The sequence below is a fragment of the Carettochelys insculpta genome, chromosome 3 (assembly GCF_033958435.1).
Source record: "Carettochelys insculpta isolate YL-2023 chromosome 3, ASM3395843v1, whole genome shotgun sequence".
In the NCBI taxonomy this organism is placed as follows: domain Eukaryota; kingdom Metazoa; phylum Chordata; order Testudines; family Carettochelyidae; genus Carettochelys; species Carettochelys insculpta.
In genome coordinates this window covers 146595739-147153247 of record NC_134139.1, presented here as the reverse complement: position 1 = coordinate 147153247, position 557509 = coordinate 146595739, and the positions used below count along the sequence as shown (strand labels likewise).

General features: G+C 42.9%; 2 protein-coding genes and 1 pseudogene across 10 annotated transcripts; 2 read left to right on the top strand and 1 right to left on the bottom strand.

Annotated features, from left to right (window-relative positions):
• Positions 1 to 37795: 37795 nt before the first annotated feature.
• On the bottom strand, positions 37796 to 195091 carry SENP6 (SUMO specific peptidase 6). 5 transcript variants are annotated; one of them, XM_074990984.1, is made up of 24 exons: positions 194924 to 195089; positions 164074 to 164167; positions 148975 to 149038; positions 147298 to 147440; positions 139958 to 140059; positions 128710 to 128730; positions 119330 to 119400; positions 111770 to 111915; positions 99939 to 100308; positions 95219 to 95451; positions 92009 to 92176; positions 91556 to 91589; positions 89677 to 89862; positions 81005 to 81231; positions 79970 to 80085; positions 79769 to 79885; positions 78770 to 78892; positions 77532 to 77624; positions 57632 to 58071; positions 52871 to 52974; positions 50779 to 50867; positions 45645 to 45713; positions 45397 to 45547; positions 37796 to 43076 (listed from the first exon to the last, which is right to left on the bottom strand). In XM_074990984.1, the coding sequence occupies exons 1-24, from the start codon at positions 194967 to 194969 to the stop codon at positions 42867 to 42869; spliced, it is 3417 nt and encodes a 1138-aa protein (XP_074847085.1). In that variant the 5' UTR covers positions 194970 to 195089; the 3' UTR covers positions 37796 to 42866. The 5 variants fall into 5 exon arrangements, with proteins under 5 accessions (XP_074847085.1, XP_074847087.1, XP_074847088.1 ...); XM_074990986.1 differs by having other exon boundaries at positions 111854 to 111915; XM_074990987.1 differs by having other exon boundaries at positions 164074 to 164157; positions 194924 to 194971.
• A 43524-nt stretch (positions 195092 to 238615) lies between these two features.
• On the top strand, positions 238616 to 510114 carry BCKDHB (branched chain keto acid dehydrogenase E1 subunit beta). Of its 5 annotated transcripts, none has more exons than XM_074990978.1 (11): positions 238616 to 238792; positions 246500 to 246577; positions 252460 to 252528; positions 297613 to 297746; positions 298540 to 298695; positions 303384 to 303492; positions 328558 to 328655; positions 331348 to 331458; positions 420633 to 420719; positions 495394 to 495572; positions 507398 to 510114. In XM_074990978.1, exons 1-10 carry the CDS (start codon positions 238630 to 238632, stop codon positions 495532 to 495534), a joined length of 1146 nt encoding a protein of 381 aa, XP_074847079.1. In that variant the 5' UTR covers positions 238616 to 238629; the 3' UTR covers positions 495535 to 495572; positions 507398 to 510114. The 5 variants fall into 5 exon arrangements, with proteins under 5 accessions (XP_074847079.1, XP_074847081.1, XP_074847082.1 ...); XM_074990980.1 differs by having other exon boundaries at positions 507374 to 510114; XM_074990981.1 differs by lacking the exons at positions 420633 to 420719; positions 495394 to 495572; positions 507398 to 510114 and adding exons at positions 349216 to 349261; positions 349465 to 350396.
• On the top strand, positions 483427 to 483545 carry LOC142011699 (5S ribosomal RNA; annotated as a pseudogene).
• Positions 510115 to 557509: the final 47395 nt, after the last annotated feature.

Genomic DNA, 557509 nt, shown 5'->3' with positions numbered 1-557509 from the left:
ATTACTAAATTAACTAATTAGGCCAACTGAAAAATAAAACTGGTCTGGTTACACTGAAGAACAAATGCCATCTCACCATAATGACAGCATCCAGAGACACAAACCAGCAAGTGTATGCATGTGTGTGTAATACACACACACTCTTGTTTGTGTCTGTGGATATATACCTAAATACAGCCAAAAAAGAAAAAAAAAAAAAAAAAAAAGGTCACCAGAATGAGTATGATACAGTACTTTTGGAAAGATGCTGTTAATCTCTACAACAGCAAACGTCTGGGCAAACAAATTGCCTAATGGCACTTCAGTGGCATTCTTCCATCCTAGTTCTGTATTCAGGAAAGAGTTCTAAAGCCTGTGTACTTTGGAGCAAACAAGATTCCATGACAACAATCAGCACTCCGTTACGGAGTAGCAGAAATTCTTGTAGCAGCTTCAGATAAATTGAAATGGAAGGTTTCCTTGAATTAACCATAATAATGAATGAATTCACAACAGTATTCTTTGTGTTATTTCATTGGCTAGTAAATCCCATTCATTTTGTTTCCTCTGCAGTTTCCACTGTGCTGAAAACTTTCCAATAGTGCAAGCACTAACTGCACTGGCTATCTCCAGATATGAAAAAGTGGGTCTGTCCCATGAAAGTTCATCAACCAATACATGTTTTTGTTTTAGTCTTTGAAGTGCTACATGACTGCTGTTTTGTTTTGTTAGAATACAGACTAACACAGCTAACTCTCTGCTACTGTAGAAGTTTAAGCATTCTCTCTAAAGAACCAGAAAATGGACCTCATTAGTGTATTTGCACTATCCAAGGGTGCACATACATGTGTGTAAGTTAACTTCATTTGTCAAACTTACAGTTCCACTGGTTGTCTTGAGTGGGCAGTTTCTACTTTTGTTTGTATAAATCTTTTGTATAACAAATAAGACACTGAGAAAAAAATATTAAAAATAACCAAAAAGGTCACAAGAGACTCAACAGGCAGTTACTGCACCACTTTAATATACCATAATTTGTTTTTAACAGATTAGATTTCAAGGTTGCAGAGTCACTTTAAATTGTTCTTAATTCTTTGGGTCCTTATTAGTGTACACCCAGAAAAATAAAACCAAATCTGCCAAAAGAAAGCCTGACACAGTTTAAAAAATGTGCAAGCACTCACAGGAAAACCCAAAGGAGCGAATAGCTTGGATAGGGATTTTCAATTTAAAAATAAAAACCAAAGCCTGATTGTGATCATTATAGAAGAAGCAGGTCAGGGATCTGAAAGGAGCAAAGGATGTTTACTTGGCAAATTGGGAAGAGAAAGGCATTACATTCATAGCAGGCAGAGTAGACAGGATCACCAAGGTGAATGTGAGAGAAGTCAACAAGCAGGCTGCATAGAAAAGCATGAAGAAAGCCAGAATGCCATAAGAAATGAAGCCTGGGAAACAGTGGCCAAGATGAATGTGTGCATAGCCTAAAGGATACCACTATATTCGGGGCAAATTTTGGTTCCACTTGCACTGTGGCCATTCAGGGCACACTGTAAATCCCATCTTCCCCTCCCTCCCACCTGGCATGTGAAAACCAGGAGAATGAGAAAGAATTACCAAAAACAAATTATTTGTGATGTAATTTTAAAGTTACAAAATTTAGGGGTGCCTAAAGCATATATATGGATAGGACACATCTTTCTCAGCATCTCTACACATGGAAATGAATTAACTGAAGCTGGCAACAAAACTCACATTGTTGTTCCTGGGACTAGGACTGATGGTCAGTACCCATCGCCAGCTATCATTTATTTGTATCTTTACAAAGAAAATGCAGAATACCTGGTGTATGAGCTCAAAGCAAAACATTGCCTAAGCTACTATTACATTTCATCATCGGTAATTTCAACCTCAAACAGCAATAACTCACCTTTGCTAAACTGATCTGATTTTTCATGATGAGAAAAACGGAGTGAAAGATTTTTCCTTAAAGTCTACTTAAGTAAGCTGGACCATTGAACGGCTTTGTGAAAGAAGATGTACTACAGCCTCCTTTACATCAAGCTTCTGCATTGTATAATCACACACACACCACATTACATGACCGCCTACCAACTGTTTTCTGGTGACTGACACAAACAAGTATGAACAATATATTCATACATGACAAATCCAGCCACTAGTGACTAGAAGAACACTTTCCTTGGCTACTAATATGCATGTATTAACCTGCTGCAGGAAAGAAGCAGTTCTCTGGGGATAGGGTAGAATTCTACCCCTTTACCATAAGCTGCTCAGGGTATGTGTACATTGAAATTGGAAGTTGATTGTAGTGTGTGTAGACATACCTGAACTAGTTTTAATCTAGTTTGCTGTGGCACTGTAACGAAGAGTGGACCCTGGGCTTTAGTACTGGAACAGTGCGGCATGGACTCAAGCAAGCTTGGGCAGATACTTGGAGGTATCCAGCCAATAAATTCTCACAGTTCAAGGTCAGAAGGCCTGTTTTATCTAGTCTGACCTTCTACAGACCACAGACCGACAATACCAAACACATCAAACCCAGCAACTGAAACGAGACACAGGCTGCAATCAACACGACAAGATAAAATTTGAATTTAAGGCAGTTAGCTCCATATTACCATGTGACTGTCTTCACTGTAAATACCATTAGCTCAATTTAGGGAGCACTAACATTGAGATTACAATATCACAGTTACCTGACAGGTATAGCGTCAAGCTCCAATTCAGAAGTTTGATTAAAGGCAGTGTGGAAGCTCGACGTCTTAAAATCATATTAGCCTCCAGAAGTGTCCCATATGTAACCCACAATGCCCCTCAATCCTCCATTCTGGCCGCTGCTCTTCAGTTAATTAGGTAACAGGAAGACAGTGAATTTCAAATCAGGACCAGGAAGCGTGTGGCTGTGGGCTCATGTTTGTATGAGAGCTTGAGAAATGTCTGTCTTTCTTTGCTATTAGTGCTGTGAGCACATCTACCCATTATAAATAGCCCCTGAAGGAAGTTCATGGTTCTGTCTCTACACTTGGTTCTTTTTCTCCACTGCCCAGAGCCAGCCACTGCCCTGCTGCACCACGTGGCAATAAGGCTGTTGTGGGGGTCATGCTTGCATGAGAAACCAAGAAACTTCTCAGCGGTTTACATTTGTGTGCAATACCTCTTCCCTCCCCCACAGGCACTACACAATTTGGATCTTTCCCGCACTCAGCCACACCACATGGGTAGTCCCCAACCAATAAAAGGATGGTCCTGCCATTCAGAGCTGACCATGCTGCCAGGCAGCACCATGGCATAGACTGCTCATGTTTAGGGTTCCAAGGGTGGGAAAGATATTCAGGGGCTTGCTACCACTGGGGTGGGGAAGACTCCCCCAGAGGCTAAAATACTCGGGAAGGACCACCTCAACTGGCCCCACACTGAACACCCCCATAGCTTGGGACTACCAGGGCTTACTTGCTGTCACGGGGGTGGGTGGGGAGTCTCCACCGGTGTCAAAGATAGTTGGGGGACTACTTCAGCTACTTAACATTCCAAATGGGTCTGAAGCTGCAGACCACAGCACACACACACACACACCCCCCCACACACACCACCAAAAATATTTTCAGGAGCTTGCTGTCCATTGCAGACACCTGCTGGTTTTATATTTCGGTTATAAAATCTTTTTGCTAATATCTATCATCTGTCTTCATGCTTTGACTCCCTCAGAAACATGTGGCGGGGGAGCTAGTTGAGATTCCTTTTTGTGTTATAAGTTCGGTGTATGATATTTCACGGCCAGCACCTGTGTTGGCAATATCTGTGTAGTGAAGGGGAAAGTCAAAAATTCTTTTTCCCTAGACTTTTCTATCCTCTTTCTTCTAACTTTAGAATAGTCTAAGCCCCTGTATTATTTTCCAGGATCACATGCAATGATGGGAGATGGGAGACACAGTGGATGGCCAGTTAACACAATTGTGGCACAGAAGCCTTAGAGTGCACCGGAAAGCCAAAGACTCTCTGCATCAGCAACTCTCTTTTCTGAAAAACTTTCCTATCTCCAAGCTTTTTGGGGTCCCTGTACAATTTTCAATAAAGTCAAAAATCTTTTTTCCTAGACTTTTCTATCCTCTTTCTTCTAACAAGAATACAGTCAGGGTCCTGGTATTATTTTCAGGGATCAGATGCAATCACAGGAAGGGAAACACTCAGTGGATGGCCAGTCGAGAATTCAGCTACAGAAGAAAGACACTTCTGTAAGCTTTTTTGCCATCTGTGTGGATGCCCTACTTTGGATGCTTGTTTAGCACAGGAAGGGAATGAGGAAATTGCAATGTGGGAAGATGATGTCAAAGACCAGTTAGCATACCCAGAATGCTATGGGGATGACCAAACTGTGGGATAAGTTCCCAAAATGCACTACTGCAACAGTCGATGTTTGCCAATTTTAGTGAGCCAGCAATTAATTGACTTTGTGAGGAGCAAGTGGGATGGTCAAATTTCAATTTATTAATTCCAGAATTACAAGTTTAATATTAATAAAGCCTACATTTTTAAATCAGCACTGTAGCTTTCTTACTGACTGAACTCCTTTCCATTTCCTACTGGTGGTTATTCATCCAGCTGTGCTTTGAACCTTTCAAGTTTTTTCCCCTTGTTTGTAACATGAATTCATGTGATTTTGTACAGATGATCTGAAGAATGTGTACAGATGATCTGAAGAAACTCCAAGCCTTGTCCACATTTAAATACTTTAGCTCTTTAGGTCAGTTGACTTCTTTACTGAAATCCTTTAATTTCATAAAGTCTGCAATTTGAAATGTTTTTAAAAAAATGTAATTTTCATTATTCTTCCACTTAATTTAAATAAAATTGACTAAACCTGATCCAAGGTTATCACCTATAACTGGCTATTCTCTGACATTCAGTGCTTACCAAAATCAAGTTTCAAATTTCATCACCTCCTATTGCAAAATTTATTGACATGGCTTAATTATTAGCAGTACCCAATTTAGCTCGATCAGAGCTACCCTGGGTATGTCTCCATGTGGTACAATCACACGTTTGATTGCAATGTAGACATACTCAGGGACAAAGTCGTTCTTGGCTAATAGTCCAGTGTCAAGAAGGGAGTATGCCACAGAGCTTACTTCTTTGTACATGGGTAGCAATGGGATACAGACTTTCGTCTTGCAGAAGTTCCTCAGGAAGTAACAATAGCTGAGCTGCTAATAGCGAAAACAACAAAACTAAGTTCAAAGAAACTTACTCAAAGAAATAAAGGTACTAAAAACTAACATGAGAAAACTAAACTTTAGGAAGAGTTTGGTAAATTTACTCAAAAAGGGCCTACATTTAAAAAATTGAAGAAAATATAATCCTTATGCATGGAGGGTATGCAGGAAATAATAGTAGATTATCAGAAGACATCCATACTTCTGAGAAAAAAAAAGAAAAGCAGGATGACACCAACAGTATTACCCATACAACTACCTTGAACACACTCGCAAACTTTGCCAAACAGAAATCCTTGAGAATGTGAAAATCTAATCCTAACGAACCCAAAACAAGGAGCATAAACCACAGTAGTTTTAAGAAGGTCATTGGAGGAGTAGCTAAGTATAATAATACAGACAAAAATAGCTAAAGATACAAACACAAAGAAATATCAGAAGACAAAAACCTGTGAATGATTTGGTGGCTCTGCTGGAACACTGTAATTTTAAAAAGTAGCAGCTGTTAAGGAAAATGAAGATATTTATTTTGTCAGCAATGCTTTTCAGTCTTCCCTATGAAAAATGCTGGTCACATAACTACCAGAATTCGCACATACCTAAGCTTGGCTGATCTTGCAAACACTGACAACAAAAAACACTGACAACTTTATGTTCAGTGGTGTTGGTCAACAAACTTTTCTGAAGGCATGGATCAGCATTCACTTCACACTCATCATTACCCAGCTTGAACTGGGGAAGCTAATGATCCAACCAGTGGACCAAATTCAGTGATGATACGTTTTTACAATATGATACTCTCCCCTTGTAGACCTGGGCTAGGAAAGGACAAATGTTTCTTAAAGAATTAGAATTTCTATCCCTGCTTCAAATTGCTCAAGCTTTTTAACAGGTGTTCCTTAAAACTTGATATATATTTGTACTTTAAATATAATTCTCTTCTATTATAAAGAAAACATTTCCAATTTCCCCATCCCAACACATCCCATTGCTCATATTCAGATAAGCAAATTCGTTTGTCCATTAAGTTACTTTCTCCTTAAAAATATGTCCATCAATTTCTGTGGGCACTGCGTAAAAATATAGCAAAAAAGTCAACACTTAAGTCTCCCAAATCCATACACACAAGATCAGATAGAGTAAATGCAGAACCATATTCTACTGCCAAGATTTCCCAAGTCAGAAAACCTGCATGCAGTCTACAGACATTTAACAAGGGCCAGATATATGTACCTATACCATACTTAACACAGCGGTACAGGTGGAAACTGGACAAAAATCACTTACAGTGCAGCCATCTCTACAATACCCAAAATATGTCCATTTTATGTACAAAATCTTCATGGAACAATCAACAGTGCTTGAGCCAAGTCAGAAGAGTTGACATTCTCATGTATTTTGAAACTTAGTGAGACTGGGCAACTCTATAACAACCACCAGACAAAACCTTCTATCAGAGCAGATGTAGAGATGGTCAAGATGACCTCCCCTACATTTCTGTCACTACAAGATTACATTTGTGTCACTCTTTAGCTTTCACTATGGCTGCTGCTACACTACCGTTCTCCCATCGGAGGTGCCATGGTAATGAGGCAATTCGAAGCAGGCTAATTAGATGATAATATGCATATTCAGCACCTCATTAGTCTAATGGTGGCCACACGGACAGACTGCAAATTACAGAATGACAGTGAAGATGAGGGCATCTTTGAAATAAACACCCCACTTTGACATTCCCTCACTCCCACAGAACTAGATCGAATGTCGAAGTGGGGCATTTATTTCAAAGCTGCCCCCCATCTTCACTGTCAATCTGCAATTAAAAGTCTGTTCACACAACTGCTGTTATGCTAATGAGGGGCTGAATATGCATGTTGGTGCCTCATTAGCCTACTTCGAACTGCCTCATTATCACGGCACCTATGAAGTGAGAGTGGTAGTATAGCAGTAGCCTAGGTGAGTAATCCCATCCAACTGAAATAAACAGAAATCAAACTATTAACCTCTTCCCAAAGAAAAACTGACCATATACCCTATTCTGATTTCTTGTATCCAGTTTTTAAACATATGATAACCTTTACCTCTCACCGCATGACTAAGTCTCTATTTTTCTGAGTTTGTAATAAAGATCCATAAGTCTTCCAATTTTATATTTCACATTTTTTGTTTTTAATATCATAATTTAAGTTCTCCTTCAGTTTAGATGGCAATTTTAAAATTATAGTTACTGTGGGTAGTCAAAACAAATATATCAGTTTTGCATATTCAGAAGGAAGTGGGATTTGTGGTCACTTCCGTGTTTTCTAAAGCAAGTTAATTCATGGTTGTGGCTAGCTGCTATGTAATCTCCTTCTCTTCATTCTTGAGACTAACTTCCAATTCTTCTAGTGTAACATAGCTAACATAGGCATTTATGTGCCTATGGAACAAGTTAGTTCCTCCAATAAACTAGGCAAATGCCACAGTGATCTTAGCATATAAAAGAGTCAAACATTGAATATGATTTTATAATTCCAGGGGGAAGCTTATGCAGAGCAGAGCACTAAGGCAATGTACTTTTAGTAGTCATTGTATTTTGGTAGGTGAACTGCAACATTCACAACTAATCTGAGCTATTTTGGAACAGAATAAACTGTAAGAATCAAACCTAGGTCAGAAATGCCTGGGGTCAAATTTAAGTCCCACAGAATAATGTGCAGACATCTGCGGATAGACCAGAGCATTTTTACCAACTGTAGTCATCAGCATTTATAACAAAGAGTCCAGAAAACCCCAAAGGCTGTCTACCATCTCGATGAGATGACAGATTTCAGCAATGGATGTTGTGTTACTGACAGCAACTTTTTCTAAAGTTCTCCCTCTCCATGTATGCAGCGCCTCAATGTATGTCAAGTTCCATTCCAACTATTATTTTTTCCCAAAGGCTTATGACTCTCCAGCAGCAGAACTGAGCTCTTCCCTCCCCGCCATAGGCATTTGATGTTAAAAGAGATATGTAAATTTGATGTTGTCCAAATTCCCAATACATTTCATAGGAGTGACAGTGAAGGCTTCTGACAGTCCAAGTAACTACAGTTCTCTTTCATTTACCTTATTTCTTTCCTTTTCTTTAATATACTAACAATGTTCACACAGACATTTTATAACTAATATATTCTTCAGCTAATTTACTTAGTCCTGTACATTACAGCAATTTAATTTCTAGGACTGAACCATTCATAAGGCCACTCTCCCGTCTTCCTGACTAGTAACCTATCAAACAAGTCTGCTACACATTTTTGATAGCACAATGGTCAGTTAATTCTCAAATTGCTATAGAACTTTACTGAGCGTTATATAGCATTGGTGATTTACTGCCCCTTTAATCCATCAATTAGTATACTAACTTAAATTCCACATTCTTTTATGGAAACTAAACAAGAAGAAATTCTTCTCTTGTTAGTGCCATGAAAGATTCTCGCCATGAAGATTTCCAGTTTATATAAGATAAGGGAATACCTGAGATGTCTTATACTCAGGCAAGATCCAAGGAGTTTCAATTTATCAACTGTATATCTGAAGAATAGCACGTGAATAAAAAATAATCAATAATCAATGTGTGTCTAAATTACATACGGTACCTTACAATGGGACACAGTTGACAGAGAAAATCTGTGGTATCCCCAAACATTTGCAAACTAGGATTTTTTTTTCTTCTTGCTTATTGATTTCTGTTTGTAGCTACTGGCAGACATGAATCCAGAGCACAACCATGCATCAGCAGGAATGCTGTTTGAGGTTAAAGGTCTGCAGCTTCCCAAAACATATTAAATCAAAACACAAGAGCCATTTAATTGTTTACTGGGACCCTTACTAATGGCAGTCTACTCTACTGCTCTCTCATTATTTTGCCATATATCTCCAAATCAGAAACTTGTGAATTACTACTGGTTACAAGGAAAGCATGTATCTACTGTGTAAAGAGCAAAGCTGTCTGTAGTATTCTAGCCCCATGTTTACTTTAAAAATTTTATTATAGATCTCAGATGATTTCCAAAATATTTCTTTTCCTTTCTGCATTTATATAACCAGTCATAATATTAGTTGAAAAAAACTGGATAAATTATCCTCAATTCTCCCCAAAGTTAACTATGAAACAGTTAAAATTCTGCCAGCTATGACTAAATTTAAACTCAGAACAAATGTCACACTAGAATTAAAATCTAAAAGCGCTATCAATAAACCAATAAATACCATAAATGGTCATCCCTGACTTATGTTTCTGTGGGTCAGTGACCCCTGACCCAAAACAGGTTCCCCCCCTCCCATAAATAAAGACAATGCTGAAATGCTTGTGTTGGACATATTTTACTTAAAAATGAAGCCTGGCCAACAAGCTCCCATCTGGCCATAGCATCATAACATCCCATCTTACACTGGAGGCCCCTGTGCTGAGCCTCTCACACCCCAGTCTTCTGCCACATTACTGCACAATCTGCACACTGCAAATCTGTATCCCGAGCACATCATACTCCCAGCCTGCCTGCCCTGAGCCCCTCATAGACCCCAACCTGAACTCCTGCACCTTCATATCCACTAGCCCTTAGTTTGCTCAGCACCCCCACACTCACCTGACCCCAACACTCTCCAGCCTGGAGGCCCCTCCCTGAGCCACCAGCCCCTTCTCCACCTCTTCCCACACCCAAATTCCCTCCCAGCGCTTGCACTTGTTACCCCTTCCCACACTCAAATCCCTCCTTCCCACCCTAGAGCCCACACCTCCTGTCTCACCCCAGTGACAGTGAGTAAGGGTTGGGGACAGCAAATGATGGAGATGACAGGAACGGAAAGGACAGGGCCTCAAGAAAGGGGTGGGGGGTCTTGGGGCTTGCCTGACATTTAAAAAGTGATCATGGCTGTAAAAAGATTGGAGACCACTGCCTGAAAAAAAAACAAACTTCCTTACCACAAAATGTGATTTTTTCCCCCTTTCCACGTATAGGGGTACAAATTGAATTTTTTTGAGAAAGGGAGTTGGGATGATGGTAAAGAAGAGGTGGGGAGCATGAGGGTTTCTCAAAAATCAAAAAGGGGGCATGATGCTGAAAAGTTTGAGAACCACTGCTATAGAAGGTGGCTGGGGATAGCAAAAACATGGCTTGTTCAAGAGTAACACTGACAAACTCCAGCCTTTGGTGTGTGTAATTGAACGTGGCTCTTAGCTAAGACTGTAGCAGACTCCTGTAAATCTCAGTGCCAGTATGAGAGCACCACAGGCGCACCACTTGCTGATGCAAGTCTCAAGTTTTCTGCTAAAATCCACACCCACTTGTAACACTTGCTAGTGGGCAGCATTGAAACTGGAGCTCTGCTTGCCTGTACTGCAGAAGTTAAAAGCCACATGGCTCTTAGCTAAGCAGCGGGCTAAGTTCTTGGCACCACTAGTGACGGAGCCAGCCACATCCAGCACATTTACTAAAATGTCAGATAATACTTGACCATGTTCCAGAAACATTTGTTAGTAATTGAGGTTCAATTCCTAGCTCTGCTACTTGCCAGGTTTCCCTGTCTGTCCTGTGACAACGATTTCCATATTCCTTTCCAAAGCACTTTTGACATCTACCGCTAAAAAGCACTACACAACAGTAATATAATATTTATTATTACATTGCAACATACACTTCATTTATTTTAAAACCTATTTAGAGGGTCACTGGATTGGTCCAGATTAGTGCCCAAAAATCCCCGAGGAAAAACGTGCAATACAGTTTACATATGCCAATTTCTGAGTACCAAAATAAGTGGACTGCTATAACACCCCCTGCACCACACACACATAAAGTATCTACGTACAAATACGTCAAGGATCCCTACTCACCCCGGAGCACTCACCTTCCTTTCCCCATAAATTCTAGTCTTCTCAGTTGTCACAAGTTTCTTCCCAACTTCCCCTCCTGTGCCATAACAAATAGCTCCCTGAAAACCTCCAAACAAAAATCAGGGAACAACATCTTGTTCACCTTACTGATCAGATTTAAGACTGAGTAGTTTTAATGTTTCACCTAGCAAACAACAAAACCATTTTAACCACCACCTTCTCAGTTCAAATATACAGAAACCAGTTCATAGCTCATCTATAGATTCACCACTCTCAAATCAGTTCTATGCATTTTTAAATCAATTATGTCAGGATATTGAAATATTCCTATTCTATAATGTATGATAACTCATATTTTGTAGAATTTTACTATCTGCGACATAAACATGGAAAAGAAAGGGGATGGGCAGATTTCTGATATGCTTTCAGGGCTTGATAATCAAATCAAAATAATATAGCATCACACCTTCAGAAGAAATCTATTTTTAACCAACATTAAAACAGCCACCCATTCGTCAAGAGAAAAAATCAGTGTTTATTTTAGAAACAAAGCACACTCTGCAAACACAAGCTATACCTATTAACAGGAAGGAGTTTAAGCAACCTTTTCCTGTACTTGTGTCTTGTTTTAATTAACAATCTACACTATGAAGAAGCATTAATTGTGAAGCCAAGCAAACGTAAAAGAACATGCTATGACTGACATGTAATTATATGAAGAACATGAAAATATAGTGAACATTCACTGTCTCTTAAATCATATATTCCTAAACAGTGCAGATCTCTAGAAGGCCTACAATTTCTGAAATATTAATTCAGGATTTCTTAAAGGTAGAAACAATAGGATACAAAAATGTATGAAAACTCAAATTGTGTCTTATATAGCTCCCCACAAATTCTGGGCCTCTGATGAACTAGGTAGGACTGCCATACAACATTTTCAATGATCATCTCTACTTATACATGATAAAGTAGACTATTTTTGTATGCAGAATTGTTTTAGTGATGTTGGTTCAAGGATATTAGCAAGACAAGAGAGAACTGTTTTGGACCAAACTTCTGAGACAGACATTTCTGAGCTTAAATGGAACACTGAAGAAGTTGGTCTAATAACAAAATTCCACCTCATACTCTCTCTCTCTCACTCTCTCAAGTAGGCTAGTTACATTGCTGCTACTATATTTTGTAAGACAGTAAAGTTACCATACAGACATCACAATAAAGTGAAAATGAAAGTGAGGGAGTGGGGAGCAGCCAATTTCAACTAGACCTTACCTCTCTAATTGGAATACAAATAATCCTGTACGTTTAGCTAAATTTTTGTGCCTTTTAAATACTTTCTTCTACAGTTTGGCACACAAAACGCACATTCAAATAATGCATGCATCTATGAAGCAGGTTTTACCTACAAAAGCATATGCCCAAACAAATCTGTTAGTCTTTAAGGTGCCACAGGAATCCTTGCTTGTTTTTCAGAGACAAACTAACACAGCCAATCCTCTGAGACTTGTCACTCAAGTAATATTATCAATAACACTTTGAAAATTCTCAGAAACACTTTACATCAAGCATGTATTAATTTCTGTAAACTCTTGCATAGCCAACACTCTCAAATAACCAGTATTTTAACCCTAAGTAAATTTTAGTTATGTTTTCCATAAGTACAGTATAGTGAAAGCCAATACAAATACAGTATAAGTGTACAGTGTACAATACTACTGTTGTTGGCAAACAAAGTACTCTGGATACACTTTTGTTTGTTTCTTAATAGCTAAACTTGTTTTTCTTTAAGTGATATGCATTGCTAGGTATACTTCTTTATTATCCAGACTATTTGAATATCCAGTAACCACCCAGTCCTGAGGATGCCACATATGAAAGAGTTCACTGTATCTTGATGTGTGCATTTTAAGTGTTTCACAAAAAAAGTCCAGAATTTCTGAACAGCTTTTGGAGGTGGGAAAAAAATTTAAAATGTGTATTTAGCAAAGTATGCACACCTTCTACTATCCATGAAGCAGCTATGTACATATTTTTCCCCGTACTTGGGGAACAAGACTTCCTGACACAAACAGCACACAGAAGAGAGGTATCCTGCATAAAACATATCAGTGATTTCAAACTAGATAAATTACTAGTCTTTTTTAGGACCACATGGTGCAGAAGAGACTTTGGATAATCACATGCTGAGATGGAGCACATGATGGACCATTATCTTTGCATCAGCACTACTATTCATAAATTTCACACCATGAACCCTCAGAGACCATCAAAACACAACTCATCCTGCTGTATATCATAAGTATTTTCCCAAGTGACACAAGGTAAGGAAAGGCCTTTCTTCCAAACTTAATTAGATCACTTAGATCAATTGTTGCTGAATCCATGTTTTGTTATTTGGCACATTTAAATCTATTATCTCGTTACTCAATTCTTTGGAACAGAGGATAAAGCCTCATAATTTTTTTCACATTTTATAAGGAAAATGTGCATATGGATATAATATTTGTTTTGAGGAGTTGATCATAAAAATAAGTACATCCAAAATATATTCTCCTAGCCTTTGTAAACAAGTGGCTCAAATACAGGAGAAAGTGAATCACCACTACCACATAAGTCAGAATGTATTTTATATATACCTCAATAGTACTTTCAAAAATCAAGGTCTGGTAGCTCAGTATACATGTGTTCTCAGTGAGACCAACACCCTCAATGCAAGTAGTTGAGTACGAACTACAATCTTCAAAGAAATTTAAATCTTCTTTTATTTTAACTTTAATACCTTCTGATATCAAGAATAGTACCTTCAAATCATTACACCAACTCCAGCGTGATCTGGCTGACTAGATCTGGAAATACTTCTGATTGGCACTAACTCCAAAGTTGCTTCCCCTGGACCTTCCAAACTGATTGAAGATATGATTTACTCTTTGACCTTTCACTTGTCTGAGAACTCAAAAACCAAACCCTAATTTAATAACCATATGAGAAAGAGACACTGAAGATTTCATTACACAAACTTTTTAAATAGTAACAGAGGGAGAGCCGTGCTAGTCTATACACTATCAAAACAAAAAGCAGTCAAGTAGCACTTTAAAGACTAGCCTGGCTTTAAATATTGAGTCTGTTCTGGTGTGGCTATGGTCTGAAGAAGTGGTTCTGTCCCACGAAAGCTCACCTAAAACTATTTTGTTAGTCTTTAAAGTGCTACTTGACTGCTTTTTGTTTTGAAACTTTTTAAAGTATCCTTTTTGGTTGCGCAATCCAATTCAAGGTCATCTATGAAACTCTCAGGCACTTTTTTGAAATTATTTAACAGGCCTCTTCATGTCATATGTTTGCAAGAAGTTTAACACCCATTAACTTTAGTAAATATGGGTAAATTGAGTAGTAAAGCAGGTTACTAATTTTTTTCTAAATTCCAGCATAGAACTTCTCTGTGGCACATACATGTAGGTTATACACCCACTTCACATTCTTCTCTTTAAAAAAAAAAAAAGGTAATTATAAAAGTGCATCAACAGCAAAAACGTAAGTGATAACCTGGAAAAATAAGGACAAAATTTAAAAGTGACTGGTCTGTCAAACTCTTTCTTGTACATAAATTTTTAAAACACACCATCTTAGGGTTTTATACTCCTGGCTAACTCTACAATATCTGAGCACCTGTCATGGAAAATCAGTATCAACATCAAAATCCATAAGGAACATAATGGAGTCTCTGGTACTTTTCTCTCTGACGGAGAAACACCCCATCCCCATCACACCACCTTAGTAGCAGGCAGGATTTGGAGGCATTTTTAAAAGGGTTTATTTAAATAAATATTCTTGAGACTCAAAATATAAGAAAATCTGAAGTGATGTTTTCTATCCCTTTATATCACTAGAGTCCTAGGACATAACATACTAACAGAGCCACAACACACCGTGATTATGACAACCTTCAAGAAGACTACAGAACATAGCTAAATGTAATTTTAAGAAAAAAATGCCTCTATTTTGTTTGTTATTGTGGGGTAGCTGGATGTATGCATGAAAGAAACCAAAAATCTCATCACTGCTGAAAGTTTACCTGTAGTACAGCATAAAGTAATTCAACCAGACGCCCTGCTTGAAACCTCAATAGATCTTAATGGGGGAACCCCTGAACAAAGGAACTTTTAAATGGATAAAAAGACTCCCTTTGTCCTGACGGGAAAGAGAGACAGGCTTGGTCAGACTATAAAGCAGTGCAGCTTGCCTCTTCCAACCCCTTGAAGAGGGGGAGAGAGGTGCCTAAATCAAATGGGAGCTATTTAAATTCAGCCTTCCCTTGTCAATTTAGGAAGGACAATATTCATTTAAGTTTTTGTTATTTTAACCTTCCCTCTCCCGATTATACTCCTATAAAATAATCATGCCATATTTTGAGGAGGTTGCTCTATGTCACTGCAACTTCACATAGTTACAAGCACCCCGTGACCAAATGCTGCTGAGCCTGCTGAGGCAAAATGGCTGGTAAACAGAGTGTGGTGTAGTCTGATCAAAAGTGGGGTGAATTAAGGGCTTCCATTCTGAAAGAAGTGCAAGTCTATGCCTGTCACATGGAAGGGATGCCTTAGACAGAGCTTGCCAACTGAATCACAATACCCTACTAATGCTCCCTTTCACCCAGTCTTGTGGAATACATGCCAGCAAACCTACGTTACTTCCCTTGGACATTTCTCTCTGCCTTGTATGGCTCCTGTAACCCACATTTTTACTTCTTCTCTTTTTCTAGTTCTCACTCAACTACCTGCAATGAGGATATCCTTGGTCTCACTGAGAATACATGTTTAATGAACTACCAGACCTCGATTTTGAAAGTGTATTACGCATGTATCTATAAAATACACTCTGACTTGTTTGGTAGTCATGATTCACTTTCTCCTGTACTTAAGCCACTTGTTTACAAAGGCTAGGAGAATAGTCTTTTGCATGTACTTATGTTTATGATCAACTAGTCAAAACAAATATTACATTCATATGCAGATACAAAGCATGCATCAAGTCCATCAGTTCTTCATATATGCACACTCAAAGTTGGCATCAAGTCATCAGTTCTTAGAGGTAACTCATGGTCCATATAACAAACTACTCAGAGAATCAGATGGTTAACATATGAGTTGGTGTCCCCATTATACCATGTTATTGGAGCCTCCACCCTCTCGTCACCTTGAGTCATGTTCCACCTTTTACAGTGTGACCATCCTAAATGAATTAAAGAGGCAACAACTCTCACCCTCTTCAATTAAACTACAAGCATGTCTGAAAATAATTTATTATTTTTACAGAAAGCACAAAGCTATTTTAAAGAAAAAGAATACATCCAACACTGGATATTGGGGAAAAAACAGAGGCATTCTGCCCAAACTTTAAACATAATGCCAAAGCAGCTGCTTGTTTCTGCTAACATAAACGAGAATTAATCACATTAACAAAGTTAACGTGAAGTTTCATAGGCTATGTCTACACAGCACCCTAACCTCAAAATAAGCAACGCAATTTCAAAATAGGCTATTTCGGCATGTGGAGCTGTCTAACAAAAAGCATTATTTCAAGGCATCCCTCTACTCCTCCTGTGATGACGTGCACACGGATGCTGGAATAGTGCACCTATTATCTCACAAACTGTTTCGAGACAACGGGCACATTTCTTAGATGCAGGCAGCTATTTCGGGATACCCCGTATCCCGAAATAGCACCTGCCACGTAGACATAGCCATAGTTAACGCCCCATTACAAAGTGAATGGCCTCTTTTTTACTTTTTGTAGTTACTGCATTATCTGGATCGTTACAAAGAATAAAAAAAGAGCAGCCACTTACTGCTCTAAGTGCCAATGAGAACAATTTTTGAAAAACATACGTGAAAGAACAGGCCATCGATCCCATCCCACTCCACTCCCCAAGACCAAATTCATTAGGTCGTAACAACATACAAATAAAAGAAAGTAATTGATCCATTCCACAAATCATCAGTTTCACACCAGCATCACCAGTTATACCCAATACCCTTACCCTCACAGGCAAGGGGTAAAAGGTGGGCTTGTAAGCACCTCTTGCAGTCTAAAAATAGTCAGATATGATCTGGGGAGTAAGACAGTTGTCTCTCAAAAAGCTCAGGTTGCAATAGGGATCTCCTTTGAAAGATCTAGAAACATTTATTTTTGTTAAGAACAAATAAAGAGCTAGAAAAACAAGCCACAAATTGTAGCTGAATCTGAACCTTGACTGCATCCACCTATATGCAAAACATAACAGAGTCAACAAACAGAACATGGCCTGACAGCTTTCAAGTGCATGAACCTCTTAAACACCTGTGGCAGCTGCTATAAAACAATGTATTCATTTACAAGCCTGTGCTGACTGACCATTTTTTCCCAGTGCAGAAGTATTTACTGTAAGGAACCACATTTATATGTTTTAACTCCGAAACTTCCACCTTCTCTCTCTCCATGAGAATTATATGTTATTCTCCCTGTGGCAGTGTCGATAAAACACATGGTAGTAAGTCATTAAAGGTGTATTAGGTGCATACTTCAACTATGTAACTTGAACCACCCAGGAAGCGATCTAATAATCATAACCACTTGGGTGTGACTATTATTAGTCCTAAATTAATATGTAAAAAAATAATTCATTGAAGAGAGAATTTTTCATCAGACATGTTTTCACTACTAGCAGGAATGTAATAAGTAAAGTATTAGATCCATGTGACTATGATTTTAAGGTTTCCTGGAATCTCATCTCCTATCATTTTCAGGTTCTGTACCTCTCCCTCTCCTCCATACGGGCTTCCCTTCCCTTTCCACAAAAGGCAAACTGACTTACGCACAGTTGGCACTGGACAGACACCAACAAAGTGCTGTCTGAAAGAGCAAGCAGGCTCACTGCAAAGTGTTTGGGGAGACAAAATTGTTTACACTGCTGTTTTTTTCACCCCCAAAGAATCAACCGACCTTTTGCAGAGCAGGGTTCTTTTATAAACTTCAGGGGGGAAATAGTAACAGAGAGGAAGCTGTCTAGTCTATACGCTTTTCACATCTTAGTGGTGCCCAGCAATACTGAGACAATCCTGGGGGGGGAGTCTGTCTAAATTATACAGCTCTCTTTAGGATGCCCAGGGATCTGCAATGCTGCCCAGGACTTCCACAATGTCATAACCCAACCCAAAACCTTCCCAAATACACCCTCCATTTACCAGAGATTCCAAGGGTATCCTAACAGGACAGCCTCACAGGTGTCTTTTACAATTCCTTCCTGGGGGGTGGGGGACACCACCCACAGCCAGGCACAGAGCTTTATTCCCCTCTAGCCCTTTTCCTAAAATAAAGACCCCCACAACAGGTCTTAAGGATCTTGATGTGTACTGTTACTAGATGATCCACACCGATGCCCTGTAGCAGGTTCCAGTCAACCTTTTAATGGACACCTGAAGCTTAGGGTAGGCTGGTAATTTATAGATGATTCAGAGCATGACAGATGAGGGAGTGGAGTGGAAGGAGGAGAATAATTCCGATCTGGGTTCAGTAATTTGAAGAGTGCTAACAGATTAGTTTCAAAAAAGTAACCCATTTCTTCCCCCAGCCCAGACTACCTTACATATTAACTTCCATCATCAATTTCCTTTCTCTACCCTCATGTAGATCCTCCATAAATCCTCTTTCCCCAGAGTCTGTCTGCCTCTCTCACATTGTCCATAACAAACTTACTATAAAACCATCCCCCCTCCAGCTTCTGCCATTCTCAATACACATTTTTGCACATTCACAGCTTACATGTTCCTCCCTCTCCACCAACAAAGTCACATTAAAGAATTTGCCAGCATCAACCTCCCACAACCTGACAGACCAGACAGGCCTCGCCTTACTCCCTGGGTTTCAACACCAGAGAAAATAGCTTCAAAAAACACCTGTTGTCACTAACCTTCAGATGCACCTAGGAAACGGTTACATGCCAGAGCAGCAGTCTCAGGAACACAGATGGCCCTTACATCAAATACTGGTCAGACAGACAACCTGCTTGCTCTTCAGGCGAAGTGTTGCACCTGAAGTGCAACTGCCCTACTCTTTATTCCTTCAATTCAGCATCTTTGGCAATAATATCTAGTAATTACTGGTGCTGGAAAGAGACCAGTACCAGATGCTTCAGTAGCAACCCTCCATTAGGCAGATACAGGACAATCTACCCTCAAACAGAATTCTCAGTTTCTATCAGAGACTAGCTGGACCTATGCAGCAAAATTTCCAAAAATTTATTGCAGTTAATTATAACAAATGAATATGCTTAGGGTTCGTGGAAATCTTATTAGGATTTTGACATCAACAACTTTCTGTGGTAGTAATATTTGAGTTTAATTATACGTGTCAAAACCATTTTTAATCAGCTTCTGAGTATTCCATCTTCTAACTTCTGCTCAAGGCCCCTTTTTTCTCTTATCAAACAAGAACAGAAATTACTGATGTAGCATCTGTGTACTATGCAAAATGTATATATTTTTATCTTGTCTACTCTTACGCCTCTCTACTTTATGGAGAACAATCCCATTCTTCCCAATATTTTCAAATGTGAAATATTCATAACCTTGATCACTTCTCTGATCCCCTCTAATTCTGCATTATCCTCTTGAAGATAGGGTGAGAAGTAAAGTAAGCACCACATGAGGCTGCATTGCTGATTTATCTAAAGTCATAATAATATTTTCGTTACAGTTGCAATCTCAATCCTCACGCAACATGTTGTTTGCATTTTTGACCACAGCAGTACATTGAGCAGAGGTCTTAATCAAATTGTCCGCAACATCCAGTTCCCTTTCTTTAGCTGATTCAGTTAATTTGCCATCACGCTAACCATTTACCTAGCCTGTTTAGTTGTGTCTGAAGTTCATCCTGATCCTGACTAATTTAAATAACTTTGTCATCTGCAAATTCTACTACCTCACTACTCATCTCTCTTCCCATGCATTGATAGATTTAGGTATGTAAGGATAAGGTATTTTTAGTTGCTATGTGTCAGTAAAAATGAATTTCACTGTATACTCACAAACCACAAAAACCACCACCACCCACTTTCATCAATATAATATGCAAGGTACAAAAAATACTGTTTGTGAATTTATTTAAGTTTTATGTAAGGACATTTACTTTTATATTTTGAAATGCCACCATGACAATGTGTTTTCACAGCTATAAAGCTTTAACTTGATCTTCCTGTTTATTATGAATAATCAATCATCTGAACCACACTACTGATCATCACAATATTTTCTGCAAGAGTGGAAATTCAAAATTGATAAAAATACAAAAACCAAAAAACCCCTTATAAATAAATATTGACGTCATCTGTCAAAAAAATCATCAAATTATACCATCCTAAATTATATTAAACATGGGAACATAGTACGTAACTTGTTGCCGTAATTACAATTTAATCCTACCCTTTGCTCAGTGCCTTCAAATCAGTTTTTTAATCCATAACAATACTTGACTTTTCACCCCATAACTACTTAACTTCTTCAGTAGCCTCTTGTGTTGAATCTTGTCAAAGACCTTGTAGAAGCCTGAATTCTCTCATCCACTGACACGTGCAAAGAATTCTAATAGATTAAGAGAAAATCTTATTTTTTCAGAATCTGTTGGTTAGACCTGATCATATCATGATCTTCCATATATTTTGCTATTAGAGTTGCCAACTTTCCAGGCCAGAAGGACCAGACATTGCTACAAATGGCATCTGGTCCATCAGGTCAGAACAGATGACAACCCTGTGTGTTGTTCTGTTTCTAATTATCATTTTGAACAACTTGCAAGCAGAGATGCAAGGCTTACTCGTCTACCTTCCATTGATCTGGATAAAGACTAGACGCCTTTCAAATACAATCAAAATAATTTATGCTTCTCTACTGCATCTCAGCATGTATTTTAGGAACTAGCACAAGACCTAAGAAGCCAATTGTGTCTAGTAGTCTCCCTCAACTATAATATTAAATATTGAATCCCAAAGATAAAATACATTAAAAAAGGTTACAGAAAAATAGCTCAAAGAGCTTTCCATATTGTATGATTTTGTGGGTCACCTACCTATAAAATTTAGACACTCAAAACATATTTTAACTTAAGTGAAATTTACTAAAAGGTTAAATATTACATAGTCCACATAGCATAATTTCAAAACCTAATATTTTTTATTCACTAATGTCCACAGAAGACAAAAAAAATATCGCACGCTTCTGAAAATATGTTGCCCTTCAGAAGTTTACGATCTTACAATTATCTAGACTACTTTAATTAAATATTTACTTAAGAAGAGCTGAAATATCAGCTTTCAGGTTTTGAGACCTTTATTAGATGTCTCTGTGGAATGCTAGCTGATAACTGTCATGCAGTATTTTATACTCATGCTAGAGCAGATACAATAACAAAACCCAAAAAAAGACACCTTTCACAGTTCTTACCTATGTTGATGCAATAAAAATAAAGGAACTGAAGCTAGCCCTACCTTTTTTAAGCATCTGGTACATAATTTCCTTATGAACTGCGTTCCTCACGAAATGAGTACAAATATGCCAACCACATAAACCTGACATTTGTTCAGTCATGAATCGTTTGATGCAATTATATAAATTTCCACTCAGCTCAAAAAATTCTCTCATCTCTGTTCAATATGTTTCAAAAAGCCAGTTTTAATCCTGGAAAAAGAAACCTCACTTTTCAATTTGTTTTCGTCTGTCTTTTTTGATCAGTCATTACCACCAATACCTACTCTACAGAACTAACACATTAGTTCTGAGAAAAATATTATGTTAATAGTGTGGTTATCGATATGCTCCATGAGACAGTACTTCAACACAAGAAAAGTATATTACTATTAAACACACAAAACCCCAACACTGAGGCCAACCAATGTTTGACAAGTTTCCACAGAAGCAAAACAACAGAACATTATAGTATTTTTATTAAGTTCACTTCATTATCAATAAAAAAATCTGTAGTCCCACTCTGAAAGTCTTAAGTAAAAATTATCTTCATATTCAACAGCTCTGTTGTTCATGTTTATTCATAATATTTATTAATTATGGTGAAAAAGCTTATATGCTACATTTTGTTCCTGTTAATATTGCAGATTCGAATACGTAAGTGAAAAGGGAAGTCAGATTAATCTGTTATTCAAGTCTAAATTTCTGAACTAAATTCTACTTTCAGAAGTTCCCATACAAAATGTGTCAAATACAAGCTCTTTCCATTTTGTGTGCCTATGTAACAAAAAAAGAGTGATTTTTTTATGTATTTGCAGAATTAGGGTTTGAGTAGATAGCATAGAAGTTACTCTTTTCCTCTTCCCTGTCTAATCAGTTCTTATGAAATGATGTCTTACTGATATTTAAAAAAATATTACTCTCAGAGAAATAACCTGATCCCAACATGGAACAGCTAAGGACAGTAGTGGAATGATATAATGTGCATGTTTTTCCAAGAGCCAATACACAGCTTGCAGGTCTAATTTTAGAAAATGTAAATGGGGGTGGAGGGAAATGAGACCGACAGACCTCAGTTAATCCACAAATCAAACAGACATGTAACAGCATCATCATCATGTGAGACACACAGACAATGCTATTGGCACCACAACAACTGTAATGTGCAATACTTGAGACTAAAGCAGTGCTTCCCAAACGTAAAATATTCATGTGCCCCCTTCCAGACTTCAGCCTTATTGGCATACCCACTCTCCTAATGCTGTAGCAGTGCTTATCTCCTGACTTTTAGACATTTATTTTCTGTTGCATGCCCCTTCAAATCCTTCTGCATACCACAATGTGGGAAACACTGGACTAGAGAAGCACTCAAGTCACTGAACACCTTCCATTAACTAAACCCACCTTCATAGGATTAAAGTGATTGTAAAACATTAGAAAAAATGGTGACAATGACTCCTCAAAGCTAAGCATTCATACACCTTATTAAATTTCTATCCACCGAGACATCTAAATAAAACGCGTTACAATCACTAAGATGTGTTTTAATCTTTTTATTCTTTTACCCTGTTCACTGAACGCAGGTATGTTTTGAAATTTCTGTGTGAATTTAAGAATAAAGGGGATGAACATGCCACTCACAAAATGCAATCTCTCATCAAAAAATCACTAACACAGTCTCAACTGAGCAATCACACTAACCAGAATCCTGGAGGTTGGGCATAGAAGGCAGCCCACAAAAAACTTCCTCAATAGCTCTAAGCAAGCCTTAGGGAGGGGAGGGATAGCTCAGTGGTTTGAGCACTGGCCTGCCAAACCCAGGATTGTGAGCTCAATCCTTGAGGAGCCCATTTAGGGATTGCAACATTTAGGGATGGTGCTTGGTCCTGCCAAGCGGGCAGGGGACTGGACTAGATGACCTCCTGAGGTCCCTTCCAGTTCTAGGAGATGTGCATCTTTTCTTATTTCTTCTTTAAGCCTGAGAGCAAAGCAGAGTCAGAGCAGTTGACAGAAGAGCAAGACTGCACTCCAAGCTATCAGTTGAGAGCAGACTTGGCTCAGAAATTATGTAAACAAACAATATTTGTAAAGCTCTATTCACTGAGATACACACTTGATTTTAACTCTGTGAGCATCAAGATACAAGGGCAGATCAAGCTCCAGGCAATCTATAAATGTAGGTAGCTAAGCTTCACTTCAAAATGCTTTGCCACCTAAGCACCTACCTATCAGATACAAGCAAGGTTTGGGAATTTACCATATTTATTGCTTCAGTGCTACTGGGTGGGTACTTCAACATATGCATTTCACTTTCTTAAAATTTTCCAGATTTCAACCAATTAACCAGATCTAGTCAACTTAAAAAAGGTGTCTTCTCTAATTAATCATCCACCATCAGATAAAAAGTATGTCTTTAACAAAACTGAACTGTCTGTTTAACTTCATTATTGCAAAATGGATTTAGCAGGCTCATTGTGAAACGTTACTATGGAAAATAAATAGAACAGAGATTTTTCTTTCCATTCAATATTACATAAAACTGTACAAGATCAGTTCTGTTTGACAAATTACTGTTTAAAGGGTCAATCCAACTCCAACTGAAATGAGTGGGAATTTTTGATCGATTTCAAAATAGCTGGATTGGGCCTTGAAACAGATACATTTCCTGTAATTCACTCGCCTTTCCTGATTCTACTAGGAAAAGTCTGCTCCATAAAGAAGTGAGTCACTTTGTCTAGGTCAATTATTTCTATCACTATTCTCAGGATTTTGTTACACTAGATGAATAATATGTATGCCAAGTAAAGTTCATAAAAATATATGTTTATATTCATAATTTATTAATGGTTAACTATTATAAATAATTCTACTGAAAATGAAAAAGCCCAGGAATACTAAAAAATTATGAATTTAAGAAACCCTGACAACCACAGAAGACTGCTTAAACCTTCATCCCAGCTCCTTTTAGCTTTCCGCAGAACACGGGTATATTCAGCTTCTTCAAAAGACCTTTAATTCAATGGGAATTCTATGCATATGTTCATTATATCACTATATTATTCACTACTGTCAGAAGAGAGAAGTTAGACAGACAAGAAGGATGAGGTAATATCTTTATAGGACCAATTTCTGTTGGTGAAAGAGATGAGCTGTTGAGCTACAAAGAACTTTTCTTCAGCTTGGTCCAGTAGAAGATACTACCTCATCCACTTTGTTTCTCTAACACAGTAAACTCTTTCAAATCCAGCATTCTATTATCCAGAATTCTCAAACAACCAGCATTTTAACCATAAGTAAATTTTAGTTAAGTTTTCAATATATACAGTATAGTGAAAGTAAATACAAATAAATACAGCAAATATAGTATAAGTTTACAGTGTACAATACTACTATTGTTGATGAATAAGGTATTCCATATACTTTTTTGTTTGTTTCTGGTTTTCTTTAGAGTTATGCATTCCTAGGTATACTCCTCTATTACCCAGAATATCTGCATATCCAGCAACCTCCCAGTCCTGGGGCTAATGGATATGAACGGGTTTACTGTTCAACAAGCTAGTTACAACACAACATTGCAAACTAGAATGAAGCGTCTGTCAGTACTTCTTTATAAACACACGTATTCAGGACTGAGCTATGAGTATTTAGTATATTTGCCACAAATGAATACAACAATTAAACTGGGTGTTTATATCTCCCCATTAGACTCTGACAAAGGCTCATATCCCCCTGTCTGATCTAACTTGTTTTTTCCTCTTTTGATAAGTACTATTGATACTGGGCCATTTCCACTTTGCTGAATAGACCTTGTCAGCTCTGGCCCTCCCTTTTGCTGGGACCCCACTCTTTAAATACCCCTCTGAAACCACCCCCCCCCCACTCATGCATCTGATGAAGCGGGTCTTTGCCCACGAAAGCTTATGCTCCAAAATATCTGTTAGTCTATCAGGTGCCGCAAGACTTCTTGTTGTTCTCAAACAAACAATTAAACTAACAAACATGCAAGCACAAAACTACCAAAATTTAACATAGTATACCAACTGATTCAAGTTATAAATCAGTTTTTTTGAAGTATAGATAAGTATTATTTCAAACTGGCCATTAGAAGATGTTGGGGTTTCTTAATCTTTCCATCTTTGCCTTTGAAGTTTTGCATACAATAGATTGAAAATGCCTTTACAAGTATATCAAACCAGAAATTATGACTCTGTGGCCAACTATTGCAGCTCCTCAATCAGAAGGCAATACCCATGCAACATACACACTGTGGCACATAGTGAAGACATGATTAAGTCTTATCTCTGACCTTCCCAGTCTTTCCCGATTTAAAATCACAAGAGTGTTGCCACATAATATAATATGGGAAGGCAACAGTCCACCCAAGCGCTCCACAATAAATGGACCCATGGAACACAGGTCCACAAGGTGTTCAAAGTGTTTGCCTCAATAAGTATTACTCCTAATATCCAAATATCCAAATTTTAATTGAGGTGTAAAAATCACATCATTGCAAAACAATGAAAAGGTCAGCAGGTTGACAGTATAGAAATTGTATTAATTTTAAGGACTGAAGGGGCTTTTTCTCTTGCTGGATCTGACACAAACAAATCTAACCTTTAAAGTAACAAATATGGAGCTCCACATAGGTATAAAATAGCCTTATTTAGTCCTATGACTTTCATCCCTGACAATCACATAGATTCCATAGCTTCACACTTCAGTTTTGATGCAAGTTTACTGATCCATTTAACGCTGTCTTCATTTTTGCCAGGGTCTTCATTCTGACATCATATTTTACAACAAATATAATAATAAAGCAGCAACTGTCCTTCTACTAAGGGCTGGTCTACACTTACACCAACCTAGCTATGCCATTCAACGTTGTGAAAAAATACTGTAACCTTAGCACCCTAGTTCCACCACGCTAGTCCATAGTGAAAACGCAAGAAAGAAAAAACAGAAGAATTCTTCTGTTTATCTATCTCTCAGAAAAACAGATTAACTGAATTCATGAAAAAGCCTCTTCCGACAGTTCGGAAGTGTCTATACTACAGACTACTCAGGAACAGCTGCGGAACTGTAGCTGATGGATACAGTCACAATAAAGCTTATTTTACCATGGTAAACACATTAGACAGTGAAATGTAAAAACTTCCATTATCTGATACTTTCATTTTGTGTTTATTCTCTCAAGGTGGACAATGGAATGAAATCAGGTGGTTTCACTTTTGGTTAGAGTCACCTTCACTTTCTGGATCTAACACAAAGGTGGAATTCTGTATATCAAACAGTACAGGAACAAAACAGTTTTAAACTTTCTAGTGAAAGCTTTAAAGAAAATCATGGAAACGTTTCCTTTACTGTTTCACAAAATCTTCCTCATTTCCTTCTGAAAAAAATAAACTACAGATAGCATTTAACTTGACAGTTTCTCTTTACACCTTATTAATTTATCACATTTGCAATAAAGGAAAACTTGACAGTTCTCAGCCTTTGAACTCTGTTCACTGAGTAACAAGTTCATAGGCCATTTTATGGCTAATAATTTCAACTGAATTGTCAGAAATTAGCTCACTCCACAGAAAATTCTTTACCCTGTAGGAGTAAGTCAAGACACTTACTTTAGATAATGGCATACACTTACTTTCATCCTTGCCAAAACTATGTGGGATTAATGCAATTATCAATAGCAGCTATCTAATAATAATGTAACATACTAAATAAAAGAGTGTATCAATTTAGCCATTTCGAGTTTTTCCAGGGAACTGTTAGTATTAGGGTTTACTAGTTAAGACTACATCTATCAAGCATGTGTATGCATCTACAATACATAGGATACATAAGGTACATTATGCATTTTATTCCTAGTAATGGTTGGTTAACTGCAGTGAAAAAACATTTTTATTAAACTTTGAAAATTAGTGTAGCGATACAGACCTTTTTGGTAGTGTAAATCATTTTTGGGATAGTGAAGGACATAAAGTCATCACCCTTGTGAAACAGCAAAACACTTCAACAGAGAGTGTACTTTTTGCAGTTCTGAGTACAGCTACTTCAAGCTGATACAAAAACCTCCCTTTGTCTATGTGAGGAATCATTGCACTGTCCAGTCGGATTTGCACAGAAAAAGTGTAGGCTTCTGAAATGGGAGACTACAATAGCCCAGTTGAAACCCAGTGTAACTGTAGCTTTTACCCTAGAAGCAGCTGTCTGCTAAAGAACAAGATTGTAACAAAACACTACAGGAAGGCATTTCTAAGTGGGATTATTAAAATGACATTTTCACTGAGTAGGAAAAAGCACCTGATCTGTAGGCAAGCGAGGGTGACCGTCCCTCCTGTTTGGGCAGGACAGTCCTGTATGTCAGTTGCCATCCTGGCATCCTGATTTATTTTGTCAAAGGGTTGCCCCATATTCCATTTTTTCACTAGCCGCCTGACTTGCCCCCCACTGGACGCACACGGCAGCACAGCTGCCACCTGACTTCCCCCGAATGGGGGGAGCCAGGCCAAGGGGTGGCGGAGTAGCTGCCACCCAACTTCCCTAGCAGGGCAGCAGCCTAGTTCCTGATGCCCCAACTTACGGGGCAGCCGCAAGCCACAACCGCCCCCCGCCATCCCCCAGCAGGGTGGCAGCCCCACGGGCAGCCACCACCTGACCCCCAGCTAGGGCGACCATCCGGCCTGTTCTGGCCAGGGTGGCAGCATCCCCCTGTGTCCCACAGCTGGCGTAGGGGGACAGGGTCACCCTAAGGCGAGCCCAGTAAGAAGTTACCAGGGGGGTAAGAAAAAAACCCTTCCTCGCCGCGGAGCGCCGCGCTCCGGCCCCCCAAGCCGCGCAGAGGCCGCTCAGGATGCGCCTGTGACTCCCCGGGACTCAGGTCTAGGTGCGCCCGGCTGCCCGCGTGACACCGCCCCGGCGAGGCAGGGCAAGGGCCCCGGCCGGCGGGGAAGCATCTCTCCCGGCGCCGCTGCGCTCCGGCCCGGCCTCTCCCCCACACGCCGGCCGGTGCCGAAAGTTGGCCATGAAGCCGCGGACCCCGCCAGTCACCAGAGCCCCCCTCCCTCAGGCCGCCTTCATCCGCCCCCGGGCACCCGCGCGGGCGTGGGGCAGGGAGACCCCGAGCGGGCGGCCCGCGACAGCCGGACCCCAGCGCCGCAGGCGGGGCGCAGGAGATGCCCGGGGACGTTGGCCTCGCCTGCCGCTGCCTGCGCCGCTGCCCCGGTTACCTGCCGCCGCCGCGTTCCCAGCTGCTGCCGCCGCCCGCGGCCACTGCGCTGCTGCAGCCCCGCCCCGCAGCCGAGGCCGGGGAGTCGCCGCTGACGTCAGCGCGGGGGAAGGGGAGGCGCGGCTCGGCCAGTCCCGGCGCGCCTGTCACGGCGGCGTCTCAGTCGCGGGGGGCGCTGCGGCTCTGGCGCGGCTCACGGCCTGCCCGGCCTTTCGGTCCCCCGCCGGGAAGGAAGCCGGCTCGGTCACCCCGGCCCTTGGGGCGCCCATGGGGCCCACATCCGCGGCCCAGGCCTCGGCCTGGTTACCTGCCCCCTGCCCGAGTCTCAGGGGCAATGGCCGTCCCCGTCAGCCTTCGCCCCGGCTGCTAGGCCTGGCTCCTCAGCCCGGCGGTGCCTGGCGCGGGGGTACCTCCAGGGAGCTAAGTGCTCCCAGCCCTTTGGTGTAGAGAGGAGGGGGCAGGGCTTCCGCCTCCTCACCCAGGCAGCTGTGAATGCATCCGCTGTAGCCAAAGCCCAGACACCTTGAATCTGGCTGGCTCAGATCACACTACAGGAAACCCTCCAGTTATGGGGATTTGTGTTCCTGCAGCCCCCGTGTAACTCGAATTTTCGTGTAAGTCGCAGGGACAGGAACCAGGCTGTCCCTTGGTCCCCGGCTCCCCTTTGCTTGCACACCAGGAAACTGACCAGCCCAGCAGGGCTGGTCAGTTTCCTGGCTGCTTCTCTCTGCCTTCCCCCAGCAGGGAGTGGGGGTAAAAGACCTGGAAGGCTTTTAGCTCACTTAGCTGACCAGGCTAAACACCCCTTCCCCCAGTGGCGCAGCTGTCAGCCTGACAACAGCAACGAAGGGTCCTGTGGCATCTTATAGACTAACAGAAAAGTTCCGAGCATGAGCTTTTGTGAGCACAGACTCACTTCATCAGATGTTGGTCTTGGAAATCTGCAGGGCCAGGTGTAAATAAGCCAGAGCAAGGGTGGGGATAACAAGGTTAGCTCAGTCAGCAAGGGTGAGGCTTTATACCAGCAGTTGATCTGGAGGTGTGAACACCAAGGGAGGGGAAGCTGACAACAGTGCAGCTGGAAGAAGGGAGGAAGAAGGGGCTTCAGAGCAGGGTCAAGTTGTGCATAACTCCCTTTCACCTAAATTAAGCACAACTTGAAGCTGCTTATTTTGAATCTTTACTGTACACCCCTGAAGTCAGAGGGGCATGGGCTTGAGCTGACCACACCAATGAATACCCAAGGACCTGGGTAGGCTTGCACTGCTCCTGCTGAACCCCATCCTGCTTTGGCATCACTGTTGTCCCTAGTAAGGAGAGCTAGATTAGAGCCATCTTAGGTACACCTACCCAAACAAGAATCACACCTTCCTCTGCAATGCAGACATGCAGGATTTTACTACATTAGCTAAGAAATGGTAACCTCTTTTCTTCCTGAAAATAACTGTTTTCTCTTATATGCAATATTGTAGTGCAGTTGGTCCAATGACAGTAGAGACACAGAAGTTATCTCACCTCTCTCTTCTCTCATCTGTTTAGGCCCTGATCCTTCAAAGTCTTAAAATGCTTAATTTTACAAATTGTGACTAATGCCAGTAAATTCATTACCCACAGTACAAAAGGTTAGAAACATCCATACATTTTTGCAAGATTTAGGGCTTGCGCACACTTGAAAGTTTATTTGGATTAAAGTAGGGTGTGAATTCTGATTGCCATAGTTAGTGCTGATTACTGTGTGGACACATATTCTGAAATAAGAGCTTTATTATTTCTTACTTTTTAATTCTTCAAGGCAGGAACTGTCTCTTAAGTCTGAGTTGCACATCGTTATACCTATATAAAAATTGTCAATTTATGGGTGTGCTTTTTTTTAAATCTATGCCATTATATTGTTACAAACCGTCACCTTGTGAATGCAATTATGCCAGTATAAAAGTGTTTATATATGTATGCCTTATTTCCATTCTAGAATGGGAATAACTTATCCTGTACAGCACACTTAGCAATATAATTGTATCCACACTACAGGCATTATGTAATGTTCACTATACCCTTATAGACCATAGTTGAAGCAGTTCAACTTTTTTTTTCTGTAGACAAGGCCTTATTAAGTGTATGTACAATGCCGAACACGATGCTCTGATCTCAGTTGGAGTCTCTAGACACTATTGTCATGCAAACAAGAACTTAAATTATTTAAATTACACGATTGAAATACATATTTTTTTCTTTTGACTATTGCTTTGTTTAGCTTTTGTTTTTACTCAGCTTGGTCACTGAAATTTACCAGACACTTTTAATTCAGTTTCACTTTGAAGTTCTGACATACTAATGTACACTTGCAAAATGTAAACTGAAAATATTTCAGTTAAAGTATTACTTCATTTTGTGTAAAGATTTTATTAGTTTTTAGAAAGAAAATATATTTGGACCCTCAGCTACGTGGCTGTGTTTCTTTAATGTGTAAGATTTGTTTTATTTCTTTCCATATCTTTAGAAGTGCTACTCTTACAATAATGTTTCCAAGAGTTAGCCTTTTCTTTCCCTTGCCCAGACAAATCTTTGTTAGGCCTTCAGTATATTCTGCCTTGATTCCTAAAACATCGATGTTTCTGAAATCCCAAAAAGACACACTACCCCATTGCTCACAAGATGTAACCATCAAAATCATTTTCATTGCCTGCCATGTGATCATGTCACTCTTCTCTTTGAACGTCTCCATTGCCTCCCCATATGTTATTACATCAGATTTAAACTTCTTTTCTCCACCTTGCAAGTCCTGCATACTTCTGCCCCTCCCTAATTGTTTCGCGTTGCTTCTTTGCCCTCCATTTCACTGCCTTTCCCAACTTTGTCCACTCATTCATCAGCTTCTCTCACGACATGACCAGCCTAAGCTTTTGCTCCAAGCCTGTACACTGTCCTCCCTAAATCCCTCAAAACCCTGCTTCTGTTATGCTGCTAAAGTAAATCTAATTAATTTGTATTAAAAAATCTGTTCTTTTTTTCTCCTAACCTCTATATCTTTCTGTCCTGAGATTGGAAGGTTGGGACCATCTTGTCTTAAATGGCTGAAAAACTCCCAGAACACTGTGGGTGCTATCATATGCAAATAAATAATTGCAAAGTAAGTCTTCAAACTATATTTTGCACTTAGGACCTGAGGTTTAGCTATGCCTGCTGCTTGTCGCTATCCTAGTAGAATTTAAAGCATCTCCTTCCCCCAGGATTTTTCCAAAATAAATAATCTGTTATTTGTTTATAGAGGACCAACACGGTCCTAGACGTTTTATGGACAATACAAAATGAACATATGTATGATTAAAAGTGGCTACTTAATTGTGCAAGTTGGGCGGAGCACAGCTGGAGATATATCCTGTGTCCTGATTAACATTCTCTCTGTCAATAAAACAAGTCCTGACCAAGCTTTTGTTCTCTCGATCACGTGCAGTTCCAGTCACCAACTGCATAACTGAGCTGCCCATTCTGCAATAATCGCCATTCGAATTGTGCCTGTCTGACTGAAGTGCTTGGGAGCATGGATCACGTTCCCTGTCAGTAACCATCCTGCTTCAGGAAAACTAACGATCCAACCACTAGACCAAACTCAGTGACAAATCCTGGTCATGTGCAACCTAAGGCACATTGTGCAAAAGTAAAAAAGGCAGGGAGTGAGGTTTTACACACCTCTACTTTCTTCCCTGAAAGTATGTGAGGAATAAACAGCAGCCATACCTGTTCCATTTTCATGGCATGTCTGGACAACAGACACTCTGGTATTGTAATTGAATTCTGGATGCCTTTCAAGTTTCACCAGATGGCAGAGTTACAAGTATATACACTTCGTAAAACATTCATTCATTACATCTTTTCCAATTTCATAGTTCCTTCAAGTGCCATTGCACATTTATTAATTTATTTGTTTATTCTCAATGGAAATTTACATGAGCAATTGCTACTATTGAATAGGCCAGTGGCTACTTGTGACTTCTATTATCACAGGGACTTCTAATTTATGTAAATATAATCTTTTACTGTTATCTTTTCCCCCAGCCCACCCTTACTTGTCAGTTTCCCCACTTGTTACATCTACTTTTAATCCAAAATTATGAGTGATATTGGGCAGGGACTGTCTTTGTTTTATTTATTTGTATGCTACTTGGAACAATGAGTCTCTCTAGGCGGTACCACAAGGCAACTAATTTCCCTCAACATGAGGGTGGAAGAATGAAGCTCTTTGTTAAGTGCCAGTTTACATCCTACTTAGTATGGGCAAACATGGCACAGATTAAGGGAAGGAATAGAAGACGAGGCTTCCAAATGGGGACTCGTGCCTGAGAATGGGACTGGAGTATGAGAATTTATCCCTACTTTCACAATATTACACTATCAGTGTGGAGTAGAGTTGGGGAGGATAAGGACTATATGCACATTTCTAAACAAAATTTTACTATGGCAATTCATTTGGATCTTATGGACAAACTTATCTGGCATCATTTAAAAATAATTAAGGGTTCAAGTAAATTACAATATTTTAAAATTGTTGGAGAACTGGAGTGACGCTTTCTTTAAAACATTACCATTGGAGCAGTATTTGTACGTGCTATACAGGCCTAATCTTGTTTTCCATTTACAAAAACATACACAGGTATGGGTAATTATTATCTAGAGGGAAGAACTCTGTGTAAAAGGAAAACTGAGTTAAATATAAAATGTGCTGAATAATTAAACTCTCATAGCAAAAACAGGATACACAAGGCCAGGAAATTATTCAACAAAATTTATTTAATGTATACAAATGGCTCAGTGCTGTTCTCCCGGAAGGGGTTTTTCCCCTATAAAACAAATAAAAGTAAGAAAGTAATAGTAACTGTACTTTGGAACTTTAAGATAAATGGTCCTGAAGCAAGGGTGAAGAGGTTGCAGTTACCTACACTGCTACAAGGAATTATCTATGAAAACTAATGGCAGAGTTCAACATCTCACACTGCAGATTTAAAAAAGAAACAACCAAACAAACACCCCACAATTAGTCAAGTCAGTAAATGCAAGTTCATTTTCTGTTTTGGAATAAATGATTTTTTAGAATATACTGAGTCACTACGATTTGTCCCTGTGTAGTCTTGGGATGATGACACCAAATTTATTTTATATAAAACATTTCAATTTGTTGTGGAATTATTAGTGTCAATGATTTACAAAGAAACAGAGTCTGGAAAGGTGAATGCAAGCAGTCCTCATTAAGTGAACCTTGCAAGGGCAATTCTTTTCATGGTTATTGCCCTGTTAACAAGATACACTTTGTGATAGCTAAAGTTAAATGTTTGAAAACCTGCTGTTGCACCTGAATGTGGGATTTAACGCTGGAAATTTAACTCTGGAAAGGTCCTCATGACCTTCAGTCCCATTTCCTGGTGAGCAAGAACATAACTATCTAGTCACTCACTCTGGCTCAGGTAATTTGAAACATAATGGAGGAGATAGTAATGTTTGTTCTCTAGCGCTGTCTGACTCCTTTTTTTTAAGAAGCACTGTCTTCACACAGGCTGAAATAGGAGTGCAAGAATTTTGAACAACATTCTAAGAAAAAAACATCAAGGAAATGTCAACATAATTACCTCTTACCTTCTCTTCTGACCACACCAGGGAGATAATGGCAAAAAGTATTTCAAGCACAATTAAAAGAAGATATTGAATGAAACTACGGAACTTGGGTCTAAATAGCGACTTCCCCCAACAATAGAAGATAGGCCAGACAGAGTGGGTTGGTGGGACCCATTTTCACTTTACAGCATTTTCAGGAAGTCAACAGAGTATTTAGTGGAGAGAGAGAGAGAGAAACAGTTTAACGGTTAGATGGAAGGAAGTAATATTTACATGCCAACATTCAGAATGTTTCTAGAGACCTTCTTCACTCAAATAAAAATACTAAATGCTTTGCTCTGGTACTGGGAGAGCACACATGGAGAAATATAATTCAAGATTATGTGCAAGCGGGACATGCAGGCAAAATGATCACTGACTAGAAAGACTTCACAACGTTCACTGTTGACCACATGGGACCATTGTGACGAGTAAGAAATAAATCAGCACAGTCCTTCTTGCGTGAATGATACGTACTAGAAAACCTACCAGGCTCCTGTAACTGTAGTAAAGGGCAGAAGGCCCTTGAGAGAAAGATTACTACAGACTTTATCAAACCATATCAGTATCAATCAGATTGCCTAATCTGTGTTATAATGCTGCTGGATAGCTATTGCTAATAGTGTGCTATTCATGGGAAGTTAATACTAGGAAAATCTGGTTTCTTCATGGAAAGGGGTAGGGAATAAGACTATACTGGACTTGGACAGAATCCCCTTGTAGACCATTTCCAGGAGTCACTGGTCCAAGGTGATCCTAGTCCAGGTTTCCCAAAAGTAAGAGGTGGTTATCAAATCAGGGAAGCTGAAAGGAAAGGGATCCTCAAGACCCAGGCTCTCAATACTAGAATCAAATTTACCATCTGGTGGAAAACACTGACTGTGCAGAAAAGGAGAATGAGGCAGAGGGACATCATTAATGGAACCTTTGCTTCTTATTGGAACTCTGAAGTCCTTTGATCATTGCTGTGAAATTTTGCTTTCTTCCCTCCTTCTTGTAGTTGGGACAGCCAGGCCCTGGAATTTAAGCTAGTGTTGGTATCCTTTAATGTGTGGAGAGCCTAAGCTGCACAGACTAGGCTTAATATATAGTTCAGAAAATTGTTTTCTGCCTCATTTGTAGTAGAAATTGGCCCTTACAGCTGAAGTTGCAGTGTAAAATATCTAAAAATCAGGTTATAAGCATCTTAAATTGGGCACCAAGGCTTCCGACAATTTCTACTCCTGCTCCCCATTAGCAAAATGAGGAAAACACCCCTCAAATCACAAGAACAACATGAAGATGGATTAATTGAATGTGTGGTACACACAAAAGCTATGGTGATTAGCACCATCAAGAAGCCTCTGAGGAAATTAATAATTCTTTAGTTAGAGTAGGATTTGAATAATGTGCATTAAACACAGGCTACGTCCACATGCTGAACAATGAGGATAAAATGAAATTGAACAGCTGCTCATTCAATGAGCATTGTCTATCTTGTGCAGAAATTTTTAAATCAGCATTTCCTAATTTGTGACTTCCTGACTTTGCAAGCTGAACATCCTTTTCATATATATATTTTGATGCAGTAGTACAGGCAGGAAGTTTCCTAAGGTCACTTAGATGGGATGAGGCTTTTGTATGCCTTCTTACAGCCTTTTATTGGGCCGGGGTAACTAAGAGGGATTATATTATGGGCTTGGTTCAGTGTGGTTCATGAGAAAGGCAGTTTAACTCTGAGAACAAAGTAAATGTTTTCTTTCAAGTCAGAAGCATGTTTATCTGTTTACATTTTTGTGCACCACAGAACTACATTTAGATTCATTTTCTCCCAGAAGTGCAATCAAATGATGTAATAATCTGAGCCTAATCCTTTTCACTGGCCTATCTAGTTTACTTGTATTACAGACATGCTATCCGGCATGTTGCGGTATAGCAGTTACATAGACATTCCTGACTGAAGCAACATGGTGTGAAAATTTACATAGATAAAATAATTCTGCTGCTCTTTTTAGTACTTCCATTAAACATCCAACCTGTAGTGGCATTTTAAAATCTCCAATCAAACCTGAATCATATTCGTATTGCTCTATGAACAGCTCAATCCTTTTGAACCTTATCTAGGCGATCATGAAGCTTGTGTATTTTATGTCAATGCAAAATGAGAGTGGGAGCATATTATCTATTTTATGAGCTGTAAGGTAGGAATATTGATTTTTCAGTCTGACATAGCTTTATTCAAACATTTATTATACTCAATAGTAGGATGTTTTGCTAAAGATCTTTGTATTTTAAATTATTAAACTCCATCTAATCAGTATAGATGTAAAAACACTTAAGATTGGCCTGGTATGGTATGGTATGGTATAAATCAGGGTGAGCAAAGTCAGGGGTGAGCCCCCTCCAGGGGGCATGAAATTTTGTAAGTGGGGGCATAGCACAATCTGCTGCTGGGTCTCCTGCTCATCTATCTCACTAAAAATGTTGAAATATGTTACTGGTTTTTGTGTATTGAGTCCCATTAGTAGAGTTTTTACATTCTAGAGTTTTTTTTTGTTTTTTTTTGTTTTTTACACGTTACACGAGCCAAAAGTTTTTTCTTTTTTCATATGAACATAACCAAAATTTCTGTTGGTTTAGATTATATTAGACAGCTGGGGGGTATGGGTGCCTGCTAATTGCAGTGGGGCGCAACATAAAAAGTTTGCTCATTCTTGGTATAAATGTGTGTATATGTGTATATAATATATATATAATATTTGTTTAAACCACACATGAAATGCATCTTGTTTTAATCCCATCCGATTTTTAAGATTAAGTTGTCCCAACAGTGAATTTTTCTTAATCTGCATCTCAAAGACATGTGGCACCCGACCTTCAGCTGACAAACTGCTGAAGCACCACTGACTTAAATTACCACCAGTGGAAAATCTGCTCCACCATGTAGGTTAGAGCATACAAATGCACGCATTGAAATAATAATTTTACATGAAAAACGGACATTTACAAGAGATGCTCTGCAGCTCTCCCATGGGCAAATATAGTATATAGCTGGGACACACAGTACATATAGGATATTCCAATAAAATTAGGTCATTTACTAATACAAGTGAAAATGGCTAATTTTAAAACCCTAAGTAAATACTCTGTCCCACTTATGAAGAATATGTTTTCTTTTCAACCCCATGTTCAGCTATTTCAAGTGCACATGCAAATACATGCAAATCTGGAAATTATTTCCCCTAAGGGATTTAAAGAGTAGACTAAACTCAAAACCGCAAAATAAGAATTTGGGGCAAGTTGGGGAAAGGTAGAAATGCTCAAAATCAGACCAGTCTCCTTTTCTTGTATCTCTGAATACTTCAGTGGTTTATTAAGTTGTTTCACTAGACTTTGTTTATTCTTTCTGCTTTTTTATTCATATAAACATTTAATGAAAGAAAAATATATTCTCATCCTTTAACGATAACAATGAAATGATCAGTTTTGAGTTATTTAACACTCAGATGCAGAAACATGATTATCTCATTGACAAAAATAAACAAACAAACAAACCACCACTGACTATGGATACAATTTTGTCACAGTAAAATTAGGCAAAATTTACAGGACTTCCCTGGGTGAAAATGTATACACCCTGGTAACAATCAGGCTATATGTTCACAGCAGCTACAACAAAAATGTGTAACAATTTAACAGTGAAGTATTACAGCCCAGGTGTTGACAGTGACCTACAGGCTGAGTGACACAGATCAGGGGTTGAAGGTAGCACTCCCTCTCCAAACCCCATATTGCCTGGAGCGGACGCCTGAACTTGCTGACATCTCTTAAAGTAATGGAATGTGTAATCCCCAGGACAGAACTGTCATATTACCAATCAGGTTTATGTCAAATTAAAACATCTTGACAGGACTCAGGGTGCGAGGTTAGCAGTTAGTCATACGTTGAGCCAACTGGATCTGAGTCCATAAGACCCAGACCAAAATCCACAGTCATTCTTGAGTACAACTGCACTAAGTTGGGTCCTAAGCGCCAGAACACATCTTTCATCACACCAAGCAGGCACAATGGTATTAGAGAAATGGGGATTTGCCTTGAAAGAATCCTGAGAGAGCAAGCTAGGTCACTGTCATCTTGACCACAGGGGTTATGGTCGGACATAGCAGCAGAGCAGGTAATGGCGGTTATTTCCAGAGGCAGGAAAAGGCAGTCAGTTACTGCACTGAGACATTGAAGCTACCTCTCCTAGTACATCCCAGGCTTTGGGAAATTTTCCACATCAAAGCAACTCCATAGCACTTTAAAAAAAAAAAAAAAAAAAAAGATGGCAAGTTTCATGCCTAAAAGAAGCAAGGTCCCTCTTCTGGGATTTCAAGTCTTAAGGGTGCTCCACACCTTTCAAGCATGGGTACCCCATAGAAGGTGTACTCGTGCAAAGTATAGGCATCTTTATATGAAAATTTCATTATATGATGAGTGTTGATCGACAAAAAGACAAAACTAATCTTGGTAAAGAGTATGAACACAGATGGTGGAATCTGAGAAATAATATGCTGTATTTGTAAGTTCAAAAAGCTGAGGGTGTTCATGAGAAAAAAAAAAAAAGTACATTTGTTTATTTTTTGAAAACAGAGGAAGAAGGTTTCATGACCTCAAAATGAAAGGATGGTTTTCTTCCTTTATGGTGTAATACACAACCTTTAATTAAAAACCAAGCAGCAGTGCATTATTTTTAAATGAGGAAGGATTTTTTTAAAATTATTTTTTCACTGAATCCTTTGATGTTAGTTTCCAGACCAAGAGAAGAGCGTGGTCATTTTCCCCTGTGGTAGATTGTCCTTCTTCCAGTTTTTGGTGCTTTTAAAAAGTGTGTGTGAGCATGTGCGCTTAAGCAAGAAAACTAAGAATGTCATAAGGGACCACTTAAATTTCATCTCTGCTTTTGACATTATTCTCCAAATGCTTACCATACCAGCATGAAATTTTTATGCAAAAGTAATCTAAAACTCTTATAAGAATTCTTAACTGTTATTCTATCCAACATGAAAACCAATACAACAGTTACAGCTAATTAGTTGGGTATCTGATAGCTTTCACTGAACAACTGGGTCAGGCTACTTTTCAAAAGTATTAGTAATGCTAAATGTTATCACCATGTTTTAAAGGAATATGCACGTAAACCCTTCAATTTTTATGATGCATATACATATAATTAAAATGGGTATTTATTCATTTTTGCAATAACTTTTGTAAAGATTGGTTCCAAATGGTCATTGTAAAAGACCTAACTCCCTCCTTAAGCTATTAAAACATGCAATTCTCTAAAACAAATATACACAAGTTTCTACAATCTGATTCAAGAAAGTGTTTTAAATAAGTCAAATTCTTAAATCTGCATTTTTCTATTAAAATTTTATTAAAAAAATAAAAGATTTTCCATGTTCAACATATGTATTATCTTGCTGCATGACTCAAGACTTTTAACATCAAAATGATAAATCAATTTTTTTTCCCCCCCGACATCCAAAGTAGGGAAAAAAGTTGCAGGCCGCTTTTAGTAAGAGCATGGAAATAGTTCTAAAATATCAGAAACCCTGAAAGCCGTACCACAATTATAAAAACAAAACAAAACAACCAGTGCTTTATTGATCATGTTTATATATATAAAATTTAATCAGAACCTTTTATGGGGTGAGGTGGGGTGGGGTGGGGGAAGGGAGGAAACCTAGACTAAGAAGGAATAAAATGTTTTCTATTAACATTTTCCCCCCATACCTTTGATTTCACTTAAACTTTTACATCCCTAATACCAATATAATTGGCTATCCAGTAAGCATTAGGCTCAACCAGAATGCTTACTGGGTACCTGGTTAACCTTTCCCAAAAATCTGTCTGCATTGGGCTGACTAGTGGGACCCTGCCTGGAATGGCCCTGGTGGGCAGGTGAGACCTAGGTGACACCATGACAATGCTGGAGCAGCTCCAGTTTCATCCATAGTGGGCAAGATGAGGTGCAGCAGCCTCCACAGATGCAGCGGGACCACAGCCTCGGCTGCCCTGGACCAGCCCACCAATGATTAATCAGTTAATATAATTTTAAATTATATTGATCGATATTTACATCCCTAATTTGGATAAGCAACTAGTCCCAATTTTTAATTGTGCTGTTTATTTTCTTGCTATCCATCCGGTCTTCATTTTGACCCTTTTTTAATTGTAGATTTTCCCCAGAGAAGAATGTAGACTAGGACTAAAGTGATGTGCATTTCATATTTAATATTATGCATAAATGGTGTTATACCACACTTGTATGCAAAGGCAAATTTCTTTGTATAGGTGTTCCGTAACGTCTGCAAGTAGCATTCACACTTTCGCAGGCCCCTTTGTGATCCAGGATTCATGCATGGAGAAGAGAGACTGTGGGAGTGGGGAAAGAAATGAATAGAATCTTCCCCAATCTCTCCCAGCCTAAAGTCGTATCACTTTTTGTGCAATCCTGATAATGCGGTAAACCCACCCTTCAAATAGAGTTGCTGTTCAGGACTTCCTTGGTAGTACAGGTCATTTGTAGCAATGCTGTTGGGTGTCTAGTATGTGAAAAGCTGATGTAGAAGCACAAGCTTTGCTTGTGGATGGTTCAGAGCCTCAAGGTGCTACATCTACAATACAGAGATCCTTCAAAATAAGTTCTTCTGAAAGATCTCTTCCGAAAAAACTCATTTTGAAGGAGCTCGTCCACACAGCCCACGCTCTTTTGAAAGAACGGGCCAGGGATCGAAAAATCTGGTGCCATGAGGACTCCTCTTTCTAAAGAAGAGCCCCACAGAGCGTCGACACACTTTCTTTTGAAAGAAGCTTCTGAAAGAAGGCGTTCTTCCTGAAACGGGAGCTAAAGAGAGCTTTTGAAAGGAAAGACGCGTTCTTTTGATTTACTTTCAAAGGAACGCTTTCTGCGCGTAGATGCTCCATGGCATCTTTTGAAAGAGCTCCCTTTTTTCAAAAATCTTTCAAAAGAACTTGCTAGTGTATATGCCGCCAAGGTGATTTCAGCAGATCCATAAGGCTCGGGAGCAGGAATTCCCTGCTTCTTTGACAATAGGAGAAAGAGGCACCAAGGCACATTTGCCAAAGATTGTAAAGAAAACACCATAGGGTAGGGTACAGGGAACCTTTGTTTTCTCACTGCTCCTGAAGATATTTTAAATTGAAGGGGGGGAAATTCTTCATCCTTATATATAAATTAACGTTAAGGAAACACTGAATTATACAAGACCATTCCAACAACAGTTCTTAGTCTCTCATCTGCATAACAAAACCTTTTTAATATTTAAAGGACTGTGCACGGTAGTGGCTTCAGTCTGTACTACAAGAAATGGTGACATTATAAGGCTGGTCTTTTATATTGTTTAAAATCTGATTACACTAAGAAAATATCAAAATAAATGTCTAACAGTTTAGTTTGATGCTACCCAGAATCAAGAACAAACAAATAAGCAAGCAGTGAACACTGATATTCTGTTTTTGTTTTTTTGGTGTAGACATTACAAAAAAGTAATTATACATTTGTAAATGTTCATTACTTAGATAAAGCACACATGAATGTGACATTCAGAATTGCAATATAGAAAATGTTATGTGGGCAATCTGCTATTCCAAGTACACTTACCAAAATACAATTTTATAGTGAGGGAAGTTTCAAAATACAACTGTACAACAACTGGGATCCACAAAATATGATTTAATAGTATCACTCAAGATCATTTTATTTGTAACTGTTATAATACTGTTTGAATAGTAATTTCTGGTCAAAGAGAAACTGTGGTTTTTGTCCCCCCCCCATTTCCTTTTTATAAACAGCAACACATCTTCTCATGACCCCAACTCCAAAGCATTCCTATTTAACTATTACTTTGCTTACATTCAGATACTGTTTCCAAGTACATGAATTACTTTCTCTGGGGCCACAGTGCATTTTGACAAATACGCATGTTGTTTGCAGATCAAATCAGAATAATCTTTATGGGCAAATGTAAAGGTCAAAATATGAATTAATTATTTTGCTACCAGAAGATCATTCCCTATGTGTTACATGACAACTTTACTGAAAAAGAAAAGTTAACCATTTCATCCTATAAATATTTTCTTTATTTGCTTTATGTTTAGAAGTAGCTATTTAAGTTCTATTAACAGAAATACATAACAAAAGCTTCCTAACAAGTGAAAAAAATTAATTACAAATGCTGAAAAAGTTGGCCTCATTAACATATGTACAACCTTGTTTACTTAATACGTATCTTCTTGGGAATGTATTCCTTTTATGACACATTTATACAGGCATTAAATTCCCAAATAACTTTTGAGCAGAGAATACTCCAATTCATTAGTTGGGGGCAGACAAAGATAAAATATATTTCAGTTTTGACTGAAGAGCTAACATGCAACAGACGTAATATTTAGTCTGAGCTATTGTTGATAAATGGTTCTGTTCTTTCCTGCAAAGATCCCTCTGTTAAGCTTAAATCTTTCTGTCCCTTCTTTTCTTTGTTCTGCTGTTCTTGTAATTTCAGAATTATATTTCGTATTTCTTCTCGTTTTGTTTTCATCCTGGGGCGTGGAAACCAGTCTGTTAAATTCATTGGCAGCTCAAAATTGAGAATGGGATTCTGGAAAGAGTTCAGCTGAGTATTATTATAATATAATAATTACAAAAGGCAATGATATTAAACACAAGACAATGTAATTCAGAATCTGGAACTATCATCAAAGTGTTCTCTCTCTCTCCATTATGAAGAACTAAGGAATCCCTACAGTTTTCTCAGGGAACTAGATTTTTCAGAATCATATTTAGCTACAATAAAACCAACCAGAAGTCCTTTGGCACCTTATAGACCAACAGATTTATTGAAGCATAAGCTGTCATGGGCAAAGACCAACTTAATCAGATTTGTCAATAAATCTGTTAGTCTATAAGGGATCACAGGACTTCTCTGTTTTTGCGGATACAGACTAACACAGATACTCCTCTGATACTTTAGCTGCATTAAAATGTTTTCCTACATGATGTATTAATGATTAAGCATTTAATAACCAATATCGAATTTTACAGAAATGTTAGGAAGTTACCAATGAGAGAGATATATAAATATAAAATAGTGTGAAAAAGGTCTCAAACCTCTTTACAGACAATTTGATGCAGGAATCACTCCATCCACCATTGAAAAAACACATTCCTTCCTTCCGCCCTCCCCTTCAGGCATCATGGAATGGACTTTTTATTTTTGATTTACACCCCCCACTAACTTTAAATAAATCCTGGAATAACCTGACATACATTAGTGTTCAGTCAGTCACACTGCTTTGGTTGAACATGAAAGTTGCACAAAAATTTTTATTAAGATTGCAGTTTTTTGTCACAGACCTGGCTTTCATATCAGTACTATGAAAACAACATTAATGATTTTGAACACAAAAAAAGCACATCAAGATTTTAATGAAAATTTGGGTAGCCTGAATATCATCATCCAAACTGGAATTTGATTATGACACTTTGGGTTACTACCCCCTGCCCCTTCATGCCTTTTATGACGTAACTGAGAAGGGATTTCAATATTATGTTTAATCTGAAAGAGTTCAGCAGCACAGCAATCTTTACCATTGTACTGGGCACCGCTTTAAACAGCTCAGAAAACAAGATACTTTATCCTATTTCGTCAACAGCATCACTTCCTTTAGCATGACTTTTCTCATAGCACGTTCTGCTGTGCCGACTATATTTTAAGACATCTGATCAAATTTCAACATGGGACAATTACTATAAAACATTTATACAGCACTTCAGGTTTCCATGGCACATTCTAGAACTCACAAACCAATATACAAGTCTTAGAGAGGTAGTTGTGTTAGTCTATATCTTCGAGAACAAGAAGTCCTGTGGCACCTTATAGACTAACAGCTTATGCTCCAAAATATCTGTTACTCTATAAGGTGCCACAGGACTTCTTGTTGTTCTTGAATATACAAGTCTTGAAATCCCTTTCACTAACCCAAGTTTCTCCAGTAAGAAGTATTACCTCACCCACCTTGTCTCCCTAATATCAAGTGATTGACAGAGCTACAACTACACTGCATCTGATAACTGAAGTATTTTACTTTTAATGTGAAGATTAATGTATGGTTAGGTGTAATTACTTTTTATTGTGGTAAGAAAGAGACATGTCATATGTTTCGTAATTATAGTAGCTATCAGTCAAAGCAGTTTTACTTTCAAAACATACAAGTTTTTGAACATGAGGAGAGATGTATTTGAAATAAATCAATGTTTAAGGAGTGGGGATATACACGTGTGTTACCGTTCTATAGATGGTTCCTTTCCCCTATTTCATTTTCTTCATTGTTTTCGTAAAAGTATGAATACATGTAAACCTTAAAAGAGAAGCTTATCATATAAAGTGAAATTCTGGTCCTATGCTAATCATGGGAATTACAGTGCTTTATTTCAACATAAAAAGGATTACTTTCTAGGAACAATTCAATAACTGAACTGCACATCTAGGTGACTGAACTTCTTAAATTCTAGTATAGTCAGAAGTCCAATGAGTGAAGTTACTGAGTATATTCAGAACCTTATTTTCTGGATTATTGGAAGAAAAAAACCTCACAAGAATTAGATCTACTTACTAAGCTGCCACACTGTTAATAGAAACTTTTGTATTTCTAGTTTGTGCACAGCAATGGAAAACATTAATATTTTTCTAAATGTTTTCCTCAGAAAGAGCCATATCATCTAAGCTTTATGTTGACCCACTTCTTCTGTGTGATCATTAAGAAATACTGTTCTTTCCAGAATGGATTTGGTTCACCTTGCAAGCTTATTTCAAAACACCTATACATTCTGCTGCACTGGAATGCTTCCCATTCTTTATAGTAGGTTTTATTGGATTGATTCAGGATACAAAATAAATACCATCATAGAAGTAAACTTACCTCAAAAAAGCTCTCCACATATTGCAGTACATACACTCCACAATCACTGAAGTTGTTCTGTTGTGGCACTTTTGGATTGGAGCCTTTCATGACTTCTTTGGAAAAACTTCTTTTACTACCTTTCTTGACTTCCCATTCTATTTCCAAATATCTGTGACAAAAGATATATCGAAACAAAGACTTGTTTGTTTTTTCTTGTGCAATATTACAACTTTTGACAAAAACAGAATTATGTGCACAGAACTTACTCCCTTAGTATTTTCACAACATTTGACCGGGAAGGGCCTCTCAAGGAGTCCATAAGCAGAATGCAAGGCCTATAAAAAAAAAAAAGTTTTTTTTTTTAAACTTTGGGAAATATTGAGTTTTTTAGAACTATTAGAAAAGTGCAAAAAGTTATATTACAACTTGCTTTGAAGTCAATATAGTGGAAAATAAGTTCTCTCTGGATTTAACACTTCACTAAGCCCAGAAAACTTCAGTAGCTTATTAAAAGGGTCAATTTAAAAGAATGCCAGTGTCTGAAAATTATTTACTTATTAGGTAGGTCTACAGTGTAAAGAGAAATTGGTGGTGCTGAATCTCAGAGCCTGCATGGATGCACCTTGATAATGGGGGGTGTCTGGGGGTGGAGATGGAAGAGAGAGAGACTTTTGCTAAATCACGGCACACCCAAAACTGGATGTGATCCAAGAAGATATCCTTTGCAAGGGCACCTGGAGGCCTTTCATCTTGTCAGTCACAAAGACAAACAGCTGGTTTGACTTGTGGAATGGCTTTTTTTGTTCAATATAAAAAGCTCATGCCCGTCAAACAACCTGGGAATGGAGCCTCTGCTCACAGCTGTTGGCATGAACCTTCAGGAAAGAGACTGGAAGGAATATATCTTGATTAGCATGGAAACTTGAGACCATACTGGGGAGGAATGGTGGGTGGAATCTAATATGCACCTTGTTCTTGTAAAAGATGATATGTGGAGAGGGCCTTGAGCTTGGATATCTTTCTGGCTAATGGCTTAAACGGGGATTCCCTAAGCCAAGAGAGCAACAAGGTTAAAGTCCCACGCTGGGCATGGCAGGCAGCCAGATCTGAGGATATAATGTGTCTAGTCCTTTAAGAAACTATTGAATCATGAGGTTAGAAAAAACAAGCCACAATTTCTAGAGCAAGAAGTTGAGATGGCAGGGAGATGGACCTTTATTGATGAGTGTAACAAGCCATATTATTTCACCTTTAGTAGCCAGTCCAAAAATAAAGGGAACCAAAGCTTCTTTTGGAGAGCTATGGCTCTATAAAACATCAAATTGATTTTTTTTTTCACTTGACGAAGTAGACTGAGTCTGAGCAAGTAAGTTCAAGTGAATTCAGCCATGTAGCTTCCAAGTTATGCGGTGGAGAGACTGAAGACCGGTATGTTGTTGTCAACCACAATGTTGAGTAATGAGGTAAAGGAGCAATGGCATGGAGATCAGTGTGTCCACAGACAGTTCCAGTAACATGGTGTACCAATGTGGCCAGGATGGTGCCACCAGTACCATCATGGCTGCATCACTCCAGGTCTTGAAGACCCTGTGAACCAGAGGAACAGGAGGGAATGTGTAGAAGAGGTTGTCCTTCCATGGGAGAAGAAACATCTGCTATTGAGCCAGGGCTGTGGTTCAGGAAGGAGCAGAATTACAGGCACTTTCTGTTGCCCCATGTGGAGAACAAGTTGAGACAGGCAACTCCCCAGCTTTCGAAAATGTTAATTATGTCTGGGCAAACTGACCATTTGTGACTGTAAAAAGATCTGAGAAGGTGGTCTGCTAGCTCACCTGAGACCTGGGAAGGTAGGATGCTTCCAGAAGTATCAAGGTGTTATGTAGAATTCCCAGAGCTTGAGGGCTTCCTCACATAGGGAAGAAAAGCATGCTTTACCCTGTTTTTATATTAACATGGCTGTTGTATCATCCATCAGGACTAATATGCATTTGGCCTCAAGATGAGCCCAGAAGGCCTAGTATACCAGAAGAACTGCTTTCAGCTCTGTAAGGTTGATATGAAGCAGCAGCTCCTATGGAGATCAAAGGCCTTGTGACCTGTGCTCTCCAAGGGAAGATTCTGAACTGTCTGTTGGATTTCCCCAGGGTGGCCTGAAGCCAGAAACAATGGCACATTATGATGCCCGAGGACATGGTATGCAATGGAAAATCTGCTGAGTCCAGTGCAGCTTGCCCTCATGTCCTGGTGACAGCCCTGCCCTCATCCACCACTTCTGAAAATTCAGATTTAGAGTCTCAAAAGCCCATGATCTGATGCTATAGGGGCTAATGATCACCCAGAGCACTGGAGCCTTTTGGTGGATATATCTTCCTCCCAAAGAGGTCCAGTTTCTGTACGCCCTTAGCTTGAGGAGTAGGCCCCAACTCACCTTACTTCTCCCTCTTATTCATGGTTGCCTCAAGTTGAAACATTAAGCTAACTGTAAAAGTACTCTTAAAGCATACCACAAACTATTTATAGGCAACTATACCAGAGGAGACGAAACAGAATATTCCAACAACCCTTACTGGTGGTCAGAAGAAACTGGAAAGGCAGGTCATCGCGGTCTACATGTGGCACCATGAAGGCACAACTCCAGGGGGATCCACAGCTAATCTGACACGTACCACTAAGGCTACATCTACATGTGCCCCAAACTTCGAAATGGCCATGCAAATGGCCATTTCGAAGTTTACTAATGAAGCGCTGAAATGCATATTCAGCGCTTCATCAGCATGCGGGCGGCAGCGGCGCTTCGAAATTGACGAGCCTTGCCGCCGCGCGGCGCGTCCAGACGGGGCTCCTTTTCGAAAGGACGCCACCTTCTTCGAAGTCCCCTTATTCCCATGAGCTCATGGGAATAAGGGGACTTCGAAGTAGGTGGCGTGCTTTCGAAAAGGAGCCCCGTCTGGACGCGCCGCGCGGCGGCAAGGCTCGTCAATTTCGAAGCGCCGCTGCCGCCCGCATGCTGATGAAGCGCTGAATATGCATTTCAGCGCTTCATTAGTAAACTTCGAAATGGCCATTTGCATGGCCATTTCGAAGTTTGGGGCACGTGTAGACACAGCCTAAGAGAAAATCCTTCTTGCAACTGTGCACACGGCACACACACAACTATTTAGAATGGATATGAGCAAATACTCAAAGAAGAAACTCATTTACTGCTTCAACGTTTAAGTCAGTAAAATGGCATAATAAATGGCTGCACTTAGAAACACACACATCCCATATTTGAGGCAAAAACCCCACCAACTTCTTCAACTCACTCAATGAACCCAACACAAACAAGTTGTGCACAAGTATTTAGTTTCAAGGATTTTACAACCACTGGCAGTAGAAGCTGAAGCAAAAGAAAAGACATTAAATTAAATCAGACGAAACGCCCTTTTGAAAAACAGATTGCACTAATATTTGTTACTGGTTCATATACTTATCACTTAACTATAGAGACAAGTTGTCCTTGTATTCATGTCTCCAAATGGGCAGCCTATTTCCAGTAACAAAAAACAAATGCAATGCTCAGATAATACAATTTTGCAGTGTCTTTCACTTTTATAGATGATGCTACTGCAAGTAATTATTTTTAAAGTAGAAGAAAATATTTAACCAGGTTTATAGTAAAATAAAAATGTTTGCCTCGTAACTGTAAACGTTTAAATTGCACAGATTTTAAGCTTCTAAACAATGTAAGTTACTTACACAAGCAATGGGTTATTAAATATTAAAACTATCTTTCAGAAAAGAAGTATAGTTGGAGTTAATGAAGACATGAAACCCCAACAATGAATTTCATTGTTGTTAAACCAAGATTTTTACATGACACTGTGAGGATGTTGTTAATAAGAGGAAACCTTATGGTTATGTGTGAAGATATTGAAGAGTTCATGGCTTTTAAAGTCATATGTCCATTTCTATGGACAGATTGGATTCCAGAGTGCTAAAGTGAATCCAGGGCATATTAAGCCTTTTTACTTTGTGTGGGACTAGCTTCAGAGAGTGCGATCACAATCTAAATGGAACATTTAGTTTCCAGCCATAACTTCAAGACACTGCATTAACTTCCAAGTTAGGTTTGCAATACTCTTAGATCTCCCAAGTTAGGTTTTATTTCTGCTGTTGTAAATAGGGTATAAAATATAATGAATTACAGAATATATTCATGCATTAAACCATTATGTATTTGTTACTGTAAGATTTGTATTATAATATACCATGCTTACAGTTAAACATAAAAACGGCCATACTGGGTCAGAACAAAGGTCTATCTAGCCCAGTATCCTGTCTTTCGACAGCAGCCAATGCCAGATGCCCTAGAGGGTGTGAACAAACAAGTAATCGGCAAGTGATCCCATCCCTGTCACCCATTTCCAGCCTCTGGCTAACAGAGGCTAGGGACACAATTTGTACCCACCCTGGCTAAAATATATTGATGGACCTATCCTCCATGAATTTATCTAGCTCTTTTTGAACGCTGTTCAAGTTCTGTTCTTCGTAACATCCTGTAGCAAGGAGCTCCACAGGCTGATGTGCACTGAATGAAGAAATACTTCATTTTGTTTGTTTTATACCTGCTACTTATCAATTTCATTTGGTTACCCCTAGTTCTTGTGATATGGGAACGAATAAATAACTTTTCCTTATTCATTTTCTCCATACGTATTGTGATTTTATAAAAACTCTATAGTATTCCACCTCAGTCTGCTCTTTTCTAAGCTGAAAAGTCCCAATCAATTTTTTTCCAACAACAGAATAATAAGATTGTTGTTAAACCAAATAAAATAAAATAGAAGGGAAGCTATACAGCCAGCAGGACTCATTACAGAGTACTTCATGACTTTAGAAGTCTACATTTTTATCATGTAAAACATAAACTACTGAAGTCAGAGGCAGATCATAACTTTGTGTTTTCCATAGCATTCCGATTCTTGGAATTCATGCTAGCAGTTGAAAGAAATGTTTTAGAGAAGAGCAGTTACAAAGATGACAGATCCTTCTGTTGTGACTGACCCGAACAGAAAAAAGGAAGTACACAACAGTCAGCGAGGGAAAGAAGGGCAAGAAAAACTTCACAATATTGTTTGCAAGAAATGGAAACTGACCACATATTTTAGCTTTATATGATTTAGTACCTCTCCCATTCTCCCTTAATTTGAGATGCCCACAGTTAAGCTCTAATTCAACACAGTTTTGGGCACATGCTGAATATTAAATAATTCTTTACATATTTTGCTGAATAGGAATGGCACAGTGTGTTAGCAGCTTTGTATAAAGTTTGAGTGACACACACTTACTGCTCTCATTCTGTTTTACACTGCATTAGTTTGAAACCTATTCTAATCAATACATCAACTTTATACTTACTGAATGCAGATATTAGGCTTCAGATGCCACTGTCCCAATTCTGAACTACAGTTATCATCTGCAAGGCCTCCATCATCACTACTGTCTTCCTACAAAAACAAAATATATACAGGCAGTTATAGGCTTACTGCTTTTTAAACAGAATGCAAATTAAAATTTTATTTACTATATTTAAAGTATTTACTCAAGGCAAGGAACTCAAGTTTACAATAGTTGTCTCTTGCCCACCTCCACAAATAAATGGTAAATTTTGCATCATTGATCTTTCAGCTAACAATACTCCTTGTCAATGTCCTATTAAGAAGGCTGCAAACCTACCAGGACTGGTAACAGACTACCAGGATTGGGAATTATTACTTAACAACCCAACCCAAGGTAAAATATTCAGGTTGGTATGTTTTAAATAATGTACATTGAAATGTAAGTGACATTCATGCTGCTTATATATGCAAAGATAAATTGACTACTGAAGACTTGCTCTTCATGTTCATACTTCATTCCCCTACATCACGTTAGAGCAATTTTCAGGGCAAAAGTTTTGCCTTTATTGCAGAAGACAGAAATGTATGAGAATTCTGCCAGTGTTTATGTGTATTTAATATTGCAACATTACACAGGGATCTAGCTTTTTGAACAGAAGCTCCTTGACTATCACCAAGAAACATTTGTGTTGTAGGAAAGGAGATGTCTTGTCAAAAAATTAAAAGCAGCAGCACAGAAAAGTTATCTGAAAATCTTTTGGTGGAAACTAGCCAGCTCACAATACAATGTGTTTTTAGGCTAAAGGGGGAATTTAGGTGGCTGTTCCTTAACAGCAGTGTCATGTATACTTCACCTTCAGCTGTACCTTTAAAACGTTCTAGTGCAGTCAACTATTCTGTATTTTAGTTCTACTTATCTGTTTTTATTCCAGATTTGGCAAATTGTGACTAAAGCTGAGGCTGCCTGTACCTTTCTCCCTCCACAACCCCCAAGTCAGACTTTCTGCCCAACCATCCATTTTATGGGCTTCTTAATCATCTGCTCTAAGCAAAGCTTCCCTTTTCTTTGAGGACTTTGGGAGTGTAAAAGAACAATAAGCTGTCTGTTTGGGTAAAGGCTTGAAACAGACCCCAATCCAATCATGAGTTGGGAGAGATGAGTTTAGTCTACCTGTAATAGCAATTTAGGTGTCAGTCCAGATATGAGGTTTTGAACACAAAAATCACACAAATGCAAACCTTGAAAAAAAATTACTCAGTATGTTGGGCTCGGTGGGAAGAATGCTGCTTCAGAGAACTCCAGTCCCAAGATATAATGTATTCAGGGTTTCCCCCGCCCCAAGAGACAGATAAATGGTTGAACAGAAGAATCCTATTACTTAGGTGAAGGTCTCTGATCCTTTGATTTTACATGAAGACCTGCACCAGAACTGGTTCTGTTCTTATGGCCTCTTACAGGAAGATAACTTCGAGTAAGATAGAAAACACCAGAAAAATACCCTCCCTACCTCCCAGGAATACAAAAAAAACCAACAGGCCTATAATGGGTTTGTAAAAGCCATATTCCACCACCTAAGACTCCAAGTTTTTTTAAATCCCAGTGTCTTCTTTTGATCCTCTGATTTGCCAATGGAGAGTGAAAGAGAACAAACTTAAAAGCCCTATGTAAACTTGAATTTATTGAAACAAGAGGCTAACATCTGCCTATAAAGTCTGTCAATTGCCAAGGAATGGCATTTAGAGAACAGCAAGTGGATTATTCCAGGACCTGCTATGAAGACAAAAGCAGAGGAACTGAGGAGTAGTGACTTATATCCTCTTATCAATAAGAAAATATGCACAAAGAATAGCGCATGATCTATACAGCAGATTCTTACTGGGCCAATTGCATGGAAGAGTGTATTGTTCATCTTCTAGTAGCTCACATGGAAGTACAGTTCTAACACTGAGCAACATATGATCTAGTTATACCTTTACTAGTATCAAATCTAGGTTTCACACAGTACACTACCTGCATATAAGTGTTTAAACCTTCCAACAATATTATGTTTGTTCTTCAGAAAGGGGCACCATAGTACACAGTATGTACGCAGTGCTGTTAAATTCTTTACCTGGTTATCCTGATCTTCAGAAAAATCTATAAGCTCATCTTCATTTAGTTTACTGCCATCAGTGGAGTCTTCGCTATAGTTCAGCCTGATTTTGTGCAAGCCATCTGTATTAAACACAGATACCCATCCATTTAAAATCAAAATATCACAATTTTTATAACCTCATAATGGACTAAGAAAACTGTTTTTTTTTTTTTTACAAACAGCAAGTCAAAAAGTGCTTTGCTTTTCAAATCCTTTTTCTGTAACATCATATATATTAAGAATCCTAAGACCTAGACCAAAAATAGTGAAACTAAGCTACATTTGTTCACATCACTTGTAAAATACTGCTTTGCAAATTACTTCATTAAAACTTCACAATTCCAAAGGAAATTTACAGACATTAGTCTCAGAGCCCTTGTGAAGGAGGTAAATACTAATGTGTTACAGATGAGAAAACAGAAAAATTAAGTAATTTGGTGGCTAATAACAGCATTACAGCTTAGTTCTTCTCCATGAAACCTTTGCCCTAATGTACGCAATGTTTTCCCACACAAATGAGTTACACTTTCTGTGCTTTAACTCCTGCATATATCAAAACAAGACCAATAAGTCTTTTTCCTTTGGCAGGAACAAAGCACTTATAAAGTGTGGGTTAAAAATTATTAGTCCTATTTTACAAATGACTTAACCAAGACTTAGTTTTGAAGTAATTTGCCTAGAGGTCTGCAACCTGTGGCTCTGGAGCCACATGCAGCTCTTTAAAGCCTTTTTTGTGGCTCCTGATGCTAGAAGTGCAAATTAAAACAAAACAAAAAACAAAACAAAAACTTCCTGATTATTTTCAATAAATGGTGAATGTCTAAAAGCCCAATAATGAACAACTTATCTAAATAGCAAACAATATGTGATCTCAAAACATTGGATAACTCCCCCTTTAATATGTACAGTGCATTGTGGGATACGATACTGTATCTGTGTTTTGATCATGTTGCTAATAAGGTCTTGATTTTGAAAAGAAAAAGGAAGCTTGCAGCATTGCTGCTGTGAAGGGCAAAATGCATTTTAAGAAAGAAAACAAATTAAGCATGAAGTAAAAGTGGTATAATTAAAGTAGGCTCAGGAGTGAAAGTCAGGAAGGTAGTAATACAAACACACATATGTAAAGTCTGACGAAAAGTTTATGAATGTCCTGTAGTAAACGTGCAATCACATTACAAATCATTGTGTGCGTGCTTTTCTTAAAACACGCATTACAAAAAGTATGGTTTGCTGTTATTTATGAAGTACTATGTCATATCCATCTCATATTCACATGCACTGTGGCTCCTGAATTAGTGAGTTTTTAACAAATGCAAAAAAGCTCTTCTTGCTATTCTGGTTGCTGACCACTGGTCTACAGAATACAGGTCAGGACTCATTCCCTTAACCCAAATAGATATTTTAAAGATGAAAGCAAAACAGAAGGAAGGAGTATATTTTCACACAACCTGTTCCCCCTTTCGACCCAAATACTAGTATGACAGAGTTGGAGTAATTCAGAAAACTAGGTTTTTACACTATGCTTTTGCTGCCAACCCCACACATTTTAAAATCTCCGTGTTTTATAGGAGTCAAATATATTTAAGTTTTTTTTTTTTTTGTTTGTTTTTTAAATTTGTGTTCTTTCTGAACCTTTGGAATACACTTTTTTTCATGTTTTCAAATTTCTCTGTAAGATAGAGAAACTATGAACTTTAGTTAAAAAAAAGAAAGCCGATAGTCTCATACAATCTTATTTCTAACTGTTGGGGTGTGAAGAAAAATATCACTCACCATAAGTGCTGATTAAATTGAGAGCTAGAAACACCAGGTATATATTTAAATAGCTCTTTACCTATATCCAGTGCATCTAGGGGTTTAACTTAAAAGTTTACAATATGACTTTTCTATGGCATGGGTACCAGGTGGGTAAAGAGCAGAAAAATTGTATAACATACAACAGAAACTCAGAGTTACAAACACCTCAGCAATGGAGGTTGTTTGTAACTCAAATTATAACCCTGAACTGAGCAAAGCACAAGGCGAATGTTATGGATATCATATTTCAGCTGTAAATGATTAGCCACTGCGAGCTATCTCACAAATCACAACTAACGAACTATTACAAAAATTGCATTTCCTTCTCCCTCTCATAACTCAGACACTTGACACATATTTTGTTCATTTTTTTCAAAAAAAGTTTCACTTTTTAGGCAGACATAAAGCACGGAAAATTCAGCCACAATGGCTAAAATTAGGAAAATTACTAGCATATGAACAGGAAGTCATTCTAGACTTAACTACAACACCCGCTACATGCCCCAGCTATCATAATTTTACCACTATTAGAGCATTTTGAAATATTATTTCCTTTAAATAAGAAAGATGAAGGTGCAGATATTTTGCATAAGTTTGGTAAAAACCTCATGTAAAAAACGTCTCCACATGTTAAAATTTAAGTTCTGAGAACACAGGTAAAATTTTCACAAGCACCTACATGATTTATGGCACTCAAGTCCCATTTTCAAAAGTGACTTAGGCACTGAAGTCCACAATGATCTTAGAGAAATGACAGGCATCAAACATGTAATGATACATTTTGATGTACGTCTTCCTTCCTTTTCCCTTTCTGTTATCATGCTGACAAAAGAGCTGAAGGAGTTTCTTGCTTGAAACAGAAAAGAAAAATGGAAAAAAGCTGCACAACTGCAGCAACTGCGCATGAAGTTTTTTTTACAAATCAAACTTTAATGAAACTTTGATATTTCATACACATGTATATTTACAGACTAACAATTTATATTCCTTATTTAATTTTTCAAGGTTCCATATCTCCTTTTAAACTCCTTCATCCACATAATTAAGCCTGCATACCAAGATCAAACCAAAAAATGATCCCTGTACTACCTTTTGAAACATGTCTCACAATTCAAACACATTTGCAATTATTATACTATTTCTGGAAACTAAGTGAAGGTTTTGAGCCATTCTTAGCCAAGACAATACAGTAACATTTCATTATAGGATTAATGGCTTTACTAACATTCAATTGTATTGTATTATGTTTACTGCATTATCACCATGCACTAAATCTGTCATACTATCAGAACGCTCAAGGGGCCAATTCTGCGAAGATTTATTAATGTGTTGAACTTTGCTCATGGTGAATAGCCCAAATGATGTCCACGGAACTAATCACATTGAAAAATTTTGAGTCACAAGAGCCAAAATTCATCCACAAAGATTTCTAGTTCAACAGTGCGCAGACTTGTGCACTTACTCAGTTCCCTGCCACTGTATGAGCCTCAGGCACTTTTCCTCTGACACTCTTCTGTTCTCCATCCGTGGCACACAATAGTTCAGTCTCCTGAGGGCTGTAATACTTTGATTTAATACTGATTGTTAAGCTTAGTATGTTAAGTGTGCTGGATGCTACTGACAGTCAGTGATGAAGTGGGATGTCAGACTAGCCAATCCAGCAGTTCCTTTTGGCCTTAAACTCTATGACAAGAAAGAGCACAAGGAACCTTACTCCAACCACTCATGTGCCTTTATCTCATACAGTGGCAGTTCTTAAACTCCCCTTAGTGCAAGTGCTATTCCAGATAAGCGCTGCCGCTGATAGCAGCCTGCACAGAAAAACTGGGCAGTGGCGCTTGCCCTATGCAGGGGAAGCGCACACTAAGGGCACCCACTAAGGGGTGGCACAGTGATGACACTACATTTTTTTCCATGTCTGTTTCTTTATAAGTGCAGAATATTACATACTTTACCTCACTACATTTAAAAGAATGTAAAAGGTTGCAAAACCCAATACTCAAACACTAGAAAACACCAGAAATAAGGCTGCAAGTGCAATTCAATATGGCCCCATGTGCATACTGTGATGCAATCTTTAATGTTCATGGTCACAAACTCTTTGTTTCCACAGAACGGGATGAATGATGTTCAGCAAATGATTTGGGTTGTGTAACAAACTGGGCTGTTGATTTTTAACCCCTGTTTGTAGCAGAAGTTGGTAGATCTGAATGAAGCCAGGGACTACAGAAAAAGCAAGGATGGTCTCAAGGTAAAGCTACTTGACTGACTCAGAGAAACAATGTTTTACTCCAGGCTTTACCACAGATTCTTATGTGATGCTAGGGCATGTCAAGAACATCCAAATATTCATAGGCAACCACGAGTTAAAACTTCCTTTATTTTCTGGGTGCCCAACCAGAGCTATGGTGCTCTCAATGGCAACTAAAGTCCACGGGAGCTGCAGATGCACAGCACCTCTAAAAAAACATTAGGCTGGAGGTGTCATGCTAGTCAGCCAATCACTATGATATCCAGAAACTGGAGAATATCTTTGAAAAAGGTCATCTTAACCTGTCTGTGCCCATCTTTGAAATGGTAAAAGACCCCCTAATTTAAAGGGATGCTGTAAAGTTAAATACATTATTCTTTATGAAACATCCATTCAACAGCACTAAGTACCACAAAAAGTCCATCAGTAAATGTCTCCCTTATTCATGCTTGGATTAGATAATGTGTGGTAAGGCAGATATTGTGGTTTGGCCTCATTTACCTTATTTCCTGAGTTTTCCCATCTTGTGCAATGAAGGCAGAAAAAATGTATGGGAAACTGTATAATACTATACACGTACAAGAGACAAGAACTATGGTTCCACAGCTAAGACACCTTTCTTTTGATAACATGAACTCTAAGAATCTTTCATACTAAAGTACATCAAACTAGATTTTTAAAATACGTACCCATAGGTTGTACAGTAGTAATATATTCGCTCTGCATGCCATTCTCATCTGTAGTCCTATGATCAAGCTTATGACATGCAGATTCCAATGTCTTAGGTTCTTCCGAATCATTGTCTATCTGATTTACTTTTTTAATGCCACTTTTTCCCCTACAAGGGCTTCTTCTACAGTATATGGACTCACTGTCCTCAGTTTCACTGTTTGTGTCAGTTAAAGCTGCAGGAAGCTTTTTGTTCAGTGTCGTCTTTACCGCAGACTTGGAAGGAGAGTTTTGTGATGACAAATCCAACTCATTTGGCAAAGGAGATGGAGTGTTGCTCTCTCTCTCTGAACAGGATGCTTTTATCTGCATTTGGGCGCTTTCGTGGTAGTGTGGATTTGGTTGATATCTGGGTTTTTCTAAACCAGGAAAACAGATGACAGCCAAAAACCAATGAGCACTGGAGGGGGAAAAAACAAAAAAAAAAAAAGGTAAGTTTAGTAATACATTTATATTGATTTAACACTTGAAGTTATCAGAAATAAAGTGGCAAAAACTGGAGTTAGCTGTGACTTCTGAGTATGGGAGCGGGTTTTTTTTTCCCCCATTTTCCTGAACAGATTTGCTTTAACAATCCATAATGTTCTCCGAAGGCAGAATTGTTCCATGTACTGAGCTAGCCACCACCAAACTCATTAGTAGGACACTCACTATTTCCTTCATAGAATCATAGGGCTGGAAGGGACCTCAGGAGGTCATCTAGTCTAGCCCCCTGCTTCAAGCAGGATCAACCCCCACTAAGTCATCCCAGCCAGGACCTTGTCCAGCCGGGACTTAAAAACCTCAAGGGATGGAGAATCCACCACCTCTTCAGGCAACATATTCCAATGCTTCACCACCCGCCTGGTGGAGTAGTTTTTCCTAATATCTAACCTACACCTCTCCCTCTTCAACTTCTGACCATTACTCCTTGTTCTGCCATCTGACACTACTGAGAACAGTTTCTCGCCCTCCTCTTTAGAGCTCCCCTTCAGGAAGTTGAAGGCTGCTATTAAATCACCCATAAGTCTTCTCTTCTGTAAACTAAACAAGCCCAAATCCCTCAGCCTATCCTCATAGTTCTTGTGCTACAGCCCCTTAACCATTTTTGTTGCCCTTCGCTGAACCTGCTCCAGTACATCCACATCCTTTTTATACTGGGGGGCCCAAAACTGGACACAATATTCCAGATATGGCCTCACCAGTGCCGAATAAAGAGGAATAACTACTTCTCTAGATCTGCTCGAAATGCTCCTCCGAATGCACCCTTGTATACTGTTAGCATTCTTGGCTACAGGGGCACACTGTTTACTCATATCCAGCCTTTCAGCCACCATCACCCCTAGGTCTCTTTCCGTTGTACTGCTGCTGAGCCAGTCAGTCCCCAGCCTATAACAGTGCTTGGGATTCTTCCACCCCAGTTGCAGGACTCTACACTTCTCCTTGTTGAACTGCATCAGATTTCTTTTGGCACAGTCCGCCATTTTATCCAGATCAACTAACTCCTTGTTCATAACTTCTTTTCCTCCTCTGAAGTGTAAATATATGTTTCCTCAGTTTTTTCCCTCTGCCAGTGTGGAATGATTTACAGAGCTGATATTTTACAGCTCCATCTCGTTATATTTCCTGGAAGTTCAGTGCTTGCAGCCCAGCTTGCATATTCAGTCAGTCAGTCTTGACTGTTGCTTGCATAGCTCCTTCTCCCTAAACTTTTCAAGAGTGAGTATGATCCCCAACAGCTCTTCCAGTATCATATAGTTTCTGGCTGAGAAAAACAGAGCAGGGAGCAATGGGTAATGCTACTGCCGCCACCACTACTTATGAAGCCATAGTGGAAGACAGTTTTCACTTCCTCCATGCCAGCATCAAAAATAATGAAAAATAAAAATAAAACAACCCCCAAACATATCTTGTCACATGAGATTCAAATGTCTGCTTCTTACACAGCAGGTGTCCCTTTGGTATTACAAGTTTGAGTGAGAGCCTGAACCTCCCCACACGGAACGACAGCAAATTAAAGAGACTGGGAGGAGGTGGTGGTGGGATGATTTAACCAAGTGCTCCAGGAGATATTGTAACACAAGAAAGCAAAGCCCAACATTACACCACACAGATCCAGCCATAGCTAAAGAGTTTGAATGAGTGGCTTTTCCTGAGGAAAAATTGACTTTGGGTAAAGTTTTCAAAAGCAGATAAGCGCCATGGGAGTTTAAGGGCCACTAACTTGGGCACTCGGTCATATAAGTATCATTTAAAGCCAACAGCACTTAGGCTCTCTTTTAGTTCCTTTTTTTGTATTGTACCCCATTTCTTATCCCTTCCAGAACTTATTAGATGCACAACCATAAGCTTTTTATTTGCAGACACTATGCCAAACTCCATTATTGCATTTGTCAAGTGTGGTTTCTGTATGTTATTAAATGTATAGTTGAACTAGTTGAAACAATAGTGAAAAATAAAATTGTCAGGCACGCAGAAGAACATATTTTGATGGGCAAAAGTCAACATGGTTTCTGCAGAGGGAAATCATGTCTTACTAATCTGTTAGAGCTCTTTGAAGGGGTTAACAAACATGTAGACAGGGGAGATCCAGTGGATATAGTATACTTATATTTCCAGAAAGCCTTTGAAAAGGTACCTCATCAAAGGCTCTTATGTAAATTAAGCTGTCACAGGATAAGAGGGAAAGTCCTTTCATGTACTGAAAACTGGTTAAAAGACTAGCAACACAGGGTAGGCATAAATGGTAAATTTTCCGAATGGAGGGGGTAACTAGTGGTGTCCCCCAAGGGTTAGTCCTAGGACCAATCCTGTTCAATTTATTCATAAATGATCTGGAGACGGGGGTGAGCAGTGAGGTGGCAAAGTTTGCAGATGACACTAAACTGTTCAAGATAGTCAAGACAAAGGCAGACCGTGAAGAACTTCAAAAAGATCTCATGAAACTGAGTGATTGGGCAACAAAACGGCAAATGAAATTTAATGTGGATAACTGTAAGGTAATGCACATTGGAAAAAATAACCCCAACTATACTTACAATATGATGGGGGCTAATTTAGCTATAATGAGTCAGGAAAGAGATCTTGGAGTTATCGCGGATAGTTCCTTGAAAACATCCATGCAGTGTGCAGAGGCAATCAAAAAGGCAAACAGGATGTTAGGTATTATTAAAAAAAGGGATAGAAAATAAGACAAGGAGTACCTTACAGCCCCTATATAAATCTATGGTACGCCCACATCTTGAATACTGTTCACAGATGTGGTCTCCTCACCTAAAAAAAGATATCCTGGCACTGGAAAAGGTTCAGAAAAGGGCAACTAGAATGATTAGAAGCTTGGAACAGGTCCTGTATGAGGAGAGGTGAAAAAGATTGGGACTTTTCAGTTTAGAAAAGAGGAGGCTGAGGGGAGACATGATAGAGGTATATAAAATTATGACAGGTGTGGAGAGGGTGAATAAGGAGAAGTTATTTACTTGCGCCCATAATACAAGAACTAGAGGACACCAAATGAAATTAATGGGTAGCAGGTTTAAAACCAATAAAAGAAAGTTCTTCTGCACTCAGCGCACAGTTAACCTGTGGAACTCCCTGCCAGAGAAGACTGTGAAGGCTAGGACTATAACAGAGGGGAAAGTGATCAAAAGTAGCCAACATGGATTCAGCAGGTGCAAGTCCTGCCTGACCAATCTGATTAGCTCCTATGACAAGGTAATAAGTTCTGTGGACATGGGGAAGTCAGTGGATGTGATATACCTTGACTTCAGCAAGGCTTTTGATACGGTCTCCCACAACATTCTTGTCCATAAGTTAAGGAAATATGGATTGGATCCTTGGACTATAAGATGGATAGAAAGCTGGCTTGACGGTCAGGCCCAACAGGTAGTGGTCAATGGCTTAACATCTGGATGGCAGTCTGTTTCAAGCAGAGTGCCGCAAGGCTTGGTTCTGGGGCCGGTGTTATTCAACATCTTTATTAATGACCTGGATGAAGGACTGGGTTGCACCCTCAGCAAGTCAGCGGATGACACAAAACTAGGGGGAGAGGTAGATACGTTAGAGAGTACAGAGAGAATCCAGAGTGACCAGGAGAAATTGGAGGACTGGGCCAAAAGAAATCTGATGTGGTTCAATAAGGAGGAGTGTAGAGTCCTGCACCTGGGGCGGAAGAATCCCAAACATTGTTACAGACTGGGGACCGACTGGCTCAGCAGAAACACGACGGAAAGGGACCTAGGGGTTATGGTGGATAAAAGGCTGGATACGAGTAAACAGTGTGTCCTTGTAGGCAAGAAAGCTAACGGCATACTGGGGTGCATTAGGAGGAGCATTTCGAGCAGATCTAGAGAAGTAGTTATTCCTCTTTATTCGGCACTGGTGAGGCCACATCTGGAATATTGTGTTCAGTTTTGGGCCCCCAGTACAAAACGGATGTGGATTTGCTGGAGCAGGTTCAGCGAAGGGCAACAAAAATGATTAAGGGTCTGGAGCACAAGAACTATGAGGATAGGCTGAGGGATTTGGGCTTGTTTAGTTTACAGAAGAGAATACTTATAGGTGATTTAATAGCTGCCTTCAACTTCCTGAAGGGGAGCTCTAAAAAGGAGGGCGAGAAACTGTTCTCAGTAGTGTCAGATGGCAGAACAAGGAGTAATGGTCAGAAGTTGAAGAGGGAGAGGTGTAGGTTAGATATTAGGAAAAACTACGTCACCAGGAGGGTGGTGAAGCATTGGAATGCGTTGCCTAGAGAGGTGGTGGATTCTCCATCCCTTGAGGTTTTTAAGTCCCGGCTGGACAAGGTCCTGGTTGGGATGACTTAGTGGGGGTTGATCCTGCTTGAAGCAGGGGGCTGGACTAGATGACCTTCTGAGGTCTCTTCCAGCCCTGTGATTCCGTGAACAGAATTTAAGAAAGAGCTAGATAAATTCATGGAGGTTAGGTCCATAAAAGGCTATTAGCCAAGGGTAGGAATGGGGTGCCTGGCCTCTGATTGTCAAGAGGCTGGAGATGGATGGCAGGAGACAAAATGCTTCATCACTGTCTTCGGTCCACCTCCCCTGGGGCACCTGGCACTGGCCACTGTCGGCAGACAGGCTACTGGGCTGGATGGACCTTTGGTCTGACCCAGTTAAGGCCATTCTTATGTTCTTATACTCTATCACCTCTGTAAACAGGCGGTTACTGAATGCAAACATCATCAGTGTGATTTGATTCCAAGCTGTGTCTATAGATCATTAACAACACAGGCAAGTTCTGAATACCAAGAAATTCAATAATTTTTCCCCCAGTCTTTTCTATTCCCTTTCTTCTAACCTTGAGACTACAGTCAGGGTCCCTGTATTATTTTCAGGGATCGGATGCAATCACGGGAGGAGAAACACTCAGTGGATGGCCAGTTGAGAATTCAGCTGCAGAAGAAAGATTTCTGTAAAGATTTTCGCCATCTCTTGGGAGGCAAATGCAATGTGGGAAGATGATCTCAAAGACCAGTGAGCATACCCAGAATGCTATGGGGATGAGGGAACCATGGGATAGGTTCCCACAATACACTATGGCAACAGTTGATGCTTGCTAATTGTGTGGGGCATCAATAAGTTGACTTTGTGAGGAGTATGTGGAAAGGTGAGGATGGTCAAATTTGAGCTTATAAATTCCAGAATTACAAAATTGACATTAATATATTCAAATTCATCTTGTAGTGTAGACGCAGCCAAAGACAGTGGTCTCAACTGGTAAAGATTTGCAGATTTCAAGAAAGTTTAGATAAAAATAACTTCTCTGTTTTAGGTTACTGCTTTGCCTGGTCTACAGACAAAATGGTGCTGTTTTCATAATTCTGGTAAAAAAGCAGTAATACTCCCTTTCGGTGGATGCATTTGAGTAGATGCACTTAATAGCTGGATAGTTTATTTCTGTACAGGAAGGGTAATAAAACATACCTGTATCAGCACTTTCATACTAGTAGATAGAGTTTTACATTTGGAATTAAAGTCTGGGCACTACCAAATTCACAGCCATGTAAAATATCACAAACTGTGCAATCTGCCTTTTTGCATTTCTCAAATTGGGGGCCTGCCCCAAAAGGGAGTTGTGGGGAAACTGCAAGCTTATTTTAGGAGCATCAAGGTATTTTCACCTTACTTTTGTGCTGTCTTCAGAGCTGGGTAATTAGAAAGCAGTGGTTGTAATGTTGCAGTGTCCCAATTCTGAAGTCAGCAACCCACCAGCAGCAATGCAGAAGTAAGGGTGGGAATACCATATTCATTTCACCCTTACTTCTGCTTTCAGTGATGGACATCCAGAGAGCAGCTGTTAAGGTCCCAGCACTGCAGGCAGCAGCACAGAGGTAACAGTGGCAATACCATACCATCCTTACTTCTGTGATCTGTCTGCTGGTACTTCTGCCTTCAGAGCTGGACTCCTAGCTAGCAGCTACTTGCTCTCCAACTACCCAGCTCCGAAGACACTGCCGCCACCAACAGCAGCACAGAAGACAGGGTGGCAGTTCTGCAGCTCCCCCCTACAAAAACCTTGCAACCCTCACACAAATCCTTTCTGGGTCAGAACCCTATAATTACAACACCCTGAAATTTTACATTTAAATAGCTGAAATAAGGAAATTTACCATTTTTAAAATCAAGACAGCTAAAATGACCAAAATGGACCATAAATTTGGTAGGGGCCTAGCTATAATAATATAACTATATTACTTTAAAAAAAGAAATCACGCCTGCATAGTTATGGCAGTATAAAAACTGCGTAGTGACTAGTTTGTAATGAATAGCAGTGAGGACACTGGAAGAGTAGAAGAGATCCTTGACTCCATGCCCCTAGATGGTGTGTGCTAGGAAACTGCTCTAACTGCACAATCAGCTTGTGACCAAACTTCAGTATGATTTAAGCCATGAAGCAGAATGAAATGCATTTGCTATTCAATAGCCAACAGACATTATAGCCTGGCATATGAAACAGAAATCATACAAGTACATAACTGGGCTAAGATGCTCTAGCTTGTTGCAATGAAGTTCTCCCTTTACATTTTCTGTACTTCAGTGTTTGACTTCTAAAATTACTTGACTACAATTTTAGATACAAATACGTGGCATGACTTAGCAAGCCACTGTGAGTAGCTTCCCAGAAACTTTGGCCTTGAAACAAACCACACAGCCTCAAGTGGAAGACAGCTAGAGAGAGCTGCATACTTGACAGACTGGAGCAAGGCTGGAAGAACCAGGAGGCAAAGAGTTCTAGTGGAACTGCTGTGACAGCACAATCAGAGCAAAGAGGACACTTGCAGAGACTGGAAGGCGCAAATAGAAGTGACTTCCGCTGTCGCCTGAGACAGAACTTGCCAGTTTCACATTTATACCAACGACTTATGAACCCATACATCTCTTCCCGCAATTTATGAGCCCGCAAAACTAACTCTCATCAGTAAAAATAAACAAAAGGTCACACACCTTATGCAGGTATAATTTCTCTATTCTGGCACGCTCTCGTCTGGCAATATCCATAATCTGGCATGATTTTAGTCAGTCAGATGTCCACTTATCATGGGTGCAGCCAAGAGTCTGGCCATCCAATAGTTTTACAGCCACCAGTTTTCTCTCAGTGTTCTGTGCTGTTATTTAGCTCTAATTTACCCCTAAATGTCCTCTAAGAGCCTAGTGAGCAGTGGAAGTGTCGGTAATGCTGCTAGACAATACTGATCTCCTGTGATTTGGCAAATTCTCTGGTTTGGAACTGGTGAGGTCCTGAGGTTGCCAGACTAGAGAGGTTCAGTCTGTACAGAAGTCCTCACATCTTCAGAGTACTCCTCCAGCTGAACAATCTTCACTGTCAACTCCAGATATTCTTAATAGGTCCTGTGAGCCCAGCTTTGTCTCTAGCGCCTCTTGGTTTTCAAATTTCTCTTGCCTTTGACTCAACCATCCTAGTGGTGTCCTTTCATTCAGATCCTTACAAGCCTTATCCTGGGTGTGTAGATGCTGTCCAATAGTACAACAGACCCCTGACTTACTTGGGGGTTGTGTTCTCGCAACCCCTGCATAAGTCAACATTTCCTGCACAAACTGAGGGAGCCAGAAACTGAGCAGGGTGCCAGCCCTGGTCAGTTTCCTGGCTCCAGCGAGTGGAGGGAAACTGGGGACCAGGTGGCAGCTGGGCTGGTACCCTCTTTAGTTTCCCCACTCCTGTTGGGGGAAGCTGAGAGCCTGACTCTCTGCTGCCACCACTGACATGAGCAGGTGCAGCCCCTGAAAGGAACGGGGAAACCTCTCCTGTCAAGGGCAGCAGGAGTTTCCCCACTCCAGTAGGGGCGGCAGCTGCATTAACCCAAGACATGTACAACTCGGTTGCACGTACCTTGGGGGTTTACTGTACTTCTGACTCCACAAATGGACACAGGGACTAGTTCATTAAAGATACTTTTTCACATATGCCCCAGAGAGCATGTCACTTTGGCCCACACGAGACTAGATCTTTAATGTTTTCATTTTTAACTTGTTCTCAGAAACAAAGTAAACAATACTTGGCTTTTCAGGGACAATGGTCTATCAAATTAGAGTTTCAGCTGCAACAACCCAGATTCTCTCCAGTGCCCAGACATCTGCATTGAACAAGCTGGCAGAGCGCTTGTAGGATGGCTTCTTGCAAGATATGTTTCACAATCAGCTAGGGCTACGCTAATGGTAACTTGCCTTTATCAGAGAAAGTGTGAGATTGTCTGTGGGCCAGTCAGAATAGGTTACACATAGGTATGTTACAGGTTTGTCAGAGGTCCACATTTCTCCAGAGAGTCATTAAAAGGCCTTGTCTACACTTCTTCAAAGTTCTGTGCAAAATAATGCTCAACTAAGCCATAAGCATATTTCTAGACATTGAAGTATTATTCACACTTTATAACTGTGAAAATAGTATGAGAGAGAGAGATTTAGGCTACGTCTACATTACATGATAAAGTCAAATTTAAGGCAGCTTGATTTCACAATATCAATGTCTTCATTGTAAATACTATTAGCTCAATTTTAGGCAGCACTAAGGTCAATATCATAACATCTTTGAAAGCAGCTGGGAGTAGCATCAAGTTCAAATTTAAAAGTTTGAATTAAGGCTATTGTGATAACACCATGTCTATTGATAGACTTTATTAGCCTCCAGAAGCATCTTGTATGCATCCCACAATGTCCCACAGTCCTCCACTCTGGCCACTTCCATCTCCACTGCTCTCCAGGTGTGCAGGAATTAGTTAACAGTTAACCAACAAATTGGAATTTGGCACCAGGAAGCCCATGGCTGTGGGCACGTTTGTATGAGAGGCTGAGAAATTTCCTTCTTTCTTTGCCAACAGCACAGCTGTGGGATCATACTTGTACATGAGGCTGAAAGCTTCTTTCTTTCCTGTCAGTGCTGTGAGCACATCTACCCATTAAAATTAGCCCCAACACAGGAGTTTGTGGCTCTGTGTCTACCACTGCAAGCTGAACAATGGGATTTTTTTTACTTTTTTTTTCAGTGCTGGCACCATCTTGTAGGAGGCTGAGAAACTTCTTTTCTGTGTCAAGTATCGGAGGGGTAGCCGTGTTAGTCTGGATCTGTAACAGCAACGAAGGGTCCTGTGGCACCTTATAGACTAACAGAAAAGTTTTGAGCATGAGCTTTCGTGAGCACAGACTCACTTCATCAGATTCTTTTCTGTGGTTTACATATGGGCACAAGCCCTCTCCCTCCCCCACAGGCACCATGCAGTCACGTCCTTCCTGCACACAACCACATCATGTGGCTAGCTTCCAATCCAATGAAAGGATGTGTCTGCTGTTCAGTATGGACCATGTCGCCAGGCAGCACCATGTCCTGGCTTGCGCGTGGTGAGGACTCCAAACGCAGGAAAGATTTTCGGGGTCTTGCTGCTGCCTGGGGAAAGTCTCCTCCAGCAGCTAAAATTTTCAGGGGCTTCCTGCCACTGGGTGTGGGTGTCTCTCTCTCTCTCCGCCTCTGCTGGCAGCTAAGAATTTTGGGGGCTTGCTGCTGCCAGGGAGACCATGTCAACTGGCTCTGCAGCCACAGACCCCACACCCCTCAGCCCCCAAAGATTTTCGAGGGCTTGCTGACACCAGGGAAGACTATGTCAATTGACTCTGTAGCCAGACTCCACACCCCCTTATGGAGATGAGGGGGGCCAGCCCCTACACAGTCAACCAGGTCTGCCCCCCTGCCTGAGCAATACTGCTTGTTAAAATTTGGCGAGCACCATCCCCTGCATTGGACAACTCTGTGTAGTGAAGTGTGAAGCCAAACATTTTTTCTAACCTTTTCTAGCCTCCTCCTTCCTCAAGCTTTGGTCCCCTTAACACAGGGAAAAGTGGCTGGAAGGCCAGTTGAGAAAACACAGACACCTGCTGCGTTTTGTAAAATCTTTGATGTTTCAGTTGTAAAAGCTAGAGATTTCACTTAATTTGACTTTCATTGTTGGTAACCTAACTCCTCCATCTCTCCTTCTGGAAAAATGGCTGCTTGTTTTCCACGGGAGGGCAATGCAATGTGGGAAGATGACATCACATATGCAAAAACACTTTCAGTGCCTTTTTTCCCATGCTACACCAGAGAAAATACCCAGACTGTTATGGGGCTCAGGGAACCATGGGATGGGTTCCCACAATGCACTGCTGCAACAGTTGATGTTTGGCTATTGAGTGTGGCAGCAACAAGTTGACTTTGTGGGGAGGTGAGGATACTCATATTCGAATTTATAAAACCCAGCGTTACAAAATCAATTTTAATCAATTCAAATTTATCTCAGTGTAGACGTGGCCTCAGAGACATGCTTAAAGGTATATAACAAAGCATTGGCAGAGTAGGGAATAGACTTCAGGCTCTGTTCTGGACTCAGTCAATTAGCTCATACTGCACTTTCAGAGGCAGCCACTGGACAAGTGCACAAAGGAGGAGGAAAATGGCTTAAGGAACTTACTTACAGGCCTTTTGCATGTCAGAAAAATTTTGGGCAACTTTGGTAAGATCACAGATCAGAATCTCACTCTTTGTATTTCAAATATTCAGAAAAGCTACCATTTGTGATAAATTTAGTTTTCATTCGTTATGTTATTCCAGTTTAAATTTCTCATGAATGTTTTAATATTAAAAAGTTGGCTGAAGAGTTAATGGTAAAGACAGGTTACTCACCGTAGTAAAGGTGGTTCTTCGAGATAACCCCGTGGGTGCTCCACAATAGGTGTTGGGCTCGCCCGGCGCCGCAGATCGGATCTTCCAAGAAGTTTCTGCCGGCGCACGCATGCGCCGGCGCGCGCCACTCCCTTGTGCGCTCCTGGCCACGTGCGCGATCCGGTCCCCGCCAGTTCCTTGACCAACCGCCTCGGATGCTCCTGCAAAACACTAACAGAGATCCGAAGCGGGGAAGATGGGCGGGTAGTGGAGCACCCACGGGGACACATCTCGAAGAACCACCATTACTATGGTGAGTAACCTGTCTTTCTTCTTCGAGTGTCCCCGTGGGTGCTCCACAATAGGTGACTACCCAGCAGTAACCCAAGATAGGAGGTGGGTAATCGGATTATGTGCAGCTTGTCCCCGAGAGGACCGCTGTCAAGAGACGGGTATCCTCTTGGAATACCCTGTGAAGGGCATAATGTTTGGCGAAGGTGTCATAGGATGACCAGGTCGCCGCTCTGCAAATGTCTTTTAGCGCAACGCCCTTGAAAAAGGCTGTTGATGCCGTCACCGCCCTAGTGGAATGAGCCCTGGGAGTGGCCAATAAAAGAAGTCTTTTTGAGTTCGTAGCACATTTTTATGCAGGATACGATGTGCTTCGAGATTCTCTGCGAAGAGAGACCTTCTCCTTTCAATTTGGGAGCGAGAGAGACTAGGAGTCTATCCGTTTTCCGGAAGGACTTGGTCCTGTCTACATAGAAGGCTAGCGCCCTCCTCACATCCAGGAGGTGTAGGCGCGCCTCTTTGTTAGAGTTATGAGGCTTTGGATAAAATGAGGGTAAAACAATAGGTTCGTTAATGTGAAACTCAGAAGACACCTTGGGAACAAAGGCTGGATGCAGCTGTATGGTTACCGCCTCCTTGGAAAAAACAGTGCAGGGTGGCGTTGCCATAACTGCCGCAAGCTCGCTCACCCTGCGAGCTGACGTAATTGCGAGAAGAAAGGTCGTCTTCATTGTAAGGAGGCGGAGGGAAACCATGGCCAAGGGCTCGAACGGTGGTCCCGTTAGCGCGTTAAGCACCAGGTCCAAGTTCCACGACGGTGGAAGCGGTTTCCGAGGGGGGTATAGGTTTACCAACCCTTTGAGGAACCTGGTAACCATGGGATGGGCGAACACCGTGTGCCCTTCCTCCTCGTGTCTGAACGCCGAAATGGCGGCAAGGTGGACCTTTAACGAGAATAGTGAGAGTCCTCCTCTCTTGAGGTCCAGTAAATACTCTAATATTACAGGTATAGGCACCGAAAGGGGGGCCAGCTGTTTGGTAGCACACCAAGCCGTGAAGCGAGTCCACTTCTGCTTGTAGGTCTTCCTGGTGGAAGTCCTCCTGCTACTTTCTAGGACTTGCTGCACTTCCTCTGTGCATGCACTCTCTAGGGAGCTGAGCCATGGATTAACCAGGCTTGTAGTCGCAGGCCTTGGGGGTGCGGATGCACTATGGACCCCTGGGCTTGCGTGAGCAGATCCGGCGCCACCGGAAGAGGCATCGGTGGACGGTCCGACATGCGCAGGAGTAGGGGGAACCATTGCTGTCGATCCCACGTTGGGACTATCAAGATCATTCGGGCTCCTTCCCTCCTGGCTTTCTGCAAGACTTTGTGGATCAGCACTGTGGGAGGAAAAGCGTAAAGCAGGGGGCCCCTCCACGAGATCGCGAACGCGTCCCCCAGGGACCCCCATCCCAGTCCTGCCCTGGAGCAGAATCATGGGCACTTCTTGTTGTGTTGAGTGGCAAACAGGTCTGTCTGGGGAAAACCCCATGCGTGGAAAAACGGTCGTAGCAGATCGGGACGGATCTGCCACTCGTGCGTGAGTGCAAAACGCCTGCTCAGCTGGTCTGCCTTCACATTGTGAGCGCCTGGTAAGTACGAGGCTTTCAAGATTATATTGTTGGCGATGCACCAGTTCCATAACCGGACTGCTTCCGCACATAAGGCACGGGACCGAGCTCCTCCTTGCCGGTTTATATAAAACATGGTGGAGGTATTGTCTGTACTGATCCCTACGACTTTGCCTTGTATATGGTCTCGAAAGTGTCTGCAGGCATTGAACACTGCTCTGAGCTCCAGTATATTTATGTGCAGTGACTGCTCCGTGGAGGACCACAGCCCTTGAGTCACCTCTTCGCCCATGTGTGCTCCCCACCCTATGAGGGAGGCATCTGTAGTAAGAAAAACCTATATTTGTGGTTGGTGGAAGGGTACCCCTGTTAGCAAGTTCTTGGGGTTTACCCACCATTGCAGGGATTGGCGCACCTCTGCTGTGGGCGACACCACCCTGTGAACGGTGTGTGCTGCCGGTTTGTATACGCTCGCCAGACAGTGCTGCATGCTGCGCATGCGTAACCTGGCGTTCTGTACTACGAACGTCGCCGCTGCCATGTGGCCCAGCAGCTGTAAGCACGTCAGGACCGGCACCGTAAGGCTGAAGGTGATGACCTGCACGAGGGAGCTGATGGCCCAAAAGCGAGTCTCTGGTAGATATACTCTCGCTGTAATAGAATTTATGCGTGCCCCTATGAACTCTATGTCCTGTGTGGGGTATATCTTTGATTTTGCCAGATTGATAACCAGGCCAAGCGAAGAGAACGTGCCTGCTGTGACGTGTATCATGCGTAGTACCTCCTCCTTCGAGGCCCCTTTGAGTAGGCAGTCGTCCAGATACGGGAATATAAATACCCCCTGTCTGTGCAGGTAGGCTGACACCACTGCCAAGGTCTTGGTGAAGACTCTGGGGGCCGAGGAGAGGCCGAACGGTAGGACCTTGTATTGAAAATGTTCTTTGCCTACCATGAACCGGAGGAATCGCCGGTGAGCCGGATGGATAGTTATGTGAAAATACGCGTCTTGCAAATCGAGGGCTGCGAACCAATCTCCATCGTCCAGTGCCGTAAGGATGGAGGCGATTGTGATCATCCGAAAGCGTTGCTTGCGCAGGTACCGGTTGAGGCCTCGAAGATCTAAGATGGGCCTCCAGCCTCCTGTCTTTTTCTCCGTGAGGAAGTACCTCGAGTAGAACCCCTTTCCTTGCAGTTGCTCCGGCACTCTTTCCACTGCCCCTATGAGCATGAGATGGTCTACCTCCTGCTTGAGCCTCGCTACATGGGAGGCCTCCTGGAGGTGGGGCCTGGGTGGAGTTCATGGCAGTGGGAACGACTGGAAGGGGATGGCGTACCCCGTGGCTATGATCTCCAGCACCCATTTGTCTGTGGTGATCCTTTGCCACTGGTCGTAGAATGGTCGGAGGCGATGGTGGAATAGCCACTTCGGATGACCTTGTGCGATGGTAGTGATGGCGCAGCCCTGGATCTGTGTGTCAAACTTGTGGCCTTTGGCCCTGCCCCGAGGATGCACGGCTCTGTTGTGAACGTCGCCTGGGAGTTCTGTACTGCTGGTGCTGTTGATGTCGCCCTTGCTCGTAACTCCTGTGGTACTGGGGACGCTGTTGCTGGTACTGGTACCGTCTTTGTTGAGGGTAGTACTTTTTCTTTCTGTATGGAGGGGTGTAAATCCCCAGGGTCCTAAGTGCGGCTCCTGAATCTTTACTGGAATGAAGGACCGAGTCAGTTGATTCAGCAAACAGCTTCTGCGAGTTGAAGGGAAGATCGACTATCTTTGCCTGCAGATCCCTTGGTATACCCGAAGTCTGGAGCCAGGACTCCCTTTGCATCACCACTGCCATAGCTGTGGAACGTGCTGCTGTGTCCGCAACATCCAGGGCGATCTGAACTCCCGTCCTCGAGGCCGCGTAGCCTTCTTGCACAATGGCCTTGGAGCACCGGTTTCTTGTCCTCTGGAAGCGAGTCCATGAGGGAGGTTAACCTAGTGTAGTTGTCGAAATTATGGTTCGCTAAATGCACTGCATAATTTGCCATTCGCAACAGTAGAGTGGAGGAGGAGTAGACCTTTCTGCCGAACAGCTCTAGCTTCTTGGCATCTTTGTCTGTTCCCCCTGTCCTGAATTGAGATGTCTTTGATCTTTGTTGCGACGACTCCACCACCAAGGAATTTGGTTGTGGGTGGCTGAACAGGAACCCCATGCCCTTCGCCGGCACGAAGTATTTCTTATCCGCTGTCTTGTGGACAGGCGGAATAGTCGCAGGGGTCTGCCATATCATAGTGGCGGACTCCAAGGTTGCTTCATCAAGCGGTGTTGCTATTTTGGAGGAGGCCGGAGGTCTCAGATTTTTGAGGAGCTTATGGTGTTTCTCTTGCACCTCTGCTGTCTGGATGCCTTGCGTGAAGGCCACCCTCTTAAACAACTCTTGAAACTGTTTGAGATCATCCGGAGGATGGACGTCCCCCAGGGCCGTAGCCTCGTCCGGGGAGGAGAGCGAGGAACCACTGGGGTACGCCTCTCTGGACCCTTACGGTTCCTGTTGGTGATGGTACACCCTCTCGCTAGAGGCTTGCGAGGGAAAATCTCGGGGTTCCATAACCAGTCCCCCCTGAGATACTTGAGTCTCTGTCCCCGTTCACGATTGCCCTCAGGGATACGAGATCGTCTGTGGGGATCTTTCCCTGGTAGATTGCCGGTGGTGTCTATGCCCCGCGTGATAGGGGCGACCATGGCAGTATAGGCACTGTTCTTGGGAAGGTGACCTAGACCACTCCCTTGGTGCATACCCTCTGCGTCTGGGGGAGCGAGATCGTCGAGAGATCTGGGACACTGGAGAGAGCGATTTTGGATAGTATTCCAGCGGCTCAAACCCCAGGAAGGGTGAAGGTGGTCCCAGCCAGGGCGAGGCTGGTTGTAAAAATGGAGACGGGGGCTCCGGGTAGGCTAGGGGGGACCCCTGCCTTCTGGTTGGAGTCTGCAGCGTAAGCGGAGGGCTGAAAGAAAGCAACTTCGCAGCCCTGTCTGGAGAGGGGCTGCGGTGCCTCGTTTTGTGTGCAGCCTTCCCCGTCCCTTGAGGAGGTAACTCCGCCCCCTGGCGTGTAGGGGATCTCTGCCCCGTCCGCGCCGTGCTCGGCACGCTCATGGGCGGTGCCGCATGGGCGGTGTCCTCCGGTGCCTGCAGGCTGCGTGCCTGCGCGCTCTGCACCGCCGGTTCCCCGGGGGGTCGGTGCCGCTGCTTGCGGTGCCGCCGGTACCGGCGCTTGTTTAGCCACCGCCCTGCCTGCCGTGTGGGGAGGCTGTTTGATTATCGGAGGCTGAGCCGCTTCCACGTGGCTCTCCGTGCCGCCGCCGATCAGCTGTTGCTGCGGCTGGGGGCTGTGCGCTCCTCCCGTCCCGCTCGCTGTTGCTGCCGGCAGGGATCGGGCTGGGGAGGCTTTCCTCCGTTTTTGCGCTGATGGGGTGAGGGAGGCGGCTTTCCTTTTATGGGCCCCAAAGGGTCCCTCCTGCTGCGGCCACTCCGGCACGTCTGGCTGGAGGGCCTTGTCGAAGAGCAGCATTTTAAGCCGCATCTCCCTGTCCTTCCTTGCTCTGGCTGTTAGTTTTGCACAGAAGGAGCATTTCTGCGTGACATGGGACTCCCCCAGGCACCTTATGCATAGACTGTGCCCATCAGACGCTGGCATTGCCTCTCGGCAGGACTCACATTTCTTAAATCCTGAAGAGGAGATTGTTGGTGAGTCTTTCAGTTGTTAACGGGTACTTAGCATCTTCTCTGTGCTGTTTTTCCCCTTCTCCGATGGCCCGCCACGGCAGGAGGGCTGATGGCCCTAGGCTCCTGGCCTCCGGTGTTCCGCTTGTTACTGGGACTGGACTGAATGCCGTCCCGCTTATTGTTTTTTTTTTGAAAAATAACAACTGGCTAACTTGCAGTAGCCTAAGAACTTGAAAACTTTAAAGAAAAAACAGTTAAAACCATTGAATACGCTAACTTGGCCTTAGCCTCATTCAGATTCCGTCTGCAGCCGACGGCGGTTAAGAGGACGGGGACTGGATCACGCACGTGGCCAGGAGCGCGCAAGGGAGCGGCGCGCGCCGGCGCATGCGCGGTCCGGCAGAAACTGCTTGGAAGATCCGATCTGCGGTGCCGGGCGAGCCCGACACCTATTGTGGAACACCCACGGGGACACTCGAAGAAGAACCTCTCTTATTTCCAAAAGGGAAGTGAATTTGGGTGTGACCTTCAGGGTATTTTCCTCTTTTTGATAAAGTTACTAGAGCAGGCAGTAACATGCGCACATTCTTGGAAAACCACTTAACATTAGCACTCCCTAATGATCAATAGGAGGTCACCGAGGATATGTCTACACTACAGTTTAAAAACCCATGGTTGGCTTGGGCTTGAAAAGCTTGGATGTGTGGGGTTATTTAATTGCAGTACAGATATTTCAACTCAAACACAGTTCCAGTACCCTGCAAATGGCAAGGGTCCCAGATTTTGGGCGGCAGCTTGAGACATAATGCGGCAGGCAAGGCTGTTAGGGGTAGGGGGGGTCATGCTTGTATGAGGCCAGGAAACTTCTTTTCTGCGCAATTAAAAAGCCCTTTAGCCTCAGTCCAAGACACCTGCAGCTGTGTAAGGGTATGTCTACACACAAAGGAAAATCCTGTGCCTGGCCCATTCTAGTTGATTCAGGTTGAAAGGACTCAGGCTGTATGGATGTTTCACTGCTATGTAGACTTCTGGGCTTGGGCTGGCAGCTGGGCTTTGAGACCCTCCCACAGGGTCCAAGGGCTTGGGAACCAGCCGAAACCTAGAAGTCTACAAAACAGTGAAACAGCCCATGCCCCAAGCCACATGGTCCCAAGTCAGCTGGTAAGGGCCAGCCATGGGTTTTCCTTTTTTATGCCTGGCTTCTTGCCCAGGGAAGATGATGGTTTAAACAGAAACATAGTTACACCTAAATAAAGTGCTGAAGACGAGAATTTCAACTATTTTCACTTTTTTCCCAATTTTCTCTTCACAATTTCTTCTCAGAGAGAAGTGACAAAATACAACCACCTTTTCCCTACCCTCTTTGCTTGCCTTCCCTTCTCCAACTCACATCTCTTTCTCCCAAGTCACAGTTTCTGAACTAGTACTACATCCTCATGATCCTTGATCAGCCACCTTTACACAGTTGTCTTGTGTTCCGTAATCTTGTCCTCCCTTAGCTTTTGTGGCTGTCTTCTCCTCATTCTTCCCGCAACTCTTTAGTGAGTCCTTCGGTGCTGCCTTTGGAGAAGCTTCTCTCCTCTCCAGTCTTTTAAGGGGGTTCCATAGGCTGTGATCCTGGTCCTCTCCTAATTTCCAGGAAATCTCAGCCACAAACAAAAAGTTCAGCTATCATCTCTTGCTGACGATTCAACGGTTTTACCTCTGCTCCAGAGTTGTCTCCTGTACAGGCTAAATTCTCACCTGTTTCCCCGTCATCTCACAGATGCCCAGTTGACATCAAGCCTATAACTGCAGGAACAGACCTCAGTTCTCTCCCTCCCATCAAAACTTTCTTCACTACCTCCTCTGTCAGTCACTATGGACACTACCACCACCTGGACTCTCACTCAGACCTGTCTCTGGGTCTTTATATCCAACTATATCTAAATCTTACTATATTTTTCTACATACCATTTCCAAGATGCAGCCTTTCCTACTCATACACACAGCTAAAATCCACAACCACACACACCTCACATCTTGATTACTGTACAACATCTTCCTCTCTGGCCTTCTTAAATGCAATCTTACCCTGCTCACATCTATTCAGAATACAGCTGCAAAGATCATTTGGTTAAACTGTCACTTTGATGTCACTTTTCTGAGTCCACTCGTTGGTTCCTCCCTTTTGATCCAGTCTAACATAAGTTGTTTGTATTCACTTTCAAGCCCTTTTACAGTCAACCCCCACGCTACTTATAATTTCTCATTTGCTATTTAGCTGTCTGTATTCACCTCCAGTTGATTCATAAGAGCAGGCTCCGTTGCCCATTTGTTAAAGTTTCAAATATTTTCACGTTTTTTCCCATGCTACTCCCAACATGCCTGGGAGGTGGTCCTCATAAACATCTGTCCACAAGAATACCTCATTATTTACCTTCAAATCTCTCCTTAAAAAAGATCCCTTACAGTGATGCCTACAAAAAGCTTGATGACAGTTAGGCTGCTGGTATACAGAAACCACTGCCCACTATACTGATGAATGCTGTCTCACTGCTCTTTTATATTCCCACATCTGTTGACTTATACTTAGATTGCAAGTTCCTTGGCTCAAGGACTGTTTTTGTCTGTACAGGACACAGCACACAAGTAGAGCTCTATGGTGCTATGGTAATACAAGTAATAAGAAACAAACTCTTTCAGCTATCTGAACACACTGACACTAGGAGCAGGAAACTAGAATGCCCTGGGGGTGGGGGCCGTCTCATAAGCCAGCAATTTAAAAAAATAGTTTCAAGGTAAAATGTTAAAAACCCCAACAGTATTGACTAAAACCAGATTAGAAGACAAAGTTTTAAATAAAGCTGGTTGAAAAATAAGATCATTCAGAAAAATTCTCATTTTTGCTCAATCTGCACATTTCCTAATAATTCGTGTGTTATGATAATTACATTGTCCTTCCATTTTCAAAAGCTTTAACCAGCACTTTGAGAAAAATGCTCAACATATTTAATGGGGAATGCTACTGTAACTTCACATCCAATCATTGCAAGCATGCATTTCATTTCATTGCCAATCCAAACTTTTACTGTATACATTTAATAAAAGACAGTTCTTTCTTACGCTTCATTAAGGGGAACAAAAATAAAATCCTTCTCAAAAATGTCAACGTGCCGTGTCCATGTTTTTACTCGCCCATGTCGCTTTTGTTGTATTCTGTAAGACACCAAAAGCAGGGAGAATAAATATTTAACACTGTAGCACAACATATTAAACCACCATGTAATCTGTGTTTCATTCCTTTTTATAAGTTAAAGAGTACCTTTCGCAGTACTAGAACCAGTGGAAAAAGTTTCCAGAGATTTGTAGTGCATAGTATACATTTACAGTACAGAAGACCCCTGATTTTCGCAGACTCAACTTAAACGTGTTTTTTATATTAATACAAGACAAGTATGGAGGGACCCTACTTCCCTGTGCCCTCTCAGGCTGCTTACCTCCCCCTCAAGACCCACCTGCAGCAATGTGCTGCTGGCAAACTCAGGGGCTCCTGAGGAGGCAGCTCCCACCTTGCAGCTGCCGGGGGCTGCAATGCCAGGGACAAGAGTGCCAGACGGGGGGGGCAGCCAAATGCTGGAAGGGCCTTGCAACCCTTTTGCTCCAGCCAGCAGCTCTGGTTCCCCCTGCAGGTGGGTGGGGGCTGGGTTAGGGGAGGGTCAGGGCAGGGGCACCTCCTGCTCCAGCTCTGGCTCCCCCAGCAGGCAGGTGAGGGCTTGGGCCGCCTCCTGCTCCAGCCGCCAGCCACATGAAGTAGCTATAGCACCGCTGACGCCTTCTAGCCCCCACCTCCCTGTAGAGCCTTTAATGTCTGAGCCTGATTGGACCAGAAGGAGCGAAGCAACCTCCGCGCTGCACATGGTGAGAGCGTGGAGGTTGCTCTCAGTGGGGGGAAAGGAGGGGGCAGCTGTGCGTGAGAGCCCAGGGGGCACCAGGGCCACCTCCCCCTTTTGCGCTTCCCACAGCTGGAGCTGGCGCAGCAAGCTGGGCTGGGCTGGGCTGGGGCTGAATACTGCACCCTGGCCAACTCCCAGAGTCCCATTGCTGCTGGGGATTCCCCCGGCCCTGGTGGCCCCACCCATACCCTGAGTTGTGCAACATTCAACTTATGCCTGGTTCCCCAGGAAGGTAATTCTCATGCAACTTGGGGGTTTACTGTACTTGAGATAAGACTTCAAAGATGCACGCTGGTTTAAGCATCTCAAATACAATTCAAAGTATTGTTTCTACAGGTTTTATTTGTGTAATGTCTCTATTCTAATGTCTTCCACTGTATTTAGCACTTGTCAACACATCACACTTACGAGAGGTTTGCAGTTTCATGAAGATTTCTTCTCTCTCTTTGATTAAGGCGCTTATAGAAAAATGAACTGAACACATGAATTCTGTCAGCGTCTTCTTTTTTCAGTTTTTCTAGGACTAAATACCTGTTTTGAGAAAAATATCCTTTTATTTAAAAAAACAAAAAAAAAAACCCACCAAAACAGCAGCTCTTCTCCCCTACGTAAAGCTCTGTTACTTGATTCTCTAAAAAACTCTGCCACATAGTGGCCGTACTGACTAAACAGCTGCACCACCCCCAAAAAAGTCTCAGATGCTTCTCATTACACTGTATTAAGAGTTTCTGTTTAATTTCATTTCTTACTGAAGCATGTTGAAGATTTCAAACTACTAGTTAACAGGACATTGATGCAATGAACAAAAAACAAAGCAGAAACGTTGAAGTTCTCTTACAAGAGAAGAGTAATTAGTGTTCTATAGCTGAGGCTTTCACTCTTTTTTCTTCTAAAATATATTTTAAATAAAAATATATTGAAAATTATACATACCCCTCCACACTTCTACATATTAGATGCCAAGACTCAGATCATGTCATTTAGTACCTTAGTTTGGAAACTGGATTTTTTTTTTTTAAAAATCACATTAAAAGGGACTTTTGTTTAACAAATTACATAAATCAAAATCATTAAATAAAGCTCTAGGGTATACAGAAATACTCAACATATTTATTCACCTTAAGGGAAGGAAGATCAAGCTACGTTTGCTTTTCTTCACTACTTAATTATCATTATTCCTCTTGTAGTGTAGGCTTTGCAGACTCTTATTTTCAAATTAAGTAAATGTCAAACAGGATAAAAGAGTACAAATCTTTTCACAAATCAAAATTAAACTTTAAAATATTTGCAGACATACATGACTTGAAACCAAGTCTTGATAATTGATACACAGAGCTTTGATGTATATTTTTTTCAAGAGCCACAGTAAGGAGATGCTAAAAACCAGCTTGAAATAACAAAACTTACTTCAAATAAAAATCAATAATAACATCATTTAAAAATTCTCCTTCATTTAGGCAATGGAGGTCTTCATTGGTCACAGAAATACCACCTTTAGCAGGAGGAGGTGGATAAACTATCAACCTGCAAAGAAAAATACATTAAATAATAAATCTGAAACATGAAAGAAAGTATCAGAGCACTACAAAACATGAAAAAACATCTTACTTTTCTATAGGGCCAATAAAGACTGTATGTGGCTCTCCAATTTCATCATCATCATCATCCTCAAAAAACTGAAACGGGCGTGCATTTCGCAGCTGCATTTTGGAGTCAGAGACAACCTTATAAAATGAATATAATATTTATTCAAGTGCAAACTCAAAGTTCCCACGATTTAATTATTAAATCCCTGTGAATAATCCCAAAGAGACTATATAGTTTTGGGAAGATAAACAGAGGCATCTTCTTGACAGGGTGGGAGTATCATTAGTACCATGGTCTAAAAGAAACAGTTAACATAAGGAAAGGAAGAAAAATAGTTACAATCAATTTAGGGTACGCATGTGTCAATCTGACTGGCAGAAACTAAACTCATTGCTCAAAATTCTGTAAACTCTTAGTCTGGGTCTACACTTGCCCCAAACTTTGAAGGGGGCATGTTAATCAGGGTGACTAGAGATTACTAATGAAGTGCTGAGGTGAATACGCAGCACTTCATTAGCCTAATTCTTCCCTGTGGCAACTTCGAAATGCCGGCATGCGTGTAGCTGCAGGCACTTCTAAGTGCCTTTACTCCTCAAAATTTTGGGGTGTAAAGGCACTTTGAAGTGCTCGTGGCTACATGCATGCCGGCACTTTGAAGTTCTCACAGGGGAGAATTATCTTAATGAAGTGCTGAGTATTAGCCACAGTAATTCATTAGTAACCACCAATCGCCCTGGTTAACGTGGCCCGTTTGAAGTTGGGGGCAAATGTAGACAAGCCCTTAGAGAGTTAAATTTGATGAAAAGAAAACATGAATCACATTTAACTACAGTGCAGCAAAGTAATTTTCCTCTTCAAATTGTACTAATGTCACACATTTAGCTAAAATTCCATAAAAAAAAATACCTGAATTAAAAGCTAGGAAGAAAAAATATATATATATACTAAAAGATAATTGTTCCTAATGAAACTGCAAAGTCTAATCATTGCATTTGTAAATCAAGTGACATCACAACTCAGAGTAAAGCGCTGGTCCCAAATAAAAAATATATTTACATTTTTTATTTTATTTTCTTTATGAGAAGAGCTTCCTTTGGAGTTGTCTTCCAAGGATTTTGTAAAGGCTACAAGCCTACTGTTGGCTTCTTCAAAGGAAATTTTCACAAAGAAATCAGAAATATTATTCCTGATACCAATCTCAGCAACAATTTTTTCAAATATTGTATTTCCATGAGCATCCAGGCCAGTCTCAAAAATCAGAACTATGTACTGTTCCTCTGGATCTAAAGAAAAACAGATACACAATTGTCAATTTACTTAAAATGCATAAAAACCTATCTGGATTTTACTATTTCAAAGCTACCAGTGTTAAACAGACTCGCATTAAAACAGTAATGCCAAAATTTTACAACCTGGACTCCCAAAGTTAAGCCTGATTCTCAAAGGCTAATGACACATCTAATGAGTATTGTGTGTTCTTAGCTATTACAAATTATCAGACAAATCAGATATACAGCAAAAGCCATGTTATCTGGAACTCTGATAAACACCACATTCTATTAACCAGCACTTGGGGCCAGCTGCTGCAGGGCAGACTCTCCCCAGATGGGGCCAGCTGCACTGCCGGGGTTGGCAGCAACAGGCTGCACTCCTCCCTCTCCTCTGCCAAGCCCTTGGGAGAGGCATGGCCCCCCACCTGTTAAGTCGCAGTATGTCCGATACAGGAGGTGCTACAATCAGTGTCAGTTGAGCAGGGCCGACTAGCTGGCAAATCTGATCATCTGGCCATCCCTGTTCCCCAGGGATGCTAGATAATCAAGCTTTTACTGTACAAGGTTTAAAAGTAATGTCTACAGATATGCATTTAGATTTGAAAATATTGGCCTAAGTTTGTTTAGCATGGTAAAATTATTCTAAATACAGATAACATGAAATACAAACACACATAGGGAAGAAGAAATACTGTGGATGAGAGTATAAAGTGTTAATATTGCTTGCTAGCCACATTAACAATTGCTATAATGATCTTATTTGCCCACAGCTTGAATTTTGTCTAACCATTTATGTGTGCGTCAAGTATTGCAAAATACTACCATTTTTGGAAATGTGGAGAATCACACCTGATACAACTATTTTAAGAAGATGCAGAGTCAGAGGTCCTAACATACTTCAGAAAGCATCTTCTTTCTAACATGTGCTTTACTAAAAAGGTAAATGAAATTATCCAGTCACCACTCTCTCTTTTCTTGTACAGTAGACCTCCGAGTTATGCGAGGGTTCCATTCCACACACGCTCACATGACCCAGATTTCGCATAAATGGGGGTCTGTTTTTTTTCCCCAGCAGAACACACTTTCTGCAGCTGGGGAAGCAGCAGAAACATAAGTCTTGGGGTGGAGGGAAAGTTAGGGAGGGTTAAGCCTGGCAGTGGGTTGGGGCCATGGGAGATAGGTGGGTGAGGGGTGGAGTTGAGCCACATCTGTGCGTTGGGGTGGCGAGCCACAGCCCTGCTTGTGAGCCAGACCCGGGGGGCAGGGGGTTGAACCGGAGCGCAGGTGGAGATTGAGCCAGAGCCCTGTGTGAAGGGTGGTGAGCAGGAGCAAGAATCGGGTGCAGGGATGGGGGTGATCCAGAGCTGCGCACGGATGGTGAGAAGAGCTGGGTAGGGAGGAGGGGACGCTGAGCCAAGGGCATGTGGAGCCGGGGGTTGAACCATGGCCAGCAGGGAACGAGTTAAGCGCAACTGGAAATCATGCATTTCCAGGGTTTACTTTAGGAATTGAGGACAGCTGCATAAGAGTGGGGTTGGGTATTCTGAGACCTTACTGTACTATATATGCTATCAAAACAAAAAGCAGTCAAGTAGCACTTTAAAGACTAGCAAAATAGTTTATTAGGTGAGCTTTTGTGGGACAGACCCACTTCTTCAGACCATAGCCAGACCAGAACAGACTCAATATTTAAGACACAGAGAACCAAAAACAGTAAGCAAGAAGGACAAATCAGAAAAAGATAATCAAGGTGATCAAATCAGAGAGTGGAGGAGTGGGGGGGGAAGATCAAGAATTAGATTGAGCCAAGTATGCAGACGAGCCCCTATAGTGACTCAGAAAGTTCCCATCACGATTTAAACCATATGTTAATGTGCTGAATTTGAATATAAAAGTCAGCTCATCCACTTCTCTCTCTAAAACGGTGTGATAATTTCTCTTCAATAACACACATACCTTGAGGTCATTGACAGAATGCCCCATTCCATTAAAATGTTGACTAACTGGTTTGTGGATCTGGAGTGTTTTGATGTCTGTTTTGTGCCCGTTGACCCTTTGTCTAAGGGAGTTAGAAGTCTGTCCAATATACAAAGCATCTGGGCATTGTTGGCACATGATGGCATATATGAAGTTAGAGGAGCATGAGAAAGTGCCTGTGATTCTGTGAGTAACCTGGTTAGGTCCAGTGATGGTATTTCCAGAGAAGATATGTGGACAAAGCTGGCAGCAGGCTTTGTTGCAGGGAAAGGTTCCAGGACTGGTGTTCCTGGGGTATAGGCTGTGGCTGTTAGTAAGGATCCTCATGAGGTTGGGAGGTTGTCTGTAGGAGAGAACAGGCATGTCACCCAGGGCCTTCTGGAGTGTAGCATCCAGATTAAGAATAGGTTGTAGGTCTTCAATAATTCGTTGCAGTGGTCTGAGTTGGGGGCTGTAGGTGATGACCAGTGGTGTTCTGTTCTTGGCTTTTAGAGAGAGAAGTGGACGAGCTGACTTTTATATTCAAATTCGGCACATTAACACATGGTTTAAATCGTGATGGGAACTTTCTGAGTCACTATAGGGGCTCGTCTGCATACTTGGCTCAATCTAATTCTTGATCTTCCCCCCCACCCCTCCACTCTCTGATTTGATCACCTTGATTATCTTTTTCTGATTTGTCCTCCTTGCTTACTGTTTTTGGTTCTCTGTGTCTTAAATATTGAGTCTGTTCTGGTCTGGCTATGGTCTGAAGAAGTGGGTCTGTCCCACGAAAGCTCACCTAATAAACTATTTTGCTAGTCTTTAAAGTGCTACTTGACTGCTTTTTGTTTTGATAGTGTATAGACTAGCACGGCTTACTCTCTGTTACTACTATATATGCTGTATTTTAATTTCAACAAAATTTCATATCAGTATCTGAAGATGGTGGCTTATTGTTCCCACATCAACACCAATATTTAGAAACAGCAGTAGACTGTACCTTCACCAACTGGGGAGGCTGAACACCTGCTATGTCATAGTATGTCCTGATACAGGAGGCGATACACTTGGAAATCCTCTGCAAGTATACCAGAATACTGTTCATACAGTCAGCACAGGTCACAAACAGCTGGGAGAACTTACGAAAGGGCTTTGTCTACCCAAGGTAAAAAAAACAAGTGTCCTCTTGATGTCCAGCACATGGAGGCACCTTTCTTCACTGGTCTTATAGGGCTTGGGGTAGAAGGTTGGAAAGAAAGTATCCTAACCTATGTGGAAAGGAGAAACAACTTGGGACAAGAACGCTGGGTGAGGTCTGAGCTGTAAAAGACCTTGAAAAAGACCATACATAAGTGCTCTTATATCCAAGCATGGAATTTGGACATCCTCTTGGCTGACATAATTGCCACGAAAAAGGCCCCTTAGAGTAAAGGAGTGAAATAGAGCAGGAGGACAGTGGCTTTAAGCGAGGCCCTGTCAACCTAGAAGGAACCATATTAAGGTCCCATTTAGGAAAAAGGACTGACGCCTGTGGGAAGAGCCCCTCAAGACTTTTCAAGATTCTGGCTGTCATGTCCTAGGAAAACACCAAACAACCCTGAATCAGTGGATGGAAGGTTAAGATTGCAGACAGGTATACCCTGATTGAAGCCAATGCAAAACCTTTATGTTTCAGATGCAGAAGGTCATCAAGGATCATTTGCAGTGGGGCCTCATTAGGGTTGATCCCTCACTCAACGGACCAGATAGAGAATTGGTTCCACTTTGCCAAGTAGGTGGATGGCTTCCGGCTTTCCAAGAGATTCTGCCTGACCTCGAGTGAGCATGATTGATCCTCAGGGTTCAGCCATGGAACAACCAACACCGTGAGGTAGAGCAGCAGCAGGTGCAGGAAATGGCTGTTACCCTGTGACAATAAATCTACACAGATCAGCAGAGGTCGGGGCTGCTAAACTAAGAGACAGAGTGCCATACCAATACTTGCAGGGCCACACTGGCGTGAAGAGGTTTACTTGTGCTGCATGGCTGATCAGAGAAATGGCAGAAGTATGTACGTGAGGCCTTCTCTTCAAGGAAGGAGGAAAGCGCCTGTGAGGGAACCTTTCTCCAGACCCATCCAGGAGCAGAACCCAGGGTACTCTACATTCTGCCTGGTCACAGATAAATCTGCTTGGGGAGAGCCCCTCTCTTGAAAGATAGTGGAGACCATTAAAGGTGAAGAGCCCACTCATGGTGAGACAAGAACTGTCTGTGTAGGTGGTCTGTAATGGTCTTTGTGCCCCCTCCCCAGAAAGAGCTGAACCTTCAAAGAGATCGCATAATGAACACAAAAGTCACAGGGCTGAATTGCCTCTTGACAGAGGTCTGCAGATTAGGCCCCTCCCTGCCTGTTGATGTACACCCTAGTGGCCATGTTGTCTGTGAGAACTCAGACCCCTCTGCCTGCCAGGTGAGGTAAGAACACCTCACATGCCCTCCCAACAGCTCTGAGTTCCTTGATATTTTGATAGAGGCTCGTTACAACCACTCTCCATGTCTGGAGCATGCCAAGATTGGAACCCGATCTCTGAGCTGATGCATCAGATACCAGTTCTGTGGACTGTTGAGCCAGACGAAAGGGTATGTCCAACATGATGTTCTCCAAAACGGTCCACCACTTCAGGGACTGGAGGACCTGTGCCAGAATGGTAACCACCCAAACCAGGGAGTGCCTGGAGGGTAAGTGCACTGAAGCTAGCTACAACTCCACAACTGTAGGGGGTGCATGCTGAGCCTGGCAAGGTGCACGACACACATTCACACTACCATGTGACCGAGAATGTGGAGGCATATCTTGGCTGTGGTAAGCAGTACAGCGGAGATCTGTGTTATAAGCATCACCCGGGCCTCATACCAGTCCCAAGGAAGCGATGCTTGGGCTGCAGCTTATGAGGTCCCAAAACCGCTGGAAACCATCAGCCATAAACAGTGGTGGAAGCACTTCCGCCTCCTTTGGAGACCAGGTGGATATAGTAGCGTGAGAGGTAGCATCCTTATTTGCCATGGCTTCCTACTCTTCAAATATCTTCTCCTAATGAATGAGCTGGGATGGAAGTGACTGTGGTTCCTCTCTCACACCAATGGTGGCTTGGAGGGGGAAGAGACCCCTTCTTTTAGCAGAGGCATGCTCAGGGCAGACACACTAAACGCTCAGTTTCAGGCCAAGGCTGGTATGATGTAGAAGAGAGGGCAGTTTGCTTGTGAAGCCTTATGTAGTCTCATTTTGAAGCACAAAGTATACACAGACTGAACAGATGCTGCTTACAAAAATTTGCAATTAAAAGGGTGTGGAGCACATGCATATCTGAAGTGGAGCGCTCACAGGACTAAGGTGGGCAAAATCAGCACTGGGGGGCCATATTTGGCCCACACAGCTGATTAGCACAGCGTGCATACTTACAGTCAGCAACATGTTTTCAGCTGCCTTCCCCCACCTTGCTAGTCTATCTGTTAGTCTATAAGGTGCCACAAGACTTGTTGTTCCCCTGCCTTGTTCGCCTGCAGCTGAGTTGCCCCTTGGGTTTTCCTGCTACCTGTGTAGAGGGGAAGTGGATGGAGGATAGAAGGTAATGCTGAAGTCAGTGTGCTCCCCTGCCCCAGGTACCCCATCTCTGTAGACTAGGGATCGGGGAGAGGGAGAACCACAGAAAAGCTGCTTCAGTCCGAAGCATGGATTGTAAGTGACTCACTCGGGAGTGCAGAACAAGGGAGGTGGGAGACAAAAGAACAGGACAGATTTTCCTTAAAGAGCCAGAGGGTGGCTTCTCTCAGAAACTTACCAGCAGCAGCCAGTGCATGCATGCACGCTGTCACACATATCCAGTCTGTTCCACACAGGCATAGTCACTGACACATATATACAGCAGCAAGCAATCTGTATCACAGAGTCCCTCACAAAGCATTTCTCTTTCACAACCTCACACTCTCATTGTCTCTCTGTAGCCCCAGTCCCACCACCTTCTGCCCAAGCCTCTGCCCATTTCTGAGGGGCCCAGAGTCAGCCCACCACCAGTACCAAAATTTGTGGAAAGGGCCCTCTGTGAAAATTACTGTCCTCCTCTGCATAGGGCACTACGTAAAGAACTAACATTTCCTGATCCTATTTACCAAAATTAACATCTTCAGATTTGCTATCAACTCCGCCCTGATGGTAGCATCAATGTTTCAAAGGGCCGTCCAGTTACTTTCTCCACTTTCTGAAACTAAAAACTGCCCCAATACATTCCAAGAGCTCACTGGAAATTTTGTGTTTAGCACTGTTACTTTTTCCAGTGATGTTTGAGTAGTTAAAATCCTCCATCAATACTAGATTATGTGTTCTGGATATTGCTATTAGAAATATGGATATGTGGACACTTGCTGTAGACAATTCTCCCTTCAATCTAACATCATGGATGAACCTACTTACACATTTAATCTTAAACACATATTCATGTAAGAGAGATGGACAGCATACTAGGTAGGTAGGAAAGTACAGTGACTATGCTTTCACCTTAGGAACTCTAAAATAAAATTAATCTTAAATCTAGCAAAAAATAAAATAGCTCTTGACTTCCTGGCAAATATTTGGCCACATTACAAGAGTTTTATAAGCAGGTGGTATAATTTGTTACTGTTTCTATTCAACCAGAGGTCCAAATGCAGAAAGGGCTAGTAATAGTGAAATGACAAATTACCTTGTATGACAATTTAACATTCCAAATACAAACTTTACTCACTTGTGTTTCACCATGATTGCTAATAAATTACATTTAAACAACAACAATATGTATGTGGGGTGAAGGGAAGAATAGACTGGCTCTTAAGATGTTTTGTCAGAGATGCACAGGAAGGCAACAGTGTTGGTCTAAACCATACAAGCACTGGAATTAAATTGCCTCGGGAGGTTTGTAGAGTCTCCATCACTGGAGATTTTTAAGAGCAGGTTAGACAAACACCTGTCTAGGGATGATCTATCTCAGTGGTTCCCAAACTTTCTGGCATCACGTCCCTCCTTTTGATTTTTGAGAAACCCTCCACGCCCCCCACCTCTTCTTTACCATCATCCAACCCCCCTTTTAACAAAAAATTCAATTTATAATTTGAAATAAACACAAAAACTTGATATAAAAATTTTGTTTGAAGTTAAAAACAAGCACAAACAGTTTTTCTTGGCCCCCTGCAGGCCACCAGAGCTGATCATGACAGACGCCTGCACTGCCAGAGCTGCCTGCCTGAGCCACGTGCTGCCAGGGCCAGCCAGCCACCCGCCCATCAGCTACCCAGGCCAGTTGCCTGAGCCCCACACTGCTGGGACCAGCTGCCTGTCCACCAGCAGTGGGCCAGCTGCCCGAGCCACCCAACCAATCCCCATGCTGCCAGGGCTAGCCGCCCGCCTGCCATCCCAAGCTGCCTGAGCCCAACATTGCTTGGGCCAGCCACCTGCCTGCCTGACAGCCCAACCTGTCCAATCCCTGTGCTGCTGGGTCCAGCCACCCATGTCTGTCTGAGCTGCCCAACCCGTGTGCTGCTGGGGCCAGCTGCCAGCACAAGCTGCTTGAGCCCCGCGATGCTGGGGCCAGCTTCCCAAGCACCGCGAGTCCCACAAGCTGGCTGGCCACCCTAGCCCTGTGAGCTGCCCATCTGAGGCCCTCCCATCCCACAAATCCAGGCACCATCAGCCCCTGCCCCCCCAGCCTCTCATCTAATCTTCTCCTCCTCCTCTCCCACCCAACCCACACACACTCATCTTTGCAGAAGACAGCTAGCTCCACGGGGGTCTTTGCCGGCTGCCTGCTTTTTACAGTGGTTGCACCAGGTCACCCACATAAAATGACAGGAACTGGGAGCCCGAAGCAAAGGCCAGCTCTTTTTTTCAGGTGCGGGGAATGATGAGAGGGCCAGGTCGCCTCGTGCCCCTTCTGGAATTTCTTCACGCCCCCACCCCATGGGGGCATGCCCCGCGTTTCGGAAACCATGATTTAGATGGTGCTTGTACCTGCCATGAGTGCAGGGGACTGGATTTGATGACCTCTTGAGGTCCTTTTCAGTTCTTGTCTTTTACAATTACTCTAGGCAGTGGTATTACAGGTTGAACTTCTCTAATCCGGAACTCTTTTGTGAGACAACATCCATAATTCAGCATGATTTTAGTTAGCTGGATGACAATTTACCCAAAGTCCCATAAAGTTTGTTTACAGCTACCAGTTTTCTCTCAGTATTCCGTGCTGTTATTTAGCTGTAATTTACCCCTAAATGTTTTCTAAGAACCCAGTAAGCAGTGGAAGTGCTGGTAATACTGCTAGACAATAGTGACCTCCTGTGGTCTGGCAAATTCTCTCATCCGGCAATGGCTGGGTCCCAAGGGTGCTATGTTAGAGAGGTTCAACCTGTAGTTTCACTTTTGTAAAGTATTTAAAATATACAAAAATATGCAAACACAATTTATGTTACAGTAATGGACAAATTAGGTTTACTTACTCATTCCTTTACAATCATACCAGACATTATCCTTATCCCTACTCATCTTCAGTTGTGACCTCAGGCTAAGACAGGCTGCAGGTACTGTTTGCAGAAACACTACTGGTAACTTTCGGACACTACACCACTCGCATTTGGTAAGTTCAGAAGTTTTTAAATTAATCTCTCGGGTATCACTTTCTGATTCTAGAGGGGGGAAAAAATCATTAAAGCCTATTAAAGCCTTTGAAACACTTCCTTTTAGTTTTAATGAGAACTGGCAATTCGTTTACTTCAACCAAAGGAATTTTTTAACAAGTTTCAGATTCAAAACCATGTAAGTGGTAATTTCTGTTCTGAATCCAAATGCAGGAAAACCATTAAACTTCGCACAAAGATGCACAGAATTTATTATAATTAATTCCTTATTCAATGGAAAAACATGTTCAGGGTAATTAATCTACATTTGTCTCTGCCTGCAAATTTTAAAATGAACCCAAGAAATGCGTTAAATATGGAATCATACTACCTTTGCTGAGGTGCTCAACAGGTAGTTCACGGCTTATGGGAGTCAGTGAGCAGGCTCCAGGGCATCTGCCAAGCAGAGCCACTGTGAGACTTGCCAAGTTCCTGCTGCCACCACTGAAGTGACCGAAGCCCCCAGTGGGACTCGAGCAGAAGCCTGAGCACCTGAGTTTTGCAGGCCTCCCTCAAGTGTGGGGGCCCTGGCAAATGTCACATGAGTCAATGAAACAAAAACAAGAGGAAGTTTTTCTACTGCATCTAAGCTTCTTGGCAAAAGTGATATCCAGATTCAGTTTCATATAGTTAGGTGGTAATTCCTGAACTACTGAATGCATACAAAGAAACTCTCTTTTATAAATGTTAAAGTCTTAGGTTACTCATCCAGTAAAGCACATGCGTAAATTTAAGCATGAGTAGTGCCACTGATCCATGCTTAAGTTCTTTGTGGAATAAGGGCCTTATTGCATACCTTGAGGAAGAAACATCAGTGGAAATATTGAACCACTATCACCATCTGACGACATTTACATGAAATCCTAACACAAGAATGACTATTTCCTAAAAAGGACACCTCATTTTCCCCCAGAATTTAGTTCTATACAAGTGAAAGAATGCAGAGGAACAGAAAACAGAATTTATGTGTAAAGGGAATATCAGCAGCCTTATGATTCCCCAAATTAAGTCACTGACAATTAAATAAAAAATCTCAGCTGCTCTGGGACATGAAACATGCAAACTGTTCACTATACAAAAGAAAAGGAAAAACAAATTCTAAAAAGGAAGAGGGTGAATTGAGCACAGACAGGGAGGATAACCAGCAACCAAAACAATAATTTACTTTCTTGCTGAGCTTGCCATTTTCCTCTTGTTGAACTGAAATGATGATGAAATATTAGAAGGTATAGATATAAAAGTGTTGCTAGTAATTTCACCTAGCCAGATGTGACTGAGACACTTTCAGAGGAAGATGCATATCAAGTCACTACTGCAACCTGTAAAATCTATGATCACACAGTTGTGACTATCCTGCAACAACCTACTGTTTTTTGCTTTTGTTCCAGAGTAAGCATACATGATATTGAAAATGGTCGATCCATGCTAATGGTGGATAGACTATTTATCTGGTCAAAGCTCTTTAGTATTCCAGGAATTACAAATCAATATCAAGAACAGATGTATACATCCCAGATTGCATCCATTTCTCTCACAGACAGCAACTAATAACAATTTAACACACTGTTAAAAATATTTATTTACATAAGACAACTTGAATATATTAAAAATAATCAAAAAAAATCAAGCTTTGAACCATCTCTAAACAAAAATAACCATCTTTATGGAGAATATCTATAAGGGGAAGAACATAAATACTGACCTTCTAGACGTATCTTGATAAAATCAAGGCAAAACTGTGAAAGATACAGCTATATTAATATTATATATTGCTGGAATTCCACAAGCCATGCTTCCACCAAAATAAGTTCCCTCCCTCCAAAAACAAAACAAAAAGCACTCCAGATGTTCAGAAAATATTAGCTAAAACCCCAACTTTTAAAAATCAAGCTTTAAGAAAGCTGACTTCAAGACTGAAAACAGAATTTAAATAAATGAGCCTCTTACATATGCAAAATGTTCCTGTTTCTCAGGATGATTGTTGAACATAATCTAGGATTTCCCTCTGCATTTACAATGTTTAAAATAGCCTAAAAACTCATACATATTACTTTTGCCTTCTAACCCAAGAGATTATTGCTATTTACTAATATTTCATAAGGACAACCCTCATTCTAATTTGAAAAGAGGATGAAAAAGTCAGAGGTGTACTTACAATGACAGGTTCCACAACCATTCTTCGAAGGGTGCCTATTCGTATACTTCGACAGTGCAAAATGACGCTTTCCCAGGAATTCTGGTAATTTATAGGTACAGCATCTGTTACTTCTTGAGAAGTCACCTTACGACGTTTTACTGGTGTGTTAGATACAATATTGCCAAACTGAAAAGTAAATTACATATATCAGATTTTCTCATTACCAACTGCTGTTAAGGCAGATAGATATCCATTAAACTGTAGCAACTTAAGTTTCCACCCATTCTTGAACACATAAATAGGATTACATACAATATTATTGAAGCCAACTACATAAAAGCAGATATTTCCCCCCAAGGACTTCTGGTGATAAGAAAATCAGGAAAACAAAGTTTAAAGTCTTTAGTTAATGCAATCAGATTACAGAGGCAACTATTTGTGCACATTTTGCCACAATTATGAACTGTAATTAGTACTTTGGGGATTGCCAAAAATTATAATTACACAAATACATTGAAATATGGTGCTGCTTGACATGCTCAAGGCTGCTTTTCTACTTCTTTCCCTACCACCTCCTCTGCTTTTTTTTTTTTTTTTTTTTTTTTTTTTTTTTTAAATTAGTACTCTCTTTGGGAGATTGGAATGTGCAGAATTATTCTTCTTGAAGTACAGCACATGAGACCGTTACCAGGATCACAACATTCCAGAAGAGCGATCATGCATAACCATGGAAATCCTGAGGGGATCTCTGTTGGAAGGCTTTTTGATTTTTAGAGCAGATTCTAGAATGACGAAGCTGAGATTTAATAGAAAGCACTTGGAGATTTATTGGGTTCAAACCAAAGTGAAAAATTAGCTCAAGATATGACTCTGCTTTGATTTTCAAGTAGAACAATTCCAGAATATAGTTTTTAGAAGGAAAAATAATCATTAACTGTCAGGTGACAAGGTTTTCTACATTAATGATGCTCACAAATTTTTAATTTGCTCTTTTCTGTTGCAGACTTTTCTATATTCTCTTATGTTTAGTGCTGATACCCTCTTCATGAAAATCTTATTGTAAGACTTGTTTTTAGTTATAGGCACTAACTTTATTTCTGTAAAAACACATTAAGGAGTCTGAAAAATAACTAAGTTACTAAGCATTTTTGCCATAGTTACAGAGAGGTAGCCATGTCAGTGTGTATCTTCACAAAACAAAAAAGCAGTCAGGTAGCACTTTAAAGGCTAACAAAATAATTTACTAGGCGATAAGCTTTCGTGGGGCAGACCCACTTCTTCATCATTCACTTTGGGACCCTTTAACTTAAAAGTGCAATAAAATGTAAATCAAAACTAGGTCTATCATAGAAATAGCTACAACAAACATCTTAATATTAATATTGCCATGAAAACAACATTTTATTTTGCCTGCCAGAAATGAGTTAGTGTTAGTAGGGGAAACCTGTAAAACAATTATTTTAGTCAGAATAGTATAAAACAGAACTCCAATCACTTGGTAAAGAATTTATCTGTTTAGAATAGTAATTTCTTAACATATGAAACATTTATGTGTTAAGTATTATTGCAGTTATTCAGGCAACCAGCGTAAAGGGCTAAAAAATTCAGTGTCAAGAGTATATAGCATGAAAGCTAGGTAGCTTTTTGCAGGATATTTACCAGACCAACTTTTGCTGGTGAAAAATGTCAAGCTTACAAAAGGTTCTGCTCACCTTGTGTCTTAATACCCCAGTACCAACACAGCCATAAGCACTGCAAGACACAGTTAATGGTAGTTTTCTTCCATCAGGGCTAAAACTGTAGGCATGTTCTATGCTGAAATTCCAGCCCACTTCTCATTTTGCTAATGATTTTATGTCTTTATTTCACTCAATATAGAATATTCAGTAAAACTCAGATGTTATTAATTTGTTTTTTTAAAGTCAGTTAGAAGCAATAAGAGGCAATGCAGTGAAAGACAGTGGGGAGGATTTCACAAGGCTCAAACACCACTTAGGTGCCTAGCTTCCACTGAGTTTCAGTGAAGTGTTTTCAATTATTTTCTTATGTAATTTCAGAAGAGTATCTGAAGAACTGAAACGGAAAACTTTGATTTGTGGTCCTAACTTCAGGACCTGCCAAAATTAATCTGAGCATATTACATTGAAATTAATGCCATTTGTTAATTGACTGTTCTAAACAACTACGACATTCAAACACTTCCAGCTTGGATCTGACATCCTGGGCAGCATTAAGTACACTTACATGTCTGCAGAGTAATTAAACACCCACAGCTGACCCGTGTCAGCTGATCTGGACTCCTGAGATTCGGGCTATGGGTGGGAAAAAAAACTGTACTGGAGATTTCGTAAGGGACACCACAAAGGGGAAAGCGTCCTATAGCTTAGCCCCCAAACATCTGCAACATGATTTTATAGCCCTGCAGCCCTAGCTTGAGTTAGCTGCCATGGGCTAACTGCAGGTATGTAACTGCAGTGTAGACATATCGCTGCTGGACCTAATTCACAATAATCCCAACGTGCAAGTGACCCAAAAGAGCTTTAAGCAGCACCATCAATTTAACACCAATTGTCATAGCGAATTTTTTTTTTTTTAAAAAAAGGATCACTGTCAAGGTTGTTAAGTCTTTAAATTAACATACCGTGAAAGCTGTCCCCTTTGACAGCACTAAAGGAGTCTGCTCATGGTGCATTTTTTGTCTTTGTTTATCCAATTCTTGCAGTGATGCTCAACTAAAAAACAAAAATCCCCACCATGAAATCCTTAAAATAAGTGCTATTAGTTGGGACAGTTGTCAAAGTATTTAATTTTAAGGACCATCATCCTTGCCCAGTGTCCCTTAATATTTAGAAAAAAAAAAAAGGTAATACTAGAAAATATCCTTCTATTAATGCATACAAATATTATTTACCACTTCCCAGACAACAATGAAGAACAGACCCCTAATTATACATAAAGCTAATCTGCTCATCATTAAACACAAAGGACAGCATATGTTGAGAACGTATAATGTTTTTAAAAAACAACCCGAGATGTATATTGAATATGTTTCCTTAGGCTTCTACACTTCCATGAAAGAAGACAATACTTGACCAACTGTCCACAGTGAAAGCTTAATCAAATAAAGATGACTTATGGCAACTTCTGGTAAGGCATGTCTTTACATTTCTCATTCTCTAGCAGCAATTTTATGTGCAGATGTTTATTTCATTCATTTTAATTGAGTACCTGATCTTTCATTCTTGCTTTTCTTGGTAATGTGATGGCAACTTCTGTGTCAGCTGCAACACTACTCAGTCTTTGTTCTATTCCAGAAGTATTTTCTTTTAATGCTGCTTCCACCTTTCCAGTGGAAGGTGCTGGGGAAGAACGAGCTGAATCTGCAGGTCGAGGTGATGTGCTTTCCATTCTGTTAGTGCTCGCCCCATCCTCATCTTCCTCATCATCACTGGACAAAATAACTAGGAAGCAAATATTAAATACAAAATGCAGTGCTTGATACATGTAATGCTTTTAAAAGTTACTATTTAGTGATATTTCATTCTGTGGATAGATCACACACAAAACACCAAAAGTAATCTGCATCAATTTCTTCAACATAATATTTTCTTTATTAACATCCACCCTGCCACAATCAGCAAGAATGGAAATACAAACTTTGTGGTCAAGACAAATGAGCCTGTATACTATGGAATTAGCATTAATCAATGTGAGTTAAGCCCAAATTAATTCTCTTTTGCTGGAAAGTTCATCCTTAAAAGGCAATTGAGCCTTGGCAAATATTAAAACACACGCTCTCTCTCTCTCTGAAATGCGGCCAAGCACTGAAAAAAGGACACACTGGGCAGTAATGCAACCAAGGGCTGGACAGTCTCATCCATGGCTCTCCATAGCATGGTGGCATGTAATCATAGGGTATATAAACCATGACGATCTTTCACACGAGACCTGATAAGGAGAAACTTCAACCTAGAATCATAGAATCACAGGGCTGGAAAGGACCTCAGGAGGTCATCTAGTCCAGCCCCTTTTCAAGCAGGATGAAACCCCAGTAAGTTATCCCAGCCAGGACCTTAACAAGTTGGGATTTAAAAACCTCTAGGGATGGAGAATCCACCACCTCTCTAGGCAATGCATTCCAGTGCCTCACTACCCTCCTGCTGAAATAGTTTTTCCTAGTATTCAACCTACTCCTCTCCTCTCCTGTAACTTCAGACCATTACCCCTTGTTCTGTTGTCTGTCACCACTGAGAACAGTTTCTCTCTGTCCTCTTTAGAGCTCCCCTTCAGGAAGTTGAAGGCTGCTATTAAATCACCCATAAGTCTTCTCTTCTGTAAGCCAGATAAGCCCAAATCCCTCAGCCTTTCCTCACAGGTCATTTGCTCCAGCCCCTTAATCATTTTTGTTGTCCTCCACTGACCCTGCTCCAGCATATCCACATCCTTTTATACTGGGTGGCCCAAAACTGGACATGCTATTTCAGATGTGGCTTCACCAGTGTTAAATAGAGGGGAATAACCACTTCTCTACATCTGCTTGCAATGTTCCTCCTAATGCACCCCAATATGCCGTTAGTCTTCTCGGCTACAAGGGTGTACTATTTACTCATATCCAGCCTTTCATCCACCATAATCCCTAGGTCCCTTTCCACTGTACTGCTGCTTAGCCAGTCAGTCCCCAAACTATAACAATACTTGAGATTCTTCCATCCCAAGTGGAGGACTCTACACTTCTCCTTGTTGAACCATATCAGACTTCTTTTGGCCAAATCCTCCAATTTATCCACGTCACTCTGGATCCTATCTCTACCCTCCAACATACCTGCTTCTCCCCCTGGCTTAGTGTCATCTGTGCACTTGCTGAGTCTGCAATCTAGTCCCTCATCCAGGTCACTACTAATGATGTTGAACACCACCAGCCCCAGAACCGATCCTTGGGGCACTCCACTTGAAACCAAACTGCTATCCAGATATTGAGCCACTGACCACTACCCATACGGTCAAACCGTTGAGTCAGCTTTCTATCTATCTTATAGCCCCTGGATCCAATCCATACTTTCTCAACTTATGGGCAAGAATGTTGTGGGAGACTATCAAAAGCTTTGCTGAAGTCAATGTACATCATACCCACTGATTTCACCATGTCCACAGAGCCTGTTACCTCATCAAAGAAGTTAATCAGATTGGTCAGGCACAACTTGCCTTTGGTGAATCGATGCTGACTACTCTTAATCACTTTCCCCTCTTCCAAGTGCTCCAGAATGGATTCTTTGAGGATCCCCCTCAACATTATTTTCCAAGGTATTGAGGGAAGGCTGACCAGTCTACAGTTCCCCAGATTGTCCTTCTTTCCTTTTTTAAACATAGGCACTACATTTACCTTTTTCCAGTCATCTGGGATCTCTCCCGATCTCCAAGAGTCTTCAAGATAATGGTCAAAGGCTCAGCAATGACATTGCCAATTCCCTCAGTACTCCTGGGTGCATTAAATCCAGACCCATGGTTTTGTGTACATCTAGTTTTCCTAGGTAGTTCTTAACTCATTCCATCCCCACCGACTGCTGCCCTCCACCTGCCCATACTGCATGGTCTAGCACTGTAGTGTAGGAGCTGTCCTTGTCCGTGAAGACTGAAGCAAAAAAAAGCACTGACTACTTCAGCTTTTCCTACATCATCTGTCACTAGTTACCTCTTTCTTTCAGTAATGGCCCCACACCTTCCCTGATAACCCTCTTATTGTTAACATGCCTATAGAAACCCTCCTTGCTACTCTTCACATTCCTTGCCAGCTGCAGTTCCAATTGTGCTTTCACTTTCCTGATTACTGCTTGGCATTCTCCAGCCACATATCTATACTCCTCCTTAGTCAACTGTCCATGTTTCCATTTCTTATACGCATCCTTTTTGAATTTAAGCTGAACAAGGATTTCCCTGTTAAGCCAAGCTGGTTGCCTACCATATTTGCATTTCTTACTATGCAGAGGGATGGTTTGCTCCTGTGCTTTCAGTAAGATTTCTTTAAAATACTGCCAGGTGTCTTGAACTCATTTCCCCTTCATCTTCATTTCCCAAGGGATCCTGCCCATCAGGTCTCTCAGGGAGCCAAAGTCTGCTTTTTTGAAATCAAGGGTCTTATATTACTCCTCACCTTTCTTCTTTTGTCAGGATCCTGAAATTTACCAACTCATGGTCACTGCAGCCCATGGTCACTTCATCATTAGAAATGTGTGAGGCTATCTGAGATAGCTGTTGGTACACTGCTGCTGTAGTAGATGAGAAGTCAAAGCCTAACAGGGCAGACTATAGGGTAGAACTGGGACTTTGTCATGAATAAAATGTTGTGCAGAGAGACATGGTACCAGTAGTGACAGTGCTGGTTGTGTATTATAGCCTATCTGGAATACGTCAGCACCATTACACTAGTGGTGCCATCTTTGTTTGAGGTGCCAGCGGTGCCATGGTGGAGGCAGGCAGATTACATACAGTAACACTGGCACTGGACTTGTGGGTGCTGGTGTTGGCTACCATATGGACAGCATGCCAGAGGTCTTGGGAGCATCACAGGTGCTCGATCTTAGTGCTGACAGCAGTGCTGAGAATAATCTAGTAGAGGACCATTTTCTTCTGGTCTGCGCTCTTTGAGATAATTCTGGGTTTTTTTATTTTGGGTTTTGTTTTTTTGTTTTTTTACTGGCTTGTTAGATTTTTGTGGACCTCAGTGATGAAAGCAATGGGGCCTTTGTCAGGAAGGTCCTGCTGATCCCAGGTTAGAGGTTGGTCTCAATCATTTTTCCATTAAACTAAGTTTCAGCCTCAGGTTCCTAGCTTTTAATTTAGAACAGTGGGCACATTGCTGGGTAACATGGGATTCTCCCAGATGCACTAAGTGTTCCCTTCAGAGACTGGCATTACCTCTCCATAGGTCAAACCTCTTTTAAAACCTGGTGAGACAAGCATTTTCATAAACAAAATTAAGCTTACAATGGAAAAAAATATTAGCTTTCCCCAGTAGGGCAAAGCTACACTGAAGACTAAACTAACTAAAAAACCCAAATTGTCTAACTGCCAAAACAAAAGATTGTCATGCAGGACTGCTAAGTTCCATCTGAGGGTGGGGACAGTTAAGAAGGAACTGAGGGGCTCTGGGTTATACACACACACTACTTCAAATGCCAACGGCATGTGAGGCAGGCACCCCACATGCAATGCACAGGACAGGCACGGCTGGAAAATTCTGAGTAAAGGCACAAGGACACACCAATCCCTAGAGTGGATTACCCTCAGGGAAATCACTTGGAAAAAAATATAAGTTTGAATTTTATGTGGAAGCATTCAAATGGTATCAGCTCAAAGGTACGTGGGATATATGGCCTGGTCAGAGCAAACAATCTGAAATACTGTCTGCATTGGTATATTTTAAGTTGGACAAGAAGGTGGTAATGTCAGTATTGGTGAAGACAAAGTAAATATTAAGAGGCTGCTGCAATCCAGACAGGAGGTGAGTGTTTGAATAAAAACTTCAACAATGTAGGCTATACGGCAAAAAGATTTAATTGTAGAAACGTTATGCATAACAAACAGCAAAATGGGGCAAAAGAGTGAGAAGCCAAAAAACAATTTTTCCTTTATCAGGCATGAGTAATGTATCCTCATAGAAATATTGTTGAAAAATGAATTATCAGGAGTGTATCTAACATTTTAAAATACATTAAGAAACAAATATTTTTTTTTTTTTTTTACAAATCTAGATTGTCCTCATTCATCCAGTTTAAACTATACTCAAAAGGAGAGCACAGACGAATGCAAAACTGAAACAAAATCCTGCACAAGATCAGCAAAAGAATCCAAAATAATTTGCAGGAGATGAACGGAACTAAATATTTTGCATTCTCATAGTACATTCTTGGGTATTTGGAAATTCAAATCTAGCTATATAAAACTTACTTACTTGGATCATTTAGTTCTGATGGTCTTGTATTCCTCTGTCTTAAGTTTCCTGAAATTTTAGGAAGTTTTGTCCCAGTTAAGAGACCAACTTTTCCATTCAGTCGCAACATAGAATGTCCTGTAATATCACGACTCAGTGTATCAGCTGGACCCTTCCCAGCTGCAGGGCCATAGAACTTTTGTGCATTCAATCCTGTTGCTGGAGATTTTTGCGCTGTTGAATTCTGGTGTATCGAAGACCGCAATAAAGCTTCCACAGGTTCACTTAATGTCACGGTTTGTTTGGAGCGTCTTTGCAAATCCCTACAGAAATCATTTCCACTACTTCGGTATTTGGTCTGATTTTCAGAATAATCAGTTTGTTCCAAAACCTTAAATTAAAAACAGGCAATAAGTTTAAAAAAAAAAACAAAAAAAAAAAAAAACAAAACACACACACACACGGTTTTGGTATTTACAGTAAAAGGTACAGCAGAGACCCAAATTTTAATCTTGCTTTTGAAATGTACATTTAAAAAGAACAATTGCTCACGCCTATATATGTTATTTAAGCAATATCACATAAAACATAAGTTTAAAGCAATGGTTAAAAGATAGCTTAACATTTTGAATATGCTTTTTAAGCAGGAGTCAAAAATTATGTCTACACTGCAACTAGACATCCACGGCACTCCTGTGCCAGCCAACTTAGGCTTGTAGCACTCAGGCAGCAGGCCATTTTCACTGCAGTGCAGGCTTCCAAGATTCAGGTGGAGCCTGAACTCCGCATAATGAAACAGCCCCACAGCCTGAGGCCCAGGAGCCCAAGTCAGCTGGCACAGATCAGCTGCAGAATTTTCATTGCAATATAGACACTTAATGTGAATGAATTCCAATCTCAAAATTTTTTAAATGTTAACTTTGGAACATTAGGGGCATCCACTTTATTCTTTTACTTTCTCTCCACGGGCAGAATTACTGCATAAAAAAAACCTTCCAGCATCTGGCAGCTAGGGAGACAAAAGGAGCTATGAACAGCCTCGTCAATTCAAAGACAGAGACTGTAAGGATAAAAAAGAAGTATCCTCTTCCTTCATCCTGGAAGCCTGGAAGAAACAGAATGGTCAGATACTCCTTCCTAAAGACAGAAAGCCACTTATTTTCTGTTGAGAATGCCTATCTCAGCTCATCTAACTACGGCCTTTTAATATGAAGGGCACTTGCATTATTACAAGTGGGGAACTTTTGGCTCTTCCAAAAATCCCACTCCGAAAGAAATTTAGCGTCCAACTATGATTTGAAAAACCGTGAGTCACGTGGAGTTCAACAGAACTACTCATGTGAGTGCGTAAGTGTCTGCAGAACTGGGGCCTCCGTGTTCTGTGGCTTCTCTTAGTGGTTTGGGGGCATTCAGTACATACTGTTAAATGTCTGCTTGAATACATGCTACAAAACTATGTTAAATACTTGATTTTCATTCCAAATGTCAATGCTCAAAAAACTGCCACCACAACCATTTACACTTCACCAAAAGTTGCAGTTTCCTGTAAATGGTAATTTATGTATTTTCTGAAGTCACTTTGCTAGGAATCTCCTATTGTTTTAAAAATATAATAAATATATACTATAAAAGTGGACATCTTTATGAGTGAGTGACAATACTAATGTTACTTAGGAATTAACAGGGTCATTTTAACTAAATTATTGGTTTAAAGAAAAAAAATCATCCAGGTAGTAATATACCAATCAAAAATTTATAACCCCTTTAGGAACTTTAATAGTGATCATCCTGCTTGATTTTCAGTGGCGTGCTAATGCAGCATGATGGAAACAAAGAAAATGGCATAAAATGCTGCCTCAACATTTTGAATTCTGTATAGTTGCTCTTTACAAGCATACTGTTACACATCCTATGCAATGGTAGCATCAATCAATAGAACGTACTGATCGCTACTGCTCTCAGGAGTTTCAGTATCTCAATGCTTTGTTCCTGTCCCAAAGAATCCTTCTCCCAATAACTATTTCGAATATGCAATTCTTCCGACTGGCTAATATAAACCCTCTAGTCTAACTGGTGGTTCTATTTAGAAATGGCAGGCTGATAGCAAAAAAGAAAATTCTTCAGATTCTAGGACTTTCAACTTGGTAAGAATAGTACAGAGGAGATGGGGAGGTCAGCACGTCCACAAACTTCTCCCACCACTGGGGATACTGCATGCAGTCACCTACAGGCTACGCTTACACTTACAAAAAACTTTGAAATGGCTATGCTAATGGTCAAATCGAAGAATACTAAAGTGCTGAAATGAATATTCAGCACCTCATTAGCATGCTGCTGGCCACGGCACTTCAAAAGTGCCAGGGTTCACTCGCCTGCAGCTCATCCACACTGGGGTCCGCCAACATCGAAATCCCCTTATTCCAGTCAGCTGATGTTGGTGGGGTCCCTTCAAAAAGGATCCCTGTGTACCCAAGCTGTGGGCGAGTGAGCACTTTCGAAGTGCCGTGGCTGATGGCATGCAAATGAGGTGCTGAATATTCATTTCAGCACTTCATTAGTATTCTTCAATTTGGCCATTAGCATGGCCATTTTGAAGTTTTTTGTAAGTGTATACACGGCCACGCTGAATGGATATAGGCAAGCACTCGATGAAGAAAAGACAGTTATCTGTTTCCATAACTGGTGTTCTTTCAAATGTGCTGCTCATGTCCATTCACCACCCTGACTTCTTTACCCACTCTTGGGCTGCGTCTACACTACAAAATAACTTCAAAGCAGGCTTCCCCCTGCTTAGCAGTAAAATGTCTACACACAATTAGCCCCTACTTCGAAGTAAGGGGCCAGGAAATGATGTAGACATGGAGCTGCATGGCCGACGAGTCCTTCCAGGCTTGTAGCCAGCAAACCCCTTAAAGGGACCTTCCCAACGCCCCCACCCTGCACATGCTCAAGGCTGCCAGACTACAGACAGCAGCAGAATACGTGCTGGGGAGAAGAACTGACAAACATGCCCTCTCCCACCCTCCCGGAGGACGATGTCCACTACACCCTGATCAGCCCCTGCAGGCCACCCTGCCTTTCCAGTGGCATGGCAGAGTTGCACAAATGGGACCCAGCCAGCAAGCTCTGGCCATGGCACTGCTCCCCCTCTCCCAGGCCCCCCCATTCAGTGCTGGTGGACCTTCACCACCAGCCCTAAGTGATGGGACCAGCTGTTGCTGGAGGACTGGGACGACGAACCGTATCTGAAGAACTTTCGGATAAGCCGCCAGACACTTGAGGACTTCTGCCACTGGCTCGCCCCAGCCCTCCAGCACTGGGGGACATGGATGTGGCCAGTGCTCTTGGTGCAGAAGGGGGTGGCCATCACAACAGCCTCCGGTCTGTTGGCCACCAACTCAGCATCAGCAAGGCCACTGTCGGAGCAGTGCTGATAGAGGTAAGTCTGGCTCCCACTACAAACCCACCCTGGGAAGAAGGTTACTGGGCAGGGGGCCCCCGGCAGGGAGAAGGGAGGAGGCAGGAGTGCCTCCCGGTCAGCCATTCATGGACATGTCGCTCACCCCCCCGGCCCCCCACAGGTTGTCCGAGCCATCAACACGGTGCTCCTGTGAAGCATCATGACCCTGGGGGACATGGACCCCGCCCTTGTGGACCTGGGCTTCACCAACTGTTTTGGAGCTCTGGACGGGAAGGGCTCCGGACCACAGCAGGGGTGCCTACATTAACAGGAAGGGGTACCACCTGGTGGTACTACAGGCCATGGTGGACATGAGGGGCTGTTTCCTGGACATGTGTGGGGGGTGGCTGGGCAGAGCCCACAATGCTCAGGTGTTCTGGCATTCCTGGCTGGGATGCCAGATGCAGGAGGGCACGTACGCCCCCTGGGGGAGCCCCCGCTCAGTGACATCATGATGCTCCCCTGCATCGTGCCTGACACCGTGCACCCACTGCACCTATGGCCCTGTACTGGATGCACCACTCTGGCCCAGGACACCTTCAACAGTCTCCTCGACCACGCCAGGGGCACAGTAGAATGGGTGTTTGGGAGGCTAAAAGGGAGGTTTAGCAGCCTCCTCAACAGGCTGGATGTCAGCCTCCCGAACATCCCCCTGGTGATCGCCACCTGCTGTTGTCCCTTGTGGAGGGTCAGTGGGAGCCCTTTATACAGGACTGGGCTGCAGATCCAGGGGCCAGCTATGAACAGCTGCATGCTGCCCTGGGCCGCAAGTCCCAGAGGGATGGGGTCAGGGTCTGGGAAGCCTTGTGCCAGGTCTTTGCCCAGGGCCTGCCCTGGCCCTCCCAGCCACACTCTCCACCACAAGCCACCCCACTCCACCACTGAACACACCCCCTTCTGCTCCCCACCTCACCACTCTACCACCAAGCACCAGGGTTACAAGGTTAGGGTAGGAACAATAAACTTTACTTTCGGGAATAAATGTACTTGAGAAAACAGAACAGAACAATGTGTGAAATTATGTACATTGCATGGGGGAATGGTCCATTTGGGGGAAGTGGGGGACTAGGTCAGGGAACTGAACCAGGAAGGTGGCTTGGAGCCACGTTGCCTGTGTCTGCCCCTACCGTACTGGGTCTGGGACCCCCTGCAGGGCTGCGATGGGGCCGGGACCACAGGGAAGTAGGGCTGGGATGGGGGCGCCATGGACGCAGCCTCTGCAGGGTGCACGGGGAGACCACTGGGGCTGGGCCAGGTGTGTCCACCTTGGCCAGCAACCACCAAGTCAGCTTGACGTGAGTGGCCAATGACTGGTCCGCCACACGCTGGGAGGCTGCTGAAGGGGCAGCTGCCAAGGGGGCTGGGGGGAGGGGACAGGCAAGGCAGGTGGCCAAGCCCTGGGCCGTGGCATCCAGGCTGCCAGCCAGCCACACCCACACGTCCTGCTCTATTGCCAGCCAGTCTAGGAGCACCCTGGTCATCTCCCGCATGACTGCCTGATTGGCAATCGTCTCCTCATTCCTCTGGCATCGTCTCGGGAGGCCCAGCCGTGGCCATGGGAGGATGCAGGCTTGGGCGATGGGGTGGCCTTCTGGCCCCCTGCAGCTGCGATCTGCTCCAATGAGCTGTGGAGGCTGCCTGACAATGGACCTGTGGAGACACAAGGGGACAGGGTGATGGCCTGCGAGTGCTGGGACCCAACCCTGGGAGAGTTGGGGCCCCCACTCTGCTGGCCCCCAACTCATTCTCCTGCCACCTGAAAGCCCATGAGCCCCGTGGGATCCCGGTGCCCAGAGGTTCCGGCCTGGCAAGGGTCAGGCCACGTTCCCTCCCCCTCCTTGCCCCCAGGCATGTGGGCTGCAGGACTGTTCGGAGGGAGGTGGGGGGGAAATCCCTATCCCTTGCAACATCCCACTCATCACACACATACCAGCTGCAACCTCCCAGGGCTTGAGTGAGGCTCAGATGGAGCAGACTCTGCTGAGTGCCCTGGAGGGGAGGATGATGATGATGAAGGTCCCATTGCTGGAGCCCTCGTCATTGCCCTCTGTCTCAGTGAGCTGCTCTCCACGCAGGGGGCTGGTAATGCTGGAGGGTCCAGTTCATCCTCACTGTCCACAGAGGGTGGACCAGCGGTGTCCACGAGGTGCTCCAGGGTGGCTGCCTCCCTCAGCCCCAGAAGCCTCTGCAGTTCCCTATAGCGAGGAACAGTGCATGGGCTGCGTCCCCGACTGGCCGCCAGCTTCGCAGGCTTTGACATACGCCTGTCTCAGTTCCTTGACTTTGATCCTGATGCTGCTGCCAGTACAGTCAGGGTGGCCTCAGGTGGTGAGTCCACTGGCCAGCCGATTGGTGGCCTTGGCATTGCGCTGCCAGGTGCCAGTTTGCCAAAGGACCTCCTTCTCCCCCTACAGAGCGAGGAGGTCTTTCAGCTCAACCTTGGACCAGGAGGATCACTTCCTGGCACAGCCCTTGCCCAGGTGCTGTGAGACCTTGGACCCCTCACCCAGGGCCCCCAGGAGGGAGGCAGAGGGGTCCTGGCATGCTACCATGGTGGCCAGGGGGAGCAGAGGCTGGGTGCTGTGTCAAGTGGGGCAGTCAGAGGCACAGCTCGTGCTGCCCTTGCTGGTGACACAGTCTCAGCTTCCTGCCTGGAGTTGCCAGGGAGCTGCTTTCTTTAAGGTGGCCTGCAGGCACCACAGAGCCCTGCCTGGGCTGGCTAGACTGTCTGCCTCCTTGGGGGGGTAGCCGTCTCGTTGGCAGACCCCTTATTCAAAGTAAGGAATGCAGCATGTTTACACACACTTTACTTCTAAGTTAATCTTCGAAGTAAACCACTACTCCATTCCCAACAATGGATCAGAGACTTCGAAGTTAGCCTCCCTTACTTCAAAGTTAACTTCTAAGTAAGGAAAAGTGCGTGCAGACACTCTGCAGGCTGCTTTGAAGTAGCCCCTTATGTCGAAGTAAGTCTGTAGTGTATACACAGCCTTGGAGGTTTCTGACAAGGATGAACTGAGGTTAGAGGGGGCCCAGAGGCAATCTATATTGTGCAGAATGTGTGCAGCATTCCAGTGACTCCTGAACCGGCTCACCCTATGGATAATGCTAAAGGAAAATCTTCCAGGAAGCATACATACATACACTGAATGGATATGAGCAAGCACTCAAAGAAAACCACACCCATTTAATGACTATTCTCTGTTTACAACTACATATTTCTGAGGATATTTGCTAGACTACATTGAAGGTGAGCCACTAGTAGGACTAAACCCAGAGGTGACTGGTGCCAGGATTCTAGAGGGGGCACTGGCCAAGTGCTCTTGCCTTGCTTTGCCTCTGATCCACTCGTGACCCACCCCTTTCCTGCCCATGCCCCTCCCTCACCCCTTCTTCCTGCAGTAGTGCCATGCTACTTCTGGTGGGTTCAGGGGCAGTCCTGCCTGCATTCCCCTGGAGTGGCATGGCTTAAGAGTAGCACTTTCAGGCTGCACCGCTGTGGGGGAGGGGTAAGATTACCCTGTACTCATCTGAAGTGATGTGGTGCTCATGATGAATGTGGGGGATACATGTGTCTGTGAGTACCTCCATGCATTGCCTATGACTAACTCACTGTACTTCAGAGTATGTTGAGAGTGCTGAGGACGCATTAAGCTTATTTTATTTTAAATATTAGCTTTCAAATATACTTGTATTTAAGGTGTCTCAAAGTACAAGGCATCAAGGTTGTTTTATGTGATGTCTCAATATGAATTACATGGATGACGCTCTGTCCACTGAACCGTACTATAATTACCTTCTCTTTGAAAATAACTGGCTATTTAAGTAGATGATACTATTGGCTAATTTTTATTATACATTTGTTTTATATGCTGCATAATGCACAATAAATTAAAACTTTGCAAAAATTCACACACAATACTAAATCTTAATTCCACAACTTATGTATTTTAGTCTGTTTCAAGTTCCCTCTACTCACTAATCGAATCTCCTTCAGTACTTATTTTAGGCTTTCAGATGAGTGCCTACAAGTATGTGCACGTATAGTTCATGTGCAGAAAGCCCCTTGCCCTTTTCTTCCCCAGTAATATTCTAGTTTTTCTCCATTCAATGGATATTTTTGCACTGAAAACAATTCTTCTTTACTTTCTTCACCTGACAGTACCGAAAAAAAAAAAAAATCCAGTTTTACTTCTTCTTGCACAATCCTTACCAATTAACAATATATCAGTAGGAATGGATAGAACCTATCACTCCAAGTTAAATTATCCATAAATGATACTATTATACAACCATTTGGTAAATGAGTGAATTTGTGGCTTTAGAATACAAATATTTGAAAAATGTCAACAATCAGAGCACGTTAAAGTTATTTTAGATGTAACAGGACACATTAGAAATAATCTAAGTTGGCAAGAGAAACTAAAGGGAATACTAACTCCCCCATCCAAAAGGGAAGTTGAAGTCAGAAGCTTCTCCCCAAGGCAACACACTAATTTTCAATATATTAATTATAGTCCAGTATCTGTGGAAAATTACCATCTTTATAGTCATTTTAATTTGTTAAATTTTTAATCTGAAACACTAAGTAACACTTATGTTTAGCAGGTTCCTTTTCTTTTTGAAAATACCAACATACTGAAATATTGTTATTATTGTACACAGAACACAAACGAGTATTATCAATTACTGGCATTACCTGTCAGCTACAGCATCAGAAATAGATAACTTACATGTAACCAGAGGTTCTTCAAGATCCTAATTTCTGTTCCACTCAGGGTTATATACATGTACTATGCAGCCAAAGATTCTGAAAGTAGGTATGTCCATTGGCCTATACATGCACCCTTGGTATGCTTAATGTTTTTTTCTGAGGTGATAAGAGATGGTGTGGACTGCCTGCACCATCAATGCCTTCATCATCATAAACCAAGAGATCCGCAGCAAAAGGGGGAAGGAGGGTGGAATCAGAATGTTGATACGGACCACACATAGAGAAGATCTTCCAATTACACGTAAGCAGGTTTCCTCTTTGAGAGATGGTCACGGTCACTACTGTATTCCTCTGAGGTTGATTAACAAGCAGTACCCAGTTAGGAGAAGAGCTCAAGGAAGATGACAAGAACAGTAGAGCAGAGAAGAGACATGCTGAATAAGGCACCCATTGCAAAATTTTGTGCCAAGGAGTAAAGGGAAGAAAAGGTATGTACTGAACTCCATGTGGCCACCCTACATACGCTTGTAAGCAGCAGGTTTTGCACCCCAGTTGATACCTGTGCTCTCATGGAGTGGGCTTGCACCCCAAGGGGTGGAAACAGACCTGATAACTGACTGAGTGTAATGCACCCTGAAACTCACTTAAAAATCTGCTCAGTGGAGATGGCTTGCCCCTTAATTGTTTCCATTACAAGAATCAGCAGCCTAGGGGACTTCCTGAATGGCCCATCCTCTGCAGGTAAAATGCCAGTGGCTTTTCAGTGGTAAGGAACTGAAGGGGCTGTTCCTCCTCGAGGTGTGCAGCTTTGAAAAAACAATTAAAAAAACAAATAGCAGGGAAGTGAATGGTCTGGTTGAGATCAAAGCAAGGACGTGCTTTGACAGAATCTTGGGGTGCACCTTATGGAATACAGTTGTGGGGCATCACTGCCCCTAGTTTGCCTACCCTTCTCACAGAAGTACAATCTACCAGGAAGGAGATTTCATGGAGAGGAGAAACAGTGAGTAAGAGGCCAGAGGTTTGAAGGGCAACTTCATCAATGCCCTGAGGGTAAAGTTGAAGTTCCAAGGGACAATGGACTGAGTGAGAAAAGAAGTTTGCAACAGGCAATTCTAGAATCTTGCAGTCAGAGTGCATAAAGAAGGAGTGCCCCTCCACAAGGGGATGAAAAGCACTAATGACCACTGCACACATCTTGATGGAGTTGAAAACAAGATCCAAGGCCTTTGGCGAAAGGAGATAGTCCAAGAAGAAAGGAATACTGTAGCCTCAGGGGCAAGACCCTTCTGCTGGACCCAGGAGGCAAAATGTTTTTTTTACTTGGCTAAATTGGAAATCCTCACAAATTCTTTCTTGCAACTCATCTTGTGTTGCTGATAAACACTTCAGCTCTAGCAAGCATGCCCCTCCAAAATACAAACTCTAAAGTGCAGTGCCTGTGGACCAAGGTGTCTGATCCCATCAGTATACTGCATGAGCAGTTCCAGAAAAGTCAACACCAGAAACAGATGACACACTGACAACCGAAGAAGGAGAGAGAACCAGAATTGCAAAGGACAGACCAGGGAGAAAAAAGATGACCACTGCTCTCTCCCATCTGATCTTGAGATGGATCCAGGGCAGGAGGGGAAGAGGAGCAGAGGTGTAATTGATCTGGTCCAAACAGCCTTTGACTAGAGCATTGTCTTGGGAACAGGCACAGAGCAATACTGGATGAATTTGCTGTTGATGTACGAGGCAAAGATGTCCCTTGTTGGAGTTCCTCAGCAGTCAAAAGCATGGTTGACCAGATTTGTGTAAATCCCATTTGAAGCTGCCCACAAATTTCCTGTGGGGAGACTCCACAATCATGTTCTGAGTCTCGGCAAGATAAGATGCTGACAACAGGCTGTTGTACGCGGTGCACCAGTTCCACAGGCAAATTGCCTCTGCATTAAATGTTGACAACCTTGTTCCACCTTGCACATCTAATAAGTGGTGGTGGTGGTGGGTGTTATTTAATATAAGGAGAACAAGGCCAAAGCAGATAAACAGGGGAAATGCGTGACATGCTCTCCTTTTGGCCTTAAGTTCCAGAACATTTATGTGCAAGAGTGGTGGGCAATATGTGGCCCTCTTGAGCTCCACATGCAGACTACAAATCCCCTTGTCTGCCCTCCTCCCCCAGCCACCTCTCACGCACTGGGACATACCCTATTCCTCCTCCTCCCTCCCAGCACTTTTGGTGCACCACAAATCCGATGATTTGCTCTCCATCCCCACTCTTCCTTCTCCCTCCCAGAGCTGGAACACTGCAAATCAGCTGTTTGCAGCTGTTCAAGTTCTGGGAAAGAGGGGGAGGAGACCGCTCAGATGGTATGAGAGGAGCAGATGAAGGTATGAGAGGAGCAGACCTTGCATTCTGTCCAAGTCTTCTGATGTCAAGAAGTCAGAACCCTGTTGCTCTTCCACAGCAAATACTTCATGAGGTCCAGGCACTGATTAGAGCCTCCCAGATGCTAGTGACACATGCTCTATAGCCAGATATGAAGCCAGAACCAGAGTGGAGGACTATCTCAGAACCGAGAGTTCCCTTAACTTTGGCAATACCAGCCTGGAAGAGGTATTCTGCTCAGTAACTGGGCCCAATAGGTCCAGTGTTCTCAGCAACTCCTTGTCATGTGAGCACCTTGGAATGCACTGCTTCTCAGTGGCTGGTGCTCATGAAGGATGCAGCATTCTTGGGTCTTAAAGAAGACTTACTACCACACTTCTGCACCAATAGGAACAAGACTTTAACACCATGGTAGGAGGCATGTTCCTTGATTACTCAGGCTGATATGCTTGGGGGTGAAGGATCCCTGGGCAGGGATCCTAACACACCCATCAGGCAACCTTCATATGTTTCTTCAGACAGAGGAAGTGGCCTTTCTGGGTGCAGTTTCAGAAGGACAGGCGCATGCTGCATCTGGATGTGATGACGTTTTCCCTGCAAGTAACAAAGGCAGCGTTGGTGATCACTCCTATTGAAAATAAGTGAGGGCAGGAAGCAAGGTCAGGCTCGTGTGTCTTTGACATAATCTAATACTGAGGCATGGATGCTGAGAGGAAGGCAAGTGGAAGGGGGATGGCAGAGGAACAGGAGACCAGAAAAAACAGCATCCCAAAGTCCTTAACATTCTAAAAACTACTACTAACACAAAACTATTACAAAAATAATGGCTTACTAACTATATCCTAGAATTCAAGTCTTCTTTTCCCCTGGAAAATGAGGGAAAATGTAGCTGAGGCTTCAACTCAGACCATGTCGCACTGAGAAGGAAGTGAGGGTACAGTCTGTACACCCTGCTCTTTATGGCTTTGGACAAAACCATAAGGTGGACATAGGGTGAATGCACAGATCAACAGGCTCTACCACTCTGAAAACTTCCAGATGCACAGCATATACATATTACCTTCCTCAATACAACAGGAGCCATCACTCAAATAACTATGAATGTATACGCATGGCTAACATTGACCCTTTACCACTTTGGTGTATCAAAGTGATAGATTTAAAATCACCAAAACATTCCTTCCCAGTTATAAATATTTTAAAAACTCTAACTCTGTCCAGTTCCAAACTTGATCTCTTTCTTACTAATGCTACAAATTTCTGACATTGAAGAAGAACTTTGCATTTTGTATCTAACCCACCTCCAAGTGGGTTAAAAAGTTTTTTGTAGCAGGAGAGAGAGGCAAATCAGATTGACATGAATTGTTGTGATGTTTCTGTTGTACCTTCCTCTTAATTTCAGGGTCCGATTCTGATTCTGACTCTTCTGTGTTTTCCGTTATACTTTCTACAGGGGAAAAATGAAAGAAATTAACACAGAGAAATCAGCATATCAACTTTAGATGACAAAAAGACTTCTGACACAAGTACATGTTTTACAGCCTGGTTAAAGAAAATGGGACTGGAACGCATATTTTGTGCATAGATCCGACTGCTATGTTCTTACCTGAACCTCTCAAACCACAGCCAACAAAAAAGCCTCTTCAGTCTCTTCAAGGATACTAGGAAACAGTGCTTGCTGTCCCCATTAACTTTTTGACTTGGCTCTTGAGCCTCTGGCAATAGCTGTACAGCCTCATTAAGGTATCTGAGGCAAAAAACTTGGTTCCATGGGGTATAAACTGATGATATATGCAGACAATGACCTTTTGCATATATCCAAACCAGAAAACACTATTCCAGCCTTCCTATCATTAATTCAAAAATGTAGAGTAAAACCTGGTTACAAAATGCAATGGGAAAAAAAAAATAAGAACAATGGACATGTCTGTTATGTACTTGAGCTTTTTCCACAGGCAAATAGATGCAATTAAGTACCTCAACGTATAAGTACAAAGAAACATTAATATATTTATCTGCCCTAATTTAGAATCTGTATTTGTTCATATAATTAATTACTGAAGTAGGTAGCACCCTCCCTTTCTGAGCTGTTAGGGGAGGGTTAATACAACAAAAATGAATACTCTGCTCTATATTCTATATACATAGTCCTCTGTCTAATTTTAGAAGAAAAAAATTAGACTTTCTAGAGCCTTTCTGTGGCACCCCAGCCAAATCAATGCCCATGACTAACTCCAGCTTCCAATAGCCAAAAGCAGTGTTTGTGTTCCAAGACCCACAAAATCAATATTGTGGTTTTATCATGTCACAGGTGTCAAAATTGGACCCAACATTCTACCATCCTTATAACCAGAAAGAAACTGAAAGGGTATTAATGTACCCAGCTCTTCCTGTGGAGCTCCTGGGTGCCACTCCTTGTCCCACAGAAAAAAATATAAGGTGCCCAAAGTGGTGGCTGCAAGGTGGTTCTGGGTTATCCTAGCTAAGAAGTACCAATTTCAAACTCACAGCTAAATATCTCGCGTAACCCAAACATAAAAACTGTGGTTGGGGCGGACCCTATAACTTCAAAAAACTGCGCAAAGGCACAAAAATTTCCCAAGGATAAAGGTTAGTATTGCTTTTCTAACACTAAAAAACAATCTGATCTGCCACACCCAGCAGAATGGCCATCCTCACTACCAATGCATCAGTTTGGGCTGTATTTCCTCGGACTAGGATTTCCTAGGCTTAGAGCTAGTGGGGAAACTTGTAAATGCTTCATAATCACCCCAACATTATGTATGCTTTACTAATGAAGAGGAATTCCAGGGGTCTGGAGTGCTTTGTGAAAGCGTGGGAAGGGGAGTTGCACAGCCCTGTAAAAAAACCTCAGTGGCAGACCATATAATGGAAAGTTAATGTTTCTGTGGATTTCAAGCTACACCTGATACAGCAAAATATGCTATTCAAAATATGCTCAATGACACAGAGGTTGAGCAAGACAGGAGTATTTTCTTCTGGTGTTTGTTGGCACTGTAATAAAGAAATCCTGATAAACATGCTATGAAACTGTCCAACAGTGAGCCAGCTATGGAAAGAGATGGGCACAGGCGTGAAAGTAGTGCTTAGCTTCAGCAACCATATCTAAGCTGAAAGTTTCAGCATAGGTTTTGTACCAGCTCCACAGAGTTTAACTCCATCACAAAAAAACCCTTTGATTCTTCAAGGCTGTAATGACTACCAAATGCATGCTTTTACAAAAAATTAAAAAGAAAGCTTATGTACAAAACAAAGCACTGTCACTTGGACCTGTATAACTTAGCAGTGGAAGAATGTTGTAAAAATAGTGACTTCTCATTTTAATAAAAACTTGCAATTTTATATTACATTATAAACTTTTTTTTTAAAAAAAAAAAAAAAAAAAAAAAGGTTCTACCTTTTAAACTAGATATACATGCCATTTAAACAAAGTACCGATTGTCCCATTCTCCTTCCCATTCCTATCTCCCGGACAACTGCAAGTATCGCTGACACTCACATTTAGAAAAGGATATATTTTCAAAGAGAATAATTAGTCTTGGAATTTTAGGGGATTCCAGTCCTATGCAGAATTTAAAGTTAAAAATGTTTACATACATGAGTTACTGCTAACATAAAATGAAAAATAATTACTAGACTATTACGGATGCACTAACATACGACCTTAGGTACTCCTTTGATTATTGTGCCAGGGATACGCAAGACCTTCAATATATTATGTATTTTTAACATGATACTGCCTTGGAGCCCTGGACTTGGACCAGACTTGGACTGTCCTAACTGCTATAAAAACATGGGGGACAGGGGGGTGGATGCAAGGAGAGGGGTGATATGGCCAAAGCAATGGGTTAGGACAGTGATCTCTGCAGCAGGATCTGAATAGATACAAGTTGGGCAAGACTGCATAACTAAGAGTCAGAGACTGAACATTTATATGAATAAGAGTAATACCCCAATTTGTAACACTAAATATTAAGAATTTTCATAAGGATTACTATGCTTCACGTTTAAGGGCTTCAACCAATTCCTAACTATAATAAAGGCTCCATTATCGGCATGCCAAGGGAATGATGGGGTTTCAGTTATTCAAATATTCTGGTTAATTGAAAGTTATGCTTTACCAATGGAATCCAGTTTTCAAAGAATTAGAATAAATTGAATAAATATAAAATAGTATTCAGGGACTAACCTATCTAGCAGTAGTAATGCATTGCAGAGTGGTTTGGATTCTTGAAGCTGGTCACGACGGGAGAAAAGATACTGGGCTACACAGACCAGCATGATGGTCACATGCAGCAAGGCAATTCTCATATTACTATCTATACAATGCCAGCTGCAAAATGCTGACTGTGATAATATTCCAAACGCAGACCACAGAATTCGAACTCAGGACGTGTCTTATTTTACTGAGCATTTGGGTGCATGGGTGGGTAGGGATTCAAGTACAGAAGACAATATATAAATTAACTGATATTCCAAGACTTACTATAGCACCCCTCTGTCAGCAGACATTTCTCTGAATTTGACTCATCTCATCAGTCTTCCTTGACTTCACTCAGGAATTCCAAATACTGAACTATCTTCCTCTTCCCCTTTCAGCTTCAAGCACCTAAATGCTCTCTCTTTGTTAGACAGATAGGAAATTCTGCCAGAAACTGACCCAAACCCTTCAATTTGATATCTATTCTCTTCACTCCAGCAAACCAAACCACTCAGTCTCCTAAGCATGCCTACACTGTAAAATAAATTCAAATTTAAGGCACCTAGCTCAACACTACCATTTATCTGTCTTCACTGTAAATACCATTAGCTCGATTTAGAGAGCACTAATATAGATATCATAATATCATAGGTACCTGCTGGGTGTAGCATCAGGTTCGAAATAAGAAGTTCTAATAAAGACCAGTGCAGAAGCGCCACATCTTACAATCAAATTTATTACTCTCCAGAGGTGTCCTGTATGTAATCCACAATGCCCCTCAGCGCTGTTGTGGGGCTCATGCTTGCACAAGCCAAGAAACTTCTTCTCAGAAGCTTGCATTTGTGCGTGTGCCCCTCCTCCCTGACAGGTGCCAAACACTTGGGGTCTTTCCTGCATGCCACCACATCATGTGGGTAGCCCCCAACCCAATGAAAGAATGTACCTGCCATTTGGTGCTGACCAGGCAGCCAGGCAGCACCACATCCTCACTTGCACGTGGTTAGGGCTCCAAGGATGGGAAAGAATTTCAGGGGCTTGCAGCTGCTGGGCGGGGGAGGGAAGACTCTCCCAGCAGCTAAGATTTTCAGGGGCTTGTTGCTACACAGACGGACTACTTCAACTGGCCCTCCACCAAAAATATTTTCAGGGCCTTTCTGCTGCCGGGGAAAGTCTCCCACAGTGGCTAAGATATTCGAGACTTGCTCCCACACAGTGGGACTTCAATTGGCCCCCCACTGAGGTCCACCCCCGCCCCAACTCCAACAAGGACCTGGGGGGCTTGTTGCTGCTGGAAGGGAATTGTCTCCCAGCTGCTAAGATTTTTGGGGTCTTTCTGCTGCACGGGGGGGAACTACTTCAACCCACCAAAAATATTTTCATGGCCTTTCTGCCAGAGGGAAGTCTCCCACGGCGGTTAAGATATTCAGGGGCTGGCTGCTGCATGGCTGGCTGGCTCCCCACTGAAACCTCTCCCACAACCAATTTTCCAACAAGGAGCCGGCGGGGCTTGTTGGTGCTGGGGAGAAGTCTCCCCTGCAGGTGGTTAAGATATTTGGGGGCTTGGTGCTGTCAGGGGAAGTCTCTGTCAGTGGCTAAGAGATTCAGGGGCTTGCTATCACCTGAGGGACCTCTTCAAATGGCTCTGTAGTCACAGACCCCAGACACCCCTCCCCCACCGCCCTAAATATGTATTCAGGGGCTTGCTGCTGCCGGGTGAAGTCTCCCCTAGCACCCAAGAATTTTGGTGGCTTGCTGCCACATGGGGGAGGGACTACAACTGACCCCCCACTGAAACACCCCCATGTCTGAAAAAGGACTGGGAGGGCTTGCTGCCGTGGGGGGAGGGAAGCCTCCCCCCAGTGGCTAGGATTTTCGGGGCAGGGGAACATTTCAATCAGCTCTCCAGCCACAGACCACCATCTCCGCCAAAAATATTTTCAGGGGTTGCTGCCCATTGCAGACACCTGCTGCTTTTGCAATATCTTTGATATTTCAATAATAAAATCTTTTTCCTAGCGACTCCTGTTCTCTTACTTCATGGTTTTCCCTGCTAAAAACACAGGGAACAGTGGGTGGAAGACCAGATGAGACTGCTATTTCTTTTATAAGTTCAGTGTATGAGATTTCACTGCTATCATGTTTTGAAAAGACAGTGTAGTGGGAAGCCCAAAATCTTTTCCCTAACCTTCCCTATCCTCTTTCTTCATGCTTTGGCGTCCCAAAACATGGGAAATGGTGCGTGGAGCGCCAGATGAGATTCCTGTTTCTGTTATAAGTTCAGTGTATGAGATTTCTCTGCCATCACATTTTGGAAAGGCAATGTAGAAATTTTATATGGAGCTATACTTGTGTCATAGAACTGGTAGGAACCTCGATAGGCCATCGAGTCCAGTCCCCTACACTCACAACATTCCACTTCCATGATTTCTGGGGGGCTTGCTGCCACCCTGCGTTGGCAAATTCTGTGTAATGAAGAGGGAAGCCAAAAGTCTTTTTTCCTAGTCTTCTCCATCCTCTTTCTTCTAACTTTGCACCCGTTCACGTAGAAGAGTGGGTGGATGGCCAGTTGAGAACACAGACTGTGCACAGAAGCTGTATAGTGGACTAGGAACCCAAATGCCCTTCCCTCAGCAACTCTCTTTTTTCCAAATCTTTACTATCTACTCTTTCTTCATGCTTTTCATTGCCCCTGTGTTATTTTCAGGGATTAGATGCAATCGAGGAAGGGGGGCACAGTCAGCGGATGGCCAAATGAGAAGACACACACTTGCTGATTTTTACAAAATCCTTAATAATTCAGTTACAGAAAAAGAGATATTTCTGTTAACTTTGCCTTCTTTGTTGATGCTCTAATTTTCCTTCCTTTTGACTGGAAAAATGGACGTTTACTTAACATGGGAGGGGAATGAGGACAATGCAGTGTGGGAAAATGATGTCAAGACCAGCAAACATACCCAGAATGCTACGGGGATGAGTGACCTACGGGATAGGCTCCCATGCACTGCTGCAATAGTTGATGTTTGCCAGTTAAGCGCAGCAGCAATAAGTCGACTTTGTGAGCAGCACATGGGGTCATGAGGATAGTCAAATTTGAATTTATGAAATCCAATATTACAAAATCAATACTGATGATTCAAATTTATCTTGTAGTGTAAATGTAGTTTAAGTCAAACTGAGGGGTGTGTCTTGATTTATCCACCACATCTGAATTCAGGTATCTGAGACTCCTCCTTTTCCTCTTTGCTCAAATTTTACAATTCCTGGTTTCGCTGTCTGTATTTCCTTTAGCATTATTCATCCATTAAGAAGCATCATGTTATCTGTTACATATACATCAGTTTGCACAAAAGGCAAATCATTGAGAAACACACAACTTTCAGAACATTGCACATTTTTCAGAAAAACAAGCATGAATATTTTGCAAGTAAAAATCTTATTTTCTCAATGCTAGATTTGCTTAGCTATAGCTAATAAGTGTTACATAGAATTTACAATTTATATTTCAAGTTAGCCACATGAAGTTTTCTGACTCAAAGTGCTAATATGCTGAGTATTTTGTCTACTGAATTAACTTGCAAAACTTTCAAAATATTTTAAAAAAATAGTTACAATTAGTCTGGTTTTTCTTCCTAATTGAGTAGTGTCCAGCCTCTTTAACCTGTAGACTGAACATTTCAAGGGGCCACAATCAACAATTAAGAGCATATACTTTGCTGTGTTTGACTCTCACTAAGTTGCCTATACAGAGCAAAAGGAACAAATACTTGACAATTCCCTAGATAAAAGGGGAAGACCACATCAGGCACAGAGAAGGGTCTAATCACCAGATCCCAAGCCTCATTCCTTTAACTTAACCCTTTAAAAGGTAGAGGAATGTATCAAAAATGGAAAGTGAACTCACACTCACTTCAGCTGGCACATGGACCATGGGAGCCAGCTGATGATAGAACAGCCCCTACTCACTGTAATTCGGATTCAAAGAACCAGGGCAACCGGTTGTTCATTTTCAACTTCCTCTCATCCCCCAATCTGACAGGCTATTACTAGTTGAGTCTTGTTTCAAAGTCTGTAATCTCTTCCTGGCAGTTTCAAGTCTTCCTATTTCTTAGTACAATGGGGCTTCACCTCTGAGTTGGGTTTCTGGATGCTACTGCATAGCTAAACAATTCATCCCTTACTCTCCTACTTCAAGATGCTGCTCCATGAAGAATATAAAGCTACAAGGATATTTTGCTGCTCTCTTTTGCATTGTACAAAGGTAAGCTCTTCAGTGGAGGGATTCTTACTGGTTTGACACAACATATTCTTCACTTTTGCAGTGTTACAGAGATGCTATTTTGGTCACTGATGATAGAGTTTAGGGTTTTCTTTTTTCCCCCACTCCAGTTCTAATTTGAAATTCACAATAATATGATAGCATATGTTGCATAATTCAGTCTGCAAAAAGGGCCAAAAGCCAGCTTTTATACACATCTGTATAAATATAGTAATCTTATTGATATCAATGAACGTACTAAAGATTCAGATAAGCATGTGTACAGAATTTGGCACAGACAGGTTTAAAACACTTTATTTAAAATAAAGATTTACTACCTAGATTTTTTTTTAAAAAAAAAAGTGAAATGCTAAGGATACCTACCCATCAACTGAGGTCGAGGCAATCTAATAGGGTCAATTTCTATCTTCTGAAAATGAGGGGGATATTCTTTCCTGGAAAAAAAAAGAATGTAGTTGTAGTCTTGACAGGAACTAATATATTTTGACACTGTTACACATCTCACCAAAGCCAAACATTACGAATTTTGGCACTCTGAATATGCACATATTTCAATTAAGACAGCTAACAACTTCTTCGATTACATATTTGACATACACTGAAATCTGTTCTTCATTGTTCTGACACACAGAAATTAATAACCTGAATTTGACTACCAGAGAACTAGCTACACTCGTGTTTCCAACCTAAATCTCCTTTTCCAGTGCCTAAAAACTTGGGATTTCTCTCTTTTCAGGATGAAATTTTACAAACCAAGTTATCTTCCTGGAAAACACCACTTCCTGCTCTGTTAAACACTACTTAAAAAAGGTTGATCCATTTTTTAGAATTTCATTGATTAAAAACACATTACAAACAAGTTCTTTTTTAAAAGGCTTGTATTGCCAAAACAGGTAAAACTACAAAAACTGACTTTAGCAGAGGAACATTTTCTGTTTTTCTTTTAAAAACACTGATTTGGCCAAATTAGAAAGATATGAAAATGTTTATTCGTAGGATATATGATCAGAACTGGCAAACTTCACCAGATCCTGAGCAAAGGGAGAAGGAGGCTCGGCTTGACTCCAGGCCTCCTGGAATCAGCAGGGACTCAGGCTGATGGTAGGGGCAGCCAGCCCCTCAGCACCGCCCAGCCAGCCCTCAAGGCTGCCAAGACTACACCACACGGGGCTCTGGAAACAAAGGGCCCAGAAGGGACTCCAGAAGGTAGCTGTGACTGCAGAGGTAGCTCCCGATACCCCAGACCCTTTTACTTGTCAGGTCCTGGGGCAACTGCCCCCTTTGTCTCCCCTCCAGGGTCCTGAATACAATTTTTTTTTTTATTTTTATACATAAACATATAAGCAATTTAATAATAATTCCCCAGTCTTCTGTAAGGAAGATATCTATTATATACAGTAAGGTCTCGACACTTGCAAGTGTGACAGTCGTGAATTCAATTATTCACAAATGTTGCTTCCCTGGGGCTGCGGGGGTAGCCTCCGGAGGCTGCCACTTCCCCAGGACTCACCCGGAGCCCCCGGCAGCCAGTGCTTGCCTGGGACTCTGGGACCAGACCAATAGTGGCCACCGCTTGCCTGGGGCTCTGGGGCTGGAGCACTGGCAGCCGCCACTTGCCTGGGGTTCCGTATTTGCGAAAATCAACATTCACGAGGGCCCTGAACACTGAACCCTTACGAATATTGAGACCTTGCTGTATACAAGTATAATTGTTTCATGCTAACTAAATACAAGCCTGTTGTTCACTGAACATTAATTACTACTCAGAGAAGATACGTTGACTACTTATTGGGGTCATTTTTCCTGCTTTTTTTCCCACCTTTGATTATTTTTAAAAACAAGCACACATCCGCTGAATAAATCTCTAAATTTTCCATATGAAAAGATAAATGCACATGTGCTACCTTAATTTTGGCATTTCTTTAAAATACCATATTACTTTGCCAACTTTTGCTATTGCAGAAGCAGCTGTTAAAGAGAATGGAAAGAACGTTTTTATCCTATACATAAAATGATTCAACGTCACAGGGTTTACCAACTCCACACTAGCCACAGGGGTGGGGGACCAGGCTTGCTGGATGGAAAAGACCCTTCCCCCACTGCCCTTCCTCAACTGCAGCTCAAGTATAAAGGCCAGGGAGGCCAGTCAGTTGGGCCCAGCCAGCAGTAGAGAACGAGCTTCTGCTATAACTTGGGAGTAGCACCCGCCACCTGAGGAGGAGCAGCAGCCTCAAGAGGAGAAGCCAGAGCCGGGAGGGTGCGTCTTGTCCAAAACGGGGTTGGAAGTAGCCCAAGGCAGGGAGCCAGGAGGTATCCTGAGAGCTCAGCATGTTGCAGTGGGAATCCCCGCTGAGCTGGTGGTTGGGGAGACATCCCCACTATTGGCAGGCCCCTGTGCTGGAGCCTCGGTGGAGAGGTTGAGCCTGGGCTCCTCCCCCCCCACCTCTGTGGCCCCTAGAAAGGTGAAACAATGGCCTGTCAAGGTTGACCAGGCCACTGAGGCCTGACTGAGAGGATACAAACTAGGCTGTTGGGCTGGGGTTACTGATTAGGCCACCGGGCCTGAGTGAGGGGATGCTGACCAGGCTGGTGAGGCCTGACTAGGCGATACTGACTAGAACATCAAGGCCTGACAAGGGAGGTAGGCCCTCAGAAAAGACGTAGGGCTTGAGGCCCCACCACACTCTGCTTGAACTAATTGTACTGTGCCATGAAACAGCTGATGAGTTAGCCAGTGGTTTCTGGTATTAGAAGGGGAAACTGGACACAAGTATAAAGATATTGTGACACACTCCCCCCCCAGCCCCAGGGAAGCAACATTTGTGAATAATAGAATTCACGAATGTCACACTAAGCTTGTATCCTGAAATGAGATTGGTATGCAACATAATTCCCTTTCTCCCACCTCCCAGTTTTCAATGTGGGAAATCTACCAAAGGGAAAATTTATTATGCCCTTTTAATTTCATATCCAGTTTGCCTGGCTCTGAATAAATATTTACTTGCAAATGTCTACTATTTGTCTCTAGATTAATTTTTGCCATGATTTATATTGTTGACTAACACTGCTTATCTACAATGCCTTCTGGGCACCCATTTTACCAAGCCAGCACACCAAATATCCATATCTGACAGTACTGGGAGGCAGCAGTGTACGGTAGGGATCAGTGAGGGAGAAGTTTGATAAAATTGCAACATGTAGCATACAGAAGCTGCAATAGTTGAAGATTTGTGCCTGTGGATGGCAGAGGGGAAACCATGTAATGGTATAGTCCTTAACTTTTTAATTTCTTTGCTTCTCAGTCTCTGGGAAGTATGTTTGTTGCATAACTCTTTCCAGTCTGTGTTTTAAAATGCATGTAAACTGAACCAAAAAGTAAATTTTACACATTTATAAAAAAAATATGTGGTTTTGTTCAACTTGTTTTGGTAGAAATTAAAAAAAAGCAAAAGATCCATGGCTCATTCAAAACAGTTAAGGTGTAATCCTGTAAGGCTACAGCACATAGGACATATTATTTTTACAGATGTAGACATCATGTAGTTAGCTTGTTTTATCCTTAATATTTGATTTATCTCAAACATTAGGAATAAGTAGAACTACAATGTATTAATGCAGTATAGGAGATATAACTGTATAAAACAGTTTCGCTAGTAGGATGACTTAAGTTTATTACAATATTAACAATCCTCTTATCTCACCAACCACAACATGCCTTGACTTATCATATATTTGACATTACTCTTTGCAAAACTGTTAGATAGTATTTTAATGTCTGAATGCAAGAGAGTACAAGCTTAGTACCAGTATTAGATACATATATACAAACCCTCCTCTACAAACTCAAATGTGAATTGGCTTCTTAAGTGTATTAATTTTTCTTACAAAATTAGATCTTACACATATTCCATTCTCAATTTTTTCCAATCAATCTTAACCCACAGTTCACAATGCACAGTTAAATTCAGCACATAACACAGCGATCTGCCATGGAATATTCATACTTCTGACGTTACTTTAAAAGTTGTATGATAAACGCTGAACTAATTTTTATATAATATTTTGCTAAATAGTAAAAATAAGTTGAATGCTAAAATGATATTCGACTGTGTACTACTGTAATGCATCATTTGTAGTGTAAGCTCCCTAACAGAAGCTATCAAGTGACACAAGACAAGGCATCTTGAAGCATGTCGTCATGCTTCAAGGTACCGGACAATTAAATGTAGGCCTCTGGCAATTAACTCAATTATGACTACAAGGATCACATACTAGCTGAAAGCAAACATGGCCAAAATTGTACGTAACAGAGAAAATAAGGCCAGATTGACAATTATGCAAAGGAATCAGCATAAAAGGCAGCTTTCTGTCTATGCATCCCAGAAGCCTGGTGGCAGTGCTTTCCTTATTTGCGTTTAATAATGTAATAAATGGAGGGCAGGAGCACTTGAAAACTATCACCTTTTCTCCAAAATCCTGAGGCCAACTGTGTATGTCTATCCCATACTGACAGTGTACAAGTGACAAGAAGCAACAGAGGGAAATGTATGAGAGAAAATAACATTGAACATTGAAATAAGAAAATAAGAATATATTTAACATGGTTCTAGTAGCACATGAAAGGATGAACTTCCTAAATCTCTATCTTCCGTCAAACAGGGGACATCAGCAACGAGGTATTCCAAAAAACTTCCTTGTTCTGAAATCCTTTTTTTCACTGAAATAGTCTATATTTTTCAGAACAAGTTTAAGAGCAGAGATTTTAGCCATAAACAAAACTACAAGAGTCACTTTATCTTAATTCCTGGAAGGCCTGTTTGGCTGTGTCTGCACTGACCCTCCTTTTTGGAAAAGGGCATGTAAATGTAGTGGATCAAAAATGCTAATGAGGTGTAGATATGAATATTCAGTGCCTCATTTGCATAACGAAAGACACTCACCATGTTGAAAGTACTGCTTTCGAAATGCAAAATAGCCATGTAGACGGGGTTCCTTCGAAAGAAAGCCCCACTTTCAAAAGTGCCCTTCTTCCTGAAAAAAATTAGGAAGAAGGGTGCTTTTGAAAGTGGGGCTTCCTTTCAAAGGAACCCCATATACACGGCTATTTAGCATTTTGAAAGCAGCACATTTGACACAGCAAGTGGTGGTCATTATGCAAATGAGGTGCTCAATATTCATATGAATGCATCATTAGCATTTTTGATCCACTGCATTTACATGTCCCTTCCAAAAGGGAGGGGCAGTGTAGACACAGCCTTTGAGTATGTTTATACTGCAAGAAACAACCACCGTCACACAATGCAGCAGCAGGTCCGAGAATACAGCTCAACTGACTCAGACTTACAGGGTTTGAGCTGCAGGGCTAAAAATAGCAGTGTAGACATTGAACTTTTGGCTAGAGCCCAGGCTCTGAAATCTCACAAGGGTGAGTCCAGGCTCCAGCCAGAGCCTGAATTACTACACTTCTATTTTCGTAGCCCTGCAGCTCAAGCCAGTTGACCAGAGTTCAGAGACTCACTGCCATGGGGTTTTTATTGGAGTGTACATGTATTCCTTGATCATAATGACTGCCTTGCGCTTCTTCATAATGAAGCGCAACCTCAAAGAAATTTTAAAGTCCCAGTTTTCATTTCTCTACCTGTTTATTGGGGGCTTTCAAGTTCCGTCATATGATTTAGACAGTTAATTTGATATAACATAAAATAATCATCTCTCGATCGTCTCAGCAGAATTTAGTTAAATTTGGTGGGTCTAACTTCTGGCTAAGACCTCAGTTTTCAGGTCTAGATCTAAAATATGATATATACATTTATTCATGAACATAAAAATAACTTACACTCAAACTCCATGTACAGTAACACCCCTCCTGAGGCACACGAAGGTTGCATTCCATGCAACCCTCACACACCTTGAATTTTGCATAAGTTGGGGAGGGCTTGGGGGGATGGGTTGGGGCCCTGAGAGGGGGCTGGGCGGGGGGTTAAGCCTGAGCCCCCACATGCGCTGGGGGTTGCAGGCCCCAGGTACAAGTTGAAGCCAGAGCCCCATGTGCCAGGGGGTGTCCGTTTGTGTGAGCTGGGACCGTGGGGGGTTGAACGGGGTGATGGGGGGGTTAGCTGGGGGGAGTAGAGCCTCATGTGCCTGCAGCAGCTGGCAGCTGGAGCCCCATGTGCACTCCTGGCTGACAGCCCAGTGGACTTGGAGGCTGGTGGGGGGGATACAATGGGGGGGAACCGGGATGGGTTAATCTGGCAGGGGGGGTTAGAGCCCCTGCGCATGCCAGTGGCAGCTGGAGCCCCACACATGGTGGGGATGAGCTGGGGCCATGGCGGGGGGAGGGGCTGAGCTGCGTAGGAGGTTGACTGGAGGGTGCACTAGGGCGGGGTGGTGCGGGGGAGTCAGAGACCCATGCAGCATGACAGGGGCTGGGAGCTGGAGCCCTGTGTGTGGGTTGAAGACAGAGCTCCACGCACCAGTGTGTGATCTGGGACTGCGGGAGGTGTGTGTGTGTGAGCTGGGGGGAGGGTTGAGCGGGGGAGGGTGCACCGGGGGTGGTTTGGAGCACCACATGTGCTGAGCTGGGGCCGCACAGGGGTTGGAGGAATTTGGTCTGGGTCCATGGCAGGAGGGGGTGGTTTGCTGGGGCCTAAGGGTTGGAGCCAGATCCACAGAGGTTGGAGGGGAGCCCCAGGTGTGCGGCTGGAGTCCCCCGCTGGGGGTGGGGGAGATACGCCAGGGCACATGGGGGGGGTGAGCTGCAGCCACAGGGGCAGGGAAGTTGGGGTGTTGAGCCAGTGGGGGGGTTTAATGGGGGGGGCAATGCTCTAGGAAGGGAGGAGGAAGGAGCTCTTAGTTTGCCTTGCCTATGGGGAGCTGCGAGAAGCTAGGCAGGCTGAGAGCCCAGCAGCTTCACATTGTGCAAAACTCACATTAAAGAGAGTTTTGCGCACCGTGAGGCCAAGAAAAGCAAGGGATTACTGTACGAATCGGGGTCAGCCGCATAAGAGCAGGGTTGCGTACTCTGGATTCGCGTACTCCGACACCCTACTGTATTAACATTCTTCACTCTCATTGTTTCCCCACCAAAGATATCAAATGGAATGTATGTGGCCATCTATCCCAGCAACAGAATTAGTTATAAGACCTTGTTTGCATTACATGTATGACAGCATCTCTAGAATTACATTATCTATGCAAACCTCAGAATGATTAACGATTTTTTAAAAATTAGGCTTTTTATTTTGCTAATTTGACTTTCATTGAAAGAAAGGGTGGGTTAAGTTTATTCTGATGTATAAATATCCAAAATATCCTGTTCATGCCAAACTTCCTGCTTATCTCTGAAACGTGGCATCTGAGGGGGATGGCACAACAATCATGAACTGCTTCAAGTCACTCTAAAGAAGCCTCACCCACCTAAAAAAGGCATAAAGCAAAATAAGAAAACAACAAACTTTCAGAGCTGGAAGAACACAGATGATATGAGACCAAGAGTTTTACTTGCACCATAGAAACACCAACAGAATTGTCCCCACCCAATTAGAGCAGAAAACTTTAAATCAGTGGTAAGTTTTCACTGTATGATTTCCATTTTTGGTCTCAACTAATCATTTAGGAACTAAACAAAATATTAGATATACAAAAACTAACTTGAAAGACAAGTTCTATGAGCTTCCCAAGAAAACATTCACAAATACATTTTTTAAAAAGTTCTGAGGCAAATTCCTCTTGGCTGTTCAATCCTGTTTATAAATCTGAAACCAGTCATCTTCAATTTTGAATGGGCATCCAGGACATATGAAACAGCAGGTACAATACTCTGGGGCTTGGGTATAATTCCTGAAGGTCCCCCAGAAGGTAGCTAAAGAACTATTGCAAATATTTCTGAGGACCATGCACATTTCTCTTGCTATTAGACTACCTAAAAATAATTCTGTGAATACCACAATGTCCTCAAAAAATCATTCATAGTTCCAGTCACTGGGAACACAATCCAGTTAAGATTCGTCAGTTTATTTGTTTAATTAACGAGAGCTTTGGTTTCTGTTCCCTCAAGTAGGAGGAGGATAACCAATATTTAAGGGAAGCAATCCAGAAAAAACAGCCATCACTGTAAGAGAAGACACAGAATCAATATCAAGTCCTCCCTGGAGCAGAGACATCCCCCCACCCAAAAAAAAAAAAAGCCTGGACCACCCTGTGGCAGGATTTGGAGCACACTGTCCCTTGGCAATTTCCTATTCATCTAACTGCTTTGTTCCTCTGGAATACCGTCAGATTCCATGCTTCACCTCAGCAGGAAGAAACAATCAAAAAGGGCCCACTGGCTTTCAGCTTTCGAAGCACAAGACTTTGGTGTGGAATTCCTGTCAAATAAGTTTAGGGCTTGCCTGGTGTGTCCCTTGCCATTGGAGCCACTTCTTACAGCTATGTTTCATCTCATACATAGAGAAACCAGGGACTACTGTCTTCAGGATCCTGCAAAGTCAGTTTCAGAGGTGGAATTTCTGCCCTAAAAAGTTTAGGGCTCAACAACCATGTTGTTACAATGTAGAGAGAAAGAAGCATAACTCTCAGAGCCAGACCAAGAGACCCTATGATCTTAACCTGACCTATTACACTCAAAGGCTTGTTTTCTGTGCCTCTTGTTCCCTTAAGGGTGATGAATGGTGGGGGGGAGGGACAGAAAACTAACTGATTTTTGAATATCTACACAATAAAACTGGGGAAAAATCATGACAAAACAGGTTTCAAAAAACAAGGAATAGAAAAAAATGTCAACCCCCCTTTTGAGGATAAAACATGAAGGCCAAGACTGATCTCAGCATGCCTTAAATCTTTATTTTGGTAAGTAACAGAAAGCAATACTCTCGATTTACAATCAATCCACTAAACCCTGAATTTCCAAAATGAAGTTACTGAATACAGTTACGTAAATTATTTTCAATTTTAGTTCAACTAAATGTACAATTTAATCAATTCAATTTTAATATCCAATTTATATTGCCACATAACAGAAAATAATTATTTTCATGTAGAATAAATGACATCACATTAATAATCTGTTTGCTTTTGATAAAGTATTAGGAATGAACAAAATGTTTCCATCTATTTGTATACTTAACTACAACAAAAGTATAAACAGAGACCAGCATTTTCCAAGTCACATGAAATATGTGACATGGCAAACTTCAGTTTCCACACAAATACAAGAAACAGCACCAAATCAGATTTAATAGTGTATTTCCTTCTTTGCTCTATATCTTGGTTTATTGGTATAACTAGTATTTAATGAATAAAACTATATTTAGGGTGGAATTCGAGTTTTATTCAAAGCTACAAGATTGCTAGAAAATGAAAAAAATAGCTTATTAAAATATTGTTAGAATCAAAATAGCAGTATCTCTCCTGCAATACCAAAAGACTAGAAATTAGATTCTAAACTTGCACAAAAAACTGAAGTCAATATCCAGTTCTATATTAGTTATCTGCATATATGCACAATATTTCTATATGCAAATATACCCAGTACACTGTCCATATTAAAAAGGCACTCATTGGCTATAGCTGGATATAAAGCTACTGCTTGTATTCCATTATATTTATAAAATAGCTCATAGGCAGAAGAACTGACCATGATTGTACTGATTATTCTTTAGCTAGTATTGATAATCACTCGGTTAACTTAGTTATTTCCATGCTCATTCCATCACTGAGTTAAACATCAACATTAAAAAACTTACCTTTCCTTTCGGTCCAGATTGCTTAAAAACATGAAAGAAGAGAAAAACATAAGATGCAATGCCCCACATTTGTTCCACATCACTCAAATTTTAATAATTATCAAATATATACTACTACTAATGGTCAGTTATGTTGCAATTCTTTTCTAATTAAAAGTTAAAAATGCTGTCAATATTTTTACACAGTAAACACAAATATAATTTACTCTTTAAACCAGCAATATGCAGTGGGCCAAATATTACACCAACATGTAACCTGTTCGATCTCCCAGGACTTGACTAATTCTGAGTTAAGACTGGTGATCTGCTTTAAGTCACTCCACTGTAGAAGATAACTTTGTATTCTGTCATGCCATGTATTAAGATAGAATCTTCTCCTTTATCCCCGCTGGACTACCATGAAAAACAAATGTGTACAAGTTTTCCATTTATTTGCATTATTACGCAACAACCCAATCCTAGTTACTCAAAATACAATTTTAAAAATATTTAGACTGCAAATGTAATATTCGCAAGCGAAAAATATTAAAATCACAAATATTCACGTTAAATCACATAAAACCAACTAAATAATCTAGTGTCCATAGGAGACCAGGTACTTGAGGAGGAAAGAAACAGAAGCAGCTCTCTCTACATCGACAAGCAGCACCTGGGAAGAAGTTCCAAATGTATCACACATTCAGAGTATGTCTACGCTGCAATTAAAATCCATGGTTGGCTTATACCAGCTGACTTTGGCTGGCGCAGCTAAGGCCAAGAGGCTATTTAACTGCAGTGTAGATGTTCTGGCTCATGGACTCTGCAAGGTGGGAAGGTACAAGAGCTCAGGTGGCAGAGCAAGCCAGAAAGTATACACCAAGCTAAAAGCCCCTTAGCCCAAGCCCTGTGAACCTTTACTAGCTGGTACAGACCACCCATGGGTCTCCTACTATCTTATGGTTTTATTTACAGCAAATAGGAGCGGCAGATGCTCACATTTTTGGAAGTCACTCTCTTTAGTACACAAGGTTGATATGCAAGGAAGGCAGTGGCCCCAAAAGCACAGTCTACGAACAGTCTTGAGAAAGTCTTTTTTCCTTGCAACCGCCACCCAATTTTTCAGATACTGTACCAGCAATAGGGAGTGAACAGAGTTTTTTTCTAGAGCTGCCTGTGAGCATACTCCCCTCCTCCCCCCACTCCATAATCCTTCATATTAACTCAGTACACCGCATATATAAGAACAGAAAAATCCTGAATGCATATTAAGGTCCACACGCCAATGCTTCACTTTTTATACAACGTTTTAGTGTAATCTGCCTAAAGAAAAATAAACTATAAAAGGAAACTTGTGATTTTTTTAAGCTTCAGAAGAATGAGAGAGAGATTCCAGAACACAAACCAGCATCAACACAATCACTGTCTTAAATTATTCCATTAAGATCATGCAACAAAGTCCAGTTGAGACATGAAGCATACTTGTGCTATTTCAATCTGGATCTGAGAAAAATCTGCGAAAAGGGTTCAAAATGCAGACTTGCACATTATTTGAAATAACAGAGCTAGAATGTACTACTAGAGCTGAAATGAACCACCACATTAATTTTGCTTATGATCCAATCTAGAATGAAAAATATAAGTCTTCAGAAATGACAAAAGAGGAAATTCCACACAGAATTTATACAACTCAGAGCTGTCAAAAGGTTTTTACTTTCATTCTCCCAATGCTGTTTTACTTAAATCACATTTTGTTGGGTGCATTAGTCACTGAGGGGCTTAAATCTGCCACACGCACAGACTATCTGACTACATTATGAGTAAAACTAGAATAAGAGTGGATTCACAGATTCCAAGGTCAGAAGGAACCCTCAGGATAACCTAATCTGACTTCCTGCATAACACAGGACATAGATCTTTTATAAAGACATCCAATTCTGATCTAAAAATTGTTATTGATAGAGAAATACCAATAACTGTTGATCCCTGTAAGCCGTGCACTTGTGCCACCACTCAGAAAAGATTCAGCTGCTGCCCAGCTGATTAGCAGAGCACCCATAGCCAATTTTTTTGTTTCTACAGGTGGTATGTATTTACACATGCCTCAGTGCACATAATAAAATGTATTCTGCACGTGGATTTAAAAGTCCACACAAAGATGGAAAAGATTACAGGAAACACAGCTTATGACCCTGAGTAAATTGTTCAGAGACAATCACTTTCACTGTATATGATACACTCACTATTTCGAGCCTGAATTTGTCTAGTTTCAACTTCAGGCCAGCAGAGAAAGATATAAAACAATTCAGTGTCTGGAAGAATACACTGTTAAATATTTGTTCCTCATATAAAGACATACAGACCATAATCAAATCCCCCTTTAACATTTTTGTCAAGATGACAGACTCAAGAAGCTGACTCAATTAGGCACATTTTCTAACGTTTATTCCATCACTGAGTTCATCTGAGAACGCTCTCCAATTTATCAATATTATTCTTGAATTGGGGAACCATAAATGGACACAGTATACCAGTGGAAGTCCTATTACCACCAAACAGAGAGAGAGAGAGAGAGAGAGCGCAGCAAAAACTGCCCAGTGTTCCTCCAACAGCTACCAACATCTGTCCTTTCTCTGATTAGACCTCGTGGCTCCAGAATCAGGCATCAATGGACTCAAAAACAGGACGGTGACGTGAAGATGTCCTATAAGTTATCACGTGACTGCCAAGAAGAATAGAGACAGAATAACTTATCTTCTCCTATTAGCAAGTCCCCAGTTTATACGTTCCAGGATCTCATTAGCTCTTTTGGCCAAAGTAGCACCTTTGGAACCTCACATTCAGATGAGCACCTGCTACAATCCCCAAATCTTTTTCAGTCACTGCTTCCCAGAACACAACCCCATCCTGTAAGCATGATCTATATGCTTTTTTCCTCTCAGTGCAATAGCTCTATATTAAAGCATACCAAGATACATTATTTGCTTGTACCTGGTTTCCACGAAAGCCAGACCAAACTGGATCAATGACCTGTCCTCTTCATTGTTTACCACTTCTCAATGACTTTCATCTGTAAATTTTACCTGTGATCTTTTCGTTTTTTTCCAGGTCATTGATAAAACATTAAATATCATAAGGCCAATTACACTGAGGCCTATCAGTTTGTCAGTTTTTAAAATGAGTCATGTTACTTTTATACTATTCTACTTAAACCAGTTTTATGCAGTAGACAGTAAAATGCCTTCCAGAAAGGCAAGTTAATTTGGCAAAATATGTTTTCAGTAAACGATGTTTAATTGCATGAAATTACATTATCCTCATTTAGTTCTTCATTAAAGTCATTTGATATTAGCTACTCCATTGTCTTAGCCTGACATGAAATCTTGGGAGACAGCCGATTATCCATGTCATCCTGTTAGCCCTTTTAAAAAGCTGGCAGAAACCTAATATTGAGGTCTTCTCATTTTCTCCATGCTTCAAGATTTACTGAAAACAACCAGAACTATTCATTGAGCTCCTCAGTCTCTTTTGACACATCTGGATAAAAATTATCTAGATCTTCTGATTTAAAAATATTTATCCTTATTAACTTCTGCTTAATATCCTTCATAAATACTAGGAGACTGTACAGAGCATATGAGGAGACTGTCATCCCAAATTCAGAACAGAATTATGTACTGAACGCTTCTTCCTTTTCTGCATTATCATTAATAATTCTGCCATTTCCATTTAGGAATGGATCAATATCAGTCCCAATAGCTTTTTTCCTTGATGTTCTCGACTCTGTTGGCCATAGATTTCTGCCTGAGTCTCTTTATCACTTGTCTATATTTCATAACTTTTTTTGTCATATTCCTTACTGTCAGCATCCTGCTTCTTTCACTAGTTTATATATATATATATATATATATATATATATATATATATATATATATTTTTTTTTTTTTTTTGCTGTCTTCACTTCCCCTCTAAACCAGACTGGTTGTTTAATCAGCACAGCCTTCTTCCTTGATTGTGGCTTTTTGGACACCCATGTTCAAGTGATTCTCAATTATATGTATTTTTCTGATGAAATTCTTCCCAGGTGATTTGGGTCATGATTGCTTTCATAACTGTAAAACTGGCCTTGTTAAAGAAACAGATATAAATATATTACTGGTCTGGACTAGGGATGTAAAATCCCATTTAATTAGTTAACCAGTTAAATGTGAAGTTTAACCAGTTAACTGATTAAACAGGGAGGGGCAAGCCAGCAGTGTCCCTCACCCCACAAATGGGGGAAGCTCTGGCTGGGTTACACATCTCCAGCTCACTGTGGACCAGGGCAGTTCCAGCTAGGCTAGGGTGTCCCCACTTGCAGTGTGCCCTTGGCTGGACCCACCACAGATATGGGCTGCTACAAAGTGGGCTTGGATGCCCCCCACCTGTGGTAGCACAGGGGGGCTGGTCCAGTCCCCCTGAGTTAATTGTAACTGGTAAGCTTCATCCATTCAGAGTGAGGCTTACTGGTTAACCATTAACAATCCTAGTCTGGACTTTATTTTTCTTGCACACACTGGTAATTCTGATCAAGCCATGACCACTTGTGTCTGAGATGCTGTCTAGACTAGTCAGATTACCATAAAGTTGCCAATGTTGAACTAACTTTGCAAATATCTACAGTAAACCCTCCATTTAACGGACTAAGGGCTATCTGTTCTTCCAGACAGTCTGTTAAATGCGAGGGTTTACTCCCCTTCCTGGTGGACTCTCTCAGCCCCACTCTCACCCCAACAACACCCCCCACAAAAAAACCCCAAATCCCAGCCACTCCTTAGCTTTCGTGGAGGAACCACTGGAGCCCACTGGCTGGAGGCGCCTGGTCACAGGTGGCCACGAGTGCCTGCAGGGTGGGCAACTGTCCATGGGCACCTTGCCCCATGCAGCTGGAGCTGCTTGGCCACAGGGCATCTGAACTCCCACCAAGAGCCTCCTGCTCCCATGCGTCTGGAGCTATTTCGCTATGGGCCCCAGGCCGCGAAGCTGGAGCCACCTGGCCATGGGGTGCCTGGCCTTGTGGCAAGAGCCACCTGGCCTTGCATGGCATAAACCATCTGCCACCTGCAGCTAGAGCTGCCTCACCACAGGCAGCTACAGGCGCCACCACGCAACGCAGCCTGGAGGAGCTACCACAGGAGCATGTGGCAGCTCTGTCAGAGGAGGTGGTGGTGGCGGCAGAGGCTCCTCCAGGCTGCAGCAGGTAAGTCCCTTAATTCGGGGTGGGAAGGAGGGACTTTTAAGGTTTTACTGACCCCCATTTAGCAGACTTCAGGAATAACAGGGGACGTCTGTTGTTTCCAAAGTCTGCTAAATCAGGGCCTGTAAAAGCGAGGTTTTACTGTACTATAAAATATTACTCCAGCCAAGTAAGTTACCCACTACACTAATTTAATAACTTCTACAAGAGATGTAGATACTTATGCAGTCAGGAAAATGCAGTGTCACTGTAGACACAGTGTTGTTTACGTCTACTGTTACTGCCTTTTGGAAGTCATCTCATAATTCCCAGTCTACTAGTTATATAGGTACAAAGTGTTACTGGTAGTGATGCATGCTGCTTATGTAAGAAGCATACTGTGGGCATGCAAAGTAATTTAATTATTGTGCTGTCTGTACAAGGATATAATTTAGGTGAACAATCTTCTGGTGTAGGGGACAGGAACAATGTGTGAGACACAAATGTAGAGCCACAGAACACTTTCTATTGTATTGTGGATCCTTCGTGGCCCTGCACTACGATAAAAAAACTCCTGGATTACCTTAATTAATAACACCATTTAATCAGCAGTGTTACACATGTTGGGGGCGAAAGGAAAAACCCCAAGATACAATTAAGGGCCTACACTGGATGTGACAAAAACGCCCACCAGAAGTGACCTGAATTATTCACAGGCTAATAACAGAGGAATAAGGACAGGAAAGGAAGGACTGCTATGGAAAAAAGCACTCATGTAGCAGCATAGTACATCTATGAAACTCATAGATAAAAAGGTAGCATATGAACGTAGAAACCATGGACAGAAGAACAACAAAGGATCTCTAACTCATACTTACATAACATTCAGATATCAAAAGCACGTTGAGTTTTTTTGTAGGAGGGGATGTTTTTAATTATAAAACAAAGAGAAAATGGCTATATACACCAGGGCTGTGCCTTCACTGCTGAAATAACTTTGAAGTTGAGCATCTATACCTACCCTACTTCAAAGTTAAACTTCACAGTAGGGCACTACTTCATTCCTGGGAATAGAGTAAGGACGCTGAAGCTGGGCTCAAAGTAAGGGAAAGTGTGTGTAGATTCTCTTCTGGCTACTTCGAAGCAGTTCCTAACTTTGAGGTTAGTTCTTAGTGTAGATGCACCCCAAGTGTGTATATGAGATGCTCTGGATAAGGCCAGAAGGAAATAGTAATCCAGTTTGAATTATGTACTAAAATTTGTAGGATTTTCTTGAAACAATTCCTGTTTGAATAAGAGCACATCTTTAAGAAAACATACATGCTATCGTCATTTATCTATTTCCAGATATAAAGAATCCCTGGTGTTTGCCAGTACTGGAGGAAATAAGTACTGATGTCATTCACATTTGTCTGATATGACTTAGCTGGTACTCACATGCATCTCAATACATGATGAATGTAGAACACATTAAACCAACAATATCACCAGTGGAAGATGTCATAAAAAGAAATTTCCAACTTTAACTTTTTGAATTACTTACAGAATTTAGAGATGGACTACATAATCTAATAGGTTTCCTTCCATCTCTCAGCCAACACAAACTTGCACATTTACTACTGTTGCTTATTTTGGTCTAGTAGAGTTTGAAGTGTCCCAAGCAATGGGATTGCCACCATTTTGCCTTGAAGACTATTCCAATCAAACATATCTTGTTAAGAAGCTTTCCCCTACTATTCTCCTTAAGTGTCTTCCTTTAATTTCATCTCATTACACCTTGCTGTAGGCTCATCAATGTCAGTGTTCACATTCTATAAATTTTGCACTGTTATTCCCCACCATATGTTCCCTTAAGTGGCATACTCTATTATATAGCTTTTTCTACCTTTCCTCATAAGACAAAAGCCCTTCAAGGACTCTTACTTCTCACTGGGCTTTTTTAAAATATCCTTCTGTTACTCAATATGTCATATGGCCCTAAGCAGCCTAGCACTGAACATCCTGTTGCTGTTGCTCCTGGAGTTGGACAAAACACAGAGAAGCTATACGACCTACAATATGAAACCTCTACATATGCAGCCACAAGTTACATTTTTGTTTTGTACTGCTATCATTCTGTAAATTCATGTCTTACTTGCTGTCCACTGTACCAACTTTGCTATTGTTATCATTCCTTCCTAGATTTCTAACTTCTGGTGAAGGTCCATATGTTGTTTTTCTTCTAGATGCATTATCATCTTGCATTTTTTCAACAAGAGGTGCATTTATTTTCTGCTCATGTTTATAATTTAAGTCACTCTCTTGATTGTCACTTATGTTTATACATCTTCCTATTTTAATAACTACATTTGTCATTAACTTAATGTTTACAGCTATCCAGACCATTAAGATATCCATCAATATCAGACATAGAAGATCCTTCGAGATCCCTTATAGACACTTCCCTGCAACAAAATTATTTTGGTGGTTTGTGTAACCTTTAAAAAAAGAAAAGGAAAGGAAAGAGGAATGGGAAATAAAAGGAGAGGTTAAGTTACAGCATAGATGGATTGTTTTCCAAACAGTGTTCAATCCACACAAAGGGCACTACTACAATCACAGAATCATAGGGCTAGAAGGGACCTCAGGAGGTCATCTAGTCCAGGCCCCTGCTTCAAGCAGGATCAACCCCCACTAAGTCATCCCAGCCAGGACCTTGTCAAGCCAGAACTTAAAAACCTCGAGGGATGGAGAATCCACACCCCCCCCCAGGCAACGCATTCCAATACTTCACCACCCTTCTGGTGAAGTAGTTTTTCCTAATATCTAACCTACACCTCTCCCTCTTCAACTTTCGACCATTACTCCATGTTCTGCCATCTGACACCACTGAGAACAGTTTCTCACCCTCCTTTTTAGAGCCCCCGCCTCAGGAAGTTGAAGGCTGCTATTAAATCACCCATAAGTCTTCTCTTCTGTAAACTAAATAAGCCCAAATCCCTCAGCCTATCCTCAGAGGTGTTGGGCTCCAGACCCTTGATCATTTTTGTTGTCCTCCACTGAACCTGCTCCAGTACATCCACATCCTTTTTATACTGGGGGGTCCAAAACTGGATACAATATTCCAGATGTGGGCTCACCAGTGCTGAATAGAGGGGAACAACCACTTCTCTAGATCTGCTCAAAATGCTCCTCCTAATGCACTCTAGTATGCCGTTAGCCTTCTTGGCTACAAGGGCACACTGTTTACTCATATCCAGACTTTCATCCACCATAACCTCTAGGTCCCTTTTTGTCATACTGCTGCTGAGCCAGTCAGTCCCCAGCCTATAACAATGCTTGGGATTCTTCCACCCCAGGTCCAGGACTCAACACTTCTCCTTGTTGAACCGCATCAGATTTCTTCTGGTCCAGTCCTCCAATTTATCCAGGTCACTCTGGATTCTCTCTCTACCCTCCAACGTATCTACCTCTCCCCCTAGTTTTGTGTCATCCACAAACTTGCTGCACGTGCAATCCAGTCACTCATCCAGGTCATTAATGAAGATGTTGAACACCACCAGCCTCAGAACCAAGCCTTGCAGCACTCCACTTGAAACCGACCGCCATTCAGATATTGAGCCATTGACCACTACCCGTTGGGCCCGACTGTCAAGCCAGCTTTCTATCCACCTTATAGTCCAAAGATCCAATCCATATTTCCTTAATTTATGGGCAAGAATGTTGTGGGAGACCGTATTAAAGGCTTTGCTGAAGTCAAGGTATATCACATCCCTGACTTCTCCATGTTCACAGAGCCTGTTACCTCATCATAGAAGGTAATCAGATTGGTCAGGCAGGACTTGCCTCTGGTGAATCTATGTTGGCTACTTTTGATCACTTCCCCCTCTTCCAAGTGCTCCAAAATGGATTCCTTGAGGATCCCCTCCATTATTTCCCCAGGGATTGAGGTAAGGCTGACCAGTCTATAGTCCCCTGGATTATCCTTCTTTCCTTTTTTAAAGATGGGCACTACGTTTGACTTTTTCTAGTCACCCAGTATCTCCCCTGATCTACAAGAGTCTTCAAACATAATGGCCAAAGGTTTGGCAATGACATCTTACAAATAACAAAATGTTTAAGTTCAATTCAATATTTGTATTTTATGGTCAGAATTTTGCAGGATACTTAACCACATTTACTTATACTTCTCTTAAGACTTCACTTTTTAGAGAAAAATGTGCAAAACCTTGTTAATGAGTAGTCCAAATGAAGATACGTATTTCTCCAGTTATTTTGATAGCTGTTTAAGGTTTGTGTGTCATAGTAAACAATTATGTCTACTGTATTTTTTAAGCAATATGAGTACTGTATCTCAGTGCATTTGCTATTCAATCCTGGTCAACCGGTGGAAGAAACTGGAGGCTGTACTATTATGAAAGGAGAGCTCTCTGTCTGTCCATCCATCCCACTGTTTAATGTCACGTGGCAGGAGCTCAACCCCACCCGTCCTTCCCCCTCAGACAGCACAAGAGGGGGCTGGAGGGCAGGCCTGCAGCCGCAGCCCCTGCTGTAAAGACCCTCACAGCAGCATGGGTATGGGGTCCCCTGCCCCGTCCCTCCTCCCGGAGAGGCTGGAAGGTGGGACTGGGGCCAGAGCCAGGTTGTGAAGGCCCCCGTAGCAGTGCGGAGTCCTCCCTGGAGCTCCCCTCTGTGGTATGGAGAGAAGGTCTGGGCCCTAACATGGCAGGACCTGCAGCACAAGCCCCCACCATGAGGCTGGAGCCAGAATCACCCTGGAACTGCCTCCATGGTGCAGAGCTGGGGTGGGAGGCTGGGGTGGAAGCTGCAGTGCTAGACTGGAGCAGGAGCACCTCTGAAGCCCCACTCCGTGGCACATGACTGAGGCCGGAGACCTACTGCTGCGGCCCCTGCAGTACAAGCCCCCACCATGAGGCTGGGCTGGACTCCCATGGAAACCCCTCTGCAGGAAGGGGCTGGAGCCCCCGTAACCCGTGGTACAGGGCGGGGGCCAGAGACCCCCTGGAGGCCCCTCTGCAGTGCAGGGCTGGGACCAGAGCCCCTGTCAGAGAGCCCTGCAGAACCTGGCTCAAGCTGGTTTCTCTCCCCGTCCCCCATGGGCTGGGGTGGGTGCATGGGTTCTGTCTAGGAGGGAGGGTGCAGAGGCAAGCTGGGGATTGGGTGTTTGGGGTCTGAGGAAGGGTGCAGGAATGGGCTCGGGTTTGGGGACTTAGCAGGGAGGTAAGGTGGGGTTGGAAGTGGGTTTGGGGGTTCGGGAGTGGGCTAGAGGTAAGAGATCTGGGTGGAAGGGATGATGCAGGAAGGAACAGGCTGAGGGTGGGGGTCTGGGCAAGAGCAGAGCTAGGTGGTCTGAACAGGACAAGGGGCCCGAGCAGGAGCAGGCTGGGTGAAGTGGGGGGCGCTTATCTCCCTGCAGTGTTTTGCTGCCCCCTCCCTTAGCCAGTGGTGTCCCCTTGCCAGGGCCTGCAGCAGGTCCACGCTCCTGGCCAGTGGGGCTCCCTGAGCACGGCCATCAGCAGCTCCTTTGCAAATGAGTAATTTGGCTGCAGCCACCACAAAGGGGAAGCCCTGCTAGTTTTTAAATCCAAGTGTGATTACAGCAATGTTTACCAAGTGATTTCCTACTGTACCTGATTTTCAACTGTTCTGACACCTTTTCTAAAATAGTTTTGTGATTAACTACTGGTCAGTTGGAAGGTTAACTTCCACAAAATGCTAGCATATGAACTTTTTTTTTTGGGCAGGGGGGATATTCTAAGTGAAAGGTTACTTCAAAATGAAGAAGGTAAAGAATGCAGGCTTTTACAGAGACTTTCACAGCTCAGTGAAGGCAGATACTAAAAGGATCCAGGCAGCACTATCAAGTCACACTTCCCCATTTACTTCAAAATATCCTTGATACTAGGAAGACTGCCATGTTCAGAGCTCAACAGTGGGAAGACAGTATGAAAGTCCTTTTAAGAAAAAACATAGCACTCAACCACTGCAACAAATGAAATGAACACGTGGGAAAGCATGAGGGGAACAAGAATAACAACTCTATTTCTTCCATCTTACCTTTGGGCTGCTGTTTTTACTACTGGTATCTGTGCATGAGCATGGTGAAAACGTCTACCATGTACTATGGTTCCTGGACAAGTTATATTCTGGGCATTTTCACTGTAAATATTATAGAAAATAAGGTAAGCAAAAGTTACAAAATTAACAAAACTGCAGAAACTTAATAAAAAAACAAAGAATATTAATCTAAAAAGTAACTACAATAACACTCAAAATTATGTAATTAGATTGGTTTGCTAAAACAGTTGAAGTGAGGATTCATAGCCTCTCCTGACTTGCAGGCCCCAAAAACAGTTTCTTATTGTGACCCACTGCTTTACACCTTTTGCTAGGATATTCTATAATTGTGGTCACAAACATTAAATTTGAAGAAAGAAAGAAAACAAAAAACAAAGACAAAAACCTAAAAAGAGCCTAGACCTGGAAATCAATGTTTCTAGTTCCAACCCTGGCAATGCTGAGGGCCTACTTCCATGTGTACAGGAGCATAAATGCAATACCAAAACAGCTCAAAATCCTATTTCTCACATTGGCCAGTACCAGACTCTTTAAACAAGGGGCAAAAGACTACATAATGAACAATTATGGAATATCCTGCCAAATACGAACATTTCTTTCTAACCTGAGGCAACCTGTGGTTACAAAGGACACATATTTTATAACATGTAACAATAACGTAAGCCTTCGTTCAATGCTGGTAGATGCTTGGTCTCAAAAGTCTTTTGTAGCTGTGAACTCGCCAAGTTAATTTAAGCACTGTGTTTTAAAATTTTCTTTTATTTTTAATTTAGCTGTCTTCATTTTCATTCCTTTCCTTGGGGGGGGGGGGGGGGGGAGGGTGTTTAATCCTCTCTTCCTTGTCACAGCTTTAAAGCAGCCCTAATCTATTCATACTCTCATTTGGAAGATCTTTCATGATTAATCACTTGCACATCTCTAAAGACTTCCTATCTTTGGTATAATTTATATTGAGATGTGATTATCAAAATTTAGCATGCCATTCGTGATATGGGAAAATCATCAATTTTTATAATGGAATGTTTCCAATATTTTCTCCCTCAACTTCTATAAATCTTTGTACATTGTTTATTCATCATGCAGGTTAAGGGCTGAAAACTAGGCCTCCTGTTCTCGAGCTGGTATTATTATTGTTAAGGTGACCCTCATGGACTACTTTTTTTTTTTTTTTTTTTTAAAAAAAAGAACTTCAGTCAACTGAAGATGAGGATAGGCCACTAGTCTCCACTCTTCTTTGGTGTCAAAAAGCAATAGAAATAAAACCATTTTCCACTGTGTTCCACAGGGAAAGGTTCTACTCTCCCAGCTGGAAACACTCTACCTCTGAGCATCACAACCACTTATGATGGGATTCCCCAAAGTGGGACTGCAGGGTGCATCTACATAGCAAAAGCATAGTATAGTCCAAGCTGGTGATTTGTCAATGGCTGGGGGCGGTCAAACACATTCCAGTAGAATGGAAATAGACAATATATAAACAGCTGAGCAATGAAAATGCTAGAGCAATAGGATAGGTCTCTTTTGGACCCTCGACCAAGCCTTCAAATTTGCATGTTAGAGGGAAGTGCCAAAGTGCCAATGATGGTAGTAGGTGTCATTGTCATGGTCTGCAGCTCCAACATTCTTACTGCCTTTCGCATTGTTGAGTTTAAGTGGGGTATGTGCTCCTCTTATATGGTTAATAGTCAAAACTGTCTTCTTGTGGCACATGTATGAATTACAAGGGATCAGTGTGTGGCCCATGACTCATTCATCATATGCAGCACCTTGTTTTTTTATTTAGTTGCAAACAATTTCTTTACATTGAAAGGGAGACTCAACTGCCTCCTCTATCTGTCTAGGGAAAGATGCAGAGTTAAACCACGATGCTTGTTGCATGACAACAGCTGTAGCAGATCTGGCTCCAGAATCAGCTGCATTAAGGAACAACTCAAGTACAGCTTGTGTGACTGTTTTTCAGAGATCAGAGACTTAAATTCTTGTTTCCTTTCTTTAGGAATATCATCAATGAAGTTCACAAACTTCCCTTACCTTCTGTGGCCATATTTGGCAAGTAATGCTACCTAATTTGACACTCTAAATTGGAGTGTGTATGACAAGTATACTCTGTGGCCAAACAGAGCCAACCTTTTTCTGTCATCCGCTTGGGTGGATCAGAAATAATGCTATTTACCTATTTAGCTGGCTGCCTCAACCACCAGGAAGTTGGCTGCTTGGTATGGAAACAGAAATTCTGCACCTTTTAAGGGGACACACTATTTACATTTGTGGAATTCTGGATGAAAGGATCGTGACCTAACAAGTTTAATCAGTAACACTTTTGAAGGCATATGTTGGGGAAACCCTGCTTGATTCTAAATTAGGCACAGTAGCATTTTAACTTCATTTTCTTGAAACCATTTCTGACTTTTATGCCTCATTACGTATACTTATTTAAAATCTCTGTGTAGTTAATACATTTACTTTATTGTTTTATGTAGTCCAGTGTGCTTAAACTGAAGTGTTCAGGGAAAACACCATTTGAAGTACATAATATTTCTACTAAAGAAATAACAGGGTTTATATAAACTTGTGTGATAGAGTGACTTGCATGCTGCAGGCTGTTGATCTACAGTCTGGGCTGGTGGTTACAGCAGCAAAGTACTGTAAAGGACAATGTAATGTAGCGGGGCTGGGGAGGGAAGGGAACACAGCAACTGAGATGGGATTGTACCCTGATTTGTCACAACAGAGGAGTATTGCTGGCTTTGGATTTTTGTTCTGTCTTACCTATTAGCTCAGTGATATGAACGCCTTCAGGAAGAATTGTACTTCCTTTAAGTAGCTACTGTATCACGTCTAAGGATTTTAATTTCACTGTAATTTCAATGTATTTTTAATAAAAAGCAAAGAAAAGGTTAAAGACTCTCCTAAATTTCAATACAGTACTAACAACTGTCCCAATTACTCCCTCAAGGATACTGAATTTAATTATACTACATTCACTATTAAATACTGGCTCAATTTCTTACAGCCTGACTTACACTGTAACCCTCTACCCTAGCCCTAAGCTCCTACCCTTGACCCCAAACCCACCACATGATTTTTGTTATATGCACCAATCTGGACCTGATTAGAAGGAACATGAACCCCATCCTCAGAAATCATCAGATCTTCACTGGGCCATGAAGAACTGCCACCCAGCCACTTCACATCCCCGAAATCACTGCTTAAAACCAGTGACCTTCCCTGTTGCATACACATGCACCCTCAGAGCTGCACCTCAGCTGCGTACACACCAGGCTTCTAATTTAACACCTTTGAGGACAACATGGCAGAACGCAAGAGCACAGACTTAACAACAGAACTTCTCAATGACAGAAACTTTACTCAAAACGCTACAGAGTTACAGATCTTTCAAACCAACCAAACTCCTGAAAAACACCATCTCTTGGACTGGTCTTACCCTTTCTCAGAATCAGAAGTTCATACACATTTCAGGAAGGCAGAGTCTCTCCTGACTTCTCTCATATGCAAGTACACCTTGTATTTGGACACTTACTCCAAATCCTCTCCCCCTCTTACACAAAGAGGAATCCTGCTCTTAAAGTCTCTCCTTTGTGACATGAACACAACTGAAGCTCCAGCCGTAACTTTCTCTTGTTCGCCTGACTGTCAAACCCCTGTGTAGAAAAGCCATTGTTACATGGAGCTGGGCTAGCAGCTGAGAGCCAATCAAAGTCAACAGCTCTTGGTGTCAATACCTTTCCTAAGCAAGACAACTATCTGAATGCAGTAGGAGAGGTTATCCCTAGCGAAAGGACAGCATGTGAATGTGCATGCACCACTGAGTACACAGACTTCTTGCTTTCAGTTCCTGTGCCTAATGCTACAATGGCCCCAAGCTACAAAGCACAGCAACTGCAGGGAAACACCTGCCCAGCATTTGTAGCAGAAGGCGGGCACATACTCAGTACAAATGGAATTTTCAGACAGACAATTTAGCTGCCAAATTAACAAGTGTCCATTAAATTTATGTGAAGAGCAGTTTTAGGGAGGCTTTTAATTTGGCCAAACTTGGGCAGATTTTCATGGGAGTTATAAAAGGCATATGGCTGACACCAGGATGATACCCCTGCTAAATTTCAAGATCATACTCCAAAGCATGGACATGCTAAAACCTCCCAATGAAATCGAGGTAAGAATTTAATATGGGTAAAACAAAATATTCTCCACAGCTTGGTTCTGAGAAACAGCTGGACCATTATTCTGAAACATTAAAAAATTAAGCTCACAGAACACAATTGCAAATATGAAATTTCAGTGTGAATGGTTGTTATAAACAACCAAACAGGGTTTTGTAAAGGAAAGTGTTTGGCAACCTGAAGTATAGCTTTCTATCAGCTCCGCCTGTAATTCACGTGCATTACTGTAACCATAACACCTAGAGACCTTATTTTTTTTAAATAAAGGCCAAGACCTCATGTCAGTGAGCACATACCCTGAACAACCCACATTCCGAAAAGACTGCTTTACAACACTGCTGTATTAACTTAAAACGCTTTCCATCAGAAGATATAAAACATATTTTATATGGGTGGGTTATATTATACCCATTTTACAAATACGTGGAAGCAGAGGCTGGGAAGGAACGGAAGCCCAGTGATTTCCCCAAGTTTCACACCATCACTGACAAATTAAGGAATTTCATAAATTTCATCTGCTTACACGTAATTCTGTGATTTCATTGTAAGATTAACCTTTGGAAGCTACTGAGAATTAGATGTCCCAAAAATCAAAAGAACAATCACTGAATACCCTTCATATTGTACATCATTGGCAAATTAACACTCACTATAAAACTGCGGTTATACTGGGCACAATTGCAATATTTTGCCCTTCTTTGTGGTGCTTACAGTATATAAAAATTATGAGATGCTACACTTCAGTATTAAGCAAAAGATACCTGTTCGTAGGATGATAACCTCCTTGATCTGAACAGAGGTTAGAGGTAAGTGATCCTAGGACTAATTTCAAAATCACTAAAAACATTCATTGAAGGCAAGGTGGTGTTTTTCATTCATGCCTTTATTAACTGTTAAAAGAAATTTATCTGCAACTAAACACAGCATTACACTAAATTTGATGGCTCTTTTTACTAACCAAGAAGCTACTGTGTATCTACATATATTTAAACATCTATACAGGTTAACTTACTTTTGTTCAGTTTCTTAATTGTTACTTATTATGTTGGAAAATGGTCAATTATGCATATGATTTAGTAGAAAATGGTCAATGATGCATATTTAGTGGATGATCAATTTACTTGCAACTTGTATCCAGCTCTAGTGGGATGTAAATTCAAATTCATTCAAAAGAATGCAAAACAGCAGGGGTTTTTTTGGTTTTTTTTTTTTTTGGTTTTGTTTTTGTTTTGTTTGGAAGTTTAGTTCAACTACCTGAAATGTGCTATACACGTAAGATGGAAAAGTGTTTAAAATTGCATTCTGCAAGTAAACCCAATATTTCTTACACAAAGGAAGTGTTATCTCTAGTTAGTGAAAGGAACAGCTTATTTCTGGTCACCAAATGCTTCGATGTCTTAGTAGATGTCATCCTCTCAGACCTAATTTTTTATTCATAAATTGGAAGAAGTAATTTCCTACTTACAACACAAGACTACAGTTCAGGTCATACCTGGCTTGACTTTATATGGGATGGCTATTTACTGACTGGATGTAGCTATCTTGTGATCTTTTTCCTCATACAGGGTGGATGAGAACTGACTGCACTAACTTTATAATTAACTTCCTGTGGCTGGTGTTTCATATAGCTACTGCTTTCAGTTACAACATAAGCAAGACACGAGTAGGAGGACTGCCACCTTGAACACCAGCAGTGGTGATGACTAACTGAAACACCAAATTAAATTATATCAGCATTTGTGCTTCATTCTTTTGGAGACCAGGGCTCAAGCTGAATCTGAGAATAAATCTAATTGATGAAGCCTTATTCTAAACTAATTCAAAGTAGGTTCTCGTGTGAAATCATGTCCCATAGGAAGGAAAGTGAAGGAGCATCCCATCTAGTCCTGGAGATAGCCTGAAAGAGAGACAAGCCTATAACCAAGAACATGGACATAACATTCTGCACTTCTGAATTAATGGAAGATTGTGTAATGTTATCAGCCGTCTTGAATGGTACTTAGCCAAGATCTAATTGAATACCCAGGGTCAGCAGATTTTGTTCAGAAAGCATTTAGTACTAATAAGTCCCATGTAGCACTGTGACAGGCTGTACAAACCGTGCACTGAGTCAGAGAAGGCTAATCTGGTTCACTGGGACAAGGAGGCCCCACTCTACAGTCTTGCTGAACATGCTCCATCTGTGGGCCTGCAGAGCTAGTGAGTTGTGGCTGGCTGCTGCCAGGAAAGAAGATCCCCATGGAGCTCCAGAGAGGGAACTAACTGCAGAACACACCACAGAAGCTAGTCAGCTGAGGACAACTGGCAAAGTCCCCAAGCTAGTGAGGGATGCCACAAAGGAGGGTTAGGAAGGCAAGTAGGAAGCAGCCCAGGGAGAGAACGTTCCCTGTTAACTCGGTGTGTTTTGGTTGGAGCCCCTGTCAAGTTAGTGGTGGGCCAGACCACCACTGGTAGGGCCTTGGGCTGGGGCCGCAGTGGAGCGGGAAAGGCCCAGGTCCCCTGATCCCCATTCTAAACTCCAGCCCATGGGGCCTGCCATGCAAGAGGGGCCTCACTGTACAGACTCTGGCTGTTAGGCCACACTGCTTTGCAAGAAGGGCCTCATGGTACTGACTCTGACCACTAGACCACACCGCCCTGAAAAAAAGGGACTGATATCAACTGGCTGCTAGGCTGCACTGCCCTGCAAACAGGGCTTAGTATTGACTCTGGACACTAGCTTACATCGCCCTGTAAAAAAGCAGGGCTCTGAATAAATCAATCCAACACATGGTTTAGAATCAGTGGACAAGACACCAGCCAGAAGAGAGCACTCAAGAGGCTAGAACAGCTAACTCCCATGTGACCAGCAGGAGGTGCCAGGGTGGGGAGTCAAACCCCATTCATTATAAACACACTCTGTAAGAGTGTTTGTCAAGATCTCACTAAAGCAGTCTACTTTTAAATTCTACTTTTATTTGTAACGTGCCAGATTTATGGATTAGCAAGGGCAAACTGAGTCTTCACTGTAGTTTACTTAATTTCCCTGCAGTCTCTTAAAAAGTATCTAAAATGTTATTCATATATTGTACCACTTGTTTAAATAAAACTGATTGTTAACTAAGCAATTATTTAGTAACCTTGAAAATTACATACCTCAGTTTCTTGCTATTTCCCAGCATGTTGAGTCCAATTGAATTCCCTTTCAAAACTCTAAAACTTCCAGTTTTGCCTCGTCTTGCGTATGTTTTTATGCACTCACCACTGGTGCCAACAGTCCCTGGTCGACAGCGTAGTGACTGTAATGAGACAAATAATAAAACATTTGGCAGATTAGCGTACAAAATTATTAAGTTGGGAAAAGTTAATATGAACAATCACTGGGATCCATATTTACACTCTTTGTATAGAATATTGACTTTTAATATCTAAAACCTGTCCCTTAGTCTTCAAAACAGTTCTCCCCAAGACCTCATAACTAAAACTAAAATTACATTTCATATAATATAGTGTTCAGAACTTTTTTGTCTAATGGTTTGTCCTGCATATCAGAATTCTCAGAACCACAAAAAATGAAATGAGAATATGCCTCTTCTGCCAAGAAAATTTTACAATAAAAGCAATGCCCCATAACCGATAAATATGTCAACATTAGGAAATAAAACCACAGTACAAGCTTGATTATTCAGCATCCTTGGGAAACAGGTATTGCTAGATAATCAAATCTTCTGATTATTTGCTTGCAGGCCACACTGCTGCTGGCATGGCAGTCAGCTTCACTGCTACCAGCATGGCAGCCAGTCCCAGCCAGGATGCTGGCCCCAGCAGAGCAATTGGCTCTGGATGAGATGCTGGCCCCACTGCTGCTGGCAGGATGGCTACCATGCAGTGACCGGCCAAGCACCCCATGAGCTGTGGTACCAGATAACAGAACTTGCCGGTTACCCAAGTGCTGGTTAACAGGAGCTTTTACTGTATTCTGCATTGCCAAGATGACATATTTGAGATATTACCATTGCTACTATATTCGGTTAATTCCAGATAGCATTTCACGCACAGAGTTTTTGAACCTTGGAAGAGATCTTAGAGAATTATTTACTTTTGATTACTGTTAAATTTATTAAGCCTATATTAATATGGACATATCAATTGAAAAATATATTGGATGGCTGTTTTATACTACTATTTAAATGGCATTTCAATAGCCATATACAGCCTATTCTCTATCATCTGCAGACGTTTGTTTCATTTGGTCTGATTAACTGGGTTGCATCTTCCAAATATTTTGTTGCAGGGAAAGCCAGCCTTTCTTTGTTGTATCCAAAACACCGCAATTTTGAAGTACTGTAAAATGTCTAACAAAATAACTCAGCACTGCCATCAAAAACCCAGAAGAACACAACTATCCTTCATTGCTCACCTTCTCCTCCAACAGATGAACAATCATATTCAATATCCAAAATACCTCAGAATATGCGGTCAAGATAATATAGGAAGTACATTTTATTCTTTTTGACAAAAGAAAAAATAAAAAAAAGCCCAACAAATTTAGTCTATGACCGGTAATAGTGTAGAGTTAAAAATAAATGCCAATGCTGACAGCTTCAGAGTTCTGACAGAAAAAGAGTTCTGTGTAGTAAGCAAGTCCCATGGAATTCACAAATGACAAATAGTAAAGGAATGCAACTCAAGATATTTTTGCAGTGTGCATCATAGAAAAGCAACATGCAACGGTTTTCAAAATATATATTTTCATAAAATGGGATTACTATACTTTATTTTAAAATAAAACCTTAATATGTATTCTAATGGACAAATATATAAAATACTTACCTTCTTTTCTTCATTGGGACTGAAGGACCCATCACTCTCATCTAGGCTGAGCAGTTTTGCCTCACTAAGCAGTTGAAGATGAGAGAGAAGAAGACATATCTTATAATACAGAAAAATGGCAGCAAGACAGTCTTAAAATCATACTTAAAGTCAGCATACACAGATTACATTTTCTGTATTAAAATAGCGTTTAAAAGATACGTTTACCTATAAAAACAGAAATATTACAGTGATCAGTATAATAAGAAAGCAGTATTATGCCAAAGTTGTTTGGAGACTAACATTAAGTAAATGCACAAAAAACAAAGTATGAAAATGAGATTAAAGTTATCAGCAATTTAAAATATTATACTGTTAGCCTCATTTGAATATTTAAAAGGAGCCAGCCTTATGCCCTTGGTATAAATAAACGGTTTTACTATGTGAAAAGCTTTAGTACACAAGATATTTACTTAAAGAAAGAATCATGCAAACTTTTGGATAGCCCAGCATTTGTGAAGTTATAGTCCATAAAACATAAAATGGAGGCCAAGAGACAAAATCTTAAACTCAATCCTCCAAGCAGAATGTCAATTTGTCCATAGACAGAAAAGCATGATTAAATTCAGTCAAAATAAGTATGCAAGTTTCAAGATGCAAGAGTTTAATCACAAAAATGTAAACATATTTAAACTGCCACCAAAACACATCACCCTACCTTTAAGAGATATTCCATGTAACAGTAGTTTAATGGCAAATGTTAGAATATGACTAAGAATTCTTATGTCTGGAATTTTCATATAAAGAGGGAATAGAAACCTGTACCGCATACCTGAGCGACACCATAGAGAATTTTATAAATGCAGAGAAGTGGGGGGGTTGGAGGAGAACAGATAAAAAGTTCAGAGAATACTGATCTTCTAAGACCCTTCTGATAAATCTCTTATAATTAGATAGAAAGACCTTCAAGGAATTACAGCAGAATTTCACAATATGCCACTGACAATTTCTGTTCAAGATACAATTCTTCCTAGATAGAATAAAAAAGAAAGTACCTGCTCCTAAGGAGAGGACCAATACTTATGCAAACAAACATCTATAAACAGGAATTATTCACACTTCTCCATATTGAAAGCAATCTAGTTAGCTATCAATGTTAGTGTACTCTGACTTCAATTATGGAAACAAAACTCTTCCAGATTTATCATGGGGAAAAAAGTTGAAAAACTAGTTTTTAATTACACAGTCACAAGGGAAGAAATGAGTTCAATATTTCTGACAATTTCTGTGGATTTGAAAACCTTCACATACTGCATTTTTATTTGCTTTTCAAGGTTAGGTGTTCATTTTCTCAAAAGGAGCTCTGTTGCACTTTCCTATCTTGACAATAAAAAGAGGTACAGATTGAACCTCTCTAATGTGGAACACCCTCGTCCAGCAAACTCTGTAATCCAGCATGATTGCAGTTAGCCAGATGACCATTAATCAAGGGTGTGACCAAGTTTCATGTAGTCTCAAACAGTTAGTTTATAGCCAGCAGTCCTGGCTTTCAGTGTTCTGAGCTGTTGTTTAGCTCTAATTTACCCCTAAATGTCTTCTAAGAGCCCAGTAAGCAGTGGAAGTGTTAGTAATGTGGTAGAATATATTGACCTACTGTTGTACAGCAACTTCTCTCATCCAGCACCAGTCAGGTCCCAATGGTGCTGGACAAGAGAGGTTCAATATAGTTGATGAAAAACATACAAGAGTGGCGACACACAGAGCCTTTGTTATTAGAATATCAAAACCTAATGAAGAAATAAATGCAACATGGTCCAGTGAATGTGCACCTGGACGTAGATTCAGGACACAAATGTTATATCAAGTTTTGCCATTGGCCTCATGTGTAATCCTGGACATGTACCTTGGCATCATCCTTCTTCCCACCCTTTGGTGACTTCAAGCTGTTTAGGACAGGATTTGTCTCACTGTTTTTACTGTGCCTAAACACTACTTTATTACAAACACAACAGTAAGAGCAAAAACAAACAAAAAAAATCCAAATCAACAAGTCTCAGAGAGATAAATTGAACTGTGTAGGAATAAGTCTTCTGATACTCATAACTTTTTAGAAATAAGGAGTAACAACATGACCAATGTTCTCGCTAATATTTTTAGGTCCACGTGTGGAATAAATTGTTGTGTGTACCAAAAAAGTGGTGATGCGTGAAACATCACCTCCATACTGGTGCACACAACAAAACTCATTCCACACATGGAGAGTATACAGTGGGGTTGGGGCCGACGGCTCAGGACTGAAGCAGAGGGTTGGGCTGTATGTGTGAGCACTGGCAAGGTGTCTGACTGGGGATGCAGGCTCAGGGGTGGAGCCAAGGAGAGGGGTTTGGGATAGCAGTCTGATCACTGACTCCATGTGTGTGTGTGCACGCATTGAATACCTCAACTTTTTTCACATCATGTCACTAGGTTGAACTCCTCATTCAGTAAGGCTATGTTTAGAGGGCAGGTGCTATTTCGGGATAGCGTGGTATCCCAAAATAGCTGCCTGCATCTATGCAATGCACCCATTGTCCTGAAACAGTTTTTGAGATAACAAGCTTGCTATTCCAGCATCCCTGTACACCGCATCGCATGAGGAGTACAGGGATGCCTCAAAACACGGCTTTATTTTGACCTTATGGAACCACGTAGACATAGCCTAATAGTCCAAAGCTTTCACTGACCTCCTTGTTGATAACTTATCTGTAGAAACCCTTCTTCTTATGTTTTACATCTTTTGCCAATTGCAACTCCAACTGTACTTTGACCTTCCTGATCATGTGCCTCTCAAGCAATGTTTTTATATTCCTCTCTATTCATCTGTCCAAACTTCAACTACTTGTAAGCTTCCTTTTTGTGTTTAAACACACAGAAGATATTTCTGTTAAGCTACGCAGGTCGCCTGCCATATTTGATATTCATTCCACATGTTGGGATGCACTCTCCATAAGGCTTCTCTAAAGTAGGGGCAGGTCTCCCGGACTCTTCTGCCTCATATTAGCCTCCCAGGTACCCTGCCCATTAGTTCCCAGAACGTGGTTAACTCTGGCTTTCTGAGATCCATGGATCATATTCTGTTGCTCTTCTTTCTTCCTTTTGTTGGGATCCTAATTTCCATCACCTTATGGTCACTGCTGCCCAGGTTGCTACCTACTTCTGCTTCCCCTACCAATTCTTTCCTATTTGTGAGGAGCATGTCATGAGGAGCACATCCTCTAGTTGGAGCATCCAGCACTTGCACTGGGAGGTTATCCTCAACACTTTTCAAATCTTGTATTGAGCCCTTCAAAGAATTCCATTAGATAAGTAAGGCATGGTTTCCTTTTATAAAAGCCATACTGAGTCTTCCTCAACAATTCCGTTCTTTACTATAGTTTCAAACATTTTGCTCAACACTGAACTTAGATTTAGGCCTGTAATTGAAAAGATCACCTCTTTTTAAAACTGGCATCACATTAGCTATCCTCCAGTCATTCGGTACAGAAGGTGATTTAAAGGATAGGTTATAAACACCTCAGTCCGGGACAGCTCCTCAGATTTGTCACCCAAAAAAGAATACCTCAGGTTTGGGAATCTCCCTCACATCCTCAGCCATGAAGACCAATGCCAAAAAAATTAAGTTAGTTTTCCCCACAATGACCTTATCCTTGAGTGCTCCTTTAGCATCTTGATTGTATAGAGGCCCCACCAGCTGCTTAGCAGGCTTCCTGCTTCTAACATACTTTCAAAAATATTGAGGTTTTGGCATGTTTCTAGACTTCATTCACTAGCGTTTATGCTCCTTTTCATTTTCCTCAATAGAATTTAATTTTTTAAACAATGTCTTTATATGTCACTACCTCTTTCACTTGGTTGTTCAGGATGATGGCACTTTTTTTATTCTCTTACTGGTTTTTAATTTGAGGTACACGCTTAAAATACAAAACTAAACAGCCAGAATAACAAAAACAAAACATAGCCCAACCAACACTTTACACTAAAATAAATTAACTGAATTCATTTATTTTATTAAAATGAATTAAGGAAATTAGTTAAGAATGACTTGTATTCATGCAACCTAACAAAGCTCCATTTTGACAAGGGGTCTTAATGTTTGCCATTCAATGTACATATAATTTCTAACAATGTATTATTTTAGTTAAGCATGCATCTCATGGGACAGCATAGTGGGTTTTTTTGTGTTTGCTCCCCTAATGGCTTCTGCTGCCATGCAACACCTGCTTTGGACCTTCCACAGAATTTTGCCACTCTGTTTACAAACCCTTCTCATATTATTAGAACAGTATTCTTGGGTCTCTTCGTCCAAGAGACACTACATCACTTCTGAATGAGAATTTAAAATATCTTGCCTTTGCTTCACAATTACATCTCATTTTCTCTTCTTGTCTTTTTTTTTTTAAACTTTTCAACTTAACTATTCAACTTTAAAGCATTTTAGAATATTGTTTGAATTTTAAAAAGCAATAGTATAGTTAAATGGACTGTGAGTCTATAGCAGTGTACTCTGTAAGCTGTGCACTTGGGTGACTGCCCAGGAGATATTTAAATGCTGCCCAGCTAACTGGCAGAGTACCCACAGACACCCACAGCTGGCAGCATCTGCTTCTCCTCGGGGTGCACATCAGCACATGCCTTGGTATACATAAAATTTATTTCACACACAAATGAGGAAAAATAGAGGGAACATTGTTCTAGACTTTTGTTTCAAGAAAGAAACGCTTTGGACAAGTCTCTAGTAGAGCATACTATTGCATCCAAGGGTAGTATTAAACATCTCCCTTCTCCAATACCTTACTCTATGTGCTAGGGTTAATGGGTCATAACTTATTAAAAACTATTTCTCCTGAGTATACACAGTAAGGATACACTGGCTGACAATATTATGGAGGGACATTTGTGGTTCTATAGCAAAATTTGACACTTAAAACAAGAATTCAACCTCTTTGCTTGTTAGGTATAAAAATGCAATACCATCTTCAAAATTACAGCAATTAAAATTAGCTAAACATTAACAGTATTTCTCAACCAGGGGTATGTTTGTACCCTTAGTGGTACACTGAGGGGATACATCAACTCATCTACGTATTTGCCTAGTTTTACAACAGGCTACAGAAAAAAACACTAGTCAAGTTAGTACAATCTAAAAGTTCATTCAGACAATGACTTGTTTCTACTACCTCATATGCCTTACATTGAAATGTAAGTACAATATTTCTATTCCTATTCATTTAGTTGATAATAAGATGGGAGAAAGTCAGCAAGTTTTCAGTAGCAGTTTGTGATGGTTTTGTAAGCAGGTTGTTTTTAAGTGAGATGTAACTTGGTGGTGTGCAAAACAAATCTGACTCCTGAAAATGGTACAGTAATCTGGAAAGGCTGAATGGCACTTGTTTCAAGACCCCAGATCACCTTAAAACCATGTTTCCCAACTGGTGGTATGCTTACCTAGGAGAATGCAAGAAAAGGGGTTCTTTATACAAAAAGGTTGAGAAACACTGAACCCATAGATTTGCTTCTAAATCTCCTGAAATTGAGAGGGAGTACTTTAAAAAAAATTAGCAAGCAACTGTCAATACTTTAGATCCCACAGAATGATCATAAATAATAAGAAAACTCACTCAATTCTTAACATCTGAAAAAAAAGAAAAGGATGAATGGTCACATTCATTGAAGAACCCAATCTGCTGTTTGACTCATAAATGAAAACTTACTCATCAGCATAGTTGGCACAATCTCAAGAGATTGCTTGAAAATTAGCCACTGTCAAAGACTGCATTTACACTAAAAGATAAATTTGAATTTAAGGCCATTAGCTCGATATTACCAAACTGTCTTCACTGTAAAGACCATTAGCTCAATTTAAGGAGCACTAATATCGAGATTACAATATCACAGTTACCGGATGGGTATAGCATCAAGCTCCAATTCAGAAGTATGATTAAAGGTCAGTGTGGAAGCACCACGTCTTAAAAATCGAATTTATTAGCCTCCCGTGGTATCCCATATGTAATCCACAATGCCCCTCTCACTCCTATGCTCTGGCCGCTGCTCTCCAGTTAATTAGGTAACAGGGAGAGTGTGTATTTCAAAGCAGGAGCAGGAAGCCTCTGGCTGTGGGCTCATATTTGTATGAGAGCCTGAAAATGTCTCTTTCTTTCTTTGCTATTAGCGCTGTGGGCACATCCACCCATTGCAAACAGACCCTGAAAGGAGTTCTTGGTTCTGTCTCTACAGTTGGTATTTTTTTCTGTGCTGCCCAGTGCCAGCCACTGCCCCACCACACCATGTGACAGCTACTTCAATATTCCAAGTGGCTTTGCAGCTGCAGACCACAGCACCCCCCCATACCCCACCAACATATTTCTGGGGGCTTGCTGTCCATTGCAGACACCTGGTGGTTTTATATTTTGGTTACCAAACCTTTTTGCTAGCATCTCCTATCTGTATTCATGCTTTGACCCCCTCAGAAATGCTGGGGGGGAAGGGAGCTAGTTGAGATTCCTGTTTGGCTGTGTCTACACTAGCACCCCCCTTTTGAAAGGGGATGCTAATGAGACAGTTTGGGATATGCTAATGAGGCACTGCAATGAACAGGCAGCACCTCATTAGCGTAATGGCAGACGCAGTACTTCAAAAGTGCTGTTTTTGATCACGTGCAGCTTGTCTACATGGGGTCCTTTTCAAAAGGACCCCGCACACTTTGAAATCCCCTTATTCCTATAAACAAATAGGAATAAGGGGATTTCAATGTGTGAGGTCCTTTCGAAAAGAACCTCATGAAGATGAGCCACATGTGATGGAAAGCAGCACTTTTGAAGTGCTGCAGCCACCATTATGCTAATTAGGTGCTACATATTCATCAGAGTGCTTCATTAGTGTACCCCTAAGTGTCTCATTAGCATCTCCCTTTCAAAAAAGGGGTGCAAGTGTAGACACAGCCTTTGTATTACAAGTTCAGTGTACGATATTTCACTGCCATCACCTTTGTTGGCAATACCTGTGTAGCGAAGGGGAAAGTCCAAAATTCTTTCTTGAAAAACTTTTATATCCTCTTTCTCCCAACTTTGAAAATAAAGTCCAGGCCCCTGTATTATTTTCAAGGATCACATGAAAGAATGAGAGGTGGGGCACTCAGTGGATGGCCAGCTGAGAACACAGTCATTGCACAGAAGCCTTACAGTGTACCAGAAAAGAGAAGTTACTCACCGTAGTAACGGTGGTTCTTCGAGATGTGTCCCCGTGTGTGCTCCACAATAGGTGTCGGGCTCGCCCGGCGCCGCAGATCGGAAATCTTCCAGCAGTTTTTCCTGGATCGCGCATGCGCCGTCGCGCGCTGCCCCCGGCCGCGTGCGCGATCCGGTCCCTGCCAGTTCCTTGACCAACCGCCTCGGATGCTCCTGAAAAACACTAGACAGAGATCCGAAGCGGGGAGGATGGGCGGGTGGTGGAGCACCCACGGGGACACATCTCGAAGAATCACCGTTACTACAGTGAGTAACTTCTCTTTCTTCTTCTAGTGTCCCCGTGGGTGCTCCACAATAGGTGACTACCCAGCAGTAACCCAAGTAAGGAGGTGGGTAATCAGTTTATGTGCAGCTTGCCCCCGAGAGGACTGCTGTCGACAGACGGTATCCTCTTCGAATACCCGAGGCAGGGCATAATGCTCGGCGAAGGTGTTGTAGGATGACCAGGTCACTGCTCTACAGATGTCTTTTAATGCGATGCCCTTGAAGAAGGCTGTTGACGCCGCCACCGCCCTGGTGGAGTGAGCCCTGGGCGGGGCCAGCAAAGGAGCATTTTGAAGCTCGTAACACATTTTTATACACGACACAATGTGCTTAGAGATTCTCTGTGAAGAGAGACCTTCTCCTTTGGGCTGGGAGAGAGAGACTAAGAGCCTGTCCGTTTTCCGGAAGGACTTAGTTCTGTTTATGTAGAAGGCCAATGCCCTCCTCACATCCAGGAGATGCAGGCGTGCCTCCTTGCCAGAGCTGTGAGGCTTCCGGTAAAAGGAGGGTAAAACTATTGGCCCGTTAAGATTGGACTCCGAAGAGACTTTTGGAACAAAGGCTGGGTGCAGCCTTAAGGTTACCGCCTCCTTTGAGGATACTGTGCAGTGCGGCGTTGCCATCACTGCCACGAGCTCACTCACCCTGCGGGCTGACGTAGTTGCAAGAAGGAAGGTAGTTTTGTTTTGTTTTTTTTATCGTAAGGAGACGTATGGGAACTGTGGCTAGTGGTTCAAAAGGTGGACCTGATAGCGTGCTGAGCACCAAGTCCAAATTCCACGATGGTGGAAGCGGTTTCCGAGGGGGGTACAGGTTTACCAGCCCCTTCAAGAACCTGGTAACGATAGGATGGGCGAATACTGTGGGCCCTTCCTCTGTATGCCAAAAGGCTGATATAGCAGCAAGGTGGACCTTTAGCGAGGATAGAGAAAGCCCGCCTCTCGAGGTCCAGTAAGTATTCTAGTATTACAGGTATAGGAACGTCAAGGGGAGCTAACTGCTTGGCGGAACACCAGGCTGTGAATCGAGTCCGTTTCTGCTTGTAAGTCCTCCTGGTGGAGGTCCTTCGGCTACATTCCAGGACTTGTTGTACTCCCTCCGTACACGTGCTCTGTAAAGAGCTGAGCCATGGATTAGCCATGCTTGTAGGTGCAGACCCTGACGGTGCGGGTGCACTAAGGACCCCTGAGCCTGCGTGAGTAAGTCCAGCGCCACTGGTAGAGGGAGCGGTGGGCGGTCCGACATGCGCAAAAGCAAGGGAAGCCATTGCTGCCGATCCCAAGCGGGATTATGAGTATCATGCGAGCTCTCTCCCTTCTGGCTTTGTGCAAGACCTTGTGGCAAACAGATCGATCTGGGGAAACCCCCATGTACGAAAAATGCGCTGTAGCAGATCGGAGCGGATCTGCCATTCGTGCGTGATTGCGAAGCGCCTGCTCAGCTGATCTGCTGTCACGGTGCGAGAGCCCGGCAAGTACGAGGCTTTCAACGTTATGTTGTTGGTGATGCACCAATTCTACAATTGGACTGCTTCCGCACATAGGGCACGGGATCGTGCTCCTCCTTGTCGATTGATGTGAAACATAGTGGAGGTATTGTTGGTATTGAATCCCGACTACTTTGCCATGTAGGTAATCTCGAAAATGTTTGCAGGCGTTGAACACTGCTCTGAGCTCCAGCATGGTTATGTGCAGCGTCTGTTCCGCAGGGGACCATAGCCCGTGCGTTACCTTGTCACTGATGCGCGCTCCCCATCCTATGTGGGAGGCGTCGGTAGTAAGAAAAATAGAAATTTGTGGTTGGTGAAAAAGGCACCCCCACTAGCAGATTCTCAGGGTTTTCCCACCATGCCAGGGATCTGCGCACCTCTGTTGTGGGCGACACCACCCTGTGGACAGTGTGGGATGCCGGTTTGTAAACGCTCGCCAGCCAATGCTGCAGGCTTCACATGTGCAACCTGGCATTCTCTACCACAAACGTTGCGGCCGCCATGTGGCCCAGCAGCTGTAAGCACGTTAAGACCGGCACCGTGGGGCTGTATGCGATGACTTGCACCAGCGAACTGATGGCGCGGAAGCGGGCGTCGGGTAGGTACACCCTTGCTGTGATAGATTTTGTGTGCGCCCCTATGAACTCTATATGTTGTGTGGGTTCGGACTTTGACTTTGCGAGGTTGATGACTAGGCCCAGCGAAGAAAAACGTGTCCGTTGTGACGTGTATCATGCGTGAGACCTCTGCCTTCGAGGCCCCTTTTAGCAGGCAGTCACCCAGATATGAGAAAAATAAACACCCCCTGTCTGTGCAGGTAGGCTGACACCACTGCCAGGGTTTTGGTAAAGACTCTGGGGGCCGAGGAGAGGCCAAACGGAAGAACACTGTGCTGGAAGCGCTCCTGGCCGACCGTGAAGCGGAGGAAGTGTCTGTGTGCCGGGTGGATTGTTATATGAAAGTAAGCATCTCGTAAGTCGAGTGCTGCAACCCAGTCTCCATCGTCCAGTGCTGTGAGTATCAAGACAACTGTGATCATCCAAAAACGTTGCTTGCGCAAGTAACGGTTGAGGCCCCGAAGATCTAAGATGGGCCTCCAGTCTCCTGTTTTCTTCTCTGGTAGGAAGTAGCGTGAATAAAAACCTTCCCCTAGAATTATTCCGACGCTCTTTCCACCTCCCCTATGAACATAAGGTGATTCACCTTCTGCTTGAGCCTCGCCTCGTGGCAGCGTCCCTGAGGTGAGGCCTGGCGGGAGGCTTCGTCAGTGAAAGCGACTGGAAAGGGATCGCGTAACCCGTGGCTATGATCTCCAGCACCCATTTGTCTGTGGTGATCTTTTGCCACTGGGAGTGGAACGGTCTGAGGCGATGATGGAACATGAGATGAGAGTGGCATTGAGCGAGGGTATTGATAGTGCAGCCCCCGACGTACCTGTCAAACTTGTTGCCTTTGGGCCTGACCCGAGGGCGTACGGCTTTGTTGAGAACGTCGCCTAGGAGTTCTGTACTGTTGCTGCTGTTGATAGCGCCCTTGGCCGTAGCCCCGTTGATATTGACCACGCTGTGGTTGTAAGCGTAGCGTCTTTGCCGAGGATAAAATTTTTCCCTCCTGTATGGGGGAGTATAAATGCCCAAGGTTCTAAGTGTAGCACTCGAGTCCTTACTGCAGTGAGGGACCGAGTCAGTTGAGTCTGCAAACAGCTTTTATGTATCAAAGGGAAGGTCCACGATCTTCGCCTGTAGGTCCCTCGGGATACCCGACGTCTGGGGCCAGGATTCTCTACGCATGACCACTGCTGTAGCCATTGAACATGCCACCGTGTCCGCCACGTCCAGCGCAATCTGGACTCCCATCCGCGATGCTGCGTAGCCCTCTTGAATAATCGCGTTTAACACCAGCTTTTTGTCTTCCGGAAGTGAATCCATGAGGGGAGTAAGCCTGGAGTAATTATCAAAATTATGGTTTGCTAGGTGTGCCCATAATTTGCCACTCTCAATAGCAGGGTAGAAGAGGAGTATACCTTCCTGCCAAACAGCTCTAGCTTCTTAGCATCTTTGTCCGATCCCCCCAGTCTGTACTGAGAAGCCTTTGACCTCTGCTGGAACGACTCGACCACCAAAGAATTTGGTTGTGGGTGACTGAAGAGGAACTCCATGCCCTTTGCCAGGACAAAGTACTTCTTATCCGCTCTCTTGTTCGTAGGCGGAACAGAGGCCAGAGTCTGCCATATAGTAATGGCTGACTCCAGAATGGCTTCGTCCAGTGGAATAGCAATTTTGGACGAAGCTGGGGGTCTCAAATTTTCCAGGAGTTTGCGATGTTTCTCCTGCACCTCTGCCATTTGAATGTCTTGCATGAAAGCCACCCTTTCAAACAGCTCCTGAAACTGTTTAAGGTCATCCGGGTGAGAGACATCCCCAGGGGCCATGGCCTCATCTGGGGAGGATGAGGAGGAACCACTAGGGTAAACCTCCCTCGAACCCTCGGGCTCCTGCAGATGATGAGACACTTGCTTGCTGGAGGATTGTGAAGGAAAGTCTCAGGGTTCTAAAATTAACTCCCCTTGAGACAACTGTGTTTCCATCCCCGATCGGGAGTATTGAGCGGCTGGGGGGGGACTTGCCCCTGGGTGTAGGCCTGTGGTGTCTGTGTCCAGCATGATAAGGACGACCATGGCAGGATGGGCAAAGGTCCGGGGATGGAGACCTAGACCACTCACGGGGTGTGTACCCCCAACGTCTGGGAGAGCGAGACCTCTGTGGTGACACAGATAGAGATGAAACTGGCTTGTGATAGTACTCCAGGGGATCCAATCCCAGAAATGGTGAAGGTGGCCCAAGCCATGGTGACATTGGTTGGAGGAATGGAGAAGGAGGTTCCGGATGGGCCGGTGGAGACACAGGCCTTCGGTGCAGTGTGTGTATCACAGGGGGAGGGCTTGGTGCTAACAGCAGCGCAGCCCTGTCCGGAGATGGACTGCGGTGCTGGGCTTTTGATTTTGCCTTGCCCCTCCCCTGGAGGGCCGGCACCGCCCCCTTCCGTGCCGGGGATCTCGGCCCCGCTGTCAGCGCCGTGCTCGGCACCGTCAGCTGCGGTGCCGCGCGGGTATCCTCCTCCGGTGCCTGCAGGCTCCATGTCTGGCGTCCTTGCACCGTTGGTGCTGCGGGGGCTGGTGCCGCCTGTGGCGGTGCCGCTGGGTCCGGCGCTTGCGTCGCTGACGCTCTAGGCGCCGCACGTGCCGGCTGTTGTATAACCAGAGGCTCAGCCTCTGCCACTTGCGCTGCCGCTTGCCTGAGTATGCGGCTGGGGGCTGTGTGCTCCGCTCATCCTGCTCGCTGCAAACGCTGTCAAGGATTGAGCCAGGGAGAGTTTCCTCCATTTCTGCACTGAGGGGGTCAGAGAAAACTGCCCTCCTCTTATGCAACCCAGAGGGCCCTTCCGGGTGAGGCTTCTCCGGCAAGTCCAGCTGGAGAGCCTTATCAACAAGAGCATTTTACGCCTCATCCGCTCTGTCCTTCCTGGCCCTGGCTGTGAGCTTAGCACAGTGAGAACACTTCTGGGTAGCCTGTGATTCCCCCAGGCATCAGATGCATTCACTATGCCCCACGGAGGCCAGCATAGCTTCACAGCATGACTCACACTTTTTAAAACCTGAAGAGGCCATTAGGGTGAGTCCTTTACTGTTAATAGGGTACTTAGCACTTAATCCGTGCCTTTCCACCCCAAATAGTGATCACTGGCCTGCGGGGCAGTGGGCAGCCTAAATGGCCTTCACAGCCGCTCTTCTCTTCTCCGCTCCTCTCTCTTTTTTTTTTTTTTTTTTTGCTGATATTCTCTTTGTCTTTGCTTTCTCTCTTTTTTTCTTTTCTTAATAACCAAAAACAACAAATGACACGTAGAAAAAAGCCACTATTTAATCTGACTCTGGCCTTAGCCTGAGTAGATTCCGTCTGCAGCCGATGGCGGTTGAGAAGGAACTGGCGGGGACCGGATTGCGCACGCAGCCGGGGGCGCGCAGGGGGGCAGCGCGCGCTGGCGCATGTGCGATCCAGGAGAAACTGCTGGAAGATTTCTGATCTGCGGCGCCAGGCGAGCCCGACACCTATTGTGGAGCACCCACGGGGACACTCGAAGAAGCAGCCAAACACTCTCCCCTCAGCAACACTCTTTTTTCCAAAACACTTTCCTATCTTCTTTTTCTTCAAGCATTTCGGGGTCCCTGTACTATTTTCAATAAAAGTCAAAAATCTTTTCTCCTAGACTTTTCTATCTTTCTTCTAACTTTGAGAGTACAGTCAGCAGCCAATCCCAGGAGGGGGAACACTCAGTGGATGGCCACTTGAGAATTCAGCTACAGAAGAAAGACATTTCTGTAAACCTTTTTTGCCATTTGTGTGGATGCCCTACTTTTCCTTCCTTTCAATAGCAAAAATGGACATTTGCTTCGCACAGGAGGGGAATGAGGAAAATGCAATGTGGGAAGATGATGTCAAAGACCAGCAAGCACACCCAGAATGCTATGTGGATGAGGGAACTGTTGGTTAGGTTTCCACAATGCAACACTGCAACAGTCTATGTTTGCCAATTTGAGTATGACAGCAATGAGTCAACTTTGTGAGGAGCACATGGGAGATGAGGATGGTCAACTTCGAACTTAGTAATTCCAGAATTACAAAATCGATATTAATAAAGCCAAATTTATCTTGTAGTGTAGACACAGCCAAAATGGTTATCATCTCCTTTTTGCCTCAATGGCATGAAGAATACCTGCCTTTCCAAAAAATGGCTACTGCCTCCATTCACCTCAGCGTTCCTCATTCCATACAGCACAGAGTTGCAGCATCCAACACACTCCCTGTTTGCCACATGTGGAGAAAAGGGAAGCAGAGTGACGCGAAATGTGGACACATGGGACACCCCTCTCTTCGCTCTGCACACGCGCCCCACCACCTGGTGGGACAAGTGCATGTCAGCAGCAGCAGCAGAGGCTGCACCTCTGGTCCTGGCGGGCTCCAGACGCAGGATGGCTAGAGAGGCCCAGCTCACATGGTGTGACTTCAGCTCTCGGGGGGGGGGGGGGGGGGGGCGGTCCTGTGGCAATTGGTTAAATTTCTTCTGAACACCACTGGCTCATAGGTTTAACTATCTTGCAGAGGGCAGCTTGGTGTCAATCATTTGGGAACAACAGGAAGAGGGCCCAGTTTGAAAGAGGAATATTCTTCATGAGTTTCTTTAGAGAAGATTTTGTTGCTCAGCTTACGCATTAACTTTTATTTTTTTTAAAAAAATATCAAGAAAGGAATATGAATCCTAAATATTTCTTTTTAAAATCTACCCTATCTATCAAACATTCTCAAGCACAATTTAAAAGTCATGCTCTATATCTTGAGATTAGACACCTTATTAAAACATTATTTCATTTCTTTCTCAGTGAGTAGTCGTGTGCAAATGTTCAAATTACTTTTGGAAACTAAGAAATTTACCAGACAAAAAGCTACAGTAAGTTTGAGAAAATATATCAGTAATTTAAGGTAAAATGAGTGAAAAAGATGGGACTTTAAAAAAAAAAAAACGTAACAAACCAAACATGTTGAAGTGTGCTAGTGAACGGTTTAAGAACAAAAACAACCTCTCCTGGGGTTTGGGGTAGAATCCAGCTTTTTTACTTCAATTTAATCTAAACAGACTATAAACACTAAAATTCTCCCTCATAATCATATGGGTATCACAGAAAAGCATCTACGGCAGAGTTAGGGTTGTCTGTATATCCTGAGAGCATAGGTCTTTAGCTTAACACTGTTTGGAGTTCATTTAAATTTTAGCCTTTAATGCTGTATTTGCTGATCTGGTTTTCGGGATAAATTATAACATCTTTGCCCATTACATTTTTTTGGCTAGAAATAATTTAGAATGTTGAGTTCTTTTAAAATAGACTTTTCTTAAACTAGTATTTAACTTACCGAAGAAAAAAGTTGCGGACCTAATATTTTTACAGTGTTGTATACTATGGCTTATTAATTTACAAAATAATACTTCTCTACATATTTTTATGTTCAATAACTTAGATAAAAATAGTCTTACTCTTTCTCTGCATCGCCTTCACTTTCTTCAGCATGATCAAAGCTCCAACTATTTTTATAACCGCCATCTCTCTTGGATTGCGATCTATCCAACGCTGAAAAAAGAACAAGTTAAGTCTTGATTTCAAGCTAGGTCACAAACCAATATAAAACTAGAAGAGTGAAGTAGCATGGTACTCTCTACCTTGTATTTAGTTGATACAATCATTCAAGTATCATTTGACAAAATAAGGTTAGTGATTGCAGCACTGAGTTATTTTTAGAACACGTACAAAAACATACTGACATCTTTCAGCATGTTGATTGAATCTCACATTCCAGAATTAGTTTTAAAAAAGGCAGAAGCACTGTGCTTCTGTAACAAGCTGCACACAACACCATACATTGTTATTAAAAGATTGCTAATTGACACAGAAAAAGACAACTGCATACCTCTGACTAGACTAATCTGCCATTCTACTGCTAACATTCACACTTTCCAAGTTTCCTCCTTTGATATACACGGTATACCAAAGCTTGCGCCAGTCTCTCTGCAGGTTTACTCCTTGTCAGCCTATACCTCAACCGCACAAACATACCATAGGCTTTTTTACCTACATTGGCAAGTTTTTCCACTCAGGGGTGTGAAAAATCACCCCTAAGTGCAGCAAGTTTCAGCACATGAACATATCAGTGTAGACAGGCTCTCAATGCTAGGAGCCATGTTCCCAGCATTGGAACCCAGGCCTCTCATGGAGGTGGTTGTTCTTAAGCTCTGGAAACAACAAAAGGCATATGACTGACCCATGATGATAACCCTACTAAATTTTAAGACCTCTCCCTTAGCATTGGTGCCAGGACCATATTATCACAATAAAGTTGCAAGTGTAGACATCCTTCATTCACTTTTCCAGTTGGATTTTTCAAATCAACCACTGCTTTACTTAAATAATCTAGCAGGTGAAACCTTCTAGGTTCAATGCTCCATTAAGGCTTTCAACTTCCATCTCTAGCTAGAAACCTAACAGCCAAACAAAACTTCCATAGTAACCTCATATGCTTTTATATCAACTATTTCCACAGATCACTGCATCCGGTTGTCACACATTTCATGCATTTGGAAGGTTATTCTGCTTTAAATATTGCACTTGTCAGTTTGGGAATGTGATTCCTTATGAGTATTTGCTGGGGACGGAAATGAAAGTTTACCAAGTGTTATAAATAACTTGAAGGTGAAAAGGAATGAATAAGTCTTTCCCTTTACTTTGCTATTTCTCCGATTTTAATGTTTTGGGTAAATGGTCTGTGGGCTTCCATGATCTTGCCTGAGACTCAACCTATTTTACTTTGTCAATTTTCTGGGGAACAATTCAAGAATTTTGAAGCAATGATTGACACGACTGTCTTAATAAAGGTAGTCTCTACCATGTGTTTTTTATGCGCTTATGCAGCTGTTTCCCATACTTCCTATTTCATACTACCTCAGCCTATATACTTAGTTAAATAAGCATACGTTTGATTTCACAATAACCCACAGCACTTACATATTTTTAAAGGGAGCAGTTACCTGATGTCAAATCAGTAAGCTGAGGTGAACTGTTTCTTTGGAAGCAACAAATCTGTGATTACAGTACCACAGACCCCCACACTGACGTGGAGGTTGCATTCTTGGCAACCTCACACAAGCTGAATTTTCAGGTAACTCAGGCAGTTACCCTTGAGTGGTGGGGAGCCGGGAACCATGTGACAGCCTGGCTTCCAGCTGTCCTCTGCTGGCAGGACCCAACAAACTGACCAGCGATGTGCTCATCAGTGTCCCGAGTCCTGCCGGTGGAGGGAAGCCAGGAGCCAGGCTGCCGCTGCTGACAGCAGCAGCTGCCATTCCAGACAGGAGCAGGAAACCACTCCTGTCAGGGGTGGGAAGAGTCAGGCTGCCACCGCTGACAGAAACAATTTCCATGCTCTTGTCATGGACAGCAGTCATGTTAACCCAAGACAAGCGCAACTCAGTTGCATGTATCTCGGGGGTTTACTGTAAACTCTTTCATATCCAGCAGCCCTGGGACCAGGAAGTTGCTGGATATTCAAATATTTGGGATAACAGGGAGGTATACTTAGCAATGCATAACAATAAGAAAAACAAAAATGTATGCAGAGTACTTTATTTACCAACAACAGTAGTATTGTACACTGTAAACTTTACACTGTATTTGCTGTATTTATTTGTATTTACCTTCACTTTACTTTACTTACAGAAAACATAACTAAAATTTACTTATGGTTAAAATGCTGGTTATTTGGGAGTACCAGATAATAGAATGCCAGATATGGAAGAGTTTACTGTAGAACGAGTGTCCCCGTGGACCAAGGTATCAATACTCCAAGGAGATGCTCAGGGGTCTTGAAGGTTTGAAACATGCCAGTTACTAACTTGCAGAATGACTGAGAGGCCTCGGGGGAGTCTCTGTGGTGGCCCATGGCCAGTCACACTGGGAGGCTGACCTATAGAAGGCACAAAAGCTTCCTTCTACTAAGAACAGATGACAGTGAGGTGCTTCAAAACCTGGTGTGCTCCTGGAAAGCATAACAATAACAACTAGCAGGATTAGCTAACCAGCCTAACTCTTGTTTTCAGTGGGATGTCAGTACTTCAAAATCCCACTATATTAAAAAACACAGACCACGGTGACTAGAAAGTAAATGACTCAATTCAAACTAACCACAGTTAATGTTTCCTTTATTTACTAAATCAGTTGGTTTTAAATGCAAAATACATTTTGATAGACTTGATGTAATCAACATATTTAAGAAAGTTAATTGTGAACACTTTCATGAACACAACAAATCAGGCATGATATAAATAGTGGATAATAGCCCACAACTACGTATATGGACAATAGCCCACAAGTAAGCATATGGATGGTCAACAGGTGATTTTTAGGTATACTGATATTAGAAATTATTCCTCCAAATACATGCATTCAAAGTACTTTTCCTGAGTCTCTTGTTTTATGAAGGGCTGATCTTCTAGTCAGGGAAAAGAAATTGTAATAATGTTAGGAGCTGGGTGAAGCATTACAAGTGAATTAAAAATCTCACTGAGATTTATGGGAATACACCCCTTAAATCACTTGCAAGTTTAAAAAAAAGGGGGGGGAGGGGTCACAAGCCCCCACCTAAGATTACAGGCTTATGTGAACTCATCCAGGAGTTTGGAGTCTATGGGCAGAGAGTCTTTGCTGAGTATTGTTTCAGACAAGGCTTATTTTTCTGCCCCAACACTGCAGAATGGAATTCCGGCACCTTTTTACCCAGCACCACCATTTTGGCAGGTGGCCGAGCTATGCTCCCCATAAGGGGTAGCGAGGGGGGCGGGGGGGGGTAGCAAAATGCAGCTAAGAGCTGCACATGTGGCGCGCCCCTCCCCCCTCACATGTGGGGGTCCAGCTGGGATCTGTGCGACTTGTCAGGTCCTAGAGTGGCTACTGTGCTCCATCTGGGAGCCATGCAGCTACTGCCATTTGCTGCTGCCCCAGCAGTGGTGGCCTGGTGCCATGTGTGCTGCTTCAGCATCCGTGGCTGGGTGCTGATTCAGAACCTTGCAAAGCCTTGAGGCACGGTATAGCACCTGCAGCTCAGCCCAGGAGGCCTGGCGTGGCCCTGGAGGGCTGGTGCAACACTTCATCCCCAGCTCCACGGGCGACTCTGGTGAGTCAGGTTGAATTACAGGGGTGGGCTGGGCTGGGGTTGCCTGGTTCAGGGGGTCCTGGTTCTGGGGCAAGGCAGTGATGCAGAGCGGGGGTGGGGGGGTGGGTGACCCTGGTTCTCAGGGAGAAGGAGGAGGAGGAGGAGGGCATTGATTGAGAGCTGAGAAGGGGTTCGGGGTGACTGGTTCTGCCTGCTTTTGAGGGTTTCTGGTTCTGAGGGAGGGGAGGGGCATTGGTTTAGAGTTGGGAGGGACTCTGGAGGTAGGGAGCATTCATTTAAAGCGGAGGGGGGTTGAAGCCTGGAGGCAGTCTGGGGCTGGGGGGGGGGGGGGGGGGTTAAACTACCTGGGGTTGAGGGGGGAGGTTTGGGGCTTGAGTTCCGCCACCTTTTTTTTCTAGAAAAAAGCACTGGTTTTAGATAAGGGATCCTGGTCGGGAACACTGAACTAGAGAGCACCAGAGACTACCTGAATAAACTTCAAGCAGAAGTTTAAGTATAGCATGAATCTGAGTGAAGCCTAAGAAGAAATTTTTGGACAGAGTGGTTGGTGGCTGACAGGAGGACATGGAGAAGTTTGGCCTATTTAAAAAAAAAAATCTTACTTTTGTGTTTCTTCCCTGCATTCAGAGAAACAGAACTTTGCACACTGTAAATAAACCTGGTTGCAAAGAAAATGTTAGAATCCTTCCATTTCTGCTTCCAACTACATTAACCTACAGTACCCAAACTTTAACTACCATACAGATCGACAAGGGGTAACATGCTGCTTACATACAAAATGCACACTATAAAAAGGAAATAAAAAATGACCAGTTTGAAAATCACTCATTGGTTGATAGCCTTTTACATAACTATCCTCCAAAAATTTAAAAATATATTCTTAGAAATCAGGATTCAAGCATGGACAGAAAAGAGTTAAATGTGCATCTCTAGAAATCTAATATTATGCAATTCCCTGCTCCTACAGGGAGAAAGAAAGTTTATGGGGTTTCATAAGACAACCTATGCATTTTCTTCCCCTCCTCCTTCTCTTTCAATGTGTGCCAAAAATGGAACAGTATGAAAATAATGTAGAGAGAAGTAGAGTTAAGAAGTCATTTTAAACAAGAGGCTATGTAACTACCATCTTTAGTATGGATTTTGGGAGCAACAATCAGCAGGTAATGTTAATCTTATCAGGTCTGAAATTATGAGAACCACAGGAAGTATAAAGGTTTTAGACTCTAAGCAAAGGTTGTCTTTGTAACAAGAGAGTCACAGCGAATTTTTGCATCTGAATTGCAGACTTCTGATTGCAGACCCACTTATGAACTGCAGGATCCATCACAGCCTTCATCAAAAAAGCCAAGCTTGTGCAATTACATACACAGTAACAGCAATAATCAAACTGCACATCTATTTTTAGAAACTGCAGAAAAGCAGTTAGGTACAAAACAGGATTTAAAAACCTAGCTTAAGTACCAGCAAAAGCAGCAACTACAAGTGTACCATAGTTTTCCAGCAGAGCATATCAAAATCAACTATTTAAAAATATTTTTCTTTATTTTTAAATCACTAAAATACCGGATGCCTCATTAAAAATAACAATTGCAATTAAATCTTATTACAAATATGCTATACATACACTTAGTTTCATAAAAATGTATTAATGGCTCTCATCTGTCCAGCCTGACTACCAGATCTTGCTTCTTGAAAGCTCTGGATTTTCAATTTATTTCTCAGCAGACTAAAAAGTAACACATGCCACAGGCTGGACAGAATGTTTTTCATTTTGTGCTTATGTGGCGGTGGACCCTGGCCATGCGCAGCTGAGCAATTAGTTAAAACACTATATAGGAAAGGACAGAGGCAGCATAGAAAGGAATAGTGGATTGGTCTATAAAGAAAACGGGAAGACTTTATTCATCAGAGACAAAATTTCCTATATTCCTCCACACTGTTGCCATAAAAAAACCTGCCATGGCTTCTGGGTATAGGAGACCCCCATCCAGGAATATTTTGAAAAAATTTGCTCCTTGGTTTAAAAAAAAAAAAAAAAAAAGAGGAAAAAAAATAGTGTGTAAGCAGTGCAAGATGACAATGCAGGGTCTGGTTGCAAGAATGAAGCATCATGAGAAAAACTGCTTATTGTGAGAAAATGATGTGAATATGGAAGAGTGGATCAACTAGTTAGTATCTTAAATAATTCACTTTGTAATGCATCATTCTTTAAGACTATCTCCAACCTTTAGTGTAAGTGTGATTTAACAAGAAAATTCCCAAGCTGTTTGCTGCGTTGGATGTTGCTGAGTGGGGGAAGCTTATCCAATCCTTACAGCTTATTTATTTAGTTAACTAGGTTTAGAATCTATCACTCAAGTGTGCACTACAGAAAGTTGCAGGAGGGAAACAGAGTTGCCAGTTACCACGATCATTTTCTTATTCATAATACTTGCCCCTGATTTTGGAACACTGTGGCCACAGACCATAATGATGATGCCGTAAGTCTATTTCCTCTTTTACTTCAACATAACTCAGCTTTGTCAAGAGACCCCTTCTCTGTACTTGTTTTCTTTAAAAACAAACAAAAAAACACAGAAGTGCCAGTGATTTGAATGGGGCTCACTCCAAAATTAAGGGCACTATAAGCGCAGCCAGTCTTAGCTTTTTTTGGTAACTTTCTTTATATCAATTTTGCGGCTTTCTTCCCCTGATTTAAATCAATTCACCATTTGTCCCCAAAAGTTTTATATTTTTAATGGTGTTGCACAGTGATGTCCATTGCTGCCTCATTCATTACTGCAATAAAAGTGGTGGTTACGGTTTCCATGTCTTCCTTTAGAGAAAGCAGCGGAGCAAATTTTCCACTGATTATGGAAAGGAATGACTTTGCAAAGCTTCTAAGTCAGGGTGTCCAACTTGAGGCCCACAGGCCAGAAATTGACCTGCTGGACTGGCAATGGATCCATTTTTACATGTCGGCTGTGAGGCTTCAAAATTAGAGACAGCAAACAGTGGGAGCTGTGGCAGTTGCCTTTTGTTGCTAGTGGCAGGTGGACACATAGCACAAGGAAGCCTGCAGGGGGCATAACAGCAGGAGGTGGGAGACTGGGACATGACAGCTTCTACCTCGGCCTGGACTCCACTCCTCCCGCCATCACAGGAGCCCGGGTCTTGCGGTGAGTCACACACCCAGTCCCAGCTCATCTACTTTGCTGTTGTTCCCCACTTGTGGGTGGAGGGGGATTGAACGGCTCCAGCCCCACATGTTGGAGTGCCGGCCGAGGGGTAACAAAGCCCCATGGACTACAGCGGACAGTGCTGTCTGTCCCTGCCCTCCATGGGGCTCCTCCCCACTTAACAACCAGGAGGGATTTACCTCCAGCTCTGAAGAGCTGCTCCCTGCGTCTCCCCTTTGCACTGCTGGGGCCACGCCATGCCAGGTCACAGCACAGGTGGTTTAAAGCTGCACGGGGGTAGGGCTGGGGCTGCAGGGATTTAAGGCTGAAGGGTGTTTGAGGCTGAGGACAGCTTAATGCTGAGAGTGGTCTGGGACTGCAGGGGTTGTGGTGGTGGTTGTTCGGCACTATTTTGTGTTCGGCCCCCAGAACATGTAAAAAATTGCTGTGTGGTCCCCCAAGAAAAAGGGTTGGACAACCTTGTTCTAAATCAAAACTTGATTCTGGTGAATTTTGGCCTGATGACTTTCCTTACCCTTCGCCAAAAGCTTAGCAATACAGTATCAGCAACAGGGAGACAGACAGTGTAATAGTTATAATGTATGGAAAATACTGCATAATTCATCAAATCACTAAGACAGTAATATTAATAAATGTACACTAAGCAATATATAATTTCTATCAGCACCAAAACTTCAAGTTCAGCAAAAGCAGGGTCTAGTATATCACACTATTGTGCCTGACAGTTAACATGCTCAACCAAGACTTTCATCAGCTGCATAGCTCTTATATCTAGCTGTTGAAAATGTCAGCAGACAGCTGCTCCACTGCCACAGAAACTTTCCTCTTACAAATGTGGAGGACATGACAGCCTGCTACAACTATGGGGATATTTTCTCACTGAAATCCAGCCTTACAGCATCCCTTCAATCTATCAAAAGCATATCACTGATCCATTGTGCTAATCACTATGCACAAGTGGGCCACATTCACATAGTATATAATATCAGTGCTCACATATAATAGCTTGGGCAGTTCTATGTTGATGATTACTGCAAGACAATTGTAAATCCCGGAGCTCAGTGCTTAAAGTAGCTTGAAAAAAGCACTGAGGGAGTGAGCAGGGAAAAATCTACGATTATTCCAACTGAAATAAATAAATGTTCATGAACTTGCTAAAAGTGCACAGTGACTCAATTCCATTGTAATTCTTTTTTGTCAGGACTGTGACTCCTTGTGATGCTGCCCACTTTAAGTCTTGCCTGAGCTGGACCACTGAACAACTGCAGCAACTGCAATGTGTCCTTCTGCAGGCTATCATGACGTAATACAGGGCACATGGCATATAGAACACGAGCGCTGTACTCTCAGCACCTCAACATTGGAGGCCATTGGCAGCATAGGCAGAGCACAACTAGAGACTACCCAGCTGCTGTCTTTATGTACAGGTGAGTTGGCACTGACCTCTGGTTGATGGTAGTGACTATGGAGGGAGTGCAGTGGTATAGAGGAGGGTTGCTCTGAGCCCAGTTCAGAACAGTGGGCACCAGGAACATTCACTCAGCCCCACATGGAGCTCAACATTGGGGCACTGTCCAGACCAAAGAGGGTCACCTCTGTGGAAGGCATTAGAACCCTGAAGCAGAGATTGCACGGGTCCCTCCATGTCTGCTCCCAGCCAGGGGCAAGAGTGATTCCATCCACCAAACCATGGGCGGGGGTACCCTAACTGGGAAGCTGTCTATGGGAGAAATTTCCACCAAGCCCTGCCTGTTTACAGATAAAGGTACAAAATGCAATGCAATGATTTACAGGGCAGCCTGCTGCTTTGGCCTGCTGCTTTGACTATGAGCTCGAGGTCCAGATGCGGCCAGCTGGGGATAGGCAGGCAGGCAATGTCTGCTGCAGGAAGCCCAGAGTAACCTCATCCCCTCACCCCTGAGGTAACACAGATGTGATTAGCTGGGGACCACATGCACCACCCCCACGCAGGTGCACTCTCGGTGCATCTCTGCAGCAAGTGGAAGGAGAATAAAGCAGACTGCCATGAGAACTCACTTTCCTGCATTGCACCTGTGCACTAACTGAACGGCAGGCAACCTGCGGGTTGAGAACCACTGCCACACAGTTATAAGCATTTGGACAGTAAAGACTTGGAAGTCTATTTCTAATACAGGTTGAACCTCTCTACTCTGGCACCCACAGGACCTGACTGGGGCCAAATGAGAACATTTGCCCAACCAAAGGAAGTCAATATTGCCCATCAGCATTACCAACAGTTGCACTGTTTACTGGGCCCTTAGAAAACATTTAGGGGACCTCCTTCATCTCAGTGGGCCGTAAGATAAACATAAACGAGACAGGTTCCCGGAATACAGTAACTTTGCTAACTGCTTGCATACTCAGATTTTGCAGGCTGTGCCAACTGAATAGTAGAAGCACTTTGACTGGATACAGAGGGAGCGCAAGGTTCTCACAGTCAACTTTGTGCACAATCAACAAGCACCTCACTTCACATGTCCCTATTTACATTCAGGTCATTTGAGTAATACCAGTGTGAGAGAATATATGGACATAATCAAACAGAATCTGGCAATCCTGCACATGGACAATGATAAACAAAAAGCATATACAGTAAGGTACTGTATGTGGCTCACAGGCTGAAGGTTGCCCACTGATCTAGAAACATGCAACAGAAATTATAAATGCAATTGCAGCAATGAGATTCAGCATGGGTGCCATCACCTATGCATATATTTTCTGCCTGACACAGTCTTGGAGCAACATATTTATGTTTTGCTAAATTAACATTAAAATGGATCTGACATAGCATTTAGAATTACTTTATTAACAAGAGAAATAGTAATAGTCAGGAATCTCAAAACATCTTGCACAAAGGAGTAATAGTTTCATGACATCAGACATCATCCCCACCCCACAATCCTTTTAATATTGCTGGTACACTCTTCAACCACTGCATTTCATTTTTTTTCTGCAGTACTTGCATGCCCCTAGTTACTGCAGTTTAACTGTAAGACACCAACTTTCCATTTTACCATAAAACACTCAAATTTAGTTTTATGTATAATTAATTCAATTTAACAATGAAATAGTCTTACATGCCACAGGAACAGTCACCAAAGTTCCACTTTTGACATCTCTAGAATAAATATTGCTACAAACCAACAACTGGGTTCATCAACACTCTAATTTTCTTTTAGCTCTCAACAGCCATGATCCAAAAACCTCCTGAAAAGAATTATCCTCACATACTCCCACTATAGTAATCAAGTACCCACTAACCTCTCTATATTCTGTTTTGTATTAGGGTTTAGCTCTCAAAGAATAGATCAGGTTGGGGAAAAAAAAATAATGCCAGGGGGCCAGAGCCACCCCACCAAGCATTTCTTTCTGGCCTGCCCAGCTGATTACCAGAGTGTGCACACTTGCAGCCAGCAGCATATTTTCAGCTGCCCTTCCCCCCACATTGTTGCCTCTGCATGAATGGTACACAACTCCAACTCTGGAGTTGGGGGGCAGGGAGGGAGAGACAACAGAGCAGGACAGACTTCCCTTAAAAAGAGACAGAAGTGGCTTCTCTCAGTGTGCCCCACACACTAAGGCTATCTCCACACTAGCCTGGAAGATTGGCCCACTCTGGGTCAATCTTCTGAGGTTCGATTTTGCTTGTCTGGTAGGGATGTACGAAACTGTCCTCTCAAGCATCACGGTCAACCTCTGCACTCCTCCTTCAGTAAGGACAGCCAAGTAGGCAGGGCACAGATACATCAATTATAGCTATACAACTGCCATAGCTAGAATTGCCTATTTGCAGTTGACTTACTTTGCCCAGTGTAGACGTAGCCACAGTCACTGTCATATATACACTGCAGCACACAATCTGTGTCACAAACTCTGTCTCTCACACAAAATATTTCTCTTTCATACACTCTAACTCCCAACCCCACCCTTCTGTCCCTGGTCCTGTGCTCTCCGGGGTCCCAAACCAGTAACAAATTTCATGGGGTGGCCCCACTGCAAAAATTACTGCCCATCCCTGGAGTACATTCTCCAACATCATGTAGACATACTGCACAACACAAATAACATTTACACAACAGGAACTGTTGTAACAAGGTAAATCTATCTCCTTCCATGGCAAGGGGATTTATATTGGTGCAAAGATCACTTACCAACTTCACTAGATTGCTATTAAATTAAATCCAGGTGCTTGGATATCAATAATGTAGAAGACTACACCTTATCAAGAAGGGGGAAATTAAATGAATAGTGAGTTGTTACTTTTGGTACCCTACTACAAGAGGGAAGAAAACAAGAACCTAGCATAATTATAGACAAAGGAATACCTCATACGCTGTCTTCTGACTTGTCTGGTTTGCCGGGGACAGGGGAGCAAAGCCCGCAGGTAAGTGGAGAACATGGAAACCTGGGAGATGGGTCGGAAGTAGGAGGGAGCATGGGCAACAATGTCAGAGTAAAAAGAGGGCCAGGAAAACACTGGGGGGAAGTTCAAATCAATATCTAAGATGCCTATATACCAATGCAAGAAGTATGGGTAATAAGCAGGAAGAACTGGAAGTGCTAATAAATAAATACAACTATGATATCATTGGCATCACAGAAACTTGGTGGGATAATACACATGATTGGAATGTTGGTATTGAAGGCTACAGCCTGGTTAGGAAAGACAGACAGGGAAAAAAGTGGGGAGGTGTTGCCTTATATATAAAAAATGTACACGCTTGGACTGAGGTGGAGATGGACATAGGAGATGGACGTGTTGAGAGTCTGTGGGTTAGTTAAAGAGGGGTAAAAAACAAGGGTGATGTCCTGTTAGGAGTCTACTACAGGCCACCTAACCAGGTGGAAGAGGTGGATGATGCTTTTTTTAAACAACTAACAAAATCATCCAGAGCCCAGGATTTGGTGGTGATGGGGGACTTGCTGGGACACTAATACAGCAGGGCACAGACTATCCAATAAGTTCTTAGACTGCACTGGAGACAATTTTTTATTCCAAAAAGTTGAAAAAGCCACCGGGGAGAAACTGTTCTGGATTTGATTTTAACAGATAAGGAGGACTTGGTCGAGAATTTGAATGTGGGAGGCTGCTTGGGTGAAAGTGACCATGAAATCATATAATTCACAATTCTAAGGACTGGTAGAGCTGTCTCGACCAATAGAGATGATGAATTTCAGGAAGGCAGATTTTGGTAAACTCAGAGAGCTGGTAGGTAAGATCCCATAGGAGGAAAAACAACTGAGGAGAGTTGGCAGTTTTTCAAAGAGACATTATTAAGGGCCCAAAAACAAGCTATTCCCCTATGTAGGAAAGATAGTAAATATGGGCAAAGCCTTGGCTTAACAAGGAGATCCTGCATGATCTCAAACTAAAAAAGGAATCCTATAAAAAATGGAAACTAGGACAAATTACAAAGAATGAACATAGGCAAATAACACAGGAATGCAGGAGTAAAATTAGAAAGGCTAAGGCACAAAATGAGCTCCAACTAGCTACAGGCATAAAGGGTAACAAGAAGGTCTTTTACAAATATATTAGAAACAAGAGGAAGACCAAGGACAGGGTAGGGCCATTGCTCAGTGAGGAGGGAGAAACAGTAATGGGGAACTTGGAAATGGCAGAGATGCTTAATGACTTCTTTGTTTTGGTCTTCACAGAGAAGTCTGAAGGAATGCCTGACATAGTGAATGCTGGTGGAAAAGTAGTAGAGTTAGTTTCTGAAATAAAAAAAGAACAAGTTAAAAACCATTTGGAAAAATTAGATGTCTGCAAGTCACCAGGGCCTGATGAAATGCACCCTAGAATCCTCAAGGAGCTGATAGAAGAGGTAGCTGAGCTGTTAGCTCTCATTTTTGGAAAGTCATGGGAGACAGGAGAGATTCCAGAAGACTGGAAGAGGGCAAATATAGTGCCCATCTACAAAAAGGGGAATAAGAACAACCCAGGAAATTACAGGCCAGTCAGCTTAACTTCTGTGCCAGGAAAGGTAATGGAGCAGGTAGTTAAGGAAGTCATCTGCAAGCACTTGGAAGGTAGTAAAGGGATAGGGAACAGCCAGCATGGTTTTGTAAAAAAACAAATCATGTCAAACCAACCTGATAGCTTTTTTGACACGATAACGAGACTCGTAGATAAGGGAGAAGCAGTGGATGTGGTGTACCTAGACTTTAGTAAAGCATTTGATACGGTCTCGCATAATATTCTTATCGACAAACTAGGCAAGTCCAACTTAAATGGGGCTGCAATAACGTGGGTGCATAACTGGCTGGCTAATCGTACCCAGAGAGTAGTTGTTAATGGTGCTCAATACTGCTGGAAAAGCATAACAAGTGGGGTTCCGCAGGGGTCTGTTTTGGGACCAGTTCTGTTCAATATCTTCATTAATGATTTGGATATTGGCATAGAAAGTACGCTTATTAAGTTTGCAGATGATACCAAGCTGGGAGGGGTTGCAACTACCTTGGAGGATAGGGTCATAATTCAGAATGATCTAGATAAATTGGAGAAATGGTCTGAAGTAAACAGGATGAAGTTTAATAAAGACAAATGTAAGGTGCTGCACTTAGGAAGGAATAATCTGTTTTACACATACAGAATGGGAAAAGACTGTCTAGGAAGGAGTACAGCAGAAAGGGATCTAGGGGTTCTAGTAGATCACAAGTTAAATATGAGTCAACAGTGTGATGCTGTTGCAAAAAAAGCAAACAGGATTCTGGGATGCATTAGCAGGTGTGTTGTGCACAAAACACGAGAAATCATTCTCCTGCTCTACTCTGTGCTGGTTAGGCCTCAGCTGGAATATTGTGTCCAGTTCTGGGCACCCAAATTCAAGAAAGATGTGGAGAAATTAGAGAAGGTCCAGAGAAGAGCAACTAGAATGATAAAAGGTCTGGAGAACATGACTTATGAAGAAAGGCTGAAAGAACTGGGCTTGTTTAGCTTGGAAAAAAGAAGATTGAGGGGGGACATGATAGCTGTTTTCAGATATCTTAAAGGGTGTCATAAGGAGGAGGGAGAAAACTTGTTCTTCTTGGCCTCTGAGGAGAGAACAAGAGGCAATGGACTTAAGCTGCAGCAAGGGAAGTTTAGGTTGGATGTTAGGAAAAAGTTCCTAACTGTCAGGGTGGTCAAGTACTGGAGTAAGTTGCCAACGGAGGTTGTGGAATCTCCCTCGCTGGAGATATTTAAGAACAGATTGGATACATGTCTATCAGGGATGGTGTAGATGGTGGTCGGTCCTGCCATCGGGGCAGGGGACTGGACTCGATGGCCTCTCGAGGCCCCTTCCAGTCCTAGTGTTCTATGATTCTAAGTAAATTTATCCTGTTTACCCATCTGATATACAAACCATAACAAATAATTGATCATCAAACAAAGTACTTCCAGATAAAATTAAAACAGCAAAAAGAAACCTCCAAAGGCCTTACTTCCCCTATTCAGGCAGTTTCAAATGTTACTCCTGGAATAATTCTGTGTGACTGAACACCTGCAGAAAACACCCTTCTCCACCAACACCAGCAGATTTGCCATGGTTCCCCGCAGAGAAGCAAAGGGAAGCTGCACAGGGTAGAGTGAGGTGGACAAGGAAAAGGCAGAAGGGAAGGAAGAGGGGGTGGAATAAGGCAGTGGAGGGGAATGTGGGAGTGAGAAGAGAGGGATAAAGAAGGAGATGGAGAAATTGCAGTGGAAAAACAGGAGCCCGGTATGCAGTGCCACCTCAGCAGCAGCTAGAACACCCCTGTTAATTAGGCCCATCAAAGCCCTCACCCCTACACCTGCGTCCCCTCTGAGCTGCCCCCAGACCTCCATGTCACTGATCCCTAACCAGCTGCACCTGGACCCCCAACCTTATCAAGCACCACACCCCCCAGTAACCCTACCCCTCGCTGAGTGTCCTCTCACTTTTGCCAAGCCCCTCCCCCCCAGTTGAGTGCCAGGATCCCTTGCAGAGTCCCATTATCCCTGTACTTGAAACTCCCTGCCCTCCACCCAGACTGCCTCACAAAAACCTCTCACCCCACACCTGCATCCCCCACAGTATACTCCTCTATGCTTGGATCCTTCTCTTATAAGCCTGGCCAGCCACACTTGATACACCTAGCACAGAGGGCTAGGACAGGCCCAGCCTATGCATTGTGAGAGAGTCAGGTGCAGCGTCACTGCTCACTCCCTGCACTGGAAAGGTTGGGTGTCTCAGAGTGATCTCCCACCTCAATACAGCCAGAAGCCCGTACTCACCACTCCCATGCTGAGCCATGTTCTTTTTATTGAAAAATTGTACAGAATTTCAAAATATTGTGCTCACAATCTTTATTTTTGATCACATTTTCCCTCAGAAGCAGTACATAGACAATTTGGTAATCTTCTTTGTCTTACTATAAGGCAGAAACCAGTCCCAAAACATAATATCTTTAAAAAAAAAAAACCCCAATACATCAATTTATTTCTAAGATAGTAACTATTACTCAAAGTTTGAGGTCAGCCTTTACAGTATCCTAGAGCCATTGTCTCTTATTAGCTCAGCTGCAGTCACTAAGACTACATCTACACTGCATTTAAAAACCACACAGATGGCTTGTACCAGTTGATTTGGGCTAAGGGCCATTTAACTGTGGTTTAGACATTCAGACTCAGGCTACTGCCTGAGCTCTGGGAACCTTTCACCTCACAGGATCCTAGAGCCCGTGCTCAAACATAGTAGTAGGCATCCTTCAGTCTGCATACACTATGGCTCGCGCCCTTCATAACTCCATTTAAGATCATCATTTGCAGCGTTGACTGCAACTGTGGAGGCCCACACGAGAGTGACAGTCCTTGCTACACCTGCTGCATATGTAGTGGGTGTCTGGCAGGTCCTTGCTGTCCTTTCTACGGGCTTGCTTCTCCTCTGCCAGCTGTCTCATCTTCATCTCACCCTTCTGAAGGCCCTTGTGCAGTTCCTGCTTCCAGCTGCTGCGGTCGTCTGCCAGCTCTTCCCAACTATCTGGGTCGATGTCTACCTCCTTGAGGTCCCTCTTACAGATGTTTTTGTGGCGCAATTGGGGGCATCTGGGAGGTCTTTTGCCAGAGGCTAGCTCGCCGTACAGGATGCCTTTTGGGATCCTTCCATCATTCATCCTGTGCACGTGGCCAAGCCAGCGAAGCCACCGCTGCCTGAGGAGCGTATGCATGGCTGGAATTCCAGCTTGCTCGAGGACACCGTTGTTGGGCACTCTGTCCTTACGTGATATACCAAGAATGGGCCAGAGGCAGTGCAAGTGGAAGACATTCAGCCTCTTTTCCTGGTGGGTGTACAAGGTCCAAGACTCGCTGCCATTGAGGAGGGTGCTGAGGACGCAGGCTCTGTAGACTTGCATTTTGGTGTGAGTGTACAGCTCATTGTTGTTCCACACTCTCTTGCTAAGTCTGAACAGAGTTATGGCTGCTTTTCCAATCCTCCTGTTTAGCTCAGTCTCCAGCAACAGGGTGTCCGTGATGGTAGACCAAAGGTAAATAAACTCGTGGACGACCTCTAACGTGTAGTTTTCAATGCTGATTGATGGAGGTTCAGCAACGTCCTGACCAAGTACATGTGTCTTCTCTAGGCTGATGGTAAGCCCAAAGTCCTTGCATGCTTTGGAGAACTGATCCAGCATTTTTGAAGCTGGCCTTCTGTGTGTGTCACTACAGCAGTGTCATCTGTGAATGGCATGTCTCTAATGAGCACTTCCCACACCTCAGACTTAGCCTTTAGCCTTACAAGTTTAAACAGTTTCCCATCAGATCTTGGGTGCAAAAAAACGCCCTCTGTTGAGGATCCAAAGGCACGCTTCAGGAGGAGTGCGAAGATGATCCCAAAAAATGTTGAAGCAAGGACACATCCTGGTTTGACGCCACTCCTGATGCTGAAGGCATCCGATGATGTGCCGTCATGTTGGATGGTTCCTCTCGTGTCTTCGTGGAAAGACTGGATCATCTTGAGTAGCTGTGGTGGACAGCCTATCTTGTGGAGCAATTTACACAGTCCATCCCTACTGACCGAGTCGAAAGCCTTGGTCAGGTCGATGAAGGTGACAGAGTGGCTTCCTCTGTTTCCTGCATTTCTCCTGCAGCTGCCTCAGGGAGAAGATCATGTCAATGGCAGATCTCTCGGTGCGGACTCCACAATGGGATTCAGGATACACCCTCTCAGCGAGCTTCTGGAGTCTTCTGAGGATGACACGAGTGAACAATTTACCACTGATACTTAGGATGGAGATTCCACGGTAATTGTTGCAGTCACTTGTCTCCTTTGTTCTTATACAAGGTTACAATATTGGTGTCCCACATATCCTGTGGAACCTCACCCTCTCTCCAACACAGGCAGAGCAGCTCATGTAGGGGTTCCAGGAGTGTGTCCAAGGCACACTTGATTACCTCTGGTGGTATACCATCCTGGCCTGGGGCCTTTCCTACTGCAGTGCTGTCAACAGCTTTCTTCAATTCGACTACAGTTGGTTCCTAGTCCAGCTCGTCCATGACTGACAGGAGCTCAACGGCGTTGAGGGCTGTATCAACCACAATGTTCTCACCTGAGTACAGCTCGGAGTAGTGCTCGACCCAGCTCTCCATCTGTTTGGCTTTGTCAGTGATGACTTCACCAGATTTGGATTTCAGAGGTGCCGTCGTGTTCTGGATGGGTCCCATTGCCAAACATAAGCACGTCAATTCAACACCCCGTAAGCCTGAACCAATTGGTATGGGACAGCTGCAGACTTTAATTGTGATGTGGACATACCCTCACCTAGGGTTGTAAACTTAGATGCAGTTGGCTTTACAGGGGGGAAAAAAGTCTGAGTGAATGGCTTAAATTCCTCCTTCCCCACATCCCCCTTTTTGCACTGATTGGAGTTTCTAGCAATTCCTTCTTAAATCAATTTGTTTTAAGTTCTTTATCCCAAAGTTTTAAGATCTAAGTTTGGCTTTGAACTTTGTAAGTATTAATGTTCTGGCTGGGCCAGTACAGTCTAAGCCAGGGATGGGCAACAAGCAGCCTGTGGGCCAAACACTGTTCGCCAGGGTTAATCCCGTACAGGCTCCAGATGTTTTGTTTACCTGAGCATCTCCAGGCACTACCACTCACACTACTCACTGGCCTCGGTTCACTGTTCACAGCCAGCAGGAACTGTGGGAAGTGTTGGTCTGGCCCATACCATTCCCAATGGCCAAGAGCAGCAAACGTGACCAGTCCAAGCTGTAAGCAATCATGCCTGTGGAGGCTCAGGTAAACAAAGCATGTGGAGGCCCATCACCACTAACTCTGATGACTTTTTTTGGCTCACAGGCTCTCCTTTGATGTAAGCAAGTCAAAACAATTTAAAACAACCTCCACCTCTTTTGAAAAATATCAACAAGTCTAAATTAGAATCAAGATATTGCTCCTACAATAATGCCCTGAATTCAAAAGTTACTTAACCCATAAACACTTCAGTGCCCCGAATTTTGTGAAAGGGGAGTTAATTTTACAAATATGCTGAGGTGACAGATTTTAAAGCTGAAATCTAACAAATCAGATCTGCCAACTGGATAAGAGTCACAGAAAATATTAGGATGGAATCTAATGAGGGAAAAAACAACCTTTTTTCGTCCATGGATCATTAGCTTACTAGTTTAACATTAACATTTTTTTCAGGTCAACTTTTAACTTACATGGTATTCTTTTTAAAACAGGATGGATGACAATTATCAACCAGTCAACAGTTCACTAGTTCATGCAGAATCACACCAACATACAATCAGTTTATCGATCTAGTGCAGACACAATCAATATCCCGGTTACGCATTGAACATAGCAATAGAAATTTGCACGAAATTGTCAAAGACTAAGGTTGAGGATCAGTTGTTACACCAAGAACCAAAACACATTTATATATGACCACCACTGTCCCAATATTTCCCCAAGGAATAAGGATGTACTTCCCTTTAATCCATTTAAGAATGGTGGTCCCTGGTATTGGAATGGACTGGTTCAAAACTATTAGGTTAGAATATACAGTATTAAATAGGACTTCAGTTTTTCCTTACCAGAAACTCAAAAATCACAATACAAAATATGCAAATCAGAACTAAACAAAAATAACATGAGGGTGGTTTGGTTTAAATTTTCCCATATTAACATTTAACAAAAATATATTGCTTTTAAAAATCATAAATCTGTGGTGTTCAACATGCTAGCCACGTGTGGCGATTTGGCTGGCTGTGCGTGGCTAGCTGGCTTAAACAATAGATATATTTGCAGAATAGCATGGCTAGTTCAATATAGCAGTAGCCACTACAGTGACAACAGGCGTCCAGAACTGACTGCACACCATGGTATAACACAGTACTGATTTATCACATGAACAACTATGGTATAAAAATAATTATTGTATGTAAACAGTGCTGGATTCAGAAAAGCAGAGAAGGTACTCAAAAAGTTTTTGCAGGGCATATAAAGGGCTGTGAGTATTATATAAAAGAATTCAAATTTAATAAAGATATTTCCACTTTAAAATAAACACATACAAATGAAAATATCCTTTTTTAAAAAAAAAGAAAAAAAAAAGGAACGCAATTCACCTGGTTAGCCCCATGTTTTGTTCTAAAAAAAAAAAAAATTGGTTTAATAAAGACCTTTGAAGAGAAAAAAAAACAAAAAAACAGACAAAAAAACAGAAACAGAAGATGGCTTTTAGTGTCAAGTAATTAATTTCACATTGTAGGATCCACCACAAAAAGTATGATCATCAGCTGACTCCAGCATAACACTGGAAATTTTGAACAGCAAGTACTGTCCACAGGTATCGCCACGGATCAGTACAAAGCTGTGGAAATACTCACAGCAACAGCCAACACAGAGAAAGCTATGGCTGTCAACAAGCAATCCATGGTGTGTTTCATACTTATATATGAAACAAGAGAAAATAATATATTCAGAATATTTAAACTGGCTGACTACAACGCTCTCTCACGTTTTCTATTCAGAACATCTGCATAATGTTCATGTTGTTTCATCCTTACCAAGACTACACTGCTGTTTAAATATTTGGCATATCATGCTAACAAGTATAAGAACTTCATTGAAATACTCAAATACAGGATGGGGAGAAGGGGTTTGCTAACGAGAAATAGTTGGATTTCAGGACCATTCCTCCTTATAGAAAAGCTAGTGTGTAACTGCCAACACCAAATATTCAAAAATCTAAGTCGAGACACCTTCCCCCCACCAAAATCATAGAACAGCGTATTTTGCTATTGTGGAACAGGAGAAGCCACTCCATACTTAAGGGTCAATTTTGAACACCTTTCATAGCTTCCTAAAATGAAACCCTGAGGTCGTCTTCTGGGCCACACCTTCACCCAATCCATATACGTGGATGCCTAGTATGTTGTGGATTCAGTCAATCAGGATCCACCTCCTTAATAGACATTGGTCTTTCTTACAAAAAAAGACCTTTGGTTTCAGAAATCCCACACAGAACACAATTTCAGTGCCAAGGGGGTTGTGGACAGGGTCCCAGAATGCTGTGCCTCGTTAGCCATAATACCTGTTGTGCTACTGGAGGTAATGCGGAAGACATTTTTTTGCTTAAAATTACTGAATTCTAGAGAATACCTCCAATTATTTCATTGTCCACCATCATGGAACACCACCAGCCACTCCCACAGTTAAGGGTGCAGATAGCTCCTTTTCAACACCTCCGATAACAGCATACAATAAACCATCATCCTGAAGTTTTGCATGTCACATTTCATCCAAGGGAAAACTGGAAAATAAGGCTGTTTGAAACATTACCCAAATTTGTTTTCTTCTGAGAGGTGGCTTTCAGGTTTGTTCATGTTGATTTTGGCTTTTTTTTTTTTAACATTGTATGAAAAGCAGTCTTTATGAATAGAAACTGGCATACTTTGGAAATGATTCCAGAAATAGATGGAATGCATAAACTGAACAGCAATCAGGAAAAGTGCAGTGGAACAGAGGTCCCTAAAAAGACATGGACTAGCAGGCTATGTCTTGAACAAAATAGTGAATGGGGCTGAGGACCAAGAAGCATATGAAATTTTGGAAGGGAGCCAGGCTCCTGATTCTCAGAATGGGAGACTGATGCTGAAGGAAGCAAGAGGAGGGGACAGAACATTTTTGGATATGGAGGAGATATGACAGAGCATTAATTAATGACAAAATAGGGCAGTGTGGAAAAAGACACAGAAAAAAGTGCACGAGTGCACCTGAAACCTGAGAAAACACAGGTGTTGCCAAGATTTTAAGCCTATTCCTCTACCAATCCAAAAATCCTATTAGATACCCAAGCTGACGCTGCATATATACGAGGTCATACGGAGTGTTTAAAATGGAATGAACTATTTAAAGTAAAACCAGACTTTTATTTGCTTGCTTAGCAAAAGTCAGAGGGGAGCTGCGGAAAGTAGAGTACTTAAAGTCTTCCATAGAAAGAAAAGTTTCACTCTCTTTTCCTTCTGTCTATCATCCACTATTCACGTATTTCACTCAAGTAAAACTCCCACTACCATCAATTCCCATACCTCCAATGGGGAAAGTCTGGGGAAAAACAAACAACCCTCCCCCCAAAGCAAGAAGGGTACTTTTCCACACAAGTATCACCAGCTACAGAATCTAAATTTTCATTGTAAAAATACTTTTCTACAGCCCTTGCATTTGTGAAGAATTCTCCGAAGGATGCTGTCTCCGAGTCTTCATGCAAAACTCTAAAGGCTCTGCTCTTGTTAAGAACCAGCCTTGTCAGATTTTACTGTTATTCAGAAATGTGATCAGCACAATAGTAATAAGAATCTAATCTATTTCACTTTGCTGCTGCTGTTGCTTATAAAGCGCTGAGCAGCTGAGAGATCAGCTTTGAACAAATTTCTGTGAGGAGGCCCTAAAACAGCAGCTTGTAAAGGGACAGAAACCACCAACACATTCTTGTGGTAGCCAGGAGACTGAGATAAAAAAGAAACACAAAAACAAACACCACCCCCCTCCAAGTTAATTAATCAGTATGTATTTTAGAGTGCTTCAAACATATGTGTTGCGTATTACTGCAATATTATGAAAGTGAATGCTTCAACTTGAGACTGGAGGAGACATACAAGCATTGACCTTGTAGCTAAACAAAATATAAGGGGGTGAATCATATCCATTGTCCCTACCATGTTTTCAGCAAGAACAAACAGTGTGATTTGCCCCATTTCTATCGTAGCACCAGGCTTTGGGGTGGGCAGTATGGACAGTGGCCAGGGCAGCCCAGCAAAGATGGTGCCATGTACTAGAGTTGTCCTGATTTCTACCCGATCTGCCAAGAGCAAACAGAGCTGACAGAGGCAGCAGACAAGCAGATAAGCAGCAGACTCTGGAGAGGGCAGGGGGCAGTTGGATGATCAGTCAGGTGATTCCTCAGGAGCAGGGTTATCCCTCCTCCACTGCCTTGTGCTGGTGCGGCTGCTTTTGTTCCACCCCCCCGACTCCACACCTCTTGGACCTGCTGCCGACTGGGAGCATCCTATGGTGTTTTGCAGAGGACTGATGTTGGAGTGTTCCCCTCTCCTTGCTGGTGTATCCTGTCTCCACCCAACTGCAGTGGCGAGACAGAAGCAATCTGTGTGCTGCTGCCTCTCTGGGTCCTGGAGCTGTGCTCCGAACACGCCTTCAGGGTCCTGATTGTAAGCACTTCCTTAAAAAAAACAGTGCATTCATTCATTCAGGCACACCACACACACCTCTTTCACACATCATCCAGTCTCCCTCACACTAGCCACCCACCACATGTAATAGCATTGCCTGCATTCAAGTCACTTTTCCACTTGAGCTGGGCTGTGAGACACCAGCAGCTGCTATTCACCTGTCCTCTTCTTACACAGCCCAGTAAGGGAAAGTGACAGGGATGGAGAGAGCCCTGATATCACTCCCCCCATCACAGCCACAGAGGGGAAGAGGAGCAGAAGTCAGTGAGGGAGTAAGCAGTAATGCCCAGGTGCTGCATCCATACATCCAGGTCAGTTTCTTCAGGTGGGCGCAGGAGGGGAATTAAGAAGTTGCAGTGAGGGTGACATACTGCAGAAGTTGGGATGGAGAGAGGGCACGGAGCCCTTGAGACCCAGGGCAATGAGGGGGCATGCAATCCATATAAAGGCTGGGGACACCAAAATGCAAATTCTCCCAGAATACTATTTTCCTTAAGGATGGCCCTGGTGGAGAGGAGGGACTGAGAATCATAATCCCTATCCTAACTCTGAATAAACCATTCCATATCATCTCTCCATACTATGGCTCTACTGGTTACTGCTGGAGAATGGCCACTCACAGCTACAAATAACAAGTATCCCAATCAGATGGGATTTTCCATGCAACACAGTATTATTATTTGCAAGATTATGTGCAGACTCCCCCTGCAACTTAACTTCTGACCTCTCACTAAAGACAAGTGATTTGGGACAGCCATCAGTAGGTAACTGTGCTGCCACTGGAAACAGAATTCAGAGACACTCACCCTCTGTGAATTCTTTGTTCTTCTGTAATCTTACTAGGAGCATTCCCCCTTGCCTCTCAGGATTCTCAGAGTTTGGTGCTCAGAGTTCTTTTTAAATGTGAAAATATGGCAAAAACGCCAGCCCCTGTCCCCCTAGACTATGGCTTCACTAGAAACATCTGTTGACAGACATTTCTGTCTGAAGTGATCTTCTGACAAAACATCTGTCGACAGAGTGCAGCCATTCACTAGAGCACAGTTTCCCAAACAGTGGGTGGGTGTGAGAGAGAGAGAGAGAATGAATACCGGCAGGGGAGGGGTGGGACAGGTGTTGCCTCGATTTAAGAAGCCTTTTCCTCTACCAGTCCAAAAATCCTATTAGATACTCAAGTTTAAATTACATATATACTAGGTCATAAGGCATGTTTAGAATGGAATGGACTATTTAAAATAAAATCAAGCTGTTATTTGCTTGCTTAGCAAAAGTCAGAGGGGAGCTGCGGAAAGTAGAGTACTTGAAGTCTTCCATGGAGAGAAAAACTTCACCCTCTTCCCCTTCTCTCTATCATCCACTACTCACATATTTCACTCAAGTAAAACTCCTCCTACCACCAATTCCCACACCCCAAATGAGGAACGTTTGGAAAAACAAAAACAAACTAAAACCTCCCAAGGCGAGAAGGGTACTTTTTCACACAAGTATCACCAGCTACAGAACCTAAACTTTCTTTGTAAAAATACTATTCTACAGCCCTTGCACTTGCAAAGAATTCCCATTTTATGTGGGCGACCCGTCACAGCCGCTACAAAAAGCAGGCAGCCAGAAAAAACCCGTGTGGAGCTAGCTGCCTCCTACAAAGGTGAGTGAGAGTGGGTTGGGGAGGGGAGGGGGAGGAGCAGGATGGGGTTAGATGGGGGCTAGGAGTGCCTGGCTCGGGGGAGGAGGTGGGATTGGGGGGCTGGTCTTCCCTAGTTTTGGGGGAGGAAAGAAGCTTGGGTGGTGGGGCTCACAGGGCTTGGGTAGCTGGCCCGAGCATCGCGGGGCTCGAATGACTTGGATTGGCAGGCGAGCAGCTGGGCCCAGCAGCACGGGGCTTAAGCAGCTCGGGCTGGCATGTGGGCAGCTGGCCCCGGCAGTGTGGGGCTCAGGTGGGCAGCCGGGGCAGCTTGCCTCAGCAGCATGGGGTTGTGGCAGCTGTTGGGCAGGTGGGCGACGGGCAGGTGAGCAGCTGACCCCAGCAGCATGGGGCTCATTCAGGTGGCTCCAGCAACACAGGGCTCAGGCAGGTGCTTGGCTAGCGCAAGCAACTGTGGCAGCTGGCAAAGGGTTCAGGCAGCTGGCCAGCTAAGGCTGCACTAGGCACCCGCAAGGGGCCACGAAAAACTATTTGTACTTATTTTTAATTTTAAATAACAGTTTCTCTCAGTTTTTTTTGTGCTTATGTTAAATTATTAATCGACGTTTCTGTTAAAAGGGGGTTGGACGATGGTAAAGGTGAAGGGGTTGTGAGAGTTTCTCAAAAATCAAAAGGGGGGGTGTGATGACAAAAAGTTTGGGAACCACTGCACTACAGTGAATAGAAAGAGTGATCCGCTCTGTCACCAGAGTGGCTGGACTGCCCAGCTGCTCTCTCAACAAAAAACAGCCAACTGCAAGCATGGCAGACAGGGCTTCCCAGTGTCCTGGAAGTCCTATCTGTTGTCAGAAGCCCCCCCGAGCATCCACACAGCTTTTTTAATCAACCAATCTGTCCACAAAGGAACTCTTCATCATCTGGGGGAGGCAGAAGGTTGTCGGCAGAAGTGCCAAGTTTTGTCAACAAAATGCATTTGGTGGACACGTCAACAAAACTTGCTGCAAAACTCTGGTTTTGCCAAAAAAAAACCCACACATCTCACTCGTGTTGCCATAGCCCTAGTGATAAGATGTAAGGAAATTACATAAATCGGAACTGTTCCTTGTCCTTTTGCAACATTTTATCCTGAAAGTTATAATTTAACCCAGAATTTTTAGTTAATAATTTTGAAAGCTTTCCCTACTCTAATTAGAACCCTGCATTCTGCACAAATTAACGATATTAAAAGAAAAAGGTCTTAATTCTACTTACAAATTACCTTTAAAAGTAAAAGCTTACTAGATTCCAACACCAGAAGGGACCAACGTCATCATCTAATCTGATGTCCTGAGTAACATGAGACTTCCCTGAATTATGTGGTCTTTAAACTACAGTATATCTTTTAGAAGAACATCAAATTTGGATTTAAAAATTTTCAGTGACTCAGACTCCACCACAATCCTTGTTCATATTTTTCCAACTGTTAACTCCTCATTGCAAAAAATATGCACCTTATTTCCAGTCTGAATTTGTCTAATTTCACTAACACCCACTGAAATTTGTTGTAGCTTTTTCTGCTACATTGAAGAGCAAGTGATCAAATTTGAAATTTGTTGTAGCTTTCTCTTGCTAGATTGAAGAGCAAGTGATCAAATTTCTATTCTCCATGTAAATTCTTTTAAACTGTGATCAAGTCACTCCTTAAAACTTCTCTTTGGCTGTGTCTACACTAGCCAAAAACTTCGAAATGGCAATGCAAATTGCCATTTTGAAGTTTGCTAATGAAGCGCTGAAATACATATTCAGCGCCTCATTAGCATGAGGGCGGCCGCAGCACTTTGAAATTGACATGGCTTGCCACCGTGCGGCTCGTCCAGACGGGGCTCCTTTTCGAAAGGATCCTGCCTACTTCTAAGTGCCGCGGTCGCCCGCATGCTAATGAGTCGCTGAATATGTATTTCAGCGCTTCATTAGAAAACTTCGAAATGGCCATTTGCATGGCCATTTCGAAGTTTTTGGCTAATGTAGACATAGCCTTTGAAATTTAAATGGATGCAAGGATTTCAATTCACTGTAAGGCATGTTTTCTAATCCTTTAATCATTCTCATAGCTCTTTTCTGAACTGCCTCCAATTTATCAGCCTTTTTCTATATTTTGGTCACTGAAATGGAATACAGAATTCCAATAGCAGTTGCACCAATGTCAAATACAGAGATAACATATCTTCCCTATTTTTACTCTAGATTTTCCCATTTATATGTTCAAGGATCACATTGGCCCTTTTGCCACTCGCATCACAAAAATAAATACCTTTCCCATACCACCAGTACTTTTTCGTAGCCACAAACCTAAAGTTTAACAGGGAAAGCTCAGCCCTGAGCCAGGTTAATCAATGTTCTACACCATCTACATTACTATACCAAACAAACTCAAGTATCAGCGGGTTAGTTGGGTTAGTCTGCATCTGCAAAAACAAGAAGAACTCCTGTGGCACTTACAGACTAACAGATATATTGGAGCATAAGCTTTCATGGGCAAAGATCCACTCCATCAGATGCACACATGTAGGTATGTATCTGACAAAGTGGTTTTCTTACGGTGACCATCTGTCCCATATTGGGCGGGACGGTCCCGTATTTGGGATGCCTTGGCATCCCAACTTGTTTTTTTTTTTAAAAAGGGATTCATAGCCCCGTATTTGCCCCCTTCCTTCCCACAGGCCTCCAGAAAGTGGGGGCGGGGGCGGCCAGCAGCCACAGGCAGCTGTGGCTTCCCCAGGGCATGCTGTCTGGCTTTTGCAGGGCTTCTGGGAAGCACTGGCAGCTGCCATCTCCCCAGGGAGTGCTGACTGGCTTCCCCAGGGCTCCCGGGGAGTGCCGGCAGTTCTCGCATTCTTTCTGGCTCCCCAGGGTTTGGAGGAGCCACCCGTCCTGCCAATATCTGCCTGTCCCATATTTGGAATGGGGAGATATGGTCACTCTAGTCTTTGCCCACAAAAACTTATGCTCCAATATATCTGTTAGTCTATAAAGTACCAAACAAACTCAAAAAAGTCAAAATTGAATTTCTAAGGCTCATTCTTGCATTTCCAAAATGGAAATTTACATATTAGACACTATGGCATGTAGGTGAAAATGGACAAAAACTGAATGCCCATATGAATCACCCCATTGCACAAAAGACAAGTAACATTCAGAACAGTCAGGGAATGTTTTTTGCATAGATCAACCATTCTATTTTGATAGGAAAATTTCAGTTTTAAAAGAGGAATGTTTACCATTAAGACAATGACAGATATTTTAACTGAAACTTTATTACATCAAATGAAAGAAAACTGACGCTTTCAGAAGATCCCCTAAAATACTACTAAGTCTCTGAACTGTCATGCTTACAATTTGATCTTTTTCCTTCTGTACTGTAAAGCTCATCTTTTTATAGTCTAAGTTCATAACACCAGCCATACTTGGTCAGATAAAAGATCTATCTAGCCCGATATCCTGTCTTCCAACAGGTCTCATTAGAAATGAACAGAAAAGGAAATCAGGTGATTCATCCTCACCCGCTATTCCCAACTTCTGTCTGCCAGAAACTAAAAAATATGATTTCTGCCCATTCTGGCTAAAAGCCATTGAGGGACCTATCCTTCACGAACTTATCTAGTTCTTTTTTGGAAGCCTGTTGTGGTCTTGGGCTTCACAATGTCATATGAAAAGGAGTTCCACAAGTTGATTACGCATTGTGTGAAGAAATATTTCCTTTTGTTTTAAATCTGCTTCCTGTTAGTTTTATTTGATAACATTTAGTTCTCATGTTATGAGGAGTAAATAAACTTTTTTGTTCACTTTCATGATTTTATAGACTTCTGTCATATCCCCCTTAGTCATCAAATTTCCAAGGTCAAAAATCCCAGTCCTAATAATCTTTCCTCATGAGAAAGCTATTCCATACCACTAATCTTTTTTTCTCCCCATCTTTTCTGAAGCTGTTCTAATTCCAATACATCTTTTAAAAAAAAAAAAAAAAAATAAGGGCCACATCTGCATGCAGAATTCAATATGTGGACATACCATGGATTTATTTAGAGGAATGATATTTTCTGTCTTAGTATGTATCCCTTTATTAATGATTCCCAAAATCCTGTTTGCTTTTTTGACTACCGCTGCACACTGCATCCATGTTTTCAGAGAACTATCTTCAACAACTTCAAGATCTCTCTGTTGAATGATAATTTGGACCCAATCATTTTGTATATAAAATTAAGATTATATTTCCAATGTGCACGATGATCTTACTACTATAAGCCAAACAGAACTATTTACTATGCATATTAACTTAAAAAATTACTATCCACCTTTGATCTCATTATAGCAATTTAATTATGAGACCAGACTTGACAGACAGGCAATCACTACACCTACACAGACTTCCTACCTCATTTTTTCCTCAAAGACTGACGCAGGACAGGGTCACAGCAAACAATTTTGAAAGTTCTGCCCACTCATTTTTTTTAAGTAACTTAAGAAAAATGAAATCTTTAATCGTTTGTTTTAGGATTCACACACACACACACAGAGACACACACACACACTCTCTCGAGCTCCTGAAGATATTATGTCTTGAAATATTTTATGGTCTCTGCTCAGCTTAGTTACAAATTTCACAAATCTACACTGAAAGTCATCTCATGGTTCAGGACAAGCTATTTCACTTCTTTGTAGTTTTAGCCCTCACTCCTGTTTTTGTTTGTTTATACTTTTTTCTTTTAAACCATGTTTTCTCAACCCTGCTTCCATTACTGTCCAAAGTTATAACTTTAGCCAATGACAATTCTAATGCTACAGGATGATTTTAATTGCTCAACCATCCCATATTACTAGCTGCTAAAAACAAACATATGCATCCTCTCTGTTTTTCACTTTCATATATAATAATCATGGCATCTTATTTGCAAAATGTAATTTCTGTTTTTGTTTCATATTAAAACTCAACATAATCCAGTCACAGGCCTATCCTGCAATTTTAATATCTTGCAACTCTGTCAGGGGGCACTCAGAAGAATGAGTTCCAATTTTCCTAGCATCACTGCCCGAGTAAGCTTCCCTTCACACAGAGCTCTATTAAAATATGTTACAGTACCTTATATCTTCTCCGTCACTGGACACTAGGTTAATGGGCCTCCTCAAAAATCTGGACTACAATATAAATGTAACTATACTAATGCTCCATTTTGTCCACCAATCACAGGAATATTAGGTTACTCTTAAATGCACATTATAGCACCAACCTGCCACTGCTGTTATCAAGAGAGCTCTCAGGGATTTATAATATTTTAAATATTGTGCACGCTACTTATTTTTGTTCACTGTCTGCATAACGTACAGGAGAAGCATACCACCCACTGAACATACACAAAACTGATGATCATCATATGGCTGTCTCCACAAATGTTATTGTTAAAGTAGTATCAGGGAATGCCATGATCGGATTTGGGGAGAGAAGGGAGGAACAGGTGCTAGTATTTCACCACCATATGCTGAAAAGAAATTCTGATGCTCTTGGATAAGAAATAGGTCTTTAAGACATCAACTTTTCAGGTGAATTATTCAAATTTGTATTTATTCACACAGAAAAGCAACGTATCCGCTCTGTACACACCTCTAAAATACAACAATCTATCAATTAAGAAGCAAAAAGAAGCCCTGTAGCGCCTTATAGACTAACATAATTTGGAGCATAAGCTTCCAGGAGCAAAGATCTGCTTTGTGAGATGCATGCATCTGCATCTCATGCATCTGATGAAGTGAGTCTTTGCCCACGAAAGCTTATGCTCCAAATATCTGTTAGTCTATAAGGCGCCACAGGACTTGTTGCTTTGGAAGGTGCAGACTAACTCAGCTACCCCTCTGACATACAAACTAAGAGAAATCCCACAGAAAGCATGTACTGTACAGTACACATGCTGCAAAACTTACTGTGACAAAAGGGAAAAAAAATCATCATCACACACTTTCCAAACTGTATTCATGTAGCATATCCTCACGTCTATGATTTTTTCTCTACCATAGTGATAAAAGGACAGGTAAATACACTGTCCCTAGTCTAGGAATTTTGGATGGCAACTTTGTAAGGCTCCATTAACAGACTATAATATGTAACTACTACGAAGGCCCGCGGTTAAATAGGTCTAAATCGTATTAACTGGGCGTAAGTGGCTTTCTGCACTGGTTGGTAGAGCCCTTGTGCAGCTGCAACCCCCCAAACAGCGGCCAAGAGGAACCTGAAGCGTTCAACGCAGCACCAACGGCGCCTGCTTCCCGGTGCCACCAACAGCGGCGAGAAACCCCAGCAGAAGAGAAGTCGGATCCTGTCACCAGCCTCCCCTTCCCCAACGCCGAGGAGCAGAAGAAAGCAGCCTAGGCCGGGGGCCCGAGCGCGGCTGAGAGCACCCCCACGCCCAGCGAAGGCGGCACGGCAGGCACCAGACCCCTCTCCGCACCAGACCTCACCTGGCCCCTCAGCCAGCCCTGCGCCACTAGCCCAGCCCGGGAGAAGTCTCGCCCCCCGCCCCCCCCAGCACTCGCCCTTCCCCCAACGCCCCCCTCCGGTGCGGGCACGTTGCCCCCTCCCTCAGCCCACACGCACCTTCCAGAAACAAGCTGTCCCTGCAGCCGCCGCCGCCGCCGGCCATCTTCCTCCCGCCGCTGCTCCCCTCACTCCATGGCCGCGCGGCTCGCCCAGGCCCCACCGGCCCGCGCGCTGCCTCCCTCACAGCCACGCAGCAGCGGCAGCGCCGAGCCCCTTCCCCCGGCTCCCCCAGTGCTCAGCGGCGGAGCAACGCCCCCCAGCTCCCTGCCTTCCGGCCCGCGTGCGGGAGGAAGCGGCGGCGCGTCGGCTCGCTCCCTTATTGTGTCCGCCGTCGGCAGCCGCCGCTGGTTCCAGCCCAGCGCGGGCCTGGCTGCTGCTTGCGGCCCCTCGGCGGGGGAGTGACCGGGCCGGCCCCAGGCTCGTTCTGCCAGCCGCGCGCTGCCTCCCTGCAGGAGCGAGGGACGCTACTGCAGCCCCTGTCTACTCCCTGGGCCGTAACTAGTCCTCCCTCAGCCCCAGGGCGGCAGCCCCCGGAGAAGCTGGTTCCAATTTCCCTAGCCCCTGGATGATAAAATGGCCGCACTGGGGCTGTGTTGCCCTTATCAGTTCAGGAGGCTGCGGCTTGCTACGGGGTAGGGGGGAAGCTGCGTGGGGGGTAGTTAAACAGTTTAAAATTAATAAACTTTAAAAAGTGAGGGGCCCCTAAAGAATCCTGAGCTGAGGGGCCTTGTAGGTCCCAGTGAAATATGCACCAACCCCAGGCCCAGCTCATTTGTTTTAGCTTCTAAAATGTCACCATAGCTCTGATAGTCACGGAGAGGTGGCCGTGTTAGGCTGTATGGTCACAAAACAAGAAAGGACTCCTGCCGCACTTTGAAGGCTAGCAAAATTATTAGGTGATGAGCTTTTGTGGGGCAGACCGACTTCATCAGATCTGGAGAAGTAGCTCTGCCCCATGAAAGCTCATCATCTAGTAAATTGTTTTGTTCGTCTCCAGAGTAGGACAGGGCTGCTTTTTTGTTTTGTGAATAGCTGCGGTGAAACTATTCATACGCAAGTGCTTAAGGTGCTGTGTTTGTAAATACTGATGCATGAGTTTGTCAACAACTAACATTCAGAAACTGAGTCAAACCCAAATCATGAGATATTAAGGGTTAAAAAATAACTTTGGGGTTTGAGCCTTCAAGGTTCACCAAAGCATGAGGGTTAGAAATGGAAGTCTCAAGACCCACTGCTTTAAAAACAAACCTATGAGACTAGACTTTAGTGAGGAAGATTTCAACAGCAAAAACTCATGGCAGAACTAGGGTCTTTGTACCTAAATCGAAGCACACAAATTTTAAAAGGTAGATGTGGTCCATCTGCAAAGGTAAGTTTAAGTACCCCGCATTTTTTGCATACCCAAAACTGCTTTTAATAGGAGTTTGCAGAATCAGTCACTATATTACACCAGTTTAAGTACAAACACAGCAATATATACACTCACTCTCTCACTCTCTCTCTGCTTGCTAAATTATCTTTGAAAGAATTTGGGAAACAAGCATGTCTTAAGGAAACATTTTAAAAAAGAACACCTAGTGTCCATGTAAGTAGAGTGAAGTTCCAAGCAGAAGGGATAGCATATAAGAAGACAAAGACTATCTCTCAATGCATAAACTAATGGATTTCTGAAAGGATGATCTGTAAGTCTTAGTGTACTGAAAAACCTAAATCATTAGTCTTCAAAATGTCCATCTCAGAAAAACAGATTTGAATTCAAAGTTCAAGCTTAAAAAGTAAGATTTGTTAAAAATGAGAGAATTTAAATGTCTCAAATAAACACATTCCTTTTTCTTAAGCGTGAGATGCTAAGACCCTGATTATCCAGTGGGATTGATGCAGATAGACCTCCCTGCCTCAGTGTGGTCCCATGAGAGCAGAATGGCCTACTTGTGTCCAGTTGCCGGGGGGGGGGGGGGGGGGGGGGGGGGGGGGGGGGGGTGAATCATCATAATGATAGTTCAAAATTAGGAAATCTCCCTTGCATGAGACCAGACTTTTGATTCAAGTCTAACAACCTGTTTTCCAAAACTAGGAGGTTGTTTTGTTGTTTTTGTTTTTGTTTGTTTCTATTTTTTAAAGCATGCCATTCTAGTGTTTTCCCATAGACCAAACCATTGGCAGCAAATATTTGCTTCTGTTTTTAATTAATGAACAAAAAAGTTTGAAGTAAAATGGACCATTTAAGAGGTAACCCCCTTCTGCTGTGGCAGACATCCTGTTTATGGAGATTTATTTGTTTAATGTATACTGTTTTCCTGGGGAAGAACTAAATTACATACTACAGGTTGAACCTCTGTAGTCCAGCACCTTCTTAACCTGACTGGCTCCAAACAGAAGAATTTGCAAAACCGTGGAAAATCAATATTGTCTAGCAGCATTACCAACACTTCCACGGCATACTGGGCTGTTCAAAGACATTTAGGGGTGAATTAGAGGTTCTCTGCATAACATCAGAGAACACTGGCAATCCAGGACTGGTGACTTGAAACAAACTTTATGGGATCACGATAAACTTGGCCAGACCCATGATAAGTAAGTGGACGTGCGGCTAACCAAAATCATTTCAGACCATGGCTGCTGCCGGAGGAAAGAATGCCGAATTAGAGAGGTTCAACCTGTAAAGAACAGAGATTTCTTTTCTGCAAGGTCATGTATTGGTTTAGAGCATTGGTTTCCAACCTTTTCCAGATGGGGACCCATTTTGACAATTCAGGAAGACTTGGTGACCCAAGGCAACTCAAAAATGGAGTGGGGAAAGAACAGCAGTGCTGTAACTAGCTAATTTTGTATGTGAGGCAAGAATATAAAATTGTGTCCTTCATGTTTATGTATTCATAGTAGTTATTTCACAGAAAAAAGGAAAATACAGTAATAATAAATAACAAGAAGTCCTGTGGCACCTTATAGACTAACAGATATTATGGAGCATAAGCTTTCATGGGCAAAGATCCGCTTCATCAGATGCATTAATAATAAAATAATAACACTATGTTTATTATAGTTAAATTTTATTTTATAATTATAGTTGATCTGAGTTGTGGTGGCAGAAAGACCCTCATCCCCAAACTACTCCCTGCCAGCCTAAACCCCACATTCAGAGGTTGGAGGGGCTGAGGGAGTTGGGGCGCTGGGGGGCCACACTCAGGGGCTAAGGGAAGTCACACAAGGGCTGGGAGTCTGGGGGGGTTGGGGGGAGTCACACTCAAGAGCTGGGGGGGCTACACTGGCTGTGGGAGTCACACTTGGGCTGGGAGGCTGGTGCTGGGAAAGTCAAACTCAGGGATCAGAGTGTCACCCTAAGGGGCTGAAGGGGGTCACAATCAAAGGCTGGGGGGTCACAATTGGGTGGGGGGCTGGGAGCTGAGGGAAGTCAAACTCAGGGGCTGGGGGGAGTCACTCAGAGGTTGAGGGTCACACTCAGGTTGGGGTAGCTGGAGGAGTCACACTCAGGGAGGGAGGTCACACTCAGGCTGGGGGAGATATAAACAAAAATGAAAACAGACAAATCAGCTACATGGAACTGGGGGGGGGGTAAAAGGTGGGGGAGGATGGGAGGCAAAAATTACTTACTGCAAGAATCTAGTAAGTGGCTTGCCTGGGATGGCTACGAATATCAAAGGTGGAGAAGCTGTCTCAGTAATATGTAATTGCTTCTCTTGATAGAGCTTCTGGATGTGGCAGCATCAAGGAGCTGCAAATGGCTCCTTTAAGAACCACATGCAGCTCCACACTGCTGGCAACCCTTAACAAATCTAATTGCAACCCATGTTTGGGTCCAGACCCACAGGTTTGGAATCTCTGGTTTAGAGAGCCCTAAAAGGGAGGTATCTGTTCAAGTCCTATTCCTACCAGCAGTAACAACCTGCAGTTTTCCTTAGCAAACTTGCACACCATGGCTGTGTCTACACGTGCACAGTTCTTCGAAGTAGCGGCGCCAACTTCGAAATAGCGCCCGTCACGGCTACACGTGTTGGGTGCTATTTCAAAGTTGAAATCGACGTTAGGCGGTGAGACGTCGAAGTCGCTAACCCCATGAGGGGATGGGAATAGCGCCCTGCTTCGAAGTTGAATGTTGAAGTAGGGCATGTGTAGACGATCCGCATCCCACAACATCGAAATAGCGGGGTCCGCCATGGCGGCCATCAGCTGAGGGGTTGAGAGACGCTCTCTCTCCAGCCCCTGCGGGGCTCTATGGTCACTGTGTGCAGCAGCCCTTAGCCCAGGGCTTCTGGCTGCTGCTGCTGCAGCTGGGGATCCATGCTGCATGCACAGGGTCTGCAACTAGTTGTCGGCTCTGTGGATCTTGTGTTGTTTAGTGCAACTGTGTCTGGGAGGGGCCCTTTAAGGGAGCGACTTGCTGTTGAGTCCGCCCTGTGACCCTGTCTGCAGCTGTTCCTGGAACCCTTATTTCGATGTGTGCTACTTTGGCGTGTAGACGTTCCCTCGCAGTACCTATTTCGATGTGGTGCTGCCCAACGTCGAAGTTGAACATCGACGTTGCCAGCCCTAGAGGACGTGTAGACGTTATTCATCGAAATAGACTATTTCGATGTCGCTACATCGAAATAAGCTATTTCGATGTAGCATGCACGTGTAGACGTAGCCCACATGGGCTATTTTATTTTATATTTTTGGTATATGTTAACACATTTACATATGTTTTCTTGGAGCTAACCTAGCTTCTTCACCAGTAACAAAACACCACATTTTAGTTTTTTTATGTATTTGATGGAGTGGAGCTGGTGCTATGCAGACAGTAAGTTCAATGACTTAATGGTTTCCTCTTAACAAAAAAAAAACCAAGAGATCCCACTTTCTGACACTCTCAGTGACACCTTTATAGTTTGAAAAACTGATGGCTTCATTAGTCATGTGTTAGGCAATTTTTCTGCTGAGCCATTCCATTTTTCCTGTCTCTTTCCCCAATGAATACATTGTTTTGTGACATGGTAGTCCTGTGGGCTAAACACAAAACTATTAGAACTGTGAATTCTAAAAATTATATTGGATGCAATCATTAGCACAAATTGAAAAAAATATTCTTTCCTGCTTTCCTTTGTGGCATCTCTGACCTTTTATACTCTACCTCCTGCTCACATCATTTATATATATAATATCTTTATCTTCTGTTAAGTTTAGTTCAAAACCTACAGAAGGAAAAGAAGCTTTGTTACATTGGCTAGAGACAAAACAATTTGATTAGGATCAGGTAACCCTAGCTACAGTAAATTTGCAGCCAATATTCTGGTGGTGATGTTCTATGTTATTTCTTGCCTTCTGCAGCAGCAAAAAAGTCCGTTGAGGAGTTTTATGCAATTTAAAGAAGCCTTGATAAAAATAGTTGCTTTATCCACAATACTATCAAAATTCTATATACAAATCAGCCCAGAATTCTTTGCTGGAGATTTTCTTTTACGATTATTAGCTCTCAGAACATAGAAAGCAAGTTGTATTTGACTTTTTTCTATGGGTTTTCTTCGGAAAAAAAACCTTTCCTCTACTTTATTTGTACTGTAGTTCTTCCTTTTCTTACAGTGTTCTTTTTCAACCAGCCTCATATGAGCTAGCTTTAACTGATGCATATTGTTTTGTGTTTTTGAAAGCAATATCAAACTTAATTATTATTTCTATGACACAAGTGACTTAAGATAACATTTTTCTGTATTATTACAAAAAACAATTGGTAATATCATTTGGACCTCTCTAATCTGTCACCCTTGGGACCTGAGGAGCTGAGTGAGAGAATTTGCTGGACCACAGATGGTCAGTATTGTCTAGCAACATTACCAACACTTCCACTGCTCACTGGGCTCTTCTTAGACATTTAGAGGTGAATTACAACAAGGGTGACCACCCATCCCATACTGGGTGGGACAGTCCCGTATTTGGGATGTCAAAAAGGCATCCCACCTTATTTTTTAAAAAGGACTCATTGCCCCATATTTGGGCCCTTCTGTCCTCTTCCCCATCACAGACCTTTTCTGCCAGCAGGGAGCCACTTCCCTGAGCCTCAGGGAAGCAGTGGAGTGTGGGCAGCTGCTGCTTCCCCAGGGCTTCGGAAGCACTGGGGGCTGCTGCTTCCCTGGGGCTCGAAGGGAGCACTGGGAGCTGTGGCTTCCCTGGGGCTCCCGGGGAGCGCTGGCATCTGCCACCTCCTTCCCTGCTCCCCTGGGCTTGGTGGAGCTGGGAGAAGCCATCCCTTCCCCCATATCTCCCTGTCCTGTATTTGGGACAGGGTGATATGGTCACCCTAATTACAACTAAATAACAACACCAAATACAGAGTCAGGACTGGTGGTAATAAACAAAACTAATGGGACCACAGGAAACTTAACCACACCCATGATAAGTGGACATCTTGCTACCTGACATCATGACAGATTATGGATGTTGCTGGATGAAAGAATGCTAGACTAGAGGTTTCACGTGTATACAGTAGGGAACATTCTTGCATAGGTCTCCAGAGACCCCCTGAGCTGGAAAACATGACCTAAGAGGTCCTATTCTTCTCTGTTACTACACAAGTTAGGATTTATAAGGACACTTAACTGGTATTAGACCTAAAATCTAGATGAGGAAAAAATAAGTATATGACAAAGCCTGATGTCAGAGGTGATTTGACTTAAGTAAAATCTGGAAGATGGTTCAATGTTTCCTTGGTTTTTTTGCCCCCCCCCCTAAAAAAAGCTGTTATTTCTCACAATCTTCCTCTAAAGAAGGACTTGTTAGGGGGTTGTCCACTAAGGTTATGGTTTAAGATTTCTTAGATTTTTTCTGAATGTTTATGACAGAGGAAACTGTTGTCTGCTACAAAGGTTGTTGCATACCCGAGCAAGTAAGGTTAGTGTATCCATGTGAACCCCAGAATATGAAAGAGACAAGAGGGGCAAAGTAAGCCTTTACTGGACAAACTTCTGTTGGTAGAAGGGAGATGTTTTTGAGCTTCCCTGAATTTTTCCTCAAGGCTTCTGTACTCTGGGGATGTGTCTATACTAGTCCCATGTTTCAAAATTAATTTAAAAAGGCAGCCCAATTTCAAAAGAGGCCATGGAGCGTCCACACACTTAATGGTCTCTCTTGAACTTGTTTTCAGTGAAAAGGGGCACTAATTTTGAAACCACTCTTCCCATTCAATTTAGGAAGAGCGGCTTGACTCAAAATCAAATTTCAAAATAGGACATGTGTAGACGGTCCGGGACTTAGCAGGTCTGCCATGGCGGCTTCCTCAGGGAGCAAGCCCCAGCAGGGCTCTATGGTCTCTGGGGCCAGCCCCTTAAGGCTGCACAGCCCCGGAACCCCTATGCAGGAAGCTGATAGCATGGCCAGAGCATCAGGAGCATGAGCTCTGTCTGGCACACGCTGCAGCAGCCCTGAGCCCACAGACACACTGTCCAGCAGCTACATCGCAAGCTCCCCACACCCCAGCTACCCCCAGGAGGCCCCCTTCTCCCAGCCGCAGGGGTCCCCAGAGGCCAGCCAGGGCCAGAAGCAGAGGGTCCCCTCCTGTACAGAGGCCAAGCTAAAAGATCTGCTTGGCCTCTGGGCAGAGGAGGACATGCTGCTGCACAGTACCGGGTGGCCCAGCAATACAACAGCCTTTGAGCACCTGTCACAGGGGCTGCAGAAGCAAGGCCACTCGCACTGAACAGCCGACCAGGTCTGCTTCAAGGTTAAGGAGATGAGGCAAGCATACTGCTGGGACGGGGCACCAGCAGGTGGTTGGTGGCAGAGGCCACCCTGAGGTGCCCACATTATCAGGAGCTACACTGGTTCCTCAGGCCCAGGAATGCTCCAGAACCACTTTCCATGGTCAACACGGCCAGCCCGGAATAAGACCCTGGCAGCAAGCTGCAGCAACAGCCAGGACCCTTACGCTGGATGGGACGGTGGAGCCAGGGAGCAGCTCTGATGAGGAAGGCCACCTCATCATAGCCATCAGTTCCGGCACCTCCCACCAGGCCCCCTCAAGGCTGGTGTCCCCAGACCTGTTCTCTGGAGCCCCAGGTAGGTAGCGGGTGGCTTGGGTGGGCCCAGGGTGTCACCCTGTCCCGCATTCCCCCACCATGTCCCAGACCCAGGCCTGGTGCCATCCAGCACCTGTGCCTGTGGACAGCACCTCGACCTTCCCGACTGGAAAGGGATACGGGGGCTGGACTGCAGCCAGAAGTCGCGCCATGGATGTGGCCTCAGGGGGCACATGGGAGCCTCAAGGGCGGGGTCGGCAGAGGAGACACCGTATCAGGGGATGGTCAGGAGATGGTGGAGGGGTGTGGGCAGAGCCCCCAGACCCAAGCAGCAGCACTGACAGGTGGCCCCTCTCCTCTTTGTGTCTCCACAGCATCATCCTCCGAGGGCCGGACCAGTTCCGTGCTAGCCACCAGCACACCTTCCCTGTCATCTGACGGAGCCAAGGAACCCTCCTCCCCACCACCAAGGCTGCTGTCCACCCAAGCCTGGAGGGCCCAACAGCGCCAGCATTATGAGCCCCCAGGAGGCAGTGGAGGCCCATAGTGCAGCCATTCGGGAGCAGATGGCTGTGCTCTGGGAGTGGCTGCAAATGGAGCAGGAGGACAGGGCCTGGTGGAGGGAGGTTGGGGGTGAGGCAGCCACGGCCCTCAGATGTCTGTCCCCCCTGTCTGTCCCCCCGCTGCTCCCCCTGCTGCCCCTCCTGCCGCCCCTGCCACCCCCATCCCCACTCCTGCTGCCCCCAAACTCACCGCCCTTATCCCGCCCACCCTCTTCCCAACTGCCTGGCTTGCCCTGGGTCACAGCCTGATCGCCAGTGCAGGCCAGGGGGAGGTTTTCCCCCCAGCCCCTCCAGCACCCCATCCCCGCCATCTCACCCAGGCCACCCGTTCCCCTAGCCCCTGCCCAAGCCTACCTCCCTGTTCTGCCAGCTCCCTTCCAGTCCTGACGGGGCCCCTGCACCCGGGGTGGCAGGGGCCCCTGTTCCCGCTGAGAGTCTTGCCCCTTCACCCCTGTGGTGGACTAGGCCCACCCATGCCTGTGGCCCCATCTACAGGGGAGCGCCCGAACCCCTTTTTATATAGTTCTCCCCTGGTTCTCGCCCATATTTACCTCCTAGTTAAGAGGACCCCACATCATTATGTTTTCAGGTGCAGTTTATTGAGATGTTTATCATTAGATCCCATTTATTAAACCCTTCTGTTGTGCACCCCAGTGTCCCCTGTGTGAGGGGCTGTGCTGCAGGGCAGGTGTGGGCTGGAGGGTGCCAGGTGGAGGTCAGTGTGGCTCCCACTTGAAGGCCTCCTGGACCCTAACCCCGTCGTGATGTGCTTGGCGGCACAGAGCCATGGGCAGCTGCTCGTAGCCGGGGCCACAGTCCACAGCCCACCCCAGCACGCAGCACTCGTGCTTGCCCTCCACTATGTTGTGCAGAGCACAACAGGCTTCGACCACCGCAGGGACATTGGGCAGGCTGATGTCCAGCCGTGCGTTGAGGCATTGGAAATGCCCTTGAGGCATGCGAAGGCCTGCTCCACAGTATTGCGGGAGTGGTTCAGGTGGTAGTGTAGCCAGACAAAGTCTCCCCCTTACAAGCCAGCTTGTTTGCTGTCCCCCCCACCCACTGAGGAGCACACAGGGCACGGAAACGGCTGCTGACAGCACAGTCTTTGATGCCCCTCATTGAGGCCCAGATGTGCTAGCTCATCGTGACCCTGAGAAACAGAAAGTACAGATAGAAGACTAACAGGCCAAACTGTCAACAAGGGTGGGGGGAACCTCAGGAAATCACCCCAGCTGGCATTGATGAATTTGATGCACACACACATACCATCCCCGAAGAGGAAATCTCCGTCCCCCGCAAAAAGAATGTCCTGTACTTCTAAATTGCTTATCTCTTGTGTTACAAGTGCAAATTAAGTAAGAAATGCCCTTGTAACAAACTGGCGTCACAAAAGACAGACCAGTACGATCTGGCACCATAGATAAGAAAGAGAATACGTAACCTAAGGGGGGTATAAAAGGTGGGCCCAGCAGAACTCTAACTCTGAGTGCATTCCACCAACTACCTGCTGGTTGGGTCAGGTGATTGCCTCCCGAGGTCCGCAACTGGGGACGCCCAACCTCGTATCCGTCTTTCCGCGGAATTGAGTGACCGATCCGGCTTGGCTACACTGGTATCGAGAGACACAGAGAGGGTAAGATACACCCATGCTAGGTCTCCTTTCTTCTTGTGCACAGCTAAAGAATTAGAGCTCTGTAACTAGATGTTGTATCAAGATATCATTGTGTTAGATGGTAACATATCTTTGTATTGGATTGTAACGTAACTTGTTAACACCTGTACTTTGCTAGCATATAAGAAGTAGACAATAGCCTTTTGTAACCACATGCTTATAACTGTAGCTTAATAAACTTGTAACCAGTTAAGCTCTGAGCCTGACTGCTGTTACCCTTTTGTCACTACAACACAGCTGACACAACAAAAGAACTTTAACCATTTGGATACTACAGCCTGGCCATAGGTGAGAGTGCTAGCAGCTCCCTGCTCTAATAGTAAAAAACTGGGTTGCTTAGGACCCAGGGGGATCCATCAGCCTGTCTTGGCTGCTTGCAGCCACAAGCTCCCCGCTCTCGCAGTTTTAAACTCGGATGGTAACAATGGCATAGTTGGTACCTCACGGCACACTACCTGGCCACCGGCTAACAGGTAGTTAAAAGTGTCTTGAGTGGTAGTGGTGTGCCCTTTGTAGGGGTGTATCAGCCACAGCTGCACAGGGTATGCCCCGTTGGCCGCTATACATGGTGGCATCGTTGTGTCCCCCACAGGGAGCTCCTGGGCAGCGATGTAGGTGCCCTCCTCCATGTGCCGCCCCAGCCAGGAGTTACATAGTACTCAGGCGTTGTGGACTCACCCGGACCAGCCCACACAAATGTTACAGAACCTGCCCTGTACAACAATGAGGGCTGGGAGCACCACTGAGTGGTACCCCTTGCAGTGTATGTAGTGTCCCCTACTGTGGTCCGGGGTGCGGATTGCTTTGTGGGTACCATCAAGTGCACCGAAGCAGTTTAGGAAACCGATGGCTGCAAATCCTGAGATGGCGTTGTCCAAGTCACTGAGGCACACTGTGGAAGGAGGGCACTGACATGTGGGCCTGCATATCGGGGAGCTCCCTTCCCCTGCAGGGCCCCCCAGGGGTCCCCCTGCCCCCTTCCCCTGCAGGGCCCCCCACCCAGGGGCCTGCTCCCTCCTTCCCAGTGTGGGTGTGCGGCCCTGGTCTGACTCCCCTCCAGGAGGATGGCTCCGACAGTGGTCTTGCCCACCCCAAATTGGTGCCCCACTGAACGGTGACTGTCTGGGGTGGCCAGCTTCCAGAGGGCGATCTCCACACACTTCTCAACTGGAAGTGCAGGCCACATGCAGGTGCCCACATGCTGCAGGGCAGGTGAGAGCCACTGACACAGCTCCATGAATGTCTTCCTCAACATTTGTAAGTTCTGGAGCCACCTTTCGTCGTCCCACTGGCCCAGTACCAGCCTCTCCCACCAGTCCCCGCTGCTGGGGTGGCTCTAGAGGCACCGTGGGGGACAGGGAAAGGGGAGCGGTGGTTGCCCTGTTGCCAGGGCCTTCAAGACCCCAGTGGGGGGACTGGTGGGCCCCAGGGCTTCCACCATGCCCAGGATGGCAATCACCACCTGGGTCCTGGTGTGGATGGAGACATCGGCCTCGGGCAGCTGCTGTTGCTCCATTCTTGCCTACTGTTCTCAGAGCACGGTCCACACAGTCCTGTGTGCTGCTCTGCAGTGCTCTGTGTGTACAGGGTGAGTGTGCTTGGGAGGGGCCCTTTAAAGGAGCCGCTGGCTGTGGAACCTGAAAGGGCTTGTCGGCCAGGTGACCCCTGTGTGTGGTGTTTCCTGGCTTGTTATTTCGAAAGTGCTTGAGTTCCTGTGTGGGTGCTCCCTTTCGAAACACAGGGGAGGGTTCTTTGGAAATAGCAGACCAGTATGGTGATCTGCTTTGTGTGTGTAGCCGTGCTATTTCGAAATCCCTTATTTCGATTTTGATTTTCGATGCTGCCCCTTTTGAAATTTCTTTGTAGTGTAGACATGGCCTGGGAAGGCTTGTCCCTTCCACCAACAGAAGGCAGTCCAAAAAAGGCATTACCACACCTACCTCGTCTTTCTTATGTTTATGTTGTTCTATTTTGTTGTGCCTTTTTCTTCATTACTCTCATGCAAAAAACACCCCCTTTCCTTTGTGGTTTGTGAACTCAAATAAAACTGGACTCTTGAAACATTATGTTCAAATGAGATTAATGGATGAGATAAGAGTTGATTGAGAAATAAGATATCAGGCTGAATGTATTCCAACACCTGACCCCTACCTCCACGAACTAGAAAACCTATTTAAGCAGAGGAGGAAAACCAATAAGATTTGTGTATGGCCCAGAATTCCGAAGCCAGTGACAGCTAAGTAACACCACCTCTAGATAATAAAAATAAAAAGGAATTAAAGTCATGAGGAAAGGTGAAAATGTTTTTAAAAGGACATTTTAATTAAGTCCACAGAGACCTGGTAAGGAAAAATGGCAATTTACAAACCTGAATGATAAGAAAACACGTTAGGCGATTTTAGCTATGTGAATAGGAAAAGTAAAGAAGCAATGAGAGATGAAAAGGCCTGGTTTAAAAACTGGAAGTTAAATCCTAGTCGGGAAAATAGGAACATAAACTCTATTAAATGAAGAACAGATAACCAAAACCACAAAAAGTAATAGCAAAAATATTTCTGCTAAGTTCATCAGAAGTAGGAAACATGCTAAATAAACAGTGAGGCCTTTATACATAGAGATCTTAAAGGAGCACTCAAGGACGATAAAGCCATTGCAGAGAAACTAAATTAATACTTTATATTCTCCACCCCGAAGACCAATGCAAGGGTGATTTCCAAACCTAAGCCATTCTTTTGAGGTGACAAATCTGATGAACTGTCCCAGATTGAGATGTCATTAGAGCAGATGCATCCTTAGGATTTAGGGGGCCCTTCACATTACTGTTGGCAGCCCCAGCAGAGGTGATAACCGGGAGTCAGCAAATGAAATTAAATAGGCTGCAGGTTTAAAACCAACAAAAGGAAGTATTTCTTTACCACTCATTCCACTTGTGGAACTACTTGCCAGAGGATGTTTTAGAGGCCAAGACTATAACAGGGTTCAAAAGAAAACTAGGTAAGTTTACAGAAGATAGGACCATCAATGTCTATTAGCAAGACTGGCAGGGATAGTATCCCTAGCCTCTGTTTTTCAGGGCTAGGATTTGGTGACAAGGGATAGATCATTTGATAACTTGTTTTGTTAATTCCTTCTGGGGAACCTGGCATTGGCCATTGCTGGAAGACAAGAGTCTAAGCTAGATGAACCTTTGATCTGACCCAATATGGATGTTTTTATGTTCTTAATAATTTGAGAGAAATTGTGAAAAACCCGAGGTATTTATTATAACGTATAATACCTCCTGTCACGGATCATATACTTCTAAAATTAAGATGAAGTTTTAAGATGAAGCTTGCAGAGAATAATATGGTGAGCTCAGTTAATGTTATTTTGTGTATGGGGTTGCGGGAGGACATGAGGTCTCAAGAAACATTATGTGATAGGACATTAGCTAATGATTTAACATCTGCAGACTCTGTAAAAGCTGATTTGGTTGCTAGGAGTCACCATGCAATGTTCATTTAAATGTCAGCAGGGCTGCTCAGACTATTAGAAGAGAGTTACACATGCGGTGGGGTTTTTTTGTTTGTTTGTTTGGTTTGCCCCCGCCCTTTGGCTTTTTTCCCCCAGAATTTCAAGGAATGTGCCAGAGACCAGACCCAGGGACTGTATGGGTCCAGCTACTGAAAAGACAGCACTGAAGTCTAGGTTGGAAGATTTAGTATCCCACAGTTTGAGAAGGAAATCTGAAGTGGGACCTGTAAGCAGGCTTTCCTGTGGAGGAGATAAAGAAGGCTCTGCTAGATGAACAATAGTGAATTCATCCAAGATTTTATCTGTAAGACAGTAGTAAGAGTTTGCTAACCATGTCTGGACTGGAGCAATAGCTAGTGGATATTACTGAGGTGGCCACTGAAAAGCCCCTGTCTTATACATCAGCATGCACCCTACTCCAGCGAACAGAGTCCTTGGAAAAAGATAGCAGAGTGAGGGATGATATGGCATATAGTTTAAACGTTTAGAGCTTGGTAACGGTAACAGTTAGAAGAGCCTGTGGCTGAGGAGACCAGGGGTAATGACAGAGCTTGATAAGTTTTATGAATGAGATTATATGATTATGACTGAACTGGATGAATCAGGAAGTTCCTTCTAGTCCTATATTCACAGGAAGAAAATTATTTAGTTGGCATTGGTCCTGTTTTAATGGGGGTAGACTAGATGACATGCTGAGGTCTCTTCCAATCTTACTCTTCTATGATCATATCCTTACCTAACTATTAAAGGAAAGGGAGCAAATAAAAAAGAGTTAAGACTTCATAGAATATTCATTTCTATAGGTATTCATGTTGGTTTATATTTTTAATAAAATAAAATATATCCCTTATTGTCCATCTTTCCTCAAATGAATCAGTTATCAATCTCATACAGACATTTCCATTTTTCCTATGTTTTTATTATGGTTCTATAGCAGGTATTATAACTTTGAATGCAAAATATATACATATTATTGCCCACAATTATAAATATTCCAAATAGGTGTCTGTGTATAACTACTGAAATAAATATGAACAGATTTTCTAATATCTGACCACAAAATATCTGATTTTAATGTCATAAATGTAAAAAGAAAGTGCTTGGATTGTCAAAGCATATTTTGATATATTTATTATAATGACCTTTGTAATAATAGAGAAAGAACTTGTGATAAATATATTTACAGCTCCACATATTAAAAATTAAAAGCTATACAGGCAGGAAATTTACTCTTGCCTGTCCTCAAGAGGGATAACTAGGAGATTTAACAATGTGAAGAATGCAAGAACACATTTTAATTATATTCTGCACATTTGCTCTCCCAGCTACAATCTAGCTAACCTTTGAAGCTGATTAATACAATAGTGCCTTTCTTAGCATGAGAAAAAATGCGGTCCTTCCTTCCTTCCTTAAACTACTCTGCCTTAAGGAGTAGATACGTTTCCTTTGTTATTCTTTCCACAGACTCTGCTCATTTAACCTAAATGCTGTAACTAATTCAGGATATGAAATACCATGTACCAATGTTTTCTTTTATTGTGCTTTTAAATAATGAAACATAGTTTTATGAAAGAGGTGAAATTTGGATTTCACAACAATAAAAATAGCCTTGAAATATTAGAAGCTACATTTTAGTATTTGTAAGCCAGAAAAATTGAAAAAAAAAGTTCTCAGCTTATTTGAAATGCTTTAGCACAAGCTGTTCTGCACTATTAATTTTGCTTTAGCAAAACAAAACAAATGAACATCTCAGCTGCAGAGACAAACACAGGCATCTCCCTTTCATCCCTTCTGAAATAAAAATTTTCATCAGTGGCTCAGAACAAAAGTTTATGAAAGGAAACGTGCAAAACACCAGGAGTCCTAACTGCCCAATCAAAATCCCTTCAGAAAACTGGATTTTCCTTCTGACAGTTTTGGTACTTTTAGAGGCTGCATCTAGCCAGAGGCCTGGTCTACACAAGGAGATTAAGTCCAATTTAAAGATCTAGCTTGAGTTTATAAACTATTCATCTACACCCCAGAGCTCAACAGGTCGCTTGCAAGGATCTGTTAACGTTGACTTCTGTACTGCTCACTTCCCTCTGCAGTAACTCTAGAGGTCCAGTTTGCAAAGTCCAACTATACAGGTGGAGACTGCAACATTATTATCAATTTTATTAGCCTTTAAACTAACCCACAGTGCCCTTCCAGGTGACCTTTCCGGTCATAGCTCCACCCCCACTTCTCCCCAGGTGAGCAGGAAGTAGGAAACAGGAACCCAACATTTTGAATTAATTTTTTTGTAATCAGTGTGTCAATTGCATCTAGTCACTTTAGGCAGCCCAAGCATGGAACCCTCAGGAGAGCCCAGGTCTCATTTCAGCTGGCAGAATAGCCTCTGCCTCACCAAACCACACGGCAGCTTGGCTGTGAGGACCAGACAGTGGCACATGAGGCAGCGGGGTGGCATGTCCTGCATGGTGTGAAAGCTTCTGCCTTGCACAGGATTTAGCAGGAAAGGCAGCGGTATTTTTTTTCTCTGCTTCACATTTGTATGTGGCAGCCCCCCTCCCTCACAGATGCCATGCAGTCAGGGGTCTAGCCCCCCCACCCAACCACACCGTGTGGCTAGCCTCTTCCCCTCCACACCACATGCTGGTGGTGTAGTGCAGACCGTGTTTTCCAGACAGCAGCATCTCCTGGCCAACATGGGGGGGGAAGGCTCCCCCCACAGCAAAGATTTTTGGGGGGCTGTACCTGAGGGGAAAGGCTACCACCACAACAAACACTTTCAAGGGCTGTTGCTGACGGGGAAGACTCCCCACCAGTGGCGCAGATTTTGGGGGGGCTGGCTGGCCCCTGTCAGGCAACATGTGATGGGGAGAAGGCTCTCCCTGTAGGTCCGCATCTCTATTGTGTTGACTGCACCATGTTAACAGGTGCCTCAGCTGGCCCTGTCAGCTGAGCTTTGGGGAGCTGGCCCTGGCAGCAACTATCTGGGCTGCCTCCCTGCCCTCTCTCTAGAGAGCAGACAGACAGCTCCATGTTAACAGGGGCCTCAGATGGCCCCTGGGTGCCAGCTGAGCTTTGGGGCGGGTAGCCCTGTCAGCATCTATGTGGGCGCCCCCCCTCCATTTAGGCACACTGCTACGGTACTCTCCCTTCCCAAAGCACGTGGCTTGGGGGACCTGAAAATTCTTTTATCTGATGACGTTTTTCCAGGGAGAAAGAGCTCCATGACCTGCTGCCCAGCTCCATGAAAGGTGTTCTTTCACCAGGGGAAAACTGGGTTAGGGTTAACATGTTAACATGGTGCAGTCAGCTGCAGTGCAGGTGCCCTGATATGACTGACAACACAGTAAAGGGTTCAACTTTCTTATCTTCTGCTACTTCCTTAACTTTGATAGACATCTACTTCTAATGGGCTGCACCGAAAGCAAGTACATTTCCAGGTTTTCTGAAATACTCATACATTATTGTAGTCTGAGCATGTTTCCCGATCTTTTGGGCAACTGTACAGGTTTTTCACCTGGGCAAAACTGAGGTACCTGTTAACATGTCACAGTTAACTGGAGCACAGACACCATAATATGTGGAACTGACAACATTCTCAGGGGTTTCACCTTTCTCAACTTTATTATCCTCTACTACTTCCTCAACTTTGCACATAAATAGCCAGGACTGATGATGGCAATCATCAAAGGGTCCTGATTCAGGGGCAGGTTGAATAAACATTTGTTTTCAATGGCGGGGGGAATGAGGGAAATGCACTATTGGATGATGACATCACACAACCACTTATTTCCCATAAGACACTGCAAAGAAACCCAAAGTATAATGGAGCTACAGGAAGCAGGGAATAGGTGCCCACAATGCAGTGCTGCAACAGTCAAACTTAAGCAATGTAGAGGGGACATGCTACATTGACTTTGCGAGGCAGTATGGACACGCTACCTCAGCTTTATAAAATCTAGTGGTGTAAAGTAGACTTTAATAAATAAATTTGACTTTATTTCCTAGTGTAGACGTACCCAAAGACTTCTTGTCTTCAGGCTATGAGTCAGAGATAAGGATATGTGTTCAAAGCATGAAAGCCAGTACATGAGTTTATAGACCACTTCTTCCCCATATACCTTTTCTCTCTGTAGAACGCTCTCGCAGAGGTGAGAACTTGAGAAGAGTTGGGAAGTTGGTTTAGAATGAGTAGAGGTATGCGTCAAGGAGATACGATATTGAGTACCTTCATCATGCATCTAGAGAGAGTGATGGACAAGATCAAGGAAGAGGTAGAAGGGATATCTGCGCACAGGATAAGAATTAACAACTGGAGGTTTGCAGATGAGATGGTTGTCATTGAGGAAGATGAGGAGAACCTACCGAAAATGGTGCAGATGCTAAACAAGGAAGAGAAGCAGTACAGACTGATTATGAACATCGATAAAATAATGGTACCTGGAGACAGGGGAATGAGAAGGAAGCCCAGTGTAGATGATGTATGATCTAAACTGTAGGAAGGAAAGAGTGACTAGAATAGCAAAAGCAAGAGTGAGTTTGAAGGTGATGGATAAGATCTGGAAAAGTAAACCAATTAGATTAGGAATGAAGCTGAGTGTTTTGAAAATGTGTGTATTCTGCAGCATGTTGTACCAATGTGATACATGGATGATAATGAAAGATTCAAAGAGAAGAATATTGGCATTCAACAGGAATTGTTATAGAAAGATCTTGAGAATAGGATGGATGCAGAAGATCACCAACAATGAATTATATAGGAAGATACAGCCAAAACAGAATCTACTGCAGAAGGTAATACAATGCAAGTTACAGCTATTTAGGCAGAAAGAACAATGAATGAAAAATCAAGACCCTGGTATTTGACATAGTTGATGGTTTGAATAAGACAGGCAGACCCCACAGAGAATGAGTAGATAGTTTCTGTAGACTAGCTCTGCACCAAAGCCACTCCAAACTTCACAGGGAAAGATGGAAGGAAATAGTGAGAGAGGCATCAATTGAGGCGCCGAATGTGTATGTCAGCACTTTATTAGTGCATTGGCATTTGCATGGCCATTTCGAAGTTTTTGGCTCGTGTAGACATGGCCAGTGCGTGTAGACACTCTGCAGGCTACTTCAAAGTAGCAGCTTATTTCAAAGTTAACTTCAAAGTTATTTTGTAGTGTAGATGCAGCCAACTTGTACCATTCAAGAATTGTTTGACCCCCCCCATGTGGTATCTGACCCTCCCATAATTTTCAGCTTTCATGAAAATTTAAATAGATAAACAGCTGAACATGTTTACAATCAAATAAAGTAAAAATTGTATTCTTCCATGCCTATGTCATAGGCAATACACAGAGCAAACATACAACTTCACTTACAGTTAATATTCATTTAGTCATATGTAAGGCTGACAGACCTGGGTTGCTGGCATTAGGGACAGAACCTGTAAGCATAGGGTCTGTAGTTCTGCATTCTACCACTTGAGCTAAAGGCCAGGTGGTTCTCAGCTAAGGCTATAGAGCAGAGTCTTCACTCACCCCAGATGAGGTCTCAGTGCTTCTGGGTACTACACATGTAAGCTAAATGAAGAAGAAAACCTCCTTCCCAAGCATCGTTCAAGTGGTTCAAGGAAACTGGTTTTCCTCCACAAAATTAAGAGTAATATTATTTTCTTAACACAGTTTTGTAGGTGCTTATCAACTGTCACCATGATTGTGAAAATTTAAATATCAAGAAGTTTAATACAAATAACATTTATTGGGGGAGTTCAAGACCTCCAGAAGCACTCGGTGCTTTCACAGTGAAATGCATGCAATAACAAAGAAATCTCACCTGTCCGTGAGCAAGTAGCTAGTATTTTCTTATTGCAGCAGTTTAAAATTATGTCTACATGGCCCCACAGTGAGGAGCGTGTGATGTGAGTGCACATCAAAGTACTACACTGTGTCTCTCCCATGTGGATGATGCAGGTGAAAACCAAAACGTTTCTAGTTCAGGCTGACGTAGTTCTTTAAGGAACACTAATGTGCTCAAAGGCACGCAGCATGAGATTTCAGAACTAAGAATAGAACTCAGAAGTTTGTAGACACCCAATTTGTATTTAGGACTCAAATCATTCAGTTAATTAAAACAGCTTGAGATGGTGATAAGCATATTTATGGGTCGTCAGAAGTGAGAAAAAAGGGCACATTTTCATCGTGTTCTTCATCTGCTTTGCATTTTTATTTCAGCAACTTAACTTCATGTTAAATGTTACAGAAAAGGAAAATCCTGATGGCTAGAGGCACATATAAAATAACATATGTGCCCCTAAACTCACTATAGTTGAAAGGAAGAGGACAGTCATTTGAAAACTCAAAGCCTATTGTTGGACTTCCTTAAAATTCCAGACATTGGAGAGTAGGTGGTTTTCTGTTTATATGACCTTCTCTAAGGCTATGCCTAGATTGCCAAGAACTGTTGACGAAAGATACTCAAATTGTGCAACACATTTGTGTATCTCCTGCTGACAGTTCTGTCAGGAGAGGCTTTTCTGACATTTGGCCCATCCACACAGGGCCAAATGTTGGAAAAACGTCCTCTGCAGAAACATCCTTTCTTCCTTGTGGAATGAGGGGTGGAGCGATGCTGACAGAAAGCTCCTGACTGACAGATCTCTTCCAACAGATCTACAGTCTGGACACGCACTCTGTCCACAGAAATTTTGTCAACAGAGGCCTGCAGTCTAGACATAGCCTAACTGAACAACTTATGGGGTCCTCTGCAAGACACCTGCCTTAAACCAAGTATACCTTACACAGCTTCATTCCTTTCACACCTGCACTCTTCTCTCAACTACTCTTGAGGATGAAGCAACATGATTTTGCTCAAAGAAATAATTGAGTACTGTACAAAGGTAACATCACAGCCTTGTCAATTATGAAAATCAATGGCCATATTTTAGGTATCCTTTGACCCAACTCATCTATTGTAAGATTTAATATTGTAGTATCAGGAAAAGTTACTGTTCCTCTTTTCATTTAATACAAAGGTTTTATAATTTATAATTTCTGTACCAACATTCACAGAGGTTATAATTTATGATTTGTACTGCAGTAGCACCTAGAAATCCCAAAAAATTACACTAATCATTGTAGAAGACACTTTTATTATATATGCATACAGCTTTTTAAATTAAAATATCTACTTTAATTTGTTCAGAATAAATTGTACAACTTGCATTTAATAATTAGCCTGTGAGGCCTTTGTATACTTTATTCGATCACAATGGCTATTTGCTGTCAAGTGCAAATATCAAGACTTTGACATTTCCTAAAGGAAGACATTTTGGCTACATTGTTAAGTTTGTTGAATACTCCAAAATTTCTATTAAAAAATCAGTTGCCTCAACCTAGAAATCTCACTTGCACCCTATCTTCATAAAACGTAGTCTTTAAATCTTCAGGTATCAAACTTAAGTCACTTCCATCTATGATGACAGTGGTACCAGGTAAAGAGCTAGCTCTCTTTGTCTCAGCCAATATTTATAAAACATACTGTGTGACTGCATGTTTAAATGAAGATGTTTAAGATGTAAAATAGAATTTTTTATTCTGTATTTTTATGCAAAGTTGCTTCAGGTAAATTGGTGGATCTCCTCACCACCCAAGGAAAAATTAAAATTCCTCAGAATCAAGGTTATTAATTCAAACAAACAAACAAACAAACAAAGAAACCCATAAACACACCCACCCACACACAGAAGCTATGACCAACACATATCATAGTGACCCACAGTCAATCCTTCTCTGTAAATCACAGATTCTGATCTCCCTCATGCCAAACTCTAAGGCTATTCTACACTGCAGGTGCTATTTCGGGGTATGGTGGTATCCTGAAATAGCTGCCTGCCCACATCATGAAACATTCCTGTTGTCTTGAAACAGTTTGAAATAATGGGCATGCTATTCTGGCATCCCTGTAAACCTCATCTCATGTGGAGTACAAGGATGCCTCAAACTGGGGCTTTATTTTGGCGTTTGACACCGTTTAGATGGCTCCACATGCCAAAATAGCCTATTTCAAAATCTACATGAAATAAGCTATGTAATTTGAGAATCTGATTTCGAGGTTAGGGCACTGTCTTGGAATAGCCTAACTGAGCACCATCAACAGTTTGTAGGAAACATTTGATTCTTTCCCAGCTTGGTGTGATAATCAAAAAGGGCTGGTCGGCCCCAGACTCCTTGACCTTTAAAGAGGCACACCGCCCTGTTTCACTGTAGTATATCTTCAATCCACTGCTTTTCAACAAGCTTCTCAAATCCAATCATGTAAGGATCCAACCATAACAATTTTCACTGTGCATGACTGCTATTCTCATTTTTTTTTCTGATGGGTGGGTGGTTAGAATATAGACTTAAAAGACAAATGTCTGAATGAACAAATTATACTTCTTCAAATCCTACTTCTTTCTACAAAACTTTGAGAGCTTTCTTTACTATTTAGAGGGGATTAGAAACCGAGTAACTAAGCAGTTAGTGTTATCTAAAATTAAGCCAATAATGCATACCTCCAACATAGAGTATGTGAAGAGACTTGCACAGGAGTAAACAAAGTGAGTTTTAACTCAGTTTCCCAGGAAATCTTCTGAATGGAAGATGGAGATAGGGTTTGCCTCTCCACATCACATTCCTTAATCCTCAGGTGACACAGGGAGTATCAGAAATTTGCAGTAAGTACAGATGCTCCTTGCCTCTGCTCTACTGACTGGCTTCTACCAGTCCCTAGATAACACAACTCCTGCAGTACCCAGGCTACCAAAGTCTTCTTTCTCATATAAATGCCACAGCATAAAGTAAACCAGATTATTATTCATGCACTCTATTTCCCCTGTGGTTTTTAAGGCTGTCTACACTTGCAGTCAGAGAGGCAGTGGTGTTAGTCCATATCCTCACAAAACAAAACAGCGGTCCTGTAGCACTTTAAAGTCTGTCCCACGAAAGCTCATCACCTAATAAATTATTTTGTTATTCTTTAAAGTGCTACAGGACTGATTTTTTGTTTTGCTGAGGCAAGTGCAAGTGTGAATTTTTTACTGGCAGGAGCATGCTCCTGCACACAAAGCAAAAGCCACTCATCAGGAGTAAAAGTATTCTGTCAGCAAAAGTGCAGACAGACAGCATTCACAAACACCAACATAGCGACAAGGCTGTGTCGTCCCAGCCTTGTCACTAAAAGCTGCACAGTGTTGAAACACGCTTTTATAGAAAAAGGAATAATTGATTTTTATTGTCCAAACTGACAGAAATGGAAAATTTAAAAACACAGCAAAAACAATGGCAAATAAATAATATTTAGTATACCAGTTTGCACTTGAGAACAACAGGTAAGTATCAGTTAAATGATGGTATAACAGCATTAGGAAGATGAGAGCATTTGAAAAGATAATAATTTGCTGGCGACTACCTGAGTCTATGCAAGAAAAATATATATTATATTTCTTCATTCCTGCAGTAGTTAATATGATGGCATCAGTCTTTGTTTCTGTGAAAGAGAAATGAGGTAGACATTCCCAGATTCCTTCCATCCCTGGGGTTTTCAGTAGATCCTCACACTCAAACTATAAAGAAATTATCTCACTGCTATTCATCCAGGTTTCTTATAGACATTTCCTGTTGTTGGATAAGTATGCTGCCAATACATAAAAGTTTCCCGAAGTCTGATACTATCACTGGATTGCTCTGAAGTCAGTTAGCGACTTGTTGCACTTTTTCAGCCTGTTGCTATAAAAAGCATTTTTGTATAATCTAATAGTTATCATATCCCATTTCATGAAAATCTTGCTAACATTCACATTTAAAAGGACACCAGTGTAAATTTTTGCTAATATGGTGCACGTAATTCCTTCAAACATGACGTAAAACTTACAGAGTGCTAGCAGGAATCCCTTGGAAACTATATTCATAGTTTGAGAATGTCTCCTCAGAGTTCTCTGATTTTTTTTCACCATCTCCTTATAGTGTTGGAACAATATAATTACTAAAATGAAAACAAAACCAGATATTTGTTTAGAAACCTAGTGACTGAAGGCAATACAGTAAATCTTTGATTTAACAGACTTCAGAAATAATGGGTACTGTGTGCCAGCCCCTACGCTCCCGCACTAAATAAATACCAGAGACTCACCAGAGCCGCCGCCAGGGGTGGAGGAGCTGCTGGAGTGGCTGGAGCTGCTGTGGCATGTGTGGCCACCTTGTCGGCTGGGGCCACTGGGGCCAGAGGGACTGGGGACTGCGGCGGGGTGCAGGAGCTCTCCTCCCCCAGCCCCATGTGTGTGGAGGCTCCATTGTACCGGAGGCTGTTGCCCCGCTGGCAGGTGGAGGGCGGGGGGGACTGTCCTCTACCTTCACTGGAGCAGCTCGAAGCTGGGGGCTGGAGGAGCCTCAGCACAGAGAGCTGCAGGAGGTGGAACAAACCAGGACAGCATTCAGCTCCTCTCCTGGTAATTGGCAAGGGGAGATGGAGGTGTGAGGGGAAGAATGAGGCAGCATAGGGGGAGCGGAAGCGGGGGTAGAGGACAGGAGTGAGTGATGGGCTGGGAAAGTCTGTGCATCATTATACAGTATAACCATTCAGATACAATGGACTTTTGGCATTAATGGACACCCCTCCCCTGCATTAGTCCGTTAAATCCAGGGTTTACTCTACATGTATTTAATCGCCATAGTGGTATCCAATCTACCACAGTAACTAGGTCACAAAAGCAGGTAGATAATATAATTGATTGCTAACTGTATCAAAAGCTGTAGAGAGGTTGAGCGTCACAAGCACTGAGATGGCACCTCCATTGGCTCAGAAAGTTATATTTAGTGCAATGAGGGCTGCTTCTGTACCGTGACTGGGCCTGAAGCATGACTGAAGCTTCTAGGATGTTAGCAGATGTCATTGTTCTGCCCCAGACCTTAATGGGAGTAGATTCCTCTCTTGTGTGTGACTCCATTCCTTTCTGCCGGAGAAATCTCAGGGTTAGCTTTGTAATTATTCTTCTCTGAGTAATCTCTGGGGTTCTACAGGGCTCCCCACTCTTTTTCAATGCAGTTAGGAGGCAGTGAGGAAAAGTAGGCTATGGTGCCTTGGATATTTTGTTAATACCCAACTCAATGACCTTTCTCCAGAAAGACACTTAAACATGTGCTTAGGTCATATTGATTTGTACTACAGTATGTGAATTTCTGTAAAAGGCACCGACATCACAAAAAGCATTTTCATTTTCAATTATAATCTCAATAAACGAAATCAGTTCCACACCCAATCATTCTGAATCATATATATTGCTTCCTGTCAACTACTCAGTTTCCTACTACCTCTGCCACATCCCTCTATCTGTTCCGTCCATCTGGGTTCCTTTCCTTCAGCTTCTGTCCTCAGCAGTCCTCCCATCCTCTCTTTGGCCAGCTCCCAGACGCTGTCTGAATGTTTTCCCCAAAACATCCCTCCCCCAGCTATCAACTCATTCCTGGTTCCAGATTCTCCTCTCCTGACTACCTCCTACTGCAGCTCATCCAATAATAGCGCCACCAAATGCTGAATATGGATCTTGGATACTGCTAGAAACTGATAGCCAATACTTTTCTACATGACTAAAAATAAATAAATAAAAAGATTAAGCGTTCTTCCCATCACTATTTATAAAGCATAAATCTTATTCACCATTCTCAAAGAATTTTGGTAATTAAATATATTGTTGGTGTTTTTGTATATAAAAGAGCATGCCATTTTGTTTTTTACAAATTCTACTTTCATACATAACCTTATAAAAGAATAAAAAAGAGCAAATCCAACATAATTATATATTCAGTGCAACCCCTGACCCAACAAAAACATAATTAATGCACTGTAATGTTTGAAATTTTAAGTCAACAAAAGCCAGACCATTTAGAGGTAAGGTTCCCATGGCAACCTTAACTATGTCTCCTTCTGTGTCTGCATGATAGGGTCTTTTTTACATGACCACATATTGCTAGAAAAGAGAATGTGACATGCTATCCAGTAAACAGAGTATTGGTTTTACATGCAAGATACCAGTAGAGAGTTATAGAAAAGAAATATCCCTCCAATTATTTCAAAGGCAGTTGTGGCTCGTTGCAATACTGCAACAGCGCTGAAAACAGCAGATAGTTTACGATTAAAGATTTACATGAAAATACATAACATTATCAGTGTAACAAATCTTAATGGTAAGTGAGTGTTTGAAGTGTTTATAATGCTTCTAATTTTTTACCTCACTAACTTGATAGAAAGTATGATGAAATGGAGGAGGAAAGTATAGGTTTCTTGATGTTTCCTCACAAATTCTAACACTGCAGTTGTATCTAATTACAAAAGCAGTCCTAATGATTCAGCCTTAGATACTACGGGGTGTGAGAGAAGGTGGTAGAGGTGGGCTCTTTAGTGGTTACCCTCCAACAACTTCTTGCTGTTACAGAAACAGAAATACTAATTATAATTAATAATAATAATACCTTATGTTCAGTTTGGCACTGGAAAGAATTGTGATACAACTACTTCTGGGAAACTGAATGAAAGATTGCTCATAAATAGGTGACAAAACTGAGGAATACAGTATGTACAGGCATGCTACTCCTAAAAGAAATAAATGTAACCATTCTGCCAGGTAAAGGCAGCAGCAGCCAGGGCCATATTCAATTTGTAGGATTTCCTCTTCATCCACCTGTCCAACACAGAACAGGCTTGAGCCCCCACCCAATAATCTGGGAAATTCACATACCACGCCTGGGTGCCTCTGAGGGACAGTGCTTCCCCACTTGTATGTGCAGAGTCTGAGTGTAGAAAGGAAACTCTGAGTTGCTGCTGCTGCCAGCGGTAGTTAGGCCTTGCCTTTGCAGCTGGCCAACTGTTGCTGCTCTCCAGACGCCCAACTCTGAAGGCAGCACAGAAGTAAGTGTGGCAATACCATGACTCTCCCTAAACACTTTGCTTCTCTTCTGCAATTCTCTTTTGGGTCAGAACCCCAATTTTTATGAATCCCTCTCTGGGTCAGACCACCCCCTTCTAATTTTTATGTCCATGTGCAGCATCAGTTTTGTTATGTGCACCACTATGGAGACACTGTGTGACATATCACCTTTGTATCAGTGCATGTAACAACATTCATTCTGCACATGGATATGTGTTGAAGTGTAGCTGAGAGGTTCGGCGTGTGGTAGGCCATCAGGGTTGAGGTTTAGGGGGACCGAGGGTTCTGGCTGGGGGTGCAGGTTCCTTTGTGGGGCTGGTGATGAGGGGTTTGGTGTGCCAGGAGGGGGATCAAGGCTGGGGCAAAGGGTTGGATGTGGGGGCATGATGGCTGCATATGAGGGTTTTACAGTGCAGGACGGGGTTCAGGGCTGATGTGCAGGGGGTGAGGTCTGTGGATGCAGGGGTTTGAGTGCAGGCTCCACCAGGAAGGGGGGCTGGCTTCAAACCTCTCCTACCACTGCAGCTGCTGGCCAGGTGAAATGTGCCTTTCTTCTGGTGATGGCAGCTCTGGTGGGGGGTGGGCTGGACTAAGAGAGGGGCTCCTCCTTCCTGGCTGTGGCAGGTCTGTGCTGGGCCAGCAGGGGTAAAAAGTGCTTCTCCTCCAGCTGTGGCAGCTCCATGTGTGGGCTGGTGAGGAGGACCAACATTCTGTGTGGCAGCCCTGAGCAGGGCTTACTAGGCAGCTGCATGGCTGTGCAGCTTAGAGGGAATGCAGTTGTGAAATATGGGTCTCCCCTGTGAAACCCGCCTAGTATAGAGTAAAAGCTCACAAAAGGCCAGGTTTCACATGGGAAGACCAGATTTTACAGTCCATGATGCATTTTTCATGCTCAAGGATTTGACAGGACCCTACACATAGTATATAGGCCCCAGCTAGTCAGTCCCACCAGATCAGAGAGTTAACCATGCATCCATGATGTTCCCTTCTGGGGAACAGGGAACTAGTAGTAGCTTCTTCCTCATCTACCTCATGAATACATCACTCAACTTGTGGAGGTAGCATCCAAGTCACTCTCTTACAGTTGTATCTGCCCATCCCCTCAGAAATGGGAAAATATTTTAATTATGACTTTATGTACCTTATTTATCTGGTGCAAATTACATAGCTGGTGACTGCTTATTACTGGTGACCTGGGCATCTGTTGGAGCTAATGCCAATGTTTTAAAGCTAAAGTATCTTAGAGCATTTATAGACCAGCCATCGATGCATGTAAATAAATTGGGTCACTGCTTTTTTTTTCACCATTTTACTCTTGCTTTTTTATTTAAACTCACTTGTGAAGCTGAAACTGGAGCTTTCTTAACTTTGAGTGATTGCTTGAATTATTCAGCTGTAGAAGTGCCATCAGCTATCAAGAGCAGTTTACATGTGAATGGTATGTTTTTCTTTTTATACTTTTATATCTATTTTTTTCAGAGGCTGGCACCTAAATTGAAACTGCAAATCCTGCATTTGTATAATGTTGTGTCATGTACACACTGTTCATGATATTTTGTAATTTAAAGCAAATAGCTAGTATATGTAGAGAAACACTTCTTAAAATTTTAGGAACATTCACAAAGCTCACAAAAATGGCTTCTTCGTTTGATTTCACCGTACTTTGTGACATACACAGTCTGTAAAGAGCCAGTAACATTAGGATGAAATAAATCCAGCAGCCATTTCTCAGTCAATCTGGGCAGTCAACAGTTGCATTGAAGGGTGTAAGGAACCCATCTCTGATTGAATTTTAATGCATACTCCTATAATCATAGCAAAAGAGTTCCTGCTGATGGAAGTATGGTTTGAATCTCATCTTTAATTCCAATCTCCCTTCTGAGGACGTTTCATTTCTTGATAGTCTTTTTCAAAATTGCAGGATGTTTTCTGGGCTCACGCTAGGGGGCAGATTTGTACCATAGTGAATCCAGCAATCAACATTTTTTTCCTCAAGCATTTTTCATGTTGAAATTAAACTGTTTTTGAATTAAAAAGTCTAATCAGAGAATGAATCCCACTTAGGATAGTAACAGAGAGGTAGTCGTGCTAGTCTGTATTCTAACAAAACAAAACAGCAGTCATGTAGCACTTTAAAGACTAACAAAATGATTTATTAGGTGATAAGCTTTGGTGGGACAGATCCACTTCTTCAGATCTATGGAATTCTGATGAGTATTTCTGAACAGGCTGGCTATTTTAACAGTCAATTAAATGATAGCACAATACCAAGGTTAATGTGAGTGACTGACATTGGGTTTCCCTCCACCTTTTTCATTGTTTATGAAACGTGCAGCCCAACTATGGCAAAACTACTCGATGCTGACAACTTTACAATTTCCTTACAAAAAATGCAAACATATATGCTGCGTCTACACTAGCAAGTTCTTTAGAAAGAGTTTTTGAAAGAAAGGTTTTTTCTCGAAAGATCCTGCCTAGTGTTTACATACAAAAGGGCTTCTTTTGAAAGTAAATTGAAAGAATGTGGCAGTCCTTTCAAAATCACTCTTCCTTTCCTGTTTCAGGAAGAGTGACCCCTTTTGAAAGCTTCTTTCAAAAGAAAATGTGTGTAGACACTCCACAGGCCCTTTTTTTCAAAAGAGCAGTCCTCACAGAGTCTGATGTTTCTATCCCTGGCCCATTCTTTCGAAAGAGTAGTAGACTGTATGGATGCTCTCTTTTGAAAGAGCAGATCACTCTTTCAATCTGCTTTTTTGTTTATGGATGCACTCACTCGAAAGAACCGCTTCTGGAAAAGATCTTGTGGAAGGGATTCTTTTGAAAGATTTCTGTAGTGTAGACATAGCCTTCAGTTTCATTGAGGCTTGTTTTCTTAGGCTACGTCTACACGTGCACCCAACTTCGAAATAGCTTATTTCGATGAATAACGTCTACACGTCCTCCAGGGCTGGCAACGTCGATGTTCAACTTCGACGTTGCTCAGCCCAACATCGAAATAGGCACAGCGAGGGAACGTCTACACGGCAAAGTAGCACACATCGAAATAAGGGAGCCAGGCACAGCTGCAGACAGGGTCACGGGGCGGACTCAACAGCAAGTCGCTCCCTTAAAGGGCCCCTCCCAGACACACTTTCATTAAACAGTGCAAGATACACAGAGCCAACAACTAGTTGCAGACCCTGTATATGCAGCACGGACCCCCAGCTGCAGCAGCAGCAGCCAGAAGCCCTGGGCTAAGGGCTGCTGCCCACGGTGACCACAGAGCCCCGCAAGGGCTGGAGAGAGAGTATCTCTCAACCCCCCAGCTGATGGCCGCCATGGAGGACCCCGCTATTTCGATGTTGCGGGACGCGGATCGTCTACACGTCCCTACTTCGATGTTGAACGTCGAAGTAGGGCGCTATTCCCATCCCCTCATGGGGTTAGCGACTTCGACGTCTCGCCGCCTAACGTCGATTTCAACTTCGAAATAGCGCCCAACACGTGTAGACGTGACGGGCGCTATTTCGAAGTTACTGCCGCTACTTCGAAGTAGCGTGCACGTGTAGACGCAGCCTTAGTGTCTCAGCTGTTTATGCTCAGCTGCTAGCATTCACATTGCAGCCTTGCAGAGTCTTTTCAAATAAATAAGTTGTCATTAATGAATCTTTCCTTCCATTAAAATAAACATACTGTTAACTTTATTCTTTTTTATATTGTAATCTATAAACTATATGTTTTGTTTAAATTGCATTCCATTTTTATATTCATTCACGGCCTGTACAGCTCACTAGAATACTCAGACCAATAATATAACCTGATTTACTTTTAACACTACATTTTTATTGTGCCCTCTTTTTATTGTTTATAACTTTTAAATGTGTGCCAGCATTAGTAAAAATAACAGCCTAATTTTCCTGTAAGACTCACAGAATTAATAAAAAATGCATTATTTGTACTGTGGTAGGGCTCTACCGTGTTTAGTCTGTGCACAGACCTAGTAAAACAGACCCCACCAAAACATTTTACAACGTAAAGTCCTGATTTAGTAAACCACGGAAGCCTATACTGATATTTCATTGAAGCCAATGGGATGTAATAATATGTTTAATGTTCACCTGAGTTGGAATTTAAAAACAGAGTTTAATTGTGTTTACTGACTGTAAAGAAAATCTAGAACAGTGTGATTGAACTGAGTACCTTATGGTAGCAAAGGAGAATCTGGCCTCTAATTAAAATTTTCCCTTACTTTTCTGCTAGCATGAAAATACACGGTCTTTAAAGAGGGGTCTTCAGGCCTACCCTAAAAGACTATGTAAGATAGTAGTCCCAGAAGTCTCATGAACTGAAGAACTTTTAATGGTAATGCTATTTAAACAAATACAGGAGTTTTCAGTTTCAGAGTTCTCTTTCTGGCTCTCTGGGCTGTTTTGTTTTATTTTGCTTTTGTTTGTTTATGTCTTGTCAATATGGGAGAGTTGCTGATAAGGATGACCAAAATGAGGAAGGAAGGATTGCAGAGGTTTCAAGGAGAGGCTTAATCAGCTTCCATTGATTAAAACTAATCAGACTCTTATTTTCTTTTCATCTTTCTGCATGTTCTTTTGAATGGTATTTGTCTCCAAAATTGTGGATGCAGTCTGAAGATGGTGGCTATTTTTAAAAAAAATGAGAATGATCTTACTGGATTTTTTTATTTTAGGTTATTTAGAAGTCTAGGAAGTTGCATTGGATTCTTCATGAACCAGGTTAGAGAGTTTATTAAAGTTGAAAAGCAAGCACTGAAAAGTTAGGAATTCCATGTTACGAACACATGGAAACCTTAATTTGCCCCCTCTCTCCCAACTGCCTGCATGATAAAAGTCTTTAATTTACTGATCATATTCTATATCTTCCAAAGGACTCTCAACAGTCAGGGCCACACTCAGGCTCTGTGTCCCCAGGTTCACTACTCAAACCCATGGCCCGCTTTCCTCTTCCAGTCTCCTTGTCCAAATCCCAGTGTCCCTCCTTGGAGTCCTCATCTCAATCTCTCCCCTGATTTCTTCCCCAACCAGACCTTATCTTCCTACTCCTCTCCATGGCTTCTCATTCACGGTGTCTCAACCAGTTTCCTCTTTCACCTCCTATTGTACTCCATCTGGCTGTTCCCTCAGCATTTGAGTTTGGCTGCTTCCTGTTCCATGCTTCCTGGGTGTCAGTAAAGCAAAACACTGAGAAAACAAAGGAACACGACTTCCTGTTCTCAGTTCTGTTGCCGGATTTCACAGCAACAATTACAGTGAATATTCACGCTCCACCTAAACACCACCCCCGTCTCTCCCAGATGGTGTATGCTTGGTAAATGTGCAATCTTCAGAGAATTTAGCTGCCAAACAATGTGCTACTGAGTATGTACAAACTCCAATTCTTCAAAGAGTATAATTTGGTCAAATTTCAGTGTCCCTCCCCTCAGAACAGCAAAAGGTACATTCTTGTAAATTTTTATCCCCTTTCCCCTAAGCCTGGAGGATTAGAGTTTTTCAAAGGAAAGATTGCTAGACTCTTGTGTTGCACTTTTGTGCTTGGTCACACCTGAGTTAGTTTTGCTGAAACTTTCTTTATAAATAATGCAACCTGAGGCAGACACCACACACTGAAAATTTCAGTCCAACTGATTAGTTTCTTCTGGATTTGCCAGTCTTTAAACAAGGCTTTATAATGGGAAATATCTGGCAATCTTAACTTAGCTACAGTACTGCATATTATAATCAAGAATATATGGTGATCTTTTTGTTCCATGAAGGGAACTGAAATCTGAATCTTGTAACACCAGCAAATGTTGGTCCCACTACAATCTGGGGAATAATATAAAAGCCAAATTCTACCCTTATACAATTTTATTTGCTTTAAAAGGGAGATTAGCTATATTTGGCATACATAGAGCGTTCCCCTAGAATGTGTATAAATAGCAGTGTAGACAGAAAGGTGCTGCTTACATGAGTAGCAATCTACTTAAACCCTGCGGATGGGTACTCTATGGGCCAAAGCAGTGCCTCCCCTGTCTACACTGCTCTTTTTAGCTGTGTAGTGTCCCCTGCCCAGAACCTTTCCCTGCAGAGACCAGGAGCTGCTGGAGCCTTTTCTTGCTTCTTCCCCAACAAAGAGACTTTCACTATTGGGTATAGAAAAAGGTAACTGGTGAGGGGAGACATGGGCAACCATCAAGCACATGACTCCTCCCCTCAGATCAGGGAAGGGCCAGGACAACCCCTCTCTGCCCCAGGTCTTTCCTTTCCCTGGCCCTGCTCAGCCTCTGCCCTCCTGCCTGCTCTTATTCCATCCTGCATCACTTCTTTCACCAACTGAGGTGGCCCAGGGGAATAGTGGAGCCGGGGACTGGGCAGCAGGAGGCAGTGGAGAGGGAATTGGAGCAATGCAGCCCCAGCTTGCTCTACTCCCCTGGTTAGGTCGCTCCACTTCCCACCAGTGAGTGCAGGAGCAATTCCATCCTCTCCCCACAAAAGTGGTGCACTGGGAAAGCAAGACACCATTGTGAACAACTTGGCATGTTGAGGGTTCATACGCTGAATAGATCAGGTTAATAATTTTGGATGGGATGCCACAGTGTTGCAGCATTTTCCACAAAGTGTCTATATCAACGCTGTTGAAGGCTTTTTCAAAGTCTATGAAGGTTATGTACAGGGTGAGTTCCACTCAAGTGACTGTTCTCTGATTACTTTGAGAGTTGCTATTTGGTCAGTGCAGGATCTCTCACTTCGGAAGTTGGCTTGTTCTTCTCTGAGTTGTCTGTCAATTTCTGTCTTCATTCTCTTCAAGAGAATCCTACTGAACACTTTCCCTGCAATAGACAGTAATGTCATGCCCCTCCGGTCCTTGAATTCTTTCAGGTTGCATTTCTTTGGAAGCTTGATAAGGTAGCCATGTTTCCAGTTTTGTAGGATCTCTTCAGTGTCCCAAATTTTCCCAAATAGATTATACATCATGTTGACTGATGTCTCTCTACTGACCTTGATTGCTTCTGTGGGGATGTTGCCAGGACCAGTGCTTTTCTGATTTCTTCTTTTGTAGGTCTGTTGCTGTTAATTTGCAGAGGTATATTTGCAGGTAGTAAATCTGGCAGTTCCTTGTGGGTAGGGCAGTTCAGTAGGTCTTCAGCATGTTCCTTCCATCTACTCAGCTGCGGACTTGGGTTTGTTAGCACATGCCCCTCCTTGTCCTGTACTGACTGATCCACTGTGCACCATGATCCAGCTAGCTTCCATGTGATGTTATACAGCTCTTTCAAGTTTCTCTGTCCTGCAGTTTTTTCTGCTTGTTGCGCAAGGTTTTGTGGCAGGGCCAGGGTGCAGGGCCCCACAGAGGGAGCCCAAACAAGCAGAAGGGTCTTATATTGGGAAACTGGGGAGTGGGCAGGGGCCCCTCTCACAGCGAGGGGGGACCTACTAAAAGCAACCGGTCCCAAATGAATTCGGGGGACAACAAAGGAAAAAAACAGGGGTGGGAGTGAGGGTCAGAGGTTTAAAATAAGGGAGCCAGAGGGGGATACCAAGCAGAGGACCCTGGACAGCGCCCACCGCTCCTCGAAGGTGTCCAGGGAGTTGATGGACGTCGCCCAGAGGAACTCTGCTCGGATTCGTGAACGGAGGGAGGAACGGAAGTAGGTCCCACAGTCGCAGGTCGCCCCCTCTGCCAGCCTCCTCTCCCTGGTTTTGTAGATGGCCATTTTGGCCATGGCCAGGAGGAGGCTGACAAGGTGGTCTCGCAACTTTGTGGGGCTGCGGATAGGGTGTGCCAAGATGAGGAGGTGTGGGGAAAAGTGCAGCCAGAACCTCAAGAGGAGGTTCTGGAGGAGCCAGAAAAGGGGCTGCAGCCTGGCGCACTCAACGTAGATGTGTGCCAGGTTTTCCTTCATGCTGCAGAAGGTGCAGGTGTCTGGGATAGGGGTGAACTGCGCCAGGTACACGCCTGTGCTCACCGCTTCGTGGAGGATTCTCCAGCTGATGTCCCTGGGGGGCCGCAGAACCAAAGTGGAATAAAGGCTGGCCCACCAGGGCTCCCCACCCTCCGACGGTGGTAAGAGGTCCCACCATTTGTGGTCGGGGCGGGACACGAGGATGGGGAAGTGGAGCGTGTGAAGCACGAGCGTGTACAGAAGATGTCTGGGTGCGGTTTGGCAGGGGACCGGCTGCAAGGTATGCAGCCGGCTGAGGTGGTGAGGGGGAGGGGGGCGGACAGGATCATGGAGCCGGGGGCCCACGGAGAGGTCCGGAGGGCTAGGAGTGAGAGGGGGGCGGGGAGCACCCTCTCGCAGGACCCGACCGAGATAGATATGAGCAGTGGGTGGCAGGGCGGCCTTCACCTCCTCGAGTACGCGTCGGGGGGAGCGTAGGGTGGAGAGCCCCATGTGCCGGGCGAGCGCTGGGGCCTCCATCCAGTCCCCCCAGTCATAGTCCAGGAGGTCTCCGACCCTGGTAATTCCACCTAGGACCAGCCTCTGGCGCACCACGGGAGACTCTGCCGCTTGCACACAAAGGTGGGGGTTGTGTAGCAGGGGCTCTGCAAGGAGATCTTCTCCCGCTGCGGCCCCTAAGGACCTGGAGGCTGCAAGCAGCCGCCAAGTGCGGAGGAGGTCCTGGTAGAAGGCCAGCAGCTCCGAGAGGCCTCGCGGACGGTCTCTCCGGGATAAGTAAAGGAGCTGCCGGTCGTATTGGAGTCCTCGGTAACGGCAGAGGAAAGCGTGTGCCAGCGTGCTCCATGCTGGACTATCTGCACGGTTGGTGTTGATGTTGAGGAGTCCCTGCAGGGCCTGGAGGTGGAAGACATGGACCTGAGTGCACATGCAAGTCAGGCCCTGTCCCCACTCCTCTGGGGGAAGATGGAGTACCCCTAGACTACAACCAGGGGGACTGGATGGAGGCCCCGGCGCTCGCCTGGTGCATGGGGCTCTCCACCCTACGTTCCCCCCGACACGTACTCGAGGAGGTGAAGGCCGCCCTGCCCCCCACTGCTCATATCTACCTCGGTCGGGTCCTGCGAGAGGGTGCGCCCCGCCCCCCTCTCACTCCTAGCCCTCCAGACCTCTCCGTGGGCCCCCAGCTCCGTGACCCCATCCACCCCCCTCCCCCTCAGCTGGCTGCATACCTTGCAGCCGGTCCCCTTCCGAGCCGCGCCCAGACATCTTCTGTACACGCTCATGCTTCATCAGCCAAGCAGAAGGGCCTGCAGGGCAATCACAGGCAGTTGGGTGGGAGATGGCTCAGCCTAATTAAGGCCAGCTGGTCCCAATGACTGGACTGATAAGAGGCCTTTAAAACCCTTCACAGTGGAGAGGGTAGGAAAAGAGTGTAAGAGATGAGCAGAGAGATGTAAGGAGACAGGAGTAGTGACAAAGAACAGGTTTGAGAGGAGCAGTAGGAACACCAGAGATCACAGAGTGAGAGTAGAAGCATCTACAGATCAAGAGTGGGGACCTAGGACTGCTACAGCCTAGAGCAGGTGCTGGGGGAAATCATCCAGGAAAGTGGCCCAGGGAGGAGAGCTGCTGTGCCAAGGCTTAAGGGAGTCTGCTCCTCCTAGGGGCAGCTGCACAGGGTCCCTGGACTGTAACCTGGCATGAGTGGGGTAGGGCTGGGTTCCCCCCAGACCTCCCCTTGTCCCAGTGAGGGCAACAGGGCCCTTAAGTGGTCTTAATGGACTGAACAGAGGCCCAGGAATAGGACTGACCTTGTCACAGTTTTCCACAAAGTTCTTCTTGTCCTGTTTTACAACTTCTTTGAGTTCTCCTTGGCTTCTGAATACAGTCTCTAAGCCTCTACCTTGGCTACTCTTGTTTAGCTCTTCTTGACTGTTGCTTTTCTGTCCTTTCATTCCCTGACTTTTCTCAGTTCTGCTGCAATCTGTTTGTTGTGACGTCTTGTCCTCTTTCTCAACTTTTTATCACAGGTGTCTTTGCAAGCTGTTTCTGTTTGTTCCCAAATTTGTTCCATGAGAGCATCTTTTGGGATGAGGGTTGTCAGAAGTGCATATCTGTTGGATGCCTCCACTTGGAAGTGGGCTCTTGTCTCTCTCTATCGTTCAGGTGCTCAGTGTTGAATCTGAATTCTGACTTGGTTGCTTTTGTGGTATACCTTTGGAGCTTGCACTTGAGTTTTATTGTGATCAAATGGTGGTCTGAACACGTGGAGCTATAGCTCCTGGAATGGTCACCCAAACTGGACAGGTCAAAGGGTAGAGACCAGACAAATTTAGATCACCTCTCCCCAGGGTCAAAAGACTTGGCTTAGGGTTAACAACCCTATCTGTAAAACCAAAAGTTACAGAAACACTTACAACTACACGAGTTGTGTGAGGGGCTGAAAGCGAAAAGGAAGCTGCATTACAGATGACCCTTTTCTCATCTAGGATAACATCCAGTTTTGCATGAGGAATACTTGGACCATGTATCAAGTGGGGAAAACAGTGCAGGTATCAGTGGAAATGAAACAGTACAAGACTGCAGTTTTGGGCTTGTGAGCCAAGAAGTACACAATATGGGCAGCTACACCTAGCAAGTGATGAAACCCTTATCTACTCAGGACATGAAGAAGGGGGCATACTTCACACAAGTAATGGGCTTGATGTTATCAGGAGAGGTATCTGGCGCTTTGATGATACTGCTGTCTGCTCCATTAGAGTCAGATTCCACACCAAAGTGTGGAAGATACTAATTGTGCAATGTTATGCAGCAACCAAGCAGATGAGGAATGGAAGATAGATTTCTATCAAACTATAAAGTGTGGTGAACCAGAAAGCAAAAAAAATCTTGATTTTTGAGGGGTGACTTCAATGCAAAAATTGGAAGCATAAATACAGGAAGAGACAAGACCAGGAATACAGGAAAAGAAGGCCTGGGCACATGAATGAAAATAGAGAGCATTTAGTGACTTTTGTTCCTTCACCTGATAGCTGGTAGTGTTTTTCAACACAAAAGGATCCATAAGATCATGTGTTTCATTGTACTGCCAGTCAGAAACGAGACTGATCACATCTGTATCAGCAGTTCTTTCAGGAGATTGATGCAAGAAGTCTGTGCTAGAAGAGGAGCAGGTGTTGTGGGGGTGTGTGTGTGGGTTTTTTTTTAACGTAGGGTTACCATCTTTGACCTGTCAAAAAAAGGACACCCCTGAGATGGAGTGCATCTGTATCACTATCTACCAACTCCCCTTGTATGACACACACCCCATAATACATTAATAAAAGGTGAATTGGTACATACATTCCATTTCAGGGTTGTCCTCTACTTTGACAGGTGAAACATGATAATGCTATCAAAAGCACTCTGAAGGTAATCCAGGGCGTCAATTACAGACCAGCAACCCTGACTTCAGTACTCAGCAAACTAGCTGAAACTATAGTACAGAACAATTTTGTTGGAAGAGTCAAGATGGTTTTTTTGTAAGGAAAATCGTGCCTCACCAATCTACCAGAATTCTTTGGGGGGGTGGGTCAAGAAACATGCGGACAAGGGGATATAGTGTACTTAAATTTTAGAAAAGCCTTTGGCAAGGTCCCTGACCAAAGTCTCTCAAGCAAAGGAGAGGACCTTCCATTTTGTCCATGGCATCTTCATGGACTGGAAATTCTTTAAAAGACAGAAGACAAAGGGTAGGTATAAATGGTCAGTTTTCAGAATGCAGAGAGGTAAATACTGGTGTCTCCTGTGGGTCCATTTGGGGATCAGTCCTATTCAAGTTTAGGAACTGCTGGTTCAAGGTGACAAATTGGGTGCAAACAACTGTCAGCGTAGGAGCTAACCTTCTCTCGAAATAGGTGAGCTTGAAACCCTCCTCTAGGCCGGGCCTGCCTTCACTCCAGCCCTTCCCCTAAGATCACATTGACAACTTACCCTGCTGTATACGGCCCATACCCACTGTGACAGGGTGCAGTTACAGCAGACCCTTTAGGATATTCTCCCGTCTGCTGATCATGCCCCTGAAACCCACCTTCTTGCTCTCTGGGGCTCCTCTCATCACCCAGTCCTGCTGAGCCAGATCCTCTGGTCTCCCCCAGTCAAGACACAGAATTGGGGTTACTGCTCTCCTGCAGAGCAGTGCACACACTGATTAAACACAGCTCTGGGCAGGTGCAGTTCTAGGCCACAGCATCCAGGAAATCTACCTCCCCCAGAAGGGATCAAAGTGCCAAATAAATCTCCCTCTGTGCAAAAGATTAAGGAGGGCTGATTAGTTAAGCCCCTTCCCTTAATGAAAGGGGGATATGCACTGTGGTTGCCCTCCCCAGATGATAACATATAATAATGGCAAGTATAAAACAAAACCGTTTTAATTAAGCTAAACAGTAGGAGTTTATTAAGAAAACAGGAAGATTAAAATAAAACACATAGCTGGTTCTATCCCCCTAAGAATCTATTTACCTGTGAGTTCTTACTCTAAACAGTTGCCTTTATATCAGGTGAAAACTTGGGTCCCTTGGGTAAACTGAAGCACTTTCTGTTTCTTCTTAGGGGTGTGACAGGAAATTTCCAAAGCAAGCTGAAGATTAAAGATGGAGGAACTCCTGGGCCTACATACTTGTCCCCTGTGGAGAGAATTCCATTGTTCTCATTGTGTAAAAGTATTCTCCAAGAGGGAGACTGTCACATGAATGAAATTACCTGTCCCTGTCTGTTTTAGGCAATCAGCCATGGTTTACTGCTTCTCTGAATGTGACAGTAAAGTTCTTCAGATGTGGATTGGCATCCATTCAAGACCCTTTGTTGGCTACATACTATCATCACTGGACAAGCTATAATATCACTTAGTCTTCAAGATGCTACAGGACTGCTTGTTTGTTTTGTTAGAATACAGACTAACACAGCTACCTTGCTCTTACTATCTCATGTGGAAGTATGTACAGCTGCTGCTTCCCCCTTCCTGTGTTCTCCCAGTTTGAGCATGGTCAGCTCTGTCCCACCCCCCCCCGCTGCCTTGCTCCTGACCCCTTGACAACTGCACCCAATTGCTGTTCACCAGGCAGTGAGGAGCAGGGTTAGCACTGGTTGAAGGACTCAGGAGGAGGAAGGGCAGCTGCACAGTTTCCCCTTGAAAGTGCCACTTTTCTCTGGACAGTGGCATGACTCTCTCTGCTCCTCCACACTGTGCTTGCACTGCCCATGCCTCCTGCCTGTGCCCCTAAGGCACCAGGTGAATCTCCCTCTTTCTCTACCCTACTCAGGGTTGTCTTTTCTCTGAGACTGCACCTCATTGCAGCAAATGGGGGCCAGGACAGTGATAGTGATGCTGAAATGCTAAGGGAGATTAGAGAGGCTATCAAAATAAAAAAGATCAGTAATAAAAGGGGATTTTAATTATCCCCATATAGACTGGGTATATGTCACCTCAGGAAGGGATTCAGAGAGAAAATTTCTTGATGCCTTAAATGACTGCTTCTTGGAGCAGCTGGTACAGGAACCCACAAGGGGAGAGGCAATTCTTGATTTAGTACTGAGTGGAACACAGGATCTGGTCCATGAGGTAACTATTACAGGACCACTTGGAAATAGTGACCATAACATTTAATATTCCTGTGTTGGGAAGAACATTGCAACAGTCCAACACTCTGGTATTTAATTTCAAAAAGGGGAATTACACAAAAATGAGGAGGTTAGTTAAGCAGAAATTAAAAGGTAGAGTAACTAGAGTAAAATCCGTGCAAGTTGCATGGAAACTTTTCAAAGATACCATATTAGTGGCCCAACTTAAATGTACACCCCAAATTGAAAAACACAGTAAGAAACCTAAAAAAGAGCCACCATGGCTTAACAACCATGTAAAAGAGGCAGTGAGAGATAAAAAGGCATATTTTAAAAAGTGGAAGTCAAATCCTGTGATCAAAATAGAAAGGAACATAAATACTGCCAAATTAAATGTAAAAATGCAATAAGAAAAGCCAAAAAAGATTTTGAGGAACAGTTAGCCATAAATTCAAAAAACAATAGTAAAATGTTTTTTAAGTACATTAGAAGCAGGAAGCCTGCTGAAAAAGCAGTGAGGCCTCTGGACAATAGAGACATAAAAGGAGCAATCAAGGAAGATAATGCCATTGCGGAAAAACTAAATGATTTCTTTGCTTCAGTCTTCACGGCTGAGGATGTTAGAGACATTCCCAACTCTGAGCCGTCCTTTATAGGTGACAGATCTGAGGAACTGTCCCAGACTGAAGTGTCATTAGAGGCGGTTTTGGAACTAATTGATCAGCTAAACAGTCACAAGGCTCCGGGACCAGATGGTGTTCACCCAAGGGTTCTGAAAGAACTCAAATATGAAATTGCGGAACTATGAGCGGTGGTTTGTAACCTATCCTTTAAATCAGCTTCGGTACCCAGTGATTGGAAGACAGCTAATATAACACCAATATTTAAAAAGGGCTCTAAAGGAGACCGTAGCAATTATAGATCGGTAAGTCTAACGTCAGTACTGGGCAAATTAGTAGAAACAATAGTAAAGAGTAAAATTGTCAGACACGTAGAAGAACATGATTTGTTGAGCAAAAGTCAACATGGTTTCTGTAAAGGGAAGTCGTGACTTACTAATCTAGTAGAGTTCTTTGAAGGGGTTAACAAGCATGCGGACGGGGGGATCCAGTAGACATAGTATATTTAGATTTCCAGGAAGCCTTTGACACGGTCCGGTCCGTCACCAAAGGCTCTTATGTAAATTAGGTGGTCATGGGATAGGAGGAAAGATCCTTTCATGGATTGGGAACTAGTTAGAAGACCGGAAACAAAGGGTAGGAATAAATGGTGAATTGTCACAATGGAAGGGGGTAACTAGTGGCGTTCCCCAAGGGTCAGTCCTCGGACCAATCTTGTTCAACTTATTCGTCAATGATCTAGAGAAAGGGTTAAGCAGTGAGGTGGCAAAGTTTGCAGATGACACCAAACTGTTCAAGATAGTCAAAACCAAAGCAGACTGTAAAGAACTCCAAAAGATCTCAGCAAAGTGAATGATTGGGCAGCAAAATGGCAAATGAAATTTAATATAGGTAAGTGTAAGGTAATGCACATTGGGAAAAATAACCCCAATTACACATACAATATGATGGGGCAAATTTAGCTACAACAGATCAGGAAAGGGATCTTGGAATTATAGTGGATAGTTCTCTGAAAACATCCACGCAGTGTGCAGCGGCAGTCAGTAAAGCAAATGGGATGTTAGGAATAATTAAAAAAGGGATAGAAAATAAGACAAAGAATATCTTACTTCCCCTATATAAAACTATGGTACACCCACATCTTGAGTACTGCATGCAGATGTGGTCTGCTCACCTCAAAAAAGATATATTGGCATTAGAAAAGGTTCAGAAAAGGGCAACTAAAATGATTAAGGGTTTGGAATGGATCCCATATGAGGAGAGGCTAGAGAGACTGAGACTTTTGAGTCTAGAAAAGAGGAGACTGAGGGGTGATATGATAGAGGTATATAAAATCATGAATGGTATGGATAAAGTGAATACAGAAAAGTTATTTACTTGTTCCCATAATATAAGAACTAAAGGACACCAAGGCTGGGTCTACACGTGCCCCTCCCTTTTGAAAGAGCCATGTTAATGAGCAGGTTTGAAATATGCTAATGAAGCTGCTTTTGAAAACTGAGGGGGGTCCTTTCGGAAGGTCCCATCTCCATGGGCGGCGTGTGATTCGAAAAGCTGCACTTTCGAATCGCCGTGGCTGCCATTATGCTAATAAAGCATTGCATATTCATTGCAGTGCCTCATTAACATATTTCAAACCTGCTCATTAACATGCCCCTTTTGAAAGGAAGGGGCACATGTAGACCCAGCCCAAGGGTGTGTCTACATGTAGACCCAGCCCAAGGGTGTGTCTACACTTGCACTCCTCTTTCAAAAGAGGTAGGCAAATGAGGTAAATCAAAAATGCAAATGAGGTATAAATTTGCATATTTGGCATTCATTTGCATATTCTAATTTTAATGTTCGAAAGAAAAAAGCCAGTGTAGACGCTGCTCTTTCGAAAGTAAACCCATCATCGAAAGAGTCCTTCTTCCCTTTATTTAATAGAAAGAAGGATTCTTTTGAAGATGGGTTTACTTTCGAAAGAGCAGCATCTACCCTGGCTTTCTTCTTTCGAAAGAAGCTCTTTTGAAATTAGAATATGCAAATGAGGTGCTGAGTATGCAAATTTATACCTTTCATTTTTGATTTACCTCATTTGCATACCTCTTTTGAAAGAGGAATGCAAGTGTAGACATCCCACAAATGAAATTAATGGGTAGCAGGTTCAAAACTAATAAAAGAAAGTTGTTCACACAGCGCACAGTCAGCCTGTGGAACTCCTTGCCAGAGGACGCTGTGAAGGCCAGGACTCTAACAGAGTTTAAAAACGAGCTCGATAAATATTTGGAGGTTAGGTCCATAGATGGCTATTAGCAAGGGGTAAGGTATGGTGCCTAGCCTTTTGTCAAGAGGCAGGATTTGGATGTCAGGAGACAAATCGCTTGATCTTTCTTTTTGGTTCACCTCTTCTGGGACACCTGGCATTGGCTACTGCCAGCAGACAGGATAGTGGGCTAGATGGACCTTTGGTCTGACTCAGTGTGGCTGTTCTTATGTTCAGTCTGAGAGCACGGGCAACTCCCAGTAGCTTCCCTGCCCCCCAGGGAATGGGTGCCAAGGCTGGGGAATAGAGAGTAGAACTGTCCTGTCCATTTCCTGCTCCTCTAGCAGCGCCTCTAACCTCACAGCCTCCTTAGCCGGACCCTTTCCTTTCCTCCCCTCTCCTCCCCTCCCCTCTCTGGGGCCCGCCCCGCGCCTCCCGACGTATTCCCATCTCGGCATAGCCACGCCCTATTCAGGCTAGCTCTGTCCCCCCCAGTAACTGCGCCCCTCCCACTTTCCTCCTCCCTTGCCCCGCCTAGCCTAGCCCGCCTTGCTTGTAGGCGTGCGCAAGAGACTCCTCGCCTCCGCCTCCAGCACCGCGGGATCTGATTGGTGCGCCCTCCCTCTCCCTGCTAGCCAATAGGCAAGCGCCATTCCTACCCCGCCTCTTTACAACGTGAGGTTGCTGTCACACCTGCTTCCTGCTGGAGATGGCGGCGGCTGGGCTCCGGATACGCCAGGCTGCGGGGCTCGCCCCCGGACTGGGGCAGCTGCAGGCCAGTGTGTGGGGCCGGCTGCTCCCTGTGGCGGCCGGGTCGCAGCGACGCGCGGCGCATTTCACGTTCCAGCCCGACGCGGAGCCCGTCGCGCACGGTGAGAGCCGGGTCGCGCCGGGCTGAGCCCGCCGCAGCGCCCGCAGGCTGGTCGGCCCTGCCTCGCAGCCGCTGGTGGAGAGCGCTGGGCTCGCGGCGCAGCGCAGCGCTTGCTGCTCGGTGTCCGCTTGCCCTGCGGGGAGCCGCTCGCCGGCCCCCTTTCCGCCCCCCACCGCCAGGAGGCTGCGCTCGCTGCTGCTGCTGCTGCCCTCTTCCCCCGGGGCTGCGGTCAGGCGCCCGATTCCCCGGGTCCCTGCTCGCCCCACCCGAGGCGGCCTTTAAGCTGCGCCTGGTGACTGCTGCACGGGACGGGTCATCACCCCGAGGCTGCTGCCCCAGCAGCAAGCGGCCCGCAAGTCATTGCAGTTCCCGACAAGCGCTGAACGCCGGCGGGCGGCTGCCAGCCTTCGGGGCCCGGGGCTGCTCGGGTGGCTGGTGCTACTTGGTCGGGCCTCTGCAGTCAGGGTGGGAATTGCCCTTGTGCTGGGGATGGAGAATTGAGCGTTTTCCTGTTTCTCCTTTCCAGCCTCCGGGCTGCTTCCGAGCCCTGCTTTATAACGCCAAAGTTGCACCAGTTCGTGAGGCTGGAACAGTCACACACTCGCCTGAAGTGATCCAAAACAAAAAAAGCTCTCAAATAGCACTTCAAAGACTAACAAAATAACTTACTAGGCGTTGAGGTTTGGTGGGACAGACCCACTTCTTCAGATCATAGCCATACCACAACAGACCCAGAGCTGAAAGCAGGTGGCATGAGTTGATTTTTGGTTAGGATGAGGTCACAAGGTAGCAGCATTAAAACTTTAGATAAGTTTCACAGCTTATTTTTATGTGCATCTCACACTGTAATTAGTATATTTGCACAGAACAATGTAAGAAAAGCATTTGTGAAACAAAAAAATTCTCTCTGTGGAGCTTAATTTTGTTCTCATGTGATCATTTTTATTGAGGGTAGGGGCTTCAAAACCTGGAAGTGGTCTGGGCCTTACTGTTGGTTCCACTATAAATAGGCTTGGTAAAATTGGTGTTGAGGGTTGTGGATTTTTTTTTATTTTTTATTTTTTTTTAGTGGGATGTGATTTTGACTATTGGTGATACTTATTTTTAACAATTATGGAATGTTTAGGGTTTAGTGGAGTTACAGCTGGGGTAATGCTGATGGCAGGACTAATGGCAGGGGCCTTGCTGTAAGGTAGAAGGGCCCAAGATACCTGAAGGGAAGAAGCAGGCTCTAGGCCAGTGGAGTAGAGATCGCTGCACTGGATGATAAGAAGGAAAGCAAGCCCCTTGCCTTGGGGGTCTTTGCAGAACATTTCAGGAATTGCCCCTGCTCACCTGGACGGTAAGTAAGTGAGCTGGGCTCAAGAGGGCTTTCTGTGCTGCTGTAGGTCCAGTGACACAATCAGGGGAAGTCTGCATTGAGTGTTCACTGTTAGGATTGTGTGTGGTGTGTGTGTGTGTGTTGTTGATTTCAGTGTGTCAGCTGACATAGATGTTTACCATCATATGCTAATTTCAAATTAAGTCCTGCCAAGTTTAGCTACAAAATAATCTGTGCTGGCAAGTTCTGCATTATGTTGCTGCAAGCTAGAAATTCTGTGGCAAGATTCAGTTCCATTCACAATTGGCCATTTGCTTAGAATTAATGGTGAGCACACCAAATGTAATCTGTTAGTGTTTCTTTAATTGAACAGTATATGAAAATAATTAATCTTGCATTACCCTCAGATTTCCAATATGCCACAATTTTAAAATATCGCTGCAACTTCCAGTGTAGGTTGGAGGAACTTTGCTCTGGCATTTGACCATCTGCCACTTGGCCCTTCATTTTCATGTTGTGAAGTTTCTACCAAATACTGGTAAAGTTGGCTAAAAATCTCTCCAACAGCAGACAGACAACCAGTCATGGCTCTGCTCAGCGGAGTTAATTAATTACAGTCCTTTCAAAACAAATACAAAATTCTGATGCGATCATTATGGCAAATGCATGTTTCTGCTATGTCACCTTTCTTCGAGCCTTATTGTTTCTGAGGCCTCCACCACAAAGAATAGTTTCTGGCTCTCCTTCCCACTTTCCCAGGCAGACAGAGTGAAAATTGACGTGTATAAGGTTCTGCACCATTGCCTATAAAATGGACCAATGTGTTCAGTTTCACTCTGCCCTTTCCACCTCCCTTATGCTAACACTTCTGGAATACTACTTAAACGTTGTACTCCAAGTGGAACATGGGTCATCTATAAGTCTCCTCCACTTCACTCTGTCTTGAGACAAAAGTTCTACCTGACTCCAGGAGTACCCCAGTTGTTGTCCCTTCAATCTCAGTAGACCTTCTCCATGTTGTCCAAGGTTTTTGTCTTTGTTTCCCTTATGGATTCCATTTGAGAGCTTGATGGGCTATGCTGGCTTTCTGAGAAGCTAGCCACCCCTGCTTTCTTCTCTTGTCCTGCTCTGTTCCAAAGCTCCTTATTTGTTAGTCTTCCCATTTGATGCAAAGGATGTACTGCAGGCATCTGTTTATGAATGTCTCTAGCTTGTGATTTTTGAAGACTTTTTAGTACAAGAGTAGAGTCTTCACATTTGTGTTGAAGAGCTGCAGTTTTGTCTTCACAGATTTTTTTTTTTTTTGTGAACTTCATAGGCAATGGAGAGTCTTGAATGAAGCTGTTGCTTTCCCTTTCTATATATTGATATCCTTATCTGTTCTTCCGTCTCTGCCCGTAATACTCCAAGTAGGTGAACTGCTCCACATCTTCCAGGTCATCCTTTCCCAGTGTGATGGTATTGTGGTTGGACTGGTTGAGCCTCATGGTCTCGGTCTTTTCCTTGTTAATGATCAGTCCATTCATTGAGGCTACGTCTACACTACAGAGATCTTCTGGAAGATCTCCTCTGAAAGAGGCTTTTTTCAAAAGCGTGCATCCACACACAAAAGTGGATCGAAAGAGTGATCTGCTTTTTTGAACGAACAGGTCAGGGATCAAAAATGAAGACTGTCCTGTCAAAAGAAGGGCCCTGCAGAGTGTCTGCACGTTACTTTCAAAAGGGGGCACTCTTCCTGAAATGGGCAAGGAAGAGTGGTTTTGAAAGGCGCATCGCATTCTTTTGATTTACTTTCAAAAACACTTCTTGTGCATAGACGCTCCAGGGGCTTTTTTGAAAGAGCCCCCATCTTTAGGGGGAAAAAAAATCTTTCAAAAGAACTTGCTTGTGTAGACACAGCCTGAGGCAGTTTTGTCTGATATTGCGGAGGGCAACATCCATCAGCAAAGTCTATGTCCTCTAGCTGTTTGAAAATTGTCTTCTGGATGCCTTGTTGATGGCCATCTGTTATCCTGCTCATAATGCAGTCCATTGGGTTCAAGAACACGAAAAGTGACTATGCACCCTTGTCACACTCCTGAGTATACTGAAGGATTCTGTCAAGACACCATTGTGAGCAACTTGGCATGTTGAAGGTTCATACATTGAACGGATCAGGTTAATAATTCTGGATGGGATGCCACAGTGTCCCAGCAGTTTCCACAAAGTGTGTCTATCAGTGTTGTTGAGGCTTTTCCCAAGTCTATGAGGGTTATGTACGGAGGGGGTGAGGAGAAAGAACACTCACTTGAGTGGCAGTGATCACTTGGAGAGTTGCTATTTGGTCAGTACAAGATCCCTCACTTTGGAAACTGACCTGTTCTTCCCTGAGCTGTCTGTCAGTTTGTCTTCATTCACTCCAAGAGAATCCTATACAGCTCTTTCAAGTTTCTCTGTCCTGCAGCTTGTTCTGCTTTTTGTGCAAGGCTTCCTTTCTGCACTTTGGTGTAGAATCTGGCTGTGATGACAGTGCTGCCCACTACATTAATGCCCCAGGTGCTTTTCTTGATAATATCAAACTCACACCTTCTGTGTGTGGTGCACCTCATCTATTCAGGACATGGATGGGGTCTCCCCAGTTGCTAAGCATAGCTGCCCAGATTGTGTCCATCTTGTCTCACACAAGACCAAAACTGCAATCTTGTACTGTTTCATTTTCACTGATATCTGCACTGTTTTCCCTGCTTGATACATGGGCTGAACTTTCCTTGTGCCAAACTGGGTGGTTGTCTAGGGTGAGAGAAGGATCATCTCTGGGGCAGCTTCCTTTTGGCTTTCCTTACCATGCTTCATACTCAGTCTGAGTGGATTACTAATTCTTCCCAAGACTTGTTTGTTGTAGGGTTCTTTGTAGATGTTTCTGTAACTTTTACTGTGCAGAAGAAAAATGCTGCTGCTTTTTTTTTTTTTTTTTAGTAGTTTTGTTTAACACTACCATACTGGTGTTTGTGTGGCTTTTTTGGTTTAGACTGTTGCTGCCTGCTTGTGTATTTCTAGTTCTAAATGATGTGTGGGGGGATGGGTCAATTTGTAACTCTGTTGCTCATAAGGCTGAGGTTCTGCTGCATACAGTAAAACCCCAAGTTATGCAGGGGCTGCATTCCTGCAGTCCCTGTGTAACTCAAATTTTCGCTCAAGTTGGGGTGTAGAGCTGGGAAGGACCTGCGGAACTGAACAGCCCACCAGGGCTGGTCAGTTTCCTGGCTACTTCTCTGTGCCTTCCCTCGGCTGCACTGCTGTCAGGCGGACAGTGGCACCACTGGGGCAAGGTGGGGAAAAGGAGCTCTTTGGCTGCTTAGCTGCCTACAGCTGTGGGCAGTTAGGCAGGCTGACAGTCGCAGAGCAGCTTCAAGTTGCACGTACTCACTTTAGTGTGAGTTATGTGCAATTGTGAAGCTGTGTATTTTCAGGGTTTACTATATTTGTGTATATACCTCACCCTTCCCATCTTGGTAACCTTCCTGAGGAGCCCCACAAAAATCAACTTCTGTAAGATCTTCAACGATTGTTGGTCTTAGCCACAATATGGATTTATCTGTGTTTTTCCACGTATTTGGCACAGATCACATTGCAGGCATAAATGTTTCCTTCTGTGGCGTCTCCTGTTGAGTAAAATTTTGCAGGTACCCCGTATAGCTTTCAGTACTTGTGCATATCCTTAAAATGAATACCATGGATGTAGTTCAGTGTCTTGGTATAGTAGTGCTAATATGTTCCTATGCTTCTAATGTTCAGATGTCCTGTGAGGTACCTGTCTTCTGTAGGATAATCCCTTCTTCCACATAACATATTTTGCTCCTCTGAAAAAGGGTCTCTTGGTTGGTTAACCTTGGTTCTAGCTCTTTCTTCCCTCAACTTTCACTGAAGTGAGTAGGTGGTAAGGGCACTCAGGATACAGCAAGCTCAGGCTATAGGTTTGTTTATTCACAGATCTAACTACCTAAGGCTGAAGCGCAGGAGGGTATAATGGAGGGGTGGTTGTGCTGTGCACTGAACCAGTTAATTAGATGAAGAATAGAAAACTTTTGGTTCCTTGATTTAAATCATAGCAGATATGCAGTATGACTTTAATATTAGCATACAAGATGGTAAAAGTGAAATATATGATTATGACTATGCCATCATGCAGTGATTTTTAAACAAATCTCTACTACGTTCACTTCATGTAGTTTGAGTTCAGTTACAAAGGTTGCGATTAGTTCCCCCCTAATTGAAGGGAGCCTTTCAGATAGGGTAAGTCGCAGAAGGTCAAAACAGTCACTATTAAGTCACTAATAGATTGGAAGTCATTCAGGAGCTAGCTAAATAACAGATTTATTTGTCCCCAACCTTCTAGAAAGCTTGGGTTGTCAGGGTGTGAAACAATTTAGTACATGGAGTGGTAGAGAGCAGTTTATGTTACGGCCATATTATTCTATCTATCCTTTCTGCTTGAGCTTCCATGGCATTTCTCCTTCCCCACCTCTCTCCCTAGCATCAAAGTATATTACAAATGACAACTAATGAATACTGTCCGTGTCTACACGTGCCTCAAACTTTGAAATGGCCATGCAAATGGCCATTTCGAAGTTTACTAATGAAGTGCTGAAATGCATATTCAGCGCTTCATTAGAATGCGGGCTGCCGCGGCACTTCAAAATTGACACGGCTTGCCACATCTCATCCAGACGGGGCTCCTTTTTGAAAGGACTCCAGCTACTTCGAAGTCCCCTTATTCCTATGAGCTCATGGGAATAAGGGAACTTCGAAGGAGTCCCGTCAGGACAAGCCACGCGGCGGCGAGGCATGTCAATTTTGAAGTGCTGTGGCAGCCCGCATTCTAATAAAGCCATTTGCGTGGCCATTTCGAATTTTGGGGCACGTGTAGACATAGTCACTGAGGCTATACAGAGATGTCTAGAATGATACAGGTCTTCAGCCTTGTACAGCAGTTTGAGAGGAAGTGAAAAGCTGTGTCTGTACCACATTTAACCTGATGGGTTATTTAGAGCTTAAAAGTGTGTGGTTGTTTTTTAACATTAAAATTCCAACTCCACTATTGTGAAAGACTTGGAACTACATCTGTCTCATTAAGAACACAGGTCCACCTACAGCTGGGTGTAGATTCAGTGATGATTTAGGGCTTGTCCACACTATATGGTGCTGTTGAGCTGTGTTATTTGCACAGCTGAAGTAGCTCAAGCCTACAGGGTCACTGGAGTCCTGTGCGTTAGGGGAGTGGTGCAGGGTAAGGTCTGCAAAGGCTTCTGTCCTGTTAGTGGGGTACATTCGACTCTGGCACTTCACTTTAAGGGCAATTTATTGCATTTAAGCACAGGTAATAAATGGATGGCTGGTGGATCAGTCACTGTTGTGCCGATCCTCTGCATAGTCTAGAAAAGGCCTTAGAGGAGATTTTACCAACCAAAGAATTACTGCTGTTACCCCTTCCTGTAGTTCCTTTATGAGTCTTCTAGTCAGTTACCTGCCCAGACCCACTTCTGCTTGGCCTGTAAAAATCTGACCGGCTTATATTTGAAGATGGAGTATCTGCAAGCTATCCATTCTTATACAGCATCTGAAAATCTTGTTCTCTTTATAATATATTTTGAAGCCGTATGGGAAACAAGTAGAGCAGAAGCTAAGATTTGTAGCTTTAAAAAACTCCTATATGGGAGACATCAGTAATAGCATCTCTATCATTTTGCTTTCTGTGTCCTTGTAGGTATACTTATTCAGCACTACTGTCTATCTCTGCTCTGTTTTTTCCTATCTGTATTGAGTTTTCTGATAGTCATTCTACTTGTACTGAAAGACACCATGGACGTGATTCCTGAAGCGGAGGAAATGTACACTTGCATCCTTTCAGAAATGTCTAAAATCAATGAGGAACCTTGGCTGAGTGAGTGAGTGTGTGTGTGTGTGTGTGTGTGTAAAGGAAATGTAGGTGAAGTTTGTTTGACTTTAACAGAGTGGGTAACAGTATTTTAATTTATTTTTCTCAAACAATCTACCTAAAACTTATTGCCTTAAAACCTGTAAGTGCTACCTTTTAAAAATGCTATGCAAAGCTACATTTTTGCTTTTGCACCCAAAAACCAGAAGAAAATTAGAATACTTGCTACCATGATTGCATAACTTTTGGAAGATACCTGAAATGGCGGGCTGCCAGTATTGCCGTTAGTGAGATTATAACCTGCCCCAAACTGCTTTTCGTCCTTTTAAACTGTACATAGCAAAACAGTCCTTTATCTCTCCATTAACACTTTCTTCTCAGGGGTTCATTGGCTGCTGACCCATTTACGGTCTGTTTTTTTTGTTTTTATTCTTTTAACAGATAAGTGGCTAAATACTGTCTCTTTCATTCAGGGCAAACACAGAAAATGAATCTGTTCCAGGCTATAACAAGTGCCTTGGATAATGCCATGTCCAAAGATCCAACTGCAGGTATGCTGTAACTAATTGTTTTGTGTACTCCTTCTCATAATACAGGAACTGGGGTCGCCAAATGAAATTAATAAGCAGCAAGTTTAAAACAAGGGAGACATTTCTTTACACAATGCATAGAACATCTTAACAGAGGATGCTGTGAAGTACTAGACTATAGCAGAGTTCAGAAAATGGAGCTATTGTCCATGAATTTATCTTGTTCTTCAATGGCAATTAGCCAGGATAGAAATGGGTATTGTTCTTGGCCTCAGTATTGCCAAAAGCTGGGAATGGGTGACAGGAGATGGATGACGCGATTGATGGTTTTGATGTGCTGTGAAATTACTCATTAAGATAATCTGAAACATTTTTCATAACATTTAGACGTAACCTGATTCAGGTGCCAATTCAGTAACATAACTGTAAGATGAAACAATTGAATAAACAGCATAGTGACAGACTGTCAGGCTGTTAACCACACTGGACCTGTGGTTCTAAAGCTGCAGGTCTTTCTCCTACTGCAGCAGATGACTGCACAGTTAACATCTAGGCTAGAGTGCTACTTCAAAGTAGCATATTTTGAAGTAGTGACATTGAAATACATTACTTCAAAGTAGCGTTTACACACCCTCCGGGCCCGGCGCTGTCGCTGGTCAATGTAGAAATAGCGATGCAGTACAGTGAAAGGGGCCGCCCTGGATGCAGAAAGGGAGTATCCACACACAAGCAGCCCCTTTTGAAATAAGGGGCCAAGAAAGCCTGTGGGTGGGGTCACAGGGTGGACTAGCCCTTCCGGGGCCACAGCAAACCACTCCTTTAAAGGGCCCCTCCCAAACACACTCGGCCTGCACAGCAAGAGTCCTGCGTTGGTGCCACTAGCCTCACAGACATAGTGCCCGCAGATATGGATGCCCAGCAGCAACAGCAGCTGGAAGCCCTGCAAGCCATCACTCGCAGGGCAGGTGCCTTGCTAGACGTGACATTGGCGACTCCCCAGCAGCTCCTGGCAGGGGAGCTGTCCCTAGGGGTAGAAGGGAATGCCCCAGACCTTCGGGCTCTCCTGGTCCTTCCCCCACCAGGTGCTCTGCTGGCTCTGGAGCCACCCCAACAACCCCGAGTGGTGGGAGCACCTGGTCATGGGGGAGTGGGACAATGACCAGTGGCTGTGGAACTTCTGCATGTGACAGCAGACCTTCATGGAGCTCTGCCAGTGGCTCACCCCCAACCTGAGGCACCAGAACATACGGATGCGGTGCGCCCTCACCGTTGAGAAGAGGGTTGTGATTTGTGATTGGCTGGAAGCTGGCCAGTCCAGACAGCTACTGCTACGTGGGTCACCAATTTGGTGTAGGCAAGGCCACAGTTGGGGCTGTCGTGATGGAGGTAAGGTGGCCTAGGTGTGCACCCGGTGGGGGGCCTGGGTGGGGTGGGCCGGGCTCACCCTGCACACACTTACGGGTGCCCATGTCCCATCCCTGCAGGTGGTCTGTGCGCTGAAAGCTCTGCTGCTCCAGAGGGCCGTCCGAGTTGGGGACCTGGAGTCTGCCATCATGGGCTTCGTGGCCATGGGATTCCCAAATTGCTTCAGGGACCTCGCTGGGACCCACATCCCCATCTGTGCCCCAGAGCACAGTGGCAGATGCTTTATAAACAGGAACGGCTACGGCTTGGTGGTCCTGCAGGCCATGGTGGACAGCTGGGGCCAGTTCCAGGATGTGTATGTGGGCTGGCCCTGCTGCACCCATGATGCCTGCATGTTCCACAACTTGGGCCTGTGCCGCTGGCTGGAGGCAGGGACCTATGTCTCCTGGAGGGAGATCGTGGTGGGGGACACCTCTGTGCCCCTCTGACTTGTGGCAGATGTGGCATACCTGCTCCAGCCCTAGTTCATGCACTCCTACATGGGCCACCTCAATGCCAGCCAGGAGTGCTACAACGCCTGGCTGAACCACACCTGGCAACTGGTTGAGTGGGATTTTGGGTGCCTCAAGGGCTGGTGGTGCTGCCGCCTCACCTGCCTGCAAATGGGCCTTCTGAACATCCCCCCCCTAGGCTGTGGGGGTCTGCTAGATGTTCCACAACCTGGTGGAAAGCAAGGGGGAGGCCTTCTTGCAGGGGCAGGCAGTTGAGGCTGGAACAGGCTACCCCCAGCCAGCTGCCACCCCTAACCGCCAGGTCCTGTGGGAATATTTTGATCAGGGGGCCCAGTGAGCACTCCCTTGGCCATCCCTAGCAGGCTTCCCACACACTGCCCCTACAACCTGCACACATCACACGGGTTTGGGAAAAATAAAACTTGGAATTATTTGATAACTGTTTGCGTATGATTTCTGCACAACAGTTATCGCAGCCATATACACGGTGGCCAGCTGTTGGCCCACCTCTGTGGGGTGGGGGTGGATGGGCGTGACCTCTGGGTCGGGATTGCTGCCCCCCTCCCTTGTCTGGGGTTCCTGGTGAGTCTGACTGGGATTCGGGAGGATGGGGAGGTACAGTCGCGGAAAGTCCTCAGCCTGGCTGTTGGCCCCAGCAAGCTCCTGCCCTGGGGGGTGAGCAGGTGGGGCAGTTGGAGGGACACCAGGGAGGGTGGTCGGGGGCTAGCAGCCAGGCCACCAACTCCTCCTCAAAGGAGGTGGCCACCTGCTTAAAGGTGGCCATAAAATCCCAGCAGGCCTCCTGGTGCCAGGTGGACTCCTGCTTCTCAAACCATAGCCTCTGCTCCATGATGTCTGCCTGATGCCGGAGGGCGGTGGTCACCTTTGGGTCCATGGTGGTACGCTCCTGGTACTGGTAGGGGCAGGCCTATCCCAGCACCAAAGGTGCCCCAGGTGGTTGCGATTGGTGGGGCGGCACTGTCCAGGACAGTGGATGGTGCTATGCTGTTCTGGCCCTTGGATGGCGCGGCTGTGGAAATGGGGGAGAGGGAGGCCATGATTACCAAGCCCTGGCCCATGCTCTCCATCCCCCCGTGGTCGTCTGGTCCCTGTCCCCTGTCAACATGTGCAGTGTTCCTGTGGGCAGCCCTTTCAAGTGGTCTGCCCTTCCCCCACCCCTCCTCCTGTGGGCTGGGTGCAGCGCTGTCTGTAGGTGCAGGTGCTGCTGGACACTGGCGGCCGTGCTGGTGTGCCTGGGCCGTGGCAAGCCGGGGTCGGGGGGTGGGCCAGGTCATGTATGGTGCCCCTGCCCCATGCTCCGGGGGTCTGTGCCTGTGTGGTATGTACCTGACAGTCCACCACCGTGGTTGGAGGAGGCCTGTTGAACGCATGTCTGGCTGGAGCTGTGGGAGGGGCGGTACATCACGAGCTCCCCCTCATTGCTGGACTACTCAGATGGTAGGGTTGGCCTCTGGTCCTGACTCTGGCTCAATGCCCTGGTAGGGCTCCTCAGCTGCAGTGTCAAGGATGGCTGAGGGGGTGGGGAGGAGGTGTCCTGGGGGCCCAGCATGGCCCTGAGCTCCTGGTAATAGGGGCAAGCAGCAGGGACAGCCCCCAACCAGCTGGCTGAGTCCTGCACCTGGGTGTAACCCTGCTGCAGCTCCTTGACCTTGCTGTGGATGTGGTCAGGAGTGCGTGGAGGGTGGCCTTGGAGGGTCAGGCCCTCTGTGAGCTGAGTGAATGCATCTGTCTTCCGCTGCTTGTTCCCCAGTATGTAGAGCACCTTCTCACTCCAGAGCCTCAGCAGGTCATGGAGCTTAGCATCAGTCTAGGAGAGGCCTCGCTTCCTGCCCGGCTGGCTGGAGGCCTGGGAGCCCTGAGATGGCCCAGGAGGGAGCCCTGGGGGTGTTCAGGGGGCTGGCAGTTTGCTGTCGGCTCTCTGGGCTGTGCAAGAGCACTGTGTGACACAGCGGCTGCCTGCACAGCCTCAGCTTCCTGCTGTAGGGTTTCCGGGTTTGTGCGTCTTTAAGAGCCTCTGGGCGCAGCAATGGTAGAGCCCTGCAGGGGCTGAATGGCATGTCTCCACCTAACAGCTGATTGCTGCTAGGGTGGACCCTGCTATTTTGAAGTAGTGGGATGTATATCGTTTACACATGTCCTATTTCAACGTTAGACGTCGGACTAGGGTGCTACTCTCATCTCCTCATAGGAATAGTGGTTTTGACATCTCCAAGCCTAACATCGTTTTCAACCTCAAAGTTGCACGTGGCATGTGTAGGCGCAGCACGTGCTATTTTGAAGTTGTGCCTGCTACTTCGCCATTGCATTCTAGTTTAGATGCACCTCTAATGGAGGAGGCAGAGAGCTGCATTGCTTAAGGCCTGGCCTACACTAGGAGATGAAGTTACATTTAAGGCTCTATGGTCAATTTTAAAACTGTGTACAACCCAACACTTAATAAGTCAATTCTAAGCAGCTGTCATGCTGACTTCCCAATAAAGTTACTCAAAAAATCGAATTGCAATGTTGAGCTAAAACAGTGTAGACTGACAAGGGTTGAAGTCTGTTTCATTTGCCTTGGAAACTGTCCCACAATGCCCCTTGAGGTGTCCTTTCAGGTCATTGCTGCAGGTGAGCAGGAAGTACGAAATCAGAAGCATGGCATTTTGAGCTCACCTCTTTATTATGAGCATGGCAATCTCATCTAGCCACTTCAGGGAGCGTTAGCATGGAGCCATCAGGAGAGCCAGGGTCTGTTTGGTCCTCACAGCCAAGCCACCACACTGTGTTGTGGTGGGGGCTAGCCCACCCGACAAACAGTGGCACATGAGACAGCAGGGCATAAGGTCCTGTGTGGGGTAAAAATAAGTATTGTATTTTTTCAATGAGAAATCATAAAATTGCAATGCCCTTAGAATACTAAAATTATAAAAATTATTGTACAAAAATCGATTACCTTATGGGAAATAAGAATATTTTAAAAATTTTGATCCTGTTACTGCCTAATGACTATCTGATGGTTTTGTCTAGTTCCTTTTGAATCACACACATGGCAAAGAGCAGAATAATGGTGGTATTCAAGCTGGAAACTTTTGACAGTCACTCAATACTTTCTTTTCCTGAAGGTTGGTTCCTCCAGATCAGGGTTGTAGCAGATAAGTGGGACATCTGGAGAGACTTGTTAGTTCATTGGTGGATTAACACCTGTGGAGAACATTTTTTTTTTTTTTTTTTTTTTCCTTCTTTTTAGGAACACTAAAATCACTCAGTGTGTATGGAAAGGTGGGGCATGGGAGGGAAGACTGAAACCAGTTGAAGCTTAAACTTTTAACGCAAAAATAAAAAATGTCAAGTAAAGATTGCATCTGATCTTAAACTTTTAAAAATTCAGTGGCTAGTTAGTGTCATGCACTAAATTTTCTTGGAGATTTTTATAACTTAAATGCTGTGGGGTGTTGCTTAAATATTTCTCTGAAATATTTGTGAAACTGTAGATAGTACAGCGAACTTTCTGGTCCAAAATGAAATGATTAAACTATTCTAACTCCTCCCCTTTCCCTTCCTCTGGCTTTTTTTTTTTTAAATGTACTGTTTTTAAAATAAGTAATGCTGGCCTTGGATGGGAAGGCAGGGGATGGATGGGATCTTGATTACTCATCTGTGTGCTATATTTAAAACCCTTTGAACTCTTTTTAAAAATGAAACCACAGTGTTCTAGGGTCAAATTGACCCTCTGTTTGGGCATGCTGAAACATTGGAAATTCAAGGCCTTTTATCAATAGTATTTTGTAGTAGGATAGATTTAGTAAATTCTTTGAGCAAGCACAAGTTTTAATAGGTTTTTTTTTTTTTTTTTTTAATCATGAATGTTCAAACTTAAGAATGTAAATGGAAACTGAGAGCTTCAGGTGAGAGCTTCATTAACAGTTTATATATGGTCGATTAGCATAAATACAATTATCCTAGTTTTCATACTAGAGGAGTGTTTGCACTCAGAAATTAAAAGAGAACTTATTTATTTTACAGTAATATTTGGTGAAGATGTAGCCTTTGGTGGAGTCTTCAGGTGCACTGTTGGGTTGCAAGACAAATATGGTGAGTTAACTGCTTCTATGCAAACAATTTAAAATATTTCCTTCTCCATTCATTGATGATCCTACATGTGAGTCTCCTATGGAAAATCATGTAAGTGGGTTTCTTTTTGTGTTTTGTTCTGATGTAGCTGCAGAGCAATGCTTTTTTGAGTAGGGTTTATGATTTTTGTATATTAACTTCCAAATTAAGCATTTAACTCAGTCTCCTGATTTATATCAAACTTCCAGCCAGTAAACTTGCAAAACATATATTTTTTTTGGCTTTTACAAGAATTCCAGGTTGTGGTCTCTTGACCAGAGAAGTATTTTTCGCAACCAGCAACCCATGGTCTCTCTTGTCTAGTGTATTGCTTCTACAGAGAAGGTGAAATAACGTCTGTTTCTGCATCCTGTTTATTACTGACCAGGAACTGAGTTCAGGTCCCATATTAAATTATAACATTTTCTCATGTGCTTTAGTGAGTGTTTATAACCATATTTGAGCTGTCCGTAAAACTTGATTTTTTTCACACATTTTCTGGCCTGTGTACAAAGTAACCAGAACAGTCACTTTTTGTAACTTATCAGCTATGAAAAGCATAACTTGAAAAACTATGAAGATATTGCCTTAGTAATGATGGAAGAAGGGACGAAGCTTATCTAAAATAATTAGTAATCTTAACTTATTTCTTAGAATCTCTTTGGCCATTTCTACACACGCCACTTTTTCCAAAAGTGGTATGCTAATAAAAAAGCCTGAAATGCTAATGATGCATGGGTGTAAATTTCTGGTGCCTCATTAGCATAGGGTCACGTGATTTGGAGTCCGGAAGCTCTTCCGGACTCCAAAACAACGTGAAGAGGTGTGGCCCCAAGGATTTTCTCCTGAGATCCCCTTTCCGGAAGCACCTTCTTCCTGAAAATTTTGAGCGGCACAAGGACTTCTACAGATAATGGTGCTGGGTCCTTTTGTGTCTATGGAGGACAGGCGACATAGCACTGAAACAGAGTGATCAGGGCTCATGGACGTGACACTGGTGCCAATCTCTGCACTCGCATCGATGCCGGCACCAGATTTGGAGTCGAGTGCTCCGGTGCCAACCCAGCAGGCTGTGGGCTGGTTTCAGGTGCCCTATACTCTGGCAGCGTTCTTGGTGTGCGTAACAATGGTGCCGACTCTGATGGCCCCGCCATGGTCATTGGCTTTTCAGTTGGAGTTGGACTCCTTCTGCTTGAGCTCCAGATGAAGCAGAAGCTTGAGAGGGTCACACCTTAGCCATTGCAGGCAATGTAGTCACCGCTTGAAGGATGTGGGTTGGCTGCCAGCTTTGCAGCCAACTGAGCAGTGGCCCTTCTGGGCCTCATGGGCATTTGACAAGGCCAGGCCATTGGAGTGCATTGGAGTGTCGGGGGCTCCACTGATCCTGCACTCAGCACAGTTGGTGTCCATTGGGCACCCCACCACCAGAACAAAGACAGGAAGCAGTGGTCATCATGGAGCTGCCTGCTCCTACTTGTTGGCATCGACCTCTGCAGCGTTGTTGGTGCTCTCGCAGTGGACTGGACCCCTTCCATACCGGCGCCATCTGTAATTGTACCTCCAGTGCCGAAGGGGCAGGCACCAGCCCAGACACTGGCACCAACTCAAGCGCAGGGAGCGGTAACAGTGCTGTCTGCACCTCCTGTAGTGGGGTTTTCAGGCCAGCAAGTGTCTGTACCAGCTCTGTCTACAGTGCCCCTGGGTTTGCCCATAATTTCCTTGGGGTGGGGGGTACCAAGTGCCCGAACAGGTCGCTACTGCCCTTCCCCTCCAAATGGAGGTGCAAAGGCTATCGTCTTCTTCCTCCCTGGATGAGACTGTGGCAGGTTCATCTGTCTTGCCTGTATTGGAGGATGGCAGGGCCTTTCAGCCACTCCTTAGAGTGGCCCAAAACTTGGGGGTGCGAGTGGAGATGGTCTGTGATGAAGTGGACCCTGTCACAGACACATGGTCCTCCACAGGACCCACCAGGTTGAGTCTGCCCATGATCAAAACAATTGCCGCTACGGCTAAAATGGTTTGGCAGACCCCGGCTTTCACCCTTCCTATGGCCCATAGGAATGAGGGACGGTACTTAATCCCATCCCAGGGCAATGAACATTAGTTCACACCCCACCCCCCCACCTAAATTCCCGGTAGTGGACAGTGCTAACCATAGACAGCGCCAAGGGTTCCAGGATCCCTCCCTGAAAAATAGAGAAGCTAAATGCTTGGACCTCTATGGGAGGAAGGTCTAGTCAACGGTAGGGTTGCAATTAAGAATTGCTAATTGGCAGTCTCTGGGCAGCAGATATGCCTATAATACAGTCAGCACCCTATCTAGGTTCTCTGAAATGGTGCTACCCGAAGCCAAGCAGGACTTTACAGCTGTGGCGGAGGAGAACCAACCGATTTCAAGGGTGGCCCTGCAGGCAGCATTGGATGCTGCGGACAGTGCCATGAGGGTTATGGCCTTTGGAGTGGCAAAGCGCAGTGGGGCTTGGTTGCAGGTTTCTGGCCTGCCTCATCAGGTCTGGCAGATGATCCAGGACCTCCCCTTTGGCTCTACCCTATTTTCAGATAAGACAGATAAAAGACTGCATAGTCTGAGACTCTAGGGCCACCCTCCGCTCCTTGGGCCTGCATACACCTGCCAACCAATGCAGGCATTTTAACCCCCGTCCTCAGCAAAGACCATTTCTGCAGCCACAAAGGCACAGCAGTAGAAGGTGTAATGGGATGGGCAGACGCTGTTTAGGCCAGCAACCTCAGGGCCACCAGAAGGGCCCACAGGTACCCAAGCTGCAGTTTCGATGGCATGGTTGGGAGCGTCAAATTGATCTCTCTCACTCCAACATCCCCACTTCTTTTTGTTCCACCTACCCGCCTTTTACCATATGTGGTGCAGCATCACCACAGACTGGTGAGTCCAGTGTATGGTAGAGAGAGGATACACCATTCTGTTCTCTTCCTAACTCTCTTCCCTGTCCCTTTTCAGGGACCCCCTCATGAGATCCTGTTATGGCAGGACTTGCCATCCCTCCTGGGTTCTGGGACCACAGAAGAAGTTCTTCCCAGATTCAGGGGATGGGGGTTTTATTCCCATTATTTGCTAATTCTGCAACCAAAGCGGGGCTTGAGACCCATCCTGGATGTAAGATGTCTCAATGAGTTCATGAAAAAGATAAAATTTCGTATAATATCTCTGGGTCTCATTCCTGATGCTGGAGCAGGGGGATTAGTTTGTGGCTCTCGACTTCCAGGACACACACTTTCATATTTCAGTCTGTCCTCACAGGTTTATGCAGATGGCAACCCTTATCAGTTCACAGTCCTGCCTTTTGGTTTGTCTGTGGCCCTAAGGGTCTTCACCAAATGCATGGCGGTAATAGCAGCCTGCCTACTCAGGCAAGGGGCATAGCTGTTCCCATAACTGGATGACTGGCTGTTCAAGGGTGGTTCCAGGGAGCAGGTGAGTCAGCATGTACAGCTGGTCATCAAACCTTTGTAAGCCTTGATCTCTTGATCAATGAGGCAAAGTCGGTGTTGGTCCCATCTCAATCAGTAGTTTGTAGAGGCACGCCTGGACGTTAGGTGTGCCAGGGAGTTCCTGCCGGACGACAGGTTCAGGTCCGTGGGCGCCATCATCCGAGATATCCTGGCATTTCCCACCATGATGGCCAGGTGCTGCCTGCATTTGCTGGGTCACATGGCAGCGTGCACCTCCATGGTACAGCATGCCAGGTTAAGGATGCACCCTCTATAGCTATGGCTGTCATTGGTGTATCGCCCTGTAAGGGACCGTTTAGACTTGGTGGCTAGGGTGCTGACATGGACTTGGTCAACCCTGCACTGGTGGTTAGATAAGGGGTTCACCCTCAGGAGTCCCCTTTGCCCCTCAGCAGCCCTCACTTTCCCTAGTAATGGATGCTTCAGACCGAGGGTGGGGAGTGCACCTGGGTCAGCTACGAACCCAGGCTCTTTGGAGTGTGTTGGACCTTCGGCTCCACACAAACTTGAGGGAGCTCAGAGCCATCAGACTAGCATGTGTGACTTTCAAGGCCAATCTGGCAGGACATGGTGTGTCAGTCAGTACAGACAACATGACAGCAATATACTATATCAACAAATGGGAGCATGATCCTCTCTTCTGTTTTACGAGGCCATGATGCTCTGGGACTTCTCCATACAGCGCAGCATCATGCTGCAGGCCCTTTACCTGCCAGGTGTGCACAATTCACTGGTGGACAGACTCAGCAGGTCCCTTTACAGATCATGAGTGGTCTCTCCACCCGGAGGTCGTTCATTCTATTTTCCAGATGTGGGGGGTATCCCTAGGTGGACCTGTGTGCCTCCCACCTCAATGTGAAATGCAGGACATTTTGCACCTACCACAATCGGAGCTCGGGGTCCTGGGCAGACACCTTCAGTGTCCCCTGGTTGGGCAGGCTGATGTATGCATTCCCTTCAATCCCGCTAGTTCACAAGGTCCTCTTCAAGATTTGCTCAGAAGGGGCATTGATCATCTTGGTGGCACTAGCGTGGGCCCATCAGCACTGGTACTCAACCTTCTGTACCTGTCCCTCTGCAAACAGCTGATGCTGCCAATCCGACTGGACCTGCTGACTAAACAAGAGGGGAAACTGCAACACCCTGCTCTCCTGTTGCCGTATCTCACAGCATGGCTGTTCTGTGTCTGAGGGAATGGGAGCTGGCCTGTTTGGATCCCAGAAAGGAAATGTTGTTAAATAATAGAAAACCCTCCACAAGGGTAATTTACTTGGCTAAGTGGAAAAGGTTTTTGGTGTAGGTGTCTCAGGGCTATCTCCCTTGCAAGCCCCTGTCCTGTTGATTTTTGGATTACCTTTGGGGTCTGGTATAGGAGGGCTTATCCCTCTCATTGGTTAGGTGCATTTAGTTGCTATCTCAGTCTTTCACTTGTCTTCAGTGTTCTCACACCCCATAGTCAAAAAGTTTCTAAAGGTTTAGAAAGAATCAAGCCCCAGGTTTGGGCACCACTGCCCCCATGGGATCTCAATTTGGTGTTAGTGAAGCTTATGGGGGCCCCTTTTGAACCTCTGGCTCCCTGCTGTTTCTGTATTACAAAAGTGTTTGTGGTTTGTGTTTAATCACCTCAGCCAGGAGGGTGTCTGAGTTGAGGACACTTTTTCAGTGGACCCCTTGTATGCAATGTTTCACAAGGATAAGGTTAGGCTGAGACCTCAGCCTGCATTTTTACCTAAGGTATTCTCCTCATTTCATGTTAACTAACATTTCCCTACCGGTATTTTACCAAAAGCCCCATGCCTTCCCAAGTGAGCACTGTTTGCATACCTTGGATGTTAGGACTAGGCCCTTTAGAAGAATGCAGCAACTGTTTGTGGCAGTTGCTGATGGGATGAAGGGCCTTCCAGTCTCCTCCCAGTGGATTTCCTCCTGGACAGTGACATGTATCAAGGACTGTTGCAAGATCAGAGGGGTTCCTCCCCCACCAGTTAGGGTACACTCCGCCAGGGCGCAGGCGTTGTCTGTGGCATACTTGGCACAGGTGCCTATCCAGGACAGCTGTAGGGTGGCCACCTCATCCTCAGTTCATACATTTACAGCACATTACGCAGTATGCATGGGAAGATGCTGTGGTGGGCTGGGCTGTCTTGCAGTCCATTTGCGGCTCTGACCCCACCGCCTAGGCATTGGCTTGTGTTCACCCAACTTGGAACTCACATGAGTAATCACTCAAAGAAAACAGTTACCTATTCTGTAACTGGTGTTCTTTGAGATATGTTGCTAATTTCCTTTCCAAAACCTTTCCACACCACACAGATCCTATGGCTACTGGCTAGGGCAAAAGGCTTCCAGCGATTGGAATGGACATGAGCAACACATCTTGAAGAACACCAGTTACAGAACAGGTAGCTGTCTTTTGTAAGTCCTTTAGTATCTTAAAATCTAAAAGGCTTATAAAAGGAGGAGAGGTGAGAGTTGAATTTGGTTATAGGAATCAAAATACAGACTGATATAAGCACAGTGGTGAAACTGATAGTTTATAGTTAGATCTTTCAGCATCAGTACAGAGTTAAGTCAGTGTCTCTTATAGGGAGGCACCAGGGTATCCTGGGATCTCATTCCTGATGGCTTGCAGATTTCTCCAGGAGCATTGAAGCAGGTATGAACTGGAAAAAAGTCATATCCAAAGCACCTTCTGCTTAATTTCCAGTAATGTCTTAGTTTGGGAGAACAGTAGGTTTTTAGTGCAACCTTGTCTCCCAAACATCAGGACAATTAGCATAAGGTAACTTGTTCATTAAATACTTGTGATGTGAACAGACACCTACCATTCTAAAGCTCTAACCATGCATGTATACATTTCAAAGTTCTTCTCTACCTTCATGTAAATTCTCAACTGTCATGCTTCCTAACATGTCTTTAGAGGTCACCATTGGGTCATTTAATCTATGAGCTGGGTAACCCTTTTCGGCCATGTGCCATATTTTGATCTGATGCTTAACTTTAAATCAGGTAACTTCACACGTCTATTTTTTAATCTGTAATTTTGTTCATTCATGTAGGCAAATGTAAAAATCCTAGTTACAGAAATCTCTAACAAACTATGTTTTGAATACTAATATTTTCATCAGAATAAGGTCCCTATAACCTTTAATTACATGCAGTTCCTGTGTGAACAAACACAAGATTTCAACTGGGAAATAAGCAGCAGGAGCAGATGGGTTCTCAAGCAAACTTCTTGTTTCTGTGTAAATGTCCCTAGTTGTGTTTGCTTTCTCTTGTTTTTTATAAGTTAAATTATCAGGAGACTGATAAGGTAGTATATTGTGTATGCACACACAAAGTGGTGGTGGGGGGTTGTTCATATTTTTGGTGGGCTTGTATCTCACATCTGCTGAAGACTGTCACCTGGGCTATGTTTATGCTAGAGATCTTTCAATAGGAGCCCTTCTGGAAGATCTCCTCTCTTGGAAGAACCTCTTTTGAAAGAGTGCATCCACACTCAAAAGTGGATCAGAAGAGTCATTTGCTCTTTTGAAAGTGTGTCCACCCAGCCCCTGGTTCTTTCAAAAGAACAGGCCAGGGATCAAAAAATTAGGCCCCATGAGAACTCCTCTTTTTTTTTTTTTTTGGGGGGGGGGGGGATGGGAGGGCCTGTGGAGCATCTACATAGGCTTTCTTTCGAAAGAAGCTTCAAAAGGGGATGCTCTTCTTGAAATGGGAAAGTAAGAACAAGTTCTAAAAGAGGGCCACTTTCTTTTGATTTACTTTCGAAAATGCTGTGTAGTTGGTCCACAGGATCTTTCGGAAAACAATCTTTCAAAAGAACTTGCTAGCCACAGCCTTGGTGTGCTGATCATATCACTAAGCCCTTCTGCCTATCCTCAGGTGCACCCCACCACCCTGTCCCACTGGGCCAGATTCTCTTGTCTCCTTTAGCAAAGGCACAGAATTGGGTTAACAACCCCCCCAGCAGAGTAACACAGATGATGACTGCAGCTCAGCCCTGGGAAGGCTCCGCTACGGGCACCTGTCAGCACCCATTACCACAGCCCCAAAAAGGACCAAAATCCCAAATAATTTAATCTTACTCTGTATAAATGTTTCACAGAGAGGCAGCACTTAAGGTTCATCCCTTTTATCAATGAAAGATTCCCAGCTCATCCTTTATTTGAGGTAAAATCCTTCAAGTCAGAGCTGATTTTCACCCTGACCTGGGTCTAACAGCTTCTTGCCTATCTTCTTAGAGTGCAGAGGCAGCTTCAAAAGCCTGTTGAAAATAATCAGCAATTGCTTCTTGTCCCTTAAAGAATTTCCTCAGAGTGGGAAGTCTTTGTTCCATTATCCTCATTCAAATGAAAAAAAAAAAAAACAAATTCAAGATGGATTCCAGCACCAGGCAGTATGATTACGTGTCTTTGTAAGAACCACCGCTGTTTAGGCTTACAGGAAAAACAAAACCATTTACTGATCGTTGTCTTGTGCACTGGGCCATTAAGTTCTTTAAGTACAACTGATGGCTTTCACTGGCCATTCTAGTTATTAAGCAGGTTCACACATCACATTTCTAACTTCACATACAAGAATGATACTTGCACACAGAATATATACATTTGGGGATTACAGACTCTTGAATGATAGGCTACTTGATCTGTTTTGCACAAAGCATATTTGAGTTATGAAGATCCATATTCAAAACACATTTTCATAAAAGTATGGGGATGAAAAATCAGTCACATCGTTGAGGGCCAAAAGGCCCTCAAGCGTTTTGTTTGAGGTTTTTAGATCACTAGATGGCAGTCTGTATCTGAAATATTACTAAGAGCAAGTTAGTAACTTTTTAAAACTATTTGGGGAGCAAGATCTGCAAACCAGTTTATATTGTTGCAGGCAGAATTTTAGTTTATTGTGACTTATACAAAACTGAAGCTACTCATCAAGGAAATGGTGCAGAGAAGATGGGGAGAATGTATTTTAAAATGGGGATTTTCTTTTCTGTCAGTGAATCTAAATTGACAGTATGACAAGAATGCATTTAAATTCTGCATGCAGCCCAAAGATGGGCAACCTGTGCTAGTGTCTGGGCCACATGAGTGGCCTTCCATCTCGGGGGGGGGGGGGGGGCAGCTAAAAGATTGTCTTAATCAAGGTGATCTCCCAGAACAGGATACTTTTGCTAACTGTGCTTGCATACCTAGAATTTGTAGGGTGTGCTGATTGTATCCAATTGAAACATTGCCATGGTTCAGAGGGAGCATATATCTCTCATAATCAGTGTTGTGTGCATTCAGCCTGTTGCACCTTCACGTGCCCTTGCTTCGTATGTCACTTTAGTAGTACTTGGGGGTGGGGGTGGGGGTGGGGGACTATGCAGATGGAAACCAGTGGAATCTGGTAACACAGCGGCAAACAGTCTCACAGGCCATGCACAGAACCCGAATGGGTGATATGTGGATTGTGGGCTGTAGATCGCCCATCACTGGTGTTGCCAATGCTTGTCTCAGAAAGAAGGTGGTAAGTAAAGAATAGTGCTGGTAATGCACATACAATACTTGAATAGAAAGATAATAGTAAAACAACCCAGCAGTTGCCTTCAAACATGCTGATTGCTGCTATAAGAGTTAAAAATAAAATCCTAATTTTAAATCAGCTCAACTCTTAAAATGTCTTGGTATGAGACTACAAATAATTACTTCAGTTGATAATGTAAATGTCCAGAAATTAATAAGTAGAAGTTTTCCTTACAGCAGCTGTAGCTTGTTACCTTCATAGTACTGTACTTGGTATTGTGGTACATGGTAGTGGTTGAATAAACTAACCCTTCAAAGTCCTTTTGTAACAGGCTGTGTGTATTTTTATTAGCGTGTCAATCCCCAATGCATTTTTTCCACAATTCAGCAGTGGAGGTGTTGCTATGGGACTTTGAGGTACAGGTTGAACCTCTCCGATCTGGCTACAGGACCATGGATGATGCTGGACCAGAAACCACCCCCACCCCCACACCAGTGGCAGAGGTTGCTGGCAGCCTGGGAGTAGAACCCCTGTGGCAGGGAGACTGCAAGAGTTGGATGCCTGACCTCCTCTGGTCCAGCACTCTACCCTGTTTAGGACCTGTGAGGACCTGAGAGTTCCAGACCAGGAAGATTCAACTTGTATATGTAGGGAAGCTCTTATAGTTATAAAACTAGGTGATGTCCATGCTCTTTCCCTCTCTACACTCAAGACTTTTATGGGCTTCCTTTCTGTTTTCCTGGAGTGAAACATATGGCCCATAGCTAATGTCAGGCCAGTCACGTGTATTTGTGGTCTGTGTGACATGTTCAGACTGCAGAATCTTGATTTCTTTTTTGTTTGTTTTCGTTATATAAAATGTTATAAAAACTTACATGTTCAGCATGGTCTCAAAAATAAGTGATTAGTTACATTTTTGTAATAAGTGCATGGTACATTTCAGTGTTTCCAGATGGATGGGTATACAGATTTGCTGTTTGTGTCTAAGCAGATAAATATAGGCAGCTGTTTTTCAAAATGCAGGCATGGCTGTGTCTGTATTTGGATCATGTGGTGCAATAAAGCTATATCACTGTGGAAAGTGGTGCATTTTGCACCATTTTCATTTCTTTTAATTCTCAGTTTTTATCAATTGGCAAAGCATGTAATCTTTATTGGTTAACTGTACTCTGGGCAGAGGGATGATCTGGTGCAGCAGTGCTCAAACTGAGTTGGGAATCCCAAACAGGGTCATGAACCTGGGCTGATTTACACTTGCTGGGTCTGAAGCCAAAGCCCATGGCTCACTTCCTGGCCCTGATGCCAAAGCCTGGGGGTGTCAGTCCTTGGTGGCAGGGCTCAAGGTTATAACCCCTGGGGCCCATGATGCAATGAAGTTTAAAAACCCCTGGTCAAGTGGATGTATTGCAGTGGTACACTGGAGTCCTTAATTCAACTTCTGTCTCTTCTACTGCTTTAGTCTGGACGAATCATTCACATATCCTGTATTTTCTTTATCTGTGTATTGGAAATGATAATCCTTCTCACATGAATTTGGGTCGTAAGATGTCTGCAGAGATTTTTACTATTCTAGGCTCTTTGCATATAGTTGGGGACCTGGACTACAGTGTGGTTCTTGGTCTCTACTTAAAATGTAAAAATTTACAAATTGAACTCTTATTTTCTTTTGAATACACACATCTGAACAATATTCATGAATGGTGTAATGATGCTTCCTGGGGAAATTCAGGGCAGTGAAGCATCTCACTACATCGGTCATTAGTACGCAGAAGTTTTTTCTATGTGCACCTAGGATTAATGCTTCAAGTCCACCAGCCAGACAACACAAGCACGCTGCCCATCCTCCTAAGGAACTACTTTTTTTCTGCAGGCTAGCTCCAGACCCTAAACTGTTCAGGCATTGCCCTGTAATGTTCAGCTGTTTTATGGAATATTCACAGATGGCTGTTCTCAAAGGAATAGTACACCTCAACTTACTTGTATCACTGCTCTGCTTATCTCCCAGTACTCCCAGTTTTTCACTATAACCAAATCTAGTATAAACTTAAAGAACAAAATTCAATGATGACAAGTAGGTAGAAGGATTGGAAAAGGTTGCATCTAAACCAAAATTATAATGCTTATTGTAGAGCTTAGCTATAATTAACACGTCATTCTTCTGTCTCAAAGATTTGCACATCCAGAGTCTTTCTTCCAGTTTATAGCTGTCCAGGTGTGTTGTGACCTTATGTTAATATGACAAGTATTCTGGCTGCTGGTCCCTTAGGTGAAGGATATCCAGGTATTCTTCTGATGTGCCAGACTAATATTTTTATCTTTAGTCTTAAACAAGACACCCTCCTGCTTTGGTGTTCCTTTCTGTAGATTTTTGATCTCTTGTTGACCTCTGTTTTGATTATATGGTAGCACTATGCGTATAGAATACCCTTGTAAGACATGTTCTGGTCAGCCAGGGAGACAAGTGTCTCCTACCTTAGAAGTATGTCTTTATCACCTTTTGGTGAGCTGTCTTGGCCTTGCATACCTTATGAACAGAGTTTCCTTTTAAAATGACTGACGACCAGTAGGCTATGGGATCGCAACAGACACCTGACATGCTGCCCTCTGGCTAACAATTATACAAGCATCAGATACAGGGGATTCCTATTGGAGTGGATAACATTTTATTTTAAAAACATTAATCAATAAAATGCTAAATATTGCATTTGAAATAAGTTATAATTAAATCTCATCACAAACATGCTACACATACACTTAATGTAATAAAAAATAGATAGCTGTAGTCTTCTCAGCCTAATTACTAGCTGCTCTTGAAAATTCTGAGCTTTTAATTTGTTTCTCAGCAGACTAAAAAGTAACTTAAAGGAAAGAAACAAGCTGGATAGGACTTTCTTTTTGTTCTTTGCTTATGTGGTGGTGGACCTTGATCAAGCATGGTGAAGGAGTTAAGACATTGGCTTAAGATAGAGACAATATATAGGAAAGGACAGACAGCACAGAAAACTGGGGAGTGTACTAGAAAGAAAAAGGGAAGAAATTATTCAGCATGTGCAGAGCTTGCTATAGTCCCCCACATGTTTGCCATAGAAATGCTCGTGGCTTCTTGGCGTGAAAGAATATCTGGAAGTACTTTGCAGAAATTTGTTCCCTGGGTACATACGGAAAACGTTTCAAGTGTAAGCATCGCCAGAAGATGATGCAGGGCCTCGTTGCAAGAGTGAAACATAAGGGAAATTGCCTATTGGGAGAAGATGATGTGGATGAAGATGTGGCTATGGCTCAGTGGGTCATCTTGTTAATTCACTTTGCAATCTATCATTCTTCAAGATTGCGCTCTGTGCCTGCTCATAGGTGTGATTTGTAGCAGTAAATTTCCAAGCTGTTTGCCGTGTTGCTGAACAGTTTAGCTAATCCTTATGGCTCGTTTAATTAGTTAACTCGGTTTAGAGTCTATCCCTCAGGTATGCGATACAGAAAGCTGCAGTAAGAGAATCTAGAGTTGCCAGTTCACACTATCATTTTTCTTATTTTATATGATCTAATATATGCCCCTTATTTTGGAACATTATGGCCACAGATCATATGAAGATGCCATAAGTCTATTCCCTCTTTTACTTCAGCATAACTCAGCTTTTCCAAGGAAACCCCATTCTGTTCTTTTTTTCCCCAAACAGAAGTGCCAGTGACTTCAGTGGGGCTTACTTTAAAATTAAATGCGCTCTAGGCACAGTCCTAACTTTTTTTGATAACTTGATTTCTCAGTTTTTTGGTGGGTGTTTTTTTTTTTAAATCACTTTGATTTTTAAATCAATCCACCCTGATCCCTAGGCACCTTCTGGGCCCTTTACTAGCTGTCATCCGTGTGCCCCTGGGTCTCAGTATACACTGGCTTTTCTTGGATTATATTTTCTATAAATAGTAAACCGAAGAGCTCAGTGACACTGACCTACCTCACTAGACGTGACATTTTGAGTGAGAAGCATGGGGTTTTCCCGTACATGTTACCATACTTTCTCTTTGAAACAAATTCTTTTTAAAAGCTGCCTCTGTTGTGTTGCCTAGTCATAGTGAAGATGTAAACAGAAAACAAATGGTAGGCAAGATCAGGACTGCACTTTAGATGTAGCTAAAAAGGAAATTGTTTTTTGTTGACCGGGAGTTTTAAAGCTGAGAAATACTAACTTTGAATTCATATGAGCCTCTGCATGGAAAAGTCTGTTTTTTTTTGTTGCTGGACAATTTGCCCCAAAAATCTCCCTTGTGAAAGCAACTTGTTTCTCTGTGTGATAGTGCAAACAATCATTTCCACCAGAAACTTCTTTATGTGGATGGTCTCCATTCCATGCACACTGACATTGCTGCTGTGAATGTGCCTATGTGTGTTGTGTTTAAAAGATGTAAGACTTGAACAATTGCCATCTCCACAGATAGCTGACGTTTCTAGAAGTATTATTTGACGAAAGAAAATGTGGAAGTGTCCCTAAGGAAGCTGTGCATTTGACCTCTTTCTAGTAATTGAACTTCTCCAAAAGTATCATAGTTTTTGCACTGGATTATTGTAAGCTAATGGTTAACTGTGGAAGAAATGTTTGAGTATTTCCCTGTTTAAACTTTGTGCATCAATACAGTGTATGCATAATTGCATTGCTGAGTATCAATCATTTAGTTTAAACCACTAATGAATTGTGCTTAGATTCTGCAATGAGGAGAAGGCATTATTGGAACCTGCGTAGACTAGAACTGAATTCATTCTGGTGCCTAAATATTTTTTTTTTTTACATATTACAGAATTTTGCTAGCTAATAAAAGTACCAAAAATACTAGAGTGCAGTAAGTCACTCTTAGTGCTCATTAAGTGTCCAAAAGGAAGCTGCATGTGGTGTTGCCTGTAAACTGGGTGCTTGGGCTGCCAGACAGGGAAAAATTCAAATGCTGCTCACCTGACTTAGCAGAGTGCCCTCAGCCAGCAGCATGTGTTTCTACTGGTGGAGCACATCCTCACATGCATTGGTATACATAGATGGAAAAATTAGAGGGAATACTGGGTGCATCACCACTTAATTGGCATATTTTTTTTTCTTTTGCTGTAAATAAGAAGCTAGAGGAAAACACATTTTTCAGGAATCTGTGATACCTTTTCTTGTTCCAGGTACTTTATGCTTAGCTGTATGGTGCACATCACACCTTTCAGAGGCCATAACCATACTGAAGTGCTTTGTTTACAGAAAACTGGATTTTTAATCTCTTCAGTATCCTCTTATTTTCCATCGTATCAAGGATTGGGAAGACAAATATGTTTAAACTGCAACCCACACGTTAACATTCTCAGGTGGGTCAGTTTTTAGGTCCACCAGTATCTTTAGTGAGAAGATGGGTTTTATTGTGAAGGTAAAGCTGTAACAAAAACATTGGGTGCTTGTTTTCTATGCAGGAAAACAAAGAATGTGTTGGACAGAGTGAGGGAAGCATGCAGAGCTCTTCTGAGAGTGGAAAAGAGACAAAATGGCAAGACGAAAAAAATCTTTCATCACTTGTCATTCTAACTTTTTCAGCTAGTGGTAGCTGTTGATGGGAGGGTCTTCCAATGTGAAGACCAATCCAAGACAGTCTGCTTGAAATTTGAATCGTAGGTGTCTGTTGCAAGTTGTGCCTTTTTTTCCTCTTCCTCCAAGGCCGTAAGCTAACTTCTGAAGATCAAGAACAGGAATAAACGGCTAGCTGTGTATGAAATCAACCCTTTTGAGAGTGATTGAATAGTAGGGATGAAGGAAACATGGAGAAATGTAAGTGAACTGCTGCAGTCTTCGAGCTCTGTCCCCTGCACTGAGGCAAGACCATGTAAACCTAAACCATCTGTCCCTGACTAGTATTTTTTCCCTAACCTACTACTAAAATTTTCTAATGATGTGGATTCCGTAATCTGCTTTGGCAGCCTATTCCAGAATTCAACTACCCTTGTGCTGAGAAAGCTCTTCCTAATAACTAACCCACTTCTTTGTTGCAGATTAAATTCCTTATTTCTTGTCCTGCCTTCAGTGAAGATGGAGAACAACTGGTTACCATCCTCTTAATAAGTCTTCAAATATATTGAGGGAAGTGATCACATTCCTTCCCCTATGCCTCAGTTCTTTTCTCCAAACTAAGCATGAATCTTTTTTCTTACTCTTGCCTCAAGTCAGATTTAGTAAACCTTTAATTAATTTTAATACATCTTTGGACTGCCTCCAGTTTGTCCATATCTTCAAGTGTGGTACTGAGAAGTGGCCACTATTCAAGTGGCAGGCAACCTGGGGCTAGCAGGCTGCATATGGCCTGTTAAGACAATCCACCAGTGAGTTGTGAGACAGTTGGCTTACATTTTGAGCCTTTACAGGCACACTCTTTCCTCTCCTCACCCCCCTCCCCCCCAACCCCGGCAGTTCTCTTTGGCTGCAGATTGCTGTTCCTGTCCAATGAGAACTATGGGAAGTGGCATCCAGCACATCCCTGTGTCTTGCACCACTTTCCCTAGCTGGCTCAGAGGTTGGTTTGATATGCATATAAATAGTGCATGCTCTTTTTCAGGGGAAAAGACAATATGCTGTGTTTGATTGAGAATACAACATGAAAGTGGCATGTGTCCAGCCAAAGTTGCAGGTAACACCCCCTTTTTTCATCCACCCCCCTCCCCATATAAATCCTGGAATCGTATTTCTGCTCCAACTCTGAAGCGGGTCTTACCCACAAAGGCTCACTACTTGATAAAAACAATTTAGGCTTTAAGGGGCTACAGGACTGCTTGTTTTTGTGATGCTACAGACTAGACTAGCACAGCTACCCCTCTGAGCCTAGCATCAGAGTCAAGGAAGCCTGAACTCAGGTGTCTGTCAAATTTAAAATGTCCAAAGAAGGCAGAACTGACTATTTTAAAGACAGGGTTTATCCTTCAGTGAGCCAAACCAGCTGCAGTTGCTCCCAGGGCATTATTCGAAGTACTGATGGAGCATGACAGTGGAAGCAGCATTGTGGTAAAACAATTAAATGACTTCAGCATGATGCTGCAAAAACCCGTAGGCTAAAGTTGGGACTTACAGCTGTAAAAGTTGAGTTTGTAGGCATAAAGCTTTGGGTTAATCTTGTGAGGGCAACTTTGGTTCTGTTAGCCATGGTCTGATTCTCCAGTGTTTTTTCCTTATGCAAAGCCTAATTAGTCGTTTGGCTGGCATGAGCACTATTACAACTGGTAACTATGATGTCAGCTGCATGATGTGTTTGTGCACGTATGAAAGCATATATTGTATTCGTAATAAACATGGCATATTGCCCTTTTTCCCCCGGAAAAAGATCCTGTGTGCTGCTTATAAGAATAACTTTGTTCATTTACACTGTCCTGTTAAAATCTAAATTGACCAAAGATAAAGGATCTTCCTTTTGAATTCATTTGTTATGGTATCTTCATATAGAAACCAAGCTGACCATGTCTAACTGCATAGGCTTTTCCCTTGATGATGAGTGAGAACTGCACTTAGACTTTTAACCTGATCTGCAGCTGTATACATGATGGCCACTTCCTTTGAAATGTATCGGAGGAGTAGCCAAGTTAGCGTGTATCTTCAAAAACAAAAGTCCTGTGGCACTTTATAGACTAACAGATATTTTGGAGCATAAGCTTTTGTGGGCAAAGATCTGCTTTGCCTACGGTGCTACAGGACTACTTGTTTCCTTTTGAAATGAGCATTTGCTGTTAAATACAGTAGATGTTTAGGCACCTGCCACCCCTGACAGGAGCAGGGAAAACAATTCTGTCAGGGGCAGCAGCCTGACTCTTTCCCTCTTGTCCGGCGGCAGCTGAGAGTCAGGCTGCTGTTTCTGACAGGAACAGTTTTCTGAGCCCTGGGAACCAGGCAGGAGCAGAGAAAACTGACCAGGGCTGTGCTGGTCAGTTTCCTGGCTCACTCAAGTGGAGAGAAGCCAGGCTGCAGTTTGGTTGCCATTTCCCCACCTCACTGTGGGAGCCAGGAAACTGACTGACTAGTGCTTGTGCTGGTCAGGTTCCTGGCTCCCCTCTGCTTGTGGGATCGGTGAAACTGACCAGCACCAGTGCTGGTCATTTTACTGGCTTCTATGAGCGGTGAGGAGCTGGAGCCTGGCTTGCAGCTCTCTGCTGCTCATGGGAGACAGGAAGCTGGTCAGTTTTCTGGCTTCCTGTGTTACACAAAAATTCAACTTGTGTGGGGCTGCCAAGAATGCAACCTTCATAAGTTGGGGGTCTACAGTACTTAGGTCTTTCATTAGCATTTCACAAGATTTCTTTAAGTTACAAAGGTATTTACAATGCAAATGGTAAATGAAAATATACAAGTCACTCTACTTGTTTATCTGCAGTTGAAATAATTAAATACACATCTCTAACCAGAGAGGTAGCTGTGTTCATCTTTATGGTACTACAGGCATACTTTTTTTTGTTTTGTGACAGACTATAGTAATAAATCATAATTATATATTAATGAGGTGATGACAGACCCACTCCTTCACCACCTAATAAATATTGTTAGTCTTTCAGGTGCTACAGGAATGCCTTTTTTTTTTTTTTTTTTTTTTGGGGGGGCGGGGGGGAGGGTATACATTGAACCATAACTTTGATCTGCACTACTGAATTTTGTTAAATATACTATAGCATGACCTGGTCATGATTGCAGTCTGCCAAAATCCACACTCTCTTCCCCCAACAATCTCTTTCCACCATAATGTAGAAAATGATGCATGAAGGTGAGTCAATCACAAACCTCAATACACTTCAGCGTTTCCACGTGGTGTGGATGAGGTGAGGGGTTTGAGGCTCAGGTTGCCCTAGAGCTATGGCCTGGAGGACTTCATCCTTCTTCCCCAAGTGTACTCTGTCCCTATAGCAGCACCTTGGCTGAGGGGAGAGAGATGTGTCCCTGCTGTGGCAGTTGTGGAGCTTAGTTAGGGCTGGGGAAGAAGGGTGTAGAAGGGAAGGAGGTGCCTTCCTGCCAGAGATCAGGGCAGGTGCTCTCTGGGTATGTTAATTGAGAATCTGTAGAGCACTGAGGAGGTTACTTACAGAGCCAAGCAGCTTGCAGAGAACTCTGGCCATGATTTGTTTAAAAGGTCATTTATTAGCCAATTTACCCCTTTTTTGCATAAGAACCCAGACAATAGCAACACAAAACAAAAAAGCAGTCTTCTAGCACCTTAAAGAGTAACAATATTTATTAGGTGATGAGGTTTCATGGGCCAGCCCCACTTGTCTTGCAGGCTCTAGAGAATTCTGAGCTGAAAAAGTGTGGGATACATTCTTTGTTTCTGAAATTGCCCAAGTGCATAGCAGAGAATAGCCATTGAAAAAAGAGTGTGAAAGGATTTTGGAAGCCCCTAAATAAAGCAGCTCTTGATCATTTTTCACAGTCCCAGAATGCTCTGTGTTCTGTTTTTATGGTCCCACAATCCCTAATGGCTGATGTTAGGTGACAGTATTTAATGATATCAATATCTAATAACAGGTGGGAGCTAAAGCTGTAGAAACAACCTGTTGACAGAGGGAGCAAGTGTACACCTAGTTGGGTGACTTCTGTGTATTTACCTTGGTTTCCTCAATAAAACTTAGTGTAAACCAGTGGTTTTCAACTGGGGTTCTGCGACAGCATGGTGTCTGTGAGAATGGTCCAAGTGGGCTGTGACATTTTAACTTCCTCTGCAGCAGTTCTTTGCAGAGCCAGAGCAGAAGGAAATTAACACCCTTCCAGATGGGGCTCAAGCTGCAAGGCTGCTTGCTCTGTGCTGGGGCAAGGAGGGAGAGAGTGAACCTGTTGGAGCTGGGACACAATTTATGTCACATCCCAGGTTCAGAACGCTGGTGGGGAGGTGTAATGTTTAGAAACAATTGATTCAACTGAAAAAAGTGGGTGTGCCATTGAATTGTTTGTCTCATTCCAATGTGCCATGTTACTGAAAAGGTTTGGAATCAGTGGTATGCACACCCCCTTAGTGACTCGTTTCCTTTCCCTTTAGCTCAGTGGTTCCTAAACTTTTCATCATGTCCCACTTTAGATTTCTGAGAAACCCTCACACCCCCCTCACCTCTTCCTTACTTTAATAAAAAATTCAAGTCATAATTTAAAATGAACACAAATTTGATATAAAATAAGTACACTTTTTTTCTTGGCCCCTTGCAACTGCCTGGTGCAGCCCCAGTTAGCTAGCTGCCTGAGCTCCATTCCAGCCACCCAGACTGCCCACCTACCAAGCCCAGGGCTGCCAGAACTGCCCATCAGAGCTGAATGAGCCCCGTGCTGCCAGGGCCAACTGCCTACACAGCTGCCCGGGCTGGGCACTGCTGGGGCAGCTGCTCTTCCACAAGTCTGAACCACCCAAGCCTTGCAATGCTGGGGCCTGTTGCCCAAGCCCTGTAAGCTGGCCACCTCAGCCCCACAAGCCCCTCTTCCCAACCCTTCCCCTCCCCCAGAGCCAGGTACCCCCAATCCCTCACTCACTCCATCTCCCTCCCCCAAGCCAGGCCTCCCAGCCCCCATTCTTCTCCTCCCACTTCCCTCCCCAACCCACATTGACTCTCCTGTGCAGGTGGCAGCTAGCTCCATGCAGGTCGTCTATGGCTGCCTGCTTTTAACAGTGGCTGCGCTAGGTTGCCTGTGTAAAAGGGGAGAGGCTGAGAGCCACAAGCAAAGGCTGTTTTTTAATTCTGGTGGGGAGAATAATGAGGCACAGGCTGGGTTGCCTTGGGCCCCCCTGGAATTTCTTCACACCCCCCCGGGGGGGCATTCCCCCTAGTTTGGGAAATCATGCTTTAGCTCTTCATCAACAGTTACCTTAAAATTCCCACTGGAGACTGCCTAGGGTTACACTTGTATGGATTTCTTGATTGAGGAATTATACTCCACTAATATGCACTATATGGTTAAAGTAAAGAGGACAGAGCTGCCACTAAAGGCTTAACCTAAAGAGGGAACCAGCTATCTCAAGCGCGCACACACCTTCATTCATTGACACGCATTCATTCCTGCCCTTAGGCACTCACACACTTAACAGGCATATGGGTTGCAGAAGGAGCTAAGGCATCTTGGTTTTGGAGGGTGTCTGTCTTTCTGATCATGGCTGGGGGGAAAATAAACTGACAGCAGGAAGAGCAGCTTCTCAGAAAGAAAGCTACTACCATGTGTGCACTCTCTAGGTGTTGCCTTTGTACAACACTTCTGACTCTTCCATCTACGTCACTACGGAGCATCCCCAGAGTTCCCTTAGTCCAGCAGAGCAGCAGCCTCCTTTGCTCAGCCTTGATTAGTTTGATGACTGTCACCAGGCTCTAGATGCTCAGCCTTGAATTTTCTAATCCCAAACGCTCAATAGTCTCCACTCTCTCTCTCTCTCTCTCTCTCTCTCTCACACGCACAAATTCATGTCTGAGGGGAGAATGCGGTTTAGAGCAAGTTACAAATGTGGATGGAAGTTACAACAGAGATTACAGAGTTGTAAGGCTAAACATTCACCAAGCTTGCAGTAAATTTCTAAGTTTGTAAAGCCAAGTTGCTGAGACTCGCCAAGTTTTACAAAGATTACAGCGTTGGAAGGTCAAAAATTATGAGTTGCGGAGTTTAAAAGGCAATGCAGCACAAACAGTTACAAAGCTTCATAGAATTGTTTACAAATCATCACTAATGAAGTGATTTAGAAGACAACTCTGTCCACCTCCCCCCCCAGCAATGCAGTCAGCAGGAGGTTTTTGCCAGTCTCTAAGTTGTGTTGGCAGGATCTTACCGTTCAGTGTATTTCCAGAAAATGCACGTGTAAAATTAAGTAATAGCTCGTGCAGAGGCTTTCATGCAACAAACACCCTTGAAAATCTATTGAGGTGCAGGCTTCTCACAGTATGACAAACGTTGTACCAGCAAAATTCAGTTTTCATAGAATCTCAGAATACTAGGACTGGAAGGGACCTTGAAAAGTCATTGAGTCCAGCCCCCTGCCCTCATGGCAAGGCCAAGTACTGTGTAGACCATCCCTGATAGACATTTATCCAACCTGTTCTTAAATATCTCCAGAGATGGAGAGTCCACAACTTCCTTAGGCAATTTATTCCACTGTTTTCTATCTGTTGCTTTATGGAAAGATGGCTTTGCTAGGTAATCAGTAATTATGAATGGAAAACAAAAGGCTGATGCATATATATTAAGTAAATATTTAATAGAATGCTTAACAACCTCAAAGTGGTAAATATAATTCTCAAATGCACATTTCTCTCCTGTGTATAACAAAACCAAAAACAAACAAAACCAAAAAACCAACAAACAAAAAATCCCACCTGTATTTGTGAACAATAATACAGAAAAGAATGAATGATGCATTTGTCTCGCTTTGAGACATTTTTCTAAACTAATGATGAGTCGTCTTTTTCTAAGGGAATGGAAAGTAGTAACTGAAATTATGCAAAGTCTACTACTTCAATATTTGAATTGATTTATATGAAAATTAAGTAATCATGCTTTCTTCCTGAGGGAGGGAGGGGGAAAAGATGGAAGAACAACTTTACCATGTGTAGAAAGGGAGTCAGGTCCCTGTAATAAATACAGAAGAAAAATATAGGTACACTTTAATAAGGGAATGTACCATGTTAAACAGTACTACTTTTAATTTTAATGGTCTCTTCAAATCTATTTTCATGACTGATTAGAGGGGAAAACTCCAAACAACTCGGGAAATGAAGTTAACACCTTAGTTTTTGCTAGAATATATTTATTCACATTAGACAGTTCCCAAGAATGCTGTTCCTATCAGTGGTCCAAGTGAAGTCCGGGCTGATTGTAATCATGATTGTCTCACCAGGGGCACCATTTCAGATTTTGGGCGGTGTGTGTGTGTGTGTGTGTGTGTGTGTTCGAAGAAGGGGAGCAGCTTTAACCATGATTCCATTTCATGGAGCTACTGCGGCACCTGAAAATATTTTTTTGCTGGTAACATTAATAACTTAGATATTAGCTGTCAGGAACACTGTTTCTAATTCCTATATAAAAAAAGAAAAATATAGCAAACACCAATTAAAGCCATATTTTATGCTTATTTGTAAATTTAGAATAAGCATTGGCAAGATATTTCTGATCCCAAATCTGTTGGTGTCAGTTTTGGAGCCATAATACAGATAGCAGAAAGACAAGTTTGATACTTTGTGCACTCTTGAGCCCTGCAAGTCCACTGATACCTGCTTTATATGTGCGGGTATCCAAATCCATGGATGTGTATGTGGATGTCCCCAGATCATTTTTTGCAGATGCGTATGCGGATACCAATTTTATAAGCACGCAGGGCTCAAACCATCTTTATTAGAGATGTATAAAATCTGCTTGTTGTTGTTTGTTTTTAAAAAAAAAGTCTTGTTCCAAATCATGAAAGAGGCTTATGAGAGAGTAATTTCTTCCACAAATGCTTAAAATTTAATAAATTACTGAAGAACAGAAACATTGACAACTCTATCTTTGCTAAACTTTTAGTGAATCAATATGATAATCCATGGTCCCATAAACAAAAACATTAGTCTCCAAATGTCTCAAACTGCTTATTAAGACAACTCTTATTACCATGCTAGTCTACACCTTTTAAAATCACTATCTAGAGCAGCAATTACCAACCTTTTCAGTAAATGAGGAAAACAATTTCATGGCACACTTGCTTTTTTCAACTGAATCAATTGCTCATAAACATCACATTTACTTACCTTTACTATGGCTACAATTTTGCTAGACAGGTTTGCAACATAGTAGTCCATACAGTGAGCTGAATGAGGATCAAATGCATTAATGTTTGAAATCCACCACAGAATATGCCATCTTAGGCCGCTTCTACACAGGCTACTTTCTTCGAAAGTAGCATGGTAATACATGGCCCGAAATATGCTAATGAGGCACAGATGCAAATTCCCCACACCTCATTAGCATGCGGTCATCTCATTTGGAGGCCGGAAGACCCTTCTTCCGGACTCCACAATGCAGTGTAGAAGCGTGGCCCCGGGGGGTCTTCTGGAAGGAAGTCCTTCTTCTGGAGGCCCCTTTTTCCCGAAAATTTTTGGGAAGAAGGGGCCTCTGGAAGAAGGACTTCCTTCTGGAAGACCTCCCGGGAGCCGCGCTTCTAAACGGCGTTTTGGAGTCCGGAAGAACGGTCTTCTGGACTCCAAATCATGTGATTGTATGCTAATGAGGCGGGGGAGTTTGCATCCACCCCTTGTTAGCATATTTCAGGCCATGTATTACCATGCTACTTTCGAAGAAAGTGGCCTGTGTAGAAACGGCCTTAGTATGCACTGACACACTGTGATAATCTGCTCAACACCATGGTAGGCATGTTGAGTAAACCAGTAATCACTGAAAACATTTCCCCTCATGTTGTCTCTGCAAAGAGCCACCTTGGGTGAGAAACTGACAAATTTTCACAGCACACTTGGACAGGTCTCACAGCACAGCAGAGTATAATTAAATTATGACCTAGAGTGGGTAATTAAACGTTGGATCTTAGTAGCATAAACCTATAACAAAGAAATTTTGTCAGACAGATCTTGGCTTGGGTTTATGTGCACTGAATGGTTTATGCAAATAATTATGAATAATTACCAAGATTTGGAAGGCTGTTCCTAGTATCTTGCTGCGAGTGTTTGAAAAAAGTAAACATGACCTCCATGAAATTTACTGAAGGGTCTCAAAATTGTGATATTCTGCCACCCTCAGAAATATAAGTGAATAAACAGGAGCTAAGATTACTTTCCATTTGGAAGAGAAGGACATCCATCATAGCAGACATATAACTTTCAAATGGTGCTTACGGCACATACACATGAAAACAGCCAGCAACTCCTCGAAAGGTGTTGTGGGAAAAAATTCCTAGAGTTGAAAAGTGCAACTGCAACCTTGCTGTACATTTGTATTTGAGTGTTATGGCTCTGCCTGGTAACGTGACCAAAAGCCCATGTAATCAAAGGAAAGACTCTCCCAGACAAGTGGTAGTGAATGGTAGAATAGATGGCCACCCTGTGGTATTGCCATTCTCCCAAATATTGGAGAGTTGTTTAAAAACAGGAAAGTTTTAAGTGTAATTTAAGCAATGTTTGTGGTGTGACTCCTTATGTTTGTTTCTTGACAGCAGGGAAAGATCACAGGTAGGCATTTTTTAGGTTTGCTATTCTTTTCAGTGAAACACTGAAACATCCAAAGCTGAGCTAACCTGAATGTGCATGGAGTGGTTACCTCCTCCCTGGCTTGAGTAGCCCTGTTTCTACTGGTGTTATAAAGGTCCCAGGTTTTTTAACTTGTCAGCATGCAAAGATGGGGGCAGATCAGGATGGAATCTGCAGCAACTGTCTTCTGATCTAAGCACAGGATGACCATCCACCCCGTATTGGGCAGGATGGTCCCATATTTGGGATGCCAAAAAGGGGTAGTGACTTACTTTTTAAAAGGGATTAATTGTCTCATATTTGGACTCTCCCCTGGCTGACCTTTTCCTCTAGCAGCTGCTGGCAGGAGTTCTCAGCTGTGGCTTTCCTGGGGCTGCGGCAGTGGATGGGAGGTGCTGGTGGCTGCGGCTTCCCGGGGCTCTGGGTTCCCCGGGGCTGCAGGTGGCGGTGGCTGTTGCTTTCCCGGGGCTCAGGGAGCACCAGCTGCTGTGGCTTCCCCAGGGCTGGTGGGGACGGGGAAGTGATGGTGGCTGCTGCTGCTGCTGCTTTCCTAGCCTTGGGGAGTACTGGCAGCTGTGGCTTCCCCGGGGCTGGGGGGATGGCTGCTGCTTTCCCAGGGCTTGTGGATTGCCGGCAGCTGTGGCTTCCTTGGGGCAGGAAGGGGGTGCTGCAGCTGCTGCTTCTGCAGGGCTCCCATGGAGTGCTAGGGGCTGCTGCTTCCCCGGACTGCTGGGGAGCGCCGGCAGCTGCCGCCTCCTTCCCCTCCCCCCATATCTTCCTGTCCTCTATTTGGGATAGGGAGATATGGCCACCCTTTCTAAGCACAGAGCTTTCTTCTCCGCCACATCCTGTGCTTGCTTGTTCCATTACATTTGGAAAAAATCCTACAGAAGCTTCCAACCATGCTATTGGATGTGCCAGATATACCTTTGCATTCTTACTGGTAGACCAAAGACTAGCCAGCCTGGCAGGAGGGGAGAGAGCTTTGGGGAGAAGAGGGAGCTACCCTTCCAAGCAGTGAGGTGGAATTGTAACATAGGTAACCTTTGGCTAGCTGGGGAGGAGAGACGGGAAAGCCAATGGAGGCAAGCAAGCAGTGCGACTGCTGCTGTCACCTTTGTGTTTTGCATTTGCTGCAGCAGTTTTGTTCCTGCCAATCAGAAGCTGTAACCAATGCCTAAGGAGCTCTGATTCTATCCCAGCTGCTACTGATTCAGCCAGCAGCCAAACAGAAATTTGCACAGGTTGGGCTTTTTTGTTCTACCTGATGAACCTCTTTTCCTTTCACTGGGGTGAAAGGAGGGAGGGAGAGGAGTAAAGCTAATGAGGGGTAGGCAGGAGACAGCATCCTGGTATGGTAGGAAATTTAGATGGGGGTTGCACCTCCAGGCTCCCTAAATGGCACCCTTGCTGGAAGCTGTTGAGGCAAGTGCCTTTTTGATCGTGTTTCTGGGGAGTAGGTGCTATAAAGATTAAAACCTGCTAGGCTCTTATTTGTCATTTTGGGGGTTAATTCATGCCCTATATACATTAGCGAAAATGATTAAGCAACCTAATCTGTCAGCTGTAATATTCAGTGTGTCTTTTCTGAACAAGAAGAAACAAAAAGTTTCCTTTTGTTATTGGATATACCACAATAAAAACATGCAGCAGTGAGGCAGGTGAACTGTGGCGGGATAGTACCCTGCTGGCTGGGGGCTGCCCAGCTTGAGGCGGGCGGTGACTGTCCAGTGGGATGCGACGATCTCTCCCACCATCGAAGGCAACCCCGGCGCTCGTTCTCTACGCCAATTGAGCAAGAGCCTATAACCGGTATCTGTTACTTCCTGTGTTGGTTCAACTCTGTTAAGCAATGCTGGAGTACCTCTCCAGGCGCGAACCTGGGCTATTTTTTGGGACCCTGGGCTGCCCAGATGCCAGTGTCCCCCTCTCGGCTTTACTGATATAGTCCAAAGGAGAGGATAACCTCTGCATCTGGTACCAGCTCAGCTGTAGGAGTTGCCGGGTCAATGCCAGAAGTTGGCACAGAACCGCCTTAGGACTCCCCTCTGGATTTTCTGACAGGGTTTACTCCCTTAGCCTTGCTCCTTCCCAGGATAACCCAAAAGGCAGTGGGGCAACTGCAGCAGCAGCATATAGTTCAAGATGCATAACGGTTTCCCTTCAGACACTGCCTTCCCATCTCTTGTCTTTTGTCATTCATGTTTTGCAAAAGTACTTTTTTAAAAACTGAAATATTCAAGTCTTTGATTCTGTCTAGTGGTGGCAAAAGACTGTGCTTATATTTTCCTTTGGCCGGGGGGAGGGGGGCATGCTAATCGTTTATGAACTTGGAGATATAGTTTACTGCTGTACTCTTTTAAATAGTGCAAGGAAATTTCTGTCAGGATGAGCCTTCTGTGGCTCAGGTATATGTTGTGGTGAGAAATATAGTAATTGAATTAAAAATAATGGCATTTAATCAACCAGTGTGCTTTTCTGTAATTTTTTCTAGCTCTTGGAACTTACTTTATTAAATACTCCTTCCAGATGAACCTGTTCACTTGTTGGACATATATACATAGCCCTGTTTACAAATGATTGGGGAGGAGGAATTACCAATTTTCATTCAGCTTTGGGTCATATTATGTCTTTCACTTCTTGGAAAAGGGCCACCAACTTGTTCAGAAGGCTGAAGCTAGGGCATTTTATAAAGCTGGGCAGGTAAATTGAAACTGACAGCACCATAATGCTTTCCTCAGAGGGTGATGCACATGGTTTTAGATAATGTAGGGATACAGTTTTCATCTATAGCCAAGAGTCAGCCTGAGGAATCTGTATGCCCTTGTTTTAGGTTTGGCTGATGTTCTGTAGGAAACATCTCATTTCCATATAAATTAACAAAGATATGAAAAACAGAGTGTCTGTAGCTTTTTGGTCTACTTGACTTTAAATGTCAGCAATTGAGTAAATGGCTCACAAGGGGAAATGAAGATAACTATCTCTTGCCAAAATGACAATCCCCCTTTTTCGTTTCAAACATTTATAAATTAAAGAATCTGTATGTTGAATAAATTTTAATACTGGCATGCCCCTTCTGGATATTTCTCATGTAGATAGATGCAAATGGAAAATTACAACCATGTGTGTCTGAGGATTAGCTTTGCTATTGTGGGTGTTTAAATCAAAATCCTGTTTTACTGTAAATTTAAATTTTTTCTTAAAATATGCTTAGTGAAATGAATATTTCTTTCACCATTTAAAGAATAATTTTCATCATAGTTCATGTGTTTATGATCCCACACAGTGTACTGGCATGTGAATTATTTTAGACTATACCTTCTCCTCCATCCCCCCAAATAATAATTGAAGATATTAAAGCATCTAATTGACAGTGGAGCCTAGTGAGACCCCACATGGAAACCAATTGAAACTTGATACTGAGCTACTGTTAATTATTCTTGATTGTTTTTTTGCTTTGATAGGCTTGAGTGCTAATTCGTCTCCCTTCAGTTCATATTTCTGAGTATAGTAGGTGAACTACATCAACTCAACATCTGATATGGTATACCAAAGTGACAACACCTCCTTTCCTTTCCTCTCTCCCTTGACATTATCTATGAATGAATGTAAGCTATGAATGAATGTAAGTAGGTTAGTTTGGTATGATTTGTTTGATTGCACCTGTAGTTTTTTTTATCCCAAGATTCATTTAGTTCTGGTGAACCAACTATTGTTCTATGTGTTATGTTTAAATGGAGCAATGGTTAATAAGTCTTTGGATAACTCCCTTTTCTTTCTTAATATTAATTACTACATTAGATTAATTACTACCTTTTCACAGCCCTTCAGGACTTCACCCGTTCATCATAAATGCCCCAAAATACATATAGGCTACATCTACAGTAGCCCAAAACTTCAAAATGGCCATGCAAATGGCCATTTCGAAGTTTACTGATGAAGTGCTGAAATACATATTCAGTGCCTCATTAGCATGCCAGCAGCCGTGGCGCTTCGAAATTGACACAGCGAGCTGCCGCGGGGCTCATCCGGATGGGGGTCCTTTTTGAAAGGACCCCGGCAACTTCGAAATCCCCTTATTCCTAACACCAGATAGGAATAAGGGGATTTCGAAGTTGCCAGGGTCCTTTAGAAAAGGACCCCCATGTGGACAAACCGCGTGGCGGTGAGCTGCATAAATTTCGAAGCGCCAGGGCTGCCGGCATTCTAATGAGGCGCTGAATATGTATTTCAGCGCTTCATTAGTAGACTTCGAAATGGCCATTTGCATGGCCATTTTGAAGTTTTGGGCTACTGTAGACACGGCCATAGTGTGGCTTTAAATCTGCATTATATATGCATTTCATTATAATAATGAACTTCAAAATGGCATAAAATTCAACAATACCATGCTCTGAGTGGCTGTAGCCTCTACCAGAAGCTGAGGCTGGACAACTGAATGTATCACTTGGTCATTGCCTTTCTTCCTCAACCAGCTGGCACTGGCAACTGTTGGAAGACAGGATATTTGACTAGATGGACTGTGGTGTGGCTCAGTATGACCATTTTTATGTAAATTGTGATGAAAAGTACCTGGTGATGACTGCTACGACGGGGCACATCATCCTTTGATAGTATAGCTGTGTCTACACGTGCATGCTACTTCGAAGTAGCGGCACTAACTTCGAAATAGCGCCCGTCGTGGCTACATGCGTCGGGCGCTATTTCGAAGTTAACTTCGACGTTAGGCGGCGAGACGTTGAAGTCGCTAACCTCATGAGGGGATCGGAATAGCGCCCTACTTCGACGTTCAATGTCAAAGTAGGGACCGTGTAGACGATCCGCATCCCGCAACGTCGAAATTGTGGGGTCCTCCATGGCAGCCATCAGCTGGGGGGTTGAGAGACGCTGTCTCTCCAGCCCGTGCGGGGCTCTATGGTCACCGTGTGCAGCAGCCCTTAGCCCAGAGCTTCTGGCTGCTGCTGCTGCAGCGGGGGATTCATGCTGCATGCACAGGGTCTGCAACTCGTTGTCGGCTCTGTGGATCTTGTGGTGTTTAGTGCAAGTGTGTCTGGGAGGGGCCCTTTAAGGGAGCAGCTGGCTGTTGAGTCCGCCCTGTGACCCTGTCTGCAGCTGTGCCTGGCACCCTTATTTCGATGTGTGCTACTGTGGCGTGTAGACGTTCCCTTGCTGCGCCTATTTCGATGTGGTGCTGCGCAACGTCGATGTTGAACATCGACGTTGCCAGCCCTGGAGGACGTGTAGACGTTATTAATCAAAATAGCCTATTTCGATGTCGCCACATCGAAATAGGCTACTTTGATGTAGGCTTCACGTGTAGACGTAGCCTATATGTGCAAGTCACGCAAAAGAACTTTGTCTTAGAAGGAAAGGCTCTCAGAGTCAAGAATTTGGAAATAGACTGATATGTGGTTATTGCAGTCGACAGTGCAAATCCAATATTGGACAGATAAGCCATGAGAGAAGCTGCAGACTCAAACACTGCCCATAGATCCTCACCGCTGCTGTTAACCACCGTGTCTCAAGATGAAAATGGGCCATATATATGATAACTGTAATGTTCAGTACAGAAATTCCCCAAGATAATGACCCCTCAATATAGCAACTGTGTGAGCTAATTGTCGTGGCAAATAATTAATTTTAATAATCTTGTCTTACTAAGGAAACATATATTTATGTAAGTTTTCCTGTCACATAGCTAGCAATATGGAGCAAAATCACTAAAATATAGTCGAACAAACAAAGAAATATTCCTTTAACATTCTCCTTGCTTTTCGCTCCACCATACCCCATGCACTGTTGTTGGTGAATGGAGACTGAGAGTTCCGAGGTGCTTTCACATGAATTCACCTCCCAGAAGGAGTTGGAGGGAGGAGGCACCTTGCTTGTTTCCCTAGCTGCTCACCACTCACTCTGTCTGCTGCTGTTCATGGTGCCACTGTTCATGCCAGCACTCTGTTGCTAATGGCCCTTCTGCCACCACCTGTGACCTCTCCAAGTTGGTCTCTTGAGGTTCCAACTCCCAGTGAGAGAACCTCCCTGCTAAGACAGGCTAGGTTGTCTTTTCCACAGAAACACTGTCCTTTTAACAGGCCTAAGTCCTTAGATCTCATTATCAGTGATTTCAGCTCCAGTGGTTACTTAACAAAGGACTCTCTATAAAGCCTAATCACCTCTGAGTTTAAACAGTGGAGCAGGGCCAGTCAAACAGGGTTTGTGATTCTTAGGCAGACCATCAAGCAAAACACCTGTCCCTACCGTCTTTCTCCATTGGGATCTGGCACTAGAACCCCATGCTTAGCCACTGCCCCCTAGTCAGGAAAGGTGTAGTACAGTTTTGCTGCCCTGTGCTCTCAGACAGTAAGGGATAACATTTAATTACCTTGGCATTTAAATGATTTGTAATCCAAAAGGAGACAAAATTGATCACTTATGCAACACAGTGATGTAACTGTTTGACAGCTGGGGAAGTGTTCGCAAAATTCAGGGGACGTATACATCCCTGCCCCAGGGGGCTCTGGAGAAATCCCTGCCCTTTTCCTACTCTCAGTGATTTCGCGTAAAGTGTCTTCTTACTGTTATCTGTTGTGTTCCTTACATTTTGCTCTTTCTTCCCTTTACTGCAAGCCCAAGACGTACATTTACACTCGTAAGAGTAGTAACAGAGAGAGAGCCATGCTGGTCTATATGCTATCAAAACAAAAAAGCAGTCCAGTAGCACTTCAAAGACTAACAAAATAATTAGGTGATGAGCTTTCATGGGACAGACCCACTTCTTCAGACCATAGCCGTACCAGAACAGACTCAATATTTAAGGCACAGAGAACCAAAAATAGTAATCAAGGTTGACTCCTAAGAATGTGTATATAAGAATATAACCTTAATGTTAAGGCCAAATTGTAACTGGGTCAGGAAAAAATTAGATTAGTTTATGAAGAACAGGTTCGTTAATGGCCATTTGCCAAGATGGACAGAGAGCCAACCCCATGCTTTGGGTTTCTTGTTGTTTCTTACTATCAGAAGCTGGGAGTGGCAGCAAGGGCTTTATCACCTGAAGTTACCATGTCCTGTACATTCCTTTTGAAGCATCTGCACTGGCCACTGTTCGAAGACCAGATGTGAGGTTAGATGGACCATTGTTTTGAACTTCTATAGGTGGTCTTATATTGACATTACAAACAAGTGTTATCCAACCACCTACCATCTCTTTGGTATGTCAGTTAGGTTGTTCTATTCGTGCATTATGATTTCTAGATCTTCCTAATTTGACACATTTCTTGTGCTCATCTGTCAGAGAAACATCTCATCTGTTTTACTGCTACTCCTACCTCTTGCATCCTGTATAATCTTATTATTTATGGTGTTGGTGCTTATTGTATGTCTACATTTAGTTGTGAATTTTTTGCTGTCTAAGCCTAAATTGGTGGTAATATATTCAGTGTTTGAGATGGAGGAATCAGACTCAAATGGAATAGCACACTGGGGACATGAAGCATGAGGTTAGAATAAAGATACCCTTCTTTTAATAATATTTTTCTTATTGTAATGTCCTTGTGTATAATAAGTAAGAATAAATTAGAAGCAAGCTGATTTTTCTGTTAAATAGATTATTAATCAACTGGCTGTCTTTATGATGTGCTGTGATTACTAGTAAAAAGAGTACAAATTTGACTAAAATAAGCGAATCAATACTATGTACATAAGTCAACAAATAAACTTGTAAGAAATAAGAAAAGTGTAGTGGCTTGAAGATGTTACATTTTAAAACTTTTAGGAATTGCTCAGTGAAAGAAGTAGAAAATGACAATCACCTCGTGATGGTCTGAAATCATCTGGGCTACGTCGACACTAGCACAGATAGGAATAAGGGGATTTTGAAGTTGGCAGGGTCCTTTCAGAAAGGACCCCCGTCTGGATGAGCCATGCAGGAGCGAAATGCAGCTGGCGGCATGCTAATGAGGAGCTGAATATGCATTTAAGCACCTCATTTGTAATCTTCGAAAAGGCCATTTGCATGGTCATTTCGAAGATTTGTGCTAGTGTAGACACGGCCCTGAAGTTATAGGTATCTAAATCCTTTTAGGATTCTGTTTTGCAAGGCAAGTAATCTCTGTGTTTTAATCTCATGGCAGGAACTTTTCTAAAAAAAAAAAAAAAAAAAAAAACAACCAAACAAAAACCAAAAAAACAAAATATATTGTGAGGAAAGCCTGAATAGTAGAAAGATGCTCCCTTCAAACCCCGGAATCTGAACAGCCTCCTAATTCTGAAGTTCTGATGTGGCTGGTGTTTATATGAGGTGGTAGTAGAGGCAGTGTAAATGTTTCAGGATGAGCCCTTCTCTGTTTAATTGATTCCTGAAAATGAAAACGTCAGATTGTCACAGTTAGGAGAATCTGATTCCTTTTAAAAAATAGATTAAAATTACTTACCTTTAAAATATATCTCATGTTGCTTTGAGATTTATGAAATTCTGTAAACTGCTAGTAAAATCATGAATTTTAATAGAAGCAAACATTTTGTCACTGGTTTCTGGCAGATATGTAGCTGCCATGTAATTTTATGAATGTTGTACGTGATCTGTTCAGTGAGATAGTAACTGTGAAGCTGTGCGTGGTTAATGGGCTTTGTGGTGTGAATGCGCATCAAACTTGAACCCTGGATTATTTTTACAGATAAATACATCATGTTGAGGACCTTGCACTGTATTATAATACTACCTCTTGCACCTCTGTTGAATAGGACCTTTTTAGGTGTTTAAATGAAGAAGGGGTCATGATTTGAGTCACAGAACCCCTAAGTTAGGAGTAGGGCAGTACTTCCCAAAGTGTGTGCCACAGAGCGGGTTTAAGCATGCTGGGAAAATTTTGCCATTGTTAAGAGAATTTTTATTTAGTAAAATAAATTTTTTATCAGTTGATTAGATTTTTGGGATTAAATATTTTTCGTTGTATTTTACTCATGGCATACTAATTTCTGCTTTTTTTCAGTCAAAGCACACTCATACTGAGCCTCACCTTTGACCAGTCAAAATTTTGATGTCTTATTCACATGCAGTTGATGGTGGCTTGACTTGATTTCTCAGCACTTCCCTTGATAAGAAAAGTTGATTTCACAGCATTTGGTTTGAAAAGTTTATTCCACAGCAAGAGCAGAGGGTTACTTCTCCTCTTAAAAGAAAGGCATTTTAATAACCTATGCAACAGCAGCTACAATCTGTGTAGTATTGGCAGCGTATATACAATTTGCCCAAGAAATAGGGTTCTGTGTGTCTGGATGTGTGGACACCACTGTTCCCAAATGGCGCACACAGTCAGTGTATTGTCAGGAGCGGTACATGTATATCTGCAAGCGCAGGGAAAATATTGGCTTTTATGGCACTTCAAAGTGGTCACAATTATATCTGGTGACTGTACTACATTGTATTTAATTGGCATGTGTGACAACTCAATTTTTTTTTACGCTGTTCAATCTTATTCCTTCTCTTAGATTCATACACTTTTTACCACATTTAAACACTAAAATTTCAGTTTGTTTACATTTTGTCTGTTTAAATGTTTGAATCCTGTTTTCTTGCAGAAATTGAACTATGATAGTGGACAAATTTTGAAAAGAGATATTCCATCAGAGGATGTGGTGGATTTGCAAAATAGCAAATCTGCAAAAAGGAAGACAAAAATACAAAACAGACAGTATCATGATAATTATTTGGCACTTGAATTCACTTGGTTTTGTGATCTTGCTGCTTCTCTACCTAAAAGTCTTATTTGATGGGTCAACTCATCAAATGAAATCATGGTTCCAAGCAAGCTGAAACATCATCCTTCCACAAAGTACCCAACTTACCTCCAAAAGGGCATCAATTACTTTAAATGGTTGCAAGAACAAAATGCAAAAAAAGGCTGTCTCTCAAAAACATCAGTGAAGGTATAAGAACGTGTGCAAGAGACCAGCTTCAGTGTTGCCAGATTGATTGCTAAAGCCAAAAAGTCTCATACTATTGCTGAAACTCTTATTCTGCCAGCCTGCCAAGAAATTAACTGCACTGTGATAGGTCTGGAAGTTGCAAAGGTCCGTGCAAAATAAATAATGCTCTCTCAAGATGTCCTTCTCTGCAAGCCAAAGAACTGCAACTGCAATTAGCTGTGCACAGTCAATGTCTGTAGATTCATCAATTTGCAAGGAAAACTCTTTTATTCTGCCAGCATGACAAGAAATTATTCATGCTGTGATAGGTCTGGAAGAAAGAAAGGTGGTAGTGAGAGGTCCCCTTTCCAATAATGCCATCAGCAGATGCATTGAAGATAGGTCAAAGGATATAAAAACAACATTGATTGAGAAAATCAAAGAGGCAGGAAATTTTTTCCTGCAAATTGATGAATTTACAGACATTGACTGTGCTCAGCCAGCTGCAGTTGTTCAGCTTGCTGAGAAGGACAGCTTGAGAGAGCATTATTTATTCTGCAAGGACCTTGCACAGAAAACAATGGGAAAAGAAATATTCAGAGTGACGGGAGTATTTCAGAATAAATGGAATTTCATGGAAGAATTGCATGAGCATATGTGTCAATGGTGCTGCAGCAATGATGAGGAGTGTAAAAGGCTTTGTGTCCAAAGTACAACATGAAAATCCAGAGGTCCAAATCACTCACTGCTTTCTACATAGGAAGGCTCTCATATCAAATAGCTTGCTAGCTATCTGAGATCCACACTAAATGAAGTTGTGAAAATGGTCAGTTTCATCAAATCCAGATGTCAGTCAGGTCTTTTTTTCTATTTTGTGTGGAAAAAATGGTAGTAGAACATCAATCCCTTCTCCTTGGGACTGAAGTTTGCTTTGTTTCAAGAGTCAAAGCTTTTCCAAGAGTTTCATGAACTGAGGGAAGAACTGAAGCAATTTATGTACAGTGAGATCCAGCAACCAAATCTTTTGCAAGATAAATACTGGCTGGGAAAACTGGCCAGCTTGGCTGATGTATTTGAGAACCTAAATTGGAAGCTGCAGGGATGCAATGAGAACATATTGACATGAACAGACAAGTTAAATGGACTCCAATCAAAAATTAAACTTTGGAGAGAAGTAGAAGGTCATAGTTCACTCAAGTTGTTCAAGCGAGCGTCTAGCTCTGACTGAGATGGAAAGGCTACTCCCACTTGTGGAGCAATATTTGAATTCACTTCAGTACAAGCTCGGGCATTATTTCAGGTCATCTGGAATGGAGCAGTTTGATTGGATTCAAAATTCTTTTGCACCATCTTCAGAAAAATCAACAATGAGTTCATCTTTGAGGGAAAAAGAAGAATTTTTGGATGTCAGGAATGATTGCACCCTGGAGCTCAAATTCAGAGAGATTGCATTGGATCAATTTTGGCTACAAGTGAGAAATGAATATCCATTGACTTCAAATCAAGCAGTAATTGTTCTATTGCCATGTTCAACCACCTATCTTTGTGAACTTTGTTTCTCTTCATTCTCACTTATAAAAAAAAATGAGAAGAGATCATATTTAAAAAATATGATTCAGGAGCTCTTAAGGGGGCTTTCTGGGCACAGCTGAGTGACCCAACCCTGGGCAAATTGCTTAAAACCAGGCCACTTACAGCCCAGACTGGAGTTTCCTTCTCAATAAGGCAAATTAAGACAGTCACAAAAGTACTTCTGTTAGCCCTCTGACCAGTCAGAAGTTACATGAGCAAATCACACGGATTCTCCAGCTGCTCCTAATGCCCAAACCAATAACCCTCCTTGCTCAGGTGAGAGGTTAGGAAAACCTATTTCACTAAATCTGCACAGATTCTTCCACCCCCCCAAAGGGACCAGCCACATTCCCAGGACAGTATATACTTGGATCTTACCCAAACAGCACACTGTGCCAGTCTTTAGGATCTAAAATGTAAAGGTTTATTAATAACAAAAGAAAGAATATGTAGAGAGAGAAAAATTGTTGAAGGGGTTAAATTACATACATCAATCAAATTTCATAATTGTACAAGCTGCTATCTTGAAAGTCTCTGAAAATAGATCCTCTGTGGAACGGATCCCCAGTCCATACAGGCTTACTTCATAAGGACTGAAAGACCAAGATGGTGATAGCCAGGGTCATCTTTATAGTCTTGCCATGTGGAGGGAAGTTCTTTCCTCCTCAGCACGTACTCAGTGAAGGATCACTTGATCAGGTTATATGTTGAGGCATTCTGCCGTTGACCGCATTGTTAGACTGCATGTCTCAACCAATTTCATAAAGTGGATTTGACGTCCAAGTCTCCTTTACTTTGTTCAGCCCATGTCACCTGACTGGGAGGTGACCGCACCTTCCATTGTAAATCCTAGCACTAAAACACTTCTAATGCAGATATCGAGCCAATATCTATAACTTCATATACAACAATGGTACAGATATATAATTGCATGAACAGATTCAGTGAGTTACCAGCTTTCATTAGACACCTAACTTAGCCTACTTAGCACAAGATTTGGTGCAAACCTAACACATTGGTCACTGAAACGGTTTTCATATTTAATTTAAAAATCCAGTAACGTCACAGCCCTTCTCTTGTGTAAAGTTCATTTGATGGCCTGGTGGTTTAATCCAGATAGTTGTTGGGGGCAGTTAGGGCATTGTTTGAGAGACACCACAGCTGTGTCTACACGTGCACGCTACTTCGAAGTAGCAGCACCAGCTTCGAAATAGCGCCCGTCGCGGCTACACGCGTCGGGCGCTATTTCGAAGTTAACTTTGACGTTAGGCGGCGAGACGTCGAAGTCGCTAACCCCATGAGGGGATAGGAATAGCGCCCTACTTCGACGTTCAACGTCGAAGTAGGGTCAGCGTAGACGATCCGCGTCACGCAACGTCGAAATTGCCGGGTCCTCCATGGCGGCCATCAGCTGGGGGGTTGAGAGACGCTCTCTCCAGCCCCTCAGCTCACTGGTGGCCACGTGGAGCGGCCCCTTAAAGGTCCCCTCCCCCTCCCTGCCTCTGCAGGAAGCTGAGGGAACGTGCAGACTGCAGCCTGCACACGCGGCCAGCCTGCACCACCCTCAGCCCCACAGAGCTGAGATGGCCGCCCGGCAGCCCCCCCAGCGCCCCCAGGGGACCCCCCCCAAGGGGAGCTAGGGCAGCCAGCCCAGCCAGAGGGGCAGCCAGGCTGGGAAGCGGCAGCGGGGGCCCTCCTGGGCGGAGGCCGAGCTGCGGGACCTGCTGGGGCTCTGGAGAGAGGAGGAGGTGCTCCAGGTAATGGGGAGCAAGAGGCGGAACGCAGATGCGTTTGCTCGGCTGGCCAACGGCCAGGCTGCCCGTGGTCACCCTGCCCGCACTCATGACCACGTTAGGAGTAAGGTGAAGGAGCTGCGGCAGGGTTACTCCCGGGCCCGGGATGCGGCCAGCCGATCTGGGGCCACCCCCGTCACTTGCCCCTTTTACAGGGAGCTCAGGGACATCCTGGGCTCCCGGCACACCTCCTCCCCTCCGGCCACCCTTGACACCTCGGCTGACGAGCCCCAGCAGGCCCTGCACCCGGAGTCCGCCCCGGAGGCAAGCCCCGCACCCCGGGGGCCCCACCCGGAGGCCACCCCCGGGACATCGCGGCAGGAGGAGGAGGAGGAGGAGGAGGAGGGGTCTCCTCCTCCGCAGAATCCAGCCTGCAGATCCTTCTACTGCCATCCCGGAGCAGCAGCAGGGCCTCCGACCCCCGGGGATCTCCGGACCGTGGGAGCGGACCGGCAGGTAGGTACCCCTCTCTGGTGGACACCCCTGGGCTTGAGGGGTGGGGATAAGAGATATGTGTCCAGGGCCCCCCACATGCTCACATGGCCATGGCCCCAAGGACACCAGGGCCATGGCCCTCACAGCACTGCAGCCATCAGCCCGTGCCCCCCCCCACCCCGCATGACAGTGCCATGCCCCATCCCCGGCCCAGGGGGGAGCGGAACCTCGAGGGGCCCCCGGGAGGAGGGGGTGGGACACCCCGCAGCAGCAGCAGCATGTGATGGAGTGGGGGAAGTGCCAAAGGGAGACTCAGGCTACATATGAGCCACAAGAGCCGAATAGCTCCCAGGGCCAAAGGAGGATCCTGGCGCTACAGCTGGCAGGTGACACCTCTGCCCTGAACAAACAGGAGGGAGGAGCCGAGCTGGCTTGGAATTGGGGGGCGAGGGCGGGGGCCACAGGTAGAGGCTAGGGGAAGGGAGAGCTGGTAGGCAGCCAGCCTGAGGAGGGGGAAAGCTGCATCCCAGAGGGGCCCCCCTTGGGGTCTTCTCCCCATGACGGGTTGGAAGGACTGTCTCTTCCGACAGCTGGTGCTGTCACTCCTGGCAGAAACTGGGCATCTGTGGCCTAAGAAACCTCTCCTGCTGTCAGACCCTGCGGGGTGAAGTGAGAGTCGTTCCCACCAGGGGACGGGGTGCAGGGCAGGGGGACCCCTGAACCCCATCCATCACAGCAGCATCTCCCGGGGACGGGGATGGGGAACCTGCAGCACAGGGCTGGGGGGACAAAGGCCACGGCTCGGGGCCCACACTAACGCCTGTCTCCATTCTTCTTCCCCCCCTCTTCTCCTGTGTCCTGCACCTGCACCATCAGAAGGACCGGAAGAGAGCGCCGGCGAGGCGTCAGTCGTCCCGGAGAGCCCTCCGGGACCATCGCTCCAGGGCAGCCCCTCGGCCGAGGACCGACCGGCCCCGCGGCGGGCTAGACGGTGGACCCTGCGCCTACAACCGCCGCCGGCGACGGACCCCCAGCTGCTGGCCATCCTCCGTCGGCAGCTGGAGGTCGCGGAGCAGCACCTCCAGCTGCAGGAGCGGGCGCTGGCCTGGCGCCAGGAGGCATGGGGGGCCTACATGCAGACATTTAACCGCCTGGTGGACTACCTGGCCCCCCATGCCGCGCCGGCCGAACCATCGCCCGCTCTGCCCGCTCCTGCAGCCCCACCACCAGCTGCTCCGCCCATCGCCGGCCCGTCCGCCGTCGCCCCGCCACCCACCCGCGAGGGCCAGAGCGCCGAGGGACCCCTGGAGCCACCTGACGCTCGCCGGCCCCCATACCTTCCGGTCCAGCCCGCTCCCACCCAGCCACGGACCAGGCTGCAAGCGCGGCGGAGCTCCCGGCCGGCCACGCCCAGTGCCGGGCTATAGGGGCGAGGGGCCCGGGACGTGGCCCCCCCCCTTGTATATAGTTGGACCCTGTTTTTTTGGTCCCCCCGTTTGCCCCGTCCCCCCCATGTAAATAGTTCTCCCCTTTATCCTCCCTGGTTTTCTTTTTATTATTTATGGCACACAGTTGTTTCTTTGGATTGTTTTATTTGTGTACATATTGCTTTTGTTGAACGTTTGTACCTAGTTTTCTGTTTGTGGTTCACATATTTATTTGCATCCAAAAAAAAAAAAAGGTTCGGAAAGAAAAAAAAAATTTACATTCAGCCACAAGTGCGTGCTGTCATTTGTCCAGGACAAGTGGGGGGGGGCGGTGGGGTGCTCCATGGTGTGGGCATTGGGGCAGGAGTGTGGGGGAGGAAGGGGCGGGCAGTAGGGGGCCTGGGCAGAGTTCACCCCGCGGCCTGTTCGTCGAAGTGGGCCCGCAGGGCCTCCCGGACCCGGGTCCCCTCGGGGTCCACCTGCTGACTGGGGGCAGCAGGTGGCTGGACATGTGCGCTGCCGGCCTCCGCAGCCCAGCCCTGGAGAAGGGTCTCCCCCTTGCTCTTGACCAAATTGTGCAGGGCACAGCAGGCACCCACAATCTGGGGGATGTTGTTGGGGCCCGCATCCAGGCGGGTCAGGAGACATCTCCAGTGTCCCTTCAGGCGGCCAAATGAGCGCTCCACCACCTGGGGCGCATGGTTCAGGCGCTCGTTGAAGCGCTCCTGGCTAGCGGAGAGATGGCCCGTGTAGGGGTGCATGAGCCACGGCCGGAGGGGGTAGGCCGCATCTGCGATGACGCAGAAGGGCATGGTGGTGTCCCCCAGAGGGATCTCCCGCTGGGGGATGTAGGTCCCCGCCTCCAGCCGGCGGCACAGGCCCGAGTTCCGGAAAACCCGGGCATCGTGGGTGCTGCCAGGCCAGCCCACGTAAATGTCCTGGAAACGTCCCCGGCTGTCCACCAAGGCCTGCAGGACGACAGAATGGTAGCCCTTGCAATTGAGGTATTGTCCGCCACTGTGATGCGGGGCGCGGATGGGGATGTGAGTCCCATCCAGAGCCCCGAAGCAGTTGGGGAAGCCCAGGGTGGCAAAGGCGGCGATGGTGGCATCTGGGTCGCCCAGCCTCACGAGCCTGTGCAGGAGCATGGCGTTGATGGCACGCACAACCTGCAGAGAAAGCACATGGGACGGCACCAATGAGGGGTGAGCAGGGTGTGCGTGGCCCTGCCCTGCCCTGCCCTGCCCTGCTCTGGCCCCCCTGCCCTGCTCTGGCCCCCCTTCCCTGCCCTGCCCTGCTCTGGCCTCCCTGCCCTGGCCCCCCCCCGTGGGTTCGCTTACCTCCATGAAGACAGCCCCGACGGTGGCCTTGCCGACACCAAACTGCTGTCCCATGGATCGGTAGCTGTCCGGAGTGGCCAGCTTCCAGACAGCGATGCCGACCCGTTTCTGCACTGTGAGGGCATGCCGCATGGCAGTGTCCTGGTGCCTGAGTGCGGGGGTGAGCCACTGGCACAGCTCCAGGAATGTCTGCCGGGTCATCCTGAAGTTCCTGAGCCAGTGGTCGTCGTCCCACTCCCCAAGCACCAGCCACTCCCACCAGTCGGTGCTGGTGGGGTAGCTCCACAGCCGTCGGCGTGTGAGGCGGGGGGTGGAGCGGGGTGCTGCAGGGGTAGCGGTTGAGCCCTGCTGCCCTGGGGGCATCTCCTCCCCTGGGGCAAGGAGGTGCTCAGCTGCCTCCCACACGGCATGGGTCAGGGCAAGCCCTGCTCCTGTCGGGAGGGCTGGGTGGACCTCTAGCTGCTGTTGCTGCTGCTGGGGGTCCATGACTGTGGCGCCCGGGGTCTGTGTGCCTATGGCTCCTCAGACCGCGTGCTGTGCAGGCTGTGTGTGTCTGGGAGGGGCCCTTTAAGGGAGCGGCTAGCTGTTGCCCCGGAAGCGCTAGTCCGCCCTGTGACCCTGTCTGCATCTGTGCCTGGCATCCCTATTTCAATGTGTGCTACTTTGGCGTGTAGACGTTCCGTCGCTGCGCCTATTTCGATGTTGGGCTGCGCAACGTCGAAGTTGAACATCGATGTTGCCGGCCCTGGAGGACGTGTAGACGCTATTCATCGAAATAGCCTATTTCGATGTCGCAACATCGAAATAGGCTACTTCGATGTCGCAACATCGAAATAGGCTACTTCGATGTAGGCTTCACGTGTAGACGTAGCCCACATGAGGTATACTGCATGTGTAGGCTCCATGGATTTTTAAAAGTGTATTTTGAACTATGTTGATCATTGTAGTGGTGGAGATACGTCTGCAGGTTATGCATCTATTGTGGTGCTATCTTAGTTCTCATTTGTGATGACTACGGTAAGTTGGCCAACCAAAAACACTTTGAGACCACTCACTATAAAGAGCTCAAAGAAGATCCCACACCACAGTTTATCCAGAAGTTTAAGGATAATAGCAAATCATTCCCCAAACAACTCCAAGAGAAACTCTACAAACTCCTCTCCAAAGATCCCACCATAAAAGTTTGTGCTCTGTGTTTACCCTTATCGTACTATTGTAATAGTTTTAGTATAAAGTTGTGATGAAGTGGGGGTGCGCATGTGGGGACAGGCTGTTTTCAGGATGCTGAATAGCTCACTTAAGTTATAGAGTCCTGGCTATTTGTAGTATAGACAGCATGGTAACACCTTTGCTCCCCAGGAAACCGAACAAAGGAGATAAATGGATCCTGGCTGTTTGTGAATTAGAAGCCTGGGCAGTTAGAGGGAATTAGTTGGGAGGCTGGGGAGGACAAAGGAGGCAGGATCCCAGGTTTGGGGCCTCCTGTCCCCAATATGGATTACACTGACTACGTCTCGTTGCTGTACTGACAAGTCTGTACTAGGGTTGTGTCCCTGTCGCCTAATAAACCTTCTGTTCCACCTTTTGAGTGAGAGTCACTTCTGACTGAGGATGGGATGCAGATCTTGGAGGGCCCTTCAAACCCTAGTACAAAAGTATGCCTCATGAGGTATCATTTGAAAACTCATAATTTACTAATCAATATTGTCCTGATAATATGTGGGCCAACACGGTATGTAAAATTACAAGATTACACTTTATCATGGTTCTGAGCATGTTCCAAATTGGATTCACTTTAGTCCGTCCAGTAGGGATGTGCTAAATCGAATGCTGAGGGCATCCTTTTTGAGCCCAGTACTCCTTGCAATCACGAGGACAAAGGGAAGTCAACAGAATAGTTTCTCCCATGAATCTACTGCTATGGGGATGGTGCAGAAAGTCTAAGGTACGTCAACTCCAGCTATGCTATTCTTGTAGCTGAAGTTGTGAATCTTAGGTTGACTTTCTCCCCTAGTGTAGACCTGCCCTTGGTCTAGATTGCACTCTAGTTATGTCACATGAGCTCAGGGGCCTTCTACATGCTTCCCAGTATGCCATTTTTTCTATATCCCTCTCACATTTCCCAGATGGTCTGGTCAAAAGTACTGAATGCTGCAAAAGCATTCAGTAGGATGACCACTCATAGGAGATCATCCATCACTGCAATCAAAACTGCTTGCAACTCTATTTCTTGGCCTGATGTAGATTGTGCTGGGTCTAGATGAACTTATATTTGTCCTTTGATTAGCATCTCTGGGAACTTGCTCAGGAATGAGAGGTTTAGGGTAGCGGATGGTGGGGCTTATTGGCTAAAATCAGTGTATTCAGGGTGGAATTCTTCAGTATTGGTCAGGCTACTGCATGTTGAAAGAGGAAGGGAAGATTCTTTCTCTGAATGGTGTGTTTGCTATTTGTTGGGGGGAGCACTAGGAACGACATGAATCAGCACCTAGTAGTGAGTTGAAATTCCTTTAGGATGTTACTTAATTCTTGAATGTACTAACTCCGGGAAGGTAGAGTGATTTTGCTTCTTAAAATAGGTGTGGCAAACCCTTGTATTTTGGGAAGGCTTCTCGTACATTCACGATGGTTTTGCTAAGATAGAGGGATAGTTTATCACATTGCTTGCTGATTCATTCTGTTGCAGGCTCAAGGCACTCAGGAGTAAATGAGTACTTCACTACCTGCAAGAGCTCTTTGTTGAAGGATTTGGCGGCATCGGTTGAGGCTGATTAGAAGGTTCTCATGGTTTTAAGCTTTGAGGAGTTCATTACTTACCAGCCTGTCTGTAGCCATATTTGTTTTCCACTCCTGCCCTTCTTTCTTTTTCTCTGGCACAGGATATTGGAAAGCCAAGGAGATCTCTGTGGGCAGTGGGAAGGAAGGGGCCATATTGTGTTTGATTACAAAACTTATTTCTAAGTTACAGTTTTTATTAAAGATTTTTATCTGTAAATTTATCCAGCCTGCAGAGTTGCAACTGCGGCTAACAGTATGGGTCCGCATAAGAACCCATCTACCTTATGCGCTCCTTTACTAGATGACTCTGTGTGTGTGTGTGCGTGTGTGCACACGTGCGTGCGTGTTCATGTATGTGTGTTGAAGAAATAAATGGATGAGGAAAGGGCAGGGTAGGTGTATTTCTGAGGCTCAGTGTAGCCAGACAGAGTCTCCCCCTTACAAGCCAGCTTGCTTGCTGCCCCCCCACACCGAGGAGCACACAGGTCACGGAAATGGCTGCTGACAGCACAGTCTTTGATGCCCTCATTGAGGCCCAGATATGCTAGCTTATCGTGACCCTGAGAAGCAGAAAGTACAGATGGAAGGCTAACAGGCCAGACTGTCAACATGGGGGGGGGGACCCTCAGAAATCACCCCAGCTGGCATTGATCGATATGATGCGCACACACACAATCACCCCAGAAGGGGAAGTGCCCCGCCCACACAAAAGAATGTCCTGTACTCCTAAATTGCTTATCTCTTGTCTTACAAGTGCAAACTAAGTAAGAAATGCCCTTGTAACAAACTGGCGTCACAAAGACAGACCAGTATGATCTGGCACCATAGATAAGAAAGAGAATACGTAACCCAAAAGGGGTATAAAAGGTGGGTCCAGCAGAACTCTAACTTTGAGTGCATTCCACCAACTACCTGTTGGTCGGGTCAGGTGACTGCCTCCCGAGGTCCACCACTGGGGACGCCCAACCTCGTATTCGTCTTTCCACGGAATTGAGTGACCGATCCAGCTTGGCTACGCTGGTGTCGAGAGACGCAGAGAGGGTAAGATACACCCATGCTAGGTCTCCAACTTTTTTTTTGCACAGCTAAAGAATTAGAGCTCTGTAACTAGTGTCAAGATATCATTGTGTTAGATGGTAACAGATATCTTTGTATTGGATTGTAACGTAACTTGTTAACACCTGTACTTTGCTAGCATATAAGAAGTAAACAATAGCCTTTGTAACCCCACGCTTATAACTGTAGCTTAATAAACTTGTAACTAGTTAAGCTCTGAGCCTGACCCTGCTGTTAACCCTTTTGTCACTGCAACGCAGCCGGCACAACAAAAGAACTTTAACCGTTTGGTTAACACAGCCTGGCCGTGGGTGAGAGTGCTAGGAGCTGCCTGCTCTAACAGTAAAAAACTGGGTTGCTTAGGACCTAGGGGAGTACCTCACCGCATATTACCCGGCCACCGGCTAACACTCAGCTAAATGCTTTGTAAATGCAATGCAAACTTTTATTTTAGTGTATGCAAGCCATTGAGAGACCCATATACTTGTGAACCTGTTAGGCATACTGTAAATTGTACACTTTTTGGGTATAAAAGGTGAATTATTTTCTTTTTAAAGTTTGTTGTATTAAAAGAGCTCTTTGTTTTACAGGTAAAGACCGAGTTTTCAACACCCCTTTGTGTGAACAAGGAATTGTTGGATTTGGTATTGGAGTTGCAGTTGCTGGAGCTACAGCCATCGCAGAAATTCAATTTGCAGACTACATTTTCCCAGCATTTGATCAGGTTAGTACTTATTACAGGTTAAGAGAGGTAAAGAGAAACAGATTGCCTGTTGGGAATGGCTGTTCTGGGGCTGCTGGAGCTGCCAAAGTGGATGGAGCTGCCCCTGCTGAGTACACTGGAGTTGCTGAGGCCGCTGCCGCTGCCACCATATGCTTCTCCCACCAAGTGGTGGGGCATATGTGCAGAGCAGGTGGATGACATTCCCTGCATATGGCTCTTGGAGGAGCCACATTTAAAGGATCCAAGAGCCACTTGTGGCTCCAGAGCTGGAATCAGCACACCACAGTGTCCTGCTCTCCATGTGGCGAATTGCGAATGTATTGTACACCATGAATTTAGTAAGAGGTATTTTTAGTAAAAGTTGTAGGCAGTAAACAAACATTCACACTCATGACCCATCCATAACTTTTATGAAAAATACTCAAAGCAGCAAAGATTTACTCTTGGGTATTTTTTTCATAAAAGTCATCGATTGGTTACGGATGTGAGTGTTTGTTTGTTGCCCATGACCTGTGTACAACTTTTTCTAAAAATACCTATCGCTAAATCTTAGCTTTAAACATTAGTAATGCTCATCACTGTTGACATATTGGCAAAAATTACACAAAAGACAAACAGTGGTGGGGAAGGGCAAAGGGACCTCTCATCTGCAACACACTCTGCAATTGAAGTCGCATTTTGGGAGTAATCGTATCTGTAGCATAGCAATATAATTATACCTGGCTTGTGGTAGTGCAATTAATGTTACTAATATATATGAAGAATTTTTAAATGATTTTGGTTTTTTTTTCAGATTGTTAATGAAGCAGCAAAATATCGGTATCGCTCAGGAGATCTTTTTAATTGTGGAAGTCTCACAATCAGAGCAGCCTGGGGTTGCGTAGGTCATGGTGCACTATATCATTCTCAAAGTCCAGAAGCTTTTTTTGCTCATTGTCCAGGAATAAAGGTACAATAATCTTAAAGTTTAACCATTATTTACAATTCATAATATGAGCAAGAGTACATACTCTCTGTGGAAAGGAGACTAAACACTGTTCAGAGACTAATTCTCAGTGATCTTTTGAACCTGTGTCAGGGAGCAGGTGAGGAAAGGCCCAAGGTAAATAAATCCAGTTAATGGCTTTTTTTGATTTTTAAATGTGGATCATAGACTGAATTAAAACTAGCACATAGGAAATGTGCATACCATGTACCAAAGTATCTGGTATTGAACATAGGTGTGTATTAATTGAAAACTATAGTAAATGCAGTGTTATTGCTGAGAATGCACAGAGTTTAGGTTATCATAACTGGTCTCCATGAGCCTACAGGTTATCTTGTATTAATGCACTGTATCACTGTCAAAGAATGCATTCAGCACACCAGTATCTGCACTGTGGCCAGTGTATAGTGGATTTGGCAAATTTTATAATTAATTTCCTACTTCTAATGCATCTGTATGTCCTAACCACAATATTTAATTATTGTATGGTTTAGGTTGGAATATTTTTAGAAAAGAAACAGCAGAATGTACAATTTTAAGTCCAAAGTTCTTGTGGCTGGGGACTCTCCCCACTTTTTTCTTTTTTCCTTCCCACATGTGTAATGTGATAGTCACATGCATGAGGTGGAAGAAAGTGGAAACCTGACTAGGTGTATATTTTCATAAAAAGTTTAATTGATGGCTACGTTTAACTTCCATTTCTCACATTAATTTTTTTGTAGGGATCCAAACCCTTGGTTTACACAGCCTTCAGCACAGAGAAGGTGTTTCATCACTTAATTAATTGAAAGATTTCTGAAGCAAAAGCAACAATTGTACATCATTTAAAAAAAGCACAGCTATTTCTTGTTATTGCTGATGTACAGAGCTAATCCTGATATGTTGTTTTACCTCATGAATACCATAGTAGGTATTACCTTTCTTGGTGGGAACCCTTCCCCCACCTCTTGTCTCGTTCACCTAAAAAAATTCTTATTTTAATGATATACAGCTGGTTTAGGGTGGGGAATGAGTTTTATTTTTATATATTGGATTTCATTATGCTATCCCAGAAACGTCACAGAGACTTCAAGAAATAAGTCTCTGGCTCTCATTTGACACAAAAGAACTCTAAAACAGAAGCACATAGAGCTTCTCTGCAGGCCTTTAATTGGGAAGGTATAACTGGAATATTCAGGTGCTATATGACCTGTACATTCTTAATATTTCATGACTGAGACAAAGATCTGGGAATAATTTTTTTTTGTTTATTTTGTTGCTAGGGAGAACGAAGCCTTGGTGAGAAAAAGTTTCTCTGTAAACATAGATCTGGGGAATAAACAATACCATAACGCTGAACAAAAGACAAACAGCAGTGCAAGCATTGGGTTAAGATAACTATTACAAAAAATGCAGTACCTAAAATGAATGAAGTATTTTAATTTCAGATAGGGAGGACATGGACACCTTGGGAGTCAGGGGAAGAAAATCAGCAAGGTATCCAGCTCAGGATGTGATGTTGCTTCCATTCAAGATGAACACTTGAATATTAGTTCCTTGAAGCCAGCCCCATCTTATCTTCAGTCTCCAAGCATCTTGCTGTTTTGATGGGTTGGTAGTTAAAACATCCTGGCATTTCCAGTGATATTACTTTCAAACCACCTCAGGACACATTGAATGATAGTCTAAATTGCTACTTTTTATATAATTAAGGACAAATCAGATGCAAAGTTTGCAACAGAGTAAACTTAGGATGCTGATGCTATTTTCAGTCACTTGATCATAGACATCTTCAGACTCACAGGAGAGAGACAAAAAACATCTTCTAAAAAAACCTTTGAAAATGAAAAATTACCACATTTATAATAAGTTAGGCATCATGAGCAGGAGAGTCAGACCACGTTTCTGACACCCTCAGAACACCTGTTAATGCTTAAAAATTGCATTAAGTTCAGAGATAAGTCTGAATTTGTAGTTTTGAAATGCCAGCAGTCTTAAATTGTCATCTGGAAACATTTTACTAGCACCACACGCAATTTTTTTTTAAATGAAAGTTAATGATTATATGCAAATTATTTCAGGGCTGATAATGCCATCTGCAATCAAAATTGCCCAATACTGTTCCCATCAGAACCTGCTTCTGTTGCTTTGCTTTGCTTTATTAAAGTTGCACAGGTAGTCATAATTCTGGTATTCCCCAACCTTGAAGTCTCTGATTTTTTTTTTGCCTCTGTGTTCTTTTACAATATTTTTGCATGTAATATTCAGTATCTTGCATATGGACTTTTTTTATCTTATTAGGGGGCAACACTGTTCGCCTTTCTCCCTTTGGTAGCTCCATGCTGGGTGCATACCAACAGGGAGAGCATTGACAACAGAGGAGCATAGATGGTAGTAGTGTTGATGCCAGAACAGGATTTGGTGGTTTGAGGACATCAAATATCTTTCCAGTTCACCAACGCGCTATACTGCTTCTGTGAGGGCCAGATCTTCCAAGTTTGTTACCTGAGTAGCAGAACCACAGTTGCAATGTCCAATATATGCATCCAGATACTAGAAGAAACTTGTGAATCAATATTCTTTGCATACAGGTGGTTTGGTGTGCTAGGTACCTAGTAGGTTACGTGTGTATCCAAGCAAATGACTTGTGTTCATGCAAACCTTGGGTAGGTACACGCCCATGCAGTTGAGTAATTGCATCTCCCTAATAAAAACAACAACAAACCCCCCCACAAGCCATACATGTTAGTAGACTATCTAATATTGATATAGTTTTCTATGCCATGTTTCTTTAAATGAGAAAGACAAGGTATACAGTCCCCAAGGTACATGGAATTTACTCAGCTTTCGCGAAACCGTGCATGGATGTTTAAAGGAAGATCTATAAGAATGGGTGGTTGGGAGTCAGAAAAGGGAAGAATGCCTTTGGGATTTCAGGGCTTATAGAATTTGGTAGAAACTCACCATGGAGGATTTTTCTGTTTACTTTCTGATTGTGTTAACTGTTTTTTGTTTTGTTTCATTTGTTTGTTTCTGAAGAAAACAACTTGCTGATTGCAGCTGTCATTCCTGTATGTAACAGTGAAATAGATTTACACTAATAAAAGTTATTGGACTTCCACCATTTCTGGTTCTCACCTCTCAAGTAAATGATAAGGTGCTGTCATGCCAGTCCTAAGTTTTGGACAACCCAGACTGCCCTATGTGAGCAGAACTCCTCAGTGTCTGAGACATTGCAGAGAAAGGGACTGCTCCAAGTTAATTTTGAGGGGAGGAAAATAATTTGAAGAACCAAAAAGTATTTAAGTACCATAATTTCCTTTGACTATCCCTATTAGCACAATGTAAGTAATGAGTATCCAGCTGGGTCTACAATTATTTAAAGCAAAGCATTTGTTCTTCAAGTGAAATAATTTTTGCCAAAAGGAGAGACTGTGTAAGTTTCACTGATTTATGCAGTGTCATTTCTGAGTATGACATACGTCTGCAATACTAGTTAAGGTTTTAAGTATTGTGTATTGAAGTCTTTCCTTAAATATTGTATATACTGTATTTGTGTTAGACTGTTACAGCCTTACAAGGATTAAGAATCACAAAACATAAGGAAGAGTCTCGTAGTAGATAGGAATTTCTACATCATTTAGAAATGGTCATCGTGCAGGTTGAACCTGTCGCAGCCGGCACACTCTCATCCGGCAACATACTTAATCCACCATGATTTTCGTTAACTGAACTTCCAGTTATCATGGGTATGCCCAAGTTTCCTGTGGTCCCATAAAGCTTGTTTATAGTGACCAGTCCTGGCTGTCAGTGTCCTGTGCTGTTATTTATCTGTAATTCACTCCTAAATATCTTCTAAGAGCTCAATAAGCAGCAGAAGTGTTGGTAATGCTGCTAGGCAATATTGACTTCCTGTGGTCTGGCAAATTCTCTTATTCAGCACCGTTCAGGTCCCAAGAGTGCTGAACTACAGAGGTTCAACCTGTAGTAAGATTTAAGAATAGAACAAAATCTCATTGATCTGTAGATTACTGTTAAACCTTAAATATGTTTCCTAAATGTAGGCCCTGATTCTGTAAAACCTACAAGCTTGTGCTTTAATTTTTGTCACACTGATGATGTGCTTAAATTCATCTTGTAGTCATGTGTTTAAGTGCTCTGGTAAATCAGCCATAAGCAAAGACTGTTTTTAAAGTTTGTGGTTAATAGATGCACTTCTAATAAGTTGTTAATAGGTTTGTTGTTAATGGGTGCACTTTTTGTTGTTAATAGGTGTTGATAGCTACACTTTTAGAAAAAATTGAACATGATTGAGAGTAACACACACGCATAGCAAGAAGTAACATAATTGTGGTTTTGGCACATGTTCAGATGAAAACCCAGGTTTTTTTCTCCTGCTTTGCTTGCTCTTGAGATATAGATATAGATCTCCATGTATCTAACCATCATCTTTTTTACTAGAAAGCAGCACAAACTTAACCCAGTTTAGAACAGGAAAAACATTCTGATCTACTTTTGAGCTTTGAACAACTTTTGCTGAAGTCTGACCTCAGTGAACTTTATAAATAAGTGTTAGTGTAAACTTGGATAGCCTGGTTAGTATTATCACCGTATATAATACTTACATAGCTCAGTTATATTCTAAATAAGTTTTTATAAATAATTGTTTACAGGTCGTTATTCCAAGAAGTCCTGTGCAGGCTAAAGGACTATTACTGTCATGTGTAGAAGATAAGAACCCCTGCATATTCTTTGAACCTAAAGTACTGTACAGAGCAGCAGGTAAAAATATTTCCTTATATGTATTATGCACCAATAAAATAAAATTTATTCTGTGTGTCCGTGTGCACAGTGCATGAGTGTGCCATGTAAATTATGTATTTTATGTTCTGGCATCCATCTTTATGTTTATTTGTCATCCTTTACATGCTTAACTATTTATTGTGGTTTTTGCAGAGACTGCTCCAAAACTGGCCAACATTTAAAATATTGGTTCCAAAGTTAGCTACCAAATCCATATAAAGCATCTGATCCTACTCCACTGGACATCAGTATTTGTTAAAGGGTGAGGTCTTCTTTCCAAAGTCAGTTACGGTTTTGTTTTTGTATTGGAATGAAGAATTGAAAAGTAAAAAATGAAGACTCAAAAGAGATCAGTGGGAATTACACATCCCTGTTTTGGCACTCGCCTTACCACAGAATACATCAACATAATTAACTACTTTCTTGCCATGATTCAAGTACTGATGGATCACTGGGAACACTTCATCAATTTTAGTGTTGTCTGGTATGGGCAGATGCAATAGGGATGCACCTTCAAGAACATAGAACAGTTCAGAAACCTGTAAGCAGGGATGTTCCAGGGATTACTGTTGGTGGTACTGAAATGTTTATTCATGAGATTGAGATATTTTTCTCATTGAGATCAATGATTATAGCTGTTTATTTTGTCCTGCATACTACCTGTGATGTAAAAGCTGCTGCTGGGATAGAAGGCTGAGATGGAGCACAAATCTATGTGGTTGAAGGAGACTTTTTAGCATACTTTTAATAGTTGGCTGCATTAATATGGTACACCTGACCAATAGTCTCTCTCATTTTTGCCATGGGTGGAATACATTTTATTTGTACCAAGGCATGTGCAGAAACACGTGCTGCTGTGGGTGGTCTGCCAATCAGCTGGGCAGCACCTGAATCTCTCCTGGGTGGCCACCCAAGGTCTCAGTTTACAGGGAACACAGCCCCGGATACTTACTCAGGCGGCTAGCACATCCTGAAGTCTCTGCTGCAGTGCTCTCACTGTTACTGGTGTTTGCGTGAGCTGTTTTTACACTATGAACGTTGTGGAAAAAATTCCTTTAGTTGCTTGATTCGTTTTGCCCCTGCAGGTTATTGACTTCCATGGGTAATATTCATTACATGCTAGTATTTTAGTAGGAAAAGGCAGTGTATTTTAAGACATTTTTGTGACATTTTTAAGATATAGTGCTCAAAATCCCCTTTATGCATTAGGCCCTCATTATTCTAGGACATGAGTGGGCAATAATTTTGATGTTGGGGCTACTCCAAGATTTTGGTAAGTGGTCAGTGGCCACACTTTTCTGTGGAGGGTGTGTGGGGTCTGGGATGGAGGCTGGATGCAAGAAGGGAGCTCAGGCTAAGGGACTGGGATGCAGGAAAGAGTGTGGGGTTTGAGCGGGAGTTTGGGTGAAGGAGGGTTTTGTAACCTGGGCCAGTGGGTTGGGGTGTATGTCTGGCGGGGGAGTATGTGTGCAGGAGAGGATTCTAGTCTGGAGGAAGAGGGATGTAGGGGCACAGTGTCTGAGAGGAACTTCTTGCTCCTCCTGCTTTCTTCATACATGGTGTCCAGACTTTGTTCCAACAGTTGTGATCTGGGGTTGAGGGAAGGAGGATGGAGAGGGTTGGGGAGTGACCTGGGGCAGGAGTTGGAGTGCAGGATCCAGAAGAGGGTATGGTGCAGCAGAAGATTCTGGTCCCATGGAGTGTGTGTAGGAGTGGATGCGGGATCTGAGAAGGAGTTGGGATGCAGTGCTGGAGGCAGGCTCTGGGTAGGATGCACTTAACTAAGTAGTTTCTGGCTCGAAGCCTTGTCAGGTAGGCCTCCCTGCCTGTCAGCAGCCGCAGCTCCCTGGCTGTCCCATGGGGCTCTTTTTGCTGGGGTGAGGGAGGTCTTCATCCTACTCCCACCACCAGCAAAATCTGTCTGATACTATTGGCCTGAAATCAATCAGATTGCAACTTTTTTTCTTCCTCATTGTTTCCAAGGACTCTCCTAAGGGAGGGGTAAAAGTTGGGGTTATGTCACAGAGAGACATCCAAAATGTGTCTTCCTGGGTTTTAAAAAGGTGTTGGCAGCTACTTCCCAGGGTCAGGGAATCTGTGACCTTCAGAAGCTTTTAAGCAGAAACATATAGAAGCAAGGTGTTTTCAAGGTCTCTTGTGAGTCCCCACCTCTGCACTCAGAGTGTCTGATGGAGATCAGCCTTGACTACAGTGCAGTAATCAACTCTCTAGATGAGAAAGACATGGACAGAGTTTATGATGAAATGAAATCAAATAAAGTGACATGCTTTCTGTCCTTTGTGCAGTCTGGACATCTGCCGCATTCTAGAAATGCTGCTGCAGAAGCTCAGTACCCAGTTAAGCCCTTTGCTTATCAACAAATGAAGGTTCCAGACTGCGGATCACTTAGAACATAGGAACAGTCATACTGGGTCAGACCAAAGGTCCATCTAACCCAGTATCCTGTTTTCCAAGAGTAGTCAATGCCAGATGCCCCCAAGGGAGTGAACGGAACAGGTACTCAACAAGTGATCCCTATCCTGTCATCCATTTCCAGTCTCTGACAAACAGAGGCTAGGGACGCCATTCCTACCCATTGTGGCTAATAACTTCCACGAATTTATGTAGTCCTTATTTGAACCCTGTTAAAGTTCTGGTCTTCACAACATTCTCTGGCAAGGAGTTCCATAGGCCTACCTTGCGCTGTGTGAGGAAAAACTTCCTTTTGTTTTAAGCGTGATACTCATTATTGTAATTTGGTGACCCCTAGTTCTCATATTATGGAAACAAATCACTAACTTTTCACTTTTTCCACATCAGTCATGATTTTATAGACCTCTATCAGACCCCTCCTGCTCAGCCTCCTGATTGCTAAGATGAATGGCATGTGTTCCAAACTCCTAATCATTTGTGGTACTCTTTTCTGAACCTTTTCCAATGCCAATATATCTTTTTTTGAGAGGAGGTGACCACATAGGTATGCGGTATTCAAAATGTGGGGGTGTCATGGATTTACATAGAGGCAATAAGATATTCTCTTCATTATTCTCTATAACTTTTTAATGGTTCCTAACATTCTGTTTGCTGTTTTGGCTGCTCGTATGCAATGAGTGGATGTTCTCAGAGAACTATCCACAATGACTTCAAGAGCTCTCTCTTGAGTAGCTATAGCTAAATTAGTCCCAATCGTTTTATATGTATTGTTGGGATTATTTTTTCCATTGTGCATTACTTTACATTTATCACCATTAAATTCCAATTGCCATTTTATTGCCCAATCACTTAGTTTTGTGAGATCATGTTGAAGCTCTTCACAATCTGCTTTGTTTTCAACCATCTTGAGCATTTTCATATCAAATCAGCAAATTTTGCCACCTCACTGTTTACCACTTTCTCCAGATCATTTATAAATAGCTTGAATAGGGTTGGTCTCAGCATGAACCATTGGAGAACACCACTAGTTACTACTCTCCATTCTGAAAACTTACCATTTATTCCTACCCTTTGTCTCCTGTCTTTTAACCAGTTATCAAATCCATGAGGAGAACTTATCTCATGACAACTTACTTAACTTAAGACCCTTGGGGTGAGACCTTATCAAAGGCTTTCTGGAAATCTAAGGACACTATATCCACTGGAGTCCCCTTGTGCACATAGTTACTGACCCCCTCAAAGAACTCTGGTAGGTTCATAAGGCATGATTTCATTTTACAAAAACCACGTTGACTTTCCCCAACAAATTATGTTCATGTATATTTCTCACAATTTTATACTTTACTGTAGTGTCAACTAATTTGCCTACTACTGACATTGGATTTACTGTTCTGTAATTGTCTGGATCAGTTCTAGAACCCTTTTTAAATATTGGCATCACATTAGCTTTCTTCTAGACATTAGGTACAGAAGCAGATTTAAAGGATAGGTTACAAAGAATAGTTAATAATTTGGCAATTTCCCATTTGAGTTTTTCCAGAACTCTTGGGTGAATGTCATTTTGCCCCAGTGACTTGTTACTATTAAGTTTATTGATTGGTTCCAGAACCTCCTGTAATGACACCTCAATCTGGAGCATTTCCTCAGATTTATCCCCTAAAAAATGGCCATGTTTTGGAATCTCTCTAACATCCTCAGCCATGAAGACTGAAACAAAGAATTAATTTAGTTTCTCCACATGGCCTTATTGTCTTTGAGTGCTCCCTTAGCATCTCGATTGACCGGTGACCCCATTGGTTGTTCAATAGGATTCCTGCTTCGGATGTACTTAAAAAAACATTTTGCTATTACTCTTAGGTTTTGGCTAGCTGTTATTTATACTCCTTTTTGGCTTTTCTTTTTATGCTCCAGTTGAATGTTCTCCTTTCCTGAGACTTTCACCCTTCCCAACAACACAGAGGCTCTCTGAATGGAGGTGGGACAGTTCAACAGTGTCCTGGAACTCATCTACATACCTCTCTACCTCCCTTAGCCCCTCCAGTTCTGCCACCCTAGCTTCCAAAAGCTGTACATGGTCTCTGACAGCTAAAAAGCTCATTGCATAGAATGCACATGTATGCCTTTTGAACTGCACAACTGGAGTCTTTGCAATAAACATAAATACTCTCCAGCCAGGCTTCTGCCTACATTCCCTTCTACAGATTATTAAATTCTTGATAAGGTTTTATTTAAATCAGGTAGTTTTGGTTTTAGTTTAGCTCAAAAGAGGTTTTAAAGAATTCCAGGTATATCTAGCCCCTTTAAACTCCTCCTCTAAACTTCCATGCAAAAATCTCTGTCAGTTACTCCTGTTCGCTAAGAGGAAAGCTCAAAAACCCTCTTATAAAATGCTGCTATATCATGACTATACATTAACCCTAAGGAAGGATCTGAAAAAAATATACAAAAGGCAGAGTCTTAATATGTTGCTTTTGACAGTCATTTCTAGTTAATGAGTGGAGAGAAGTTGCCAAATGTACTGGCTGACAGCTTTTATTGTAGAAGACAGCAGATGTAGCTAAATTTTCTGTCCCATTGATAAGTGTTTGTAATTTTGCTGCAACTGCATCATCTATGTCAAACCTGCCCTAGCTCAAGCTATTTATGAATGTATCATTGGCTTCTCGTCAGCATGTGGTAGTTTCACAATTGTTTCCTGCCAGATGAGCTGTTCCCTTTATGTAACGTTTTCCATGCAGAAAGGTATTTCCAGAGAATGTTAGATGATCCGGTGAAGCTGTCAGCAGATGGGACACGCTGAAGCGAAGGTTGTGCTTGTGCATTGTGATTAAGTATAATTTAACATAGCCTCTCATTATCTACTGCATCACAAATGTGATACATCTTAAAATCATTTTTGCAACCTCATGCATGTGTGCACCTTGTAGGTTTTGTCATTCTTTTTCAATTGCCATATCATAATGAACCTTCATGAGCAAGTCTCAGAGGAGTAGCTGTGTTAGTCTAGCGCATCACAAGTAACAAGCAGTCCTGTAGCACCTTAGAGATTAACCCATTCTTTCGGTCATGAGCTTTCATGAGCATTGGACAATCATCTGAAGAAGTGGGTCTTGCCCAGGAAAGCTCATGACACCATCTTTTTAGTCTCTAAAGTGCCATAGAACTACTTGCTACATAAACAAAGAGGGAGAAGAATTTTTAGGGTGGCACAAGCAGCAGGATAATTAAGACTTAAATTTGTAAAGGGTACCATTAGATGGTAAAATTTTGACACCATTGAAGTCAGTGGGAGGTTCTGCCATTGACTTCACTGACTGCCTAGGGTTTCACCTAGAACAAACACTGGAACGGCTTTGACAAAGCATTTCTCCAACTAAGAAGATGTACCCACGCCCCATTTCACAGGTTTTTCAGGTGTCTTGGGGAGCTCTTAACTCTCTCCCTGGAATAGGAAAAAAGGGAAAGATCTTTCCTTTTCCCTTCAGTTATCCTTTTAAATACTTCTCTTTCTTACATACCTTCCTGAAGGAGAGCCCAAGCAGGAATTTTCTCTTTCAAGCCAGTTGGCTGAGCAGCTCCTAAGGAGGGGATGGAAATGAGGGCAGCTGGTTAGTTAATGTCTTCCATGCCTGACTTAATGAATGTGAGATATATATTACACCCTCACTTTGGCAGACATGTTCTTTGCTTCCAGTTTGTTTTAGCTGCTCTCCCTTTCCCTTTTGCTGACACGTGTCTCTTCCTGCCCATTTTGCACTGCTCCAATATTTTAGCTGCTTCTCGATTTTTCATCGCACCACTTCCCTTGTTATTACTAGTTCTGTGGCCTTTTGCTCAGGAGTACTGTACATTCTGCTGTTAGGACCACTTATTTCCTTGGAAAGCCCTGTTTGGGGATTCCATCCCAATCTCTGGTGGTAGCCCTTTGCAGTTGATAAGGTGTATTAAAGTTTGGCGTCACCCATCCAATTTTGCAGGAACTCTCAACACTGATTTTTGCACGCCTTGCCTTCCCTTTTAGAAAAGAAATACATGTAGGGTATAATGCTGATCAGTTATTCAGGTGTATTAGGTTAATTGATTGACTTCCGCTTTATGCCTGTGCTACAGCCTACAAAGAGTGTGGACACTGAAAATATGACTTAAACTTTTTGTACCGGATATGTGATGTTTTTTCTATATGAAGAGCTTCCTAATATTTTTTCTATGAAACTTTTTATGTAGCTGTTGCATAAAGTTTTCACAAAGGGGAGGCTCCTACCAGTAGCCATAGAAAGTGATTCATCAGGTATACAAAATTCTGTATGTTATGTTAAGAATTCATGTAGAAAATTCTCATGGTAAAGCATTCTCTGGCAAAAGTCTCCTGGCATTTAGTATAAGGATGCACATTTCCTACTGGATTCTGGACAGGGAGAAGAAAGGCCTTTGTATTGCACCTTGCAAGACGCACAGAGGCTGAGCCTTGTTGTGCAGCTGTATTAACTTCATGATCTTACTTACCCTGCACCTTTCACAAACTGAGCAAGAAAATACATGAAGCCTAAAGTATGTAGAAATAAAACCATTTCTCTAGAGGCTCATAGCTTACTCAAGTCAAAATTATTTTTCTCTACAACACTCAAAGGAACATATTTTTATGAAGGTTCTGGCCATGCCAAATTTCAACTTTTTACTGTTAGCTGCAGAAATATTCCTTAAACATCTTACACTTGTCTATTTCTAATGGGCAAAGTGAATTTCCCTCTTTTTATACTTAGACATGACTGAACTGTGTTTCCTGAGATTTCCCCAGAAAATTTTTCCTTCAGGCCTGGGTCACGCATGTAATGTTTCAGTCCCAAAGGTGAAAGTTTTTAACTGAATGCCAAAGGGTAGAATACAAACGTAAGTCTCCTGAACTAAAAAAGGTGAACAGGAAGCTGGGGCCTAGTGCATTGTTTTTGCAATTGGATTTGCACAGTAGATACTGTGTCTGGGTGGAACCCCATGGACTTATATAGAATTTCACATGGACACAATTCAAGTGTTCACAAGTCCCATCCTCTTTTCCAGGTTCCAGTCCAGATACCATCAACCCATCAGGTTTAGTTTTTCCTCTCCCAGTCTTCACTGATTCTTCTCTGGACTACTTTCCTCTCCTTGCTCTGGGTGTATTGCTGCAAACCCTGTCCCTCTTCTGAGGGAGTGACTGTCCTTTCCCAAAGATAGCCCATTCTGGTTTGATAGGCCGTGCCTATTCCTGCACAGCTGACCTTGCATCTCTGCTCCTTGGAGCTTCCAGCAGGTGCTGCCTGTGACAGGGTGCAGTCACAGAAGACTCCTTGGGGTGTTCCCTGGAGTGCTGATGATTCCACTGACACCTACCTTCCTGCTCATCACCTCCCTGCAGAGCAACACAAACAGTAGTTAAGCACTGCACCTGGCAGGTGCAGTTCTAGTACAGAGCATCCAAGAAATCAGCTCCCAGAAGGGATCAAAACCTCCAAGTAACTGCATCTCTCTTTGTGCAAAAGATTTGCACAGGGAGGGCTCGTTAGGTAAGCCCCCTTTATCAATGAAAGGAAGAAGTGCATAGTGGTAGCCCTTCCCAGATAATAGCAATTTACTCTGGGCTTGATTACAAACAAAAATTTTTGTTAAGCAAAACAGTAGGATTTAAATGGTTATGGGTGAGGACAGGCAGATCAAAGTGACTTACCAAATCAAACAAAGGAGAAAATGCAAGGCTAATTTTATTCCCTTAAAAATCTATTTGCTTGTGAATTCTTACCCTAAACAGATTTCTTTATATCAAATGAAAGCTTTTGTTCAGGAATGATCTTCCCCTGACTTGCGTCTCCAGTAAATGTAAAGCACTTTCTGTTTCTCCTAAGGGTGTGGCAAGCATTGTCTAATGCAGCATGAAGGAAAAGGGTGGATGAACTCCAGGAGCCTCTTTACTCCTTTCCCCTGTGGAGGAAATTCCATTGTTCTCTGTTTAAAAGGAATGAGAAGTCCTGTGGCACCATGCATCTGATGAAATGGATCTTTGCCCACAGTAGCTTGTGCTCCAATAAATCTGTTAGTCTCTAAGGTGCCACAGGACTTCTTGTTGTTTTTGCAGATGCAGACTAAGACGGCTAACCCTCTGATATTTGTGTAAAAGTGTTGTTCAAGATGACGACCATGACACGTGTGAAATCATGGGTTCATGTCCTTTTTAGGCAATCAGTCATGGTCTACTCACTGGTCTGAACATGACAGCAAAGTTCTTCCTACGTGGATTGACACCCATTAAAGGCCCTCTGTTGGCCAAGTACTGCTATTCCTCACAAGTCATATTCTCACAATAGGTTAGCCACACCTATATAGACAATACTTATAACCACAACTAAAAAAATGATACCTGAACAAATAAGATTTACAGAGCCAGCTGGTTGTACCATTGAAAGTGATAGGTTACAAGTCACATTTTGTTCAAAGCATCTCTGAGATATGCACATTTATATTCATAACCCATTTTCCATAAAGCATGGGGGCATCTGTCACACAGGCTTTGGTGTCAGTAGGCCTATCTGGTCACTTTAATGCTTTACTCTTGTGTGAGGGAGACACCATGTCACAATGGGAATCATTGAGTGAGTGTGGCCCAGTTCTGGTATCTGTGCTAACACTTTGTCAATGAGCTGGAAGATGTCATAAAATCATGATAAACTTTGTTAAGATGGGTGCAAGCAAACGATAATGTGTTTTTGTATGGGACAATGTGCATGTGTTTGAATATGGACCAAGCTTACAGGATTCTAACCTGGGAAGCAGTAATGCTAGATAAAGATTTGGGTTTATAGTGGTTAATCAGCTGAACACAAGCTCTTAGGTTAGTGCTACACTCACCCCCCTAGTACAGGCAAATGAGTAGTCTCGAAAATGCAACATTACTGCTCATTTGCATAGTCGAGTGACTCATTTGCATGTTTGTGGCAGCAGATAAACAGTGAAGACATGGTTCTGCCTCCAAATCCCTCTTAGTCTCCAGCCTCTTATCCCTGGAAAAAATCAGGGATAAGGGGCTGCCAACAAAGAGGGCTTTTGGTGGTAGAACCATGTCTCCACTGCTTGTTTTCTGCTGTGAATATGCAAATGAGCCACTCAGATAGGAAAATGAGCAGCCATTTTGCATTTTCGAGACTGCTCATTTTCATCAAGCTGCCAGCAATAGGCGTGAGTGTAGCATTAGCCTTAGAGTGATTCAGTGGCCAAAAGGGTTAATTCAGTTCCTGGATGTGTGAACAAGGGAATCTTGAGCAAAGAACTGAAGTTATTTTTATCTGTTTGGCACTGATGTGACCACTGCAGCTATACTGTGTCTAGTTCAGGAGTCTACAATTCAAGGAAGTTGTTGATAAATTGGCAGAGACTCAGAGAAGAAAAATTGGCCTCAGGGAATTCAGGCTATATAGTGTAACAAAGAGAAGTTTAAGGAGTGATTTGATTACAGCCTGTGAGGATCTTAGGCAGGGAGAAAATACTTGATAATGGCCCATCCAGTCTAGATGAGAAAGTACAATGTGATCCAATTGCTGGACATGGAAGCTAGACAAATTAAGGTTGGAAAAATGTTTTTTTACCAATGAGATTAATTAACCTTTGATTAATTGTTCCAAGGGTGATGTTGGAGTTTTCATCATTAGTAATTTTTAAATCCAAATTGGATGTTGTTTTCTAAAAAACATTTTTTAGGGATTATTTTGAGCAAATTCTATGGACTGGGTTATATAGCTAGTGAGACTAGACGATTATATTGGGTTCCATCTGGCCTTGAAATCCATGAATCTGTAAAAACAAGAAGTCTTCACCTGACTGAAAATCAGAGGATAAACAATAGTGGTATTGGATTTCTGTAATTTTATGGTAGTATAAACAATATTATTGAAATTGCTATTTTGACTTCCTTCTAAATGTCAGAGCTGTTTGAAAATATCCAAACAAAAGAGAAGAGGTTTTTGTTTTTTAAAAGGTAATTAACAGTCTGTGCAGTGCCAAGAGGACATAGTGATTATGAATCAAGGGAGAAAATGAGTCACCTTGACATTATCAGGTTTAGGCATCTTGTGGCTTGCCTACTCTGATGTCTTTTGACCTTTTCGGTTTCATTTAGTTGCACTATATGTGGCATCAGTGATGCAGAAATAAATATGACTTGCATCAATGGTTGTTATAGTGACAAGGCAGGTGAAATGAAAAAGCATGGGGTTTTTCTGCAAGGTTTCAAATGATCATTTTAAACAAATGCAGCATGTTTTCAGCCTGTGGTAACTAGTGTCTACACTGATACTACATAAAATCAATGTAATTTTTTGAGAGAAATAAAGATGTTTTGCTCTATTGAAATTTGAACAAAAGGTTTGCTTTCAGTGTTTTTGTTTGCACAGTATTAAGTAACCGTTTGGTATGTATTTTAAACCAGTTTTGTTCAGATTTAGTTCAGTACAGTTCTATAGGAGAGAGTACATAAACTACTTTAATGTCCTGTGTTAACATCTTATCTGGTAAATAAAGATTTTGCAGTGATGCTTAGATAAACTCCTTTCAGGGCTGAGCTATTAAAACCTTGGTTTTAACCATCATTGCAAATATGGATTATGCTTTGAAAATGATAGGATTTTTAAGTAATACTGATCCAAAACAAACACCTTAATGTTGCTAGGGAAGTAGAAGCATTCAGCCATAATGACAAAACTGACTGTCAACGTATATTGTATATACTCCTTTCTGCTCAAAGACTATAGACCCAATCATTCACTACAAGGAAATAACGTCCCCCTCACAAGAGTAAGCTCCAAGAAAACAATGAGAAGTCCTGTGGCACCTTATAGACTAACAAGATATTTTGGAGCATGCAGTGCATCTGATGAAGCAGGTCTTTGCCCATGAAAGCTTATGCTCCAAAATATCTGTTAGTGTATAAGGTGTCACAGGACTTCTTGTTGTTTTTGTGGATACAGACTAACACGGTTACCCCTCTGCTACTTAGCCTCTGAAAGTTTCACCTCACAGTTGCTTTTGACTTCTTTAACGGGGACAGCTGTGGTAGTTCCCAAACACTTGTGTTCAAGAAGGCATGGATTCCTCTTTTTGTGGACCCTGAAGATGTTTTCATATATCAGCTATGAAGGACTTCTCCATCCACCAGACACCTCCTGGCAGCGTCTCAAGGGGGAAAACTGGATTTTAATTTTTTTAAAAATAATGATTGGCTGTATTAATTAGCACCTCGTTCACCTGCTGCATTTTGGTGTGCAAGAGTATTTGGAGAAGTAACTGGATCTCCAATTCCTAGTACACTTCATCCACTGCATAGCTGATATAGCGTTGATTTCAACTTGAGTAGAAAGTTTTTGGCATCTCTTAAAATCAGGCCCATATTTCTTTTTATTAACCTTTACAATCATTTTTGTGAATCAAAGGGATGGTTACAGGAAGAATTTGCTTAGTTATACTGCTAAATGTTGTAAACAGGAACACACAGGTGTACAGGCAAGTGATGCAAACAGGAAGATTGTTCTTGTTACTTTGTGGGTTGACTTTTTACTAATAACTTGCCTTAATAAATCAGTACGTAAATATGTACAGGCACAGCACCACTCTTACACCCCTCTTGATGTAGCATAACTCTGTAGGAAGCAGTGATAAAAGTGGGGTGGTACAGCATACCAGTGTGAAGCAGCTACTCGTAGTGGTCCATATACATTTCTTCTAGCACCTGGTAATTTAAGAAAGCCTGTGACTCCTGGCTACCAGTACCACAACAGTGGTGGCTGGACCTCTGGGTCCTTCAAATTGCTACTGCCACCCCAGGGCTTCTAGTTGCTGTGGTAGCAGTGACTATAAAGGATCGGTGGGGGGATCCATTCTCCAGTCCTGCCCCTTCCACTCAAGGCCCCACCCTTTCCAGGACTGAGAGCCCTCCACTCCCCATACCTTGCCCAGAACCCCGCTGCCACAGGCTTTGTACCAGTAAGTCCTGGTACTTACTTTCACCCCTATTTGGAAGTGATACAAGTGCTCATGCTTCAGGGCAACTTCTAATTAATGGGAACTAGGAAGAATTTTTATTAGTTACCAAATTATTCTACTGCCAGCTTTCTTGCACCTTATTTTAAAACATCCCATACTGGTAACCATAGGAGACAGGACATTCGGCTAGATAGTTCAATATATAATGGCAGTTTCTGTGTCTGGCTGTATTATGTTTTCCCAGAAAGCCAGAATGATTTTGTATTTTTGATGTGGCTGAATTGCTCCTTCATGTGCGAAATGTTTTGGATGATTTAGCCCACATTTGGAAACAAAGTGATGTTGTTGATTGCTTTGGGGGAGGGGACAGGGAAAACTCTATTGTATTTGGAAAAATTCCACCCACATCATTAAGATTTATATGGTTTTCCAAGCTTGGAACTCAGAACATTTTCAATGTAGAGTAAGTAACAGTATCTCATTTTACAAGTGGGAAAACTGAGACCTGCCCAAGTCATAGATCAGCTTAGTGGCAGAGTGAGGAACATAACTTGATTTCCTGTCTATGAAACCCCCGTGTCCTATGATCTCCAGGCAAAGTACCTCCTCAAAGTTTTTGGAGGTTTTAACTTTTGCCCACAACAATAAAATTAAAACATTACACTTAACGAATCATCTTATTTTTATGAGAACTAGCAGATGGATCACACAAAGTGGTTATAGTTAACTCGGAGATGTTTTTACAGTGAGGGGAGGGGAAGTGTAACTAGGGGATGGATAGGAGGGGAGAATAGATGGGAGCTAGTATGGGCACAGAGTGAAGATAGAAAACTGGCTTCTGATCTTTTCATGTGCACCTGTTGCACAACTCAGTATATTTGGAAAATTTTCCTTCAGTCTTTGTTAATGACCAAACATGGTCCTGGACAGTGACTGTAAATCTTTGGCCTGCCTACTGAAACTGCCTATGAGGATGTCAATTAATGTCAAGTACTGTGATGAGCAACACAATAAATTACTGATGGCAGAAACCACTATTTAACATGTCTCTGCTTCTGTGGTTGAACACACAACTTCCAGAAAGGAAGTATAAGAAATGTATTAGACTTAAACCATTTCTTTCTTTGCTAATTCATTTGTAAGGAATGAAGAAAGAGAGACTGTGTAATAGAAGACATCCTGGATTACAAAAATGGATGGTTGCTGTGTAAATGTACTATTCTCCCACAGTGTAACAAGCTAAAATCAATCACCTTGATGCAGAAATTATTGGTGAGACTTTGTGGCTTGCCTTATATAGGAGTTCAAACTAGCTGAGCCAAATGGTCCCTTCTGGCCTTAAGTCTATGACTCTATTAAATGTGCTGTAGGTTTCTTTAACATTTCCAACTTGTTTTTTCTGTGAAAAGTAAGAATTGGAAAGTGTCTGAAGAAAAGTTTGTTAAAATGCATTAATTGCAGAATTTTCCACTGTTTCATATTGTCTTCTAGTACAGGTTGAACCTCTCTCATCCGGCATCTTCAGGACCTGTCCAGTGCCAGATGAGAAAATTTGACATACCATAGGAGGTCAATATTATCTAGCACATTACCAACGCTTTTACTGCTCACTGGGCTCTTAGAAGACATTTATGTGTAAATTAGAGTTAAATAACAGCATAGAGTACTAAGAGCCATGACTGGTAGCTGTAAACAGACTTTATGGGACCACGGGAAACTTGGGCACACCCATGATAAGTAGTCTTCCGGCTAATTTAAAATCATGCTGGATTACAGAGTTTGCCAGACAAGAGAGTTCCTGGGATTAGGGAGGTTCAAGCTGTAGTTGGTCCATATAGAGGATAAAAGCTTATTATTTCTACAGCTACCAGTTTATTCCTTAACTGAATTTGCAAATATCTGTGCTTTTGAACTCTGGTTTTATCCTTGCTAACAATCCATGGTTGTTACACATTTTTATCTTTTTAATTAATGATTTCACAAATATTTAGCACAATTATCATTCTGTTTGCTCCCTGTGACAAGTTTTAATTTCTTCCTTGCTTGGCAGCTGGTGATGATTTACAGTATAAGCATTAGTTTTTACCTTTCTATCCGGTGGTTGTCTTAGTTTTGTTTTGAAATGATCTAGGTGAGAAATCATTTTTATTTTCCTTTTGCCTCCATTGTCCTTTTTTAATTTGCCATAGATGAGTTTTTAATTTAAGGACTGGGTATCTGGCATGTGTGGAGGAGGACTCTGATTGGGCTGTGAAATCCCCTCAAGGAAGATGCATTAAAGAGAATATTTTATGTTCTAGCAAAGAGGAGAGGACAGCAGTTGACAAAGTGTTGTAGGAACTGATGAAAAACAGTCAAATTGAAGAGTGCAGTTTAATCACATCTCATTAAGGCAAGCAGCTAAATCTTGACAGTTTCTGTAAGTGCTTGTATACAAAGGCTAGAAGTCTAAATATTAGAATGGGGAAACCTGAGTGCCTGATATCAAATGAGGATATTGTTAATTGGCATCACAGAAGCTTAGTGGAATGGTGATAAATACTGGAAAGTGGTAATAGCAAGGTACAAAATTTACAGGAATAAATAGATTGCACTGGTGCAATAATGGCACTCTATGTGAGAGTAAACTAGAGTAAATATAAATGACTCAAACTTTACTATAAATGTGGTTAGAAATTCCATGCTTGAATAGTAAGATCATAGGGGTGGAAATATACTACCAACCTCTTGACCAGGATGGTGACTGTGGTTGCAAAATACTCCAGGAGGTTAGAGAGACTACACCGGAATCCAATAACAAAGGTGATTTCAATCATCCCCATATCGACTGGACCTGTTTCATTGCATGACACCATGCAGAGAAACTTTCACGACATGGTAAGAGTTTCACTTTCTCGAGCTCACAAGGGAAGATGTAGCCTTGGAAATTAGCCATTCCAAAGAATGTCCTGCAACTGCTAATGTGGTAATCAGTGGCGACTGGTGAGTGGTGGCTTTGGGGGTCACCAGCAACATGCCCTGCTCAGCCCCTCTCTGCCCCAAGCCCAGCCTCTCCCTTCCTTGCTCTTGCTTCACTGCCTCCCCGCCATTGCTCTGGAAATGGCACAGCAGTGATGGTGAGTATGGGGGGAATGGGCAGTGGCGGGTTCATGTCATCCCTTGTGCATACCCTGGTGGTACTCTCATCACACTATTGTGCCTGTGATGTCCTGCCATCTTCCCATATCTTCAATGTCAATTGCCTCAGATGTATCCAGTCTAGATGCAGTTATATCTAAACAACAGTTTGAGGTCATTGGATCCCTGCAGAAAAACATACTCATCAGTAGGCTTGAGCTAAGGGCCACCACTTTTGTCATCAGTTCAATCCATTTTTGAATATTTGCTGCATCTCAGATCTGTTGGTTTCTTGCTGTCCTTTGAATTCACACCTCTGATATCTATAAATAATTCTGTTACGCCCTCACCCAAAATCTCACCAAAGGTGGTTACTAAATTCCTTATTAACCAGTCAGTTTGCGTATATTTTTCCTAAGACTGCAAATAATTCAGATGAGACTAGATTATACACCCTAGATGCAGAATGGGCTCTAACCTGTCCTGTATAACTAGAGTGTACACAGTTCCCTGTCACTTTGCTAGGCCCAAAAGGCTTTCCTTTTTGTCTCAATCAAGTGTTCAATTTCCACATCGTTCTCATCAAACCAGTCCTGATGCTTCCTGGTCTGGTAACCAATGGTTTCTTCACAAGCTCCAAGGATGGCATTTTTCAACTGACAACAGTGTTCTTCCACATCTTCAGGGCATAGTGTCATCAGCTTCCTTTGGAGCGCTATCTGGAAATCACTGTCAGATGGGGTCCTTCAAGCCTTGTACACTGATCTTTTGTTGGATCTGTTTCCTCTGACTTCTCTGTTTGGTGACAATCCTTATTGCCACTGTGGATCGAATAAGGCGGTCAGTCCAGCAGTCATCAGCACTAGTCATTGCACGTGTGAGAAGGACATCATGCTGACCCTGAGCACGGAAGATGCACTTTCTTTTGAAGTCATTGGAGAACTGCTGGAGTATCTGGAGCACTTCCCATACTTTTGACGTCATCTTTTTGCTAAAGTTGACATTGATGTGGAAATTCAGCATCATCTGAACCATGCAAGCTCTGCTTTTGTCCACCTGAAACAAAAAGGGTCTTCGAGAACTGGGACATCTATCCCAAGACAAAGCTCCTTGCATACCGTGCAATGGTTGTTCCAACACTACTATATGCATGTGAAACCTGGACAACTTACAAACATCAGCTTTAGGCATGTGAACAATTTCATCAACCTTGCCTCAAGAGAAGCCTAAATATTTTTTGGGAGGATAGGTGCAAACACTAGCATCCTGGAAGAATGGAGCATGACCAGCATGGAATCCATTATCATTCATCAGCAACTTTTTTGGACTAGTCACGTGATTTAGATGTCTGATCAGCTCCTCCCACAACATATTCTGTTTTCTGAATTGGAGGAAGGACAAAAGAGCATTGGGGGTGCCAGTGAAAGTGATATAAGGGCATGCTGAATGCACACATGAAAAAGTGCAGTATTCGTGTCAACAACTGGGAAATCCTTGCCCAAGACCTGCCTCTTGTGTGATAAGATCTGTGGCTCCAGAATTGGGCGTATCAGCCATCAATGGACTCACAAATAGGAGGGTGACATGAAGACATCCTACTTGCTATTGAGTGACTACCAAGAAAAGAAAACCTAGCCCCCTAATCTATTCATCCCTTATTCAGATAGCCAAAAGGGCTTGGCTGTATTACAAACCTTTTCTAGATATTACTTTGCAGTACGCCTGCAGGTCACTCACCCTGCGGGGACTGTGGAGTTCCAGTTACACCTTTACCAAATATTATTCCTTGGATTTAGCATTCTCATTGGATGCTAGGGTTGGCAAGGCAATTCTTCCATCCCTTTTTAATTAGCAGTTGATGCCTCCCTTTCCCAAATTCAGTTGCTACTTAACTACATTATCCTTGGAGCAGGAATACAGAGGCCACTTGAAGAAGAAACAACTATGAAGCTTTCAGACGTTGTTTATTGATGCACCAGTTCAGAAGATAACACTATGATTCACTGTAAGTACTGAGGATGCTTGAAAACAGCTATTCAAGAAACTGAACTACATGGTTATCTTTTAGCACATACAGAACGTATTCACAATCCTTATTTTCAAGTTTCTCTTAGGGTTAATTTGAGTCCTTACGTAAATAGAGCTACATGGACTTATCTGGGAGAAAGATTTCAGATTTTTAAAGCATTTTGCTTGATTTGCTACTTAATTGTCAAACAGATTGCAAATCCTTCTGGCAAAATGGACAGGAAAGTGCATTTTTGAGGGACAAAAAGTATTTTCCAAAGCTCTTGAAAATTCCCAGTTGGCTCATTAGCTTGTCAGGTGCTGTCTAAATACAGTCAGAGCTTAAATTCGCAAATAGACAATGTCTTTCACTCTGTCTTCTTGTTTTTCCCTCCCTCCCCCACTGTCTAACAGCCTCTTCCAACAACATCAGTTATAACCCTGGTGATGTAATGCATTTAGGTTTGACATTTTCAAGTCATGGTTTCAAGCCATATTATTTAAATGCTCTGTTACCTAGTAACCTATTTTACTGCTATAGAACATACCAGTTGAATTTTCATGCTCATTTTCTTTACTCAAGTCTTTTTACAAATATCCCTTTGCAGTCCATAGCACTGTAATAATCTGTATTATTAAGTTTGTAACTTTTATAAGCGTAACAGAACACAACTCACCACCACAGCACCCCGGGTGACCCAACTGGGACTTAGCTCTTTGTTCAGTATGCCATCCTATACTGGTGCCTTGCCCATCCTCATTCTTGTCTCCACTTTTAGGTTACGTGTCACTCTGCAGACCATAGCATTTGCTTTTGGATGCAGCCCCCTGGCTGTGTCCCACTTGTTCTCTCACCATTTCCAGGGGACTTGACAGTCCTTGTTCCAGCTACTAGCCTTGGTGGCAAACTGCAGTTGCTGGTCTAGCCACTCTCCTCAGTGGCAAGTGGAGGTGGGGGGGATGAGCTGGATGGGGAGGGACCTGGGTTAGGGTTAGGGTTAGGGTCTGTCCACTACTATGGGCTCCAACTCAGGAATCCAATGGCTGGCAGCCAGCTTGACCTCATCTCCAACCCCCATCGTCTGTTTCCATGGCCATTTCCCGAAAGTTCTAGCATCTTCTTAGACTTGACCTCAGGCTCCCCACACCCCCCCAACATCCAGGGAGAGAGTTCCCTTGCTCTACTTAGTAGCCCTCTTATATGAGCCAGGCAGCTCTGACTGGATGCTCCAGTAGGCCTTCTCCCTTTGGCTCAATAAGTCCTCCTCTAATTGGATGGATTCTACAAAGCCTCCTCAAGACTGCTTTAACTCTTCTTCTGCCTTGTAACTGGGTGGCACTCACCTCCTGCAAGCACCCACATCTGGCTGAGTGCATACATCTGCACTGCCTCAGTGTCTCAGCCCCTTTGGGCTACTCAGCTCAGCACACTGGCTGAGTCACACTCTTGTATGGAATACAAACCCCTTCTGGAGTATATGTTTAACAGGACCCATCCCAATGCCTTCTATGTAATCTCTCCATCTAATTCTCAGTCTGCTAGTTAGTGGTGCCCAGAGCTTCCCCTCCTGAAGGCAGTGCCTGAGTTGTCTCAAGGCCCTTCTAACTCCAGCCCGTTGTCTGGATTACTATAATCAAATACCTCCCCCACCCTCTGTGGGATGCCAAGATCCAGGCCACTTCTTCCTAGTTGCTAACAGGGTATGGGGAGGGGCCTAGTCCCCTGCTTGGCTCTGGGCCCCAGCCCAGAGACCTTTTAGTTAAAGCTATCTGTTAAGCCTCTTTAAATGCTGCTTGAATTCCATGGGCCACTTCATGGGCCTGCAGTGTCCTCACCAGGTTCTCTGTAAACTGAGTGCTTGGACTCAGGAGAGATTCAAATACCACTGATTAGCAGAGCACCCATAGCCTCCCATAGCTGGCAGCATATGTTTCTATTGGTGATTCCGCTTTGCACTTGCCTCGGTTCACATAACAAAATTTATTACACACATTGATGAAAAGAATTAGAGGGAACATTGGTCCTTGCCCTTTCCTCAGGGCTCTATCACAGTCCAGTGTCTACTGATAGTTCACAGTCTCCTACCAGCTTTCAACTCGGAGCTCTCCGTGGTGCTGCCTCTCCCTCAAGCAGCCAGTCACCCCATCTTCTCTTCTTGAGATCTCCACTGGCACTGAGCTGGCTCTGGTCCTGCAGTTTGTTTTGTAATCCTTCCTGGCTCGTGATTGGCTGGTTTCTCGTACAGTCTGAAGGACCTCTCTATGGCTTCTCTTCCTTGGTGGCCTTTGCAAAAGCCGCATGGCTCCAACAGTGGACTTCAGGGCCTGGTTCACTCTATCACACCACAATAAGATGGAGAAATTTTGTATCAGGTATGCTTTTGTGAGGTATAACTTGAAAACTCAATCTACTGAGTGCTACTGTACTGGTAAAATATGTGCATCAACATTGTATGTAAAGCAACAGGATTCTGCTGTAACCTACCATACCACATTTCAAATTTAGAAAAGCAGAACCAGATCAATTTCTTGGAAACAAAAGACAGACTAAAACCCAAGCCATGTATCAACAAAGTCAGGTGGGCTATTACCACATTAAATAGCCATTTCTTGGCAGGAAAAAGGGTGTGATCTCACACTTACATATTGGCAAAGACAGAGTGGGGAGTATCCATTCCCCAGGCCTGATCCTGCATACACCCCAGATGAAGCTATTCCTCAAAGGAGGAAGTTGCGTGAAAATAGGGGACACCTACAAACACCTCACTCTTTCTTTCCTATCATCTCTACTCCATTTTCAAAGTCATTAATGAAAATGGTGAATGGGACCAGACACAGAACATACCCTTCTGAGATCGCATTAGATACATCCTCCTAGTTAGACTTATGTGCAAAGAATAACTCCATTCAAAAACAAACTAATGTATATCTGTAGAGTGAGCAGATTCACTCAGTCTTATTTCTTATTCAGCCAATTGCTGAGACAAGTTTGTTTAAATTTGCAGGAGATAATGCTGCCTGCTTCATGTTTACAGCATCATTGAAAGTGGGAACATGGGTTCACAGGGCACTGTTGTAGCTAGCATTACAAGGTATTTACATGCCAGATAGGCTAAAGAGTCCTATGTCCTCTCATGCCTCAATCACAGTTTCAGAGGACATGTGTCCATGCTGATGATGGGTTCTGCTACATAACAGTGTTGACCATCACATGTTCATTTTCATCATCTGATCAGATGCTACCAGTAAAAGATTGATTTTCCTTTTTGGTTGTTTGGGTTCTGTAATTTCTGTATCGGAGTGTTGCACTTTTAAGACTTCTGAAAGCATTATGAGCACCTTGTCCCCTCAGATTTTGGAAGATGCTTCAGATTTTTAAATCTTGGGTTGAGTGCTGTAGCTATCATTTGAAATTTCACTTTCATACCCTCTTTGCATTTTGTCAGATCTTCAGTGAATGTTCCTAAAAAGAACAACATGTGCTGGGTCGTGATATGAGACTGTTATAAGATGAAATATGTGGTAGAATGTGTATAAAACAGTAGGAAACATCATTCTCCAGCAAGAAGTTCAGTCATAAATTCAATTAAGACTTTTTTTTTAGTGAGTATCATCAATGTGGAAGCATGTCCTATGGATTGTTGGCCAAAACATGAAGAGGTATGTGGATGTTTAGCATATATGGCATGTAAATACCTTATAGTGCCTGCTACGAAAGTGCCATGTGAATACCTGGTTTCATTTTCAGGTGACATAGTAAATTAGAAGTGTGTAGCATTATCTCCTATAAAGACAAACAATTTTATTCCTAAGTGACTGGGTAAACAAAAATTGGAACTGAGCAGACTTATATGCTCTGAAGTATAACATTTTAATAACCCCCTGCCACATTTGTAATTGCACTTTTATGATGGAGATTCCACTACAGTACTTTTGAGATATATTGAAACATACTATTATTTTTACAGTGCAAATATTTTAACAAAAATAATACAAACGGAGCACTGTACACCTTTTGTATGCTGAATTGTAAGTGAAATTGATATATGAAAATGTGGAAACAAATCCAAAATATATAGTACATTTCAAGTGGTATTCTGTTGTTTAACAGCATGTGTGAAACTGTGATTATTAAATGTGATTAATTTTTGAGTTAATTGCATGTGTTAGCTGTGGTTAATTGACAGGCCTACTAAATAGTAGTATTCGTCATAGACACACACACATATTCAACTTAGTAAACCTGCCACTAAAGGTAAACAGCTCAATGTCCCAATCCTCTGTAGATATAAGCACATGGCTAAATTGCCCAGTGAACCACACAAATAAAATTATGCATTTTTATAGGTCTTTATAGGATCAGGGCCTGCTTATGTGTGTGTTTGTGTGTAAATATGGTGATGGGATTTTAAAAGTGATATTCATTTATATTGTATATGTAGATTTTCTAAGCCCTGCATAAACTGGAGAGGGAACAAAACCTGGACCTGTTCTGATTTCAGGAAAGTGTGTCAGAGGCTGAATTTAAATCATCAGATTGGTTAGTAACATCGCTGCTGCTTGAGAGATCCAAGAGCAAAAGTGGGAATAAGTGCTGCTAAACCTTCAAGTTTAGTGAAAAACCCTCCACAGTTCTGTCCTTTTCATTGTATTCTGTAGGTTAATCTAACACAGGTTGCACCTCTGAAAACCAGCACTCCGTGGTCTGGCAACATCTGTCACCTGGCAGGATCAGGGATGCTCCTCGAACAGAAAGCCCAGGGAACCTAAGGGCAGGACAGCCAACCACAAGGTGGGTAGCCCACCTGGGAGCAGCGCAGGACCAGAGACAGAGTCCCAGGTTAGTGTGGAGCTGGCAGAGTGGGGCTGGGGCCAGACAGAGCCTGAGGCAGTGTGGGACCAGAGGCCCGGGACAGCGCTGGATCAGGTTTGAGCCCCACAGTAGCCCTATGGCTCCCCAGGGCTGGAGCCTCTGCAACTGTGTGGAGGTGAAGTCGTGGCAGCCCCCTGGCTGGCTGGAGCCGGAGCCCTGCATGGGGCTAGAGCCCAGTAGCAGCTCCAAATTTGTGGAGCTGGAGCCTCTCAACATTGTGGGACTGCAGCAGCCTGGGGTTGGAGCCGGAGCCCCTGGCAGCTCCCTGGCTTAATGATTTTGGGGCTGGGGCCAGAGATCACCAACAGTATGGGGCCATGGCCTATGTCCTGCCCCTGTCCCAGAGCTGTGTGGGGCTGAGGCTAGAGCCCCCAGAAGCGTGTAGTGCTGGGGTGGAACTTGAGCTCCTGGGCAGGAAGCCAGAGCCTGGGTTACCCAGGACACCAGCAGCAGCTGGATTCCTTGCCACTTGTGGGGGGGTGGCAGGGGACCTCCCCTGGCCCTGCATATTCTCTCACTTGGGACCACTCAGATCCCAACAATGCCAGACCAGGGAGGTGCAACCTGTATTTGCAAACAACTTTTGATGTAATGTATTCATTTAGAACGCAGTTTTAATTCTAGAGCAGGTCAAATACAAAAAAAATTGCTTGAAATATTGTCAATTTTGCAAATGTTTTTAATAATCTATTTAATAACGGCTCAGCCTTTTCTTGGCTTTGAGCTGAGAATAGTGTGGTGTTGTTTTCATCCTGAAGTAGATCAGGCTTTGACAGACTAACTTGTACGTTCATCCTTGCTCTGAGGAGAAGTCTGCTCATACAGAGTTTCTTGCATGATTAGGGCTTCATTTTGTATTTGGTGAGCAGGAACAGGTAGAGAGAGCTGTACAAAATAAGTTGGTTGTTTTTATCTAAATCCTGGTTGGAAATTTGGCTTCATAATGTACAGTTTTCTTGGGTCTGAAAAGAAAAGCATCAAACTGAAGCATCCGCTCACGTCAAAGTGATCCATTCAGAGTATGACAGAGGCATTGTTCTGGTGCAGTGTATAGAAACAATCATTTGAATAATTCCGTTCAACAACTGCCATTTCTTTATTTGTAAAAGCAGCATACCAAGAGTACAACTTCTTCATACGCTGGATTAAGCAAAAGGCAGGCAATGTTTAGTCTTCCACCTGTGGTCTTTTTAACATTTTCTGTTTTGTGACTCAAACTTAAAAAATGTCGATTTTTGGAAGTATGATCCTATTTTTACAGTGGAATAGTCCAGTATTTACTTCTAGTTCTAGAAAGTCATGATATTGATCTTAAAATCTTGACATGATTCCATATAGAAATATATTTTCGACCGTTTAAAAATGCTCTAGGAAGCATTTTCATTGGGTTCAAGGTTCCCTGTGGTTAGACTGAAGCTACTGAGTAGTCTGGCTTTAAAGATAGTAACAATATGCAAATAAGTAACAAGCAAACTTTTAAAAACTCTCACACATTTTTTTCTCTCCTTTTTAATATGTGGCTGTGGAGAATGAAGTAGGTATGTGCAACTTTTAAGGAAGTAATTGGAAAGAGTTAATAGAAGATTGAATTGTCATTTGTTCCTGGGTGCCATCTAAAAGTTACATTGCCATTTTACTAGGTTCAGATCTTAGTGTTCAAAAGGAAGGTAAACATTTTTAAAAGACCTGTTAGAAGAGGGGTGAGTTGCCAGCTGCTGATTGAAGCGAGCGAGAGATGGGCAGAGGTGTGGTGTGTGAGTTGAGCATACCCTTCCTAAATTTGAAAAAGGTAGGATCCGGTTTAGGTAAGACCACATATGCTTTTGTTATTTAAACCCTTTTCTCTGGTTGCTACATACCTTTGGATGAATAAACAATACATGTTTTGAAAAAAGCTGTTTCGAGTCATTCTAATTAGCTGGTGGTTACTGCCTTCTGGAGGGAAGATTTTCTTGGTACCAGATGTAGTTAGGTCTGTGTTAATATGGTTATGCAATAGGGTAATAGGGTTTGTATCCAGTCTGAGTTGTTGAAGTACAAGGGAAGAAAAACATGAAAAATTCACTTTAGAGGCCCTGAGAAGAGGTCTAAGGCTCAGTCTGTACTGAAACCATGACAATGTCATCTACAGAATACAGGAAAGTTTTATTTGATATTGAAGACCTGATTGGCACTGACTAAGAACAAATTGCATATTTTATGATTTTACCACTCAGAAGTAATGGTAACCGTTCCAAAAGCATGCTGGTAAAACCTTTAATCACACCACACTATCATGCATACTTTGCTTACATGCTGCCTTTTGTTTTTGTGATCATCAGGGTATTGTTACTGGGTATATGTGGCATGTAATTTTTAAAAAAGCTTATTGGGTGTGGAGCATATGAAGGAACAGGTAGCAATATCATTGTTAACCATACTTTGTACTGTGACACAATGTGATAAATGACATTACTACCTCACATGACTTTGGGCCTATTGTTTCCAATACAATGTTAATAAATACATTACAGATCATTTGTTCCGATTTTCACGAAGGTACATGTTTGGTCAATTGTCATGTAGTTCATCAATCTAATCTTTATTGCTTCCTTTAAAAACTTGTGTTTATTCAGTGGAAGAAGTTCCTGTGGAGCCATACTACATTCCTCTGTCTCAAGCTGAGGTACTGCAGGAGGGAAGTGACGTTACTCTGGTTGCCTGGGGGACTCAGGTCAGTAAGTCTTGTTTGAGATATGCATGGGCCTTGCTGCATTCTGTAGGAATATAGAAATGAGATTTGACTGTGAACATGACAAGGAAAACAAGCAGTTTAAAGTAGCACATTACAATAAAATTATAGATGTTTGAGTGCTAAAGCTCTGTCCTGGCTGGTTCATTTGGTTGTTGATCCTCTTTGAGTATTTTTGGGCTGCCTTTTAGATGTTAGCATAGCTCTAACAGTTTCTGTAGATGATGTCAAACTTTCATTATGAAGAAATCTGCATCGTAAGATTCTAGTGGTTAATTGCTAAGGTTGCATGCAACATTCAAAGCCCCTGATACTCTAGGAACTTAGTAAAAATACAGGATGTGGAAAAATATTTTAAAGCTTGGGAAGGATATAAATAATACCCACCAAAGCAAAAGTAGAAAGCATGGATTTCAGGGGCTAATGAAAGGTCCTTAATTTGATGTCATTTGGGGCAATAGTTTTTAATGCTTTTTCATACTTACATCTGAGATTTTTACAGAGGATATTTATTTGTATTCTGATCAATATCTTCTTGTATGTTCTGATTTGTATAGCAAGGACTCCCTGCATATCACCCTCTGATCTTCTCACACCATTGGCCCTGCACGCTTCTCATTCCCACCTTGCGCCCATGCCTTCATTCTTCTCTTCCCCACTGCAGCATTTCCTCCTTTCCCTCTTACCTTGCATTCTCTGTACCCCTGTACCAGCGTACCGCATTCTCATCCTGCCAGGGGCTCCATGGGCACCCCTTCCACCATGCCAGAGGCTTTGTCTGCATTTCTCCCCATCCCATTTCTCCCTTCCCTCTCATGCTAGGATAGGAATTCTGCATCCCCCTCACCCTTACCAGTGTCTCCCATTCTCCCTGCAAAGAAGTCCCCATCATGGCTCCCCCAGCTCCCCGCCATCCCTAGGGTTTTTTTGTCTGGCAGATAAGATCATCCGGAATGTCAACATGTTAAACTCTGTTGTGAGGACGAGCATGGGTATTGTTATGCTGGAATCTGTTAAGTGGTGCAGTCATCCAGTTACTTGATCTATAAACAGTTGCAGCTGTGCTTGACTTTGTGGCTCTGCTAAACTAGGTTATGGGGTTTCGCATGCCCCTCATTCCTTTCCTTTTTTGTTTCTCCCAAACATAATAGAGTTCTGGCCATTGATGCTCAGGAAATCCCTGACATTTTAGAGCTAATTAAATGTGGCACAAAAAAGTTATGGCGTTATGGACAAAAGGACAGAACTTCTGTTCGGTTGAATGTTAGGCATTACAAGGTCAGCCAACAGCTCAGGCTTCAGTCATCAGGCTTCAGAGTGGTACAAACTACCCTGATGCCATTCAACATTTGTCTTCCATACCAGAATTTTCAGAACCAAGAAAAATTTTCAATTCCATCTTAGCCCTTAAAGGTGTAGGAAGAAGCAAACTGGTCTCATAAGGTGATAATCAACATCTAACTTTTATTTATCCTTTTAATGTGCTGGCTGACTATTTAGTCAAGGAAATTCATTTCACAAATTTGGATTTCTTAGGAACCTTCTGATTTGAATTTGTAATTTGCTAGTTGCTATAGTACTCGTTTTGTGAAAGGATGTGCATGTGTTAAAGGGTTTGTAGACAAAAAAACAAATAGAAGTTGATTTGTAACACTTGCATTCAATCTTAAGTTTTACCATATAATACTGACCCATTCGTTGTCTGAGTGATCATTCAAATGAATGGGACACTTTATATAAGGATGTCAAGAGGTGCAGGATATTTTACCTGTGTTTTAAGATGTTCTTAGGAATATGCTGAATATGCTGATTGTGTGACTAGATGATGAATGCTTTTTCTCTTTTACCAAAATTGGCTGCATTCTTGTTTAGTGTGATTCTCCTTCTTGCTCTTTTTCATATTTGTTGATTATAGTTATATTATGGTGAGATTTGCCATCGATCAAAGTTGCACTGAAATTCTCTACTGTATTAACTGATGAGTATGTAGAGATCTGACTAATAAAGTGCCATTGTACTACTGTTTTGAATGAGACAGTGGTGTTAATTTTGGCAGTTTTTCACCCTTTCAAATCTGTTCATGTGACAACACTTTATAAGCAAGAAACATACACCTGATAATCTATCATATGTCTGTTTGCAGATTGTACTGTAGTATGTGCAGTAACTATTACCATTTTTGTCTGTGTGACATGCTTTTTTCCTATTCTAGCATTATAAAAATTATTGCTCTATAGTTTTGGTCTGGGCCTGTTCACAGATCTAAAAAATTGTTGGGGATGGTAAAGTACATTAAAATTATAAGGTTGATTCAGCCCATTTAAGGATCATATCTGCCAGAAATTTGATAAATGTTCCTACTGAACAAAAACCATTTGTTTGCAGTAGCAGTTTTACATTTTCCCTGAATGGTAGTTGTAGATTTGTTTTTTGAGAGTTATTCCTTAGTTTTTGAACACACAATTCAAATAATAAATAGGAAAAACAGCTATGTACTAATATTTGTTAAATAACTGAGTGTGTGGTTTGCTGCTCCATGCTAAATTTTCTCAGATAGCTGTTGTGAAATAAAATAGCGTTAAACCATTAAAACTGAGTGCATAATTAAGCACATTTTAAAGCATCCTTTTATTATTTCAGATAGCTCAGCTATTGCATTATCTTGTATTTTCAGGTGCATGTTATCAAAGAGGTGGCAAACATGGCTCAGGAAAAGCTAGGTGTGTCCTGCGAAGTAATTGACCTGAAGACAATATTACCTTGGGACACAGAGGCGGTATGCAAGGTAGAAATACAATTCTTCTTAATATATAAAACATTACCTTGGTTGATGTATCCGTGAGTATCTACAATACTTTAGTACTGAGTGTAATGGGGACTGCTCTTTGTGTGTATCTGTAGTTCAAGATTTCTATTTATTTGTTATAAATAATTGTATGCACAGTAAATAAAAAGGAAACATTTACAGAACACTGTATGCCTCATCATTAAAGGGAGGATAACAGTTTAGGCTACTAACTCATAGTGTAGTAGTAACTTGTTCTTTTGAAGGATTTTTATAATTTCTTTTAACAGAATTCCAGGATTTTACAATATAAGTTTAAGGCAGGTAAACAGAGTGCCTGAAAATCACTTTTTTTGCTGATGTCCCAGGTTCTGTTTATCTTCTTTTGGTATACATAGGCCAATGGAATTTAGTTGGATTCTTTTGTTAATATGATATTTTTTATTTGCACTCCATGATGAGAGTTTGATCAAATCATAGGCTATCTGATTTGTTAAGCTTGTTTTCTTTTTTCTTTGAAAAAAAGTTTTGAGTTTTTTTAATAGCTAGCAGCACATTAACATTTTTAAAACAAAAAAGCAGTCCTGTAGCACTTGAAAGACTAACAAAATAATTTATCAGGTGATGGGCTTTCGTGGGACAGACCCACTTCTTCAGATCAACCAGGTCTGTCCCACAAAAGCTCATCACCTAGTAAATTATTTTGTTAGTCTTTACAGTGCTACTGGACTTCTTTTTTGTTTTGATAGTATATCAACTAGCACGGCTATCTCTCTGTTACTATTAATTTTTTTTTCAGAGCATTAGAGCTCAACGTTTACTAGTCTGGCATTTGATTTAAAATTCAACTTCCCTTGAACCATAAATTCAAATCCTGGCACAGTTGAAAGTGTCTTTCATCCTGTAAGATAAATTATAAATAACATAGCTTACAGTGTATAAATTTTTAAGATAGGACATTAAAAAAATAAGATAATGACCAACTTGACTAGAAGTTTGAAATACTGTGCATTACGTGCAACAATAGCTTAGCATTGTTCCTTAAGTGCTCTTGCTCTTCTTGTGATTTTTCTTCATTTTGCTACTTCCATTTCAAAAAGTTGCCAGCAGAATGGTCATGGGAAAGTAAGCATATTGGAGATTCTTTTTTTTTTTTTAAACAGATTCCTTTTGAATTGGGTGGAATGGGCACCTAGTGAATGTTTTTAGTCTCTGGTAACTCAGTCCACCACTTGTGGGACCTGGAGATTATGCAGAAAGTTTTTGGTAAAGAGATAGGTACTTCTATATATTGTCAGTGAAGCTAGATGCAAATATAAGGCACTGAATGTTGAAGTTAAAGCTTCAGAAGAGTGTGAATTCAAACTACTCAGCTGAAGTTAGAAAAGTTCGTATGAGCTTATGGTATTTGGTAATGGCTGAAGATTTGATATGATTGGAAATTAAATATAGTGTAACTTGAGTAAAACACTCTGTTCCCCTCTTGGCAAATATTATTACATGGATGGTATACTTATGTGTCAATTTAGAAATAATAAGAGAAACTTGTACATCTCATCTCAGTTCTAAAATTTTTTCCTACAAGGAAAAGTACACTTTCACTTTTGCGTTGTTAGATTTTTGGGATGATGAGAATAATCTTCAAGGTTTTGGGAAAAATAAAATGGAAGTGTCACATTAAAGTTTTCAGGTTTTCTTATTTCCTCATTTGACTTGAATGATCCAGCTCATCAAAGGTGATGAATTTAATTAAAAACAGTTTGAAAATCTTGGATGTGATGCTATAGTATAGGATCCTTGCCAGTAAGAAAGCAGGAGAATGATTCTGCCGGAGATGAATTTTTTTCTTCTTGGCAATTCCTACCAATTCTGTACAGCCTGAGCAAACAGACCAAATTCCATTACTTGTAATGAATGGGAAAATCTAACTCTGAGGTTACTTCAGAATGTAATTATTCCAGACATCTAAGATTTTCCTGGATTTTGGATTCTTTTTCTTATTTTTCCTCTCTCAACTCCTATATTAAAATAGCCAACACATAGATTATTTTTCTGGTAAGCCTTTATGTCTCTAAGTTTGCAATTCATATTAAGTTTTGTTGCTCACTGTCACTTTTCTCTCTTTTTATGAGTTTTGTGGGGAGAATAGACATTTTCTTTTACTGTCGTAATGGACATTCTAGGTTAGAGTATATTAAGGAAGAGTGGACTTTGTCTTTTATAAATAGCAGTTGCTTATGTTTTCCTATTATTACTGTCCTTTGCTGCTACTTTGGGGAATGGAGATGGCAGAAGAGGTAGTTTTCATTCTGGATATGTCCATGTTTAACTTACATTGGAGGTTAAAAATATACAGACAGTTGTGTGTATTCTGCTGGGACACTAAAGGTCTTGGACCATACATGAGAGGTCCCTGTGCCTCTGCACAGCAAGTCTGCTCTCTGTGGTGGGTATTGTCCATGTATAAACTATGCTATCAATATCCCTTGTAGTTGCTGCTCTTGAAACTCTCATCTTGAAGCGTGTGGTCATTTGTAAGAGAGTGTCAGTGCAAGCATTAACTGGTATTTCTTAATATTATGCTCAATTTCAGTGTGAAATTGAGCAGGAAAACAATTGTCTACCTGATCTTTCCTCTCAGAATCAATTAAACCTGATGCCAATGATATACCTAGAAGGAGATTTTTTTTAAATGGTAACCCATGCTAGTTGGGACAACGGAGTGGATTTTCCACTCTGTCTCTTCTGTGATCCCCAGTCTAGATGCAGTAATTTGTGTTCCTTGCACATATGAAAATGAGAGGGATGATCTAACACAGTGATTAGGAACTATCAACAATCACTTATGAAAATGCTGCAAATTCCGAATGGCTGAAAATAGGTGAAGTGAATGAGATACAACTAATTTTTTTTTTGTAAGAGTACCATTAGCCATACTATATTTAAGCCTTAGAAGCTCAATCCTTTTTAAGCCTTTATTTCCACCTGTTCGTAGGGCCTGCAAAAATTTCCTTCTGGGCTGAAATCTCATTTTGATATCATTCCAAAGGTGAAGCTACCCGGGCAAATTTGATTAAACCATTTTTAATATAGGCCAGAGAGAAAATATACATTATAATATCACATTAGAAATGGATCACTGTAAGTCATGGAAAAAAGGGAATTTCAGGAAAGAATGTGGTTCCCTCCGATAGACATATTACTCAATCAAGGTTTTTCTGTGCTGACACAGAGTGAACTCTTAGACTTCAGGTGCGCTTAAAAAACTGAGACTAACTGTTGAACTTTGGGGGGAAAAATAACAAAAAAAAATTGTCAAGGCTTAATTTGGCAGATGACTGTTGAAAATCAGTTGTATGATTTGTAGCATGCAACCCAAATTCTAAGGTTAGCTAACATTGTATTAATTAAAAAATATCAAAACTGAAAGGAAAGAGTTCCAAGAGAGGTGTACCGTAATATAACAGAATAGCAAATTAACAGCTTATAAAAGATACAGTGAAAAACAAACTTCATAAAAAGATAAAAAGGAAAATAAAGGCTTGGAAAAATAATTTTACTAACAAAAATGATAATTACTAACATAAGAATAACATTCAAGTGTCCAAATATGGTAAACTTCTCTCCAAAAATATACCTCCCACCTTTACTGCCCCCTAAAGCTGAGCACAGAGAAAAATGTGACCACATTTTCAATCAAATGTATGTGTTTGTCTTCTAGTACAAAAAATCAAGGTAAACAATATTTTAATCTTTTTTGTTTTAGCGGTTCATAACAAGATTCATTATTAATGCTCATAACAAATGGGATATTTTTACTTTTATAACAATATAAAAATATGTCCAGTCCACAGTATTCTGCAGTTCCAGGTCCCCCAATCTCACATAGGCACATTTAAATACGTCACGTTGCAGCTCTTGAAGGGATGGGGAAGAGCAGGGACAGAGCATGAATCAGCAGATTTGTGGTGCTCTGATATTTCTGTGTGGGAGGGGGAGGAGTAGGGTGTGTGTGGCTCTGGTGCCCTGAGCGCAAGAGGTGCCTGCAGGAGGTGGGCAGACAGAAGGTCTGTAGGCTGCAGATGGAGCCCCATTGGGCAGATTACCCACCATTGTGATAGCGTTTAAATTTCAAGAGTTTTTGAATGCTGACATTTAATATTCTCTTTTATTTCCTAATTATTTTGGGATCTACCATTCAAAATAATATAAAGGGATATAAATTAATGTTGATATAACAGGTTCAGAATAGTACTAGATTTTAATTTGTTCAATCTGTATTAGGCAAATTGTCAGTCTTCCCAATTCTAGATGTTTATATGGAGTTACTGTTATGATCAAAGACTTGCTGATACGCTTCACTTGTTTAGAATACATAATGGATATGGATAGTGTCATCAGATATCTAAGTTAGACCCTCCCAAAGACTGATTAATTTGATAGGAGAATAATGCTGTTCAGAGGATCTATCTATCTATCTATCTATTATTATCTATATTATCTTATATATATTATTATTATTATTATTAATTCTTCAATCTCCTTAAAGGTAAAACTGTTTTTAAAAAAATAAGATGAAACAATGATATTGAAATAATAAAACATGGAAAAACAATGCCTGATAATTACTAACATAAGAATAATATTCAAGTGTCCAAATACAGTCAACCTATGAAAAATATGGGCCACATTTTCAGTCATGCTGCAATATCTTTACACAGGTCTGCCTGTGCATAGCAGTTGTAAGACCAGGAAAACTGATGCTTTCCCTTTGTGCAAAATTATCTTCTAGTAGTGTAAGATTTCCATAATATAGCACTCGATCTTCCTGATCCCTGTGTTGACACAGAATAAGAATAAGGATGGGAACAGTTCTCAACGGGCTGTGTGCAAACACTATAAACTCTTGTTTACACAAAAGGTGTATTATTTTTAGATACCCCAATGTTATTAAAGGGTTGCCACCGCTAGTCCCAATGTTTCAAATGCAATTATGCTGCTAAAAAGATGTTTATGTGAACGTGGTTTATTTTAGTACAGGGGAAGGAGGATAAGCTACGTTGGTATACAATATTGTTTGTCATCTGTGCTGCAGCCACATTAGAGAAGCAGTACCAGTATAACTATGTCAGTAAAAATAAATCACACCTTAACTAACGTAGCTCAAAGAAAGTCTGTGCGTAATGGCAGTGTTTCCTAGTGGATAGAGCATGGGGCTGGGACTCAGGAGCCTGAGTTCTGTTTCCTACTTTGGTCACTGGCTTGCTAGCTTAACCTTAGGCAAGGGATTTCCCCTCAGTGTCTTGGTTTCCTTGTTTGTAAAACAGGGATGATATCTTATTTGTTATGTTAAGATCTCCTGAGTTTTGAAGAGCTAAATATTTTTTATTACATATGCTCTCTTATATCTTGTTCTTATGCTGGTGGCCAGCCAGTCTCTGAATCAAATGTAAAGCATTTTTGCCTTGCATCTCCATCTTAGGCTATTCCTGTAGAGTTCACTGACAAAGTAGCTAAAGGCTCACTGAAAGCAAAGGGAATTGAAATACTCAAAATATCATGGGGTCTGTCCTTTTTGCATAATATAAAATAGCTTTTCATTTGTGTGTAAATCAGTAGGCAAACTTTTCAACCAGGAACAGTAGAATAAAGGTTCCATTCTATCCAAATCCCTTTCCTGAGTGTTTGCTTTATTTTCAAGCAAAGTCAAGACAAGAGGAACATGAAGGGGAGCACCTGGCTGCCATTAGAGACAATTAACATTCCCTGTGTTCCTGGAAGATTAGCTTTGTTTTCTCTCCTTAGAATATCCTCCTGGACATTGCAGCCCTCTATCTGTCTACTATGGAAAGATCTACCTACATCCTAGTTTACACTAGAATTGTGTCACTGTGGCTTTGCTAGTGCAAATGTACTATGCTGATGGAAGAGAGTTCTCCCACTGACATAATTATTTCCCAGAAAGGTGGTAGCTGTGTCAGTTGTTGAGCTTCTCCCATCTCTCTATGCTAAGGGGTGGCTTATTCACCCCTCTGTGCAACATGTTCTACTGAAGTAAGCGCTAGTGTGTGCGTCTTAAGACTTCACTCATCCCTGGTTTGCCTTCTCAGCTATCTGCCTTAGCCCTGTGGAGACTCCACTGCAGAACCTTCCCTGACCTGTGGGTTTATGCTACATGACGCCCATGCTTAAGAGGCAGCAACCTTTAATATCTGGCTTCCTGTAGGTCACATGTTTGCTCCTAGTCACGTGCCCTGTGGTTCCTAGATTTAAATGACCTAAGAATTGTAATGGGGTGCTAGTATATACTAATATGCCTGTGACTCGGTGCCCTGTTTCAGTACAGTACAGAAAACTATTATTTCACAGAAGCAGCAAGTGTTTATTCTTCCATTGACAAACTGGACCTTTGCAGACATTCCTCTTCTAGAATTCTTTGCTTTCTCACATTAACCGTGATGGTTCAGAGCTTTGGTAGTTATTAGTCAAGATCATAGAAGTCACAAGTTACAGTCGCACTGAGAGATTTATTTTTTTCCTCTTTGTGGACTTACAGGTACCCTTCTGACACACTGTTTAAATTCAGTAGGCAGAGGTACAAATTTTGTGTTAATTATTACTACTGTATCATTAAAGTAGAGTTAGTTAAATGAAGATTTAAATCCTATTTAAACTTAAGATAGACTTGCTAAATAGGAAACTTTTAACTTTAGGAATTATATGAAATAACTTCAGCTTATGGTGAAGAGTGGGGTGTGGCAGAGTGGGATGTGTGTGACAGGTTGTTTTCAGGATGCTGAATAGCTCACATAAGGCATGGACTTTCTGCTCCCTGTAACCTACTCCTGGCTATTTGTAACCTAGGCAACCAAGTAACACCTTTGCTCCCAAGGAAACAGAACAAAGAAGGGGGTGGATCCCGGATGTTTTTGAAGTGGAAGTTGGGCAGTTAGAGGGGCCTAGTCTGGATGCTGAAGAGGATCAAAGGAGTCAGGGACCCAGTTTTGGAGACCTCTCTAGGGACCTCCTATCACCAAAAGAGATCAGGCTGACTAATACTTGGTGCTGTACTGACAAGTCTGTACCACACAGTGTCCCTGTCACCTAATAAATCTTCTGTTCTTCTTCGAGTGGTCCACGTGGGTGCTCCACCGTAGGTGTCAGGCTCGCCCCGGCGCTGCAGCTCGGAAAATCTTCAGCAGTCTCCGTCGGGTTGCGCATGCGCCGATGCGCATCGGCTCTTTGTGCGCTTACGGTCACGTGCGCGATCCAGTCCCCGCCAGTTCCTTCTCAACCGCCAATGGCTGCAGACGGAATCCTCTCCGGCTCCAGTGCCTGAGACAGATAAACTCCGTTTTATTCATTTTTACTAGTTATAGTTATAGTTAATAGTTATTATAATATTGGTCTACTGTGTATATAGTTTTTTTCTAGAAGCAAAAGACTGTTTTAGGGATTAGAGTGGCCGCCTCTGGGCGGGCCTGCTATTTTTGACAAACGTTCAAAGGCTAACAGTTGCTATTGTTTGGCAAATAGACTGCTAAGTGCACTGTTAACACTTAAGGATTCAGGGACTTAAAGTCTGACAATGTCGTCCCCCGGTTTTAAAAAGTGTGAATCTTGCCGGAAGGCCATGCCTGCCTCGGATGGCCACAGCAGCAAATGCATCCGATGCCTTGGGGAGACCCATGTCCCCCAGAAGTGATCTCATTACTCTAAATTAACAACTAGAGCTAGGAAAGGTAGAGAAATGAGGCTCAAAATGCTTCTTTTTGACAAAGCACTTCAGCCTACCACGTCGGAAAAGCCCCATAAGGAGGGCTCTTCAGGGTTGCACAAGAGGAAGGCTGCCTCTTTGACCTCCTCTGTGCAGAAGAAGAGAAAGGCTTCTCCAGCTCGATCCCTGCCCATCACCTCTGGGAGCGGGACGAGCAAAGCAAGGGGCCCGTGCCCGCTGGCTTCTTCTGCTGAGAAAGCCGCGGCGCATGTACCCGCGCAGGGGCCTGCGATTCTTAAGGAAACGGCACCGAGGGCCGTGCAGGCACCGGAGAGATCGGCACCGGCTACTGTGGCACCGAGAGTTTCGGCTCCGACGGCACCGGAGCGTCAACAGCCGGCATGGAGCCCTACGGGGCCGAGCGAAACACCCCGAGCGGGACCGAGAACGACAGCACCGAGCACAGCACTGGGGGCAGCGGAAACCAGCACGGCACCGACTACGGTGCCAAGCCCTCCGGCACCGATCAGGCCTCCAGTGGTACCTGAGTGAGCAAAAGCCAAAGCAAAGACCCGGCACCGCAGCCCCTCCCCCGAGGTAATTGCGCTGCCATTATCACCGCGATCCCCCCCGGAGATTCAACGAGCAGCAACACCTTCAACCTGCCACAGGCTTCCATCTCCTTTTCTCCAACTTCCATCTCATGGAGTTGCACGCGTCTCACCATCTTCCAGCAGAGACCCCTATGAGTATCATCACAGAGGATCTCCCCCTACATTGGTGTCATCTCGACGATCACGTCATTCCCTGCATCATCCTTACGCTTTTTGGGTCGTGGTCCAGGTCTCCATCACTGGGACCCTGTCCCTGTTGCTATGACCGCCACCATTATACGGGACATCAACATAGGAGTTCAGCATCTCATCATAGATCTCCGTCAACCCCTCCTCAACGTCACAGTGCACAGCTTCAACCTGGGGGAACACCACAAGTTTCCCAATCAGACTGGTTCAAAGGATTTTGAACCTCACTTCGAAACTTCAAAAGGACAACCATATGAATACATCCAGGATCCCGAGGAACTGTAGGAGAGATACCACAGTGATGCCTCCTCATCCTCCCCAGACGAAGCGGTTGTTCCTGGGGACATCTCTCCCCCAGATGACCTAAAACAATTCCAGGAGCTGTTCAAAAAAGTGGCTCAATCTCAGGACATTCAAGTGGCAGAGGTACAAGAAAAGCACCACAAGCTCCTTAAAAACCTCAGGCCCCCTTCTTCTTCTAAAATAGCCATACCATTGGATGATGCAATTATGGAGGCAGCCATTAACATACGGCAAACTCCAGCCTCCACTCCTCCTACCAACAAAAGGGCAGATAAAAAGTATTTAGTCCCTGCCAAAGGCATGGAGTTTTTGTTCAGTCATCCACAGCCAAATTCGCTAGTGGTTGAATCCTCTCAACATAGAGCCAAAACGTCCCAGTATAAATCTGGGGGACTGGACAAGGATATAAAGAAACTGGACCTCCTCGGTAGAAAGGCTTACTCATCATCTACCCTGTTGCTTCGCATGGCTAACTATGCTGCCCATTTGTCGAACCACAATTTTGACAATTACTCTAAACTTACCGGTCTCATGGACTTCCTCCCGGAGGATAAGAAGCCGGTCCTTAAGGCAATCGTACAAGAAGGATACACAGCTTCTCGAGCAGGAGTCCAGATTGCCTTAGATGTAGTGGACACAGCGGCTCGTGCCGTAGCCACTGCGGTGGTAATGCGCAGGGAGTCATGGCTCCACACCTCAGACATTCCCAAGGAACTGCAAGTAAAAATAGCAGACCTTCCCTTTGACAAAATGAAATTATTCGCCGAATCAACTGACTCAGTCTTGCACTCTAGTAAAGACTCCAGAGCGACACTTCGGACTTTGGGGATATACACCCCACCATACAGAAGGAAAAAGTTTTATCCTCAACAACGCCATTATAGTTACCAACCGCAACGTACCCATTTTCAATGGGGGTATGACCGGGGCGTCATCAACAGCCACCACAGTACAAGGCCCCTAGACGTTGACCTCAACAAGGCCACGCCTCTTCAGGGCAGAATATAAGACAGCAGGTTTGATGGGTATGTCGAGGGTCGCGAAACCAAGACCGTCTCTCAGTGCCAATCTCAGCACATGTTCCATCCTCAACTCAAGCCATTCTACCCACAATGGAAAAGCATCACTTCAGACAAGTGGGTATTGGAGATTATAGCCACGGGGTACACGATCCCCTTTCAATCATTACCACCACCAAATCCTCCCACCGCGCCCCTTCTCAGGGACCCCTCTCACCTCACGGAACTAAGGCGGGAGGTGGACCATCTCCTGTTCATAGGGGCGGTGGAGAGTGTACCAGAGCAATTTCAAGGCAAAGGTTTCTACTCCAGGTACTTCCTGACAGAGAAGAAGACAGGAGGTTGGAGACCCATTTTGGATCTACGGGCCCTCAACCAATATCTGCGCAAACAATGCTTCAAAATGACTACAATGGCTTCAATAATCACGGCACTAGACAATGGAGATTGGTTTGCAGCCCTCGACTTACAGGATGCGTATTTTCGTATCACAATTCATCCAGTGCACAGGCGCTTCCTCCGGTTCATCGTAGGCACAGATCATTTTCAGTACAGAGTCCTTCCATTCGGTCTCTCTTCGGCACCCAGAGTTTTCACCAAGACCCTAGCGGTCGTGTCAGCATACCTGCACAGACAGGGCGTCTTCATCTTCCTGTACCCGGACGATTGCCTGCTAAAGGGAACTTCCCAGGCAGAGGTATTGCAGATGATACACATCACCACAAACACATTTACCTCACTGGGCATCATCATCAATTTCTCAAAGTCAAAGACTGAGCCCACACAAAATATAGAATTTATAGGGGCTTGGATAGACTCTGTCATGTCAAGGGTATATTTGCCCAATGCCCGTTTTCGCGCCATCGAGTCTCTAGTACAACTAATAACATACAGCCCCATTGTCTCAGTCCTAACGTGCTTACAGTTACTGGGGCACATGGCGACCACCACATTTGTGGTACAAAACACCAGGCTACACATGTGAGGATTGCAGCATTGGTTGGCGACTGTATACAAACCATCAACCCATACCGTTCACAAGATGATGTCACTCACAACGGAGGCGCGAAGGTCACTAACGTGGTGAGCAAACTCCAAGAATCTACTAACAGGGGTGCCTTTCCGCCATCCACAAATTACTGTTTTCATTACAACAGATGCATCCCATACGGGATGGGGGGCACACATGGACAACAAAGCCACTCAAGGTTTATGGTCCCCTGTAGAGAAGACACTGCATATAAACATACTAGAACTCAGACCAGTGTTCAATGCGTGCAGGCATTTTCGGAATTATCTGCGTGGAAAAGTAGTCGGCGTAAATACCGACAACACCACCACCATGTTTTATATAAACTGACAAGGGGGGGTCAGGTCTCGTGCACTCTGTGCGGAGGCGGTCCGGTTGTGGAACTGGTGCATTGCCAACAATATAACCATAAGAGCTTCATACTTACTGGGTGTCCACAACGTAAAGGCGGACCAACTCAGCAGACGCTTTGCGCCCACACACAAGTGGCAGATCCATTCAGACCTGCTTCACCAAGTGTTCCACAGATGGGGGTTTCCCCAAATCGACTTGTTCGCCACTCATGACAACAAGAAATGTCTCCGATACTGCTCCAGAGCAGGCATGGGACAGGGATCCTTGGGGGACGCCTTCATGATCCCATGGAAGGGCCCTCTACTCTATGCATTCCCTCCCACAACACTCATACACAAGGTCTTGGAGAAAGCCAAAAGGGAGAGAGCACACATGATACTCATAGTCCCGACCTGGGATCGGCAACAATGGTTCCCACTGCTTCTACGCATGGCACAGCACCGGCCGTTTCCCCTACCAACAGTACCGGACCTTCTCACACAGGCTCGAGAGTCAATACTGCATCAGCACCTGCAGAGACTTCGGCTACAAGCATGGTTAATCCATGGCTCAGCGGCCTAGAGACTACATGTTCAGAGGGAGTACAGCAAGTCCTGGAGTGTAGTTGGAGGACTTCTATCAGAAAGACTTATGAGCACAAATGGTCGCGTTTTTCCGCTTGGTGCTCTTCCAAGCAATTGACGCCTCTGGACGTCCCTATACCTATGATTCTGGACTACCTGCTACAACTCACACAAAAGGGGCTCTCTCTATCCTCCATAAAGGTTCATCTTGCAGCTATATCAGCTTTTCGACATGAAGAGGATGGATCAACCATATTTGCCCATCCTGTTGTCACACACTTCCTAAAGGGGTTGGTAAACCTGTACCCCCCTTGGAAACCAATACTGCCATCATGGAGTTTAGACTTGGTTCTACACATGCTTTTGGGACCGCCTTTTGAGCCATTGGCTACGGTTCCCCTTCGGCTACTTACCATGAAAACGACTTTCCTCCTGGCAATCATGTCAGCTCGCAGGGTGAGCGAGCTCGCAGCCATAATGTCCACACCACCCTGCACGATATTCTCAAAGGAGGCAGTGGTCTTACGTTTGCACCCAGCCTTCATTCCAAAGGTCTCTTCAGATTTTCACATTAACGAGCCCATAGTATTGCCCTCGTTCTATCCTAAGCCTCACAATTCAAGTAAAGAGGCACGGCTGCACTTATTGGACGTGAGAAGGGCGCTGGCCTTCTACATCGATAGAACTAAGCCTTTCCGGAAAACGGACAGACTTCTGGTGTCCATTGCATCCAGGTCAAAAGGGGAAGCCCTATCTTCGCAGAGGATTTCAAATCATATTGTGTCAGGCATAAGACTGTGTTACGAGCTTCGCAAGACTCCTCTGCCAGTTCCGCCCAGGGCCCACTCCACTAGGGCGATGGCGGCGTCGACGGCCTTCTTCAAGGGAATCTTCAAGGGGTTTACTACTGGGTAGTCACCTACGGTGGAGCACCCACGGGGACCACTCGAAGAAGAAAGAGAAGTTACTCACCTGTGTAGTAACGATGGTTCTTCGAGATGCGTCCCCGTGGGTGCTCCACTACCCACCCATTCCTCCCCACTTCGGAGCTCTGTTTGTGTTTTTCAGAGATGTCCGGAGCGGTTGATCAGGAACTGGCGGGGACCAGATCGCGCACGTGACCATAAGCGCGCGAAGAACCGACATACATCGGCGCATGCGCGACCTGACGGAGACTGCTGAAGATTTTCCAAGCTGTGGCGCTGGGGCGAGCCCGACACCTACGGTGGAGCACCCACTGGGACACATCTCGAAGAACCATCGTTACTACACAGGTGAGTAACTTCTCTTTCCACCATCTGAGTGAGAGTCACTCTGGATTACAGATGGGGTACAGAGCTTGGAAACCCTGAGCCCTGTTATGTGGGGAAAAGTGGGTTGAAGGTTTTAGTGCTTTGGAGACAAGCAGCAATGTTTCAGGGTGTTTTTCTGCAGTGGCTGACTAGTTAATCTACATTTTAAGATGTTGCTTCCTGTTAGGAGCTTTGTATTAGTGATTTAATAATACAATGCCAACAATTTCCCAGAACAACAACAAGTCTTGTGGCACCTTATAGACTATCTGATGACAATTTTTCACTTGCATAAAGTTGTACGTTGCAGCAGCCACTGGAGGCCTCTCTTAAACCACGTTAAATGTGGTTTGAAATGACTTTGTACTTGCTGAATATTGATCATACTGCAAGGGACTTGGAGGGTAAAATTATGATAAATAATAATTCAGAAAAAGTTGCTGCCTAACCTCAGTGCTTTATTTATTTATTTATTCAAGTTTCAGTGCCAGATTTAGCTCTGAAATATGTTGCCATGTGGGCCCTAAGGCACCTGAGGGGGGAAGTTTATCTGGAAGGGGTTGTTAGTGCACATCTGGGCAGACTTCCTCAGCAGGGCTCTTGTGAAATCCCAACCATAACTGAAAGCTAAATGCATGCTCACCGTCTGTACTGCTTGGGGCAAATTCCCTGCTGACGTTTAGTTTATAGAAGGTACTGTTGACTCTGTCAGGATAAAAGCAAATAATTTGGCTCACAGTTGCCGTTTCATGTAATGTTTCACTAATATTGAGAATTAGAAAAGTGTCTCATGAAATAAATGCTTGATCTTTTTATATGCATTGATGAAAACAATCCCTTGTTTCTAAAATTGGGGTTGATTTGGTTCATAAGTGTTAGGGTAATAATAATAATAACAGAATGTAGGATTCTGACCAAAAACTACTCATTGTACAGTCTGAGAATAAAAATAAATTGTTGACTAATTAAGCTCTAACTCTATTTTATCCTATGAGTTGCTTGTCACAGCAAATACTTGTTTAACATACACACGTTTGTACCGAAAGTATATTACCGAGGTTTGAATTCCCATCCCTTGGTTGTCTGTCAGTTTAATGTTACAGTTTAATCTTGGTGCGCAATATTCAAAGATGAGCAATTGCAACTTTTCTGTACATTAGTATTTGGATGATCCGCCAAATCTAATGAAGGCTTGGAGTGATGTCTGTCTTCTTAACTTCGTATCAGAGTTTGTGTATATTTAGAAAACTTTAGTCTCAAAGCTGATTATTTTTATAATGTCCATTATTGGCCGAAGTTATAACAAAGGATCTTCAAATCATAAGTTTTCCCTGAGAAAAAGAATACTTTACCATTGTTTACCAATGTTTTACCATTTATTTACTGGTTTTGCTAGAGTTTAAGATGGTTTCTTTACATTATTAGTGTGATGCTTTTATTTTAACACAGTCTGAGTCCTTGAAGCGATAACGATACTGTTCAGTTATTTGGTAGCTATTCTCCTATATTAAATTAGCAGAGGAATGGTATGTGGTAGAAGATATTCAGAAGCTGAGCATTTAGTGCATTTATTTTATATTAAATATTTGCTGCTACTTCTTTATATAAATGACAAAACCATTTAAAAATACTGTTTATTTTCCCAGACGGCATGACTTCAGGCAGCACATGTTTTTCTTCTGCGTTATCCTAGCCAGGGATGCTTGCAAGCATTAGAGATTAGATTGGGTGGATTTCACTGTTCCAGAATTTTGAGTAATATGGGCTTAATCCAAAAATCATTCAAGCCAGTGGAACAATTCCCAGTTTACTTCACCGGTTTTTGGATTAAACCTTATATAAGATTATCTGGTTGCTCTAAATATGGTGATTTGTACTGAATTGTCTGTTTTAGTAAATTCTTAAATACACACCAGGATGGAATCAACTCAGTGGCCGTGTCTACACTTGCCTCCAACTTCAAAGGGAGCATGGTAATCAGGGCCATGGGAGATTATTAATGAAGTGCTGCGGTGAATACACAGCACTTCATTAGGCTAATTTTCCTTTATGGCAACTTCGAAGTTTTCCACGGAGGAAAATTAGCCTAATGAAGTGCTGCATATTCACTGCAGCACTTCATTAGTAATCTCCTGTGGCCCTGATTGCCATGCCCCCTTCGAAGCTGGAGGCAAGTATAGACAAGCCCTGTGTGTCTGATCCCCATATTATGTACACTTAGTACTCCCCAGCACAACTACAGGCACAGAAGTTAAAACTGCAAACTTTGGGCGGGAAGTAAGATTGAGAATGTTCAGGTGAACATTTATAGTTGAGAGTAAGTGAGATCATTTAACATTTTCAAATGTGCTTCTTAGTAGGGCTATGAAATATATAATTCTGAAGAAAACACAACAGGAGATATGTAACATTTTAAAGACTAACAAAATGACCTATTTGTTAAATCATTTTGTTAGTCTTTAAAGTGCTACACTTCTGCTGCTTTGTTTTGCTGGCATACAGACTGACACAGCTACCTCTCTGTTATAATTCTGAAGAGTTGTGTTAGTTACATAATTGACTGCACATCATTTCTAATGGTGTTCTCTTTTAAATCTTTCCAGTCTCTAGGCTGCTGATAGCAATGGTCAAGAGAAGTATGAGAATGAAGCAGCCCTTAGCGCTCTCTTATTATTTGGCTGTACAGGCAGTCTTCAGACTTACAACACAATTAGTTCGTGAAAATTGAATCATAAATCAAAATGTCATAACTCTTAGAATAGCAAAGTGCTCCACTGCAGGACCTGAGCATCATAGAGTCAAAATCAATGTCATAAGTTGAATCACCATGTCAATTCAGAAATCTCGTAAATGCCATTCATTGGAAGTTCACTGTCGTAAAGTCAAGGACTGGCTGTACTAAAAACATGGTAAACTAACCTGAAGCATTGTAGGTCTATTGGTTAACATGGCACTGGATCCAAATAGTCAAGATAATTGTGGTTTTTGTTTTTGATCTTTTTAATTAACTCAAGGAGGAAGAAAAGAGTTCATAGGTTGATCATGGTTTTCCTTAGGAAATTATGGGCTCAATTCTGCTGTCCACTGGGCATTGCTGAAAAGTGAGGAGAGCCAAATCCTAGCACTGGACATTTGCAATTTGCTATGTATTAGTTTAGAGAGATTTCTGGAGGTGGCTTGAATTCTGCTCACCAATGTCAGCTGTATGAATACTTAGCCAGATGAGCTAACATTGTCACCTCTATTGAAATGAGCATCTGTGAGCAAGAGGAAAAGCAAAAGATGTAGGAGACAGAGAAAGGATGGCCAAACCCCAGTGCCCAAATGCAATCATGTGAAAGCAAACTCAGTGAAAAGAATTTTCATTTATCCATGCTACTTGGGAGCAGTGGTTTTGTCAAATGTGTTCCAGAACTGCACTTTGAAGAACCTAAGAGCAGGGTGAGCCCGAGGGGCAGCCACTACCACCAAAATGTGTCTGTTTTCTAACAGGCTGCTGTTCAACTCTTACAGCATTCAGTAACCATTGTGCTTTTGCTGACCCACCTACCTGCAGTTCCTAGTCTCCTCTACTGACACTGGGTTCTGACAAATGGAACATCAAACTTATCAGCTATGTCTGTGATCTCTTATTGCACCCACCAGATCACCCTCTTGTACTTACAGTGCTGGTATTTCATGATCAGAATGTCAGAAGCCTTGGCTGGAAGCTACTGTTCTCTGCCATTTCACACTGCTTCTAAAGTTTCGTGGGGAATCAGTGCCTGTACCTATAAAATGACATTATAGTTGTGTCATTTGTGCTATTACAGTTAAGTTTGTCACCATTTCCATTGTAAATTTCTATTTTTGATCTAATAAAAAGTATGCTCCAGGCTGGTAATTGGCTTACAAATGCAGCATGCTAGAACTACTTTTTAAACGTACGCTGCCACTTTTGATCCATGAATATGGAATATTTAAGTTACAGAAATGCAAAAAGGCTTTGAGTTGAAACCTTGCAGCCCATTAATATGCTTCTGGCTGCTTTAGAAAAAAAAAAGTTTAAAATGATTGAGGTGTTCAAATGAAAATCCATTTTGGACATGTGTTCCTAATTTAACCTGCCCCAGTGAAAATTCCAGAGGTGTTTTAAACATTCATACTTGCAGATATAGCCTTTCATGGATCTATTTGCAAGGTGTGTGTAAGGAAGGATAAAGCTAGGAGTATGTCTGACTGTAGAGAGCAGTATGCGTCTGTATGTAGTATCTGTTACACAAATAATGTAGACCGTGGATTAATGGGAGAAGAGATTGATCCTCCAGATGAATAAAAATGTTTTATAACTATAATGCTTCGATGAACAGCAATCTGAGAAGCACTTACCTAACATGGAATAATGGTGCTTGGCTATAGTCAAAAATGAATTTTTATAGAAAGGTACCTTAATGTGTGTTTGGCTTCTTTTTTTTTTTATTATTGGAAAATGTTTAATGTAAATTTTTAATGAAAATTATAGAAAGATTTTGTGGTTAGACAGCATCTAGAAGAATGAAATATTGATCCTTATCTGTGTCTCTGGAAATTGTAGTGATTTTTTGGACCATATTGGAGGCCGTTACATAAAGTGGGAGGAGGGTATTGTGGAAAAAACTGAGGAAGCCTTTCTTTGATTTTCAGCTTATTCTTTCTAGGCCACGTCAACACTGGACCATCCTACCAGAAGGGGCCTGCTAATGAGTTAAGGGAAACATTCAAATGAAGCGTGGATTTAAATATCTCATGTCTTATTTGCATATTCCTGTGAGATCTTGCTTCTGGAAGAGCTTTTTCCAGAAGCCAAACCTGCTGTGTAGATGGGGTTCCTTCAGAAGAAAACTCACCTTCCAGAAGACACGTTAATTCTCAAGTAAAAGTTTCACCTTTTTTTTTTTTTTTTGCAGAAGAGACTGATCATAGCAGTAGTTCACATGGGCAAGAGACTGTTGATCTTTGCGAATCTTCAACAATTATTGAAGAGCTGCAGGTTCTAAAAGAGTTTTGCATTCTGAGTCATGAGCATGCTTACAGTTTATGAAGTAATAAGTAATAAATGTCAGGTGTGGTCTAGTGTTGTGAACAGAGAGCTACTCTGAAATTTGCCAGCACACAGTAGCAAAAACAGAACTTATGGAAACTTAAAATATATATATATACACTGATTAAACCTTCCTCTTTCTCCAACCTGCTGCTGTTTCCTTCCATGCATGCTGTTTATTTGAGCCAAATTAAGCCAAACACCTTGACATTTAAAACGATGACATTTGACAACATATCCCTCTTTGAAGGCAATATACCAGTATAGAGGGAAAGTCAGGTGTACTGTGAAGCAGTTTAAGAATTGAGCAATGAGAATATTGTCCAGTTTTAAAAAAGCATAATGCCCCTATTCCCAGCCTCATCAGTAGTTGCCATGTGATGCTTACCAGTTCCAGTCAACAGCATTGATGCTGTATGTTCATCCTTATCTTAAAAAAAAAGTGCTTGGGGACAACAGACACCACATGAAAATAACAATCTAAGTGTATCCTCTTATATTGAAATTGCAACAGTTTGCAAGATTTTTACTAGAAAAAATCAATTGTTTTTATGTGAGTTTTTGTTGTTTTTGTTTGAACAAATTATGTACAATATGCATATATCATTTCAAAATAGTTTACTTTGACAAGGAAATGAAACCTATTGCATTAACATTTGTTTGGTGTAAATATTATATTACTTTATTGTTAAACTGTTAAACGTTGTCTTGGGCATACACTGATTATATACATTTTTGCCCTGACTTCCATGAATTCTGCCTAATTTTATTGTGACAAAATTATATCCATACTCATGATTCTACTGAACAAATTACAGCTCTGTGTGCCTGCATGTGTTCATTATTTACTATTGGGACTTGCTTTCTATGGTGAGATTTATAAATAGCAGCTAGTGACCATAGGAGTAGCTTGAGGAATCTGTCATGAAGTGAGAGGTAGCTGAGGTGAATACTGGTGGAGCATCCAATCACTATTTGCAAGGGTGTTGTTTTCAGACTCATGTTACCTTGACAGCCACAGGTAGACAACAGCTTTTCTGTATTTCCCATTCTGACTTTCCCCACAGAGATCTAGTAGTTTCTGGCAAGTTGATATTTTTTTCAAATCTTATTACTCTATGCAAGCTGGCATGAACATTTTTTGATGGGCCTCAAAAATTGAAGGACCTATGGCCATGAGTGTTGTATGTTTCAGAGTGCAGCCTTAGCATTCTTTGTTTTGGGTTTTATATGAAAGCTTAGATTTGCAAAATCCAGTTCTCAAGGTCATTCTGCTAAGTTTTCTATCTTGTTATATTTAAATATACAGGCAGGTAGAAAGGAAAGCATTTTAATATTTCTAGTTGTGCTGTCTTAGCATGCCTTAGGGTGTGTCTACCCTAGTCCCTTGTTTCCCAATTAATTTTGAAAGGGGGCCCAATTTTGAAAGAGGCTGCGGAGCATCTGCATGCCTAACAGCCTCTTTCAAAATTGTTTTTGGTGAAAAGGGGCACAAATTTCAAAACTGCTCTTCCCATCCGACATTGGGAAGAGCAGCACCTTTCGAAATTGCAGGTCCGGAAACACACTAGCAAGCCCTGGTGGAGCTCTAAGGTCCCTGGGCCAGACCCTTAAAGACTCACAGCCCTGGAAACCCCATGCATGAAGCTGAGAGCATGCCCAGGCCCTGAGGAGCACGAGCGCTGCCTGGCACACGCTCCAGCAGCCCAGACAGACATTACCACACAGCTCACCAGCTGGATGGTGAGCCCCCCCATACTCCAGGGACCCCCAGGAGGCCCCCACCTCCCAGCCCAAGGGCTCACCAGAGGACAGCCAGGGCCAGAAAAGGAGGGGCCCCTCCTGGACAGAGGGCGAGGTAAAAGACCTCCTCGGCCTCTGGGCGGAGGAAGAGGTGCTGCTCCATAGCACTGGGTGGCCCCACAATGCAGCTGCCTTTGAGCAGCTGTCACTGGGGCTGCAGAGGCGGGGACACCCCCAGTGCACGGCTGCTCAGGTCCGATCGAAGGTGAAGGAGCGGAGGCAGGCCTATGGCCAGGCCAGGAATGCCCACAGGTGATCGGGGGCAGGGGCCAGCATGAGGTGCCCACATTACCAGGCATTGGAACAGCTCCTTGGCCTGAAGGACATCCCTGAGCTGTCAGCGGTGGTCGACACAGGCGGGCCCCCCAACACCAACCAGGAGACGGACCCACACGACCAGCTGGGACCCTCGAGCCACCAGTAGAGCCAAGGAGTGACTCAGAGGAGTGGGGGCCGCTCATGATTGCCATTAGCTCCGGTACCTCCAGCCAGGCCCCCTCGAGGCTGGTGTCCCTGGAACTGTTCTCCGGAGCCCCAGGTAGGTAAACAGGTGGATCGGGTGGTCCGGAGGGGGGACCTATCTCACAGTCCCCTGCCCCGTCCCAGCCCCATCCCCGGTGCCACCAGCACCCACACCCATGGACAGCACCCTGCCCTCCCGACAGGGAAGAGATGTGGGGGCCAGCCTGCCACCAGCGGTTGCCCCACAGATGAGATCCCAGGAAGCACATGGGAGCGGGGGGGTCAGCAAGGGAGGCACCACCTCGGGGGATGGTCTGGGCATGGTGCGGATGGCACGGGCGGAGCCTCCGGGCCCAGGCGACAGCCCTGACGGGTGGCCTCTCTCCCCCTTGTGTCTCCACAGCATCATCCTCTGAGGGCCAGACCACACCCACACCACCATCCGATGGAGCCAGAGAAACCTCCTCTCCATTTCTCAGGCTGCCGCCTGCCCAGCCCGAGGGGGCCTGACGGCACCACCGTTATGACCCTCAGCAGGCAGTGGAGGCCCACACTGCAGCCATCTGGGAGCAGACCACCATGCTCCAAGAGTGGCTGCAGATGGAGCAGGAGGACAGGACCTGGTGGACACGGAGGTCTGGGCCGAGGTGGCTGCAGCCCTCCGATGGCTGGCCCCCCGCTGGTCCCCCCTGCTGCCCCGCACCTGCTCCTGCTGCCCCCCAACTCACTGCCTTTATTCCACCCATCCTCACCCTGTCCGCCCGGCTTGCCCTGGGCTGCTGGCTGATTGCCAGTGTGAGCCTGGGGGAGGATCTCCCCCCCCCAGCACCCCCCAGCACCCGTCCCCCCACCTCACCCAGCCCACCCCGTCCCTTAGCCCCTGGCTGATCCCACCTCCTCATCCTTCCAGGCCCCTCCTGGCCCCGACATGGGCCCTGCACCCAGGGCAGTAGGGGCTTCTTCCCCCCAACCTCGTGGGGCGCTAGCCTCCCTATGCCTGTGGCCCTGGCCACAGGGGCATGCCCCTGCCTCATTGTATATAGTTCTCCCCGCATCTCCCCATATTTAGCTCCCAGTTAGGAAGACCCCACACCATATTTTCCAGAGCTGTTCATTTACATGTATATAGTTGGCCCCCAGTTATTAAACCCTGTTTTTGTGCACCCAGTGCCCTCTGCCTGTGGGGGGGCCGTGCTGCAGGGTGGGTGTGAGCCGGAGTGCCAGGTGGAGGTCCGTGTGGCTCCCACTCGAAGGCCTCCCGGAGGGCTTCTCACACCCTAACCCCATCGCGATGTGCTTGGTGGCACTGGGCCATGGGTGGCTGCTCATAGCTGGGGCTGCAGTCTGTAGCCCACCCTGGCATGTAGCGCTCATGCTGGCCCTTCACTATATTGTGTGGAGCACAACAGGCTGCGACCCACCCCGGGGACGTTGGACAGGCTGACGTCCAGCCATGCATTCAGGCATCAGAAACTCCCTGTGATGGGGGCAATTGTGATGGGGTTAAATTTAGATATAACAGATCAGGAAAGGGATCTTGGAATTATAGTGGATAGTTCTCTGAAAACATCCTCGCAGTGTGCAGTGGCAGTCAGTAAAGCAAATAGGATATTAGGAATTATTAAAAAAGGGATAGAGAATAAGACGAAGAATATCATACTTCCCCTATATAAAACTATGGTACGCCCACATCTTGAGTACTGCATGCAGATGTGGTCTCCTCACCTCAAAAAAGGCAGATGGCCCTCCTCAGGATGATGCAATTGATGGCCCAGACCACCTGTAGAATGGGGGCACCGACATGGGGCTTGCACATGAGGGGGCCCCCTGCCCCTACCTCTGCAGGCCCCCCACCTGGGGCCCCCCCTTCCCAGGGTGGGTGTGGGGCCCTGGTCTGACTTACCTCCAGGAGGACAGCTCTGACGGTGGCCTTGCCCACCCCGAATTGGTATCCCACTGAACGGTGGCTGTCTGGGGTGGCGAGCTTCCAGAGGGCGATCCCCACATGCTTCTCGACTGCGATCGTGGGCCGCATGCGGGCGTCCATGTGCTGCAGGGCATGTGTGAACCATTGACACAGCTCCATGAATGTCTGCTTTCTCATTCTGAAGTTCTTGAGCCACCTTTCATCGTCCCACTGGCCCAGTACCAGCCTCTCCCACTAGTCCCCACTGCTGGGGTGGCTCCAGAGGCGCTGTGAGGGACAGAGAATGGGGAGCGGTGGTTGCCCGGTTGCCAGGGCCTACAGGAACCCAGTGGCTGAGCAGGGGGGCCCCAGGGCATCCACCACACCCAGGATGGCAATCACCACCTGGGTCCTGGTGTGGGTGGAGACATTGGCCTTGAGCAGCTGCAGTTGCTCCATTCTCCTCCTGTTCTTGGAGCATGGTACACGCAGTGCTGTGTGCTGCTCTGCGGTGCTCTGTGTGTGCAGGGTGGGTGTGTTCGGGAGGGGCCCTTTAATGTGGCTGCTGGCTGTGGGACCCGAAAGGGCTTGTCAGCCATGTGACCCCCTGTGTGGTGTTTCCTAGCTGCTTATTTTGAAAGAGCCCGTGTTCCTTGTGGACGCTCCCTTTCAAAGCGTGAGGGGGGTTCTTTCTTAATAGCGGATCGGTACAGTGATCCGTTTTGTGTGTGTAGCTGCACTATTTCGAAATCCCTTATTTCGATTTTGTTTTTCGATGTCCCCCCTTTCGAAGTTTCTTTGTGGTGTAGAGTTTTACCCAAGTTCTGCGTATGTGGAACTTGAGAAAGAGAGCCTCCGTTGTAGTTTCACAGCTGCTGGAGAGAGTTGAGAATCTGTGTTGTGACCTAATCAATGCACCAAATCCTGAGTTTAGTTAAGCACTGTTGTCATGAGCATACACTGATTATATACATTATGTGGCACTGTAACTGGGCCACTGTAGCTTTGCATCGTGGATGCATCTTACATTGACAAAACTGTTTTTTTTTTCCAATGATGTAGTTAATCCACCTGTCTGAAAGGCAGTGTGTAGGTTGACTGAAAAATTCTGTGGTTGATCTATTTGCATCCAAAGTGGGAATTAATTTGACCTAATTATATTGCACAGGATGCACAATTTTTAGCCAGTATTAATCAATGTAGCTATATCTGCTTATTAACCTAACTGATCAGTCATATCTCAAGATGTATTGCACTAGATCTCGTATTGAACCTGGGCAATTTTGTTCTTCTATTTCTCACCCACATTTTCTTTGAATATTTGTACATAGGCTATGTGCAAAATGTACTCATTGTAGAAATTTATTTGATGGTAAACATTTTGACCAACTCTGCCTTTATTTGTATAATTTTTGTGTATATAGGAAGTGAATTATTCTGGAAATCCTGCAAGTTAAGAATGTACAGTTGATATACAATTAGATAGCAGATACTCGATGTATACTACTACTTTTTTATTGTAGATATTCAAAGAAAAAATGTTATGACTTTAGTGAAATTTTGTGGGTTGAGTTACAATCTCTTTTGAGATAGCTAACTGTGTACTTAACTTTCAGTTGTCATAGTTATTAACACAGTCCCCCATTTCAGAAAACAAAGATGTACATGAACCCACCCTGAGGTTTTGGCTGAGGAGTGTTTTGGGTAGAGTTTTTTATGTAGGAAGAAAGATCCCACAGAAACTAAGAACAGATGAGAGCAGAGAGGGAAAATCAAGAAAGCCAAGTGAGAGCCTGAAAGAAGTATAATTCTGGAAAAAAGCTTGAGAGAGTGTTTGATTCTGCTATCAGGTAAAAAGCTTGAGGGGAGGGAGAAATCAGTAAGCTAAGAAACTGCTCCTTTTGTTTTTGTTTCCTTCCCTATTCATAGGCAGGACTTTATATATTCTTTGAAAATAACCAAGATTGGATAAAAAAATACTAGATCCCATTCTTACTTACTTCTCATAGAAACATCCCCAAAACCCTGAATTTTGACTAGCCTCTCGGGTCAAAAAAGAACATGAAAAAAATGGACTCGGTTTTTGCTAGACACTTTACCTTGATTTCTGGCAGAGTATCAGAAAACAAACTGTCCCATATCTCATAAAATGTCACATAATGGGGTGTTAAAGGTTTTATTTTTTGAAAACCTAGTGGCTTAATGATGTCGAAAAACAATCCTGAGGTTTTCATGAAACAAAATAAAACTGTTATCTTTTTCTATATTTGAAGACTATACTTTTCATATCGAAACATTATAAGAGATGCAGTTGGCATTTAGAAATTATTTTATTCAATGCACACTTAGTTTTCAATTGCTGAGTTGAAGTAGCTCAATCTGTCTCCCCTGAACTTTCATAAAAATACTTGCTTGGATTTTGACTTTAAAACCAAATTATAGGATAAAGGATTTTTAACTGTTCATGATATTTATTCCACTACATTTCAACAAATTTTAATCAAACAGTATTCTATAAAATATCACTGTACAGTCAGCCAGTGGGTAGTAAATTGTCTCCCATTAGCTAAGAATCTGCTTGCTATGTGCAAGTGCATGTGTGTTTCTGTATGTTGTTATAGGCATGGCTGATACCACTGCCTAATTTTATACATTTTTCCAACATATTCTATAAAAATTCTGTTTTTAGTTTTTTATAACTTTTGCCAAATGTAAATAGTTCATGCTGAAATTTTCCATGTTAGGTGGCTGCCTTTTTGGAATTTTTTTTTTTAAAGTTTCAGATACAGTGATGCAGCCATTTATAAGAACAAGCTTAGGGATAAATATTGTTTTGAACATGTTAGAAAAATTAAACTGTTTCATAGAGAAGTTTTAGCTCCTCTGTGTTTTGGAGTAGAAATTTGAAATTTAGCAGGGGAAGTCACGCTGGTGTCAGGGATTGTGCCTTCTTCTGTTGCCATGAAAACCACTACAATCTACCCAAATTTTAAACCTTGTACTGAGCATGCTCATTCCTGGGACTATGGAGGCTAAGCAGGGTTTTTCGTGCAATTTCTGCTGCTCCACCAGTCCCAGAAATTGAAATCCAGTAGACTCTATTTCCCATAGTTTCAAGATACCTCTGCTTCCCCAGGAATGTTCGTGGGTTTTGTCTGTTTTTTCTTTTGGAGAAATTCCAGGTTTTTAAATATTGTGGATCTATTTGAAAGCTTTATCATTGCTACTGGAAAAAATTAATGTTTTTTTTTAAACTGTTGAACATCTATGCTTTTGATTCTGAAAATTAGACATTATAAAAGCATTTACTTCATTCACATTTTCTAGAGTGGAGTAATAGGACAAGCCTATAGAATATTATAAACCACTCTCCTGTTTCTGATATGAAGTCCATGAGACAAGTGGGGTGAAGAAATATTTTATATTTGACTAACTTCAGTTGATGAGAGAGCCTAGCTTTCACACTTACATAGTGCTCTTCTTTAGTTCTGGGAAATACATTCTGGAAGTGTATCTACTCCAGGATTAAAGCTCTGCAGCAAGGCCATGGCTGGCCTGGGTCAGCTGACTCAGGCTCACAGAAGTATGGAATTAAAGATTGCTTGGTAGATGTTCAGGCTAGAGCTTGAGTTCTGGGAGTTTCCACCCTCACACAGTCCCAGAGCTTGGGTTTCAGCCTGAGACCAAACCTCTGCACAGCATTTTTCACCCTGGAAGCCCAAGCTGCAGAAGCCTGAGTGAGCTGACTTGGCCCAGCCACACTTGTTCTATCCATAGATGGATGTATGAGAGAGTTACAGCTAGATATAAGCTGGAACAGATTGTTCAGCATATATATACAAAATGAGCATTCTGTATGTAACCTCATAAGAACATAAGAATGGCCATACTGCGTCAGACCAAAGGTCCATCCAGCCCAGTATGCCGTCTGCCGACAGTGGCCAATGCCAGGTGCCCCAGAGAAGGAGAACAGAAGACAATGATCAAGTGATTTATCTCCTGCCATCCATCTCCTGCCCTTGTACTGAAGGCCAGGGCACCATACTTTACCCTTGGCTAATAGCCATTTATGGACCTAACCTGCAAAAATTTATCGAGCTCTTTTTTAAACCCTAATAGAGTCCTGGCCTTCACAGCCTCCTCCGGCAAGGAGTTCCACAGGTTGACTGTGCGCTGTGTGAAGAAAAATTTCCTTTTATTAGTTTTGAACCTACTACCCATCAATTTCATTTGGTGTCCCCTAGTTCTTGTATTATGGGAAAAGGTAAATAATTTTTCTATATTCACTTTCTCCACACCATTCATGATTTTATATACCTCTATGATATCGCCCCTCAATCGCCTCTTTTCCAGACTGAAAAGTCCCAGTCTCTCTAGCCTCTCCCCATATGGGACCCTTTCCAAACCCCTAATCATCTTAGTCGCCCTTTTCTGAACCTTTTCTAATGCCAATATATCTTTTTTGAGGTGAGGAGACCACATCTGCACGCAGTACTCAAGATGTGGGCGTACCATAGTTTTATATAGGGGAAGTATGATATCTTTTGTGTTATTATCTATCCCTTTTTTAATAATTCCTAACATCCTATTTGCTTTACTGACTGCCACTGCACACTGCGCGGATGTCTTCAGAGAACTATCCACTATAACTCCAAGATCCCTTTCCTGATCTGTCGTAGCTAAATTTGACCCCATCATGTAGTACGTGTAATTTGGGTTATTTTTTCCAATGTGCATTACCTTACACTTACCCACATTAAATTTCGTTTGCCATTTTGCTGCCCAATTACTCAGTTTGCTGAGATCTTTTTGTAGTTCTTCACAATCCCTTTTGGTTTTGACTGTCCTGAACAACTTGGTGTCATCTGCAAACTTTGCCACCTCACTGCTTACCTCATTTTCTAGATCATTGATGAACAAGTTGAACAGGATCGGTCCCAGGACTGACCCCTGGGGAACACCACTAGTTACCCCCCTCCATTGTGAAAATTTACCATTTATTCCCACCCTTTGTTTTCTGTCTTTTAACCAATTCCCGATCCATGAAAGGATCTTTCCTCCTATCCCATGACCGCCTAATTTACATAAAAGCCTTTGGTGTGGGACTGTGTCAAAGGCTTTCTGGAAATCTCGGTATATTAAGTCCACTGGGTGCCCCTTGTCTGCATGTTTATTAACCCCTTCAAAGAATTCTAATAGATTAGTTAGACACGACTTCCCTCTGCAGAAACCATGCTGACTGTTGCCCAACAATTCGTGCTCTTCTACGTGCCTTGCAATTTTATTCTTTACTATTGTTTCTACTAATTTGCCTGGTACTTAGGTTAGACTTATCGGTCTATAATTGCCAGGGTCTCCTCTAGAGCCTTTTTTAAATATTGGCGTTATATTGGCCGTCTTCCAGTCATTGGGTACCGAACCGGATTTAAAGGATAGGTTACAAACCACTGTTGTTAACTCCACAATTTCACATTTGAGTTCTTTCAGAACCCTTGGGTGAATACCATCTGGTCCTGGAGACTTGTTACTATTCAGCTTATCAATTAACTCCAAAACCTCCTCTAATGTCACTTCAACCTCTGTTGTCATCATCATCAAAGGAAACCCACCTGCAAGTGTAAATTCATAATTTTGCTAGCCTGTACCAGACACTGGATTTATGGTATATTGCAGTAATTTTGTCTTGGAGTAAGGCAGGGATGCATCATGTTTCTGATGCTTTTAAACTTAGTGATACACTGCGTTATGTGGCGTACAATAGAAGATAAGCCAAGAGGCTTAAGATGGTCCATCTTCACCACACTAGAGGAGCTCGATTTTGCTGAGTTGCTGTCCCATATGCTTCGCCATATGCAAGAGAAGATTCTGCACCTTCAGAAAATGGGTCGGAGTAAGAGTTAGCCAGAAGAAAACAGTAGTCATGACCCTAAACATGGAGGCACAAGCGTCAGTCAAGATCAATGGCCATGACCTTCCTGCCACAGAAGGCTTTACATACTTGGGTAGTCTCATCAGACAAGATGGAGGTGTCAGAAGTAATATTCAGAGCAGACTCAGTAATGCCAGAAATGTCTTCATGAGTCTGAATACTGAATGAAAGTCATCACAGTACAGCATCCACAAGTTTTATCAGAGCTGTGTCCTATCAATGTTATTATATGTATCAGAATGCTGGCGGGTGACAGAGGATGACCTCGGTAAATTGTTGACCTTTCACACTGGAAGCCTTCGGATGATCCTTTGTATTTTTTTGGCCAAGAACAATTTAAATCTAAGCCTGCTTGCATGGTGCAAGCAAGATGACATGGCCTCCATCGCTGTGAAAAGATGCTGGAGATGGATTGGGCGCATACTAAGGAAAGACAGAAGCTTCCTCACAAAGACTGCTGTGCACTGGGCTCCTGAAGGGAAGCGGAAACAAGGCCAACCCAAGACAACATGGCACTGGACCGTTGAAGTAGAAAGGGAGAGCATGAATCACACTTGGGGCACTTTTGTGAGGCTGGCAGTGAGAGACAGAAGCAGAGGACCTTTGTTGCTGCCCTAGGCTACGTCTACACGTGAAGCCTACATCGAAGTAGCCTATTTCGATGTTGCGACATTGAAATAGGCTATTTCGATGAATAGCGTTTACACGTCCTCCAGGGCCGGCAACGTCGATGTTCAACTTTGACGTTGCGCAGCCCAACATCGAAATAGGCGCAGCGAGGCAACGTCTACGCGCCCAAGTAGCACACATCGAAATAGGGATGCCAGGCACAGGTGCAGAGAGGGTCACAGGGCAGACTAGCGCTTCCGGGGCAACAGCTAGCCGCTCCCTTAAAGGGCCCCTCCCAGACACACTCAGCCTGCACAGCACGCGGTCTGAGGAGCCATAGGCACACAGACCCCGGGCGCCGAAGTCATGGGCCCCCAGCAGCAGCAGCAGCAGCTAGAGGTCCACCCAGCCCTCCCAGCAGGAGCAGGGCTTGCCCTGACCCATGCCATGTGGGAGGCAGCTGAGCACCTCCTTGCCCCAGGGGAGGAGATGCCCCAAGGGCAGCAGGGCTCAACCTCTACCCCTGCAGCACCCCGCTCCACCCCCCGCCTCACACGCCGATGGCTGTGGAGCTACCCCACCAGCACCGACTGGTGGGAGCGGCTGGTGCTTGGGGAGTGGGACGACGACCACTGGCTCAGGAACTTCAGGATGACCCGCCAGACATTCCTGGAGCTGTGCCAGTGGCTCACCCCCGCACTCAGGCACCAGGACACTGTCATGCGACGTGCCCTCACAGTGCAGAAACGGGTCGGCATCGCTGTCTGGAAGCTGGCCACTCCGGACAGCTACCGATCCGTGGGCCAGCAGTTTGGTGTCAGAAAGGCCACCGTCGGGGCTGTCTTCATGGAGGTAAGCGAACCCACGGGGGGAGGCCAGGGCAGGGGGGCCAGAGCAGGGGGGCCAGAGCAGGGCAGGGCAGGGCAGGGCAGGGCAGGGCCACGCACACCCTGCTCACCCCTCATTGGGGCTGTCCCATGTGCTTTCTCTGCAGGTCGTGCGTGCCATCAACGCCATGCTCCTGCACAGGCTCGTGAGGCTGGGGGACCCAGATGCCACCATCGCCGCCTTTGCCACCCTGGGCTTCCCCAACTGCTTCGGGGCTCTGGATGGGACTCTCATCCCCATCTGCGCCCCGCATCACAGTGGCGGACGATACCTCAATCGCAAGGGCTACCATTCTGTTGTCCTGCAGGCCTTGGTGGACAGCCGGGGACGTTTCCAGGACATTTACGTGGGCTGGCCTGGCAGCACCCACGACGCCCCGGTTTTCCGGAACTCGGGCCTGTGCCGCCGGCTGGAGGCGGGGACCTACATCCCCCAGCGGGAGATCCCTCTGAGGGACACCACCATGCCCTTCTGCGTCATCGCAGATGCGGCCTACCCCCTCCGGCCGTGGCTCATGCACCCCTACACGGGCCATCTCTCGGCTAGCCAGGAGCGCTTCAACCAGCGCGTGAACCATGCGCGCCAGGTGGTGGAGCGCTCATTTGGCCGCCTGAAGGGACGCTGGAGATGTCTCCTGACCCGCCTGGATGCGGGCCTCAACAACATCCCCCAGATTGTGGGTGCCTGCTGCGCCCTGCACAATTTGGTCAAGAGCAAGGGGAAGACCTTTCTCCAGGGCTGGGCTGCGGAGGCCGGCAGGGCACACGTCCAGCCACCTGCTGCCCCCAGTCAGCAGGTGGACCCCGAGGGGACCCGGGTCCGGGAGGCCCTGCGGGCCCACTTCGACGAACAGGCCGTGGGGTGAACTCTGCCCAGGCCCCCTACTGCCCGCCCCTTCCTCCCCCACACTCTTGCCCCAACGCCCACACCATGGAGCACCCCACCGCCCCCCCTCCCACTTGTCCTGGACAAATGACAGCACGCACTTGTGGCTGAACGTAAATTTTTTTTTTTTCTTTCCAAACCTTTTTTTTTTTTGGATGTAAATAAATGTGTGAACCACAAACAGAAAACTAGGTACAAATGTTCAACAAAAGCAATATGTACAAAAATAAAACAATGCAAAGAAACAACTGTGTGCCATAAATAATAAAAAGAAAACAAGGGAGGATAAAGGGGAGAACTATTTACATGGGGGGGGACGGGGCAAACGGGGGGACCAAAAAAACAGGGTCCAACTATATACAAGGGGGGGGGCCACGTCCCGGGCCCCTCGCCCCTATAGCCCGGCACTGGGCATGGCCGGCCGGGAGCCCTGCCGCGCTTGCAGCCTGGTCCGTGGCTGGGTGGGAGCTGGCTGGACTGGAAGGTATGGGGGCCGGCGAGTGTCAGGTGGCTCCAGGGGTCCCTCGGCGCTCTGGCCTTTGCGGGTGGGTGGCGGGGCGACGGCGGACGGGCCGGCGATGGGCGGAGCAGCTGGTGGTGGGGCTGCAGGAGCGGGCAGGGCGGGCGATGGTTCGGCCGGCGCGGCATGGGGGGCCAGGTAGTCCACCAGGCGGTTAAATGTCTGCATGTAGGCCCCCCATGCCTCCTGGCGCCAGGCCAGCGCCCACTCCTGCAGCTGGAGGTGCTGCTCCGTGACCTCCAGCTGCCGACGGAGGATGGCCAGCAGCTGGGGGTCCGTCGCCAGCGGCGGTTGTAGGCGCGGGGTCCGCCATCTAGCCCGCCGCGGGGCCGGTCGGTCCTCGGCCGAGGGGCTGCCCTGGAGCGATGGTCCCGGAGGGCTCTCCGGGACGACTGACGCCTCGCCGGCGCTCTCTTCCGGTCCTTCTGATGGTGCAGGTGCAGGACACAGGAGAGGAGGGGGGGAAGAAGAATGGAGACAGGCGTTAGTGTGGGCCCCGAGCCGTGGCCTTTGTCCCCCCAGCCCTGTGCTGCAGGTTCCCCATCCCCGTCCCCGGGAGATGCTGCTGTGATGGATGGGGTTCAGGGGTCCCCCTGCCCTGCACCCCGTCCCCTGGTGGGAGCGACTCTCACTTCACCCCGCAGGGTCTGAGAGCAGGAGAGGTTTCTTCGGCCACAGATGGCCAGTTTCTGGCAGGAGTGACAGCACCAGCTGTCGGAAGAGACAGTCCTTCCAACCCGTCATGGGGAGAAGACCCCAAGGGGGGCCCCTCTGGGATGCAGCTTTCCCCCTCCTCAGGCTGGCTGCCTACCAGCTCTCCCTTCCCCTAGCCTCTACCTGTGGCCCCCGCCCTCGCCCCCCAATTCCAAGCCAGCTCGGCTCCTCCCTCCTGTTTGTTCATGGCAGAGGTGTCACCTGCCAGCTGTAGCGCCAGGATCCTCCTTTGGCCCTGGGAGCTCTTCGGCTCTTGTGGCTCATATGTAGCCTGAGTCTCCCTTTGGCACTCCCCCCACTCCATCACATGCTGCTGCTGTGGGGTGTCCCACCCCCTCCTCCCGGGGGCCCCTCGAGATTCCGCTCCCCCCTGGGCCGGGGATGGGGCATGGCACTGTCATGCGGGGTGGGGGGGGGGCACAGGCTGATGGCTGCAGTGCTGTGAGGGCCATGGCCCTGGTGTCCTTGGGGCCATGGCAATGTGAGCATGTGGGGGGCCCAGGACACATATCTCTTACCCCCGCCCCTCAAGCCCAGGGGTGTCCACCAGAGAGGGGTACCTACCTGTGGGTCTGCTCCCACCGTCCGGAGAACCCCGGGGGTCGGAGGCCCTGCTGCTGCTCCGGGATGGCAGGAGGAGGATCTGCAGGCTGGATTCTGCATAGGAGGAGCCCCCCTCCTCCTCCTCCTCCTCCTCCTGCCGCCATGTCCCGGGGGTTGCCTCCGGGGGGGGCCCCCGGTGTGCGGGGCTTGCCTCCGGGGCGGACTCCGGGTGCAGGGCCTGCTGGGGGTCGTCAGCCGAGGTGTCAAGGGTGGCTGGAGGGGAGGAGGTGTGCCGGGAGCCCAGGATGTCCCTGAGCTCCCTGTAAAAGGGGCAAGTGACGGGGGCGGCCCCAGATCGGCTGGCCGCATCCCGGGCCCGGGAGTAACCCTGCCGCAGCTCCTTGACCTTACTCCTAACGTGGTCAGGAGTGCGGGCAGGGTGACCCCGGGCAGCCAGGCCATCGGCCAGCCGAGCGAACGCATCCGCGTTCCGCCTCTTGCTCCCCATTATCTGGAGCACCTCCTCCTCGCTCCAGAGCCCCAGCAGGTCCCGCAGCTCGGCCTCCGTCCAGGAGGGGCCCCGCTGCCGCTTCCCAGCCTGGCTGCCCCTCTGGCTGGGCTGGCTGCCCTGGCTCCCCTGGCTCCCCTTGGGGGGGGTCCCCTGGGGGCGCTGGGGGGGCTGCCGGGCGTCCATCGCAGCTCTGTGGGGCTGAGGGTGGTGTAGGCTGGCCGTGTGTGCAGGCTGCAGCCTGCACGTTCCCTCAGCTTCCTACAGAGGCAGGGAGGGGGAGGGGACCTTTAAGGGGCCGCTCCACGCGGCCACCAGTGAGCTGAGGGGCTGGAGAGAGCGTCTGTCAACCCCCCAGCTGATGGCCGCCATGGAGGACCCAGCAATTTCGACGTTGCGGGATGCGGATCGTCTACACTGTCCCTACTTCGACGTTGAACGTCGAAGTAGGGCGCTATTCCTATCCCCTCATGGGGTTAGCGACTTCGACGTCTTGCCGTCTAACGTCGAAGTTAACTTCGAAATAGCGCCCGACGCGTGTAGCCGCGACGGGCGCTATTTCGAAGTTAGTGCCGCTACTTCGAAGTAGCGTGCACGTGTAGACACAGCTCTACACTCCAGTAGGCGTAAAGGATGATGATGATGATAATGATGCAATAATATCACGGCCCACTAACTGGCTTTTCCACCTCACTTCTTTTCCCCCCACATCCTTATGACCAGAGAGGTATTAACAGGCCAGTTCACATTGAAAGGTCCCTTGAAATACATGTTAATTGTTTTTACTAAACAATCTTTTCCACCTTGTGTTTGGCTCTGTCCCTTTGAGAGTACATCTATACTACAGTCCATGTTAGCGTAACTCTTGTTGCTTGTGAGTGTGAGTAAAAAACCCCCAAGCAACATAAGTCAAACCAAAACAAGCGCTTGTATGTACAGCATGACATCGAATTGGAGGTGGTTTTATTCTGCCAGTGAGCAAGGTCTCTCCCTTTCACATAGAGTTTTCACCAGGTTCACTGCAATGGTGGTGCACTGGTAGACACACCCGTCCTATATCTCCAAGACCTGAATGATAGCTCTTTGGAGCTCAAAGTTGGGCGTCACTTACATAAGTTGAATTAATAAAAACTATTACTTCACTCACCTTGTCTCTCTAGAATGCTGGCACCAACATGCCAGGAAACATGAAATCTGTGTTAAGTAGAAACATTTTGCCTTTGACTTGTTTTTGTCAATTCTGTCATTAGAATAACCCTCAAGTTGCAAGATATAAAAACTTAGATTTTGTAACTATGTTAACATCTGGAGACTAATTTCTGTGCAAACAAACATATTTAATATGTTATATAATCACTTATAATCACTTTACTAGAATTTATTCAGCAGTAAAAGAAATGAAATATGTTATGTATATATAATTCTAAAATTGTATCTCGCTCCTGTATATCATGAAGTTTGGAGGGTTTATGCTTCATTTGAAAAAAATATACACCTTAGGAATGTTTCTGACCTACAGTGGGAGAGTCATTCAACACATACAATATCCAAATATATTCAATAAGTGAGTATACAACTCCAATGTCTTCAGAGTCAAAAGATAATAAGCTAGTCCAGACATAATTAAGATGACATATTTCTTTTAAGTAACATTTTCTTATTATATGGGAATGCATATTTAGGAAAACAGGAATAACATCATCTCAAATATTTCTTTGTGAGAGAAGGAGGCTGGCTTGGTAGACCACTCACAAAATTCTGAATATCAGGAGATCTAGATTATGACTCGGTTGTAAAATGTGAATGAGTGTGGAGAAATTAGAGAAGGTCCGGAGAAGAGCAACTAGAATGCTAAAAGGTCTGGAGAACATGACTTATGAAGAAAGGCTGAAAGAATTGGGCTTGTTTAGCTTGGAAAAAAGAAGATTGAGGGGGGACATGATAGCGGTGTTCAGATATCTTAAAGGGTGTCATAAGGAGGAGGGAGAAAACTTGTTCTTCTTGGCCTCTGAGGAGAGAACAACAGGCAATGGACTTAAACTGCAGCAAGGGAAGTTTAGGTTGGACATTAGGAAAAAGTTCCTAACTGTCAGGGTGGTCAAGTACTGGAATAAGTTGCCAAGGGAGGTTGTGGAATCTCCCTCGCTGGAGATATTTAAGAACAGATTAGATAGATGTCTGTCAGGGATGGTGTAGATAGTGGTCGGTCCTGCCGTCGGGGCAGGGGACTGGACTCAATGGCCTCTCGAGGCCCCTTCCAGTCCTAGTGTTCTATGATTCTTTGAGGGGTGTCCTTATGGATGCTCCGCGTTAGAGGTGTGTGTGTGTAACCCTGCGTTTCTAATTGGAGATTTATGCTAGCAGTGCCCTCGATAAGCTGCATGAACTGGCAGCCAATCCATGCTGTTCAGAGACATTAATAATCATGTGCAGCCTACCATCACCTCAGTTCCTTCCCAACTGCCTTTGGCTTCAGTTGGAATGTGGCACCCTCCCTCAGGCTTGTATTAGTTCAGTAGTTAGAGTTCCCTTCTCAGTTCATTACTCCTTTAGACTAGAGTTAGTTTTTTGTTAATTGTTCTTTGTTATATTATGAAGAAAAATATTTTCTCTCTCTTATGACTTCTCCATGGTGCCCACGCCCGAGTCTCCAGGGTTTAAGAAGTGCCTCTTATGTATAGGCTGTCAATACCAATTTCTGATGACCATGTGCAGTGTGTCTGTTGCTTAGGTAAGGTACACATACTAGTTAAGTGTCCCCACTGCAAGAAGCTCACAGCCAGAACCCAAAAGGGTAGAGAGCTTCAACTTAAATTACTTCACAAGGAAAGTTCTCTCCAGCCTGCTTCTAATTCAGAGCACTCCTCCAAGGCAACCCTCTCCATCAGCAGCCTCAGAAAGGGCAGCTCCCATGAGTTCAAGTTCAAGGGACTCTACTTACGCCCTCCCTGTGAAATGGTCACATTGACTTCCTGGGCTGAATCCCTGGGTAAGAAGCGCACTCATATCAAAAAGCCATCTCCAACACTGTTGGCACTGGGTTTGTCAGATACTGAGAGAACCTGAGGGGCTAAGCACCCATCCTGGGTGAGCTTTAAAACAGGCACCCACCACAACAAGTTGGCACCATTGACACCCACAAAGCCACACGCCGACTTGGCACCAACTAGCTCAATGCTGCTGCCTCTTGCTCCAGTGCTGCCGTTCAGCCTGTCAGCACAGACACAATCGGTGCCTTCTTAGTTGGCGCTGATGACAGTATTTGTTCTATAGTAACTTTTTTATTAGGCATGTAGTTATGTGTTCTGTCTAAACTGCAGCTACATTATGGGAAACATGAAGATCAGTTAGTGGAAGTAGTCACAGGTAATGTATGATTCAAGTTTGGGCAAAAGTAGTGGGCTTTTAGGACCAAATGCAGAGGATGTAGTTTGGCATTTGAGAAGCAAGCTGTAGTTCAAAAATGGGAAAAGTGAATCACAAAAAGGTTAAGGTGGTGAAGAAAATTATTGCATTGCTGGGATTAGAAGATAGAAGTTCCTGGCTCCCAGTCCTGCTCTCAAACAATATAGTTACAGACGAACTGAAAACCTGCTGCTTTGTTTTTGTTTGGGCATCCATGTATCTGGTATTGTGCATAGGCATATTGTAGGGCTATATAGAAAGTATAGTATTTAACAGGCTTTTCAGTGGCAGTGAACTATGGAATAACAATGTGACCCCAATACTACACCTCTCTGTGGAAGCAAATTTAACAGCACGCCAAAGATACGGTGCTCTACATCAGCTTTTCCTCAGAGCTAAATTCTACAATTCACTTGCAAGGCCAGTGTCTGACTGAATTAGGTTGTTGGATGAAGGGTAATTGGCTTATGGTTACTCAGGCAAGATTGAGGTGAAACTGTGTAAATAGAAATCTCTGGATGACTTGATGGGGTTGTGATAAGTCACCTGTTCTTTGTTTCAGTGATTTGCAGTCTTTGGATTGTAATTATCGTGGTTTGCTGCTCCTGGATTCCTACATGTCAGCAATTGCCTGAATTTCTCTCTGGATTTATCTTCCAATGTGAATCTTACCTTTCCTATCTAGATTATCTCCTGGATGGATTAATATAATGTGTCTGGCTTCTGAAGTCCATCCAGATGTTTTTGTTACTGAAGAGAGTGGACCTTTGTTAGGCATGGTTAGCTGCATAAATGCACAACTGCTTTACTTGGCAGTTTGCTTTTGTGTCTTATGTTCAGAGTAAATGCAGCATTTTTGATGTTTGTCTATGAAGATCTAAATGATGTAAAAATGTGGACCTGGGGGTGGACCACTTTTCTCCTTTTGTCTGCACCATGAAAGTTCTGTGATCTGCTAAAATGTTCTTGATGCCCACAGAACTGAACTCTAGGGGTGAACAAGTGTCAGGAAGATTTCAGCTGAAGTCCCTGGAAATGATCAGGTGTGTGATAGTTAAAAAAATCACTTGAGTTTCTGAGATGCTATGAGGCGGTGTGCACAGTAGTTTTTCAATTTAGCCCAGTCTGTATTGTCGGGAAATTTAGGGGCATGGACTGCAGACCCAGTTGCCCTTGGTTCTGTCTTAACTTTTTAGAATTTAGTATCTTAACTGTTAAGATGTAAAAAATGCAAAGAAGCTGATAAACTCCCTGCACTCTTGATCTGATTCCAAAGATATACATCTGTAGAGGAAATAGCAATCAAATTTTAAAAAAAACTTGCTGAAGAGAATTATTATATTTTTGCCTGACTGAGCTCAGATGGTGCACCAGCTTTTATTGTTAAGCTTTCACTTTGTTGTGCCTGATTATTTGGAGATTTCCAGCTGTGTCCCATGAAAGCTTATGTTTTTCACCTTTTTTTAACATTTAGATTAAATGTTGCAAGTAACAACCAAATGTGTCCCTGTGTAAATGGATTTAAAGCCCATAAATTCCTCAGAATGAGAATGAGGCAAAGAAACATGTACAGGATGACAAAGCAGTTCCCACAAACCATTAGCCACAAAACCACTTGAGAGACTCCATCGCAAAGCGTAACCACTGTTGTTAACTGCTCAAGGAGCTGGGTCTTCCACAGCTTGGCCTCTGTTCCTAGTGTGATGTGGTTGTATAATTGGTATTCCCACCACATCCCTTCCTGAACATTCACAAAAAGCATTTTACATACGTTTCTTATTTCAGAAGAGAAATCAAAGCACACTTTTTTTGAGGAGTGTCCCCATGGGTGCTCCACTGTAGGTGCTTTGGCACCCAACATTTATAGTCAGAAATTTGGAGCAGCAGTACCCTGGGTGTGGCTGCCATCTTGTACCATTCTGAATGGTTGACCGGAGCATACTGGCAACCATCCCCCTATTCCTTCTTTACCTCCTTATGCATAGGTCTGGACTCTAGCAGCTCTTCTCTTCCCATCTCTTTGATTGATAAACATGCCCTTTTGTCTCCTCTTTCTCTCCTTTTTCAATACCCTTTAAAAATAAAATAAAGTTCATGATGATGCCAACCCATCGCCTGTTCAGACCCCAGCCTGAAACCAGGTCCCTTCAGCATTCTGGGTTCCCTGGGATTTAAAAGGTTCCTCACCTGCAGGCTCCCAATCACTGTTTCAGAAGGCCCTGCCCAGTGCACCTGCTGTCTGAGGGAGATGCATATCCCACAAAAATGCCCTCACTGGAAAAAACAAAAAAAATAGTATTGTAGATCTTTATCTGTGAGGATACAGACTAACACAGCTACATCTCTGTGCCTATTCACTGGAAAAAGTTAACGGCCTGATCCCTGAAGGCAAGAGACCTGCAGCTCATGCTTCTCTTAAGGGAGAAATCATTCTGGGCATCCTTGGACCTTGAGTCTCACACTCCCACCTCACCAATGATCCCTGGCAGCAACAGCCTTAGATCCACGGTCCATGTAGCGGGCTTGTGAAATTTGACGAATAGAATGTGTTTAGCTGTCCAGATCCTGGGCATCCTTTATTGAGAGAAATGCACTTTTTTATCTTTTTTCAAAAACTCTTTTTGGTACACTGTGGGCATGGTAAATGTTTCGTTTTCTGAATAGGAAATAGCAACCTGAAGGAGGTCATCCAATTGGTGTTTGTTTAGAATTCTTCAGAGTCCTCTTTTTTAATTAATAGTTATCTGATTTTGTATTGAGAGAAATTGCAACATGGAACATTCTTGCATGTAATGAGGAGAATGTAATATTATTTTGATCCTAATTTCAGCCACTTAGTGAAGGTTAGCACCACATGCACAGTTTCCATAAGCTTTTCCTCTGGCAGAATCTGTTGGATTGGTTCACGCGCTTCCAGAGTTGCACCTCTAGGGCATTGTATATAAAGCCCTTCTGACCTTTCGGTTCCTTCCTACTGCCTGTGACAGTTAGCCATAATTTTTTTTCTCTTGCTTTGGCAAGCTTTTTCCCTAATGATCTTTAGACTGTTTTCTGGAAATAGTCATTGCAGTGTGTGACAGGGTCACACCAGAGGGCTGCTACATCAGGGGAAAAAACAGACAAAAAAGGGAGAGAAGGGCCAACTCAATTGCTAATGAGAGATGGATTGCTGCAGGGCAATCAGGAGTAGCTGGCAAGGAACTGACCCAGGCAGATGGGGACCAGCTGGCTCCACTTAGAGGCCTGTTGGAGGCCTGTGGCAGGCCTTTTAAAAGCTGCTCCAGTTAGAAGGTGGCTGTGGGGAGAGAGAGAAAGGAGCAGTAGAGTGTGATAGAAGAGGCAGAGAGGAGGAGAGAGATGCCAACACGAACAGCGTTCATTGCTGTGAATGAGGGATAGCTGAGGGAGGGAGCCCAGAGGGAGTAGCTGGAGTCATGCCTCCCAAAGTAGCTGCAAGCCTGACCCCGGATGAAGGCAAAAGACTGCTGGCCCCAAAGATAGGCAGATGGGTAGAGGGAGGGGAGAAGAGTGGCCCTTGCACAGTAGTTAGTTTAGTTGTTCTAGTCTTACATATGTAGCATAGTTTGAATTCCAGTTAGGGTTTCCCCCTTTCTGGCTTCCATCACCAGGCCATGCATCGTTCCTGGGGGGTTTAAACTCTACACAGCTTGTAACACACCTATGCCCAGGACTAACCCTCACTTAAATCAGGAAATGTATCTGGGGAAATCGCATCACAAGGATCCTATGGGGCCTGGATTATTTTAGATTGCTGGGTGTTCTTCACTGTGGAACTGGAAAATTCTCTCAACTTCAGCTCCCCACCTCCCTCCCGGCCCCCTTCACCATCCCTCTTCAGCAAGATGTGCCATTACTGGTGTGGTGTCCGGATGTCTGTTCTTCTCCCTTCTGTGCTGATAACCTTTGGCTGCATGCGTGTGCTCTCTTTGGAGTGCCAGGCAAGCACTGCACTTGGCCAACCCCACAGAATTCCGAGAGCCCCCCCCCCCAAAACCACAAATCAGGCAAGGTACGAAGGCACTGGGACCAGGTTTATTGTTGTTTGGTGTACGATCTCTAGCCCCTGGATGCCTAGATTAGCCCTGTACAGTTTTACACTAGTACATGCATATGCTGCAGTGATAGACTTGACATAATCCAGGGGGCAGGAGCATTCCAATCTGTCCCCTAAACCAGGCGAAGCAGTCCGAGTGACGTGCACTTTTATACTCAGGTACAAACAAGTTTCATGTCTATGACGTATGCCAGGAGCAACTGCTAATTGTAATAAATTGACGATCCTTAATGTAGCTAGATACTACCCATTACCTTCAAGATGGTGGTACCATCAAAACAACACTACTTACCATGCTGTCATCCCAACTCTGTACTGAACCTGGATCGGAAGGTACCTGTTAATCCGAGGGGTGTACGCTGGTGCCATGTAAGATATCCTGTTACCTTCCTTCAATGCGTACATATGTAAGCAGTGCCTGGTACCTGGCATGTGTTTTCTATGAGCTCTGTCTCCGCCAATTTCCTATGAGCAAGATCTGCTTTTTGCTTTTTTGCTTAATGTTAACATGGTTAACCCCTTATGCTGCTTAGGCCTAAGGCACTCTTAGCTTTACTATTCAGGCCTTGTCCAGTCCTGGGGCCTCTAGCCTTACCCCAAGCCTGATCATCAGGCTCTCTCATTACTACACCATCTTATGGGACTCCTGTCACAAGGAACTTTTAATGCAGGAGGTGCAGATGTTCATAAATGTGGGAGCGGTTGAGGAAGTTCCTCAGGAATTAAGGGTTAAAAGATTCTGCTTCTGTTATTGTCTAATCCCAAAAAGCCAAAGGTGTTTTCAGACCTATCCTACTCCTGCAAAATCTCAACAAGTTCATAAAGAAGCTGAAGTTCTGCCATAGTCTCTTTGGTCTCCATTATCCCTTCCCTGGATCGGGAGGGCTGGTATACAGCCTTGAACTCGAAGGACTGCATACTTTTGTATCTTCATAACAAGACTTCAGATGATTACCTAACATGGTGGCTCATTCACAAGGTGTTATTTGAAGTGAGGAGGGTGGAGCCACAGTGATATTGATAACTGCAGCCTGGTACACAACTCTACTAGAACTTTCAGTGGAAACTCCAGTCTCTCTACTGCTGCTCCCAGGCCTAATAACTCAGGGCCATGGTCATCTTCAGTATTCCAACCTTGAGTTTCTCCAACTCATGGTTTGGAAGCTTTATTGGTTAAATCCATTGAAACCTGCTTGCTTGGGTCCCATTAGCGTAGTCCTCCTTGGCAATAGGAAGCTATCCATTAGGTCTGCCTACCTAGATAAGCAAAGAGGTTTGTGTTCTGGTCATCACAGAAGCATACTTCTCCATTTTTCTTCTACAGACTTGTCAGTGCCATTCATCTTGGACTACCTTTTGCACCTGAAGCAGGAAGGGATTCTGATGTCTTTGATAAAGGTTCACTTGGCTTGCATTTCCCCAGCGGGTGGCTGGCCAATCAATCTTTGCCAACCCAATGGTTGGCCATTTTTTTAAAGGTCTGACAGGTTATACTCTCAAGTATGACAACTAATTGTTGCCTGGGGACTGAACCTTTTTCTTTCCAGACTAATGGCTCCTCTCCCCTTCTAGCCATTTGCAACATGCACATTGCTTTATCTCACATGGAAGTCAGAACTTCTGGTGGCAATAATCTCTGCCAGGAGGGTATCTGAGGTTCAAGCCCTAACGTCTGCGCTTCTGTGTACCAATTTTATGAGGACACTGTATACAACGTATGTGCTTAGGGAACTTTTACTGCAAAAATTTAAATGCTAAGCAAGATGAGATCCTCACAGGGTGCAGAAACAGCTAAGCAAGTGTTTTGTTGAATCCCAGTGGTGTCTGATTCTGGAATGTAGATGTGTAAACTGTCACTTAGGCACTTAGGTCCTTTTTGAAGATAGTCCTATGTATCTACTTGATGGAACCAAGTATATTCTGAAAACGATTGCTTTCAAAACAATTGTGAGTATTCTTGGAAAAAGTAGTTCAAGCTGTGTGTACAGTAAGTTGGAAGGGTGCTTTACTATAAGGATTGTGTCGTAAGTGTTCAAAAAGTCAACTAAACAGTCAGTCACCCAAGTGTAAAAGTACTGCCTTTCTTCTTGGAGTAGCTTGCCTGGCAGCTAAACTTCAGCAACTGAAAAATTGCAACCCTTACACTTCTAACTATTCTGTTTGATCATCTGGGCAATTTTTGCTCATTAGATAGAAATCTGAACTATGTCTTCTTTGGCAGTTGTAGTGCACCAATCACCACACTTAGGCTCCAGGGTGAATAATTAACAATAACTTTATGGTGTTTGGCGGATTAAAATTTAGTTTGTTAATGAACCAGGAATTAAATGGCTTACTCATTAATTGAAGTTTATTCTAAATTTTAAGAAAGCTCTCTTAAATGGAGTCACAATGCAACAGTTTAGAAGAGGCCTGAGACTGGTAACAAGACATTGTCAAATACAATACTTTTTTGGGATGTGGTTTCAATTATATCTAGAGGGAAAGTTGTATTAAGGAGTTTTTCTTTTGTTCTTGATTGAAAGAGTGACTGTGGTTTGGAAAAGATTATTACAAAAAAGAAAAATTGCCAGGAATTCTAGAAGTCTGATAAATTGGCTTATTTACATGTGAAAGAGAAAGTCCTTAAGAACTGCTTGGATGCAGAAGGTTCAGGGATATTCGCTTTGAGTGGCCTCTTTCAGTTAGCTTTTTACCTTACGCATGATATAAATACTAAAAGTTAAATTAGGGATATGAATTATTTTTACATCTATTCAGAGTATTCTTTAATAAATCTGGGTGGTATCGTTCTTTTATTTCTGTTTATCACCTTCTTCCTGGAGAAAGGTGTGCAGTTAGTTTGGAAGAAAATAAAGATAATTAAAACATTTCTGAGGTTCATTTCTCTATTTACTAATGCTTCACTATTTATTTGCAATATGTTGGGAAGCAGATATTGCCCTTTAAAAATGCTGTGAAAACCATTCATTTCTTATTACCAACCATAAGGTTATATTTTTCTTAGTAGCGTCTTTATGCTGTAAAATTTTTGGCTCAAAGGCTAATGATGCCTTGGAAACAATAGATTAAATATTGCAGAAGGAAAAGGCACAGCTTGCAAATTAGTATACAAATTACTTATGGTATTTCTAACTAAAAGTATGTTAAAGTACTTCAGAAAGTCTTTTAGACCATGTATAGAGTATCGGCTTTGCTCAGAAGAGGACGCATTTAACATGTACAGGTCCCATCTAGTAAACAGAAAAGATGTTTGTAAGCCCGTCAAAGAGAAAAAAATCTCTAAACCAAGGTATTTCAGTGCTATTCAAGAGAGAAGGGAAGGGGTGAAGAAAAGGATGCATATACAGTAAACTCTGTCTTATCTGGTATTCATTCAACTGGAACTCTCAAATAACTGGCACCACCCCCTGCTGCCTCCACCTCTGGGTTTTCCTAGCCAGGGCTGCCCCAGGATCCCAGGGACTGATGCTGTGAGCTCTCAGGCCACAGGCTGCTGGGGTTCCCCAGTTTGGATAAGTCTCTGGGACTGGAGCTGCTGGTGGGGCTTCACCCCCCTGCCAACTCCCAGTCCCAGGGTTGTCCCAGCCCCGGGGCTAACTCCTCCAGCCCTAGGGCTGGAGCTGTTAGTTTTCAGCCCTGGGGCTGATGGAGTTCCTCTGGCCCCAGTGGAACTCTGTTCCCTGTCTGGCTCCTGCACAGAGCTCCGCTCCCTGATCCAGGCCAGTTCCCCAGTGGAGCTCTGCTTCCAAGCCAGCTCCCAGCCATGGGGCTGCTGGTGAAGTTCCACACCCTGGCAGAGTGCCCCCAGTCCCAGCTGGCCTCCTGAGTTCCCCTGGCCCCATCCAGCTCCCAAGGGCTGGAGTTGCTGGTGGCGTAGCCGGACGTGTGGCTGGTGGTGTCTCCACCTCCTGGCCTTGGTTCCATTGGCTGAAGCTGCTGATGGGACTCCACACTCCAGCCTGCTCCCAGCCTTGATGGTGGTGGGGTCCCCCGCCTCCCTACTAAGGATTCTGCCAGTGCTTTCTGTTATCAGGCATACTCGAACATCCAGCAACCTCCTGGTTCTGAAGTTGCCAGATATGAAAGTTTACTGTATAAACAAGCTCTGACTCCTATATACTGGAATTCCTTATTCAGGGTTCAGATGTTTCTTGCTGCTGGCAGGCCCAGGCCTGAAGTTAACTCTTCACAGTGATCAATGGAAATGGAAGTGAAGATTTTCTGCCCCCGTGTATCTGAATGGTGAGGTAGGGAATCATCTCTCTCCTGGGAAGTGCTTCTCCAGGCTCAAAAAGCTCATTCTTCTGTCCTTCGCTATCCATGGCAAGAGGGAAATTAATTTCTCCAGCTTCCTGGCTGAGCTCTAGTTTAGACAAGTGATACAGGAACAGATTCTTCCAACTCTTTTCCCACTTTATGTATTTACTTTGAACCCGTGAATTATGACTTAGGGAAGACAGGACATTTGTAACAGCACATTGCTCTTGCTGCTTCTAGACACTTAACTTCCTTAGGGTTGGTCAGATTCTTATGTTTACAGCAGTTTTATTCTGGGGTAATTACATTAACTTCAGTGCTTCTGGTAGGAGAGGAGAATTAGACCATGCTCTGGAGAGAATTGGGCCACTGTGGAACTCCTCTTTAGATTCAGGTTGAACCTCTCTAATCCAGAATTCTCTCATCCAGCAAACTCCATAATCTGGCATGATTTTAGTTAGACAGATGACCACTTATCATGGGTGTGGCCAAGTTTCCTGTGGTCCCATGAAATTTGTTTACAGCCACCAGTCCTGGCTCTCATGTTCTGTGCTGTTATTTAGCTTTAGTTTACTCCTAAATGTCTTTTAAGAGCCCATTAAGCACCAAAAGTGTTGGTAATGTGCTAGAAAACATTGACCTTCTGTCATCTGGAAAATTCGTCCGGCACTGGTCAGGTCCTGAGGGTGCTGGATGAGAGAAGTTCAACCTGTAAAACCTTTGTTGGTTTGTGTACTTCACCTGGAGCATTTTCGAAGACTTTCCACATGTAGTCTACATATGATTTAGATGCTTTTTGAAACCCCTTTTTTATAGGCTTAAGGTTGGTCTGTATAGCCAGTTGAAATCCATCGAACCCTTGTTGTTTCCTTGTGGTGAAATGCAGTCCTGTGTAGAGCCGGAAGACAGCAGAAACCTTGTGCAACAGTCACTTCCATCAGGGTGAGCTTTATACACATAGCAAAAGAATATGACTTAAGAATAACAGATATTAGAATAGCATTTCCTCAAATGAATTTCTACATATTCATATAGCAGATGAACTTTTTTGGCTTAATTTGGATGCAGACAGGCCAAGACTTTATATAGCTGAATTTCACACAATATGCCTTTTTCCATGTATAAGAATGCTTCTTATGTTTACTTAAAAACATATTTGTTCTTTCCTTTTCTCTCTCTTCTGTGTTATTTACCCTCTTCTATTTTACTTTAAAACCAGAAGAAAAATCTTCTAAGGCAATTTCACATTTGATTAGGGCTGACTGTACTCTTTCCTATTGAGTGAACTTTCATTCTGGTTCACTGTTGCTAAAGCAGAGAGACCAAAATGAAGGGTAGGAAAATATTTTCCTTTCATCTGCTGTCTCTCAAGTTATGTCTACAATACTGTTTTGTCAACAAAACCTGTGGGCTGTCCACATTTCCAAGGTGTTCTGTCAAAAGTAAATCGACAGAAAGTGGCACTTCTGTCAACAGCATTATTTTGCTACCCCATGAGGCAGAATGCCTCAGTGAAGAGATTTTGTCTACAGAAAGCCTGTCTGGACATTCTGGGAGGCCCTCTGTCAACAGATGGCTTCTGCGATACTGGACAATCCTGTCTGCTGTGCTTCTGGTTGGCTATTCTGTCAACTGCAATTGTCCTCTAAATTGTTTGATAAAATCTTGACTCAAGGCAATAAAGGGTTAAAAATAAAAATCATCCTGTAATATAGGACTTAAGTTTCTATTTCTTAAACTGCCTTTTTGGCTCTTTTTCTTTCTTTTTCTTTGGCAGCCAGCTGCTCAAGGCAAGAGAAAGTGAGACCCATGAGAACAATAGAAGAATTTTGCTGGGGATGATGTTTTCGTGATTTAATTTTGTTTATTTACCAGAATACACCATTTATGTTTATGGTGTAGTCATTTGTTTAGTAGTAATTCTGTGATTTTTTTCTGAAATTGAGTACAGATGATTTTTATGTCACCTAAAATATGTTAGACATTAGTGAAATTAGCATTTTGTTGCAAGTTTTATTTTTTCCGTGCCAGTTCCAGCATCACAAGGCTGTTCGCCTCAAAGTGTATGAGTATATTGTCAGTGCCCGGTGGTTTCTCCCCGCGACGAGTGGCCAATAAGCTGCGGGTGAGCTGGGGCCAGAACCCAGGGTCCTTGGAGGGGGAAATTCCACCACCCCACCCAGTGGGAGGAGGAACGCAGTCACTATTGGGGCAATGCAATCGCACCTAAGGTTACCCTTATGTCCCCGGCAAGGGGAGGCCCGAGCAGAAAGGGAAAGAGCCAACACAAATTAATAAGTGCAACTTACAACTAATTTATTAACACAAATAGCAACAAGCAAATATACAACAACAACGGTAAAATGTGCACATAATCCAGTTCATATTAACTATTAACTTACGAATATACGTTTATGATCTGTTTTGTGCTCCTGTATTATTTAGTTTTATTATTCCGGAAAGGAAAAATATAGTTATTAGGAAAAGGAAGAAGGAAAGAGGAAAGGGAATCTGGGCCGGGGCGCTACTCCCGGCCCAAGTGGCTGGTGGTGAAGACCACTGGGATCCTGTCCACAGTCGGCCTCTCTACCCCAGCCTTTTCCTGGAACCTCTGGCCCACTCGGGAGAAAAACAGTAGGAGGGGGAAGGAGATAAGGGAAGGGTTATTATTGCCCTTTTGGCATTAGCCTTCTTATCACTTATTTATCTTAACATTTACTTACTATCATTAAAATACTAGTTTAATTATGAACGATTTTAACTGTGAACAATTTTAACCAAGTGTGGCTTATCTTGGGTAGGCTGTGTAGGCCCAGCCTTGTGGGGTCAGGCCCCCAGGCACTGCCTTCCCCCCGTCAGAGGACAGCACAACAGGAGCCGCGACCTCCTGCTCCCCCGTAAGGGGTTCTGGTCCCTACCAAGTGTCTCTAAATGAGTTTTAGTGTTTGACACTCGGGCTGAGCCACAGGTTTAGCAAGATTTACATGTCCTGGTGAGAGCGACGTCCAGTCCAGCTTGTGGGTCAAGTCAGGTGAGTTGTCCAGTCTGGTGAGGTATAGTCAGTGGATGTCAATCCCAGCACACGAGCTGCTTGGGGACAGTGGTGTGGCCGGAGGAGCGGTGATGACAAGATGGCGTTGGTGGGCTTCCGGTTTCCTCACCGGGTACGCAGTACCCCTGGCCGAAGCCACAGGCCAGTTTGCCACCCGATGAGTACGCCTGAAAGCCCACTTGCCACTCCTCGATGCAAGCGCGGTGTTGGGGTTCAGAAGGGCGCTTGAGCGACGGCACCGCTTCTTAGCTGCTAGCTCTCCCTCAGAAGGGGCTGCAGCTGTAGTGATCAGCTCTCAGGCAGCGTTGCCTAAAGGCAGACACTGTAGAGATTTGTTCAGCTCTTGAAGCAGAGCCACCCAAAGGGTGGACGCCGCAGTGATTTCTTCAGCTCTGGCCTCAGGAATAGCGGACGCTTTGATAGCCACACTTTCCTGTATAGGGTCTGTAGGATCCTTGCTATGGTACCCAAGGGCCCTGACTGAGCTGAGGGCTCAGAATTTATAGAGGGTTTTCATGATTATGTATGAGGTGATTTTAATATTCATGATTCTGTGTCACAGTTTTCAATTAGGTCCTCCTCTCGGCCGAAGGTTCTAGAAACTCTCTCCCTTCGGCCAATCGGAGGACTCCACTTGAATCCTGGCTTCATGAGTTCAGGTTACCGGGGAAACCAACTGCCTCAGAGTGACCGTTGGTGCTACAACAAAATGGCAGCCTGTGACATTTTAGGTTTTCCATGTACCCACACTGATTTTATCTCAGCCAGAGGCTTTTTTCCCCTGACACATGGGGGCGATTATGTCCTAGAGATAAAAAATCCCCCACATATATGAGTGTAAAGTAGGCTTGTATTTTTTATAAGAGAAATTCTGAACCTTTTTTGAGTGCAACTTATAATGGTTTAATAGATTGTGCAGTAATTATGAAATATAATGGTTTTGATTTCCCAGACTAAAAGGTCTGTTCTGAAGCCCTCGTGACCTTGTTTGCACAAATCTTCTTAAAAATTGAGTACAGTAGTCCCTCGATTTGTGTGAGGGTTCTGTTCCCACACACCCTCACATAACTAGAATTTTGCATAACTTGGGGGGACCTTTTTTCCTTGGCAGAATGCACGTTCTGCAGCTGGGGAAGCAGGAGGAGCACCTGGAGCTCCTTGTGAAAGGTAGGTCCTGAAGGGTTGGGTGGGCAGTTGGGAAGCGTTAAGCCTGGCTCTGGGTTGGGGCTGTGGGTGGGGGGCACCGGGGGTTAGCCTGGGGTGGGTTAGGGCTTCAGGGGGTGGAATAGGGCTAGAGCCACATGGGAGGGGTTGAGCTAGAGCAATACATGGAGGTAGTGAGCCGGGCTGCAGGTGGGGGTGGGGGTATTTGAACTGGGGCAGGAGGTGTTTGACTCAGAGCCATGCGTGGGGGCATTGAACTAGGGCTATGTGTGTGTGGTTTGGGCCAGGGTGGGGGCAGTTGGTCTGGGGCCATGAGTAGTGGTTTTGAACTGGGGTGGGGGGTGGGTTTAACCTGGGCCACTCAGGCAGGGGGGGTTGAGCTGGAGCCATGCTCAGGTGGGGAGCAGGGCGACGGGGGGCTGGCTTTGAACCAGGGCCGTGGGGAGCAGGATTTTTAGTTGCACTTAACTCATGTTAATGCAAGTTAAATGCAACTCGAAATCATGCATTGTGAGGGTTTACTGTACAGATCTGTTCCTAAAATGGTAGTCTGCCTGAAGAAGTAGCATGTTTAAAGAGTGGCAGTTCTTATTTCCTGCTCTAAAGAGGTAGTTATATAAATGATTTTTATGCTAATTTGTGAAAGAAGTTTGTCATTTCATTTAGTGAAGTGACAAGCTTTTATAACGAAGGTCCCAAATGTTTGATTTTTGTTGTTGAAATATATGAGACAGAGAAAGAGAAAAGCATTGGCATGATTGTTTAATTTAAATCTGTGAAATAAATCCCATTGGAACGCATTTGTTACATTTGACAAGGAGGAACATTCTTTTGAATAGTAATGCTTAACAATGGTAGGGGAAAATCCAAGCATTGTTCTGTACTATATACGTGTTATAAGGTTTGTAGGAGTAAATGAAGTGCCTTTAGATACAGTTATTTAGTAAAGAAAAGGTACCCAGTGCTCCCAATGTTATGCATTGTTTATTGGCAGAGTCTGGTAAAAGATGTAGAAGTTCACAAAAAGCATTGACACAAACGTGACTTATCCAGTAATATCTATATGACAGGCAAAAACTGGGTTTTGAGAGTGATGTACTAGATTTAATAGCAAATTTAAAAATATTAACATTTTGTTAACCTTGCTACTTTATCTTCCTTTCTTCTGCATTCCCAGTATTTATTAGTGGAAATACTGCTGTAGAGTGATCTGTTTTTGACAGTTACAGATCTAGTTTTCAATAGATCCCTTCTTCCTTACATTGCTGGCTCCTAGTCACCTACCAGTCACCTGTGTACCACTAGCAAAGTATCTGAACCAAGTGGCTTGTGGGAGCAGATCATTTAAGAAGTTGGAGGTTGGCATTGGTTGTGTGAAAGAAATAGGGATGGGGGTTGAGAATAGGAAGCGTACATGTGAAATGTATGGGAAAAGATAAACTGCAATATGGGGGAAGAGAATCAGATAAGCCAAGAACTTTCGTGCACAATGAAAATGTTGATTTCATAAATTGGGAAGGAGAGATGTACAATGAATGTATCTATAGTTCAGGATGGAATGAAGATGATTGAGAGCAGTTGATCTAGACATTTGCCACTCCTGCAAGTAAATATTCTTCAGATGGCGTAATGTGTTAGAATAAGAACATATGCAGTATAAATTAACTTCTGGTCATGTGTAATTGATGGTTGTGGAGCATAGTAGTGCCTCAGAATGAGCGTTTTAGGAATGTGAGTTTGAAATTTTCCATTATGATTGGGATAATTTCTTTGGAGTTTCCTAAAAAGCCTGACTAATTGGTATTTGTAATTTGTATTTTTTCTGTGCATTGGTAAAACGTGTAAATAGGCAAGAAATGTGTACAATTGTTAAGATAATGACTTTGTTCTGACAACACTGGCGATTCACATCTTTGAATAAATGTGAAGATAGTGTGTGAGCCACCTGTTGTTTGGCTGATCTGACTCAGCAGGTATCTTGGAGAAATTTAGTTATTGCAAACAAACAACCCCAACACACATCATGAACAAAACCAGCCAAAATGCTATTTTATTTTCCCCCTAGTCTCCATATGTCACTTATAAAATTGCTAAGAATGTGATAATCTTTAATAAACACCCTTGTGTTAAATGGATCATTTCAGTTACCTGCGTTTATACTAGACACTAACAAAGTATCAGGTAGTTTTTCTAGCATTTAGAAGAAAATAAATAAAAGTCAGTCTGAAAGTAAAACAAGGCTTTGCTTCCTTGTACACTTCATCATATTTTCATCTTTATTTCATTACCTCCTAAATTAAGATCAGAACCAGGCTGACTGAGCCAGCTAATGATTCAGATAGGGAAACTGTGGGCATGTTTCAGGGTCTGAACTTGAAATTGCATGCTTTCTCTAAAATATTGTGAATCTTTTGTACATGCGTGAATGGTTAAGATGCAGATTGTTTAATTGTAGTGGATAATTGTCTCAGTTTTTGGTTGTATAAGCTGAACAGTTTTCTAACCAGTATTTATAAATGAGGAAAGCTGCTTGAACAAAGGAAGGTGTCTTTGCATTTAAGGCACTGGACTGATAGGACGTCTGGGTTCTGTTTCTGGCTCTTTCACAGACTTCCTTGATGACCGTTGTCATGTGACTGTCTGTAAAATATTGATAATAATTCTTCCTTTCTTTTGTTTTGCCTATTTGAATCTCTTTCTTTCTCTTTACATGTATTTGTGCAGTGCATAACGCCATAAGATTCTGATGTTGGTTATGGCCTCTGAGTTCTACAGTAATTCAAATATTGATATTAACAAGTGGGGGAATTGTTACCTAATTTTGGTTTAGAGAATTATTTTTATATTAAAAAGGTCCATTTCAAGCCTTAGTTGTTTTATAAAATGAGTGGGTTTAAAATAAGCATACATTGCTTGATGTGACCAATTAAATCACAAACACATTTATGAACACATTTTGAATATAAGCCACTGTGTTGCATCCTTGCATTCATCTTTGACTAGGATTCGAAAAAGTATTAGCAACCAGGAAGCAACCGTATAGCAGACAATCAAATCACTAACTTGGAGAGGCTCACATTGAAATGAAATTACAATAGGATGGTAAACTTGAGGCCGCTTCATTATAAACTAGAACAGAAATGCAAGCCTTTTTATTCCCTCCCTCCTTTTGCAAAGAAAAAAAACCCTTGCTTTTAAAATTAAATTGATCTATTTTATAGCCATGCTAAAATCTTCATTTTCTAAACTTTAAGAAAAAACATGGTTGGAAAATGTTTTATGGAAGATGTTGGTTACTTCAAATTTGTTTCCACTTCCAGGTGAAACTCTTTATTCCTCAAATGCTTAAGATGATATAAGCTTCTTTTGAGCTGACACTTGCAAATATTTTGTCCCTAAATTCAAGCTGTCAAATAATTGTTTCTTAATATCATTATGTGAATGGTAAGATTCTTTGGGGGGACAAGATGGACATCTGTCATAATTGATTACTAATGTAAGCAGTAATTTGAGTACAGAGGATCTACCTCACAAGAGTATGCCTGGAGTTTCAAACCCAGATACAGTAGCTAGACTCCACCCAGCATCAGCCATCCTAGGAGCACACGGGATCCAATGATTGGATCCAAGAACAGCAATGGGCTTAGTGTCCCCCTTGCAAAACTCACATAGGGTGGTAACACCTTGTTTCCTTTAACAGGATAAGTTCTGTAGTTGTGAGAGTAATTTTCTGACCGGCTGGGTACGTAAGATGTAGTTGTACTAAGAGGAAGACATTATGAGAGAATTTTTTCGACTGTTCTAATAGTTATCAGAGAATCAAAAAGCCAACTGTTTCCCCCATGCCAAAAATGAATGCAGTGCTCAAGTTCACCTAATCTCAGTAAGATCCAGATGAAATACTCTGTGGAACTGCTTGAAGGCCTGTATCTCTTTTGCACCATTCTCCTCTATGTGAAAAAGATGGTGTCTCACCATAGTCATAAGACCAACAACCACATTTCTTTTGCTGATCCATGCCCATGTGCACTTAAGGTTAAGCTGGGGTCCTTAGCACTCAGTGTGTGCCGCAATATTACTCCATTCCCCATCTCTATCCTTCTATGAATAAGGGAACTACAGTAATTTCTCTCTGCAAAACATGCTCAGAGTACAGAGGTATAAGATTAGTGCAAACTAGTTCATTTCTGCATTTGTATAATGCTGACACAGAAGGTTATTTCTGGGAAAGCAGTCAGCAATAGGAAGGGCCCATTTTCGTTTTCCTGTATCTAATTCCTATTAAAACTTGTCTCAGGTAATTAGGAAAAAAAATCTGTCCTGAAGATTGCTTTGTAAGAGAATCAGATTTCAAAAGTTCAGTCTAAGCACCATCTGTCAGATATGTTAATAACATACAGTAAGCGGAAATGAGGGAGGTGGAGAAGACATCCTTATTATTCTGTGAGATACAGAACTCTCAAATTACTAAAGACTTGCAAGCAGGCTTTGATTACTTATCCCATCACCAACATGACTACTGTCTTGCTAGCTGATAACTGAACAAAGGGTTCCATTAAGTTACTGATCCAAGTGAAAAAAATGCTTATGTCTGTGTGCATCATGTTGAACATAGATATGGGAAACGGAAGAGAATTACATTTTGGGGAGTATGTTTTGCATAAAGGGAGAGGATATTTGGCTTTATGGCACCTTCTGAATGAGCATAAAATCCTATAACATACAGTCAGACTGATGAACAGCAGGCTGCAAGTAATGAAGAGAATTGCTGAAAGGCTAATTTGCTTGCTTTATGATCCAGAGTTCTGATTCCTTATCTCTGTTTTAAAAAGAAGCCAGTACTATGTAGCAGCCTGAAAGAGTGTTAGATTCAGCATCAGACTGGAACCTGGAAACTCTGTGGTCTAGGAGAGTGAAGTTGGGAGTCAGACAACTTAGACTTTTTTGTATCAGTTTCTCTCTTTTGGAGCATAACTCTTTTGCTGTTGGCTGCAAGGATATATTAATCCCTGCTCTGTATGTTGATAGCATAAAACAATAGTTGTCTACCTTTCTTCTATCAGGGAATTCTGATCCCTAGAAGAAATCAGTCATGAGCCACATACTGTACTGCCAAGTGAGGGGCAGGGCAGAGACTTGGGCCAAAAATGTGGAGTTCCAGGTGTAAAAAGGGGTTCTGGGTGCTTACCTTGGGCAGCTCCTTTTCGGAGGTGCAACAGAGCTAAGACAGACTCCCCGCCTACGCTGGCCTTCTGCTGCTGCTGTTTCTCCCTGAAACCTGAAGGAGCAAGTGGCTATCCATTCTTTTTTATGTACCCTATGCTAAAAAGGGAGAGGGAAAATAGTCAAGGACTAGGAGGTTTTGACAGAGACTGGAAGAGAGACTGTGAGTCTTTGTTGGACTTTGGACTTTTTATTATTAACCTCAAAAGGTGATAGACTGATCAGTGACTTGCCAAGAGACGTCGGTCACAGAAAATGATGGATAGTCTTAATGCCAGAAGGCTGGAGAGGGAGTTAGACCATAAAGAATCCAGCACTACTGTAACTGGCTGTGTCTACATTAGCCAAAAACTTCGAAATGGCCATGTAAATGGCCATTTCGAAGTTTACTAATGAAGCGCTGAAATACATATTCAGCACCTCATTAGCATGTGGGCGGCCGCGGCACTTCGAAATTCTTATGGGAATAAGGGGACTTCGAAGTAGGCGGGGACCTTTCGAAAAGGAGCCCCATCTAGATGACCTGCACGGCGGTGAGCCGTGTCAATTTCGAAGTGCTGCGGCCACCTGCATGCTTATGAGGCGCTGAATATGTATTTCAGTGCTTCATTATTAAACTTCATTGCCATTTAGAAATTTTTGGCTAGTGTAGACATGGCCAGGGAGTCACTCTGGAGATAAGTGTGCTCCTCCATCTCTCATATATCAAAATAAGGAACAATATCAGCTGTTGTAATCCCATAATGAGCAAACCTAACTGCTTGAGATTCAAACATACATCATGCTTGAAAACTAATAGATTATCACTTACCTCTACGTTTCAGTGTGTGCTATCAACATGGTCAAGTATTAGAGAGAACAACAAGAAGTCCTATGGCACCTTATAAACTAAGAGATATTTTGGAGCATAAGCTTTCGTGGACAAAGACCCTCTTCGTCATGCATCTGACAAAGCAGATCTTTGCTCACGAAAGCTTATGCTCCAAAATATCTGTTAGTCTATAAGGTGCTACAGGACTTCTTATGGTCAAGCATTATTATCCCTATTTTACTGGTAGTGAAAGTAAAACACAGAGAAATAGAGTTACTTGTACCATGTTACCGAATGATTCCATGGCAGAGTTACAAATTGAACCCATCTTTTCTGACTGACCCTGTGCTCAATATTCTATATTTCAGATGCCTTCTAGCATAACAGCCAGGATCTGCACCTAGGAGAGAGAAACCTGTAGCCCCATCCAAAGATTGCTGTTCACTTCTGTGGAAAATGGATCATATAAATAACCATATTTAATTTTTTTCAAGGATTCCTTTCTAAACGTAGATATTTTATTTTCTCCCTTCATTTTAATTTTCTATCAGAGGATATGTCTATGCTGAAAATACTACAGCAGCATCATTGAAGTCCCACAGCTGTGTCCCTGTAGTGTTTTGATGCAGATACGTCCTATGCTGACAGTTCTCCCATCAGAGTAGATAATCCACGTACTTGAGAGACAGTAGCTACGTTGATGGAAGAATTCTTCCATTAACCCAGTGTTGTCTACACTGGAGTTTAGGCTATGTCTCTGGAAAGTGTAGATTTTTCACGCCGTAGCAGACATAGCTGTTGCTTATGTGAGTTCTCAATGTAGACCAGACTGGAGTTGAAGTCCAAGCACACATCTGCTTTATGCACAAAGCCAATGAAATCTTAATGAAATTGGAAAATGACTTTGGGTTGTTGCAAACAAAGTGAAAAGGCATATAATTAACCTTTCTTAATGCAACACAGAGAAATTGGGATGAGGGAGGGAATCTTGGTTTCTGCAAGTACTTTAATCAGTTTTAGATTGGAAGCGTAAGGTTTGCTGCTGTTGTTGGAACATGGATCAAAATATTAAAATAATAGCGTTTGCCAGAAATTGAACTAATAGATAAAAGGTCAAATTTATGTGTCAGGGTAAAACTGTAGGATGTCAGCCATTGCACAATTCAAAACTTGTGCATATGGAAATAAATTTAAAACAGAAAACAGGAGGACATATTTTTTTTTCTGCGGCTTCACCTTAGTGTTAATTTGTCGTCCTTTCAGAATATTGCATTGTGAATTCAGCAAAATACCCAACTTATTGTTTTCTTTTAGAACTGAAAATACATATTTAAAAATTAGAAACCCTCATTATGCATCTGTTGGGGAATATGATGAAGAGGGAAACTAATATTATACTCAGATATCTGAATGGGCTTTTCAAAACCTTAGACTAATAACAGCCCTTATAATGAAACAAAAAAGCAGTCAAGGAGCACTTTACAGACTAATAAAATAATTTATTAGGTGAGCTTTCTTGGGACAGACCCACTTCTTCACACCATAGCCATACCAGAACAGACTCAAGGCCCTAGGTGACAGGCCTGTTCTCTCCTACATACAACCTCCCAACCTTATGAGGATTCTCACCAACAGCCACAGTCTATACCATAGGAACACCAGTCCTGGAACTTTTCCTTGCAACACAGCCCCCTGCCAGCTTTGTCCACATACCTTTTCTGGAGATACCATCACTGGACCTAACCAGGTTATTCACAGAATCACAGGCACATTCTCATGTTCCTCAGCTAACATCATATATGCCATCATGTGCCAACAATGCCCATATGCTTTGTATATTGGACAGATGTCAAACTCTCTCAGACAAAGAATTAATGGGCACAAAACAGACATAAAAACACTCCTGATCCACAAACCTGTTAGCCAGCTTTTTAATGGAGTGGGCCGTTCTATTAATGACTTACGAGTTTGCGTGTTACTGAAGAGGAATTTTCGCAACGCTCTTGAAAGAGAGGCTGCTGAACTTTCTTTTATATTTAAATTGGACACATTAACTTGTGGTTTGAACCGGGATGGGAATTTTCTGGGTCACTATAGGGGCTTGTTTGCATATTGGCTTAATCTAATTCTTGACTCCCCTCATCACCCCTCTACTCTCTGATTTGCTCACCTTGATAATTTTTTTTCTGATTTGTCCACCTTGATTACCGTGTTTTTGGTTCTCTGTGCTTTAAATATTTAGTCTGTTCTGGTATGGCTATGGTCTGAAAAAGTGTGTCTGTCCCACAAAAGCTCACCTAATAAATTATTTTGTTAGTCTTTAAAGTGCTACTTGACTGCTTTTTTGTTTTGATAGTATGTAGACTAATACGGCTTTCTCTCTGTTACTATTCAATGCGCAAAGCCCTTATAATGAAGTAGCATAGAGCAATTTGAGCCATGGAAGCACCTTCTTTTTATTTATTTTTTGAGTAGCTTTTATACTGGACCTCACAATAAGTGAGGTAGTGGGACCCAGAATAGTTAATTTGGTTTTAAATGAAATAAACTGGGTTTAGTTTGTGTGTTATACCTAATATAGCATGTTTTCTAAATGCCACAGAAACAATGGTAGTTAAAGTATATTAAATATAAACATTTTAGAAACACAGGAGTATGTCACATATTATCACAGTAGGGCAATATTCCATCTGTTTTCTGCTTACTGCAGTACTTTTTTCCATTATTATGAAGAGTTGGGCTGGATCTCCCCACAATTGGTCATTGTAAGTTGATGACACGTTTCACATTTTCCAACTGTTGTATTTCCACTGCTTTCATTATCTAAGTTTAAAGGTTGATTCAGGGTTGAGGAGGTCACTGTTACAAATTAGGATGGGATTCTCAAAGGGTCTTAATAAAATAGAAGATGCTTACTGGAAAACATGTATTTTAATACAATTAAATTCAAGGTCATGCCTCTAGGAACCAAGAACATAGGTCATAATTAGAGGACAGGGTTTCTTTATTCTGGAAAATAGACTTAGCAAAAGACTTAAGGACATGGGTGATAATCAATTGGAAATGAAATCTGGGAGATGCTCTAACTGAGTATGTCCAATACTTTAAGGTATGCGTATGGGAATATTGAGTAGAAGTGAGCAGGCATATTACCACTGTATGCAACATGAGTGAACCCATTTTGAGAACATTATGTCAAGTTTTGGTCTACATATTTCTAACAGGAAGCTAAAAAATTTAAATAGGTTCAGAAAAGATTTAAAAGAACAATTCGTTGTCTAGAAAACTGGTCATAAAACTGAAGGAAACTAAAGTAGCTCAATTAATTTAGCTAAGCAAACAAGAGAAAGCTGAGAGCTAACTTGATTATAGTTTTCTATCCAGGGAGAAGTTTTCTGATAGTGGAGAACATTTTAACCAAGCAGATAACGGCATAACAAGATTCAGTGGCTGGAAACCGAACCTAGATATATTCAGGCTAAAAATAAGGTGCAATTTTTAACAGGTCAGTTGTTCCACTGATTAGTTACCGTATGATGGTGGTGCATTCTCCATCAACTGAGGTCTTCAAATCAAGATTAGATGTATTTCTAAAAGATGTGCTGTGGTTAAATTGGAAATCATGGGCTTGATGGAACCATTTGTTGAAATTCCATGGCCTGTGTTATGCAGAAGGCCAGGTAAATTAATCAGAATGGCTTCTCTTGGCCTTAAAATCTTTAAAAAAAAATGAAGATACGTTTGCCTAATCTGTAAGTAATAGGAATATACTAAGCTCCTGACCTCTTAAAACAGTTATTTTTCCTAAAACAAACAACCTCTTGCCCCCACTCCACCCAATTATGTGGGTTTTTGAAAAAAAGAATCCATAAGTTCATCATCATCATCAATAACTGTGGGCTCAGCGCCCATTGGTGTCTGATGCCTCTCTCACGATTTCGTTTCATCTTTCCCTGTCCAGTGTGGAGTGGTTTAGTTTCTGTAGACTAGCTCCGCACCAATCTAGTACATCATCTATCCATTCTCTGTGGGTTCTGCCTCTCCTATTCGAACCATCCATTATGCTGAATACTAGGGTCTTGATTTTTCATTCATCGTTCATTCTGCAAATATGTCCAAATAGTTGTAGCTTCTGTTTTATAACCTTCTGCAGCAGGTTCTCTTTTGGCTGTATCTTGATGTTTGCGATCACTAGACTGTCGTCCGAGTCTATATCTGCTACTTAGAAAGTTTGGCACTGCTGTACTGATGTTATCCATTTTCTTCTTATCAAAATCGTATCTATCATGTTCTTGGACTTCCCATCATTCGATCTCCATGTCCACTTCCTACAGTCCTTTTGTTGGAATCTCGTGTTGCAAATCACCATCTCGTGTTCTGTTGCAAACTCTAACAGTTTCTCACCTCGTTCGTTTCTTTCTCCATATCCAAAATTTCCCATGACTCTCTCCCAACCTTCATTATCTGTTCCAACCTTTGCATTCCAATCTCCTCCGATGATCAACACATCTTTCTTCAGTGTCTCCTCCACCGTCTTTGTCAAGCTGTTATAAAATAGCTCAATCGCTTCCTCTGTACTGTCCGATGTGGGTGCATACACCTGAATGACTGAGATGTTGAACGGTTTTGCTTTGAATTGCACGACCATCATTCTTGCACTCACCGGTTTGTATCCTAATAATGCTCTTCTAGCTGTTTTGCTAAGAAGGAATCCAACTCCTGCTTCATGCTTTGTTTCATTTCCTGGCCAAATGACTTCACAACCGCATATCTCTCCTGATCCTGTCCAATGCATCTCTGCCAATCCAAGTGTATCACATTGATATCTCTCCATTTCCTTCCGAAGCAGCTCTACTTTTCCAGTTGCCCACAGTGTTTGGACGTTCCATGTTCCAATGGATAGCATATGTGCTAGCTGTAATTTTCTTTTGGTAGCCAACTTGTCGACCCAACACCGATCGCTCGATTGGTATCGCGGACCTTGTTTATCTGGGCAATGTCCAAGCCGGCGTCTCCAGCATGAAGCCACTGAGAGCTCCTTGCCAGTCCCAAGCCTCGATGAAGGAGGAGGGTTGGTCAGATGTGTGTCGATGCACTGACTGTCAAACAACAATATGAATAAAATCTGATGCCAGTACAACCAATCCATAAGTTACAAAATTTAATAGAGAAATTTTTGTTTGTATAGTTGAAGAATTTGATCAATTTTTATTTGCAGAAAGCATTAAAATTTAGCTCAATAAATTCACTAATGTCAGTGAGCTGCTCCGCTATTTATTAGCATCCTTGGAATGTCTTTTTAGAAATAAATTTCATTTTTTCCACATTCAAGAGGTACTTCATTGGCTCAGTAACTAGAGAAAATATTTGATGGGGTATGGCATCTTGAAATGGAATAAAAATAATTCTTGGAGTTTAGTTAACCATGTAAATTTTATTGCATTGTGGGGCTTTTTTAGCTAATTCTTGTGGTGTTTGCTTTCTGCATATAATTCACACTTTGCTTGTGTTCGTTAGTATGTTTGAACAGGGGAATCTTTCCAGAAGTATCAGAAAATACCCAAACTGCAGTAATAAATTTTTTATTATAAACTTGAATCAACTTTTTGGGAGTGGTTTTTGACAGTTCTGGTGTTTGGTTCTTCTTGAGTGGAGCTATTTTCTCTTATCAGGCCTGGGGAGAAAGGCTTTATGGCCTTTTAACCATCCCTTTTCACTAGTTCTTTGATGTGAAGGTTGAAGGATCTCTGTTTTTGGCCACGAGGGTCAAATCGCCATGCTGAAATTCATCATCTTGAGAATAATAGATACCTTCTGTTTAAATGAATGTATATAATTGCATGCCACCTTGTCACAAAGCAACAAATATTCACAGAACTGGTAGAGACCTTGAGAAATTGTCAAATCCAGTCCCCTGTACTTAAGCAGGACTTACTGCCATCCCTGACAGATTTTTTTTTTGAAGTCTAACCTTCCTCAGACCCTTGAAAGGCTTCCTCAGGGATTAAGTTCACAACCCTGGATTTGCAAGGCCAGTGCTTTAACCACTGAGCTAGTCTTCTCCCTCCTAAGAGACTGTTAAAATATTGTGTTTGATTAATAAGCATATAACAAAGTGTTTTACTGTACATTGCATCCATGCAAAATTGCAACTGTACTACTGTCTGAACCTCTCTGGTCCAGCACTCTCAGGACCTGATCAGTGCTGAACCAGAGAATTTCCCAAACCACAGAAGATCAATATTGTCTAGCAGCAGTACCAACACTTCCACTGCTTCCTGGGCTCTCAGAAGACAAATAGGGGTAAATGAGATCTAATTAACACCACAGAACACTGAAAGCCAGGACTAGTGGCAAGTGTAGTTAGGATCATCTTGTGCACCCACAGCAGCATATATAGCAGTGGTTCCCAAACTTTTCGGCATGATGCCCTTCTTCTGATTTCTGAGAAACCCTCTTGCCCCCCCACATCTTCTTTACCGTCATCCAACCACCTTTTAATCAAAACTTCAATTAATAATTTTAAATTAACACACAAACTTGTTATAAAAGTGTTACATAAAATTAAAAAAATATTACAAAAAACTTTTTTTGCCCCTTGTTGGGTGCCTGGTGCAGCCCCAGCTGGCCAGCTGCCTGAGCCCTGTGCCAGCCACCTGAGCTGCCTGCACCAGCTGCCTGCCTGCCTGAGCCCTGCGCTGCCAGAGTTGCCAATCTAAGCTGACCGAGCCCCATGCTGCCGGGGTCAGCTGCCTGCCAGCTGCCAGAGCCAGCCGCCCACCCTCCAGCCACCCCAGCCACCCACCTGAGCCCCATGTTGCCAGGGCCAGCTACCCAAGCTTGGCCAGCCACCCAAGCCCCACGAGCCCTGCCCCTCCTGAGCCCCTCCCCTCCGCCAAAGCCAGGCACTACCAGCTCCCCCCTCACCCCATCCACCTCAAGCCAGGAACAACCAGCTCCCCCCTCTCACCCCATCCCCCTCCAAGCCAGGCACCACCAGCCCCCTACTCTCACCCCATCCCCCTTCCCCAAGTCAGGCACCCCCTGGCCGCCACTTAACCCCATCCTCCATCCCCTCCCCTCCGCAACCCACACTCACTCACCTTTGCAGGAGGGAGCTAGCTCCACATGGGTCTTCACCAGCTGCCTGCTATTTATAGTGGCTGCACTGTGTCACCCATGTAAAATGACAGGAGCTGAGAGCTGGAAGCAAAGGCTGGATCTTTCTTCAGGTGGGGGAATGATGCAGGGGGCTGGGTTGCCTTGTGCTCCCCCTGGATTTTCTTCATACCTCTCAAGGAGGGCACACTCCCTAGTATGGGAAACCATGATATATAGGATGGTGGGAGGGTTTGGCTCACCGTAATCTTTCTAGTCGGACCTTTTTTCTGATTTTGTTATTGAGAACCTTTGATGTATGGTTCCCAGGTCGCCTCAGTATATTTAATAATTTGGTAAAATAGTAGCGTAATCTTTTATTTTATTTCTATGAAGAAAATACAGGTATAACATAATTGAGTTTCCAACAGCCACAGAAAGTCTACATCTTGTACTAATAAAATACACTTTAATTTTTAGGAAAAATCCACAGATGTTGATGTAACTTCATATTCCTCAGAGGTGAAATAAGCCTTTCGTAGTCCTGATATAACCTTTAATACAAACAACTGGCATATCATTCCAGGATGTTCTGCATGATTGCCATACTGTAAATATAGATACTGAAACACAAGATCTTTGTTTAGATAAGATTCTTTAAAAATGATACATTGAGCAATGCTTCTTAAAGTAAATATTTTTCATCTTAACTGTCATCATGTGTACTTTTTGTTTTGTGAACAAAAAAAAGCTGTGAGAATACAACACTAAAAGTTTTAGTTAAAAATAAGCCATTGTAAGAAAACCGTTCCATCAGTCCTCAAACATTTTGACTTGAAGTCCCTCTCGAAACTCCTTGTCACAAATCCAGATCCTAACAGTAATCTGAAATCTCTTCATTCTCTTTCCTTTTGTCCACATTTTTTTGGTTTCTATTCTCCTTTTCCTTTCTTTTAAATCTCTTTTCTGTGTATTTATATAGTTCCCTAGTTTCCTGATTCCCCTTTTTGGCTACGTCTACACTAGCCAAAAACTTCGAAATGGCCATGCAAATGTCCATTTCAAAATTTACTAATGAGGCGCTGAAATACATATTCAGCGCCTCATTAGAATGCCGGCAGCCACGGCACTTCAAAATTGATGCAGCTTGCTGCCGTGCAGCTCCTCCAGACGGGGCTCCTTTTCGAAAGGACCCCACCTACTTTAAAGTCCCCTTATTCCTATAAGCAGATGGGAATAAGGGGACTTCAAAGTAGCCGGGGTTCTTTTGAAAAGGAACCCCATCTGGACAAGCCGCACGGTGGTGAGCCGCATCAATTTCGAAGTGCCGCAGCCGCCCGCATGCTAATGAGGTGCTGAATGTGTATTTCAGGGCTTCATTAGTAAACTTCGAAATGGCCATTTGCATGGCCATTTCGAAGTTTTTGACTAGTGTAGACATGGCCTTTGTGTTTATTCTTGTTCTTCTTACTTACTGTGCCGTATTTCTCCTCTCTCTCCATCTCTTTGGGAAAGTAGCCACAGCAGCATACATTAATATCTCTCAAAGTGCACCCACTCTTCTATATTCTCTTCTCTCTGCTATTTTTATTTAATATAGTCATATTGTATCCTCTTCTTTCTTCCTTTGTTCAGTCTCCAATAGTCAGATGACAGCTAGCACTGTGCACATTGCTAGTCTTCAGGAGAATTTTGTTAAAATAGTGTATCATATTACTCTTCTCTTAGGTTAGAAAGGACCACAAAGGTCAGCTAGTTGAGTAGTTCTTAACCAGTGATACCCATGGGGATACACACAGGTCTTCCACAGGGTCCGTCAGCTCAGATATTTGCTTAGTTTCACAACAGGCTGCGTAAAAAGCTCTAGTGAAGTCAGTACAAACTAACATTCCAGAGAGAGTGACTTGTTTATGCTCTTCAGTATATCATATCATCAGCTTTCAAAACAAAAAAGCAGTCCAGTAACACTTTAAAGACTAACAAAATAATTTATTAGGTGATGAGCTTTCGTTGGACAGACCCACTTCTTCAGGTCTTCAGCTTTTTTGTTTTGCTAGCATATAGACTAGCATGGCTGTCTCTCTGTTACTATTCAATATGCAAGGCACATCAGTTTTCAAACTGAGGATAAGTTCCGGTCTGTGGGGCCACCAGGGTTGGTATTAGACTTCCTGGAGCCCAGGACAGAAGGCAAAGCCTGAGCCCAGCTGGATCGGGCTGGAGCCAAAGCCTAAGGCTTAGTGAGATTAAACTTGGGCATACACGAGACAGATCTGACCCCGAAAAGGGGTACAGGAGTCTGGAAAAGTTGAGAGCCCCTGATTTAGTCTAATCCCCTGCCAAGAGCAGGATTTGTTTAAATCATCCAAGATTAATGACTATCCAGCCTCCGTTTGAAAACTTTTAGTGAGGGACCCTCCCACAACCTCCCTATGCAGTCTGTTCCATTCTTCTATTCTTCCTCCAATTAGGAAGCTTGTATTTTTTTCCATTTTCAACTGTTTGCTTGCTTCATCCACCAGTTGCTTCCTATTTACTGAGACATGAGCTTTCTGTGGCCGTAGCTGTCCTTAGACAAGTTGTGTGTACAATGTCTAGTACAAAGGCACCCTACGGCCTCAAGGTGTGATACAAATCATAAACTGTATTTCTTTTCCTCATCTCCCTCCCTAATTTGTATAATCTTTTTTTTCCTGCTCCTCTTTCTACTTAGTAGGGGATCTTTCCTGAGCAATAGAGTTAAGATACTCTCTTTCTGTCTTTGTGCTGCCTATGTGCTTGCTCATGCATTCTGAGCAGGCACCTGTTGGAGGCGAACATAAAGAAATGCTAGGCAAGGAGTTTAAAAGGATTTTTGCCTGTTCTCTGCTCTTTGCTTCTGCCGTAGCTAAGGAGCTGTAATGCAGTCGGGCAGCAGTACTGTACATCAGTTCACCACCTGTGCTGTGTTGCTCTTCCACTCCAATATCTTCAAGTTTTTCCTGCCTCCTCCTCCAGTCAATTGCCTTTGAGTTGGAGGTAAGGAGACGCACTCATAGCATAGTGATTGGTATTAACCCAAAACACCTTAGGCATTTGTTATTGGTTTTATTCTTTGGATTTGTACTTCATTATAATTGAAGATTACCATAAAAAGGAGGGAAATGGGCAGCTCAGTTAGTCCTTGAGTTTATTTTCTTTACTGTCTTTACCTCAGGTTGCACAGTGCTGGAACTATGGCACCTCTCTGGAGTGGCTCATTCTCTCCTCTGCCCTCCCACTGCCTCTTCATCCCTGTACTTCCTCCCCCATGGTCTCTGCTGCCGCCATCACCAAGGCAACGCCCCCCTGACGCTGGGCAATCGAAATGTGCAGAGGCCCTGAGCCAGGTGGCTGGGGCAGCCAGCAAGATTCCAGCTCATTAAGGTGGCCACATTGGTCCCTGCAGCCCCTGTCCCACTGCCCCCAGCAGTCCCCCAACATGCCAGTGTGTAATGAGTGCTGCCTATGGGGGGTGCAGGGCTGCCTTCCGCCTGGTGTCACTGCCACTCATCAAAATGGCACAGCTGTGAGTTCTGTCGCAATCCGTCACATACCCTCCTGGGATCCTCCCTCAAGCACCCCCTGACTTTGGGGCACCCCCTGCAGCCCCCCAGTACCCTGTTTCTAAGCCTCCCATTCCCTTCCTGATTACCCCTCCCTGCATCTCTTCCTGTGGTTCTCCCATAGGTTTGAGGCCCTAGCTAATTGCAGGATCAAAAGGGGGGCATGATGTGTAAAGTTTGCTCACTCCTGGTTTAATGCGTTTCACTCCTGTGTCTTACTGAGATTGCTATTCAGGATTCAGCATTTTTCCTGGTGGCTCAAAGATGTACGTTTTCATCAAAGCAAACATTTGCAATGTGTTGAAGCTGTGTAATCAGAAACTAGTGCCTAATGTCTTCTCCGCTCATGGAGCTTGAACAATACAGGTCTTGTGTAGAGACACAAAATATTTTATACTCTTTCATAGTGTAATGTGTAGCCTGGAAGCTATTTAACAGCAAAATAACAGGTAGTGCAAAGTTGATTCTTTTGACCTTGTTGTATTAGTTGTGACTGTATTTATCGAGTTTATAAAATCTGCTTTGGAAGGAAAATCAAAGATGGAAGCAAGGGCTTAGCTCTTTTCCTCACAAAAGTGTATATTATGATTTGAAAACTCAATTCTTAGGCAAGTGTGCATGAGTCCAGGAGCAGCTCATCGTAGTGAAGTTGAAGCACACTCTGAACATATCAGAGAACAGAACTGAACTCTGCCTTTGTGAACTCTTTGTAGTATCAGCTGTCTTTGTGCTATTGGTGTAGCCTAATGACATCATGACAATCCTGCAGACAATGCTTCTGGTGGCTCTTTAAATTGGGATTTTTGTTTGTTTGTTTGCTTGCTTGTTTGTTTTTTGCACGAGAGAACTGTAGGGATCCATGGTAAGAATTCTAAATTAACGTATCAAAGTTCTTAGGTATCATACTTATTTTGCCAGCTAATTTAATGCACCATTCCTTTGGACAATGCTTGTTTGGGTTATGAAGCTAACCAATCCTGAAGTTAGGGGAGTATAATAGGATGTAGGAAGCTACATCTGACATGTTTCAGTCTGGGAAAACAAGGTGATCTTCTGATAGGGATATGCACTGGGGTATGAGTGGGGTAAGCGATCTTGTAGGATAAAAGGGAATGTTTTGTGAGTTAAATTTAGGCTCTAGAAAGAATGTTACAAATTTGTTTTATATGCAATCGTTTGTTTCCAGTATGATTTCTTGCTATCATTTGAATCTGTGTTCTTTTGTAATAAATGTTTTTTCCCCTTGTTTTTACTGTAAATGTGTCTAAGTGCTACATAGTAAGCAGAGAGATGCTTCTGAGGTAAAACTAGTAAACTGGTGTCTATGGTTCCTTTGGGAGTGTTCAGTGGATCAGGGGCTGGGCACTGCAGAGGGGTGATGGGAGGACAGGTGTGTGCCTGTCCCTACTGGTAAAGAGTAAGTGAGGCCTGAGGAGCCCTACAAGACTGTGCTTGTGTTTGCCAGAGGCTTTTGAAGTTATGGAGCTGATCCACATCAGGTGCAAACAAAAGCACCTGAAGCTAAAAGAGGTACATAACACAACAGTGAGTACCCTGGAAAGAATCGTAGTTAGGCAGACTGATCATTGAAGTAGGCAAGTGTCTGAGGCCATGCCACCCAAACAGTGACTCAGAGAATAAGGGAGGAAAACTTAAGAAAAAGGAATGGTTCAGAGTGAAAGTTTGTGGTCTGATGAGAACTCAAGATGCTTACTCTCTTGGGCCCAGAATGAAGACTGATAGATGTGGGCAGATTAATATCTCTTCCGTGACAGAGAGAGAGAGAGAAAGAGATTCAGTTTTCAGTACATCTCTTCAAGTTTGGAAATTCATTGGCATCTACATAAAATCTGTAGAATTCCAGCAGAGGCCGGTTGTTGTATTCAGCCAGAAGTTTACTGTAGGTTTTCAGTTCTATGATTTTCTGTTGAAAATTTGCAGATACATTGACTGGTGTGGCAAAAATATTTAATTTCAGTTCCTTCACTTTTGGGTACCGAAATTGCTTACAAAATTTTTGAAGTAAATTTGTATACTCTCTGGCATGCTACACTGTTGAGGCAGGCTTTTTTTACTTCACAGGTTGGAAAATGAGCCATGTTTCCCTTTTCAATTTGCATTTCCCTCAGCTCACTTAGCTTTGAATGATTTTATATTTGAAAGCAGGGCAGTAAGAAGTGGGTTAGGCCCTTGAAATTTGACATTGAACTCTGACAAGTACTGCATCATGTTAACCATGAATGCCAGGTCACACGGCTACTTGGGATTGCTTATATCAGCCACGGAGTTTTCCTTCATCTCCATGAAATTTCACTTATCCCTCAGTTCATAAAACCAAATCAGCATATTCCCTTGGCTCAGCCATCGCACACCACAATAATAAACTAAATCACCATACTCTGATGTAAGGTTTTTTGGTAACTGTTTAAACTGGCAGCAGTTTAATTATCTACCTTTAATAAAGTTAAGTCTTGGTGCTGCTGTCGACATTACATTGTTCAGTCACGTGGACTGCACACTCAGATTCTCTTGATGAATAATGCAGTGACACAACCAACCTACTTTGATCAAGGCTCAGGTGATCCATTTCTTTCTTGTCTATGTCAGCTGTTCCTTTCTGATAACCAGCCTTAGCTAGAGTGTCATCAGTAGTAAGACTGCTACTCAATTTTTCGAATGATAACTGAAGCCCATGCATTGCCAACATAATTGTCTCAAAAATATCTTGTGATTTATTGATACAAGAAAGAAACTCCTTTTGAATCTCAAAATGTGGTGTTAGTCCAAACAGAAAAAGAGCCAGCTGGGCTGTACTTATTTTTGTTGTCTCATCAATAGCCACTGAGCAGAACTCAAAAGAAGCCACAGAACTTTCCGAGCTGAGTAGTGCAGTCAGGATGTCAGGCCTTGCGCCACCACTCCATCTGGGGAATGGGTTCCACTGCATCTGAGCACCTCAGCCAGAGAACAGTCTTGGAGCTTGAGAGCCTGTGATGAAATGAGTCTTTGCTCACGAAAGCTCATGCTCAAAACTTTTCTGTTAGTCTATAAGGTGCCACAGGACCCTTCGTTGCTGTCCCCCTCCATCATCCCAGCTGGTGCTCCAGCATATCCTCTCTACCTGCAAGCCCCGTGCCCTCTGACCCTGATCTCTGGGCACGTGCCTGGGACCCAGTAGGTCCCCTGACCAGAGTGTCAATCACACCGTGCAAGGCTGGCTGTGGATCAAACTTGGAGCCCAGTGGGGCCCATGTTCTCCCAGCTACAGTGGCCAACTTTCCCAGCTGGACAGACTGAATGTCATTTGCCTTGCCTGCTCCTGCTTACCTTTCATTTGCACCTTGATGGGCCCATCCACTACCTTCACCGGGGTGCCCCTGCCTCTGTGACTGGGTAGCTAGAGGGAGCTCTAGGGGAGTGGCCAGCTGGGTGCTCAGGGCAGTGGCAGTGCCCAGACCAGGAGAAGCCCTATTATGCCGAAAATCCCCATAAGGAGGCCAGCACCTGGTTCATCTCCTACTGAAGACATTTCAAATGTTGCCATAACTTGAAAGTGAGTAGAAGTGGGCCCCCTAGAAATGGAAAATACCACTCAGGTCATCATTCCATCTCTCTGAGTACATGGTTCTGTCTGTTGTAGTTTTAATATGCTCTATAAGGAAGCTCTTCTCTCTTCCAACACCCCTTTATTTTATCATGGTACCTGGGAGCCCCAGTCATGGATCTAGGACCCCATTGCTTTATGTGTTGTGCAGACATAGAATAAAAAGACAGTCCATGCTCCAAAGAGTTTACAATCTCAATAGGAGACAAAAGGCTATAAATGGATACAAACATTTTGGGGAGCACAAAGAAAAAGTGAAAAGATATGGGCCACAATGTTGGGACATTGCTTTAGTACACCAGCAGCCTAAGCAGAAAAAATTATTTTGAAGATGTCACGGCTAAGGAGAGTTTTAAAGTAGCATAACAAGTTAGTTTTGTGGACGTGTATGTGCTTTACTTGAGTAGCAGCATGGGACAAAGCATAGAGGTGCTTGTTCAAAAATTTAACAAGCGGGTATTAGAAGGTGTCATCATAGGCCAGTTGGGAAAGAGACAACTTCTCAGTAGTGAATGATAGATGATGATAAGTGCGAATAGACCATGAAGGGTCTTGTTAGTGAAAACAAGCAGTTTATGTTCATTGTGGTAGAGAAGGGGAAGCCAGTGGTGGGATTCAAAGAGATGAATGACAAGGCCAAGATGATGGACGAGAAAAATAGGCAGCATTCTCAATGGATATTAGTGGGGCAAGGTTGCATTTATCAGGGCCAGAGTTAAAAATAACATTGCAGTAATCAAGCTGTGAGATGGCAAAAGCACAAGTGTTTTAGACATGTAGAAGGTAGACAATGAGGTACGTTGGAGATGTTATTCAGAGACAATCAGTGAGATTTAAGCATATCCTGAATGTGAGGACGTAGAGAGAAGTTTCTACCAAAATTATAGGCCTGAGTGATAGACAGGATGGTGCTGTCCACTGATTAAGAGAGGAGGTAGTGAGGATGACTTCCAGAATGAGGATTAAGAGCTCTGGTTTAGATATCTTGATGTTGAGCTATCAGTTAGACATCCATGAAATTCTGTGAGAAGATGCTAGATAGATGGGACAAGATGTAACTTTGGCCAGAAGGCAACAGGTCTTGTGTAGAGAGGTAGATCTGTGAATTGCCAGAATTGAGATGGTTGTTGAATTTGTGTTTCCAATGATGTAAATTGTAGAGGGAGAAAAGAAGGGAATTGAGGATAGAGATAGGTAGAACTTCCATAGATAGCTAGAGGGTTATGAGGAAGATCCTCTGAGGTAGTGATTCCCAAATTGTGGTACACGAAAGGATTTCAAGGGGCACATGGCAGAAAATAAATGACAAAAAATTAGGAACAGGCAGGTAGCCATGTTAGTCCATACTCCAACAAACACAACTGATCTGATGAAGTGGGTCTGTCCCATGAAAGCTCATCATGAAATAAATAATTTTGTTAGTCTTAAAAATCAGGAGATAAGTACTGGGACAGCACTGGGAGGGGGTGGCGTGGTACGGTGATAAAGCTGAGGTCCCAAAATGAGTACAAAAATGTTTTAATTTTGGGAAACACTACTCTGAAGGATCATTTCGTAAAGTAGGAGAAATATGAGAAGATATTGTCACAGAAGGGAGGACAGAGTTTCAAGAAGAGTATGTTCAGCATTGTCAAGTCCCCTGAGTGGTCAAGGAGGGTGGGAAAGAAGTATCTGAGCTTTGAGAAGGAAGAGCTCATTAGAGACTGGCAAGTGGAGAGCAAAGAGCTGAAGACACACTGGAAAGGGTCTAAGATGCACTTGGAGGAGAGAAAGTGGTTGTAGAGGTATAGATTTATGAATTTAAAAAGAAATGGAGATGAGGCAATAGATGTGGAAGCACTTGAAGTAAAAAGTTTTTTGTGCTGGAAGAAACTATAGTGTGCTTGTAATTGTGAGGGGTTAAGGAGAACAATTAGGGAAAGGGTCAGAGCTAGTCATCTTAAAATATTCCTTGTCTCCCCATGTACAACACTAAATTGTTTCCCACCTTCTTTGATGCTCATATCTTTCATGAATTACTAGAAAGCTATCTCTTCCCCAGTACCTTCCTTTTTGTCAGTACCAAGAACCCAAAGAAAGATGTTTGGGATGGGATCATTAAGCTGCCATTACAGGATCTTTGGTTTGCTAGGTCTTATTGTTGTTTCATATGATTTCAAACTTAAAGTCATTCACAGAATCAATAATCAACAGTAGAATCTTTCAAGGAAAACAGTGGCCCCAAGATTCAGTGATAAAAAAATATTGATATTCTGTATTCTGAGTGGGTATAGAATGCTTATGGAAAATCTATTTCCATTTATATGGCTGAATTACATTAAAAGTTTGATGAATTGATGTACATTATCTCAATATTAATGACCAAAATCAGATATATTCTACACGTCTTCATAGGAGCAGTCTAGTAATATAAATGCTTAAAGTGAGATTACTTAATTCTGATTCAACTATAAATGTGTTTTAGGTTTTTCACTCTCTATAGTGCCAGACTAGGTATTAACAATGCTATATTGGATGGATAAGGAACCATTTATATTTACAAAAATAATTTTTTTCATTTGTTCCCTCAGCGTTCTTGATAGGGCATTCCTTAGCACGTTCATCAAAGACCAAGCAACCAATTCCTTCTCTGTTATAACTGCCATTAATTTTAAATAGCTTGTCATCACCATTTCCTGAGCTTTCCAGACTGAAGTATGAAGCCCAAGTCTATTCCTATTCCTATGTCCATCTCTCAGGCTATGTCTACATTAGAGGGTTTTGTCAACAAAGCTCCACAGAAGGTCCAGATTCCCAAGGGCGTTCTGTCAACAGCTGTATGCTGCTCGCCATGAGGAAGAATACCTCTGTCAACAGAGTTCTGTCGACAAAAAGCTGGTCTGGACATTTCGGGGTCCCTTCTGTTGACAGAATGGGCTTCCAGGACACCAGGCAATGCAGTTGGCCATTTTGCTGACAGAGCAGCTGGCCAGTCTGGCCACTCTCTGATAGAGTGGATTGCTCTTTTGATCCATTTTGGTGGTCTGGCCACAATCTGTCAACAGAAGTTTTGACGGAAGATATCTTCCAACAAAAACCTCTGCTGACAAATCCCACTAGTCTAGACATAGCCTCGGTGGTAATATGGCAGAAGGCTGTCTACAGTATTGTGTTTTCAGTGTCATTCATGCAGAGACAGTCACATTATTCTTTGAAAATTACATGTGGGATGTGAAGTGTAAAGTGATACACTATGGAATGATCAAGTCCTGGTGTGGGGGCATTAAAGCATTATGGTCATACTAATATTTTGTTCTTAGATAGTTTCCTAATTGCGTCCTAATTGTGGTCACAATTCCTAATAAGATGTTCTGGCCATGCATACATTTTAAACTGGCAACTAATCCACACTGATGTGGATTTGAAATTGGTCAGAATCTGCCAGTATGGAATGCAACATGAACTAAGTTATATGAAATCTGTAATAAGCTACTGCAGACGCATGAAGAAGACATAAAATTATAATAATATTGTCTCAACATTGGCTTCATGGAGCCTGCTTAGAGACCAATTCTACAAACACTCTGATTACTGTCTTACTTTCCATCGTGAGTATTCTCTCTGAAATCACTCATAATAGGGTGACATGTAGTTGTGAGTGTTCGTAGGATTAGGCCCCTAAAGAGCAGTCACACCCTTACGAATCTCTTGTGTGAAAATAACAGCATGAGACTTTACTATTTTCTTTGCAGTGGTTAAAATGAGGATGGTTACTTAGGGAACTTTGAGGGCTGGATTCATACAATCATAGAATCCTGGGGCTGGAATACACCGCAGGAGGTCATCAAGTCCAGCCCGAGTCCTCAAACTTTCTTTTCATCTGAAATATAAGCTCTTTTAATCCTACCACGGATGATTCAGTTTTAAAAACAAACACATTCTTCTACCTAACGGGAAGCCTGTACTATGTATCAAAGACGGGACAACTCTCAAAAGATTGGCCCAAAAGAAATGTGATGATATTCAAAGAGGACAAATTGTCAGGTTGTGAGTGTGTGCTATACATACTTCTCACATTGATTACAGTGTTAGTATTCTCAGCATTGTGGAAAAAAATCCCATCCCTGAGGAGTACCAGTTTAATTGGTAAGTTAATCCGTAAGGAGCTTTCTTTAAGCACTCTGGCCCCTTGTTATGCTGCAGAGAATGGCAGAGGGAATGGCACTAAAGGAAATATATTCTTTGGTAGAAACAGCAAACCCAGGAGTGAGAGCACTGAGAGGAAGCATTATTGCATGGCAAACATGAAGTGCAGAGAGTGCAAGAGGCAGTAAATTGATCCAGAGATGTAAGCAAAATTAGATGGTAAGAGAGCAGCAGTCAGAGGAGCCATAATACCTTTCACATGATTTTTTTTCTTTTGATCCCCATTTTCTTTTATCTTTTCTTTGTTTCTCCTAAGCAAAATATGAGCCATCTATGTGCTTTGTCAGAAGAAACGTAACCTTTCCACTGTATTTACACATTGAGGAATGTGGTGAATAGAGTATAAATGTTTATGTTAAGAAACTATCAGGCAAATTGTGAAAATGGTGCTCAAATATTCAGTGTGAGATAAGGCTCTGCCTGATCACCAGCCTATGAAAGATGCACTACCAGACTCAAAATTGCTTTCCAAGCACATAGGCAAAACACAGTTTCTTAACCCGCTCTGTCTGCTTTCTTGCACCATGAATGTGCGATCATGTTGGTAGGTGTGAGGTCATGCAAGTAGGTGTGGGTCTGTGCCATTCCCAGAAGTACTGAGATATTGGATATCCTGGGGCCGTATCAGTGGCATTCCCATACGTGCCTTGACTTAAGCAAGAGCAAAGAGTATTAAATTATAGTATTGGAAATAATTAGCTGTGGAAGTACCATCAGCATATATTCACCCTTTTATATGGAAGCATACACTGATAGTACAGAAAATAAACTGATTTTCCCTCATATTTAGAAAATTAACATAGTGGTAAACAAAAAGAAAAGTCCCAGCGTCCTATTTTAAGGAACCGTGGTACCTAAAGCATCTAAATTAGAGTTTTTCGGCTTCAGTAGGGAGAAGTACAGAGTGACCTAGGCAAATAAGAGGATTGGGCCTGAAGAAATCCAGTGAGGTTCAATAATGACAAATGCCAAGTCCTGCACTTGGGATGGACGCATCCCAAGAATTATTACAATCTGGGGACTGACTGGCTAAGTAGCAGTGCAGCAGACAAGGACCTGGGGATTACAGTGGATGAGAGGCTGGATATGAGCCAACTGTGTGCCTTTGTAGCAAAGAAAGCTAACGGCATATTGAGATACATTACAAGGAGCATTTCCAGCATATCTATAGAAGTTATTATGCCCCTTTATTCGGCACTGGTGAGGCCCTATGTGGAGTACTGTGTCCAGTTCTAGGCCCCCCAGTATAGAAAAGATGTGGATGCTGTGATGGGGTTCAGGAGTCCCCAAGCACTGCACCCCGTCCTCAGGCAGGAGTGACTCTCACTCAGCAGGTAGAACAAGAAGTTTGTTAGCCGACAGAGGCACAGCTCAGCCTAGAGATGTCAGTACAGCAGGTAGAGATAGTCATTCCAACCCATCCTGGGGAGAGGAGCCTGAGACGTGCCCCATCTGGGGTGTAGCTTCCCTCGCTAGCCAGGCTGGCTGCTTTCCAACTCTCTCTCCCCCCAGCTTCTAACTGCTGCCTCTGATTCAAACCCAGCTCGGCTCCTTCCTGCTCTTTTTTCAGGTCAGAGGTCTTATCTGCCAGCTTAGGTTACAGCCCCAGGGGGTCATCCTTAGCCTGTGAGCTGCTCTGCCTGACACACACACACATCCAGCCTGACTCTCTCACATGCACCCTCCCACTCCATCACAGATGCATTGGAGAGAATCCAGTGGAAGACAACGGAAATGGTTAGGGGGCTGGAGCACAAGATCTACAAGGAGAGGCTAAGGGATTTGGGCTTGTTTAGTTTGCAGAAGAGTGGAATGAGAGGCAACGTGATAGAAGCCTTCAGATTCCTGAAGGAGCATTCTAAAAAGGATGCAGAGAGGCTGTTCTCAGTAGTGATGGATGGCAGAAAGGAACAGTGGTCTCTGGTTACAGTGGGAGAGGTCTAGGTAGGATATTAGGAAAAACAATTTCACTAGGAGGATGGTGAAGCACTGGAATGCATTACCTAGAAAGGTGATATAATCTTCATCCGTAGAGGTTTTTAAGTCCCAGTTTGACAAAGTCCTGGCTGGGATGATTTAGTTAGGGTTGATCCTGCTTTGGGCAGAGGGCTGGAGTAGATGACCTCCTAAGGTTTCTTCCACCTCTGTGATTCTATGATTCATCATGTGAAAAGGTATGTGTGGAAGAATGAAACATGGAATGCTATATGGCTGTGTAAAGCCCATATTTGCCAAGTCTCTGCTTAGATGTCAGAGAGAATAAAAGAAAGATTTCATTTAGACCAGCAGACAGGCAGAACTTCGGGGTTTCAATGAGTGTATATGATACTGTAGGGAGCACGGGGTTAGATTTTGTAGGAACTGGGGAAACCTTTGGGAAAGGGGGAACCTTTACATGAAAGAGATACTCCACCTAAACCAAAATGGTATTTACAATTAAAAAGATTGTGGAGTAGTTTATAAACCGGGCTGGGAGAAAAGCTGACAAGTGTGGGGGAGCACATAGGCTGGACAGTGACATCTTGTTAACAGAGATTCCCCATGTCATAATAAAGAGAAGAAGATCAAAGATAATAAAATATGGCTAAGATCAGATGAAAAACAGCCAATGAGAAAGAGTCCCATTCAGTCACATCAGGAAATGGCAAGCAGCTAAACAGTAATAGATAGAAGTTTTTAAAATGCTTATAAACAAATGTTAAGTCTAAATAAAATGGGTGAATGAGAGTGCCTCAGACTGAATGAGGATATTGATATAATAGACATTTCAGAAACTTGCTGGAATGAGGAGACTCAATGGGACACAGTCATACTATGATACAAATATAACAGAAGGGCAGAACAGATTATGCTGGTGGCGGGAGTGGCACTATATATGAAAGAAAACATAGAATCAGATGAAGTACATATAGTAAGTGAACCAAACTGCAACATAGAATCTCTATGGATAGTAATTCCATGATCTAATAATAAGAATATATCAGTAGGGGTATGTTACTGAACCCCTGACCAGGATACGTAATGATTGTGAAATGCTAAGGTAGGTTAGAGGTGTTATAAAAATAAAAAAAAATCAATAATAATGGGGAATTTCAAATATCCCCATATTGCCTGGGTATATACCACCTCAGGATGTGATGCAGAGATAAAGTTTCTTGGCACTTTAAATGGCTGTTTCTTGGAGAAGCTGGTTCTGGAACCCAGAAGGCAGTTCTTGATTTGATTTTAAGTAGAGTGTAGGATCTGGTCCAAGTGGTGACTGTAGCTGGACCACTCAGAAATAGTGACCGTAATAAATTTAAATGTAACATTTAATATATAAATTTAATAGAGACCCTACTATAATATAATTTAAATTCTCTGTAGTGAAACATTAAATGTAAGTGTCACCTATGATATCTGGGTGAAAGGAATCTGTTAAACTTATTTCTTACTGGGTCACAGGTTTAATATTCGTGAACAACAAGAAGTCTTGTGACATCTTATGGACTAACAGATATTTTGGAGCAGAAGCTTTCATGAGCAAAGACCCACTTCATCGGATGCATGAGTGGCTGGGGTTTCCAGAGAGATATTTAAATATATCCAGGGTATATTTAAATACCCCTCTGGAACCCCACAGCCCCCACTCATGCATCTGATGAAGCAGGCCTTTGCCCACAAAAACTTATGCTCCAAAATATCTGTTAGTCTATAAGGTACCACAGGACTTCTTGTTGTTCTCGAAGATACAGAGTAAGACGGCTATCTCTGTGAGGTTTAATATTGTTGGCCTTCACTACGGACCTGATCCCCTACCAATTAAATGCTATGATAGTCTTTTTAATTGAGTACACTGAATCATACCTAAATGGCTCCAATACCTCATTCTGGCTACGTCTACACGTGAAGCCAACATCGAAATAGCTTATTTCGATGAAGCAACATCGAAATAGCCTATTTCGATGAGTAATGTCTACACGTCCTCCAGGGCTGGCAACGTCGATGTTCAACTTCGACGTTGTGCGGCACCACATCGAAATAGGCGCTGCGAGGGAACGTCTACACGCCAAAGTAGCACACATCGAAATAAGGGTGCCAGGCACAGCTGCAGACAGGGTCACAGGGCAGACTCAACAGCAAGCCGCTCCCTTAAAGGGCCCCTCCCAGACACACTTGCACTAAACAACACAAGATACACAGAGCCGACAACTGGTTGCAGACCCTGTGCCTGCAGCATAGATCCCCAGCTGCCGCAGCAGCAGCCAGAAGCCCTGGGCTAAAGGCTGCTGCCCACGGTGACCGTAGAGCCCCGCACGGGCTGGAGAGAGAGCATCTCTCAACCCCTCAGCTGATGGCCGCCATGGCGGACCCCGCTATTTCGAAGTTGTGGGACGCGCAACGACTACACGGTCCCTACTTTGACGTTGAACGTCGAAGTAGGGCACTATTCCTATCCCCTCATGGGGTTAGCGACTTCGACGTCTCGCCGCCTAACGTCGAAGTTAACTTCGAAATAGCACCTGGCGCGTGTAGCCGTGACGGGCGCTATTTCGAAGTTAGTGCCGCTACTTCGAAGTAGCGTGCACGTGTAGACACGGCTTCTTTGTTTTATTTTTATTACTGCATAAGGTTGTGATTTAGAAAAGCACTTAAGTGGATGAGCCATTCATGTCCTTGATGATCTGACTAAGTGCGTCTCTGTATGGATTGAAGCATTAGGTTTAATATAACATTTCACAACACCAAGCCCCATTACAGGGGCGGGGGCAAACCCAAAGGTTCTGGAGACTCTGGGGAAATAAACTGGCTCAAATTCAACATAAGAAAACAAGAAAGTAATCTGTTCTCAAAACAGATTCTTTATTTTTAGCCATTAGCCAAGGGACCATCCTCTGTTCAAAGAGTTTTTAACTCCAAAAGAAGCTGATAGTGCCACCTGTTGTTAAGATTGACTGACATTTCCCATTATAAGGCTGTGTTTATATATAGAATGCCATATATGACATGAGAATGAAGCATCAGTCTTCAGAAAAGAAGAGATTTTTTCTGCTTTGTCACATTGAATTTGATCTAGTATGTATCATCATAGCGTCCAGAATTTTCTTTTTCTAGTTGTTGTTTGTTGTTATGCTAATTTTTTATATAGGGCAAAGAACAGTTATACATAGAAAGTAGAAAGAGGGGAAAATGCTACATAAACAAGCACTGTTGTCTGTACAGTCAGTTGGTTAACTAGCAAGATCCAGAGCAGACTCGGCCAAGACTTTCGTAACCAAATCCAACCTGGTCACACAGCCTGAGAAAAAGCATTATTAAACGCAAGAAATAAGAAGGAATCTATACCTTGAGAGGTAATTTTATTTACCCCTTTTATAGTAGGATCAAGCTATTTCAAAAATCCTTTGGAAATATTTTAGAGATTTATCCAAACTTACTAACCTGTTCCCTCATTCTAGCTTTCCAGTAGGGATATATAACTCTATGAGGGAAGTACAGACTGTTTGGCCTATCTCATAAAATTTAGCAGGCATTGCTGCTAAGAATTTAATTCATCTGGAGCCAGCAAATGTTTTTCCAACTTCAGAGGAGGGAAAAGGTTGTCTCCAACCCTTCAGCAACTCACCTAACAGACAATGAAAATGCACTGTGCGAAGGGACCCTCAAGGAAAGATAACAGACAAAATATTATTGTCTTCCTTTGGGCTGTAGACAGATGCATATTAAATGGCATAAATGTGTGCCTCATACAATTTTAACACACTGCCATCACCTTTTTTCACAGTGCCAGAATGTATATTTAAAAAAAATCAAACTTTTTAAAATCCAAAATATTATGTACATAAAGCCATAGTAAGAGTATTACATTTATAATTTAATTCAGGGGTTTTCTTCAGATTAATGGCTTCATCTTCATTAAATCTTCATTAAACTTGTTAGAGAAAAGTATAATTTAAAATGAAAACTATTCCATGGTTATTTAAAAAGAAAAGGCCCTCAGAGATTTTATTGTTATCTACAGTTTTCACTCTTTAATTTCCCAGCAAACCTGATCATCTGTGCCTTCTGTGAAATATTACCAAGTTGTGGCCATCCCACGTGTTGCAGGTGATGCACTGTTATGCAAATCTACATTATCTGACTGGCCTACTGGTTTAAAATGCCCCTGAAGAAAACCACTCTCCACATGAGAAAACTATTCCCTTACTGTAGTTGGAAGAATTTATAATCAACCTTATTAATATTTTAGAGTGATAATCATCTTGGGGATCTTGCTACTTTTCTTAACCATTAGCTCTCTCCTGACTTTGTAAAACTGCAGAATTTACTCCTTTTTTCTTGCCACTCATTGGAATTGCTTCTGATATTTTCTTCTTATAGACAATAGTTGCATGTGAAGGTTTCTTTTAATGGATTGCTCTGAACCCTGAAATTCTTAATTCTAGACAACTGGAGCTCACATAATGAATAACTTAGATGATATTTCCATCAGTTCATTGAAATTTTTGAGAGATGTCTAAGAAAAATATGCTGTTGGTCAAACTGGCAGACCCTCAGCCATCTAGAATAACCTGCCTTTCAGCTTGGGATTTTTAGGTAGTCTACAAAGGAAAAGGCCTATGTGTACACTTGTAAAATTCCTATATCTACAGCTGTAGAATGCCTAAAACGAAAAGGCTTCAGTCAGTACTGTCAGGTAATTGTTTCCTAGATATTATTTTTATTGTTTATTTGCCTATGATATTGCCTAGGCCAGGGCTCTGCAACCAAAATAGCGAGAAGAGCCATTTTTTTTCAAATTTGGTTACTAAATCAATTCTTCAAGATCCCAGTGCACATGGATACAAGATGGTCCTTAATAAATAATGTCAAACCATACTTTTTGTAACCCTGAGCTGGAGGGACCTCAAGGCAGCATGCCAGGGAACTCCAACCCCAAAACAGCTGGCCCATCTGTGCGCAGCTCCCGTCTTGGGGCACTCAGCTAGTTGCGTGATACCTGCTGGGGAGAAGACACCTGGGGCTCCCCACCGCACCCACTCCTGGCTTCCTGCTGAGCTGAGGATGGGAGGTGGGCTGCTCTGCTCTCTCTGTGCTTTTGCACTGAGCCACTGGGCTGCTGCGTGGCTACCTGCTTTGCTGCACTCCTCCTAGCACCTCATATGAGGGATGGAGAACAGCAGCCCTGGTGCTTGGTGCAGGAAATGCAGAGCATGTGTTGGCCCCACCAGTGGCCATGCCCCAGGTTACCCAAGGCTGGGCTGGTGCCATGCCTGCCCCCCCCAGGCAGAAGGGAACAGCCACGTGGTATTGTGGAATGGAGCCCCCCATCTCTGGACCACCCCCTACCTTCATGGCTGCTGGCCAAGGAACAGCCTGGCTGCCATTGCTCTTGCTGTTCCCTGCCCTACCACCACTGAAAAAATAGAACCAAATTCAGTTGTTTTGGCAGGAGGGATCTAGCCATTAAACCAACTGAATTTATTTCTATTGTTTCAGTGATGGCAAGGTGGAGAGCTGCAAAGAGGTCAGCGATCCAGTGTCCAGAGCTGCAAATGACTCCTTAAAGAGACACATGTGGCTCCAGAGCCACAGGCCCCCAGCCTAGTCTCTTTAGCCTAGGCTTCTTTCTGCTGTTCAGATTTAAACTTTACAATGTAGTTTATAGTAAACAGTTAAAATAAAGTGACAACAGTGGTTTATCTAACTCACCAGGAAGTAGTTATAAGTTCCAAACTAAACCAGAAATCTATCATAATGATCTGATATTTAGAAGTGTTTTATCAGGGAATTCTGATCAAAGCTGTGTACATTGAGGTAAGCTATGAAATTGTATTGGCTTAACAAGCAAACCCCAGGCTGAGGAGAACTGGAGATAGACTAGCAGGTGTTCTCTTTGCCCACATGCATATTGGCTCCATTCATCTTGCAAGAAAATATTAATATTAGTATGGCAGTAGCATAAAAATTCAGGTTACAGGATTTGCCTTGCTAATTTTGTGGTTTGCACCAAGCCTTGATTTGACAGAAATTTGATTATTTTTATAAATTTGGGAGGTCTCTTTGAAGCCTGTTGGATACATTAAAAAGTATTTGCTTTTTCATTTAATGATTATATTTAGCATAGAGAATGTTCAACATTTAAATGCATAAAGCACAAGTGTGGTATGATAAAATGTAATAAGGCAAAATGGCTGAAGGTGGACAGCAAACAGGAACATTGCCTGACACTGTAGTATGTAATTAATGTTTTTTTTCCTATGGGAGAAGAGGGAGAATAAAAATAATAACCAACTGGACTTAATATGGTTAAGTCGGGAGGCTACTTTTTTTTGTCTTCACTGAGTTGTCTGGCAAATGCATTTTTGTGTCATGCTTAAATAAATAATGCTTTTTCCATTAGCCCTCTTAGGGGTCAATGTCCCATTGCAGCTGTAGCAACACTGCTAGGATTCATCAAATGGAAATCTTTGACTCTTATTTCAAATTTTAGCTTGCTAAATCGAAAATAATATCTATAATATGGGTCTGGACCATAATTACTTTCAAAGAGCCAAAGGAGCAGCATACAGTAACTAGACTACATTTTTATTCATTTTAATTCTGTCATGTAGCAAATGAGTTTTTGGATGTACTTAACAACAGAGAAACTATAGGATTTTGGCAGAAAAACTCATCTCACAGTAAATATATTTTCATTATCTGCCTCTTAAGTTGTCTTAATTTTCTTCCTTTAGAATATTTTTCAGTGAACTTTCTTGGAATTGAACACTGTTGAATCCTTCTTTTATTTTTACCAAGTCTTGTCTTTTCTTCCAGAAGGTCTGAATAAATTGTAAAAGGAGTTGAAACCCCTTCACTTCATACCCTGTTCTCTGTGTGCTGTAGGTAGAGCGCTCACCGGGTCTTATGTGCCAGACACTGTAAGAAAGACAGTAAAAATGTTCACATGTTCTACTATTGTTTGATGAGTATGCGTGTGTGGGTGGGAGGAGGGGCTGAAAATCTTTCAACACAAGCAAAGTACTTGCCACAAAACTTTTGCTGTTACAAAAGTAGACTGTGCAGAATGAACCTGAAGGCCTTTTGTTCTAAAAGCATGAGCCTTTGCTGCTTGGAAGTTGTTAGGCTCTTATAAGCCTATATTTGGTCAAACCGTTAGATGGGGACAAAGATTCATATTCTGCTAATATGAAATAAAGATTTTCTTCCTTCCAGAAAGCCAATCACTTCAACATTACAAAATTTTATCTGGATCTCATAAACATTAGTTTTCTTGCTTCCAGTTGTAAATTTTATGTTGAGGTTATTTCTAACTAGCTTTATGATACAATTAAAATTACTTCAGTTTTAAATGGTTTCTTAAGTGTTGTAAAGAATAAGCATCTGATTTTCTTGCACTCAGAGTTTGTTTCTATTTTGGATCTACCTGGATAAACTGGTAACTATTGCCATCGGTGGTCCAGCTCAGATTCGGTATTCACTAATATCTCCACCACCGTGATGTGGGATTGCAATTTATTTACTGTTCTTTCAATGCCCCTTTAAGGACATTTAACAGGTTTAAATGTTTAAACCTTAAATTGCTAGCCGTTGAGAATCCCTGCTTCAAGAATTAATAGACCACTGAGCTGTATGTGAAGAAAATCTTGCTTGTTACTTTTATTTTAGATTTCCTGACTCTTGTTCAGTCTCATTCATCTTAGTCATCCAGTATAACTAAAGCAAAACTACTGTCTTTGGATTCTAAGGATTTTCTGCTTTCTTTTTTGTGGAAATTTGACTCTGTTAAAGGAGTAATAGTAGATATCTGAGTATTAGGTTTTCCTTTTTTGTATTTGGTTCACTAATTTGTGCATAAGAGTATTCCTTTCTTCTGTGAAGGAACTTCTAAAGAACATACAGTATTTCTGATTCTTGCAGATATTCATTCTGTGCAGGTGACTTACACATTTATCAAATAGAACATTATAGTGACAAAAATGTAAAAAGTCTTGAACCTCACAGCCTCAATGATAAAATGCTTTATTCCCCAATTTGTTTCTCTCTAGATTCCTCATCTCTATGCTTTACCTTTTCACTTACTATTAAAAATATGATGAATGGATCCATTTATGTTATTGAAACATTAATAGAAGTCTTGATCTAGGGACATTTTTCAGGGATTTTTTTTCTCCAGAACTTGTTATAAACCTGCGGCGAACAAAATAGTTAGGACTAATTAAATATGGGAAAACAATTTCATAAATAATTTATAATTTCAGGATTTGAAATATGTGCTTTTTTCATTTTTGCAATATTTTACTGATGGTTTTTACCAATAGTTTTCAAAAATGTCAATACACTGAAACTTTAGTTTGCAGGGAAAATGCAGTTTTGAGAAAATGAATTTTTAAAACATCTTTTAAAAATAATTTTGATTCAAATATAGCTAAAATATGAAGTAGAACATTTAAAATGAAAAGTTCAGTTACTGACACATTTTCTTATACTCTTTTAAAAATGAAACTTTATTTTTCTACAAGAAATTATAATTATCTCTAAGAATAGGTAGAATTAAAATACTTAATTTCTTCCCATTTTGAAGCAAACACAAATAATGATATTTTTATTAATTCAACTTGTAATGATTAGACTTTTATCAATAAATTTTTGTAGATGAAGATTTCACTGTACATGCTTATACTGATGAAAATGTTTCCAGCTGTAGTAATAAATATTACACATGGGCAAGGTCAGAAAATTGCTGCTCGAGAAATGAGTCAAATCCAGTGATTTAGAGTTTAGAATCGGTTTTGTTATAAAAAGGCTCGCAAATAAATAGTAAAAACAGTTATGCTTTGTTAATTTAAGGCTATTGGTGTATTTTGACATGCAATAGTGATTATTTGTGTTTTAATGGTTTTTATGAAACTTTGTTTCAGAATGTCAGAATGAATTTCAGAACAAATAATTGTCTGTCCATCCAATAATTGCGTGAAAATATGGGAATTTAAATGAATAAAAATTGGAAAAAACCTCAGATGTAAAACATCTTTTATCTGTCACACATATAAAAATATAGAGATAAGATTTTACCAAGCTTGTGTATGATGGAATGAAGATCCTTTTGTTCTGAGAATGTATGTTATTTTTTAGAAAATAAAAACAATTTATCCACATGACACAAGAGAGTAGCAAAATGTGTACTTTTAGCTTTTCATAGTTCCATTGAGAGGTATTGGCTTGGTTATGAACCAGCTGGTTACAGTGGAAATTGTACCCTTGAGATACGTTTAAAGTAATAATGTAAAATGCACCTGGCTGACAGTCAGTTTTAGTTAAGCCTGCTTTCTCATCAATAAGAGCATAATATGTTAGTGATGATGTCAGCACATACATTTCAGAACTTGTTTAATTGCCAGAATCATATAATTTTTCTCTGTTGTCAGCACTTGGAGGTGTGGAAAAAGCTGCCAAAATAATGAATTGTGAATCAGGAGGAAAATGGTAATAAAATAATTATGGAACGTTTTGGATTAAGAGAGTGGTGAGAGAGAGGCAAACTAATTTGCAAAGACTCTTCCTCACAAAAACATAGAGCCATACTTCAGAAGGTGTTAGGGCACAGTTCACAAATTCTAGATTTGCAAGATGAAGCTTTAATTTTACAATATTGCATTATCTGGTTGGACATGCTGCCCTTTTTCTAATCCGACAGAATGTTGTTGTTTTGTTATGATGATAGTCTGTAGCAACATACTGGACTATTTTAAAGTACTCCCAATAGGAAAGTAGGCGGGGAAAAGTACTTTTTGTTTTTTGTATTTTTTTCTTTTTAAATTGAATTTAAAAATCATGAGCCCTAGAGTCTCCCCCCCCCCGCCCCTGTCCCACCATTGAGCACAGGCAATGGGGTCAATTTTAAAGCTGTGCCTTGCTAATTGTGCTTCAGCACTGTTCAGGAGGGATTATTTGCTACTGATGACAAGTATAGTTAAAGCCTCTGGATCTGTTGACTCTTCGGCCACTATGTTGCAATTGACACCAAAGTGCAATTTAGGTACTACACTAACACCATTAGTGCTATTCTTTGATCCTGATTATCTATCAGACAGCAACAAACTTTCTGTCATATATTAAATTCTACAAGAAGAGCTTTATGTCTCTGTACCAGTCTTCTGAACAATTCAGGATTCACTGTATTTTTATCTTGTACTCTACATAAAATAAAATGTGTATGCATTTTTTACTTTGAATACATGGAAGCCAAGAAGATTTAGATAGAAGTTCCATGAAATAGTAACCAAGGAAGAAAATAAAAAAAAATGGGCAAAAAGGACAAGAAAACAAATAAAGAATGGATTGTGAAATTAATTTTTTTCTAACATCCTTCTTCAGCGCCTGACCCCATCAAGGGATGTCAGACAGTAGTCTTGGGGTGGGGAGAGAGTAATGCCAGCAATGTTTTTTAAAAAAACTAAGCACGCTTATATGGTGTGGAGTAAGGGCCCTACTGCCATATGCTGCTATGTTGTATTGCTGAGCAGTTGTTAACATATTAAGCGTATCTTTGGTTGATAAGGGCACCCTTTTGGACCACCTTTGTCTTTCTTTGTGGTGGGATTATGTTCAGTTATTCCTGAGCCCACGTGCTTGGTTAGATAAATATGAAGTACCTTTGTCACCAGGTTTATCAGGGAATAAATATGCTTTAAAATTTATAAATGAATGATCATATAATGTTCTATGACTTATCCCTTTGCAAGGAACAATTAACAATTAGTGAAGAGGAGCCCTTCTACAAATATAGAAATTAGGCAATTCATACTGCAACTCCTTGTTTCGTTTTCAAAATAGATACATTGTTATCATTAAATGTTGGCACAGATATATGTCTACCCAGTTCCTTTGATCAGCTAATCCCTTTGCTTCCAAAAGCAAAAGTTATATTTCCAGGTTTGTAGAAATGAAACAGTTTTAGTAATTCCAGGAGGATCATGCTAGTTAATATAAATCCTATTATTCCTTTTCATGCCACCCAGCTTCTGAATGGTCACAAGGTCTGGTTGCTAACATTTTAGTGTTAAATAGTGCCATCACTTGTGATGCAGCACTGGTGCCAGTCTTTATTGGATTTTAACACTGGCTTAACAATCAGTGAAAGTCTTGGAGTATGATATTGCAGACCCTTCGTCATTCTAACAGTCAGCTCGTGTAAAATCTCCTTCCAGTCAGTGTGACTGATTGTACAACTAAGGACTTTTCGCAGGAGTAATAGTTTCTTATTCCCTACTGTCATATGATGAGTGCATATTTCATGTTTGGAAATTCTTAAAAAGTGCGCTGTTGATTTAACAATAGCTTGGAAAACTCCAAATCCAACCCACACACGTCTCAGAACCAACTTATGTAAGAAGAATATTGGAACAAAATGTACTTTAGTTTAAAAACATAATAGAAAAAAGATTCAGTAAAATTCTTTATCTCATCAGTCAAAAACTTGAGTGAGATGATTAGTACATTTTGTTCTGCAATATGGTAGTCTCTACATGTTTTTGATATCTTTTGCTCTTTAAAATGGGTTTCCAGTGCAAGTGAAAGGAAATTCAAAACTACTTAACTGCAGATTACTTTCCATTGTATAAATTATTTTTCTTCTGTCTTACGTCTCTGTGATTGTTGCAGAGCTTCTTCATTTACAGAATATAGTGCATTCAGCACTTACAGGGCTGCCTTTCACCAATGCATCTGTGATCCAGATGTTGAAAACCACTAAAGCACTCCTGGGCTGCTAAAAATTGAGACATCCTCAATTCAGGATTAAATCTGTGTTCTGTCAAATCAGAATTTAATTTGTGTTCTGTAGAAAATAGAAGTTACCTTTTAGCTAAAGAGATATCACTTAGCAGCCATATTGAATGGAGAAATTGTCCCTTAGAGTTATTGCTGCAATAACCTCGGCAGAACTGTTAGGAAAGTTGCACCTGATAATTAACTCTTTTGGACTTCTTGTGCTTATCATTAAAAAATCTGATGGCAATAGGCCTCAAAAGATGAATATACAATTTTTTTTTTTCTGCTGTGCTACTCCAGAAGTTAATGTAACTTTTATGTGTGCTTTACTAAATGATAAAATGAGTATTACGAAAAGGAAATAAGACTTTCAAATTATTTTGACTCTAGGTAACTGATCTTGCCCAGGTCAAGATGATTTAGCAAATGGTTACAATAGCACATTTCATGATGATCACGTATAGTGGATTCTTGCACTCGTTCTGTGGCTAATGACACTTAACTGTTGTCCTTATGGTTCACAGCAAACCCAACATAAGCACATACCTGCTGTAATTAAAACCTTTTCAAGAACCACTGCATGTTTGTTTAATACACACAGTATGTACAATGTGCTATGTAACTATTTTTTGAGCAATGCACATTAAATCTCCTAACATTTGCATATTGTTTCTGTCTTTCTATACATTTTTTACCAGTAATTGCAACATAAAAATCATTGCTTTCTTGCTTAGGGTCCTCAATTTTCTTTAGTAAGCAAACTTTTATTTGAATGTTTTCGTAGCCTGTAAGCTGTGTCAGCCTTGATCCTATGCATGTTATCACCCAATCCTCCCATATTCAGCATGCCTTAGTGTGCATGGGGGACCATTGTAAAGCTTACTGGTTGAAAGAAAGTAATGCTTTATGGGTGGGGATTAGAGGAAGAAGGGAGAAGCTCGCAAGCTGTTGCGAACAGGGAGTGGGTCAGCAGGGTGACACCGACTCATCCCCAGGGATCAAAAGAGTTGGGGAGCTGGGAAGGGGCAAGCCTGGCAGAAAAAGCAGTAGAGCAGCATCCATCCTCTCTCCCTATAAGGTGGCAAAATACCAGGTCTGGCATTGTGTTAGCTACTCCTTTCTAGGGGGCTTGGAAGGCATTTTTCCTTACCGCCAGATTGGCCTAGTTAGAGGGTGTTTGAGATTTTTTTGCCTTTTCATGGCAGGTTCAGGGAGGGCTTTGCTGTGATAAGTAGTGAAGAGAGTCAGACTATAATGTCACAACTCGTTAGGTAAGTGTGAGGTGGAAGTCCAGTGCAGATACTCCATAGGGAAGGGATATAGTGACCATATAATGGCTTTTTAAGGACTTACAAAGGAGGTGTTGGTAAAACGACTGTAGCAGGAAGGCATTCAGAGCCTCTACAACTGGCATGACAGGGAGCCAACTCTCCCATTCTTATTGCCACCTTGAACCTAGCTCAAGGAGGGGATGGTACAGTCCCAGCAATGGGTTAAGTGGGGGACCTATATGGAAAAAGGGGACAGGGAGTTGGCTGAAGCCCCTGTGCACTTTTATCTGCCAGGTAGTTCAGATATCTGAAAATAAAGTTGCAGCCTGATCATGTCAAGTGTCTCCTCTCTTTCTTGTAGTATAGCTTCACAAAGAGCCCTTCCTTTTTTTTTTCCCTCCAGCTCAATTTTTGTTTCACCTCAGTGGTGGCATTGCTTACAATGATAAAGTCAGTTCAAACTAATGACATATAATTCCATCTTCTTTATTAGTTTGCAAACAAAATATGATATCGATGCTTTGTTCGCAGAGAAAAATCTAGCTGTCCATTACCATTCTGCTAATATCAAAACCTAGCTGGTTAGGCCCATTCATCTGTGCAAATAAAATGTTTTGTTCAGCCAGTAAGAGACATTGTATATTTTATCATTACATCTTAACAATACAGATTTTACATTATTTCTGATGTAATACAGTGAAAAAAGATTGCTGCAGGGGTATTGTGTGATACAAATATTACCTGTTTTTTTTTTGAAGAGTTATTATTGTTTCTTTTCAGTCAGTGGCGAAGACTGGGCGACTGCTGATCAGCCATGAGGCCCCTCTGACAGGAGGCTTTGCATGTGAGATAAGTTCAACTGTTCAGGTATAGTGCAGTTATTTCATTTATAATGTTTCACATGCCTGACCGTTGCAGAAAGAGTATTTAATCAGTAGATGAAAGGGCAAGGTTTTAATGCACTAGATATTAAAATCTCTCAATTGGCTTCCACCATCCTGTCAGTGCTATCACTGTACGTTCTCCAGAGAACGAATGTGACAGAAAGGAGATGAACTAGTATGACTTCCACAATTGGAAGTTGGAATTGACGTGATCAGGTTTCAGTTTTAACTGAATAAAAGTTTGCCAGTTTGCCTAGTATATTCTTACTCTGATTTGTACCTACATAAAAACAGAAACAGTATTTCATAATACATGTAAAGAGCAATTATTTGTATTAAGTACAACACACACTTATGTCCTTGAATTTTAATGTATTTCTTTAACTGAATAAAATATTTTTCTGAAGCATTCTTTTGTGAGATTGATCTTAAATATTCAGAGGTTTCAATTCAGTGTATATATTTTCATTTGTCAGAATACTAAAGACACCATGCAGCTAATGAACTTTATTCTAATGGCAGCTGCTGAAGTGGAAACTTTAATTTTAGCTTGAGTTAAGGATTTACGTTTGAAACATTCACTTAAAAATGTACAGTATGTGCTAGTAAGCATGGAAAAAAGTCTCCCTGCTGTTTTGTTTCCAGTTCTTGTTGAATTTACTTAAAACTTGATTTATATTTTATTGTTTTCCTCAAAAAGGGCCATTTAAGAAATGTTTCCCTTTTTTTCTTTTTTGGCATATTTTAGTTAGGAACAAAAATCAACCAGACCAAAGCATCCTTCTTCATCGCATTATGATATAATGGTTCAATATGGTGTTAAAAATAACAATTTCTTAAGGACCCAATCCTTCAAAAGTGCAGCTCTGTACATGCACAAATGCACTAGTTAAAAACATGGGAACAAGTTACAGCATAAAACAGTTGGGCTGTGTCTACACGTGCCCCAAACTTCGAAATGGCCATGCAAATGGGAATTCATGGGAATAAGGGGACTTCGAAGAAGGTGGCGCCCTTTCGAAAAGGAGCCCCGTCTGGACGCGCCGCGCGGTGGCAAGGCTCGTCAATTTCGAAGCGCAGCTGCCGCCCTCATGCTAATGAAGCGCTGAATATGCATTTCAGCGCTTCATTAGTAAACTTCGAAATGGCCATTTGCATGGCCATTTCGAAGTTTGGGGCACGTGTAAACACAGCCTTGATGACCAGTAGCAGGGGAAACATATATTTGAATTTCCTGAGATCTGTGCAGTGAAAAAAATGTAAATATACTTTAATGGATGGTTTTAAATTTAATGTGCTCTTTTAGGCTTACACTTTTTCTTCTATGTTGATAAAAATCATTGGCATTTGTATTAATTATCTAAACAGGGAAAAAACCCATCTTGAAATGAGCAAAAATATTTTATTTCATCTAAAATTTTAATGTTGTGAAGTAAACAATTTCTTTAAGGTTTTAATTTATTTTAACAGCCTGAGAGATAATGCAGACTCCTGTCAGGATAACAGTATTGCTCCCCGCTAAAATATAAATTGACTCTTTAGGACTTGATTCTGCCAAACTATTTAACATTTAATAGTGGTCTTACCCTAGGGGTACTCTTACTGATTACAATAGCACAACCTGAGATTTAAGAAACTGCTAAAATTGATACACATTTTGCAGGACCTGGAGGAATGCAAAATTTCACACTTAATTTTTTTTTATATTTTTACTAAAAAAAAATAGGAGAAACTGAACTAAAATATAGTATAAGCCATTTTAAAATCTTTGATGTCCCTGCAGTTTGTTTAAAAAGTTGAATATGCTATGTATGATGAAATAAGTACACAGAAAACAAAATCTCCAAAGGTATTAATTCCTGCAATTGCTGAATATTTGTTAGGAAATAAAAATGCTTAAGAAAAAGTTGTTTCTCAGATCATATGAAACTTTCATTCTAGTTAATTTAAATAAAATAAATCAAATGTATCAATGCAAACACAGGAAAATAAAATAACAAGATAAAAAGAAAAAAATCCAATATATAATTTAGGAGGATAGTTACATTATTATTCAGACTACAAAACTGCTTTTTATTTTTTCAAAACTCTGTTAAGAAAAAAATTCACTGCATCTGATTCGTCTGTCATTGGTCCATTATTCATATCAGAACCTTCTTTTTGACTAATGTAATTTAATGAGAAAACAAAATAAAAACTGGGAAGCCTTAAATCCAAGGGACATTAGTTACTGTTCATACCAAAAGCATCTGCTGTATCTTGGGATAATACGCAAAATACTATTTGTTTTTTACATTCATATTTTAATATGGAAATTTGGAGACTATAGCTTAGAAAATCTTAACTAGTTTGCTGTGCAGACTGCTTTAAAAAATCTAAACACAAGAGGCTTTGGCAGAGAATTTAGCCAAGCTTCATTTCTGCTTGATTTATAAATAACTGAAGTGGTTCAGCTTGAATTCTCTTTTCTATCATGTATGATTATTGTTGCTTATCTCTTGGTGTAAATATTTTGTTGATTCCTTAACTTTCTTAAAAATTATTGATAACAATAGTTTAATACCAATACTTAAAACCAGAGCATATTTGTTTAAATTGAAATATAATTTATGAAACTCTTCTCTGTCATAACTGCTTTTTGGCGTATTATTATTTTAGGTATTACAATGATTTAGCTTTATTATTCACTTATAACACATATTCCCTGTGAAGTAAATTAAGAACTGTGTGTCTGATATGACTGTGCCATAAAATTAAAAAGGAAAAGGGAAATTCATTTTTACTGGATGTAGCACATACTAAGAATGCCAGAAATCTTGGGTATTGTAGTTGGCTTTAACTTCTTTTTACACATGGAAGTAATGAGACTTCAACTCACAGTCCAGTTGGAGTAGGTGGTAAGTTTCCATATTGTTGTTCCATCATTGCTGTGAGGTCTCTCATGTGAAGAAAAAGGTGAATAAAAACACCCAGGTTACTTTTTAAGAGCCTTATTGTGACACTCTCTTCCTTGGGGAGCATCCTGTAACCCCCTTATCCCTCAAATATATGTAATTTTATCTTACATATAAAATTAGCCTTGTAAGGTATCAGGTAAAAGCTTATCTTCTGCTGAAAATAATTTCTCTATCTGCATATATATTTTATTTTTATATAAAAATAAAAAATCGATGCATATGAAATTATGTGAATGTGTTTTATAAATTGTCACTAAAATATGCTGTAAGTTGGGGAGTCAGCCAGATCCTAGCCTCCCAGAGGCAACATCAAAGAGGGTAACCAACATGTAGATAGGGTGCCACTGGCCATTGTCCAGCAGTGGAGCTATAAAGTATGAACTCACCTGCAGGAGGCCACACCGGGACATTACTCAACTTTGCCTGGAAACTGAGCAGTGCCCCCAGACATGCCCTGATTTGTGCTTCTCAAGCACAAGGGACTGAGGGTATAAAACAGAACATAGTGACCACATGCAGGGCCTTTCTCCTCCACCTGCCTATACCAGTGGTGTCCAAAAGAAATTTAACAATCACCATCCTCCCACAAGATAGGCACCCCCACAGCCAGGCACTGCCCCTCAAGCCAGGCACTCTTCCTCCCCACCTGCCCAGCTAGGAACCCTACCCACCTCCCAGTCAGGCACCCCATCTCCCCATCACCACCCCCACACCAATTGCCGTTGACTTAGTGGAGCTGCCCAGCCCCAAGCCACCCCGTGCAAGCTGTCCTGCAGCCCCACGTGAGCTGCAGGAGGCTGCCACTGCCCCTGTGCGCTTGTCCTATCAAGTGGTAGGGTATGTGTGCAGAGCAGGCAGAAGGCACTCCACGTGTGCGGCTCTAATGAGCCACTTCACCACACCGTGGTGTCGAGTTCTCCACAGCATATTGGAAACCGCAGGCATACGTGGCAAGCAATGAGGATACTGAAAAGACTGACAATTCCAAATGAGGGGATTGGCCCAGATTTTAAGGGCGAAGTCTGTGTACTGCAGTGTCTAGTGCAGTGAGAAAAACTACTTGATCTAATTGTTGCGCAGTCTAATGAGATTGAAAGTTTAGACTGCGTGTATGTATTTTTTCTCTTTTGGTAACTACTGTGACTTTTTGGCCTATCACTTAATATCACTCAGTAGTCAGTAAGCTTGTTTTACTGTTTATCTTTACCAGTGAGTTTGTGTGAAGTGCATGACAAATCTGCCCTGATTTTGCAAGGGCTATATATTATACTTCCCTTTGATGAAGTGGTGAACCATTTAATAAGACATTATATTTGTGAGGTGAAGTGCTGGGAGATAGGGAGATACTACTGGAACCTTCCCCTGTATGGTTCTGGGAGCATTTATGCAATCTAGCTGGGTGTGGGTCTCTGCATGTGGTTGTGCGGAATGATAACAGCACTTGAGATTGCTGCCTTTACTTGTGCACTGCTGCTTACAGAACTGGGCATTCAGTCAGTGGCCACATTCTTCAGCTTCCCAGCTCTGAAAGTAGCAGGGCACAAGAAAGGTTTGCATGGTGTTACATTGCCATGCTCATTTCTGTGCTGCTGCTGTCAGGGCACAACCTTCAGATCTCTACAGCCACTCAGAAGGCTGCACAGAAATAAGGTAGCAATAATGTGAACCCCTAAAATAACCTTGTAACTCCCTGCACCTGCCTTTTGGATCAGGACCCTCAATTTAAGAAACTCTGATCTCCCGTGAAAAATCAGGATAGGATAAAAATACAAACTACCAGCCTCTGATGTATGTTTTTCGTGGCCATGGATTTGGTATGGTCCTACTCAAATATACCCCACTGGCAGGCTTGATTAACATGCTTTTGCTAGTATCTTTCTGTTGGAGCTCTGCAGAGTGCATACCATCTCACAACGTTGTTTCTAATGTAGTCAAGTTCATGTTGACAACTACCTCATGCCTGACCATACTCCAGCATAGTTTCATATATACCCTGTCTCATGATCAACAGCTGCCTCTCCATTGCTTTCCCATGCCACTCTCAGTGCTATGTCACCAGATGACTTTTGGTAAAGGTAGAATGGTACCTTTGTGATGTATGTGCTTAATAGAAAATATTGGCAAAGAGAGGGAGTCACTGAGCTCTCTCATGTCACTGAGGTCTACAAAACAAACCAAGTTTGAAGCTAACCTTAGTTATATTTTAAAATTATCAGAAATAACTGTTTTTCTTTAGACGTAGGTAGCCATAGGATGGACATGCATGTCCCTCCCTGTCCGTATGAAAGCGAGGCCCCTTCCCCTCACTGCAATGCCTCTGGAGAGGCACAATTCAGGGGGAATTACTACCAAGCATCTGCCAGTTTAAGGGTTAGAGTTGTAAGTAACCTTGGAGTTCAAGCCCTTAGGAAGGGCATGTTACCAACCAGTTAGGAGGGTCTGGCCTGTATTCAAGACAGAACTGCAAAGTTTATAAACCCAGGTCCTGAGGCAGGACGGGGAAACATAGTCAGAGATGCTGGATCTGACAGACCACTGACATACACAAGCCTTATGATTTAGATGAGAGTAGGGATCCTGCCACTCCTAGTCCCACCTGACTCCACCAGGCCCCAGCCCAGGACCCTAACAGTATCAGAGTAATCCAACCTGGGTCACTGGGGAATTGTTATTCTGCAACACAGATGAACAATATTCAGCTTCCTTGGTCACTTTCTACAATCCTTTTGAGAGTTATACTTGGGTCATAGGGTTGTTCATCTTGCCAGAATAAACAGCTACTGTCAGTGCCAAAAGGTCATGGATGTTTCTGCTGACCAGCAGCTTCAGCAGTCTCTCTAGTTTCAGGTGCTGTTGCAGCTGCCATCAGGTCTGAGCCATTTGAAGTCTCTCTTACAATGTATACATACAGTACAGAATGGGGCCTAAACTCTTTAGGTGCTGCTGTGATACATACTGTATTAAAAATAGTAAATGAAAATGTGTAGTTATAAATAAATAGGGTAATTTCCTGCTATAATTATCTTTAATGGAACAGCATACGAAATGACAAGATGTGGGTCCATTTTGTCAGAAACACTTCAGAAGAGCAAAAAATGATAGACAGTAGTCCTCTGACTTACACAGGGGTTGTGTTCTCACAACCATAGCATAGTGAAATTTCCCACAAAATGCGGGGGAGCCAGGAAACAGACGAGGGCACCAGTGCTGGTCAGTCTCCTGGCTCCCGCCTGGTCCCCAGCTTCTCTACGGTTTGTGGGAGTGGCGGGAAGCTGGGAACCAGGGAGCAGCCTGGCTCCCCTCTGCTTGCAGAAGTCAGAAAACTGACCAGCGCTGCTGTGCTGATCTATTTCCCAGCTCCTGATAGTGGGGGGGAGCCGGGAACCAGGGGGCAGCCTGGATTCCAGCTCCAGGGAGTGGCGGGGAGCCAGGAAGCAGGGAGCAGCCTGTTTCCTTGCTCCCCTCTGTTTATGGGAGTGACAGGGAGCTGGGAACCATGGGGCAGCCTGGCTCCTGGCTCCCCTCTGCTTGCGGGAGTGGTGTGGAGCCAGGAACCAGGGGGCAGCCTGGCTCCCGGCTCCTCTCTCCTTGCAAGAGCTGGGAACCAGGTGGCAGCTTCGCTCCCAGCTTCCCTCTGCTTGTGGGAGCCAGGAACCAGGTGGCAGCTTGGCTCTTGGCTCCAGACAATGGTGGGGAATTAGGAACCAGGTGGCAGCCTGGCTCCCGACTCGGGGGAGTGGGGGGGAGCTGGGAAACAGGTGGCAGCCTAGCTCCTGGCTCCCCACCGCTTGCAGGAGCTAGGAAATTGACCAGTGCCAACTGACCAAACTCCCACTGGATTCCTGGCTCCCTACCACTTGAAACTGACCAGCACAGCAGTGCTGGTTAGTTTTCTGGCTCATGCAAGTGGAGGAGAGCTGAGAGCCAGGCTGCCATCTGGTTCCTGGCTCCCCATCGTTCACTGGAGCAGGGAGCCAGGTGCAGCCAGGACCAGGAGACTGAGGCTGTGTCTACGCTAGCCAAAAACTTCGAAATGGCCATGCAAATGGCCATTTTGAAGTTTACTAATGAAGGGCTGAAATACATATTCAGCGCCTCATTAGCATGCGGGTGGCCGCGGCACTTCGAAATTGATGCAGCTCGCCGCCACGCGGCTCGTCCAGAAAGGGCTCCTTTTTGAAAGGACCCTCGCTACTTCGAAGTCCCCTTATTCCTATGAGCAGGAAGCTTTATAGTAAGAAATGAGCTTTATAGTAAGAAATGCAAACATGGTAGGCAACCAGCTTGGCTTAACAGGGAAATCCTTAGTCAGCTTAAACTCAAAAAAAATTCATACAAGAAATGGAAATGTGGACAGCTGACTAAGGAGGAGTATAAACATACAGCTGGAAAATGCCAGGCAGTAATCAGCAAAGCAAAAGCAGAATTGGAACTGCAGCTGGCAAGGGATGTGAAGAGTAACAAGAAGGGTTTCTACAGGCATGTTAACGATAAACAGGTTATCAGAGAAGGCGTGGGGCTGTTACTGAATGAAGGAGGTAATCTAGTGACAGATGATGCAGGAAAAGCTGAAGTACTCAATGCTTTTTTTGCCTCAGTCTTCACGGACAATGTCAACTTCCACATGACAGTCCTAGACAATGCACTATGGGAAGGTGGAGGGCAGCCGTCTGTGGGGAAGGAACAAGTTCTGAGCTATCCAGAAAAACTAGATGTACACAAATCCATGGGTCTGGATTTAATGCACCCGAGGGTACTGAGGGAATTGGCAGACATCATTGCTGAACTTGGCCATTATCTTTGAATACTCTTGGACATCGGGGGAGATACCGGATGACTGGAAAAAGGCAAACATAGTGCCCATCGTTAGAAAAGGACAATCCAGGGTACTATAGACCTGTTAGCCTTACCTCAATCCCTGGGAAAATAATGGAGGGAATCCTCAAGGAATCCATTTTGGAGCACTTGGAAGAAGGGAAAGTGATCAAAAGTAGCCCACATGGATTCACCAGGGGCAAGTCCTGCCTGACCAATCTGATTAGCTTCTATGATGACGTGATAAACTCTGTGGACATGGGGAAGTCAGTGGACGTGATATACCTTGACTTCAGCAAGGCTTTTGTTATGGTCTCCCACAACATTCTTGCTCATAAGTTAAGGAGATATGGATTGGATCCTTGGACTATAAGATGGATAGAAAGCTGGCTTGATGGTCGGGCCTAACAGGTAGTGGTCAGTGGCTCAATTCCTGGATGGCGGTCAGTTTCAAGCAGAATGCTGCATACCTCGGTTCTGGGGCCGGTGTTCTTCAGCATCTTTATTAATGACCTGGATGAGAGGCTGGATTGCACCCTCAGCAAGTTTGTGGATGACACAAAACTAGGGGGAGAGGTAGATATGTTGGAAGGTAGAGAGAGAATCCAGAGTGACCTGGAGAAATTGGAGGATTGGGCCAAAAGAAATCTGATGCGGTTCAACAAGAAGAAGTGTAGAGTCCTGCACCTGGGGCGGAAGAATCCCAAACATTGTTACAGGCTGGGGACTGACTGGCTCAGCAGCAGTACGATGGAAAGGGATCTAGGGGTTATGGTGGATGAAAGGCTGGATATGAGTAAACAGTGTGTCCTTATAGCCAAGAAGGCTAATAGCATACGAAGGTGCATTAGGAGGAACATTTTGAGCAGATCTAGTGAAGTAGTTATTCCCCTCTATTCAGAACTGGTGAGGCCACGTCTGGAATATTGTGTTCAGTTTTGGGCCCCCCAGTATACAAAGGATGTGGATTTGCTGGAGCAGGTTCAGCAGAAGGCAACAAAAATGATTTAAGGGTCTGGAGCGCAAGAACTATGAGGATAGGCTGAGGAATTTGGGCTTGTTTAGCTTACAGAAGAAAAGACTTACGGGTGATTTAATAGCAGCCTTCAACTTTCTGAAGGGGATCTCTAAAGAGGAGGGTGAGAAACTGTTCTCAGTCGTGTCAGATGGCAAAACAAGGAGTAATGGTCTGAAGTTGAAGAGGGAGAGGTGTAGTTTAGCTATTAGGAAAAGCTACTTCCCCAGGAGGGTAGTGAAGCATTGGAATGTGTTGGCTAGAGGGGTGGTGGATTCTCCATCCCTCGAGATTTTTAAGTCCTGACTTGACAAGGTCCTGGCTGGGATGACTTAGTGGAGATTGATCCTTCTTGAAACAGGGGGCTGGACTAGATGACCTCCTGAGGTCCCTTCCAGCCCTATGATTCTGTGATGCTGTGAATGCAGCAGGACCCCTCCACCACTCAGTCCTGACTTGCACAAAATTTGACTTATGTGTGGCTCCCCAGGAGTGCAACCTATGTGCTAGTCGGGGGTCTACTGTATAGTTGAAATGCAGGAATCTTAAACATTTGGAGGAGGAAGTTGAGTATGAGAACAGCATAGAACTTATACTGAAAAAAGGGACTGATGCCTCAGAGGAATTTTCTGGGGACCTGTTTATCTTTGACCAGCAAATTTATGAGAGGGGTGGCTCAGGGTAGGACAGCTCCTGTAATCTGGAGACTTATATGAATGTCAGTGCTGGATGTCTGTAGTAATCAAACAGGATTTCATGGCAATGCCTCTTTGCTTTCAGCCAAATAGTGGAAGCAGTTTGAAAGTTACCATCATTTAGCTACACCAGAAGAAGGCATATTGGAAATATTTGGGTGCAAGACTGTTAACACACAGCACTTATACAGACCTATAGGATAGTTGATAGATGGGATTAGCTAATTTTGTTTTATGTTTTATGTTTTGACTCAATCCCAGTTGGCAGTAAAAGTAAGATGACTAAAATCTTAGTCTCTGAAGGACTGGCAGATGACTACAGTATTTCAGAATTTGCCCTCCTCATCAGTTTCATTGCTCGCTCATCACTCTTGGTATCCAGCTGGCATGGATCATGAACTATAAAGGATCGTGTCACTGTTTTCATAAATCACAATATTAGATTAAAATCACAATATTAGATGATATCACTGGATGGGCAGCCAAAACCAAATATAGTCCAGAGAGATAACATAGAAGAAGGGAATGGGATAGAGACACGTACATTTGGATGCCCACACAAATGCAAGTGGGGGCAGAGAACTAATGAGAGTGAGAGAGGGGATAGAGAGAAAGATGAGAAGTGGAACAAACCAAAATAACCTCCAATAATGGGAGGGAGTTGGTGTCATTTGAAAAGGAAAGCAAGTGAAAGTCATGGGAATCTTGATTATGAGGACTCACAAAAAATGAAAATGGAAAAATCATCTAAAGTTACTAAGAACTCTTTAAACCAACACATTAAATGATGCATGAAAGTCAGGTACATTATTTAGAGGTTTGTTGTGTCTGTATAATACAAATACTCAAACAGCAACTCAATAAACTCCCAAATTTCTGTCCTTGTGTGGTTTAGGCTTTGTTTATATTCTGTGTGGATTCTCTTGGAGGAATCTGTTTGTGTTCTTCTAAAATTCAGGACAGGAAAGAAGATGTACTCAGGATTTTACAGTTGACATCATGGAAATATGGAAGACAAAACATTGTGCTGGGAGATTGCTGAATTAGACAAATTGAAATTTGCACACTAAATTCAGATCATAAAAAGATGACGTACTCAGAAAATGAATTAATATTTCGAATATATGAAATACTCTAAGTTTTAAGCCATTTAGAAATTACAATATCTGAGATTTTCTGTTAGCAATTCATACTTAAAATGCTGTTCAGAATCTGATTGTTTTACAGTAGATTGTGAAGTTTTCTTGATTTTTCTCGCAGTGCGAGTCCTCTTTCTGGAATTTCTAACTGTCTCATGTGGGTTAAATGTTAGAGTTTCCTAATGCACTGATCCAAATGTTGATATCTTTGAAGTCCAACAATTTAGTGTCATGAGTTTTGCTTACAGGACTCAGTTGGAATCCACATCTAACGGGATTGTTTTTTGTGGATAGTGGAACCAGCCAATGGGAGCTGCAAATTTTTGCCAGGGGCAGGGTCAGCACATGAAGCGTCTCCTCTCCTCCCCCAGACTAGCAGCATTCAGAAAGCTGCCCTGCACACAGAACCAGGGCTAGGCAGGCAGGGAGTCTGATGGAGGCTCTTGCAAGCTAGATCTGGCCTGTGGACTGTATTTTGCCCACCCCTGTGCTCTAGCAGGTAGACATTGTGATTAGTAGAGATGTTGATGGGCTCTGCATGTATAGAGGCATTTGCGTGCTCACCCTCTCCTCCCCTACCCCCACTCCCCAACCATGACTTGGGTGGTTACTCATTCATCCATCTATAAGGCTAGCCACAGTCCCCCACCCCCAAAGTGATGACCTCACATACCTTGCCATCCTCACTTCTGTACTGCTGCTGGTGGCAGCACTGCCTTCTGAACTGGGCTCCCAACCAGCAGCTGCTGCTTTCCAGCCACCCAACTATGTGAAAGCTGGTCTCTCCTACAATAGTCAGATTTCACAGAGAAGATCAAATTTTATGGTCTTTTAATTTTTCATGGTGGTGAATTTTGTAGGCCCTAATTATGTTACAGCGCTTAATGTTATGATCTCATACTCTTTTTATGCAGAGCTCTCACTTTATTTATTGTGTAGTATAAGTGATTCACCAAGAATGAGACAAAGGTATATACGTACCAGTGGTAGCATCGATCTTGCAAGTTATCTATCATTGTCTAATGAAAGACTTCATGGAGCCACCCATATGCTTAACGATAAGTACATACTCAAGTGCTTTTGTGGATCACCTGCCAAAGTGCTCAGCTCATTTCAGGACTGAGCTATATATGACCATTTCAGAATATCATTGAGGGTAACCACTTCACAATCAAAGCACAATAGGGACATAAAAAGAGGGGAAAGATGAAGGACTCAACACTGACTATAACAATAATATGCATTACTTATGCATCAGACTGTTGTAATAATGTACAGCTAGCCACCCTACTTCCACTTTTTCCTGTTGCCTTTTAGAATGTGTAATGGAGGAAAAGATGGACTGTGTGTCTTCAGTCAAGCACTATGTACAGTGAACCTGTGCTAATACTTCATGCCTTTAAAAACAGTGACTACAGAATAAAGTACACTGCCACATGGGATTTGATTTTTAGGAAAATGATATTGTTAGACTTTCTGGGCATTAGGATCTTTTTCCCCTTGAGAAGAGAGAATAAAGATAATAAAGAATACTGAGATAACGTTGCTCAGTAAAGCATAGGTTTTGTGGTTGTGCTTGTGTGTCTGTATTGTTGGGCGAGTAATGCTAAAAGCTTGTTGAATCTTTCTTAGAATTTTCTTTATGGTAATGTAATAACTCTTCAAATCTTACATCAAATTTTCTGACATCCAAGTTTTCACTTTAATGTAAGTTAATGAAAATGCGGTTCCTTTCATAAGATGTACTTCATAATCAGTTTCATATTTCTTGCTGCAATTTCCCTTCCTTACTTCCAGAGGAAAATCTGCAAATGGTACCGTGCTGCTATATTTCAAACTAGATTACTTAGCCTATAAAAGGTGACTTAATGGGTATGTGATGGAAGTACACAAGCAGACAAGGTGGGCAGAGAAGGCAAGCTCTGATAAAATAAATCACAATCAACAGAAAAATTGTGGGATTCAATTTCAAGATCAGACCACTGATATTATGAGACAAACATGATATAGGCTTTCAGAATTGTCACTTATTTGAAAAACAAATGGGAAGAAGCTTTTTGCAAGATTGCTTTATTCTTATAAGCTTGTTCTAAGATCATTGAATAAGTAAATTTGCTCTCCCAAATACCAAGAAAATTCTCTCCATTTTTGCCCCATTTTAAACCTACGTTGGTGGTAAGGGGAGCTCAATGTTTCTTCCACACCCAGTAACATCTCCTTTGTCTCTTTCCAGTCTGAACCAGTTTTCCTCCTTTTGGCATTCAGGGATCCAGATGGATTCTTTTAAATTACTTATGCACGTGTGTGCAAAGGCACATGAAGTTTATTCCAGGACAGCACGAAGTAATGCAGTAGTAGGATATATTGAGAGTAGAGTATTTTTTGTGGTTCAGTGATGCTGAAAGTTTTGGCTGTGGAACAAATTAAAGGTTGAATTTATCTTAATCAATAGACTGTATATTGTGAAGTACACTCTTGCCCTATTTATTAAGAATGTATTTCCTTGTGCTGGTATTTAATCTGGCACACCAAATGTTCATTTGCCTAAGACTGAACTCCAGCACCATTGTCATACTGATACATGTATGTTTATCCGCAGTGATTTATTTAGTCAATGTGCTTGGCCCTCCCTGCACTGACTCTGTAGAGAACCAAAATTATGGCCACTGAAGCAGAACTGAAATGAATATGGGCCTTCATTTTTTATGTGGTGGGTTCTTTTCCCTCTTTAAGTGGATTTAGCATTTACGTCTCATTCCAACTGTTCGAATTTGCTCTTCTCGAAAAAAAAACCCAATGTGTTTTGTATTATACTTTCTCTTTACAGTACAGTTTATAACTGCAAAAATATAATTTTAATTCAGGCTGATCTTATTAGAACCATGTTGTGCTTCTAACCATAAATTTACGATATACCACAAAGTTGATAGAAATGAGAAGTTTTTGATCCACAATAATGATTGGGGGGGGAGCCCCCAAACCTCCCATGACTCTAGGACTTGTGCTTTCTGGGCAGTAATGTGGTGATGTTTTCCATTTTATCTCTAATAGCTTATTATGGTTCATTCGCATCAGCATTTTCAAGCAGTTATGTAATTATAGATGCCTGAATTATCATTAGATATCTGAGTTACGAACTTTTCAGTAGTCATTTGAGATTGTTATAGTTGATACTGAGCAGGCTTATATATTACGATGTCAGATCACTGATCTGGTGTTTAATTTAAATTAGTATAAAAATCCCTTCTATTTTAATTGGCTTCCACATTGCTTTGAAACCCTATTATTTTAACATAACATCAATTGACTTGGAGAGGCTCTGCTGTAAAGCAGCAGCTCTATAAAATAATTTATGCATCGTGGAACATGTTTGACTTCTTTCCTGCTTCAGAAAACGAATAATGTAAGGTTTGATAGCGTTTATTTTGCTCAGCATAATCGTTCATTCAGAATGAATTATGACTTGGCTTTGACTAGTGAATGGAAGTAGAGCCTTATGATTAGCCATCGATGTCTTGCCCAGTGATCCCCAGTAAAAGTGTGGAAATGGTCTTTTCTGTAATAATTTTCAGTTCATGATGGCAGTAATAAACTTCTTGGATTTGAAGACACTTGGCCTTTGAACTCATTCCTCATCGCACATCAGAGCAGTGTGTTACTTCCTTAGAAAAGGCTGGTTTTATCTATTTACATCTTTGTACCTGAAGCTAACAGAAAAAAATTTAAGTGTGTGTCACAGTCACATATATACTTAGTGATCACTGACAACATGGAACTTTTTCTGAATTGTGTGCCACATGGCAAGGAATTTAGATTTTGTAAAGCTTTGATACATTCAAAATGTGTGAGATTTTTGTTGTGTTTCATGTTTTGATACTTTCTCTGTATGTTGATGTGGCTGAAGCAACAGCTTAAGATGTTGTCATCTGTACCGTCATATAAGGGGTCTGCTGTTGTCTTCCTTATTATAAATTGTTTCTTGTCAATGGGGTGTATTTATTAATGTAGAGGAGAGCAAACTTTTTACATCAGGCCCCACTTTTTGTTCCTGCAGTTGGCCAGGCCCACCCTGTCTAATGCTCCAGAAGCGAGTGGCAGTCTCCAGGAAGTGACACACTGTGCTACCTCACCAAAAACAGTTGGGGAGGAGTCAGATCACATTGCAACCCCCACCCCTTATGAGATTTAACACACTCCCCAAAGGGGAGCATCCCCCACTTTGCATTCACCTCTATTAACGTATAATGTGCGTGTGAAATATAAATTGGTATACACATGTATATAAAGTTACATGGCTCACCAATTTTACTGTCCATTTTCGTCAATTTCAGAGTCATAGGGTTTTTAAAAAAGTAAACTTCATAATTTCAGCTATTTAAATCTGAAATTTCACAGCATTTTAATTGTAGGGATCCTGACGCAAGTGGAGCTGGATGGGGGCACAAATGTATTGTAAGGGGAGTTGTGGTACTACTACCCTTACTTTTGAGCTGCTGTCATCAGCGCTACTTTCAGTGCTGGACAACTGCCGAGCTGTGACTTCTGGCTGGAAGCCCAACTCTGAAGACAGAACCACTACCACTAGCAGCGCAGGAATAAGAATAGCATGGTACCATATTGCTACCATTTCTTCTGCCTTGCTGCCTGCAGAGCTGGGCCCACAGTCATTAGCCACTACTCTCTAACTACCCAGCTCTGAGAGCAGCAGTGCAGAGTTAAGGGTGGCATGCTATGGTATTGCCATCCTTCTGTGCTAATGCTGGCAACAGTGCTGCTCTTAGAGCTGGGTGCCTAGCCAACCACAGCCACTTTCTAGCTGCCAAGCTCTGAGGGCAGCACAGAAGTAAAGGCAGCAATAGTTTGGCGCCCTACTAAAATAACCTTGTGACATCCTTTTACAACTCCATTTTATGCCAGGACTTCCAATTTGAGAAACTGTGGTCTCCCCAGTAAAACGTTCCTGATATAGGCTAAAAGCACACAAAAAACCTGATTTCAAAGGGGCAGACCAGATTTTAAGGCCTGTGATGCATTTTTCATGGCCATGAATTTTGTGGAGTCCTAGTTATATAGCTATGCATAAAAGATTTGAGTGACTACTCTACCTCTGCATTTGTGTGCTCTTTTTCACACACTTTTTGTCTCTCTCTGTCATTGTTCTTTGCTCCTTCGTGTGGTGGTTAGGCACAGTTTCACTGTTTGCCTTTCCTCATTGGTCCAAGCTGCATTTCTTGGCTACATTAGCGTGGCCTCAGAAGAGAAGGTAGAGGCTGTACTGACTGCTAGGCTAGCACTGCGGGTGAGGATGTATGCTACAGCCTTACAAAGAGGTCTCCTCTCCTGGTGGACACTGCCTGAATCAGTTTCATATTGTAATCCATTATGTAAAGCAAAAATCTAGTCCAGTGAATATACACTATATTAGGATGAGTCTGAGTTCTCATGTGGTTGCTCTTCTCTCCTCCTGCTTAAAGTGGTAGGTAGGTAGGTAGCTGCAGCAGGTATTTTGAGAGCAAGTGAAATTAATGTGGACAGCAAAAGGCAAGAAAGTCTGGATCTGAAGCACTTACACCGAGGAAGTGAGTTGTGGAAGCAGATAACACCCCATAATCTTCTGTGTTGGATCTTGAGGGAGCTATAGTTGGTCCATTAACAATTACAGTCGCTGGGGAGTGAATTCCCTCAGTTCACACAATTTCTATAAGGCACTCAGTGATACTCTAGACGCCCATTATAATGGCTGTAGGGCACTATCTGCTGATACTAAGTTCCTGAATGGTGGTTTTAGGACCAGGACTCTTCCCTAAGAACAAAAAGCTTATCAATTTCAGTCACATGCTGGTTAACTGGAAATAAAGATGACCTTGAGAAAGGAGACATTGTAAAATATACCACATGCATCCCTGTGAGCCTAACTTACTGAATGGTCTAGATTGCTGGTGATGGTTTATCCATCTACTTTACCTGACATAGCATTAGGATAAAAGAAAAGATGAAGCACTTTCCTATTTGTATTAGTTTATTAGCCACATATAGGTATTCCTTGCATTATAGATACCACAAGAGATGCTTAAAATAGTTGCACAGTAAGCTCTTTCATATCTGGCATTGTATCATCCGGCACTCTCAAATAACCAGCATTTTAACCATAAGTAAATTTTAATTATGTTTTCCATACATACAGTATAGTGAAAGTAAATATAAATAAATACAGCAAGCACAGTCAAAGTTTACAGTGTACCATACACGGTTGTTGATAAAGTACTCTGCATACATTTTGTTTGTTTCTTGGTATCTCACCTTGTTTTTCTTTAGTGTTATGCATTTTGAGGTATATCTCTCTATTATCCAGAATATTTGACTGTTTGGCAACCTCCTGGTCCTGGGGCTGCTGGATATGAAAGAGTTTACTGTACTGTGTTTGCCACAACACAGGGGTCTGAAAGCTCAATTTAAAATCTTCTGCCTGTTCTATGGATACAGAACCAAAGGAAAGCTCATTAAACAAGCCTCTGTGTCCCAGCCAACTGTATATGAGTTTTTGTTAACATAGCATCTAGAAGGAAATTGAGACTAGATCCATACTGAGCACAAGACTATTCTGCCTGCAATTATCTCACAAAGAACAAAGTTGATGGAGAAATAATATTAACATATCTTAGGTAGGAAAGTCTGTGTTTCAAAGAAGCTGCTGAAATTGAAATGTTCACTTTCTAAAACACATATACCCCAAACCCTTCAAAAATTAACGAGTTGTTTCTATAAAAGAGCCAAAACCCATGTTTTCTTAATCTATATATAGAACTTTCTGACTCTAGAAAAATTGACCACTGTAGTTGGAGTAGTTTCTGGGATATGTTGGCTACAAAGTGACTTTTTACTCACTGCCATCATAGAATTATTGCATTTTATCCAGTGGAGCAAGCGGGACACTGATCACAGCACTGGTCTCATTAATCAGCTAGACCATTATGTCTGGAAGTATGTGGGATTCTTGGTCCTAATGTGCTCATGTGGACAATACGCCATCCCCCTGAAATAGAAACCTGAAATAGTAGTGAAGAGAGCCATGACAATTTCCTTTCTCTCTCCCATCAGGTAGTGGAGAAAGAACTGCACGACTTACTAAGTTTTTTTAAATGAGCTACAGTCACAGAATGCTGGAGTTGTACTTGGGTTTAACCGTGATGCCAGGGGTGAGCTTCAGAATTACGGACCAGCGAGCCTAATTACAGTACTAGATTAAATGGCCACAGAACATGGACTAAAGGTACAATTATAAACAACCCAGGTGAACTTATATGGTGAGAAGTGCAGGTTGGGGAGATTTGGAAGGGTACTTTCTTGGATGCTACACTGCCTTTCCTGTGTAGGTCCCCATCACAAACTTAGTTTTGGCCCTAAACCACTGAGCGTAGCATTCTGGCCCCATCGTCATTAGTGAGAATTTTTACCGTGAGTTTCTGCTTTACTAGTATCTCATCTCTATTACTTCGACATCAGCACTATAAGATTATTTGGCACAAAATGTAACCTTCATACTAGTTTGCAAATCAGTACAGTTTGGTGGATAAGAGTGCAATTTAAGCACACATTTCCACATTTTTTTCTTTTACACACCCATTTTCTCTATCCAAAAGAAAGAAAAAGTTACACTGTCCTGAATGTAGGAGCAACCTTATAATAAATAAAATACTTTGCTCTCAATCCTGAGGCAGCATCTTACGGTAAGTGACTAAATCATTTTATATTACGAAAAATAACTTAACTGAGTCCTTTCAAAGGGTCAGTATCCCTGGTGTAACTTCTTAACACTGATTGCAATGAAGGCACCTCAGAGATTACTTGACCTATTGCATTTGTTAGGTCCCCATTTAGGTACCCCAGTAAATAACTGGACCTTGTTATAAATGAGAAGTAAATCTTTATAGCAACTATCCATTAGAATGTCATCAATGGCCAGTAGAACAGAAAGCATATAACGTGTTCATATATTAGGCAGTCTGCTGAGAATGCACATTCATAACACATTCATTCCACCACCAGGAAAACAATAATTCATTTCTGTAACAACATCTGCACTGAATCTATTATCAGGAGCACCAGCAAAGATAGAACTTGTCTTCTGAGTCACCCAGTAAAACAGGTCATGTGGCTATTGAGAAAGAAAAGATTATAGCTTCATTTTATTTTTAAATGAGTGCCTAAAGTTAGGATTCTAAGTATACCTGAATATAAGGCCTTACTTTCAAAAGTACTGGTCACCCACAACTCCCAGGTGAAGCTTATGTGTATTTCAGTTGAACTCAGTGGGAGCTTCTGAGCGGTCATCATTTTTGAAAATCAGACTGCTAATTAGCTGCCCGAACTCAGATTTAGGAGCATGTCTTTTGTCAAACATTGTTACTTGATTAATCTAAATGTTTTTGCTTTTTTTACTCTTAAATTAAGTGAATTTAAATTAAGTGCATAAATTGTTTAAAACACTAATATAAACCTTAAAAACAGTTACTTTTCTTTTAATATCTTTCTTTTAAAAAAGGCGCAAGAACCAAGAATCGTCATTCGACAGTGACATCAATCATTTACATCAGTCTACCTAGCTGATGTGTTATTTCTGTTCATGCATGAAATTCTGAGTACACTGAAGTAGATAGGATTTTTGCCATTTCACCCCCATGTATTTAAAGATGTTATGGTGCTGTGCTGGAATGCAGTGGCAAAACTCTTGTTCATTTCAGTTAGAAGAAATATCAAGCTATTAAAAGTTATTTGGGAGAGTAACTCTGAAACAATGGATTTGAACTCAGTATATGAGTACAGTAAGCAGGATTTGGCCTGTGTTCCTCAGTCTGTTGATTTGTGTGTGCTTATTGTTGTAAAGTGTCTCTTAAAATCTGAGGTGCTTTATGAATGAAAATAATTGCATATTCTTCATGAAGATTATCTGAATCAGAGCATTTGTGGCTGAATAGAGTGATGGAATTATTTCTGCCGAGATAGCAGGAGCTGCTTGGTGAACAGCATTGTGTTTTACTTCTCAAAGTAAAATAATCTGAGCTTTTCAGGGGCAGAGATTGCCTGTATATTTGCTTTGCAAAAATATTGTAGCTAACATATTAAGGAATTTGTTATTTTAAATATGCTTAGGATTTGTTTAGGAATATGAATAATTAAAATTTGGAATGAATTCCTCCTCTTCTACTGCTCATTCATTACTTTCTCTATACATACTGTATTCCCCCCCCAAAATAAGCATTATTAACAAATGAGCTATGCACAATGGTGATGGAGAGTGGTGGACAACATGGTGTAGGATTGCTGTAAACTGTGTTCCAGGCATCTTTCTCTACTAAAAACAGCATGTTTCATATGTGAGCAATGTGCATATTTTAGTGAATTCACATGTAGGAAGTTGCCCGTTTATTTGTCCTAACTTGGCATTTTAACTGAGTATATATGGATATATTTTTAAAACTCTGTGATTAAAATCACAACTTTTATAAAGAATTAACTATTAAGTTAAAATGCTAGGTATTTACACACAGCAATCTTTACCCTGCCTGCAACATGTTCAGGAAGATGGGATGTTAGATATGTTGGTAACTCAGACCAGATCATATTTTTGTGGGTTTGTAATAGAAGCTTTTTGTTTTTGTTTTTTTCTGATAACATTGTGCATTGTGCCTTGTATTTAATATACTGTGACAAGATGATAAAAAGAAAGACGAATGAATAAAAGTTCTCATATTGTGCCAGAGAACTTGTCACTGACTGTTCGATTTTCCGTTTACATTATGTACGCCACAACTTGATACTGTCTAAATATGTGCCAAAATTATCTGGTTTTATTTAGTAGCAATTTAAAGGAAAATACAGCATAGCGGTGTTAAGATGAAAAAGATATATGAGCCGTGCTATGAAAACTTTTATAACATACGCAGCTGTGAAAATTTTATTGGAAAAAGTTGATGTTTGGTTCCAATTTGTAGTGGTGGCAATGCAAACAGTGTATGAAATAAAAAACAGTAGATGTTAGCAAGAATATAATCTTCCACTGCTGAAATTTATATTGTGCAGTATTAGTAGGTGGTAGCAGAAACAGATTAATAAAGGAGTATATTTAAAGAAAAACTCCAGCATAATTTAAGTGATTCTAACCATTTCATTTAATTACAAATAAGAATAAGAACATGAGAATAATCATACTGGGTCAGACCAGTAGCCCATCAAGCCCAGTGTCCTATCATCTGAAGCAGGTCAGATGATTCAAAGGGATTGAACAGAAGAGAGCAGTTATAAAATTATTCATTGCCTGTTGTCCATTCCCAATATCTGGCGGAGGCTTAGGGACATCTCTGGCCATCTTGGCTAATAGCTATTAATGGACCTATCCCCCATGAAACTTTGCTAATTCATTTTTAACATAGTTGCAATACTGGCCTTCACAACATCGCCTGACAGTGAGTTTCATGGGGTAGTACACATTACCAAAGTTTGCAGTTTGGTTCTTGTGCAACTCCTGCATCTGCAGCACTTAGGATGAGTAGCAGTTATTTATATAAGTAGTCCCAATGATCTCAATATTGCAAAATGAACTTGAGTTAATTTTGAACTGTCTACAGTCCCAGTTAAGTGGGACTCTCAGTTAGGACTCACGTGGAACTCTCAGTTGGTTGAATAAGAATGTCAGAGCTAGCATAGCTGCAGCAGTGAGCTCTTAAAACTGGCTGGTGATGTTTTCTTTTCACAAAAACAGAAGAAAGATTGACAGGTGTTCCTAAAAGCGTGGAAATAACATTAGCAAAAGCAGGTGATTCTTTACTGGGCACGTAATCTACAACCACAGCCTCATTCTGCTGGGACAAGATATACAGTTGTGGTGAGTGAATAGTGTTTATATACATTTGCCTTACTGTCAGAACAGCATGATAAATGCAAGGCTTATTGCACAGCCTCAAGGAAGGAAGCTTTTCTTCCCCTCCAAGCCATTGTAGCCTGACTAATTTAAAGCTACTATATGAAGTCATCAAGAGTGATGTCAGACAAAAAATCTGTATGGGAAGTGGGTAGGTATAATTTTATCAGCAGTAAACGAGAAAATAAAATGAGGCCTGTATTCCAAATGATCAAAGCAAAGAGGTTTTCCTCTGTTACAATTCATACTTTCAGAATCAGTATCACCCCAGTGTAAATCCACTGCCTTTATAATAGGGATGAATTTGGCAAATCCATGGACTTGAACAGAGAAACACCAGAGATAAATTTGGACAAAGATTGCTTTCTTCAAGTGTAATCCCTAAAGAGAGCAAGAAGAGGAAATCCTTTTCTTCCTCTTCCACCTCGTGTATGGCTCTGTCATTTGTGTCACTTCAAAGTGCTTATGCACTTGTTCATACTTTGCAAACTGTGATGTTGCCTAATGGCTTCATTTCCTGAAATCCTGTCAGTTTATGCAAAAGCATCTGACTGTACTGGGGGAGCAAGCCTTAAATCATTCATCTCCTCTTGGGATTCCAGTCACCCCCACATTTAAGTTACCAAAATGGTTTCCTCATCTTTTCTGTTCTGGGCATTTATGTTTTTGCAGCCATAAATTTTCAGCAGAGAATATCTCATAGTAAGAAGATGCAGAGCTTGGTGCGTGTGTCAAATGTGAAGCATTTTCTTGGTTTTGTTTGATTGTTTTAGTTCCACCTTTACAGTCTGTAGCATGTGGTGAAAAGTGATCCTGCAGCTAACTGCCTGTATTTTCCTTAAGCAAAACTGCTGAATTTTAGCTTTGTGGAAAATTAGGAGACTCAGATAGGTAGGAAAAACAAAGGAAACATGGCTGAAGATTTTGTTGGCACCTTTCAGGTCTGAAAATAACCAATGAAGCAAGTATTGTTTGACCTACTTCCAAAAGGGAAGAAGAGCTTGTTTGAAGTGAAAGACCATAAAATGATCTTCTTTTTTGGAAGAAACAAGACTGTGTAATGTCCAGGATTTGAAGATGGAATTTGTTGTGCAATTACTGTTGACACCTCTTGCTCACTGAGTGGCTTGACAGTTCTCACTTCAAGTTTCTTGCGAAGGTGAATTCTCAGTGCATTTAGTAAATGTGTTTTAGACAAGATTTTATCAGGAAAAGAATAGTGGAAAAAATGAAGCCCTGCAAATCTTCAGAACATCTGCACCTAGGCACCTAGCCGCTGGCATTCCTCCACATTTCGCTTCTGGAAGCACAACGCTAGGGAGCGACTCCTCTGGGGACTCTGCTTAACTATGCTGCCCTGGATGGGGATGGAAGCATTGGAGGGGGGCTTCCCCTGTAGGAAGAAAGCTTTGCTGTGAAAGTGCTACCTCTCTATAACTTCTCTGGAGCCCATAAATGGGATGATATGCCTCTACTCTTCTTACCATCTCTCTGCCCTACTAAACTCCACATGACACCTCACACAGCTTCCTTGCCTTCCATGAAACCAACCTCCACAGAGTGCCACCTGTGGATTTTGGAGATGGTTTTATAGAGTTGACTGACCCCAGTTTTTCTGTGCTTGCTAGCAGAGGAACATCAGTGTATAAAAGGGGACTCTGGATGAGGGAAACACAAAATGATCTATTTTCAATCACAACACAGATAATCATATTTATGTATTATGAATGTATTTGAAATTGAGACTCAAGAACTGTAGCAAAAGAATAAACTGTCATATTGTTTGTTTTAGAAAGATTTCAAATTGTAAAAGCTTTCTCTTGTCCAAAGCTATACAGCTACTAATAAGCCTACAGCCCTGATGCAAGTATCTAGGCAAGCAAGCTTTTCTAGTTGACTTTGCACTTCTCCCTGTACAAAACAAACAGACAGCTAATGACTGTGTAAATACAATGGGACTGTACTTTGTGCACTATATGTTCTGAGCTTGAGTGTTTTGGTCTTCATTTTGGTTGTCTATTTTTATACTATTTCACAAACACATTTTGTCATAATGGAGTATCAGAGTTTCTAATACAGGATGGAGACTTAACACAAAACATTTATTTTATACACTTTTTTCAATCTGAAGCTTTCTCCTATGCTGATTATTTTTGGCTTTTATTATATTATACTAATACAGTATGAACAGCAAGGGGATTTTACACTATGATTCTTTCATGCATGGGCACATGTCCAAGACAAAACAATGTGAAATTGAAAGAAAAATCAAATAAATTTTGGCATGTCCATTTTCTTTTCTTCCCTTTTCCCCTTTTTTAAAAAATGAAATCCTTAAGCAAATATCTTAAATTCACAAAAGCAACAATTATAGATGAAAAATGCCATTAGCTTATAATTCGTGCCAGTTGTGCAGCTTTTTTATTCATCCACAAAAACTACATTCAAGTAGTATAAAGAATCTGACTTACGAGCCATAAAAGAAAATCAATTCGGAGTTTAAAACCAGGCTGATTCTTGAACGTCTATGTGTTCTGCTTTTCCTTGGTCTTGTAGCACATGTACAGAAGCAACGACTTTTCCTTTTGTAACATGAACTATCAGGCTCAAACTGCGGAGCTGGAGTATATGATTTAGAAATCTGTTTGCAGTTCTACTACTTTTAGCTGATACTACTGCATCGTGATAGGTGAAAGAGCAATGCTGGGAATCGTTTACAAGGAACACAAACTTGTACCCCTGTAAAAATAATAAAACAAATATTAAATAGTATATATATTTTCTGTTAAAACACTTGACAATTAACTGCATAGATTATGCTTCTTGTACAGGGTAGGGAATTTATAAATACATGTTAATAATCAAAATGTAAAAAATCTAAGTGCTAAACAAATTCAAGCACTTTTGGCCCAGGTTACAATATCAGATGAAGGGAATGGAGAAGATTTGAATCGATCTGAAGTTTAGTATTTTGAGACCATGTTTCTTGAGTCTTTGCTAGAATAATTTATTCATATTAGCAAAGTATAAGCACACTGAAATAGACTGAGAAATGGGTAAAGGATGTCTGGAAAGAAACATCTGTGTTACTCAGTTTAACGTCTTTATTAATAAACTGGAGGTGATAAGAAATAAAAATAATGAGAATTGATAATATCTCATTAATTCTCCATTTTTTAGTTTTTTAAAGGACAGAGGTTTTGATATTCAGGTGCATATCAGTTAAATGCACTTAACTGGGTTCTGAACCACAACTCAAAAAAGACTTTGCGTGGGGGGATGTTGGGTTTTTTGTTTTATTTTAAACTTTCCTGGCTTACCCACAGATTTCCCCTCCAGTCCTGTATTTCTATGACACTATCATATCCCTTGTGGCTTTGGACAAGTCACCTAATCTTCTCTGCTCCCCATCAATAAAATGGGGATAAAACTTTCCTACTTCAACAAATTGTAGGATAAAAAAAAACCTTTTATGATAATGAGGCACTAAGATACTATGGTGATGAGAACCATATGAGCACTTGGGGAGGGCGGGTAAATAGTGACATACATAGACGGACGGCTAGAGAAATATTTTTTTCAAAATGGTAAGATGGTAGAAGTAAACTTTGCCAGCAAAGATTTCAGGTGATTAATGGAACATGTTTCCAGGATCATTCCGTAGGATAGAACTTGACAGCAATCTCTCTCCTCAGTAAAATACTAACACCTTTTATCTTCCCATTTATTAAAGTGTAGTGTCAGTTCACTTTTCAAAAGATGTTGCATTATGACTGCCAAAATTGCCTTGGCATCGTCTTTCATATCTTCACCCTTATCATCCCTGACACTCTATCTAAAGATCCTTGTGGTGCTTCTATTTCAGAAGGGCTCACACTGATCTATTCTGTGCTGATTGTAGAACAGTGTTGGAATTAAAGCTTTCACCCGCCCTTATTGTGTTTCATTCAGGTTCTTTACAAAATCAATTCTGTGTTTTCTGCAAATATGCTGGCACTTGGAAAAAACAGTAGAGTCAAATAAATATTTAAAGGAAGAAAAACTTTTGTGTTTTTTCCCCTCTGCATTTATCTGTGACATACCCACCCTACTTCATTACTCATCCAGCATTAAAGTGTTGTCTGCTGAAAAAAAATGCTAATTCACAGGGGTTAAATGTATGTGAAGTACATTTTAATTTCAGGTTTTTCAGTTGCCAAACTGCTTATTGATCTTTTAATTGTAAGGGAATTTGTGTTTATAGCTTAGTTTTGTAAAAGGTTTCTAGCTTGGATTTCTTACCTTGTTTGTGCCACTGTTCTCAGTTTATCTGTTTCCATGAATAGTAGTTGTGTTTTCCTTCAAAGGTGACAGTAGGAGGCTAGACTTTTTGTTTTCTCTTCATGGTATCATCATATTCATGTAGAGTTAATTTTTTTCTATACTTTTTAGGTTTCCCCTATAATTTGCTGCTGCCTTTTTGTGCAGTCCTCAGTGTTTCTCTTAGCAATAGGTTTGCTCTCTGCTTTCTGTTGCGTTCAATGTTTTTTCAGCTGTATAATACTGAAACCCACCTTGGCCCACAGCTGTTCTTTATGATGGTTGAGAAAAAAAAAAGGTGGTTTTGGAAGCACTTTGTCAGCATATTAATACCCACAGACTGCTTTACCTCACAAAGATACAAATCTTACATGAGCCCAGACTCAGCATGGATAGTGTGTTTTTTCTAGAAAAGGAGGTGGGCACAGCAATGGGATGCAGGGTAGAGTGGCCCAACTTCTGGTGCATTATCTCGATGACTTTGGGGTGGCCTACAGTTATTTTATGCTGTAGAGCTTTTTGGAGAAAGCCCAGGGAGTGAAATGAAGGGAGAGGCAGTGGCTCTATCACTACCTGGTCTATCTGGTTATTTTCTTTCTTTCTCATCATGTGGGTAAACAATATTGCTGCCACAAAGACTGCTGCAGCTCTGATGCTGATGAAATGGAAGCTGGAGTGTATCTCTGCTGCTCTTCATGAATTACCTTTCTTCCTCAGGATTCCAATTCCCATGGAAGTCCTCAGTGCACACTTTCTAACAAGCTATGGGCTATGATAAGGATTTGGCCCCAATATTTGGCACATTTTTAGTAGTTTCTTTTTGCACTAGGGTAATCCAGAAAATAGTATAGAGGTGTGTCAAGTCCCAAACACAATATGCCAGATCCCCACCTTCCTATTCAAACATCTCCTGAAAAATCTCACACTCCATGAAATCCAAAGACAGTAAACCATGTGAATATCGTTTTCTACTACAGATTGTGTTGGAGAACAAACCAATTTTATCAAATGACCTCCTTTCCTAAGCAGGTAATTAAGCTAATTCCTGTTTCTGGACCTCAAAGGGTTTGCGTGCACTAGGGATGTGAAAAAGGCACCTCCTAAGTGACATAAGTCACATTAAACTAAGAAATGTGCATACCAGGTGAGAGAAGCTCTCCTGCTAACATAGCTTCCATCTCTTGCAGAGGTGGAGTAATTATGCCAACAGGAGAGCTCCCTCCCTTTGACATAGAGTGTCTTCACCAGATATGCTACAGTGGTGCAGCATAGCACTTCTAGGACAAATTAAGTGTGTCTTGATTTTTTTTAGACTGGGAAATTGACTTTTTTAGACTGGGAAGTTCTTTGGCAGGGGGAAGGGATAATATTCAGATGTATGTCTAGCTCAGTACAGAGCACATTAGTAGCACTAAGCTAATAATGCAGAACATGAGAACATGTAGAGAACATGAGCTATGAGGAAAAACGGAAACAGTTGGGCTTGTTTAGTTTAGAAAAGAGAAGACTGAGAGGGCACGTGATAGCAGTTTACAAGTACCTAAAAGAGTGTGACAAGGAGGGGGGAGAAAAATTGTTGTTCTTTAGCCTCTGAGTATAGGACAAGGAGCAATGGGTTCAACTGCAGCAAGGGAGGTTTAGGTTGGGCATTAAGAAAAACTTCCTAACATCGGAATAAATTGCCTAGGGAGATTGTGGAATCTCCATCACTGGAGATATTTAACAGCAGGTTAAATAGACATCTATCAGGGATGGTTTAGATGGTACTTAGTCCTGCCATGAAGGCAGGGGACTGGACTCGATGAACTCTCGAGGTCCCTTCCAGTTCTAGTATTCTGATTCTATGAGTCTATTAGCGTAATATAGGAAGTGAAAAGAGCAGGTACGTGCAGCAGTCCATTTCTCATTCCTCTTGCTTTTCTGTCTTTGACTCAAGATTACTGTGCGTATTGAAAAACACAGGGAGACTTTATAAAATGTTTCTGTGCGCCTAGGTCAACAACTATATTATCTTTTCTGAAAAGATGTGGCACTGTTCAGCCAGTAGCAGTGCTAAGGAGCCTTAGGTAGATCTATAAACAGACCTATAGGGTCTTTAAGTTGCTAGCTATAAGGAAAGACATTGGATTGGAATTATAACTTCAAAGTAGTAAAGGAGGATATAACCGCCTGGTACGATCAGCAAGTCTATTAGTGCCTAAGCACTGTGAGGCTGGGCATCCTAGAAATTTCTTGGAAACGTACAGGCTTTATATTTTGATGTAGTTAACAGTGGCAGCCACAGGTTGAAATTCCCTAATCCTCAGCAAGTCAGCCCTGACAGAAGTTAAAACATCACAGGCCTACTCTAACCACCGCCACTTGCAGTTCTGTAGCATACCTTCCCTCAGTGGAGGGCCAGGCAGAGTGGGGATCCACTTCACCATGCTCCCTCCTATTTCTGCAGTACAAAGTAGCATAGCAGTTTGGAAAATCCAGCCAAATAGAGTGTGCCAGTTTGTGTTTTTTCTAAAGTGAAATTCTTGATAGGTAAAATATTGCTGCTTGTGAGCAACGTTACTTCCGGTAGAAATAAAGGAAAATTCAGAAAGTATATTTGTGAAATTGCTCTGTGATTGTTACTGTGCCGCTTATGAAAACAGTCACCATCTTGAGAGCAAGCAAGACAGTATTATACAGTGCATTAGCACTTCTCTCCTCCTAAACTCTTCCTCTGCACTGGCCTTTCAAGAGCACTCATTTACAATCAACCCAATTTCCTCATATTTAAATAGTCTCTGAGTGATGTTTAAGTGCTTGTCTATAGGATTCAGTTGCAAACAAGATTTCAAAGGATACTTTTGAGAAAGTTATTGAGCCAAGTAAAGGTTGATAATTTTTGAGAGAAGAAAAATTTGTTTAAAAAGGTCCAAAGAGGTTGGGATTCAGAATGGATGTGGAGATCCCTGGTTTGTATGTTATGATGCATATGTTTGTTTGTTACCAGGCTTGCCAATGGGAGTGGGGAGGCAATTTCCCTGGGACATGGCCATTCAAAGGGGCATAGGACTCCCAGCCACCACTGGTGCTACTGTGACCTGGGCCTTTTAAATTACTGTCTGAGTTCGGGGGGGGGGGGGGAGGGGGGGGACGCAGCACTGCAATCTGGGCAGTGCTCAGGGCTACCTGCCTAACCCTGCCCCTTCAGCCCAAGGGCCTGCCCATTCCAAGATCGTGGAGCTGCCCTTCCCCACACCTTGCCTGGGGGCTTACAGAAGCTGTGGGCTTCTCTATTTGTCAGGTAGGTTTTGTTTATCCAATTTCATTCTTTTTCTTGTGTTTACTCTGGTAATTACCCCCAGTCTCATTTTCAAATTAAGCCATTTTCTAAAACTCAGCAACATTTCACTTGTTTAAGATATTTTTCAGGTCCACAGAAGGAAAACAATCATCTCGCCTCATTTAAAAGAAAATATTAAAAAATATACTTGCCTGAGGTGTAAGAAAAATGTGTTAATATTAAACTAGTGTTCATGTCTAACTGAGATCATATTCACCCTTCTATAATTATTTTGTTTTATAGAGGTGAAAATAATCAGCTGTCATCCTGACAACACCATTTACACAGCTAACACCTAAAATGAATATAGTAAAGAAGCAGGTTTGCTGAGTTCAGCACAAAATATGCACAGCTTTTTGAGTCAAGGATGCACTAAAAGAATAGGGCTAGATTGTGCCTCCTGTGATCATATTGACAAGCAATTATTGACATTGCTTGGGCTACTTGTGTGAATAAATACTCACCAACAAGAGCAAATATTGCATAATTGAGTCCCATCAATGCTTCCTGTCCATGAGTCTGGCTTCTTCAATTAAACATGTAGGCTGACCTTTGAGGAAGAAGAAATCACATAAAAATTGCAAACAGAACAATGCTTGATTAAAACAATAATGATAGACTTGTCTGACTGCCTAAGGTGGAGTTTAATTTGCTAATTTAATTGGTTAATTTGGTTATTTTGTCTGAATATTTCTTAATATTCAAAACACATTTTGAATTGATGGAATTTATCATTTTATTTTCTTAGATATTTAGGATTTACTAGTGTGTCTGTTCCCCTAAAGCAATAATTTAGTTGACTGTGGTTGAACATTGGCTGAACGTGAAGTTCAATTTTATGTGACGTAATGAACTTCTCAGTTCAAACTTGGTTGTCAGCTAGTTGCATAAGTTATCCAATTAAGGAACAGAAATGACTACAGGACTTGTTATTAGCCAGCACAGAACAAATTGCAAATATTCATAGTATATGTTTACAGTTTTTGCATACTGAGAGTTCTGCACTGAAGAAATATACAAATTTTGAATACATTTGACAATTTTGTCATCAACAACAACCATTAATAAACAAGAAGCAACATATTAATAAAACACATGTGTTACACATTATTTGCTTGCTCTGCTGGTGAAGGGAAGGCAAACAGTTATGGTGAGCCATTGGAGTTAGCATTCACTTTCAAGACATTGTAGACTTTACGAAAAAAACTTTTTTTCAGTAGCCATTAATTTCTGCTTAAAAGGATTACACTATATTTAAGGGAAGCTCAGCCTTCAGAATAATGTAAGGGAGACCTTTTAAAACATGGTTAACATTTTGATTAACACAGTTAACATTTGGATTAGATCATGTGTTCAGGCAGAAAAGAAATAGAAGAGATATACCATAAGGACTACTGGGAATTAAGAATTCCATTATGAGGAGCTACATACAGTGAGACCAATAAATTGTGGGAGTTTAATATGAAATGGAGCATCAAGCTTAAAAAAACTATGCAGATGAGAGAGCGGGAGATAGAGAACAAGCAGCAAAAGCATGTCAGGTTGCTCCTCCCCCTCAAAAAAAGAAAAAAAAAAGAAATCCAATTCTGAGTAAGGCTCTCTTATTCGAGAATAACAGTTAATCACAAAGAATTAATCAGGAATAGTTAATTTCACCCCGTTTTATTCTTGATTAGTTTTCATGTATGAACAAATCCTAAGCATGGTGATGTCAGCTTAATGTAAGTATTAACTATCCAATTACTGATCTTCCCAGATGGATTAGGGAAGGAGACTGCAACAAAGCCCAACTGGGGATGTGTTCTAAGGAGGAATTATGTGTTGCTGTAGCAAGGAAAGAAAGGAGAGCCATATTAACAAGAAAAAGGGTAGAATGGGGAAGTAAGAGACAAAGAACAGAAATAGCCCTGATTCTTAAACACAATGGCTACAAGTACACTGCAGCAATCTTTTGAAAGAAGTTCTTCTGGAAGAAGTCTTCTGAAAAAACTTCTATAGAAAGAGTGCGTCTACACACAAAAAAAAAAGCGGATTGAAAGAGTGATGTGCTCTTTCAAAAGAGAAAGTCCACACAGCCCCTGCTCTTCTGAAAGGATGGGCCAGGGATCAAAAAACCAGGTGCAATGAGGACTGCTCTTTTGGGGAAAAAAAAAAAAAAAAGGCCCCCGGGGGTCTACACAAGTTTTCTTTCAAAAGAAGCTTTCAGAAGTAAGCGCCCTTCCTGAAACGGAAGTGGAAGACCACTTTCAAAAGGAGCTCTACGTTCTTTCAGTTTAATTTCAAAAGAATGCTTTTTGTGTGTAGATGGCCCTCGGGATGTTTCAAAAGGGCCCCTTCATTCAAAAAATATTTTGAAAGAACTTGCTAGTGTAAAAGTGGCCAGTATATTTTCCCAGGTTATAGTTGAGTGCAATAATAAGGAGCTGAAAAATCATTTAGTTACAGTTTAAAGCTATGTTCTACCCTGGAGCTATGTGGGAGCCTTCCATTCACATCAATTGGAGCTATTCTGTGAATTAAGGAGATTATGCAGTTCTGACTGCATATGGACCAGAATTAAACATGGAATTTGACTCTCCCCCCAGAATGAATCTGATACCACCGAGTCACAACATATTCCAGGGTGCCATCAAGATTAAAAATGTTTTGAACATAGGTCATTTAACTGGTATGGAATGGATTTCTAATGCAATGTCTTTCTCTGAACTATTTCATTAGGGGCATTGTTTGTTCCTGGCTAAATAAACTGTATCTAACATAAATGGTTTCCTGTTGCTGCCCCTTTCCTGTCCTCTGTCCAGTAGGGCCGTGTCTGCACTAACCCCAAACTTCGAAATGGCCAGGCAAATGGCCATTTCGAAGTTTACTAATGAAGCGCTGAAATGCATATTCAGTGCTTCATTAGCATGCGGGCGGCCGCGGCACTTCGAAATAGACACGCCTCGCCGCTGCGTGTCTCGTCCCGACGGGGCTCCTTTTCTAAAGGACCCCATCTACTTCGAAGTCCCCTTATTCCCATCAGCTCATGGGAATAAAAGGAGTTCGAAGTAGCTGGGGTCCTTTCGATAAGGAGCCCCGTTGGGACGAGACGCGCAGCGGCGAGGCGCGTCAGTTTCAAAGTGCCGCGGTCGCCCGCATGCTAATGAAGTGCTGAATATGCATTTCAGCGCTTCATTAGTAAACTTCGAAATGGCCATTTGCATGGCCATTTCGAAGTTTGGGGCTAGTGTAGACGTAGCCCCCATGAGCAAATCACATTCTTTAGTTTCGTTCTTTCATGCCAGTTAGGCTTTTTCATGGTGCAAATATTCTTTTTGTAAGGGAAACTAGTCAAAAAGCTGCAGTGCTGGCACACAAATGTAATCATTCTAAAAGAACAGTTAGTTATATAACTATAATCACATGGATACTCTGTTTAGGAACATAATTTTGAATAAGCAACTCAGGTTTTTCATTGAAATGAACTATGATTCTTTACTGTATTAGATATAGAGAAAATAAAATTAGAACACATTTCACAGAAAAAATAAAGATTAAAGACAGTTAAAGTGATATAGCCTGAGCAATGAAACAAACACCTGAAATATCAGCAATGAAGAATTTTTTTGCACAGAAGTTATCCAATAATAGAATATGGGATGGTTTACTTTATCAGCATCTGAAATATATGCAGTTAGATTAGTAAACATTAGCATGGTTTTAAAGATGAACAAGTATTTCAACAAACTCTTAAGAGTCATTTGTTCCTGAGATTTTTAGTTTAATGGCAAATTATAAAATTTGGGAGAAATTTAAGTATGTGCGCTATTTCCCTTAACAATCATCATGTGCAATTTAACCAATTTCTGCTAGTATTGTAGTTCCTAATTACCTATTTAAAAAGTTATCCTCAAACTCCCAGTTCTCAAGTAAGAAACTGATGTCAATTTTTTTCTGTGCACCTTGGAAATCAACTTTGTAAACATCTGCAATCTGACTAGAATCCCTGAAATCTGCTTGGTAAATGGTGAAGTTCTAAGAGCTTCTGTCCAAATTGTGTGTTCAGTTGTCTTCTTTGAAAATTAAGGAGAAGAAATTACTCATTATTTAACTCAACATTTGTGAATAAGTACAGCAGGGGGTTAAAAAATGTGATTCATAGTTGCGAAGCTCTCTAAGTTAATTGACAATAATATGAGTCTAGTGTTCTGTCACCTTTCAAATTGAAGCATATAATCCAAAATAAAGATTCAGTTCATTCCTGTAGGCACCAAGAAATGTCATAAAATGGCAAATCCTGGAAGTCCATTACTAACATCAAAAATAAGTTGGAAAATATTAAAAAATCAGTCTAAAAGAGATTAGGTAAACACTCTGGCAGGCAAAGAAAAGTGTTCATGCAAGTATTTTACACAGGCATAAACTATCAAACATTTTAGCATCACACTATTATTTTCATACTTTGTTTTACACGTGAGAGTGTTTTGGCACAAAGGAGTTTCCAAGGATAGTCCTTAGCAGTTTTTGGCTTGATGGCTTTTATCTGTTCCTAAGTGGCTTTTTTGAGCTAAGACATGCTGTGGTAGGTCTGCCAAAGTTTGCTGTTTTGCTACTCTGTATTTTATTTAAAAAGAAAAAAAAATTGGATTGTGTAAGCATTTGTTAAGTGACTGGAATTTTGACAGTTCTATAGATAACAATAAAATGACTAATGTTCACAGTTACATTTGTAGGATGAATAATTGAATTTTACTTTTGGCTCTTGGTTAACAGAATCTGGAGAACAAAACTCGGCAGCAATTAGTGCTTAGATTTTAGCTTACCATCATCAACCCAGTGTTACTTCCTGTGTGACACATCCCCACCCTGTACCAAGCATAAGGATGTTACTGATTGTGTAATCTCGTAGCTGTTGCTGATGTGTTTCATAATCATCCACATTAAATTTGTCTTACATGTGACAGTAAAGGTTATAATTCCATCAGCTGTAAAAGAAATTTCAGGAGAATGTTGAATAAATTATTGTGATAGCTGTCGTCAAATTGTAGATAAGTAATCAGTTTACTTAAAAAGTCTCCCTTTTTTAAAAAAAGGGGTCCAATGGCTGGTATGTTAACAGTAACAACTATTTCTTCCACATTACTGACATTTAAAAGGGAAATTTAGGGCTGAATTTTAGGGCAGCTCCTAAATTCATAAGCATTGTTTTCTTGTTCTTGTTAGGCATCTAACTGCCTCAGTTATACTTGTTTGAGCATGTTTGCGGGTATTTGTACAAACCAATTTAGAAGCCAGCTGAGGATACTTTAAAAAATTAGTCCTTAAACTTAGTATGGTCAGTAATTGTTCATCTGTGGTTCAGTTTTCTGTTCAAAATGAATTCTGAACAAGACTATAGGTGTGACTCTGTTCCAGAGAAAATCAAGTTTTAGTCAGTTATATAGAATCCATCCAATGTAGCTGACACTTGAAGCGTAATGGATGGTGTGTTTGAAATAAAGAATCGTACAAAATCAAAGTGGTTTTATTTGAAGTGAGCGTGTGACATATGATAGTGCTGGAATTCCTGTAAAATAGGTGCAGGATCAATTTTTCCAGTAGTTCTAAGAAGTTTATGGCATAGCTTCAGAGATGGAGAGAGTAGATGCTGATGCTTGTTAGTGTCAATGCCAAGCCTCTGTCCTTGCATAGTCAAAATACCTGGAGACTTCAGTCAGAGTTTTGTATAAAGGAAGTGTAAGGATACCAGGATGGGCACACAGAAACCAAAATAACAAATCAGTTGACAAAAGAATAAAAGGTTAATTTTATTTCTTTTGTAAATTTACAGTCTACTGGGCCATCCACATATAATCACTAAGAATAAAAATCAGAAGCTTGTGTGTAGTTTCAGTATAACCTATATCATGTTTCCAATTCAAAGTAATGTTTACTATATAACAATATCATAACATTACCTTTATTGACAGCATCAAGCTGGGATAAATTTGTGTCAGATGCTAATGGCAGCTGTTTGCTCTACAGTGGTAAAAAAAAAAAAAAAAAAGTTTGTTTATGAAATTTTAAGTACCAAATCCTGAGAAACAGACAAGCTTCAAATTCAGCATAGCCTATATTATAAATAACAGATAAAAGAGTCTGTCTGATTCTGTGTGGTGCTGAACACCATCAACTCTTATTGACCTAGATGCCCAATGGAAATTGAGGGCAATCAGCACCTCAGAACACTTTAGTACATTTAGATCATGCTTATGGCATTAAAATAAACTTTTTGACAATCTGAAAAAAAGGTAGATCTTTTAAATATAAACATTTCATAATAGTAACAAGGATGTATCTGAAGCAATTTAGGTTGTTTATGTTCATCATAAGATTGTGGAAATTAAGCCTCTTCTGTTTAAATATTAGAAATAATATGAATTTTTAAAATGCATACAGCAGAAAATGCATGTTGTCATTCATTTTAATCACCGTAGCCCTCATGTTTTTTACTTCCTTTACTTAGCACTAAAAGGTAATTAGTTATTCCAGACTCTTTATAAGGATAGACCAAGGTAACAATTAGCACATATTTCAGCCTTTCAAATAAGCAGTATTTTAAAGTATTTTTACTGTTACGTCACTGAAATTGTGTTAATTGCTTCCACATGCTCAGGTTTGTCATACCAGCTTTTGAATTTAATATTCACTTGATGATTGCATGATGTGAGATTTTATTATTTTTTACTGTAGTTAGTTATCAAAAACCTCATGTATGGTATGGAAATTTGGAAAATATGTTTATCTGAATAGATTAATTCCTTTTTATTCCTTTTCTTAAATCCTTTCTATAGCTTAAGAAACATTGAAGCTGCAGGGGAAAGTATTACTTTGCAATGTATTTCAAAGTGAAAATATATGGATAAAAATCAGGACATTACTATTTGAAACCCTTGCTTTCAGGGGATGAAAAATCTATCATTGGAAAAATGTAATGGAAAATATGTTGAACGTAAAATATCAAATGTGGTTTTTATGCATAAAGATTTTTGTGCTACAAGTCAGGCTTTCCCTGTAAAAGCTGCTGCTGCATAGAAGTGTTAGCATCAAAAACAGTATTGAATAAAACAACACAAACTGCATATGTTTAATATTTGCTAATTAATGCATATAGTTCAGAGTAGAAAGTATTTTAAGAAATTAGGCAATACCAGGAATTGTCTCCATTGAGGAGTGCAGTGCATAGTATTCCCAAACAGTTATACATAATTCATTTGGCTCATTTGAAGGTAAAATAGAAATCCAAAATACTTAAGTGTTCATGTAGTTTGTAAATTGATCCCTGTGTATAAAATTGCAGGGGTTATATAAATGTACTTGTAAATGACTTTGCTTTCAGCATTCACTTTGTGATATAATCTTCTTGAATCATAAAATCTCAGACTTGGGCTATCTGAACAGGGAAGCACAAATACCAGTATTGGTAAAATTCAAAAGGAATGTAAAGAACAGGTTTTGGATGAAGGAATTTAAGGACAGTGCTGATAGTGTTGCTTAAAAATGTGAAACCTACATGCTTTTGTTGGACAGATGAAATGGATGAATGTTAAAGTATTTTATGATTGGCTGCTGTTCTAAATGCAGCCAAACTTTTACTGTTCAGCATTGTCGCAGAAAATAAGTTATCTGCAAGCCCAAGTTTCTGTAATTAAATCCTGGAAGGCCCCTTGGGTGGCTAGTACTGACTGGTGTATTATTATTTAACAGAAACAAGCATCATATTTCGTTTATGAAATATGCAAGCAAATGTATATGACACATCTCTTTGCCCAATAAGTTTTTAACAGTTGTTCTTTCTTAAAAATAAACTATTGGAAACATGTACAAACTCTTGTGCTTGTATGCCATTGTATGTTATGGCTAGATCAAACTGAATGTGTCTGCAGTCTTGCTACCCCAGAAACTCTTGAATCTACAACTGACATACCAACTCATTCACAAGACAGGCCGGCTCTTCCCCTACAAGTCGTTAAACCCTTTGCCTTAAAATTGAAGCCTTGTGTTGGGCTGGCCCTAAGCATAGTACCTATGGGATGGTTTCTTCCTCTGGAGCCGTTACCTCCAATAACAGCTATATTTTATTTGAATAAAAAGTTCTGAGCAGCAGAGGGAGGCTTGGGAATATGGGAGACAGAACTTTCACTAGTACTGAACCTACACTATAAATAAGAGTGACTGTAGACACTACCACTTTCAGAACTGACAATGCAGCTTTCACTCAATATTTTCTTTCCAAATAACATACCCTCTCCTTAGCACAAACATACCATCACAAAAACTCCAAAAACTCTGTAAATGCAAAAGCCCATATGTGACAAGTGGTTATTTTGAAAGAGCACATCTGCTGGCCAGGAAGCTGACCATTTCCTTTCTCCTCTACCACTTCTGCACCTCTCGAGCAAGGAGATACTCTTCAAAACAGCTTGAGGCTTGATGTGTGATGTGACTCCCACTCTATTGCCAGTTTATGGAATTAATGCCTCCCTTCTCAAGATGCTCCTTCAGGATGTCCTTGTAGCATTTCCTCTATCCCCAGCGTTCCTCTTACCATGATTTAGCTGAGAAAAGAGTTCTTGCTTCAGAAGAGTAGTATGAGCCATCCACACTTAACCAGTCATACTTCATATTTTGTAATCTGCCTCAGCACCAGAGATGTTGGCTGCAGAGAGAACACTGACATTGGTATGACAATCTTCCTATCTGATACAGAGAATCTTCCTATGACAATGCTGTGGTACTCCTCCAGATGATTTAGATGGCTTTGGTATGTCACCCATGTCTCACACCCATAAAGAAAAGTGGGGATGATGAGTACATTGTAGACCAGAATCTTAGTTGCCATCCAGAGATCAGTGTTGATAAAGGCCTGAGAGCAACTTTCCAAAGGTTATGCTGGCATAATGAATCCAATCTCCACATCAAGATTGGCTGTCTGGGAGAGTTGGATATACCAAGGTAAGGGTATTGCTCAGGCTGTGGAGCATCTTAGTCTTCCCAGCATTGAAAGAAAGTCCCAAGCTGTGCTAGTTACCTGAGAAGAATCTAGGGTGCATTGCAAGTCAGCCTCAGTGTCTAGGAGTATAGCACAGTCATAAGCATACTGTAGATCATTAATAACTCTTCTAGTGACTTTTGTTTTGGAACAAAGACATCACAGTTTGAAGAGCCGGCTGTTCATGCAATACTCAGCCCCAATTCCAGAAGAAAGGTGGTCATGAACAAGAGTCAAGATTATGGCACGATAGATTGGAAAAAAAGAGTCCATTCCTCAGCATTCTGTAATGGAACCTCTTGCTCATCCCCCATCTTCTTTGGAAGTTGGCTGAAAAATCACTCAGCTTAGAATTGAAAAGGAGCCATGGCCAGATGACATCCTCATGGACATATTCAAAACTGGTGGAATAGTACTTGTGCAAAAGCTTGATCAACTTTTTTGTTAGAATTTGGATTAATGAGGAAATTCTACCTGATATAAAGAATGCGAACACTGACCATTTTAAGAAAATGGGCAAGTCCCAGTGTTGGAATGACCAGGGTATTGCCCCCCTCTCCATTGCCAGGAAGATCTTTGTTCTCAGTCTTTTTAACTGACTCCTCTTCCTTGCTCATGATGTCTTTCTGGAGTCCCAGTGTGGTTTCAGTCGATTTTGGGGGACCGCAGATATGATATTTGTTGCATGACAGACCCAGGAAAATTATAGAGGATGACACCAGCCATTATTTATGGCATTGGTGGACCTAACTAAGGCCTTTGATTCCATCAGTTGTGAAGTATTATGGAAGATACTGTCTAGGGTTGGTTGCCCATTGAAGTTCATTCACATTCTCAGGCTGTTTCTCTGTAATGGGTTATAGACAGTCTCCTTTACATCCATACTAGTGTTAAGCAGCATTGTGTTATTGCCCCCAAATCATCTATGCCCTGGAAGGGGCACAGTTCAATATACATTCGCTTCAGTGGACTTAGTGAGCCCACAAGCTTCAGGCTTCTGTTGGGAGGCTGGAGGTCCCTCAGCAGACATCAGCCATGTCGGGAGTATTCTGCTGATATCCCCGTCTTCCTCATTCCACAAGGAAGAAGGGATGCCCCAGCAGAGGGGATTTTCTGAAAAATGTCATGAAAGCCTCTCCTGACACAACCGTCAGCAAGAGATACGCAAATGTGGTGTGTAATTTGCATATCTTTTGCTGCTAGTTCTCGGCAGTCGAGACACAGCCTAGGCAGAGGCATAATTGCAATGCTTCACCAGGCTGCCAGGGGGTGTTCCATGTGTGAAAGCCCTGCTATGGAGTGCTTGCAATCCCAGCTGGCGGAAGTGGGAAAAATAGAGATAAACATACCTGATGCTGTCACACATAACAGTGCATAATACTATATAGTGTGTCGGTGAATCAGTCCTGCTTACTCAAAATATTTACAAGTGCCTCATGTAAACATGGATCCTAAAACATTAGAGAGAATAAACAATTCTCTTTGTTTAAAATTGAAAGTACATCAGCAACATAGTAAGCATGGTTGTAAAGGCATCATGCTATAGTCCCTTAAGACTATGCATTAAACAATATAATTAAAATTGAGAAACGTAATCCCCTTTTGGGCAAGATCTCTCCAATCTTTATGTGACTAATCCTTATTTCCTTCGGTTGTACGAACCATGAAAGGATACTTTATGTGGATAAGGGTTGAGGGATTGGACTGCAGCTTCACTTCAGTTGTTATTTGAGCATGGTAGCTCAAGTGTGGCTCCTTCAAAAGAAAGCTGGGTAGGCATCAGTCTTGGTCCAGCTTCTTGGCAGAGGATTATGCTGTATGTTCCAAGTGATCCTTTCTAACCCTGTGATTCTATATGTGCTGTAGTCACACCTCTGATTGCAGTGTAGACATACCTTAAGGGCTGGTTTACACTGGGAACTTACAGGGTGTGTCTCAGGAGTGTGAAAAACCCAGATCCCTGAGAAGTGAAACGATGCTGACCTAACCTCTGGGAGAGTATGTTAGAGTGACAAAGAATGTTCCATTGAGGTAGCTACTGTCTCTCAGGAAGGTGGATTAGCTATTACAGCAAGAGAATCCCTCCCATTCTTGTGGATGGGATCCACACTGAAGAATTACTGCAATGCCACTATTATGTTTTAGGTGTACATATCCTTAATTATGCATGTGAGACATGGATGTGATAACCCTTTCAGAAATTAGAAAAAATGTGAGTAAAATGGCATGTAACTGGTAAAGTTCTGCATATCACTGATTTTCTCATGGGATTTTATGCTACCAGAAGGAAGCATCTGTTTCTACCCACGATGTACAAAATAATCTGCAGTTCACAGTTATAAAACATTTTTGAGTGTCGAATAGTCTATATTATGTTAAATTTTTCTCTTGCTTGTTTATTTATGTACTTTGCTCCCTAGTTCAAAATAAAATATGAAGAAACCTCTGCTGTCAACTAGATTCCATTTCTAGAAACTACTGAGTCTTGGTAGAAGACTGATTTGTTTACTTTATCAAGTTGATTAATCTGAAGCATCCCACCATGTATTTCTAGAAACCCTTCTGTGGATTACCAGGGCTCCTGGTGGCATGGTACACTAAAGAGACAGGGGGCTTGTCTACACTAGTTCCCTACTGCGAAGGGAGCATGGTAAGTAGGGCGGTGGGAGTTTATTAATGAAGTGCTGTGGTGCGTATGCAGCACTTCATTAAGCAAATTCCCCCCCATGGCAACTTTGAAGTTTTAAATTTTGAAGTGCCATCTCGCATCTATCCGTGGCTCACCCGCTGGTACTCCTCAGAATTTTTCTTGGGACAATTTAAGTGTGGCCAGTTGGTTTTTTCACCTTCCCAGAAGCATCCACGACGGATGGGTTTATAAATTGAAAAGCAGTAAGGACAGGCTTTTTAAAATTTGTTGTTCCTGCACAACTTGCAGTCAAGGTCCACTGTGGGTGAGAGGAACTATACCACCATTATAGTGCAAAGGGAGGGTGAGGCAACAGTGGTAGCAGAGCAACCGTTGCCTACGATGAAGGGTTTTTATATAGGCAGGGGAGGGGCAAGAGAGCAAGTGCCAGCTAGGAAGGTGAAGAATTTTCTACTTCATTGACCGTGTTCCCAACCATCTGTTCTAGATTTGAAGGGTGGGAGTGGGGAATAGGAAAAATTGACAAACTGCCACTCCTGCCTTTCCCTTCCCTTCTCTTCTGATGACTCCAGGGCTGTCTTTCCACCGTTGGTTAAATCAAACATCTACCAGCAGGGCTGGGGAATAGGGGAGGAAACAGGCATTTCACCAGTGATAACAAAGCCCCAATTCCAGTGACATCCTTTTTAATGATGTAAGGTTGGCAGCCTAATATCAGAAATGGCACAGAAAATGTTATTTATAGTAAAGTACATGTCTAAATTGTCCAAAAGCCAATGTGGTTAATAAAGTATTTTGGTAAGATTCAGTTTATAAGCTACAGTCTAATGTTGCATAACTTTTTATACAATAAGAATACAATTCAGAAGCTTTCAGTGTATTATCTTTAGCTTGAATTATTTTACATTTTTCTTGGTCAAAAATCGCTCATCAAACACGCACACACACGCACACACCAGTTTTCTTTGTTTTTCATTATAATCAGTGTGCACTCTATTTTGTTTTTTTCATATTATTGTTTAACTGATTTACTGGTTGCATATCAACATGGTAGTCTACCACAATTTACATAATTATAAAATCTGAAGCTACCCTCCAATCAGAAAAAAATCCAAATAGTTCTTTGATAAAACCATAGACGTATACAGTTGGAAGGGACTTGGAGGCTAGATCAGACCTTTGCAATGAGTAAGGGCCAACTATACACTATGAGACTTCCTGGCTATGTCTACACTAGCCCCAAACTTCGAAATGGCCATGCAAATGGCCATTTCGAAGTTTACTAATGAAGCGCTGAAATACATATTCAGCTCCTCATTAGCATGCGGGCGGCCGCGGCACTTCGAAATTGACGCGGCTCGCCGCCGCGCAACTTGTCCAGATGGGGCTCCTTTTCGAAAGGACCCCACCTACTTCCAAGTCCCCTTATTCCCATCTGCTCATAGGAATAAAGGGACTTCGAAGTGGGCGGGGTCCTTTCGAAAGGGAGCCCCGTCTGGGCGAGCCGCGTCAATTTCAAAGTGCTGTGGCCACCTGCATGCTAATGAGGCACTGAATATGTATTTCAGCGCTTCATTAGTAAACTTCGAAATGGCCATTTGCATGGCCATTTCGAAGTTTGGGGCTAGAGTAGACACGGCCCCTGTGACATATATTTATCCAACCTAGTCTTTAAAACTTGTAATGGCAGGGTTCCATAACTTCTCTTGGAAGTCTGTTTCAGTACTTAATTACGTTTATAGACAGCTTCCTTACAAAGAAACAAAAAGATAGAGCATGGATTTGAGTACGGCAGTTGAATAGCAATAGATGAGAGCTGAAGATTTCAAGAAGTCAGAGATGCATTTCAATTTTACCAGAATAAAATAAAGAGAAAAGGGCCTGGAAACATTTTTTACATTCTTAAAAAATTGACAGCGCTACAACTTGAACATGAGTATGTTGGTTCTTCTGACAGTGTATCAATATCAGTCATTGCTTTATTTGGTCAATGGATCTTTCATGCTGTATTTGTTTATTAACCACTAAATGCCAAGCTTGAGAGCCTCCCTATACTTACCGGTGACAATTCAAATAAACAGAAGTGCCATGAAAAAATATATATCATGTTCACAGAAACCCCCAATTCTGCCACATCATTCAAAATAATATTGATTTTATCCTGGACTGGAAAATGTACTCATTGCAGCTTACTGTATTGAACATAAACCCTTATTTCTGAAGAACTCCCTGAATTCAAGGAGGCACAAAACCAATAGAGTCTAAGGAAATCTTTATAAGCTTGTTTCCGCATGGCTTGTGCAACCACCACGAGATGTGTTCTATGTGTACATACAAGTTTATACATAATTAGAGTTAATAATAAAAATCCAGATCCTTAGGCTGAGATTTTTTATTGGAGTAAATTGATATAGCTTCCTTTAAATCAGTGGAGATATGCTGACCATTTGCGGCTCTTTTTCCATTTTTAATTGTTATTAGTTGATATATGCAAAATCTAGAACTGCCTACATCACCATGGATGTGCCAGAAAAACCCTACAGCACCTACAGATTTGTGGAGTGAAAGGCTTCAGAAAACAAATTTATATGTAAGAAATGACCCATTCCCTCTATATTTGACTCTTTTTCTTTAACTCTCTGTGATTTATTTTCTCTTGATGGATTTGAACTCCCTGCCAAAAGCATTCAGAGACTTGATTTTTTCTGTTGTAGTATCCCTATATGGTTTGTCAGACTTGCTGTCAGCATTAATTTCTTGTTAAACTTCACGTTACATAAATTTGTCTTGCTTCTCTCAGCAATTTTGTGAAGATCATCCATTCAGCTGGACATAGCATGGTGGTCTGATGACTGAGAGCAATACTGATATATGGAATGGTTAAAATAGTTTTCCATAATGGGCCACCATTGATTAAAATGTGTGTTTTTATTTTGTGGTTGCACAGCTGGAAGAGAACATCATTATCAATGCACCTAATCCTTGACTCTGTTATTAATGGTGACTTTATGGACAGGAACTCTGATCATAACAGTGGTTTTGGCAACAGATAAAGGAAATGAACCTAATTAAAAGCTGAGAGTTCCAGGGAATCATTGGTTGTTTTCTCTCTCTTTGTTTCGGATTTTCTGTCACATTTCCTTACAGTCAAAACCATTAGAGTTTTTGCTACTGTATAATTACAGTACTTGGGAATTACATGAAATGAGAAACTAAAATGTATTTTAAAAAATGTTTCTTATTGAAAAATCAGTTGATGTATGAAAGCAAATGTTTAAAAAGGATCCTATTTCAATGAAATTCCTTTTGAAAATTTTCTTTTTCTGTCCCTGATATTTATCAATTAATTTGTTAAAGTTAAACTTTTAAAATGAATCTTCTGTATTCCTTGCCTGTATCTGTCAATGATATCAATATACAGTTTGTGATAACATTCACTGTCATGGAAAATAGTATCTATATAAAAGTGGACTACTCCCTCAAATAATGTAATGGCACTGTTTGAATACATTGAGCAGGAGCAACATACTAATCTAAGTAATGGGAAACATTCTGTTGAAATACAAACTCCTTGTTTAACGCGTTTATATAAGAAAAATGTCTCACCTCAATGGAAGATTATTCAAGTAAAGTTTGAAACATTTGCTCAACTGTAATGTGGACTTTCAATGAAATATCTGTTAATTAACACTTCTGGGTCCTTGTTTATACTGTTGTGCTATATTCTGTCCTTGTTCATTCCCAGTGAAGTCTCTTCTCAGTTCTATGAACATATAGCTAACGAAGGAAGATAAGTCCACTTGTGAACTTAGGGTTTAGATTCGTTGTTCTGGATCAGATAGTAATTGGTGAAGTGAAATAGAACACTGCAGGAGGTTATTTTACCCTCTTTTAATCTCATTCTGTTTGAATATGTGACAACTTCAACTTTTAACAAACGATATTTTAGGAAATAAAAAAAAAAGTCCTGATATTTTTCATGACAGTTAAGACAGCTACATGGATATTCCATGTTTTAATTAGCATGTTCATTGAGAATATTCAGTAGGTGACTGATAAAACTTTTGGTGGCAGGTTATGTAAAAAGACTTATTTATGAGTTTGGCTGGATGGCAGACTGATTTTATTGAAAGGACAGAAATCAGAATTGTGTAATTGATTTAACATACCTAAGTGTCAGATCATTATCTCTTAAATCTGAAATAAGTTTTTGAAATATCAGGTACTTCAGTGGGACTCAGTGCAGAATGTGAATCAAATCTGTAGGTCTTTCAAGGCTAGTGGCCTTAATTATTGAGTGGCTCCTAACATCCATATTTAGGCACCTAAAGAAGTAGCAGTGCTGAGCACTCTGCAACTTATCATTAACATCCATGGAGCCAACTGTGCACTGAAAACATGAAAACCAGTTTGTTTTTTTTAAGGTTTATGTTTAAGGTACAGTGATAGAATGTTAAATTGTGTAGATAATTTTATGAAGTATTTTACACAGAAAATATTTCAGAGACATAAGTAATTTATTTTGTATAGTAACCAAAATTTCATCATACCTTTTTTAAAAATGAATAAAATACGAATGAAAGCATTAATATTTTCCTGTATGTGTATGTGTGGGTCTGGGATAATCAGAGTAATGCTCTTCAGTATTTATTAATATTTACAATGGAGCACCTGTGAAACATTTTTTCTGGAAACATAATATAGAGGTTGTAATGAAAAGTTGTTAAAATTCCCAGAAATGTGCATAGCAACCAGAAGGAAGAAAAAGCTAATCCTTAAGAGAAAGTCATACGTAAGTCAATAAGAAATTGTAGCTGGCTCTCAAATTTTTAAATTAACTTATGGCATCCAATAGTAAAGATATAATTCTCTGTTAAATTCTGTTCATTGGTGTAAACAAGCTATAAAAAATTTTTGTTTTCTATCAAATACTGCATGGATTTAGTAACAGAGAGAAAACCATACTAGTCTATATACTATCAAAACAAAAAAGCAGTCAAGTAGCGCTTTAAAGGCTAACGAAATAATTTACTAGGTGAGCTTTTGTGGGACAGACCCACTTCTTCAGACCATAGCCATAGTCTATTCTGATATAGCTATGGTCTGAAGAAATGGGTCTGTCCCACAAAAGCTCACCTAATAAATTATTTTGTTAATCTTTAAAGTGCTACTTGACGACTTTTTTGTTTTTACATAGCTTTAGTGTAATTTGCTATAAAATCAGATTTACTTTCTGTAAAACCCTGTTCCCTGAATCTACATTAAATTTCATAGGATTCTTCAGGATTAGAGTTGACTCCTCAGGACAAAGATTAGAATAAAAATCATAATATAGGTAGAACTTCTCTCATCCAGCACCCTGGGGACCCGACCAGCTGGACAAGAGAATTTGCTGGACAATGGGAACTCCGTATTTTCTATCATATTACTAACACTTCCACTGCTTACTGGGCTCTTAGAAGACATTGGCCGCGTCTACACGTGCCGGCTACTTCGAAGTAGCGGTGCCAACTTCGAAATAGCGCCCATCACGGCTACACGTGTTGGGCGCTATTTCGAAGTTGACATCGACGTTAGGCGGCGAGACATCGAAGTCGCTAACCCCATGAGGGGTTGGGAATAGCGCCCTACTTCAACTTTCAATGTCGAAGTAGGGAACATGTAGTCGTTGCGCGTCCCGCAACATCAAAATAGCGGGGTCCGCCATGGTGGCCATCAGCTGAGGGGTTGAGAGACGCTCTCTCCAGCCCGAGCTCGATAGTTGCCGTGTGCAGTGGCCCCTTAAAGGTCCCCGCCCCCTGCCTTCCTGTGCAGGAAGCTGAGAGAGCGTGCAGGCGGCAGCAGAGCCACGAGGCCGGCCTGCACGCTCCTCTGCGCCCGCACACCCCCACCCACCGCGATGGCCGCCCCCCAGCCCCCCAAACACCCCCAGGGGAACCCCCCCCAAAGGGGGCCAGGGCTCCCAGCCCAGCAGCCAGGCGGGGAAGCGGCAGCGGGGCCCCTCCTGGACGGAGGCCCAGCTTCGGGACCTGCTGGGGCTCTGGAGTGAGGAGGAGGTGCTCCAGGTAATGGGGAGCAAGAGGCGGAACGTGGATGTGTTCGCTCGGCTGACCGAGGGCCTGGCTGCCCGGGGTCACCCTGTCCGCACTCCGGATCATGTCCGGAGTAAAGTGAAAGAGCTGCGGCAGGGTTACGCCCGGGCCCGGGATGCGGCCGGCCGATCTGCGGCCGCCCCCATCACTTGCCTCTTTTACAGGGAGCTCAGGGACATCCTGGGCCCCCGGCACACCTCCTCCCCTCCGGCCACTCTTGATACCTCGGCCGACGAGCCCCAGCAGGCCCTGGAGTCAGAGTCCACCCCGGAGGTAAGCCCCGCACCCCGGGGCCCCCCCCAGGAGCCCACCCCCGGGGCACCGGAGGAGGAGGAGGGGGAGTCCTCCTCGAGTGACGGGGGCTTCCAGATCGTCCTGCCATCCAGGAGCTCCAGCCAGGCGTCTGCCCACCGGGTGTCCCCTGACCATGGGAGCGGACCGTCAGGTATGTACCCCCCTGGTGCGCACCCCTGGGGTTGAGGGGCGGGGACAAGAGACATGACCAGGGCCCTCCACATGCCCAGATGACCATGGCCCCAAGGCCAGCAGTGGCATGTCCCTCACAGGAGTGCATCAGCCCCTGCCCCCCCAGCACGACAGTGCCATGCCCCATTCCTGGGGATGGGGGGAGCGGAACCTAGGCTTCCCCGGGGGGAGGGGGTGGGACACCCATCAGCAGCAGCAGCACCATCTCCCGGGGACGGGGATGGGGAACCTGCAGCAGAGGGGTGGGGGGACAAGGGCCACGGCTCGGGGCTCGCACTAACGGCTGTCTCCCCTCTTCTTCCCCCCCGTCTTCCACAGCTGCACCATCGGAAGGACCGGAGAGTGCCGGCGAGGTGTCCATGGTCCTGGAGAGCCCACCGGGGCCATCACTCCAGGCCAGCCCCTCAGCGGAGCACCAAGCAGCCCCACGGCGGGGACGACGGCAGAGCCAGCTGCCCTCCTGGATGGCGATGGACCCCCAGCTGCTGACCATCCATCGTCGGCAGCTGGAGGTCGCGGAGCAGCAGCTTCGGGTGGACGAGCGGCGCCTTCTGCTGCAGGAGCGGGCGCAGGCCTGGCACCAGGAGGCATGGGGGGCCTTCATGTGAATGTTCGAGCACATAGCTGACTACCTGGCCCCCCATGCCGCGCCGGCCGCCGCTCTGCCCGCCCTGCCTCCTCCACCCGCCGCTCCACCCGCTGCTCCACCCACCAATCCACCCGCCGTCGCACCGCCACCAAGGGCCCTTCGACCGAGGGGGACCTGGGGCCAGCTGACACCCGCCGGCCATATCTCCTGGTCCGCCCGGCCCCCAGCCAGCCCCGGCAAGGGCTGAGGCTGAGGTGCGGGTCACGGCCGCCCACCCCCAGCGCTGGACATTAGGGGGTGTGGGGCCCAGGACAGGCCCCCCCCCTTTGTATATATTCCCCTCGGTTGTATGTTTGTGTTTGTAAATAGTTTCTATTAGACCCCTGTTGTTATATTTTGTTGTTATGGATGCTGATACCTGCCCCCCCATGTACATAGTTCTCCCCTTCCTTGTCTTCCCCTTTTTTTCTTTCGTCTTATTGGAGTTGTAATATATATATATATATATATATATATATGTATGTATGTGTGTGTGTGTGTGTAATATTTAGCCGGCCTGCACATAGTAGTTAGTTAAGAGATTAATAATAAGGAGAGTTCTCTACAGAGATTTGGTTTCACAAACAAATATCTGGTTTTATATCTTTTCAAGAAAGGTCAGGGGTGTGTGCTCTTGGGTGCTCTGTGGTGTGGGCGTAGGGGCAGGGAGTGTTGTGGAGGATGGGGGGGCACTGGGGGGCCTGCCAGCGTTCACCCCGCGGCCTCATCGAAATGGGCCCGCAGGGCCTCCCGGACCCGGGTCCCTTTGGGGTCCACCTGGTGACTGGGGGCAGTGGGTGGCTGCACATTGGCCCTGCCAGCCTCCACAGCCCAGCCCTGAAAGAAGGCTTCCCCCTTGCTCTCCATGAGGTTGTGTAGGGCGCTGCACGCGCCCACAACCTGGGGGATGTTGGTGAGGCCCACATCCAGGCGGGTGAGGAGGCACCTCCAGCGCCCTTTGAGGCGCCCAAATGTGCGCTCCACCACCTGGTGCGCGTGGTTCAGGCGCAGGTTGAAGCGCTCCTGGCTGGCTGACAGGTGGCCCATGTAAGGGTGCATGAGCCAGGGCCGGAGGGGGTATGCCGCATCTGGGATGACGCAGAGGGGCATGGTGGTGTCCCCCACAGGGGTCTCCCGCTGGGGGATGTAGGTCCCCGGCTCCAGCCGGCAACACAGGCCCGAGTTCCGGAATACCCGGGCGTCGTGGCTGCTGCCAGGACAGCCCACATAAATGTCCAGGAAACAGCCCTGGCTGTCCACCAAGGCCTGGAGGACCACAGAATGGTAGCCCTTCCGGTTTAAGTAGCGTCCTCCACTGTGCTCCAGGGCGCGGATGGGGATGTGGGTCCCATCCAGAGCCCCGAAGCTATTGGAGAAGCCCAAGGTGGCAAAGCCCGTGAGGGCAGCATCCGGGTCCCAAAGCCTCACGAGCCTGTGGAGGAGCAGGGCGTTGATGGCGCGGACGACCTGCAGGGGAAGCACATGGGAGAGCACCAATAAGGGGTGTTCAGGGTGTGTGTGGCCCTCCCCTCCCCTCCCCTGCCAGGGCTCCCCTCCCCTTCCAGGGCTGCCTCCCACTCCCCCCTCCCCCTGTGGGTCCTCTTACCTCCATGACAACAGCCCCAACGGTGGCCTTGCCGACACCAAACTGTTGGCCCATGGATCGGTAGCTGTCTGGAGTGGCCAGCTTCCAGACAGCGATGCTGACCCGTTTATCCACAGTGAGGGCATGCCGCATGGCGGTGTCCTGGTGCCTGAGTGCGGGGGTGAGCCACTGGCATAGCTCCAGAAATGTCTGCTGGCTCATCCGAAAGTTCTGGAGCCAGCGGTCGTCATCCCACTCTCCGAGCACCAGCCACTCCCACCAGTCGGTGCTGGTGGGGTAGCTTCACAGCCGGTGGCGTATGAGGCGGCGGGGGCGGGGTGCTGCAGGGTTGGGGGTTGCGTCCTCCTCCCCTGCGGGCAGCTCCTCCTCTGTGGCAAGGATGTGCTCAGCTGCCTCCTGCATGGCATGGAGCAGGGCAAGCACTGCTCCTACAGGGGCGGCTGGGTGGACCTCTGGCTGCTGCTGCTGGGGGTCCATGACTGCGTTGCTCAAGGTGTGCGTGCCTATGACTTTGCAGACCACGTGCTGTACAGGCTGCGTGTGTCTGGGAGGGGCCCTTTAAGGGAGCGGCTAGCTGTTGCCCCGGAAGCGCTAGTCCGCCCTGTGACCCTGTCTGCAGCTGTTCCTGGCACCCTTATTTTGATGTGTGCTACTTTGGCGTGTAGACGTTCCCTTGCAGCGCCTATTTCGATGTGGTGCTGCCCAATGTTGACGTTGAACGTCGACGTTGCCAGCCCTCGAGAACGTGTAGACGTTATTCATCGAAATAGGCTATTTGAGTCCGAAGGCGGTTCGGTGTCAACTTCTGGCACTGTCCCGGCAACTCGTACAGCTGAGCTGGTACCAGACATGGAGGTTATCCTCTCCTTTGGACTATATCAGTAAAGCCGAGAGGGGGACACTGGTGTCTGGGCAGCCCAGAGTCTCCATAATAAGTGCCCAGGCTCGCGCCTGGAGAGGTACTCCGGCATCACTGAACAGTGTTGCATCAACACGGGAGGCAACAGATACCGGTTATAAGCTCTTGCTCGACTGGCGTAGAGAACGAGTGCCAGGGGTTGCCTTCGACGGTGGGAGAGATCCTCGCATCTCACTGGACAGTCACCGCCCGCCACAGCCCCCAGCCAATAAGGTACTGTCCCGCCACAGTTCACCTGCCTCGCTGGGTGCATGAGGCTTAAGGTTCCTGAACCGGACAAGTGACTGAAATTTGGGCACCAGGCAAACCAATAAGAAAATCAACAAGAAATGAGAAACATCAACAATTTAAGCTTGCTTGCTGGAATGTGCAGACCATGCTGACTGGCTTGACTGAAGATCTTCAGGCCATCAGTGACACCCGAAAGACTGCTATCATCAACGAGGAACTGAAGAGGCTCAGAGTTGATATCCCTGCACTGCAAGAGATGCGACTCGCAGATTCGGGATCTCTAAAGGAAAAGGGCTACACTTTTTTCTGGCAGGGTAAAGCCCAAGAAGAACCCAGAGAGCATGGTGTTGGCTTTGCTGTCAGAAACACCCTTCTACAAATGGTGGATTTAGTCATGGGTGGATCAGAAAGACTTCTTCGGATCACGCTTCAAACTTGCGCCGGTCCCATCCACCTGATCAGTGCTTATGCTCCAACCCTGTATTCCACACCAGACGTAAAAGACAAGTTCTATGACGTGCTTAGTACTGCTGTAGCGCAGATACCTGCTCGTGAACAACTGTACATCTTGGGTGACTTCAATGCAAGAGTTGGAGCTGATTGGGCCTCATGGCCTTCCTGCTTAGGACACTTCGGTGTGGGGAAAATGAATGACAATGGACAGCGTCTGCTTGAACTGTGCACGTACCACAATCTGTGCATCACAAACACATTCTTCTGAACGAAGCCACAGCACAGTGTCATGGAGACACCCACGCTCGAAGCACTGGCATCAACTAGATGTGGTCATCACTAGGCGTAATAACCTCAAAAACGTCCTTCTGACACGCAGCTATCATAGTGCTGACTGTGATACAGATCACTCGCTAGTTTGCTCCAAGCTCAAGCCGAGACCCAAGAAGCTGTACCGCTCTAAACCTGCTGGAAGGCCCCGCATTGATGCCAGAAAGACGGCAAACTCTGAGAAAGCTGAAAAGTTCAGAGAGACCCTCCAGGAAAATCTGCGCAGAGGCCCTGGGGGTGCCTATGCGACATCCAAATGGCAAGATCTGAGGGATACAGTTTGCAACATGGCCTTGTCGGTGTTTGGAAGAAGAGCTAGAAACACGAACGACTGGTTCGAAGCTAACTCCGATGAGATGATTCCAGTCATTGAAAAGAAGCGCGCTGCACTCCTGGAGTACAAACACTCACCGAGCCAGAGTATCCAGCAAGCACTTAGAGAGGCCAGAAGAACAGTACAGCAGACAGCCAGGCGCTGTGCCAACAACCACTGGCTCCAGCTATGCAGCAACATCCAGACCTGTGCCGACTTTGGTAATCTCGGAGGAATGTACGAGGGTATGAGGAAGGCGTTAGGACCCACCCAGAACAAGATGGCACCTCTGAAATCCAAATCTGGTGAAGTCATTGCTGACAAAGCCAAACAGATGGAGCGCTGGGTCGAGCACTACTCCGAGCTGTACTCATGCGAGAACGTTGTGGTTGACGCAGCCCTCGATGCCGTCGAGCACCTACCAGTAATGGACGAACTGGATCAAGAACCAACTGTGGATGAACTGAAGAGAGCCATCGACAGCATTGCAGCAGGAAATTCCCCTGGTCAGGATGGTGTACCAGCAGAGGTAATCAAATGTGCCGCGGACACACTCCTGGAACCCCTACATGAGCTACTGTGCCTGTGCTGGAAAGAGAGTGAGGTTCCACAGGATATGCGTGACGCTAACATTGTAACGTTGTATAAGAACAAAGGAGACAGAAGCGACTGCAACAACTACCGTGGAATCTCCCTCCTAAGCGTCACTGGTAAACTGTTCGCTCGCATCATCCTTGGCAGACTCCAGAAGATTGCTGAGAGGGTGTATCCCGAATCGCAGTGTGGATTCCGCGCAGAGAGGTCTACCGTTGACATGGTCTTCTCTCTAAGGCAGCTGCAGGAGAAGTGCAGGGAGCAGAGAAACCACTCTACATAGCCTTCATCGACCTGACCAAGGCCTTTGACTTGGTCAGCAGGGATGGTCTGTTCAAACTGCTCCACAAGATAGGCTGTCCTCTACGGTTACTCAAGATGATCCAGTCGTTCCACGAAGACATGAGAGGAACCATCCAATATGATGGCGCATTATCGGATGCTTTCAGAATCAGGAGCGGCGTCAAACAAGGATGCGTGCTTGCTCCGACATTTTTCGGGATCTTCTTCGCACTCCTCCTGAAGCATGCCTTTGGATCTTCAACAGAGGGCTTCTTGCTGCACACAAGATCTGATGGGAAACTGTTTAACCTTGCAAGGCTGAAAGCTAAGTCTAAGGTGCAAGAAGTCCTCATCAGAGACATGCTGTTCGCAGACGATGCTGCTGTAGTGTCTCACACAGAAGACCAGCTTCAAAAACTGCTGGATCAGTTCTCCAAAGCGTGCAAGGACTTTGGGCTTACCATCAGCCTAAAGAAGACAAATGTACTGTCAGGATGTTGCTGAATCCCCATCAATCAGCATTGACAACTGTACGTTAGAGGTCGTCCATGAGTTCGTTTACCTCGGGTCCACCATCACTGACACCCTGTCATTGGAGACTGAGCTAAATAGGAGGATTGGAAAAGCAGCCACAACTCTGTCCAGACTCAGCAAGAGAGTGTGGAATAACAACAAGCTGTACACTCACACCAAAATGCAAGTCTACAGAGCCTGCATCCTCAGCACCCTCCTTTATGGCAGCGAGACTTGGACCCTGTATGCCCGCCAGGAAAAGAGGCTGAATGTCTTCCACTTGCACTGCCTCAGGCACATCCTTGGAATATCATGGAAGGACAGAGTGACCAACACTGCCGTCCTCGAGCAAGCTGGAATCCCAGCCATGCACACCCTCCTCAGGCAGCGTCGACTCCGCTGGCTTGGCCACGTCCACAGGATGAATGATGGAAGGATTCCAAAAGACATCCTATATGGTGAGCTAGCCTCTGGCAAAAGACCTCCTGGACGCCCCCAGTTGCGCTACAAAGATGTCTGCAAGAGAGACCTCAGAGAGGTAGACATTGAGCTGGACAAGTGGGAAGAACTAGCAGACGACTGCAGCAGATGTTGGCAGGGGTTACACAAGGGCCTTCAGAAGGGCGAGATGAAGATCAGACAGCTAGCAGAGGAGAAGCGAGCGCACAAAAAACACAATAAGGACTTGCCAGACACCCACTACATCTGCAAGAGATGCAGCAAGGACTGTCACTATCATGTGGGTCTTCATAGTCACAATAGACGCTGTAAATGAAGTCCTCAATTGAAACTTTAATGGGCGTGATCCATAGTCTATGCAGACTGAAGGATGCCTACTACTACTACATCAAAATAAGCTATTTTGTTGTAGCGTGCACGTGTAGACATAGCCATTTAGGTGTAAATTACAGTTAAATAACAGCACAGAACACTGAGGGTTAGGACTGGTGGCTGTAAACAAATTTTATGACAACATGGGAAATTTGGCCCCATACATGATAAGTGGTCACCGGCTAACTAAAATCGTGCTGGATTATGGAGTTTGCTGGATGAGAGAATTCAAGATTAAAGAGGTTCAACCTGTAGTTAATCTTGCCATTGTAGAAAAACACACTTAATGTGAGATTTTTCTTTAGCTCTCTGTAGTGGACTATTTCAGCAATTTTTTCTAAAAATTTAAGTAAATTAATTTGAAGTACAGAGATTTAAAAGTGCTTGGTTTTAATAGAAACCAGGAGAAATATGCTCTGAGTTTGAATATAAACATATAAACAATTTTCATAAGGATAATTTAAAGATGGCCTGTTTTCTTTCTTTTTCATTTTTGAATGCATTTTCATAAGTTCTATTCCAAAAAAGTGTTATGGAAGACTATCAGTAGATGTTCCCCCACTTCATCATAGCCATAGACACTATTTACAGAAAGTTTCCTCCGTACATGGATTTCCATGGGCCCTTGTTTGAGAGGCTAAATACGTTAACCAGTGAAAATAACAAGCTGTGAAGAGTAGTTGGCTGGCTATAATCAAGTTATCAAATTAGGCTCACATGTTTTGTGACAAATTGATCAGCATGCTGTTCTGTCAGAAAACCTTTACTTGAACAAAAGAAGTGTATTGTCCAAAATTACATCATACTATTAACTAGAATGCTTCTCCTTAAAATATTGTTAGCATGCAATGGGGGTGCCAGATGTCTGGTTTTCAACCAGAATGCTCATCTGAAAAGAGACCCTGTCACTTCCAGTCAACAGCACTGACAAAGCCTTTAAAAGCGCAGTTGTTGGCACAATGGGGTCTGGAACTAAGGCAGGCTCCCTACCTGTTGTGGCTCCATGCAGCTCCCAGAAGCAGTTGCCAAATCCCTGTGGCCTGTAGGTGGAGAGAGGCTCCGTGAAGTGCCCCAGCCATGTGTGCTGGCTTTGCAGCTCCCATTGGTTGGGTACCGCAAACAATGGAAGCCAAGGGCAACGTGCAGTACATTGCAGGCTGCAGGGAAGTGGTGGCCACTTCCTTGGAGCCGTGGTAAGCATGTCTGAACCTTCCCACATCTCAAACTTCTGCCATAAATGAGGGTCCCCTCCTGCACTCAAACTCCCTCCCAGAGCGTGTACCACCCACTTACTCCTCAACTCCAAACCCCCTCCCGCATTCCAAAACCCACCTCTCTGACCCTATCCCAGAGCCTCAGCCATGGTGTTTCATTGCAGGAAAGCCTGATCTGCATAGACAGCTGTGAAAATAAATGTGTCATTCAGTAGCCATTAAAATTCTAAATGCAGGTTCGTATAACAATTTCTCAGCTTGCACATTTAACTTAATCAGAAAATATTTTTTTAAAAAACTAAACAGAACTGTAGATCCTGCCTGGTGACAATATTAAACAGAAAAGTTTGAGTTTAAGTATTAATGTAATATCCTCTCTAATTAAAAAGTGCAGGAAGGGGTAAGATCCTTACTTGCCACAAAATTTGAGCATGTATCATGCTGTTTGGACTTGAGGGGGGAAAAGAAATGTTAGCGATGAATGCAAGCTACTTGTCCAGTGGATTTGTTCGTCTTCTTAACTTTTAGAGCACGGCCAAACTGTTTTCAGGATCCAGGCTGGAGCAGATGTGCTTATAAATACCCACTGGAGAAATAAAAACAAAACAAAATTCTGTATATATTTCGTTATGCTTACCCAATGCCAGCTGAAGTCACCATATTTGTCTTCACTGGGCTTTCTATCCAGTTTATAAACGTATGTAGATTCTCATACTAATTCTTACATGAGCAGCACTAGTCCCACCACAGTTTCTGAAAATATGAAGCAAACTTTATTAAAGATTCTTGAAGCCAATATATGTGCAGACATTTTTAATATGCTGATTTTGCCATATTTTTGTTGATAGAAAGTTAAAAATTCTGCACACAGTGCTATGAATATACTAGTATTCTTCAGTAATAATATTCTGTTCCTACCCACACTCTGAGAACCATGATTAGGCTTTGCTTTGTCACTTTAAATATTTTTTCAGAAAACTGCCCTACATTTTGGAGGTTGCAGGTCTGTTGAGATTCTTCTCTGTGGAATTATTTTCATGTTAGAAATGGCACTGTGATATGTAGGATATTTTAGTACATAAGTAGAATTTGGAGGCTGGCTTTGCAGCAAATGGTTGTAACTTTCAATACGTAAACCATGAAAACCTGTGGGGCTTAGTATCATCTAGTAACGGCATTACATTGCAGAGCTCTTTTGGGATACTGTGGTATCCTGAAATAGTAACTCTGCATCTAGGAAATGCGACTAGTATTTCACAGAATCATAGGGCTGGAAGGAGCCTCAGGAGATCATCTAGTCCAGCCCCCTGTTTCAAGCAGGATCGACCCCCAGTAAGTCATCCCAGCCAGGACCTTGTCCAGCCGGGACTTAAAAACCTCATGGGATGGAGAATCCACCACCTTTCTAGGCAACACACTCCAATGCTTCACCACCTACCTGGTGAAGTAGTTTTTCCTAATATCTAACCTACACCTCTCCCTCTTCAACTTCAGACCATTACTCCTTGTTCTGCCATCTGACACCACTGAGAACAGTTTCTCACCCTCCTTTTTAGAGCTCCCCTTCAGGAAGTTGAAGGCTGCTATCAAATCACCTCTAAGTCTTCTCTTCTGTAAACTAAACAAGCCCAAATCACTCAGTCTATCCTCATAGGTTTTGTGCTCCAGACCCTTAATCATTTTTGTTGCCTTTCGCTGAACCTGCTCCAGCAAATCCACATCCTTTGTATACTGGGGGGCCCAAAACTGGACACAATATTCCAGATGTGGCCTCACCAGTTCTGAATAGAGGGGAATAACTACTTCACTAGATCTGCTCAAAATGTTCCTCCTAATGCACCTTCGTATGCCATTAGCCTTCTTGGCTACAAGGACACACTGTTTACTCATATCCAGCCTTTCATCCACCATAACCCCTAGGTCCCTTTCCATCGTACTGCTGCTGAGCCAGTCAGTCCCCAGCCTATAACAATGCTTGGGATTCTTCCGCCCCAGGTGCAGGACTCTACACTTCTCCTTATTGAACCGCATCAGATTTATTTTGGCCCAGTCCTCCAATTCAGTCCCTCTGGATTATCTCTCTACCCTCCAATGTATCTACCTCTCCCCCTAGTTTTGTGTCATCCGCTGACTTGCTGAGGGTGCAATCCAGCCTCTCATCCAGGTCATCAATAAAAATGTTGAGTAACACCGGCCCCAGAACCGAGCCTTGTGGCACTCCACTTGAAACAGACCGCCATCCAGATATTGAACCATTGACCGCTACCCATTGGGCCCGACCATCAAGCCAGCTTTCTGTCCATCTTATAGTCCAAGGATCTAATCCATATTTCCTTCACTTATGGACAAGAATGTTGTGGGAGACCATATCAAAAGCCTTGCTGAAGTCAAGGTATGTCACATCCACTGACTTCCACAAATCCACAGAGCTTGTTACCTTGTCATAGAAGCTAATCAGATTGGTCAGGCAGGACTTACCCCTGATGAATCCATGTGGGCTACTTTTGATCACTTTCCCCTCTTCCAAGTGCTCCAAAACGGATTCCTTGAGGATTCCCTCCATTATTTTCCCAGGGATTGAGGTAAGGCTAACGGGTCTATAGTTCCCTGGATTGTCCTTCTTTTCTTTTTTAAAGGTGGGCACTACGTTTGCCTTCTTCCAGTCGTCCGGTATCTCCCCTGATCTCCAAGAGTCTTCAAGAATAATGGCCAAAGGTTCAGCAATGACCTCTGCCAATTCCCTCAGTACCCTTGGGTGCATTAAATCCAGACCCATGGACTTGTGCACATCTAGTTTTTCTAGATAGCTCAGAAGTTGTTCCTTCCCCACAGATGGCTGTCCTCCACCTTCCCATACTATATTGTCTAGGACCGTCATGTAGAAGTTGACTTTGTCTGTGAAGACTGAGGCAAAAAAAAGCATTGAGTACTTCAGCTTTTCCTGCATCATCTGTCACTAGGTTACCTCCCTCATCCAGTAATGGCCCCACACCTTCTCTGATAACCTGTTTATTGTTCACATGCCTATAGAAATCCTTCTTGTTACCCTTCACATTCCTTGCCAGCCGCAGTTCCAATTCTGCTTTCACTTTCCTGATTACTGCCTGGCATTCTCCAGCCGTATGTTTGTACTCCTCCTTAGTCAACTGTCCATGTTTCCATTTCTTGTATGCATCCTTTTTGAATTTAAGCTGACTAAGGATTTACCTGTTAAGCCAAGCTGGTTGCCTACCATGTCTGCATTTCTTACTATGCAGAGGGATGGTTTGTTCCTGTGCCTTCAATAAGACTTCTTTAAAATAGTGCCGGTTCTCTTCAACTCTTCTCCCCTTCATCTTCGTTTCCCAAGGGATCCTGCTCACCCATTCTCTCAGGGAGTCAAAGTCTGCTGTTCTGAAATCAAGGGTCTGTATCTTACTGCTCACCTTTCTTCAGCAGGTCAAGTTGCGCATGGCCCCTGGTCAGTTCCTTCAGCACTTGTACCAAGAATTTATCCCCAACATTCTCCAAAAACTTCCTGGATTGTCTGGGTGCTGATGTATTGGTCTCCCAACAAATGTCTGGATAATTAAAGTCTCCCATGAGAACCAGGGCCTGTGATTTGGAAGCTTCACTTAGCTGCCTGAAGAAATCCTCATCTATCTCATCTTCCTGATCTGGCGGTCTATAATAGACACCAACTACAACATCCCTCTGTTACTTCCACCTCTAAGCTTAACCCAAAGACACTCAACTGGATTTTCTCCTTCCCCATACTGGAGCTCTGAGCAATCATACTGCTCCCTCACATACAGCACAACTCCTCCTCCTTTTCTCCCCGTCTGTCCTTCCTAAACAAGTTATAACCTTCCATGACCGTGCCCCAGTTATGCGAATCGTCCCACCACGTCTCTGTTATTCCAACCACCTCATACTTCTTTGACGGTGCCGGGGCCTCTAATTCTTCCTGTTTGTTCCCTAGGCTTCTGGCATTAGTGTACAAGCATCTTAGAGAAGGGACCGATTTCCCCATTCACATTTTTTAAATGTGAATTCTCAGCCACCTATCTCCTTTTTGAAATATTTCCTCAATGGAGAGAATGATGCGTTCTTTTATTTTTAAAAGTGTGAAAAACTTTGTCATTATTTTGCCAACTAGCTACATAGTGTCATCTTAATGTATTTTCAGAAGCACCTACACTGAACATTCAGATCTGTCTTTTCCCACACGCTTTTTTTTCAGGGTTGTCAGGTTTCTAGAATTGTTGTTGAATACTTTTATCTGAATGTACAGAGAGATACCTTTGGGCCAATTTTTGTGCTCTCAATTCCTATGGTAAATATAGAATAACTCCATCAACATCAAAATAAAATAGGTTTTATTTCTGTAGGTAGGTGACAGTAGAGAAGGCTCTGTGCATATGTTCAATGCACCAGTTTTCCAATAGGCTTTTGCACATCAACTTTTTTTATAAGGGATTAGATTCCTGTGAATGTTATGCTTCCAGTCCCATTTTCAGTATATGATGGCTGTGTCTATACTAGAGAGTTTTGTGGACAAAACTGGTGGAGTGTCCACATTACACGCACATCTCCTAGAGCTGGAAGGGACATCAGGACGTCATCTAGTCCAGTCCCCTGCCCTCTTGGCAGGATCAAGCACCATCCCTGACATCTATTTGCCCCAATCCCTAAATGGCCTCCTCAAGGACGGAGCTCACAACGCTGAGTTTAGCAGGCCACCATGCAAACCACTGAGCTATCCCTCCCCTCTCTAGCTAGTTCAACCCATATCTCTCCCGTTCCTTACAAAGGTGTTCTGCTGACAGTAAATCAACAGAATGCAGCACTTTTGTGACAGCATTCTGCCATGAAGCAGGACACCTCTCTTGACCGATCTCTGTTGACAGAAAGCCAGTCTGGACATTCCAGGGAGCCTTCTGTTGGCAGAAAAGGCCTCCAGGGCCCCCAGGGGTCACCCTGTCCACAGTAAGCAAATCTCTATGGCCCATTCTTCCAGCCATTAAAGGTGGTGGGAGCCCCAGAAATGATGAGAACATGGAAGCAGCAAAACCACAAGCTGCTTGTCCATTTACCCTCACAGCCACTCCTGGCAGCTGGTTTAGAAAAGATGGCAGACAGCCAGGCACCCAAGACCCCTCAGGGCCCTTGAGGGATCAGGCGGGAGGGGTCCCAGGAGCCACCCTAGGGCATGAAACATTGGGCACCCTCCATGACTGAGGTCCAGGTTGGCCGCTGTTCTGGCAGCACAGGGCCACCCCCATCTACACCATGAAGCAGATGCTGTTAAAAGTCAAAGAATTGCCCTGGGGTACACCGCACTACAAAGGGCAGATCAGTCACCTGCCCATACTATATGGAGCTGCAGGAGCTTGTGGGGCATTAACACCTCCCCCTACCTGCCCCTTTGGACACTGTGGAGGAGCCCAGAGGAGCCTCCCCACGACCTCCACAGCTGGAGCCCGAGGAGGAGCAGCATCCCAGGACCGAACCTCTTTCAGAACTGGAGGTGGACATGGGTCCAAGGCCAGCAGCAACACCCTGGTCATCGCCCTGGACTCTTGCCTCTCCAGTCAGGCTATGGAGCTCTTTGAGGGTCCCTCTTGTACGTACCCCATGTGTCACACACCCCAGGGCATGGAAATTGGGTGCAGATGGGGCATGCTGTGAGCCTCACCAGGCTGGCTCAGGCAGTACCTTGACATTGGTGTCTGGGTCACCCTCCAAGGGGAGGAGAAGGAGGAGGAGGATGGCCATTAGGAGGTTCATCATAAGCTGAAGCATCTGTGCGTGGATCCAGTGCAAGCCTGGGGGCTGTTCTGGCACCATGGGTATCTGGTAAGCATTGTGTCTCTCTCAGAAAGCGTGTGAGCCCTACTGTAGCAACTGTGCTGTCCCTCATGAGCAGGGGGAGGCCCTATAAAGGCACACCTTACCAGGGCTCCTGGAAGGGACTACCAGCCATGCGACCCTGTCGCATGACGTTCTAGTGACCATTCTATCAAGAGAGTGGCTGGACAGTCTGGCCACTTTCTGTCAACAGAGTGGATTGAAGGAGCAGAGCTTTGGTGTCTGGCTGTGATCCGTCAACTGAGGTTATGTCGGAAGATATCTTCCTACAGTAGCTTTGGTTGACAAATCGTTCTAGTGTAAACATAGCGTAAGATCACACAGGTGAAAATGGTCTGGCACAACAGTGCACAGCCGATGTTTCAATGTCATATAATCCATCAAGCTGTGTCAGTTATCTTCATACACTTTTATATTATTATTATATCTCGCTGAGAACATGAATCCATGTAAAATACGTTATTTAACAAGGCCTGTAACATAGAGAGTTAAGCATTCTACAAGATCACATTTTTTGTAGGACTTACAGGCTGAAGGTGTAGAATAAGTTGCTAGACAATATAGACAGAAGTTTTCACCTGCATGAAAGAGGCTGGGGTTGACCTGGTGTCCCAGCCGGACTTAGAAAATTTATCTGTTGCCACCCCGTCCCGAGGTTGACCTGATGGCCGCAGTTCCCAGGCGTTCAGACGGTCTCCATCGCTGGACTCAGGAGGAGAAACCCTCTGCCGCCCCACGCTCAGGGGAGGGGCTGGGGAACGACCCTCCAGCCCGATTTGCCCCGGGTCAGCCTGGTTTCGTCGTCCGGAATCAGGCTGTTTCTCGCCGCACCCGAACAGGGTTGACCTGCTGTCTGGGCCGGACTTGGAAAAAATATCTTTCGCCATCCCCGGCCCGGGGTTGACCTGATGGCCGTAGTTCCCAGGCGTTCGTTTGGTCTCCATTGCCGCACTTCAAAACAGAAACCCTCTGCCGCCCCGCGCTTGGCGGGGGCGGGGATGACCCGCCGGCCCGAGTTGCCCCTGGTCGGCCTGCCATCAGCATCTGGCATCAGGCTCTTTCTCGCCGCCCCCGAATGGGGTTGACCTGCTGTCCTTAGCCAGACTTGGAAAAAAAATTATCTTCTGCCGTCCCGGCCCGGGGTCAACCCGAGGGCTGGGGTTCCCCGGCCTTGACGTGGTGCCCATCGCCAGACTGGAAAAAAAGAAAGCTTTTGCCGCACCAGATGGAAACGGTGTCTGCGGCCCGACTTTGTCCACCAGCCTGCCCGGGGTAGACCCAGTTGCTGCTGCCGGGCTGAGGGAAAGTTTTGCCCCCCATTCCCCCACCCTGGCTGGGGTTGACCTCGGGGCACACAGCTTCCCCGGTCTGACATGCATGTCCTGTCACGCCCCGTGGCCGGCGTCCTCGTCCTCCCTTGCCCTTGGGTGTGCTTGGAGGAAGTTTTCCCTTGGCCGGGCCTCTGGCTTAATTGTTAGGGTTGGGCTTAGGGAAGGCAGGCTGCTGACGCTAAAGCCTGGGGGGCTGGGGGGCCTATGGCCATACCGGACCAAATGCCCCCGATCTCGTCCGATCTCAGAAGGTAAACCGTCCTGAGCCTGGCTAGTACCTGGATGGGTGACCGCCTGGGAATCCCAGGTGCCGTAGGCAGCTTTTGGCCATGGCGGGGGCTGAGTGGGGTGGGCGTGTGCCGTGTGGGAGCAGGAAAGGCATGAGGCCAAGGCAGCTCAGCGGTCTTGGGGGGCGCTGAGGGCTTTCCCTCTGCGTGCATGCCTGCGTGTCGGGGGGGAAGGTGGGTGAGGAAGCTTAGGCCTTCCCCTGGTGCGATATGTCGGGGAGAGGGAAGAAAGCATGTGTGGAGTGTTGGTGGTGCGGGTGTGTGTGCAGCGTTGGGTGGGGCAGGCCGTTGAGGCTGTTTGTGAGGTGAGGCGGTGCTGGTGGTATTTTTGGTGGGAGTGAGTTGGAGTGAGGTGGGTGTGGGGTCCCCTGCCTGGGTGGGGGTGGTGTGAGGGTTAAGGCTTGTAGTGTCTGTGTTGGGGTGGTTGTGGGTGTAGGTTGTTGAGCGCAGGGAAGGGTGTGGGTTTTGGTTGTGGACTATTAAGCCTGGTGTAAGGGTAGCATGCGGTGATTGCAAAGAGGAGGGCGTGGGAAGTGAGTGAGGGGTGGGCAAAGAAAAGAGGGAAAAATTTGGAGGGGAAGGTGGCGTGAAAAGGGTGCGGTTGACCTGGTGCCCGGGGAGCAAATTGGCCACCAGGTCAACCTCCGCTGAAAGCTGGTGCCTGGAAAGCAAATTGGCCACCAGGTCAACCGCAGCTGCTTTCAATGGAGGTTGACCTGGTGGCTGGGAAGCAAATCAGCCACCAGATCAACTGCAGCTGCTTTCAACAGAGTTTGACCTGGTGGCCGGGGAGCAATGTCATCTTATTTGTTTGGGTTGCTAAATCAGTAACCTTTCAATAACCTGTTTCATAATCTGTGATCTTCTGGAAAAATCTTATTTATTCAATTGAAACAACAACAAGAACAACAGCAACAAAAAACACGACACATTTTCTTCCTAAAATTAGCGTTATCTGGCCAGGAATCCTCTAGAGTAACAGACTCCAAATCTAATAATGCTTGCACCTTGCCTAAGCCTTCTTTCAGTCTTGTCCTTTCCCGGCTCTGACTTTGCTCCAGCTCCATTATTGACCTGCAATTTATTTTTTTAATATTTGTGTTAACCTCAATTAATTGGCGGCTGTACTTTAAATCAAGATTTGAGGATAGCAGTAACTCAGCCAGAGATTATGGACCTATTACCGGAGTGGGTAGGTCAGTTGCTGTGTCCTGCAGTGTCATCATCATCATCAATAACCGTGGGCTCAGTGCCCGTTGGTGTCTGATGCCTCTCTCACTATTTCCTTCCATCTTTCCCTATCCAGTGCAAAGTGGTTTAGTTTCTGTAGACTAGCTCCACACCAATCTACTACATCATCTATCCATTCTCTGTGGGGTCTGCCTCTCCTATTCGAACCATCCATTAGGACGAATACTAGGGTCTTGATTTTTCGTTCATCGTTCATTCTGCAAATATGTCCAAATAGCTGTAGCTTCCATTTTATAACCTTCTGCAGCAGGTTCTCTTTCGGCTGTATTTTCCTACATAATTCCTCATTGGTGACCTTCTGCATCCATCCTGTTCTCAGAATCTTTCTATAACAACTCCTTTCGAATGCCAATATTTTTCTTTTTGAATCTTTCGTTATCACCCGTCTCACATCCGTACAACATGCTGCTGAATACACAAGTTTTCAAGACGCCCAACTTCATTCTTAAACTAATTGCTTTGCTTTTCCAGATCTTGTCCATTGCCTTCAAACTCACTCTTGCTTTCGCTATTCTAGTCGCTATTTCCTTCTTACAGTCTAGATCATACATTATGTTGCTCCCCAGATATGTGAACTTCTCTACATTTTCGAGTTCAATACCATCCACACTGATCTTCCTTCCTATTTCCTTATCTCCAAATACTATTGTTTTTGTTTTATCGATGTTCATGATCACTCCGTACCGCTTCCCTTCTTCGTTTAACACCCTCACTGTTTTCACTATCTTCTCCTCATCTTCCTCAATGATAACTATATCATCCGCAAACCTGAAGTTGTTAATTCTTTTCCTGTGCACAGATATCCCTTCTACCTCTTCCTTGATCTTGTCCATCGCTCTCTCGAGATGTGCAGTGAAGATACTTGGCGATATTGGATCTCCTTGTCTTTCACCTCTACTTGTTTTAAACCAACTTCCCAACTCCCCACATGTTCTCACTACTGCCTCCGCATTATCGTTGATGTCTTTCAGCAACCATATTAGTCTGCTATCCACTCCATACAACTCCAACACCACCAAGTCACTTTCTGATCTGTACTGTCAAATGCCTTTTGAAAATCAACAAAGCAAGTGTATATGTTTTTGTTCTTTCGTCGAACTTTCTCCGCTATCTGTCTTAGTGCCAATATCTGCTGTATGGTACTTCTGTCTTTTCTGAATCCTGCTTGCTTGTCTGCTATATGTTCTTTTATCTGCGATCTTAATCTCTCAGTCAGTATCATCATCAGCACCTGACTCGTTAGGGCAATCATTCTGTAGTTTTTGCACTCCAATGTACTTCCTTTCTTGGGTATTGTCACTAGCACAGATCTTGTCCATTCCTCAGGTGCCTTCCCTTCTTTCCATGCTATATTGCATAGTTGGTGTATTTCCTGAATCATGCTTTCTCCTCCATATTTGATCATCTCTCCTGTGATCTTATCATTTCCAGGGTTCTTCTTGTTCTTTAGTTGTTTCACTGCTTTTTCTACTTCCTCCTTTGAAATATCGGTCTTGCGCTCGATGCTCAGGGGAGATATCTCTTTCAATTCTTCAATCATTCTCTCTGAGACACTCAGGTCCAACTGTGCTTTGTATAGATCAGTGCAATATCTTGTCCATCACTGCACAATCTTCTCCCTGTTCATGAGCACTTCTTTGTTCTGATCTTTGATTGCCATCTGCTTTGGTTGCCATTTCCTATTAATATTCCTAATTGTTTTATACACCTCCCTGGTCTTACATTTGCCGTAATACCTCTCGATATCTTCACATTGCTCCTCTAACCATTTCTCCTTATCCTTTCTGGTTGCTTTCCTTACCTCATTGCATTTCATCCTATATTGCTGTTCTGCCATCTCAGAAACATCTCTTCTGATCTTCAATGCTCTTTTCTCTTGAACCAACTTCAGTGTCTTCTGGGTAATCCACTTCTTGTTGATCTTTTCTTCTTCTGGAACAGTCTGCTTAATTGCCTCTTCTATAGCAATGGCTATCCCTGCGACTCTCTTATGTAGGTCTTTCTCTGTGGCGATATTCTTAATCTTCTCTTTGAGTGCTGTTCTGTATGCATTCCCTGTTTCTTCCTCACATAGCCTTGCCACATCTCTTCTTAAACTGCGACTTACATTTTCTTTTTAGTTTTATCTTGATGTTTGCGATCACTAGACTGTGGTCTGAGTCTATATCCGCGCCTTGGAAAGTTCGGCACTGCTGTATAGATGTCATCCATCTTCTTCTTATCAAAATCTTATCTATCATGTTCTTGGACTTCCTGTCATTTGATCGCCATGTCCACTTCCTACAGTCCTTTTGTTGGAATCTCGTGTTGCAGATCACCATCTCATGCTCTGTAGCAAACTCTAACAGTTTCTCACCTTGCTCGTTTCTTTCTCCATACCCAAACCTTCCTATGACTCTCTCCCAACCTTCATTCTCTGTTCCAACCTTCACATTCCAATCTCCTCCGATGATCAACACATCTTTCTTCGGTATCTTCTCCACTGTCTTTGTCAAGTCTTTATAAAATAGCTCAATCTCTTCCTCCGTACTGTCTGACTTGGGTGCATACACCTGAATGACTGAGATGTTCATAGAATCATAGAATCATAGAACACTAGGACTGGAAGGGACCTCGAGAGGCCATCGAGTCCAGCCCCCTGCCCCAATGGCAGGACCAAGTACCGTCTAAACCATCCCTGATGGACATCTATCTAATCTGTTCTTAAATATCTCCAACAGTGGAGATTCCACGATCTCCCTTAGCAATTTATCCCACTGTTTGACCACCCTGACAATTAGGAACTTTTTCCTAATGTCCAACCTAGCCCTCCCTTGCTGCAGTTTAAGTCCATTGCCTCTTGTTCTGTCCTCAGAGGCCAAGAAGAACAAGTTTTCTCCCTCCTCCTTATGACACCCTTTTAGATACCTGAAAACCGCTATCATGTCTCCCCTCACTCTTCTCTTTTCCAAACTAAACAAGCCCAATTCTTTCAGCCTTTCTTCATAGGTCACATTCTCTAGACCTTTAATCATTCTTGTCACTCTTTTCTGGACCCTCTCTAATTTCTCCACAGCTTTCTTGAACTGCGGTGTCCAGAACTGGACACAATCCTCCAGCTGAGGCCTAACCAGCGCAGAGTAGAACGGAAGAATGACTTCTTGTGCCTTGTTCACAACACACCTGTTAATGCATCCCAGAATCATGTTTGCTTTTTTTGCAACAGCATCACACTGTTGACTCATATTTAGCTTGTGGTCCACTATAACCCCTAGATCCCTTTCTGCTGTAGTCATTCCTTGACAGTATCTCCCCATTCTGTATGTGTGAAACTGATTATTCCTTCCCAAGTGGAGCACTTTGCATTTGTCCTTATTAAACTTCATCCTGTTTACCTCAGACCATTTCTCCAATTTATCCAGATCATTTTGAATTTTGACCCTATCCTCCAAAGCAGTTGCAACCTCTCCCAGCTTGGTATCATCTGCAAACTTAGTAAGCATACTTTCTATGCCAATATCTAGATCATTGATGAAGATATTGAACAGAACCGGTCATAACACTAACCCCTGCGGAACCCCACTTGTTATACTTTTCCAGCAGGATTGAGAACCATTAAGAACTACTCTCTGTGTACATAACAGCAACGAAGGGTCCTGTGGCGCCTTATAGACTAACAGAAAAGTTTTGAGCATGAGCTTTCGTGAGCACAGACTCACTTCAGCAGATGCTGGCACCTTATAGACTGGCATCTGATGAAGTGAGTCTGTGCTCACGAAAGCTCATGCTCAAAACTTTTCTGTTAGTCTATAAGGTGCCACAGGACCCTTCGTTGCTGTTACAGATCCAGACTAACACGGCTACCCCTCCGATACTTGACATCTCTGGGCACGGTTATTCAGCCAGTTATGCACCCACTTTATAGAAGCCTCATCTAAATTGTGTTGCCTAGTTTTTTGATAAGAATATAACGTGAGACTGAATCAAAACCATATCATGTGAGATGTTGAACGGTTTTGCTTCGAATCGCGTGACCATCATTCTTGCACTCACCGGTTTGTATCCTAATAATGCTCTTCTAGCTGTTTTGCTAAGAAGGAATCCAGTTCCTGCTTCATGCTTCGTTTCATTTCCAGACCAAATGACTTTGCAACTGCATATCTCTCCTGATCCCGTCCAACGCATCTCTGCCAGTCCATGTGTATCACTTCGATATGTCTCCATTTCCTTCCGAAGCAGCTCTAATTTTCCAGTTGCCCACAGTGTTCGGACGTTCCATGTTTCAACAGATAGCATACGTGTTAGCTGTAATTTTCTTTCGATAGCCAACTTATCGACCCAACCCCGATTGCTCGATTGGTATCGCGGACCTTGTTTATCCGGGCGACGTCCGAGCCGGCATCTTTTCACATTTGGTTATACTGGCATCAGATTTCTTTCATATTGTTGTTTGACGATCAGCGCATCGACACACATTTGACCAACCCTCCTCCTTCATCCAGGCTTGGGACTGGCATGGAGCTCTCAGTGGCTTCATGGCAGAGTTGTCCTGCAGTGTGCAGGACCTCAAACAAGATGATCATGCTGTTCTCTTCAAGCCTTAACCTCATGAGAGGTAGGGTGTGTCTGGATACTGGGTCACTCATTGATCGCCTGTTCTGTTCATGACCTTTGAAGAGCTTGGCATTGGCCACTGTTGGAAGACTGCATGTTGGGCTAGACTGACCATTAGTCTGACCCAGTGTGGTCATTCTTTTGTTCTTAAAGGGCTTTCCCACAGCATTATTTAATGTAATATATTCTAAGTATGATGATTTACGTATTTGTTACCTTGGCTTTATATAGTTTTCATTAATTAGTCCTTGTGTAGGTTTTTTTTTTGTTTTTGATCAGCCAATGAGTTGGATAAAACATCACTTATTCCATGAGTAACAAAAAGTGAAGTACAGAACACAGCACTGATCCTACAATTACATCCGTATAAGTATGCTCCCACACAGAACTGCATCGACTTCAGTGGGAATGTGTGGTTGCAGGGCTTCATTTACATGGATTTTATTGTGAGCTTGGGACCTCATTTTCCACCTGCAGAGTAATTCACTGATAAAATAAATGTCTTATTTGTCAATGTGTAGAAGAAAACCCTCACAGTTGGGCACATATATTAAAAAAAAATCTCTTTATATTTACATCACTTCAGTTGTTTTTGATCTTTATTTTTCTTTTATTATGTCACGTGATCAATCGCCCATCAAACATTCAGCTACAACTTCTGGGAACTTTAAAATTTCTAAATAGCACATGTGTTCAAGATGACAGGCTTTTAAAATGCGGTATAAAACTATAACGTGTTTAAAATTGCAGTATAAAGCTGACTTTAACAGTCATTTGGGATTTTCTTCTGATAAAGAGAAAATCCAAACAGCAGTTTTGGAAGTCTTAAAATTTATTTTTATTTTTAAATTAGGTATAATAGCAAGCATATTAATAGAATGAAGATCTTCAGCCACTTTATAAGTAAATGTCGAGTTTATAACTATCTGTCTGCAAAGAGAAACCATTACTGTAGCCCAAATTCATCCTATTAGTGTTATCACTTGATTGTATTTTCAATATTTATTATACCACTTTTCCAAATTGTATTTCTTCAGGTTTTAAATAGGGACACTAAATAATGTAGAATGCTTTAGGAACTATAAAGATTGCGATACTTGAGTAAATTAAACAAGAGCCTGAACCAAACAAGAAAGAAGGCTGGGATGTTACTCCCTCCATCCACATCTAGTTTGCTGGTTTGAGTTCATTGTAGATCACTAGTGAGTGAAAGAAGGTGGCAGGGCTTTAACCTGATAAGTGCTGTTGGAACCTTGTAAGGATAATGCTGACTACTTCCTGTTGGCTCATTGTGGCAGAGATATAATGCAAGAGGAGTTGCTCAAGATGGAGGTTCTTAGGCTGTGGACACAGCGATCTCTTCAGGAAAACCCCGAGAAGTATCTGTGTTTTAGGAGATGACTAAGGATTACTTTTCTGCTCCTGCTAGTTGCTGCAAAGAAAGCAGACACTAAATAGAGTCAGGGTACCACAAAGCAGTGGCAAAGAGAGGCAAAGGTCCTTTCCATCCCCTGCTTCCAACACATTAGGTAAAACATTGTCCACCATCTGTAGTGCTGCTGCTGCTGCAGCCTTCGAAGCAGTGTGGTTCAGCACCACTAGATCTTCTTGCTTTGCCCGTAGAGAATGGCAGCAGTGGAGGAGCTCTGGCTGCCAACAGTCAAGGGTGGCACTGTCTCTCTGGGTCCCCCAACACACTACCTGAGGGGAAGATGGATCCTGTGGTGAAGGGAAGATACTGATGATGTGACACTGGTGGTTCTGTGGAGCAGGTGTGATGCTCAGGATTTGGAGCTGGCTCTAGAAGTGCTGTTTCCAGGGAGCGGGCCTGTAACTTCCAGGCCTGTTTTCTTTTCTTCTCTTTTCTTTTTCTGCTGTACAGCCTTCACAAGACTCACACAAGAGCCTGAACTTCAAATGTTGGCAAGGAGGCATTAGTGCTGCGAGAGGACATTGTGCAAAAAAGCACAGATCCTGCCCAGCAATTTTGGCTCAGGATCACGTATGTTAAAGTCTTCCCTATTGATCTCCTGGACTCCTGCCTGTAAATCCTACATCTCCACTGTGTCTACTCCAGCCTCCTCCTGCTGGGATCTGCCACGCTCACATTTCCCAACCCCTAAACTCCACCCCTTGCTCCTCCTGCACCCAGCATACCAGTCCTCGATTCTAGTCACATTCCCACCTCTCAGAACAGAGGATCCCCACCCCATTTAAATTAATTATTACCTGATTTTTTTTTTTTTTTTTACTTCTTTGTCAGCTGAAGAATGAATGTTTTAGTCAGCCCACAAAGTCTTTGCTATTCAGGAAAATTTAGAGTAACGTTCATTAAAAATTTTTATACTCCGCTTTCCCAGCTTGAGACCCCAGGTGAACTCCCAGAAATACAGTGTTTGTAGGGCCTGTTGAGGTAAGTATGGGAACTCCACTTATTAGTGACTATCGTTCGTTATTCTTTGATGGCTGTGGAGTGAAAGGCTTAAATGAGATGAGATGGATAACCTTAGTCCAGTTCCTAATGGGCATGTGTTTGCAACATTCCACAAGCCTCCATTACTACTGCAACTGTGAGCCGGAGCTTAACTGTTCTCTGTACAGATGAACAAGGGATGGAGTAGGCTCCAGTGAAACTCAGCCCTTAACTTCCGGATTGGGAGTGGCAAGGGTTTCAGGCTTGCACTATCATGAAAGCATGGAGTCTTCGTTAGAGAGCCTGTGACAGTCAGATTTTCCAAAAGGAGAGGTAGGGTCAGGGCACATAGAGCTAGATGGCTGTGGAATGGCATGCTGATGACCTACTCATCATGTGTCCCTGGGAGCTCCCATTCCTGTGCAGTGTCTCCACCCTACCCTGTACAGGCTGATTTGAACATGCATTACTATTCTCCAAATAAGTGCTACTCTCCGCAATCACAGTACAGGGCCAAAGACACTATCTGAAGAAGTGGGTCTTAGCCATGAAAGCTCATTACCTCATAAATAAAATTGTTAGTCTTTAAGCTGCTATAAGACTTCCTGCTTTTTTGTGGATATGGAAAGTACACTATCCTTTCCTCCAGAAAGATTTTCCACCTGTCAGGCATGAGGTATTGTTAAAAGCTTGTTGTAACTGGTCTGTGAATTAAAACAGAGGACTTCTGGTTTCTATCTAGCACTTTGCTCAACATTAATTTCACTTTATAAAGAAAATCCAATTTTCTAATACTTGAACTCACACTATAATGAAGGTAATACCAACACAAGAGGTGGTGTTACAAAAATGAATCATGGAGTAGAAAACTGATATTCATATGTTCATGACTCTGGTTGACAGTTAAGACAAACACATTAAATATGGAAAGCAGTTTGATTTCCTGGTACAGGCAGAGGTTTGTCCCAGTCTGAGGTTAGCAATATTTAGATTGGTAAATTAAGGCTTTAAACTCTGCAAGTTTGAAATAGTGATAGTCTTTCCTCTCCTGTTATTCCAAAACTCTGTACCAACAGAAGGGTGAACAAGAAAGCCAAACTGAAGGCAGATCTCAGAAAAAGCATAGCTTTTGTTGGCATATATGCCAAGTAAGCATATGTCCACACATAGACAGTCCATAGGTTGACCTTTTCACTAGGAAAAGCCGTGACACTGGATTGGATTGCATGACCTACTTCCAGTTGTTTCCCCAAGAATTGAAGTTAGAGAGGGTATTTGAATTTACAGAGACGTGAGGGCCAAAGAAATGAAACTGTAAGGGCAAGGATGGGATGCATGGCACCATAATTAAAACGGAAAAACATAACAAAAGCTCCCTGAGATAACCTCTTGAGACGGCAACAATACAAAATAACAACCTTGACAAATAAAATTAATTTTAAACATCTAATAAGAAATGCAAATGTATATAAGTTTCTCAGTCACAAATCCAACATTCTGGAGCAAAGTCACTACAACATAATTTATCTTTTTCCAAGAATGTGAAGCTGCATTACATCCTTCTATGTATTCACAAACTTTCATGAAATTTCAGTACAAATAGTACTTAACGTTATTGTGGCTACCTGGTGGCTGTAAGCAAGTATCATACATCTTCATTTGCAGGGTGATTTGATGCTAACCTGTGACTCCACTCTTTCAGCATCATAAAACACCAGTAAACATCAGTATTTGAATTTGTAATGATTTATTATTATCACTGTAATTTGAAATTATGAAGTTGGCCAACATAACCAAAATAAATGCACTGGCATTGTCATAACAAACACACCAGTGTAAGGAGGTAGTCTTTGTTCATACTTTTCAAACCTGCTATGTTTTTTCAGGTACAATTGTTTTATCATATACATACTTTAAAACATACATAAATGTTTTTATTTCAATTTGAATTTCCAACCAACAGCTAAATGGAATTTTCTTCCAAGTAGAATATTTTTAAAGCAACTAGCTCTAATTGGAAAACATCTACATTGGCAACACAGCCTCATTAATTGATCAGTAGGGGTGATTAACTGGTAAGTTCAGAAGGGGTAGGAAATCCTTGCCTCCTGCATTTTCTGTTTCCAACTGACTTGAAAGAAGAGGGTACCATACAATTGCTTGTGAGTAATAGCTCAAGAAACAGGGTATTTCTGCAATTCATTTGTATCATAGGTATCTCCGATCCATGCCATCATGTTCGGTGATGGGTGACCTTATATAACCCTAGGCTGATAGCTCGGTCTTGGCAGGCAGAGTATCCTTGAGTTCAAAACAATCCAGCAATCTGAGCAAATACCGACAGTGCTACTATTAAGAAACATGGGTGTTTGACAGGGATTGATTATGTGGGTCCAGTAGAAAAGTGCTATGAGAAAAAATACTTTTCCTGCCTTGCTGGGCCCAAGACAGGAGAAGCCCAACCAGGAGACTTTCATTAAATGTAGGAGAAAGGATGAAGATCACTCGTCTCTTACCTTGATCCTGATGTCCGTTGGATCCAGGGTAACATGAAGAGGTTGGTGGTTCTGCCCTGCCCCTTCCTCTCTCTGGCTAGGAGGGATGAGGCTGCAGAGGACATTCTGGAGATGAAAGAACATTTGTGAGGTGATGATTAGTACCTAGATCAGTACTAACTGGAAGATGTATTGTTGGATTCATCTATCCCAGTCTGCTACATTCCTGCTCTCACTCAGCTGTGTGAGAAAGCAGTGAGATTTCAGTGCCATTCTTGAGTCAGTTGCTAAATATGCCGAATTTTTATAGAAACTCCACACTCACCTTCAGATTAGGTGGACTCTGCAGGCCTGCTGGCCTGATTAAGCAAACACCCAAAGTCATTGCCAAGTCTGGGTCTCCAAGGCATGTGAACAGAGCAGCTTGTCAACCCTCCCGCTGCTCAGGTTCCTACAGCCTGGTCTCCAGCCCAAGCCCAAAAATCTACACAGCAATGAAGCAGCCCTGCGGTGTGGCACAGATCAGTCATAGGTGTCTAGCTGCTGGGTAGACATATCCTCAGAGCAAAGGTAGTTTTTATTTACACATTGCAGGTTTGACTGAGAATGTGCTGAGCACATGCAAATTCATAGATTTCAGTGCCAGCTGTGGCGCTTAGCAGTTCTTGGGATCAATCCCTAATACACTAGAAATTGAAATCACTTTTGTTCACATATATAACAAATAATGCTGGCTTTTAGATTATTTGGTTTCCCATATATTTTTAAGTATGGCATGGAACATATAAACTCATTTCTTTGTTTCTGAAATATTTTGCTTACTGACAGTGTATTTGTTTGGATGTATAATAGATGTGCCAAATACAATCTACATGTAGTTTAACATAAAGCACATCTATCAAATGTATGTACCATTATTACCAATTGGTATTTTCACATTAACTTCTAAGAACAAGGGGAAGCTTTACTTTTGTTGTCCAGGTAGTAGATATGTTCTGGCATGAATCCAATGTTTGGGTTTCAGGTTTGTCAGTCTGGCGTAGCTCACCAGAATGTAATTTGTTATGTATGACTTCTGAAAGTAAATACTTTACTAACTTTCCTCCTTGTTGACTCTTCTATTAACAGGAAGAATGTTTTTTGAACCTAGAGGCTCCTATTTCAAGAGTGTGTGGCTACGATACTCCTTTCCCTCATATCTTCGAACCTTTCTACATCCCAGACAAATGGAAATGCTATGATGCCCTTCGAAACATGATTAATTATTGATAAAATTATTCATGACCCCTACAAGCATTCTAACCAAAGTAAGTGGAAGATCTGAAGGTAAAGTACTAGTCATTTTTAAAGCAGGAATTGGCTATTGCTGCTCAAGGTCATGGTTTAGAAAGTTACTTCAGCTCATATCCAACTTTAAGCACATAAGTAGCCCCCTCTGAAGTTAATGCTCATAATGCAGCACATGCTTGAGTACCTTGCTGACTCAGAATATTAAATACTTTCCACTCTGTGAAGTGTGAGTAATGGAGAACAATTGCTAATTAAAAGAAAACATCTGTGTTGCTTCAACTATTTCACATATGAAAGCCCATTCTGGTTGAACTTTAACACCTCTTCTGGCTTATAGTGCATTTAGGTGTGGGAAGTGCTGGTCATCTTCAACTCATGGGCCATTTCTACACAGGCCACCTCCTTCAGAAGTGGCATGCTAATACACGGAGCGAAAGATGCTAATGAGGCACGGATGCAAATTCCCCGCACCTCATTAGCATAACATCACATGATTTGGAGTCTGGAAGACTGTTCTTCCAGACTCCAAAATGCTGTGTAGAAGCACAGCCCCGAGGGGGCTTCTGGAAGGAAGTCCTTCCAGAAGCTGCTTCTTCCCAAAATTTTCTGGAAAGAAGGGGCCTCTGGAAGGAGGACTTCCTTCCGGAAGCCCCCACCAGGCCGCGCTTCTACGCGGTGTTTTGGAGTCCAGAAGAATGGTCTTCTGGACTCCAAATCACGTGACATTATGCTAATGAGATGTGGGGAATTTGCATCCGCGCCTCATTAGCATCTTTTGCTCCGGGTATTAGCATGCCACTTCCAAAGGAAGTGGCCTGTGTAGAAATGGCCATGTTGAATTTAATGGAAACAGAGTTCTCAGCTTTTTCCAGGATTGACCCTAAAAGTGCATTGAAGACATGCATTTTCTCCAGTGTCTTACATATCAATTTAAAGATACTTGCAGGACTATTATTAAAGTTTACAAATAATAACCAAATACTGAATTTTCTGTATAATTTTTCCAGCTACTTTGCCCATTCTCAGGCCATGTCTGCACTAGCCAGATCTTTCAGACTAGGCAGGGCTCTTTTGAAAGATCCTACGGAGTGTCTACACACAAAATGCATTCTTACAAAAGGACTTTGAAAGAATGCAGCACTTCTTTTGGAGGCCCTCTTTCTCTCCCAGGCGAGGAAGAGCACCTTTTTCCAAAAGATTGTTTCAGAAAAAAGTGTGTGTAGACGCTCTGGGGCCCTTCTTTCGAAAGAGCAGTCCTCGTAGCACCAGATTTTTCAATTCCTGGCCCATTCTTTCGAAAGAGTGCTGGGGGTGTAAATGCTCTCTTTTGAAAGAACAGATAGCTCTTTAGATCTGCTTTTTTGTGTGTGGCCACAATCTTTGGAGAAGTTTTTTCAGAAGAGATCTTCCAGAAGAACTTCTTTTGAAGGATCACTGTAGTGTAGAGGCGGCCCCAGTGAAATTTCAGTTGTTTGCAAAATCCAGCAAGCAAGCAGTTTATCAACTGGTATTAATTTCCATTACTTATTTCTATATCATGAGGATGTTTAAAACATATTCCTCATCTCAAAGTTCTTTTCAATGTAATAGCAAAAGTCTGTTCTCTTCCTTCATAATCATATGTAGTGTTAGACTGTTCATTAGCCAACTAAGTCTTTCAAGGGAAGTTGAAAATGACTGTAATAGGTCTTCTCTGTTGACTGGCTTGATGTTCTGATTAAATCTGTTTTAAGCAAGTTCGGTGACTTACTATGGGTTTCATTGGCACTGTAAAATGGTAGCATTATAGCTGTTGTATATAGGTCTCTTTTGCCCTTCTATGTTTTAGTTTCTTTCTTACCCAGAATAGGAAGCTTTAAAGGCTCTCCTACATGTGTTCAGAAGTTTATACTTTCGTGTCAGTAATCTGTTTTGCTCATCCCAAAGAGTCCCTGTCTTCATGAAATACTGTAGTTCTACTTAGAAACTTTGTATTTACTAATAGCTACCACGCTATGTCATGTGAAATGCTGCAGCATTTCTCTATACCTTTAAAGTAAGGACATCCTATGTTAGCTCAAATTTCATTATGGTCATTATGGGTATATATTTTTCTTTTTAATGCCAGCTACTTTTGAAATGAAATTGTCCCTGTGTTTTACCTGTACTGAAGTAAATTTGTCCAATTAGATGGTCACTTTCTCTGACATCACCATCATACATTAAATCAAATTGCCTCCAGAGAGTCCTGCCTCTGTGACTATCCAATGCATCATTTGTTGTTTGTGAATGCTTGCAATTTCAAGGAGGTTATAAATGGAGCTTGGAGATCTGTACTTACTTTGGGGAAAACATCTCCTATGACAGAGGAGAAGCAGATCCAGAAAATTGCCCTCCTGGGGATTTAAAAAAGGGATCTTCAGCCTCTACAGCATTGTAGTCTATTCCCATCTCTGATCCTGCACAAAATGATGATCACAGTGTAGTATCCAGAGGTAGTGAGACCACCTCTGCGTACTACAACAGGAATCTGTGCGGGGAACGTGTGGGAGGAGGATAGATGTGCACACTATGGCTGTGTCTACACAGCTCCCTAACCTCGAAATAACTGCGCAATTTGCACTATGCTTGTTGCATAGCTTATTTCGAAATAGGCTATTTCGGCATGTGGGGATGTCTAAATCATGCAACATACTAAAATGAAGCCCTATTTCGGGCCATCCCTGTACTCCTCATGCAACACTATTTGCAACACTATTTGCACACCCATTATCTTGTAAACCATTTTGAGACAATGGGTGTGTTTCATAGAGATGGGCAGCTATTTCAGGACATCCTGAAATAGGACCCAACATGTAGACATAACCTACAAGTTTACCGCTTTCTGGAAACCACCATGCAATGATTTACAAAGTCATTGTAAACTATACTTGAATTAACTTGGGGATATGTCCCTTTCCACAGCTTCCAGTTTGTACTGTGGACTCTGCTACATGAAAACTCCAAGAGGAGAGTATTGAGGCAACTGATAGTATTTTAATTGGCATAGCCATGCTCACTGAGATGAGTGGAAAGCCATGAGGCAGGGAAGAGCCAGGATGCAGGGTAGAGACATGACCTAGCACTGACTACCACCTGATTTCAGGAGATCTGCAGGTTGTGGGGTCCATAACCTCAGTCATGGTGTTGGGGATCAGAATGAGTTTCATCCCTCACAGACTGATCTGCTAGAAATCAGTGATAGACAGCCTTGGAGTGTCATATCCTCTTTGCTGGCTCTTCAGTCTGAGAGCAGTGAAGGGAGACAGGCCTAGGGCATTTTGAGGGGAGTCTGCTTGAATTGTTTATATAGCTTTTTCAAATCACTTGGGCTTGAATTCTGTATCATGCTATGCATCACATTTGGCCTGTCCACGCCTCATACATCCCATCTGCTTATAATCATTTAGGGGTATTGCAGTATTTAATTTTTAGACTAAACATTTTCTTTGGCTCTTAAAAATAAACAAATGGGCCTGACAGTTTCTTGTTCAGGTTGCCCTGAATTGTTGTTGCCGTGCCTTTATTTCTAATCGTAACACGTTTTTTCTTGTGCAGTTAGTATTTTTAATCTACTTGCCAGAGGCAGTAATTACAAATGATCCATGTTCAGCCATCTGCTCCGCAGAGTTCATATTTAAAGATAATGGGCTTTTACCTGTATAGCTATGAAAGTGAAAGGATAATTGTAGCATTTGCTTGCTTTTATATTCAGCACGGTACTTACATGTGAGGTGGTTTGTTGACCTAGAATTTTGAGGTCAGTATGTTCCAAAGCCATTTGTATGCAGGGAGTACAGTGATTTCTTGTAATAACTACTTTGTATGAGACCAGAGATGGTCTTCCAGTTCATGCTTCTCTGACCAGAGCAGAGCCATAAAAAACTTGAAATGCAGCGTATCAGATCATGAGTGGAGTGTTTCTCATCCTGCTTCTGGAAAGACAAAGGGAATCTAAAGGTGCATGTTTTTGCTCCTGATGATAGTGCTAGAGAGAGGCTGGCCTGTTACTTTCAGAGCTAGTGTTGGTTTTAGGATCCGAAGCAGACAATTGCTTTGATTGTGCTCATGAACATCAATCTGATATGCAGCAAGTAATTTGCCTGTTTCACACCTGTAATCAAGTCTTTTACTGGGGACTTTTATCCATGCCTTTTAAGCAAACTGCAAGAAATGTTCCAGTTAATCAAGTTATAGTTCTGTAGTGCATTTTTTTCTGTCTCTTCAACTTGTAATTATTTGTGTTGATAGTTTATATATATATAATGGTAGTCCATCGATCCGATGATGACAAATCTGTGCAGATCATCTGTTATTGGTCTCATGGTGTGCCCTCTGGTGACTGTATAAGCCAATTCTAGAGGTGCGCATTTTGCCGCCGATGGTGCATGGAAAGTTTGCAATCTGTGGGTTATGCATTGCTGATGCTGTGTGACGTCGTTCGCATGCCTCTTGTAGACGCCGGCAGCGGTCTTCCTCAAAGGCAATGCAGGTATTTCTGACTGTTGCACGCCACTGTGTTCTATCACTGGCGGCGTCCTCAAGGTCCCTAGGTTTGATACTGCTGTACTGCAGATTGGCTTTGATGGTATCCTTGTAGCGTTTCCGTGGACGACCTATACGTCGGATTCCCTGGGAGAGTTCACCATACAGAAGCTGGCGAAGGATTCTGTTGGCATCCATGCGGCTGACATGACTGGTCCAAAGTAGCTGTGACTTCATAATCATCATTTCGATGCTTGTCATCTGGGCTCTCTCGAGGACCTCAAGATTGGGCACTTTGTCTTGCCAGCGGATCTTCATGATGTTATGGAGGCAGTGCATGTGGAATGCTTCGAGCTGCTTGATGTGACGCCTATATAGTGTCCATGTTTCGCACCTGTACAAAAGAGATGAGAGAACAACAGCTCTGTACGCAAGCAGTTTTGTTGACATCCGGATGTTATGGTGGTTTAGAACTTTGACACGCAGACAGCCAAGTGCCTGGCTCGCTTTGGATATTCGCATGTTGATCTCATTATCCAGTGATCCATCACTGGATATGACACTACCCAGGTATTTAAAGTTCTCCACTACTTTAAGCCGAGTGCCGTCAATGGAGATACTCGGGACAGGAGCATTTGATCCAGGTGCAGGTTGATGGAGAACTTCTGTCTTTCTGAGGCTGATAGTTAGTCTGAAAAGTTGCGAGGCCTCAGCAAACTTGTTGACAATATGCTGAAGATCGTTTTCAGTGTGAGCCATAAGGGCACAGTCGTCGGCAAAGAGTGCCTCAGAAAGGAGTTTCTGCACTGTCTTAGTCTTTGCATTCAGGTGACGGAGGTCAAAAAGTGAACTATCATGCTGGTATTTCAAGTATATACCTCGGTCCAGCTCTTTCATTGCATGGTTAAGGATGCATGCAAAGAACAGGTTAAATAAGACAGGAGCGAGAACACATCCTTGTTTCATGCCGTTGGTGATGGTGAAGGGGGCTGTTGTGGCTCCATCAGACAGTACTTCGCCTGTCATGTCATCATGGAAAAGGTGTATAATTTGGACAAATTTTCTTGGGCAGCCAAGTCATATTAGAATGGTCCAAAGGGCTTCCCTATTGACAGTATCAAATGCCTTTGTCAGATCTATGAAGACAGCATAGAGGTGCATGTTCTGTTCAATGCACTTCTCTTGTATTTGTCTGACAGCAAACACCATATGGGCTGTGCTCCGGCCAGGTCGAAAACCGCATTGACTTTCAGGCAGATTTGTCTCTGAAATACTGGCTATTAGGCGGTTCAAGATGATGCGGGCGATGATCTTCCCTCCAACGGAGAGGAGGGATATGCCTCTGTAGTTTCCACATTCTGCTTTGCTGCCTTTATTCTTGAAAAGGGCAACAATAATAGCATCGTGGAGGTCCTGTGGTATGTTTTCATCCTCCCAGATGCTGTTCATCACGCTATGGAATGCTGCTAGTGGTGCTGGACTTACCGCTTTATATATGTCTGCTGGTATCCCATCTTTTCCAGGAGCTTTTCCTGAACTCATCTGGCTAACAGCTTTCTTAATCTCATCTATAGTGGGCGGAAAGTCAAGATCTGTCAGGACGGGTTGTTGTGGAATTTCATTGAGGACATTATTATTCACGGTCAGTGGTCTGTTAAGAAGGTTGCTAAAGTGTTCTCTCCATCTTTTGTTGATGCCCTCTTTGTCTTTGACCAGCGTTGTGTTGTCTGATGAGAGCAATGGGGTAGTCCTTGGTTTAGAAGGTCCATAGACAGTCTTAATAGCACTAAAGAACATCTAAAGAACATATATATGTGTGTGTGTGTGTGTGTGTGTATGTGTGTATATATATATATATATATATATATATATATATATATATATTAAGAGAAGGAGTAATATAGAAATTAAGAGAAGGAGTAATATAGAAATCCATCCCTCTCCATTCACAGGACTAAACATTTCCTACTAAACAGGTAATTCTGAATGTTTTACAAAAGAACAAGGGTGCTTGTCCTGCAGCTGGCTGAGAACAGGTTTACCCTGCACCCAGTGGTACTGTGCATAAGTACTTAAATTCACTTGCAGAATTCTGCCTGAGCCTAGGCAAAATCCCAGGATACTGAAATAGATCAATTCTAAAGTGGCCTCTCTGCCTTGTGTGTTTTTTTTTTGTTTGTAACTGGGTTGCGTATGTGTTGACAATATATCAAGCCTATGCAGTTATTTCTCTTGATGTTACATTTGTCATGGCTTTCCTGTTCATAGACTGAGCTGATAATATAACGATGCATGACTCATCAATGAAAGATGGGAAACACAAAGTTTCCACATAACTAAGTCAGACCTTTCAACAGCTCCTTGGCTGCTAGTGAGCTCACATTATACGTGGCACTATTAAAATCTGCAGCTCACTTCCAGGTATGCAGCTGCGCTTCAAATAACACTTTGTAGTAGGAAAGCGAAGTGGAAAGAAGGAATGAGGTGAACATGAATTTGTAGTTCCTGTATAGCTGGTGCAGTTACTGGCTATTCATGAAAAAGCCAACACCTATTAGAAAGCGCCCCTGCCTGACATACAAGATGTCAGGGGTAATTATAATACACAAATGGCAGAGATATCATCAGATCATTCCAAATGGCCTCCATCTGGCCATACACAACTTCGTATTCTATAGAACTTTTTTTTTCTGTCTGTTGCCAAGATTTGCATTTTAAAGCTCTTTCCCTAACAGAATGCATTTCATCTGTATGAAAAAAATGTCTACTTTTATTTACTTCTTTTACACATTGGTACGCCTGTGTATACATTGGGCTAGTGGAAGTGATCACAGAATCATAGAATTCTAGGGCTGGAAGAAACCTCAGGAGGTCATCCAGTCCAGACTCCAGCCCAAAGCAGGATCAACCCCAACTAAATCATCCCAGCCATGGCTATGTCAAACCAGGACTTAAAAACCTCTAGGGATGGAGATTCCACTTTCTTGGTAATGTATTCCAGTGCTTCACCACCCTCCTGGTGAAGTAGTTTCTCCTAATAATCAGCCTAAACATCCTGCTCTGTAACTTGAGACCATTTCTTCTTGTTCTGTCATCTGTCACCTCTGAGAACAGTCTCTCTCCATCCTCTTTTGAGCCACCTTTCAGGAAGTTGAAGGCTGCTGTCAAATCACCCCTCACTCTTCTCTTCTGCAAACTAAATAAGCCCAAATCTTTCAGCCTCTCCTTATAGGTCATGTGCTCCAGCTCCTTAATCATTTTCCTTGCCCTCCACTGAACCTGCTCCAATGTGTCCACATCCTTTCTATGCTGGGGGACGCAGAACTGGATGCAATACTCCAGATGTGGCGTCACCGCTGCCGAGTAGAGGGGAATAATAACTTCTCTAGATCTTCTGGAAATGCTTCTCCTAATGCACACAAATATGCCATTAGCCTTCTTGGCTACAAAGGCACACTGTTGACTCATATCCAGCGTCTCATCCACTGTAGTCCTCAGGTCCTTTTCTGCTGCACTGCTACTTAGCCAGTCGGTCCCTAGCCTGTAACAATACTTGGGATTCTTCTGTCCCAAGTGCAGAACTCAGCACTTGTTCTTGTTGAACCTCATCAGATTTCTTTTGGCCCAATCCTCCAATTTGTCTAGCTCACTCTGGATCCTATCCCTACCCTCCAATATATCTACCTGTGCCCCTAGCCCACTGTCGTCTGCAAATTTGCTGACGGTGCAATCCATTCCCTCATCCAGGTAATTAATAAAGATCTTGAACAATACTGGCCCTAGAACTGATCCTTGGGGCACTCCACTTGAAACCAACTGCCAACCAAACATTGAGATATTGACCATTACCTGTTGCACCCATCTGTCAAGCCAGCTTTATCTACATCTTACAGTCCTTGTATCCAATCCATACTTCCTTAACTTATGGGCAAGAATGTTGTGGGAAACTGTATCAAAAGCTTTGCTAAAGTCAAGGTATATAACATTCATTGAGTTCCCCACCTCCACAGAACCGGTTACCTCATCATAGAAGCTAATCAGATTGGTAAGGCATGACTTGCCCTTGGTGAATCTATGTTGACTACTCTTGATTGCTTTCCCGTCTTCCATGTGCTCCAGAATGGATTTCTTGAGGATCCCCTCCATGATTTTCCTGGGGGCTGAGGGAAGGCTGACTGGTCTACAGTTCCCTGGATTGTCCTTCTTTCCTTTTTTAAAGAAGAGCACTACATTTGCCTTTTTCCAACCATCCGGGGTCTCTCCTGATCCCCACAAGTTTTCAAAGATAACGGCCCTATGCTTTGCAATGTCATCTGCCAATTCCCTCAGTATCTTTGGATGTATTAAATCTGGACACATGGATTTGTGTGCCTCTAGATTTTCTAAGTAGCTCTGAACCTGTTCTTTCCCGACTGAGGGCTTCCCACCTCCTTCCCATACTGCATTGCCTAGTGCCGTAGTTTGGGAACTGATCTTGTCCATGAACACTGAGGCAAAAAAATCATTGAGTACTTCAGCTTTTCCAACATCATCAGTCGCTAGGTTACCTCCCTCATCCAGTAATGGCCCAACACCCTCTCTGATAACCCTCCTATTGTTATCATGCCTGTAGAAACCCTTCTTGTTACCCTTCATGTTCCTTGCTAGCTGCAGGTCCAGTTGTGCTTTTGCTTTCTGATTACTGCCCAACATTCTCCAGCAATATATATATATATATATATATAGATATATATATATATATATATATATATATATATAAAATTCTCCTTAGTCATCTGTCCAAGTTTCCACTTCTTATGCATGCTTTTTGAGTTTTAGCTTGTCAAGGATTTCCCTGTTGTCAAGCTGGTTGTCTACCATGTTTGCTTTTCCTGTTGCATATCGGGATGGTTTGTTCCTGTGCCTTCAATAAGACTTCTTTAATATACAGCCAATTCTGTCAAACTCCTTTCCCCTTCATATCCACTTCCCAAGGCATCCTGCCCATCATTGCTCTCAGGGAGTCAAAGTCTGGTCTTCTGAAAGCAAGGGTCTATATTTTACTGCTCACCTTTCTTCCTTTTTTCCAGATCCTGAAATCTACCATCTCATGGTCGCTGCAGCCCAGGTTGCCACCCACTTCTAGGTCTCCTACTAGTGATTCTAGTAGTTATGCCTGTTTATGAAGTTACCAAACTCTTTTCATCTTCCAATCCCTATTTTCAGTTATAATTTTGCCAAACTTAAGCGAATCTCAGTTGTCTCTGCTTTCTCTACCTAAGGCTGGTATTTAAAAATTCAGTAGAAGTCTCTGTTCCTGAGAAGAGGGTGAGGGAGGACTGGTAGTTTTACCCATCTTAATTTTTCCCCAGACTTTCTCTAACAGCTTTTCATCCTTCATTTGTTTGGCAATGGGATCTGAAGTTTAGATGGGCAATAGTCCTGGGGTCAATAAGGTGCCTTTTGCTGTTACTATGAAAATCTCTCCAGATTTTGGTGAATTATAAGCCTCTGAAAATTGTCACTTGTATGTGCTGCTAAAATCTCTAGACTTTCCATGTGCACTATCTGCTGCAGCCCCACAAGTCTCTGCGTGCCATCTACAAAGAGTGTATTACACATCCTCAAAATGCTTCCTTGCTCCCAGTCCCAGTCCCAGTCCCCACTCAACTTCCTACTTGTAAGGCACAGCCAGCACTCCAAACTGAGTCATAGGTGCTGGCGCAGCACAGCTCCTTGCTTTGTGGGGGAAGGTGTGCTGGGCTCAGAGACGAAAGGAGACCTACCACAGACTCATATTCTGTACACGTTAAAGTACTTATTATTGGTCATAGCTTCACACCTCGATCTGAGGAGGAAGGAAGGTTTAATTCTCCCCCTCCTCCATTTTACATTTTAGGTGAGAAGATACATAAGGTCACTTCTAGCACATTATAGAATAAAGCTCAGGTGTTTGATATGGCAGAAACAAGACTCACCAATTCAACCACACTGCTTTTCAAAGTGAAAGTGCCAGATTCATGTGCTTGGTTGCGTACAGCCACTAGAACACACTTATCCACAGTCCATATTAAATCCACCAGTTACTATTTTAGGTCAGCTGATAGAGATCTGTGCTGTTATTCTAAATGTGTTGAGTTCAGACCTTGCAAATCACCCCTCAGGCAGGGGTGGAATGTGATTCTAGATGGAACTTCAGTTGACCTTAAAAAATACAGAATTATAGACAAAATATTACAAGGAAAGTCTTACATTGAGGCTACAGTTACACTACAGCACTCTGTCAACAGAAGTCACTGCTGGAAGAGATTTCCCAACAAAGCTTCTGCTGACAGAGTGAAGCCACACACAAAAGCCAACAGGGAGAGCACTCTGCTCTGTAGACAGAGCATCCAGACACTCTCTCAACAAAATGGGCATCTCAAAGCACAGCAGACAGGGCTTCCCAGTGTTCTGGGTACCCTGTATGTCGAGAGAAGGCCCTGCAGAGCATCCATACAGCATTTTTGTCAACAGGTTCTGTTGATAGCAGCATTCTGCCTCAAAGCTTTGAGGCAGAATGCTGCTGGTGAAAGTGCTGTGTTTTGTTGAGATGCTGTCGACAAATCCCATTTTGTATATTCACACTCCACAAGTTTTGTCAACAAAACTGGGGCTTTGCCAGCAAAACTTGCTAGTGTAACTGTAACCAACATGATTCTTTACTGTTTCTTCTATGAGACACTTTCCTCACCGGAACAGCATGACTAAGGCACAGAGTTAAGTGAGGAGGAAGGACATTCTTTTTCACTTAAGACACTGGAGTAGGAACTATGAGAGTTTAACTTGCCATAGACTACCCACCCAAGATTGTATAAGAATGCATATGCACAAATTATCCAAATTACTGTTGAATGGGCAACCTTAATTCTGTCTTATCCTAACTCTCACCCTTTGCAACCTTAATATTCTTTTCATGTTGTTTTTTCTGTATAGCAAATATATGTACGTTGTTAACTGACAGTTTAAATATCTATGACATTTTATGTTTTGTGAAGTGTTAAGATATAATGAAGGTAGCTTTGAAGTTAAATGCTCCAGAACAATATTTTCTGCTAGATTGTGCGACTGGAATAAATTGAAGAAAAAAGATATTAAGATAGTTGTGTCTAGGAAGTCTTCTGCCACCAAAAAGGTACAAGCAAGTTTAATCAAAAATCATACATATTATGAGTAAAAGGGAATAAGCTTTTCTATCCTGCAGGTAATATTAAACATGAAATGAAAAAATGAGATTGGAGTTTGGGGAGGTATATATTTAAGTTATGGACATTACTTTCATCCTAAATATACACAGTTTATTTATCTTGTACTTTTGCAGAGACAGGAGAAAGAACAAGCATGTACAGGAGCCTTCTTTAGAATTCTTGGCATTTATTCAGATCGGGAAGTCCTACAGAAGATTATCTTCTCTGAAGTAAACCCATCCTGAATGTCATCTTGGCTAGTTTTCAAAAGCTCAGATTTCCCCCTAATTATGAAATCAGTGAAGGACAGGTGATTGCTATAATAAATAGTTTCAGCTGTATTAAATAAATAAATTCCAGATGTAGTATGAACTTTATTCACTTTGCAATGCTTCACTAGGGTACATCTTTAAATGACTTCACTGTGTAACTATTATGTGGGATTTTATTCAGTAAAACATATTGTACTCATGTGGTCTCTCTTTGCTTTTTCTGTTTGGGGAAAAGTCCAAAGAAATCCTTATTTGGTAACTGTACATTCTAAACAAAAATAATGTTGAAGTAGCAAAATTGATCTCTGTGTCAAAATGAACAGTGGTTGCATACTCTCTGACATTGGGGCCACACAATTAGGGCAGGAGTTGGGAAACATGGGATCGGTTCCCTGCTCCACCACAAACTTCCTGCATAACCTTGGATTTTCTATGCCTCAGTTCCCTGTCTGTAAACATGATGATAATAGCAGTTCCATACTTCATAGGGGTGTTGGGGACAACTGTATTAAAGTGGGTGAAGCATTTTGAGCTCTACTGGTGAAAAATGGTATATTAGAACTCAGTATTTTTATTATGTGAGTACTATCATTAATTGTCTTTTTCATCAGTATATAATGGTCTCCTATAACAAAATCCTAAAGTACTGATTCCTCTGTCTTTCAAACTGATTAAGAATTTGCAGTGGGAAGGGAGCTATAGATACTGCTCTGTATGGTTTTATAGCTGATGGATTTCATTGCTAAATTGCTTTCCCTCTCTCTGTTTTTCTCTCTCTCTCGTGTCATTATGCACCAATTATTTTCACCTCTGGATGTAGGATATATTCTGATCATGAATAAACAATGTAAAATCATCAAAAGAAGGGCAGTCATCACGTATCTTCCAGTCAGACATGAGTGGTGGGAGTAGCTGTGCAGCTGCCATTGTCCCTTAGGGAAGAAAACAGACCTACATTATTGTAGAAAAGGTTTCATTATATTGTAAATCCATCAGTGTTCCCCTTCCTTGTTGTAGAATGTCTCCAAAATCAGACCTCACTGCATAACCTGATGGGCACTGATCATCCACAAGAGCAAAAATAAATTCAGACACTCTAGACATCTTGAGAAGTTTTGCAACATTCAGGTTTACCAAGTTTTTTGTTGGTCATGCCTTTTGTGTCCTCATCAAGCCAGAGGGAGAGCTTAGACAAGTTGAGGGAAGATTGGGACCCAGTCCAATGAAGATTCCTTCATAGGATGCCTTTGTAAGGGGTCACAGAGCCTGTCATGTTATCATGGCTTCAAAACAGAATGGATACCTCCTGCACCATCTTTGTTCATCTGCCTACGATCTGCCTTAAGTGCCACATAATAGCTCATGACCTTGTTTTGGCCATCTGTGTGGGGTGTGAATTTCATCTTGAGACCTCAGGCTAAAAATCTATTCCCAGTTAATTGAATTTCTTCTTGAAGGCAGGGAATTCAAAATGCTCAAAGCTCAAGTTTTGCCATCAAAACTATTCATTATCAGAGGGGACAAAGTGTTTCTTTACATGGAACAGCATTGTGGGACTTCCAGCATGACTTTGAGAATAAGGGGAAATTACACAAGAGCAAGATGGCCTTGAGAAAAAACTCTAGGTACTTCATTTAGTCCTTTATCCAGTTCCCACTGCAGTCAAAAGGAATCTTAGCTATTAGGCCAACGTTTTCAAACTGGGATGCATCAAGCCATATTTCCTTCATCTATGCACCTAAACAAGTGGCTTGCCTTTCAGAGGTCCAGCATGCCTGCGTGTTCAATGAGAATTGTGGGTTCTCAACATGTTTCAGGAGCAAAACAGTAACATCTGTATGTCTCACTGTCCTCATTTGTAAAATCAGATGGTGCTTGCTGCACCCCAGAGTTGAGGCTAATCACTAATGTTTGAAAGGGCTTTGTGCTCTGCAGGGGCTAACAATGATGCAGCATTTCAGATCGGACTGTCTGATTTCATGCTGTTTATTACACTCTTAATTCACACCTTCACTGCACACTTGGCCCTGCTGGAATTACTAAGAGAGGAAGACATAATTTTGAAGCCCACTAACAGAGTTTTAATCCTTCATTAAGATGCCATTCTGTTACTCAAGTCCTGTTATGAAAGCTGTGGGATGTATTCATTGTTTGTATGAACTGTAAACATATACTAGTCATTCTCTATTTTATATAGTACTTTCCTGCCTTACAATGTTATTTCTGATTTTTTTTAATTAACCCAAAATTTCATATACAAATCTGCTGTCTGGAATTCCTATCATAAGTAGAAAAATGTCATTTTTCTAGGCACTTTCTTTAAAATTGTGCTGATAGCATGCACCAAGTGATTTCAAATACCTGCACATTATCAGAGTAATGCATACTTTATTAACACAATTAGTACTATTTATGTTTAATATTAATTTGTGAACAAGACTATTGTAAGAATGAAACCAAGTAACCAAGCCCAACAGTTTTATTCTCTGTGGCTTTCTTTATTTAAAGTTTGTTATGTGAAAGTAAAAAGAGAATGTACTCCAAAATAAATATCTTCAGAAAATAAAATGTGTTCTTAACATATGTTTCACTCTCCTTTCTTTATTCCAAAATCTATTTTCAGCAAATGGTTGGTGTGGGAATGAAGTAAGAAAAATCTCGCTGTCTATTTTTTCTCCCTTTTAGTTAACAGGAGTATTTCTGCAAGGAATAAATGGTTGTTATTCTGTTTTAAAACTTATGCTGCTCTTAAAATCCTGCCTAGATGGCAGTGTGCACCCATGTAACATAGATGCAAGGAAGATCAATATTAGAAGTATATGTATTACTAAAATTGTGTGGCCATACACTGAAAGGGAGAATGTATACTGTATATGAAAGTACAATACACCACACTAAATCCCTCAACAAGAAACCTACTGTTAGATAAACCAGTGTTACACGTCTCCCACATGTTGGAGAAAATAAAATGTTTAGGAAAACCAAATAATCTTATTTGTTTCAGCATGCATAGGGGAACACTTTCCTTCCCATCTCATCCACTGCCTTAATCTAAAGAGTCCTATATTTTCTAACCAACAAACATTATGGCATACCAGATGAAAAAAATGGTTTACACAAAGCATCAGGCTTTTTACTGACAGTAGGGCTGTGTCTACGCTAGAGCAATCTGGCGACAGAAGTTACTATTGGAAAATATCTTCCAACAAAACTTCTGTCGGCAGATTGCGTCCAGACTGCAAAGCAGATTGAAAGAGCGATTTTCTCTGCCAAAAGAGAGTGGGTGGACTGCCCGGCCGCTCTCTGAAGAAAACAGCCAACCAGTAGCACAACAGACAGCTGCCCGGTGTCCTGGAAGCCCTGTCTGTCAGCAGAAGGCCCTCCAAAACGTCCCGGCTGGCTTTCTGTCAACAAAGTCATTCTGCCTCATGGGGGAGCAGCAGTTTGCTGTCAACAAAAGTGCCACGTTCTGTCAATTTACTTGGGAATGTGGACTCTCCACACATTTTGTCAACAAAACTCTCTGGTGTAGACATAGCCCATGTGTATCCAGAGCAAAACCTAGGAATCTCTATCGTTCTTCCTGCCTTTTGTCCAAAAATGACTAATTTAATACAAATTACTGTAAAATACTGAAATCCAGAATGTAACTCCGAAGATATTGTTGTGATATTCCCTGAGATCATAACAACATTGAACTGTGTTTTCATTTATGAACTAGTTTAGATTCCCATTGTTAGAAACATTTAAAATTAATCTGGGTAAATTACTAGTAACTTTTTATAATAACTATACTATGTCCTGAGGGAGGAACTAGAACAGAAGTAAGAAATTTTAGTACCTTGGTCCGTTAATTCCAGACCAAGGAATAGTTACGATCTCATCTACCTGTCTCACTAGGTAAAGACAATGGTATCAGAGCAACTTCAGTGGACTCCCCAGAGTGACAATTATGTACTCATTACTAAAGATCTACTTCAACACGAACTGAAGTCACTTGGAGTCTCTCCCTTGTAGCTGAAGGCGCTCTCAAGTGTTTGCAGAGTTGAACTTAAAATCTACAGAACTTCACTACAAAGGCCAAAGAGCTGCTTAAGAAGAATGCTGTCCAGCATGCACTGGTATATTGTGGTAGGTCAGTGCTAGACAAATCACTGCGCCTGCAGGACCTGAAAGATTTTGTTGGAAAAGCTCAAGAAGATTATATGGTGGCTCAGCAAGCACAACATGCATGGTGGGTTCAAGATAAATAAACTGATACAGTTTTTAAACTCCGTCAGCTGAATTGATCTGAAATAATGATACGATTCCTCTGCAGCTACATTTCTGCGCAGAAGCTCTGGAGGGTCTAATTTCAATGAGGTCTCAGAGATACATATAAATATGGCCAATAAAATACTTTTATGCTATAATGAAATCATTTGTTTACTTGTTCTTTGTCTGACACTTCATTTACTTGCAACAGAGAACTTGCTGAAAACAATAAACTGTCTGAATTTACAATGCCAGTGGGCTGCACAGTTCTCTTGCAACTTAGAAGGAGGTTAGTATAGTCAGGCCAGATGTTTCTCATTTTCTACACTCGAGAGGAAATGGAAAAGGAGGACAGACAGAGACATGGAAGCCAGGAGAGGACATTTCCACTTCTGGGATTTCTCTTCTCTGGCCAGACATCAGGGAAGAGGGATATATTTTGCCCTGCTTCACCCCATGACACACTGTATCCTGGCAAATAGGAAGTTGCTGGACAGAGGACTCCTTATGCCTAACAATGAGAGGCCAGTACAGCAACAAGCAAAGAATCTTCTTCCATCTCTTGACAAAGGCCAAAGAAGGCGTGGAGTGCCCAACAAAGGTATTTTACCTGTCCCCTTCGAGCCCTGAGGAGAGACTTTTGGGACCTTAATAGAAAATGGCATACAAAGTTGATCTAATTTTCTCAGGTGGCTGGGAAAAATTATAGCAGTCTAGCACTGGGGTTCTCTCCAGTGTCTCTGGCCAGCCCCAGCAGGGAGATTTGTGCCATTTCAAACTAATGCAGTCCTTCAGTGAGAGCAGCAAACTCCAGAACCAGGCCACAGAGAGCCCAGTTTGCTGAAAAGCATTCCCCATTGTGAAAGTGCTTGGATTGTATTAGAATTTAGGCAAAAGAATGGGGTCTTTCATCTATCATGTGGGTGCAATTGAGCAGCAGGCATGAAATGTAATGCCAGGAAAGGTTCTGCTTTGCCACAAACGGTTCAAGGAAGGAACTTCAGACTGTTGCAATGGTAGCCTTTGTGGGGACAAGCTGTGGGAAGCACATACAAATCTCGAATCATCTTACAGACCATCCAGTACCCTTTCTATGCTCCAGAAAATAGTTCACTACTTTCACGTTGCAGCGTTCTATACTCAGCAATCAGCAAGAACCGTAGAAAATAGGCTAATTTAGGAATGAGGATTGTCTTAACCAGCTGGGAAGCATGGGTTTGGCATGGTCCCTGCTTCATGTCCAGATGAAATGACCTGAAGGACTTCTGTTTGCCGTTGTTTAGGAGAGACTCTTGGGAGAACCTCACTTCTTATGTTGTCCTGTACTCGTGCCACACACCAACATGTACTTTTGTCACCCACATGTACATCAGCTCATTAACTATGTGAGATTACAGCTACCTCTTATAAGGTATGTGGCTTTTCCATCCAGTGTGACCCTGGGACTACAATGAGCTTTTGTTATAATGTCTGCTGGCAGAGCCATTTGCTTGGATGTCCTTTAAACAGAAAAGGGAAAGGAAACAGGAACTAGACCAGAGTAGTTAGTGATTTTTTCACAGTAGATATTTGAGGTGGCTTATTGCTATTAGAATGTGGCTTCTTAATTTATTAATGTCATCCAAAGGGGGAGCAGAAGAGGCAGAGGGAAATGTGTAATGCAAATACTCCACTATAGCAAATAGCTCCTAATCAGGGCCATCGACAGAAGAGGCAAAGGGGGCAGTTGCCCTGGAGCCCAGCCTTTCAAGGAGGCCCAGAGCTCTGGGCCCCTTTGAAGTGCCAGTAGAACTGCTTCACTGCTGTACACAGCTGTCCGCAACTCAGTGCCATGTCCCTGGCGACGTGAAGGGTGACTGCCCTTAGCCTGCTCTTCCTCCCTTGGCCCTGCCCCTTTCAGAGGCTTGGAGCCAGGCCGCTCTCCCACTTTGTCCTGGGGTCCAGGATGGCTATTGGCTCCACAGCTCTTGATGAAGATTTCTTTCCTTTGAATAGATTTCTTATTGGTTGATTTTTTTTGTCTTTTGATTTCACATGCGTATCTTCTCCAGAAGCTCTGAAGTCCGTCCAGCAGCTATTTTTGGCCCATTTGTCAAATTTTTAATGCATTCACTTTATATATATGACAAACACAAACAAACAAACATTTTGACCAACTCCCTGTTTGGCTATTCATTCGCCTTGGAGTTTAAAGTGGCTGAAAGGTCAACAAACTGCTGCTGAAATGTCAGCCTTGTAGTTTGGGGGTCAGGGATGGTTTAACATGATCACTTCTTCCTTCCGCCCTTCACTTTTCCCCCTCCCCAGCCACCACCTAGCATCCTCATGTACAGTGAGTGCCTTATTCTGTCTTCCTTACCCTGCACACCCATTTACCTCTATGACATAGAGGGCTTCTCTATGAGCATTCATTCGTGTGGTCTCAGCTGTGCACTGTATGTGATATTAGCACAAGGGTTAGCAAGCCACCCAGAATATGGCTTTGTGTTCATATGCACTGCAAAAGTACTCCTCATTTTCCTTTGGGAAAGAGCACTGTACCACAGCCAAGTTAATTTACGGTGGAGAACTTGTGACCATTCACTAGTAAGAGTTTTTCCATTCACTTCAGTGGGAGCAGAATCAAGCTCTTAGATACCGTGATGATGTGTGCTATGCAAAACCCTAATATAGATTCGAAAAAGTTTGTCCCATTTTGGTACCACCCATTACCTATAAGTTGATGACTCTCACAGTTCCTACAAGTGCCAGAAGCTCAGCAGTAGTGGTGTGGGAATTGCACACAATCAGGTAAAAGTAGTGAAATGGTTAAAATTCCTGCCCAAGTTCAAAAGTTTGGGATCACCACTGAAGTCAGCTGAGTTAGCCATTTGTTGAATTCCTGACTGAGGTCAATGGACTTACCCTTAGAGATTAATTTGTGTCTGCTTGTTTGCATCTTAGAAGCAATACAAGTAATATTATTTCAAAGGAATTTAGTTGAGATTGCTTGATGGTAAGTAGGCCTTTGTCTTAGGTGTTTCTTCTTTATGTGTTCTTCACATTCATCAGTATTCTTAAGAACATTTCTATATATTTCTGAAAATGCCCATTACTGTACTGTTATCCTAAGTGGGTCGTTCGGCTTTGTTTACTTTTTAACCTCATACGCTAGTAAAATTAAAGTGTTCTTAGTTCTTTTATTACTTCCTGATGAATCTCTCTAATCCTCTTATTAACCCTGGGTACCACACTGAGCAAATTGCAGAACAGGCCACTCTGAAATCTCTTGGATAAATTGTTATGGATGCTAACAGTTCCAATTAGTTGCTGGGATGCTTTAAAGCCTTGTTCTGTTTCTTAGAATTAAAGTGTTAGCTTTATTATTCTTTGTACATTAGGCCTGGAGAATGTCAGAGTTTCCAAATTAAATACTTGTTAGAACTTTGAGTTTAAAGCATGACCTGAGATCTTACAATTTTTGGTGAAATGGAGAAATTGACTTGGTTGCAGTCAACAAATGCCACAATGATGGTTCCTGGATCTCTTTGTATGAATTCTGAATGTTTTGTCTTAAATGGGAAATCTGTTGAGTCTAACTCTGAGCAATTTCCTCAAGGGAAATTAAATAGGATTTGTTGCATGAGGAGAAAGTTCAGGTTCATACAGTTACCATGGGCTTGATGATGTACTAGTCTGAGCATTGACAAAGGAAAGCAAACACTTTGGGACACTTTCTCGCCATTGTATTACATTTCAGTATTGGCACATTAACTTCTAATGGTCCCTGCGTACTAAACACATTGGACCACTGAAGATTTCAAGCTGTCACATCTATATAAAGACAACTTTTCATCTCAGCCAAGAGCAACCGTGTGGACGGCAGCCATTTCAAGGTCTCCAGATTTGCTGTTCCTATTGCTGCAATCAAACACACATGCCCACAATGGAAGTGCTTGGGGTTTCTTCCCCTCTGAAATGAAGATTCCCCTTTCTTGTAATTCAATGTCTTCACCACTGACAAAACAGGTAAATAATGGTTATGCATCTTATATTTCTGAGGCAGTGTCCAAAGTATGCATTAAGATCCTGGATGACACTGAACTCAATTGTTTGTCAAAGCAGAACAATGTATGGTGATGTATGTACTCCGTTCTTCAAATCAAAAAAATTACTAACAAATTTAGAACATTGCCTTATAAAAAAATATCCATCCAACAGAAGTAGAAACAATATACAAAGACTGCCTATAGTCAGTTTACTACTGATTGCCTCTGTGTATGTAACACATGTCGAAAGGTGTCATTTCCTTGGCATGCCAGATAGTCCATTATTTAAACATCCTGGGCCAAATTCACTCCTGCTGCCAGTGCATTGAAGAAACTTTTTATACCAACTCTGCTGTGCATTGGCCCATTATCTGAAATAAGATGTTCAGCTACAAGAAGGTGACAAAACATGGGAAAGCCTGTAAATCATAAACTACAAAGCTATTAAATGTAGCTATTATCTACCCCAGGACTTGCAACAAAAGTGGTATTATTCAGAGAAGGAAGCGCATTTAGGCATAACTTTAAATAACACATGTCTGAAGAAGCCTCTCAAATTCTATGTAATTTGAGATAATTAAATGTAGTTATTTCATGGTAGTGCTGTTTACTGCTTTGCCGCTTATGCCTACAATTTTGATATTCATCGTGCGTTTGAATGGTTTATTTCAGTGAAAGCTAACCCACATTTGCAGGGCACAGATTGTAATTATCTTATTCTAAAACCCAGACACAGTCCTCTTGATTGTCCGTTTGACTAGTCAGCGCAAATCTTGGTCTGAGAAATATTCACAGCACATCAACCGCAGACACATACAGGTGAATTAAATATTACGCTAAAGTTATGTGAAGCCTGGGCCACTCAAAGGGGTTTATATGTTAAGGGATTTGTCTTTCAATTCTCATATTTGCTTTGCTTCCTCTGCCCTGCAAAATGATGTTTCTGCCTTTTAACTATGAAGTTATAGGGGTTATGTGATTGCATGAGGAAAAATCTTGTTCAGCCTAAATAGAAAAAAAAAAAAAGAGTCCTGGAAACCACAATATGTCCTGGCTGTTGTACTCACAGCAAAGAGCACGTAAGAATCCAGTTATCACAAGCTGAGATATGCTAACTGATCAAAGGAGCAGTCGGTTATGTGCAGGGAAAGATTCTTTACCCTGCATCACTACCGTTGGGTTGCTAAGGCAACACAAAGTGAGTGGAAACCACCCAGACCCACCTAGCTGGGCATTCTCCTGATGTAGGGAGCTCTTACCTGTGATGTAGTGGTTTAAAAAAAAAAACAAGCAGACAAATGATCGTAAACTAAGTTCCATATCCTCCAAATGAGAAAGGGATAAACTCTGTTTTCTTTTGACTAAACTAGACTCTTGCAGAAGGCTTCCAGCCTCTCTGTGATGGGGGATACCTGACCCTTCATGTCCCTCTGCTGGAGGCTCTATGGCCCTGGTCCCTTTTAATACACTCGCATGTCCCTACAATATGCCAACAACGCTTCCTCAGCTCTCGTCCCCTAGCACTCATCCTCTACTTGCACTACGTTAATGACATCTTCATCATTTGGACTCATGGGAAGGAAGGGCTCTTGAAGAGTTCTACCATGATTGCAACAGTTTCCACTGTTCCAACTGTTCCATCAACCTCAGCCTGGACCAGTCCGCACAAGAGCTCTACTTCCTGGACATTACCATGCAAATGTATGGTCACGTAAACACCACACTATACCGGAAACCCACGGAACACTATGCTTACCTGCCTGCCTCCAGCTTCCATCCGGGGCACACCACACGATCCATTGTATACTGCCAAGCACTAAGGTACAACCACATTTGCTCCAATCCCTCAGACAGAGACAAACACCTACAAGACTTTTACCAACCTTTCCTGAAACTACCATACCCATCTAAGGAAGTGAAGAGAAAGATTGATAGAGCTAGAAGGCCCAACAAGGAAAAAACAGATAGAGGTACACACAGCAGTCTTCCAGAGGTGCATTGACCCATGTAAATAATTCCTAGTTTTATAACAGACTGTAAAAGGCATGAATGCAGTCAGTGCAAACTAAAGTTTCATACAGACGGAGCAGGATAAACAAACCCCTCTCTATTATACGCTGAAATGTAGGTGTACTATGTAGATTCCAATTGCTATATTTTATAATTATAAGGTAAAATGGTGAAAGTAATAGTGCGCTGGACCTCTTTTGAATGTTTCTGTCTGAGTTTATAAGAAAGTAGCTTTTAAGTGTGGTGTAGCCTGAGGGTATGCAAGGTAAATCAGGGCAGGTCTGCACTAGACCTGAAAGTCAATCCTAGATACACAAATTCAGCTACGACAATAGAGTAGCCAGAAACGACTTTTCTAGAATCAACTTATCTGGCTGTCCTCACTGTGGGAGGTCGATGGGAGAAACTCTCCCATTAATCTCCTTATTCCTCGCACTAAGGAGGTGTACAGGTGTCTACTGTCAAGCCCTGATAGTTCTATTCCATGCATCCCCACTAGGGGCACAAAATCAAACCCCAGATCTCCTGATAAGTGTAGCTGTGCCCTCAGACTCCTGAAAGAGGGGGATGCTCAAAGGGAAAGGTTTAAGGCTTGTCTGCACTGCCACTTTATTGCACTGTGCCTTTCTCCCTCAGGAATGTGAACCTCCCCCCACCACCCAAGCACAGCCAACTGTAGTGCTGTACAGCACCAGTTTAAGCAGGCTCCCAGCACTGCTAGCTGCTCAGCTTATGGAAGTGGTTCATGTAGAGCACTGGGAAAACTCTTCCTCCCAGTGCCAGTGCTGTGACCACACTGCTGCATCAAGGTACTCATGTAGCTGCACTTGATACTTAGAAGTGCAGACAAAGCCTTAGAGGTACTGGTCTAAACAACAAGGATGTGCTGCTGGAGGAGTCACTGAGGTACTGCTGTTTATGTCAACATAGGTCTGCCAGGGCTTTGCTACCAGTGCTAGAGTTCACCTTCTTCTCTGGATATGGGCAGCTTACAACCTTAAAAGATTTTTAATTCTAAGCCAGGCTATACGTTCAATAGATGCGGGGCAGCATATAAACACGTATAACAAAGTTCAGCTTAATAGACGTGCAGTCTCTTTCCTTGCTTACTGTTCTGAGAAAGCGCTGTTTAAATGGGAACAGCAACAAATAGATTTCCCCAGAGCATCTCCTTCACAGAACCACACCCTGAAACCCAGGACACAGGGTTCATCACAAGCTAATGGGGAACTTTTTTTTTTTCCTTTTTTTCCTCTGAGTCCCTTGTTAAAACATTGGCTGCATATCATTCAACAAGTGTGCTATCAAGGCTTGGCACAAATGAGGACAGTGAGCCATGGCCAAATATTTGAAAGAGCCTCGCAGTTCCCATGGAGAACATTAGTAGCAGCTTGGTGCTGAGCATTTTTCAAAATCTAGCCAGTGATTTACTGAATTAATTCTTTGAGGCCAACTTGAAATCAAGTCTACTGTAAAAAGAATGAAGTACTTTCAGGTGCTACGTGTGCCTGAGTCCTTCTGCAAATTGTTGTGGTTTTACAGTCTTATTTTCTTATTTTTGTAAATGTTCTTCTCACCCATGCAAGCCTGAAAACTGATTGACCGACCATAATTTTTTTTTAATATTGTACAAAGTGAACGACTGAAAGCAAAGTTCCCTCCTCCTTTTATTTAGTGATTGTAGGTGGTGGTTGTAGCAAAAGGAGCTAAACATTTTCACACAGACGTGATTTTTTTCAAGTTGACAGTTCCCCTGTTTAAATAAATCCCATTGGTTTTTAATAACCACCAGTTCTCAGCTTCAAATATCTCCTTTGCTCATTTGCTGTCTATTCCCCACTCCTCCAATAAATCTACAGTTAAAGATAAGAAAACTATGCACGATGATGTTGTTATAGCAGGGGATGGCAACCAACAGAGCAAGGAGAGCCATTTTTTTTTCAAATTTGCTTAAAAAAAAACCCAACTCAATAATTCAAGACTTGCAATGCATATGAATATGAGACAGTCTTCAATAAATAAAGCCAAACCACACTTTTTGTAACCCTGTTTTAAGAACAGTACACACACATATCCCATAATGCACTTCACTCATTAAAGGGGGAGATATCCAGTGTTTTGAGATTGCATATCATTTACTATTTAGGTATGAGCTCTTCACTGCTGGGGTTTTAGATGTTCACCAAAATATTGAAACTAATCAGCAGTTTTTTTTGTTTGTTTTTTTTTAAACTTTGTAATTATAACACTAGGAGCCCCAAAGAAGTCCTTAAAGAGCTCTTTGGCTCCGGAGCAGCCACAGGTTGCCGATGCCTGTGTTATAGGGTTTGATATTTTTGTTTAGTCATTCTCCCCTGTGGTCATCTGTGAGCATTCAGGATGGTTTATTCTGTATACGTATTTCTATTTTTACTTCCTCTCAAAAAACATGTAATTATGACTGAAGGAACAGGGCCTTCCAAGCAAAGGAAGCTTCAGGCAATGCCTCTCACATACCACAGTGACCAGTGCTTTGAGGAATGCTATTCCAAATATATTTGTAACTAGCTGACTGCAGCATTGAAGGTAGGGACAAGAGAACCTACCAGGGATGTTTTAACAGGTGTGTAGTTTGGGTCTTCCTCTTTTCTTTTTAATCAGGCAATGTTGAGAAATATAGTCCACAACTTAATATACAGTGTGCACAATAGGCAATTAAACTTGCCACTCCATTGTGACTGGAGAACTATAGCTACCATTCAAATCACAGGAAGGCACTGCAGAGAATGTTTGTATTTGGAGTTGTGAATGACACATTTCTAATGGTGCCCAACTTCCTATTATTTTTCTACATAACATTATGTAATGAGAGGCTGTCAGCAGTTGAAAAATTGCTATTGCCATCCTTAGTTCATACTCAAGGTCCATGAAACAGGTGCAACTGAATGTAGACTGTGGTTTTCTGATCTGTGCATAATGAGACAAGCTAAGGTCCCCATCAACACTGGCACGCATGCTTAAATTTATCCAGGGGAGCGATCCCATTCTCTTGATTCAGATTGCTAATCTGTAAATGAAGCAATATGAGCAAGTATTTGCAGCATCAGAACCTTAATGCATTTTCAGTTTCAATACAGTGTAGAAATAAGCACAGTTATCTACCACTTCCTATTAATTTCCTGTGCTTTAGCCATTGGATTCACTACAGCAAGTGGATTTTAGTCAATGGTCAGTGTGCTCAAGGTCTTAGAGCTATACTGAGATTACAAGAAAAAAACTTGTTCATCCATCACAAACATGCCAAAAGTTAACAGGAAAAAATAGCATAAAGTGCTTGGAAAAATAGACATAGTTTTACCTTGACAGAGCCCAAAAGATTGCACGTTGTGTTGAAAACCCTTCTTGCAAATGGTGTTTGTGTCAAACATTTCATTCTGAAGCTGATGACACATTTGGAAGCAGTTCAAACAATAGGGAAAAATCCATGAACTTATACTCTCTGGCTTTCAGGTATGATAAAGAGTCTAATTTCACACAGCAGATGTGATTGTACTGGTTTTCCTCGTTATAGTTTGGGTTGTTCACATTTTGAAGTTGTCTAATTCAAATCACTGTGCCAGAAACATTCAGTCTCCTTTTTCATGTTGACTTATTATGAAGTATTTTATAGTATATTAACCCATGAATATGGTTGAAAGTTGAGATGTGAATTGAGAAAAGCCAGGAAATAAAAATTAAAACTGATACTTGGGCCAAAATTATAACCACCAATGTACAGTAGTGTGAACTGCTTTGTAACAAAAAGAATTTACTACTGTACATATACCTCATCTGTTGCATTGCCTGAGACTAATTTGTTAGTGCAAAGATGGTGCAAGTTATGAAGAAAATGAGTACCAATTTCAAGAGAATCTACATTGCACCAAGTTGAACTTCATTGATTAGTTACACCACAACTGTCAGATTTCCAGCTGGAAGAAAGTGTGCTCAGTTAACAAACACAAAACAAACAAATCAACAAACAACCCCCCAACCCCACACCACAACAACAACCCAGAATAGGTGACTAGGAGAACGAGAATAGTTATACTGGAAAACACAAAGGACAGGCAAGTGAGAGATGCTGTGTAGGGACCCCTCCAGACACCTGCACTCCCAGACCCCAGCAGTGGGGCACCTCCAGCAAAGACACCAGCATCTTCTCTCTCCCCCAGAACCTGGCCATGGATCACCCCGACCCAGACCCCAGAACCTCCTGAGCCTTTATTGTCCCCAACTTCTTTACTGTTCCACTGGGGGAGATGGTGTGGTGTAGCCCCGTATTTCCTCACTCTTTGCCATATATGGATCTCTTGGGCCCTCTCCCATCCCAAGGAGAATGAAGGTCAAGGAGCCTTCAGCCCTACCAGGCTGGCTCTCTGCTTGCAGTGAGCTGAGCTCCGCAGAGTCCAGCAGCCCCTAGTGGAGGACAGAAATGCTGTGGGGAAAACAGGGAACTCTGTAAAATTTTGCATTGCACCAGGGTACAGAATTGCCTCAGAGTAAGGAGTGGAAAGAACTTACAGGCTTATCAGAGTGGCCGGTGAGCATATACCTACATGTGACCCAAACTGAGCAATTCCTTGCTCTGAAGTTCTGTTGCTTCTCACTGGTAAACATAGGGAAAATGCAGAGAAAATAGATTTCTGCAATTATTGCCACCTGAAAAGCTCATTACCTAGGATTTATGGCTTAGCAGAGTTGTAGATTATTGGGCAATGATGAACACTAACCAAACTTTTTTGCATGCAATGGACCCAAGGACCCCTTGATGCCAGCTTTCAGAGGGCATGAAGTGCGTAAGGATTACAGTGCTACCCTAGGTGTTGTATTTAACATAAGAACAGCCACACCGGGTCAGAACAAAAGTCCATCTAGCCCAGTATCCTGTCTTCTGGCAGGACCGCCAGAGGCAGTGAACAGAACAGATCATCACCAAGTGATCCATTCTGTCATTCTTTCTGAGCATCTGGCAGAACAGAGGCTAGAGATACCATCCCTGTCCATCTGAGTTGACCACCATTGAAAGCCTATCTTCCATGAATTTATCTAGTTCATTTTTGAATGCTGACATAGTGTTGGCCTTCACAACATCCTTTGGCAAAGCATTCCACAGGTTCACTTGTATGAAGAAATGCTTCTTCCTTTTATTCATTTTAAACCTGCTGCCTATTACTTTCATTTGGTGATCTCCTAGTTTTTTTGTTATGAGAAGGAATAAATAGCACTTCCTTATCTACTTTCTCTATACCAGTCATGATTTTCCAGACCTCAGTCATATCGCCACAGTCACCTCTTCCAAGCTGAGAAATCTGTCTTATTAGCATTTCTAATACAGAAGCCATTCCCTATCCCTAATCATTTGTCTTCCCCTTTTCTGAGCCTTTTCCAATTCTAATATATATTGTTGAGATGGGACAACCTTATCTGCACACAGCATTCAAGATTTTGGCATATCATGGATTTATATAGAGGCAATATGATATTTTTTCTCTTTTCCCTAACACTTTTCACTTTTTTGACTGCCACTGCACATTGCAAGGGTGTTTTCAGAGAACTGTATGTAATGACTCCAAGATCTTTCTCTTGTGTGGTAACAGCTAATTTAGACCCCATCATTTTATGTGTACAGTTAGGACTGTGTTTTTCAGTGTGCATTACTTTGCATTCATCAACATTAAATTTCATCCACCAATTTGTTGCCCAGTCACCCTCTTTTGAGACTCTTTTGTAGCTCTTTGTGGTCTGCTTGGGACTGTACTTTCTTGAATAGTTTTGTATAATCTGCAAATTTTGCCATCTCATTGTTTACCCCTTTTTGTAGAGCATTTATGAATAGGTTGAATAGAACTGGTCCCAGAATAGATCACTGGAGGACAACACTAACTACCTCTCTCCATTCTGAAAACTGTCTATTTCTACTTATCTTTTGTTTCCTATCTTTTAAACAGTTTCCAGTCCATAAGAAAGCCTTTCCTTTCATTCAATGCCAGCTTATTTTGTTTAAGAACTTTTGGTGAGGGACCTTGTCAAAGGCTTTCTGAAAATTTAAGTTCTCTGTATCCACTGGTTCCCCTTTGTCCATGTTTGTTTACCTCCTCAAAGAATCCATTAGATCAGTAAGGCATGGTTTCCCTTTACAAAAAACATGATGAATCTTTTCCCAGGAATTATGTTCACCTATATATCTGACAATATTGTTCTTTACTATAGTTTCAACCGGTTTACCCAGTACTGAAATCAGGCTTCCTGGCCTGTAATTGTTAGGATCATCGCAGGAGCCCTTTACAAAGGGGCACTGCATTAGCTATTTTCCAGATATTTGGTGCAGAAGCCAATTTAAATGGCAGATTACAAACCACAGTTAGTAGCTCTGCAATTCCACATTTGACTTCCTTCAGAACTCTTGGGTGAAAACCATCTGCTGGTGACTTACTACTATTTCATTTCTCATTTTGTTCCAAAACATCCTCTAATGACACATCACTCTGGGATGGTTCTTCAGATTTGTCAACTACAAAGAACAGTTCAGGTTTGGGAATCTGCCTCACATCCTCACCCATGAAGACCAATGCAAAAAAAATTATTTTTCCACAATAACCTTATCATCCTTGAGTCTCCTTTAGCATCTTGTTTGTACAGTTGCTCCACTGGGGGTGTGTCTACACGAGCCAGCTACTTCGAAGTAGCCGGCACAATGTCGAAATAGCACGTGTCGCATCTACATGCACTGTGTGTTATTTCGACGTTGAAATCTATGTTAAGCGGTGAGACTTTGAAATCACTATTCCCATCTGAAGATGGAAACAGTGCCCTACTTCAACATTCAACGTCGAAGTACTACTTCAAAATACCAGGGTCCTCCATGGCGGCCATCAGCTGAGGGGTTGAGAGACACTCTGTCCAGCCCCTGCGGGGCTCTATGGTCACTGCATGCAGCAGCCCTTAGCCCGGGCTTCTGGCTGCTGCTGCTGCTGCTGCTGGGGGTCCATGCTGCGTGCACAGGATCTGCAACCAGTTGCCGGCTGTGTGGATCTTGTGCTGTGCAGGGCAAGTGTGTCTGGGAGTGGCCCTTCAAGGGAGCAGCTTGGGGCTTCGCTGGCCCCTTATTTTGACAGGGAGCACTTGTGTGTGTGGACGCTCAGCATTTCCTTCCAGGGCAGCTCCTTTTGATGTTCTCGATGTTGAACGTTGACGGCACCAGCCCTGGAGGATGTGTAGACGATACTCATCAAAGTAGCCTATTTTGATGTTCTTAATTCAAAATAGGCTACTTCGATGTAGTGTGCTAGTGTAGACATAGCCTGGTTGTTTAGCAGGCTTCCTGCTTCTGATGGTCTTAAAAAATTGCTATTACTTTTTGACTTGCTTTCTTCAGATTCTTTGCTGGTCTTCCTAATTATATTTCTACACTTCATTTGCCTGACTTTATACTCTTCTATTTTCCTCACTAGGATTTAACTTCTACTTTCTAAACAATGCCTTTATGCCTATACATTCTAGTTCATCAAAGAGTGTCTTCTTAGGGCTCTACTGAAAATCTGTATCACGCTGGTCATAATCTTTATGAATGCATAGGCAGCTAATATTTAAGTAGATATATGTATCTATATATTGACAATAATGTTCTTAAAGCCTTGTAGTTACCTTCAGGTGACCCGCCTTTAATGTGCCTAAAGTCATCTTCCACCAGACAGAGGGTGGGAGATACTTATCTCCCCGGCTGACTGTTGTGTCTCTTACGATGGAAATCTGTTTTTAAAGTGCAATGTCAGGAACTTCAGCAAGAGGTGAGGGGTGTGTGATTTCTGGTGAAGGTCAAAGGACAGAGCTAATATATCTATGGAAATAGAGATATACCCTTCATCTGGGTAGACAAGGTGCCACTTGGCTTGATATCATAAAAGAAGCTTTGTCATTCTTGTTGAACAACTCTGTGAAGATAGCTATGGGTAAGCAGTACTTTATTAGACAAGAAGCGATCTTGTTAGTTAAGTTTAAGCTCTAACATGTGTTATTTTATTTTATGTGTAAATCTTTTGTTTCCAATGTCAATCCAAAGTCCTCTCTGGGGTTCACTTCTACAGTAAGGTCTACAACAAATTAACCAGTTGATAAAGAAATAATGAGTGTGCATTGTTCTGCTCCACTGGCAGCTTTTTTCACTGCAGTCTCTGCAGCTCTACTTGTCTTGTCATTGCCGCGGCTGGATCACCGGGGGAGCAGTCTAGTTAATTTCCTGCAAACCACACAGGAGAAAAAGGGACCCTTTGGTCCCTGGTTTGGAGCAAGTGCACCTTCCTGCCTCATGGTATATGAATGCAACTTGGCCAGTAAATCCGGTTTTTTTTTTTAGGTCAACTGCTGACAGACCTCACTGTGCACAAAGCTCTTCCAACTGTTCCTTGGTGAGCTCAGCGTCTGTTTCTTTGCTCCTCCTACCTGTGCAGCTTGCTCAGCTTTACACTCTGCTGTGCCCAAAATAAACAAACAAAAATCCACCAATTACCTTTTTCTGCCAGTTCCCAGCCTTCTCACTCCAGATCTCTTAAAATCTATTTTACCAGGGCAAACCCAAGTCAGCCAACAAGCTATTTCAAAAATCAGTTTCAAAAGGGGCCACTCTTCCTGAACTCAGATGGAAAGAGCAGTTTTGAAATGTGCACCCCTTTGAAAACAATTTCGAAAGAGGCCATTATGTGTTTGGATGCTCCATGGCCTCTTTCAAAATTGGGAGCTCTTTTGAAATGGATTTTGAAATATGGAGCTAGTGTACATGCGCCCATTTTCTTTTGAAAGAAGGTTTCAAAAGGGGATGCTCTTCTTCAAATAGGAAAGGACGAGCAATTTCAAAAGGAGTGCTGCTTTCTTTCAATTTACTTTCTAAAGAAAACTTTTTGTGTGTAGATGCTCCACAGGATCTTTCAAAAGAGCTCGCTTCTTTCAGAAAATCTTTTGAAAGAACTTGCTAGTGTAGACGCAGCCAATAAGTGTTATCCTGCATCTTAACACAAACTATTTCAAAATAACTGTTTTGAAATAGGCCCTATTTCTTCCACAATGAAGTTTACAGATTTTGACATACTGCATCTGGTATTTCAAATTTATTTCAAAATAGCGTGTGCATAATCTAGACAACAGCAAAAGCTATTTAGAAATAACTATAGGCAGTCCTTACAAGATGTCCAGCGGTTCACCTATCTTGGCAGCACTCTGTCCAATGATGGGGATGTCGAGGCAGATGTCAACTGCAGAATTAGGAAAGCCTTAGCATTGTTCCAAAGATTATGCCCAATTTGGTCTGCGTCAACAGTTGGCCTTGCTACAAAGCTTCAACTCTATAGCACTGTTGTCATGTTCACTGCAATCTATGTCAGTGAAACATGGAAAAACGCTGCAAGAATATCACATAACCTGAATGTGTTCCACCAACGATGTCTGCATAAGATCCTTGGTGTTACCTTCATCAACTGCATTACTAACTAAGAGATTCTACGAAGATGTGGTCTGCGGAGACTGCAGGGTGTTGTGGCAGAGTGTAGATTGCGTCTTGCTGGACACATCTTGCGTCTTCAGATAATCTTCATCCAAAGGTAGCAATGGCCAAAGAGGGACATAAAATATCTCTCAGTGATGGCAGTAGCTTAAAAACAATAGCTTAAAAACAATTTATAGGATAACAAGTCAGCTAAAGGCTTGTATTCACTACTGCACTACATCAGTGTCACCACAATTTAAGGTGTCTGGTGACGATGCATTACTTCCAGCCTCAGCTTGGGGTGGAAGTTATATTGTGGGGTCAGCCTCTCCCACTAGCATATCAATTTCCTAATTCTGGAATTTATGTTAGAATTTGACCATCCATGGGTGCAGTGACTGTATTCTCAACTGGCCATCCACCTGTCCCACTGCCTATCACAGCATGCCTGTGATCCCTGAAAATAATGCAGGGGCCCTGACTGTATTTTAAAGTGAGAAGAAAGAGGATAGAAAAGTGCAGGAGAAAAGAATTTATGGTTTCCCCCACCCCTTACATTTCTGCTGGGGAGAGTCTTTGGCTTTTTGGTGCACCATAAGACTTCTGTGCAACGACCATCTTCTCAGCTGGGATCATTGGAACAAAACAGACCAACACAGAAAGAATGTCACTGCAGGTATGACAAGGTGATGGTGGAAGCCCCAAATATCATTGATGGGGGGGAGGCAGCTTGTGTTTTCAGGGGTGGGGAGGGTGAGTGCTGAGGAACGAGTTTACATGGCCCCTTCATAGGGAAATAGGCCTCCCCAGCTCATGAGACTTCCCCCTGGTGGCAGCAAGCCCTACTCTGGGCATGGGGGTGTTCAGCGGGAGGCCAGCTGAAGTGGTCTTTCACCACTGTGGCGGCAAACCCCCAAATATCTTAGCCACTGGGGGACACTGTCCTCTGGCATCAGCAAGCCCCCATGTATCTTAGCCACCAAGGGAGACTTCCCACTGGTGGAAGCAAGCCCCAGTATGTGCGAAGGAGGAGGTCAGGGGTAGGGCAATTGAAGTGGTCCTTCCCCACAGCCGCAGCAAACCCCCGAATATATTAGCCACCAGGGACACTTCCCCATGGAGACAGCAAGCCTCTGAATACCTTTCCTACCTTTGGAGCCCTAAATGTGTGACTGGGAGCATGGTTGGCACCCAACGGCAGGCACGTCCTTTTATTGAGTTGGGGGCTACCCACATGATGTGGCTGAGCGCGGGAAAGACCCCAACTGCACAGCATCTGCCGGGGAGGAAAGGGCGTTCTCACACAAACGTAAACTGCTGAGAAGAAGTTTCTCAGTGTGTTATGCAAGCACGACCTTCACCACCGCCTTGTTGACACATGGTACGACGAGGCAGTGGCTGGTGCCAGGCAGTGTAGAAAAAAGTAACAAGTGTACAGACAGAGCCATGACTCCCTGCAGGGCTGTTTAAATGGGCAGGTGTGCTCACAGCTCTCATAGCAAAGAAAGAACCCATTTCTCAGGCTCTCACACTAACATGAGCCCACAGTTAAAGGCTCACTGCTCCTGCTTGGAAATTCAGGCTCTTCCTGTTACTGGAGAGCAGAGGCCAGAGCATAGCAGTGAGAGGCACACTGTGGTTACATACGGGACACCCCTGGAGGCTAATAAATTTGATTTTAGGACGTGGCACTTCCCCCAACCTTTGGTGGAAGTTCTGAATTCGAGCTTGACGCTATCCCCATTGAGTTACTGCAATTTTGTAATCTGGATATTAGTCCTACCTAAATTGAGCTAATGGTATTTATAGTGAAGACAGTCACGTGGTAATATCGAGCTAACTGCCTTAAATTCAGATTTATTTTGTAGTGTAGATACAGCCTGTAACTTACATGGCTAAGGGGTGCAGTTTATTTACACCCAAGTGACATAATTTACATCAGCTTAGGCCCTGCACTCATAATCATTTAAATCCAACATCTTTCCTCCCAGCATATTTCTTTAGCGTATGCATGTTCCTCCACACGTTTGAAAGAGAAAATGATTCATGATGTCTATGAACCTTTATAATAATCTGTTAAACTTTCACAAAGGAAGGCTGGCCCAGTGGTCAATGTGCTAGTTTATGGTTGAAGGGTGCTGGATTCAATTCCCTGCCTTGTCATAAATTTCACATATGACTTCTGACAAGTTGATTAGTCTCTCTGTGTGTCAGCTTGCTTTGTGCAAAAATAAGAATAACAACATTTCACTATCTCATGAGAGTAACCATGTTAAAAAAGCTTAGCCTACTATGGTGAAGTGGGTGATAATGTGTGTAAATCCTAAAATAAAGAGATGGGGTGTGTGGTCTTGTTTTTTAAAGAACCTAACTCCATGTCTACATTACTCTACTGTTAGCTATGAATTGCTGTAGTGTGGACACTTCCTACATTGACAGTTGCTGTTGTCAATATCTCTCTGCAAAATGTGATACACACATTGATGGAGGAATTTTTTCTTAGACTCAATAGTGAATATGGTTGGGGTTAGTTGGAGCTAACTACATCCCATATGGTATGACATTTTTGGCCTTAAGTTATGTTGCTAGGTTGGTCTAATTTGTAGGAGAAAGCTAGACCTTAGTGATTTAAGAGAACAAAGTGTGCTAAAAGTCAATGACACATCTGATTCTATTTCAGTCAGGCACTTTTGAAAATCCAAAGTCTACTCTGATGGCAAAGAAAGCCCATTTTCTAAGAGCCTGGCACTATATTGGTGCAGAGATAAGGAGACAGCAGAGGATGAATTATTAAGTTTAGCTCTATTATCAGGATGCTCGGAGTGGCCGTACTGGGTAATCTTCTGTTCTGTTTTCCAGGCATGACTCCTGTCTTTAATGTTGTTGGATCCCTTACATTTTTTGTGAGTTCTATGAGTTGGTTGTTGAATGGGGGAGGCTTTTTTTTTGTTTGTTTCTAGCATGTGTCTCACCATGCACTCTGCATGGAAGCCTAGTTCCTGGGAAACAGAATGCTAGTCTCTACTCTGATATTAAGAATGTTGTATTGCACCCTCTTTGCTTTGTAGTGAAAGCAAGAATGCTGAAATTACTATTCTCAAGACATTCCCATTCTCTCCCTCTCTCTTGCTCTCTCTCTCTCTCTTTCTCGCTCTCTCAGAAGGTCAGTCAGGCAAACAAAAGGACTAAGTTTATCTTCACAAATGTATCCTTTTTTGTAAACAGGAAGGAAAAGTGATACCGTGTTAGCAGCTTGAAACCATTGTTGTCTGCAGGGTGCATGAGGCCTAAAGAATTGCAGACAGACAGCAATATGATGACTAAATAATTTATGTAGTCTATTGATGAACCTCTGTATTGTGCCTCAAGGCTTTAGCCAAACTTTCATTCATAGTTTACACGAATCAGAATTTTGTCTCAGCAGATGTTAGATAATATTGAGAAATAAGAAAAAGGACTTGGAAGTAAACTGTTTGCTACTAAAAATGTAATAAGCTTTTGGTGGATATTATTCAGCCTTTGGAGCAGACATAAACACTACTTATACGCTCTAAAATTTGTGGTAAAAGAACTCCGCAAATTCCACTGGTAGTCCACCTCTCCCAGTTCTCTATCTTTTTTATTTACTTTTAATCAGAGCCACTTACCACTTTTTACAAGCAATTTTTATGAGAGAAATAAAATCTACTTGAGTTACTCCAGTTTTATATCATGCATCTTCATTCATCTGCATCTTGGTTTAGATGATTTCTCAAAGAACAAGTGCTGAAGTGTACTAATACAAGGTTTAAGAATACACGTTTTAAGGATTAATAAAATTAAAGGGTACTAGTCAATGCAACACAAAAGACCCATTTTCTCTCAGTCAGCCACCTAATGAGTTTTATCACAGTTGATGCATTATCACACTCTTCCCCTGAACAAAACCCTTACGGGCATTGCGGTTTACACTTATTTGTCTGCTTAATTTAATTACTGTTTTGCTCACTTTTAAATGAAAGAAGTAGCAGGAGATTGCATTTCTGCATCACTTTATTTTGGAGATGAGCAAAGAATACACGAAATACTGTAACTCAACTTTCCACATAGCATATGCTCAACAGACTGTGACCAATCTTTCCCTACTGATGGCCTCCGGATTCAAGGACAGTACCCCTGTTACTTCAGAAAACTTTTATTATCTGTTAGCTACCATGCATGCATTCCCTTTCCACTAAAGGTAAGAGTATAATATACTTCTCCCTCAAGGGCTTTACCTTTAACACACAAACATAAAGAGCAGTTCCATTGCAACTGTATCAGATATAATATGGGCTCAATATTTGAATGCACTTGGCCATAGAGGTGGATTCAATCCCTGTAGGAACTTCAACCAGCAATTTTAGATTCAAGAATATTGGTTCCACAATCTGAGTTAAAGCATATACTTCAAAGTGGTACAGAAACCTCCAGAAGAATGAACATTTGGTGTATTGCTATGCTGTAGTTAGATATCCACAGCTGGCCTATGTCTGCTGACTCAGGCTGCGGGGCTGTTAAATTGTGGTGTAATCATCTGGGTGGGGATGGAGTCTGAGCTCCAAGACCTTGTGAAGGGGGAAGAGTCCCAGAACTTGGGTATCCACCAGAGCCCAGCTATTTATGCTGCAATTTTACAGTCCAAGCACTGTGAGCCTGAGTCCACTGAGTCACAAGCTAGCCTCAGGTGTCAATTGCAGCGTGTACGTACCCTTAGTGAATAGCTCCAGAGCAACTCACGCTGGAATCAGTGCGTGGTTTTGTGTGTGTGTGTGCGCGTGTGCGTGTGTGTGTGTGCGCGTGTGCGTGCTTGTGAGTGCATGCTTATTACTTCTGGAGACTGTGTGGTCTAGTGCTTAGAGAAGACAATTGGGCCAAGGCAGCTCTCAAAAGGGTTATGTTTTCCATAGTGAAGATTGTAACTGATGCTTCAGTGAGCACCTATAGCTATGTCATTTACACCTGTTCTGCAGCTGTTTTTCACCCAGACTGGCAATTCCGTGTATGAATACCACAAAACTCCACAAGTCAAATTAAACTGGGCAATTTTGTCTGTAGACAAGTCCCTTCAAGCAATTTCCATTTGCTTGGAACTCGGAAAGTATATCTGCCCTATTCCCACCACATTTGACTCTCCTCCAAGACCTCCCATACATCTCTGCTTACTCAAAAGCATCTTGTTTCATAATAGACTCCAACATTCTCTTCACTCCTGCTCAGGGCAGCTACCTCTTTACTCTTTGGTACTTCCATGTTCTCACTGACACCTCTCTTATGCATTCTGATACTCATTAAGGAGATCCCTATCCTTTTCTCCTCTGTCTTCCCTGAGACTCCGAAATCCCTCCTAAACTTCCCAAACAGCTTTCTAGCTCCTTTCCACCACCCCCCACTCCAGTTAATAAGTGGAGATGCTTTTTGTATGGAAGGCCTCTGGAAGGCTGTCTACTGTAATCTTTTCTTTTCTTCACAGGAGAAATTTGTGATCCTCCTTTTGACTTGAACTCAAGTGAACCCCAAAGACGTAGGTGGTATTTGGTGTGCTTAAAAATATGACTTTTCTTCTACTTTCAGTTCACAACGTTCAGTGTTTCTATAGCACACGGTTAGAACTTCTATTTTAGTTTATTTTGAAGACAGAATATATTTTAGAAAATGTGGAAGAACACCAAGCCATGAAATAGTTCTTAAGTGAGTCACGATACATAAATAGCTTTGCTGAGAAGAAAACAAAAGTTCTGTACAGAGGTTAACCTTTCTTATCCCGCTCTTCAGCTCTGGAAGGATTTGGCTGTTCAGTGAGGATGAGACATTTCTTAAACATTGCCAGCAATTTTTTTATTTGGACAGGGGGACCAAAAATAGTATTAATAAGCTTTCCTCCCCCCAGCAACACAAGAAATCACACCTATCGATCAATGCAATAAAGCATGTGCTTAAGTCCTCTTGCTTTTAATGGGACTTAAGCAGATGGTTGAGTACTTTGCTAAATGAGTGTGAATATAAACGTGTTCAAATGCCTTATTGAATTGAGGCCAAAATGTATCAGCTTGAGCACATATGCACATTTGTGGGATCAGGGCCCTAGGCTGCAAATCGCAGTTTTGGGCTTCCTTGAAAAGTAATTTGGAAAAAAGAATTTTGAGTTTCCCATTGGTAAAATGTAGCTTATTGTTTAGTCATGTTCCAGATAAGAAAATCCTCTCATTCTTATTATGGATATATTTTCATCTGATATCACAATCCAAAATGTTTACCTGCAATCTAAGTCTTTGCTTTCGTTCCAGTTGTAACTGGAAAAATAGTCAAATGTATTTCCAAAAAAAAATCGCATATTTTTTATAAGGTTATGGTTACACTACAGCACTTTGTCAACAGAAGTCACAGTCGGATGAGATTTCCTGACAAAACTTCTGTTGACAGAGTGTGGCCGGACACAAAACCAAATCAGGAGAGTGATCTGCTCTGTTGATAGAGAGGCTGGACTGCCTGGCTGCTCTCTCTAAAAACAGGCACCTGGGAGCACAGCAAACAGGGCTGCCCATTGTTGTGGATGCCCTGTCTGTCAACAGAAGGCCCCCTGGGAGCGTTCATCCAGCTATTTTGTCATCAGAAATATGTCAATGAAAAGGTGTTATGCCTCATACTGGAGAGGCAGAACCCTGTTGGGGAAAGTGCTGGGTTTTGTTGATTTGCTGTTAACAAAAGGCACTTTGTGTGTAAAGGCGCAGTGTGTTTTGTCAACAAAACTCTCTAGTGTAACTATAGCCTGAAAGTCCACAAGCATGAACTCTACAGAGACTGCTAAGAACAGAAAAATAGTGTTAAGCATATTTAGATATTTCTTGCCCCCTCCCCCACATATAATGTAAGTTCTTTGAATTTAAAAAAAAATCTCGAAAAGTATATTTTACAAATAATAGTCACTGTTTAGTGAACAAAGATTTTTCCTGGGATTTTCAAATCTGAACCCCATTCTTCATCCACGAGAAACGAGTTGGGACATTAAAAAAGACATTAGTATAGTAAAAAAGTACAGTTTATCTTTAATGACTTTAGGAAATAATACTAAAGCGCAGCTGAGAATTCAAATGATAAAATAATTTTCTGCAATAGTTATGAGTTAATGTACAAAAATCAGGAAAATATTTTTATCCACGTTCAGAGTATTTTTTCGTTTGTCATTTGTCCAGTCGCCAGTCTTTGTCACAGGATGTTGTATAAATAACTATACTAGATTTAGTTACAATAAACATTCTGGAAAAACAGGTGATTTACAGATGGTCCAGTACACTTTTAATAAAAGAAGCAGTTACAATCAGTGAATATTAAAAAAAGAGGCAAAGCTGTAACTTTTGCTGTAACTTCTGCAGCAATACCACAGTCTGAATATTTGGGGAAATAATAGTTTCCCCTAGACTTTAGTCATGGTGACCAAACATTTGGTGTTCTATTGTTCCAGTTTAAGGTTTAGTGCTGTCATTATTGACAGTGAAATTTTTAATTTTATTGTCATTCGGAACTGATGTTTTTCTCTCAGTCTTAATGGGTAGCTATATGTTTAACACTGAGTCTGGTTTTGCTTGGCATGTGTCCCATTCAGGCTGAAGGGTTTTTCTAGTGTGGTGTCTGGCTAGATGTAGAACAGATCAACATGCTACCCTCAGAATTTACTCTGCAAATATGGAGGGCAGTTGGGGCAAAGCCTCCACCCTTTTCCCACATTAGCTGATTTGCTTAAACTCATGATTGTTGTGTGGTGTTCAGTAGAATCATAGAATCATAGAACACTAGAACTAGAAGGGACCGCAAGAGGTCATCGAGTCCAGTCCTCTGAAAATGTGGGGCCCAGAACAGGACACAATACTCCAGCTGAGGCCTAATCAATGCAGAGTAGAGCAGAAGAATTGTTTCTTCTTGTGTCTTGCTCACAACACTACTGTTCATGCATCCCACAATTGTTTGTTTTTTTTTTTTTTTTGCAACAGCATCACATGTCAACACAAACTCAGCTTGTGGTCCACTAGGACCCATGGATCTCTTTCTTCAGTACTCCTTCGGAGGGAGTCCCTTCCCAGTATGTCTAAAACATCCTCCTTCTTTCCCCTGCTTCCTCCTGGACAGTAGCTTAGTGACGAAAATTAAAAAGACCACTTCCATTTAGGTTTTGGAAAAGGGCAGAATCAGAATGAAATAATAGTTAAAATAGCAGTAAAAACAAATCCCTTTTTTTAAACCTGTGTGGTCAAGTGTAGCTGAATTTCTTTCAGTGATGTTCCACTGGCCTTGGACAATCTCAGTGTGATTAAAAAATGCAACAAGCTTCTTCTTTGTCCTCCATTATAAACCAAAATTCATGTCCCACTCTCTGTCACTGCACTCTAGCTGTAAGTGGAACAGACTGTACTCATGGCGAATAGCACATTTTTTGTTAAAAGGCCCTGCTGATATGGACCTGACTGGGTTTCAAAATAAATTATCATTCAGTGTAAGCTTACCAGAATCTCACCCACAAAAGCAGCAGCAAAGGTATTGTGTAGTCCAAAAAAGGCTGTGAAAAGAGAAACAGGCTCTTAGGGAATGTCTACACTGCACTTAGACACCCACAGCAGGCCTGTACCAGCTGACTTGGGCTACTGTTTAATTGCAGTGTAGATGTTCCAGCTTCAGCTGTAGGCTGGACTCCCATCTCACAGGGTCTGAGAGCAGGGGGTGAAACACAAGTCCAGATGTCCACATTGCAATTAAGCAGCCCCATAACCCGAACCCTGTGATCCCACAGCAGCTGGCATGGTCTGGACGCTGTTTGTTAAATACAGGGAAGACACACCCTTAAAGCACAAAAGAATAAAACTTCATTAGGGAGTTAGATGCCAGAGCAGTTCCTGCGTGAATATTCCACCTCTGGCTGAAAACAAAAAAGCAGTACAGTAGCACTTTAAAGACTAACAAAATAATTTATTAGGTGATGAGCTTTTGTGGGACAGACCCATTTCTTCAGACCATAGCCATACCAGAACAGACTCACTATTTAAGGCACAGAAAACCAAAAGTAGTAATCCAGGTTGACAAATCAGAAAAATTGTAATCAAAGTGGGCAAATCAGAAGAGCAGAGGGGCAGTGGGTGGGGGGGAAGTCAAGAGTCAGATAAAACAAAGTATGTACAAGAGTCCATATAATGACCCAGGTAATTGGCCTTCTGGTTCAAAGCATGTGTTAATGTGTTGAATTTTCAGCCAGCACTTTAATGGAGTGCACCATTCTGTTAGTGACCTGAAAGTCTGTGTTCTACTGAAAAAGGAACTTTAAGAATTGCCTGCAAAGAGAGAGTGCCAAACTTTTTTACATTCAAATTCAACACATTACATGTGGCTTGAACCGGGAGGCCAATTACATGGGTCATTATATGGACTCTTTTACATGCTTTGTTTTACCTGACCCTTGACTTCCCCGCTTTCCTACCGCCCGTCTTCTCTTGTGATGTGCCCATCTTGATTACAATTCTTTTAATTTGTCAACCTGGATTACTATTTTTGGTTCTCTGTGCCCTTAAATATTGAGTCTGTTCTGGTATGGCTATGGTCTGAAGAAATGGGTCTGTCCCACAAAAACTCACCACCTAATAAATTTTTTTGTTAGCCTTTAAAGTGCTACTGGACTGCTTTTTTGTTTTGATAGTATATAGACTAATATGGCTATCTCCCTGTTACCTCTGGATGAAATCTTGGTTCCAGTCAACTCAGTGGGAGTTTCTCCATTAACTTCCACAGAAACAAGATTTAACTTCAGGACTGGGTTCATGTTTAGCTTCATGACTGAAAATGATTTGGTAATCTCAATTTAGTTTCTGTGAAGCACTCTTTGTATCAGCAAGCCAGCATATACTTCAACCAAATTTCTCTGTATTCTCTCCCTCCACTTAAATTGAAAGATGATACAACAAAAATAAATATATTATTAGGGATGTGTTGACACAACCTACTGTATTTGAAATCTGCAAATGGAAGCAAAATACCCCATTATTTGCAAGCAGTTTTTTGCAATTGAACAATCACATTTGTGATGTAACAGAATATGAGCGGCATGTCATGCTAGAGTGTACAACAACATGAACAGGAATGTTGTGCAAATTATTTGAGGCATGAACTAAATAAATGTCCTCTTTAACATGCAGATACTGTGCATGCAGATTGTCATCTCACTTTTGTTTGCAATTTACTTTATTCTTGCCCTAGTTATTACTTATAATTTGTTTAGAAAGCTAGCTGGTAAAGGTAACAGTGATTTACTAATTTTTTGCCGCTTTATACACTGTATCACTCCACTCAGAAATACATTCCACTGAATACTGTGTATAAGATAAGTTTAAAGCAACATCTACAGGACAGTGAATGTACAGTTATTTTACAGTAACCTAGTTTCTGAGATTCTGTTCTTGCAACTACAGGTTTAACCTCTCTAGTACGGTTCTATCTCATCTGACAACATATGTAATCCAGCATGATTTTAGCTAGCTGGACAATCACTTATCATGGGTGTAGCCAAATTTTCTGCGGCCCCATAAAGTTTGTTTACAGCCACCAGTCCTGGCTCTCAGTGGTTTGTGCTGTTATTTAGCTGTAATTTACCCCTAAATGTCTTCTAAGAACCCAGTAAGCTGTGGAGGTGTTGGTAATGCTGCTAGGCAATATTGACCTCCTGTGGTCCAGCAAATTCTTCCGTTCGGCACTGGTCAGGTCCCGAGGGTGCTGGACTAGAGGTTCAACCTGTACCGTGTGGAACATGTGTAAAAGTTTATGGCATGTTGCAAGCTTTTGTAACATTCTGTATAAGTGATCTTGGAAAGAGCCAGCCAGTAAACCTAGGTTGCATTCATAGGAATTTTACTGCTGCCGTAACAGTATTCCAAAAATACCTCTTTATCACGAGGATTTTGTTGTGCCTATTCTATTTGCCAGCATTTTTGATTTGATTCACTGAACCGTTAGTTATTCATTTCATTCGTGCCTACCTGAAAACTTATGAAAGCCAATTCAAAAAATCACTATAAAACAAATCAAATGGGGATATAAGGAGTATATGCTAAAACTAGACCTTAATTTCATGTATTGCAAATGGGCTGGCCCGAGACAGAAAAGCTGGTGAGGCAGACCAGCTAAGAAAAAAAAAAAAGTTGATTTGGCACCTCTATTGGCACCCAGGCCCTGAAAAGCCACACCTTTATCAGAGATACAGGCTGAAATAATTGGTTTAAGAGCCCACATCATTTTTTTTTAGCCTGTTCACAAGGCCAGTTGCATTGTAGTGCTGAAGAATACTAAATTACTCTCAAAGGGAATGCTCAGGCAGATCGACTCAGCTCAGTTGGGCAGAGGACCTGAGAACTTTTTGATGGATCACCAGTGGAGTCCACAGGCTTTTCAGTTATTCTAAGGTGGCAGGATTGACAGCCTCTCTCAGCCCCTGCGCAAGGTGAGGGGGCCCTGCTCTGCAGCCCTAGAAGGGGCAGGATCTCGGACAGAAGGGGCGGGGCAGGGCTGGAGCAGCCAGTCCTTAGTGCTGTTTGGTGCCTGAGTAAAGGGTGTGAGAACAGTTATACTTTTCCCTCCTCTCGTCTTAATTTGCTAGGAGTAAATGGGACTTGGAGCTTGGTGCCCATCGTTTGTCTCTACCCCATCCTTCATCTCTTCCCCCTAACTTCAGGAATGGAGCCAAAGACAACTAGGGCCAGCGTGTGGCTTGCCTGGAAGTTCACTGTCACTGTGTGATTTTTAGTGCACCTGATTGTCAGTCCAAAAGATGGAATTCACCCACGTCTATTCACAACATTAAGATTCTAGAAATCTCACTTTCTAACCCCTGGTTTCCCACACTGGGGGGGGGGTGTGTGTGTGAAGAAATGCTGGGAGGGTCGTGAGGTGACCCAGCCCCCCACCATTCCCCTCCACCTGAAGAAGATCCAGCCTTTGCTTCCGGCTCTCAGCCCCTGCTATTTTACATGGGTGACCTGGCGCAGCTGCAATAAAAAGCAGGCAGCCAGCAAAGGCCCACGTGGAGCTGGCTGCCTCCTGCAAATGAGACAGTGTGTGGGTTGGGGAGGAGGACGATGGGGTTAGATGGGGGCCTGGGCGGTGCCTGGCTTTGTAGGAGGGCAGGGGAGGGGCTTGGGTGGGCAGCGTGCAGGGCTTGCAGGGGCTCAATTGGTTGGCCAGCTTGTGGGACTCGAGGGGCTCAGGCAAATGGTCCTGGCAAAGCAGGGCTTGGGTGGCTGGCCCCAGCAGCATGGGGCTTGGGCTGGTGGCTGGCCCCAGCACTGCAGGGCTTGGGCGGCTGGCCCCAGCAGCATGGGGCTCGGGATGGGCAGGTGGGTGGCTGGCCCTAGCAATGTGGGGCTTGGGTAGGTGGCTCAGGTGGCTGGCCCACAGCAGGGGTGGGTGGCTGGTGGGCAGCTGGCTGGTCCTGGCAGTGCGTGGCTCGGGCGGCCAGTGGGCAGGTGGACACCTGGCTCTGGTGGCTGGTGGGCCAGCAGGTGGCTGACCCTGGTGGCATGGGGCTCAGGCAGGCAGCTCTGGCAGCAAAGATCTCAGGTGGGTGGGCAGCTGGTGTGCACAGCTCTAGAGGCTTGTGGGGGCCAAGAAAAATATTTGTGCTTATTTTTTATTTTAAATAACATTTTTATATCAAGTTTTTTGTTTATGTTGACTTACGAATTTAATTTTTTGTTAAAGGGGGTTGGATGATGGTAAAGAAGAGGGGAGGGTTCTCAGAAATCAAGCGGGGGAGTGATGCCGAAAAGTTTGGGAACCACCATTCTTTAAACCTTTTTTGTTTTCAAGCCTTTCTTCACTTCTTGTCTTAATCTGTGCAATATTTTTAATAGCACTTTGGAGCACTTTGAGCATTTAATTGGCAAAAACTATTTAACTGGGAAATATTGAGAATGTGCTCATTACTGTAGATGTTTGGAAGTGGGTGGCTATTTCGTCCTTAGCAGGATAATTAGACATTTTTCTTTGACTGCCTACACTGCTTTTTTGAAAGAGAAACACTAATTGTAGAACTGGGAGACCCATCAGCAACTCCTCATTAGCATGCCTAAGTCCAGAAGCAGTTTGCATTATCAAATGTAGTATGCATGCTTTCAGTAAAATATTTCTTTCCTTTAAAGTCACATGGATTGGCCTCCTTACTCAACAATACTCTTGGTCCTTGCACTCTGTTACTGTGGATTTAGGGGCAGATAAGTAGCATGAAGGATAGATTAGAGCAGAAATCATATGCCCATAAAACTTGTGGCTAATTGTGAAAAGCCCATGGTTCAGTTGAATCTTCCCCTCTGCCCTAAGATCAAAAACTGAGCTATGTGTAAAATAGTAAAAGTTAACAAGGAAATGCCTTCCCCTCTAAAACAGCAAAAAAGAATTGCACAAATGTGTCCCATGTACACTGTGGGATCAGAATTCCAATTAAATGTAAATTCATCTCATCTTCAAGGACTAGCAGCCCTACCGCCCAGGAAAAAAGCCCTAGTTCCTGGCACGAGTTTTGTTGAAAAGATGGTGTTATTTGAAAATGGCACTTGTCTTACTTGGAAAGTAATAAATTAGGTGACTGTAAAGGATATTTAGAGAGATGGCTTTTGGTAGCAACACCTCTGCCACATGAAGGTGATGGTATTGACTTAATAGGATCTTCGAAAGAATTGGTACAAAATGTGCTAAAAAGAGTAAAAGTGGAAGCAGAGAAGTTAGGGCTGAAGATATCACATGGAAAGATAAAAGTGGCATTGAAGTATGCACAAGAGAGTTAGATATTCCTACCCTAATCTGAGGAGGCATTGAGGTGTGTTGAGCACTACAAATGCCAGTGTGGAAATATGATTACATCAATGGAAAAATTCAATAATTGCCATCCCCCTTGCCCTGGGACTCAACGATTGGGTGACAATGGGGGCAGTCAGTCATTAGCCAAAGCCAAGATTAGGTTTCCTTCCTTTAAGTCTGGTGTGGTATGTGCATTTATGATTCATGTTCTGAGGGGAGGACCTAACACCTCTAGGACTAGATGGAAGACCAGTCTGGCTAGAGTCCTTGTCTAACCTCTTTTGGGCCAACAGATCTTTTTTATTACTCCTGCGCCTAACTTATAAGTTTTATATTTATGATCATTGAGACAGGTTGTTATTGTATCTCTAACACTTAAGTTTCCTAGTAACAGAGAGTAAGCTGTGCTAGTCTATACACTATCAAAACAAAAAGCAGTCAAGTAGCACTTTAAAGACTAGCAAAATAGTTTATTAGGTGAGCTTTCGTGGGACAGACCCACTTCTTCAGACCAGTTCTGTTCTGGTCTGGCTATGGTCTGAAGAAGTGGGTCTGTCCCACGAAAGCTCACCTAATAAACTATTTTGCTAGTCTTTAAAGTGCTACTTGACTGCTTTTTTTTTTTTTTTTTTACTTAAGTTTCCTGTGGGTCATTGACTATGAAGGGTACTGCCTGGAGACATATACGTAAGTGCTAAAGCAGCTGCGATTCCCAGGTAGAGTTTATCAAAACAAAAAAGCAGTCAAGTAGCACTTTAAAGTAAATAAATAGACAAAATAATTTAAGTAAATAAATAAAGTAAGCGAGTAAATAAATTAACAAAATAATTTATTAGGTGATGAGCTTCCGTGGTACTTGACTGCTTTTTTTGTTTTGATAGAATACTGACTAACACAGCTACTTCTCTGTCACTCCCCAGGTAGAATTTGCATATGTGAATCCTGTGTAAATGGATTTAAAGCCCACAGACAAATTCCTCAGAATTAGAATGAGTCAAAGGAATGTGGTGTCCAGGATGACAAAACAGTTCCCACAGACCATTAGCAAAGTAACCACATAAGAGACCCCAGAGCAAAGGACGACCACTGGAGTTAACTGCTCAAGGAGCCAGATCTTCCACTGCTTGGCCTCTGTGCCTAGTCTGATGTGGTCATGTAATTGGTCTACCCCACCACATCCCTTCCTGAATGTTTACAAGAAGTATTTTAAATACTTCTCTCTTTTCAGAGGAGAAATCCAGACACATTTTTGTTGGAGAAGTGTCCCTGTGGGTGCTTCCTCGTAGGTGCTTCAGTGCCCAGCACTTCTATCAGAGATTTGTAGCAGCAATATCCTGGATGGCAGCTTATGTGTGGTTTCCATCTCATGCCACTGTCAGTGGTTAATGGGGGATACTGCGAACCGTCAGCCTCACTCTATTTCTCCACCCTGCGCTCCTTTTCTACTGCTTAAGGATTAGCTTGGAATGCTAGTAGCTCCTCTTTTCTCATCATTAGATATCGCAAGATAAATATACTCTTTCAACAAAACCTTTATCCCTTCACCTTTTCTTTCACCACTTTTTCTAGAACCTTAATAAAATAAAATAAAATTCCAGATACTTCTAACCCATCTTCTCTCTAGACCCCGACGTGAAACCAGGTCCCTTCACCATGCATGCTGGGTTCCTTGGGATTTAAAAGGTGGCTCATCTGCAGGTTATTCATCTCTGTTTCAGATAATGGTGCCTAGGGGAGATGCATATGCCACAAAAATGCCCTCCACTGTATAAAGCCATTGACCTAATTCCTGAAGGCAAGAGACCTGCAGCTCAAGCTTCTCCTAATGGCTATCCTCAGATCATGAGTCTTGCACACCACCTTGGCAGCAATCACTGGCAACATGCTCAGATCAAGGGCCTCTTCTCCTGGTCCCAAAGGACCTGGCTCCAAGAAAGTCATCAAACGCAAACTGCAGTTCTCACCCCAAAGAGACCAGCCCTCAAAGAAATAGCATCCATGGACAAAATGTTCCTCAGTATTAACAACATCTCCCACCAGCAGGTCCTGGGCACACCCAGTATGGACAAGCCCCAAGGGGCCAGGGCAGCAACATACTCATGACCTACCTCCACTTCACAAGCCAAGGCTAAACCTTCCAGCTTGGCTCTGCCAGTATTGACAACGGCTGTGTCAACCTCCGTCGTGGCACCAACTGCTACACAGACGCAACCCTTTGTGTTCGCTGCACTGACAATGACTGCTGTCACAGGCTACATCTACTTGGCACCCTAAACTCAAAATAAGATATGCAATTTGTGCTGAGTTTATTTCAGAGTGGCTATTTCAGCATTTGGCACTGTCCTCTCTACAGTTCCACATTGCCAACTATTCTAGTCTCTCTATTTTCTTATGCCTTCCCTCCCCCTCCCCCCACCCCGATTCCCCCAGAAAGGAGCAGGAGATGGAGGCCTATCCTAGACTGGTACGAGCTGAACAAATTTTGTAAAGAAACACTTGAAAAGGGTGACAATGGAAACTTTTATTCCAGCACTACAGAAAGGAGATGAGCTGTTGCTCCTCGAGGTTCAGTGTGCTTACATCACAATCTACCCTGCGCACAGGGATTTCCTTCTCTTCACCATTTGAAATCACCTTTATCAACGCTTCATTTTACTTTTTGGGTTAGCCACAGCCCCGAGAGTGTTCTTAAAACTTCTGGGGACAGCTGTGGCTCACCTTCGTAAATCAGGAGTTATGATATCCCCCTGCTTCAACAATTGCCTCATAACTTCCCCATCTCTCCAAAAGACATTACATGGCAGCATCCTCACCGTGAAGGGCCTCGTCACGCTCGGTTTCCAGACGAATGACCAAAAGTCGCACCTTACCCCTGTGTAACAACTGGAAGCCCTGGGGACCCATCTAACTGCCTGCAGCCCAAGCTAAAGTGCTGCATTGCCTTGACCACACTCATAACCACCATTATTGACAGCCCGTGGCATTAGCTTGACAATGCCTATGTCGTCTTGGACACATAGCAGAACCACATTTGTAGTCAAACATACCAGGCTACATATGTGATGCCGCCGCTGATGGCGCCACAGTTGTTACCTACACCGCAAACAGTCTCTGTGAAAGTCCCTCTGCATGCTGGAAGAAGTCAAGTGCTCACGTCAGTGGTGGCTTCAACCTCAAAACCTTTTTCTAGGAGCCACTTCCAACAGATCATCCCCACAGTCATGTTTACCACAGGTGACTCTTTTCAAGGATAAGGGCACATCTCAACAATCACACAATTTAGGGAAGTTGATGACCACAGGAGACCTCATCACACACTAATGTGCTCACACTCCAAGCAGTCAGACATGCTTGTGAATACTTCCTCCATATTATTTACAACAAAGCCACCAAGGTACTTACAGACAACAAGGTGTGCATGTTTTACATAAATTGCCAGAGAGGAGCATGATCTTACTTGCTATGCACTGAAGCTATCCGACTGTAGCAATGGTGTATGACCCATACCATAGACATTTAGGCAGCTTATCCCTCCAGCTGACAAAATATTATTGCAGACCACCTAAGCAGATATTTTCCACACAAACACAAGTGGGAGATGGATCCCCATGGACTCACCACCGTACTCAAATATTTGGGATAGACAAAACCAGACACATTTGTTATGGTGTGCAACTCAAAGTGCCTCAACAACTGCTCCAGAGTGGGACTAGGGACTCAATGGAGGATGCTCTCCTCATCAAATGGGACTTTCCTCTCGTGTATATCTTTCCTTCCATTCTACTGCTCAGCTACATACTGCAGAAAATCAAAGGGGACAGGGTGCCAGGCATACTGGTGCCTTGATCAAATGGCAGTGGTGCCTCCTCTTCATCTTCCTCAAGTGCCTTGCTTCCTCAGGCAGGCTGAAGGAAGGATTCTCCATCTGGTCACTGCTCTTCTCCATCTCAAAGCATGGCTCCTGCTTGGCTAAGGGGATGGATCAAGAGTTTCCTGAGGGGATCAAGAATATATTCATTAACAGCCACAAACCCAGCATGGGAAGCCACTCTCAGAACTGGCATCGCTTCTACAACTGGTGTGAAACACAATGTATGTCCCCGCAGTCTGCAAAGCTACCCTGGGTCCTAGGCTACCTATTGGAACTGAAAAACCCCAGGGCCTTGCCAATAACTCGCTCAGGGTACACCTTACCACAGTTTCCATTAAACACAAGAAGGTGGACCATCAAACTCTCTTTGCCCATTCTACCACTAAATGCTTCTTAAAAGGACTGAACAACATCTGTCCCCACCTAAAAAAACCCTGCTTTGCTATGGATCCTTAACATGGTCCTCTGCACTCTCACAGGAAGGCCTTTTGAACCCTTTGTGATCAGTTCCTTTCTGTACCTTGCTGTGAAGCTCTCCTGCCTCGTTGCAATAACCTCCTCTAGGAGGGTGAGTGAAGTAGCCACACTAGGGGATGATCTTCCATACACAATCTTCCTAAAATAAAGTCATCCTCAGACCACATCCAAAATCTCTCCCTCATGTAGTATCGTCCTTCACCTTACTCAACCCATCTTCTTACCTGCCTTCTACCCCATACCCCTTGCCGACACCACCACCTCTTCCCTTCGCATCATGGTAGTATTGAGGACACTTGCTTTTTAATGTTAAAAGGACAAAAATCATTTAGAAAATCATCTCACGTATTCCTGTCCATTTCTGAGAACTTCAAAGGACAGGCCCCTTCTATACCTACTAAGTATAAAGGTGAAGTGCAGTAATGTCAAATGCTGATTTATTAACCACACTATTATGTTCACATTACTATGCAAACATTGTAGATACCAAGACAGCCCCACCTACATATATAAAATATATGCAACCTAAGCACATTCCCATATAGATATATACTGCCGTTTACTCTACATAGGTAAAGTCTAACAATGGTAGCTTTCTAGTCAGGTGCAGGAGTCCAGCTGAGCAGTCTTTTACATGTACGATACTAGCCTTGCTGGCCAGCCCTAAAAATGAAGTTGGCAGTCTTACAGATAGAACTTGTAATGGTGTTTACCTCCACCTCTAAAGGCCTATGACATTTATGCAACCCTTTCATAGAATCATAGAACAATAGATCTGGAAGAGACTCTCTAATTGGATATCATGTTGTATCTGCTTCTACTATAACCAGAACAATATTCCATCTCCTCTCACCATGGACAAGCACTGCACTAGAGCAGTATGCACCTCCTGGCATTTCTGCACAATGTTCTACTTGCGGACATCTGCAGGGCAGCTATGAAGGTTTCAGCATACACATTCACCAAACATCATGCCCTAGAAAAACAGGTGATACACAGTACACTCTGTTATTCAACAACAAGTTCCACAGTGCCTCCCCCCGCATCTTTCACTGACAGTGGAGCACCCACAAGGACACTCCTGAAAGAGGAAGGGACTGCCTTTGTGCAGTAAACGTTATTTGAGATGTATCAGAAGGGTAGACATGTTAGTCTATATCCGCAAAAAAAATGAGAAGTCCTGTGGCACCTTACAGTCTAACTGATTTATTGGAGCATAAACTTTTGTGGGCAAAGACCCACTTTGTCAGGCGCATCTGACAAAGTGGGTCTTTGCCCACAAAACTGATGCTCCAACATAGATATCTGTTAGTCTATAAGGTGCCACAGGACTTTTCTTTGAGATGCTCCATGACCCCTCCACCACACACATGTCCCTCTGCTTCAGTTTCTCCATGATAGAGATGGTTAGCTGCTCTGTGCTGCAGTTTGCATCTGTAAAGTAGAAAGGCTGATACTACTTCCCTCCTTCTTGGCAAACTTAATTACAAACATAATCAGCACAAACGTTTCAATGCTTAAGTCAATGGGAATCCAGTACAGAATGCTCAAATGTTTTAATCTGACTAAACAAATTTCCAGAAATATTCCTGTATTAAAGTAACTCAGTGTTTTAAGTGTGATACGGAATGTTTCTTGATTTGCATTTCAGCTGCTACAAATCACAAAAGAGGTAGAGAAACGAAAGTGGCTTAATTCAGACCATTTTCCAGTGGCAGCTCATCACTCAGGCCGATCCCTTTTCTCCCTAGCAGCACCAAGCAGATTAGCACGCTCTATAATTTATTAGCTAAGCCAGAACACATATTAGACTCACCACATGTAACTAGAACCACCTCAGAAGCTCCAGCAGTCCTCTCAGTTGTTACAATATTGCACCGTTTGAAAACATCTATTTTACTCATGTGGCCTAAAGAGTAGGAGAGATGCAAATAAGTATTCTCCACCTGCATGAGATTGTAAGGGCAGGAGATGTGGCTAAGAGCAAGGAAATTGTGTGTAGCAAGCTTTGCCTTTGTTTAAGAACAAAGCCCTTTTCTGCGAAGTTTCCTTCTAAGACACACTTTATATTGTTTTGTGCCTTTAGTCTGATCATAAAAAAGGTTCGTGCACAGAACCCCTGGGAAAAGAGAATCAGTGTACCTAAGAATGGAGAAAGCCTGAGTGCAGTGTTGAAGTGCTACTCATTGGGTGGTATAAGACATCTATTTCAGTGCTGGACTGTGGCTATCTGGTCTCTCATGGGTGCTGGGTAGATGACAAAGAGGAGGACACCAGAAACCGTCCACCTCCTCTGGTAACCCTTGAGCCTGCATCTGAAGTCTGAGTGTAAGGACTGCTGCAGGCTGGCAGTATTCACTGGCTCAAATGGGGCAAGGAGGGGACACCCCTTCAGCAAATGGCTGTATCACCTGGTTGAGCAAAACACAGAGGGTAAGTCTGTACTAGGGAAATAAGTCGATTTCAGATACATAATTTTAGCTATGGCATTTGCATTGCTAGAATCGATGTATCAGTATCGACTTACTTTCCTAGTGAAGTCTAAGCCTCTATCGTCTCGCGTTGACATCCCTTATTCCACGTGATAGCGTGGACTACAGGGGTCATCAGCCGAGCCCAGAGAGGTCGAGTTTACTGCCTCTTCACCAGATGTGCAAAATCTAACTCCAGAAGATTGACCACCAGCGTGTTGATCTTCTGGTAAGTATAGACAACCCCAGAGAGAACACCCCTTGGAGGAGGTGCGGCATCTGTGCTGTGCTTCTCCCTGTGTGCCTAAGACCTTTCATGGAATTAACCCTGCAGCAGTGAACCTCAGAGCTATGGCTTAAAGCAAAAATTGGGCTCTTGCACTGGAAGCATCAATGACATTTACTTGATCCCTATTTCAAATATTTGCACAGGTAATACATTAGCACATCCAGCTGACAAGGACCCACTCAACAGGTAAAACAATTACACTTTGCAAATTCTGAGGATACTCATTTTGTCTGGGAGAAGTGCCGCTGGATTTTAACATCCACTGTTAGTCAGAAGATAGAGCAATGCAAAAAGAGGTGCTGCTGGGATTTTTTTCACTCTCTCGCCATTTGGTTTCATGCATTTTCACTTTTTATTAAATGTTGATTTAATTGCTATTTCAGTTTAGTAGATTTTTCACCTACAGGCAAAGGTGAAAGTGGGGTGGGGGGGCGCACCCTGGTGTGCAGCTCCTGCAAGAGCTGGCTGAACCGCGGTAAAAGCCATCAGGGAGTTATTTGAAGAGCTGACAGGGACCTGGGTTGCAATAGGACAGGGCCTGTAAGAAATTTTAAGTTACTTTCACTCCTGCCTGAAGACTTACATACACAAAAAAGCACCATGAGAAAACATGCATTCTCACCTGTATGATTGGAAAAAATAATTTTCACCCCCCCCAAACCAGGCCCGGCACCATCTCCCTGGAATATAGGCCAGGATTGCTTTAACTAAATACCAAGAAATGAGCCTGTTCATATGGTTTGTATTGAAATGTGACTATCCCAGTACCACGTAGTTTTGCATTTGTTCCCAATGTTTTTCATGTGATTAATTGGGACTTCTGGATTAAAAGATGATTCTTCCAACCATCCAAGGCTTTCTAACCTCAGATAAGGGAATTAGTTATGTGCTGAATCAGCAGGAAGAATGATACCTGTTGCATCACCATCACCACCTCCTGAAATCCCATGGATTGTCTTGGAGGTCTCCCAGATAAATATTTACTGTGAAAATCCAGGGTCATAGGGAGCCTGGAATGGCTCACACCAGGGTCCTCCTAATTCAGTGTTATGTATCTGCTCTGGCAGTGCTAGATGCTTCAAAAGAAGGTGCCAAGTGTAGATAATTGTGAAATAATCTGTCCATAGGGAAAGTTTCTTCCTAACTCTGTCAGCGTTTTACTTATAGAATGAAGAAAGAGAATTAATATGCTGAATATTTGTGCTACCCGGTGCTTTTTTTTTTTTTTTTTTTTGGTGCTGGTATTTGCTGGTACTGAGCACAGGCAACTAGGCAGCCCCAACCATGGGATTCACTGGAGGGGGGTGGAGGAGAGGGTGGGCAGGGAGCTGTATACTTACCATATCCTCTTTTTTAAATTTTTTTCCTTCACAGAAAAGGCACTGGTGCTACCCAAGCACGGCTATTCCTATTCTGTGGAACAGTGGTTCTTGAAATGAAAACCATGGGTCACTTGCTGGCCATCAGCACAGAGCTGCAGTCCATGTGATGTTCTCAGTGTGGTACTGGGTGCCACCCACCTAACACTTATATGCGGCCCATAATGGTAAAAAGGTTGAGAACCATTGTCATAAAAATCCAATCCTTTAAATCATACTGAGCTTGTGGTATAGATGAGATCTAGCAATGCAGAGAGTTACAGGTTCACTATCCATTGTATTTTTTAAAAAAAGCATTTTTATGTGAGTTTGTGCACTGTATCTTTACATTTCAAAGAACTATGCATACAGCGACAGCAGCTATTTTATGCTGATTTGATACAGGTACTCAGGGAAGACACTCTGCTCTGTTCTCCAGTGAAGACATGACTTTATGCTTGTTGTTATTCCTTTCCTTCACCTGAAAGAACCTATTTTACGCCAAGTGTAAATATAGGGAGGGGCAGAAGGAGTAGGGCAAAGCACTTAGATTTCACATGTATCATACACAAATATTGGGCTATTTTACTCCTTGGGCAGATTAAAACAGTTCCACAGCTGCTTCCAAACTCATGCCAGACTAACACCAGACACATAACTTAGCAGCTTTGACACAAGGAAGTACTGGTTGAGGAAGGAGCACTCTACCTTGTCAATCAGTCCTGAATCAATTCTGCTACGCTTTTCTGGAGGAGATTTAAAACTACAGCTTGGTCCAAGCCACAAGCCATTAAGGGGCTGACTGTTGATTCAGTCTCAGGCTCTAACTATCCCCTGACACACTGTGCAAGATCATGCGTTTCCTGGACTGAATTGAATCTGCATTTTGCCAAATTATGGGCATCCCATAGAGTGATTTCAAATGGAGAAATTACTCTCTACCTTTTTCATCACAAAGCAGAAGATTGTTTTTCATTACAAATTAGTCATAGAGTTGTTGGCATAGAATGTGTTGCATGTTCCACCTCAGAATTGGAAGACGTCAGTGAGGGATAAACAGTCCTTCTTTAATATAGGCTTGGCTGATAGCAATGCTTATTAGTAAGGGTGTCTGATGCTCCCCTTTGCAAGATCTTGTTTTCAGATACTTATAACTTTGCTTGAATTAACCCCTGGGGCTGAAATTTTTCAATGCCAGGTTCTGCCTCGGACAGAGGGGGAGGAGATACATTTTCGCCATTTTCGAGAATGAGGCTGGGAGAAAAATACATTGTTTTGCCTTTATTAAAAAAGTCTGGTGACTTCCTCTTAAAAACAAAACAAAACAAGAGCCAAAACTCATGTGTCCCTGTGTTTTGGAGCAGGGATTTGAAAGCTGGGAGAGGGGTGACCTGGGTGCCAGCAGTGTGCCCTTTGCCGCCCATGTGAAAATTCTGCCCAAAGTTGATGAGGTGATAACTCATACACCTTTGAAAAATTGCCATTTGTACATGCTCAGGAGAGGCTTACTAAACCTCACAGCTAAACTTCCTGAACAGCCTGTACAGTAAACCCTCGATTTAATGGACCCTGATTTAATTGACTTCTGAAGTAATGGACACTGTATGCCAGCCCCTCCTCACCAAAATAAATGGCAGCAACTCACCAGAGGAGCTGGAACCAGGGCTGGAGGAGCTGCTGGAGTGGGTGGGGCTGCTGGGGCCAGAGAAGCCACAGTGCTGAGTGCATGGAGAGCTGCGGGAGGTGGAAGGAGCTAGGCCAGCATGCAGCTCCTCTCCTGGCAATTAGGAGAGGGAGATGGAGGTGTGAGGAGAAGAATGGGGCAGAACGGGGGGAAGGGCAGAGGGGGGACAGAGGACAGGAGTGAGCGATGGGCTGGGAAGGTCAGTGTGTCATCACGCAGTATAACCATGTGGATTTAATGGACTTTCGGCATTAACGGACACCCCTTCCCCTATATTAGTCCATTAAATCGATGGTTTACTGTCTGTCTTAGGCATTTTCCAGCCCTAGACTTTCCTGGTAATTGCTGTTCAGAGCTGCTGCAGGTCAGGCTAGGTCAGTGCAGCTACACTGCAAGCAGGGAAACGGTCTCTCTTGCACTTTCAATCCTCCCCTGCTCCATCAGCCGGGCCAAAGCACTGTGGCTGAGGAAGCTGCCTGATTCAAATTGACATGGGACAACAGCCAGAGCTGAATAGGTGGGAGGCGTACATGGGACAAGGAGGCTCAGAGATGGGAGGAACTAGGAATAGATTCTGGGAGCAGTGGGAGAGGGAGCTAGGGTGATGAGGGAAATGAGGGAGCCTGGTACTCTGAGTTAGGAGGTGGGATTGACGGTGGGAAAAGTGGGAGGCAGAGGGGAGACTGAGACTGGATGAGGAGCTCAGAGGGGAGACAAGGACCGGCTGTGCAAGGAAGTTAAGACTGGTGATTTCTGGTATGGTTAGTAAAGTTGAAGTCTGGTTTTTTTTGATCTTCACATGTTAGCTCTGAAATCCCTTTGCCCTGTGAATACATGTGCTTATTGGGAAGAGCTCTGTCATCACTGGTGAAAATACCATCATTGCTCTGAGAGAGAGAAAAGAGTGTAGAGGGATGGCCAGAGGCAAGGCAGGTTTTCTGGGGTATCACAATGGATGGCAGGGGGCTGTACAGTCTCAAAAGCTCCAGTCAAGAGGGCTGCAGTGTAATGCCACAGGATGGGATTTCTGGTTTTTTTTTAAATAAAAAATTTAAGAAGTAACACACAAAAAAGCCTTAAAGAATATTATTAATGCTCCAAAGTTATGCACTCAATAGATCGTCAGAAAATAGATTAATTATGCAACCTTAATTTGGCCCCCCAATGCACATGAATTATGAGACAGTCTTTAATTATCTCTTGTACAAAAGCAATGTATTGCTGTATTTCTGCCTTACCTGATCTCCAGTCTTTCATGGCCCTGCATCCAATACCCCACTTTGAGCAGTATATTTGAAGATGAGATCCTGGCCCCACTTAAGTCTGTGGCAATTTGCCCATTGACTTCAATGGAGCCAAGATTTGACCCCTGGTTCCAGAGCCAAGGTTGCACTCCAGGTCTCAGAAAAAATAAATATATGCACTCCCCTCAGTTTGAAAAGAAAAGGGTGAATCTGGAATATTTTCTTTCAGAATTAGAAACTTAACTTTTATAGTGTACGGTTTAGATTAGGTCTTTGTAAGAGTGAGAAATCTATCATTTCGGTTGTGGTTGTAGATTGACTAAACTCTACTTTTTGTTGTTCAGGCTGTGGGTAGGTATCACATGTAATTCCAAGTATTGGACAAAGCTATAATCAGGGTACAGTAACTACAGTAATTTAGTTACTCACCCCTGGTTCCCAAGAGGCAGAAAATCACTATTTTTATGCTGTAGATCTAGGCTTCACTCTATTAAAGTACAGAACAATCAGGAGTAAACTTGCACTTGGCTCTTTTCTTCTATCAGGAAGAAGTGTTGAAAGAATAAGTGGCAGCTACACACTATGATTACAAAGAATTTCTTCCTAGTTTTCAGTTCTGCTAAACATGTCATAATATACTCAGATTTTATGCCCTATTTCCACTGCAGGAATACAGGATAACGTATTTGCTTAAAAATGAATTTTGCATGTTCAAATTCTGACACATTGAGACATCTGCTTACCTTGGATACACAATTCATTGGCACTCTGCCTCAAATGAATTTCTGTTGAAGCTGTGAGTGTATCAGTACTTGAGGATTCAGCTGACAGAAAAGTTTTCTGTTGCTTCATTCCTTCTCCATGTGTTTTCAAGTCTGTAAGAACATACACTGTTGTATACAATTAATCCTTCTAACATTTTTTCTCTAGTTAAAACATGATATTTGGAAGGTACAGCAGACAAGATAAATATTTGTGATTGATTTGGAACGAATGCAAGGAAATTTGTGCACTTGCCACTCAATGGCTGTGTGTGCACTAGAGTGATCCGTTCACAGCGGTTACAGTCAGAAGATATCTTCTGACAAAGCTTCTGTCGACACATTGTGGCCAGACAATAAGGCAGATTGAAAGAGTGATCTGCTCTGTTGACAGAGGGCAGCTGGACTGCCCAGCCTCTCTTTCAACAAAGCAGCCAACTGGCAGCACAGCAGACGGGGCTTCTTGGTAACCCAGAAGCTCTGTCTGTTGACAAAGGGCTCCCTCACTCACTCAACTTTTTTGTCAGTTGATTCTGTTGGGAAAGGTATTCTGCCTCATGGAGGAGAGGCAGAATCTGTCAAAAAAAGTGTCACATTCTTTCTATTTACTGTCAACAGAATGCATTTTTAGTGTTGATGCTCCAAGAGTTTTGCCAACAAAGCCAGTGTTTTGTCAACAAAACTCTCAAGTGTAGACATAGCTAATGATTTTGCTCAGTCTTAACTGGGTTATATTGCTCAAAGTATGTCATGAAAGTGCATTCTTATTTTTTCGCCAATGAAATGCTCTGTACAAAAAGCTTTTCTTTTTTTAACAGGTATGTTAATTATCCTCCTATTTACTTAATAATAATCGTGCAGGACAGCATGTGGATATCACTTTCTGTTTACTGCCCTGGCACTGTTAAACTCACAAGCATTGCTCTGTATATTTTTTATTCAATAAGCAACTCAGTTGCAGATCAAACTTAGAAAATATACAACTTACAATTTATAATCTCTCTTGTCAACTAGTAAATATGTTTGAAGGTGCCTTAAACAGTTCAAAACCAGGACACGGTAGAAGTAATGTTTTTTACTATTAGGGTGCATCTACACTAGGCACTAACTTCAAAGTTAACTTCGAAGTTGGGCACTACATCGAAGTAGCTGGCAGGGAGTCTGCACACATTTTCCCTTCAAAGTTAACTTCGAAATAGGGAGCCCAGCTTCTAAATCCTTACTCCATTCCCTGGAATGGAGTAGTGCCCTACTTTGTAGTTTAACTTTGAAGTAGGGTGTGTGTAGACACTCAACTTTGAAGTTGCTAAGCAACTTCAAAGTTATTTTTGTAGTGTAGACACAGCCTTAATCTAGTTAACTTCTAAAATCTAGTCTCTTTTTCACTCATTGGATATGTTTATTCTTTGTTGCTGTAACTTCTTTTAAAGTGTCTGTCATCAACTGTAAAAGTTTTGGATGAATTTGGTGGCCTGGGCAATGCAAACTAATTGGTTCCTTTCCACTGTAATGATATATAAACTAAAACTAAGTTTATGTCTACACTAAGGAAAGTTAGTCAATTACAGATAATGCAGTTCTAGCTATGGCAATTGTGTAGCTAGAATTGTCATATCTCCATTTGACTTACCTGGCCACCCTCACTGAAGAAGGTCAATGGGAGAGTTTCTACTGTCAACCTCCCTTACTTCTTGGCTACATCTACACTAGCACACTCTGTCGAAGTAGCCTATTTCAATGTAAGAACATCGAAATAGGCTACTTCGACGCGTATCGTCTACACATCCTCCAGGGCTGGTGCCATCGACATTCAACATCGAGAACATCGAAAGGAGCCACCCCGGAAGGAAGTGCAGAGCATCCACACACACAAGCAATCCCTGTTGAAATAAGGGGCCAGCAAAGCCCCAAGCCACTCCCTTAAAAGGCCCCTCCCAGACACACTCACCCTCCACAGAGCTGACAACTGGTTGCAGACCCCATGCACGCAGCATGGGCCCCCAGCAGCAGCAGCCAGAAGCCCTGGGCTAAGGGCTGATGCACATGGCGACCATAGAGCCCCGCAGGGGATGGGCAGAGCGTCCCTCAACCCCTCAGCTGATGGCCACCATGGAGGACCCTGCTATTTCGATGTAGTGGGACGCGGATTGTCTACACACGCCCTATTTTGACATTGAATATCGAAGTAGGGCACTATTCCCATCGTTGGATAGGAACAGTGATTTCGACATCTCACCACGTAACGTCGATTTCAACATCGAAATAGCTCACAGCACATGCAGATGTGACGCGTAATATTTCAATGTTGGGCCGGCTACATCGAAGTAGCCAACCAGTGTAGACACACCCCTTGTGAGATGTGAACAGTACAGAGGTTGATTGCCAACCCCAGTTAGGTTGATTTTTTTGTGTCCCTACTAGGGGAACCCTATCTAATATATGTAACTGGAGAGACACATCTCCTATAACTGGAAGTGACCTCTGGAGGTCATCTAGTCCAGGAACCAGCACCATCCCTGACATCTATTTGCCCCAATCCCTAAATGGCCTCTTCAAGGGCTGAGCTCACAACCTGGGGTTTAGCAGGCTCAAACTACTGAACTAGCCCTCCCCCCATAATGGTGGAAGACTGACCTCCTCAGATAGTGTAGACATAACCTAAAGGACAGACACTTCACTGCTGTAAATTATTGTTGCTCTGTAGACATGAACTAAGCTGTGACACTCTACACGTATTGAGGATTTGGCCATAAAAGTAAAAATAATTCTGAGACATAAAATTAGCATACATTAAAGGCTTTGAGTTTCATTCATGTATTTTAACACCAGCAAGATCATTGCATAGTCTAGTCTAACCTCTTATGTAATCCACACCATATATTTTCACTTTGTGGTCCTTGTATCAAGCCCATAACTTCCATTTAGTTGAAATATATTTTTCAGGCATCTATTCTTGATCATCAGTAAAAAGATGGAGAAGCCACAATACTTAGGAGTCACTTCCAACAGTTCACTGCCACTGTTAAAAATGTGTGCCTTATTTCTAATTTAACTTTGTCCGGCTTTAACTTGCAGTCACTGAGAAAGCTGTTGAGTTACGGAATACTGCAAAATGATGATTTCTTGTAGCCACTCTCCTGAGCAGAGCAATAACAGATTCTTCAGCCACTCTCGTCCTCTAAAATAGAGTGCAAAGATTTTGTGCTGCTCCAAGGATATGTAAAAAAGTTCAGAGGGAAATGTAGAAACACACCACGCATTTTCACATTTTACTGTGAATTTGAATTTGGGTTTGTTTTTTACTAAGTTCAGTCCTGAAAACTCTTGCATTCATATGCTCAGAGTGACTGGAGATTTTCGGGGCCTCAATTTTTTGGTGCCCAGCTTAAGGTAACATTGTACAGTGGCCTGACTTTTAGAAACCGCTGCGAAAATTAGTCCCCTTTTAAGTGTCTCATCTTATGTGCCCAAAATAACGCCACTTATGAAAATATAGGTTTTAAGCGGGTGAGTAATTTTATTCATGTCAAGAAGGCTACTCATATGAGTAAAGATAATTGCACGCTTTTGTATTTGAACACTCAGACCCAGACATAGGCTGTGAATGTTATTATTGTTTATGGAAAATTACTGTTTTTGCTCAAAGTCATGCCCAAAATATGTTAGTTTTTTTAATAAAAAGGCAGATGCTGTTGCTGACTGAAAGAGCTTACAAATTAAGTCAGGTGAACAAGACAAATCAAGCAATCAAGACAGATAATGTAGATATAAAAACATGCAAAAATATTTGCAGTGCATGGTAGGCAAGATATATTTCCTGTTTTTTTTTCCTTTCTCCTCTCCATTCTGTCTTTAACCACTACCCTTGCCTTCTGTCCAGGTGCCTTCTGGCATGTGCTTTGCCCCAGAGTGTCCTACTTCCACTCTGCCCACTTCATGACATAGCATCAAGCTCAGAATGAGAGCTTGCAGGAAAGTAGCAATCAATCAGAAGATGTGTCAATAAAAGTGCCCAAGGAAAGTCATGTGGGGTAAGGGCAAATGTCCATATAGCCCCACCTACAGTCCCATGTCATTTCTTTTGCTTGCCCTTTCTTATATTCCCTATCATCCCGAAATCAACAGCATTTGGTTTTCAAGTCTTTTCACAGACAAGTGACCATTTTCATAGGATTTTGCAACTAGCACC

Coding starts and splice junctions, on each gene's coding strand:
- SENP6 (XM_074990984.1), bottom strand. CDS start 194,969: ATGGCCGGCGGCGGCGGCGGCTGCAGGGACAGCTTGTTTCTGGAAG. Junction 80,086..81,004: donor AAGAAAATAAAATAAAAAAT/GTAAATATATTT, acceptor TCATTTTATAAG/GTTGTCTCTGACTCCAAAAT. Junction 58,072..77,531: donor TTTGTTCCCCTTAATGAAGC/GTAAGAAAGAAC, acceptor TTCCCCCTCCAG/TGCTCATTGGTTTTTGGCTG.
- BCKDHB (XM_074990978.1), top strand. CDS start 238,630: ATGGCGGCGGCTGGGCTCCGGATACGCCAGGCTGCGGGGCTCGCCCCC. Junction 246,578..252,459: donor GTCCAAAGATCCAACTGCAG/GTATGCTGTAAC, acceptor TTTATTTTACAG/TAATATTTGGTGAAGATGTA. Junction 328,656..331,347: donor TGGTTGCCTGGGGGACTCAG/GTCAGTAAGTCT, acceptor TTGTATTTTCAG/GTGCATGTTATCAAAGAGGT.